This window comes from Microcaecilia unicolor, chromosome 5 (genome assembly GCF_901765095.1).
Source record: "Microcaecilia unicolor chromosome 5, aMicUni1.1, whole genome shotgun sequence".
NCBI classification, from domain to species: domain Eukaryota; kingdom Metazoa; phylum Chordata; class Amphibia; order Gymnophiona; family Siphonopidae; genus Microcaecilia; species Microcaecilia unicolor.
In genome coordinates this window covers 325,178,368-325,603,511 of record NC_044035.1, presented here as the reverse complement: position 1 = coordinate 325,603,511, position 425,144 = coordinate 325,178,368, and the positions used below count along the sequence as shown (strand labels likewise).

Here is a 425,144-nt window from a genome sequence, read left to right as displayed (position 1 = left end):
GCCACAGGAACCACACTCCTATCACATTATTCAGCCAAAGATTTGACTTCTTGCAATGTTGGCAAGGAAAACGTTTACACAAAAAACACATAAGCTTCTCCCATTTCTTCATTTAAATGAATTATCCTACTTTATGTCCATTATAGCACTTATCATTGGCCATTGTGTCAGATTTGATATACTCTGTGAAGTGTGGAGTCTAAAATGTAGGTTTTAAAGTAAAAACTGATAAAATATACCAATGCAAAAAAAGAAAAAAATGCATAATCAAAATATATGTTTATTGGATAAACAGTGATAAAACAGCACTTCTCAAATACTCTCTCATCACTCCACTTACTTGCCTTGGATTCTCTGTGTGCATATTCTGTGCTGAAGACTCCTTGGCTGCACATTTCTTTAGGAGCTGGCAGACCTCCATTCGCTTTGGCATCCCACTATCTCTGCTGCACAACTGTTCCCAACAGCGGGCATCAGAGCTGGTGGTCAGAATACATAATGGTGGGGAGGTTGCGAGTGCCAGGTTCAGGGGTGGGGATAATTTTGAGGATGCAGGACCAGGGGCGTAGCCAGACAACAGATTTTGGGTGGGCCTGGGCAAGAAGTGGGTGGGTACCAAATGTTCTCCCCCCCTCCCCCCACACCACGAAAAAAATATCTCAGCTGGCAGGAAAACACTTCTTTCCACCTTGGCAGTCTGCAGCAGGGTTACACTGAAAACTGAGCATGTGCAGGTGCCAGTATCATGGAGAGTAGCATTTTCGTTACCATCAGGGGGAAGTCTTCAGCTGGCGGCGCTTGGGATCCCCACTAGCTACTGCTAAACATGTGCTACTTATGGGTGGGCCCCAGCCCACCCAGGCCCACCTGTGGCTACGCCACTGTGCAGGACTGGCTTATGGAGAGAGGGATTGGGGTTGTGTACAGGAAGAGTACTGGGGTTCTGTTTCTCAATACCTGGAATTTTTTCATGTTTTGAATCAAATCTGCTTCAGGGATAAATACTCTTCCATTTAATTAGCACGCATTGTACTGATCAAATTCTCTTCAAAATCAGAATAATAAATATTTTCATAGACATTGTATAAAATTTAGATGGTTGGGGTTAATTTTGTATGTGAGATATCAAATACTGAGAATTACACCTGCTTGTTGCCGGCTGCTGGCCATCGAGGCCTGCTTCCCGTTGGGGAGACTTTCTGGGAATGGCTGCACCTTATGTGGGTCTTGCTTCCTTTTGAGCCACCGGATGCTGCGGGGGGTCTGCTGCTTTGGATTCCTGCTGGCTGTGGTCCCTGTTCCTGTGCGGTGTTGTTCCCGGGTCCATTGACATCTCGGGCCCCGCCGGCATTCGGCCTCCTGCTGTTGTCGTTTGCCTCTGGGAATCTCTTCCACTCTCCAGGCCGCATACTGCTGCCGCTTCTGCACTTCGCCTGCGCCTACTGGGTCTTACAGCTGTTCCCAATTTTGGTTTGCCTTGCCGAGAGCTGTTCATTCCACTCTGGTCCATCTCAGCGTCTGGATTTCCACAGTCCATTTTAGACTCTCTCACTCTTTCCCTTTTTTCTTCTTACCTTGTTCCTTTTACCCTGTCTACTGTTATTATAATTGATTCTTCAGTACATTGTAAGCCACTTTGAGTCTGCATGTATGTGGAAAAAAGTGGGGTATAAATGTTCATAAATAAATAAATAAATAATAATAAGGATATGTGAACTATAGAAATTAAGATATACCAATGAAATATTAATCGGTGAAGACACATTAATATAGATTTATCCATACAGAAATGTACTTCCATTTTGATGGTCCACATTTCCAAAACAAAATTATTGTTGGGAAGAGTGCTTTTTCGTGTATGAGTGATTATCTTACTGTTTCTGATCATGTATTGGATAATACTGAAAGGCCTTTATGAAATAGGCATAAACCTCCGGATTCTATATATGGTGCCAATCCAAGTTGTGCACCCAACTAAACTTGCTAATGAGCCAATTAGTGCCAATAACTGAATGCTAATTGGCACTAATTGGAGCCAAATTAGGCACTGAGAATTACACCTGCTTTAATAGGCACAAGTCCTGGTGCACAAATTTGGGCACCTAACTCAGCACTCAGAACCCTTATTTTATCATCCTCACTTTAATATTCCCTTATCTCTTGTTTGTCCTGTTTGTCTGTCCTAATTAGATTGTAAGCTCTGTCGAGCAGGGACTGTCTCTTCATCTTCAAGTGTACAGCACTGCATACGTCTAGTAGCGCTTTAGAAATGATAAGTAGTAGTAGTAGTAGTCAATGTTGTTCTATATTGGGCGCTCATCGTTGAATGCCCATTGTACATTTATTTATTTATGGCATTTCTATCCCACATTAGCCCAAGTGGGACTCAGGTTCAATGTGGCTTACCATCCTATATAATAATTCTCACCTCCAACGTTCTATTGGTCTTGCTACCTGTGTCCGAAACTTCTTCGGAGTTGGTCTGCTAGGCTCCGTAGCACAGGCTGACGTCACATGCAGCACTGACCAACTGCATGATAGCAGCACGAGGCCCCGCCCTCGCCGCCACGCCCCCCAAAGGTCGCCACCGCTCCCCCCTCCCCCCCGAGGTCGCCCCTCAACCCCCCCCCAGAGTCACCACCATTCTCCACTCCACCCTCCCTCCCAAGGTCGCCGCAGCCACTGCTCTCCCCTCCACCCCACCAAGGTCGCCGCCACTCCCCCCTCTGTGTGCCACCTAGCCGGGCCCCCTGCATTGAAATCGCAGTCTCACCTCCTTGAAAGCAGCGCTGCAGGCAGCAGAACTCCTCCCTTTGGCCCTCCTTGCGTCCCGCCTTTGCGGAAGTTGTGTCAGATGAGGGCGGGACACAGGAAGGGAAGGAGGCCCGAAGGGAGGCGTTATGCTGCCTGCATCACTGCTTTCATGGAGGTGAGACTGCGATTTCAATGCAGAGGGCAGACGGTCGATGATGGAGGGCGGGAGGGGGTCCTGAGACCGGAGAGGGGGGTCCTGAGACCAGAGGGGGGGGGGGTTGGAGGGGGTCCAGAGCAGAGAGGGGGTGAGGGGGAGGGGGTCCTGAGACCAGAGAGGGGGAAGGGGTCCTGAGACCAAAGAGGGGGCGGGGGTCCTGAGACCAAAGAGGGGAGGGGGGAAGAGGGGAGGGGGGAAGAAGGGAGGGGTCCTGAGACCAGAGAGGGGAGGGGGGGAAGAGGGGAGGGGTCCTGAGACCTGAGAGGGGGAGGGGTGGGAGAGGGGGAGGAGGACCTGAGACCAGAGGGAAGGGGGAGGGGTCCTGAGACCAGAGAGGGGAGGGGGTCCTGAGACCTGAGAGGGAGGGAGGGGGAGAGGGAGGGGGTCCTGAGACCAGTGAGGGGAGGGAAGGGGTCCTGAGACCTGAGAGGGGGGAGGGGAAGAGGGAGGGAGGAAGGGGGTCCTGAGACCAGAGAGGGAAGGGGGTATCTCTGTCACACACACACTCTGTCTCTCACACACACTCTCTCTCTCACAGTCAGTGTCTTTCTCTCACTCTCACACACTGTCTCTCACATACTCTATGTCTCACACTGTATCACATTCACTCTCTATGTGTCACACAGTCCCTCTCACACACTCTCTCGGTCTCATACACTCTCTTGGTCTCACAGAGAGTGTGTATTGCACACATACTCTCTCACACTTTCTCTGTTTCACCCACACTCTCTCTCTCACACACACTGTATCTGTGTGAAACACACTTTCTCTCACACTCACTGTGTCTCAGAAACGCAGTCATACACACTCTCATTCTCACACTCACACTGTCTCTCTCTCACAGACACACTCGCACCCAGTCTCACTCTCTCTGTCACACACACACACACATTCACTCTCTCTCACACAGTCACTCTCACACACACTCTCTCAAACATACACACTCCGAGGAAAACCTTGCTAGCGCCCGTTTCATTTGTGTCAGAAACGGGCCTTTTTTACTAGTATACACATAAAAGAAAAGAAATAAAGTACAGTTACATTTAAAGAATACATCATAAAAATATTATATAGGAAGTGATCGGGGCAAATTCAGTGGGGCATCAGGTAGAAGTGAAATATAAGGAACTAAATAATATTCAGCACTGAGTTCTAACATTGTTGAAACTGAGCTAAAAAGGTTTTCAATAAATTACAAAATAACCCATAATCTAATTTGTTTAGGAAGAGAATTCTAGATTTTGGTGCATTGATAAGAAAAGTTTGCATTGTGGATTGTTTTGTAAGATATATTTCTGCAACTGGGGAAATGTAGAATGAGATATTCTCCGGATGACATGGAAGCATTACGTGAGGTAAATCAATGAGTTCATTCATATAGGATGGTGACATACCAAATAAAATTTGATGGACAAATGCACATAGCTTGAATGAAATTCTGCTCTTTAGAGGTAACCGGTGTAGATTATGAAGGAGTGGGGTAGCTTTAGCAAAGCATGGTGACTTACAAATTAGATGAGCAGTCATATTTTGAACTGACGTTTTTTAAGAAGGCCGCATTTATTTCCAGCATAGGTGGAATTACAATTGTCAATTTTTGTTAGAACAAGAGATTGGGTTAAGGTATGGAAGACTGGTCATGAAAAACGATCGCAATCTCTTTAGTTTCCAAAGCATGTGGAAGGAACTAGTGACAACATTGAGAATAGTAAGATGATAAGGATTTGTTATTAAATAAAATTTAGTCTTCTCAGTATTAAGTTTCAATTTAAAATTAGAAGCCCAGGATTCAGTTAATGTGATACCTAATCTGATTTTGTTAATGATATCATAAAGGGTTTTGGAAAATGGGATGTAAATAGTAATGTCATCAGCATAAATAAAAGTAGAAAGATCATTGCTTCCAAGTAGGTTACCAAGAGGAATCATCATGATGTTAAATAAGATAGGAGACAAGGGAGAACCCTGCGGTACTCCACAACTAGAAAGCCAGGATGAACAGACAGTGCCTAATTATTTAACTTGGTATGATCTAGATTTCAAAAATCCTGAGAACCAATCATGGACAGCACCACAAATACCATAATGGCCAAGAATATTTAAGAGAATATTGTGGTCGACAGTATCGAATGTGCTAGACTATCAAACTGGAGTGCTATAATTTTATTACCAATGTTGAGCTCCCATCTGAAGCTGGCAAAGAGAGTGGTAAGAACATTTTTGGTGCTGTAGGAGGGTCTAAATCCAGATTGCGATTTGTGCAGAATGGGATGAGGTTGGAGGTATTCCATTAGTTGTTGTGAGATCAGTCCTTCCAAGACCTTGACAAATAAAGGGATTGAGGCTACAGGTCTGTAATTGGAAACAATGCTTTGGCTTGGTTGGGAATTTTTAGGGCTAGGAGTCAGGGTAATATTACCACTTCTTAGAGGAAATAGACCCAGCAATAACATTAAAGTAAGATAGATAATTTAAAAAAAAACAGTGTGGGGGCTGACCTAAGCAGACAGTTGGAACAAATGTCAAGCAGACATTGAGATTTGGCATATTTGCATAATAACTGTCTGACTCGATCCACTGAAAAAGAATTAAATGCAGACCAAATTCTGTCAGGTAGTTGTGAGTTAAAATAAATTTGAGTAATTTTGTAATAGTTTCTGGTGAGTATTGATGGTCCAGTGTGGAAGTTTTTAGGAGTCTCCCAAATGCAGCTATGCCGTCCGCATGGGGAATGTTGCTGTATAGTGATTCTACATCCATCGTGACCAGAAGGGAGTTTGGTGGTAATTGCTTGATATTTTTCAATTTATTCAGAAAGTCTGTGGTGTCTTGTATGAAGCTGTTTGTTTTGTGCACGAGAGGTTTCAGAATTCCCTCTATGAGTCCAGATATTTCCTCCGTGCGTGTGCCAATATCATCTTATTTTCTTTTCCATGTTTTATTTTGTTTGATTTCTATTGATTACCTTTAAAAGTGGACTAACACGGCTACCTCACCTCTCTAAGCAAAAGGATAAATGATCATGTTGATTCAGGAAATGCTCAATTGAAGAGGGGGAGCTATATAGTTTCAGTCTGATTTAAATTATTTTCTGTTCACAATAGTTTGCCAACTGGTCTGCTGAAGGCAGGGATTCATTAATTTTAGAAACAAATTGAATGTTAAACAAGTTATTAACCAAAGAATATAGGGGCCCTTTAACAAAGGCACGTCAGGGCCTATGCGCGTGCAGCATGCATCGAATTGGCATTACTGCCCGGCTAGCATGTACGCCTGGAGGTAATTCCAAGTTTGGTGTGCACTGAAAACACACGGTAGAAAATTAAATATTTTCTACCATGGGGGCATTCCCGACGGTAATCGGCAGTTGGCGCACTGGACGGTTACCACGCTGGTAACGCGTGAGCCCTTATTGCTAAGTCAATGGGTGGCATTAAGGGTTCAGGCCGTAAATAGATGTGTACTGGTTTTCATTTTGCTGCAAGTCCATTTCCTGGACCAAGAAAACCCCCTTTTTTTTCAAGAAGCGCTGGAGAAATGGTCCAGCATTTATCCAATACACACGCCCACACTACCACAGGCCACTTTTTGGCGTGCCTTTGTAAAAGGGCCCCATAATTTCCTAGGGTTGACATATTTCACCCATAAACTTTGAGTAATAAGTAGTTTTAGCCTTAATAATTAAGTGATTATAGTCTCCTAAGAGCTTTATCCAAACAATCCATTGGTCCATGGTTCTAGTTTTAGCCTGGACTCTTTCTTGCTGTCTGCACTTACGCTTCTTGTTTAAAAGAGAGTCATTAAACCAGGGGGATAATTTCTTATTGGGTCTAGATTTTTACTTTTAATGGAGCCAATTCATCTAGTACTTGTTTAAATGTATCATTCCATTGTTATATAAACTCTGTGGAAGAAGCTGAGATGAGCAAGTTGGTCATTTGGTCTTTAGACCAGAAGCTTAATGGATCAATTTTGCCTCTAGTAATGAAGGTATTAAGTTTATTGGCTATATTGGGACAACTTATAGCTTCTTTCCAATAAAGTTTGAATATTAGCCTACTATGATCTGACCAAGGAATAGGAGGCCACTGTGGTTCTGATATTAAAAAAAAAAGTTTATGGGATCGCTAAATTTAGTTGCTAATATATCTAATCGATGACCTTTGGTATGAGAGGACAAACCATTAAAATAATTTCTAAACAGCATTTACTGAATGTAGCCCAAAATTGTTATTTTTTCTTGAGATTTTCTATTATGACTTTATCCCCACTGAGGGCACTTTACAACAAATGTTTAACTGGGTAAGTGGGTTATTTGAACACTGCCCACCCTCCTTCCAAGGAAAAGTAACCCTGATGGTTGTTTCAATTTCTACTGCAGCTGCTCACCCACACACACAAGCTTCCACCAAAAGGGACTGTCTACTTGGAAAACAAACTGTCTACTTGGAAAACAATTAAACCAGCTGTTCAAAACTCTGCTGCCCGTCTCATCTTCCGCCAGGGTCGCTTTACTCATACTACCCCTCTCCTCAAGACCCTTCACTGGCTCCCTATCCGTTTTTGCATCCTGTTCAAACTTCTTCTACTAACCTATAAATGTACTCACTCTGCTGCTCCCCAGTATCTCTCCACACTCGTCCATCCCTACACCCCTTCCCGTGCACTCCGCTCCATGGATAAATCCTTCTTATCTGTTCCCTTCTCCACTACTGCCAACTCCAGACTTCGCGCCTTTTGTCTCGCTGCACCCTACGCCTGGAATAAACTTCCTGAGCCCCTACGTCTTGCCCCATCCTTGGCCACCTTTAAATCTAGACTGAAAGCCCACCTCTTTAACATTGCTTTTGACTCGTAACCACTTGTAACCACTCGCCTCCACCTACCCTCCTCTCTTCCTTCCCGTTCACATTAATTGATTTGATTTGCTTACTTTATTTATTTTTTGTCTATTAGATTGTAAGCTCTTTGAGCAGGGACTGTCTTTCTTCTATGTTTGTGCAGCGCTGCGTATGCTTTGTAGCGCTATAGAAATGCTAAATAGTAGTAGTAGTACCTTTTATTATGGCAACTACCTCTCTCTCTCTCTTTATATATATATATACACACACACACAGGGCCGCCGAGAGACTGGGCCAGGCCCGGGGCCCCGCCCTTGAGGTCGTCGCCACCGCAGTCTCCACCCACCCCCCTCCGTCACCTCGCTTCATGACTGAAAGCGCAGCAGCAGCAGATTGGATTTGCCTCCCTTCGGGCCTTCCCTTCCTGTGTCCCGCCCTCGCGGAAGTTACATAAGACGAGAGCAGGACACAGGGAGGGAAGCCCGAAGGGAGATGAATCCGATCTGCTGCTGCTGCTGCGCTTTCAGTCACTGAGGTGACAGGTGAGGCGCTGTGATGATTTCAATGCGGGTGGCCCGGCCCGGTGGTGGACGGTCGACGGAGCCGAGGGCGGGTGAGCGGGGACTGCGGCGCCGGGCCCCCCTTTGAGGCCTGGGGAATTTTGTCCCCCCTGCCCCCCTTCTCAGCGGCCCTGCACACACACACACACACACAACCCACGTAGGTAAGAGGCAGGCTAGAAAAGGTATAAAGTAAACACACACAAACTCCCCCAGGTTCTACAAAGGTTGCCAAAATTGGGCACAGAACCCAGATCCGCGCCGAAAATTAGTTAAATGGACTCCAATGATTTAATTATTGAAGCTAACAAACTCTTAATTAGCACTAATTATGATTTGGGCGCCAATCTGTCTAACACTATTCTATAAAAATGGGTGCCTAAATTGGATCGTGAACAACTCAGAGGATGGCTTGGCTATGGGAAGGGCATAAGCAGCTCAGGGGTGTTTATAAAAGATGTACGCAGTGTTACAGAATAGCAGGAATCTGCACCCAGTTTGCTTACCAGGATTCCCACCAGGCTTCAGCTGGTGCAAGTCCTCTCACCCAAAGCTGAGTGCTGAATTCAATGCTCAGTGCTATCCTATAAACAATGCTCATCCTGAAGTGCCCTTTAGAGAACAGCATCGAGGGCCAAATTTTATCAACACTGAATTGTCAGCGCCACTTATAGAATCTGGTCCACTGTGTTTAAAAAAAATGATACAAAGCTTGTTTTTTCAATAACTGTGCCAAAACTTGACCAATTTCAATAAAATTTGGGAATTATCATCCTGAATAAATTTGAAAGAAGCTTACGCTCATGCTGGACATCTCACCTAACCAACATCACCACCACCTAGTGATTTATTATCATGATATTCACAGATGCCATTTTGCTTTAAACATAAATAGCTACCATGGTTTACAATGAGGAGGATCTAATTCTTATTAAAAGTTTGTGTCTGGAGGAAGGTTATGGTTAGACAGGTGAAAGAGTTTCCAGAAAAGAGGGATGTGGTATCCACCCTCATCCTGTTAGACTGTCATTGAAATGCTTTGATGTTTCACTTATATATACTGTCATCTACCAACATTTGCTTATTTCCGATCTGACGAAGAAGGGCAACCTTCGAAAGCTAATCAAAAAATGTATTAAGTTATGTCCAATAAAAAGGTGTCATCTTATTTTCTTTTCCATGTTTTATTTTGTTTTATTTCTATTGATTACCTCAGAAAAGAGGGGGAAAGAGGGCAAACACAGAATATGTTTTGGAGATTGTTTCCTTGGACAATCTCTCCTTATCCTCATTATTGTGGACTGGAATTGGTTTTGTCTTGCTACATTATACTATGCTTAAGTTTTAAAATTAAAAAAGAAAAAAAGAAAGAAAGAAAGAAAGAAAGAAAAGAAAAGAAACAAATCTGTTCTGAAGAGATTGTGAGAACCAGGCTCACTGATCACAAATTAGGAAGCGGCAGAGTCTAATCAGTTCAAACTGAAGAAATCATCAGAAAAGTTGAAGAACCAGGAAGTGAAGTGACATTGTTTAGGTCATGTGGCTGGCACGAGTGTAGGCTTATTACCAATTTACTCAGGATGATATATCCCAAATTTTATTGAAATTAGTCAAGTTTTGACAGTTATTCAGAAAACAAGCTTTTTATAATTTTTTTTTTAACCCAGTGGCCTAGATTCTATATATGGCACCTAAAAAATCAGCACTGATAAAAGCACTATTGTATAAGCTGCACTTAAAGTTAGGCGCAGTTTATAGAATAGTACTTATGCCCGGCAGTCACACCTAACTTTAGGCGCGGCCATTTGCATCAAGTGAAACGCAGTGCAAATAGCCACACCTAAAGTTATGTGGGTAACCCCTCTTATTCTATAACAACGCACATAAACGCAAGGTATGCCCGCCTCTGTTCTGCCCATGACCATCCCATTGTACCCGCTTTTTTGGATCATGCGTAGAATGTAGGTGCGGATCCTGTGCCTAAATTTACATGCATAAAGTCTAATTAAATTTAATTAGTGCCCATAATTGCTTGTTAAAAAGCCAATTATTGGCACTAAATTATTGGCAATTAAATTGAATGCTCAAATTGGGTGCACGCAATTTCTTGTGATTTTTATAGAATTAGGGAATATCTATCTATCTATCTATCTATTGTGACAAGAAAAGTGTAGACACACTGATAAAAGCTTTAATTATCGTACACATACCTTACTTGTAGCAGAAAACTGCCTTCCAAAATACTGCTCCCTTGCTTCACTCAGCAGTGACTTTAAGACTTTTATTGACACCTATGACCAGCCAATCAGGATTTAAAGATTCTTTTCCGTCTGCAGACACTGCCAGCCAATCAGTAGTAGAGGCGGCTGCTACAATGGAGCCAAGCTCGTAGGGCTGTAGATAAGTTTGCTGAACGTGAAGTGTTTATTGTAGCAGTGTGGCGGAAGTGCTGAAAGGTGCTTTCTTCAATAGTGTGAGACTGGGAGTTGTAGTAGGCTGGATAGTGCTCGTGTGTTTGCTTGCAGAGAGGAAAGGTTTGGGCTTGAAACTTCTAATGTGCCCTTCGTCTGCCAGTGGCGGCTTCTGTTCCTTCACCTTTGTTTCCTTAAAGTGTCACACTTTCACCTCTTAAAGAGTACAGTGATAAACGGCGGAAACAATCCTGAACTATGCTTCTAGTGGGGGGGAAGCTGAAAACATTTGCAGGACAGAAGATAGTCTTACTGTGTTTGATTGTGTGTTAGCAAAACTGCTTTGCTTTCTTTTAAGTTAAATGTTTAATGTAATTTGAATAAAACCATTGTAAACAATAGGATCTTTTCTCTGTAAGGTATGTACACAGGGAGGTAAATTATGAGTAAGTCAAGCATTGAGAGTTTTGCTGAAAATCCTATAGCTCTTGAACTTTGAGAAAAAGTGGGATTCAGACAGTAGCCCACAGATGGGGTAATGCAGCACTAGTAGTAAGTAACAAGTGACTTAATTATTACATAAATCATGGTTAAATAAAATAGAATATGAGCAGCACCTCAACCTGTACAGTATGCGACTTCGGGCTTTTCTTTTACTGTTTTCTGAGCAGGTTTATTGTATCCTCTTTATACTTTGTTCAAAAATGTTGCAACAAACTCTGATACTTCTAGATTTGCAGTATTAAGTTAATTTCTTGCTATTCCTACAGATCTGAAGAATGGGTTTCTGCTTCACAGTCTCACTGCTTTTCTGTTTGATTTCTGACTTCTGTGCTACAGCCATTGCAGCAGGTGGTAAGATCAGAATTTTCCAACAATTACTATTTATGTCTTTACAATGGGGTTGAATTTGAACCCTGTGCCGATTCATATGTATTGAAAAATTTATTTTAAACATTTCTCTTTTAAATTTATATGAAGTCTTTATTAATAAATGGTACATTCTTCCAACAGTACAATCCGTGATATCAGTACCGTTTAAAACATTGTATAATGACAGAGGTATTGATTTACAAATCAGGTTTCTCCAAACAATACTAAAACCACAACACTTTAGCATATGATACGTGTTACCTCCGCACCAGAGCAAGAATGAAGTAATATTGATATCCTTCGGGACTTCAAATTTTTATAGAATTTTTATAATAAAAGACAAACAAACTCCACTCCCCCCCTCCCCTTACCCCCCTCCCTCGCCCAACCCGGACTGGTTTTATGAATCAACAGTTAAATTATGTATGAAGGAGAAAGGAGTCCCAAATCAGATGCCATTTATTGGTGCGATTGCTCCGCTCTGCAATAAGCCGCTCCATCTCACACACATATCTCAGCTTTCGAATCCACCGAGTTAAAGGTGGGGTCGTAGTCTGTTTCCAACAGGCTGCTATAACAATTCGAGCTGCACATGTGGCATAGCGCAACAGTATTTGTTGATTAGATAAGAGGCCTGCTGCTTTAGCAGAGAATAAGTAGATAGTGGGTTGCCATGAAATCTGTACCCCCAGCCATAGCTGCAGCCTACTATGGACCGCTTTCCAGAAAGCCTTTATTTTCTTACAATGCCACCAAATGTGTCCCATGGTTCCCTTCACTGCACATCCTCTCCAACACAGCCCAGATAAGGTAGGGTAAATACGCTGTAAACGCTCTGGTGTCATATACCACCTAAATAGGACTTTAATGGCATTTTCTTTAAATGGCACATGAGATGACACCCCCGCCACAGCCTGTTCCATCCTCTCCCATAAACATTTCTCTTTTGCACAATCCTAGAGCTCTCAGTGGATCACAACATACCATACATAATATAGCGCACACACACACACACACAATATAAAAGATTGTGTATGGAAAAAAACAAGATGGCGTCCGGAAGGGAACGCTAGCCAGATGGCTCGTTACCCGTTTTCCCTCAAATCTTTAGTAAATTTTTACCTTGCGATGCCGAAACGGAGGGGCAGGCAGCGGGTGACTCCCTCCACAGCTGCCGTGGTTTCGGGACCGATGGACCGTTTTGCGCAGCCTGTGGGTGCAACGGGGCAGGATTCCTCGCTGCAGGAGGGAGCAATGGGAGGTTCCTTGCTCCCTCAGCTTGAGGCTGATATCACTTTTAGCCCCGAACAGCGGAGTCCTCCGATGATGCCGGCAAGGGGTCTGCAGCAGGGGCAGGAAGCACTCGGCGTCTCTGACCTGGAAGTGCATTCTGTAGAGGGAACTGCAGCAGACCAAGAACTACCGGCTATGGAAGTCGGAGGAAAAAGATTCAGTGACTTGCTGGCTGGGAATCAGGAGCAGACAATGAAGAGAGACTTGACTGAGCTTACTATACCCAGTAAGTCATTTTTGCCTTCTAAACCTGGGAATATAACTCTTGACTCGATTTGGGAAGCCTTAGTAGGACTTGAGAACTCTTTTACACAGAAGATATCTCAGGTGTTACAAGTAACTCAGTTGCCTTTGGAAAAAATTGAAGCTTTAGAAACTAGAATGAGTAACACTGAAAAATCTTTAATCTCATGTAATGAAGCACTAAAAACTTTTCAACAAATACAATCAAATTTGATAAAAGAGAACATTATTTTGCATCAAAAGACTGAAAATTTGGAAAATCAACTAAGAGCTAAAACTCTTAGGTTGATTAATTTTCCAAAAACTACACTAATGGCTCCACTAATAATCTTTAAAAAATATTTATCAGATATTTTAAAGATTCCTGAACAAGCATACCCTCCAATTTCAAAAATTTATTATCTGCCTCCTTATAAAATTGAGAAACAAAAAGGTGTAGTGGACCAACAAGAACAAAGATCTGATGCTTCATTTGACATGTTGAACTTAACGCAAGAACTTCAAAAAGAAGAAATGACAACGATTCCAGCAACATTGATTGTCTCCTTTGTGTTAGAACCCGACCGTGATTGGGTTCTCAAACAATTTTTCCGTCATAGAGATGAACTCTTTATGAATAACAAAATTAGAATATTTCCGGATATCGCCAGAGTAACACAAAGGAGACGTCAAGCGTTTTTGAAGCTCCGCCCAAGGGTCCTACAGTTGGGAGGACTATTCTGGTTAAATTTTCCATGTAAATGCGTGATTAAAGTTAGCTCAATCAAATATATTTTTTATGATGCAAGTCAATTGAATAATTTTCTTGATTCTAAGTTTGCAGTTAATTCTAGTCAGCAATTGCAGGCTCTGTCTACATCTACTCCGTAAAAAGGATTATAACAGGCATATTATGTTCTCTTCCCTTTTTTTTTTTTTGATCTTATGTATTAATGAAAAAAATTTTTCCTGGAATTGTACCTTGTTTTTTCTCTCATATTGTGGACTTGAAATGGATGAGATAAAGTAATTACCTTATATTTTGGATTTCCTATGAAAAAGATGTGTATTTTCTTCCATTTTTTCATTTACAAGTGTTCTTGTAATAATTTGTTAAAACTTATAAATAAAATAATAAAAAAAAAAAAAAAAGATTGTGTATGTATGCTATTATGTGTCCGATGTGGGAGTACTTTTATAATGCATTTTCACATGCAAAGTAGGTTTTCCACACAGAAAATGACATATGAAATTGCATGACCAAATATGCACAAGCATGCCGAAAAGATATACTCAGATCACCCCTCTTCTCAAGTCACTTCACTGGCTTCCGATCAGGTACCGCATACAGTTCAAGCTTCTCCTATTAACTTACAAATGCACTCAATCTGCAGCTCCTGCTTACCTTTCTACCCTCATCTCCCCTTACGTTCCTACCCGTAACCTCCGCTCTCAAGACAAATCACTCTTTTCAGTACCCTTCTCCACCACCGCCAACTCCAGGCTTCGCCCTTTCTACCATGCCTCACCCTATGCTTGGAATAAACTCCCTGAGCCCATATGCCAGGCTCCCTCCCTGCCCATCTTCAAATCCTTGCTCAAAGCCCACCTCTTCAATATCGCCTTCGGCACCTAACCACTTACCTCTATTCAGGAAATCTAGACTGCCCCAATTTGACAGTTCGTTCTTTAGATTGTAAGCTCCTTTGAGCAGGGACTGTCCTTCTTTGTTAAACTGTACAGCGCTGCGTAACCCTAGTAGCGCTCTAGAAATGTCAAGTAGTAGTAGTAGTAATCTTGTGTAGAAGTTCCCAGAGGTGGAAAAATTTGTTTGAGAGGATTTATGTGCGGATAGTACTGGTTTTGAGAGCCTATTACATAAAGGATTAAAGGTGCTTATATTGCCCGTATGAAATAGGATTAAACTAGTCACCTTTTTGGCAAGTGCTTTCTTTTAAAATTCCTCCCTATCATGTACTGTGTTGTGCGATCGAGGGACTTTGTGACCTGCAGCACCATATCCAGCAACAAGCAGGGTGTTATCAACAGAACTCTGGCAGTACTTTAGGGTCATTGAAAGCCAACCAAGATAATGATTCTGAAACTCAGATTCTGATTGGTGAAACTTATATTGGAATGAAAAAGGGAAATCTTAATAAGCAGACCTGAGGAAGGAGGTTTGGCCTGTATGAGCTAGTCAAAAAACTGTATTAAGTCCATGAAAGTGTATTCAATATTAGATACATATCAGAAACTGATGATGCAGGATTTAGAACAAATGGAGAAACACATTGGGTTCACGCATCACAACTTAACAAAAGAACAGTGATTGGTGCTGAATCATTTGCAACATGATCATTCAGCGGACAAGGGAGTGGGAGTGGTTATACAGAATACTCAAGATTATTGTTCTGAGGCATGGGTTCAATTGAATAATCGGGAGTTTTATATGAAGTTAACTGTAGATCCAAATGAAGATATTCAACATAAGATTTATTTAGAATTAAAACAAGCTTATGATAATGGTGGAATTAGAAAAGGTACGGAGAAGGGCGACGAAAATGATAAAGGGATGGGATGACCTCCCTATGAAGAAAGGCTAAAGCGGCTAGTGCTCTTCAACTTGGAGAAAAGACAGCTGAAGGGAGATATGATTAGAGGTCTGTAAAGTAATGAGTGGAGTTGAACGGGTAGACATGAATCGCTTGTTTACTCTTTCCAAAAATACTAGGACTACGGGGCACACAAAGAAGCTACTAAGTACATTTAAAACAAATCAGAGAAAATATTTCTTCACTCAACATGTAATTAAACTCTGGAATTCATTGCCAGAGAATGTAGTAAAAGCAGTTAGCGGTTTTTAAAAAAGGTCTGGATGGCTTCCTGAAGGAAAAGTCCAGAATCGATTATTAAAGTGGATGGGGAAAATCCACTGCTTTTTTTCCTAGGATAAGCAGCATAAAATGTATTGTACTGTTTTGGGATCTTTCCAAGTACTTGTAACCTGGTTTGGCCACTGTTGGAAATAGGATGCTGGGCTTGATGGACCTTTGGTCTGTCCCATTTTGGCAATACTTATGCACTTATGTGTAGTATCTTATCACGAGTTCAAATATTTGTATAGACCACAAGCTCAGACTCCGTTTTTTAATATTTTACACAAAATTCACAAGAGCTTAACACGACCCCCTTGTTTTGGAGCCCCTGTTTCAATACTTGGACTTCTGTTTGCAACCTGCTGTTCCTAAAATTCAGTCATACGGTAAGGACTCTAAGGATTTGCTGCTTTACCATGAACAGTTACAAATACCTTCTGGTCTGGAAGCTCCCTCTCTGGCTGTCTTCAAATCTAGGATGAAAGCTCACATTTTTGATGCTTTTTTTTTTTAACTCCTAACCCTTACTTGTTCATTACCCATGTTTTATCATTCCCACCTTAGTAATTCCCTTATTTGTCCTGTTTGTCTGTCCTAATTAGATTTTAAGCTCTGTCAAGCTGGGACTGTCTCTTTATGTCCAGTGTACAGAGCTGCATATGTCTAATAGCGCTATAGAAATGATAAGCAGTGGTAGTAATTGGAACATTCAGTGTGACATAATATTGAGATATTGTGGGTCTTCTGCATAACAACCCATTGGAGCCGACTCTGTGGGTGCTTGAGCACCCCCAATAATTTTGAAAAGTTGGCTCCTATGTAACAATCCTAAATGAAGAACTCTAAGGATTTGCTGCTTTACCTTGAATAGTTACAGATACCTTCTGGTCAGGAAGCTCCGTCTCAGGCCGTCTTCAAATTAGGCTAAAATCCCCCTTTTTGATGTTGCTTTTATCTCCTAACCCTTATTCACTTGTTCAGCATCCATGTTTTATCATTCCCATCTTAGTAATTCCCTTATCTCTTATTTGTCCTGTTTGTCCTAATTAGATTGTAAGCTCTGTTGAGCAGGGACTGTCTGTTACATGTTCAGTGTACAGTGCTGCATACGTCTAGTAGCACTATAGGAACGATAAGTAGTAGTAGTAGTTGTCTTTGGGATTCCGGAATCTTGCAACTCTTTAGGATTCTGGAATCTTTCTACTGTTTGGCATTCTGCACAGAATATTGCTTCTCTGTGTCCTTATCCCTTATTTGTCCTGTTTGTCTGTCCTAATTAGATTGTAAGCTCTGTTGAGCAGGGACTGTCTCTTCATGTTCAAGTGTACAGCGCTGCGTACGTCTAGTAGTGCTATAGAAATAAGTAGTAGTAGTAGTAGTATTTCTAGTCGCATTAAATCTGACCGCCTTATATACTAATTTACCGCAAAAATCAGCGTTACAATTTATTGAATAGACTTTGAATATTATGTAGCTTTCACAGCAAAAGGTAGATTAGTTATTTAAAAAAAAAAACTCCTGTTAATTATACAATTTTTGATAGTTTTTTTTCTTTTTTTCAATAGAGTTCAGTTATGATCAAATTTTCCCAGGTACTCTGAATAAGTTCCTGGGAGAATTTGATCATAATTGGACTCTATTGAAAAAAAAAAAAAGAAAAAATTATTACATTAGCCCTGTAAGGTACTGGTAGCCAGTGTAGCTTTTGCAGGAAGGGTGTGATGTGGTCATGCCACTTGCAGCCTTCTATCGGTTGTGCTGCAGCATTCTGAATTAGTTGGAGTTGATACAAACTCTTTTTGGTTTGGCCAGTGTACAGGGCATTACAGTAGTCTCGTCGTGATGTTATCATGGCATGGACCACTCTGGTCAGACTTGTCTTTTCAATATATGGAGAGAGATTTCGTAGTTGCCTTTGGTGATAAAGACAGTCTTAGAAGGGTGTTTGAATTTGTAGGATCAAAGTGAATGATGAGTCTATCAGTATCCCACGATTCCTGACCTGTGATTTTAGGGGGACTTCATACTTCCCAAAAGGTATTTTGAAGTTGGTTATCTGTCCACTTGTGTTTTGGTACCCAAAGAATCTGTTTTATTTGGGTTCAGGCCATTGGCGTAGCTATGTGGGGCCTGGGCCCCCGTAGATTTGGCCCTGGCCCCCCTGCCGACGATCCCCTTTAACCCCCCTCCCGCCACCAACCCTCCCCCTGCCACCGCATCAGCTACCTTGTTTGCTGGCGGAGGTCCCCGAACCCCGCCAGCTGAAGAGTCTTCTTCAGCGCCGGAGTAGCGCCTTCGTTCAACGAAGTTCCTGGTGTGATCAGCTGTTTTTGACGCTTTACATCCTGTGCGGGGCTACATGCACAGTGCAGGACGTAAGGCATCAGAAACAGCTGATCACACCAGGAACTTCGTTGAACGAAGGCGCTACTCCGGCGCTGAAGAAGACTCTCTTCGGCTAGTGGGGTTCGGGGACCCCCGCCAGCAAACAAGGTAGCTATTGCGGCGGCAGGGCGGGAGCGGGGGTTCCAGGGGGTTCGTCGGCAGGGGGGTCCAATGTGGCGGCAGCTGGGGGGGGCCGCTAAACAGTGCCCCCCATCTAGGGCTCTGGCCCCCCTTCCGGTGAGGTCTGGCTATACCCCTGGTTCAGGCAAAGTTTGTTGTTGTTTGCCCTTTTCAGTTTACTCAGAGCTAGATCTGGTTCAGTGGGTATGCATAGTTGTACATCATTAGCATAGATATAGAATTTTGTGTCCATTGACTGAAACAGCTCAGCCAGAGGCTTGAGGTAGATATGAAATAAAATGGGAGACAGTATGGGTTCCTGTGGCACCCCACAGTCCAGTGCCCAAGGTAATGATGTGCTGTTGCTGAACAGAACTGATTGTTGTCTATCTGACAAACAGGATTTGAACCAAGTAAATACTGTGCCACTGATACCTGTTTGTTCTGCCAGTCTTGTAAGCATGATATGATCCATGGTGTCGAAAGCTGCTGAGAAATCGAGCAACACTAGTATCGAGGCAGATCCCCTGTCACACTTCCTGTGAAGATCATCAAGAAGTGACACAAGAACTGTCTCTGTTCCGTACCCAGGTCTGAAGCCAGATTGACATGGGTCTAGCTATTGCTTTCAATTAGCCGTTGACTGCAGACTGTCCTTTCTATAAGTTTTGCCAGGAAAGGATTATTAGAGACTGATCGAAAGGTTTTGAGCTTGACCTGGTCCAGTGAGGGGGCTGCCAACAACACTAAAAAGACCACAACTCTTTTTAGTGTTGTTGGCAGCTTCCCTTCCATGAGAAAGGAGTTAAAAATTTTAGTGGACCCTTCAGTGAGGCCTGTGCTCGCTCGTTGTACAATCTTTGTTGGGTAGGGATCAAGCAGGCAAATTATAGGCCATAGACCTTTCAGGATATTTTCAAGAGCTTCCTCTGTGATCTGGTTGAATGAGTCCCAGATGGCTCATATGGAGATGTAAATAGGGTTGAGATACCTAGATCAGTCAGATGAAAGTAGAAAATTAAGGTCCTCAAAGAAATTACTTCAAGCAAATACTCTTAATGACTTCAAGAGGAAAAGGCCTCGAGAAACCCCTTGACACATAGAAAAGTCAATAGGGGGGCTGGTTTTCCTCATCATCGGCCAGAAAAACCTCTGTGTGAAATCTTTTATCTTGGCTAAACAGTAATTAAACAAACTTAGCTCAATAAAAAGTCGATCTCTGTGTTCCCTTTGTTGATGTTGACCATGATCAACGGCGGCCAGCGTTTCGAATTCGCATGTTCTGCTTCAGGATCACTGGACAAATCTAGAATCAAAAAGAGAACAAATAGAAAAATGTATAATCTTGTCTATAGGTTAGCTAGACAGCGTACTTAGGTCCACTCAATTCTAACGGCGGATATCACAGAGACAGCCCCTAGAAAAAATGGCGCAGCCAATTCAGACCAAGAATGTGCATATGTTACTAGCCCATGATACCCTTCTAAGATAAGATAAGTACTGTTTTGTAGTATTGATTATTGCATCTGTTGTTATGTATTCATATATGAAGGCCCTTGGTACGCCACTGGATAGCAACTCCAATAACTGGAACATGAGGACCGTGCCAAGCAGACTTTTATGGTCCATGTCTCACAAATGACAAGACGAATTTGGAAAGACTGGCGTGGGTGTCGACGGCAACACCATTAGTTGGAATATAATGACAGAGCCAGGCAGACTTCTACAGTCTATGTCCCAGAAATGCCAAAGAAAGACCATTATCACATTCATTGTTGGTTTAATCATGAAGTAATCGTTTATCGTTTATTTTCTATACCGTTTCTTAATTGCAATTGCATACACAAACCAGAACGGTTTACATTTTTTAAAAATACACAAAACTTTAAAATAACCTACAGGAACTCCATTTCTTTGACAGGAAAGCACGGCAAACCAAAAGCATCCATTCTGAGAATAAAACAACAATAAAACAATCCATTCATAATAAATTTATATCAACAAACATATGTTTTTTTCTGCATATACATTCTGCCCCTGTTTCCCTTTTTTCATCCCAGATTACTTTCAAACGTATTTTGGAATAGGTATGTTTTTAGAAGTTTACGAAACTTAACATACGACTCTTCTAATCTGATAATTTTTGGAAGGCAATTCCAGAGAGCAGGAGCTACATAGAAAAAAGCTGAATGTCTAGTAAATTCCCATCTAGCCTTTTTTGGTGATGGAATTATTAACCTGTTATCATTTAATGATAGAAGTGTTCGTATAGGTGTATAGAGCAGAATGACATTCGCTAAGTATTGAAGAGTCAATAAATGTAAAGCATTAAAAGTAAAAGTAAGAATTTTAAATTTTATTCTGGCTTCCACTGGAAGCCAGTGGAGATGATATAAAAGAGGTGTGATCCTGTCATATCTTGTGGCTCTGCAAATAATGCAAGCTGCAGCGTTCTGTATCGTCTGCAGCCGTTTTATATTGATCTTAGTAAGTCCTGCATAGACGATATTACAATAATCCAGACGTGTTGTAATATATGCATGTGTTAAAGTACATAATGAGGATTTATCAACAGAATTTCTAATAGAGCGCAATTTTCGCAGGTGATAAAATGATTTCTTTACTGTTTCTGGTATTTGTTTATTAAACATTAAACCTGAGTCAATAATGACTCCTAGATACCTAAAAGATTTCACCGTTGGTATTTGTTTATCGAATAGTGTAGGTATTACAGAGGGAATTGTTTCACAACCTGTAATCCAGGATGCGACAGTCTTTTCAGGATTTAATATCAAATGATGGTCTTTGAGCCAGCTTGCCACCTCTGCAAGACAATTTTGAAGTTGTTTTAAATTAATCTCTAATGGTTTTACATAATGAATCAAAAGAAAGTCATCTGCGTATGAGTAGAAACTAATACCAAAAGTTTGTTTAAGTAATGCCAAAGGACTAGTGTATATATTAAATAAAGTTGGTGATAACACTGAACCTTGTGGTACCCCACAAGAAATAGGATAGCATTTTCAGATAGAAACGTTTTGTATTACCTTAAACGACCGATTTGTCAGAAATGACGTAAACCAGTCATAAATCGTACCTGTGATACCAATTTCCTTTAAGCGATGTAATAGTAAATCATGGTCAATAAGATCAAATGCTGCTGATAAGTCGAGCGAGACAGCTAGTGCAATATAACCCTGTTCCAGTCTAGCGCGTATTTCACTTAGGAACGAGGTTATTACCATCTCTGTACTGTATCCCTTTCTGAAGCCCAATTGTCTTGGATGTAAGATATTTTTTGTTTCTATATAAGATTGTAATTGGGTGAACACAACTTTTTCTAATACTTTTGATAAAAATGGGAGATTTGACACCGGACGATAATTTCCAGGAGAATATGGATCTAAAGAAGATTTTTTTTTTTTTTTTAAGGTGGGCTTTATCAGGGCCTCTTTAGCACTGTTGGAACTTCATGTTCTGTAAGACTTTTTATAATGATTATGTATAAATGACTGTGAACTTTTAATGATGAACTTTTAAACCAATTAGATGGTATTGGATCTAATCCTATATAATAGTTCTCTTCCAACATTCTGAGGCTACCTGGAACCGTGGATCATGTTGGAGTAGATAATAGTGATGTCACACAACCCACACCAGATTGGCCAATAGAAGGGAGAGGGGCGGAGCCACAATACAGGGAGCAGCGAATCAGCACAACACGGGGAATGCACAGCAGCAGGAACAGAAACCTCTCTCACACAGTCACTCTCTCAAACATACACACTCAGAGGAAAACCTTGCTAGCGCCCGTTTCCTTTCAAACAGAAACGGGCCTTTTTTTTACTAGTATACTATCTATAAGTTGATGTGATATTAGACAATAGTTTTTGAAAAGATAATAATGAGGGAAATTCAAATTGATGCCATACTCCTTCTAGTGTGTTTATCATAGCTATCTCTTCAACATTTATGGCCTTACTAAACTGAGATCTTAAATTATCAGTTAATAAAGTGTTACTGTTGGGCAGACTGGATGGAGCATTCTGGTCTTTATCTGTTGTCATTTACTAATGCCCAGATTATCAAAAGCCCTCTAAAATACCAAACAGCGCTCTAAAATAGCGCCGGAACAGCACGGGGCTTTACCGCACCGATGATCAGAGATAATTGCATGCAAATTTAAGCAGCGCAATTTATCTGTGCTCATGGGGTAGAAGCGTGGGAGAATTGTGCCCGAGCATGCGCTCAAAAATACAAAACCAAAAACTATGTGCTAATAGTACGGGTAAATAGCACCGCACCACTCCAAACACACATGGACATAAGAAATTAGTTGTTTATTTAAATATATGCCACTTTAGATCACAAACTGTAATCTGGAAGAGGGCCCTCAGAATAAACCACCACTTTTAAGGCAATATCATTTATTTGTTGCCCGGTGGAATAGCGCTTCTATCATAGGGCTTCCTCTTGTGTGTATGTGTACGTGCTATTGCCACAATACCAAAGTGCTTAACAAAATACATAAACAGTGCTCATGCAAAACGTGAACTTATCTTTAAGACGATTACTTGCTGCTTTATCTTTCTTTCTTTTGTTGCTTATTTTTTCTTTTTCTCTTTTTTTCACTCACTCAAAAAGAGCACCTTCATTTCATTCAACTTCCGGGTCTCACAAACATAAGCTTCCCCTAATTTCGCCCCAGCTCGGAGCTGGCATAGGGTTTGTTGCGGCCAGCGACCCAATCTTTGGCGTGCTGGACGCTGATCATTGGGGATGAATGCGTTAAGCCACATTGAGCCTGCAAAGAGGTGGGAAAATGTGGGATACAAATGCAATAAATAAATTAGCATGCATTTGGAGGCTACTTGCACTAAGAGCCCTGGAGCGTGTTGTTTCACGCGCTCAAGGGCTCTGATCATGGGGCGGTAGCAAATGCTGGCGCTAACAGCCTCTAGCGCCGGCTCATGAGGGTATAAATTACTATGTTAAATGCTCTCAAATGCAAATGCATCTCTGGAGATTAAAGGCGTGAATGAGAAGGAAGTGGCAGTCTGGAATTACTTTAAAGGCTATTGTGTCTGAGAGACGATAGAAAACCTGTAACTAGAAGGCAGAAACCTGTTCCATGTCCTAGGCACCAGAAGGGAGTGCCAAAATCCCTGAGAGGTTGTGTGATTTATGGACAAACGACATTGCTGCTCCCATCACCAACACCTTCCTGGAAAAGGCAAAGTCGAAAAGGGAAAAGTGCACTGAAGGCAAAAGGACCTGCTTCCTTTCAAGATCCAGAGACTCTAAGCAGAAGCAGTTCTCTTCTAAAGCTGTCCCTGCCTGGGTAGGTCAGTACTGGCAAACTAAAAGACAGATTACTCACTGAGGCGCCTTAAAAAATTTAGAGCAGGCAAACTGGATTGTACAAATGTAAACCTATGATGATTTTATTTATGCTTCTACAGAAAATCAGGAGATACATTACAGCACGTGCTCTAACAAAGGAAGATAAATGTATAGAAATATATTTCCAGTTACATTAGGTGAACAAATGAAAATATTGTTCATGTTTCTACCCTTGCTTTGAATTTTCACAGTGGAGTTGCATAGAAGGGAATATGGGATCCAAGAACAGAGAGGTTGTCTAAAAGATCATGCACAGCCTTGAACATTGAGAGGAAAGAGCTGAGATTCAGCCAGTAATCCAGGAGAGGGATAGCAGCTGTCCCTTGCTTTGCACAAAAGTGAGGGAGTATGAAATATTACAATTTAACAGAGTGGGACTGGGATTCCTTTTCAATCTGATCTAAGAGAGAGTTTAAGATAGTATAGCTCAGCCCATGAATTCCAGCTTTCCTTCTTTTGCTGTTTCACTATAGTGTAAGTCTTCACATGTAACTCTTCCCAACTATTGCAACAAACTCAATCATGTTTTCTCTAGAGATCTGAAGAATGGCTGCTAGTGCCAGGGGTTTACTGCTTGTCTGCCTGATTTCTGACATTTGGTTCACCACTTTCTCAGCAACTGGTAAGATCAAAACAACTTTCCATCTTTCATATTTAAAAATTCTGAAGAGTTTGATTGGCACAAAATTGCAGCTAGGGTGTTTATTCACTATTTTTGTGCATATGCTTCCATGTATCCAGGGTGAGTGAATCCATTCAGAGAGGATTAAGACATATGCAAATTAGACACCTACCTGGGGCCCAAATTTTTTTTTTTTTTTTTTTTGGGGGGGGGGGTCCTGTCAGATGTGCTCAGGATGCAGGAGGCTAGGATTTCCAACTGTCTGGATTTTTTCAAGATTCTGAGAGTTGACGCGGCCTCACGAGACTTCAACTCTCAGCGGCCATTTTGAATCCCGAGCCCGTCACAGCAACAGGATGCAGGGCAAGGACAGAGCTCCGGGCAGGAAAGAGGGGGCTCTTTCCTGCCCCGAAGAGGTCACTAGACCACCAGGGCAGTAGATAGTAAGTAAGGGGAGGGGAGGTGATGGGAGCAGGGGAGGGGAATATATGAACCGGGGGCAGGACATGTGTCCTCTTTTTGAGAGGACAAAATATGGTAACCCTAGTGAGGGCAGTCCCATAGAAATGACGCTTCCCTTTGAAATCTGGGCTGGAATGGTGAGGTTCATTGGTACAAATGTACCTGTGCACATCCTAAGTGAAGGGAAGTTTTCAGCCCAGGATGTTTAACTATTAAATTACCCGGTACTTGGGCAGATTCCTTTCAACACTATCCTAATACTGCCTCTACTCAGCCTATATTCTTTCAGAAGCATTTTTTTACAAAGCTAAAATATTTCATTTTGCTTTTTCCATTTGTAAACCTATTTTCATGTTCAAAGCTGTTGATTATGGTAAATACTTATCATAGTATTTTTCGGATTTACACACACACACAGCTTCAGCGTTAGCAAAAATAAGAATAAGTTCCCTTTTTATGGTAACAGCAATTAATATTAACTTCTTATCTTCATCTCTCTCTCTCTTACACACCCCAGAATAACCACAGCTCAGTCTCTTTTAAAGATGTAGTAAAAACATCCTTTTACTCACAGTTTGTGGTTAGAAAGAGAAAATACATCTTGCATGTATATGCAGGCAGGCTTAGATAAACATATAACAGTATGTTTAGTTTATCAACTTTTTACATGTGCTCAGATTACAATGCATTCTATCAAGCATGTCCTCTCAGGTTATGAAAAAGAAAAACAAGAGAGAGCTCATGTGTGGCCAAAAGGCATTATACAATCCTTAACCACACCCACAGGAAATACATGGTTGTGACCTCACCAGGAAAGTGACATTAGAGGTCACAGGGTAATCTTAGAGAAATTACTGGACAGATAATACATGAAAAATACAAAACATATTCTAACAAAAACTTTGTAAATTTAAATCTTGGACCCATTGCCCTTAAATCTCACTCTTGGAATCTCTGGTTTCAGAGGCAATAGAGAGTGAATATATGATGTGCTGCTCCCATATTTGCAACCCTCACGGGGCAAACCCATTTTTGGGCTGTGGATTGGCCTGATTTAGTTTGTGCCAGCTTCCTTGGGTACCACAGTGATCGGACTGTCTTCTTGATAGCTCGGTTTTGGTCCGAGATCTCGGGGAGAGCGGCTGTCCATCGTTGCTTCATCGCCAGCGTGTCAGTGAGACAGCTGGGGGCCCGATTGCATCGGCAGTGCGGTTGTAGGTGCCAGAGAGCGGGGTCCGGTTTAGCGCAATGCAGGGAGCCTGTTTGACTGTTGATCCGCACTTCCCTGGCGCCTATATGCCCCGATTCTTCACCAGCCTTTCCAACGGGCCACTGGCGTCTCCCGCACTGTGGGACCTCTTTCAGTGTGCTCCGCCAGCATCGATTTCTGCTCTTCTTTGCCTCCAGGCCGTGGTCGTCACCTACGCTGCTTGTTCCCGGCATCTGTCACTACGAGTCAAAACCTTCTCGGCTTTGCTGCTGGACCGGGGTGGTCATCCTCGGCGATGTTGGCTGCTAGTCATCTGCGGCTGCTTTGTGTTTGGAGAGTGCTGCACGTTGAAGGGGCCCTGTTTCCTCTTGGATCGCCGATTCCAGCCATTAGCCACCGCCTGCATCCCTGTCCTGTTCGCAGGATCTGATTACCTGCCTTAATGTGTCTCAACGAGTCAAGACCTGATTTTGGACTTCTTACTTTCTCTTCTTTTTGCTTTCTTTTCCCTGCCTACTTATTTGTTTAAATATTGTATTTATATTCCCTTCCCTTCTTCATCTGTTCCTTCTAACCTCTCTACTGTCATTATAATTGTTTCATTAGTTCATTGTAAGCCACTTTGAGGCTGCTTTATGTGGAAAAAAGCGGGGTATAAATGATCTAAATAAATAAAATAAATATTTAATAGGAAAATTATTTGTATAGACAGCACTGTTTACTGGGGCTTACCCCCTCCCCTCCCCGTTTACAGTTGCAGGCCCTGTTTACAGTTGCGTTGCCCTTTGGTTCCACTGTGGTTCCATTGAGGGGGTTTTTAACCTCTTTCTCGAGATACTACCTGTTCCTCTGATCCCATCCCCACTTACCTACTTCAGACTGTCTCTCCTACTATTATCCCTGTCATCTGTCACATCCTTAATCTTTCACTCTCCACTGCAACTGTTCCTACGACCTTCAAACACGCTATTGTCACTCTACTCCTTAAAAAAACCCTCACTTGACCCTACTTGTCCCTCCAACTGTCGCCCCATCTCCCTTCTCCTCTCCAAATTACTTGAATGCGTTGTTCACCGCCGTTGTCTTGACTTTCTCTCTTCTCAACCTATTCTTGACCCACTTCAATCCGGATTTCGCCCTCTTCACTCTACTGAAACTGCACTTACTAAAGTCTCTAACGATCTGCTTCTGGCTAAATCCAGAGGTCTCTATTCCATCATCATCCTTCTTGACCTATCTGCTGCTTTCGACACTGTTGACCACACCTTACTCCTCGATACGCTATCCTCGCTTGGATTTCAGGGCCATGTTCTTTCCTGGTTCTCTTCCTACCTCTCTCCGTACTTTCAGTGTTCACTCTGGTGGATCCTCTTCAACTTCCCTCCCACTTTCAGTCAGTGTGCTTCAGGGTTATGTCCTTGGACCACTCCTTTTCTCCATCTATACCTCTTCCCTTGGTGCCCTGATCTCATCCCATGGTTTCCACTACCATCTTTACACTGATGACTCTCAGATCTACATCTCCACCCCTGAAATCTCAACCTTAATCCAGGACAAAATCTCTGCCTGTTTGTCTGACATTGCTGCCTGGATGTCTCAACGCCATCTCAAATTAAACATGGCTAAAATTGAACTTCTGATTTTTCCCCCTAAACCCTCCTCCCCTCTTCCCCCATTCTCTATCTCTGTTAATGGCTCCCTTATCCTCCCTGTCTCCTCGGCTCGTAACCTTGGCGTCATCTTCGATTCCTCTCTCTCCTTCTCTGCTCATATTCAACAAATCGCCAAAACCTGTCGCTTCTTTATCTTCAACATTAGCAAAATTCGCCCCTTCCTTTCTAAACACGCCACCAAAACCCTTATTCACACCCTTGTTACTTCTCGCTTGGACTATTGCAATTTACTTCTCACTGGTCTTCCGCTCAATTATCTTTCTCCTCTCCAATCTGTCCAGAATTCTGCAGCTCAACTTATTTTCCACCAGAATCGTTATGCCCACACTAGCCCACTCTTCAAGTCACTTCACTGGCTGCCTGTCCGCTTCCGTATACAGTTCAAACTCCTCTTACTGACCTTTAAATGCATCCACTCCATGACCCCTCACTACCTCTACTCTCTCATTTCTCCCTACATTCCTCCCTGTGAACTCCGCTCTCTGAACAAATCTCTCTTGTCGTCCCCCTTCTCCTCCACCGTTAACTCCAGACTTCGTTCCTTTTATCTTGCAGCACCTTATGCCTGGAACCGTCTTCCTGAACCCATACGTCTAGCTCCATCTCTTCCTGTCTTTAAATCTATGCTGAAAGCCCACCTTTTCACTACTGCCTTTGGCTCCTAACCGCTACTCATCTGCCCTCCTCCTCCTCCCCTGTTCTTCTTTACCCTGTAATTCCCTTGCCCATAATGTCTTGTCTGTCTGTTTTTACGTAGATTGTAAGCTCTTTGAGCAGGGACTGTCTCTCTATGTCAAGTGTTCAGCGCTGCGTGCATCTGGTAGTGCTATATAAATGCTACTATTAGTAGTAGTAGTATAGATACTCTTTCATAGAGCTCTCTCTCCTTTAGGCTCTTTCCTTAGAGTAAGTCCCTTATTTATTTATTTTATTGCATTTGTATTGCACATTTTCCCACCTATTTGCGGGCTCAGTGTGGCTTACAATACATTGTAAATAATGGAAATACGATTTGTTACAAATCAGTTATGGATTACATTGTGAGAAGTTAAGCAAAGTCAAAGTATCATTAGGGAATAGGACAAGGAAATGGGACAGTGGAAAGAGACAACGGGAAATTGATTGGGTAATAGAACATTTGCAAAAGAACATTCGGTATAACATTTTCTGTAAGTTAAGGTATAAATGTGATAAAATTACGGGGGTGCCTTCTCCCTTAGGTTGCTGTAAAAGGCATTTTTCTTTTGTTTCTCCCTGAGTTTACAGCTTTGCTGCTCAGCAGTGCTGAGATCTGGCCCTCTCCTTGCCTCTGAGTTGGCTGGGTCCGGACTCCATTTTGCAATAGGCACAGTTCTTACAGGCAGCTGAATTGTAGACTGGATTCTCTTTGTGTATTGGGAGAATTGCAATAAAGAAGATTTGCCTAAGAATTGAGAGTCCAGTGGTAAAGTTTTCTACTTGGGGAGGAGGAGGTTTAACTGTGATGTCATACTGGTCAGTAACACTGGACAGTAGCACTGGGCACTGACCTGGTCAGTGGCATATGACTTGCCCAACTTCCCTGGTTCTGAGCCCACCGCTGCAGAGCTGCCAAGTTACCCAGCTCCAGTGCAGGAGGGAGACTTTTTGGCCAGTCCTGTTTTTGAACTTATATCCCAAGTCGGTGTTCTTTTTGTAGTCTCTGATATCATCAGTTGAAATCAGCACTTCAGGTCCCATAATGTACCAGGATAGAGTTGAAGAAATCCAGGACTGGCTCAGAATTTCTCTCTTGGAACTGAGTAACTTGGCAGCTCTCCAGCTCTAACCATTCAAAGCATGTTCTTGCATAGTCTCCATGCTCACTCACAAACTATTACTGCTATCATACCCACAGCTAGGCTCTGCACTTTTCCCTGCTACTTCTGGAGAGGTGAAATGATGGTGAGGGGTGGGGTTCCTGGAAGGGGGGCCCATAAATATATGTTTGCCTAGGGCCCAATATAGTGTTGATCCAGCCCTGAATGCATTTTTTTTTATATTATTTATTTATTCATTTATTCAATGTATTACAAGAAACATCTTGTATAGAAAAGTATCTGATAAGAAAAATATTTAACATCAAAAAAGATAAGAAAATTCATATTTTCAAAAGGTAACTGATACGCAAGTCTATAAATTTCGGATCCAAGATTTAGGAAATCTACAGGAGAAAACAACAGTAGGAAAATATACGGGATAATGCAAACACTACTACGTGGAGTTAATTCTTATTCTTTAACGCTTATCCATTTTTGCTGAGGCTATAAGTGCTGATACATGTGCAGGTTCTGTAAATACATATTTCTTCTCCCTAAGTCTTACTATGCACTTGCAGGGGTACCTTAAAAAAAAGGTACCCCCCCCCCACCCAAGTGCAGAATTTCAGGCTTAAGGAGCAAGAATTGTTTCCTCTGTCGTCTAGTCCCCTTAGAGACATCATTACTACTACTACTACTATTTAGCATTTCTATAGCGCTACAAGGCATACGCAGCGCTGCACAAACATAGAAGAAAGACAGTCCCTGCTCAAAGAGCTTACAATCTAATAGACAAAAAATAAATAAAGTAGGCAAATCAAATCAATTAATTTGAACGGGAAGGAAGAGAGGAGGGTAGGTGGAGGCGAGTGGTTACAAGTGGTTACGAGTCAAAAGCAATGTTAAAGAGGTGGGCTTTCAGTCTAGATTTAAAGGTGGCCAAGGATGGGGCAAGACGTAGGGGCTCAGGAAGTTTATTCCAGGCGTAGGGTGAAATAATGAAATAATAATACTTTAAAACCTAAAAAAGATTTATCTTTATTACGGATCATACGGAAGATCCAATTTTTATCTGGCAATAATGCAACTGTCGCCACCAAAGTAGCGGCTGTTGCAAGTTCAGTGTCAGAAGTCTCAAGCAAAAGAGAAACAGCTGTCGGATTTTCGGATTGATTCAGGTCCTTCCCAGGGATGTAATATGCCAAGGTAAATGGTGGTAAATTCTGCTCTGGTATAGTCAAAACTTCTCGCATATAACGTTTCAACATCTCAAGAGGACCAACATTCTGTACTCTAGGAAAATTGACAAATCTCAGGTTATGGTTTTTAGTGTAATTATCAAACATTTCAATTTTCGCCCTGAGATTTGTCAAGCCCTGAATGCATTTAAAATCCTTGGCAGTCTTGAGTAATTCATGCCCCGGTTATCAGAGGATTCTGTGCATAGGTGAAACACGTGAGGTCTTACAAACAGCAAGCAGGGCGTTAGCTAACATAAACTGTGGGGTGAGTTAGGTTCATGTAACACAAGTTCAGCATAGTGGGAGCGGCTAGATTGCCTAATAGAAAAACCAGCCCAAGGAGGCCAAACCAATCCATGAACTAGCACTGTCTCAGGGCAGGTGATTACGTCCTTCAAATGATAGAATTAATTATGGACTGAACATGGGACAAGCACAGATTCAGCCAAGAAATGAATTCTGTGTGGGAGAGGTCCAGATCCTGATATTTTGAATTAGGTTTCAGAATAGTTTACACTGAAGAGTTATTAATGTAACCAGTGGAAGAAATTTTTTTTAAATATATTTAGTACCTGGCGTTTGGGAGCTGTGGGGAAGTTCTAGGCTGGATTTTTGTGTCAGGGGGTGGGTCTGTCATGGGATTGCGACACTCGTGCATGTTGCACAATTTTAATTACATATGCCCTAAAGGTTGCTGGGAGTGCAGGAGGTATTTGAGCGCGTCTTTGGTTGCCATGGTAACGGTAAAACGGCGTGAATTCTGGCACATGTGCAGTACACTCAAAGGAGACTTGCACTGACTCCTTAAAGTTTTAAAAGAATCCAAAATGTGTTTTGAAAGGGATTGCATGCATTTTAAGATTAGAGTTCAGATGCTAGAAGCTTTTCTTTATTAGCTGTAAGGTTTTTGAAGCTTGGAATTCATGCAAATGAGTCCATTTTTGGAGTGTTTCAGTTTGGGCATGTGAGGGTTAATTTTCATGGAAATATTTTTAGGGTAAACATTAGAACATGGCTATGACCTTAACTATGAAGTTTGAGTCCAAATCGAAGGTTTGATGTCTTGTTTTTATCCTAAAATGTCTAATAGAATTTCTGTATGGAAATATGGTCTCAAATAGAGATTCCTGATTGGCTGCACTACTCCTGTTAGGGTTTCTGCTTGGTGACAGTTAAAGAGAGCAAGGGAAGATCCAGATGAGGGAAGACCTGTTTCCTTGTGTGTCTGGGTGTATGAGGTTTGTGAGGAAGGAATAACTGACAAACTATGAGTGTAACAATAAAGGACTGATTGAGGATATACTGTGTGAAAGTAGTAAGGGTATAAGAGGTTTGTACTGTAAGTTAAGCAGTTCTGATTTCTTTCCTGGGAAGGGAAGAGCTGCTGTTTCATAGGCTTTAACTGAGATATTGATATTATTTAAGGTGAAAGATAATTAGAACACTGTTTAAAGATATCTTACTTTGAAAAGTGCTGAAAAGCCATAGAGATTAATGGTCCTTCAAGAAGCTGATGTGATGGTAACAGGAATTGATATAATTTCTAAAGGATATCTTCTGAATTGATAAAATATTTTAGAAAGAAATCATTAGAAACTAATAGTTGGAATCTGCAGTCTGCACTAAACAGACTAGATAATCATCTGAGATTGGAGCTAAGTGAATTCAGTCTGACTGTGTGTGTGTGTGTGTGTGTGTGTGTGTGTGTGTGTGTGTGTGTGTGTGTGTGTGTGTGTGTGTGTGTGTGTGTGTGTGTGAGTCAATGACATGATCAGTGGTGAACTGTGAATTCAGCAACTGCTCTCTTTATAGTCAGGGAAAAGATTGAATGTTTATTAGGTTAAGTTAGGAGATCAGATTCAGATGATTTTATTTTTATTTATTTTGCTTACTAGGAAAAAATGCCCGTTTCTGAGTGCAATGAAACGGGCGCTAGCAAGGGGCCCCCTCCCTCCGTCCCTCGGAGCTACTTGAGTTACTTGTTCGGGGTTCGCGTTCGCCTCGCGTTTCGGCCCTCGAGTGTTATAGCTCCGCCCTCGATGTCGTGACGTTTTGATGCGAGGGCAGTGCAGACACTCCAGGGCACACCGGATATCTCGGGCGCCTCAACTTCCGTGGAGGCTTCAGAACGTTCGGGTTGCCTTTTATATAGAGAGATATTAGAATCCAGTTCAGGTTCCAGTAACAGGCAGGCTTACATTAAAGTACACACACTGCAGGGAGGTAGACTCTCTCCTTTCATTTTCTTTATAGTATAAGTTTAGGAAGAAGACAAAGTGAAGACAACAAAGACAGAAGAATTGATCCCAAGGTCAAGAAAACAGGAATCCAGCTAAGTACTGCAGGAGAATGAGGATAATTGGACTCTAAGCTGAGAGACACACTTTGCATTCACAAAGTATATACATACTTACTTTTAGGAACTGATGACCTGAGAAAAGGAAAATTAGAAAATAGTTAAAACATTTCTTGGACATATAATCGGTTTGAAATAATAGTAGTAAATAAATCAGAAAGAGAAAAGAACTGTAATTGCTCAAGAAGAAAAAGTATTAGGGAAATTTATGTAAGTTATGTAATACTAGTAAAAAAGGCCCGTTTCTGACACAAATGAAACGGGCGCTAGCAAGGTTTTCCTCGGAGTGTGTATGTTTGGGAGAGTGTATGTGAGAGTGACTGTTTGAGAGTCAGAGTGAAAGTGTGAGTGTGTGAGAGAGAGAGTGAGTCTGGGTGTGAGTGTGTTTGTGAGAGAGTGTGTGTGTGAGAATGAGAGTGTGTGCAAGTGTGTATGTGAGACACAGTGTGAGAGAGAGTGTGTGTGTGTGGGCGAGAGAGAGAGTGTGTGTGAGACACAGATTCTCTGTGAGAGTGAGTGTATGAGACCAAGCGAGTGTGTGAGTGACTGTGTGGCACATAGAGAGTGAATGTGATACAGTGTGAGACAGAGTGTGTGAGAGTGAGAGTCAGAAAGACATTGTATATGAGAGAGAGAGTGTGAGCCCTGCCCTCCCAATCCATGGCCATCTGTCCCCTGCCCCTCCATTCATCCTTTTCCAGCAATTCCCCTCTCTCCCTGAGCCCTGCCCTCCCAATCCATGCCCATCCATGCTCCTCTGTCCCCTGCCCCCTCCATTCATCCCTTTCCAGCAATTCCCTCTCTCCCTGAGCCCTGCCCTCCCAATCCATGGCCATCCATGTTACTCTGTCACCTGCCCCCTCCATTCATCCCTATCCAGCAATTCCCCTCTCTGCCTGAGCCCTGCCCTGCAATCCATATCCATCCATGCCCATCTGCCCCCTCCATTCATCCCTATCCAGCAATTCCCCTCTCCCTGAGTCCTGCCCTTCCAATCCATGCCCATCCATGCTCCTCTGTCACCTGGCCCCTCCATTCATCCCTATCCAGCAATTCCCCTCTCTCCCTGAGGCCTGCCCTGCAATCCATATCCATCCATGCACATCTGTCCCCTCTATTCATCCCTATCCAGCAATTTCCCTCTCTCCCTGAGTCCTGCCCTCCAAATCCATGCCCATCCATGCTCCTCTGTCCCCTGCCCCCTCCATTCATCCCTTTCCAGCAATTCCCCTCTCTCCCTGAGCCCTGCCCTCCCAATCCATGCCCATCCATGCTCCTCTGTCCCCTGCCGTCTCCATTCATCCTTTTCCAGCAAGTCCCCTCTCTCCCTTCCATGAACCCCCCTCGCATCCATGCTCCTCTCTCTCCCATGTCCCAGCCTGGCCCTCCCTCTTCTCCCCCCCCCCCCCTTCACATCCATGCTGTCGCATCCATGCATCCCTTTTTGTTTTTTTTCTTCTTTTTAAATTTACCTCCGTGGCGGTTCCGGCAGCTAAGCGTCAGGGAAGGAGGCGGCGCTCCCGACGTCTAGCTTTCCCTTCGCTGTGTTCCGCCTTCTTTTGACGTCATCCTTGACGTCAGAAGAAGGCGGAACACAGCGAAGGGAAGGCTAGACGTCGGGAGCTCCGCCTCCTTCCCTGACGCTTCGCTGCCGGATTTGTTTGGTTTTTTTTTCCGCCCTTGACGTCATGACGTTTGACGCGAGGGCGGGGCAGAGACGGCTGGCTGGCTTGAAGGCTTCACACCATGAATCCACGAACCCTTCAGCCTGGGAGTGACGTCAGATGGCTTCATGGCTTCAGAACGTTGTCCTCAGAACGTTGAGGGTGTGTTTTATTATATTAGATGTAATACCTACCTGTGATTGTAAGTAATTCTGTTGATTCCTATAGAAGGAAAACAAATATTTTAGAGTGTAGTAGCTGGATTCAGTAGGGACTTTAAACACTGATAATATTTTTAACATTCAAGCTTTAAAACCACTGGTATTATTGATCATAGATTACTAAGTGCAATATTTGCACTAAAATAAATAATATATTTATTTTTACCAGAGTTTGTGCTTTTGAATTAATGTAAATCAAATTGATTCTATTTACAGAAATCAATACTTATCTTTAATGTATTCATCCAGTAACACCTTTCTCAGGATGATGTTGTTTATGTTCACTTTGCCTTTTTGTGAGCTACGCACAGTAAACCTCGGCTCACACGACTATATAATTGAACTGTGTGTTGTTCGCAGAACAGGCAGGTGACATAAATATTCTCTGTCAGATAAATATTTGCATCTTTGGTGTTTTTCTGGCTCAGGGTATCCTTTTTTCATGTTCTGTCTTGTATTTCTTTCTTTCTTTTTTTTTGTTTTTGATTCTCTCTCTCTCTCTCTCTCTCTCTCTCTCTCTCTCTCTCTCTCTGGTGGCTTTCTCGAATTTGAATTTCAGTTATAATTTCTTGCATTTTCCAAATCCAAATTTAAGGTGGAATAACTCATTCGGGTACTTGAGTTACTCCTCTGCCCATGGAAATTCACGATCTAAATTGTACCTGAGGCAACAAAAGGCAAAGTGACTTGCCCAAACCACCCACATTGTTGTTAATCAGAACAAAGTTACCCAAGTTGTTTTGCTTTGATTGATGACCTCAGAAAATTCACTTAGAGAGGTTTGTGTCTGCTTTCCATGCTGTTTGTTTTTTTTTTTTTAATATGGTGCACAGTTTTGATTATGCAAACATTGTGTTCCCAAGTTCTGCGTGTGGGAAAGACTGAAAGTGAAATGCTGGTCTGCACATGAAAATAGCTTTTCTTTTATTACCCTACTTCAATATGAGCTCAGAGCCTGACACTGGGAAGACTCAAGTATTATTTCAGGAATCAGCAGATGATCTTGACAGTATTTCTCTGGCATCTTTTTTTTGCTTCTATGTTTCAAAGTCTTGTGATCCTTTGCCAAAATTCACAACCCTAGTGGACAGTTAGATTGTTAGATTGTCAATCATATTGTAATTTATGGGCAAGCCTAAAATTATACCAACAGTTCTGAAGTGGCAGAGAAAGTGTCAATGTATTTATTAACCTCTAACAACACTCTTAAGCTTATGGAGGGCATGTGCTGTTTTGAAATCTGCCCTGCCTGTATACAAGTAACAGTGAATGCTTTCTTCCATGACACATGCACCCGTGCTATTCTTCCTTTTAATGTTGTTGGCAATTTCTTACAAAGGGCAAAAGGTTTCCCAGCCCACTGTGGTCACCAAATACGGAAAAGTACAAGGAAAACTCCTCAGTGTAAATGGCACAGACAGACGCGTCGAAGCTTACCTTGGGATTCCATTCGCAAAACCACCAGTTGGACCGTTGAGATTTTCTCCCCCACAGCCTGCTGAGCCCTGGAATGGTGTTAGAAATGCTACCTCTGACCCTCCAATGTAAGACCTTTATATATTTATGTTTTCTTAGTGAATCACTGATCAGTATTATATATTTATACAGTATAATGTATGTTTTTCATATGGAAGAATGTTAGACATTTGTTAATTTCAACCATCCTCACATTCTTCTGATTGTCATTCCCCTCTAGTGCCAGCCAGGGTTGCCATATAAAAAAAAAAATTCCCACCCAAAACAGCCCAAAAACCGCACACACCCCCGCCCTCGCCGTCATCACCCCCCTCCCGCCCAATACGTCGGCAAACCCTGCCCAAAACGTCACAAACCCCGCCTCTGTCACCATTAGCCCCACCCCCCGCCGGCCGAAAAACCGCCCCAAAACCCGCACAAAAAAAACAAAACCAGCCCAAAAAACCGCAACCCGCCGCAGGCAAAAGTTTCCCGTGGCGGGTTGCGGAAAACCGCCCATCTGGCAACCCTGGTGCCAGCCCAACAGTTAAGACAAATTTAGACGGTTGTCTAGGGCAACAGCCTCTGGGGGCAGCAAAGAGCAGCTACTGCCAAAGCAAAACAATAGATCCTGACAACCACTCAAGTTCAAAGAACCATCAGCCTGTATTTCAACCTGCAGGAAGGGGTCAGCAAAGAGCAGCTGCAGTCAAAGCAAAGCAATAGATCCTGACAGCCACACACATTCAATGAACCATCAAAACATACTTTTAACCTGAGGAAAGAATGAGTAATTTTCGAATAATCCATTTGCCTTATGAATGACATTTGGCAATTGCCCTCATTTTGTGTGTGTGTGTGTGTGAGAGAGAGAGAGAATATTAGATAGATAGATAGATAGATAGATAGATAGATAGATAGATAGATAGATAGATAGATATAGGATTGTTCTGGGAGTGATGGTTTGGTATGATTATGATTGTTGAGTTTAATTATCAAATCTTGGAGAGGGGATAGGAAAATAAAAAGTTTGAGAGGGGGTGAAAGACTTAAATTTCACCTAGGAGGCCTGCAGTTGCTCTGCATCTCTCTCTACATGGTAATGTAGAGATAAGTCCAATGAGCTCGACCATCTGTCACCGTTTGTCTGCTCTGAAACACTGATTAAATTTAATGTCTTTTCTGACACCAGATATGGCAAATCAACTCAAATTCCTAATGTTGCAGTTTTTACTAGAATTAAAGAGTGCAATTTTCAACAAGCCGGTGTCCAGTTAAAGTGAGCCAGCAGATATAACCAGATAAGACCAAGCATGAAATGTAGCTGGTTGACGTTATCCACGCATATGTAGCTTTAGGACAGTTGTTTGGATGGAGACCACCAATATTCAGCACTATCCAGCTAAACTAAACCCGCACGCCTACAACACCTAAAGCATCGCTGCTCCTTAACTGGATACATTTTCCTGGTCACTGGGGGATCTCTTAAAATCAAAAGATTAGTCAGGGTAACTCCTGAACCCCAAACCATCTTCTGAATATCTGAGAACAGATTTTGACCTGTGGATTTTATTGCTGATAAAAGAAAATTTGGAGAAATCTTTATTCTTTGGCATGTGAAAGAGGAGAGGGTGAATTCCCTTATGGGCTTTTGATACGCAAACACATGTGGAACCCTTTAAGTTTTGTTTTTTTATAGCATTCATTTTTAATCCACTGTGTTCATCCCTTGCCATTATGAATTCCGAACAAAAGAAAAATTTCTGTAAATGACCAATCAAGAAGAAAATCTCACTAAATGGCACAGGAAATGTTACAGTTTACAAGGGATTGTATTATATGTGCACTAGAACAATATGCATGCATTTCTGATTTTACAATTCAAATCATGCATTTGTAATCCCTTGTTAGGTTGGGATTACTGAAGGAGTGAGCCCTGGTAGAGAGTCACTGGCAGGTCCCTGGGTGGGAGGACTAAAATGCGAAAAGATAGTGCCCAAGAGGGGGTGAGTGATAGTTCTGGGAGGAGTTAAAGGAGATAAAAGAATTAGAGCAGGACACTGTCCTTGGTTACCTAAAGGTCTTTGGTTCCCTGCAAGCCCCTGCCAAGTGACCCAAAGAAGGAGAAGGGGGATCCTGAAATGTCACATTAAGAATGGGCTAATATCAAGGGTCATTTGTTGTCTCATTTACAACAACTAGAGAAGGAGCCAGATCTTCAAGTGGATTGGGGAGTCTGGCCCGTGAGCAGGGCTTGGGATAGGAAGAAGCCTGCCCAAGGCCGGGGTGCTGATCTATGAGGTACGTACACCCATGGAAGGAGGACAGCCATAAGGGATCTGTGCCTGGTGGTAACGGAGTGCATCTGGAGGAGGAGGAACTAGCACTGGGGTTACATCTGGTTGCCGGATAGGCATGAGTGGAGAATCTGTAGCCCTGGGAAGAAACATCTCTGTAAATATTCCTGAGAAATACAGTGGTAAAGGTGCTCCCCATGGAACGACAGAAGTCTGACATTGAGTAATAAAGAAGCTTATATCATTGACTGAATCAAGAGTTAATAGTTGCCAAAGTTACAGTAAAAGAGTTGGCGTTTGTTATTAAGCTTCCCGGTGTGTCGCGTGGTTCCTGAATTGGAGAGCTGAGTGGAAACCAAAAACTGAAACAGTGTCTCCCAAACCCCCAAATCCCTATTCTGGACCATTACCCACCCCGGCTCAACTGTGAGGAGACTGGATGGAAGTGTGGGGTACGAGTGGCCTGAGAGCGTAGAGTTTGAAGAAATGTGTGAGTTTGTGTTTGTGGCCGGGTCCGGAGCTAATATCGGGTGAGGCCCGGGTTACACATACTTAAGAAAAAAATAGACACTGGCATGTACACTTGCTCTGGGGAAGGCATACGTGTCCACTTGAGGTTTGCACAGAGGGGCCAATGGGCTTATCTCTATGATATTAAAAACCACTTCAGAATTTAGACAAAAATAAGTGTTTTTTTGCTCTTTTATTTTTATTGGGGCCCTTTTACTAAAGCTCAGCTACACTAATGGAATTAGTTCACACTAAGAACTAAATTTTATAAATGGCGCCTAAAAAATCGGCGACCAAAAAAAAGCGCTTAGAGCTGTTCTATAAATGGCACTTAAAGTTAGGCATCGTTTAAAGAATAGCGCTTAGCACCAGGAACTGTGACTACATTTAGGCACGACCAATGAAACCTTGGTGCTAATCCACGCGGATCCCCATTATCCTATAAAAATGCAAATAAATTAAAGGAATGCCCTCAATCCTCCCACGGCTGTGCCCCCTTTATTGGACTTGTGCGGATCGCATGCATAAATTTACATGCATAAATTTTAATTAAATCCAATTAGCACCAATCATTGCTTGTTAAAATCTGAATTATTGGCACTAATTGTCTAATTATTCAATTAAATTGCATGCATAATTTTTAGCAAATTTTATAGAATTTGGGGGTAAATGCTGTGCATTCCTTTGTATACCTGTAGGCCAAGTGGTGCTAAATGTGTGCTAAAAGTACATAAATAATGCCACACTGGGAAAAGACCAAAGGTCCATCGAGCCCAGCATCCTGTCCACGACAGCGGCCAATCCAGGCCAAGGGCACCTAGCAAGCTTCCCAAATGTACAAACATTCTATACATGTTATTCCTGGAATTGTGGATTTTTCCCAAGTCCATTTAGTAGTGGTTTATGGATTTGTCCTTTAGGAAACCATCTAACCCCTTTTTAAACTCTGCTAAGCTAACCGCCTTCACCACGTTCTCCGGCAACGAATTCCAGAGTTTATGTGTTGGGTGAAGAAATATTTTCTCCGATTTGTTTTAAATTTACTACACTGTAGTTTCATCACATGCCCCCTAGTCCTAGTATTTTTGGAAAGCGTGAACAGACGCTTCACATCCACCTATTGTCCATTAGTGCACTAAGGCGCCCTTTTACAAAGCGGCGGTACGGGTACTGCCGCTATGTCGCACGCCAATCTGACACTACCACCGGGCTACCGCAGTAGCCAGGCGATAGTGACTTCCCCTACCGCACGCCATTTCTAGATCTGAAAGAAAACTTATTTTTTCAGCGCTGGGGGCTTACCTGATGATAATCAGGCAGCCCTGCGCACTGCCTAGTTACCGCTGGATTAGCACAGGATCCCTTCCCGCCCTTAATAAGCAGTGGTAAGGGCTCCCCTGGGAAATGGCCTTAGCAAAGTTATTTTTAAAAAAATAACTTTCACCGGGTGGCTCTAAAAGGGGACCTCGTTGCATGGCAAACCTGTGCGCCGACGTCGCTTCGGGGCCCCTTTTACTGCCACTTGGTAAAAAAGGGCCCTAAGCTTCAGTAAAAGGTTCCTATTATATTTATTACTAAAATGGCTATTCCCACTGACCTCACATGTCTTTCCAGGCATCTTTACAGTATTTTACAAAAGGCTCGTATGTTTGTAAAATACTCAGGGGAACTGTGCATATCTGGGACTGGAAGTCCTAACTCCTACCTAGATGTCCTAGACGGAATGAGGCTTCACTTAAATTATATTACCTCTATACCTTGCTGTGTGGACTAGTATGGAAGAATGTTTTGTAACTTACTGTAAAAGTATTTTGTTGTTCTGTTTTGAAGGTGTCTGCAGAAGATGGATATCATGGACTTATTAAAAGAATTCACAAAAGCCGATTTTCCAACCTTTACAGTTTCAGAAGACTGTTTGTTCCTAAATATTTATACACCTGCACACCGCAAGAAGAAATCAAAGTTACCAGTAAACAAAACATCTATTAAACTATATTTGTAATTATGTGGAAGGTTAACTTTATAACAAGGCACTTACAACCAAATTCTATATATGGTGTCAAAAATATTGGTGCTGAAAAAATACACATTGGGTGCTATTCTATAAACCACACTTAAAATTAGGCAAGGTTTATAGAATAGTGCTACATTTCAGCACAGCCATTTACACCAATGGAAACGTGGTGCAAATGCTCATGCCTAAATTAGTTATGGATCTCACCTTATTCTATAATTATGCGCATAACCAAAAGGAATGCCCCGATCCACCCATGACCCTTCCATTTCTACTCCCCCTTAAATGACTGACGTGTAAAATTTAGGCATCGATCCCGTGCCTAAATTTACAATCACACATTTTAATTCTAATTAATGCCAATAATTGCTTGTTAAAAAGCCAGTTGTTGGCACCAATTAGATCATTCAATTAAATTATGTGCCCAAATTCGCGTGCGCAGTTTTTAGCGATTTTTATAGAATTAGGCTGTTTCCCCCAGATTCTATATAGTGCGCTTAAATTTAGGTGCCGAAATTGGCGTGGATTCTATAACACCGTTCATAGCTTAATAACGGCACTTAACAAGCAATAATGGGAACTGATTAGAATTTAGGTGCACAATTCACTAAGCGTATTCTGTAACGATGTGCACCGAACTTCTAACCTGTGGAGGCAAAAAAGGGTGTGGTTATGGGCGGGGAAATGGGCGTTCCTAAATTTAGGTGCCTAGTTATAGAATATGGCCCAGCGCACCTAAATCTATGGGCTGAGATTTACACCAGATTTTCACTGGCGTAAATGGATACACACAGATATCGACGCTGAAATATCAATTAAGCATATTCTATAATTGGCTCCTAAATCTAGCTGCACATTATAGAATATGCTTAGTTGGCACTAGGGGCTTAGCCAGACTTCAGCGTGAGGGGGCACATTTTAGGCCCCCCCCCTGGTACCGCTGACCCCTCCCCGCCATTTTTGATCCGCCGCCACCAACAACTTTTACCTCCCCCTGCCGACGACCCTCTCGACCCCCCCCCCCCACCGCTGCCATCGCCTACCTTTGCTGGCGGGGGACCCCAACCCCCACCAGCCGAGGTCCTCTTCTTCCGGCGCAAGGCTTCGTTCTGTTTCTGTGAGTCTGACATCCTGCACGTACAGGACGTCAGGCTCACAGAAACAGAATGAAGCCTTGCAGATCAGCCAGCAACACAGCTGCACAGAAACAGAACAAAGCCTTGCGCCGGAAGAAGAGGACCTCGGCTGGCGGGGATTGGGGACCTCGGCTGGCGGGGGTTGGGGACCCCGCCAGCAATGGTAGCAGATGGCGGGGGAGGGTTGGCGGCGGGATGGGGGGTCAAGAGGGTCGTCGGCAGGGGGATCCTGGGCCAAATCTACGGAGGCCCAGGCCCCTGTGGCCCCACATAGTTACGCCCCTGCTTGGCACTGATTACAGCACCAGTATTTTTTAGGCACCATATAGAGAATCCCCTCCTTAGTACTTACCACAGCTAAAAAGGGCTTTGCAAAGGGTGTTCTGAGGCATCCCATGGTAAGTTTCAAACATGCGCACACTTCTCACATGCTAAAAAATGTTTTTTTTTTAAATTGTTTGGCTGAGAGGGTGTGTTGGGGGCAGAAAGGGGATGTTTCTACGCTAATCAGTTAGCATGTTGGCACTGCCATGCACTAAGGGGGCCCTTTTACAAAGGCGTACCAAAAGGTGGCCTGCAGTACAGTGGGCACGTGTATTTGGACATGCGCTGGACCATTTCTCCACAGCGTCTGGAAAAAGGATGTTTGGGGGGGGGGGGCGGAAAACGGACCTGAGGCCAAATGAAAACCAGCGCATGTCTATTTATGACCTGAGCCCTTAAAGCCACCCATTGACTTAGCGGTAAGGGCTCGCATGTTACCCATGTGGTAACCGTCGAGCACGTGCCAACTGCTGATTACTCAAAGGGCACAAAGAAAAAGGGGTTCCAAATCTTCCACAAATAAGCCAAAAGAAGCAAAGTACAGAAGAGTGGAAGAAAACCAAGTCCAAAAGACCAGTACTGAAACCACAGTGGTAAGAGCACCAAAAATACAGTTTATTGGGACTGTATTTTTGGTGCTCTTACCACTGTGGTTTCAGTACTGGTCTTTTGGACTTGGTTTTCTTCCACTCTTCTGTACTTTGCTTCTAACTGCCGATTACTGCCAGGAACACCCACGCGGTAGGAAATAGAATCTCATTTTCTACCGTGTGTTTTCAACACACAACAAATTTGGAATTACCACCTGGGGCATGTGGTAGCCAGGCAGTAATGCCGATTTGGTGTGTGCTGGATGCGCTTAGGCCCTTACATACCTTTGTAAAAGGGCCCCTTACTGTTTAGTGCAGGATTAGCTCTTGAGCTCTTACTGCCTACAAAATAGGTGGCACTAAAGGATCATGAGTTAATTTTGGTTAATGGTTGCATGCTAATAGTGCCTTCTTTCGACCGTCGGCAGACTGAACGAATTTTGGCATGTTGACTGGTGGTTCTGACGCCTCATTGGCGAAACGATGGCCAACATTGACCACGGTCATTGAAAAATTCGATACCATCAGAAAGAAGAACGGTGAGACTTAAACAGCCTAAGCTAAGTGAATATTAAAAATAGTTGAAATTTGTTTCACTTGAACTTTTGAAACTAGCTTAAGTAGGCTGTGTATCACAAATACAGGAGGGTTTTTGCCTATGATGAAGCAGGCCCAGCTTCCCTAACACAGCTGTGTATGGAAAGGAGCTTCTTGAGGCTTTTTCCTCCTTTAGTAAAAGTCATTTTCCTCCTATAACTGGGTTTGCTTACTATATATGTAGTTTTCCTAAATATATGATTTGGTATTTAACATTAGTACCTGGCCATTAATTTGGAAAATGCAAAATAAACCATTTTCTGGCTGTGGTAGAAATATCCTTAGCATGCGGGAAAGACCCATGTAAGGGTGAGCTAAGTCCACATTCTACCGCAGCTTTGTAAAAGGACCTGTTTGGCAAGGAAGGCTCCTAGGTGCATATCAGTGATGTGTATTCAGGGATCCTTTTACCAAGCTGTGGGAACAAGGGCCCTGCGCTTGCAGCAAGGGCCTTTTTCCCTGTGTGCCAGGGCCCTTTTTACTGCAACGGGTAAAAATACCCCAGACAAACATGGCCGTGCGGTAAGAAAACACTTATTGCATGGCTATGCGAGGGGAGCCCTTACTGCCATCCATTGAGGTGGCATTAAGGGCCCCTGTGGTAACTTGGCAGTAACCAGGCAGGGCGCGGTGATCCCTGATTATTATTATTATTCTCCAAGGACAAGCAGGCTGCTTGTTCTCACTGATGTGTCACGTCCACGGCAGCCCCTCCAATCGGAAACTTCACTAGCAAAGGCCTTTGCTAGTCCTTGCGCGCCCATGTGCACCGCGCATGCGCGGCTGTCTTCCCGCCCGAACCGGCTCGTGTTCGTCAGTCTTCTTTTGTCCGCGCTCGGTACGGTCGTGTTTGCGCCGTTCACGCCCCTTAAGTTGACCCTCGTGCGTCTTTTGACTTTTTCGCCTTTAAAAAAAAAAAGGGATTTCGGAGAAGGGCCTTTTGGTCTTTTTCCCTTCCCCGTATTTCTAGTTTTTGGCCCCGATAAGTTTTCTTTTGTTTTCGGGGTAGGCCCCTTTGAGACCTCGGGTCCAGTTTTTTTCTCCCCATCTTTTTGGTGCCTTACCGCAATTACGAGTTTTGATTTCGCCGGCGTGATTTTTCCGCCCATGTCATCGAAGTCTCCCAGCGGCTTCAAGAAGTGCACCCAGTGCGCCCGGGTAATCTTGCTCACTGATAGGCATGCGTCGTGTCTTCAGTGTCGGGGGGCTGGGCACCGCCCGCAGGCCTGCAGTCTTTGCGCCCTTTTACAGAAAAGGACTCAGGTAGCGAGATTGGCCCAGTGGAACGTTTTGTTCTCGGGCTCTTTGTCGGCATTGGCACCGGGAGTATCGAGTGCGTCGACGTCGACAGCGTCAAGACCTCCGCCCTCGGCCGCGACGGTATCGATTGCATCGAGGCATCGACCCTCTGCATCGTCGGGGCCGAGACATCGGAAGGCTGCATCGGCGTCGGTGGTACCGGGACCTCCACTAGTGCTGATGTCGTCGGACGGTGGTGCTTCGTCTGGAGTGCAGGTGAGGGCTGTCCATTCCCCTGCTGGTGGCGGCGAGCCTTCGGGTGGGTCTCCCCCTATCCTGAGGGCTCCTGCGGTACAGCCCCCCCCGAGACCGACCTTCTTCGGCCTCGGCCCCGAGGAAGCGACGGTTGGATTCTACGTCCTCCTCGTCAGTACCGGGAAGCTCCGGTGACATGCTTCGTTTGAAAAAGTCAAAAGCATCGACACCGGTCTCCTTCCCGCGTCGGTACCGAGAGCTCTGGGTCGCCTGGGGAGTCGGCACCCAGTAGGCATCGGCACCGGGAGGACCGCTCACCCTCTGTTCAGGAGGTGTCAATGCGCTCCACCTTGGACAGCCCGGAACAGCCGCCACGCCCGGAACAGACTCTGACTTCGACTCCTGCATCGGCTTCTATGTCTTTCTCCACAGCCGCCCTGCACGAGAGTCTCCGGGCCGTTCTCCCAGAGATCCTGGGAGAGCTGTTGCGCCCTTCCCCTCCGGTACCGGGGGTGCTTGCGCCACCAGTACCGTCGAGTGAGGCGCCGGCTGGCCCCTTGCCCGGGGTGAGGTCTCCCCGACTGCGGTAGCCTCCCAGGAAGGCTCGCCGACGACGTGTGAAACAATACAAAAAAAAAGTTAGGACTCTGAAAATGAGCGAAAATATTTGTGACTGTTCATCACTCAGTTACAAAAAAAAAAAAAAGCAGTATATATGTCTATCTGCTTTAATAAAACAATCCCCCAGATGGCTACCACATAAAGTTACACCTGCTCTGCAGGGGCGTAGCCACGGTTGGGCCTGGACGGGCCCAGGCCCACCCACTTTCCCTCCAGGCCCGCCCCAACATCGTCGTACCAAGGCGGGGCGATCCACCCCGCCGGCGTCGCAGCTCCGTCGAGGAGCAGACCATCCGGAACCCAACCTTAAAAGAAGAATCGGACGGTGAAGCGCCTCGCGTTAGCTGCTCTCTCTACCCTGCTCTGCGCTGCTGCAGCTGTAAAGCGATTTGCTCATCGGCCCTTCCTTCACCGTGTCCCGCCCTCTGATGTAACTTCCTATTTCCGCGAGGGGGGGACACGGTGAAGGAAGGGCCGATGAGCAAATCGCTTACAGCTGCAGGCAGAGCAGGGCAGACAGAGCAGCAGACGCGAGGCGCTTAAGATGGAGCATTAGCAGCAGTGGGGTGTCAGAGGGAGGGGAAGGGAAAGAGGTCAGATGCTGGAAGGAAAGGGGAAGATGGCAGAGGGGACAGGAGCTGGATGGGAGGGTCAGAGTGAGAAAGGGAAGGGACACGTGCTGGTTGGAAGGAGGAAGAGAGGGGCTGGATGGGATCCTGAAAGAAAGAGTCAGAAAGAAGGGGAGGAGGAAGATTTGGAAGAGACAGTTACTGAATTGAGAGTGGGAAGGGACAGGTGCTGGTTGGAAGGGAGAGAGCTACTGGACATGGGAGGGAGAGGAAGAAGGGACTGGAGGGAAGGGAGAGAGCTACTGGACATGGGAGGGAGAGGAGGAAGGGGCTGGAGAGCTGCTGGACAAGGGAAGAAGAGGAAGAAGGGACTAGAGGGGAGAGAGCTGCTGGACATGGGAGAATAGGGAGAGAAAGAGGGGAGATGGATGAAAGGATGCAGAGAAAAAGCGGAGAAACTAGAAGGATGTGGAGAGAGGGAGGAGACTGAACAGGAAAGGGTAGAGAGATAGACACTGGATAGAAGGAGAGGGGAGATAGAGACACTAGATGGAAGGATCAGGAGAGAAAGAGGGAAGACACTGGATGGAAGGGTAGGGAGAAAAAGGAGACGCTGGATACAAAAGAAAGAGGGGAGACACTGGAAGGATGGGGAGAGAAAGAGGGGAGCTGCTAGATGGAAAGAGGGAGAGGACAGAGTAGGGAAAGACTGGAGAATAAGAGGAAGGGGCATGTGGAGATCAAGGGTGAGGAAAAGATGAAAAGCCATAGGTGACGAATGGACAGGAAACCCTGGCAAGAGAAAGACGAAGGAAAGCAGAATCTAGAGACTGGGAGCAACACAATGAGAAAAAGTAAATGGCCATACAACAAAGGTAAAGAAAATAATTTTATTTTTAATTTAGGATAAAGTAATATGGTACCTGTGTTAATAAAGTTTCAGAGACCAATACTTCCTTCCTTAGGTCAGGAGAGGATACTGTAACAGCATTATACTAACCTGAGGCAGGAGGTTTTGGCCTCTGAAAGCTCATTGAAAAGGGTGTTAGGCTATGAAATAAATTATTTTCTGAAACCTGATGCACTGAAAAGCAGCACTTTACCCCTGTGTTACAAATGCATCTGATTAGTGTGACTACATTTTGCTGGGGAAGGGGGGGGTAGAGAGAAACTTTTGTGCCCACCCACTTTAGGTTCAGGCCCATCCAAAACTGGCAGTCTGGCTACACCACTGCTGCTCTGAGACAACAGTAACTGTGGATTTATTTCTGTTTAGAAAGAATTGGCTGCTGTGCATAAGTGTTGCTCCCTACCCCATTCCACCCATTCTCTGCCTCCAGGAACACCTATTCCTATACCTGCAAATTCTGTATAGTGGGAGTAGAGTTGCGTACACAAATCTGGGCATATTATGACTTGAGCACGCAACTCAATTAGTTTACAAGTCAATCAGTGCTGATAATTGGATGTTAACAAGTATCCTGTTTCCAATAATGGTGAATCCAAGTCACAAGTACCTGGCAGAAACCCAAATAGTACCAACACTCCATGCTACCAATTACAGGTACAACCTTTCTGGCTGCATCTCATTGCTCCCTCGGTCATGGATACCAAGCAAGGACTCATTGAGTCCCCCTCTTATAACTGTACCCCTCTCTCTGAGGAATGGACAGAATCTTCCTATCATTACCCAACAATCTTGGACCCTCTCAAACCTGGAAAGATCCTTGTGTGTTATATATAAAAAGAAATAAAATACTCAGGTGGAAACCTAGGTCTCCACATTCCCTTGCTCAAATAAATCTGTATGAAAGATTATGAATGAGCTTCTGGCTCAACGACATGATTTACTGTGCATCTGAACTATTTCTCTTTATTCAGGTCATGGTTTGGATCCATGGAGGAGGTTTGACGAGTGGCGGTGCCTCAATATATGATGGATCTGTATTATCCGCCTATGAAAACGTGGTGATGGTGCCAATTCAGTACAGATTAGGGCTCCTGGGATTCTTTAGGTAAGCTATCTTGCATTCTAACCACCAGTGGTAGCCCTACAATTACGCCAACTGAGGTGGGGGGCCTCAGGCAGTACTTTTCATGGAGCGGCATCTCACTCCTTTCCTCCCCCCAAACCAGCCGCGGTCTGGCTTCTCCTTCCTTCCTTTCTCAATCCTCTTCCCCAAGTCTACCTTTTTTTTTTTCCTAGAGGTGGCGGCGACTACAGTGATTCCCATACACTGCCCTGCTGCCAGCTTTTTCTCTGTACTGCGTTCCCGCTTCTGTGGAAACAGGAAGTTACATCAGAGAGGTGGGCCACAGTAGAGAGAAGAAGCCAGTGTCAGTGGCAGGCCAGGTATGGGAATCGCTGCTGCTGACAACTTTTGAAAAACCATAAAAGAAAGTGCACTTAGGGAATGGGGTTGAGAAAGGAAGGGGGAGATGCCAGACCATGGCCTAGGGGGAGGAAGTGGTGGGGGAGGGAGGGGGAGAGAGTTGGGAGAGAGAGAGTGTATGAAAGGAGAGATGTTAGGCGGTTGGCCCAGGGGCACCATCTCATCCTTGCCTCAGGCAGCAGATTGCCTTGGGCTGCCAATGCTACCTATTGTGTGCCAAAGTACTTTGAACTCTGTTAAACTGAACTGATCACCAGCTTTAAATAACTGCTAAAAATTCTGTTTATTTTAGACTGCAGTATAATTACAGTAACATAACAGATGACAATAGATAAAGGCCAAAATGGCCCTTCCAGTTTGCCCATCCAGGTAGTTAACTGCTGTCCATGCAAACTATCCTTCATGCTTTCATTTAGGGTTGTTATGCAGAAGCCCCACAATATCTCAATATTATGTCACACTGAATGTTCCAATTACTACTACTGCTTCTCATTTCAATAGCGCTACTAGACATATGCAGCGCTGTACACTGGACATAAAGAGACAGTCCCTGCTCGACAGAGATTACAATCTAATTAGGACAGACAAACAGGACAAATAAGGGGATTACTAAGGTGGGAGTGATAAAACATGGGTAATGAACAAGTGAGTAAGGGTTAGGAGTAAAAAGCAGCATCAAAAAGGTGGTCTTTTAGCCTAGATTTGAAGACGGCCAGAGATGGTGCTAGACATACTGACTCAGGAAGTCTATTCCAAGCATATGGTGCAGCAAGATAAAAGGAATAGAGTCTGGAGTTAGCGGTGAAGGAGAAGGGGAAAGATAAGAGAGATTTACCCAGTGAATGGAGTTCCCGGGGAGGAGTGTAGGGAGAGATGAGAGTGGAGTGGTACTGAGGAGATGCAGAGTGGATGCACTTGTAAGTCAGTAAGAGGAGTTTGTACTGTATGCAGAAACGGATAGGTAGCCAATGAAGTGACTTGAGGAGAGGGCTAATATGAGTATAGCGACACTGGTGGAATATAAGTCGTGCAGCAGAATTTTGAACAGATTGAAGAGGAGAGAGATGGCTAAGTAAGAGACCTGTGAGAAGCTTAGCAGAGATTGGGAGGCGGGGCTAGTGCTTGGCAGACTTCTACAGTCTGTGACCTGAAAATGGCAGATACAAATCAAGGTAAGATGTGCACAAAAAGTAGCACATATGAGTTTATCTTGTTGGGCAGGCTGGATGGACCATGCAGGTCTTTCTCGGCCGTCATCTACTATGTTATGTTACTGTGTCTAAGCGAGAGGTGATAAGAGTGTGGCTAAGGGATCTGGTAGTGTGCTCAGAAAGGATGAATTTTGGTGATACTATAGAGAGAGAAATTGGAGGTTTTAGCAGTCTGTTGAATTTGTGCAGAGAAGGAGAGAGGAGTTGAAGATGACCCCAAGGTTACGAGCTGAAGAGACAGGGAGGATGAGTGTTATCCACAGAGAAGTCTGATGGTCTTAGTCAAAACAATATTTTTCCTTCTCATTCTGTTTTCAGCACTGGGGAAGAACATGCCCTTGGCAACTGGGGGTTTCTGGATCAACTTGCAGCTTTACGTTGGATTCAGGAAAATATTGAAGATTTTGGAGGTGATCCGGATTCTGTGACCATATTTGGAGAATCAGCAGGTGGAATAAGTGTTTCTGCACTGGTAAGGGTTGCAAGAGTCTTCAATGTTCATGTAGGCAGATTTTAAATACTACATGGGGAAGGGGAATCACAAGTCCAGGTCAAATTGTCCATACTATTTTACTAGAGGCCCTGACAAAAATAGAGCCTTTTCTAAACTAAATGCAGGACTGCATATTAAAGGCCCTCCTACAGAGGGAGCAGCAATTTATTCTTTCCTTTTTTTTTTTTGGTGTGTGTGTGGGGTCGGGGTTAGAAAGCTGCATGTGGGGATAACAAACATAAATACCCACCTCCTCCACCTACGTAGACATGAGAGCAGTTTTTCTAAAATCTCTGCTTCATCTGTTCAGGGCCCCAATCATTGTTGGCCCATTCTATATCAACCACCCCTCCCCAATCCAATCCCCAGGCTTAGCAGGAGTCCCCTGGGTCCAGTGAGGTGGGAATGATAACTAATTACTCTTGCCTCAACGATTGGGCCTTCAAAATGGCCACCAAGACCTCTAGTGGTAATCTTGTTGTACTACTGCTAGAGGTCAGACTTTTGAAGGTCTCCAGCCATTTTGGAATGACTGGGCATTGCTTTTGCTCTACTAGACTTCAGGGATACCCCGGAAACCCGGGCATTGGATTGGGAATAAGGGTGGAGGCATTTGCTGGGGGGGGGGGGGTTACACATTCACAACTTTGACCCTTTGGGGGGGAATTCAGCTTCAGGGGGAGGGTACTCTGTGATGAGTGAGTTTCCACCTGTGGGGGGTGGGTGATGCGGGGGAGCTGGCATGAGTGAGGTATGAGTGGGCTGTGGCTTCGGGGGGGGGGGGGGGGGGGTGTTTGTTGCAGGGATGAATAGATGCCTTGAAGGGGCAGAGGTTTGGATATTAGGATGGATGATTATGGGGGAGAAGAAGAGGGAAAAGCAGACCTTGTTGATGAAAATGGTCTTTAATAAGTTTTATTGATGCTCTCAGGGTTCACAATCAGATGCCCCACATGGCCATGCCTCGCCAAGAGTATAGGCTGTGTCAGGGGCACTAGAACCAGTTGGTGAAAACCTAAAAACGCCACTGAATCAGGTCAATGTGTGTCTTCCTGGGTCCGTTTGAAACAGTAAAAAGTACGATGGTAATATTTATGTGCTGTTTTGGGACGAAGTTTTTCAATTTGAAAGATATTCAGCAAAGAGCAAAACAGTATGAGATGACTGAGCACTGCATTTTCGAAGAACTGATTGGCAGAGACAGGTCATGTGGACAGATTGGCATCTCTTTGAAACTGAGGCACCATTTTGAGGTTGCTGATTCTGAGAGAGACAATAAAAATAACTATGTATAGATTAGTAAAAGTCTTATGAACTGCTCCACATTGGTGGTGAGGAAAAAGACTTTAGATATTTATCAAGAATAATTAGCCCTGGACAAAAGGGGAAATAAAAATGTCTGTGTATAATGAAAATGTTTTGTTTTTCATTCTTGAACAGTTTTTAATTGCTTTACACTGGTTGTGAGTAAAGGTTTTCCTTGATATTCTGGAGAGTAATTGAATATTTTGGACAATGAATAAAAAGATCATCTTGACCTTTTGGAAACTCCAAGTATATGCAATGAATCTTTGTTATAATCAATTCTTGAACAACTCTGTGAAAATCCAATTGGTTTAACCACGGAGAGGTACAATATAACAGCCATAAACAGAAACCCACTTCTACAATAGCAGGAATTTGCTTATATATATATTTTTAATGGGAATCTGATATCACCTTTACAAATTGTACCTGACCAATTTGTGTACCATCTTTATAGATGGTTGGCTGTCCTCTAATGAAGGTTTACGTATCCACACTTTGATTTTCATCCAAAGGTTCATTTCATTGAAGCAGTGATTTATCTTGAGCAAAGTCTTTCTACTGTATAAGGAAGCATAACTGAATATCATCTGCATATATGTAATATAATTTTTAAATCCCTAAACAATTTTTCTGGGACCCAACTATAAATATTACAGTACTATGGATAATACTGAACACAGACAACCTCAAAAATCAACAACTAGGAGAAAGAAGCCTTCCAGAATCACTTATAGACATTTTTCTTCCTCAAAGGATATTAACATAAGTACATAAGTAATGCCATAGTGGGAAAAGACCAAGGGTCCATTGAGCCCAGCATCCTGTCCACGACAGCGGCCAATCCAGGCCAAGGGCACCTGGCAAGCTTCCCAAACGTACAAACATTCTATTCATATTATTCCTGGAATTGTGGATTTTTCCCAAGTCCATTTAGTAGGGGTTTATGGACTTGTCCTTTAGGAAACCGTCCAACCCCTTTTTAAACTCTGCTAAGCTAACCGCCTTCACCACTTTCTCCGGCAATGAATTCCAGAGTTTAATTATACGTTGGGTGAAGAAAGATTTTTTTCTGATTTGTTTTAAATTTACTACACTGTAGTTTCATTGCATGCCCCCTAGTCCTAGTATTTTTGGAAAGCATGAACAGACGCTTCACATCCACCTGTTCCACTCCACTCATTATTTTATATACCTCTATCATGTCTCCCCTCAGCCGTCTCTTCTCCAAGCTGAATCACTTTAGACACTTTAGACATCTGTCCTTTATCACAGTAAGCTACAATCTATGTAACAAAATCAGATGATCAACTGTGTGAAATTCTGCAGTTAGCTACATTAGCATTAACAAAAACGTTTATTTAATAAGTGTAGGTCCTGAGCCTGGTTAATTCTAAATGATGATTCTGTACTTTTTAGTCACTGCGCTCATTGTAACCTTCAAATGTTTTCCAGATTCTTTCTCCTCTATCCAAGGGTTTGTTCCACAAAGCCATTTCTGAGAGCGGAGTGGCAACCTTTCCTGGAATTATCATGTCTGATCCTGTTGTGATAGCTGAATTTGCAAATGTAAGATTTTAGACTTTTCTTCATGGTAGTATTTTTAACTATGTTTTATTCTTTTCCTTTAAGTGGTCTTCTTGGGAACTCCACAGCCCTTAAAGTCTGATATCTCGCCTCCCTGGGATAATTGTGTAGTGCCCTTCTACCTTGCCTTTGTGCAGTCACTCTATACTTTCATGCCTATCACATGGGTGTGCCTGAGGACCGAGTTGAAAACCTCTGGATTAGGAGATGGCTGGTTAGTGGTGACATTGAGTGGCACTAACTGGTTAAGAGCAGCTGAATATCATGTGCCAGGTTGCTCAGTTACGTTTAACCAGGCAGGAGCCTCTTCTGCCGAGTTAATAACATATCAAAAGTCTTGCCATACTGGGACAGACAAAAGGTCCATCAAGCCCATTATCCTGTTTACAACAGTGGCCAATCCAGGCCACAAGATCCTGGCAATATGCCAAAAGAGTAAAACAGATTTTATGCTACTTATCCAAGAAAAAGTAATGGATTTTCCCAAGTCCATCTTAATAATGGCTAATGGACTTTTCTTTTAGTAAATTATCCAAGCCTTTTTTAAACACTGCTAAGTTAACTGCTTTTACTACATTCTCTGGCAACAATTTCCAGAGTTTAATTACACGTTGAGTTAAGAAATATTTTCTCCAATTTGTTCTTAATTTACTACTTTTGAATACTGGGTGGTATGTGGACAATATTCAAAGCATGCTTCCTTTGCAGAAAGGGTTAGACAAATTTCGATAATCATCTCAATAGATGGCACAAAATAAAATAGCTTTAAGTCTGCTGAAGACCGAGTTATTGTGGGTTCGCAAACCTAGTCCTAGTTCTGCCATTTCTTTTACAGATATAGTCAGAGCAGGATTAACTGTTCAGTGGGCCCTAGCCACATAAGTGCATTGGGTCCCCCATCATAATAAATACATTATAAAGCTTCCAGAAACAGAACTTTGCATGGTTCTAACTGCAGAGTAAAATCAAAGGAGGAAACTATGAGCAAGAAGCCTTTCTGTGCCAAATTCCTCCTGTTTTGTCAAAGAAAATGAATGAGTGGGGGGAGGAAGGGGTTGAGAAGAATAGACTGATCTCTGTAGGCAGCAGCGACTCTGGTTATTCCCTCTCCCCCCCCCCCCCCCCCAACTTTTTCCAGCCAGCCGTTAACTTATTAAGCCAAAAATATACCTTGGGAGCATTAAATTATATGGAGATGGGGGCATATGCTGGTTGGAAAGGAGAGAGAGGGCCCATTAGTGCAGCTACATTATCATGTGCTAACTGATTTAGCACATGAGCCTTTACCACCTACAAAATAGGTGCCAGTAAGTGCTCAAGAACTATTCTTTGTTAATGGTTACGTGTTAATGGAAAAATTAGCACATGGCCATTAATTGAGAAAATGGAAAATCTGTCATTTTCTGGCTGCAGAAAACATGGCTTAGAATGCGGGAAAGACCTCCGTAAAAGTATGCTAAGGCCACTTTTTACTGCAGCTTGGTGAAAGGGCCCCTTAGGGGTCCTTTTCTAAGCTGCAGGGAAAAATAGGCCTTAGCTCACCCTTAAGTGGATCTTTCCCTGCGCTAAGACTATTTTTTTACCACGGTCGTAAAAACCTCAATTTTATTTTTTGCATTAACAGCTATGTGCTAATGTTTACATTAGAGTATAGCCATTTTTTTAAATTACCACAGGAGTATCTACCACCTCCTATTTTGTAGGCAGTATGGGCTCCTTCATTATCCATGAACTACTCAGTTAAGGAGTGGCAATTCAGATGCACTAATTGATTAGCACAGGAACACCAACTCTCTGTCCCTGACATACACCCTCAAATTAAAAAAAAAACAAAAACAAAAAAACATTTTTTAGTTTGTTTAGCACACACAAATTCCAAAACTACCACAGGATGCTGTAACGCGTCCAAGCAGTAGTCCATTTTAAGCTACATTAGGCGTATGTTAGCGCCTAACGAAGCTTGTGTTCTTTCTCCATTTTAAGAGCATAAGAATAGCCATACTGGGTCAGACCAATGGTCCATCTAGCCCAATATCCTATTTCCAACAGTGGCCAAGCCAGGTCACAAGTACCTGGTGCAAATACTAGCAACATTCTATGCTACTAATCCCAGGGCAAGCAGTAGCTTCCCCATATCTGTCTCAATAGCAGACTGTGGATTTTTCCTCCAGGAACTTGTCCAAACCTTTTTTAAACCCAGATATGCTAACCGCTGTTACTACATCCTCTGGCAGAGTTCCAGAGCTTAACTATTCATTGAGTGAAAAAATATTTCCTTCCATTTGGTTTAAAAGTATTTCCAAGTAACTTCCTTAAGTGGCCCCTATTCTTTGTACTTTTGGAACAAGTAAAAAGTCGATTTACTTCTACTCGTTCTACACCACTCAGAGGGTCTTTTACTACGGCGCGCTCACATTTTTGGCGCGCGCTAAAATTGTGGGCATGCTAAATGTTAGAGACGCCAATTCATTTCTATGGGCATCTCTAACATTTAGGGTGCCCTCAATTTTAGTGCGCACTAAAAATGTGAGTGCGCCTTAGTAAAAGACGCCCTAAGGATTTTGTAGACCTCAATCGTATCTCCCCTCATCCGTCTCTTTTCCAAGCTGAAGAGCCCTAACCTCTTTAGCCTTTTCTCATATGAGACTAGTTCCATCCCCTTTATCATTTTGGTCGCTCTTCTTTGAACCTTTTCTAGTTCCGCTATATATTTTCACACTGATTTCAGATGACTGCAAACCTTTTGGGCTGTGAAGGAATGGATTCTGCTGCAGCTGTGAACTGTTTAAGGACCAAAACAGAAGAGGAACTTCTAGACCCCAACTTCATCACAGTGGGTGAAACTTTATTGATAACATCAATTGAATTAACAATTCCACATTTGCTTATAGAATTTTAGTATAGCACACGTGAATGGGAAGAAAGGCTTGTAAAACGTCTTTGCATCTACAATAAGCCTGTGTTTTCTCTGGTGCAGCACAAAATGCCAAATATTTTATGAAAATATAGGTCAGAAAATCCAATTTATTAATCGGTGCAGCTCTGATTTGTGAACTCTATGGTCAACTAGCCAGCTTTTTCTTTAGTGTATGAAGTAGCTTCCGGAACTGAAAGACATTCTCTGTTTATATTTGATTTGGTTTGGGGAGGATTTGTTGGCTCCATTTTTGGCTGGAGGGATCAAACAAATCTGTAGCCCCACTCCCAAGATCTAATAGCTGATGCTGTGCTCAGAGCATGTTGGTCAGGCCATGGCTCCAGTGGCCCATGCTATTCCACACAGGACACAGTGAAGTTGACACAATGATATGGTTTCTAGACGATGCTTAAAAAGTCCAAATTTATTGTGTAGCTTAAAAGACTTGACTTGGCCAACCAGCCTGCCTCAGGATTTTTTGCAGTCTTTCAAGAATGTCTATGGAAGACCATGAGGGGCATTTTCGATATGACGTCTAAATTTGAATTTGGACGTTTTACACAAAATCTCCAAATTCTGAAAAATAAAGAAGGTCATTTTTCAAAAATACTATGGATGTTTTGTGATTTGGACATTTTGGGGGGTGTTTTGGGCCATTTTCGAACAAAGAAATGTCCAAGTGCAAAACACACAAAATCAAGCCATTGAGATGTAAGAGGAGCATTTTTAGTAGACTGGTCCCCCTGACATCTCAGGACAGCAATAGGGCACCCTAAGGGGCACTGCAGTGGACTTCATAAACTGCTCCCAGGCACACATCTGACCATTGCTCCCTTACCTTGTGTGCTGAGCCCCAAATTGCTCCCTTTCCTTTTGTGCTGAACCCCCCAAAACCCTCTACCCCTAACTGTAAACCACTAACATAGTCCTTACAGGTGAAGGGGGTACCTATATGTGGGTACAGTAGGTTTCTGGTGAGTTTTGGAGGGCTCACAGTTTTCTCCACAAGTGTAACAGGTAAAGAGAGGTACGGGCCTGGATCCACCTATCTTCAGTGCACTACACCCAACACTAGACTATTCCAGGGACCTGCATGCTGTTCTAATGGACCTGAGTATAACATCTGAGGCTGGTATAGAGGTTGGTAAGTAATGTTTTACATCACATTTTTGGGGGGTGGGAGGGGATTAGTGACAACTGGGGGAATAAGGGGAGGTGTACAGCGCTGCGTATGCCTTGTAGCGCTATAGAAGTGATGATTAGTAGTAGGTCATTCCTGATTCCCTCCAGTGGTCATCTGGTTATTTAAGGCATCTTTTTGTGCTTTATTCATTATAAAAACAGGTCTAGCTCAAAACGTCTAAGTTTTAGTCCTGGACGGTTTTGTTTTGTTCCATTATGGCTGAAAAGTCTTAGGAATGCCCAAGTTCCACTTTGAACACGCCCCCTTAAGATTTAGATGCACTTCTGACGGACTTCGGAGAAAAACGTCTAAAAAGAGGTTTTGAAAATACTGATTTGGACGTTTTTGTGAGAAAAACATTCAAATGCAGACTTATGTCACTTTTGGACATTTTTCTCTTTCGAAAATGAGCCTCCATGTGTCTGTCAATATACTATCAAATTAAAAATCTTGTATAATGAAACCTCAACGTGAAACCCTTGCATGTTACAGTTTGGCGGCTTTTAATTTTCTTGCCAAAGGAGAGGGTTTCACGTTGAGGTTTCATTACACAAGATTTTTAATTTGATAGTGTATCGACAGATACATGGCCTTTCTATAAATATTCTTAAGTTGCAAACTATGCCAAAATATTTCACAGGACCCCACAGTCATCGACAAAGGAAAGATATTCAACATAAAGGAATCTTTCACTTGCTCATCTTCCAATGTGGTATATATCATTCAGTGTAAAAAATGTAACGAAGGATGCTATATTGGAGAAACAGGCCAGATGCTTAAGATAAGATTCAATTTACATAGACATCACATGAACAATACTGGTGCCAGTAGGGCTCCCACCCCTGTTGGTCAGCATTTTACAGGACCAGGACACTGTACCAGTGACTTCACAGTGAGAATCCTGAAAGGTAACTTTAAAACCATACAAGAACGTAAGACCTTTGAAGTCAGAATGATTGAATATTTTAACACCCAACAGAAAGGACTTAACAAGGATCTGGGGTTCCTAGCCCATTATAAACCATAAAGCTGTATTTCTCTGTTGATCACCCCACCCAGTGGTGTGCTGGAGCAGGCTCTCGCAGGCTCGCAAGAGCCGGTTGTTAAGTTTTTAAGAATTTTGGGAGCCGGTTGTTAAAGTAGGGCCCTCCATGGCTACTTTAACAAGTGGCTCCCAAAATGTGGGCTTGAGCCCCCTGCTGAATTCCACTTTTACTTTGCTGGTGGGTAGCTGAGCCCTGCCAGCCAAGTAAATAGACTGCTGCTGCTCCCCGCTCCTTGTTTCCAGCTCTGAGCAGCAGGCTGGGACTTCTCCAGCATGTGTGAGAAGTTTCAGCATGCTGCTCAGAGCAAGACATTGGGAGTGGTGGCAATCCATTTATTGGCTGCCAGCAAAGGTATGCCTAGCAAGCCCGCAGGAAGGGAGGGAGGAGAGGCAAGTTTTGCTCCCCCCCCCCCCCCCCCGGCCACCCCTAGCCCTTCCAACTGCAGAGCTGGCTACGTCCGGAGAAAGAGCCTGTTGTTAAAAATTTACCAGCACACCCCTGACCCCACCCCTCACCTATCCACACCCATCCTGTTAGAATATCAATGATATGCTTTGATGTCCCCATGATACCTCCTACCCACCCCCATCCTCCCACCCTGTCAGACTGTCATAGTAATGCTTGAATGTTATCACTTATATACACTGTCAGCTAGCACATTTGCTTATTTCCGATCTGACGAAGAAGGGAAACCTTCGAAAGCTAATCAAGAAATGTATTAAGTTATGTCCAATAAAAAAGGCATCATCTTATTTTCTTTTCCATGTTTTATTTTGTTTGATTTCTATTGATAAATATAAATATTCTTGAAAGAGTGCAAAGACTCCTGAGGCAGGCTGGTCGGCCGTGTCAAGTCTTTTAAGCATTGTCTAGAAACCATATCTTTGTGTCATCTTTGTTGTGTCTTGAGTGTGCGAAGACTTGTGTTCTTCTGTGTTTACATCCATGCTATTCAACCACCTGGTTTGCAGCAGACATTTTAAACATTTAGATGTGGTGATTTCTGTTTTCTGTGGAGCTGCTGAGCAGCCTGGAGCTCTTTGCTTGTCTGCTGCCTGAAGGAAACTCAAACAGATAAGAATTGTGCTGGCTTTCCCTACCCTACAGCTGTGGTTTCTGGGCATTTCTTAACCTTGTCTTCCCCTTGACTTATCCTTGTCTACCCCTTGTCCCAAACAGCTGTGTAGAATAGTGGCTTAACACAGTCCTAGAGAGAGGTTTTACAGCATACACATTCCACAGGTAAAGTTTAAGCCCGCCCACCCCAAGACTGACACTTCCTAAATAGCTTTTCTGAATAACTACTTATCACAAATTAACTCTACCCTAATTACAACTGTCTCAGTTTGCTGAAGAGTAAAATTAATCTTGCACACGGTTAAACCCCCATCATAGCATACCTGTTCATACCCATTCCAACAAATCAGGATGACTTTTATTCTCTGTAATAATTGTGGTGCTTTCGTTTCAAGGCCAACCATCTGGAGCCTTAAGGCTTGTCCTATCTGTCATCAGCTCAATAGTTTAAAACAGGAGCGCAGTAAAAGTAAAGCAGGAATTAGATGCACTTAAAGCAACTTCTAAGACTGCACAACATCATAATGCACAGAATCAAGCCAAATTCACACCACTACCTCAAAGGATAAAACTATCTAAGAATAGATGGTTCACCGTAGGCTCAGGCAGACTTTGTTATGTGACACAGAGGCATCCACCCTCACAAGTGCTGCCCCTACAGAATTCTTTTGCTCCATTACAGCACTGTGATGTTCCTCAAAATAGAACTGATGTGGAAGAACAAGCAATGGAGGTGAAACAAAAAGATATGAAGGTACCCAAAGACAAAAAACAACCCCAAATCACAAATGTTGAAACACATACCAGAAAATGTACATGGAAAGCGATGACCACAAATGCTCGCAGTCTAAGCAATAAAGTTCATGACCTTCAAGCCCTGATGTTGGAGGCAGACTTAGACATTGTTGCAATCACAGAGACGTGGCTAAATGGTTCCCACGAATGGGATGCAAACATACCGGGCTATAATCTATTTAGGAAGGATAGAGAGAGTCGTAAAGGTGGAGGAGTAGCTGTATATGTGAGAAATGATATTGAAGCAACTGAAATGTCAGGGACCTGGGGAAAGGAAGAAGCGATATGGATCACCTTAAAAAGAGATGATAAAACCTCTATACATGTGGGTGTTGTCTACAGACCTCCGACACAATTGGACGATCTAGATAAAGATCTGGTCACAGATATCCATAAGTTGGGAAAGAAGAGAGAGGTGCTGTTGCTGGGAGATTTCAGTCTGCCAGATGTAGATTGGAAAGTTCCATCTGCAGAATCGGAAAGAAGTAGAGAGATCGTGGATGCTTGTCAAAGTGCTCTGCTCAGACAAATGGTGACGGAACCCACGAGGGAGGGAGTGACACTAGATCTGGTGCTCACAAATGGGGATAGTGTGTCAAATGTCCGAGTGGGTGCCCACCTGGGCAGCAGTGACCATCAAACGGTTTGGTTTGATATGACTGCTGAAGTGGAGGGCAGCCACTCAAAAATCAAAGTCCTGGATTTCAAGTATGCTGACTTTAGTAAAATGGGGGAATACCTGAGGAAGGAGCTGATGGGATGGGATGGGAGGATGAACGAGAAGTGGAAGGACAGTGGTCCAAGCTGAAAGAAGCTATAAACAGGGCCACAAACCTTTATGTAAAGAGAGTAAATAAAAGCAAGAGAAAAAGGAAACCAATATGGTTCTCCAAACAAGTGGCTGAGAAAGGCTAAAGAGTTGGCGTTCCTGAAATACAGAAAGACTCAAGAAGAGGAACACGAGGGGGAATACCAGATGAAACTGAAAGAAGCCAAGAGAGAAATACGTCTGGCGAAAGCGCAAGCGGAAGAACAAATGGCTAGAAATGTAAGGAGGGATGACAAAACTTTCTTCAGGTATATTAGTGAAAGGAGGAAGACTAAAAAGGGAATTGTGAGACTGAAAGATGCTGAGAACCACTATATAGATAATGATGAAGAAAAAGCAAATTTGCTAAATAGATACTTTTGTTCTGTTTTCACAGAAGAAAATCCTGGAGCGAAAATCCTGGAGCAGGACCGCAATGGACTGGCAAAAGTACATGTGAGAATGGAATGGATATAGCACCATTCAAGGAAGAGAGTGTGTATGAACAACTTAAAAATCTAAAGGTGGATAAAGCCATGGGACCGGATGGGATCCACCCCAGGATATTGAGGGAGCTCAGAGAGGTTCTGGCGGGTCCTCTTAAAGATTTGTTTAATAAATCCTTGGAGACGGGAGAGGTTCCGTGGGATTGGAGAATGGCGGAGGTGGTCCCTCTTCACAAAAGTGGTGATAGGGAAGAAGCTGGAAACTACAGGCCGGTAAGCCTCACTTCAATTATTGGAAAAATAATGGAAGCGATGCTGAAGGAAAGGATAGTGAATTTCCTGGAAGCAAATAAGTTGCAAGATCCGCGAAAACATGGTTTTACCAAAGGGAAATCGTGCCAAACGAATCTCATTGAATTCTTTGACTGGGTGACCGGAGAATTAAATCAAGGATGTGCTATAGACGTAATCTACTTAGATTTCAGTAAAGCTTTTGACACGGTTCCCCACAGGAGGCTCTTGAATAAACTAGACAGGCTGAAGATAGGACCTGAAATGGTGAACTGGATTAGGAACTGGTTGACGGGCAGACGCCAGAGGGTGGTGGTAAATGGAGTTCGCTCGGAGGAGAGAAAGGTGAGTAGTGGAGTGCCTCAGGGATCGGTGCTGGGGCCGATTCTATTCAATATATTTGTGAGTGATATTGCCGAAGGGTTAGAAGGTAAAGTTTGCCTTTTTGCGGATGACACCAAGATTTGCAACAGAGTGGACACTCCGGAGGGAGTGGAAAGCATGAAAAAAGATCTGCGGAAGCTAGAAAAATGGTCTAACGTTTGGCAATTAAAATTCAATGCAAAGAAATGGAAAGTGATGCACTTAGGGAGTAGAAATCCACGGGAGACGTATGTGTTAGGCGGTGAGAGTCTGATAGGTACGGACGGGGAGAGGGATCTTGGGGTGATAGTATCTGAGGACCTGAAGGCGATGAAACAGTGTGACAAGGCGGTGGCCGTAGCGAGAAGATTGCTAGGCTGTATAGAGAGAGGTGTGACCAGCAGAAGAAAAGAGGTTTAAGACGTTGGTGAGGCCCCACCTGGAGTATTGTGTTCAGTTTTGGAGGCCGTATCTTGTGAAGGATGTTAAGAAAATGGAAGCGATGCAAAGAAAAGCTACGAGAATGGTATGGGATTTGCGTTACAAGACGTATGAGGAGAGACTTGTTGACCTGAACATGTATACCCTGGAGGAAAGGAGAAACAGGGGTGATATGATACAGACGTTCAAATATTTGAAAGGTATTAATCTGCAAACGAACCTTTTCAGGAGAGGGGAAGGCGTTAGAACGAGAGGACATGAAATGAGATTGAAGGGGGGCAGACTCAAGAAAAATGTCAGGAAATATTTTTTCACGGAGAGAGTGGTAGATGCTTGGAATGCCCTCCCGCGGGAGGTGGTGGAGAGGAAAATGGTAACAGAATTCAAACATGCGTGGAATAAACATAAAGGAATCCTTCTCAGAAGGAAGGGATCCCCAGAAGCTTAGCCAGTGGTGGGTGGCAGGGCTGGTGGTTGGGAGGTGGGGAAAGTACTGGGCAGACTTATACGGTCTGTGCCCTGAAAAAGACAGGTTCAAATCAAGGTAAAATATACACAAAAAATGGCACATGTAAGTTTATCTTGTTGGGCAGACTGGGTGGACCGTGCAGGTCTTTTTCTGCCGTCATCTACTATGTTACTATAATTAATAATTATTATTTCTCTCTAGAAAGTTCCATTTATACCAGCAGTTGTGGAGGGTGTCTTCCTATCAAAGAGCCCTGAAGAGTTCCTGCCAGGGGAAGAGGGCAGTCCTGTCCCTTATCTGCTAGGATTTAATAACCATGAATTTGGCTGGATAATTCCAAATGTAAGACTTTTTTACAATTAATTTTTTTGCACCAAACTTTAAAACATTTACCAAGCATAATGAGTGTTCATAAAACCTTTTCATCTTTTTATAAAGGGCTTTATTTTAAATGTTTCTGATGTTGGACTGTGTTAATGTTTCCCTTAATTTACAGGGCATCTTTACTCAGGGTATGATACATTAAGTATACTGTTATAATGAATCTCTACCCTGAGGATTTTATAACATGATTGGGAAAATGGGGCAATGGAAGATGAAGGGGGTACTTGTATTAATTACTCTTAATGGTCTTGTCCGTGTTTGTTTCTGTATTGAGTTGAGCCAGTTTACTGTATTGATTGGTTATTGTTTAAAAAATAGTTCTCCGTAGCTGTCTTGCTGCTCACGGAAGGAAAAGCAGTTGATCAGATATAATAAACTATGGAGTCCTTTTACTAAGCTGCGTTAAAGGGGAGGCCTGTACTAGCATCGCTGCATGTTTTGATGCGCACTGAGGCCCCCTTTTACCGAAGCGGTTAAAAGGCTATCTTTTTTTTTTTTTTTTTTTTAAAGAAATGGCCGTGCAGCAAGTGAATCACTTACCGCGTGGCTATATTTCAGAGGAGAGCACTTACCGCCACCCATTGAGGTGGTGGTAACGACTCCAGCACTAACTCGGCAGTAACCAGGCTTTGTGCAGCACTGCCCAATTACCACTGGGTAAACACTGGCGCTACAAAAATAGAAAAATATTTTTTTAGCGCCGGAAATGGCGCACGCTGGAAGTGGGAACTAACGCCGGGCTGCTGCAATAGCCCAGAGGTAGTCCCTGTTTGGTGTGCGATAAGCCTGCGTTGGGCTTACCGCCACTTAGTAAAAGGGCCCCTATATACCTTCAGGGGTCAATTTTATAGAGGTCGCCAAAATTGGGGCACAAAAATATAGGTTGCTAAGCACTAACCCCCTGATTCTACAAAGATCGACAGAAATTGCATAAGCAAATGTAGGTGCGTTCCCAATTTGTGTACACAATTTAATAGAATAATGAGCCAACTAGTGCCAATAATTGGCTTTTTAACAAGCAATTATTGGCACTAATTAGATTTAATTCGGATTTACCTGTATAAAGTTAAGCCTAAAATTTACACACGGTCCAAAAAAGGGGGCATGGAAACGGGAGGGTCACGGGCATTTCAGGGCAGATCGGGGCACGGTTTTGACTTATGCATGTAATTGTCGAATAATGGTGCTCCACGTGTAAATTTAGGCGCGGGCATTTGCACCATGTTTTCATTGATTCAAATGGCCCTGCCTGTTTTTGTGTGCAACCTCTCCGCTTAAGTGTTAATACTATAAACTGTGCTGAATTTTTGGCGGGGCTTATAGAATACTGCTCATGTGGGATTTTTTTGTGCAACACTCATGACTCACCCCTGTCCTGTCTATGTGTAACACACCTTTTGCACTTGCGCAGTATGGAATTTAGGCGCTGAGGGGTCCTTTTACAAAGGTTCTCTGAAAAATGGCCTGAGGTAGTGTAGACGCGTGTTATGGGCACGCGTAGAATTATTTTTTTGCGCACCTACAAATAATGACTTTTTTAAATTTTTGCCAAAAACGGACATGCGGCAAAATGAAAATTGCCGCACGTCCATTTTGGGTCTGAGACCTTACCACAAGCTATTGACCTAGCGGTAAGGTCTTACGCGGTAATGGTCTACGTGCATCAAATGCCACGTGCCAGAAAATAAAAAATATTTTTCAGACGCATGTAGCAGGCGCACGCCAAAATTGAAATTACCGTAAGGGTCAGGTGATAACCAATTTGGCACGCATAGGGCGTGTGTAGGCGCCTAAGCAGCTTAGTAAAAGGGCCTCTAAGTTTGTAGAATAGGGGCATAAAACAATGCATAAGTGCAAATTAGTGCTTGTTAAAGCTAATTATTGATAGCTATTGCAAATTAATTGCCAATTAAGTTTTGTTTACAAGTGATGGTATTCTGTAAGTAGACGTGCAATTTCACACCTACCTGTGCACGCCACATATACAATTAGTGGACATACCTTTAAGCAATGTGAGCATGCAAACCGCTTATTTATTTACAAGATATTATTACTAGATTTTATATACCGCCTAATTTGAGGGCAAGTCTAGGCGGTTTACATAATTCAAAATAAAGGTAATAAAAGTGGAGAGGAGGAGTAGCCTGGTGGTTAGAGCACCAGTCTTGACATCCAGATGTGCCCAGTTCAGATCCCATTGCTGCTTCTTAACTCTCCATTACCTTAGATACAAAGTTAGATGTGAACCCTCCAGGCACAGAGAAATACCCAGTGTACCTGAATGTAACTCACCTTGAGCTACTACTGAAAAAGGTGTGAGCAAAATCTAAAATAAAGAAAAAGAAGGAAAGGAGGTCCAGCAATAAGATAGGAAAGACACAAGCATAAACAGTAGTAACATAGTTTTATGATATGATGGAGCTTTTTGTCTCTTTGGTTTATGTGGATGATGAATGCTGTATTCTTTTATTGTGTATGTTTTATTCTTCTCCGCCAAGAATCCCAGGATTGTGCGGAATATAAATAGATAAATACACCTAGGTATTCTCAGGGGCAGAGTCCATTCTTATCTTACCAATATATATACACATATATAGTACCATTAATCTCTGCATGCCTGGTGAAGAAACAAATACTGTAATGTAAAGAGGAATTGCAGCCTTGGTCTTGTTTAAATCCAAACATTATCAAAGCTATGGATTGTCTGCAATGGGAGTATTCATTGATCAACATGAGAATTGGGGAAGAGACAGATTTACCATCTGTTTTTATTACTAGTACCATGATATCAGCTGTCTCAGACTTGTACAAAACAGCCGCTGTTCCCTGTAAGCCGAGCAGGAGTCCTCCATCTACAGTCCTGCCAGTGGGAGGTGCTGTTTCACTATCACATCTTCAATAGTGAGGGACAGGCAAGTTCTGGAGGACTCCAGGGAAACCTTCCTGTCCCTAGTGACTAAAAACATAATATTGAAGCACTACCCCCCCCCCCCCCCCCCGGCAGCAATGCAGTTGGAGGACTCCTGCTCACCTTAGAGGGAACAGTGATCATGATAGATCCAAAGATGCTTTTTTAAACAAATTTCTTCCATTTTTCCTGCACTGATGAATTTTATTCAATGGTTATTACAGTACAGAGTGGTTGAAGTAAGGGATTTTGAGCACATGCAGTAAATATGAGCAAGCTTTTTAGGTTCCTTCATTGATTTCTAGCCAGCTTCATGGAGTTTGCCTGCCGGTGGCAGGTGTTTGAAAAAAGCATTAAAGTATTATGTGATCCAGAGGGTGGTTTGAAAACTGCCATAAATCCAGGGGGAGGGGAATTCTTGTCAGAAATTTTAGTGAGGCAACACCCTACGCTCAGGTCTAAAGCTTTTTGTGATCAAATGTTCTGTTCCATACAAGAAAAGAATGTTTTTACTGTTGAGAACTCAAGTTGGTTCCTTCCAATAAGAGTTGCCTGCTATATGTACCAGACTGTATTATTTAGAGAAATTCTCAGATTTGAATGTTTCTATATGTTTTATTATGCAGATAGCACAAGCTCATGAGCTACTACAAGGAAAAATTAAAGAAAACATTATGTCTTCCCTAGAAGGCGCACTACCATTCACGGTAAAGACATAATCCAAACAGTTCATAATACATCATGCTTTTGGCAGAGGCTGCTGGCACCTTACTAACAGATTTATTGAGGCATCAGCTTTTAAGGACAAGACTAGCACGGCTCCCCATCCCCTGCTCCTAAAAGTTATCATTCATTTAACCTCTTTCGCTTTGCTCAGCATTGATGAATTTCTCAGAGAAACATACCTAGAATGAATACAGTGAACCTTAAAGAATCCACAGCATCCGTGAGTTATTTTTGGACATACAGGGACTAATTCTTTAAGTGGTCCTTTTACAAAGCGACGGTAAAAAGTAGTCTGCAGTAGTGTGAGCGCATCTTTTGGGCACGTGCTGGGCCACTTTTTACTGCAACTGGCAAAAAGGCCATTTTTTTTAATGGGCTGGGAGATAGGCGTGCGCAAAAGTTAAAATTAACATGTGTCTATTTACGGCCTGAGCCCTTACTGCCAGCCATTGACTTAACAGAAAGGGCACACACGCTACCCACATGGTAACCATGCAGTGTGCACCAATGTGGCCTTCCTGCCGATTAACGCTGGGAATACCCCCCCCCCCCCCCCCCCGCAGTAAAAAATATAAAAATATGTTCTACTGCAGGATTCTGTTCGCGTGCCAAACTCAGCTGAATTGGCACACACTACCCACAGCTTTGTAAAAGGATCCCTAAAGGAACTTGAACAAGTAAAGCGGCGTTTTAAATGCTCAAGTTATGTTTAGAGTATTTTCCCCAGCAGATGTAACTAAAGATTATTTAAAAAAAAAAAAAAGAGAGAACTGTTTAAATTATAGCAAATTAGAAAGATTTTGTTTGATGTTAAGCTATTTCCCTCAGATATAGGCATGCATATACATATAATATCCCCTGGATTCTATATAGGTCGTCCAACATTGAGTGCCAAACTGCCTGTGACTCTTGGATCTATGTGCAACTTAATTAATTAACGGGCAGTGACAAGCACCAATTAGGCATTTAATTGGGGTTGACAAGTACTTAATTGGAGTTACGTGTAGATCTCCTCTGCACATTTTCCTATAACATTGTTCCCATCTATGTATCTGCACTTGGCCCCTCAGCTATATGATAAGCTGTATTGTATATTTTTGATCCCGTTTCATGGTAGTCTTATTAGGTTTCAATTTGCTGTTTTCAATTTTACCTCATTCATTGTATTTATGTTTATACTAGTTCATTTAACTGTTGTTATGCTGTTAAGAAAATTGTAAGTTTGATATTAAACTGTACCTGCTGTACACTACCTTGAGTAGTGGTTAATAAATCCCAATAAATAAAAAAATATTGCTCCTAACGTTTCCCGTGTGCAACCGAAAAGGGGGCGTGGCCATGGGAGAGGTATTGGTGGGTCATGGGTGTTCCCAAAGATTAGGAACCATGTTATAGAGTAATGCCAGGTTCTATCAGGCATCCTAAATTGGGGATGGCCTGTGCGCTATGCTAGCATTCTATAAAGGTTGGGCCCCCTTTATAAAATATAGGCTTCAGTGTAGGTCTTCCCAGTGCCTAATTTTCAGTGGCATATACAGAATCCAACCCCTATATGTCTTCTTTCCCAAGCATAGAACTTGCTGTGTGATTAAAAAAATAAATAAATAAAAACACCCCCAGGGATAGCAAAACGGCATGATAAATTTTGCTACCACACTAGCAAGAAAACCAGAATTAATACACTCCTTTGCATGATTTTTTCATCACAGCATCTCAATACTTTTGAATTTAAATAGTGTTGTTGGGCCTGGTAGCCTATATGCAAAAGTTTGCTCTTGCAAAGGGGGATAAACTGCGAAGTTTTTTTGCAAACATTCCTGTATAACTTAACATTGCAGTGTAGTGAACATTTCTGATAAAAGATTTGATGCATTTAAAACATATAAGCTGCACTACTGATAACCATTCAGGATCCTGTTTACTAAGCTAAACATTAGCGTGCCTTAGTAAACTTGAAGTTTTGTAACACCTCTTCTCCCTGAACCCTGGTTGCTTGTCTTGGCCCGCATTAAATTAAAAATTCTCCTTCTTGTTTTCAGTTGCCGCTTACCAACTGCCCCAGCCTACATTAATAACCTTCTCATTCCTTATGCTGCCTCCGTATCTCTCCACTCTGCTAATATCAACCTTCTCACTCTCCCCTCTCCGACTGCCCTCCGCCTTAACATTTCACGTGAAACTGTTTTCAGGTACCTGGGCCCTAAATTATGGGACTCCCTCCATTTCACCTCAGGACACAATTGTCTTGGCTAATGTTCAAGTCAGTGCTCAAAGCTCACCTCTTTTCTGAGACCTTTGGTCCTTCCTTTTCTTAACTTTTTTCCTCTCTCTGCTTTGAATTCTCTCCTACCAACCCTCTCTCTTTCCCTTTTTATTACAATTGTAAACCGCATAAATGCCATCATTGGCCCCCTTGCAGTATATCAAGTTTTGTCCCCAAGATAGTGCTGAAAGAGCAGACAGTTCATTTAAAGAGCTGGGATCAGTTAAACATCTGATTTTACTGTCATTTATCCAGGGTCCCTATCGTGAATATTTTGATCTGGCGAGAGAGGAATACCTTGGAGATACAGAAGACCCCATTCAACTGAGAGACCTGGTGCTGGAAATGTTTGGGGATATGATGTTTGTTATCCCATCTGTTAAAACAGCTAGATATCATAGAGGTGAGTCTCCAGTTTATGAAGGAAAAGAATGATAACCAGATTGGGGAGAGGCTGCAAAAATCAAGAATATATTCAGAAAAATAAAAACAAGAATGATGATGAAATAATTGTAAGGATGTTTCATATAAATAGTTACCCAGGTATCACCAAAAGTTAATTCAGACTGTAGTAAGATTTCATGATGAACACAGGTCTTATAAGGGAGATTTGAACCAAGCTTCCCTGGTTCGCAACCTGCTGCTCTATTAGGCTACTCCTCTACTCTACATAGCCCCATGCTTAGAGCAGAAGGCTGAGAACCAGGAAGCTCAACTCAAATTCCACTGCAGCTCTTTCTAACGTTCCAAGGGCATAGCTGGGCAACAGATTTTGGGTGGGCCTAGGGAAGAAGTGGGTGGGTACCAATTGTTCTCCCCCCCACTCCAACCACCACCCAAGAAATATCTCAGCTGGTGGGAAAACGCTTCTTTCCACCTTGGCAGTCTGCAACAGGCATGTGCTGAAAACTGAACATACACAGGTGCCTGTATCATGGAGAGTAGCATTTTCGTTACCATCTGGAGGAAGTCTTCAGCTGGCCGAGCTTGGGATCCCACAGCTACCACTAAACGTGTGCTACCGTTGGGTGGGCCTGAGCCCTAAGTGGGTGGGTCCCGGCCCACCAGGCCCACCTGTGGCTATGCCACTGCCTTGGGCAAGTCACTTAGGAGTCCTTTTACCAAGCTGAGGGAAAAAGGGCCCCGCGGTAGTGGCAGGGGCCATTGTTCCTGCGTACCAGAGTCTTTAAGCCCCAAAAACAAAATGGCCATGCAGTAAGAATACTCTTACTGCATGGCCATGTGACGGGGAGCCCTTACTGCCACTCACTGAGGTGGCAGTAAGGGCTCCCATGGTAACCTGGTGGTAACCGGACAGCGTGCAACAATGCCTGGTTACTGCCGCGCTAACCATTTCTGGGTCCCCCCCCCCCCCCCCCCCGGAAATGGCGTTCACTTGACCTGGAACTACCGCCGGTGGCTACGTTGGGCATGGGGCTTACCGCCGCTCTGCAAAAAGGGCCCCTTAATCCTCCATTGCCTCAAGAGGGTGAGTCATCCAGGAACCTGAATGTAATGTGCCTTGAGCTACAACTGTCACGTTATCAAAACTGGAAACTAGGTTGTGAGCCGTTGGGCCACTGCCGAGGAGCGGCAGTGGCAGGCAAAACCACCTCACGCTAGAAACAGGGCAAATCTCAGGCAAGCAGTATGCTTCACCTGCACTTGGCCACTTTTCACCAAGAGTTGAGCTCTGGGCTTCAGGTGGCCAGCAGGACTTGCTGGACAGGGCAGGACTGGATAACAGCAAGGCAGCACAGGGACTGAGGGTCAGAGGGGAAAGGGAGGAACATGGGCAGCAAGGCAGGAGACTGGGCAAGGAAGGGAAAGCTAAAGGGCAAAACAGAAAGCTGCAGAACAGCCACCAAACAGGGAACAAACACTGACTAACAAGACACAGAACTAAGAGCTGCAAGCAGCCCCAAAGCCAGAACACAGACAAACAGAAATTAAACACAGAATTACAAACAAGAAACCAGGCAAGGAAAGCAAGTAAAACCTAAACTAAACACAGACTAACTAGAAACAGGCAAGAATCTCAGGCAAACAACCGGACTAGCAGAAGTGCAACAAGCACCAACATACCAGGGCCTTAGACGCAATGCAAAGGCAAAGCAGCAAGGTTTCAGAATGGCTAATAAGCCCAGCAGCACCTGGAGCTCAGCTGCAACCATCACCAGGAAACTACGGGTGCAGTGTAGGTTCAATCCAAGCAAGCAAGTCTGGCAGCCCAGAAGATCCGGACCGGACTTGGCTGAAATCTGGAATGGGTGACGGTCCACAGCAGCCACCAGTTTTGGCCACCAGAGGGTGAGGTGAGCACAGACGTGACAACAACTGAAAAAGCTGTGAACCAAATCGTAGTAAATAAAATGAACTGCTAGAAGTTAAATATTAATACAAGAAAATGTTTGGTGTATCACAATATAAGAATTCAGTACTGCAGCTAAAATACCTTATATTACACCAACAAAGAGCTCCTTTTACAAAGCGACGCTACCAATTAATGGCACGCTGAACGCAAAGAAGCTCATTCAGTTCTCATGGGTTTCTTCGCATTCAGAGCAGGCAAATCGGTAGCACCTCTTTGTAAAAGGAGCCCAAAATATATATAAGTTTTCAAGACTAAACCACTCACCACTTCTAATGTGGCTTCAAGGCTGGAGAAAGGAAGTTACAGACCTGAAAATGTTGTGAAAATGTCCCTCCTAGTAAATTTAGCAGAAGCTAGTTGATGTCAATTCAGTCTCCACTCACATATGAAATTCTTATGTTTTGTGTAAAGTCTATAAGAATATTAATTCTACATATTCTATTTTTCACAGCATTAATTAATTGAATGCATTTATTTCTAAATTTCTCTGATGCCCTCTTCCAGAATGAAGGAGCAGCCTCCTATTTAAAATTTTTGTATAGTGCCAAAAACATGTAAAAACATTACATACGTTAAATAAGACAATACAACAACATCATACCATAGCAATATTTCATTCACAAACATACATAAAATATTTCAAAACCACCTCTTACTATAACATAATCTCAAAAGTTTCAGAAAACAAATGTGCTTTAAGTTTCTTCCTGAATGACAAACAGCTATCCTCATGATACGTATCCACCGATGAGACCTTCATAGTGAAGATCTCACAAGAGAAAAAGCTTACTGGCTAATCTCTATAAGGGGGCAAGTGGTTAGAGCAGCAGGCTGAGATCTAGGGAAGCCTGGGTTCAAATTCTGCTTCCCCCACTACTTCTTATGACCTTGGGCAAGTTAATTGACCTTCCATTGTCTCAAGTACATACTTACCCCCCCCCCCCCCCCACTTACTAAGCCACACAGCCCATCCACCTTTCTCTTCCCGCCCCTTGTTGCTTCCCTTAGATCTAGACTAGCATCACTCTCACTCCTTTCTCCATCCCCTTTTCCCATTCCCCTGCCATTGCTTTCCTTCCTCTCTCCACCACCCTTTCCCCTTACGTCTGGCATTGCAGTCTCCACCCCCTCTTCCCCTTAGATGTGGCATCACATCCTCCTCCTCTCCACCCCCCTTTCCCTTTGGTTTGGCTGGCTGGCATCGTCCCCCCCCCCCCCCCCCCCGGACTAGTGCGGTATCGCTCTCCCCCTCCTTACTCCATGCCCATTCTACTCTTGCACATCATTAAACTTCAAGGCTTCTGGCAGCAGCATCAGCAATGTAAGTGCTGCCTTCTGCCTGCCCCGGAAGCACCCAGTCGGGGGGGGGGGGGGGAGGAAGACATCCATGGCAGCACCCCCTCACGAGCTGCACCCTGGGCGGTACGCCCTCGGTACGCCACTGCCCAGATGTTAATCAGGGAGAACACACCAGATGCATGTACACAAGGTTCTGCACTAAGGGGATCTTTTACTCAGCCACCGTAGCGTTTTTAGATTGAGCTAGAAATCAGCTGGTGGTAAACACCAAGACTTCCATAGGCATATAATGGGCATCTCGGTGTTTACTGCTAGCTGATAACTTCCTTTTAGCTCGTGGTAGAAAAGTACTATGTGCATGTCGGAGCAAACAAACCCAAAACTATTAGCATACAGCTGTGCATGTGCTGAAATGTTATTCTGTATAGAAATATCAATGTCAGAAATATTTCTGTGCATTGCTAATGGGTAGAGTAACATAAGATAAGTAGTTTAAATTGATTACATTTACATTGAAAAATGAATAATTAAAAAGATGATTATTAAAAAGGTTTTGGGGAAGTTATCCTTTATTTTGAAACAAGCACAAAAAAGGACCATTGAAGATACGTGGAGGGGCATTTTCAAAAGGGACGTCCAAGTTGCGATTTGGATGTCCTTGCAAAATGGCGAAATCCAGGGGCGGGGAAAAACCGTATTTTTGAAACAAGATGGACGCCCATCTTTCATTTTGAAAATACCGTCAGAGACGTCCAAATCCTTAAATTTGGACGTCCCTAGATTTGGTCGTCCCTAGACATGGACGTTTCTGACTTTCGGCGATTTTCGAAACCAAACACATCCATGTCAAAAACGTCCTAATGCAAGCCATTTGGTCATGGGAGGAGCCAGCATTTGTAGTGCACTGGTCCCCTTGACATGCCAGGACACCAACCGGGCACCCTAGGGGGCACTGCAGTGGACTTCATAAATTGCTCCCACTTACATAGCTCCCTTACCTTACGTGCTGAGCCCCCCAAAACCCACTACCCACAACTGTACACCACTATACCATAGGACTTACGGGTTAAGGGGGGCACCTAGATGTGGGTACAGTGGGTTTGTGGTGGGTTTTGGAGGGCTCGCTGTTTTCTTCACAAATGTAACAAAGAGAGGGAACTAAGTACAAAAACAGGTCCAAGCAGAAAAAACAACACAAAGGGCCTTTAAAAACAAAGGCAACACAGTTCTTTCATCAACAAAATCCTTTGGAAAACATCAGATGGTTAAAATTAGTCTGTTGAAGCCTCTTTTGTCATTGGTGTGACCCCTGACGCAGGTGCGGTAGCACCGAAACACGGCCCGTGTCGGGTCTTCCTCCAATCAAATTCTACTATTAAAGGATTTTGTTGATGAAAGAACTGTGTTCTCTTTGTTTTTAAAGGCCCTTTGTGCTGTTTCCTCCACAAATGTAACAGGTAGGGGGGGTATGGGCCTGGGTCCACCTGTCTGAAGTGCACTGCAGTGCCCACTAAAACTGCTCCTGGGACCTGCATGCTCTGTCATGGACCTGAGTATGACATCTGAGGCTGGCGTGACATATTTTTAAAGATGTTTTTTGAGGGTGGGAGGGGGTTAGTGACCACTGGGGGAGTAACGGGAGGTCATCCCCGATTCTCTTCGGTGGTCATCTGGTCATTTCTGGCACCTTTTTGTGCCTTAGTCGTAAGAAAAACAGGTCCAGGTGAAAACGTCCAAGTGTTCGTCAGGAACGTCCTTGTTTTTTTCATTTATGGGTCAAGGACATCCAAGTGTTAGGCACGCCCAAGTCCTGCCTTCGCTATGCCTCTGACACGCCCCCTTGAATTTTGGTCATCCTTGTGACGGAGTGCAATTGGAGACATCCTAAATCAGGTTTCGATTATACCGATTTGGACATCCCTGGGAGAAGGATGTCCATCTTCTGTTTTATGTCGAAAGATGGACGTCCTTCTCTTTCGAAAATGAGACCAATAGTGTGCAAACATTCCTTCTAGACTGGAGGTTTATTCCAGATTGCCAGTGCTGAGAGGTCAACAAAATTTCTCTTCACATGCTGGTGTGAGTCATGAATTTTGAAGATGTGGAGGGGCATTTTCAAAAAAAATGCCTAAGTCCAAAATAAACCCCCTTCCATCTCACAGCCATAATCGAACAGGTAAAACACCTAGATTTCCTGTTCGATTATGGCTGTGAGATGGGCGTTGATGCACTGAAAACATCCAAAATGAATAGCCATTTTCCAAAGTGAAACATCCAACTTTTGAACAACAAAAAACCAGAGGCATGAACATCTGGCATCATTTTCAAAACTATGGCCACATATCCCTGTAGAGCAGTTGATTAGCCTGGTGGTTAGCGCAGTAGACTGTAGACCAAGGAACAGAGGTTCAAACCCCACTATAGCTCATTTTGTGTAAATATGATCCCTGAAAAATACCTATTGTACCTGAATGTACACCACTTCAATAGCCTTCAGGCTTGAAAGTGTCTTATATATTAGGTACAGTAGATATTTTTCTGTTTCTGGAAGGCTCAGAATTATTAAAAAAAAAAAAAAAGTTGAAGTGGGATGTGAACCTGAGTCTCTTGAATCCCAGTTAATTACACTTAACCATTACGCTAATCCTCTGACATTCTTTCTGCTTAGTTTTACCTCCAGCTGACATAGAGCCTGGTTTTCCTTTCCAATTTCACTTTCAGGGGAGAGGGAAGGAGACAGCAACCGCTAGGCGATTAAGCAGGTGTTATGCTGTAAGTGGTCAGGTCCTTCATTTTAGACATGGACGTTTGTTCCCATTCCAAAATCTCTGTTGGATGTCCTACTTTTGGGCCCCCTCTAGACCCGCCGAACACACGCCCACAACATGCCCCCTTGCTCTTTAGACAAACTACAGTGTGAAACGTCCAAATTCTGATGTTGCAAAATTAGGATTTAGATGTTTTTAGCAGATGGACAATTTTTTAGGCATTTTAACAGGTCCATCTACTTTGAAAATGAGCAGTTTAGTATTGAAATGTTTTGAGAGATTTGTGCCGGGATTGTTTTTTTGATGGTGATTCTTTTTTCTCCTCCATATTAGATTGGAATAATTTAAAGGAATATTATCAGAACAACATTGCAGCATATTGACAAATACAGGGGGGGGGTGGGGGGGGGGGGGGGTTCTGCGCAGACCTCACCTCTCCAGTTCGATTTTTTTTTCTTTCCCCATGCTCTTCATGGAGGTCATGGAAAAAAGCTGTGGGTACTGTTATGCTAACAGCAAAATGAAGGAACAGGTGATAAATCCTCACAGACACTACTGCAAAAAAAAAAAAAAATTAGCTAGCATTTCTAAGCTGCCTTAGAGTTGGCATTCAATTTTCTGCATTGTGCTTGCCTTAAAGGGGCTCCTCTTCTTTGATTGGTTCACATTCCTCCAAGTGGTCTGTTCTGATTGGTTCATTCATGACTTAAAGTCTTCTGTGCAAATGTCATACTAGCTTTCTGCATTGGCCCCACAGAGAGAGCAGCAGGATTTCTATCTAACATTTTTGTTTGGTTTTGGTTTTTAAGTTAGATCGTAGTAGCTATTTTAAAAAAGTTAGTCAGTCTAGTTGCATTGTGGTGCTCATGGTATGGATCAAAAGTGATTGCTTCAGATGGTTCTGTGCTTGTTCTGAGGCTTTTTCTTCTTTTCTGCATTCTGCTAGACTCTGGCCTTCCGGTTTTTCTTTATGAATTTCAGCATCAACCATCTGGATTTGGCGATTTAAGACCAGATTTTGTAAAAGCAGACCATGGAGACGAACTCAGCTATGTGTTAGGAAATCCATTCCAGCCTACTCATCTATCTGTTCTAAGTAAGTAACTCACTTAGAAGTGAAATATTCTTTTAAAAGGAAGAGACTGTTGAAAGAAACATAGAACACAATAGTAGAAAAACACTGATTGATATTCAGCGCTATTTAACTGGCCAAGAATGGCTCCTGGCTGGTTAAATAGCCTAAAGTCGGCTAAGCACTAATATTCAGTGCAAGATAGCCGGCTATCTCAACTGAATATCAGCACTTAGCAGCTTGCCTGGTCACCGGCTATGTTGCTTGACATAGCTGGTTAATGCCAATATTCATTGGCTGACTGGCTAATTTTAGCTGCCAGATAGACCCACAAAAAATATCAGGCCTATCTTTGGGCCGCTATAACTTTGCTGGTCAGCCGACAAATATCGGCTTAATCCATTGGTTCCTGAACTTGGTCCTGGAGGCACCCCAGCCAGTCAGATTTTTGGGATACCCACGATAAATATTCATGAGAGAGATTTGCATGCATTGCCTCCACTGTATGCAAATCTTTCTCATGAACATTCATTGTGGATATCCTGAAAACCTGTCTGGCTGGGGTGCCTCCAGGACAAGGTTTGGGAACCACTGGCTTAACTGTCCCCCCCCCCCCCCAAAAAAAAAACAGAAATTCAATATCGGTCGCCATATAGGGATCAGCACTGAATTTATGGGTTTGCTGCTGACCACAAGAGGTAGCTTGGCTAACTTCCGTAGTCTGAATATTGGCCCCCATCTGACGTACCCCAAATCACTGGTGGACTGACCATACAGGCAACTGGGCATTGCCTGAGGGCCTAGGGCTATGGGGGGGGGGGGGGGCAGTGCTTCCCATCCATGTGCCTGATGTGCAATGTCCTTTTCCTTGTCATCAGCAGCAGATGAATCCATTACTGATGGGTTGTGTCCACCTACCAGCAGGTGGAGATAGAGAACACTGAAAACCATAATGCCTCTTGGACAGCTAGCTCCCTCTGCCTTTCAGTATTTCTCCATCTCCCAGCAGGTTTGGAAGCAGCTTGTTCAGCTCCTTGAAGATTCTGCCTGGGGAGGCTCCTGTGCTTGGCCAGTTGAGCTGGGGTGCTGTGGCTGGTGGTGCCCACTTTAAAGGCACATAGGTTCACCCTTTCTCTGCCTTACCCATTCCCCTCTTGTGGATGCAGGCATATAGGTTCACCCTTTCCCTGCCTTTCCCACACCCTTCTGCCTCCAGAGTGCCTCTGTAGCTGTCTGCCTCAACTTTCCTCACAGCGTTTAAAAAAAAAAAAAAAAAAAAGACGCGCTTTTCAGCGCTGCTATTTCTGAAGCGTTTCCTGACTGTGCAGCTTGACCAGAGCTCGTAGACTCAGCCATTTGAGGTAAGAGCGGTTTCCAGCTCCTCCGGGGAGGGCCCGCGGACGGAGTTCCGATCGGGGTGATTTTGGCATGAATCCGCCATTTTGAATTCCCGCCGGTTCGGCGATGGCTGCTAAGGGTGTTAAGAGCTGTTCCCGTTGTGGTAAGCGCAAATCAGCAGTGGGGCTCTGTAATTCGTGCTGTTTAGACTGTAGAGCTAACACGAGCATTGCGAGCGATGATTCTTCCTGCTCGATGGACCTGGCAGCGGGTGCCATCTTGGAAGCGCCGCATGTCTCGACCCCCGTGGTTGCGGAGGAGTCTGAGGGCAGGGGGATACCCCGGGCTGAGGCTACCAGTGGAGCCCCGTTCCCCGTCGCTTCCGATTCGGAGCCTGGTGGTCAGGGTGAGTTTTTCTCCCCGGAATTTGTGCTTTTATTGGACAACGCTTTCTTGCTAAAAAGGGCGCTCTGCATTGATTCCTGGTCTTACGCCACCTTATGAAGGTCCGGGGTTGGTGGCAGATGTGGCCTGCCCTGAGCTAAGCAGAGACGGGTTAATTCCCCGTTGGAGAGTGGCGCACCCCCCCCCCCCCCCCCCCCCCCCCCCCCGTGGTCGGGCTGTGGGGTTTCTGAGGGACCTGGCAGGCCTTCGTGGTCTGAGGAGCCAGAAGAAGGTGCCGATTTGCACTGGATCTAGATGATCCTTCTGCGGTTCGGATTTTCCACCGCAATGAGCTGCCAGTGCTTATCACTGATGCCTTACAGGCCCTCTCTATTGATGATCCTGTTCGAGGATGGCGAGTACTAAGAAGCCTGCTCGAGCCCTTCCTTTGCATGACTCCATCCAAGAGCTTATTTTTGCTCAATGGTCTGACCCTGATGGGCCTTTGAAAGTGGCCAGGGCTATGGGTCAGCTTTACCCTCTGAGTGAGGAGCACTTGGCCCCTTTGGGGATGCCTAAAGTGGATGCCTTAGTCACAGCTGTGATGAAAAAGACCACCCTACCCCTGGAGGGAGGGGTCGCACTGAAAGACATGCAGGACCAGCGGCTGGAATCCGCGCTGAAACGGTCTTTTAAAATATCGGTCCTCGCCTTAAGGGCTTCTCTTTGCAGTTCCTATGCTGCTCGGGCTTGCCTTTCTTGGTTGCAACAGGCAGTGGAGCAGCCCATTGCCGGTGCGGAGTCCCTCTCTGAGGTTGCACCGCGGAGGGAGTCAGCCCTGTCATTTTTGGCTGATGCCCTATATGATCTGGTCAGAGCTTCGGCTAAACAGAGGTCTGTGGCAGTTGCTGCCCGCCGCCTTCTTTGGCTACGGCATTGGGCAGCCGACACGGCCTATAAGCAAAGGTTGGTGAAGTTACCCTTTTGGGGCCTTCTGCTATTTGGAGTGGAATTGGAGAAGATTGTGAAAGACCTGGGGGATTCTAAACCCCAAAGGTTGCCTGAGGATAGGCCGCGGCCTTCTTCCAAGTGCCATGTGTTTCCCTCCTCTTACAGACCTCGCTTCCGTGAAGCTCACAGGTTTCGCCCGGGGCGTTCTGCTGGGGTTTCTGAACGGGCCCGTTTTCAGCAGAGGAACTCCTTTTGCTCGGACAAGGGATCCGCAGAGGCCGGTTCAAAGCCAGGAGTTCAGGGCCGTCCTTGTCAATGATGGGACGCCGGTCCACTCCTCCTTGCCAGTTGTAGGAGGACGACTTCCCCTCTTTCTCGAGGAGTGGAACAGGATTACCTCAGATCAGTGGGTTCTGGACCTGATCAGAGAAGGTTACCGATTGGAATTCAGCGCCCAGGTGAGAGATGTGTTTGTGGAGTCCCGATGCGGCACTGCCGTCAAACGGGCGGCGGTAGAGGAGACCTTACAAGTCTTGTTGCACCTTGGAGAGGTGATCCCTGTGCCTCCCGCTGAATACGGCTGCGGTCGTTACTCCATTTATTTTGTGGTGCCACGAAAAGGCGGGTCTTTCCAGCCCATCCTTGACTTAAAGAAAGTCAACGAGGCTCTCAGAGGGCGGCATTTTTGCATGGAAACCCTGCGCTCCGTCATTGCGGCGGTCCAGCCAGGAGAGTTCCTCACGTCTCTGGACCTAAAAGAGGCTTACTTGCACATTCCTATTTGGCCCCCGCACCAACGGTTTCTCCGGTTTGCGGTGTTGGGAAAACATTTCCAGTTTTGGGCCTTGCCTTTCGGCCTCGCCACAGCTCCCCGAACCTTTTCCAAGGTAATGGTAGTAGTAGCTGCTTTTCTCAGGCGAGAGGGTATCCGGGTTCACCCTTACCTTGATGACTGGCTCATCAGAGCGGACTTGGCAGACGAGATTTGTCTTGCCACAGCCAGAGTGGTCTCAGTGCTACAATCTCTAGGCTGGGTCGTCAATATGCCCAAAAGTCACCTGACCCCCTCTGTCTCTAGAATATTTGGGGGTCCGGTTCGACACGGATTCGGGGTTTGTCTATCCACCCGACCTAAGGCGGTGCAAGCTTCAGAATCAGGTCCGTCTGCTCCTGTGGATGCCTCGCCCTCGAGCTTGGGAATTTGTCCAGCTGTTGGGGTCGATGACGGCCACCTTAGAAGTTGTGCCGTGGGCGAGAGCGCACATGAGACCTCTGCAGATTGCCCTACTTCAACAATGGTCTCCAAGGTCCCAAGATTATCAACGCAGACTCATGTGGCTCCCTGCAGCCCAGCTCAGTATGGAGTGGTGGCTCTCAGACAGCATGCTGCGGCGAGGAATGCCGCTAGCGCTTCCCGATTGGTGCCTGGTGGTAACGGATGCCAGCCTGGAGGGCTGGGGAGCACGTTGTCAGGGAAGCTATGCCCAGGGTCTGTGGACACCCGAAGAGTTGGGGTGGTCAATCAATCGCTTGGAACTGAGAGCGGTATTTCAGGCTCTTCTGGCCTTTCACAAGACCCTGGAGAGGCTGGCTGTCAGAGTTCTGTCGGACAACACGACAGCGGTGGCCTACATAAATTGACAGGGTGGCACTTGATGCGCAGCCCTGGCAGCGGAGGCCGCTCAGATTTGCCACTGGGCCAAGCTACATCTACAGCCACTGTCAGCAGCTCATATCGCAGGTCAGAGCAACGTGCAAGCCGACTTTCTAAGCAGGCATCTATCGACCCGGCAGAGTGGGAATTGGCAGACGAAGTATTCCTTCAGATTTGTGCCAGATGGGGCAGGCCCCAGGTGGATCTCATGGCGTCAAGCGCAAACGTCAAAGTGCCTTGCTTCTTCAGCAGACGGAGAGATCCCCACTTGGCAGGGTTGGATGCTCTGGCTCAAACCTGGCCCGTGGGTCTCCTGTATGTGTTCCCTCCGTGGCCCTTGATAGGGCGCATACTGCTGCGAATTCGGCTACACCAGGGTTTGGTGATTCTCATAGCCCCGGATTGGCCCAGGTGTCCGTGGTACGCGGACCTCTGGCGGATGCTGGTGGAGGCTCCACTTCCTTTGCCTCTGGTACCGAACCTATTGACACAGGGCCTGGTGACCATGGAGGATCCCTGCCGCTTTGGTCTTATGGTATGGCTATTGAGAGGGCGCAATTGAGAGACAAGGGCTATTCTAAGAAGGTCATCTCCACTCTCTTGCAGACCCGCAAGCGTTCCACTTCCGTGGCTTATGCTCGGATCTGGCGCCAGTTTGGGGCTTGATGTGTTTCAAAGGCGATCACACCCATTCGGGCTACAGTCTCGCCGATACTTGACTTTTTGGAGGATGGTGTACAAAAAGGCTTGGCCTACAATTCCCTGCGAGTGCAAGTAGCAGCATTGGCATGCTTTTGAGGGAATGTAGCTGGCCTGTCCCTGGCTCCTCACCCGGACATTCCACGGTTTCTCAGAGGGTGCTTCGGCTCCGGCCTCCCATGCGTTCTCCTTGTCCGGCCTGGAACCTGGGGCTAGTATTGAAGGCCCTTCGAGCCGCTGAGGCGAGCTTCGGAGAAGGATGTGACTCTTAAGACCTTAAGATCACCTTTTTGTTTTGTTGTCAGGTCCTCACAGGGGGTCTCCAGCATCTAAAGCCACTATAGCCCATTAGCTTAAGGAAGCTATTTTTTCTGCATATCTGATGTCTGGCCGGCCTCCGCCTGATGCCTTTAAGGCGCATTCCACAAGAGCGATTTCTTCCTCTTGGGCTGAAACTGGAGCACTCTCTCTTCAGAGATATGTAGTGCAGCTACTTGGGCTTCTAAGCTCTCTTTTGCCCGACATTACAGGCTGGATGTGGCTGCCAGGAGGGACACGCTTTTTGGAGCACAAGTGCTTGCGCGTGGTGTGGCTTGTTCCCACCCTGTCTAGGGATTGCTTTGATACATCCCATCAGTAATGGATTCATCTGCTGCTGATGACAAGGAAGGGAAAATTAGGTTCTTACCTTGGTAATTTTCTTTCCTTTAGTCACTATTCAATCTTTCCTGCAGATATGTTCCCTCAGTGGGAGAAGTTGGAAAACAGTCTTCAGGATTGATATTTACTGTTCTGGTTCAGGAGGTTGAGTTCGTCCCTCCTTTGTGTTATTGCTCCTGTTCTGGGGCATTTGTTCGCTGTGAGGAAAGTTCTTGTTATGATGATTTGCAGTGTCACACTGCTTTGGAAGCTTCAAATACTGAAAGGCAGAGGAAGATAGCTGTCCAAGAGGGACTATGGTTTTCAGTGTTCTCTATCTCCACCTGCTGGTAGGTGGACACAACCCATCAGTAATGGATTCATCTGCTGTGACTAAAGGAAAGAAAATTACCAAGGTAAGAACCTAATTTTCCCCTCTCTCCACTGGGACTGAGATGGCCCACCTCCCTTCAGGTGGAGACACTGGCAGCTAAATCAGCCATCTGCTGCAGACGCTGGAACCTCCCTCTGCTATGTCTCACGCTTATGGAAGAAGGAAATGATGTCAGAAGGGGGTGGGCTGCTATGGCCCACCCCCTTCTGACATCACTTCCTTCTTGCACAAGCCACGGCAGAGGGAAGGACCAAAGGAAAAGGTCAGTGGGAGGGGAGAGAGGGAGCAGAAGGATGGGGGGGCCCAATGGTCCTCATTGTATAGGGTCCCTAAACCACTCAGTCTGCCCTGGCACAAATTGATGCTTAACGCCCAAAGTTGTGCACGTTGTTATAGAATAAGGATAGTATGCATGTGCAAATTAATATTATAATTGGCTGTTAATTCTAAAGTCAGTTATTAGCTATAATAGGAGTTACTGGCACCAATTTGCAGTTGTGCATGCAACTGCCTTTAGTTGCTATTCTATAACCCGGGCCGTGTAAATTCAAGGGCGCGCATCTTCAAAGGGGGCATGGACGTATGGGGAATGAGCAGGTCAGGGGCACGTGTAGTTTACAGAATACCTGCAGTTACTTGTGTATTTTGCACATTTAGGCACCCACATTTACACCAGCCTTTGAGCATTTTCCTGCACCTAAATGTGGGCACCCTATACAGAATTTATCCCAATGTGCATACTTGAGCAGAGATGTTTCCATGACTAGATGAGCACATTGGAGGCTACAATACACATTTCCATAACTTTAAGTATCATGTGTTTTCCAGTAAGACACGGCATTATTAAATGTGCAGAGGACTAGCACTAGCAAAAGAAGAAATAGGCCAGTGGTGTTCCTAGGTCGGCTGCCAGCGCAGTGGGGTCTGAAGGGGGTGCCTATATGGGATGCACCATGGTGCCCCTTACCGCTGTTGAGAGGACTTTTGTCAGGCTTGAGGGGTCAAATGGGGGTTGCCCTGGGGTAGTGGGCAAGGTGTAGAGCGGTCTGGTTCCCGGGGCGTAAATATCACTTGACTACACCCATAGTGTATGTGACGGATTTTGTCCCTGGTAGAGCGGAAGGGGTGTATGGGCACTGGTCAGCGGCTTCCCTGCGTTTGTTGGGACAGATTTGGGAGGAAGGGAAATGCCATTCGTTTGAAACTTTAAAAGACGAATTTGGATTGGAGGACAGGGACAGATTTCATTATGTGCAGATTAGAGATTTTGTGCAGAGGAAAGCCAGATGGGATCTGTCCCTGTCGGTCACGGAGCTTGAACTGGCAATGAGATCTGGGGAAGGGAAAGGGGGGATTTCCCGAATTTATAGAGCTCTGCTTTGTAAGTCCCAATGATTAGATAAATGTACTCACAAATGGGAGTCTTGACTTGCAACTACATATGAACCAGATACATGGAAAAAAGATATTTAAACGATTGTTGTCATTCTCAGTGGCAACCCCCCTGGTGGAAAATAGGTATAAGATGCTGTATCAGTGGTATATGACCCCCAGCCGACTGTCCCGCATTTTTAAAACTGGTGAGGTGAGTTGCTGGCGCAAATGTGGGGCGGAGGGAAAATTTTGGCATGTGTGGTGGGATTGCCCGGTGATACAGCAATTTTGGAGGGACTTGCAGGCGCGACTGCAGAGAGGTTTGGGAGCCACGGTCACGCTAAATTCTGGCTTATGTTTGTTGAATGTATCGACGTGGGAAGGCCGTGGCTCCCACCACTGTCTTTTATCATATATTGTTACAGCAGCCAGGATATTAATTGCAAGACTGTGGAAGCAAACCACGGTACCCACCGTGGATCAAGTGCTGGCTAAGGTGAACTATTGTTGTCTAATGGATAAACTTACAGCTCTAAGGCGAGGGGGAATGGTGAGATTCCTAAAAACATGGACTCCTTACCTGGAGTGGTGGGGACTAACAGGGTGACAGGTGGATAACGGGGCATCTCCAGCGCAGGGAGGCGTTTTCTGTATATCTGAGATACTTTGAGGGGAGAAGGGGAGGGGGATGGGTAATATTGACGCTGTATAGTTGTGATTGTGGCCAGATTGCTGTGTTCTTCTTGGTTTTTGCTCTGTATGGAAAAAGTTAATAAAAACAATTATTTTTTTTTTAAAAAGGCTTTGATGCATTCATCGGAGCCTGTCTTCTTTGTTGCCTCACTACTTTTTCTTTTCCTGTTGCATATCCATGAGGCTTGGACCTACTTCTGTTGTTTGACTGAAGACTAGCACAAGCAATACCTGCACAGGAAGAATGTACCCAGCTCTCTTTCACTAATTCAAGTAATCCGTGTGCATGTAACATTACTATTCTCTCCTTCAGATATTGCTACCGATGAGGAGAAAAGTTTAAGCAGAGCAATGATGAAATATTGGGCTAATTTTGCTCGAACTGGGTAAGAATCGTAATACATTTGATGACAAATTTGTAAGTCACCGATTTATGGCATTTGATTCAAACTGCTTAGATAACTGTAAGATATTTATTTATTTATTCAAATTTGATGTCTTCCCTCATCATACACACCCAATGCATACGAATAGAATAAAAACAAACATTACCCAATGTACCCCATAAATAGAGTCTGAACCCTCTTCCAAGCACTATCAAAAACATGAAACACTGCTGTCACGAAACACCTAGCCACCCGCCTGGGCTACCCTGCAGCCACATACAGGGTCTATCCCCAGCACAGCTCAGGTCTGCCTGCACCTGCTGCTTGTGCTCTACACTAGCACCCTCCTCCCACCAACTGGGTCACAACTGCCTCTGAATGAGTTTCCCGCTCTCAAATTATCTCCAATGATTTCTAGGTTACTAGAGGCCACACTCCCAGTGGTCCCACAGTTTCCAGAAAGCACTCACAGACACAACTTGCAAACCACCAGGATTCTTAATGTCCAGACAAGCAGAGGCAATAAGCTAATAGAAATGTTTATTGTCTAAAAAATTTAGAACCATGAACAGAAAAGGGTCAATCAGCAAACAGTAACAAGTAACTGAAATATGGATCAATTATAACACTATCTAACATTTGTATACTATCTAAATAGTACCTGGGGAGATCAGGACATATAGCTGCTCACAAGTTATCAAATATGTGTATTTATTTATTCAAATTTGATGTCATTCCTCATCATACACACCCAATGCATACAAATACAATAAAACAATAAAAACAAACATTACCCAATGTACCCCATAAATAGAGTCTGAACCCTCTCCCAAGCACTATCAAAAACATGAAACACTGCTGTCACGAAACGCCTAGCCACCCGCCTGGGGTACCCCAGAGACACTTATAGGGTCTATCCCCAGCACAGCTCAGGTCTGCCTGCACCTGCTGCTTGTGTTCTACACTAGCACTATCCTCCCACCAACTGGGTCACAACCACCTCTGAACGAGTTTCCCGCTCTCAAATTATCTCCAGTGATTTCTAGGTTACTCATAGACCCAACTCACAAACCACCAGGATTCTTAATGTCCAGACAAGCAGAGCAATAAACTAATAGAATTTTTATTGTGTGAAAAAGTTAGAACAATGAACAGAAAAGGTGCAATCAGCAAACAGTAACAAGTAACTGAAATATGGATCAATTATAACACTATTTAAACATTTGTATACTATCTAAATAGTACCTGGGGAGATCAGGACATATAGCTGCTCACAAGTTATCAAGTAAGTTTACAGTGCTTCAGCAAAGAGATCTTTCTGTCACGTTCCCAGGCTTTGGGCAACCAGGCGTGAACTCTGGAACAACGGTAGCCCTTGGCCTACTGTCGGCGAGTGGCAGCAGGAGGCAAAAACCCCCCAAGCAAGAATAGGCAGGAATCAGGAAGCACTTGGCTTGGCTAGAGTCAGATACTGGAACAAGCTTGGCTTGACTGGGCTGGAACCAAATGCTGGAATGGACTTGGCTTGACTGGATTGGAACCGGATACTGGACCAAGCTTGGCTTGACTGGCGTGGAACCAAATGCTGGATCGGACTGGACTTGGCTTCACTGGAACAAGCTTGGCTTGACTGGAGTGGAACCAAATACTGGAACGGACTTGGCTTGGCTTCACTGGAGCCGGATACTGGAACAAGCTTGGCCTGACTGGAGTGGATTCAGGATACTGAGACAAGGCAGACACAAAAGCAGGGTAGGGCAGAAGCTAAGGACAAACAGGGTAAAGACAGACAAGCAGGGCCAGAACCAAAGCTGAACGCTTGCAAGGTTGAGGCAAGCAGGACACAAAACTAACCCACATAGACAGGGCAAAGACAGACAAGCAACAGGACTATGGCAGGCTGACAAACACAGACAAAGAACAGAACAATGGCTGAAGCTAGGCAGGATACAAAGCTGACAAATACAGACAAACAACAGAACAATGGCTGAAGCTCAAGTAGAAGGAACTAGCAAGGCAGACTAGGCAGGATACAAAGCTGACAAACAACAGAACAATGTCTGAAGCTCAGGTAGAAGGGACTAGAACAAGCAAGGCAGACTAGGCTGGACACAAAGCAAACAAACAGACAAGCAACAGAACTAAGGCTAAAGGCAGAGGTGCACACAGGCACCACAATAAGAAGACAAGACACAGAAGTGCCCACAGACACACAAGGCAACAAGGATCTAGGCAGAAGTGCTCACAAGCACACAGACTAACCTGGGGACCTTTGGCGTTGCAAAGGCCCAGAATGCAAGTGAACCACTTCCTTATAACAGGACAGAGACAGGAAATACACAGAACCCAAAGTGAAGCTTGAAGCACAGAGGAAGTGGAAACCCTACAGGACAGAGACAGGAAATACACACTCAACACCAAAGTGAAGCTTGAAACACAAACACAACCATGCAGAAAGTAGCCAGCTCATGAGCTGACTGGCAGAAAAGGTGAGTCAAAAGAGGGGTCACGGCCGCAGTCGTGACACTTTCTTTCTCTTCTCCCTGGCTGAAACTGAAGGCAAAACCACTAACTCCTGGGTAACTTCAAACTCCAGGCCAATCAGAGCCCTGAACAACATTTGAAAATAGCTGGCCACATCACTGCAGGCACTTCCTCTCTGTGCTTAAACTAAAGGAGGAATCATTCACTTTTCTGCAACAGCTTAAAACATAACATGCACCACCTGTTGGCCAAACTAGAGAAATTCATTGCCGGAAAACATCAAAACAGTTATCACAAGCTTAAAAACCCACTGTTTTGTCACAAATGCAGTTTCCAAAAGCTGGCGTCCACAATGAGATTTCAGGGGGTCTATGAACATAAAAACATAAGCATTGTCATATGGGGACAAAGGTCCATCAAGCCCAGTCATGTCCTGCGACCTGACTCACTTCCTTCTACTGGTGGTTGGGCTCTCTGACTTCCCCGGGGCTTCTGGTGGTCCTCCTGACACAGTAGGCTGTTTGCGCGGTGGGCCAGCAAACTGCTTCTGTGCTACATCCCCAATGCCTGCTGATTCTGGCTTCTTTAGGCGCACATGCATGCTGAAGAACTTACTTTAAAGGGCCAGTAGCAGGAACTCATCCTGGACACTTGGCACTGACATCATGCAGCTGGGGCCTTATAAGGGATCCTGGGGCTCTTCCACTCTGCCTTCGCAACAGGTCACCTAGCTTTGCCTGGAGTGAGTTGCTTTGCTTGTTCCAGAGTCTCTGAGTTTCTGCTTAGCCTAGTTCCTAAGTTCCTGAGTTCCTGTCTGTTCCTGCCTTGTCCTTTCCCTGTGTTCCAGTCTGTTACCTGCTTAGCCCTGTTCCAGGGTTCCTGCTTCGTGCAGCCCGCCAAAGGTGGTTCTAAGAACCACCCTCTGCCTTGTTTCCTGTACATCTCTCCAGACTCCCTGCCTTGGTTCCTGTTTGCCTCTGCAGTCTGTCTGCCCCTTTTCCAGTACATCCCTTCTGCCTGCCCTGGTTCCTGCTCCCTTTCTTGGATTGACTTCTCAGCTTACACCTCAGCTTGCCTCCTCTACTCCTCTGGTAGCCGCCTGCTCCAACCTCTAGGATTGTTTGGACTTTGTCTACCCTTCCCAATACCATTGTTGGTATCTGAATCAGCTGGCCTTCTGAGGTCTCTGTTACTCTCCTGGTGTACCTCTAGACTTGGCCGCCCTGGTCCTAGCCTTAGTGTGACTCACCTTCCACCAGTCGGGGCCTACCTAGCCTTCAGGCTAGTTAGGCAGTGTCAACTCGGCAGCAGCCCAAGGGCTCACCCTCTCTGGCCTGTAACATCCTGTTTCCAACAGTGGCAAATCCAGATCAAAAGTACCAGGCAACATCCCAGAACAGTAAAAACAGATTTTATGCTGCTTATCCTAGAAATAAGTAGTGGATTTTTCCCAAGCCCATCTTAATAATGGCTTATGGACTTTTCTTAGCCACTGCTGCACACTAAGCTGAGGGTTTCACTGTATCATCAGCGATGACACCTAGATCCTTTTCCTGGGCAGTTACTCCTAATGTAGAACTTTGCACCATGTAGCTATAGTTTGGGTTCATCTTTCCCACATGCATCACTTTGTACTCGCTTATATTAAATGTCATCTGCTATTTGGATGCCCAGTCTGCCAGTCTTGTAAGTTCCTCTTGCAATTTTCACAATCTTCTTGTGATTTAACAACTTTGAATAACTTTGTGTCATCAGAAAGTTTAATTACCTCCCTAGCTATTTCCATCTCTTGATCATTTATAAATATGTTAAAAAGCAGTGGTCCCAGCACAGACCCCTGGGGAACCCCACTATCTACCCTTTTCCATTGGTAATATTGACCAAGTAACCCTAATCTCTGTTTTCTATCTTTTAACCAGTTCTTAATCCACAATAGGACACTACCTCTTATCCAATGACTTTTCATTTTCCTCAGGAGTCATTCATTAGGTTTTTTTTGTCAAATGCCTTTTGAAAATCCAGATACACAATATCGACTGGCTCACCTTTATCCACGTTTATTCACTCCTTCAAAGAAATGTAGTAGATTGGTAAGGCAAGATTTCCCTTGATTAAATCCATGTTGGCTTTGTCTGATGAATCCATACCTATGTACTTGCCCAGTAATTTTGTTCTTTATAATAATCTTTACCATTTTGCCCTGACGTCAGGCTCACCGGTCTATAAGTTTCCCCGATCACCTATGGATCCCTTTTTAGAAATTGGCATTACATTGGCTACTCTTCATCTTCCAGAACCATGCGTGATTTTAAAGATAAATCACATATTATTAACAATAGCTCTGCAAGTTCATTTTTCAGTTCTATTAGTACTTTCAAATATATACCATCCAGTCCAGGTGATTTGCTATATTTTTACTAACCTCTAACTTCAGTTTAGGGATGATTTTACCAAGCTGCAGTAAAAAGTGCCCTGCGATAGCGGCGGGTAAAAAACCCCCCAAAAGAAGTGGCCATGCAGTTAGATTACTTTTACCATATGGCCAATTGGTGGGGAGCACTTTCTGCCACCCATTCAGGTGGCGGTAATGGCTCCCACGGTAACCTGGGAGGTTAGATTACCACCGGGTTAGCACCGCAGTAAAAATTCTGAAAATGTTTTCTGGCTCGCCAGAAATGGCACATGCTCGAGCCAGAACAACCAGTTGCGGTTGTGTTGGGCTGGCAGTAGTTCCTTTCATAAAAGGGACCCTTAGCTTTTCATTCGTTAATGAATGTAGACAGCAAAGTAATTTATGGCCCCTAGACTCCAAAAATGTTTAAAGTCATTAAATCTAAATGTCTAAAATTATTATACCCCCAAAATGTGAAACCAGAATATATTTGGTTGTGCAAAGTACCTTTTTCTCTAAAAGTGTGTAATTTATAATAGTCACTCTATATTTGTTATTTTTTTAATGTTTTGATAACTGTATTTGAACATAATTGGTTTCCTGTATTTGAACATAATTGGTTTCCTTTGTAAAACAATGAACATATCTCAGTTATAACAATTTAGATATCATCAGGCCTTCTTCAGTGGATATTCCATAATACTCCCATAACCAACGATAGCCAGCGTTTTGTTCAGCTGCTTCAGGGTCAGTAAATCTGGGATTCTTATTACTGCCGATAAAACCCAGCTGAGCAAAACATTGGTCATCGTTGCTCATGGGAGTATTATGGGATATTCATTGAAGAAGGTTGAATGATATCTAGATTGTTACAATTTAGAAGTTCATTTCTTCAAGCTTTTTTCGACCTTTCAAAGTTTGTTTATGCACAATTGAACACTGAAGTTGAATAAAGAGATGTTTGTGTAGGAAGGATTTATGCCAGTGATGAAGAGTTATTGCTCCGAAGGTTTTTAAATCTGGAGCTCTCTGAGGCTTTTTCCTTCCACCATCTTTCGTTTTTTTTAATAAATATTATGCTAGAGTGTTTGGAAATAGCAATGATTGATAACATTATTTATATCACTTCTAAGCATTGTTTTGGGGAACAGAGTTAAAATTTGAGATTGCTGTTCTTCGTTCTCATCCCACTAATTGAAGTGTAGTCATAGACAATATTCATAAGTGTTGCCCACTTTTGCTGCTCAATATTGGCAGATGGTCAGATCAAGTGTTGTTCCTGCCTGGTTAAACTCTTTTGAATACTGGACCCAAGATCTTAAAATGGATCCTTGACTAACAGCCGTGTCACTCTCACAAGATTGGCACGCATTATACGCTTTGGACTCGGAGGTAATTCTATAAAGTCATTCCTGTGTGTATATGGCCACATAAGTGAATAAACCACCTCTTATAGAATGCCAACTGCATAAAAGTGTATGCTTTGGCATGTACTTTGCTAGTTCATGTGCACATGGGTGGAGATGGGCGAAGTTTGAGGGGAGAGTGGGCAGTGTACACACGTGTGCAGGTAGATTATAAAATGCTATAATGTGCATGTGAACTTGCAAAATATATGTGTGGATATTACATGAGCTCAGTAGCATACCTAGCTTGGTTGCCACACGGGATGGGTCTCCACTGTGCCCCCCTACCCAGAGGCACATCACACCCCCACCCCACCCTAGAAGTGCATCACCCCCATCTCCCCCACCCCAGAAGTGCATCACCCCCCACCACCCTTCCTCCTAGTAAGGGGGTGCACTGAGCAGTTGCGCGTCTGTTGGCTCTACCAGTCCCCTGCCCCAGAACAGGAAGTAATGTCAGAGGGGACCGGTGGAGCAGACAGCCGAACAACTGCACCGTGCACCCCCTTGCTGCCTGCACCCAGGGTGGACTGCTCCCACCGCCCCTCCCTTGGTATGCTACTGCATCAGTTGTAGGGCTGGTGTTAATGTCCTTACCTGCGATGTAGGTGTATGTTAGATGACTTACACTAGTATTTTAGAAAGAAAAGCAGGCAATTTTTTTTTCTTTATAAAACAGGGCCTATGTAAGTGCCTCTGTAGGCTTTTAACCCTGGCAACATGTTATAAAATTACCCTACATGTGGTTAACTCCGGGTGGGGTGCGGGTTTTTCTTTTCTCAGAAATCCTAATGGCGATGGGCTGGTGGAATGGCCAGTCTATGACCACAATGAACAGTACCTGGAGATAGACTTACAGCAGAAGGCGGGAACAAAACTGAAAGATCACCGAGTGACATTCTGGACCAAAATCGTGCCTGAAAAAATCCAGCAGAGAATCAAAGAAAAGAAAGAACATACAGAATTATAATTCCTATAGTTTCAAATATTTTGGGGATTTGGATAAAATAGAATCTAAATGTGAAGCTTTTAATAATTTAGGGGCCCTTTTACTATGCGGTGGTAAATACTCATGCACTCAGGAATCCTGCGGTAGTTCTGGGATTGGCACGTGCCAATCCCATGCTAAAATATTTTTTAGCGCGGGGCATGTATGGGGGCAGAGAATAAGAATGCCTTGTGCTAATCTGCAAATCACTGTGTGCTGCCGATTAGCATGGGTTTTACACCAGAGCCCTTACTACCTAGTAAATAGGTGGCTACTTGGGAAATTAGCTTGTGGCCATTAAGAGGAAATTTGAAATTGTGGCCATTTTATTGCTGCACTAAAAGTGGCCTCAGTGCGTGGGAAACCCATTTGCTAGCGCAGGCCACTTTTTAGCACAGCTTAGTAAAAGGGCTTTAATGTGGGAAATCAAGGTACTGCAAAATTGTTAAAGCATTTTTCGATCTTTGGCTGTTGTTTTTTTTTTTTCCACAAAGCATATACTATTACCTTGGGTGAATCTCTTCATAAAGACTGTTACGAAATCTAAATAAATAAATAAATATTTACTATTACTACTACTTGACATTTCTAGAGCGCTACTAGGGTTACGCAGCGCTGTGCAGTTTAACAAAAAAGGACAGTCCCTGCTCAAAGGAGCTTACAATCTAACGGATGAAATGACAAATTGGGGCAGTCTAGATTTCTTGAATAGAGGAAAAGTGGTTAGGTGCCAAAGGCGACATTGAAGAGGTGGGCTTTGAGTATGGATTTGAAGATGGGCAGGGAGGGGGCCTGGCTATGGGGTCCTTTCACCAAGCTGTGGGAAAAAGGACCCTGGGCCATTTTTACTGCCATGCGGTAAAAGAACTCTTACCACATGGCCATACAACAGGGAGCCCTTACCGCCACCCATTGAGGTGGTGATAAGGGCTCCCGCACTAACTTCGTGGTAACCAGGTAGCAAGCGACTATGCCTGATTACAGCCGACTTATTGCTGCGCAAGCCATTTCTGGGGTTTTCTTTTTCCCCAGAAATGGCACGCGTTCGGGGTGGGATTACTTCCGGCAGCCCAAAACAATAAAAACATATACATCACAAATAGAGCCAAATGATACAAAAAAATAAATAATCAATAATCAAATAGTAAAAAATGTTGCCTATGTATTCAACAGCAGACATATTAACATAGACAAAAAAACCATTTAGAATGAAATATGATAAAACTAGGAAAAAATGCCCGTTTCTGAGCGGAATGAAACGGGCGCTAGCAAGGGGCCCCCTCCCTCCGTCCCTCGAAGCTACTTGCCTTGTTCGCTGTGGGCCGTTTTGGCCCTCGAGTGTCAATAGCTCCGCCCTCGACGTCATGACGTTTTGACGCGAGGGCGGTGCAGACACTCCAGGGCACACCGGATATCTCGGGCGCCTCAACTTCTGTGGAGGCTTCAGAACGTTGGGGTTGCCTTTTATATAGATAGATTAATAAATCATATATATTAGCATTTCCAAGAAGAACTAACCAACTCATTATCGTAGCCAGTGTTAACTATAATATTAGCATATATCCAATAAATAGGATTATTGTCAGATTACCTATGTATGACCCGTTATGTTAATGAACGTATATAAGTGATTATATTTCCTACTTCTTTGAAGACAGTCACAGCCAGTAGCTTTGTGCAAGCAGGGCTGCTCTCCCGTGAGAAACCAATCAATTGTATCCGCATTGGCAAGTAATAATAAAAGAATTGTCTTTCTTATAAGGAATAAATCCTATTGCTTTCTCATAAGTAGTCTTGAGTCTTTTATATCTGCAAATTGGCTTTAGCTGGTAATTTGGGGTGAGGGCGAAAAAGACCCTAAATAAAACATTAGAGACTCAGACCCAGAGAACACCTATGTGTAGCTGTGGTACTTTACTCTCATAAGCAAATAATTGTACACATACTTGGAGAATAATAAATAAAAGTATTTGATTGCTTATATATTCTTTGGAGTCTCGTATACAGCAGTACTTTTGTATAGCAATGTTCCGTACTCCCAGTGAGATACCACTGATCTGCTCATTGTGCAAATACTTGGTAAGAAATAAGGTATCTAATTATATTAATAAAGAGATGCAGCCTTGGGTGATTTATTTCTTCCTAGGTATTGGTGGGTGGAACACCATATCGGGAGGGATAAATTCACCTTAAATCACTTCCATCCCCTGTCCTCTACTTGCCTGCAGTCATTGAATGGTAGGCAGCAGAGATCAAGCAAAACTACTCTGCCAGCCATGGGTCCTTCTTCCTGACGTGTCCTGACTATGTGGAAGCAGGAAGTTATTTCACAGGAGACAGGACATAGCAGGAAGAAGGACCTGTGGATAGCAGAACAGTTTCGATCACTACTGCCTGCCATTCAATGACTCCAAACAAACAGAGGAGTAGGAGGCACGGTTGCGGCAATAGGGGAGAATACGGCGGTGGCAGGCTCCTTAAAGTTGCTTGCCCCGGGCCTGGTTTTGTCTCTCGGCGGTCCTGTTAACAGCTGCAGCCATATCTATATGAAGTGCTTTGGGTCATGTCAGCAGCCTGCATCTGGGGAAGAAATATGAGGTCTTCAATTCACCAAACTATCATACAAACGCCAGGTTGCCAAAACCCTAAGATAAAAAAAAATGCTGATCTCCACAGCAGTATTTGAATTGGAAACAAGTGCCTAGCTACAAAAGAACAACTCCCCCCCCCCCCCCCCCCCCCCCCCCCCCCCCCCCGTTCAGAATCTCTATCCACACCCCCTTACACAGCAGGTGTGAGATGACTGGAATTACCTTGAGGAATGTGCCTCATGGACTTGACCAGGATTTGTTTGTGCTTCCAACTAGTTTGTCCATCTGACTTGTGCTGATGTGTCTGTTTCAGTCAAAGCTTTGGTTCTGATTTCTGAAACAAAGTGAGATGTCACAGGAACCACACTCCTATCACATTATTTAGCCAAAGATTTGACTTCTTGCAATGTTGGCAAGGAAAACGTTTACACTGAAAAAGAATTAAATTCAGACCAAATCTGGTCAGCTTGCAAGCAAAAAGATAAATGATCATGTTGATTCAGGAAATGTTCAATCGAGGGGGGGGGGGCTATATAGTTTCAGTCTGATTTTAATTATTTTCTGTTCAAAATAGTTTGCCAACTGGTTTGCTGAAGGCAGGGATTCATTAATTTTAGAAACAAACTGAATGTTAAACAAGTTGTTAACCAAAGAATATAGGGGCCCTTTTACAAAGGCACGTCAGGGCCAATGCGCGTGCAGCATGCATCAAATTGGCATTACTGCCTAGCTAGCATGTACGCCTGGAGGTAATTCCAAGTTTAGCGTGCACTGAAAACACACGGTAGAAAATTTCATTTTTTCTACCGTGGGGGCATTCCTGACAGTAATCGGCAGTTGGCGCGCTGGATGGTTACCACGCTGGTAACGCGTGAGCCCCTATTGCTAAGTCAGTGGGTGGCATTAAGGGTTCAGGCCGTAAATAGATGTGTGCTGGTTTTCATTTTGCCGCAAGTCCATTTCCCGGCCCAAGAAAACCCCCTTTTTTTCAAGATGCGCTGGAGAAATGGTCCAGCATTTATCCAATACACACGCCCACACTACCACAGGCTACTTTTTGGCATGCCATAATTTCCTAGGGTTGACTTTTATTTCACCCATAAACTTTGAGTAATAAGTAGTTTTAGCCTTAATAATTAAGTGGTTATAGTCTTTTAAGAGCTTTTTCCAAACAATCTGTTGGTCCATGGTTCTAGTTTTAGCCTAGACTCTTTCTTGCTGTCTGCACTTACGCTTCTTTTCTAAAAGAGAGTCATTAAACCAGGGGGATAATTTCTTATTGGGTCTAGTTTTTTACTTTTAATGGAGCCAATTCATCTAGTACTTCTTTAAATATATCATTCCATTGTTACCTAAACTCTGTGGAAGGAGCTGAGATGAACAAGTTGGTCATTTGATGTTTAGACCAGAAGCTTAATGCATCAATTTTGCCTCTAGTTTATTGGTTATATTGGGACAACTTATAGCTTCTTTCCAATAAAGTTTGAATATTAGCCTACTATGATCTGACCAAGGAATAGGAGACCACTGTGGTTCTGATATAAAAAAAAAAGTTTATGGGATCGCTAAATTTAGTTGCTAATATATCTAATCACACAGTGGCCCCGAGTATCTGAAGAATAGGATGATGCTCCACATACCGCCAAGGACACTAAGGTCCTCCCAAGGACTTTCACTTACACCCTCTCCAAAAGATATTACACAATGTGATACCCACAAGCGAGCCTTCTCCAGAGTAGCCCCCACACTCTGGAATGCATTGCCTGAAAGGCTGCGCTTAACACAAGACTTACCTCTACTTCAGGAAGCAGGTGAAAGCTTGGTTCTTCAACCAAGCCTTTAATGGAAGAAGTAACTAACTTGTTAGTCTCATTCACACACTCAAGGATTGACTCGGGCTGCACATACTGCAGCAGGACATGTTTATCCACTCCTACCCTAGCTGAGATAATATTTAACCATCTCTCTGACCTCACGTGCAACTTTCTTCAAATCAATCACCTTACTTTCTAATTCTTCCTACCTTCTTATTCATCTATATGTTACTACTTTGCCTTACCCCTCACTACCAATTATAATGTTCTAGTGCATATAGTGTTGTCATTGCAAGTAGTACTTTGTATTGTTGTTCGAATATTTTTACTGCTCTAATTGCCTATTGCTCGTGTTTGATCTATTCTTACTGTACACCGCCTTGAGTGAATTCCTTCAAAAAGGTGGTAAATAAATCCTAATAATAAAAATAAATAATCGATGACCTTTGGTATGAGAGGACAAACCATTAAAAAGATTTCTGAACACCATTTACTGAATGCAGCCCAAAGTCGGTATTTTTCTTGAGATGTTCTATTATGACTTTATCCCCACTGAGGGCACTTTACAACAACCGTTTAACTGGGTAAGTGGGTTATTTGAACACTGCCCACCCTCCTTCCAAGGAAAAGTAACCCTGATGGTTGTTTCAATTTCTACTGCAGCTGCTCACCCACACACACAAGCTTCTGCCAAAAGGGACTGTCTACTTGCAAAACAGTTAAACCAGCTGTGGCCTGATCTAGTACCTTTTATTATGGCAACTACCTCTCTCTGTCTCTCATACACACACACACACACAGGGCTGCCGAGAGACTGGGCTGGGCCCGGGGCAAGGCCGCCCCGCCCCTGAGGTCATCACTGTCGCAGCCACCGGGCCGGGCCCCCTGCATTGAAATCATCACAGCGCCTCACCTGTCACCTCACTTCGTGAATGAAAGCGCAGCAGCAGATCGGATTCGCCTCCCTTTGGGCCTTCTCTTCCTGTGTCCTGCCCTCACGGACGTTACATCAGATGAGGGCGAGACACAGGGAGAGAAGGCCCGAAGGGAGGTGAATCATCTACTGCTGCTATGCTTTCAGTCACAGAGGTGACAGGTGAGGCGCTGTGATGATTTCAATGTGGGGGGCCCGGCCCGGTGGTGGACGGTTGAAGGAGCCGAGGGCAGGTGAGCGGGGACTGCGGCGCTGGGCCCCTCTTGGAGGCCCAGGGAATTTTGTCCCTGCTGCCCCCCTTCTTAGCGGCCCTGCACACACACACACACACACAACCCACGTAGGTAAGAGGCAGGCTAGAAAAGGTATAAAGTAAACACACACAAACTCCCCCAGGTTCTACAAAGGTTGCCAAAATTGGGCACAGAACCCAGATCCGCACCGAAAATAATTAGTTAAATGGACTCCAATGATTTAATTATTGAAGCTAACAAACACTTAATTAGCACTAATTATGATTTGGGTGCCAATCTGTCAACACGCTATTCTATAAAAATGGGTGCCTAAATTGGATCGTGAACAACTCAGAGGATGGCTTGGCTATGGGAAGGGCATAAGCAGCTCAGGGGTGTTTATAAAAGATGTACGAAGTGTTACAGAATAGCAGGAATCTGCGCCCAGTTTGCTTACCAGGATTTGCACCAGGCTTCAGCTGGCGCAAGTTCTCGCACCCAAAGCTGAGTGCTGAATTCAACGCTCAGTGCTATCCTATAAACAATGCTCATCCTGAAGTGCCCTTTAGAGAACAGCATCGAGGGCCAAATTTTATCAACACTGAATTGTCAGCGCCACTTATAGAATCTGGTCCACTGTGTTTAAAAAAATGATACAAAGCTTGTTTTTTCAATAACTGTGCCAAAACTTGACCAATTTCAATAAAATTTGGGAATTATCATCCTGAATAAATTTGAAAGAAGCTTACGCTCATGCCGGACATCTCACCTAACCAACATCACCACCACCTAGTGATTTATTATCATGATATTCGCAGATGCCATTTTGCTTTAAACATAAATAGGTACCATGGTTTACAATGAGGAGGATCTAATTCTTATTAAAAGTTTGTGTCTGGAGGAAGGTTATGGTTAGACAGGTGAAAGAGTTTCCAGAAAAGAGGGATGTGGTATCCACCCTCATCCTGTTAGACTGTCATTGAAATGCTTTGATGTTTCACTTATATATACTGTCATCTACCAACATTTGCTTATTTCCGATCTGACGAAGGGCTACCTTCGAAAGCTAATCAAAAAATGTATTAAGTTATGTCCAATAAGATGACACCTTTTTTATTGGACATAACTTAATACACTTTTTGATTAGCTTTCAAAGGTAGCCCTTCGTCAGATCGGAAATAAGTTTTCTTTTCCACGTTTTATTTTGTTTCTATTGATTACCTCAGAAAAGAGGGGAAAGAGGGCAAGCACAGAATATGTTTTGGAGATTGTTTCCTTGGACAATCTCTCCTTATCCTCATTAATGTGGACTGGAATTGGTTTCGTCTTGCTACATTATACTATGCATAAGTTTTAAAATTAAAAAAAAGAAAGAAAAAAAATAATCTGTTTTGAAGAGATTGTGAAAACCAGGCTCACTGATCACAAATTAGGAAGCGGCAGAGTCTAATTAGTTCACACTGAAGAAATCATCAGAAAAGTTGAAGAACCAGGAAGTGAAGTGACATTGTTTAGGTCATGTGGCTGGCACGAGTGTAGGCTTATTGCCAATTTACTCAGGATGATATATCCCAAATTTTATTGAAATTTGTCAAGTTTTGACAGTTATGCAGAAAACAAGGTTTATATAGTTTTTTTTTAACCCAGTGGGCTAGATTCTATATATGGCATATAAAAAAATCGGCACTGATCAGTGTTGTAGTGAGGGCGGCTGACACCCGGGGTGGGTCGCCCCGGGTGCAGCACAGCACGCCCCCCCCCCCCCCCCCCTCTGGAGCGACCAACCCCCCCCCCCCCCCCCGGAGCTCATTCTTGCTTGCGGGGCAGAGGGAGCAGGGAACCAGCAGGGCCGACACCCCCCCAGCACGTGCACCCGGGGTGGATCGCCCCTCCCACCTCCCTTCCTACGCCACTGGCACTGATAAAAGCGCTATTGTATAAGCTGCACTTAAAGTTAGGCACAGTTTATAGAATAGTACTTATGCCTGGCAGTCACACCTAACTTTAGGCGTGGCCATTTGCATCAAGTGAAACGCAGTGCAAATAGCCACACCTAAAGTTATGTGGGTAACCCCTCTTATTCTATAACAATGCACATAAATGCTAGGTATGCCCCTGTTCTGCCCATAGCCATCCTATTATACCCCCTTTTTTGGATCATGCGTAAAATGTAGGCGCAGATCCTGTTCCTAAATTTACATGCATAAAGTCCAATTATATTTAATTAGTGCCAATTGCTTGTTTAAAAGCCAATTATTGGCACTAATTGGCTTGTTATTCAATTAAATTGAATGCTCAAATTGGGTGCATGCAATTTCTGGTGATTTTTATAGAATTAGGGAATGTGTGTCTATCTATCTATCTTTCTAACTATTGTGACAGAAAAGTGTAGACACACTGATAAAAGCTTTAATTATCGTACACATACCTTACTTGTAGCAGAAAACTGCCTTCCAAAATACTGCTCCCTTGCTTCACTCAGCAGTGACTTTAAGACTTTTATTGACACCTATGACCAGCCAATCAGGATTTAAAGATTCTTTTCCGTCTGCAGACACTGCCAGCCAATCAGTAGTAGAGGCGGCTGCTACAATGGAGCCAAGCTCGTAGGGCTGTAGATAAGTTTGCTGAACGTGAAGTGTTTATTGTAGCAGTGTGGCGGAAGTGCTGAAAGGTGCTTTCTTCAATAGTGTGAGACTGGGAGTTGTAGTAGGCTGGATAGTGCTCGTGTGTTTGCTTGCAGAGAGGAAAGGTTTGGGCTTGAAACTTCTAATGTGCCCTTCGTCTGCCAGTGGCGGCTTCTGTTCCTTCACCTTTGTTTCCTTAAAGTGTCACACTTTCACCTCTTAAAGAGTACAGTGATAAACGGCGGAAACAATCCTGAACTATGCTTCTAGTGGGGGGGAAGCTGAAAACATTTGCAGGACAGAAGATAGTCTTACTGTGTTTGATTGTGTTTGCAAAACTGCTTTGCTTTCTTTTAAGTTAAATGTTTAATGTCATTTGAATAAAACCATTGTAAACAATAGGATCTTTTCTCTGTAAGGTATGTACACAGGGAGGTAAATTATGAGCAAGTCAAGCATTGAGAGTTTTGCTGAAAATCCTATAGCTCTTGAACTTTGAGAAAAAGTGGGATTCAGACAGTAGCCCACAGATGGGGTAATGCAGCACTAGTAGTAAGTAACAAGTGACTTAATTATTACATAAATCATGGTTAAATAAAATAGAATATGAGCAGCACCTCAACCTGTACAGTATGCGGCTTCGGGCTTTTCTTTTACTGTTTTCTGAGCAGGTTTATTGTATCCTCTTTATACTTTGTTCAAAAATGTTGCAACAAACTCTGATACTTCTAGATTTGCAGTATTAAGTTAATTTCTTGCTATTCCTACAGATCTGAAGAATGGGTTTCTGCTTCACAGTCTCACTGCTTTTCTGTTTGATTTCTGACTTCTGTTCTACAGCCATTGCAGCAGGTGGTAAGATCAGAATTTTCCAACAATTACTATTTATGTCTTTACAGTGGAGTTGAATTTGAACCCTGTGTCGATTCATATTTATTAAAAATTTAATTTTAAACATTACTCTTTTGCACAATCCTATAGCTCTCAGCGGATCACAACATACCATACATAATATAGTTTTAAAAGAAGACACACACACACGTACAATAAAAGATTGTGTATGTATGCTATTATGTGTCTGATGTGGGAGTACTTTTATAATGCATTTTCACATGCAAAGTATGTTTTCAACACAGGAAATGACATATGAAATTGCATGACCAAATCCGCACAAGCATGCCGAAAAGATCTTGTGTAGAAGTTCCCAGAGGTGGAAAATTTTGTTTGAGAGGATTTGTGTGCTGGTAGTGCTGGTTCTGAGAGCCTAATTACAGGTGCTTATATTGCCCTTATGAAATAGGATTAAACTAGGCACCTTTTTGACAAGTGCTTTCATTTAAAATTCCTCCCTACCATGTACTGTGTTGTGTGATCGAGGACTTTGTGACCTGCAGCACCATATCCAGCAACAAGCAGGGTGTTATCAACAGAACTCTGGCAGTACTTTAGGGTCATTGAAAGCCAACCAAGATAATGATTCCGTAACTCAGATTCTGATTGGTGAAACTTATATTGGAATGAAAAAGGGAAATCTTAATAAGCAGACCTGAGGAAGGAGGTTTGGCCTATATAAGCTAGTCAAAAAAATGTATTAAGTCCAAGAAAGTGTTTTCAATATTGGATACATATCAGAAACTGATGATGCAGAATTTAGAACAAATGGAGAAACACATTGGGTTTACGCATCACAACTTAACAAAGGAACAGTGAGTGGTGCTGAATCATTTGCAACATGATCATTCAGCGGACAAGGGAGGGGGAGTGGTTATACAGAATACTCAAGATTATTGTTCTGAGGCATGGGTTCAATTGAATGATCAGGAGTTTTATATGAAGTTAACTGTAGATCCAAATGAAGATATTCAATTTAAGGTTTATTCAGAATTAAAACAAGCTTGTGATAATGGTGGAATTAGAAAAGGTACAGAGAAGGGCGGCAAAAACGATAAAGGGAATGGGACGACCTCTCTATGAGGAAAGGCTAAAGCAGCTAGGGCTCTTCAACTTGGAGAAAAGACAGCTGAAGGGAGGTATGATAGAGGTCTATAAAATAATGAGTGGAGTTGAACAGGTAGACAGCCATTGGGATGTCAGGGGGACTAGTCTACTAAAAATGCTGGCTCCTCCCAGATCCCAATGGCTTGACTTTGGACGTTTTAGACTTGGACGTTTTTGTTTTCGAAAATGGCTGAAAATCAAAGACGTCCAAATCACAGGACGACCATGGCATTTTTGAACACAAAAGATGGACATGTATCTTTTTCAAAAATGACCTTCTTCCTGGTTTGGAATTTGGACGTCTTTGTAAAACGTCCAAATTCAGACTTAGACGTTTCTTTCAAAAATGCCCCCTCTAGGTGCACTATTATGGAATACACCCAAGCCGTGCCTATCTTAGGCACAGGTATTTAGGCATGGTTTTAGGTGGCCTAAATGGGTGCACCTATATTTTAGTTGCATGAATGGTACGTAAGCATATTCTATAAACTATGTGTAACTTTAGGCATAGTTTATAGAATCATGCTAACTGTATGGTTTTACGGCACTGATTTTTAAGATGCTATATATAGAATTTTCCCCATAGTGCATATCTTAAAAGGGGGCATGGGTGGGTCAAGGGCCTTCCAAAAAGTTGTGCATTTAGTTATAGAACACTGGGTAGTGCACCAAATTTGGCTGCCAGCATTTACACTGTTTCAGCAGGAAAAGCCTGACGCTTAAAGTCTGGGCATAGGAATGTTTTCTGATGGTTAGCTTAGCAGAGTTTAAAAAAGGTTTGGACAGCTTCCTAAAGGAAAAGTCCATAGACCGTTATTAAATGGACTTGGGAAAAATCCACTATTTCTGGAATAAGCAGTATAAAATGTTTTGTACATTTTTGGGATCTTGCCTGGTATTTGTGACCTGGATTGGCCACTGTTGGAAACAGGATGCTGGGCTCGATGGACCTTTGGTCTTTCCCAGTATGACAATACTTATGTACATATGTACTAATCGCTTGTTTACTCTTCCCAAAAATACTAGGACTACGGGGCACACAAAGAAGCTACTAAGTAAATTTAAAACAATCGGAGAAAATATTTCTTCACTCAACGTGTAATTAAACTCTGGAATTCATTGCCAGAGAATGTAGTAAAAGCAGTTAGCAGGGTTTAAAAAAGGTCTGGATGGCTTCCTGAAGGAAAAGTCCATAATCGATTATTAAAGTGGATGGGGAAAATCCACTGCTTTTTTTCCTAGGATAAGCAGCATAAAATGTATTGTACTGTTTTGGGATCTTTCCAAGTACTTGTAACCTGGTTTGGCCACTGTTGGAAATAGGATGCTGGGCTTGATGGACCTTTGGTCTGTCCCATTATGGCAATACTTATGTACTTATGTGTAGTATCTTATCACGAGTTCAAATATTTGTATAGACCACAAGCTCAGACTCCGTCTTTTAATATTTTATACAAAATTCACAAGAGCTTAACACGACCCCCCAGTTTTGGAGCCCCTGTTTCAATACTTGGACTTCTGTTTGCAACCTCCAGTTCCTAAAATTCAGTCGTACATTAAGGACTCTAAGGATTTGCTGCTTTACCTTGAACGGTTACAAATACCTTCTGGTCAGGAAGCTCCCTCTCTGGCTGTCTTCAAATCTAGGATGAAAGCCCACCTTTTTGATGCTTTTTTTAAAAACTCCTAACCCTTACTCACTTGTTCATTACCCATGTTTTATCATTCCCACCTTAGTAATTCCCTTATCCCTTATTTGTCCTAACATAGTAGATGATGGCAGAAAAAGACCCGCATGGTCCATCCAGGCTGCCCAACAAGATAAACTCATATGTGTATGACTTACCTTGATTTGTACCTGCCTTTTTCAGGTCACAGACCGTACAAGTCTGCCCAGCAGTATTTCCCGGCTCCCTACCACCAGTCCCGCCTCCCATCACTGGCTCTGGCACAGATCGTATAAGTCTGCCCTCCACTATCCTCGCCTCCCAACCACCAACCCCTCTTCCCCCACCTGTTTGTCCTAATTAGATTGTAAGCTCTGTCAAGCAGGGACTGTCTCTTTATGTCCAGTGTACAGAGCTGCGTACGTCTAGTAGCGCTATAGAAATGATAAGCAGTAGTAGTAATTGGAACATACAGTGTGACATAATATTGAGATATTGTGGGTCTTCTGCATAACAACCCTAAATGAAGAACTCTAAGGATTTGCTGCTTTACTTGAACAGTTACAGATACCTTCTGGTCAGGAAGCTCTGTCTCGGGCTGTCTTCAAATTAAGTAAAATCCACCTTTTTGATGTTGCTTTTATCTCCTAACCCTTATTCACTTGTTCAGTATCCATGTTTTATCATTCCCATCTTAGTAATTCCCTTATCTCTTATTTGTCCTGTTTGTCCTAATTAGATTGTAAGCTCTGTTGAGCAGGGACTGTTTCTTACATGTTCAGTGTACAGTGCTGCATACGTCTAGTAGCACTATAGGAACGATAAGTAGTAGTAGTATTTCTAGTCGCATTAGATCTGACCGCCTTATATACTAATTTACCACAAAAATCAGCTTTACAACTTATTGAATAGACTTCGAATATTATGCAGCTTTCACAGCAAAGGGTAGATTAGTTCTTTTAAAAAACCTCTTGTTAATTATACCATTTTTAATAGTTTTTTTCTTTGTTTTCAATAGAGTCCAGTTATGATCAAATTTTCCCAGGTACTCTCAATAAGTTCCTGGGAGAATTTGATCATAATTGGATTCTATTGAAAAAAAAAAGAAAAAAATTATTACATTAGCCCTGTAAGGTACTGGTAGCCAGTGTAGCTTTTGCAGGAAGGGTGTGATGTGGTCATGCCATTTGCAGCATTCTGAATTAGTTGGAGTTGATACAAACTCTTTTTGGTTTGGCCAGTGTACAGGGCATTATACAGTAGTCTAGTTGTGATGTTATCATGGCATGGACCACTCTGGTCAGACTTGCCCTTTCAGTATATGGAGAGAGATTTTGTAGCTGCCTTTGGTGATAAAGACAGTCTTAGAAGGTTGTTTGAATTTGTAGGATCAAAGTGAGTGATGAGTCTAGCAGTACCCCAAGATTCCTGACCTGTGATTTTAGGGGGAGTTCATACTTCCCAAAAGGTATTTTGAAGTTGGGTATCTGTCCACTTGTGTTTGGTACCCAAAGAATCTGTTTTATTTGGGTTCAGGCAAAGTTTGTTGTTGTTTGCCCTTTTCAGTTTACTCAGAGCTAGATCTGGTTCAGTGGGTATGCATAGTTGCACATCCTTAGCATAGATATAGAATTTTGTGTCCATTGACTGAAACAGCTCAGCCAGAGGCTTGAGGTAGATATTAAATAAAATGGGAGACAGTATGGGTTCCTGTGGCACCCCACAGTCCAGTGCCCAAGGTAATGATGTGCTGTTGCTGAACAGAACTGATTGTTGTCTATCTGACAAACAAACAGGATTTGAACCAAGTAAATACTGTGCCTCTGATACCTGTTTCTTCTGCCAGTCTTGTAAGCATGATATGATCCATGGTGTCGAAAGCTGCTGAGAAATCGAGCAACACTAGTATCGAGGCAGATCCCCTGTCACACTTCCTGTGAAGATCATCAAGAAGTGACACAAGAACTGTCTCTGTTCCGTACCCAGGTCTGAAGCCAGATTGACATGGGTCTAGCTATTACTTTCAATTAGCCGTTAACTGTTCAGTTGACTGCAGACTGTCCTTTCTATAAGTTTTGCCAGGAAAGGATTATTAGAGACTGATCGAAAGGTTTTGAGCTTGACCTGGTCCAGTGAGGGGGCTGCCAACAACACTAAAAAGACCACAACTCTTTTTAGTGTTGTTGGCAGCTTCCCTTCCATGAGAAAGGAGTTAACAATTTTAGTGGACCCTTCAGTGAGGCCTGTGCTCGCTCATTGTACAATCTTTGCTGGGTAGGGATCAAGCAGGCAAATTATAGGCCTTAGACCTTTCAGGATATTTTCAAGAGCTTCCTCTGTGATCTGGTTGAATGAGTCCCAGATGGCTCATATGGAGATGCTACATTGGCTTCTGGTAGCTGAACATGTTTTGTTTAAAGTGTTTTGTTTATTGTATTAGATCTATGGTTCCACTTCGCATGGTTTCAAAATCTCTATTTGGTCAGTCTCCTAGTTCATTCTTTGTCCTCTTTTTCTTTTGGTAAGAGGTGGTTTCTTAGGATACTTAATACTATCTTAGTGGTTGCTGTCATACGTTTATGGAATTCTCTTCCTTTAACTATTAGAGTTGAGAAGAATTATTTAAAATTCTGCAAACTGATGAAAACATATCTTTTTGAATGCTGTTATTAACTGTAATGTTTGCTATTAGATATCTACTATGTTAGGATTGTTCTTTGTGTAACCTTAAGACAACCTTTCATTGTACATTGTGTTGAACCCTTGTTTTGGGGGAAGTAGTGATTAATAAGTACAACATTGACATTGAAAGGGCTTGGTTGAGATGAAAAGGTTATTGATTCAGTCATTGCTACCTTGCTTCAGGCTCGGAAACGCTCTACATCCATGGCATATGCGAGGGTGTGGAAGATGTTGAAGGGCTGGTGTTGTGATCACAGACGTTCTCCCTTCTCTACTCAGATCGTTCACATCCTAGCATTTCTCAAGGCAGGCCTTCAGAAAGGGTTGGCGTTAGGTTCTCTAAAAGTTTAGGTTGCGGCTTTCGCCTGTTTGAGGGGCCGACTACAGAAGACGTCGCTTGCAGCTCACCCAGATATCATTCGATTTCTTGTGTTGAGTGGGCAGCTTGTGGCCTGTCTTTCGTATGCCATGTCCAGAGTGGAACCTTAATTTGGTCTGTAAATAACCATCAATGTGAGATGTTGCAACCACAGAACGTACTCTCTATCAAATCTCTGCAAAACCTAATAACTAGGAAAATCTGATTCAACCCCCACCCCTGTATTCAAGATAGTTATAGCTGTATGTTTCAACTATACAGTAGACATCAGGTTTGCACCTCAAAATTTCATCATATAAAATCTGATCCTCGCTACGTACTGATCTAGCCATACAGTACATGATTTCACACTCGACATCCCAGGAACATTCTCATTCACCATGGCTGTATGCCTGGACAAGAGGACATTTTAGATTACACTGACAATACAACAAATAAAACTTACAAGTCAAACAGTCAGGGCCATAAGGGCCTCTGCCCACATATGTCTGCCCCCTCATTGCAGCAGAAGGCAATCAATCCCCGTGTTGGACAATTAAAAGCAACTCTGTCCAAAAAAGTTAAAAACAGGATGAGACATAATTTGACTATGGGTTTAAAAAATTATCATATAAATTTATAAATATGAGCACAAAGGGGCATAGTGCCACCCACCTCTAATTTTTCTAGGCATGTAATATCGCTGTATTCTAACAAAGAGCTCTGTTTATTAAGTAAAACCACAGCATTTTGTAAGGGGCATTGTTTGGCATTTAATTCACACAAAACTGTAACTGAAAATTTTTTCCAATGATGATGTAAACATTCATTACAGAGAGAGAAGTCTCCCAGCCAAGTGTGATCACCAAATATGGGAAGCTCCGAGGAAAACTGCTCAAAGTAAAAGGCACAGACAGACACACCGAAGCTTACCTTGGGATTCCATTCGCAAAACCACCAGTTGGACTGTTGAGATTTTCTCCCCCACAGCCTGCTGAGTCCTGGAATGGTGTGAGAGATGCTACATCCTACCCCCCAATGTAAGACCTTTATATATTAATAGATTATTAATTTATCGCTGAGCCACTATTTTCAGCGTGTGCTATGTTTTCATATGAACGAATGTTGCACATTCGGTAAACGGCAGGGCTGGCTGAACCTACTGATTGGCATAAGGAAGACCTGTACTACACTACAAGTATAACAGAGGTCTTGGATTTTAGATTACTCACCTTTTCCAAATCCAAGCTCAGGGTGAATTACAAGCAGTTGTCCAAGTGTCATTACAATCAAAGACAACAAAGGGTGAAGTGACTTGCCCATGATAGCAGGGAGAAGCAGGATTTGAACTCTGGCTTCCCTGGTTCTCAGCCTGCCGCTCTAATCATTAAGTTACTTTTCCATTCCTAAGTTTTTATAGTTAAATTATAGCTTTTATGCATATGCTTAAGTAATCTAGAAGACTGACTGATATAGAATTTAAGTATAAATACAAGCAATGTGTTCATTTTGCAAGGTGCCTGCAGTCACTGGATGGCTTAAAAGTATTAAAAGAAGTTACGCGAGCAAATTATCCTCCCCTTCGGGTTTCAGAAGACTGTTTGTACCTAAATGTTTACACACCTGCACACCACAGCATGAATTCCAAATTCCCAGTAAGCAAAATACTTTATTTTTAATCATTGGGGTTCCATGTACTAAGGAATAAACTTTCAAAAGGCTTAGTCAGGTTGTAACTTTGGAGTTAAGTAAGTAAAGTTGCCTAATGGAAGATTTACCACCACATTTTGACTAGAAGTACCATGCGATTCATTTAACACTCGGAGGAGAAGTTATTAATATGGACTAACGTTATGACGTGTTATTTTACTATTACCTCCAGTTATTAGTCACTAGGGGGTCCTTTTATTTAGGTGCGCCGAAAAATGGTCTGCACTGTTGTAGGCGCATGTATTGGACATGTGCAGGTCCATTTTTCAGCGTACCTGCAAAAATGGCCTGTTTTGGGGGGGGGGGGGGGTCCGAAAATGGACGTGCAGCAAAAATAAAAATTGGCGCATGTCCATTTTGGGCCTGAGACCTTACAGTCACCCATTGACTTAGCAGTAAGGTCTCATGCGTTAACTGGGCAGTAATCATCAGTGTGCATACACTGCCGATTGCTGCCAGTTAGCACCACACAGTAGAAAAAATATATTTTTTTTTTCTGCCGCGCGTAATGGACACGCATAAAAAATGGAATTACCGCCTGGAGCACGCGGTTGCTGGGTGGTAGTTCCAAATTGACGCGCATTGGACATGTATAGGCGCCTACGTGCCTTAGTAAAAGGGTCCCTAGGTCTCATTGCATAAAATGGGATCTGGGCTTAAAATAGCATAACAATAGCCCATGTTGATAACTACGTCCTTTAGAGCACAATTCTATAAAGGGTGCTAAAAGGTGCCAAAAATCTGAGCATTAAGCTAGAATTATTTTTATTTATTTATTTGGATTTTGCTCACACCTTTTTCAGTAGTAGCTCAAGGTGAGTTATATTCAGGTACACTTGGGTATTTCCCTGTCCCTAGAGGGCTCACAATCTAAGTTTGTACCTGAGGCAATGGAGGGTTAAGTGACTTGCCCAAGATCACAAGGATTGTATAACAGAAACTTGTGCCCCAAAATCTTAGAATACCGGTGCCAACATTTAGGTGCACCCACGTAGCTATGTCATTAGCAGGCATAAATGTGCTTACAATTGACAGTGTTCTTTAAGTTGTGTGTGTTGCTTGGCAACATGCCCATGCCCCTCCCACATGAATGCCCCCTTTGCATTTACATGCTAGTACACTTAGGTGCCAAGTTATAGAATAGCACCTGAGAGCACTTACATGCATACCTGCCATTTCACTCCTGTTTTGGCATGCAACTGCTGTTGTAGTGTAGATGTTACATGCCAAATTGGTATCTAACGTTTGCTATACTATATAGAGTGGGGGAGGGGGAAATGCTAAATAGTAGTAGTAGAAGAGAATAGTTCTTAACAGGGCACCTAGGAAAAGAGGGTAAGTAGGCGCCTGTGTACATAGTAAATGATGGCAGATAAAGACCAGCATGGTCCATCCATTCTGCCCAGAAAGGTGGCCAGGGTGATACCTGCAGCTCCATGCAGATTACCCTCTTCTGTGCTGTCTGGCTATCTCTTTGCCCCAATATACTTGAAAAATGTGAGCTTTATTTCAAGCATATTCTATAAAGAAAAATAGCCACCTGCTTTTCTTTATAGAACACTAATGTGAGTAGCAAAAAAAAATATGCTTACATTAAAGGCACACTCATGTACACTAGCTCTATAGCTAGACTAAATTCCCACACCTAGATGTTAGCCAGAACACCCATGCGTTGCCCAAACTCCACCCATGTGCACACCTGTTGGCTAAGCATTGCATCATCAAAACTTGGCACATCCTTTTTTGCTAGCTGGTATTCAAAGTGGCATCATTTAAGCATATAAGTAGCCAAAATACTCCCATTTATGTGCATTTCTGCAGTCTAAAACTAGGCATCTCTTTGCAGATTTAGCTCCCAAGTTTCTTCCGGTTATTTGATGCTGTTCCCATTTGTGAACCAGTCCACTCGAATGATGAGGAATACCTAACCTTTGGGTGGGATTTAAGATCATACTCAAGAATCACATTTATTATGTTGAGCGGACAAGTTTGAGAATGAGCTAATGCAGTGGTTCCCAAACCTGTCCTGGGGGAACCTCAGCCAGTCAGGTTTTCAGGATTTCTGCAATGAATATACGTGAGATTGTGTTTTTCCACTGCCTGCAAATTTCTCCCTTGCATATTCAGTGTAGATATCCGGAAAACTTGACTGGCTGGGGTTTTCCCAGGACAAGTTTGGGAATCACTGAGCTAATGGATCAAGGGTGTGGCTTATCAAAATATCTGATGTATCTGAACTATATCTTACCATTTTTAGGTCATGATGTGGATCCATGGAGGAGGTTTGGCGACGGGTGCGGCCTCACACTATGATGGATCTGTGTTATCTGCTTATGAAAACGTGGTGTTGGTGTCAATTCAGTACAGATTAGGGATCTTGGGATTCTTTAGGTAAGACCTCATATACTATATGTCAAAATCACTTTGAACTTATCAGATTTTAATATTCAGAGATCTCTGCTAAATGCATAATGGTATTCTTTGGCGCACAAAATTTACTAGAAAGCATTAAGTATTTAATACCAATTCAGACCAAGAATGTGCATATGTTACTAGCCCATGATACCCTTCTAAGATAAGATAAGTACTGTTTTGTAGTATTGATTATTGCATCTGTTGTTATGTATTCATATATGAAGATCTTTTGATCTTTGAAAAATGATTTTTGATATGGGATTAATTCAATAGGATCATCATTTATAATAAAGATTTTTGTTTAGGAGGCAAAGGTATGATGATTTGAATTCTGAAAGGTCTCGGACTTGAAAACAGCTGTGCACTGTAAGAGCTCCTAGGATCCTACCTATTACTATTCTGTTTTCTTTTGCTACTTATTTTGTTTGAATTTTGGAATTGTTGTTTTTCAGTTGTGAGATAGCTACAGAGCCGGAGGTGGGACTGGTGGCGGGGAGGCGGGGATAGTGCTGGGCAGACTTATACGGTCTGTGCCAGAACCGGTGGTGGGAGGCGGGACTGGTGGTTGGGAGGCGGGGATAGTGCTAGGCAGACTTATATGGTCTGTGCCAGAAACGGTGGTGGGAGGCGGGGCTGGTGGTTGGGAGGCGGGGATAGTGCTGGGCAGACTTATACGGTCTGTGCCCTGAAGAGGACAGGTACAAATCAAAGTAGGGTATACACAAAAAGTAGCACATATGAGTTTATCTTGTTGGGCAGACTGGATGGACCATGCAGGTCTTTTTCTGCCGTCATCTACTATGTTACTATACATTTAGATTTTTCTTTGCAGACCGCATTTATGCATTTTTTCCCTTTTATTTTGTTGTTGAGACATTTTGAAATATGGCACCGGCAAAACAAGAACAAGGGACCCCTGAAAATGGTACTTCTCCTCTTCCTCCACTTTCTATCTCAGTTGATAACACCCTCATCCTCCCCGTCTCATCTGCCCGCAACCTCGGAGTCATCTTTGACTCCTCTCTCTCCTTCTCTGCACATATCCAGCAGATAGCCAAGACCTGTCGCTTCTTCCTCTTTAACATCAGCAAAATTCGCCCTTTCCTCTCTGAACACACCACCCGAACTCTCGTTCACGCTCTCATTACCTCTCACCTGGACTTCTGCAACTTACTCCTCACTGTCCTCCCACTTAGCCATCTATCCCCCCTTCAATCTGTTCAGAACTCTGCTGCACGTCTCATATTCCGCCAGAACCGATATACTCGTATCACCCCTCTCCTCGGGTCACTTCACTGGCTTCCGATCAGATACCGCATTCAATTCAAGCTTCTCCTTCTTACCTACAAATGCACTCAGTCTGCTGCCCCTCACTATCTTTCTACCCTCATCTCCCCTTACGTTCCCGCCTGTAACCTCCGTTCACAGGATAAATCCCTCCTCTCAGTACCCTTTTCCACCACCGCCAACTCCAGGCTCCGCTCATTCTGCCTCGCCTCACCCTATGCTTGGAACAACCTTCCTGAGCCCTTACGCCAAGCCCTCTCCCTGCCCATCTTCAAGTCTTTGCTTAAAGTCCACCTCTTCAATGCTGCGTTCGGCACCTAACCCTTACCGTTCAGTGAATCCAGACTGCCCCAATTTGACTGCTCCTATCGGACCGACCGTTCACTTGTCTATTAGATTGTAAGCTCTTTGAGCAGGGACTGTCTCTCTTTGTTAAATTGTACAGCGCTGCGTAACCCTAGTAGCGCTCTAGAAATGTTTAGTAGTAGTAGAGGCGGGGATAGTGCTGGGCAAACTTATACGGTCTGTGCCAGAACCAGTGGTGGGAGGCGGGGCTGGTGGTTGGGAGGCGGGGATAGTGTTGGGCAGACTTGTACGGTCTGTGCCCTGAAGAGGACAGGTACAAAATAGGGTATACACAAAAAGTAGCACATATGAGTTTATCTTGTTGGGCAGACTGGATGGACCATGCAGGTCTTTTTCTGCCGTCATCTACTATGTTACTATACATTTAGATTTTTCTTTGCAGACCGCATTTATGCATTTTTTTCCCTTTTATTTTGTTGTTGAGACATTTTGAAATATGGCACCGGCAGAACAAGAACAAGGGACCCCTGAAAATGGTACTAGGGAGAGAGGGTGGCGGGTGGGAGGACAGGTTTAATTTTAAGGGATACATACATCTTTTCATAAAGGTAGTTAATAAATCCCAAGAGATAAATAAAATAAAAGCATGTATGGAGGGTGGAAATCTGATTTGGAGGTACTGTTTAGTTGTTACTACTACTACCTATCATTTCAATACACTACTAGACGTATGCAGCGCTATACACATAAACATGAAGAGACAGTCCCTGCTCAACAGAGCTCACAATCTAATCAGCACAAATAAGGGATAAGGGATAAAACAGACATGAGTATTGAACAACTGAATAGGGATTAGGAGTTAAAAGCAGCCTCATAAAAGGTGGGGTTTTAGCCTAGATTTGAAGACAGCCAGAGATGGAGCTTGATGTACTGACTCAGGAAGTCTATTCCAGGCGTATGGTGCAACAAGATAAAAGGAACGGAGTCTGGAGTTGGCAGTGGAGGAGAAGGGTACAGATAAGAGAGAACTACCCAATGAACGGAGTTCCCAGGGAGGAGTGTAGGTAGAGATAAGAGTGGACAGGTACTGAGGAGCTGCAGAGTGAATGCACTTGTAAGTCAATAACGAGGAGTTTGAACTGTATGCAGAAAACGGATAGGGAGCCAATGAAATGGCTTGAGAGGGCTAATATGAGCATAGCGACACTGGCAGAATATAAGTCGTGCAGCAGAATTTTGAACAGATTGAAGGGGAGAAAGATGGCTTAGTGGGAGATCTGTGAGAAGCAAGTTGCAATAGTCTTAAGTGAGAAGTGAAAAGAGTGTGGCTAAGGGTTTTGGTAGTGTGCTCAGAAAGGAAGGGACAAATTTTAGTGATGTTATAGAGAGAGAAATGACATGTTTTAGCAGTCTGTTGGATATGTGCAGAGAAAGAAAGAGAGGAATCAAAGATGACTGGTTGTTAACCAGGGAAATGGGGGTGTGTTCATAGGAGCCGACTCTGGGTGCTTGAGCACCCTCAATATTGAGAAAATTCCTTGTATGATTCCAAGGAGGGGTCATTTCTATTAGGCTTAGCACCCCCAATAATTTTGAAAAGTTGGCTCCTATGGGTGTGTTTGCTTTTGAGGGGGAGGGGAGTTGGATCAGTATTCAGAGCTTGATGCCTGTATCAATGTAGACCTGGGAGTTACAGCTTGCAAATGCTCTCAGGGAAAGTGAACACCTCTTGATGTGTAGTTAACTTTGTGAGGCTTAATATGGATCATGGAAGTTTATCGTGATCTATGTTGTCATTTAATATTAATGAGCTGCTTTGCTTATATTTGTACATACAGTTCTTTAATTCGCCAGGCATTGAGAAGAAAATTGCAGCATTTAATCAATTGTACGTTTGGGAAGCTTGCCCTTGCCCTTGGCCTGGATTGGCCGCTGTCTTGGACAGAATGCTGGGCTCGATGGACCCTTGGTCTTTTCCCAGTGTGGCTTTACTTATGTACTTACTACTACTACTACTACTACTTAACATTTCTAAAGCGCTACTAGGGTTACGCAGCGCTGTACAATTTAACATAAAAGGACAGGCCCTGCTCAAAGAGCTTACAATCTAAAGGACAAGTGAGTAGTCAATTCGATAGGGGCAGTCAAATTGGGGCAGTCTGGATATCCTGAAGTTAAGAGTTAGGTGCCGAAGGCAGCATTGAAGAGGTGGGCTTTAAGCAGAGACTTGAAGATGGGCAGGGAGGGGGCTTTGACGTAAGGGCTCAGGAAGGTTGTTCCAGGCATAGGGTGAAGCGAGGCAGAATGGGCGGAGCCTGGAGTTGGCAGTGGTGGAGAAGGGTACTGAGAGGAGGGATTTGTCCTGTGAACGGAAGTTTCGGGTGGGAACATAAGGGGAGATGAGGGTAGAGAGGTAGTGAGGGGCAGCAGATTGAATACATTTGTAGGTAAGAAGGAGAAGCTTGAACTGAATGCGGTATCGGATTGGAAGCCAGTGAAGTGACCTGAGAAGAGGGGTGATATATCGGTTCTGGCGGAATATAAGACGTGCAGCAGAGTTCTGAACAGATTGAAGGGGGGATAGATGGCTAAGTGGGAGTCCGGTGAGGAGTAAGTTGCAGTAGTCAAGGCGAGAGGTACTTATGTACTTAATGCTTAAGGAAGTGTTACTGATTAGTGCACATTGAGAAGGTAATTGTATAAGGGGTGCCTAGTTAACGCACCATTTCAAGTATCTATTGAAGTTTGTGTTATAAAGACCAAGAGGCCCCTACTTATAAAATAGTAGTATAAGTGGCAGACGGGGACACTTTTACAACAGCTGTACAACTGACATACTATAAATGCCTGTGCCGGTATGGATCCAGTACAAGCATAAACTTTTTTTTTATAATCTATGTATATGCTTTATTTTATTTATCTCTTGGGATTTATTAACTAGAAAAGATTCTCCTGAAGCAGTGTATAGCAGGAATAGCTTGGCATTAAAACTTAAAATTTTGTTAACAGCATAACAAAAATAAGCATAAATAAAATCACTGAGGTAAGCTTTGAAATGGCAAATTGTATCGTGTTATTTCTATTACTAGGTTTCAGTATCAGAGAAATATACATATTAAAACAGCAAAGCAGACCAATCCTATAACATAGTAACATAGTAGATGACGGCAGAAAAAGACCTGCACGGTCCATCCAGTCTGCCCAAGAAATGTGCCACTTTTTTGTGTATACCTTACCTTGATTTGTACCTGTCTTGATTTGTAAATGTCAGCAGGGTACAAATGATACATCATAATAGGCATCTAGAGGAACATTTGTATAACACAGATTATGATATTTACAATGTCAGCACAATACAAATGAAACCCCTTACTAGGCAATATTAAAACATTGATATAACATAGATACAATGCTCATAATGTCAGTATGTCAGAGTAATTGGGAGTGGCAGGTTGTTGGATAACCAAAACGTCTGATAATTTAGAGATTCTGCATATACTTCATCGTTCCCGGACTTCCCACCCACCCAACCATAGGCCCCCTGGGGCCTACCTTAGAAGCACTGGTAGTCTAGTTGTGAGGTTAGGAGCAACCCCCAGTTGTTGTGCCTCTGCCGGCTTTGCTTTCAAAATGGCTGCCTTGAAGGAGTGCATGTCGTAGGGGGTGAAGGAGGAGATGGGGGTTTAAAGGAATAAAAAAATGGCACATTTCAGGGGAATTGGAGGGAGAGGTTGAAAAACAGACTATATTATATGGTTTGGGATTTAGCTAGTTCTTGTTTGGTTAGTTTTACAATATATAGATGTGATGGATATATTATAAATGTTCTTTGTAAATGTGCTCAGTAAAACTTATTTTGCCAAAAGAGCATTTCCTTCCTCTTTCTTCTTCTAGCACAGGGGATGAACATGCACGTGGCAACTGGGGGCTTCTGGACCAAATTGAAGCTTTGCATTGGATTCAGGAAAACATTGAGGATTTTGGCGGCGATCCAAATTCTGTGACCATATTTGGAGAATCTGCAGGTGGGCTGTGTGTTTCTGCCCTGGTAAGTACAGTATTGCAAAGAGTCTTTTATGAACTGACATATAGAAGCTCCTATGTGAGTGTGATTTAGAGTAATATGTAGCCTTCCATGGTTTCCAGCATGGTTCCTGAACAACTGTGGAATTTTGTTGCCAGAGTAAGTGGTCAAGATTTATAGTATAACTAGGTTTATAGAAAGTTTGGGCGAGGTTGTGGAGGGCAAGGCCATTAGTTCTCATTGGGCAAACTTGGGATCTGCATTGCTTCTGGGAATGAGCAGCAGGAAAGGGATTTTTCAGTTGTATGTTGGGTCGGAGAAGGATAGATATGACACCATTGGTCTGGCCCAACATGGCTCTCATAAAATGCAAAATTATTAGAAATACAAAGAATAAAATTGATCTGATGCTTGCATTTGAATGGTTAAACAAAAGGATTACTTTTTTTTCGTAAGATTTACCTACCACCTTTATGAAGAGTCACCCAAGGCAATGTACAATAGGTATAGTTTGACTTAGACAGTTTTCATTGTATTAACAATATAATTATATTAAAATGAGCACAGTTTAAACATAATACTCAATTAGTACAGTGAGATAAACTGAGAAATAGGCAAGTTAGTATCACCTTGCTGTTTTGATGATTTATCTCATTAACATACGTATTAAAACAGCACCGTAGGACAGAAATGATACAAGACTGTGGGCTACAAATGAAACATTTTAATTTGCAGCACAGTAGAACATTTATAGAACCTAGGACATTAGGACATCCCCATCCTCACCTTCTCATCCCATATTAACCAGCTATAGAAAAAAACACTATTCAAAATGAGACAGCTACGTCTAGTCAGAGCATTCTTCAATCAAAGAGCCTTCGCACTACTAGGCCAAATGTTAGTCTTACCTCACTTGGATTACTGTAACGGTCTATTTCTTGGCATTAACCCATTAGTGTCCAATGTTCCCATATTTGGGAACAAATATTGGAACTTTGGGCACTAATGGGTTAAGTATCAATATCAGAAAAAACTGCACATAAGCACCGCCATACTGGGAAAAGACCAAGGGTCCATCAAGCCCAGCATCCTGTCTCCGACAGCGGCAAATCCAGTCTTCAAGAACCCGACAACCCCCCCCCCCCCCCCCAAAAAAAAAAAAAAAAAAAGAAAAATTAATAATGTTCAATGGACTTTTCCTTCAGGACTCTGTCCAAACCCCCCTTAAACTCCGTAAGGCCAGCTGCTGTCACTACATTCTCCGGCAACGAGTTCCAGAGTCCAACTACACGCTGAGTAAAGAAAAACTTTCTCCTATTTGTTTTAAATCTACCATATTCTAGCTGCAAATCATACAGAATACAGACTAATATACAGATTAAATAGATACACCAGCGTTTCAACTCATCTCAACAAACTGCACTGGCTTCCCATAGCAAAAAGACTCGGGTTCAATGCTGCTTGTTTAGTTTTTCAAATCCTACAGGGTTTCACCTCTGAACTGCTAAGACCGCTTTGCTACGTCTAGTCCAGTCTAACAGACTGAAAGATCAACTGATACTAGCAACTCAATATCAGAAGATGTATAGCTCTCTATTCCCGTACTTGGAGTTAAAATATGGAACTCTCTTCCTATTGCCATCAGAACAGAAAACAGCTACCTTAGCTTCAGGAAGAGGCTAAAAACTTTTCTCTTCCCAAAGACTGCTTCATAATAATCCATTACGACTTCTAGTACCACCCACTATCCTTTCTTATAATATTTTTGTTCTCATACCTTACATCAGTGATATCTAATGTTTCTCGTACCTCACACTAACACTATCTGGTTTTGTCTCGCCTAGATTCAAACCGCACTGAACCCTGGAAAGGGGATATTAGCGGTATACAAGAATTGATTTGATTTAAATTTGAATCCTGACAGATAAAAAGCTGAATGCAAGAAAACCTTTATTTTGATACGTCATGAACTAACTACCAGTAGTGTTTGTTGGAACTTTGGGGATTCGACATGGACATTTTTGTGTGGTTTTTGATGACAAAAACAGACGGTGTGGTTTTTGGCTATTTTTCTCTGGCTTGTTGGTGAGCAACTTTTTTTTTTTTTCTCTGCTTTTGGAGATTTTTTTGATGCTCTCTTTTTTTTCTGCAGATAATTTGATGAGGCCAATGATAATATCTGGGAATCCCTTTGGGAAAGACTAGCACAGTTGCTATTTGAACTTTGAGACCTCGTTTATTTAGATTTTGAGATTTTATTTATAGACCCCCCCCCCCCCCCCCCCCACATACACACAGACACACACAATCTGGGTTAGACATCTTATTAGCAAACTTCATATTTCATGTTTTTTGGGGCATATTTTGAAAGTTTGCTACCCCTTATGTATGTTGTTTTTTAATATGCAAAACTAACCCATTTGGAAAAATTATCCCCAAGAGAAACATACTTTTGATGTCATCACAATAGAATGAAAAATACCTTAAACAGGCAGCAGAGGGGACATTTGCAGTTGGGACATATAGGGCTGCGGCAAAAGGGGGGGGGTTTCATGCGCACCAAGGTCACCTTTCACCGCAGCGGGTAAAAGGGAAGTTTCTCATGTCTGCAGTAGAGAGGTGTGTCTGCAGGAAATAGCTGTGCGGGAAGTAAAACATTTGCCATGTGTCCATTTTTTGGGGGGGGGAGGGGAGTCCTCACCGCCACCCACTGTGGTGGCGGTGAGGGCTCCCGCGCTAACCCAGCGGTAACCGGGCAGCACACAGCTCTGCCTGAATACCACCGGGTATACTCTGGCGTTACAAAATTAAATGTATTTCGCCGGATATGATGGTGCGCTAGGGGTGGGAAGTACCGCCGGGCTGCTGCAGTAGCCTGGTGGTACTTCCTGTTTAGCGAGCAGTAAGCCTGCGTTGGGCTTACCGCTGCTTAGTAAAAGGTGCCCATAGACAGATGAATAAAAAAAAACAGCATTGGGATAAAATAATTTTAAAAAACTTATGTACAGTTGAATAAGGTTTGTGAAACTGGGTCTCTGTTACAAGATGTGTGGGTAAGCTAGTCCTGATATAGTGTGAGTAACTTGATAGTTAGCAACAGCCCCTCTAGGAACGAGTTCCAGATCATAGGGGCTACTGCTGAGAAGGCTTGCTGGCAGGTGACACAAGTATAATTAGAAATTCTCCTTGGGAAGAACATAAGAGGCCTCAAAGTGTACAGAAAGTTTAACATTCTTAAGGGACTCCGGCCCATTTCATTTGACCCTGTAGGGTATTGATGGCCAATATAGTTTTTGCAGGAAGGGTATGGTCTGTTCACATCTCTTGCAAAACCCTATTAATTGTGCTGTAGCCTTCTGAATAATTGGAGCTGGTGCAAACTTCTTCTGTGGTCAGACTAATGTGCAGGCCATTACATCAGTCTAGCCATGATGTTATCACACAGGCGTTCAGATTTATTTTCTTGATATATGTAGTGAGAGTTCATTGTTGGTGCATGTGACACAAGCGGTTTAAAGGATACTTGAATTTGCAGGATGAAAGTGATGAGTCCAGCAGTATTCCCAGTTTCTCAACCTATTATTTTAGGAGGAGATCATAGTATCCAAAAGAGATATTGATGTTAGGATACCATGGAATCTCATTCTTCTCCGAGGACAAGCAGTCTGTTTGTTCTCACTGATGGGTGACGTCCACGGCAGCCCCTCCAATCGGAACTTCCCTAGCAAAGGCCTTTGCTAGTCCTCCCGCCCGAACCGGCTCGTGTTCGTCAGTCTTTTTTTTGTCCGCGCTCGGTACAGTCGTGTTTTGCGCCGTTCGCGCCCCTTAAGTTGACCCTCGCGCGTCTTTTTGACTTTTCGCTAAAAAAAAAAAAGGGGATTCCGGTGAAGGGCCTTTTGGTCTTTTTCCCTTCCCCCTACTTCTAGTTTTTGGCCCTGTTAAGTTTTCTTTCGTTTTCGGGGTAGGCCCTTTTGAGGCCTCGGGTCGAGTTTTTTTCTCCCCATCTTTTTGGTGCCTTACCGCAATTACGGGTTTTGATTTCGCTGGCGTGATTTTTCCGCCCATGTCATCGAAGTCTCCCAGCGGCTTCAAGAAGTGCACCCAGTGCGCCCGGGTAATCTTGCTCACTGATAGGCACGCGTTGTGTCTTCAGTGTCTGGGGGCTGGGCACCGCCCGCAGGCCTGCAGTCTTTGCGCCCTTTTACAGAAAAGGACTCAGGTAGCGAGATTGGCCCAGTGGAACGTTTTGTTCTCGGGCTCTTCGTCGGCATCGGGAGGATCGAGTGCGTCGACGTCGACAGCGTCAACACCTCCGCCCTCGGCCGCGACGGTATCGATTGCATCGAGGCATCGACCCTCTGCATCGTCGGGGCCAAGGCATCGGAAGGCTGCGTCGGCGTCCGTGGTACCGGGACCTCCGCTTCTGCTGATGTCGTCGGAGGGTGGTGCTTCGACTGGAGTGCAGGTGAGGGCTGTCCATTCCCCTGCTGGTGGCGGTGAACCTTCGGGTGGGTCTCCCCCTACCCTGAAGGCTCCTGCGGTACAGCCTCCCCCGAGACCGACCTTCTTCGGCCTCGGCCCCGAGGAAGCGACGGTTGGATTCTACGTCCTCCTCTTCGGTACCGGGAAGTTCCGGTGACATGCTTCGTTTGAAAAAGTCAAAGAAGCATCAACACCGGTCTCCTTCCCGCGTCGGTACCGAGAGCTCTGGGTCGCCGAGGGAGTCGGCACCCAGTAGGCATCGGCACCAGGAGGACTGCTCACCCTCTGTTCAGGAGGTGTCGATGCGCTCCACCTTGGACAGCCCGGAACAGCCTCCACGCCCGGAACAGACTCTGACTTCGACTCCTGCATCGGCTTCCATGTCTTTCTCCACAGCAGCCCTGCACGAGAGTCTCCGGGCCGTTCTCCCAGAGATTCTGGGAGAGCTGTTGCGCCCTTCCCCTCCGGTACCGGGGGTGCTTGCACCACCGGTACCGTCGAGTGAGGCGCCGGCTGGCCCCTTGCCCGGGGTGAGGTCTCCGACATCGGTGCCGCTTGCGGTACCGACTGCGGCTGCCTCCCAGGAAGGCTCCCCGATGACGTCGGCGGAGGGAGCTTCGCCGGTGCGGGCGAGGGAGTCTACCTCTCGACGCTCCCACCGTGGCCGTGGTTCCACGGAGTCGAGCCGGGCACGGCTTCAGACACAGGTTCGTGAACTTGTGTCTGATACCGATGGTGAGGCCTCGTGGGAGGAGGAGGAGAACATCAGATATTTCTCTGACGAGGAGTCTGATGGCCTTCCTTCGGATCCCACTCCCTCCCCTGAAAGGCAGCTTTCTCCTCCCGAGAGTCTGTCTTTTGCGGCCTTTTGTCCGGGAGATGTCTACGGCCATCCCCTTCCCGGTGGTTGTGGAGGACGAGCCCAGGGCTGAAATGTTTGAGCTCCTGGACTATCCTTCTCCACCTAAGGAAGCGTCCACAGTACCCATACATCATGTCCTAAAAAAGACATTGCTGGCGAACTGGACCAAGCCTTTAACTAATCCCCACATTCCCAAGAAGATCGAGTCCCAGTACCGGATCCATGGGGACCCAGAGCTGATGCGCACTCAGTTGCCTCATGACTCTGGAGTTGTGGATTTGGCCCTAAAGAAGGCTAAGAGTTCTAGGGAGCATGCTTCGGCGCCCCCGGGCAAAGACTCTAGAACCTTAGACTCCTTTGGGAGGAAGGCCTACCATTCCTCTATGCTCGTGGCCAAAATTCAGTCTTACCAGCTCTACACAAGCATACACATGCGGAACAATGTGCGGCAGTTGGCGGGCTTGGTGGACAAGCTCCCTCCTGAGCAAGCCAAGCCATTTCAGGAGGTGGTCAGGCAGCTGAAGGCGTGCAGAAAATTCCTGGCCAGAGGGGTGTATGACACCTTTGATGTTGCGTCCAGGGCCGCTGCTCAAGGTGTGGTGATGCGCAGACTCTCATGGCTGCGTGCCTCCGACCTGGAGAATTGAATCCAGCAGCGGATTGCGGACTCGCCTTGCCGTGCGGATAATATTTTTGGAGAAAAGGTCAAACAGGTGGTAGAGCAGCTCCACCAGCGGGATACCGCTTTCGACAAGTTCTCCCGCCGGCAGTCTTCAGCTTCTACCTCCACAGGTAGACGTTTTTATGGGGGAAGGAAGACTGTTCCCTACTCTTCTGGCAAGCGTAGGTACAATCCTCCTTCTCGACAGCCTGTGGCCCAGGCTAAGCCCCAGCGCGCTCGCTCTCATCAGCAGCGTGCGACTCAGCAAGGCCCCTCGGCTCCCCAGCAAAAGCAAGGGACGAGCTTTTGACTGGCTCCAGCAGAGCACAGCCGACATCCAAGTGTCCGTGCCGGGCGATCTGCCAGTCGGAGGGAGGTTGAAAGTTTTTCACCAAAGGTGGCCTCTCATAACCTCCGATCAGTGGGTTCTTCAAATAGTCCGGCACGGATACACCCTCAATTTGGCCTCAAAACCTCCAAATTGTCCACCGGGAGCTCAGTCTTACAGCTTCCAACACAAGCAGGTACTTGCAGAGGAACTCTCCGCCCTTCTCAGCGCCAATGCGGTCGAGCCCGTGCCATCCGGGCAAGAAGGGCTGGGATTCTAGTCCAGGTACTTCCTTGTGGAAAAGAAAACAGGGGGGGATGCGTCCCATCCTAGACCTAAGGGCCTTGAACAAATATCTGGTCAAGGAAAAGTTCAGGATGCTTTCCCTGGGCACCCTTCTCCCGATGATTCAGGAAAACGATTGGCTATGCTCTCTGGACTTGAAGGACACCTACACGCACATCCCGATACTGCCAGCTCACAGACAGTATCTGCGATTTCAGCTGGGCACACGTCACTTCCAGTACTGTGTGCTACCCTTTGGGCTCGCCTCTGCGCCCAGAGTGTTCACGAAGTGCTTGGCTGTAGTAGCAGTGGCACTTCGCAGGCTGGGGGTACATGTGTTCCCATATCTCGACGATTGGCTGGTGAAGAACACATCCAAGGCAGGAGCTCTACAGTCCATGCAGATGACTATTCACCTCCTGGAGCTACTGGGGTTTGTGATAAATTATCCAAAGTCCCATCTTCTACCAGTACAGAGACTCGAATTCATAGGAGCTCTGCTGGATTCTCGGACGGCTTGTGCCTATCTCCCAGAGGCGAGAGCCAACAAATTGTTGTCCCTCGTCTCGCGAGCGTCCCAGCAGATCACAGCTCGGCAGATGTTGAGATTGCTGGGCCACATGGCCTCCACAGTTCATGTGACTCCCATGGCCCGCCTTCACATGAGATCTGCTCAATGGATCCTAGCTTCCCAGTGGTTTCAGGCTGCTGGGGATCTAGAAGACGTGATCCACCTGTCCACGAGTTTTCTCAAATCCCTGTATTGGTGGACGATTTGGTCCAATTTGACTCTGGGACGTCCTTTCCAAATTCCTCAGCCACAAAAAGTGCTGACTATGGATGCGTCTCTCCTGGGGTGGGGAGCTCATGTCGATGAGCTTCACACCCAGGGAAGCTGGTCCCTCCAGGAACGCGATCTGCAGATCAATCTTCTGGAGTTGCGAGTGGTCTGGAACGCTCTGAAGGCTTTCAGAGATCGGCTGTCCCACCAAATTATCCAAATTCAGACAGACAACCAGGTTGCCATGTATTACATCAACAAGCAGGGGGGCACCGGATCTCGCCCCCTGTGTCAGGAAGCCGTCAGCATGTGGCTCTGGGCTCGCTGTCACGGCATGGTGCTCCAAGCCACATATCTGGCAGGTGTAAACAACAGTCTGGCCGACAGGTTGAGCAGGATTATGCAACCTCACGAGTGGTCGCTCAATTCCCGAGTAGTGCGACAGATCTTCCAGGTGTGGGGCACCCCCTTGGTAGATCTCTTTGCATCTCGAGCCAACCACAAGGTCCCTCGGTTCTGTTCCAGGCTTCAGGCCCACGGCAGACTGGCATCGGATGCCTTCCTCCTGGACTGGGGGGAGGGTCTGCTGTATGCTTATCCTCCCGTACCTCTGGTGGGGAAGACTTTGTTGAAACTCAAGCAAGACCGAGGCACCATGATTCTGATTGCTCCTTTTTGGCCGCGTCAGATCTGGTTCCCTCTTCTTCTGGAGTTGTCCTCCGAAGAACCGTGGAGATTGGAGTGTTTTCCGACCCTCATCACACAGGACGAAGGGGCGCTTCTGCATCCCAACCTCCAGTCTCTGGCTCTCACGGCCTGGATGTTGAGAGCGTAGACTTTGCCTTTTTGGGTCTGTCAGAGGGTGTCTCCCGCATCTTGCCTGCTTCCAGGAAAGACTCCACTAAGAGGAGTTACTTCTTTCTATGGAGCAGGTTTGCCGTCTGGTGTGACAGCAAGGCCCTAGATCCTCGCTCTTGTCCTACACAGACCCTGCTTGAATACCTTCTGCACTTGTCTGAGTCGGGTCTCAAGACCAACTCTGTAAGGGTTCACCTTAGTGCAATCAGTGCATACCATTACCGTGTGGAAGGTAAGCCGATCTCAGGACAGCCTTTAGTTGTTCGCTTCATGAGAGGTTTGCTTTTGTCAAAGCCCCCTGTCAAACCTCCTACAGTGTCATGGGATCTCAATGTCGTTCTCACCCAGCTGATGAAACCTCCTTTTGAGCCACTGAACTCCTGCCATCTGAAGTACTTGACCTGGAAGGTCATTTTCTTGGTGGCAGTTACTTCAGCTCGTAGAGTCAGTGAGCTTCAGGCCCTGGTAGCCCAGGCCCCTTACACCAAATTTCATCATAACAGAGTAGTCCTCCGCACTCACCCTAAGTTCTTGCCAAAGGTTGTGTCGGAGTTCCATTTGAACCAGTCAATTGTCTTGCCAACATTCTTTCCCCTTCCTCATTCCTGCCCTGCTGAACGTCAGCTGCACACATTGGACTGCAAGAGAGCATTGGCCTTCTATCTGGAGCGGACACAGCCCAACAGACAGTCCGCCCAATTGTTTGTTTCTTTTGATCCCAACAGGAGGGGAGTGGCTGTGGGGAAACGCACCATATCCAATTGGCTAGCAGATTGCATTTCCTTCACTTACGCCCAGGCTGGGCTGGCTCTTGAGGGTCATGTCACGGCTCATAATGTTAGAGCCATGGCAGCGTCGGTAGCCCACTTGAAGTCAGCCACTATTGAAGAGATTTGCAAAGCTGCGACGTGGTCATCTGTCCACGCATTCACATCTCATTACTGCCTGCAGCAGGATACCCGATGCGACAGTCGGTTCGGGCAGTCAGTGCTTCAGAATCTGTTTGGGGTTTAGGATCCAACTCCACCCCCCTAGGTCCATGTTATATTCTGTTCCAGGCTACACTCTCAGTTAGTTGGAAAAATTGTTAGGTCAATCTCAGTTATGTCCTCGCCGTTGCGAGGCCCAATTGACCATGTTTGTTGTTTTGAGTGAGCCTGGGGGCTAGGGATACCCCATCAGTGAGAACAAGCAGCCTGCTTGTCCTCGGAGAAAGCGAATGCTACATACCTGTAGAAGGTATTCTCCGAGGACAGCAGGCTGATTGTTCTCACAAACCCGCCCGCCTCCCCTTTGGAGTTGTGTCTTCCCTTGTCTTTGTCTTGCTACATATGAGACTGACGAACACGAGCCGGTTCGGGCGGGAAGACGGCCGCGCATGCGCATCGGCGCGCGAGGACTAGCAAAGGCCTTTGCTAGGGAAGTTCCGATTGGAGGGGCTGCCGTGGACGTCACCCATCAGTGAGAACAATCAGCCTGCTGTCCTCGGAGAATACCTTCTACAGGTATGTAGCATTCGCTTTACTTGGGTTTGGGTAGTTTTTGTGCCCCTTCTTGAGTTGTTCTTGGGCAGTCTGGGAAACTGTTTGCTAAATGAGTCTTTACAGTGTGAGAGATGTTAAATATTACTGTCATAAGCTATCAGCAGGGACAGCCCAAGGCTATCTGATGCCCTAAATGAAGCTTCGGCTATACACCTCTTCCCTTGCTCCCCAGGAGTAGATCAAGGTCCTCCCTCTCCCATAGTGCTGTATCTCCTATTTCCCCTTCCTTTCCTCACTCCTATGTCCATCATGCTGTTCCTGGTGCTCCTGCCACCACTTCTTCCTGGGTTACTGTGAAGGTATTCCCATCTGGTGCAGGGCCTTGCACTAGAGGCCTGTGTTTAGATGCTGCCACCTTCCTCCCTCCCCCAGATGAAGGAATTCCTGTCGCGAAGGAGAGAGGATAGGATGGAAGGAAGTACCACTCAAATATGGGCCTCTACTTCAAGGCCTTGCATGAGCAGGAAGTACCTTTACAGTAGCCCAGGAAGTAGTGCAAGGATTGTGCTGGACATGGGAGCAGGATAAGGAAGGACTTAAGAGATGATGCTCTTGAGCTGTGCTGCCATTCCCTAAATGCTGCTGCCTAGGTGAACGACTGGTCTGCTTGGTGGCAGTGCTGGTATAAACTGTAATAAAAGTCCGGATGTACACAAGCATCATATCACTAAGATTTGTTTTCGTTATACATACATGTAGCAAGGTTTCTTCTGGCAGATTCAGCTCCTATAATATGAGACAGAGCATATGCAGATTAAAAAAAAAAAAACCCACCACCACAGCCTCAAAAGCAGTTTTAAAAGAGTAACAGGCAGTGGTGTGCTGGTTAATTTTTAACAACAGGCTCTCTCCCCGGTCCACCTGTGCGCCCCCCCAAAATTGCAGAGCTGGCTATAGCCCGGGGGGGGGGGGGGGGCAATGCATTACTCTCTCCAGGAACAAAAAATTAAATGATCCCAGGTTCCAATCTAATTCATTTAATGTGGGATAAAATGCCATAAATAAGTAAATAAATATAAACTTTTAATGTTGAGCACCTGATTTTCAAAGTGAACATATTCCAAACACTATAATGAAAATAAAATGATTTTTTTTTTCTACCTTTGTTGTCTGGTGACTGTTTTTCTGATCATGCTGGCCCAGTATCCGATTCTGCTGCTATCTGTCCTCTTAACTCCGTTTCCAGGGCTTCCTTTCCATTTATTTCTTTCTTCCTTTCTTCTTCATTTCTGGTCCTCAGCTTCTGCCTATTTTCTTCATCCATGTGCAGTTTTTCTCCTCTCTTCCTTTTCCCTCATCTCATCTCCTTCCTCACTCTTCTTTCCTCTCCATCCATGTCCAGCATTTCTTCTCTCTCCCCTCCTCTCCCCTGCCCTCCATCCACCCATGTCCAGTGACCCTCCTGTCCCCTGCCCTGCATGCACCCATGTCCAGCAGTGACCCTCCTCTCCCCTGCCCTCCATCTACCCATGTCCAGCAGTGACCCTACTGTCCCCTGCCCTGCATGCACCTATACCCAGAGATCCTCCTCTCCCCTGCCCTGCATGCACCCATGTCCAGCAGTGACCCTCCTCTCCCCTGCGCTGCATGTACCTATAGCGACCCTTCTCTCCCCTGCCACCCCCTCCCGAGTTCAGCGAATTCAACTCCCTCCCTCCGGATCCGGTCCCTTACGTCAGTGACTTCACGAATTCTTCGGGGTCGCTGCAAGCGCTGACTCTCCCCCGCTGGCGCTGCAGGTTCGCGATTCAAAATGGCCACCGAGACTTACAAAGGCGGCCTCCAAGACTTCGGCAGAAGTCTCGCGAGGCCGCCTCTGGAAGTCTCGGCGGCCATTTTTAAAATGCGAACCTGCAGCGCCAGCGGGGGAGAGTCAGCGCTTGCAGCGACCCCGAAGAATTTGTGAAGTCGCTGACATAAGGGACCGGATTGGGAGGGAGGAAGAGAGCCGGCTCACGCAATTCAACAACCGGCTCGCAAGAGCAGAGCGAAGTTAACAACCGGCTCGTGCGAGCCGGCTCCAGCACACCACTGGTAACAGGTCCCTGAAAGTCAAGCAAGCTATTCCATAGAGCTGTTCCAGTGTATACGTTGGTTCTGTCTCAGACCTCTTGAAGTTTAATATCCTTCAAGGATGGGAGTTTGAGGAGTGCTTTCTGAGTTGATCTGAGTGCTGTACCAGGCTTATACTAGTTTAGGCCTTTCTCGTGAATAAGCTGATTTCAATTCCCAAAATGCTGTGTAGGTTAAAGTCACAGCTTTAAATTTAACTTGACACATCACTAGCATCCAATGAAGACTCCTCAGAGAGGGACATATGATCTCAAAGCTTTTAATACCTGTGATCAAGTGGATAACAGCCTATATAGTCTCCAGTTTTGGTTGTTGTTTTGTATTACATTAGGCCTCTAAGAAAGCATTGGGGTAAGTCTGTGTGGAACAGCAGTTACATCCATAAACAGCAGATGGTACTGTTAACAAAAGAACTCCAAAATGCCTGGGCTAACCATGATTTAAAAACCTAGACCAATGGGTATGGGAAGGCTGGATCTTTTTTACTACAGCAATGCTAACCTTGGTGGCTATAGGGATTATTGATAAGAAGTGTGTTTGGTCCTGTAGCACAGGGCACACATTTCATACAAAACTCTGGAAAACAGCGAAACACATCCTGTGCTTCTGCAAGATTAACTTCTCCTTGCTCACCCCTTCTCGGTTGAACTGCTGAGTCCCCTGCAGCATCTGGCTTCCAAACACAAATCCTTAAACTAAATTCAGACAACCTCTTAGATGTGGAATCTGTTGTGATAGTTTTTCAAGTTACAGTCTTTAAGCACAGACAAAGGGCTTTTTATAAAATTGTGTGATCATGTATGTGAGCAGAAACTGTGTACCTATTTTTATATACCTGATCTGCACGTTGACGTTCCCAGGGCATTGTAAATGGGTGCATATACCCGACAAATATCACCTACAGTAAGTGTAAATGTGTACATTAGTGAGGGGCTGGATCTGGAATCCCAAATAGTACACAATTTTATAAAGGCACATAGGTGCTTATGTTGCCTTTTATAAAATACTGAATCATAACTCAAGTAACACAGTATAGCAACACAGGAGCCACAGACAATAAGTACTAAAGCTCAGTCATCAATATTATCATAGGTGATCTGGTGCATGCAAAGAAATCCCAAACCTCCAATGTGTTTGGAGAAATATTTTGAGATAGCAAACTTTCCTTCAGTATAAAATCAAAAATTGCAATTAGCTGATTCCTGTAACTTTAAATCATCTCACAGATGGTTTACTGTTAAAGCAGTAGTCATTCATCAGAACAATCCTTTAAAGTCCTAACATGGTCTTGAGTGTTGAACTCTGCCTCAGAGATCAATTTGAGAAACTTGTTCCTCAGCAAAATTCAACTGTGCCATTAACTTGCATCCAGGTGCATGCAGTTGCAGCATAGACAGACACGTGTTCTGAGTCTGATTGCCAGCCATAATTAACCTTCAGCCTTTATTTTTTTTTCTCCCCAGATTCTCTCTCCTTTATCCAGTGGTTTGTTCCACAAAGCTGTTTCTGAGAGTGGTGTTTCAAACACTCCTGGATTTATTATTTCTCATCGTGAAGCAGTAGCCCATATTGCAAATGTAAGATTTTGATGGTAGTGGTGATCACTTTATTTTTTTTTCCATTTCATTTATATGATCATCTTCTACTGCCCCCCCCCCCTAGCCACAGAAACAAATATGCAGTTGATGATAACATTATGCTCAGGCCACATCAGCCAGTTGGGTTTTTAGGATATATGCAATGAAAACCCATGAGAGAAATTTGTGTGCACTGCCTCCTCTTATATGCAAATCTCTCTCGTGCATATTCATTGTGGATATCCTACAAACCTGACTGGCTCGGTGTGCTCTGAAGACTAGGTTGAGAACCACTGTTAGAATGTAGGAAACAAAATTATAATATAAGTTATAGAACTAGCAACTTGCTACTGTTGGGCATCTCTAGCTATACTTTTCTTTAGTGTCCACACCAGACCAGTCCAGAACGAACCACTGTTAGAATGTAGGAAACAAAATTATAATATAAGTTATAGAACTAGCAACTTGCTACTGTTGGGCATCTCTAGCTATACTTTTCTTTAGTGTCCACACCAGACCAGTCCAGAACTAGTGAGTTATATCCATCAACCAAAGAATAGAGAAAGAGAAATGGAACAAATTAGTTCTGTGTGATTCATCCCTTAACTTAAGAGCACTATAGAATGTTCAGTATTTTCTCTGTCTCTAGTAGATGGTCAGACACACTATGCTGCTTTTGTTCTGTACTGAGACAGCTCCAAACCCAGTTAGTAGCTGGGTTTCATTGAGCACCTTTCTAAAAGGTTTGAGCTCCTTAAGGATTTGAAGAAATTTGTCTAAGGGGCATAGTTATCAACATTACTACCTTTAAGAGGTGTTGTTTTACCACTAACTCATACAATTTTAGCACAATGAGACCTATTTTATGCATGAGACCTAGTTACCAATAACATGAGTTTAACAGTAAAATAACGCATCTTAATGGTAGCCTGTGTTGATAACTATCCCCTAAATCAACATTGATGTTTGGATAATTTTGAAAATGACCTCCATTAATCTCTGCTAAATGGTGGCAGATACAACTAGTTAATTTTAACTGATACCCTCTAGTCAGATTTTCAGTTAAACTGCTTTTGGGCTGAAAGTCCAGCTAACTCTAGCTGACTGAAATTTGACTGGATGGATTTAGATCTGTTGATTACAGAACCAAGGTTAAATCATAAACCCTCCTTAGAAATGCCCTTTTTTGACCCATCCAAATTTGACCCCCCCCTCCCCCCCCCCCCCCCCCCCCCCCCCGCCCACGTGCATTTAGATGTTCAGAAAGGGGACATCATCAAAAATAAAGGTTTTTACCAGCCAGAACCTGATTTCAGCCAGTAAAACCTCTGGAAGATGGACCTTTTTGCTTTTATTTATAAATTTCCTTGAGTCTAATTGATGAATGAGTGAAAAACTGATGTGTGTTTGCTCCATTTTCACACTAATTGCAGACAGTTGCAAACATTATGGGCTGTGAAGAAATGAATTCAGCTGCCATTGTGAATTGTTTAAGGAACAAAACAGAAGAGGAGCTTCTGGACCCCAACTTCATCACAGTAGGCGAAACAGTATATTCATAAAATCAAATGAATTAACAATTTTACAGCTAGTTATAGAATTCTAGCATAGCACACATGAATGGGAAGGCCCAAAAGGCTTGTAAAACGTGTCTCCAGTATAAACTACTGGGTTGATAATTCAAAGCGATTTAACTGTCCAGAAACGGCTGCTGACCCGTTAAATTGCTTGTTCAGGGCTTTTTGCTATTTTTTAATGGCACTTAACCTGTTATCTCCACTGAAAATTAGTGGTCAGCGCCTAAGTCCCAGATGCACAAAACTTAATGATCCAGCAATGTGCTTTTTATACTGGTTATAGCCAGTTTAGCAAGCACAGAGTTCAGCGAGACATGCACGAAATGGTTCTGCGGGCTTTTTTTCCTGTCAAGGTAGCATCTAACGAAAATTGCATGCAAAGTTATTTTAATGAGCTAGTTACTATTCAAACGTGCATTCCAAGTGATGCACCACCATTTTCCCAGCAATGCACAGAAAGGACCGCCTACCTTTTGTGATGAAATTTTTACGGGTGGTCAGGAGCTGCCGGTACTGCTATTTCCTTCCCATTACCACTGAAATAACAGCTGCTGGATGGCTGAGGAGAGCTGCAGCATATCTAGAGCTGTTCCACCCCCCTCCCCCGGCTCGCCAAGCATGCACAGCAGCCCTTCACTCTCTCTTTCACCTCGCTCTCCCTCGCTTCCCTCCCTGCCTGTACTGCTGCCAAGGGTCTGGTGGCAATAAAAAAAACTTTTTTTAAAGTTTGAAAACTAAAAAAGAAAGGTACACACTGCTTTCATACATGTGGCTTGTATGCATGTATGAAAGATGTCTGTAGCATGCGCAGAGCAGCCACGCTTAGCGATTGGCTGTTCTGCGCATGCTCGGGTGACCGGTTGACTTCCTCCTTGCTGAGCTGCTCGCTGTTTTTGCGAGCAGCTCATTTGCATGCTGATTCTTTGGGCATCCCTAGCTATTTCCAACTCATTAATTTTTACAGAGGTAGAAATAGCGATTGTTGCTTTACTAGGATTTTGGTGCATGTGCCTATTTCGGGGGAGGGGGGCAGTCCAATTGCAGAGTCAGCTCTTGGCTGCTTAAGTGCTGATATTTAGAACTTAACCAGCTAGGTTTAGTGCATAAATGGGACCACATAAGTCACAGTCCTATCTTTATGCACTAACCCATGGCCGCTTAAGTTCTGAATATTGTCTTAACCAGTATGTGTTAGCCAGCTGCCCTTAAGCCTGACATTGATATCCAGGAATAACGCCAGCGGTGGTCAGCAAAACACTGAACACCGCTGGCTAAATATTGTCCCCTACATTTCTTCTGATACAGCAGCACGTGTTATGCCAAATAGTTTTCTAACATAAACTCTGTGGTCAGCCAGCCAACTTTTTCCTTCATTGTATGAACATAATACTGGAACTGAAAGACATTCTCTCCTTCATTCTGTAAACCTGCTCACCCAGCTTGGTGCTTACCCCCGGATTCTATATAGCGCGCCTAGAGATCCTCGCACAGTTATAGAATAGTTTCAGTTACACCTGCACATTTTACATCATCCATTTGAATAACGTAAGCGCTCAATCATAAAGTTAGGCGCATAAATGCAGACTTTGGTTAGGATTCTATAATGAAAATTGCACGCACAGTTGCCATGATGGAATTTATTCTTGGCACAGCCTCTCAATGCCTAACCTTTAGGCAACCTATAGAGAATTGCTCCGTCCCTTTTTATGTTTTGGTTTGGCTTTTGGAGGATATTGCCAAAATAAATGTTTATAATAATTAACAAATGATTTTCCTCTAGAAAGTTCCAAACATGCCACCAATTGTGGATGGTATCTTCCTACCAAAGAGCCCTGAAGAGTTCCTGCCAGGGGAAGAGGGCAATCCTGTCCCTTATCTGCTAGGAGTTAATAACCATGAATTCGGCTGGATGATTCCAACTGTAAGGATTTTTTTTTAAATTTAATTACTGTGTGTACCAAGTGTTAAAACATTTAGGGCCCTGTTTACTAAGGCACGTTAGCATTTTTAACGCACCTACAATTAGCGCAGGTGCTAACCGTGTAGGCGCCTATAGGAATATTGTAGGCGTGTACATGGTTAACACGCATTAAGAAAGCTAATATGCTTATAACGCGGCTTAGTAAACAGGGCCCTTAGTAGAGAAAAATGGTATTCATTTAACTTTTTTGACTGAGCCTAAATCTACTGGGATTTGGGGTTGCCTGAGTGTTTCATAAAATAAATTCTACAGGATATACTACTGTTTCTCTAACCCCTAATCTCCTCTTCCACTTACTGCATAATGGAAGACCCTTCCCCAAGGGACTCAAACAGTGGGGATTAGACAATGTGCTGTGGTTGCTCTGTTAGTCTGCTTTAAAGGTAACATATACAAATAAACTAAAAAAGAAAATAAAATGATACCTTATTAAGGGCTTCTTTTACAAAGCTGTGCAAGCGATTCCTGGTCGGTAAGTGAGAGGAAGCCCGTTCAGTTCTTACGGACTTCCTCTCATTTGCCATGCAGGAATCGCTAGCACGGCTTTGTAAAAGAAGCCCTAAATTAACTTTTAATACATTTTTACTAGCTTTTGAAAACCAGTCAGAAAAATGTATTAAGTTAATCCAAGAAAGTGGTATCTTTTCCTTTTGTTTCATTTCTGTTTATTACCTTATTCTATTACTGGCACAGTTGTCAGCATTCTACTTTCCGGATGGGATAATAAATCTCCCTCCCTCAATCTGTCTAAAAGTATATATGAGATCCTAGAGTACACATACTTTCGTATGAGTTGTGCTAGGAATTATTAGGAAAGGGATGGTGAATAAGACCGAAAATACTATAATGCCTTTGTATCGCTCCATGGTGCGTCTGCACATTGGGTAATGCATTCCGTTCTGGTTGCCGTATCTCAAAAAAAGATATACAGTCTCATTTTCAAAAGAAAAAAAACGTCCAAAAGTGACACAAGTCTGCATTTGGACGTTTATCTCACAAAGACGTCCAAATCAGTACTTTCAAAACCTATTTTTAGACATCTTTCTCTGACGTCCATCAGAAGGACGTCTAAATCTCAAGGGGGTGTGTTCAAAGCGGGACTTGGGCGTTCCTAAGACTTAGATGTCTTTCAGCTATAATGGAACAAAACAAAAACGTCCAAGACTAAAACTTAAGACGTTTTGAGCTAGACCTGTTTTTACAACAAATAGCTGTAGTGGGAATTGAACCCACTTCACCAGGATCAAAGTCTGCTGCACTAACCACTAGGCTACTCCTCTGCTCCACACAAGAGGTGCCCCCAAGTGACCAGATGACCACTGAAGGGAATCGGGGATAAACTTTTTTTTTTTTTTTGTAGAAAATTACCTTTCCTGTTCTGATTTTGGACGTTTTACAAAAAAATGTCCAAGTTCATTTCAAACTTAGATATCATATCCAAAAATGCCCCTTATGCAGGGGCGTAGACAGACAACAGATTTTGGGTGGGCTTAGGCAAGAAGTGGGTTGGCCCCAAGTGTTCTCCCCCACCAGCGCCAGAAAAATATCTTAGCTGGCAAGAAAACGCTTCTTTCTATCTTGGCTTACCATCAGAGGGAAGTCTTCAGCTGACAGAGCTTGGGATTTCCACCAGCTACCACTAAACGTGTGCTACTATTGGGTGGGCCTGAACCCTAAGTGGGTGGGCCCTGGCCCACCCAGGTCCACCTGTGGCTACGCCACTGCCCTTATGCATTTGACTTGCCCAAAGTCACAAGGAGCAGCAGTGGAAATTGAACCCATGTTGCCAGGATCAAAGCCTGCTGCACTAACCATTAAGCCATTCCTCTTCTGTTTTGGACATCTTGCATTTGGAAGTCTTTTGTTTGAAAATGGACCAAAAAAAAGGACGTCCAAATCACAAGACGTCCATAGCATCTTCGAATACAAAAGACAGACGTCTGACCTTCTTTCCTGTTCAGGATTTGGACGTTTTTGTAAAACGTCCAAATTCTGATTTAGGCTTTCTATCGAAAATACCCCTCATAGTGGAATTAGAAAAGGTTCAAAGAAGAGCGACCAAAATAAAGGGGATGGAACTCCTCTCATATGAGGAAAGGCTAAGGAGGTTAGAAATCTTCAACTTGGAAAAGACACAGATGAGGGGTGATATGATTGAGGTCTACAAAATCCTGAGTGGTGTAGAACGAGTAGAAGTAGATTGATTTTTTTTATCATTCCAAAAGTACAGAGTCTAGGGGACATTCAAGGAAGTTACATGGAAATACATTTAAAACAAACAGGAGGAAATATTTTTTTCATTCAACGAATAGTTAAGCTCTGGAATTCTTTGCCGGAGGATGTGGTAACAGCGGTTAGTGTATCTGGGTTTAAAAAAAGGGTTGGAAAAATTCCTGGAGGAAAAGTCTATAGTCAGCTATTGAAACAGACATGGGAAGCAACTGCCTGGGATTTGTAGTATGGAGTGTTGCCACGATTTGGATTTCTGCCAGGTACTTGTGACCTGGCTTGGCCACTGTTTGGAAAACAGGATACTGGCAAGATGGACCATTGGTCTGACCCAATATGGCTACTCTTAGGTTCTTATGTTTGGTAGGATTCTAGAAAGGCATTCCTAGTGTCTTTCTGGGTGTGTTCTAAAAATTAACATGCCTACTGATTTCATGGCTTCAAATCTCACAAGGCTTGAGAGGTTGAGATCAGCAGACAGTTCTGCACTGCACAACTCAGACTACTGAAAGCCAAGCTGCACAGTGTTACCAGCAGTAGGTACCCTGTTTTGAGGCAGCAGATAGGAAGGTAAGAGGGAGGGGTGGCTAGCTGGATAACTGGGAGGGGGAAACTGGGGAATGGGGAGGGATTTGGAAGAGAGAAGATGGAGTGGGGGAGAGACACTAAGGCCCAGGACTCAATGATAGAAGAAGCCAGGAGAAAAACACCCTAGGCATGGCTATTGGGGTAGCTGGCATGCTGCTGTTGGCAAACTGGGGCAAGAAGGGCTGTTGGTTTCTGCCAGCTCTGTGCAGTGGCACATTAAGGGTCTGATTTATATTACGTTCTCTTACACATAAAGCAAGAATGGAAAAGCAGCTTTGGTAAATCAGACCCTAATGAGCTGACTCAGATTTTGAAGGGAATTCTACTCTCCGCAAATTTCAGCAGGGACATTAAGGAGAGGGATAATGGTCTCAGCTACTGGCTTCTAAGTTTTTGGACTGACTGCTACATGTAAAAGCTGTAAACCATTCATTGTTGTAGTCTTGCCTCTTCTCTATTGAAGATGGGAAAAAAAATATAATCCTGTAATAGGTAACACACACATTGTAGTGAACACTGTTCGTGAATGACCCTATCAATGCTTTATTCTACAGATGGCACAGTTTCATGAGTTGTTGCAAGGAGCCCTCAAGAAAGAAAACATTAATGCTTCCTTGCTGGATTCTTTTCCACATATGGTAAGACACAGTCCCAAGTAGCTCATATGATGTAGTGCTTTTTCTCTTTTATTTTGCTCAATAACCAAAAAAACATAAACAGAATAAATAAAGAGTTAAGGGAGTGGAGGAGTGGCCTAGTGGTTAGGGTGGTGGACTTTGGTCCTGGGGAACTAAGGAACTGAGTTCGATTCCCACTTCAGGCACAGGCAGCTCCTTGTGACTCTGGGCAAGTCACTTAACCCTCCATTGCCCCATGTAAGCCACATTGAGCCTGCCATGAGTGGGAAAGCGCAGGGTACAAATGTAACCAAAAAAAAAAAATTTACGCTCCTAAGTTAGGCTGTTAAATTTGTACTGTATTTTCAACCAAACTTAGGAGCATAAGGGGGTCTTTTTACTAAGCTGCGCTAGATTTGTTTTAGCTCGCGGTAGAACTCAGCTGGCAGAAAACGCCAGGACGCTCATAAGAATATAATGGGTGTCTCGGTGTTTATCACCAGCTGATTTCTACTGCGAGCAAAAAAAACGCTAATGCAGCTTAGTAAAAGATAAGTCTTCAGCTTGTTATACTCTTAAGCAATGTTTCCTGTAAGGCGTGGCCTGGTTTGTGCAAACAGTTTTTGAATGTCAGTATAGCAATGTTTGTTTATTTACATTTGATGAATCGCTTTTTTTTAACAAATAAATCAAAGCGATGTACAATACGAATAAAATCAAAGAAAGGGAAAGGCAAAAATAGGAAAGAAAAATGAATCATACAAGAATACAGATAACATATAACTTCACAACTACTGCACCCTCTTCAAGCTCTACTTCTCCACAATTGACAAGTTAAAAAGTGGTAAATCACCTGAACCGGATGGTGTATATACCCCAGGGTATTGAAAGAACTCGGACATGAAATTGCTGATCATCTGCTAGTGTTCTGTAACTAGTCGTTAAAATCGTTCGTAGTACCTGAAGACTGAAGGGTGGCCAATATGACATCGATTTTTAAAAAGGTTTCCAGGGCTGATCCGGCAAATTACAGACCGGTAAGCCTGACTTCAGTGCCAGGCAAAATAGTGGAAACTATTATAAAGAACACGTAGACAAACATGGTTTAATGGGACAGAATGAGCTTGGATTCAGCCAAGAGAAATCTTGCCTCACCAACTTGCTTCTTTTCTTTGAAGGTGTTATTAAACAGCCAGTTGTTCTAGTGTATCTAGATTTTCAGAATGCTTTTGACATAGTACCTCATGAGAGACTCCTGAGAAAATTAGAACTTGATGTCCTGCTGTGGATTAAGAATTGATTATTGGACAGAAAACAGAGGGTATGGTTAAATGGCCATTATTCTCAATGGGGGGGGGGGGGGGGCTAAATAGTGAAGTGCTGCATGGATCTGTACTGGGACCAGTGCTATTTAACATATTTATAAATGATCTGCAAGTCTGAATGATGAGTGAGGTGATTAAATTTGCAGATGGCACAAAACTATTCAAAATTGTCAAAACGCATGCAGATTGTGAAAACATTTCAGGAAGCCCTTACGAAACTGGAAGACTGGGCATCAAAATGGCTGATGAAATTTAATGTGGACAAATGTAAAGTGATGCATATTGGAAAGAATAATCCGAATCATAGTTATCTGATGCTAAGTTCCTCTTTAGGAGTCAGCACTCAAGAAAAAGATCTAGGTGTCACAGTAGACAATACGCTGAAATCTTCTGCCCAGTGTGCATCGATGACCAAAAAAAGCAAACGGGATGCTAGGAATTAGTAGGAAAGGGATGTAAAATAAGACCAAAAATATTATAATGCCTCTGTATTGCTCCATGGTAACATAGTAACATAGTAGATGACGGCAGAAAAAGACCTGCACGGTCCATCCAGTCTGCCCAACAAGATAACTCATATGTGCTACTTTTTATGTATACCCTACTTTGATTTGTACCTGTGCTCTTCAGGGCACAGACTGTATAAGTCTGCCCAGCACTATCCCCGCCTCCCAACCACCGGCTCTGGCACAGACCGTATAAATCTGCCCCGCCTCCCACCACCGGCTCTGGCACAGACTGGAGGTTGGGATGCAGAAGCGCCCCCTCGTTCTGAGTAATGAGGGTCGGAAAACACTCCAATCTCCACGGTTCTTCGGAAGACAATTCCAGAAGAAGAGGGAACCATATCTGACACGGCCAAAAGGGAGTGATCAGGATCATGGTGCCTCGATCCTGCTTGAGTTTCAGCAAAGTCTTCCCCACCAAAGGTATGGGAGGATAAGCATACAGGAGGCCCTCCCCCCAATGAAGGAGAAAGGCATCCGACGCTAGTCTGCCGTGGGCCTGAAGTCTGGAACAGAATTGAGGGACCTTGTGATTGACTTGAGTGGCGAATAGATCCACCAAGGGGGTGCCCCACACTTGGAAGATCTCGCGTACCACTCGGGAATTGAGTGACCACTCGTGAGGTTGCATGATCCTGCTCAATCTGTCGGCCAGACTGTTGTTTACGCCTGCCAGATACGTGGCTTGAAGAAACATGCCGTTCCAGCGCGCCCAAAGCTACATTCTGATGGCCTCCTGACACAGGGGGCGAGATCCGGTGCCCCCCCTGCTTGTTGATATAGTACATGGCAACCTGATTGTCTGTCTGAATTAGAATAATTTGATGGGACAGCCGATCTCTGAAGGCTAGAGTGTTCCAGACCGCTCGTAATTCCAGGAGGTTGATCTGTAGACCTTGTTCCTGGAGGGACCAACTCCCTTGGGTGTGAAGCCCATCGACATGAGCTCCCCACCCCAGGAGAGACGCATCCGTCGTCAGCACCTTTTGAGGCTGAGGAATTTGGAAAGGACGTCCCAGAGTCCAATTGGACCGAATTGTCCACCAATGGAGGGACTGAAGAAAACTCGTGGACAGCAGGACTACGTCCTCTAGGTCCCCAGCAGCTTGTTACCACTGAGACGCTAGGGTCCATTGAGCTGATCTCATGTGGAGGTGGGCCATGGGAGTCACATGCACTGTGGAGGCCATGTGGCCGAGCAATCTCAACATCTGCCGTGCTGTGATCTGCTGAGACGCTCGTACCCAAGAAACAAGGGACAGAAGATTGTCAGTCCTCGCTTCCAGGAGGTAGGCACGAGCTGTCTGAGAATCCAGCAGAGCCCCTATGAATTCGAGTTGCTGAACAGGAAGAAGGTGGGAATTTGGATAATTTATCACAAACCCTAGTAGCTCCAGTCATCTGCATGGACTGTAGAGCTCCTGCCTGGAGGTGTTCTTCACCAGCCAATCATTGAGGTAAGGGAACACGTGCACTCCCAATCTGCGTAGAGATGCCACTACTACAGCCAGGCATTTTGTGAACACCCTGGGCGCGGAGGCGAGACCAAAGGGTAGCACACAATACTGAAAATGCCGTGTTCCCAGACGGAATCGAAGATACTGTCTGTGAGCTGGCAGTATCGGGATATGAGTGTAAGCATCCTTTAAGTCCAGAGAGCATAGCCAATCGTTTTCCTGAATCATGGGAAGAAGGGTGCCCAGGGAAAGCATCCTGAACTTTTCTCGGACCAGATATTTGTTCAGGGCTCTTAGGTCTAGGATGGGACGCATCCCCCCTGTTTTCTTTTCCACAAGGAAGTACCTGGAATAGAATCCCAGCCCTTCTTGCCCCGGTGGCATGGGCTCGACCGCATTGGCGCTGAGAAGGGCGGCGAGTTCCTCTGCAAGTACCTGCTTGTGCTGGAAGCAGAAGGACCGAGCTCCCGGTGGGCAATTTGGAGGCTTTGAAACCAAATTGAGGGAGTATCCTAGCCAGACTATTTAAAGAACCCACTGGTCGGAAGTAATGAGAGGCCACCTTTGGTGAAAAAAGTTTAACCTCCCTCTTCCCCCCCCCCCCCCCCCCCCCCCCCCCCCACCGGCAGATCGTCCGGCACGGACACTTTGATTTCGGCTAAGCTCTGCTTGAGCCAGTGTGACCTCACCTTGAGTATTGCTTTGAATTTTGGTCGCCGTATCTCAAAAAAGATAGTGTCATTAGAAATGATGGAATGGAACCACTCCCATATGAAGAAACGCTAAAGAGGTTAAGGCTCTTCAGCTTGGAAAAGAGATGGCTGGGGGTGGGGTGGAGGGCTATGATTGAGGTCTACAAAATCCTGAACAGTGTGGAGCGGGTAGAGGTGAATCGATTTTTCACTCATTTAAAACTTACAAAGATCAGGGGACACTCAATGAAATTACTTAGAAATACTTTTAAAACAAATAGGAGGAAATATTTTTTCAATCAAAGACTAGTTAAACTGTTGCCTATTGAAAACCTATTTATTTAAGAAAGCATACAATAACAACTCATCCTAAATGCCAACTAACAAAATGTACCTATACAAAATGTATTCTTTGTCTTAATTGTTTATGCTAAATTATCCTGATTTATAGTTTAATATTCCTACTTGTTCAAGTTAATCTGTCACGAATGAAGTTTAACCTAATACCTTTCAGTTCTTATCATAAGATGAACTTTCCTTCCTGTAACCTAATCCACTCTCCTGCTTATTTTCGAAAGAGAAAAACGCCTATAGTGCGACCTAAATCGGGAGATAGATGGTTATCTTGCAAAGGCGCCCAAATCGGTATAATCGAAAGCCGATTTTTGGCGTTTCCAACTGCACTCCATCGCAGAAACGAATAAAGTTGACGGGGGCGTGTCAGAGGCGTGGTGGAGGCGGAACTGGGGCGTGGTTATCAGCCGAGGAGAGATGGGCGTCTTTAGCTGATAATCGAAAAAAAAAAAAGGCGTTTTGACCGCGATTTTGGGTCACTTTTTTTGGACCCTTTTTTTCGCAAACAAGTCCCAAAAAAGTGCTCCAACTGCCCAGATGACCACTGGAGGGAATTGGGGATGACCTCCCCGGACTCCCCCAGTGGTCACTAACCCCCTCCCACCAAATAAAAACCCACTTTACAAACTTTTTTCCCAGCCTGTATGCCAGCCTCAAATGCTGTACCCACCTCCATGACAGCAGAATGTGTTCGATCCTGTCACAGCCTTTCCCTGGGTCAGATGTGGCCTTCGGGTGCAGTACAGGGTCACATCAGCATTGCATTGTGGTGGGTGTAGGATATTGGGCTCCGTGATTTCATTAGCTTTTGTTACAGTCTCACGATGGTGGTAGTTGGTAGGCTCTTCTCCCATGGTGCTTCTGGATCAGTGTGTGCCCTGTTGTGTTTCCTGTTGTATACCTCATCTACAATACTACTTTATCCTAAAGAAAAAAAAATCTTTTTTTCTACCTTTGTTGTCTCTGGTTTCTGCTTTCCTCATCTTCACTCCCTCCGGCATCTGCTCTCTCTCTCTCCCTTCCTTCCATTGTCTGACTGTTTTCTCTGCCCCTTCTATCCACTGTCTGCCCTCTCTCTCTTCCATCCTGCATCTGCCTTCTCCCCATTTCCATATGATGTCTGCCCACTTTCTCTGCCCATTCCATCCAGCCTGTGGCCCTCTCTCTTTTTTTTTTTACATGATGCATTCCAGCATCTCCTCCTCTCTCCATCTTTGGCCCAGATGCACTAAACATTAACGACCCTTTAATGAAGAAAATTTCCATCGTTGCATGCATTATAGGCCTTTTTCGGAAGCCGCTAGCAGATAACGAAAATGGAATGCAAACTAGTCACTTCCAATTCAAACGTGAACAATTAGCAATGCACTAACCATACCGACGATTACAACGAATCACTTACCGTCTGAAATTTTACGTGAGCTCAGACCTGTCGTTAAGGCCTGAGCTGTCATCTCCCCACTTCCCCCTGCACCTTAAATTCTATGCTGGCATGTACAAAAACAAAATAAAAAACAGAAAACGTGGCTCCCCCCCCCTCCTTCCTGCTTAAAAAAGAAACGGAAAGAAAATAAAATCAAAAAAGGCAAAGGCGCTCGTCAAGAGCGTCCTTCACGGACGTGCTTCCCCCCTGCATCCAAACCAATCATCAATTCAAAATAAAAAGCACAAACTTTGTGGGATTTTTAGAAACTTTCAGGCTGCCCCGGCACCCCTCCCTTCCTGTTTCCCAGCTCCGCCGCCCCCTGAGATCGTGGCCGCCGGGCCCCCCTCCTTCCTACCGGGCCCGCGCAACACCTTTCAACTCTCTAAGGCGCTGCACGGGCAAGAACGCTGAGTTGTTGCATCTTCACTGTCTTCACGTCTCCTTTGCTGCTGGGCCCGCCCCCGTCTGACGCGAAGACAGTGAAGATGCAACAACTCGGCGTTCTTCTTGCCTGTGCAACGCCTTAGAGAGTTGAAAGGTGCTGCGCGGGCCCGGTAGGAAGGAGGGGGGGCGGTGGAGGGGGGGGGAGCGACGGCCAAGATCTCGGGGGGGGGGGCGGAGCACGGGGGCGGAGAATGGTGGGAGGCAGAGCTGGGAAACAGGAAGGGAGGGGTGCCGGGGCAGCCTGAAAGTTTCTAAAAATCCCACAAAGTTTGTGCTGTTTATTTTGAATTGATGATTGGTTTGGATGCAGGGGGGAAGCGGGGAGCACTGGCATACTCGGGTGGGGATGGGCGGGGGCAAGCACATCCGTGAAGGACGCTCTTGACGAGCGCCTTTGTCCCCTCCCAAAACACACATGTTTGTGTTTTGGGGGTTTTTTTTTGTAGTTTTGACATTTGTGGCATGCGCAGAGCAGCCAGCATAATGCTTGGCTGCTCTGCGCATGCTTTAGGGGCCGATCACGGACGGGGATTACACAGGTTTGGTGCATTGTACTTTACAGTACTGTACCGAACTTGTGCGACTTGTTTTTTTGGTGCATTCTTCGTTTTTTAAAAATCGTTAGGGACGTTAAACGTTTTAGAGTTTTTAACGTTTGTTTGATGCATCTGGTCCTTTATCCCTTCTCTCTCTGTTCTCAATCTACCCCCACGATCCCCGCCCCCATCAATATGTATCTTCCACTTTCCAGTATCTCCTGTCTATTTGACTTTTTTCCCTTTCCATGTCCACTGTCATTCCCTGTGGCTCCCTATCTCTCCTGTCCATAACCCTCCCCTCTGTGTCCCTTTCCCTATTCCCCCCCCCCCCCCATGTTCAGTATCTGCTTCCTATTCCCATGTTTCTCCTCCTCCCCTTTTCTCTCTCTCTCCCCTCCCCCTCCCCCCCTCCCCCCCAGGGCCAGCATCTCACCTGTGCCCCATAGTACTGCATCTTGTTCTTCCCCTCCCAGATCCAGCTTTTACCCAGTCTCCCCTCCCTCATGCATCCCACCTTTCTCTTCCCCCTTCCCCCACTAGGTCCAGCTCATCCCCCCCCCCCTTTCCCAATTCTTCATCCTTGCTCTTGCTTCCTACTTCCACTTTTGGTCTGGCATCACTCTTCCTCTTCTGTCCACCCCTCTTTTCCCCTTTCCCTGTGGTCTCTCTCTTCTCTCCACCCCCGCCCTGCTCTGCAGGTCTCCAAGCTTCCGGGCCCGCTGGCAGCGTCAACGATGTAAGTGCTGCCTTTGGCCTGCCCTGAAGCCTTCTCTGTACAGCTTCCCATGTAGGTGGGATGCTGTACGAAGAAGTCTTCCGGGGCAGGCCGAAAGCAACCCTTACATCGCTGATGCTACCGGAGGCCTGGAAGTTTAAAGGCCTGCAGCGGGCGAAGGGGGGTGGAGGGAGAGCGATACTGCACCAGTCGGGGGGGGGGGGGGGGCGCTCCCACCACCCCGCCCTTGGTATGGCAAAATCGGGGAGCCCAAATGCTGTTATTGAATATGATCTCATCATGCAGCAACGGGGCACCTGAACACAGGCGCCCACTTATGGAATTGCCCCCTCTATGTAGTGCAAAGTGGCCAACAGTCTAGCGATTCCAAGTGCAAAGAGAGGCCAAAAATATGAAACCGTCTAGCGATTCCAAGTGACCTGATTTATTATTATCATAGGCTCTGTTTTTTTTTTTTTTTTTCATTTTCTTGAGTTCATGCAAAAGTGGTGACTATGTGTAAAAGAAGAAATGAGATCACATGTTATCCAGTTTGATTTATTAACTTGTTACACCGCATTATGCCCTAAGGCATAGTTCACTAATCATGGTAACATAAAATAATTAAAACACAAATGCATCAGATTAAACAGTGGAAATAAATCAACACCTTTTTACATCATCTTTAATAACACTGCACATACAGCCATGTTTTAACTGCCTTTGAAATTGCAGATAATTTGTCAAACACTTAGCATCCTCAGGCAGGCAGGCAATTCCATAACAAAGGACCAGAGTAACAGAAAGGAAGTTCTAATATCTTCAGTTGAGAAGAATGCAGTTTCCTGGAAGAAGCATATTTGTTTATTACTGCAGAAAGATAACCAGGAACTTTCAACCTAAAAGCTTTAAATAACAAACAAAAAATCAGAATCAATTCACGGTGACACTGGCAGGTGGATGTGCATCTGCATTTTCAGAATTGCAAGGTGTGCTTGTCCTGTATTGCACTAATGGAGAAAAGGGATGTATTTCATTCGTAGTGAAATCACAAATTTCCAAGCAATTAAACAAGTGTTACCCTATTCACAGGGTGTCCACATAATAAAATAAAGCACCACGTATTTCAGGGAACGACATATACATACATGCTACTACTGAAAAAGGTGTGAGAAAAAAAATCCAAATAAAATGCATTTGTTTCTGGCCTCCATTCTTATTCTGAATTCAATCAATAGAGATACATAGAATTAATTCAATAGATTCACATGTAATGGAGGAGTTTCCTAGTGATTACAGCACTGGGCCTGATATCCAGATGCCCAGTTCAAATCCCACTGCTTCTCCTTGTGATCTTTGGCAAGTCACTTAACCCTCCATTGCCTGGGGTACAAAAATTAGATTATGAGCCCTCCAAGGACAGGGAAATATCTAGTATACCTGAATGTAACACACCTTGAGCTGCTACTGAAAAAGATGTGAGCAAAATCCAGAATAATAAATGTATTTTCTTGCTTGGCCACTAAAATGATCAGGTCATCAAACAAATGATGAAACTGTAGGCCAATTACCACCTAGATGCATCTGACTTCTGGGGTGAATGTAGCTAGCTATGCTGGTCTGTAAAACCCACAGTTTTGTTTTTACAACAAAAGTCCTCAGTATCTCCTTTACAGTTTTGCTTTTATCATGCAATTTTGGTTGCAAAACATTGTTGAAACAATGATGTATTCCGCAGAGCACCAGTTCATTTTTCACACCTCAATCTAATATTTGTTGGTGTTTATTCTAGGGTGCTTTTTCTAAATTCTTTCATCTGCTGACTGAAGAATACCTTGGAGATACAGAGGATTCCATACAACTGAGAGAACTTTTGCTTGAATTGTACGGGGATATGGTGTTTGTTATCCCGACTGTTAAAACTGCTAGATATCACAGAGGTGAGTCTCCAGATTACACATGCTCTCTTGATTATATTCAGAGTGTAACCGGTAGTTTATAAAATGAATGATAATAATAATAATAAGTGAAGGCTCACCGGGAGTAGGCTGCAGGCTTGGTTTTCTCCTGGGGGATGTAGGTCTGGGGGCTGGTAGGAGCTTTGGCTGGGTATCACATCACGCCCTGTGAACCCTGAAGTAGTTTTGCATGTGCACGCATGCAAGGACTGGGCCACAAGACGATAGAGAGGGGAAGCTGTTGGCTGCAGGAGGAACATTTGAGCCTCTTCTTGTGACTGCTCTATGTCTGCGTGCGTGTTTGAACACGAAGTCGTCCACGCGTGGGTGTGCGTACCCTGTGATGCTGGCTCATGTCGGAAGTCAGGAGGCCTAATTTGTAAGACTTTTTTTGGGGCCCAGTTCAGCCCTGGGAAAAGTGTAGTTGCTGGAGCAAGGCAGGAAGATTCAGGGGAGACCCTCCTTGACCCGTCTGTGGGGCACACTGGAAGCTAGCAATTCCGGAGAGGAGTCAGGCCGCATGCATACACTGGAGCCAGCTCGCGCAGTATGAAGCGTGCAAGAATAGAGGGACGGAGAAGAGGAAACTTCCAAGAGAGACCCTGGTAAGGTAAGGAGGTTGATGGGAAAGTTGTATTTTATTTAAAAGTCACTTTTATTTTGAGAATGCTCAGTGGCTGACTTGGGGTGACACGGGGCTGCAGCCTGCCACCGTCTCATGGCTGCAGTTTCCTCATGCTGTCGCGGGACAGGGAAAGGCCACCTAAGATGCTAAACTGATGATTTGATCAGTTGGGAGGGAGCTGCAAATGTGTAAAGTGGCTGTGTCCGGCTGTATTGTTTTGGACGTTTTAAATTGAAGAAAATCCTGGGTGAGTTTAAAAGGGAAGTTGTTCAAGTGAATTTCTCCCTTTAAGAGGTGAAGTGTGATGAGCAACAGAGGGGGAATGTGGGATTAGATCTGCTCTAGAATGTAAGTGTTTTAAGAGGAGATAGGGAACTTTAAGAAATAAGTTAAAACCCTTAGGCCCAGGTGATCAGAAGCAAATGCAGGCACTAGAGGCCATTAGTGCCAGACTAGCACCTGCGTTTGACGCCACACAATGCTCAGAGCTGGCAAGCGCATGAAGCAACGAGCTCGCAGGCACTGAACACAAATAGCATGCAAATGCATGCTAAACAGGTTCATCAATATTCCTCCCCAGTGCTCGGCGGGCAGTGCGCCAAATAAGGGGGCTTCTCCTGCGGCAAACCCTACACCAGCTCAAAGCTGGTGTTAGGGTTTGCCAACGCATTGGGGAGGAATAGGGAGACCTCCCCCAATGCAAATACATAAATCCTGGTGGTCCAGTGGGAACCTTGTTAGGCCCAATCTGAATAAAGCTTCTCCAGTCGACATAGATAGCAGTTTATGTTTTAGGTTGGCAGACTTACATAGCGACCTTTGAATGACTGTTCATACAATCTTTTTGTAGAGGTTCCGCCTTTTTAATAAGGTTTCATTTGGAAGAATTTCATACGACAAGAATATACACACATGGTATAAAGACCATTGAAGGACTGTTCATACAGTCTTTTTGCATAGGTCCTGCTTTTCTAACAAGGTTCCATTTGATAGAATTTTCTTCATATAAGTTTGCATATGACAAGAGAAAATAGATATAGTGTAAAGACTCCTGACGCAGGCCAGTTGGGCTGAAACACAGCTGTGTCGAGTCATGTCACCTTTCAATAAAATTTTGAGTTTTAATTTTTTTTGTCTTGTTTTGTTTTTTACTTTTTTCATTTTTTATTTTTCATTTTTTGGTATTGTGGTATTTATTTATTATTTTTGTTTATTTTTTTGATTAGTTTATTTTTGTGTGTCATCTTCGCTGTGTTTGCCAGTTGTTATATTTTTGCGAGGACTTGTTTCTTCTGTTTTGTTGGATGTACCTGAGTATGACATTTGAGGCTGGCATAGAGGCTGGCAAAAAATATTTTGTAATGAGAATATTTTTATTTTACATCTATTAGCATTGAGAATTGAATTTTATAACTAGTTAACAACCAGTTATTCATATAATAAAACCATATTTATAACCTGGCCTGGTGTTGAGATCCTTTGGGAAACCGACCATGACAGTGGTAACATTATCTTCTCTAAAGTGCAATACCATGCAGTACTACCAGAGGGTTTACAAGGGTTTGGCCTATTTGGAGGGGTGGGAGAATAAACCAGGTGTATAATTGAATTGGCGTCCCAAGGTTGGTGCAAGAATATAGTTATAAATGTCACCACTTTTTATTTTTCTAACTTTAAGGCATGTAAACATTTATTGATGCATCACCAGAAATTATTTTAAAAATTAATACATTTAAGTAATTATAGGTCTCAAGTAGAAATTTAAAGGCCAGGTTTTCATAGCCGTGGACAGCCTATTAGGGGGTCCTCTTACTAAGTTGCTCTGAAAAATGGTCTGCGGTAGTGTAGGTGCAGGTTTTGGGCAAGCTCCGAATCATTCTTCAGCACACCTGTAAAAAAGGCCTTTTTAAAATTTTTTGCGGAAAATGAGTGTGCTGCAGAATCAAAATTGCTGCGCGTCCATTTTGGGTCTGAGACCTTACCGCCAGCCATTGACCTAGTGGTAAAGTCTCATGCGGAAACCGGGTGGTAATGACCTACGTGCGCCAAATGCCAGTTGGCGCATGTCCGGTACACGCAGCAGAAAATAACAATTCTTTTTCAGCTGTGCGTATCGGGTGCATGACAAAAATGAAATTACTGCAAGAGCCACATGGTAGCCGTGCGGTAACTCCATTTGGGTGCGTGTAGACACTTAAGCGGCTTGGTAAAAGTGCCCCTAAATGCTGTTGCATCATTTATATACATTACTACTACTACTATTTATCATTTGTATAGCGCTACAAGGCGTACGCAGCGCTGCACAAACATAGAAGAAAGACAGTCCCTGCTCAAAGATCTTACAATCTAATAGACAAGAAATAAAGTAATCAAATCAATTAATGTGTACAGGAAGGAGGAGAGGAGAGTAGGTGGAGGCGAGTGGTTACAAGTGGTTACGAGTCAAAAGCAATGTTAAAGAGGTGGGCTTTCAGTCTAGATTTAAAGGTGGCCAAGGATGGGGCAAGACGTAGGGGCTCAGGAAGTTTATTCCAGGCGTAGGGTGCAGCGAGACAGAAGGTGCGAAGTCTAGAGTTGGCAGTAGTGAAGAAGGGAACAGATAAGAAGGATTTATCCATGGAGCGGTGTGCACATAAATTGAACGCAGCTATTTGTCACTGAATATATGTATCCACCACCGACCACTGCCATATTTAATTGATGACTGCTATTTAGCAAGATGACATTTAAAACAAAGATTTCGGGCCTGTTAAGATCGGGTCTTTCTGTCCCTGCATGATCAAGTGAAATCCCAATTAACATTGATACTGGGTAAAACCTGAAGAAGCCTATGAGAAGGCGAAACGATATGGGCCCCGTTGTTTATTCCACCAGAAGGGTTATTGGGCAACTCCAGTGAAAGCTAAGTGTCATTTTTGAAGCTTTTGCTGTTATTTATTTACATTGCAATATTCAATTTAATATAATGATTAGCACTATGGGTATACAACAGCCCCATGAATGAGATAGGACCCCAGACACTATAATCTCATGTAGATATTTGAGTCTGGCAGGTCAGACCTTGGCTTATCCTTGGTCTCTGAGGGCTATACCCATTAATTGAAAACCTTAGTTCATTTTTACCCTTTGGGTTTTTTTGCTGTTCTTTAGCTGTAATCAGGCAGCCCCGTATGCTGCCCGGTTACTGTCAGATTAGCAGGAGAGCCCTTACTGCTGCCTAAATAGGCGGCAGTAAGGGCTTCCCCCCCCCCCCCCCCCCCCCCATTTCCTTAAAAAAAAACCACACACTCACAATTAAAACCCAATGCCTTTTACCCACTGTGGTAAAAGAGGGCCTCGGCACGTAGCAAACCTAATCGCCAATGCCACCGCAGGGGTCCTTTTACCACAGCTTGGTAAAAGGACCCCTTTATGTATTCTGTTACAATATTTAATTAGAAATACATTGATTTACTAACACAGAGTGAAGTAAAAAGGTATTTATCCCCTTCTGATTTCCCCTATTATTGCGTATTTGTTGCTGACGACAAAGTTAAGTTGTTAAATCGCAAGAGAATTGTGAAAAAATTACAAGAGGACCTTACGACACTAGGGGACTGGGCATCCAAGTGGCAGATGACATTTAAAGTGAGCAAATGCAAAGTGATGCATGTGGGAAAGAGGAACCTGAATTACAGCTACGTGATGCAAGGTTCCACATTAGGAGTCACCGACCAAGAAAGGGATCTAGGTGTCGTCGTTGATGATATGTTGAAACCTTCTGCTCATTGTTCAGCAGCAGCTAAGAAAGCAAATAGAATGTTAGGTATTATTAAGAAAGGAGTGGAAAACAAAAATGAGGACATTATAATGCCTTTGCATCACTCCATGGTGCAACTGCACCTCAAATACTGCAATTCTGATCACCGCATCTCAAAAATGATAGTGGATTTAGAAAAGGTACAGAGAAGGGCAATGAAAGTGATAATGGGGATGGGATGACTTCCCTATGAGGAAAGGCTAAAACGGCTAGGGCTCTTCAGCTTGGAGAAAAGACGGCTGAGGGGAGATAGAGGGTCTATAAAATAGAGTGGAGTGGAACCGGTAGATGTGAATTGCTTGTTTACTCTTTCCAAAAATACTAGGACTAGGGGGCATGCAATGAAGCTACAAAGTAGTAAATTTAAAACAAATCAGAGAAAATATTTCACTCATTGTGTAAGTAAACTCTGGAATTTGTTGCCAGAGAATGTGGTAAATGCAGTTAGCTTAGTGGGGTTTAAAAAAGGTTTGGATAACTTCCTAAAAGAAAAGTTCATAAGCCATTATTAAGATGGACTTGGGGGAAAATCCACTGCTTATTTCCAGGATAAGCTGCATAAAATGTATTATACTGTTTTGGGGATCTCGCCAGGTGCTTGTAACCTGGATTGGCCACTGTTGGAAACAGGATACTGGGCTTGATGGACCTTTGGTTTGTCCCAGTATGGCAACACTCAACCCTCCTTTTACTAAGGCACGCTCAAGTTTTTAGCGTATGCTAGATGTTAGAGACGCCTATGCATTCCTGTGGGCATCTCTAACGTGTGAGCGCACCTTAGTAAAAGTCCCTTTCATATTCTTATGTTCTTAACCTGAATAGACACAAAATACAGGTTTTAAATTACAATTTCATTTATTTAAGGAACTAAGTTATGCAACACCCACAGCACCCATGTGAAAAAATAACTGCCCCCTTAGCTCCTCAACAAATTGACCAAGGGGCCTTTTACTAAGGGGTGCCAAAAAATGGTCTGCGCTGGTGTAGATGTGTGTATTGGACGTGCGCAGGTCCATTTTTCAGTGCGCCTGCAAAAAAGGCTTTTTTTTTTTAGCCGAAAATGGACGTGCAGCAAAATAAAAATTGGCATGCATCCATTTGGGCCTGAGACATTACTGCCACCCATTGACCTCTCGCAGTAACTGGGTCGTAATTATCAGTGCATGTACAATGCTGATCACCGCCCGGTTAGCGCCGCACGCCAGAAATTTTCCAGGACTCGTAGTGGGCGCGCATAGAAAATGAAGTTACCGCTCGAGCCAGTGGTAGCTGGGCAGTAGTTCAAAATTGACACACATAGGACGCGCATACGTGCTTATCCAGCTTATAATTGAAAAAGAAAAACGCCTATATTGCGACCCAAATCGGGAGATAGACGTTTATCTCACAAAAACGAATAAAGCGGTATAATCGAAAGCCGAATTTGGACGTTTTCAACTGCACTCCGTCGCGGATGCGGACAAAGTTGATGGGGGCGTGTCAAAGGCGTGGTGAAGGCGGAACTGGGGCGTGGTTATCGGCCGATCAGAGATAGGCGCCTTTCGCCGATAATGGAAAAAAAATATGCGTTTTTAGCGAGAATTTAGGGCACTTTTCCTGGACCCTGTTTTTCCACGAATAGGGCCCCAAAAAGTGCCCTAAATGACCAGATGACCACTGGAGGGAGTCGGGGATGACCTCCCCTGACTCCCCCAGTGGTCACAAACCCCCTCCCACCACAAAAATATGCCGTTTCACAACTTTTTATGTTCACCCTCAAATGTCATACCCACCTCCCTGGCAGCAGTATGCAGGTCACTGGAGCAGTTATTAGGGGGTGCAGTGGACGTCAGGCAGGTAGACCCAGGCCCCCCCCCCCCCCACCTGTTACACTTGTGGTGGTAAATGGGAGCCCTCCACACCGCCCCCAAACCCACTGTACCCACATGTAGGTGCCACCCTTCACCCCTTAGGGCTATAGTAATGGTGTAGACTTGTGGGTGGTGAGTTTTGAGGGGGATTTGGGGGGCTCAACACCCAAGGGAAGGGTGCTATGCACCTGGGAGCTCTTTTACCTTTTTTTTTTTTTTTTTGTAAAAGTGCCCCCTAGGGTGCCCGGTTGGTGTCCTGGCATGTGAGGGGGACCAGTGCACTACGACTCCTGGCCCCTCCCACGAACAAATGCCCTGGATTTATTCGTTTTTGAGCTGGACGGACCCGTTCTCGGAGATAAACGCCCATGGAGATAGACGTTTTCGTTCAATTATGCCCCTCCACGCGGCTTAGTAAAAAGGACCCCAAATATGATAACTAGATTTAGCTGATTGCAATCAAGCCTGGTTGTATTCATCCAGCCCTGTTGAATCTAAACCTCACCATGGGGCCCTATTACTAAGCTGTGCACCAAAAAGCACTGTCACAGATGCGCTGAGGCATCCTGGGATATTGTGCTCATCAGCCAGCGCTGATAACATATTTTTTATTTTTCACTGCGAGAGGCATGACTGTTGGTGAAGAGTAGGCAGCATAACCTGTGCTAATCAGGTAGCATGGGTACATTGCCCCACGCTGCTTAATTACCATGGGGTTAGCACAGGAGCCCTTAGCGCTTACAAAATAGGTAGCAGTAAGAGCTCCCACAGTAATGGCCATGTGCTAATTGGGAAATTAGCACATGGCCATTAAAGAAAAAATATACAAATGCGGCCATTTTACCGACATGCTAAAAGTGGCTGCAGAAAGTGGGAAACTCATACACTAACAACAGTACTGGCCACTTTTTAGCACGGCTTAATAAAAGGGCTTCTATATATTGATCCTTGCCATGAGAGTGAAGAAGTCATCACAAAGAGTTTCTACAAGAATGCTACACGACTCACAGTCAGGGTTCCGCCCCCACCACAGTACAGAAACTGTCCTAATCACACTCCTGGCCAAATTCAAGCAAGAAATAGCCACAGGTAAAAGTATACTTCTCCAATTCAACATGTCGAGCACAATATACTACTAAGACTTCGGGATTGATGGAAATGTACTTAACTGGATAAAGGGTTTTCTAACCACCAGAACTTACCAAGTAAAATCAAACTCAAACATATCATCACCGTGGAAAGCTACTTGTGGAGTACATCGCCAATACTCTTCAACATGATGATGATCCCACTTGCAAAGTCCCTATCCAACCGAGGCCTCAACCCATTCATATATGCAGACAACGTCACAATCTACATTCCCTTCAGTCATGACTTGACAGAAATAACCAATGAAATCAATGACGGCCTAAACATCATGTACTCCTGGGCAAATTCATTCCAACTGAAACTGAACAGTGAAAAAACACACTGCCTCATCCTCTCATCTCAACGTAACAAGCACAAACCCACAACCATAAACACCCTTGAACACACCCTCCCTACCTAAAAATACTTGGCGTCACAATCGACCGCAACCTTACCCTTGAGAGCCAAGTAAACTCCGTAATAAAGAAAATGTTCTACTCAGGTTTTATTCTTTTACGTTTCTACATTTTCTTCCCGAGGGAAATCTTTCGAAACCTAATAGAATCAATGCTCCTAAGCCATGCAGATTATTGCAACGCAATCTATGCGGGTTGTAAAGAACAACTCGCAAAAAAATTCCAGACCGCCCAAACACAGCTGCCAGGCTGATATTTGGTAAATCACGCTTCGAAAGTGCTAAACCCCTCTGAGAAAAGCTGCACTGGCTCCCAATCAAATAACGTATCATCTTCAAAATCTGCACATTTGTCCACAAAATTATCTACGGTGTAGTCCCAGGATACGTGACAGACCTCATAGATCTACCAACCAGAAACAGAATTGGATCATCACGATCATACCTAAACTTACATTACCCAAATTGCAAAGGACTTAAATACAAAACAACTTACGCATCCAGCTTCTTCTACGCAAGCGCACAACTATGGAATGGACTCCCAAAAGCTGTAAAAACAATCCATGACCATCTAAACTTAAGAAAATCACTAAAAACCAACCTCTTCAAAAAGGCTTACCCCACCAATCCAACGTAAATCCCCACGCCCAGCAACACAGCACAACCAATGATCGTACTGGGCAATATACAATCTTCATTCCCTTCGACCTTCATGGTGCCTGACACACACCTACCTCATTCGACCACAATACAACCTTGTATTTGTTATCAACCGACTGGCGAACGCCTTTATGGTACTATGTAAGCCACATTGAGCCTGCAAATAGGTGGGAAAATGTGGGGTACAAATGTAACAAATAAAAATAAATAAATAAATGATCAAAGGCTGTATTTTGGCAGATCTTTTTCTAAAATACCATCTGAATTGAGCACATCCAGAAATGGACGTCTCAATTCCGATCTCGTATTCTGTGTGAAATGGGGCTCTTTGTCTAACCTGAACTTCTGTAAGGTTTTTGCCATTATTCCACACAGAAGGTCTGTAAACAAGTTGGATGATATGGGACTAGGACCTAAAGTTGCATATTCAGTTGAAGAGGCTGCTGAAAAAAATTCCATTTTGGTAAAGTAGTCAGAGCTCGGTTGAAGGACGAGTTCCATTCAAAATATTAGTGAGATATAAACAACTTAAGGGAAAACGATACTTGTTTGCTGTATTATAGCATTTATATCATGTATTGACATGTCAAAAAGGGTTAAAAAGAAGGGGGGGTTGAAAACATACAGGGGTTCTTTTACAAAAGCGCACTGAAAAATGGACTGCAGTAGTGTAGGCGCATGTTTTGGGCACGCGCAGAATCCTTTTTCATTGCACCTGTAAAAAAAATGTCTTTTTTTTTTTTTTTTAATTTGGGCCAAAAATGGACGTGCGGCGAAATGAAAATTGGCACGCATCCATTAAGGGTCTGAGACCTTACCACCAGCCATTGACTTAGCTGTAAAGACTCGCGCGTTAACTGGGCGGTAATGGTCTACACACATCCAAATGCCAATTACTGTCCATGCGCCAGAAAATAAAAATATTTTCTGACACACCTATTGGACGTGTGGCAAAAATGAAATTACCACCTGGGCCACGAGGTAGCCAGGCGGTAACTCAGAATTGGCACGTGTTGGGCGCACATAAGACGCTTACACAACTTAGTAAAAGGGCCCCACAGTGATTAAAATTTCAAAATAATTCACTTGGTGTAATAAAAGGTGTATCTAATGGTTTGGTTGGTTGCACAAGCAGAAGTATCAGTGGGATGAAAGGATGCAACACTACCCTTGTATAGATCACTAGTGAGACCACTCTAAGAGTACTTAAACTGAACATGTCCAAGACCAAGCTCCTCGTCTTTCCTCCTAAACCCACTTCTCCTCTTCCTCCACTCTCTGTCTCAGTTGATAACACCCTCATCCTCCCCGTCCCATCTGCCCGCAACCTCGGAGTCATCTTCGACTCCTCCCTCTCCTTCTCTGTGCATATCCAACAGACTGCCAAGACCTGTCGCTTCTTCCTCTTCAACATCAGCAAAATTCGCCCTTTCCTCTCTGAGCACGCCACCAGAACTCTCGTCCACGCTCTCATTACCTCTCGCCTCGATTACTGCAACTTACTCCTCACCGGCCTCCCACTCAGCCATCTATCCCCCCTTCAATCCGTTCAGAATGCTGCCGCACGTCTTATATTCCGCCAGAACCGATATACTCATATCACCCCTCTCCTCAAATCACTTCATTGGCTTCTGATCAGATATCGCATGCAATTCAAGCTCCTCCTCCTTACCTACAAATGCACTCAATCTGCGGCTCCTCACTACCTCTCCACCCTCATCTCCCCCTATGTTCCCGCCTGTAACCTCCGCTCACAGGACAAAGCCCTTCTCTCTGTACCCTTCTCGACCACTGCCAACTCCAGGCTCCGCTCATTCTGCCTTGCCTCACCCTATGCCTGGAACAATCTTTCTTTACCCATACGCCATGCCCCCTCCCTACCCATCTTCAAATCTCTGCTTAAAACTCACCTCTTCAATGCTGCCTTTGGCGCCTAACCGCTTGAGAAATATAGAATGCCCCAATCTATCCACCCTATCAGATTAACTGTTCACTTGTCCTCTAGATTGTACACTTGTCTTTAGATTGTTCTTTTGTCTTTTAGATTGTAAGCTCTTTGAGCAGGGACTGTCCTTCTATGTTTAAATTGTACAGCGCTGCGTAGCCCTAGTAGCGCTTTAGAAATGTTAGTAGTTAGTTAGTAGTGGAGACCATTCCTTTTGTAAGGACATTGAGAGTGGAAGGACTAGTAAAATACGGGGCCAGCAACACAAGTTGGTAGTGCTCCTTTCTAGATAAATTTCTTACTTCCACACCTACCATCTGAACACAGCAAGGTATAATAAGAACAGCAATTCATTTACCAATATTTCCAGTAAAATGCACTGGGATTGTAGCTGTTACGATTACAATTTCCTCCTTAATATCACAGCCAGAATAATCTTTCTGTAGACATTTTTTTCAACCTCCTTAAAAATGGTGGTTTATATTGCGAGTTGAATTGCAGGCTTCGAGCTCTGTAAAAAAAAACACAAGGTTGTTCTCATCCAGTAAATGTCTCTCCTTTTCTGTATTCTGCTAGACTCTGGTCTTCCCGTCTACCTTTATGAATTTCAACATCGACCAAGCACTTATGGTGATTCAAGACCAGATTTTGTGAAAGCGGATCATATGGATGAAATTGGCTTTGTATTTGGAAGTCCATTCCTGCCTACTGATGTATCTGTGCTAAGTAAGTAATGAACTAGTATTAGAAGTGAAATATTTTGGTAAAGGGAACAATTGATCCCACCCTGTTCATGAGAGGGCAGATTCTTCTTATTGAGGCCAACATTCATTTATGTATTAATCTATGACTTAATCTAAGAAACATATATGTATGGGCAAATGTCTTGAAATGCCTATATTCCAAAAGGATGTCCGTACATGCATGGTGATCTAGGATCAGTATGCATTTGTGTCTCAACACAGCAACACACTCTTTACATGGGCAAGTGGCAGCATTTTGTACTGGTGCCTGAGGAGGTTGACATGTAAGTAGTGCGTTGTCTTCCACTTGCTTGTAGCTTCCTGTACTTCCCAGGCTTTCCCCATGGAGCTATGGCAACATATTTTCCAGTCTAGCATTGCACAACATATCACATCCATGGGTAAGTGGCAGCATTTTGTACTGGTGCCTGAGGAGGTTGGCATGTAAGTAGTGCGTTGTCTTCCACTTACATGTAACTTCCTGTACTTCCCAGGCTTGCTCCATGGAGCCTTGGCAAAATGTTTTCCAGTCTAGCATTGCACAACACACTCTTGTGTGCCTTTTTTAGAGAACTGAAACAGGGAGATCAGGAGGGAGAGAAACTGCTTTTGAATCAGTGTGATGACCTGGCATATCTGGTGCTCTCCAATAAGGGCACCATATACCGCCTGAGGCCAGACCACACTGCAGCAAGGAAGGTCTAGGAATACATCAGGATGACCCTGGCAAGATAAGCAAAATCCGTGTGCCCATGCACCAAGTTGAATATCTAACAGACACCCATAGAGTAGAAGAATCAACCCAATGGGGGGTAGCCCTAAATGCATCTAACAGGCATAAATGTCCCGCCAGTCTGGATGGGATCCCTCTACAAGAGTACACCACCATAATGATGCTGGCTAATGAAAAGTATTCCTACTGTTGCTGTGCAAAATACCGATGCAAGCTCAGATATCTGTGATTCTGCTCCACAAGAATAGTGGTCCTGCTATCTAATATGGCCACTTTAAGGACGGAGGCCTATCAGGCTGCAAGCAACCATACCCCTAAAAATGGGATTTTTCAGACAGCAAAGGAGGCCATCCCCCACCCCTATAATCACAAATATTGGCATGAATGTCTGGACCTGCCTCAAATTCAGTCTGATTGACCACTCTACATATAAATCCATGGACCCCTCATTAGTCTGTTACGCAGGAGACAACACACTAGAGAAAACTAGCTAACGTAAGTTCCTCCACAAGATCTCCACTGTTCTCTGCCTTGGTGTTTCAGAATTTCTAGAGGAAAAACAAGGTTTTGAGAGTATTCTACATGCTTTGGATGCTCTGAAGGGACCATCTGCACTTCCAGTTCATTGTATTAGTGAGCTTGCAATCAAAGATTTGGCAAAATCCTTTCTTCTCCATTGCCACTTCCTAGTGCCTAGACATCAATCAGCACCAAGTCATGCCAAGTCTCAACTCCTTCACCAATTGAGAATCATCCACTGGGCAAAGATCCCAAGATGTAGCAGGGATTCTGGGACTCTTCCCATGCACCATGGACCTCATGCACACCTATCTAGAGGGAATGAGGGCAGAAGTCTCATTAGGAATGTCTCATTATATTTCCTTTTGCACTCTCATCTTACGTACCTTCACCACATATGAAACCCCCTCCCTCATAGCTAGAAATGTCATGTCACATGAAGTTATCTTCAAGTTGCTATCCTATAATTCTTATTGCCTCATAATATTATCTTACTATGAGGCTTATTTTCAAAGCACTTAGCCTCCCAAAGTTCCATAGAAACCTATGGAACTTAGCCTCCCAAAGTGCTTTGAAAATATGCCTCTTTGTCTTCTTATAATTCCTCACCATGTAACCCATAATCAAATTGTAACAAATTGTATTTCCATCATTCATGATGTATTGTAAGCGACACTGAGCCTGCAAAGAGGTGGGAAAATGTGGGATACAAATGCAATAAATAAATAAATAAATAATGTGCCCTCACTGGTGCACTAAAGCAGCAGGGGTACATTTCTTTGCCCCTCCTGAGCCAGACAAATGAAGTATATTAATGTTTGGCTCTAGTAGACCTACATCACTTTCAACTCCAGCTTAAGGTTGCCAATGGAGGTTGAGTACAACTCCAGCTTAAGGTTGCCAATGGAGGTTGAGTACATATCTCAACACATCTAAAGGTTGACCTCGGCTTTTGGAAATCACAGGGTATAGATCTGGTGAACCAATGTCATATATGTGATATCATGTGCATCAGTTGCATGCATTCTGCTATCTGGGACTATGTGGATATGCCTTTACTGCACATCAGGCTGCTGTAGTATGCAATACTGTCCTCACCAGTAACCACAGACAACACTACAGACCTGTGGCCATGTTGATTGGGTGACCTGTAACATTGAAGGATATATATGTATCATAATGAAGGCCAGAGCCACCAGGAGCATAGCTTTTACCTGCTGTAATAGGTGCATCAAAAATGACACTCTGGATACCTTGGCGAGGAGGAGCTTTGGACTGGGATATCTATGCAGTCAATGTATATGTACAGTTGACTTCAGAGGTACCCCAATCACTCTGCTATTTTTTCCTACCTGCTACAGCTGCTGCTATCTCTATGAACAGCCAGGTTGTAACCTTGATGTGCCAGGAGGTGGCTAGGCAACAGGAGATCTACAGGGAAGGTAGAACAGAGCAGTCCAGTAACTGAGGAGGAGCATCATGATAAGCAGATGGCTGGCTCTGCCCCATTTATGGCCGAGATGAGGCTAAAGAGCTAGCTTGAGGATTCCATCGCATCCCCATCATCCTACCTTGATTAGCCCGAGCCAGATGGAGATTCCCCAGGTGTCAATCCACAGGATGGCTATCGGACAGCTAGGAGCACAGAACAACTTGCTTGCTGTGGTGACCACCTTCTGGCACAATGTGATGTTCCTTGCCTAGAGGAATAGGAGACAGACCCTGCAAGAAAAGCAGATGTTGCTGACACAGAGTCTGGTGACTATATGAGGGCACATCCCTGCAGGAGGAGGTGAAGGAGTTAGTGACCTTGCCAAACAACAAACTATCAATCACACCATCATGGCATCTCTGGATATCCCAGTGCTAATACCACCACCACCATCTACAACCTTTCTACTATGATGCCTAGGTGATATCACCCTCCCTGTCACTGCTGCACATATCCTTTGCAACATGTCGTCACTGACACCATCAGCAGAACAAGTATTCATTTGGGCCATGGTGGTAGAGGTCCCTGTGATATATTTTGCTTTATATGGAGCAGCACAATGTGCATGAATGCTGGATGAGCTGTCACTTGCCTCTTCTGAGAATAATGGCCCCACCTGGAGTAGTGTTCAGTTTTGGAGTCCGTATCTTGATAAAGATGTAAGAGGTCCAGAGGAAGGCGACAAAAATGATATGGAGCTTGCATCAAAAGACATATGAGAAGAGACTGAAAGACCTGAATATATATACCCTAGAGGAGAGGAGGGACATGGGAGATATTATACAGATGTTTAAGTACTTTAAAGGTATTAATATATAAACAAATATTTTCCAGAGAAGGGGAAAATAGTAAAACTAGAGGACATGAATTGAGGTTGCTGGGTGGTAGATTTAAGAGTAATGTCAAAAAATTATTTTTCACAGAGAGGGTGGTTGATGCCTGAAATGCCCTCCCGAGGGAGGTGATGGAGAAATAAACTGTGCCGGAATTCAAAACAGTATGAGATGAACACAGAGGATCTCTAATTAGAAAATGAATATTATAAAACCCAAAACTTAGAGTTGCAAATGTGTTTGCATGTCAAGTGGTGCTTAGATGTCAACTCGGATTGTATCAACTAAGGCCAGTGCTGGGCTGGCTTGTATAGTGTGAGTGCCGCATATAGCAATCCGGTTTAGGATGGGCTGGAGAGAGCTTTGACGAAAACTCCAGTAATTTGGAATGTGAGGACAAATCCAGGCAGACTTTTACGGTCTGTGCCCCACAAATGGCAAGACTGATTCAGAAAGGCTGGAGTGGGCTTTGACGGCAACTCCAGTAGTTGGAACATAAGGTCAGAGCCGGACAGACATCTATGGTCTATGTCCCAGAAACACCAAAGGAAGACCATTACGTTCATTGTTGATTTAATCTTGATTTGATAATGAATGTGACAGTTGGGCAGACTGGATGGACCATTCAGGTCTTTATCTGCTGTCAATTACTATGTAATTACACACTCCTGTAAGTCTTAGAAACCAGGTTGCCAAGAAGTGGGGGTGCGGAAGGGAAAGAAAAATGTAGTATTGTGTACATTATGCTACGAGTTCTTTATCTGCCTTCATCTACTATGTTACTATCGTTATGTTAGTGATGGAAGGGGGGACAATTATGTTCATAGTCGTTAAATGTGCATTAGATTACTGGAAATGTTGATGGATGAGTTGGTTTCTTGCCTCCCAGACCCTGCTAATAGGGATGTGCTGGTCCCTATTCTGCTGCAGGTTCTGTGTCTTCTGGCTTTTCCCACCTCAACACCTTCTGGAAGGGAGTAGTCTGCAGCTTAGAATAAGATTGTAGAGTATGCAGCAGGCAATGAAGATGTTAAACACCTTGGAGGGGGGGCAGTAGAGTAATCCCCACCCCACCCCACCCCATCTGTCCTGGCACTGGAAACAAGTTTTTCAGGAAACCAAATGTCCTCTATTATTGCTCTGGTTTGGTGGTGGACCCTGTTGTACTGCTTCTCTGCCTTTGACTGGGGTGCCACTATGGGAGTCATGAGCTTCCTCCTTTATGACTAGCTTCTATTATCTGGATGGGAGCGGAAACAAAAGAAGGAGACATGATGAGCAGGAACTGCACTGCTTCATCAGGAAAGATAGTGGGAGCTGGAAGGGAACAGCAGGAATGTATAGTATGTTCATGCAGAAATGTATGTTCAGGTAATGCAGGGCCTACCTAGCAGCCATGCCAGAGATCTGGCCAATGTTGAACAAGTCATGGTTTTCAGGATGTGCGCATCATAGCAGGATCTGGAAATCTTGGGACGACATCTGTGATGTGCCCTTTGGAATTAGAAAACATTTGCATGTTAAGGGTGTGAAAGTTCTTTTTGTTGCAGTAGCTCCTCTCCTTCCCTTGTAATGGCTGGATGTCCATTTGTGTGCAATCGGTGGCCTCTGCACAGATGCAAAATGGGCAGTTTTCATAGTTTGTTGTCTGAAAGTTTCCAGTGGCAAGAAAGGGAAGGGCTGTGATGGCTTTTGGCTGGAATGCTGTCACCTCTGTGGTGATTGAACAAAGGAGAGAGCTGAGCTGTTGGCAGAGATGGTGGATATTAGCCTGTTCAAAGCAGAACATTCTGAGGCTCTCTTGAGGTCCAGGGACTGGGTCCTTGGCCTATATATCTTCTGATTTAAGGATGATTCCTCCTGAATCTTCTCTGGCATATGCATCTGCTGCAACATGCAAAATCCAGTTAATGAAGTCTGTCATATTAACTCCTCTGTTTCACCACCATCACCCTATGTAGCCCATCACCAGTATCCAAGTGTGCTGCATAATGGCAGCCCATACATGCTGATACAAACAAGCAGTCTTGGCTCAGGAGAGCAGACTCTGCTGGGAACAGAGCAAGGAAATGTAAGGCTTCCAAAGACACATCTATGTGGACACAGATCACAGGCAATTGAACTTCTCTGATGTCCTCCAGCAACCACCAACGCAAGCACAAGGTCCAAAAGACGACAGGTTGGCATTTGTGTGTGAAAGCAGGTGCAGAAGCCGACATTTAGATTTTTCTGCCCTTGCAATCCCCAGCCTTGGTAGAATACATTATGGCATAGGTAGTGCTGAGGTATACATGTCTTCCCCCAACATGCCTCTCTCCAAAACGTGGAAATCGCTGCATTGCCAGTGCATTCTTGTGTATTTATTTATTTAAAATATTTATATTCTGCACAATCTAAGCAATCTCAGCAGATTGCACTATCAATATACACAGTAAATTCAAAATGAACAATACAAAATCAAAGACCTCATAATAAAACAAAATAATTAAAAAATCAATACAGGAGGACCTCTACTGTTTCTAACAATATGGTCACACTCATGGACTCTTTTGTTTCTCTATAATAGCATCAAAATTCGTCCCTTCCTTTCTGTGCACACTACCAAAACCATTATCCACACTCATCACCTCATGCTTAGATACTGCAACTTGCTTCGCACAGGTCTCCCACTAAGCCATCTCTCTCCCCTTCAGTCTGTTCAAAATTCTGCTGCACAACTTACATTCCGCCAGTGTCGCTACGCTCATATTAGCCCTCTCCTCAAGTCACTTCATTGACTTCCTATCCGTTTTCGCCTACAGTTTCAAACACCTCTTATTGACTTACAAGTGCATTCACTCTGCAGCTCCTCATTATCTCTCCCTACACACCTTCTAGGGAACTCCATTCCTACACGCCTCCCTGGGAACTCTGTTCATCGGATAAATCTCTTATCTGTACCTTTCTCCTCCACTGCCAACTCCAGACTCTGTTCCATTTATCTTGCTGCACCATTCACCTGGAATAGAGTTCCTGAGTCAGTACGTCTAGCTCCAGCTCGGGTCATCTTAAAATCTAGGCTAAAAGCTCACCTTTTTGAGGCTGCTTTTAACTCCTAACTCCTCTTCACTTGTTCAGTACCCATGTTTGTTTTATCATTCCCACCTTAAGTAATTTCCTTATTCCTTATTTGTCCTGTTTGTCTGTCTTGATTAGATTGTAAGCTCTGTTGAGCAGGGACTGTCTCTTACATGTTTAGTGAACAGTGCTTATTTCTATAGTAGCGCTTTAGAAATAAGGAGCAATACTAGTAGTAGTACAAGAGAAAGGGGGAAAAACTCTGTGAACCAGTGGCGTACTAAGGGGGGGGCGGTGGGTGCAGCCCGCCCCGGGTGCACGCCGCTGGGGGGGGGGGGTGCCGTGCGCCGGTCAGCTTTGTTGTTTCCATGCTCTCTCTGCCCCGGAACAGGTTACTTCCTGTTCCGGGGCAGAGGGAGCATGGAAACAACGAAGCTGACGGGCGCGCGGCACCCCCCCCCCAGCGGCGTGCACCCGGGGGGGGGTTCTTTCGCCGGGGTGGGGGGGTGACGAAGGGGGTTCGCGCTGCACCAAGGGGGGTGGGGCGCTGCACCCAGGGGGCGGGGCGCATTGGCGACCGCCCCAGGTGTCAGCGCCCCTAGGAACGCCACTGCTGTGAACAGCCACATCTGAAATACATGTTACAAAATCAGTCTCCCCCGTTTAGCTGGGTAAAAAGGATTGTTTTTTAATTCCTTCTTAAAAAGGTTTTGAATTTCTGTCAAACTGGATGGTAGAGTTCCACAGCTGCAGACCAGCTGTAGTAAATATTGAAGAATGGTACTCCTCTAGTCACACAACATGGAAAGATGGAACATGTTCGTAAGTTCTTACTTGCCAATCTCAAATTTCTAGTTGTCTGGTAAAGATGTAACCCTGCTGCAATAATTGGGGAAACTCTCTTGAACATAGTCAAGACTTGGGCCATTGTTATAATTTTAAATTTTACCCTCTGCTCTAAAGGCAACCAGTGCAGTTGTTTCAAAATAGGTGAAATATGAGTAAATCGAGAGCAACCCTCTAACACTCTTGCAACAGCATTTTGCGCTGCTTGAATCCTGTTTCTTGGTAACCCTACCAGTAGACCATTACAATAGTCAAAGCACGGGGTTATAATGCTTTGGATTACCATTCGGCTGAGATTGTTGAGACGTCTAAGGCAGGGGTAGGCAACTCTGGTCCTCGAGAGCCGCAGGCAGGTCAGGTTTTCAGGATATCCACAATGAATATGCAGGAGATTAGATTTGCAAGCACTGCCTCCATGGCATGCATATTCATTGTGGATATCCTGAAAACCTGACCTGCCTGCGGCTCACGAGGACCGGAATTGCCTACCCCTGGTCTAAGGGATCTGTTGAGCCACAATAACTATATTTTAAAAACATATCCTTGATTATCTTTTGTGCATGAAATTTCAAAGTCAATGAGGAATCAAAAATGACTCCTAAATTGTGAATATTTTTGACTGTTGGTATGGATTCACTTCCAAATATGCAAGGGGGAAGGTACATCATCACAGGGATAATCTGACAGTAAAAGGATCTGAGTTTTTGCCAGATTTAACCTCAGGTGCTTCACTCTTCATCCATTGGCCAGCAGACATAATCGGAGTACCTCAAAGGTGTCCTGCACTGATTTCTCAATATATACCTGGGGTTCCTAGCCCATTATAAACCATAAAGCTGTATGTCTCTGTTGATCACCCCACCCCTCACCTATCCACACCCACCCTGTTAGAATATCAATGATATGCTTTGATGTCCCCATGCATACCTCCTACCCACCCCCATCCTCCCACCCTGTCAGACTGTCATAGTGGAGTGGAGTGGAGGAGTGGCCTAGTGGTTAGGGTGGTGGACTTTGGTCCTGGGGAACTGAGGAACTGAGTTTGATTCCCGGCACAGGCAGCTCCTTGTGACTCTGGGCAAGTCACTTAACCCTCCATTGCCCGCCGCATAGAGCCTGCCATGAGTGGGAAAGTGCGGGGTACAAATGTAACAAAAATAAATAAAAATAAAATAGTAATGCTTGAATGTTTTCACTTATATACACTGTCAGCTAGCACATTTGCTTATTTCCGATCTGAGGAAGAAGGGCAACCTTCGAAAGCTAATCAAGAAATGTATTAAGTTATCTATATAAATAAAATCCCCCTCAGACATTCTGAATCCCCCTCAGACGTTCTGAAGCTCACCTCACTCCAACTGTGGCTCCTGACCTAGGCTATTTGGACTCCCGCACTCAGCCACGCCCATCTGCGCCCTAGGCCACGCCCCATCTGGACATAAAAACCACTCTCAACGTTCCATTGACCACTGACGTCAATGAAGCCAGTTCGTTTGTTCGAAGCTCTGTAGCACAGTCTGTGGGCCCCGCCCTCGCGTCAAACGTAATGACGTTGAGGGCGGAGCACATTCAAGGAGCCAATCAGTAGCCGAAAGCAGGAGAGAGGGCGGAACGACGAAGAGGAGGCGGGTTCGAAGCTCTGTAGCACAGTCTGTGGGCCCCGCCCTCGCGTCAAACGTCATGACGTTGAGGGCGGAGCACATTCAAGGAGCCAATCAGTAGCCGAAAGCAGGAGAGAGGGCGGAACGACGAAGAGGAGGCGGGAGAGAGAGCGCAATGTGGAAGAGGAGGCGGCCCGGCAGCGCTTCTACACACTACGAGGAAAACCTGGCTAGCGCCCGTTTCATTTCTTTCCGAAACGGGCCTTTTTTACTAGTGTCCAATAAAAAAGGTATCATCTTATTTTCTTTTCCATGTTTTATTTTGTTTGATTTCTATTGATTCTACATGGAATGTTGCTATTCCACTAGCAACATTCCATGTAGAAGTCGGCCTTGTAGATCACCAATGTGGCCGCGCAGGCTTCTGCTTCTGTGAGTTTGACGTCCTGCACATACGTGCAGGACGTCAGACTCACAGAAACAGAAGCCTGCGCAGCCTTCTACATGGAATGTTGCTAGTGGAATAGCAACATTCCATGTAGAATCTCCAATAGTAGCAACATTCCATGTAGAATCTTCAATGGTATCTATTTTACTGTCATAGTAATGCTTGAATGTTTTCACTTATATACACTGTCAGCTAGCACATTTGCTTATTTCCGATCTGAGGAAGAAGGGCAACCTTCGAAAGCTAATCAAGAAATGTATTAAGTTATGTCCAATAAAAAAGGTATCATCTTATTTTCTTTTCCATGTTTTATTTTGTTTGATTTCTATTGATAATCAATATATACCAAAAACTGGATATCGTCAGCATATATGTGAAACTATAAATTGGAACAGTTTAACAGTCTTACACAGTGGCAAAAAGAAGATGTTAATTACACACCAGAAAGACAGGATCCTTGAGCAACTTCAGTAAAGTTGTCAGAATCAGTAGAACAATCAAGACCTGTCATTACACAAAACTGTCTATCTGAAGTGAAAAGATAAAAAACAATTAAGGACCTCCTTACCAGTCAAGCCTGTGGCTGTCTCTAAATCACTGTTTCTATGTGTGAAAGCTGGCATTTATATGTGGAAATTTATGCATAGAGCTTAAAAATGATAGCCAATGTGTTGCAATAGCCTATAGGCTATAGCTCAGTTTGTGCTTTTTACAGCTGCTGAATAATTAGCATACAACCCATGACTTGTTCCCAAAACAAACTATGTGCAGGAAACAGTACCTTCTCTTCTCAGGTCTATGCCTCAACAAATACTCAGAAGCACCAAGGCACTCCAGATTTTTTTATGATGCATAAAATCTATACACCACCCAGCTCCAGTTTCTACTTGTCAAGTTGCTAAACCCGTTATCCTGGCTTCAAACAATTGGACCTCCTTGGCAGCCTTTCTTCAGAGACCTTGATCTCTAAGCCTCTAATTAACCATGTCTGGGCCCACCAACTACTATGGCCTTTCCCTTCCCCTCACTCTTTTTTTCCCAGTTTCTCTTTCCCTTTCGACTACAATTCCTAGCTGCTTCTTGTTTAATTTCAACTCAACTTTCTTAAAGGGGCACTACTTTATCATTTTTTTCTTGACTTGGTGGTGATGGTCTCTCTGGCTGCCTACTTTTTCCACTTCTCTGATTTTCAGCTATGTGATGTACCAAGCTTTTCAGCAAAATGACATGGGAAGGAAGTTTGTGTGTGTGTTTTTCCAAAGAGATTTATGTGTGGAAATTAGCTGTCTGAAATTTACCCATCCATAAATGCTGCTGAAAGTCCTCAGTTTTATAACCTGTTTCCTTATCATCCCATCAGCCTAATCTAGATGCATAGGTTTTTGCTCCACTACCAGCACATGGAGATAGAACAGAGAGATTGCTGATATTACCGTATATAGGCTACTGTGCAGCCTGCGATTGGCTAGTATTGTCTGTAGCAGGTATTAGACCTGCATCCCATGCCCCTGCAGATGAGCTGGAAAGAGACCTGGCTTCTGGAGTGTTTGGCTTGAGAGGATTGCTTCCTCGTTTTGAGCAGGTCAAAGTGGGGGGAAGGTCTCTCACTCTGACTTCAGGGAGACCAATATCTAAAAGCATAGGAGTTAATTTTTTTTTCAAAATTATTGCGGGTGCTAAACCCAATGGAAATCGCTCTCCCTGCACACAGTCAAGGGAGTTTGCTCAATATTGAAGGTGCTAAAGCAACCACAGAACTGGTCTCTGTGCCCGAAAGTTTGGATCCCGCACCCCTACCATCACCCCAACCACACACAACCTTTCACCCAAGCCCCTCCAAAACATAATGAGGAACAAAAATGGAAGATGAAAATTTGAGTGGAAGGGGGAGAATAACTACTGTACAGCCTGGAGGGAGCTGCCTTGTTTGGGAGCAACTTGATGTTAGTAACAACGTTTTTTTTGGGGGGGGGGGGGCGGGGGAGAGGCAGAACAAGAGTAAGCCTGCACTTTGACCTGCAGCTCTGTGCTTGGTAAGAAGTTGAGGGAGGGGGGATTCAGAGTAGAGGCCGACCAAATTTCGGTTTAAGTTATGGTGCCAAAACTGGCCCAAAATCCCTTTTCTGCCCAATTTTGGTTTCAGTCAAATGACTACGAACTTGGTTTCAGTTTTTGCCAAAACTGACATACATTTTCAATGGAAGCTGAATTTGTGCTTTGTCCTGTTTGTCTCCCTCCCTCCCCTCCAAACGGGAGTTGCCTTCCCCTCCTTCCCACCTGTAGATGCTCCCCTCAGGCCTATCTTATGGTACCTGGCAGTCTAGGGGTGTAGTCAGGGCAGGAGTAATCCCCAGTTGTTTCTGCCCATGTGGGCTCTGCTTTCAGAATGGCTGCCATGACCACTAGTGGCAATCTTGCAAGACTGCTGCAAGAGATCATGGGAGCCATTTGGAGATTAGAGCTGACATGAGCAAGAAATACTGGGGATCACTCCTTCCCTGATTACACCACTAAGACCACAAGGGGCAATGCAGTTATGATCTTGCATAGTAGTTTATATGGTAAATAGAGTGCTCCAAATAAGTCTAGCAGAAATTCATGTCTACAAATGTGGGATGATAAGCTCCTTAGGAATTAGCATTTCTGTGGAAATATGACATCAGCTGTCACTAGAAATGTGATGCAGTCAGCCAAGCACTGTGGCTTTTAATTTCAGTTTTCTCTAGCTGAGGTTGATGTGTGCACAGATTATTTTATTTGGAGGTAAAATATGGTCGTTCATTATTTAAATTATTATATATATTTTAACTTGGATACTATTTGGGTTATTCTAAGGAATGTCCAGGCTCTGTTGAGCATGAAGATGATCCAGCGCTTTAATCAAACTTGTGGCATGCAGAAGTTAGATTCTATGAGAGAGGACCCTGCAGTGATTGTTTTCAAGCACAAGCACTGGTCGGCTTATAGTGTTAGTAGGGAAATATTACAATAACTTGAGAAATGTATTACTCTTGATTTGTAATCATTCAGAGCATATAGTCCTCACATTCAGTAAAATAATTGTGCTTTTTTTTTTATTCTGGATTGTGCATCAGGCTGGTATAATGCCTGAATGTAGACCAGTGTCTGGAGTCCTTTACCTTATTTTAGTAAGAATCAATATCATCCTTTAACTAAATACAAAATGGGAAACATATTGTTCGCTTGTTGTTTTTGCAGTTTGGGTAAGCATAAAAAGCTGGTAATCATGATTTATTTTTTGTTCACGTTCTCACAAAAGTCCTGTCTTTGAGGATATTTAACTACATCTGCATTGACTTGGGAACCTAAATGTGCCAGACTTGTGTCCTTGTTAAAATGGCTCTCGCAGTTGTCGGCCTGTACTTGCAGTTCTGGGACTGGAGGGTAATAATCTCCTGTGGGTTTAGCAGAGGACTGCTGATTGTAAGCTTTGACCATCCCCAGTAGACCTTAGTTTTCAGTTTTGGCTTTGGCTGAAACCAAGTGATAAGCTTTGACTGCAGTTTCGGTTTTGGCCAAAAGCAGTTAGTCAGTTTTGGGTAGCAGTTTCAGCCGAAAATGAAAAAGCAGTTTTGGTTGGCCTCTAACTCTGAGCTATACTAGCTTTAGATTCATCAGCAGTGTACAGTAGAGGAAGAATGGCAGATCAGCATGTGTGGCAGCCTAGCATGTGTGGCAGCCTCAGTGGAAGTACTATGTGTAGGAGGGAAGATTTGTTCTGAGGCAACCTGAGCAGGTAAGAAGTCCATTCTGCTGTTGGGTTAAGAAGGTATATTTCCCCATAGCCCAATTTAGCAGCAATGACATGTCCCACCCCCAGTCAACTTCACGGAGCAGCTAGTTTCTAAACCCCTAGCTTTCCCCTGAGGAGCCATTTGGTGGGCTTCTACAGTGATGGCACACTGGCAGCTCAGGGAAATCCTGCTCCACAGCTGCCACTGGATTCCTTCTCTCTTGAGTTGATGCTCTTGATCAACGTAGCTTTTTGCCTGAAAGAGACGGTTCCTCCTGACACTTCTTCCACTGTTCCTTTGATCTCTACAGGCATCTATGGTGTCCTTGCTGAAGCAGTCCTTTTGAGATGTCTGTTTGCAGCAGACTGTCCAGAGTGAGTCTGTGCTGGGTCAAGCAGCTTCCAAGCAGATATCTAGTATGGCAGAAAGCAGCAGGGCCTCCTGGTTAGAGGCTTGGATACCCTTCATGATGGATGCTCTTTATGGCCTCATTAAGATTTTAGCAAGGAATATGGCCACAGCAGTCTCTTATCAGATGACTGATATGGCTTCAAAACGGGTTGCCGATACAGCCTCTAAGACACATCTGAGTAGGCTATCCTTCTGGGTGTAATCCTCTTTGGAGAGGACTAGCTTTTCCAACTAGTCAATAACCAGGGAAACTAGACCTTAGGTTACCAAAGGATAGGCTCCAGGGACCTTCTCAAGCAAACTAGAGCATGCTGACTTAAAGGAGGCAAGAAGACATTGCCCTGGTTGGGGTCAGCATTTCTGCTTTCCCAACAAGATTCAGTCCTTTCGGGACAATAAGGGAGGATCTGGAGAAGGGGACACAGGTAGTGCCAGAAGTGTCCAGCAAAGAGTAGGGGGCCCTTTCCTAGTTGTACAGGTACATGGCTGGCTGGCTTGCTGATGTCTACAGAGAGTGGGCCCAGATTGCAGTGGATCAATGGATCCTGAATGCTATACACAACTGTTATGCCTTGGTATTTCCCAACACTTCACCAATGCTTTTATCAATTCTCCCTTGCCATTTTCTGAAGTGAGTGGCAGTCCCAAGTAGCATTTGCTATCTCCTCAAATTGGGGGAAGAATTAAACTGATGAAATATTTATTTACAACATTTGTATCCCACATTTTCCCACCTATTTGCAGGCTCAATGTGGCGGTGATTACCAGTTCCGGAAAAAAAGAAATACATAGTTAAGGTAGAGGAGACAGTAGTGCCCAAAAAGGAAGACACTCTTCTTCTTCTTCTTCTTCTTCTATTACTACTATTTATCTCTTCTTGGATCGTTAGCAGGTCACTGGTGGTTTGCATACTCCTCATTTCTGAAGACCCTGCATTGGGTCATTGAGGTTGTGAGATAGTGGAGTACTTCCACAATCTTGGCCCTCATGGAGAAGCATCTTCATGAAAATAGATCATCAGTAGAACCCAGGGCTATTCTGAGCTTTTCTGTTTGGTCTCAGAACAGCCCATGAACCTTCTCATCGCAGCAGCAGGTCCATAATATAGGTGCTAACATTTCTGCTCCTGTTATGTACATAAATGTGTAGAATATTAGCACATACATGTCAATATTCCACCTAAGCACTGTTCGGTAGTACACATGTACGTTGCATAGCATATGTTTACAAGGGTGGTGTACATAGTGGTAGACTCAGAGTGGGGCATGAGCAGGACTCCCTCTTACATGTGTGTCTTCATAAAATAGGCTATGTGTTTCTCTGGCACTTAGGCTTGAGCATCTACACCAGCTCTAGGGTTGGCATAAGTGCTTGTTCCTAAATGCTACATCCATATATACCTGGTTACACTAGCATCCTACAAAGAAAAGTAGGTGCTATGTTACAGAATTGCCCTGTCTGAGTGTGGAGTGTCCTAATGGTTAGTGCAGGACCTGGTTTCAATTCTCACTGCTGCTTTTTGGGGAAGTGGGCTGAGATCCTGGATTCACTTCCTACTGGAGGGCCTTGTGACCCTGGGCAAGTCACTTATCCTCCATTGGGGCAGAAAGTACGTGCAAAAATATATTTTTTAAATATTTTGCTCACACCATTTTCAATAGTAGCTCAAGGTGAGTTACATTCAGATACACTGGGTATTTCTCTGTCCCTGGAGGGCTCACAATCTAAATTTGTACCTGAGGCAATGGAGGGTTAAAGGGTTAAGTGACTTGCCCAAGGTCACAAGGAGCAGCAGTGGGATTTGAAGCGGCCACCTCTGGAGGCCAAGACTGGTGCTCTAACCACTAGGCTACTCCTCCACTCTGCTTTGACTGTATCTACAGAAAGGTGGTTTATCAAGTGTGGAATAAACATAAACACTAGCAAAGGGTGGACAGGAAGGATGTACACAGCTCCACGCTCTTAACTGTAGTAATGGTCTTGTGTCTAATATTTGTATTCTACCCTTCAGGTGTTGCTACTGATGAGGAGAAAACCTTAAGCAAAACACTAATGAAGTACTGGGCAAATTTTGCTCGAACTGGGTAAGAGTATGATTTTTGTGGCTGGTTTTTGTAGTACTTAAATCTGACTTAGTAGATGACGAAGTTGTCAGTCAGTCAGTCACTTAAAATCTTAATGCTGGACGGGACTAATATTTTTTTTTCTCAGAAATCCTAATGGTGATGGGTTGGTGCAATGGCCAGTGTTTGACCACAATGAGCAGTACCTGGAACTAAATTTGAAGCAGAAGCCAGGAACAAAACTGAAAGATCACAGAATGACATTCTGGACCGACATCCTGCCTGAAAAAATCCAGCAGCTAATCAAAGACAAGAAAGAACATACAGAATTGTAATTCCTATCGTATGTAAAATGAGGAACTTAAGAGGACGTTGTATTTTACCTGTTTAAATTGCATTGTTCAACAACTTGTCAAGCAGTTTGAGGTTGTGAAGAGAATGGAACTTGGCTTTGTTTGCATCATTTTGAACGTGAATAAAGTAAACTTTGCCTATCACTTTTTCTCTGAATATCCTAAAAAGAGTTTGACCTTCACACGTAATGAAATCATTAATGGACTTTTGCTGCTGCTATTACTACTTTTGTCAGTTCATTTGCATTGGTGTCAATCATCAGTTAGGACAAGGTGGGGTTCCTAATCAGTCCATAACAAATCTCTCTTCCCTCCCCCCCTGGGAAGCTTTGTCTAGCTATCCTGCTTTTCTAATAGATTACAACCAGATAATGGTAACTAAAATGTCGAGATTCTTAAATGCTGAATCACTGTTTAAATTGTAGGACTGTAGAGTTCTAAAACATTTTAAAAATGGAGGGCTATAGCTGGTGAAGGCATCTTATTATTGTACAATAGCACAGCAGTCTCCAACTCTCTGCTTCAATTCATGCACATAATATCACCATTATTCTTTCATATCATAGTAACATAGTAGATGACGGCAGAAAAAGACCTGCACGATCCATCCAGTCTGTCCAACAAGATACTCATATGTGCCACTTTTTGTGTATACCTTACCTTGATTTGTACCTGTCTTTTTCAGGGCACAGACTGTACAAGTCTGCCCAGCACTATCCCCGCCCCCCAACCACCAGCCCCGCCTCCCACCACCGGCTCTGGCACAGACTTGTGCAAAAACACACTCATAACCTTACCAAACCATAACAGCATTAATTCCAAGGACAGGATGAGCTACAACCTTATGTGTGAAAAGGCAGCACTATAATTATACTGGGCTCTAAAACACCAGTACACAACCTAGTGAAACAAAACAAAAAGGGCTGCAAATACTACACGCTAGCAGAATACTGCACCTTGATCACACATGAAAAACACATGACACAACAGATATGAAGGCAAAATACTGAACTGGAAAGTTACCTCAATCATCTGTTTTATCTATATAGCAAGGCAGTGGATGATATGCAAAGTGATTTCATAATGAAATTTCCATGTGTTCTGTGTTGGCTTCATCTTTTCACGCCCTACCCCTTTGCAGTATAGGTAAAAGTTCAGACAGGGACCCTTCAACTGATTACTTTATTCACATAACTGCTTAATAGCCCTTGTAAAATTGTTTGAATATTGTCTTGAATGACTTAGGAGCAGGCGATCAAATCACTGGGAAAGGATCTAACGCGCCTTGTCACGCTCAAAATGAATGACAGAGTAAATCACTTTTCAGCTTTAAGAACATTTCATCCATGCAAGTCTTTGAGTCCGTTTAATTAACCCTGCACCTTCATCTTTCATATGCCGTTAAAAGCTTCATACTCAAGATGTTCAGTTTGTCCATCCATTCAGTAACTTCCTTCTACTGAAATTTGTCATGGCTTTGGTTGCCACTCTCTCTACTAGTAGGCTATTCCAATCATCCATTTGTCTGATGTTTTTTTTTTCCTCCCTTCAATTCTCTGTCATGCAAGACAGTACCAGGCTAGAATGTCACCCTATGTAACTCGCTCACTGGCACCCCTGCCCTGCCTGCTTCACCACAGCCAATGAGAGGAGATGGTGAGCTTAGAAGAGCAATTTTTGTGTCCCTCCATATTTATGACCTATAGGCCTCATTCCATAAAGGTTATGTGCCTTGGCAGCATAATCTATTTTGGAGCCCAGAGTATGCTTGTAATTTAGGAGCATAACCTTTATAGAATAAGACCCTATAGGGCTGTGCCACTGATACCATGATTCCTTGTGTTTGAATTAATTTTAATGAAAAATGTTTCCTTCTACCTTTTTTTTTTTTTTTCAAGCCTCCTGAATATACCTTGTTTTGTCGTTTTCCCTTCTTTCCTCTAACAAGTATATTTTGAGTGTTTTAGGCCTTGTACCATTTTGTAGTCTGTCCCTGGTGATGCTCAGCATGGATGGGAACATGGAATGACACCTTCCTACCTCCCCTCTCCAAAGGAAAAGCGTACTATGTTGGTACTTGGTAGAGGCAACTATGTGTGGCCCCAGGAGTGCAGGGAGAGGCTCAGTGGCGTAAGTTCGGGTGGGCACATGCCCCACCTAGCAGCAGCACCCCACATCAGCATCTCTCCACAGCGTCCCGGCATCTGACCACCCATTGCTGAACCCCATCCCACCCTGGTGTACCTTAAAGGCATCCCCGGTGCCTGCAGTGATTCAATTATTGCTGCCTGCGCCAGCCCTGCAGGCTTCCACCGGCCGAGTCCCGCCCTCACTTTCATCATTTCCTGTCTGGTGGAACCCAGCTGATGAAAGCCTGAGGAGTCGGTGCAGGCAGCAATAATTGAATCACTGTAGGCACAGGGGATGCCTGTAAGGTACACCAGGGAGAGATGGGGTTTAGCGACAGGCAGTCAGATGCCAGGACGCCGGCAGATGAGGAGAGATGCTGATGTGGGGTAGGTGAAAAAAAATCTATAATTTTTATTTATATCTGGGGGGGAGCTGTGGGGTGCCCTGGAAGGGCCCATCTAAGTTAGCTCTGGGCCCATCCAAAATATTGGGTTTGGCTACACCACTGGAGAGGCTCAGCACTCTGAGGGCAGAGCTGGGGTTGTAGTGTGCCATATCCATAGCTTCTGGATAGGCCACTGTTGGAAGCAGGATACTGGGCTTGAGGGACTTTTGGTCTGTTCCTGTATGGCAACACTTCTGTTCTATGTGGAAAAGGGCCTGGCCAAGGCAATATCCACAGTTGTTTTACAGGAAAAGACCCAACCCATGCTTTCTCCCATACAGTTCCTGGATCTCATGTGTGAAGGGGCCTATCTTGCACACTTTCTATAATTGCCATATCAATATCTTTATCTCCTGACTGGCATAATAGTCTCTCTTCAAGGTTTAACTCTCTACACCCCCCCCCCCCCTTTTCCCCAGTGATCCCCTACCAGTCAACAGGCCAAATTACATTATTTCTTACTTTGTCTACTTTGCCCTCTGCCACCATAGCTATGAAGTTTGAACAATGTGAGACAGCAGGTCCTGCAAGACCATGTGGTCCAGATTGCAAAATGAAGCTGAGAGAGGAGGTGGCAGTCTCTGGTAAGAAGCCTTGCAACTGCTCTCTCCCTTTGTGTGGGAGGAATGTTCTGAGAACCTGCTAGTACTGTCACAACAAGCTTCTGGCATCACAAAAGAGCATAGTAGCAACCAACCCTTCGCTATAGCACTCCAAAATCTGACCCTGTGCATATGAGATTCTATAATGGACATTCAGCACCAGTCACAGCTGGTTCTCTATTAGGCCCTGCCTCTTCCACTCTCAGGTTTCCAGGAGCCAGGATGCCCTGCCTTGTCCCAGGTGCAGTGTAGATATGAGGTTCAGGTCAAATTCAATGTGAAACAAATACAAAACCAAGAAGATCATTAGTGGAGTGAGTCCAGTGTGTGCAAAGTAAAGTATTAGTCTAGACAAAGACTCGCAGCCCACAATGGGGCTACTTGATGATAAATGGAGAATTTGAGAAAATGTTTAATTTATCTGCCGATCACTTCTTGGCCTTTTTGGCTCAAATCAAATGCAAGATCTGAGTTTTGAGTTGAGGACTATGAGGGGAAGGGTAACGTAATAAGCCAGACCCTTTTACCAAAACAGGAAGGGTAAACCTGCTGAAGGGTTTTTTCCCCCTTGTGTGTGAATCATAGTGAAATGTTATTCATTTTAAAAAATATTGTACAAGTGATTTGAATGAAAGCACTGTAAGAATAGGGTTACTTCAGCGACTTGCACGCCCGGGAGTCGAACTCCAAGCAGTGAGAGAGAAGTTTGCTGATAATCTTGCAGAGTGTTCAACCTTAAAAAGAATAAGCTAGGATTCAGCCTATAGTTCAGGGGTTAGGGAACCTCTTAATTTGCACAAAACTGAGTGGCTGGGAAATGTTATATGAATTAGTAACTACCAATATGGGATTCATTTTTAAACTGCGTTAACCCACACCTTCCCAATTGTAGAGGAATTAAGTACAAGACCTACTACGCATCCATTTTCTCCTTTTTGGGCAGCCAGCTTTGGAACGCTCTACCCAGACTAATCCGATTAATAAATGACTTCTTGCCCTTTAGAAAAATGCTGAAAGCTCATCTCTTTAAGCAAGCCTACCCAAATGCCCCAACCTAATCTCGCCAACTTCCACCCCCAGTTCCCACCTCCCATCCTCTTTCCATCTCTCCTTAATTTCATCCCTCCTTACCCTTTCTCCCAAATTGCACTATCCTATCCTGTCTACCCTCTTTTATCCTAGTCATATATTATCTAGCTCAACTTATCATACACTACTAAGCCCAACTTTACATTGTTTTACTACTGTTTTATTAAAATTCTATTAACTTTGTATTTCAAATTACTATGTAAGCCTGCATTATGTGGGAAAGCGCGGGGTACAAATGTAATAATAATAATAATAATAATAAGACAAGTTAGTTGCTGCACCTGTGTGGAATCTTTCTTTCCCTGTCATTTGAGTACAGTGTGGCCACATGTTGCAACAAGCTCCAATAAATCTGAACAAACTCGACTCCTTGTTATCTGTGGAGATCTGAAGAATGGCTTCCCGTGGCACAGCCCTGCTGCTTTCCTGCCTGATTTTTGATGTCTGTTTCCAAACTATTACTGCAAAGGGTAAGGTCATAAAGAATTTCCCAGCTTTGATATTTGGCTTCACATTGGAATTTTTTTTAAGGGGTTCCAGAGATGAACTGAGAAAGTATAGACTGGGAGCCTGACTTCAGGTGCAGGGCAAAACAGACTATCATAAAGAGCAAAATTACCGAACGTGTACTTAGGCATGGTGTAATAAGACAAAGCCAACATGGACTTTGCCATTAACCTGCTACAATAAACTTGCATGTAAACGTGAGCCAGTTGATATAGCCACCCATCCATTTATCCCAATTGACTCTGTACTACCCATGTTGTCCCCATCTATATGTCTGCACTTGGCCCCTCAGGTAGAAATGCATTAACATCATATCTGTTATTTGAATGTTCTATTGCATATTTAATAGGTGTTTCGTTGGTATTATGCTGACATCATATTATATCTGTTATTTATTTATTTAGATTTTGCTCACACCTTTTTCAGTAGTAGCTGAAGGTGAGTTACATTCAGGTACACTGGATATTTCTCTGTGCCAGGAGGGCTCACCATCTAAGTTTGTACCTGAGGCAATGGAGGGTTAAGTGACTTGCCCAAGATCACAAGGAGCAGCAGTGGGAGTTGAACCGGCCACCTCTGGATTGCAAGACCAGTGCTCTAACCACTAGGCCACTCCTCCACCTAGACAGCATTCTTCATTTCATTCATTTTGGGGTCCTTTTTCAAAGTGGCGATAAGCCTAATGCGGGCTTACTGCTCCCTAAAAGGAAGTACTACCGGGCTGATAGTTCCCTCCCCCCAGTGCGTAACATTTCTGTCACTTTTTCTGTAGCACCTGTGTGCACCCAGCGATTACTGCCAGGTTAATGCGGGACCCTTACCGCCACCTCAATGGATGGCAGCAAGTGCTCCCCCCCAAAATGGCCCCTTGGCAAGTGTTTCACTTGCCGCACAGCCATTTCTTGAAAAAACAAAGACTTGCCTTTTACCTGCTACAGTAAAAGGGGGCCTTGGTGCGCATCGAAAACACACGCTGATGTCAGCACACTCCCCCTTTTGCCACAGCTTCGTAAAAGGACCCCTTAAGTATTTAAATACCGCTTAGACCCAAGCGGTTTACAGTTTCATTTCACAAATACCAGGTCAGTCCCTAGTAGGCTTACAACCTAAGTAGTGCTTTGTACTACCAGTGCATTTTTTTCTAGCAAAAAAGGTGCCGGTAGTCAAATGCCAGGCCAACCTTCAGGGGTGGGGTGATCACTGAGGGACTCCACCTCACAATAGCCAGGCCTCCTACAACCAGTCATAGAATCTATGACAAGGCAGAATTGGGGTGTAGAGCCTGAGTTCTTTCATTAAAACTTGGGGACCAGGGGTCAATTTTAGCAGACAATGGAAAAGGTGCCGGTACTCAGTACCCCCAAGTACCCCCCTCAAAAAAAGCCCTGTGTACTACTGTTGTACCTGGGGCAACAGAGGGTTAAGTGACTTGCACAGGGTTACACAGAGCTGCAGAGGGAATTGAACCTAGTTCCCCAGGATCTCAACTCACTGATGACCATCAGGCAACAGCGGAAATCAAACTCAGTTCCCCAGGTCCACAACCCACTCATTTACTGTATTTATGTTTATATTTGGTCATTTTACTATTACGATGTTAACAAAATTACAGAGCATATTCAAAAGTTTGGATAAATGTGTCGCGTCCGCTGCTCCCTCCGGCGTCCACCGCGGCGAGGGGCGGCGATTCGGGGGCCGCAGCGGGGAGCCGAGGCCTGCCGCGGTGATGGCCGCTCGGCCCAAGGCCAGAGGCCGGCGATTGCGGCCACCGGTCTCTCGGTCGCCGGTTGTGGGGGCAGTTGTTGCGCTGGGGGAGGAGGTGGTGCCCGGGCGCGTTGGCCAGCGTCCTCGTCTCTCCCGGGCGCGGGGGTTTGGAGCTCCGCCTCTGAGGTGCTGGATTGGGCAGACAGAGCCAATCAGAAAGGCTCTGTCAATAGCCAGGCTCGGGTTGGTTGGCTATACCTGCGGGGGCGGGGCGGCTGATGCTGTGCAGTACTTAAAGGAAGAGACTGAGTTAGAACTTTGCTTCCGGTTCTGTTCCCGAGGCCTGTTTCCTGTGGTTCCTGTGCGTTCCTCGTTCTTCTGGTTTTGACCTTTGGACTGTTCCTGGTTTTCCCTGCTCGCTGCCTGCCTCGACCTCTTGCCGGATCCTGACTTCGTTGTCTGCTGCCTGCCCTGAACTCTGCCCGGTATTGGATGTTCTCTTCCTCCATCTGCCCTCTGCTCTCCTGGTCCCTGTCCGGGTCAGCTCAGCACCCCGCGGTTCCTGAAGTCCCATTGACCGCCTGCAGCTGGGGGCTCAACCCTTGGTGAACGGCGGTCGCCACGGGTGAAGACTTGGGGTTGCACGGCTGTTCCTTAAGGTCCCTCGGGGCCTTACGGGACCTAAGGGCTCACCGTCCTTGCACACAAGACACAATGAGACAAAGCCAACATGGATTTAGTGAAGGGAAATCTTGCCTAGCCAACCTACTACATTTTTTGAAGGGGAGAACAAACATGTAGACAAAGGTGAGTCGGTTGATATCTGGATTTTCAAAAGGCATTTGACAAAGTACCTCATGAAAGACTCCAGAGGATATTGGAGAGTCATGGGATAGGAGGTAATCTCCTATTGTGGATTAAAAACTGGTTAAAAGATAGAAAACAGAGAGAGAAAGTAGGGTTAAATGATCACTATTCTCAATGGAGAAGGGTAGATAGTGGGGTTCCCCAGTGGTCTGTGCTGGGACCGCTGCTTTTTTAACATATTTATAAATGATCTAGATATGGGAAGAACTAGTGAGGTAACTAAATTTGCTGACAACACAAAGTTATTCAAAGTTGTTAAATCGTAAGAGGATTGTGAAAAATTACAAGAGGACCTTATGAGACTGGGAGACTGGGCATCCAAATGGCAGATGACGCTTAATGTGAGCAAGTGCAAAGTGATGCATATGGGAAAGCAGAACCCGAACTATAGTTACGTGATGCATGGTTCCACATTAGGAATCACCGACCATGAAAGGGATGTGTAGGTGTCATCGTTGATGTTATGTTGAAACCCTCTGCTCAGTGTGCAGTGGCGGCTAAGAAAGCAAATAGAATGTTAGGAAAGGAATGGAAAACAAAAATGAGGATGTTATAATGCCTTTGTATTGCTCTATGGTGCCACTGCACCTCGAATACTGTGTGCAATTCTGGTCACCGCATCTCAAAATAGATATAGTGGAATTAGAAAAGGTACAGAGAAGAGCGACAAAAATGGTAGAGGGGATGGGACCACTTCCCTATGAGGAAAGGCTAAAGCGGCTAGGGCTCTTCAACTTGGAGAAAAGATGGCTGAGGGGAGATATGATACAGGTCTATAAAAAATGAGTGAAGTGGTATGGGTAGACATGACTCGCTTGTTTATTCTTTCCAAAAATACTAGGACTAGGGAGCACGTAATGAAGCTACAAAGTAGTAAATTTAAAACAGAGAAAATATTTCTTCACTCAATGAGTAATTAAAGTCTGGAATTTGTTGCCAGAGAATATGGTAAAAGCAGTTAGCTTAGCGGGTTTTAAAAAAGGTTTGGCTAACTTCCTAAAAGAAAAGTCCATAAGCCATTATTAAGATGGACTTCTGGAAAATCCACTGCTTATTTCTAGGATAAACAGCATAAAATATATTGTACTGTTTTGGGACCTTGCCAGGTACTTTTAACCTGGATTGGTTGCTATTGGAAACAGGATGCTGGACTTGATGGACCTTCAGTCTGTCTCAGTATGGCAACACTTATGTACTTGATGTAAAATTGTAAGGCTTATGTTCAGCTGGATCTGCTGTACATCGCCTTGGGTGAATTTGTTCATAAAGGCGGTTAATAAATTCCAATGAATAAATAAAATAGTGTATCTGGATTTTCAGAAAGCATTTGACAATGTACCTCATGAATGGCTCCTGGAGAAATTAAGGGGGTTGATATTCAGTCAGCATGTTTGGCTGCCACTGGCTTTATACCCAGATATTCAATGCCTGACCATGTCTGGGCACCAGTATTGAACATCTAGGCAAAAACAGCTGGATAAAACAGACAGTTAACTGCAATATTCAACACTTAACCGGCTAAGATGAACCTCATAAAGATAGGACTGTTTTTTTAATGCAGTCCTATTTATGCAGGGGCCCCTTTACAAAGCATTGGTAAGCCAAATGCGGGCTTTCTGCATGCTAAAATGGGTCTACCACTAGCCCAACGCGGCCACTGGTGGTAGTTCAGCTCGAGCGTGCGCTATTTCCGGTGTGCTGTAAAAACAAATTTTTTAATAGCTTTGCACTAACCTGGCGGTAATCGGGCATCACCGTGCTCTGCCCAGTTACCACCAGGTTACCGAAGGAGCCCTTACCGCCACCTCAGTGGCAATGTAGGTATTTACACTACCTCCAGTTCTCCTATCATTGGCCTGTGCCACTGTCCCTGACTGAGTTGTCCGTTGATATTACTCATTATGGCTGAATCCAGGAAATGCTTTCAGCATGTAAATACAGTGCATTCCATTTAAGTGCACGTCGGATAAGCGCATGCTCTGTTTAACTGCATGCCGTACTTCAGTCCCGTTTTTGGAGCCATCAATTTCTATGGGGACAAACCGGTTTAGCACACCACTGATAACTGCAAGATTCGCTTATATGCATGGTGTAAGACCGCTCCTCTGCAGAAAAGACTCCGCATAAGCGCACGCACGGAATATGGAAGCCAATTGGCGCGTGACAACCAATGAGATTTCAAATTTACTGCCCCTTTAACTGCCACAGGCAGAATAAGTGAAAGAATGTTGTTAGAGTGTACACTGGGGTCGTCGTCATCACGCAACTGTAAGACTTTAACACTGACTGAATGAATAGAAGTTCTTAAAAAATTAGAAAACAAACAAAGTCAAGCATCTATTGCTAAAGAATATGGTGTCAATCCCAGTCAAATTTCACGTATCTTGAAGCAGAAAGACCAGCTTCTGGAAGACTGGCAAAACAATACAAATCCACACCGGAAACGAAAACGTGCGGGAAAAGCTGAGGAGGTAGAAGATGCTCTTCTTTGGTGGTTTTCTCAAGTCAGGAGCAGACAGTTTCCTGTCAGTGGTCCACTGCTTATGGAGAAAGCTAATCAGCTAGCTGAAAGTCTTGGACTAACTGAATTCAAAGCCACTGTTGGATGGTTGGAAAGATGGAAGGAGAGGAACAACATAAAATTAAAGAACAGCATGGTGAAAAACAAGACGCTGATGACTTTGGTGCTGAAAATTGGGTTTTCAGTTCTTCCTACCATCTTGAACGAGTTTGCACCTCATGACATTTTCAATGCTGACGAAAACGGTCTCTACTGGCAGGCGATTCCTGATGGAACACGTATTCAAACAAGCCGAAACTACAGGAGGTAAAATGTCGAAGGACCGACTGGCGATCCTCCTTTGCTGCAATATGGATGGGAGTGAGAAGTTGGAACCACTCGTCATTGGAAAGAGCAAACAGCCCCGTTGCTTCAAGAATGTTAAGTGACTTCCTGTGTCATATGTGGCTAACGCAAATTCATGGATGACTGGGGAAATTTGGAAGCAGTGGCTAAAGAAGTTAGACACTAGAATGCGGGCACAAAAGCGTCAGATTTTGTTGCTTTGTGATAATTGTGCTGCACACAGTGATGATGTCAGGCTGTCTAATGTCAAGGTGGTCTTCCTGCCACCAAACACTACCTCTCTGATCCAACCTATGGATCAGGGCATAATAGCCCATTTCAAACAACATTATCGGGCTCTTGTGCTACGTCGTCTAATGAGCATTATGGATGACCAGACTTGCAATGATAAACGTGCTGTTGAACTGGCTCGTAATCTATCACTGTTGGATTCCCTACATATGCAGAAAGAAGCCTGGAATCATGTTACACAGGCAACCATTGTGAACTGCTACAAGCGGGCAAGCTTTGTTAGGGATGTGGAGAGGGACGAAACAGATGCAGCTGTTGCAAACGCTTCAGATAAACAGAATATTGACATCCCAGCCTGTGTTACTAAAGAGTTTTATCACTACGTAGCTGTTGATTACGATCTACAAACAGCTGACGACAGCACTGATGTCCAAATATGCACCTACACGCAGGCAACAGCTGATGATGAAACAGATGATGAAATGAGCAGCATAGCACATGCTGATGAAATTCAACAACCTCCTGTCACTTTTGCTAGAGCGCTGGAGAGTCTCAACACCATATGGGCCTATCTGGAGGCCACTGGATGTCAGTGCTATGACAATTTTTACCGTCTGGCAGACGTAGTCTATGGAACTCACAGACCCAAGAGTGTACAGAGGACTATAACTGATTACTTCAAGTAAGCCTAACGTCAGTTAATGGAGACCATATACCGTAACGTATAATAAACAGTACTGTACATATGTTTATCAGATGTCAAGCTTCTTTGGGTCACAATGGTTAAATTCACGCTCCGGTTAACTGCATGTATTTCTTTGGTCCCAGACCCTTGCACTTAAGCGGATTGCACTGTACATCGTGAGTAATTTCCATATAAACGGGCAACTCAGTCAGGGACAGTGGCACAGCTCAATGAGAGGAGATCTGGGGGTATAAATATCTGCACTGCCTAATGCCCACCCATGTTAACCTTCAACAAGCAGGGAAACCATGCAGAGCATAGCTCATTTAATTCTTTTAAGCTTCTCCATATGTGTGTGTATACACATTACAAAACTATTTGTATTTGTGTTGCCACTGTGTGTGTTTTGCATGTGTGGTGTATACGTGTGTTTGTTTGTGTGTGTGTCTCTCGCAAAGGTGCTTAGCTGTGCATCTATATCTGTTAGTTTTCTGTGTTTCTGTGATCAGGAGAGTAGATAAAAAGGGGAAGGCAGTTTTAAAAGGTGCAATTCCTTAATCACTGTTACAGCGAATCAACGTATATGTGCTGCATCTACTAGAATGATTTCTGCTTTACAAATTCATAGGGGCAGTGGCATACCTAGCTTGGTTGCCACTTGGGGTGGAGCACCCCCTCCAGGTTGAGCACCCCTCACCCTCCTTCCAAACAGTAAGGGGGTGCACTGAGCAGTCTTGCGGCTGTTAGTTATGCCTGTTTCCTGCCCCGGAACAGGAAGTTGACATCAAAGGGGACAGGGGACCAGCAGAGCCAACAGCAGCTGCACAATTGCTCAGTGCATCTCCTTAGTGCCAGCACCTGGGGTGGACCGCACCCACCACCCTGCTCTTGGTACACCACTGCATAGGAGGAGGGCCTTCATTTGTCTTCCACCCCACCACATGCGGAAACTTAAATTGTTATAGCACAGGAACTCCGCCTAGCTCACCTCCTCCCTTCCTGTAACCAGAGCTGTCGTCCAGAGCTCCACCAACAGACTTGCTTATTACACTGGATGTAGGCAGGGCAAGCGCTCTCAAACAAGGGGTAGATTAGAAAACTGCAGATAGAGGTTTTAGACTCAGAAAAATATTCAGACACATTAATCCAGTGTAACTAGCCAGCCTGGAGTGGTCCTCGGTTATTCTACGCTGCTTGGCAGATTGGGGTACACCTTCAGGGAGGTAGAACTGATTTACAGGATTATTGTCACTGAATTTTGTACTTGTATCCAGATTGGGACCAATATAATGGGGGGGGTTGGTACTGGCAAATTAATTCACATTACCCACTCTTCACCAGCACTTAATAACTCAGTCCAGGCCAGAAATGGGGTTCTGAACCAATAGTTTTATTTATTTATTGCATTTGTATCCCACATTTTCCCACCTATTTGCAGGCTCAATGTGGCTTACAGAGTTTTGTTATGACATTGTCATTCCAGGATATCAGATAGAGAGGTGTGGTAGCCGTGTTAGTCCACTCTTAAAGGTTATCAATAGAAATCAAACAAAATAAAACATGGAAAAGAAAATAAGATGATACCTTTTTTATTGGACATAACTTAATACATTTCTTGATTAGCTTTCGAAGGTTGCCCTTCTTCCTCAGATCGGAAAAAAAAACGATTTGTAGGATATCAGATACAATTAGTAATGTACAGAGATTAAGTATGGGAAGAAAAAAGGAAAGTGTTAGGCGGGTAAGTATCTTCAAGCAAAAAGGACAGACTGACACCAATGACAAAAGCAGAGAGTGAAAAGTCAGATACGGTCACTTCATGACTCTCCAGGTCAGGCTCCAGTTGAGAAGAGGACAGAGGTAGGGCCTCAGCAATGGCTGTGGCAGGGGAAGGGAATGGGGGGAGGGGGCTGGATACCTTTGGAGGGGTGTAGAGAAGGAAAGAGATGCTGGTAACTTTTGGGGGAAGGTGGTAAGGAAGAGAAGGAGAGATGCTGAAAACCTGTGGGGGGAAGGTGGGGAAGGGAAGATGTTGGATGCCCTGGGGGATAGGGGGTGCATGGCTGAAGGTTCACCTAGAATGTCATGTGCCCTTGGCCTGGCCCTGCTTATTCTACAGGTAGAAAATAATTCAAAATAAATATTCTGTATTATTGTACCATAGATTGTACACTATAGGGAAAACAAATCTCACTCTGACTCAGCACTTACTGGGTTCACTTTCTCTCCAATTGACTGATATTGCACAAGGGTGCTGCCTTAGCTGGTAGCCCAACCCATTCAGATGCATGTCAGGCTTGCAGAGTAAGAAGCATAATATATTATAATGCTTTTCTTTGTTAAGGAGTTAAAAAAAAAAAAAGAGCTCAGCTTCTCTGTTCTGCATAAAAGACTGCGCTGAATAAAACAGATTCTGAGAAATGACGTTCCTAAGCTGCAGAATAGGCCAAGGAATAAAGAGTAACTGTCAGTACTAGAAAACAAGCCACCTTGATTAATTTAGTTAACAAAATCATTAAGGCTTCTCTTTTTCTTTAAGGAGCCCTTTTACTAAGCCGTGTAAGCATCTACGCATTCCCAGCGTGCGGTAGAATGGAGTTACCGCTTGGCTACTGCGTGGCTCTTGCAGTTATTTCATTTTTGGCGCGTCCAAAAAAATAATTTTTATCTTCGGACGCACGTATCAGAGGCGCGCCAAGTGGCACTTGATGCGCATAGGTCGTTACCACCCGGTTACCATGTGAGTCTTTACCGCTAGGTCAATGGCTGGCGGTAAGGTCATAGACCGAAAATTGATGCGCAACAATTTTGATTTTGCCCGCACGTCCATTTTTGGCAAAAATTTTAAAAAGGCCTTTTTTTACAGGCGCGCTGAAAAATGGATCGCCGCATGCCCAAAACCCGCACCTACACTATCGCAAGCCATTTTTCAGCGCACCTTAGTAAAAGTACCCCTAAATTTGTTTCACAGGCCGTAATTGTCTTTAGATTGTCTGCCTGTGTACCAGTGCCACCACTCTGAATCAAACTGAATCTGTTATAGAGCTGCTTTCTTGTGACACTTCAGGACTTCCAGAATTGTGTGTTTATCGATTTATTTTATTTCTCCCATTTCTAGCCTGCCTCTTACCTAGGCAGGTTACAATAAAAACAGCAAAGTGGTATGGTAGCTGTGTTAGTCCACTTTTAAAGGTAATAAATAGAAGTAAAACAAGAGAAAAGAAAATGATACCTTTTTTATTGGACTAACTTGATACATCTTTTGATTAACTTTCAAAGGTAACTCTTCTTCAGATTAGAAATGAGCAAATGTTGAGAAATATCAGAAATATATAAGTGAAACACATAAGCATTTCAATGACAGTCTCACAGGAAGAGGGTGGGGTGGGTTGGGTTAGGTGAGAGACAAGGAGAGCTGGGTGGGTGATAGCCTGGGAGAGAGATGGATGGCTGATAAAAGGGGAACAAAGCAGTGTAACTTTAAGGTTTATAATGAGATAGAAAATCCAGATCTTTAACTCGTGTCTGGTGGGTGTCAAAATATTTCATCATTTTGATCTCAAAGGTCTTATGTTCCTAGATTGTCTTAAAATTTCCTTGTAGTATTTTCACCATGAAATCATTGATACAGTGTTCTGGTTTTGTAAAGTGCTGGGCCACGGAGATGACATCCTGGTTGGCATTGTGATATTTAATATTATGTCTATGTAAATTGAGTTTCATCTTTAGCGTCTGGCTTGTTTCTCCAATATAGCATCCTTCACCACACTTTTTGCATTGAATGATATAAACCACATTTGACAATGAGCACTTATGCAATATACCAAGCTGCAAGCCAGCACATTTCATAGCATCCCACAGCTACTCATACAGGAAAAACATTCAGCATAAGGGGGAGCCTTCATGTACTTATCTTCAAATGCGGTATATATCATTCAACACATAGAATGAAGAAGAGTGCTATATTTTATTTATTTATTTAATACATTTATACCCCACATTTTCCCGCTAGTTGTAGGCTCAATGTGGCTTACACAAAACTGTATGAAGGCTACAGTAAAGAAAAGTATAATCAAACAGTATTAAACTAAGATAATGAACATATGGATAACTTTTAGACAGCAATATGTAGATGATGATAAATAATAGTTGGTGTCTATGAGTCTTGCTAAATCAAGAGTTAAACAGATTATGTTGAACCTGGAGAATAAGCCTTCTTGAACAGGATGGACTTCAATAATTTTCTGAAATTCAGGTAATTCTGAGTGGATTTAACTGATTTGGGTAAAGCATTCCACAATTGTGTGCCCAAGAAGGTGAAGTTGGAGGCATGAGTAGATTTGTACTTGAGTTCACTACAGTCTGGGTAGTGTAAATTTAAATAGGATCGTGAGAGACTGAATCTGTTTCTGAGTGGTAACTCAACCAATTCAAGCATGTAATCTGGAACTTCCCCATAAATGATCCTGTGAATCAAGGTGCATACCTTGAAGGCAACTCATTCTCTAAATGGGAAGCCAATGCAATTTTTCACAAAGGGGCTTGGCAGATTCGAATTTAGATTTTCCGAAGATCAGTCTTGCCGCAGTGTTCTGAGCAGTCTAAAGTTTCTTGAGTAATTGTTCTTTGCAGCCTGCATAAAAGCCCTTACAATAGTCCAATTGGCTTAATACCGTTGATTGTATCATATTGCGAAAAACATGCCAGATGCTATAGATGAAACTCAATTTACATAGACATAATATTAAATATCACAATGCCAACCAGGATGTCATCTCTGTGGCACAGCACTTTACAAAACCAGAACACTGCATCAATGATTTTATGGTGAGAATACTAAAAGGAAATCTTAAGGGAATCCAAAAACATAAGACCTTTGACGTCAAAATTATAAAATATTTTGAAAACCACCAGACACAGATCTGGTTTTCTATCCCATTATAAACCATAAAAATTATAGTGCTTTGTTACCCTCTTATCTACCATCCATCTCTCCCTTTCTCTCACCCACCCAGCCCTTCCAGGTTCTCACCTAACCCACCGACCCTCTTCCTGTGAGATTGCCTTTGGAATGCTTTTGTGTTTCACTTATATATATTCTGATATTTTTCAACATTTGCTCATTTCTAATCAGAAGAATGGTTACCTTAAAAAGGTAATCAAAAAATGTATTACGTTAGTCAAATAAAAATAGCAACCCTCCATTGCCCTAGGTACAAAATAAGTACCTGTATATAGTATGTAAACCACAGAAAGGCAATATATCAAGTCCCATTCCCTTCCCCCAAACCACTAACAAACAAAAACTGAGACTCTCCCATCCCATCTTCAATCAGGACTACATTAAAATGTCCAATGTTGGTACTACCCTGCTGGTTAAGTCACAGCATATGTGACAAGGACTGATTTTTGTATTCTTTGCAATCCAGCAGAAGTTGGACAAAATTTTACAAAAGGAATGTAACTTGGCATGAGGAAAAAACCCAGCAAAAAGACACAAGCTCAAAAATTGCCATATTGGACTGGAGGTTCCAGAGAAATTAGTTCCCCCCCCCCCCCCCAAAAAAAAAGATGCAATTCATTATGCATTTTTATGGGAAAAGTAGTTTTAAGCTTCTGCAGCATAGAAACGTCTCACCAGTGAAACATATCAGTTAGGGAATTCCTCCTTTCAAATTCTTCTCTCTGTTTATTCTCTCATAACTGCCCCCACTGCCCAAAAACTATCCTACCACAACTGCACACAACCACATAACCTGCCCCATCTTTAAAACTAACACCCTCTATAACTGCCCACCACCAAAAATACCTATATTACAATTGCTCCATCAGCCTGCAAACAGCCCCACCCTCTAAAACTACCCTCAAAATTACCCCCTCACCAAACTACCACCACAACTCCATCCCCAGAAACAAACCACTCCCAATTACCCCATTGCCCTGCCAACTACCCCACCAACAAAATTTACCACCTTGTAAGCTGTCCTCCCCCCCCCCCCCCCACAAAACCCACCCTGCAATTGCTCCATTGCTCTACAAACTACCCCATCACCATAAATCAGCCCCTGCAATTTTCCCATCACCCTGCAAAGTGTCCTGTCCCCAAAACTACCCCCCACAACTGCCCCAGCACCATGAAAACTACTCATGCCTCCAAAAACTATTGCACTGCAACTGCTTCACCACCCCCAGCTATCTCCCCACAGATAGAACCCATGTACAGCACACACACAACAGAGATGTAGAAGACAAGAATAAGCATGGTAAAAAAATTAAAATGAACAATAACCAATGGAAAGAAACACAAAAGAGGTACAAACACAAAATAAGACAAGCTAAAAGAAAATTCTATAAAGAACAAACAGGTCCTGATTTATAAGGACACAAAGAAACTATCCACCTTATAATTGAAAGAGAAAAACGCCTAGATTTCGACCCAAATCGGGAGATAGACGTTTATCTCACAAAAACGAATAAATCGGTATAATCGAAAGCCGATTTTGGACGTTTTCAACTGCACTCCATCGCGGAAGCGTGCAAAGTTGACGGGGGCGTGTCGAAGGCGTGGCGAAGGTGGAACTGGGGCATGGTTATCGGCCGAGGAGAGATGGGCGCCTTTCGCCGATAATTGAAAAAAAGTATGCGTTTGTAGCTAGAATTTAGGGCACTTTTCCTGGACCCTGTTTTTTCACGAATAAGGCCCCAAAAAGTGCCCTAAATGACCAGATTACCCCCAGAGGGAATCGGGGATGACCTCCCCTGACTCCCCCAGTGGTCACTAACCCCCTCCCACCACAAAAAATGATGTTTCACAACTTTTTACTTTCACCCTCAAATGTCATACCCACCTCCCTGGCAGCAGTATGCAAGTCCCTGGAGCAGTTGTTAGGGGGTGCAGTGGACTTCAGGCAGGTGGACCCAGGCCCATCTCCCCCCTACCTGTTACAATTGTGCTGCTTAATGCTTAGTCGTCCAACCCCCCCAAACCCACTGTACCCACATGTAGGTGCCCCCTTTCACCCCTTAGGGCTATAGTAATGGTGTAGACTTGTGGGCAGTGGGTTTTGAGGGGGATTTGGGGGGCTCAACACACAAGGGAAGGGTGCTATGCACCTGGGAGCTCTTTTACCTTTTTTTTTGTTTTTGTAAAAGTGCCCCCTAGGGTGCCCGGTTGGTGTCCTGGCATGTGAGGGGGACTAGTGCACTACGAATCCTGGCCCCTCCCACGAACAAATGCCTTGGATTTATTCGTTTTTGAGCTGGGCGCTTTCATTTTCCATTATCACTGAAAAACAAAAACGCCCAGCTCACAAATTGTCGAATAAAACATGGACGTCTATTTTTTTTCGAAAATACGGTTCGGTCCGCCCCTTCACGGACCCATTCTCGGAGATAAACGTCCATGGAGATAGACGTTTTCGTTCAATTATGCCCCTCCACATAAGTTAGTAAACAACCTACTAGACATCAAACCAGTGACAATAATAAACGAAGACCTCCACTTGCAGCGGAACTAGCCAGACATTTCAAAGAAAAGATCAACTTGCGCAAAAATCTACCTCAGGAAAACACCAACCTTGAAACCTTCGCAGATGAACTAGACCCACACAGACCAGACTTGGACACATTTCACCCAACTTTCTGCTGAGTGATCAGAAAGTTCTCTTTCACTAACTGCTCATTAGATACATGTCCCAATTATATTATAAAAGTATCCCCCAACAGGTTCACTGAAGAACGCACTTCCCCCCCTAAATTTCATGTTCCAGACAGAACTGGATAAGGGAGACATTTTGCTCATACCAAAAGACACCAAGAAAAAAATCAGCGATATCTCAAACTATAGGCCAATTGCATCGATTCCACTAACGACCAAGATGATGGAAGGCATAGTAGCCAAACAATTAACAGAATACATCAACAACTTTTCCATATTGTATGAATCCCAATCTGGTTTTAGACCCCACCATAGTACCGAAACAGTACTAATCACACTCCTGACCAAATTCAAACATGAAATCTCAATAGGCAAAAGCATCCTCCTACTCCAGTTTGATATGTCGAGTGCATTTGACATGGTGGACCACGAAAGTATACTAAGAATACTCGACAAGCTAGGAATTGGTGGGAAGATACTCACATGGATTAAGGGATTCCTGACCACTAGGTCATACCAAATAAAATCAAATTCAGTAATCTTCCCACCTTGGAAAGCGGAATGTGGAGTCCCACAGGGCTCACCACTCTCACCCATATTATTCAACCTAATGATGATCCCACTAGCCAGGTCTCTATCCAAACAAGGCCTCAATCCTTTCATATAAGCTGATGACATCACTATCTATATCCCCTTCAAAAATAACCCATCAGAAATCACTTCAGATACGACAACCAGCATGAACACCATGTAATCCTGGGCATCAGCCTTCAAGTTAAAACTAAACAGGGAAAAAACACACTGCCTCATACTCTCATCTCTGCATAAAATGGAACAATTCACAACTATCAATGCCTTGGGCTCATCCCTTCCAATCTCAGACAACCTGAAAATCCTAGGCATCACCATAGACCGTGACCTATCACTCGAAAACCAGGCCACAAAAAAGAAAATGTTCCACACAATGTGGAAACTCAAACGCATAAAACAATACCTCCCAAGAGATGTAGTCTGCAACATGATCCAATCCATGGTCTTGGCCCATGTGGACTATTGCAATGGAATCTACGCAGGGTGCAAAGACCAAATCTTAAAGAAATTACAAACAGCACAAAACACAGCTGCCAGACTATCTTCGGAAAAAACAGATTCGAAAGCACCAAACCCCTTCTCCAAAAACTACACTGGTTACCGATCAAGGAACTGTCAGGCTTCTTCCCTGGAAGCACTGGGTTTGTGAGCCCTTGGACCACTACCGTGGAACGGCAGTGGCAGGCAAGGTCACCTTCAAAGCAGAGACAAGGCAAGGCTGGACTGGAGCCCCGGACTGGAGTTCTGCACTGGAATACACAGGACTGGAATGCACTGGACAGGTGCACACTGGACTGGAACACACGGGACCGGAAACCGCTGGACAGGAACACTCTGGACCTAGGCTTCACCTACGCTTAGCCACCGTTCCCCGAGGGTTGAGCCCTCAGGTTCGGGCAGCCAGCAGGGCTTACAGGGAAAACTGGAACCAGCAAGCAGGAACAACAGGAATCAGGATACAGAAGTGCCCCCAGGCACCTAGGCGAAAGCAAGGCAGACAGGCAGGGAATGTCCGGGTTCCGGCAATAGTCAGGTCTGGCCACAGGCAGAGAATAGTCAGATTCAGGCAATGGTCAGGACAAGTAGCAAGACTAAGGCTGGAGCTCCAGTAGCAAGGAGTACTGACAGCGGACAGGACTAGGGCTGAAGCTCCAGAAGCAAAGGAAAACACACACGGGAAAACCAGAAAGCTAAACACAAGAAAACTAGTAAAGCTGTACACAAGTTAACAAGAAAGCTATGCCCAAGCTAACTAGTCACAAGCTAGAAACTCACACTAAGCAAAACACAGGAGAACTAGTAAAGCTGTACACAAGCTAACAAGCAAAGCTATGCCCAAGCTACTAGTAACAAGCTAGAAACACACACTGAACTGGAACAGGTAGCAGTGCACAGAGCACTCTAACATACCAGGACCTTAGACGATGCAAAGGCTGAAGTCTCTAAGTGATTAATAAAGCCCTTCAACACCTGAGGAGCAGCTGCAGCCATCAGTAAGCAACTACGGAGGCTGTCCAGGCACAAACACGAGAGACAAGTCCGGCAGCTTGGAAGAACCGGACTGGACTGAGCTAAAGTCTGGAACAGGTAGGAACAGCAAGACAACCTATAGCAGCCACTGGCTTTGGCCACCAGCGGGAGAGAGGAGCACAAACCAAGGACCAGGCAGAGCGCACACAGAACATAGAGAGACTTAGAATACCTAGGTGCAGCACAGAGGAGCAAACAGAGCCAGGCTGGAGACAGAGGTAAAGCTAACTCAGGCAGCACCCCCAGGTGCAGTAGAGTGGAGTAATTAGAGCCATGCTGGAAGCAGCCAGCACACAGAAGGAAAACTACTCCAGAAAGGATAGGCAGAAGCCAGCTTAGAAGCTGACCCCCAGAAATAAGGTAAGTCTGAGGGTGGTCACGGCCACAGACGTGACAGGAATGCATAGCCTTCAAGATCTGCTCTCTGGCGTACAGAATATTTTTTGGCCTCTCCCCGGGCTACATGATCAATCTAATAGACCTACCAATCTGGAATACAAATAAATCAGCAGGGTCTTACCTTACCCTCCACTTCCCAAGATGTAAAGGCATTAAATACAAATCAACATATGCCTCCAGCTTTTCCTTTGCACCAAGATTTGGAACACACTACCAAAAGATCTAAAACTCAAGGACAACTACCTAGTCTTCTGAAAACATCTGAAGGGCCACCTTTTCAGGAAATCCTTCTCCACTGAACCAACTTAACCATCCAGATTACCGAATTTCACCTCTAATTAAATACAACAGTGGACAGAAAATGCAGAAGCTTCAGTCGCTTAGATCACCACAAACTGCCAACAAGCTTACCAAACTCCAAATATGTCTACCTGAAACTAAGTTAAACCCAGTCATTACCAAGACACAGGCCAGTCTCATTGGTCTACACAGACTCTAACCTTGTTCTATACGATCTGCTGCAAATCTACTACAGACTTCACTGTTCCACAAAAATTGTAACCTTGTTTGATACAACCTGCTAAAGGGGAGGGGCAGTTTTCAAAGGACCCTTCTGATGCCTCAACAGAAATAGCAGAGATCATAGATTGGAGTACTGCATGTTCTGGATTCTAGGTGCCATGAAAAGGAACTCGGGGCCTTAAGAGTAACTGAAGGGGGACATAGAATCAGAAAGTTTCCATGTTCATTCCTGAATATTCTTGAAAGTGCTCAAAAATAGATCCTCATGGGATAAATTAAATGTAGGAACTTTGCTACTGAGATGTGTTTATCCTGCATAATGGAGCAAAACTGATTAAGGTATATGTGTATGGGAGATGGTCCATGTATACAGTATGCTAATTAAAATAAATGGATGGGATTAATTGAAAAGATGTGTGTTTAAATGGCAGGGAAGGAAAATGCAGAAATGTATCTGAAATGGTATGGTCAGATTGGAAAGTGAGGGGAATGGTCTTTGGTGGGAAATTTAGGGTATGAGAAGCAAAATTAGAATTGCGCATTCTGTTGGATCTGGAATTAAACTCATAGGGTCAAATGTTGAAAGTAACTTTACAATTCATAGTGTGTCTTGATAGGATTCAACTGCTGAAACTACAAAAGGGTTGGTATATGCTAATTACGGTTGTACTTTCCTTCTGGATGAATTTCCATCTCACCCACATAGGTTTAAAGTCCACAGGTACTTTGCTATTGTTGCAATCTCCTTCCTAAAACCTGACTCCAGGAATACCTCCATTAAATGCGGGTAAACTCAGGCACAGTGCACCACAGTGCATGTTGTTCTTCTACCCACATACAGGACAGGCAATTCTCAGATAGGGGCTTTCATTTCTGCTGTGGCTTTAACAGTACCTCTTAAGACACAATTATACAACTGGGCTTCTCCATTTAGGTGCCCTGAGGCTGTCCGTTAGGAATCTGTTCTAGAACAGAACCTAGGTACTATTATTGAATATTAGAAGAACCTGTATCAGTGCACCTAAATTGTCAGTGCCTGCATTTATTTTATACCAAGATTCCAAGTTTATTTAGGGCTTCTACCCTGCCCATCAGATACATTTTCTGGGTGGGGTAGAAGCTGGCATAAGTACAGGAGCCTAAAAGCAGTGTGTAAGCAGGAGCCCTGCCTATGTCATGCCCCACACTCGTCCCCTTTGTACAGTCCCCCTTGCTAATACACGCTATGGAAGTGAAGTGGATATTTGCAGAATTTTTGCATTTACAAATGTATGTGGTCACAGTCACATACACATGTAAATGCTGCTATTGCAAACATTTAAATATGTAACTTGTGTGGTTATAGAATTGCCCTTATGTAGGTATGTTGAAATTGCATATAAAAACAATTCTTGTCAATTCAATAAGTTTATGCACACAATTCAGTTTTTTTTAATAGAAAAGGTGGGAGTATATGGAATCACCTCCTAAGGGAGGTGGGGAAGGCAAAGCTAGTGACCTAATTCAAGAGGGCATGGGATAAAACACACAGGAAGGAAAAGTCAGAGATGAACTGTGGTCGTTGGCACTGTGAAAGGAAACAACCTGAGCAAACTAGCTGAGCCTTGCATTCCTTTTCTACAGTAATATTCTGTATTTCTCTAGTACAGTCTTCACAAGAATGTCCTTTCATTTGAGAACAGAAGAAAAATCATAAATCTGTCCATGTTTGTTTTGTTTTGAAATGCCAGTCCCATCTGTTGCCACCACTAAAATTTCAATAAAACCCCTCGCCCGGGTAGATGCAGTAATTTGTTCCTTTTTCTTTGTACTTCATTGTATTCATTTTATTTACCCTTTCCTTCCCTCTTCTCTTCTTTGTCTGCTACACTTAGCTTTTGTCATGTCACACGTAGACTACTGCAACTCTTTACACTGGAATTCTGTTATGCACTCCCAAACTCCTCAAAACAATTCAATACATGGCTGTCAAACTCCTTCACAACCGCCACCGCTATGACCACATCACCCCACTCCTTCAGTCTGAACACTGGCTTTCTTTCATTATCCAGATCAAATATAAAATTACTCTGCATGTATACAAATCCCGCTTGCCCTCTGCTCCATCCTACCTTAACTAGTTACTCATTCCTTATACACCTCTCCATTGTTTACGCTCCACTGACTGCAATCTGCTTTCACTCCCTTCACTATCAGCTCTCCGTCTCCACCATTTCATGGACAGTGCCTTCCATTATCTGAGTCCCAAACTATGGAATGAACTCTCACTTCACATCAGGAATCAACCAACTGTCACTGCCTTCAAATAGATGCTCAAAACGTATCTCCTCCTGGAATATCTTGGCTCTTCCTCCTTATCCCCCTGCCTCTCTATCCCTTTTTCTCTTAATTTAACCCTTTTTACTGCCTCTGTCCTGTTATATTTTTAAGTTTGTAAATTGTTTAGATGCTTAGTCCAAGTCCATTGCGGTATATCAGATGGAATGAATAAATACGCAGAGGTGAAGTTTATTTATTTATCTATAATTCTAGGGATTCCCCAAGAAATAGGAGTGATCTCAATTGGGTACCATATTTCACAGTGGAGCCAGTTGACCCTTTAATAAATATTGAATCATATTTTATACTTTTTTATGTAACTTAATTTCATCTTTCAAATAGAATGTTCATGCCTTTGTACAATTTGTGAAAATGATGGGTTGATATTCAAAGCGATTTAACCGGTCCAAAACAGTTCCTGTTAAATTGCTTGTTCGGGGCTTATTGGTCATATCGTAGCTATGTTATTTGAATGTTCTAATGTGTGCTCATTAGATATTTCATTAGTATTATGCTGACATCAAATTATATCTCTGTTATTTCAATTTCAGTGCTGTCAAATGAGTATATTTTTCATACTGTTTCATGGTAATCCTTCTGGTTTCAAGTTTACCTCATTTATTGCATTTGTGTTTATTCCTGGTCATTGTACTATTGTTATGCTGTTAACAAAATTGTAAGTTTGATGTTAAACCATACCTGCTGCACACCGTGTTGGGTGAATCTCTTCATAAAAGCAGTTAATAAATCCCAACAAATAAATAAATAAATAAATATTCAGTGGCACTTAACTGGTTAGTGCCACTGAAAACGTCTGGTTAGCGCCCAACTCAAAAACCGGCTATTTTGGGGACATTCTGGGGGTGGAGTCAGCACTTACCTGGCCAAAGTAACTTCATAAATAGGACCGCATAAAAGACAGTCCTATCTTTATGCAGTTCGCCATAGCTAGTTAAGTGTCGAGTGTCTCATTTAAACCAGCTATAGTTTCGCTGGCTCTGTAAACCCAGAAATTCATTGTCAAAGCCTGGATATGGCCCAGAATTAAATTTACAGATATAACGCTGGGAGCAGTCAGCGAAACACCGAGCACTGCCGGCTGAGAATTGACCTCAATGCGTTGAACCCCTTTAGACTTAATTATGAATATTGAGTCAATATTGTGTTGTCATGTCTTTTTATTAGATATCTCATGGGAGCACTGGAAATATTTATTGCTCACAAAGCTGTAATTTTAATTATTTTTCTATACTTATATAAGCATTTTTTTTTAAACAAAGGAAAAGGGGTTTCTGAACCCACCGTAGTCACAAAATATGGGAAATTGAAAGGAAAACTGCTGAAAGTGAAAGGCACAGACAGACAAGTTGAGGCTTATCTCGAAATTCCATTCGCAAAACCACCAGTTGGGCCATTGAGATTTTCTCCCCCTCAGCCTGCTGAGCCCTGGAACGGCATTAAAGATGCTACTACCTTCCCCCCAATGTAAGACTTTTCTATACTATATTTTATTAGTTTATCACTGATCAGTATTATACATTTGTATAGAGTGAAGGTAGGTCAATGGGTGGTGATCAAGGCTACTACTACTACTACTACTATTTAGCATTTTTATAGCGCTACAAAGCGTACGCAGCGCTGCACAAACATAGAAGAAAGACAGTCCCTGCTCAAAGAGCTTACAAACTAATAGACAAAATAAAGCAAGCAAATCAATTAATGTGTAAAGGAAAGAGGAGAGGAGTGTAGGTGGAGGCGAGTGGTTACAAGTGGTTACAAGTCAAAAGCAATGTTAAAGAGGTGGGCTTTCAATCTAGATTCAGTGCACGTCCATTTCCTGGCCCATTAAAAAAAAGCCCTTTTTCTCAGCTGCGGTAAAAAAAAAAAAAGGCCCACTGTGTGCCCAAAACACGTACCTACTGCAGGCCGCTTTTTACCATGGCTTAGTGAAAGGACTCCATGGTGATCAACTCAGTTTACTAATTTACCATTTTTCACTAGACTCAGACTGTAATATCTCAATTTTCTTTTTTCTTTGACTCTCCTTATTTCTGTAATGTTAGACTTCTGCATTGTCAAGAAGTTCATATTTGTACCACTATGTGAATAATAATTTTTAAAAATCCCACCTTGCAGTCTTTTTTATTTATTTCAATGACAGAGTTTTCTGTACATTTATTGAAAGTTTGTGTTCCATGTGATTGGTTTGTATTTTATGTTTGTTTAAATTTGGCATCAACTTTATGAGCCAGTTGATCTTTCCTTGCTACAGATAAAAACCTGTGCTTTTCCAATTCAATTAAATTCTTTTATGCCGCTAACATCCCCTTAGTGAGGTTTACATTCTAGGTGAGACAAAAGCAGATAGTGTTAGTGTGAAGTATGAGAAACATTAGAGACCATTGGTGTAATGCGTGAGACTAAACACATTAAAGGCTAAAGAGATCAGGGCTCTTTAGCTTGGAAAAGATAAGGGGAGATATGATTGAGGTCTACAAAATCCTGAGTGGTGTAGAACGAGTAGAAGTAAATCGGTTTTTTACTCATTCCAAAAGTACATAAGTACATAAGTATTACCATACTGGGAAAGACCAAAGGTCCATCAAGCCCAACATCCTGTTTCCAACAGTGGCCAATCCAGGTCACAAATACCTGGCAATATCCCAAAAAAGTACAAAACATTTTATACTGCTTATCCCAGAAACAGTGGATTTTCCCCAAGTCCATTTAATAATGGTCTATGGACTTTTCCTTTAGGAAGCCATCCAAACCTTTTTTAAACTCCGCTAAGCTAACCGCCTTTACCACATTCTCTGGCAATGAATTCCAGAGTTTAATTACACGTTGAGTGAAGAAACATTTTCACAACGCAATCTTTTTTTCTAAGTCCTTCTTAGCCTTCCTTATCAGCGCTTTGCATTTGACTTGACATTCCTTATGCTGTTTCTTATTATTTTCAGTCGGTTCCTTCTTCCATTTTCTGAAGGATTTTCTTTTAGCTCTTATAGCTTCCTTCTCCTCACTTTTTAACCACGCCGGCTGTCGTTTGGTCTTCCGTCCTCCTTTTTTAATACGCGGAATATATTTGGCCTGGGCTTCCAGGATGGTGTTTTTGAACAGCATCCACGAATGATGTAAATTTTTGACCCTCGCAGCCACTCCTCTAAGTTTTTTTTTCATACGTTCTTCTCATTTTATTGTACTCTCCTTTTTTAAAGTTAAACGCTAACGTATTTGATTTCCTATGTATACTTACTTCAAAGTTAATATCAAATCTGATCATATTATGATCACTGTTATCAAGCGGCCCCAGCACCACTACCTCCCACACCAGATCATGCGCTCCACTAAGGATTAGGTCTAGAATTTTTCCTTCTCTCATCAGCTCCTGTACCAGCTGTTCCATAAAGCTGTCCTTGATTTCATCAAGGAATTTTACCTCCCTAGCGTGCCCTGATGTTACATTTACCCACTCAATATCGGGGTAATTGAAATCGCCCATTAATATTGTGTTGCCCAGTTTGTTTGCGTCCCTAATTTCCTTTAACATTTCTGCATCTGTCTGTTCATCCTGGCCAGGCGGACGGTAGTACACACCTATCACTATCCTTTTCCCCTTTACACATGGAATTTCAATCCACAGTGATTCCAAGAAGTGTTTTGTTTCCTGCAGAATTTTCAATCTATTTGATTCAAGGCTCTCTTTAATATACAATGCTACCCCTCCACCAATTCGATCTACCCTATCACTATGATATAATTTGTACCCCAGTATGATAGTGTCCTGCTGGTTATCCTCCTTCCACCAAGTCTCAGAGATGCCTATTATATCTAATTTTTCATTTAGTGCAATATATTCTAACTCTCCCATCTTTATTTTTTAGGCTCCTGGCATTCGCATATAGACATTTCAAACTGTTTGTTGTTATTATTTACATCATGCTTAGTACTTGACAGTATTAATTTGCAATCTTTTGTCTGATTTTTATTTTTATTTAAGGACACCTGATCTGCTATGGTTTCTTTTGCAACCTCACTATCAGGATACCCTATCTTCCCTGTTTTGGTGATATCTTTGAAAGATACCTTATTCCGAACCATGCGCTTTTGAGTGACTGTCAGTCTTCCCCTCGTTTCTAGTTTAAAAGCTGCTCTAACTCCTTTTTAAATGCCGATGGCAGCAGCCTGGTCCTACCCTGGTTAAGATGGAGCCCATCCTTTCGGAATAGGCTCTCCCTTCCCCAGAATGTTGCCCAGTTCCTAACAAACCCTCCTCCCTGCACCATTGTCTCATCCACGCATTGAGATTCCGGCGCTCTGCCTGTCTCTTGGACCCTGCGAGTGGAATGGGTAGCATTTCAGAAAATGCTACCCTAGAGGATCTGGATTTGAGCTTTCTACCTAAGAATCTAAATTTGGCTTCCAGAACCTCTCTCCCACATTTTCCTATGTCATTGGTACCCACACGTACCAAGACAGCCGGCTCCTCCCCAGCACTATCTAAAATCCTTTGCACCAGGCAGGCAAGTCACCAGGCAATCCTCACATCCACCAGCCACCCAGCTATCTATATGCCTAATGATCGAATCACCAACTACAACAGCTGTCCTAACCTTTCCCTCCCTGGAAGCACTTGGAGACATATCCTCGGTGCGAGAGGATAGTACATCCCCTGGTGGGCAGGTCCTGGCTACAGGAGTACTTCCTACTTCACCAGGGTGATGCTCTCCTTCTAGAAGACCTCCCTCCTCCAAGGTAGCACAGGGGCTACCAGACTGGAGGTGGGACCTCTCTACAACATCCCTGTAGGTCTCCTCTATGTACCTCTCTGTCTCCCTCAGCTCCAACAAGTCTGCTACTCTAGCCTCAAGAGAATGGACATGTTCTCTGAGAGCTAGGAGCTCTTTGCATCGGTCACACACGTATGACATCTCACCAACTGTGAGATAATCATACATGTGACACTCAATGCAAAAGACTGGATAGCATCCCTCACACTGCTGGACTGCTGACTCCATCTTAGTGTTTTTGAGTTTTTCAATAATTTAAAACTTGCTACAGTATTAAGGATATTAGCCTAATATAAAAGTGTCTTTTAGTTTATATGGTATATTGTATGATTTATTTAGTGTTTCCTTCTTAGATGGTAATGAAATGTATTTAAAACTCTGTAAGAGCACTCCTTGCTTGTTACCCTAATTACATAAGTATAAATGAAGAGTTATCCTAGGGGTGGGCGGGAAGACTAAACTAGATCCTGCAGTGCCTGCTAGATTCTATCTGTTAATGCTGTGGTACAAAGTTTTTAAAACTAAGTGGAAAAGACTATGGAGATTAGTTGATAAAATTTGCTTTTTATATTTTTATTTTGCCTATCACTAACCTACAATTCCTCCTTTAAACCCCAATCTTTAAAGCACAAAGCAAAATAGTGTTCACTTACCAGAGAAATGTCCTCTTCTCTCGGAACTTTTTAGAAAGAAAGTTCAGTGGGACCTTTCCTCCTTAGTACAAAGACTAGAGGACACTCAAGGAAGTTGCATGGAAATACTTTTAAAACAAATAGGAGGAAATATGTTTTCACTCAACGAATGTTGCCGGAGGATGTGGTAACTGCGGTTAGTGTATCTGGGTTTTAAAAAGGTTTGGACAAATTCCTGGATGAAAAGTCCATAGTCTATTATTGAGACAGACATGGGAAGCAACTGCTTGCCCTGGGATTTGTTATATGAAATGTTGCCACGATTTGGGGGTTCTGCCATTTACTTGTGACCTGGCTTGGCCACTGTGTGGAAAACAGGATACTGGGCTAGATAGACCATTGGTCTGACCCAGTATGGCTACTCTTATGTTCTTATGATACTAGGAAGTAGAAGTCATTATGGATTATTATGATGCAGCCTTTGAGAAGAGAAAGGTTTTTATCCTCTTCCTAAAGTTGAGGTAGCTGTTTTCTGTTCTGATAGGAATGGGTAGAGAGTTCCTTATTTTGACTGCAAGTACGGAGAATAGAGAGCTGAAAATCTTCTGATTTCGAATTGCCTTTTGAAATGGTGATGCTAGCCTGTTAGACTGGACCAGATATAGCGAAGCAGTCTTAGTCAGCAGTTCAGAGCTGAAGCCCTGATTTGAAAAACTAAACAAGCAGCTTTGAGCCTGAGCCTTTCTGCTATGGGAAGCCAGTGAAGTAAGTTTGTTTAAATGAGTTGAAACACTCATATATCTATTCAATCTGTATATTAGTCTTGCAGCTGTATTATGTATGATGTGTTTTTTTCTGATATTGACACTTAATACCAAGAAATAGAATGTTACAGTAATCCAAGCAAGGTAGGGCTAACATTTAGACTAGTAGTGCTTCATTTTAATTGGCTGAATTTTTTTGCTTTTTAGCAACTGATTGGCTAACAATGCATTCTTTTCTGTTCTTTTTTGAAAGGTGCCTGCAGATACTGGACAGCTTAGAAATATTTGCAAAAGCTATAAAAGCAAATTTTCCTCCCTTTTTGGTGTCAGAAGATTGCTTGCTCTTAAATGTTTACACACCTGCACAGCGCAACAAGAAGTCAAAGTTACCAGTAAGCAAAACTATTGGATTATTTTTTTTATTATTACTATAGGACTCTTTTACTAAAACTTAGGGGGCCCTTTTACTAAGGCACACCCAAAAGTGGCCTGCGCTGATGTAGATGCGTGTTTTGGATGCGTGCTGGTCCATTTCCTGAGCATGCCTGGAAAAAAAGAGGATTTTTTAATGTGCCGGAAAATGGATGTGCGGCAAAATGAAAACCAGCGTGCGTCCATTTTCAACCTGCAACCTTAATGCCATCCATTGACTTAGTAGAAAGGTCTCATGTGCTAACCAGGGGCGTAGCCAGACACCCAATTTTTGGGTGGGCCTGGGCCCAAGATGGGTGGGCAGAACTCCGCACTGTCCCACAAGTGATTTGATCTCTCCCTCTCTTGCCTGCATGCCATAGGGTCTCTCAAACATCCCCCCTCCCCGCATACCTTTTAAATAGCAGATTTTCACCAGCAGCGAGCAGCAACACTGCTCATGTTGGCCCCACAGCCTTCCCACTGATGCACCTTCCTGTTACCGCATAGGCAGGAATACATCAGAGGGAAGGCTATGGGGCCAGTGCGAGCAGCATGTATCAGTCTCTGCTTGCTGCAGGCAAAGATCTGCTATTTACAAGGTATGCAGGAAGGACAGTTGTGAGTTTTCGGCTGGTGGGGCTTGGGGATCCCTGCCAGCCACATCATAGGTGTGCTGCTAATGGGTGGGCCTGAATACAGCGGGTAGGCCAGGGCCCACCCCGGGCCCACCCTTGGCTACACCACTGGCGCTAACCGGGCTCACCAACTGCCAATTACCGCTGGGTAAGGGCCCCGCAGTAGAAAATAGAAAATATTTTCTACTGTGTGTTTTGGGTGCGTGCCAAAATTGGAATTACTGCCCAGGGCACGTGATAGCCGAGCGGTAGTACAATTTGATGCGATTTGTGGATGTGCGTAGATGCTAAGAAGCCCTTTTTTTTTTTTTACCTATGGGTTCCTTAGCATTTAGCAAAGTGTACCCTAAATATCAGAAAAGACTTTTATCCCCTTTCTTGATCCAGTCAAAGGCATAATGAGCTTCCATCTGGCAGCTTTGGTGGAACAGCTGAAAGGGAAGTTACATAAGTGCCTGGTTATATGATCGTTGTGTGAAATGATTAGGGCTACTGCACGCCAAATCGACCCTACCGCTGGGGTAACATGGGCACCTGGCAGTAGCTCTGAAGTTGGCACACGCAGTTTCCCGTCATAGAAAATAATTGTGTGTGTTTGGGGGGGGGGGGGCTCCAGGCATTAATCGGCAGCACGGCCACACTGCCGTGTGCTGCCTGATTACCGCACGAGTACTGCGTGAGCCCTTACCATCTTCTAAATAGGTGGCAGAAAGGGCTCAGGCAATAAATAGCTATGCACTAATTTTTCTATTATCACACAGCCATTCACTGCCCCCATTTTAAAAAAAGGCCTTTTCCCGCTGTGGCAAAAAATGACCCAGGGTGTGTCAATTTCACACACCAAAACTAGCACAGGCCACTTTTTACCATAGCTAAATAAAAGGGCCCCTTAGTGAAGAAACACAAAAGCAGAGGGAGGATTTGGGAGCTTAACAGGTGTGAGATTAACAGGCCAATTTCATGTCTATACTTTATGTCAGTTTTTGGAACAAGTAGAAGCTAAACCTGTTTTTTGTCATTTCTTGCATAATTTGTCCAACCTTTCTGTAACTCTTTAATGGAATATAAATTAAAGAACCTCCTTAGTACGTACCCAACCTGACTATACTAGAAGTAGTTGCAAAGAGGCCAATATTGAAAAGCAATTAAAAATATACAAAATAATATCATACAGCATTTGAGAAGCACTTTTCTGTTGGTATTCCTTTTCACTTAGCTTAGAAAGCAAGTCATTTGTACTATAGACAGCTGCTGCAGAAATCAGAGAAGCTAGGCAAAGACCAAAAAAGAGAGAGAGAGAATTGGTGTTAATTTTACCTTTTTGACTATCCTTTCCTATCTGGCACCCCTCCTAGCCTTTAACCTTGGAAACGTGGAGGGGCATAATCGAACGGGGCGCCCAAGTTTTCATGAGGGCGTCCTCGCAGGATGGCCCCCGTGAAGGGGTGGGGAAACCCGTATTATCGAAACAAGATGGGCGTCCAACTTTCGTTTCGATAATATGGTTGGGGACGCCCAAATCTCAACATTTAGGTCGACCTTAGAGGTGGTCAACCTAAATGTTGAGATGATCGACCTTAGAGATGGTCGTCCTCGGTTTTCAGCCATAATGGAAACCGAGGACGCCCATCTCAAAAACTACCAAATCCAAGCCCTTTGGTCATGGGAGGAGCCAAAATTCATAGTGCACTGGTCCCCCTCATATGCCAGGACACCAACCAGGCACCCTAGGGGGCACTGCAGTGGACTTCACAAATTGCTCCCAGGTGCATAGCTCCCTTACCTTGGGTGCTGAGCCCCCTAACCCCCCCCCCAAACCCATTCCCCACAACTGTACAACACTACCATAGCTCTAAGGGGTGAATGGGGGCACCTACATATGTGGGTACAGTGGGTTTTGGGTGGATTTTGGAGGGCTCACATTTACTACCACAAGTGTAACAGGTGGGGGGGGGGGGGGCCTGGATCCATCTGCCTGAAGTGCACTGCACCCACTAAAACTGCTCCAGTGACCTACATACCGCTGTCATGGAGCTGGGTATGACATTTGAGGCTGGCATAGAGGCTGGCAAAAAAAAAATTTAAGTTTTTTTTTAGGGTGGGAGGGGGTTGGTGACCACTGGGGGAGTAAGGGGAGGACATCCCCAATACCCTCCGGTGGTCATCTGGTCAGTTCAGGCACCTTTTCACGGCTTGGTTGCAAGAAAAAATGGACCAAGTAAAGCCAGCCAAGTGCTGGTCAGGGACACCCTTCTTTTTTCCATTATCAGCCGAGGACGCCCATCTCTTAATCACGCCCCAGTCCCGCCTTCGCTATGGTGCCAACATGCCCCCGTGAACTTTGGTCATCCCCGCAACGGGAAGCAGTTGAGGATGCCCAAAATTGACTTTCGATTATGCCGATTTGGGCGACCCTGAGAGAAGGACGGGGGGGGGGGGGTGTCTTACAAATGTAAGGTCATATTTACACTGGGTTTCCTCAGAGTGCTCCATAGTAGACAAACAGCAACACACACTGGATTCACTGTTTTCAATGTGTATTATGTGAGTACAACGTTCTCTGAAAGTTGGCCACCACGACATGAAAACATGTAGTCAAGGTGATAGGAGAAGCTCCCAGGGGCACTGTTTGCTGCTCACCTGATGAATGCAGCCGTTTGGGACTGAGCTGGAGCAAAGGTGCACCATCGGGAGGTTTTGCTGCTACTGCAGGTAGAGAAAAGGCCCAGTGAAGCTCCGCTGGATCGCATGTGACTGCGTGGTCACATTGACGCACATGCACACAGGGATGGGAAAGATGAGTCAACTGGTATGTGCGTGAATCTCCTCAATATTCAGTCGGAGGTGAATAGTGTTTTTTTTTGTCCACCGCCAGCACTAAAACCAGAAAGTTAATATTCAGACGTATGGGTTAGTGGATAAAGATAGGGCAGCTATTTCTGCAGTCTTATTTATCCGCTAAACCTGGCCAATTATGTCTGAATATTAGGACGTAACCGGACTGCGCCCCTGGAACACCCCCGACATAGCCGGCTTGAAGTTCGGTGCTAACCGGTCATTTTCGGAGGCACTCACCAGTTAAGTGCTGCTGAAAATGACTGGATAACCACGAACAAACGAGTTCACCGGTCGGCAGCTGTTCCCAGACGGTTAACTCACTTTGAATATTGGCTGGAATTAGACCAGTAAATGAGGAAAAGCAACTGAGTAAAGCACAGATAAGTCAAGAAATAGTTACTTCAGAAACCACATGTGGATCAAAACCTGACATTTGAATGGTTAAGGATAGGTGAATTTAAATCTAAAGATGAAAGATAATTGCATCAAAGGACAATGGGAGAAAGTGCAAGGAAACTGACTTAGTTTTAGTTATACTTGTTGCATAAAGTATGTCTGAGCAGCTTGGCTGACCCCATTGTTGGACATTGGCCATAAGTATATAAGTAATGCCACACTGGGAAAAGACCAAGGGACCATTGAGCCCAGCATCCTGTCCATGACAGCAGCCAATCCAGGCCAAGGGCACCTGGCAAGCTTCCCAAACGTTCCGATGTTGATCCCTTCTCTCACAATGAAATTTTGACAAAGTGACCCTCATCTACTTGACAAATAGTGAATATCACACTCTAATCTGAGCATGCATGTCCTCTTCTACAAACCTCTATAAATGTTAAGTCTTGCATACAGGGCTGGTTGTCGGAACTGAGGGCAGAAACAGGAGAGCATTTGAACTATTTCTGTGACTAATTTTCAACTTGGAGAGCTGAATTACATGTTTTTATTTTCGTTCTCAACACCGATCGTGTTTCGCCCATTGTTTGGCATCTTCAGGAGAACTTAGAATATCTGTAAAAATACATATTGAAATAAATCTTAAAAATACATATTAAAATATCTTTTATAGATACCGACCCCTGAGGAACTCCACTGCTCACCTTCCTTTCCTCCGAGCGGATTCCATTTACCACCATAGAAGCATATGGGTGACTCTAATGTTTAGCGTGTGCTAATTTTAGCATGCACTAAAAATGTTAGCGCACCATAGTAAACAGGGCCCCTACGTTGCAAATTACATTCCTTCCCGGGGCTGGTGGTTGGGAGGCGGGGATAGTGCTGGGCAGACTTATACGGTCTGTGCCAGAGCCGGTGGTTGGGAGGAGGGGCTGGTGGTTGGGAGGCGGGGATAGTGCTGGGCAGACTTATACGGTCTGTGCCCTGAGGAGCACAGGTACAAATCAAAGTAGGGTATACACAAAAAGCAGCAAATATGAGTTATCTTGTTGGGCAGACTGGATGGACCGTGCAGGTCTTTTTCTGCCGTCATCTACTATGTTACTATGTTATAAACATGTACAGTTTATACACTGTTTTTTTGTGTTACATGACTTTAGTATAAACATTAAGTTTTGTACTTCATAGGTCCCATTTGACCTCTTATAGGGCAGAAGGGTTGTAAGCCTCATTCAAAATGTATCCCCCATTTGTAATCCATGAGCAAGCCCCCCCCCCCCCAAATAAAAATATGATCAAGATTTTATTGCTTTTGGTTCCAGATTATATTATTTTTTCCAACTGTGATCCAGTATGTCAAATATCTAGACCAGTACTTCTCTACCTAGTTCTTGGGGCACAGTTAAGTTTAAGATATCCACAATGAATATGCATGAGAGTTCTGCATACTAAGGAGGCAGTGCCTGAAAATCTATCTCATGCATAGGTGCCAGCTTTTCAAAATTATTGGGGGTGCTAAGCCCAATGAAAATAACCCCTCCCTGGACACATACAAGGAATTTTCTCAATATTGGGGTGCTCAAGCACCCACAGCACCCACAGAGTCGGCTCCAATGATCTCATGTGGATATCCAGAAAACCCAACTGGGTGGATGTGCCCTGAAGACTGGGTTGAGAAGCACTGACCTAGACTCAAGCATATTTGTCCTTCCCTTCCTTATACAATGCATAGTTTTGTATGCGCAAGGGCAGGACCCAGAATGAGCTAATGAATGAAGAATATGGCTTGTGATTTGAATCCTTGCATCTACTGCACTCAGGTCATGATGTGGATCCATGGAGGAGGTTTAGTGTCTGGTGGGGCGTCAATATATGATGGCTCTGCATTATCTGCCTTTGAAAACGTGGTAATGGTGTCAATTCAGTACAGACTAGGGATCCTGGGATTTTTTAGGTAAGATATCTTATATTTTTATATTTTACCTAGCCTATGTAAAAACACTTTGAAATGAATTAAAATAATGTTGATCATCAGCTTTGAATATTTGAAGCTGTAGTGTACAACCTCAGCATTTGGAGGCTCATTTTCAAAAAAGAAAAGCATCTCAAAAACAGCATAAAGTAGCATTTGGACATTTTTCTCTGAAAAAAACATCCAAATCGCAATTTTCAAATTTTAGATTTGAGTCATTTTTCTCTGCAGTGTGTGCAAATCACAAGGGTACAGGATCTGGGCATTTCCAAAACAGGGCATTTTTCTGCCATAATGGAACAAAGCAAAAACATTCAGGGCTACAAGTTAGACATTTTAGTCTAGACCTGTTTCAATCTCGACTAAGTCACAAAAAGATGACCTAAATAATGAAAAGACCATTAGAGGGATTAAAGCGTGACCCCCCCCCCCCCCCCCCCCCCCCAAAGATGTGAAAGAAACAGTACATACCAGCCTCTATGACAACTTTAGATGGTATGACCTCTCCTATTAGAGCAGCAAGCAGGTCCCTGGAGTGGCCTAGCGTTCGGTTCAGTGCATTGTAGAGAAGGGGACACAGGCCTATATCCCACGCTAACTGGTAGACTTGTGGTGGAATATGTGAGACCTCCAAAACTCACCAAAAAACTACTGTACCTATATATGCAGATATAAGGGCTATTGTAGTGGTGTACAGTTGGATACAGTAGGTTTTTGGTGGGTTTTGGAGGGCTCACCATACAATATAAAGGGGTAATGGTGAGATGTATACCTAGGATCTTTCATGTGAAGTCCACTGCAGTACCCCCTAGGATACATCACTGCTCTGCTTGGCATGTCTGTGTGGCCAGTCTACTAAGAATGCTGGCTCCTCCTACAACCCAATGGGTTGTTTTTATGCATTTTTCCTTTTGATGTGTTTTTTTCAAAAATGGTCCTAAAAGACGCACTGAGCACAAAAACATCCTGCAAATGGCCATTTTCTAAACAAAAAGTTGGATGTTTTTCTGGTTTGAAAATGGCCATGTTCACTACTGGGATTTTTGGACATTTTCCACAAAACATCCAAAATCAGATTTAGAAGTCATATCAAATGCCCCTCTTTGTCATATATGTCCCAATTAATTTTGGCATGTTTGATGGTCTCACTTGGAGTATTTCCTTCCTCATTCTGCTACAGCACTGGGAATGAACATGCCCACGGCAACTGGGGATTTCTGGACCAAGTTGCAGCTTTACATTGGATTCAGGAAAATATTGAACACTTTGGAGGTGATCCGGATTCAGTGACTATATTTGGACAATCTGTGGGTGGACTGAGTGTTTCTGCACTGGTAAGTGTTAAGAGATTTTAATGAACTGTAGTGTGAATCATCAAAGAATTGTTAGGCATTATCTTAGAAGCAAAACGAAATAAGTTAACCAGAGCTCAGTTGCTTTCAATCCTGAGGAGGTGTTGACATATAACTTATAGAGGGGAGGAAATCTTTAATGACTCCGGATACAGGATTTCTGCTGAAAAGTGGCCATTTTGGTTCATTTCTACATAAAGTTTTGCCTTGGTGACAACCTTGATGTTCTTCCTTCTCTCCTGGCCACCTTCATTTTTCTGTTGCACTGATTATATTTCACCTCATAAATTACCGTTGCTTTGCCTAAGGTTGGGAGCATCATGTGGCTCGTTATAACCTTGCACATGGCTCACGGACATCACAAAACCTTTCAGAACTCTTGATCCATATGAAACAGAAGCGATGCTTACATTTGAATGGCAAAACACAAAGGGGTCCTTTTACAAAGGCATGCTAGCATTTTTAGCACGTGCTAAAAATAAGCATTCGCTAAACACTAGAGACGCTCATATATTCCTAAGGGGGGGGGGTCTAGTGTTTTACACATGCCAGTCATTAGTGCGTGATAAAATGCTACTGCACCTTTGCAAAAGACCCCCAAAGCTCTTAGGATAAAAGCAATACAAGAATTTTCTTGCACAGATAATAGAACCAATCTAGCAGCATCACCAGCAAAGTTTCAGGCTCAAAACCTGCTTGTGCTGAATCTAGAAGCCTGTTGTCCTCTAAATATTGACCTAGGAGCATTTGCTTCTTTCTCTCTTACTTTAGCTAATGTTGGTAGATTGTAAATTGAGTGATAATACACTTCTATCACCATGGGAGCCAACTTTTCAAAATTATTGGGGGTGCTAAGCACAGTGGAAATAATTTATTATTTATTTATTTATTGCATTGTATCCCACTTTTCCCACCTTTTTGCGGGCTCAGTGTGGCTTACAATACATTATGAATAGTGGAAATACAATTTGTTACAATTCAGGTTATGGATTACATTGTGAAGAGTTGACGAGATGAAATCAAAATCATTAAGGAATCAATCAATTGAGAAGAACAATGAGACAGTGGAATAATTCATCCCTGGACATATACAAGGCATTTTCTCAATACTGGGGGTGCTCAAGCACCCACAGCCCCCTCAGAGCCGGCTCCTATGTCTATCACTACCTTCATTCTTCAGCACAGGCACAACCAAAGCTGCTTTTAACTGGGGAATAAAATCCTTGTTGCAAAGAAGCATTAAATAGTTCCCCCAGGCAATCAAAAAATGCTTCTGACTTCAAATTATAAAAAGAAGTCCAGGGAGGGAAAACAAAAAGACCCATTTAATGACTTCACTAATTTCTGTATCCTAACCAGTTACCACAGAAAACCTATCCAATTCAGGATGTTCAACTTAAAAAAAAATTAGTACCTTAGATTAGCCAAAAATAAGTACCACCTGGATAAGTCCACTCTCTTTTAGAACCCATCCCTAATCCAGCAATTTCCTCCTTTCCTTCAAGCACTGATCTAAAATGAATGATCCTCCAAATCTGAACCCCCTTCTACCTATCTCAAAGTTCATCTATTGAAATTACTGCCACAGCTCTTCAATCCCCTGTCCTATCACCGGCCTAACATCAAAGCAAAGATGGATGCCTGTATAGTAGGGTACAGGAAAAAAGGCCATCCACCAGTTCAGTTTCAAAATGTTCAGGGGCATTCTAAGGTCCGGATATTGAGGTTTAGGACTGTGTCCAGCTGAAGGGTATGTCTAGGGATGTTGAGTTATGAATGGGGTCCTTTGAATTTGCGTACTTCCTTCTGACCACTCCAGCTTGCCACTCCTATGCCTCTCTCAAAAACGTCCTGGTAGGTTCTACAAGATCTCATTACTCCCTAGTAGAATAACTTGGGGTAAGCACAATCAGACTGTTTTATTTGTGCTAGGGAAATTAATTTTAAGACAAAGGAACCTTACATGCAGGAACATTGTGGGGCTAAATGGTACCCCAACCAGTGGAGGGAGACCCTCCCCCGCTCCAATGGTTATATATGAGAGAGTAGTCTACCTCCAATTGTCCCAGCTGTTCTGGGAGTGTGGCAGTCCCTCTCTAATGACATGCCTGCCATTTTAGCTATGTTGAAAATTATTTCTGCCCATAGCCAACGGTATGATGCATTGGAAATCACTAGCTCAGGGCTTTCAATAGCCTTGCTTACAGGTGCATCGTTTTTCAAGAGGATTTTGATCAGTGGCATACAAGATTTTTTTATTTTTTTGCGTCGGATTTTTTTTTTAATGTAGCTGGAATTCATTGCCGGAGAACGTGGTACGGGCGGTTAGCTTGACGGAGTTTAAAAAGGGGTTAGATAGATTCCTAAAGGACAAGTCCATAGACCGCTATTAAATGGACTTGGAAAAATTCCGCATTTTTAGGTATAACTTGTCTGGAATGTTTTTACGTTTGGGGAGCGTGCCAGGTGCCCTTGACCTGGATTGGCCACTGTCGGTGACAGGATGCTGGGCTAGATGGACCTTTGGTCTTTCCCAGTATGGCACTACTTATGTACTTATATGTACTTTGTTTTACTCTTTCCAAAAATACTAGGACTAGAGGGCATGCGATGAAGCTACAAAGTAGTAAATTTAAAATGAATCAAAGTAGTACATTTAAAATGAATCGGAGAAAATGTTTCTTCACTCAATGTGTAATTAAACTATGGAATTCGTTGCCAGAGAATAGGGTAAAGGCGGTTAGCTTAGTGGGGATTAAAAAGTTTTCAGTGGCTTTCCAATGGAAAAGTCAATAGACCATTATTAAAATGACTTGGGGAAAATCCACTCCTTATTTCTGGGATAAGCAGCATAAAATGTATTGAACATTTTTGGGATCTTGCCAGGTATTTGTGACCTGGATTGGCCACTGTTGGAAACAGGATGCTGGGCTTGATGGACCTTTGGTCTGTCCCAGTGTGGCAATACTTATGTACTTATGTACTTATGTAGCTTTGTGTATTTTTAGTATTTATTTTTCATGTTTATTCCTTAACTATTATTGAGTGTACTCACCAGAGATTTCAAACTCCACGAATAATCACAATACATGTTTCAAAATGAACTGTATGTATGAATGACCCTGTATCATGATTATTGTACTTTCTAGATAGAGCTCATTATAACGTTTAACTTTTTTTTCACCCCCAGATTCTGTCTCCTTTATCCAAGGGTTTGTTTCACAAAGCTATTTCTGAGAGTGGCGTTGCATATCTTCCTGGTTTTATCATTTCCCATCCTGAAGCAATAGCTCACATTTCAAATGTAAGAGTTTTCTTGGTGTGATTAACTTGTTTCCACTTTTCCCTTTATGGGGGATATTTTAGATCCTAAAGTTATAGAGAGCTTTGTATCCACAGGCCTGCTGACAAATTTTCAAAAGGAACCTGTGACTTTTCCCTTTGAAACTTCAAAGGAAACAGCACAGAGGATCTGCAGGTACTTCTATAACCATGAACTTTGCAGCTGTTTAATCAGACTCCTAAGCAGTGGCGTAGCCAAGGGTGGGCTTGGGTGGGCCCAGGCCCACCCACTTTGAGCTCAGGGCCAACTAGTAGCAGCACACCTATGATGTGGCCGGCAGAGATTCCCAAGCTGAAAACTCCCAACAACTGTCCCTCCTGCATACCTTATAAATAGCAGATCTTCGCCTGCAGGAAACAGCGACTGATACATACTGCTTACACCGGCCCCACAGACTTCCCTCTGACATATTCCCACCTATGCGGAAACAGGAAGCTGCATCAGTGGGAAGGTTGTGGGGCCTACATGAGTAGTGTGTATTAGTTGCTCCTCACTGCCGGTGAAAATCTGAAATTTAAAAGGTGTGCAGGAGAGGAGGGATATTTGAGAGACCATATGGCATGCAGGCGAAAGGAGAGACCAAATCACCTATGGGATGGGGTGGGGTTCTTCTGCCCACCCATCTTGGGCCCAGGCCCACCCAAAATTGGGTGTCTGGCTACGCCCCTGCTCCTAAGTGTTAGGACTTTCATTAAAGAGCTGCAAAGTCCATGGTTACAGAAGTACCTGGCTTCTCCCCCAACCCATGATCCTTAGTGCCATAGGTATTTTTAGCTACAGAGGAGCTAGGCAATTTTCAGCCCCTGATTTTTCCTGGTTAACTACTTCATTACCACAGAAAAAATCTTTCAAAAAAATATTCCGTGTATGATCTTCTCCTTTTCATCCCACAACCTTTACACTTTGATTTCTTAACTACCCTGGAAATTTTTTATCTCTTTGTCCTTGATGGTCAGTTTTACTCCTGGCTGTGGGAATTCTGCACGATGCACAATTTGTACAGAATTCTCCTCCTGTACAGAATTCGATAGATGAGGAGAGCAACTCTACATTGGATCATGTCTTCCTTCATGTCACTTTGGGCCTGACTGCTGATTGACCTATACAGGACAGTACGTAGTTCAAATTACCAGATGGACTCCAGCCAACCAGCCAACATTGCTGTCTAGAGCCCACTGCAGTATTTACAGTGCTGCCCACTTTTGGGGGTAGGCTTCTTGTATAAGTTCTGGCCCTGAGTGACTTTTGTTGGATTCTTGCATTACTTCATAATATGCCTGGTACTGGAGAGGGTTTATGTTGCTGTTACTGAGATGAAACCACAGTCAAGCATTTTTTTTTGTATGGTGAATTCTAGAAGGAAATGTCCTAGTTCTGTTCTGTACCCATTATTTGGGGGCAGGAGAGTAATGGAAATGGAGAATATATGGTTAAAGTTAACAGTATGACAGTCCAGTGTGCATAGCCAAGAGTCAATACTTTTTTATATTAGAATCCTAGGCAACATAATTAACTGCTACAATTTTGCCAGCATAAAAATGAAGGCGGGGGCATCGCTCATTGTGTGGTCACCAGGAGTCAGCTCTGGATCTGAATAACTTGCAATTGCAAAGTTTTCATTTATTGTATAGCCTGGCAATATATATTGCATTCTTTTTTCTTGGGATAACCAGCTGGCCAGTTTTAAGTGAGGAAACCCTCCTCCCCTGCTCCCACACTAGAGCTGTGAGGCATCCTCTCAGGTGGATCTTCCTTTCTAGGCCCCTCTGAGGGCAAGAGGCACATAGCTGAAGGTTTGCCTGGGCCTTCAGATAATTTTGGGCTGGCCCAGCATTTTTTTTTTAATTCATGAGTAAAGTGGTGTGGTAGCCATGCTAGTTCATTTTTAAAGGTAAACAGAAAAGAAAATAAGACGATACCTTTTATATTGGACTAACGTAATATTTTTTTGATTAGCTTTCAAACGTAATGCTTTCGTCAGATCAGAAATATCAGAATATATAAGTGAAACATGAAAGCATTGCAATGACAGTCTCACAGAAAGAGGGTGGGGTGGGTTAGATGAGAAACAGGGAGAACTGGGTGGGTGAGAGACAGGGAGGGAGAGATGGATGGGAGATAAGGTATCAAAGCAGTATAATTTTATGATTTATAGTAGGATAGACAACCCAGATCTTTAAGTCTTATCTGGTAGGTGTCAAAACATTTCATCATTTTGACATCAAAGGACTTATGTTCCTGGATTGTCTTAATATTTTCTTTTAGCATTCTCACCATAAGATCATTGATGCAGTGTTCTGGTTTTGTAAAGTGTGGTCCCACAGAGGTGACATCCTGATTGGCATTGTGATGTTCAATATATGATGTCTGTATAAATTGATTCTAGTCTGTAGCATCTCGTTCCCATCCATGAGAGGGGGATATGCTGCTCAAGGATGGTAGGGAAAGGAGAACGGAAAAGTGAAGCACATGGATGGAAGGAAGAAGGGGGAAGTGAAGCACATGGATAGAAGGGAAGGGAGAGGAGAGGAGAGAAGAGGGGGACATGCTGCACATGGGTGAGAGGGAGAGGAGAAGGGGACATGCACATGGATGGAAAGGAGAGGAGAGGGGGACGTGCTCTTTATAGATAAGGGAAGGGGAGAAATTCAGCACATGGATGGAAGGGAGAGGAGAGTCATAAGTACATAAGTATTGCCATACTGGGAAAGACCAAAGGTCCATCAAGCCCAGCATCCTGTTTCCGACAGTAGCCAATCCAGGTCACAACTACCTGGCAAGATCCCAAAAAAGTGCAAAACAGGAGAGGGGGACATGTTGCACATGGATGGAAATGGAGGGAAAGGGAGAGGGGAGACATGGTTGGAAGAGAAAGGAAAAGGTGGAAAACAAGAGGTGTTTTGAGAAGGAGGCAGAAAAATGGAAGAAAGCTGAACTTGAAACATCAGCAATACAAATGTATGTAGAACAAGAAGTAAAGAAGAAAGGAGGCAAGAAAAGAAATGTCACTTAGACAGAAGGCCCTAGAAGTAGTTAAGTGCACAGAGGGACTGGGAACAAGATGATAGAAAAAGTCACCAGACAACAAAGGTAGGAAAAATTATGTTAATTTCAGTTTAGTGATTGAATTGTTAGTTTTAGGAAATTTACATCTGCCGGTGTTATTTTGCACTGTACAGGAAGAAATCATTTCTTCTTTTCCTGATGTTGCACTGCATAGAGAGTCTGGCATCTCAGTTTTCAGTTTAATTTTTGCTCGTATTAGTACTTTTAGTGGTCACTTATCCTGTATTTGAACAGTAGGAGAGAGGAAGGAGATAAGAACGAAGAAGTTGAGTGAGGGTGGAAATGGAATTAATATGGTCAGAGAGACAATGGGGTAAAAAGGTAAGAAATAAGGGAAGAAAGGAAAGGCAGGGTTGGAGCTGGGACTGATGAGGGGATGAGAAGCAGCGGAGGGTAGATGAGGGCTGAGAGGGTAGAAATGGGGGACTAGAGAATGCGTTAAAGATAGAGGAGGGATTAGCAGACTGGGGAAGGAAAAAGACAGAGGGAGCAATGGGATTGCTGGAGAGGGAGATGAGAGGTGAAAAGAAGGTGAATAAGTACTTGAGCAGGGATTCTCAACCCAGTCCTGAGGACACACCTAACCGATCAGGTTTTCAGGATACCCATAATGAATAAGCATGAGATTGCAAATCTATTTCATGCATATTCAGTGTGGGTATCCCAAAAACTTGATTGGCTAGGTGTGTCTTGAAGACTGGGTTGAAAAACCCTGCACTAGAAGGTGAGAGAGGGAGAATGAGGGGTAAAAATAATATAGGGGTGGATATAGCAGCAGAGAAGAGAAAAGTGAAAAATAAACATTAAATAAAAAGATCAGTCCCAGGCAGTTAAAGAGAAGGAAGGGAAAGAAGAGAGAAAAAAATGGAAAGGGAAACCTGGAAAAGGATTTAGAAGATCAACACAAAAAAAGTGGATCAGATTAGAACCAGCCCAATTAGAAAAGTGCCTAGACAACCAAGGTGGAAAAGAAAACAAAAATGATTTGTATTTATATGAGTTATCTTGTTGGGCAGACTGGATGGACCGTACAGGTCTTTTTCTGCCGTCATCTACTATGTTATGTTATGTTACTACTTTTTAAGAATTGGTATGTGTTTGTTCTTTTACATCTTTTCTATTTTTGTATTTAATAGAGTATGGAAGAAAATTAATTTCTGTTCCTTTTACCATTATTTTCCCTGCTTATAGATTATGACTTTCTTGGGGGGGGGGGGGGGGGTCTCCAGTTTTTGACTGCATGCTGTGGCCCCCTATTTGATATCAGTTGAGGGTCTATGCATGTTCTGCATATGCGACTGAGGTGAAGGATTTTGCTGGCATGTAGTGTCTGTGTAGGAATCTGTAAGAGTCCAGCTTGTTCCAGTTTCCCAGTAGTGGGTATATTGGTGTTCTAGGGCCCAGTGCAATATTTATAACTGTCTCTTCATAGGTGGATCAGAATGGTTATGGTTAGGTATGTTTTCTCCTATATAGGTTTTGAGAGTCATTTTGCATGGTTCTGTGTTATTCCGCAGTGCCTGGCCTTTCTGAAAGGCTCTGTGGCAAGGTCATCCAATATTCAGAGTTACCATACAATCAAAAACCCATCTGCTTTAAACAGTGTCTGGCAGTGGAAGGAGCATGCACTGTTTATGAGGTGATAACAATTTGAATATTTTTTGCATGATGACTTCTAAGAGGAATAGCTCCATTGATGGGAAATATGAATGATAGAACTGGACCTTCAGGGTTTATGTAGAGATTATGTAGAGACCACACACATACAGAAGAATTTGTAGACAGTCACTATCAATTATAATAATTTAAAAGTGTGTATTGGGGGTGAAGAGGGGTACGATGTGAAAAAAATTTATTTTGACTTGTCCCCCCCAATACCTATTGCCCTCCTGGTGCCACCTCAAATATTTGTCTAGAGATTCCACTGTACATACCACATTTGAAGAACAGCATGTGTAGGATTCCCTTATGCTGAATGTTTTTCCCATGTGAATCACTGTGGGATCCTGTGAAATGTGTTGGCACAGTTTGCAGCTTGGTATATTGCAGGGAAATATGCCATTCTTTTATTTTATTATTTTACTAGGAAAAAATGCCCGTTTCTGAGCGCAATAAAACGAGCGCTAGCAAGGGGCCCCCTCCCTCCGTCCCTCCGAGCTACTTGCCTTGTTCGCTGCGGCATTTCTGTTTCGGCCCTCGAGTGTCATAGCTCCGCCCTCGACGTCATGACGTTTTGACGCGAGGGCGGTGCAGACACTCCAGGGCACACCGGATATCTCGGGCGCCTCAACTTCCGTGGAGGCTTCAGAACGTTGGGGTTGCCTTTTATATAGAGAGATTCTATTCATAAATTCCAAATGCAATTTGTTAGTTGAAAACCACTGGTGCTGTCCCCCCCTCCCCCTATTATCACTCTGATTTCAGACAATTGCAAACCATTCTGGATGTGAAGAAACAGATTCAGCTGCCATGGTGAACTGTTTAAGGAAAAATACAGTGGAGGAGCTTCTGGATCCCACCCTAAGCAAAGTAGGTGGAACTCTCCATCAAGTCAATTGAACTTACAATTGTACAAACGCATGCATGAAACGGAAGGCCTTTCTTTGCGTCTCCACTTAAAATTGCATTTGCCGTGGTGCGGTGGCACACGGGTATTTTGTAACATTTTAGTACATGTTTTAGGATGGAAATCAGCTATAAGCCTGTAGTGCTCATGCATTCCGTGATCAACCAGGCAGCATTTTCCACCTCATATGAACAAACGTCTTGACCTGAGAGATGATTGTGACTAGGAAACTGAATTTATAATTTTATTTCCTCTAGAAAGTTCTAATTGTACCAGGAGTCGTGGATGGCGTCTTTCTCCGTAAGGGCCCTGAAGAGTTCCTGCCAGGGGAAGAGGGCAATCCTGTCCCTTATCTGCTAGGAGTTACTAACCATGAATTTGGCTGGATAATTCCAACTGTAAGTTTTTTGTGCACCAAACTTTCAGTGCCCTGCTTACTAAGCCGCACTGTTTGCATGCACTAAAAGTTAGCGTACGCTAAAGACACCCATAGCGCACACTAAAAACGCTATTGCACCTTAGTAAACAGGGCCCTCAGACATTTACCAGAGATGATCCATGTTCATGAAACTTTTTCAGTCTTTGTTAGGTCTGAATCTACAGGACTTTTACATCTTTTTTGAAATGTATGACTGTACTTTATCGTTTATGGGGTAGCTGAACCAGGATGTTATACTAAATTAGGTACTATAATGCTTCTCCTTGGGTAGGTAACTTGAGCAATTACGGGGTGGTAGTTTTATAACTGTGCACGTGGATAAAAGGATAGTGCCTTTGCCGGATTTTCAAAATTATCCCAGAAAAACTATGCACTTATGGGTAAATTCAATAAATGGTGCCAGGATGATGTGCACTGAGCAAGAATTCAATAACAATAATTTTGCTTGCAACTGCCATTATGTAGAATACTAGCATAAGTCTATATCTACTCAACTAAACTTAGGTGCGAGCACTTATGCATCTCAAAGACTGGTGGAAGTGGTTGCATCTAACCATAGGCAATTAGGTATGCAAATGATAGAATTCTGCCAGACACGCCTATGCCCCTCCCAGGACCACGCCCCTTTGAATTTGCATGCTCTGGAATTTAAGTGACCAACTTATAGAATAGCAACTAAGGGCAGTTATGTACATAACTGCTAATTGGCACCAATTAGCACTAATTAAAGCCAATTATAGCTGCCAATTATAGCCAACAATTGGCTGTTAACATCAATTAACAACCAATATAAATTGCACATGCAACTTTGTACACTAAGCATAAAGTTGAGTATCCAATGTTATAGCATGAGGGGGTTGTTCCAGTACATTTATACCTGCTCTTTAGAGAACACAAATTTCTACTCCTGCTTGAATTCTGCACAACTGCAGAGTGCAGAATTTGTACAGAATTCCCCAGTCATACAGAATTCAATATTTCTGCACAGAATCTGCGCTGTCCCCCCACCTGCTTACCCGACCCCCCCCCCCCCACCCAATGCTGCTACTGAATCCCCATGCCCGTTTTCTGTGCTCTCTGCAGCCCACCCGCCTGCTGAATGCAGCACGCCCTGGTGGTCTAAGTGGCCTCTTTGGAGGCAGGAAAGAACCTCATTCTTTCTGGCCCCGCTGCCGCCACTCTTAATCTTGCTGCTGTGCTTTTCCAAAATGGCCACCAAGACTTCAAACGGTAATCTCGTGAGACTACCACTTGAAGTCTCGGTGGTCATTTGGAGAAAGCATGGCACCAGAGAGAGAGCGGTGGCAGCGGGGCAAGAAAGAGTGGGGTTCTTTCCTGTCCTGAAGAGGTTCTCCTGGTGCAGCTCCTCCTACATCACGGGTGAATAAGGGAGTGGCTGGAGGGAGGGGCTGTAAAAAAGAGGGGGATGATGTGGGTGACTGAATAAAAAGGGATGCTGTGGGTGGACGGAAGGGGGCTGCAAAAAAAAAGTGGGATGCTTGGAGGGAGGGAATGCTATGTGTGGGGGAGTGAGGGGCTATAAAAAAGAGGGGATGCTGTGGGTGGAAGGGGCTGCAAAAAAATATTGATAATATTGGTTAAATTATGCCAAATAAATTTGCAGACTTTGCAAATTTGGGGCACAGAAGTTTGCAGAATTTACAAATTTTGTGTGCAGAATTTTGATTTTTTTTTTTTTTGGGCGCAGAATTCGAGCAGGAGTAAATTTCATGGGCACTATTATTGCAAAACCTTCTGCAGCCTTGCCCTTGGGAATATCTATCTTCAAACAGCGAGATGCATTTGATATTCCACCTTTCTGTGGTAGAATCAAGGTGGTTTACATATTATTCACAAGTAATGTAATATAATGTAATATGGTTCTTGTATCCTGCTAACTCCCACAAAACAGTGATTCAAAGAGGATAACAAAAACCTGATAGTACGAGAAGAAGAACAAAAAGAAAAGCAGTTCCAACAAGCAGTTAAACAAGAAATTTTATATAGACTTACCTTGAGTATTGCATTCAGTTCTGAGTTCTCTTCCCCCCTATTCTCACCACACCTAAATCTCTACCCTCTTGTTATTGTTTTATCGCCCTATCAATTCCCCATTGTTACATTACATTGTTCTACTCCCCATACTATATTTCGACATTGACTTTGTCTTCCCATAACTCTTCACTATGTAACCTATAATCGTAATGCAACAAATTGTACTTCCACCATTCACAATATATTGTAAGCCACACTAAGCCCGCAAAAAGGTGGGAAAATGTGGGATACAAATGCAATAAATAAATAAAATCCCTGTATCTAAAAAAAGATATAGCGGAATTAGAAAAGGTTCAAAGAAGGGGGACCAAAATGATAAAGGGGATGGAACTTCTCTCGTATGAGGAAAGGCTAAAGAGATTAGAGCTCTTTAGCTTGGAAAAGAGATGGCTGAGGGGGATATGACTGAGATCTATAAAATGCTGAGTGATGTAGAACGGGTAGAAGTGAATCAATATTTGTACTCTTTCAAAAAGTAAAAATACTAGAGACACTCAATGAAATTACATGAAAACACTTTTAAAACAAATTAGAGGAAATATTTTTTTCACTCAATGAATAGTTAAGCTCTGGAACTCTTTGCCAGAGAATGTAGTAATGGCAGTATCTAGGTTTTAAAAAGGTTTGGACAAGTTCCTGGAGGAAAAGTCCATAGTCTGTTATTGAGATGGACATGGGGGATGCCACTGCTTGCCCTAGGACTGGTAGCATGGAATGTTGCTACTATTTGGGTTTCGGCCAGGTACTTGAGACCTGGATTGGCCACTGTTGGAAACAGGATACTGGGCTTGATGGACCATTGGTCTGACCCAGTATGGCTATTCTTATGTTCTTATGTTAAATAAGTTTTCAAGTTTTTACCAAAAGAATAATAAGAAGCAGCTCATATGTTGGGAAGTAAAGAAAACCAAAAATGTACTAGCTGATAGTAGAAAGAATCTTCTAGAATTTTCTGGTACCTAACTCCCAAAAAAAGATGGAAAAATTGGGTCCCTACTCTTGGAAGTCCTGTGATTAGATGGAAACAAAAACAGTCCAAGAAGATATTCCGGAGCAAACCCATTATGTGAAAGTCAACTTGATAAATTAGGCAGCAATCATTTACATCCATGTTATTTGTATGAATGCTTAGAATACTAGCGTTTACGCATGCATGTGCCAGGGACGTAGCCAGACTTCGGCGGGAGGGGGGTCCAGAGCCCGAGGTGAGAGGGCACATTTTAGCCCCCCCAGCGCCGCTGCCCCCCGCCACTTTCAACCCCCCACAAACACCTCTGCTGCCGACCCTCCCACGCCGCCACCAGGTACCTTTGCTGGCGGGGGTTCCCAACCCCCATCAGCCGACGTCCTCTTCAGCGCCGGTCTCCGGCGCGTTCACTGATCTGGATTCTATTTCTGTGAGTCCTGACTCCTGACGTCCTGCACGTTCCTACATTCCTACGTGCAGGATGTCAGGAGTCGGGAGGGTTGAAAGTGGCGGGGGAGGGACGGCTGTGGGGGGGGGTGAAAGTAGAGGGGGCCAGGGCTAAATCTGTGTGGGCCCATGCCCCATGGCCCCAGCTAGCTAGGCCCCTGGCATGTGCACACAATGGGCTAGATTCTATAAACTATGCCTAAAGTTAGATGCGGTTTATAGAATATGCCTAGGCAGTTCTGGTCCTGAGGACTGTGTTGAAATCCCCTGGTCTAAGTGGTGCATTTTATGGCATATGTGTAGATCTGGAGTCCAGGGGGTGGGGCTTAGTTGCAGGAATATTTAGCTGCAGGGTGGTGGGTGCCACACAGGCCACAAAGATTTTTTTTTTCTTGGAGAGGTTTGAGAGCTGTTACAGAACCTTGAGACCCCTTTAAAAGGTGGGAATAGCCCTACCACCCTAGGAATGTGCAATTTCCTGTCCAAGGCAATTCAAGAAAACATTAGCATGTGATTCACTAAACTGTGGTATTCATGTACTATAGTCTAGGGAATCTGCAGCTTGGCAAAGAGGGGCCACAGTTTTTTTTTTGTTATACCATTTGTTCTTGTCGTATAACTTGTTTTTTCGTGAATGAATTATTTAGAAAATGATCAGATTTTAAGATCATAATATGCTTTATTGTACAGCTGATGCACTTTCATGAGATGATGGCAGGAATAGATCAAGGAGGAGTTCCCTCTTTTCTGCAGAAATCAAAGTATCTACTGGTAAGACATAATCCACCTGCCTTACCTCCCAATCATAGCCTCACTTTTGCAACACAAACAGGCCAATATTCAACTGGCTTGGCCACCATACTGAATTAGACTCTAACCCCCCCCCCCCCCCCCCCCCCCCCCCCCCCCCCCCCCCCAGCCACTGCATGAATGTCAGGTCCAAAGGTTCTTCTTTGTTGTTGGTGGAGGTTTTTTTTCCCTCTCTATGTCTTGTCCATTTGCGACCAGACGTAAGCTCGAAGGAGCAGGGGTTGTCTCCTACATGTTTCTATAAGGTGTAACCTCGTAGCACTACATAGATAAGAATGATCAAATATTTAGTTGCCCAAATACAGGACTTGCTGTGAGAATGTTTAAGCTGATTCTCTGGCTCCAGTCTATTACTACGGACATAATAAGACTTGAAGTGGTTCAGAGAAAAGTGTCAAAACTGATATGAGGTTTGCATCAAAAGACGTATAAGAGACTTGATGACCTGAATACGTATACCCTTTTCAACCCTGCCTCCACTGCAGGAAAATCTCATACATATTCACTGTGAATATATTGAAAACCAGACAGGCTTTGGATGCCCTAAGGACTGAGTTGAGAAACCCTGCCCTAGAGGAAAGGTATTAATATGCAAACAAATCTTTTCCAAAGAAAGGGAAGTAGGACATGGATTGAAGTTACAGGGGAGTCAACTTAGAGGAGTAACATCAGGAAGTACTTTTTCACTAAGAGGGTGGGGGCTGCCAGAAATGGCTTCGCATGGGAGGTGGTGGAGATAACAGTAACAGAATTCAAGAATTCATGGGATAAACACAAAGAGAATGAAATCAAAATTTATCGGTGCTTAGACAGTAAATCCAGCATTTGGAAAACAAGGCTAGTGCCAGGCAAACGTCTACAGTCTGTGTCCCAATTATGGCTAGACAGATCTGGTTGGGCTGGAGTGGGGCTTTGATGGCAACTCCAGTAGTTGAACGTTAAGCTTGTGCCAGGCAGGCTTCTGCAATCTGTGCCCTGAAAATAGCAAAGACAGATCAAGGTCAAGTATGCATATGTTGCATCACATCGTATCACATGCTACAAGTTTATCTTGGGCAGACTAGATGGACTGTGCAGGTCTTTATCTGCCATCATCTACTATGTTACAAATGGATGCTGTTAACACTAGAGGGATGCAGTTGTGTTGGTATTCTACAGAGAGCTTGGAGGGGAAGGTCTGGGAAAACCAAGAAAAAATAAAGGGGGGGCCAAGGGACAATGAGGATAGATGGACACGGCAGAAAAGAAGAGAGAGTAGGTGACAGAGGGAGATGCAGAAATGGAGAAATGTGATAACAGGCCTTTGTGCATTATTAGGGATAATTAACTCAACCACTCGGGGAGGGAATAAAGCAAGCTGCCACTGTTCAGCAGGATCATGCGCGTGAGAAGGAAGCAGTCAGCCATGGCACATATGACTTATGTGTCAAAGTTAAACCAGTAAACCACTGCTCATCAGTCTCTCCCTAGCTTCTAATCCAACATGAAGTTGTGCTGAAGGAGTGGCCCATTCAGTGGGAGCAGTTCATTCTAACCACATTCATTGCTTTCATAGTAACATAGTAGATGACGGCAGAAAAAGACCTGCATGGTCCATCCAGTCTGCCCAACAAGATAAACTCATATGTGTATACCTTACCTTGATTTTGTACCTGCCTTTTTCAGGGCACAGACCGTACAAGTCTGCCCAGCAGTTATTTCCCGCCTCCCAACCACCATGTCCCGCCTCCCATCACCGGCTCTGGCACAGACCGTATAAGTCTGCCCTCCACTATCCTCGCCTCCCAACTACCAACCTCTCTTCCCCACCTGCTCTGCATACCAATTTCGGCTAAGTTTCTGAGGATCCATTCCTACTGCACAGGATTCCTTTATGCATATCCCGCGCATATAATGATGTAGCTGCTGTTATGTGTTATCAGGGTCCTTTATCTGAATTCATCCATCTGGTGGCTGAGGAGTATCTTGGTGATACAGAAGACCCCACCCAGCTGAGAGATCTGTTGCTTGAGATGTTTGGAGATATGAACTTTGTTATCCCAGCTGTTAAAACAGCAAGATATCATAGAGGTGAGTTTGCAGCTCGTATGAGGGGAAAAGGTCCCTTCCAGCTCTCTTAAAATACTAGTGATAAGGCTTGTGGCGAGGGGAGATCAAAAGAATTTAGATTTATTGGAGGCCTCAACTCATGGACCAGTGCTGGGGGGGTGAAGACTGCCAAATTACGAGAATATATTTAGAAACATAAAACGAAAGTGATGGCATATAACTGTCAAGAATGTCTGTGTGAATAAAGTTATCCAGATAGCTCTAAAAATGTATTTATCATGTATGTATTGAGATTCATATCATGCTTTTTCTTTGCTAGCTTGAGTCAAGTTCCTTTGATTTATTACATGAGTGTAAGAATTAAATTCCCATAGGTAGAAGCTTAAATATTGCAAAGAGACATTGGGGCTCATTTTCAAAAGAGAAAAACTTCCAAAAAAGTGGCATAAATCTGCATTTGGACGTTTTTCTCACCTACAAAGAAATGCCCTTTTTTGGGGGGCCGAAAACAGGTGTGCGGCAAAATGAAAATTGCCGCGCGTCCATTTTGGGTCTGAGACCTTACCGCCAGCCATTGACCTAGTGATAAAGAATCCAACCGGTAATGGCCTACGTGCGTCAAATGCCACTTGGCATACGTCTGTTACGAGTACCCGAAAATAAAAAAATATTTTTCAGATGCGCGCCAAAAATGAAATTACCGCTAGAGCCACGCGGTAGGTCGGGCAGTAACTCCATTTTTTGCGCACATAGACGCTTACGCGGCTTAGTAAAATGACTCCTAAGTCTTTGTATGATTTGATTAGAATCTTAGTAGGGTGTAAAAATCTCATCAGATAATAAAGATGGATGTTGATAAGCTTTTCAAGACCACACCGTGCCCCCTTCAAATGTGATCTCAAGCCAGGAAAAAGAAAGCTTCTAATGCTGGAAAAGGTTATGAAGTGATAAATGTGAGAAAGTGTTGAGTAGAAATTAGATTAGCATCCATTAGTTCCTCCTCATCTAATCTTCACTCCAATCTGAAATGTTATACATCTAATATCAGATTAATTGCTATATGTACTCTGTATATTTTCTTTACTACACAATTAATGTATTTATTGTCGAACTTACATGCTACCTACAGTGGTGGAAATAAGTATTTGATCCCTTGCTGATTTTGTAAGTTTGCCCACTGACAAAGACATGAGCAGCCCATAATTGAAGGGTAGGTTATTGGTAACAGTGAGAGATAGCACATCACAAATTAAATCCGGAAAATCACATTGTGGAAAGTATATGAATTTATTTGCATTCTGCAGAGGGAAATAAGTATTTAATCCCTCTGGCAAACAAGACCTAATACTTGGTGGCAAAACCCTTGTTGGCAAGCACAGCGGTCAGACGTCTTCTGTAGTTGATGATGAGGTTTGCACACATGTCAGGAGGAATTTTGGTCCACTCCTCTTTGCAGATCATCTCTAAATCATTAAGAGTTCTGGGCTGTCGCTTGGCAACTCGCAGCTTCAGCTCCCTCCATAAGTTTTCAATGGGATTAAGGTCTGGTGACTGGCTAGGCCACTCCATGACCCTAATGTGCTTCTTCCTGAGCCACTCCTTTGTTGCCTTGGCTGTATGTTTTGGGTCATTGTCGTGCTGGAAGACCCAGCCACGACCCATTTTTAAGGCCCTGGCGGAGGGAAGGAGGTTGTCACTCAGAATTGTACGGTACATGGCCCCATCCATTCTCCCATTGATGCGGTGAAGTAGTCCTGTGCCCTTAGCAGAGAAACACCCCCAAAACATAACATTTCCACCTCCATGCTTGACAGTGGGGACGGTGTTCTTTGGGTCATAGGCAGCATTTCTCTTCCTCCAAACACGGCGAGTTGAGTTCATGCCAAAGAGCTCAATTTTTGTCTCATCTGACCACAGCACCTTCTCCCAATCACTCTCGGCATCATCCAGGTGTTCACTGGCAAACTTCAGACGGGCCGTCACATGTGCCTTCCGGAGCAGGGGGACCTTGCGGGCACTGCAGGATTGCAATCCGTTATGTCGTAATGTGTTACCAAGGTTTCGTGGTGACAGTGGTCCCAGCTGCCTTGAGATCATTGACAAGTTCCCCCCTTGTAGTTGTAGGCTGATTTCTAACCTTCCTCATGATCAAGGATACCCCACGAGGTGAGATTTTGCGTGGAGCCCCAGATCTTTGTCGATTGACAGTCATTTTGTACTTCTTCCATTTTTCTTACTATGGCACCAACAGTTGTCTCCTTCTCGCCCAGCGTCTTACTGATGGTTTTGTAGCCCATTCCAGCCTTGTGCAGGTGTATGATCTTGTCCCTGACATCCTTAGACAGCTCCTTGCTCTTGGCCATTTTGTAGAGGTTAGAGTCTGACTGATTCACTGAGTCTGTGGACAGGTGTCTTTCATACAGGTGACCATTGCCGACAGCTGTCTGTCATGCAGGTAACGAGTTGATTTGGAGCATCTACCTGGTCTGTAGGGGCCAGATCTCTTACTGGTTGGTGGGGGATCAAATACTTATTTCCCTCTGCAGAATGCAAATAAATTCATATACTTTCCACAATGTGATTTTCCGGATTTAATTTGTGATGTGCTATCTCTCACTGTTACCAATAACCTACCCTTCAATTATGGGCTGCTCATGTCTTTGTCAGTGGGCAAACTTACAAAATCAGCAAGGGATCAAATACTTATTTCCACCACTGTATATCCATGTTGCCTTACAACAAATGCCTACCAGATCAAACAGTACAGAGGATGAATGATTTATGGCAATTTATGAGAAAGTTAGATGAAAGAACTGTTTTCGATTTATATTTAAAAGGGAAGAATCTTGAATATAGCATAAGAGATTATTCCAGAGAAAGAGAACAAGTAAAGAGTGAGCTGACAGAGTTAATGTTACTGGATGCTGTGCTATACAAAGGTCTCCACCAAGAGGCAATGAACCTGGAAGTTCAGAAGGGGATTAGAGGGAAATACTAGCAGATTCATGTTATTGTGGTGAGAACATAATTATCTGATTTATTAAACCGCTGGATAATCTCTTCTGTGATTAAACGACTGATGGCCATGACGTTGAGGATGTACCAAAAATGGAAAGGCATTTGCTTTGAATGGCATTATACTGAGCGAGTCTGACTAGAGGAATGCAATAATCAAGAGGAAGTACAAAGTAAGGAAGGATAGTGAGCAAAGTCATGAAAGCTTTTGCAAGTAAAAAGAACTTTATACTGGCGACACTGTCGGACAGGTAATTCAGTGAAGGGAATTCAACAAGGAGGTGTAACACAGAAGTAACAAGAATCCTGCTTTTTAAAAAAATGTAGGGGGGGGGAGGAAACCAAGATAGTGGAATGAGGGAGTACCCATGCTGAGCACTTTTAACTCTCTCCCTACTCCTCTCTGCATGGTGAATTGGAAGAGGAAAGGATGGGTATGATTTTACCCCCCTCCCCCCAACACACAATAAATACTCAGCTGGTCCTTAACAGCCAGAGTACAATATAACATTCTTCTGCTCCTTTCCTTCTACGCTGCCCACTGGGCATCATGCTTTAGTTCCAAAGAAACAGTGATCTTTCAAAGCAGTAAATGCACCTAGAACAGAGTCTATCAGGGCTACCAAAACGCTGTCCATCTGATTCAACATTGGTCTACGGTAACCACTGCAGATTTTGGGTAGGACTCCACTCTGATACACCTGAGGCATTAACACTCTCAGCTCTTGGGAGGTAGCTTGATCGCTGATCCCAGTGCATCTTTTCTAGCAAAAAAGGTGCCGGTACTCAAATGCCAGGCCACCCTTCAAGGGTGGGGGTGATCACTGAGGAACCCACCCACAATAGCCAGGCCTCCTGCAACCAGTCACAGAATCTATGACAAGGCAGAATTGTTGTATAGAGCCTGAGCTCTTTCATTAAAGCTTGGAGTTCATGGGTCAATTTTAGCAGACAATGGAAAAGGTGCCAGTACTCAGTACCCCCTCAAAAAAAGCCCTGGCTGATCCAGTCCTGTCATTCCCCGACTGCTCTACTATCTCACTACAGAGACTGCGACATCCCCGCATCCAGTCCAGAAGAGCACTCTGTATTCAAAACAAGGGAGAACCTTCTTGTGCCCTCTCAGACTCCTCCCCAGCGGCACCAGAATTGGCAACTCCTGATGCTTGAACTCCCAAGTCTGTTGGTAGTTGCTCCTCCCTGGACATACCAGGTGAATTCCAAATCTCTGAGCTGAGCCTGATGCCAGTCTCCTCAGGGGCCTGCCGCTGCATCAAGTCTTAACACTGAAGCGGTTTAAGAGGACCACCACCCTAGGGACAATAGCAGCACACATTCGCACCAATATCCCTGGTACAGCAGTCCAAATGACATGGAGTGATGGTGGTCCTTATATAGCAGTAGGAACTGAATGTTTTCTGAGTTCTCTCTGTTCTTTCTGGTTCATTAGGTATTGTATCCTGTAGGTTTTTTTTTTTAATCTTGTAAAAACTTTGGGACCCTTTTAAAGGGTAGAAGTGGTATATAAGACTAATGAATAGAATAGAATCAAGATGCATCTTGCTTCTGCTCCTTGTGTCATGTGGCTGCTGTGATATAGACTGACTATGGAGGAAAGAAAGGGACATGGTGCTGGGTAACCTCCATTCCTTCCAGCTGCTGTGACCCCAAAGCCCTATCCCTCTGGCCCCAGGAGTGTTTGGGTGATGAGGCTTGGTGGAGATTTAGGGTGGGAAGTTGAAAAGGTGTAGTGAGAAGTGATGGAGGAGCAAGATGCTTGGGGAGAAGAGAGTAAGGACTTGGGATTGGGCAGGATGGGGAAAGAGAGGGTGAAGGGGGCACTAGACATTAACAGAGCATTGGAAATTGGAGCAGGGGAAAAAAAGGGACTGGAAGGTTGAGGGGGTAAGCAGGAGGGCAGGGTTAATCTGGGAAAAATAAAGAGGGGCTCATATTCAAATGTTTGCCCAGGGCCCCATAGGTGGTAAAAGCAGCCCTGCTGACACTCCCTGGTCTGTCAAAACTCGCAATAAGTATTCATAAGTACATAAGTAATGCCATACTGGGAAAAGACCAAGGGTCCATCGAGCCCAGCATCTTGTCCACGACAACGGCCAATCCAGGCCAAGGGCACCTGGCAAGCTTCCCAAACGTACAAACATTCTATACATGTTATTCCTGGGATTTTGGATTTTTCCAAGTCCGTTTAGTAGCGGTTTATGGACTTGTCCTTTAGGAAACCGTCCAACCCCTTTTTAAACTCTACTAAGCTAACCGCCTTCACCACATTTTCCGGCAATGAATTCCAGAGTTTAATTACACGTTGGGTGAAGAAAGATTTTCTCCGATTTGTTTTAAATTTACTACACTGTAGTTTAATCGCATGCCCCCTAGTCCTAGTATTTTTGGAAAGCGTGAACAGACGCTTCACATCCACCTGTTCCACTCCACTCATTATTTTATATACCTCTATCATGTCTCCCCTCAGCCGTCTCTTCTCCAAGCTGAATAGCCCTAGCCTCCTTAGTCTTTCTTCATAGGGAAGTCGTCCCATCCCCGCTATCATTTTAGTCGCCCTTCACTGCACCTTTTCCAATTCTACTATATCTTTCTTGAGATGCGGCAACCAGAACTGAACACAATACTCAAGGTGCGGTCGCACCATGGAGCGATACAACGGCATTATAACATCCTCACACCTGTTTTCCATACCTTTCCTAATGATACCCAACATTCTATTCGCTCTGTACTATGATTTGATCTTTACCCCAGCTGGGTGGGAGCCAACAGATGATCATCCAAGTGACCCTGTAGCTGCTTTGCTCTGCCTCTAACAACTAAAAGGTGAATTGGCAGTGGGCCTACATTTTGTGTAATCATTCACCTCTCGGTTTTGATCTTTTTTAAGTCTGCTCTAATTATTATCTGCTTAAGTTTCTTGTTTTTGATCTTTTACACTTGGCCTAATTACTGTTTAAGTAAGTAATCACCTTATTTCCACATTTGCCTTCAGACTCCAGTAGAGCACAATCAGAAACCAGTTTAGTCACCGGTATTTTCATTCAGAGCATACAGATACTGAGAGGGAGCTACTGAAGTTACAATAGTCCCATTTATTATTACCACAGTTAGATTTTGTGTCTTGAGGATTTTTTTTTCAGTGTCCGTAAGAATGGTAATGGCTATAACAAAAAAAAAAAATCTGCCAAGTTGATTTGCAACCCTAAATTCTGGATTAAGCATGATTGCTCCAGATGAGTCTGTTCCCATTCAGTGACTGTGTCTCCTTTTCTGTATTCTGCTAGACTCTGGCCTCCCCATCTACCTTTATGAATTTCAGCATCGACCAACTGCTTATGGTGATACCAGGCCAGATTTTGTAAAAGTGGATCATTCGGATGAAATTGGCTTTGTGTTAGGAGGTCCATTCCTGACTACTAATGTATCCCTACTAAGTAAGTAATCAACTAGCATTAGAATTGCATATTAAAACAGGTAGGGAGTCCTCCACAACCAGGATAGGATATCGCTTTTGGGGTAAACCCAGAGAATTTCACCATGATACTGCTCTAGTCTTGTCAAAAAATTAACAATTCTGCATAGAGCTGACTGGAATAAGAAACTTAAAAAATAAGCTCCGAATAGCTCTATGTTGTGACTATGCTGAAGTCAATAAATATAACAATTTTAAATAAAGAGGCCTCAATAGCCCAGGGTACCAACTCAGTGGACACACCTGATGAGGCTTTTATTTTAATCATGGGCCAACAACCCTCTGAAAAAAAACCTACAGAGTGAATTGCTTCAAACAATCTGTAGTAAGGTTGTAATTATTAAACCACTAGTAAAAAAGGCCCGTTTCCGAAACAAATGAAACGGGCGCTAGCATGTAGTTTTGTTTTTTTTTTTTCCCCTGTAGTTTTTCATTTGAAGAGAAAAGCACTGTATGAAGCGGCGCTGTCTTTTCCCGGGGTGATTGAGGTCGGGGAATCCTTGAGGTGGGTTAGGGGTTGCCTTATGCCGGGGATGTTTTTTGTTGGTTGGCGGGAGAGCAGCACTGTCTGGGGCCGTCGGTTTTAACGGTATTTTTGGTCCTTGTGGCAAGCAGCGGCATCTTGTTTTGGGTGGTGTGGTTTGCGGAAGGGAGAGTACGCCACTCTTTGGTTCGTTATAGGGCAGCAGCGTAGGAACGATGCAGGAGGAATGCAGGACGAATGCGCAGCGGGAAGCAACGCGGTGTGTGCATCCTCGAGGTGGGTGACGGGTTTTTTGAGGCGGGGGATGGTTTTGCACGTTCTGGGTTGCTTGGTTCGTGAGAAGGTGAAGGGGGGGAGGTGTTCCAGTTACGTGCACGTGCGTGATAATGTTTTTTTTTTCTTTGTTGCCTCCGGTTTTGTATATTGAAGGAGTTAGCGGTTTTGAATATTCAAGCAGTTTGCCAGCCAGTCTGTACCGAATCCTAGGCTGGGGAGGAGTAGGGAAGTTTCCCTACTCCTCCCCCCGCCTGGGTCAGTCTGTGATGCAGGCTAGGTCGGGTTTAATTTTTGCAGGTGGCAGCGCACGTTGCAGATGGCGAGGGGCACGCTGTACTCCTGTTTCCCCGGGTCCAACAACAATATTTGTGTACATACCCAGTGCTGGGATATTCTCTGTTTCCAGCGGCGTTCGTCTGCTCTCTGTGCTGCTCGGACAATGAGGCATTCTACAGCTGAATGCTCCTCCCTTCTTCTGTTTTTTTTCTTCTGATAGGTGAGTTCTATGTCGCATTCCGTTGCCTGGTAACAGTTCTGCTTTGTTAGTGGGCAAGCCCCTTCTGATAGGTCCCTTCTGATAGGTCCGTGTTATGTCGCATGGCTTCACCACCATGAAACCATGAACCCTTTATCGTGTGCTGTGACTTCAGAATCTTTGTCCTCAGAATGTTCACGGTGCGTTTTATTATATTAGATATTGTTAGCATAGTCAACAATATAAGAGCATAACGATGACAAAATATAAATCGGAAGGGAGAAAAAATGATAACATTATCAAGAGAAAATTGACTAAAGAAGCTGCAAAACACTTCGATAATAACTGGAGTACTTAGCTTTAAACCCGGGATAAAAACAGACGGGAGGCACCTCCACTTGCGAAGATATATACACACTCAGTCTTTTAATCTCTTGGTGTAAATCCCAGCGCATAGATTTAAGCGCACTGGGCCATATTCTATAACAAGGCATGTAAATTTCGGAATGCCCATAAAATGCCCATTTCCCCACCCATAACCACACCCCTTTTTGTTAGAAGTTCAGCGCACTTTGTTACAGAATATGCTTAGCGAGTTGCGCGCGTGAATTCTAATTTGTACCAATTAGTGCTCATTTTTGCTTGATAAGTGTTGTTATCAGCGCTCTTTAGCTTGTTAAGTTACACGCATTGTTATAGAATCTGCTTGGATTTCAGCACGGATCTCTAGGCTCGCTATATAGAATCTGGGGTAAGTGTGTCCTGAGGACTGGGTTGAGAACACCTGATCTAGAGCATGCTTTACATGGTGACCCCGAGCTCTTATAAAATTGCACAGCTGAATATATGTGTATAAGTACATGCACTTCTACATGTGCCACGTGTGGACTTTTCCAAGGGCATAGTTTGCGTGGAGCAGGGGATGAACTGAAATGTAAATGCATATTTTATAAAATATTCAAGTACATGCACAAAGGAACAATACTACAGCATAATTGCTATCATTTAGATGCATGTTACGTGCATATTTAGAATACCAGCACACGTGCATACAAGACAATATTCTTCTTAAGTACGATCCTGTAAATATACACATATCTTGCATAATGTGTATTTGGAAGGGGGCCACAACGAAATAGCAGGAGAAAGGTGTCTGCAAGAGCAAACAGATAAGGCGACAGTGGTGACTATCAAATTGAAGAGATGAGACAGCACAAGAAGTTCCAACTGATGTGATCCAAAGTTTATTCAAAAGATTGCGCATGAAAGAAACGCCACAGCTGTGTTTTGGCTTGTCACCTGTGTCAGGTGTCTACAGTGTTTACTAGAGGTACAGAAATGCCAGCATCCAACATACAAAACTACGTCGAGACTCCCTTCTAACATTGACAACAATTTTAGCTGTCACGGCAGAACTTGTCAATGTGCTGCATCATCTTTGTTTGATGGTCACCAATGTCACCTTATTGGCAAGGGGGCCTACACAGAGGTGGGGCCAGGGCAGAACTCCCACTTTTGCACATAATTTATAGAACTGTATGGAAATACTTTTAAAGCAAATAGGAGGAAATATTTTTTCAAAGAATAGCTAAACTATGGATCTCGTTGACGGAGGGCGTGGTAATGTTAGCGTATCTGGGTTTAAAAATGTTTTTGACAAGTTCCTGGAGGAAAAGTCAATAGTCTGTTACTGAGATGGACATGGGGAAGCTACTGCTTGCCCTGGGATTGAGTAGCATGGAATGTTGCTATATTTGGGTTTCTGTCAGATACTTGTGATCTGGATTGGATACTATGGAAGCAGGATGCTGGGCTAGATGGACCATTGGACTGATCCAGTATGTCCATTCTTATGTTCTTATATTCCTTGTATGTGTCCAGGAAGAGGTTATTTCCATTGGGCTTAGCACAGTGGCTGTGCTATGTTTGAAGAGAAGCTCTCAGTCACCACAGAATCATTGCAGAGTTTTCACAGTGCTGGTAGCAGCGGAATAAAAGTGAAACGACACTGCTGAGTAGTGGAATACAAGTGGAACGACACTGCTGGGGAGTGCTGTATGAGGGGCTCATGCTCTTCATTTGGCAAGTTTTTTTGCCAGAAAGCTTGTTTTTTTTTAATATTTTTGTTTTATTATTTTGCAGAACCCTTTCATTTTGTATGCTTTTACTCATTCACTTGGGGTGTTTCCTGATTTTGGTAGGAGACGACGGATTTTTTTGAATCAGTTGTTTTTCTCCTGTTTGGAGTTTTTTTTACACTGATTCTTTTTTTTCACGTCTCTGACACCAGTGATAGTAATGGCTGGGACTCCTTATATGACAGTGGGTTCTTTATAGTTTATCTATAGTTCCCTATTGGGAACTTTGAGGTGTTAATTATTTAACTTTAATATGTGATTCAGGTCCTTGAAGTAAATTGAGTATATGGCACATTTATTACAAACCTGATTCAGTGACATAGCTATGGGGGCCTGGGTCTCCCCAAATTGGCTCTGGTGCCCCTGGTCCCCAACCACCACCACCTGAAGCATTTGTCCAGCACTGGTCTCCGGCTCTCCGCCGCATTGCCTGCCCTGCTCTTCCCTTCATATCGCATGCATGTTCGCTTGAGTGAAACAAATGCTTCCAGTGGTGGGGGATGGGGACCCTCGGTGGAGACCAGCACTGGACAAACTTCAAGGTATGTGAGGTGGCGGTGGGGAGGTGGACCAAAATGTACCCCCCACCACCTTGGGCTCTGGATCCCTCCAATGTTGAGGTCTGGCTATGCCACTTTAATATTGAGTATTATTATTATTATAAAACTGCCCAGCATGTAAGTGAGTAAAAGTGTGCACTTGATGCCACTTTACACACAGTTTTACCAGTGATAGTGGAGCCAGGGGTGGAGTTTGAACTTAGGCATATACATTTAGATTTCCTAAACTTTGCACGAAAATCTCAAATCGTTAGAGCATACCAAATAGCAAGTATACATTTGTGAATGTAGTGTCAGTGGGATAATTTTCAAAGGGAAAATACATGCATACTTTCCATTTGAAAATTGGTTTAATTTATGCTGCATTTAGCCAGCTTGGTGCAAAATTACCCTCAATGTGCACTTGTGAAAGCTGTACAGGGACAATGGAAACAACTCTTATTTTACCAATTATAGTAATTCCCCATCTATGTATGGAGGAGTGGCCTAGTGGTTAGAGCACTGGTCTTGCAATCCAGAGGTGGCCAGTTCAAATCCCACTGCTGCTCCTTGTGCTCTTGGGCAAGTCACTTAACCCTCCATTGCCTCAGGTACAAACTTAGATTGTGAGCCCTCCTGGGACAGAGAAATATCCAATGTACCTGAATGAAACTCACCTTGAGCTACTACTGAAAAAGGTGTGAGCAAATCCAAATAAATAATTCATATTATCTCCTTTAGGTAATGCTACAGATGAGGAGAAAAGATTAAGCAGAACAATGATGAAGTACTGGGCTAATTTTGCTCGAACTGGGTAAGAATCATTGTTTGATACCAGTATTGTCCTTCACTGGTTTGTAGCATTTCAATCTAACTCTGTAGAAGACTGTTAAGGGGCTTATGTAATAAAATAGATGTAGAACAAATTTTAACATGAACTAAAACATTTAAAAAACAGAAGAATCCAGTCTTCGCAAGGAAATCAACAAGAAACAAAACAGCAAAGATGACCAACAAAGCAAAAAACAAAAAACATAAAAATAAAGAAAAAATATATAAAAAACATCAAAATTTAAAATTAATCATAAGATATGTATTTAAAAGATGAATCCATCAAAATCAAAAAATTACATAAAAAAGGCGACACTTTGGATGTAAAAATAAAGAATCAACTTTATTAGCCAAACTGTAGCAGGGAGAAAGGGACTCGACACAGCTGTGTTTTGGCCGTACTGGCCTGCATCAGGAGTCTTCTCTGCCCTCTGTTGATTATTAATTCTATCCAAATATAAAAAGAATATGTGTGTCAATAAACTGAAGCTATAGTGCTCAATTGTACTGGAAACAAAGATCAGAGCAGCGTCTCTTTTTTGATTGCATAGATCGGAGACGCTGCTCTGATCTTCTCCGCTCAACAACGTAGTGGGTGGGGTGGGAGCGCTAAGGGGCACATCTGGCTCAGGATGCTCCCGAACAAGTAATGAAAAAAAAAACATTTAGCATCTTCATGGCAGAATGCTCGACACCATGAATTTGCGAAGTAGTATAAGCATATACTTATCAAGGGCATAGTTAATATTAAGGGCATTCTACACTGAGCATGCTCAGTTCTATTTTTTTTCTTACCTCCTCATTCTGGCTTTCCGAAGGATAAACTTGAGTAGAGTAATGTGGTAGCCTTGTTAGTCCACTTTTAAAGGTAATAAATAGAAACAAAACAAAACATAGAAAAGAAAATAAGATGATACCTTTTTTATGATTAGCTTTCAAAGGTAACCCTTCTGCTTCAGATCAGAAATAAGCAAATGTTGATAAATAACAGTAGTATATATATAAGTGAACCACCAAAGCATTCCAGTGACAGTTTTACTGGAAGAGGGTGGGGTGGGTAGGGTGAGAAATGGGAGCTGGTTTGATGACAGACCAGGAGAGATGCATGGTAGATAAGACGGTGACAAAGCAGTAGAATTTATTGGTTTAGAATGGGCTAGAAAAACCAATCTTTAAGACTTGTCAGGTGGGTTTCAAAATGTTTAATCATTTTGACTTCAAAGGTTCCTGGATTGTCTTAAAGTTTCCTTTTAGTATTCTCACTATAAAATCATTGATACAGTGTTCTGATTTTGTAAAGTGTTGTCCCACAGAGCTGACATCCTGGTTGGCACTGGCATTTTTCATAAGATTATGTAAATTAAATCTCTTCTTTAGCGGCTTGCTTCTCTGATATAGCACCCTTCTTCACATTTTTTTTACATTGAATGATATATACCACGTTTGAAGATGAGCATGTGACGGATTCCTTTATGTTGAACATTTTTCCTTTGTGAATGACTGTGGGATCCTGTGAAATGTGTTGGCACAGTCAGGGCAGGCGAGAGACAAAGCTGGGCCCTGGGCAAACACCCCCCTGGACACGCCCCTTCCGGGCCTGCCCCCTCCGCCCGCCCACCCACCGCCGCCCCGCCGCTTTCCCGTTTACTTGTCCTGCATTCCTGCCCAAGGCTGTCACTGTGCACAGCAAACTTCCCCAGGGCCCAGAACTAGCATTACTCTCCTGTTTCTGTGTGCAGTAGCGCCACCGATCAGAGTCCTTCCTTGCTTCCTGTTGCGTCCAATGAGGCTGTTTGGACGCGGCAGGAAGGAAGTACTCTGCTCTGTGGCGCTGCCATGCACAGGAACAAGAGAGTAATGCTAGCGCCAGGCGGGCCCCCCTTGGATGCCGGGCCCTGGGGAATTTTGTCCCCTCCTCTCGGCGGCCCTGGGCACAGTTCGCAGCTAGATATATTGCAAGGATGTATGCCACTCTCTCTTTTTTTTTTTGAGTTCCTATTGAGAGCTTGCTTTTCACTAGTTTATGTTTTAAGTTGGGTAGCTGTCGGGAAGGCCAGCACTGGTGGGAATGGGAATATTTCTTTCAGTAGGTCATCCTCCTGGAGTAGTGGCTGTAGATCGTTTATGATTCTTCTCAATTTTTCTAGCTCTGGGTTGTATGTCACTACAAGGGGGATTCTGTCTTCGGCTTTCGTTTCTTGGTCCTGCAGTAGGTTTTCGCTGGGTCTTTTAAGGGAGGAGGCAACATTCTTTTTTTTATTTATTTATTATTTTACTTAATTACATTCACATTTATCACATAAATGTAAGGAAAAACAGAAATTAATATAAAGGAAAAAGAAAGCATTTTCTCTCATCTATATATATTATATAATTGTCCACAATTGGGACCCACATTTTCCCACCAATTTGCAGGTTCGATGTGGCTTACATAGTACCGTCAAAGGCATTTGCCCAGTCGGTTGATAACAAATACAGGTTGTATAGTAGTCGAATGAGATATATGTGGGGGGATCAGAAGGGATGAAGGTTGTGTGTTGTCCAGTATGATCATTAGTCATGCTATGTTTCTGGGTGAGGAGGATTATGTAGGGTCGTTGGGGAAGGCTTTTTTGAAGAGGTTGGTTTTTAGTGATTTCCTGAAGTTCAGGTGGTCATGGATTGTTTTCACGGCTTTTGGGAGGCCATTCCATAGTTGTGCGCTTATGTAAGAGAAGCCGGATGCATAAGTTGTTTTATATTTAAGTCCTTTACAATTTGGGTAGTGTAGATTTAGGTATGATCTTGATGATCTGACTCTGTTTCTTGTAGGTAGATCTATGAGGTCTATCATGTATCCTGGGACTACGCCATATATAATTTTGTGGACTAAAGTGCAGATTTTGAAGACGATACATTCTTTGATTGGGAGCCAATGCAGCTTTTCTCGAAGGGGTTTGGCACTTTCGAAGCGTGTTTTGCTGAATATCAACCTGACTGCTGTATTTTGGGCAGTCTGGAGTTTTTTTGTGAGTTGTTCTTTGCATCCCACATAGATTCCACATTATTTTAGGGTTGTAGCCTTTTTGTTTGAGGGATGCAGTCAGAATTTTGAGGAGTTTAGAGTTTCTTCCTCCTCAGTCCAAACCATAAAAATGTCCTCAATATACCAGTAGTATTTTAAAGGTTTAGTCTGATATGTATTCAAAAATGTCTCTTCAAGTTCTGCCATAAAGAGGTTATCATATTGGGGTGCCGTCCCGGTTCCCATCGCAGTGTCCATGATTTGCAGATAGATATCATTGTTAAAGCAGAAATAGCTGTGAGCTAAAATAAATTTGATTAATTTTGTAATAGTTTCTGGTGGGTATTGGTGGTCTAGGGGGGGATGTTTTTAGGAGTTTCTCATATGTGGCTATGCCATCTGCATGGGGAATTTTTTTTGTTGTTGTTACATTTGTACCCCGCGCTTTCCCACTCATGGCAGGCTCAATGCGGTGGGCAATGGAGGGTTAAGTGACTTGCCCAGAGTCACAAGGAGCTGTACAGTGATTCTACATCCATTGTGACCAGAAGGGCAACCGGTGGTAACTGCTTGATATTTGTTATTTAGTTCAGAACGTCTGTGGTGTCTTGTATGAAACTGTTTGTCTTGTGTATGAAATGTTTAAGAATCCCCTCTTTAAGTCCAGATATTTCCTCTGTTAGTGTGCCAGTACCAGATATGATTGGTCTGCCAGGGTTTCCAGGTTTGTGCATTTTGGGTAGCATCAGAATATGCCCTCCGAAGGATGGTTTGGTATGATTTTTTGTTAGATGTGGCTGTACTTGTTTTGGAAGTGTTTTGATAATATGTTTCAGCTGTTTTGCATAATCCTGTGTGGGTTCCTCAGTTAGTTTCCTGTAGTATGTGCTGTCTGAGAGCTGTCTGTGTCCTTAAACTGAAACTGGTGGGGCTACTTATAATTATGATCCCCCCCCCCCCCCCCAAAGAAAATGGGTTCTTGCATAAGGCTGGAGGTGGGAGGATTTTATGGTGGTCACTAGGGAAACAGAGCTGGCATTGACAGCCTGGTGAGAGAATCAGAGTAAAAGCCAGCCCATGGGGACAGGACCAAGAGTTAATAAGTCATTGCATGGAAAACATTCTGGTCTTTGGTAGCCCACCCCTGCCGAGACCCATAGCACCGAGGAAGAAGTCCTGGAAACCAAAGCAGGAGAAGTTTGCAGTGTGTTTTGATTGGAAGCCTCTGCTACACAATGGTGGGTGCCTGCAGAGAGATCCCAAACTGGGAACAAGGAGTGCTTGGGGGACAATACATCCCAGATAGGAGAAGTGGGAGCAGGCATGCCTCACTTCTTGCAGGACCTTCATTGCATGTTTGAATGACCCCTGTTCCAGGATGCGACAGTGTAACTAAAGAGATTACGTGAAGATTAAGTTTAATCAAGAAGAGATTGATAAGTACTTTGTTCTGGTTGCAAATAGAGGAGATTTAAGATAGAAGTGAACTGTGAGTTTGAATGCCCTGATATTACGTGGAGAATGTTTTGCGCTGTGCTGACCAACTGAAGAAAAATACCCTGAATTGTTTATGAACTGGTTTTAAGTTACTGTTAGTAAAGCAAGTTGAAGTTCAACACTTAAGAGCCCAATGAACAAATTTACAGAGTCACAAACAGCGACCAATGCATAAAGGGGATCGTGTGCAAATGAGATGCATGGATTCCCCTTCATGCATCGGCCACTCTTTGCAACTCGAATTGTCAAATGCCTTTGACAGCTTGCCCCCAAAAACCCTGGTAGTCCAGTGGACCACCTCCTAATCCCGCACCCCAACAAAATTCCATGGAGATCCAGTAGACCCCAGACACTCCCAAAACAATCCACTGGTGGTCTAGTAGACCACACCCCGGCAAATGACTTTGGTGGTCTAGTGACTCCCTCCCCTCCCTTCCTCAGTACCTTAAAGTTGGACAGGAAGGCAGGAACAATACCTCCTCCTCCCTCCTGCTTCGGGGCCTAATGCTTTCAAAATGGCAGCTCCGAGCCCCTGCCCAGTGTATTCTGGGATGCACTGGGCAGGCATAAACATCATATAAGGAGAAAAACTCCTTGTGTGGTGTTTGGCCCTACTCGATGCATCCCAGAATGCACTGGGCAGCGGCTGGTCACCACCATTTTGATATAGAAGGGAGGTGGTGTTGCTCTTGCTCTCCTGCCCAACTCAAGGTACCAGGGAGGGGGTCACTTGACCGCCAGGGTGCAGGAGTATGTGGTCCACTGGACTACCAATGGATTGTTGGGGGGGGGGGGTTAGGAGGCACCGGGGGGGTCTGGGGTCCATGACCACAAAGGAGTTTTGTCAGGGGTATGGGTTCCAGTGCACCACCGGGAATTGCTTGCAAGGGGTCAGTGGGGGGGGGGGGGGAGGAGGGAGAGGGAGAGGTAGGGAGCACAGGTAGGCAGCCTTTGCAGCTGCCTGCTTGTGCTTCCCTCCTCTCCGACAGCTCCAGAGCAGCAGTAAAATTTGCTCGTTAGAGCTAGGCATTCTGGAACTGTGCATACTAATGAGGTCTTTGTAATATATTTGCACGGGGTTCTCATTGGCTGCTAACGGCACACGTTAGAGCCACGGAAAACCCCTTTGTACATTATTGGCTAAGTAACGTTTGCTTTACACTGGCTAAAACTACTCTAAATCAAACATTCCTAGCATGGTAACCTTTGTGTATCTGTCTCTGAGACTGCTGACTAATCTTTAAGTGAGTGCCCAGAAAAAAAGGACCTTCAACCTATTAGATTTATTCTGGCCCTGGCCTATGCTCAGCTCGAGTGATCCAGCCAGTGGGAGCTGTGTGTGTATGTGCGTGCAGAAGTATTCTGTTTGAGTGACCCTGGTCTCGGGTTGTGTGGAGTGGAGTGAAATCCTGGGGTGGAACTGAGACAGAGGTGTGCCCAGGGTTACATAATTACAGAGAGAGAAGTGGGTATGCTAGTGTACTGTATGTAAGAAGGTCAAAGAGAATGGAGATTATAAGTGTAGAAAACTGAAATAACAGCATGTCCTCTGTCAGTAATAATCTTCAAAGAACAGTGGGAGATGAGGTGGTTGGGGACTAAATGGAGCATGTAAGGAGAAGACCCAGCGAGAAATCTGTCCCCTCCCCTCCCACCCATGACTCTCCTGCAGTGTGGCCATCACAAGGATTGTACCACAATTAGCTCCTGCCTCAGGTTTCACAGATTTCTTTTAATTTCAGAAATCCTAATGGCGATGGGTTGGTGGAATGGCCAGTCTATGACCACCATGAACAATACTTGGAGCTAAACTTAAAGCAGAAGACAGGAAGAAAACTGAAAGATCACAGAGTGGCATTCGTGACCAAGATCCTGCCTGACAAAATTCAGCAGCTAATCAAAGAAAAGAAAAAACATACAGAATTATAATTCCTATACTTTGAAAAAAAAAATGTGGTGTTATCTAAATGTGAAGTATTTCCATGATGAAATTGTGCAAGGATTGATTTGTTGAATGATGCTGGCCTTATATCCATTAATGTCTTGTCTTGTTTAGCTCACCTGTTTTTGGTTGTGGGGCAATGTCATTCAAAGTAGGGCCTGAAATGACTAGGGAAACAGAGCTGGTATTGACAGCCTGGTAAGAGAATCAGAGTAAATGACAGCGGCGTACCAAGGGGGGGGGGCGGTCCGCCCTGGGTGCACGTCGCTGGGGGGGGGGGGGGTGCCGTGCGCCTGTCTGCTCCGCTCGTTCCGTGCTCTCTCTGCCCAGGAACAGGTTACTTCCTGTTCTGGGGCAGAGGGAGCATGGAACGAACAAAGCCGACAGGCGCGCGGCACCCCCCCAGCAAGTAAAAATGCACCCGGGGGGGGTCCTTTCGCCGGGGAGGAGGTGGCCTTTCTCCGGGGGGGGGGGGTGGTCGCGCTGCACCCGGGGGGGGGGGGTGCATCGGCGATCTGCCCTGGGTGTCAGCCACCCTAGGAATGCCACTGAGTATTGTCCTTCATATACAGATATAAACTGTCTTATTTGTTTAACCTCTCAGGCAGACTGTAGCCTTTTTCCTGCTCTAATATTTTAACAATGAATTAAACTTCTCTTTACCTCCTGTTATAGGTGAGTAATATTCCACAGAGGGTCACAGATTCAGCTCTCTGTTTTAATAGCTTTTCTGAGCTCCTTAAACTACTTTTGCATTTTTACTAGATGACTGACTGTATGCCAGATTGTTTGTACCTAGGTGTATAGCATCATTTATTTCAGCAGTACTCTGAGCTAGAATCACCCCCTGTGCAACAAACCCCCCTGCAGCCCCTGCCCGGCCTACTGCACCTATGTCCAATACAAGGGAGGTGGAAGTGCAATTTTACTACCTCTAGTTCCCTTCTATTGTGTGCAGCTGCACTGCTTACATAACCCTCATTTCAGTCCTGAGTTTCATCTCTTTCACTTTTCTCTAGCTGGCCTCCACGTTCTGCAACACAAAGGAGGGGGCAGAACCATGTGGTTCCAAAACAGGTTGTTTATTGAAGGATGACCATTAAAATTACTCAGTGCAGTCCTGCGTTTCGGCACCACTCATGCCTGCTTCAGGAGTCAAAAAATTTTGTTCTGCAAGAGCAAAATAACAAACATACGTAAAATAAAATATATAGAGAAACAATAAGAAAAGAACAAACACAGGCTGTGCAGGTAATAAAAATAACCGTAAATAATAACTAATACAAACTAAGAAATGTAATTAAAATTATACCATTAAATTGAGAAAGCATATCCTATATAATAAAATGCACCTCCAACGTTCTGAAGCCGAGAAAGTGAAGCCTTCAAGCCTTGAAGCATTCCAGCTACGTTCCGGAACTACTGCTTCAGAATGTTGGAGGTGTGTTTTATTATATAGGATGTGCTCGGTGCTTTTCTGTAGCACATGGGGGGAATTTAATATATGCTGATTAAAGTGGAGAAGTGGCTGGAGGGGAGGCAGGGGAGATAGGACAATCGCTGGGTGGCTGGAGGGGGGCAGGGGAGAGAGGAGAATCGCTGGGTGGCTGGAGGGGGAGCAGGGGAGAGAGGAGATTTGCTGGGTGGCTGGAGAGGGGGCAAGGGAAAAAGGAGAATCGCTGGGTGGCTGGAGGGGGGCAGGGGACAAAGGAGAATCGCTAGGTGACTGGAGGGGGACAGGGGAGATAGGACAATCGCTGGGTGGCTGGAGGGGGGGCAGTGGAGAGAGGAGAATCGCTGGGTGGCTGGAGGGGGGCAGGGAACAGAGGAGACTCGCTGGGTGGCTGGAGGGGGCAGGGGAGAGAAGAGCATCGGTGGGTGGCTGGACGGGGGCAAGGGAAAAAGTAGAATCGCTGGGTGGCTGGACAGGGAGCAGGGGACAGAGGAGAATTGCTGGGTGGCTGGAGGGGGAGCAGGGGAGAGAGGAGAATTGCTGGGTGGCTGGAGGGGGGACAGAGGAGACACACTCGCACCCAGCAGTCTCACTCTCTCTCTGTCACACACACACACACACTTGCACAGTCACTCTTTCTCTCTCTCACACAGTCAATCTCACACATACTCTCTCAAACATACACACTCCGAGGGAAACCTTGCTAGCGCCCGTTTCATTTGTGTCAGAAACGGGCCTGTTTTACTAGTAAATAATAAAACTGCTGCTTAATTATAAAGGAGCGAAATACTGATGTGAACACATAAAAATTTAATACTGAATGTAAAACAGAGATAAAAATAGCGAACAGTATAATGTATGAATAATTAGTTCCTATAGACTAAAACTCATTACATCTGAAATCGTTCCCACAAAATAAGAGCAAAATCCCACAAAATGAGGACAAAACATACCAGCCACAGATGACAAAATGCAAATGTAAAGGTAAGAACATTCCATAATTCAGCATCTATTTAAGAACAAGGATAATATTCAGTGAACGGTTTGCCCATGGTGACTGAAGAAAAAATTGCTAATAGATAACATAGCTTACAAATGTAGGAAATGTGCTTTGGTGTAAATACTTAGCAGGAGACCCTGCCGTGATAAAAGGAACTGTGTGAAAACCACAAAATAGAAAAGTTTTGTAAATAAAAAGCTAAGGGGTCCTTTTACTAAGCCACGTAGGCACCTACAAACGCCGAACGCACGCCAAATTGAAGTTACCGCCCGGTTACCATGTGGCCCTTGTAGTGATTTCACTTTTGGTGCGCGTCCGCTACACACATCTGAAAAATATGTTTTATTTTCTGATGCGCGGTAGCTATGCGCGTCAAGTGGAATTTGATGCGTGTAGACCATTACCGCCTGGTTACCACGTGAGACCTTACCGTTAGATCAATGGCTTGTGGTAAGGTCTGGGAGCCAAAATGGATGAGCGGCAATTTTCATTTTACCGCACGTCCATTTTTGGCAAAAAAGAGCATTTTTTGTAGGTGCACGAAAAAATGATTCTGCGCACACCCAAAACACGCGTCTACACTACTGCAGGCCATTTTTCAGCGCACCTTAGTAAAAGGACCCCTGAGTGCAACAATCTGTCAGCCGAAAGAAACTTAATAAAGACGAGGGTCAGTTGAAATCGGATTCTAACTGAGGGCTGCTAAAATGAAACATATGAAAGCTCGGAAGCTACCAGCAAAAAAGCACAGAATCTATAAAAGTGAACCGGAGAACCAGAAGCTACCGAGGAGCAGCTCATAAAATAAAAACGTGTGCAAATGAAAGCAGTGAAACTGCTGGTGCAACAACACAGTATGGGGTCCTTTTACAGAGCGGCAGTGAAAAGCGGCCTGCGGTAGTGTAGGCACCTGTATTGGTCGCGCGCCGGGCCAGTTTTTACCGCATCTACAAAAAAATGGCTTTTTTAAAAAATGAGACGGGAAAAGGGCCTGCGGTAAAAAACTGGCCTGAGCCCTTAACCCCACCCATTGATCCAGCAGTAAGGGTTCACGTGCTACATGTGCGGTGACCGGTCGGCGCATGCCAAGGGCCGATTACCGCTGGAACCGGTGCACGTAGAAATAAATAAATAATTCATTCATTCACACATTATGGGCACGCGCCGAATCTAAAATTACCACCAGGCGGGCACGCTGGCCTGGCAGTAGTCTCATTTGGGCGCACGCTGCATGCGCGTAGAGCTTACCGTGGCTTAGTAAAAAGGGTCCCTCAGTGTTAAAGTGGATTGACAGCTTGGAACTAGCAAAAATAACTATGGAAGCAAGTGAAAAAGGAGGCACTTCTGCTCTTTTTTTTTTGTTCTTTGTTCTGCCCATCCCTGCAAGCTGTTGTTAGGCCCTTCAAGGCAGGCAGAAGGTTTTTCTTTTGCACACGTTCCTGTAGCTACAACCCTTCTGTGTGAGAAAGAAGATCCATAGTATTTTCCTCACAATAGAAATTCATGAGCTTGCCTATGTAAAACCTTATTAGCAAACACAGAGGCATGTGAAAGAACAGCTCTGCAGAAGGGATGACCTCAACCCTGCCTGGCAGGCACATGATAAGCTCAGCTGCATCTCATGTGTAGGGGAGGAGTGAAGCGACTCAGAAGCTTCCCAACCAAGACTCACAATTATATAAACAGATGAGAGCTGGATTTGCATTGGGATTCACTTCAGACTGAGTAGGTGCCAGGGACCCCCCCCCCCCCCCCCCCCCCCCCCCCCCCCCAAGCCCTGACATCACTCTGTGAGCTGGTAATGGATCCCCCTAGCCAGGAGATGCAGAATGTTTTTACTTGCCTGGTCCATATACAATAAAATATTTTTTTCACTAATTTTGCCAATCATATGCTCAGTTTATTGTGACACATGACTCTTTGATGGGCAGTAGCTTGTTTTAGCACACTGCAGATATGGGTTATGTTATGTTATACAATGTCTTTTATTCCGCTACTACGTTCAGTTCAAGGTGGACTCCGTTTAGCAAAAAGTCAGACTAATATGTTTGGGAATTAGAACAAAAAGCAATGAATAATAATGAGGATAAAAAAGCAATTAGTTTGAATCATAATCCAATAAGCCAAATTTACACAGATAATGTCTGCATGGTCATAAAGAGAAAGGTATTATATACCAGATTTCCAGGGCCGTGCCAACGCGGTAAGCGAGGTAAGCGTGGCAGGGGGGCGCTGTCCTCTGGGGGGTGCCCCGCTGCGCCATGCTTGCCTCGCCCTCCTGCTCCCATGTCCCAACTGCCCGTCCTCTTCTCCCCCCAACAAAATCTCTTTTAAATTTACCTCCGTCTGGCTGGCAGGGCAGCGAACGGCGCAGCGTCAGTGAAGGAGGCGGCGCTCCAGACATCTCTACTAGTCTTCCCTTCGCTCAATGTCCCGCCTTCTTCTGACGTCAAGGAAATGACATCAGAAGAAGGTGGGACATTGAGCGAAGGGAAGACTAGTAGAGACGTCGGGATCACCGCCTTCACTGACGCTGCGCCGTTCGCTGCCCTGCCAGCCGGACGGAGGTAAATTTAAAAGAGATTTTGTTGGGGGGAGAAGAGGGCGGGCAGTTGGGAAATGGGAGCGGGAGGGCAGGGGAGAGAGGACAGCGATCATCTTCACGGGGGGGAGCGCGCTCCAACCGCTTGTCTGCGGGGGGGGGGGGCGCCGCCACCCGATCCCTTGCAGGGGGGGGGGGGCGCCACAGACCCTTGGCACGGCCCTGCAGATTTCTACCATCTATTGTATAGCTAAAGACATGTTGAACCAATTTCAATTTAGTTATTGTTGGAAAATGTAATAAAACTGATTTTGAGTATTGTATCTTATATTAGAGCTGTGTAACAGTGTTATTAAATTCATCACATTTGAGGGAACCTCCACTGCTAAAGTTTTAAAAACCTGAAGGGTCCTTTTACAGAGGCGCACTGAAAATGGCCTGCGGTAGTGTAGACGCGTGTTTTGGGAGCATGCAGGATCATTTTTCAATGCACTTGTGAAAAATGGCTTTTTAAAAATTTTGCCAAAAATAGACATGCGGCAAAATGAAAATTGCCGTGCGTCCATTTTGGGTCTGAGACCTTACCGCCAGCCATTGACCTAGTGGTTTAATTCTCATGTGGGAACTGGGTTGGAATGACCTACGCACGTCAAATACCACTTGGCACGCATCCAATGCGCATGTCCAAAAAAATTATTTTTCGGACGCGCGTATCGGATGCACACCAAAAATGAAATTACCGCAAAAGCCACGCAGTAGCTGGCCAGTAACTCCATTTTGGCACGCATTGGGTGCACATAGATGCTTATGTGGCTTAGTAAAAGGGTCCCTTAGTGCACAGTTTAAATTGAACCTTTTGCTGTAATGGGTAACCAATGCAGCTTAGTGTAAAACTTAACTGATTCATACTTATGTACAGTGCATTTTTTTCTAGTAAAAAAGGTGCTGGTACTCAAATACTAGGCCACCAGTCGGGGGATCAATGAGGGACCCACCCCACAATAGCCAGGCCCCCTGCAACCAGTCACAGAATCCATACCAAGGCCGAACTGGTGTACAGAACCTGAGCTCTTTCATTTTAAAACTTGGGGTCCATGGGTCAATTTTAGCAGACAATGGAAAAGGTGCCGGTACTCAGTACCCCCAAGTACCCCCTCAAAAAAGCCCTGGCAATGCGTGTTTTCTAACAAAAAAGGTGCCGGTACTCAAATGCCAGACCACCCTTCAGGGGTGGGGTGATCGCTGAGGGACCCACCCCACAATAGCCAGGCCCCTGCAGTGTTGCCAGGGCTGCGGGTTTCTCGCCCAATTGGGCTCCTTTCCACGAGCCGCTGTGGCTTTTTCATGCCGCATGTGGGTTGTGGGATTTTGGGTGGATTTTTAAAGCCCTGCTGGCGTTTTTTTCGCCCACTGCATTTTCCCCCCACGGCCACCGGCTACGGGTTGGCTGGTTTTCCCGCAGCCGCGGCCAGTAGAAGCCCCACGGAGGCAGGCTTAATGATGTCATTTTATGCAAATGGCCTCATTAATATTTATTAATGAAGTTATTCATATGCAAATTGATTTTGTGCGGTTTTGGGCTGGCTTTGGGCGTGACAAATTTTTTCCATCTGGCAACCAGGGGCGTAGCTACAGGTGGGCCAAGGCCCATCCAATCTTGGCTCAGGCCCACCCAGTCTTTTGTGACCCTTTTCATCCACCCTCCCATTGCACCTCTCTGGGTCCTCGCTAATGAACAACCAGGGCAGAGGCACAGGACCGTGGCTCTCTGCCTGCCGCTACTGCTTCCTGTGCCGGCCCAGAAGTTTACCTCAGAAGAGGCAGGAGTGGACCGACACAGGAAACAGAAGCGGCAGGCAGAGAGCCTCTGCCTTGGTTGTCTATTAGCCAGTGGCGTACTGGGGGGGGGGGGGGGGGGCGCCTAGATTTCTTTAAAAAAACGGTACCTATGCACATGCATGCGCCCCACCTTCCCACTTGCATGTGGTGGTGCCTTACTGCGTATGCTTCTACCTTCCTGCTTGCCGCCCGCCATTTCCTGAACAGGTGATCGTTGTCACCTAGGTCGGCCTGCCTCCCAGAAAGCGCACCAAAAAGCAAAGAACAGACTGCTGCTGTTAGGGACCCAGTGTCCGCACACCACATGGCCGCTGCGGCTGAGGTGAGCTCTCTAGACGACGTTCTTCTCCTGCTTCTCCTGGCTTCAAGCAGTGCAGGCAGGCAGGCAGCACTGTGGGGGTGCGCGGTGCCCAGGCCAGGGTCCTCAGTGCACGGTCTGCGTCACCCAGTGTGTGGTCGGTGCAGGGCAGCCAGCTATTCGGCAGCGGTGCTTGGCCTTGGCTGAGGCTGTGAGGTTGAGACGTGAGCTGTTCTTCTTCTTTGACTGCTGACTTGGCTGTACGGGGTAAGGCAAGAAGGGTTCATGGACCGTTCCATAGTGTGTGCTGTGTGAGATTATCTCTACTATAATAAAAGGCACCTTCAACGTTCTGAAGCTGACTCTGTGGCTTCAAGTGAAGGGTTCGTTAGGTTCGTCGCTCTGTCACCATCTCTCTCAGCCCCACCCTCGCGCCTCTGATAGGTCTGCCACCCTCGACGTCATCACGTTTTGATGTCGAGGGTGGCGGACCTATTAGAGGCATGAGGGCAGGGCCGACAGAGATGGTTACAGAGCAACGAACATGAAGAAAAAAACCCCTTCACTTCAGCCACGGAGTCAGCTTCACCACGTTGCAGGTGGGTGGCTGGAGAGAAGGGAAAGAGAGGGGGCAACTAACCCTGGAACAGGGAGAGAGGGGGGCAACAATGCTGGAACTAACTTGGAGGGGGACCAGACGGACACAGAAACTGGGATGGATGGAGGGAGGGGGGACCCAGAAACTGGGAGGGAGGGGGAGAGGGGGGAAACAACCCTGGAACAGGGTGGGTGGGTGGGAGGGAGGGACAGCAGACCCTGGAACTTGGAGGGGAGGGGGGGCCGACCCTGGAACTTGGAGGGGTGCCAGGTGGACCCAGAAACTAGGAGGGAGGGAGGGAGGGAGGACCCAGAAACTGGGGGAGGGGGAGGGAACGACCCTGGAAGTGGGTGGGTGGGAGGGAGAGCGGACACTGGACCTTGCGGGGGGGTGGACCCTGAAACTAGGAGGGAGGGGGCCCCTGGCACACACTCTCATTCTCACACACACACACACTCTCTCGCACACAGTCTCACTCTCTCTGTCACACACACTAACACATTCACTCTCGCTGTCACACACACACATTCACTCTTTCTGTATCACACACTCACTCTCACACACACTCTGTAAAACACACACACTCCGAGGAAAACCTTGCTAGCGCCCGTTTCATTTATGTCAGAAACGGGCCTTTTTTCCTAGTTATAAATAAATGCATGGTCCATCTGTAAAAAGTCTAAAGCTGTTCCAGTTGGATAAGTCTTAAAAGGTGGAGGACAAAAGATTTTGCTTTCTTTTTTACTTATTTGACAGCTTTTTAATTTATTTGAAAGCTTCCCATACCTAGATTTAAATAGCATGAAATAAAAATTGAACATCACTAAAACAGCTTAAAAATTATTATAGCTGGTAGAAACCGCAGTTATAATCTCTATATTTTGTGCTTATTTTTCTAAGCTGTTCTATACAATACAGTTGAAGAAATTTCAGTGAGAATATCCTGTTTCTTGATCTTAACTGTTCATCTGTTTCTGTAATCTGCCTTTGGGAAGCCTGGTGTTATAAAGATGGAATATATTGAAATTAAATGGAAGTAGAATTAAACTCTGCTTTCATTGGGGGCACATGGAATCACATCTGCATCTGATGTCGGTTTTGGTCACTTGGTGGCCCTTTACTAGGTGAAAACATCTCTGCATGAATACAGGGGGAGTCCCCTTAGCCAGCCCCTCCAAATGACACTGATTTAAAATGTGGAACGAATTAGTACTATAATCATCAGAAATCAAACAAAATAAAACATGGAAAAGAAAATAAGATGATACCTTTTTTATTGGACATAACGTAATACATTTCTTGATTAGCTTTCGAAGGTTGCCCTTCTTCCTCAGATGGGAAATAAGCAAATGTGGTAGCAGATAGTATATATAAGTGAAACATCCAAGCATTACTTTGACAGTCTGGCAGGGTGGGGGTGGGTAGGAGGCATGCAGGGGGACATCAAAGTATTTCATCCTGTTAGAATATCAATGAAATGCTTTGATGTCCCCATGCATACTTCCTACCCACCCCCATCCTCCCACCCTGTCAGCCTGTCATAGTAATGCTTGAATGTTTTCACTTATATACACTGTCAGCTAGCACATTTGCTTATTTCCGATCTGACGAAGAAGGGCAACCTTCGAAAACTAATCAAGAAATGTATTAAGTTATGTCCAATAAAAAAGGTATCATCTTATTTTCTTTTCCATGTTTTATTTTGTTTGATTTCTATAGATTCTACATGGAATGTTGCTATTCCACTAGCAACATTCCATGTAGAAGTCGGCCCTTGTAGATCACCAATGTGGCCGCGCAGGCTTCTGCTTCTGTGAGTCTGACGTCCTGCACGTACGTGCAGGACGTCAGACTCACAGAAACAGAAGCCTGCGCAGCCTTCTACATGGAATGTTGCTAGTGGAATAGCAACAATCCATGTAGAATCTCCAATAGTAGCAACATTCCATGTAGAATCTCCAATGGTATCTATTTTACTGTCATAGTAATGCTTGAATGTTTTCACTTATATACACTGTCAGCTAGCACATTTGCTTATTTCCGATCTGACGAAGAAGGGCAACCTTCGAAAGCTAATCAAGAAATGTATTAAGTTATGTCCAATAAAAAAGGTATCATCTTATTTTCTTTTCCATGTTTTATTTTGTTTGATTTCTATTGATAACCTTAAGAGTGGACTAACACGGCTACCACACACCTGTACTATAATCATGAAACTAATACTTCCTCTTTGTACATCCATATGCTGCACAAGCCAGCATGTTTGAAAATTAAGTGAGATTAAATAATGCTACCAACAATAAAGAACAAGGATATAGCAGTTCATAGGTTTGCTTGAATACATTTTTCCTATGTAATTATATTGCAGGATCCTGCTATGTGTGTTGAGAAGTTTGCCATTGTAGTAGACCTATGTATGGTCAATTTTAAGATATGGGATAATGTAATCATATTTAAAAATATCAATTTTTCCATTTAATATGTACGTGGTTATGTTGATGGGGGGGGGGGAGGGAGCTGTTGGGCAGACTACTTAGAAATCCATTATCAGGGGCATTCTAAGGCATTATTTTGTAGGATCCCAACAGACACTACTACATACACACAGTGCCCACCCAAAATCTTAGGTCTGGCTACGCCACTGCCCAGTGGCAACACTGCCCTGTAACCAGTCACAGAATCTGTGAAAAGGCAGAATTGGTGTGTAGAGCCTGAGCTCTTTTACTATAACTTGAGGACCATGAATCAATTTTAGCAGACAATGAAAAAGGTGCCGGTACTCAGTACCTCCTCAAAAAAAGCCCTGGTTTTAAGTGTCAGAAAAGGAACAGAGAACCACAAATCAATAGTACTTGTGTGTGTCCCAGGAATGATTTATTTGGTAACAGAATGTGTCTCCAACCCCTTCCGGTACAGGGCAAACTGCACTGCTCAGGCGAAATGCAGAAGGGAAAAGTGCACAAAGGGCACACAAGGCACAGCCCCTTTCCAGGTAAAAGTAAAGAAAGCTGCAGTGAGAAGAGTGAAACGTCTCTTCTTAAGGCTGTTACTGTGCAGGTCAGTACTGGCATCCAGTAACTCAGATCTCCCCCCCCCCCGGAAGATAATTTTTGTAAACCTCTGAAGCGTTATACTTGTAGAGAAAATCAGAAATGATAGTTTCTGGTTTAATGGAGGAGTGGAGTAAGGCAGAACATACATTTGAAACCACTTACTGATTTTGGGGAGGGGCAGAGGGAGGGGACCACTTGAAATCATTTGCTGGAGGGGGAGGGGTGGTGTTTGAATGCTAGTAAAACTCCATTTTTACAAAGTCAGGTGAATGAATGAAGGCACTGTAAAGTGAGGGTTTTGCCTAAAGATCACGCACGCCCTTAAACATGGAAAAGAATGAGGTGGTGGGAGGGAACTGCTGGCCTGGCAGCTCTAATGCCCCTTAATTTGTTGTGCTAAAGTGCTGATCGTCTAAACGTTACTTGAATTATAATTTAGTATTAGGAAACAATGTCTTAAAGTAAAACACAAGAGCCATTAATTTTTTTTTTTTTTTACTAGTGTTACCACATCGACTTGTAACTGTTGCAACAAACTGGAATTAATGTGAAGAAATTCAGCTGTGTGTGTAATAATCCCTGCAGATCAGAAGAATGGCTTCCTGTGCTACTGGTTTACTGCTTTTCTGTTTCACTGTTTTTGCAGCAGATGGTGAGTTCCAAAATACTTCTCCAACTTGATGTTGATACGTTCAGAAATTAGAAGAGGTTTCAGACATAGGTGTGATCAGTTCGTTTGTCTGTATGCTGCCACCAGGGCAAAATTACAAAAGCTATGAATCTGGCTAAATTGAGCTGACCACAGGAGCCAGGTGCTTGAGCACCCCCAATATTAAACACACTCTTTCACTGTGTCCTGGGAGAGTTAATTTCCACTGGACTTAGCACTCCCAATAATTTTGAAAAATTGGCTCCGATGGAGCTGACTGAAAATTGCCCTTCAGAGTTTACATACTTTTAGCTGAGTTAAAGAGCCATATTTCTAGAAAGAACAGGAGGAAAGCGGTACATAGTGGGATTTGCAAATGCTCCTGCAAGTTCCCAGATGTTTTTAATGCTTGCTTTACATTTTCTAATTTTCCCAAAGAGAAACTACCTACAAAGACCATATGATAAAATTACTTTGTGCACAAATTGCCATCTAGTGTGCTGTACAGAAAATAAAAACACAGATAAATGCTTTTAACATGTTAACATATAACCGCCTTGGCCATTACAACTTCCAGGTTAACAGAGAATTCAACATGCACCTTATATAAGTAATAAACAGGGTGTAACCAACACAAAACTAGGCTTCCCAGTGATGGGAGTGGCTACATAGCAGGAACTACATTTTCACAAAAACTAAAAATTACAATGGTTCCAGAAACAATAAGTATTTAAACAGAAGGGGACACTTGTAATGATTTTGCTTTAAATGAATTGTCTGAAATATATTGTGTTAGTATTGGTGCTCTAAACCTTAATTTTATCTCCAGTCCTCCCCCTGTCACTGTTCAGTCCTAGGGTACCATCTCCCTGCAGGCTTCTGTTTCTGTGAGTGACGTCAGACTCACAGAAACAGAAGCCTGCGCGGCCGCGTTGCTGATCTGCAAGGGCAGGCTTCTACATGGAATGTTGCTAGTGGAGGAGTAGCCTAGTGGTCAGTGCAGCGAACTCTGATCCTGGCGAACTGGGTTCAATTCCCACTACAGCTCCTTGTGACTCAGGGCAAGTCACTTAACCCTCCATTGCCCCTGGTACAAAATAAGTACCTGAATATACTATGTAAACCGCTTTGAATGTAGTTGCAAAAACCACAGAAAGGTGGTATATCAAGTCCCATTTCCCTTTCCCTATTTGAGATTCTACATGGAATGTTTGCTGTTGCTACTATTTGAGATTCTGGAATGTTGCTACTATTTGAGATTCTACATGGAATGTTGCTACTGTTGGAGATTCTAGTTGGAATGTTGCTACTATTGAGATTCTGTTGCTACTATTTGAGAGTCTACATGGAATGTTGCTATTCCACTAGCAATGTTCCATATAGAAGCCTGTCCTTGCAGATCAGCAACGCGGCACAGAAACAGAAGCCTGTGCGGCCGCGTTGCTGATCTGCAAGGGCAGGCTTCTACATGGAATGTTGCTAGTGGAGGAGTAGCCTAGTGGTCAGTGCAGCGGACTCTGATCCTGGCGAACTGGGTTCGATTCCCACTACAGCTCCTTGTGACTCAGGGCAAGTCACTTAACCCTCCATTGTCCCAGGTACAAATAAGTACCTGAATATACTATGTAAACCGCTTTGAATGTAGTTGCAAAAACCCACAGAAAGGTGGTATATCAAGTCCCATTTCCCTTTCCCCTTTCGCTTAGTAAAAAGACCCCTTAGGATTTAGTGACCAGCTGCTCTTGAGCAGCACTTCTCACTAGAGGGATTAGGAAGGGTTGCCCTCTTTGTCCCCCCAGTGGTTTCCCCCGCACCCCACGGGTCACTGTGACAATGTCGGAAGACAGTGACCAGTTATGTTTCTAAGATTGCAAAGATAATCTGTTATGTGTGGGAACATATGGGCCGGTTTACTAAATATTTATCTTCTATACGTTTTTTTTTTTAATTGGTGTTTATGTTGCAGGCACTTGGCGCATAAACATCCATTTCCCTGTATTTTAGAACAGGCTTTATGTCGGCAGATTCTTTTCTAAAATACTGGTGAAACACGACACACTGACCTGTATATTTCTGCTTCTTCAACCTATCCAAAAATAGCACTGCACGTGTACATCTTTTGTGAAAAGCACTTATGCAAATTTAACGTCGCACACGAAGGGCCATGGGTGTTTAAAGATAAAATTACAGCATGTTGTAGAAGCACAGGGAACACTTAATTTCCTACAGAACTACAATTTAATTATCTTGTCTATAATGCTGTAAGTATTTCTGTCAAAGGTCAAGAGGTTTCCCAACCCACCGTGACCACCAAATATGGGAAACTCCAAGGAAAACTACTTAAAGTAAATGGCACAGACGGACGCATCGAAGCTTACCTTGGGATTCCATTTGCAAAACCACCACTTGGACCATTGAGATTTTCTCCCCCACAGCCTGCTGAGCCCTGGAACGGTGTTAGAGATGCTACTACCTTCCCCCCAATGTAAGACCTCTATCTGTATTTTATTAGTGTTATCATTAATCAGTAATATGCATTTATACAGCATATGTTATGATTTCATATGAATGAATGCTGCTTAATTGTTACTCCAGCCACCCTACCCGCTTTTTTTTATCTAATAGGTATCTCTGGAGCTTGAAATTAGCGTCCTAGAGGTATACAGGTATTGCTAGATCTGACTCCATGTATCTGTGACAACATAGTAGATGATGGCAGAAAAAGACCTGCACGGTCCATCCAGTCTGCCGAACAAGATAACTCATATGTGCTACTTTTTGTGTATACCCTAATTTGATTTGTACCTGTGCTCTTCAGGGCACAGACCGTGTAAGTCTGCCCAGCACTATCCCCACCTCCCAACCACCAGCTCTGAGCCAGAGCTGGTGGCGGGACTGGTGGTTGGGAGGCGGGAAATATTTCTGGGCAGACTTATACGGTCTGTGCCCTGAATAAGGCAGGTACAAATCAAGGTAAGGTATACACATATGAGTTTGTCTTGTTGGGCAGACTGGATGGACTGTGCAGGTCTTTTTCTGCCGCCATCTACTATGTTACTATGTTAGATTCCAGTCCTAGATCCAAATGAGACCAAAGAAAGGAGAAGGAAAAGAACCAAATTAAAAAAAAAAAAGAACCAGAGGAGAGGGGTTAGGGGAAGGATTCCTGATGAGAACCTGGTAGAATTAAAGACAGTAAATCTACTTCGTGTGGAGGATCCCTAAAGGGAGTCGGGGAGGGATGGAACGTGATACTACTTTAGTGGAAAGAATTAGCATCTCCCTCTAACAATAGGACTCCGAAAAAGATCTGCTAACTCCTAACCCTTACTCACTTGTTCAGTACCCTTATTTTATCATCCCCACCTTACATAGTAACATAGTAGATGATGGCAGAAAAAGACCTGCACGGTCCATCCAGTCTGCCCAAAAAGATAAACTCATATGTGCTACTTTTTGTGTATACCTTGCCTTGATTTGTACCTGTCCTTTTCAGGGCACAGTCCGTATAAGTCTGCCCAGCACTAATCCTGCCTCCCAACCACCAGCCCCGCCCCCCACCACCGGCTCCGGCACAGACCGCACAAGTCTGCCCAGCACTATCTCCGCCTCCAAACCACCAGTCCCGCCTCCCAACCACCAGCCCCGGCACAGACCATATAAGTCTGCCCAGCACTAGCCCCGCCTCCCAACCACCAGCCCCTCCTCCCAGCCACCAGCCCCGGCACAGACCATATAAGTCTGCCCAGCACTAGCCCCGCCTCCCAACCACCAGCCCCTCCTCCCAACCACCGGCTCTGGCACAGACCGTACAAGTCTGTCCAGCACTATCCCTGCCTCCCAACCACCAGTCCCGCTGCCCACCACCGGCTCTGGCACAGGCCATATAAGTCTGCCCAGCACTATCCCCGCCTCCCAACCACCAGCCCCGCCTCCCGATCTTGACTAAGCTCCTGAGGATCCATTCCTTTGGCACAGGATTCCTTTATGCTTATCCCACGCATGTTTGAATTCTGTTACCGTTTTCTTTTCCACCACCTCCCGCGGGAGGGCATTCCAAGCATCCACCACCCTCTCCGTGAAAAAAATACTTCCTGACATTTTTCTTGAGTCTGCCCCCCTTCAATCTCATATGATGCCCTCTAGTTCTACCACCTTCCCATCTCCGGAAAAGGTTCGTTTGCGGATTAATACCTTTCAAATATTTGAACGTCTGTATCATATCACCCCTGTTTCTCCTTTCCTCTTTTCTACTTTTCTATCTGGTCAATAATAAAAAGAGCTCATTGTGAACATTATCCACCCTGAAAGATTGTTTTGTGGCTGTACACGAGGAATTGTGACACTGAATAAACAAATGTATGTTTGTAGCCCCAGTCATGCATCCAAAGTTTATATAATCCTTTCAAGAAAGCTAGTTAATAGTTAAACTTATTAGTAGAACATAACCACAGAGGCATAGTATGGCTCATTTTCAATATGGTAATACTAGAGCCCAACATAAGGAACAGGTTATTTCATTGAACCAAACTTGCTTCCCTTTTGCCATCACCATCCAGCTGGATAGGCAGTGTCTTAAAAAGGTGGAGGATACAGGATTTTTTTTTTTTTTTTTGGTTTACATTTATATTGCACATTATCCCAAACAAACAAGGGTTCAATGTGGCTTACATTTGAAAATACAGCAAGACAGAATACTATAATTTATTTATATCATGGGAGCACTGTGAAGGGGGGGGTGTGTGAAAGGGGAGGTATGTGACGGGGTGGAGTGGGGGTGTGGTAGAGCATGGCGGGGGGGGGGGGGGCAGGGCATGTGTCCTCTTTTTTTGGGGGGGGGGAGCAAATATGGTAACCCTACTTCCGCTTAGATGGAACAGTGGCCCGGCCCCTCCCCACCTCATCCTCAATCTCCCTGAGAACTGCAGCAACAGCAGTATAACAGACAGAAAGTCTTCTGGTGATTGCTAGCTGAAAATCTAGACCTGTTTTTTTCTTTTTCCTCAACAAACTTTGCCGGTTTTCTTTTGTCCCTATTTACTTCTATACCCTTAAACATATCCATTGCCAAGAGAAGAATCCCTTCTCCTGGTAGTATATATTTGCTCCTTTCCTTATGGTTGCTCCAAGAGAAAAGTGTTCCAGTCCAGATTCTTCATATTTGTACAATGTAACGAAACCCCTTTTTACCTCCAATCTAAGGAAAGTATTTCAAATTGTTGATCCCTCATTGTTCAGTCACCAGTTGGCTTTATTTATTTTAATCAGAAAATGTACTGTGTTCTATTTTGTTTAAATTTGACGGCAGACCTAGGAGGCAACTGATCCCCTGTTTGGGACAATTCAAATCTATTCTGTGTGAGTGTCTTTCTGATCAGCTGAGATCACTTTTGTGAGTAAGTATACGTCATCTGGCATCTGATCGACTGACATAGCATTTTCTGTTCTTGTTTGAAAGTTGCCCACAGGACATGGACAACTTGGAAGCAGTAAGTAAAGCTGCAAAAGTGAAATTTCCTCCACTTACAGTTTCAGAAGACTGTTTAATCCTAAACGTTTACACACCTGCACACCGCAGCAAGCATTCAAAGTTACCTGTAAGTAAATCTACTGGGCTAATTCTGTTTTTATCATTAGCACCTGGTTTTATGAAACTTCCCCCCCCCCCCCCCCCCCCCCAGGCACAGAATGAAGAAAAAAACCTTAGGGCTGTATAAATGTTGCTCAAAAAATTTGACGCTCAATGCTTTTCTACGAATGGGTGATCCAGGAATAGTACTGAGCGATGAATTTAGCACACAGCTTTGAGCGCAAGGACCTACGCCAACTGAAACCTGGTGTAATTGGTCACAGATCTCCGGTATTCTGTAACACTGCACACATCATTTGTGAATACCCCTGACCCTCCCATGGCCACACCCCCTTTTGAGCTGCATGTGATCCAATTTAGGCACCCATTGTTACAGAATAGCGCATACCCAGATCAGCTCCCTCATCATAATTAGTTCTCAATCAAATGCTTGTTAGCTCCAAACATTAAATCATTGGAGCCCACTAACTAATTATTTTGGGCATCGATCTGGGATCCACACCCAAATTTGGGTGCCCTTTATAGAACCCAGGGATTAATAAATAAGGCTCCTTGGAGCCCTTTTACTAAGCCGCGTAGGAGCCTACGCGCGCCCAACGCATGCCAGATTGGAGTTACCGCCTAGTTACTGCATGGCCCTTGCAGTAATTTCAATTTTGGTGCGTGTCCGCTACGCTCGTCAGAAAAATATTTTTTATTTTCTGACGTGCGGCAGCTACGATCGTCAAGTAGCATTTGACACGCCTAGACCATTACCGCCTGGTTACCATGTGAGACCTTACCGCTAGGTCAAGCTTGCGGTAAGGTCTCAGACCCAAAATGGATGTGCGGCAATTTTCATTTTACCACACGTCCATTTTCAGCGCCCTTAGTAAAAGGACCCCTTGTGTCTATAAAAATCAAGGATGATACCCATAAATACAGAAGAGGAAAAAGGTCTTAATGAATCAGTTCTTAGGAAGGGAATAATGAAAGCTCATTTGCACTGTTGGTTTTTGACAGCATGCAATAGGAGGGTAGTTCTATAAAAGGACGCTTACTTTAGTTTTATAGAATACTAGCTTAACAGGTCAAATTGATGCCTATATTTTAACCATGAGCCCTTATGCCAGCCATAGACCTGGTAGAAATGTTCATGCCTAGATTGTTGAAAAGCAAGCGTAAATTTATATTTATAGTATTCTGTAATTTGCATGTGTAACTGTGCGCCCTGCCCACATGTAGCTCCACTTTCAAATTATGCACGCTCACATTTAAGCACCATACTTTTAGAATCGCACTTAGCCAGAATATTGGCATTTTCCCCCCAAATACTATAAATGGCGCTTAAAATCGTGCACGCAGCTTAATCGAGTAACAAGCCTATTAGCACCTATAATTGGGCTCTAACAATCAATTATTGGCACTGTCAACCATCTAGTTTTACGCACGCATCTTGCTAGGTGCTATTCTATAAAGATGCATGCGTATTTAAGGGGGGGGGTGAGGCCATTGGAGGCACATGGGCAGATGAGCACGATTACAGAATTCAGGAGATCTACACCTAACTCGCATGCGAGTTGGTGTAACTCTTCACACCTAAAGTTGGGTACAGATTCCTGTCCTGCAGCCTACCACTGTTTCTATAAACAGCACCCAATTTGGATCACTATTTATAGAATAGCGCTTCGCATGCATTTTTTTTTTCAGCAGCCAAATTTGGGTGCTATTTACTCCTTTAGGGGGCAGACTCTATATATGGCACCAAAAAAAAAATCAGTGCCGAAAAAAAATGCACTTGGTGCTATTCTCTAAACCTCGCTTAAAGTTAGGCGTGGTTTATAGAATACGCGTAGCAGCCATGCCCATGACTAAAATTTAGGCGCAGCTATTTACGCCAACTAAAACCTGCTGTAAATGCCCATATCTTATTTAGTCATGAATTGGGCATATTCTGTAAATTACTCTAGACCTCATTCTGCAGTAGCTCCTTTCCCTTCCAAAACAAATTGATGTTGTGACGGCTCAAAGAAGACATATTTGACATTACTCAGGGAAATTAAGCATTTACATGGATAGCATAACTGGAAACCCTTTTTCTCCTAGTCTTGTGTCCATTTAGAGATATCTAGAACGAGAGATATTTTGCCTCCTGAAAAATTACATAGTCCTAAAGAATAATCGTAAGAGTGCATCCTTGTCTTGCAAAAAGACAAAGTAGACCTAGAACCAATGTCTTCTGCAGAACTTTCCAAAATATTAGTTAAATGTAAACTATTTTTGTGTTTCACCAAAAAATGTTTTTCTCCCAGTAGTCCCACTGGAGTTTACTCTGGCTGGTGGCAGATACTCAAACTATATTCAGGGATCTGAGAGAGTAGCCTAATGGTTTGAGCAGTAGACTGAGAACCAGGGAAACTGGGGTCAATTTCCACCGTAGCTCTTGTGATTCCGGACAAGTCATTTAACCTTCCATTGACCCAGATACAAAATAAGTACCTGTATATAATATGTAAACCACTTTATATTGTAACCGTAGAAAGGGTGGTTTATCAAATCCCATCCTTTTCTTTTGTAAGCCAAAGATTTGAACAAGGGCAGGACCTAGAGTGATCTTCTGTCATATTCAGGTCATGTTGTGGATCCATGGAGGAGGCTTGATGAGCGGAGGGGCAACGTTTTATGATGGCTCTGCATTATCTGCTTACGAAAATGTGGTGATGGTGTCCATTCAGTACAGACTAGGGATCCTGGGATTCTTTAGGTAAGAGCTTATATGTTGAATAGTACATATCAAAATGTTCTGCTAAAGTAGATTGATCGTCAGCTTTAAATATTAAAAGTGCAAATTTTCATGTGGTAGCTGTGTTAGTCTACTTCTAAAGGTAGTAACTAGAAATAAAACAAAAGATAGAAAAGAAAATAAGATGATACCTTTTTTATTGGACTAACTTAATACATTTTTTGATTAGCTTTCGAAGGTAACACCACTTCTGGTCTGAAGAAGGGTTACCTTCAAAAGCTAATAAAAAATGTATTAAGTTAGTCACATAAAAAAAGGTATCTTATTTTCTTTTTTTGTTTTATTTTAATTCCATGTACTACATGTTTATTTTGAAACTGTAATTAATGCCACAAGGCCCTTTGTATGTTATCATATATGTTCCAATTAATACTATGTCCAGTGGTCCCATTCAGAGCATTTCCCTTGTTCTGCTTCCAGCACTGGGGATGAACATGCCCGTGGCAACTGGGGGTTTCTGGACCAGCTTGCAGCTTTACATTGGATTCAGGAAAACATTGAGCATTTTGGAGGTGATCCAGGTTCTGTGACAATATTTGGGGAGTCTGCAGGTGGACTAAGTGTCTCTGCACTGGTAAGTGTTACATGGAGTCTTTCAACATTAGGGTTACTTAGTCCTTTGCTCAGACCAGTATGTGGTTCTTCATGACTCCCATCATAGGTTAGGAACATCACAAACTTTTCACACTACACAGAATAAAATGGAGCTGGTGCTTGCATTTGAAGGAAATGATGACCGAGTGACAAAAGCTAAGTACCTTTATCAAGTGGTAAGATCTATTGTCAAGTGTTATATGTAACTAGTATGGATAATAGTATTGGAAGAATGCATTATAGACATTTTTACAGCTGATGTTCAGCCCGCAGGAGGTAGATTGGCGCTGTGCCCGGATATTAAATGCCGGGCCGTTTCCAGTGACCAGTATTGCATATCTGAGTTTTTTTAGGGGGGTTTGCCGGCTTAAACTTAACTGGCCAAATTAATATTCAACTCCGGCCAGTTAAGCTTATAGGAGCCAAAGATAGGACTGCTATTTAGACAGTTTGATTTGGCCACTAAACTTAGCCGGTGAGGCGCTGAATATTTGCAGTTAGCCGGTTATTATCGTGATAGCTGGTTAGCTACTATCCCTGAGATTCTATGTATCGCATCTTAATTTCCATGCAGAAATCAAAGCACATTCTATAGCAATGCATATAACTTAATTGGTTAACTAGCTAATCAGCGCTGTCAATTGGAGGTTAACAAGCAATTAGCACTAATTGGCATTAAGATGTACAAGCACAACTCGCTAATTGTATTCTGTAACATGGTGTGCTTAAATTCTAAGTCGCATAGTCGAAAAGGGGCATGGATGTTTTAAAAATCTGTGCGCTTTGTTATGGGGGAGATTCTATATATTGCACCTAAAAAAATTTGCTGCAGACATCGGTGCCAACTAATCGTATTTTATAAGTGTCGTCTAGATTTAGGCGTGGTATATAGAACTAAAACTACGTGCATCCATTAACATCGATGAAAACCTGGCATAAATCCCAGCGCGTAGATTTAGGTGCAGAGAGCCATATTCTATAACTATGCATGTAAATTTCAGAATGCCCACAGAATGTCCATTTCTCCGCCCTTAACCATGCCCCTTTTTGCCTGTGCACGTTAAAGTTCAGCGCACTTCATTATGCAAGCCCAAGAGCCACACCAAAGATGATCCAGTCAACTTTACCAATGCCTTCATAACGATCCCACGTAAACCTCTTCACCCAGCAACATAGCAAGACTATAATCGTACTGGACAACTCGCAATCTTCATCCCTTCCGACCCTCCACTTATACCTCATACGATCACTATATAACCTTGTATCTGTTGTCAACCGACTAGGCAAATGCTTCTGACGGTACTATGTAAGCCACATTGAGCCTGCAAATAGGTGGGAAAATGTGAGGTACAAATGCAACAAATAAATAAATAAATTACAGAATATGCTTAGTGAATTGTGTGCATAAATTCTAATTAGTGCCAATTAGTGCTCATGAGCTTGTTAAGTTATGCGCGCTATTATAGAACCCGCTTGGATTTTGGCACAGATCTCTAGGTCTGCTATATAAAATCTGGGGGTCTGCGCCTAATTTTGATGTCAGGATTTACACCAAATAAAACATAGCATAAATGGCCACGACTAAATTTGGTCATTTGGAGAGGCGTATTTTTTTTTTCTGTGAGGAATTTTCAGGCGCCATATATAGAATCTAGCCCTGTGCGTTAAGTGCTAATATCCAGCAGAGATAACCGGTTGTCCGCTGAATATTAGTGCTTATCCTGCTAAGTATTATTTAACTGGCCGGGAGCTATTCCTGGCCAGTTAAATAGCACTGAATGTCGGCCAGCTTGACAGCTACTGTTGTGTGTGACTGCTTTTTTCACCAAGCTCTATGGGTGTTCATATACCATAGTATTAGGATCTTTGGTTTCCTCATTCTGAGTAGTGAAATATTTTTTTCACTCAGCAAATAGTTAAACTCTGGAACTGTTTGCCAAAGGATATAGTAACAGTGGATAGCATATCTAGGTTTAAAAATAAGGTTTGGACTGTGAAGACTGGGATTGCTTTAATTAGTGGGATTTGAATTAGACTTAAGTATATGTATTGTTAAATAATTTCTGGTTTTTAAAAGAGAGAGAATGTAACCAGATGTATTATTTCTAACTAAAATCTGGACAATAAGTATGTTCTCAATGAAATGAATTGACTATACACCGTATTGGCCTTGAAGAAGCCAACCAGATGATCAATGTGGAATAATGAATTAGACGAGTAATATCTGGGGATAATCAGGTTAATACCATGTTTTCTTTTTTCTGTTTAATTGATCTCCTTGTCTTATCTCACTCTCCCTATTTTTCTTCACTTTGTGGTCTAAGAAAGAGAAAGATTGTATATAATCCATATATCTAGTTGGGATTATTTTCTTATGTTGTATTAATGTGCAGTCATCTCTGTATTACTGTAAGTGGTCCTTGTAAAATGAAAAATTATAGGTTTGGACAAGTTCCTGGAGAAAAAGTCCATAGTCTGCTATTGAGACAGACATGGAGAAGCTACTGCTTGCCCTAGGATTGGTAGCATGGAATGTTGCCACGATTTGGGTTTCTGCCGGGTACTTGTGACCTGGCTTGGCCACTGTTGGAAACAGGATACCGGGCTAGATGGACCATTGGTCTGACCCAGTATGGCTACTCTTATGTTCCTATGTAAATGCTAGAAGTGTGTCATTTTATAATGGACTGATCAATTAGAGAGCCAGGGTAGAGTAAGGTGCATCAGTATTAGTTTATGCTAAACTAAATTGGAAACTGCTTTCTCGTTAAACAGATTGCACAGTCTTCCATATTAAATGGTTTTAAGTTTATGCAGTGAGCATCAGGGCTGAATATTAGACTCTTTGTGTGGTAGTGGAAGCAGCAGCGCGGGCATGCAATAATGAATCTAATTTACATGAACACAGGAAAGCAGGACAAAAGTAATTCTATAAAATACGCACTAACAGTTATTCTGACGATTTGCACATGTAATCAGGTGTGGTAGCCGTGTTAGTCCACTTTTAGAGGTTATCAATAGAAATCAAACAAAATAAAACATGGAAAAGAAAATAAGATGATACCTTTTTTTATTGGACATAACTTAATACATTTCTTGATTAGCTTTCGAAGGTTGCCCTTCTTCCTCAGATCGGAAATAAGCAAATGTGCTAGCTGACAGTGTATATAAGTGAAAACATTCAAGCATTACTATGACAGTAAAATAGATACCAATGGAGATTCTACATGGAATGTTGCTACTATTGGAGATTCTACATGGAATGTTGCTATTCCACTAGCAACATTCCATGTAGAAGGCTGCGCAGGCTTCTGTTTCTGTGAGTCTGACGTCCTGCACGTACGTGCAGGACGTCAGACTCACAGAAGCAGAAGCCTGCGCGGCCACATTGGTGATCTACAAGGGCCGACTTCTACATGGAATGTTGCTAGTGGAATAGCAACATTCCATGTAGAATCTATAGAAATCAAACAAAATAAAACATGGAAAAGAAAATAAGATGATACCTTTTTTATTGGACATAACTTAATACATTTCTTGATTAGCTTTCGAAGGTTGCCCTTCTTCACTTATATATTCAGTCATCTTCCACATTTGCTTATTTCCGATCTGCCAAAGAAGGGCAACCTTCGAAAGCTAATCAAGAAATGTATTAAGTTATGTCCAATAAAAAAGGTATCATCTTATTTTCTTTTCCATGTTTTATTTTGTTTGATTTCTATTGATTACCACATGTAATCATAAATGCCTAAAATCTGCCTCAGCTGCGTGTCTTATGTTGCATGCATTTTACAGGTAGGCGTACACATGGGTGAAGCACGGGCAGGACTCGCACACATGTAACATATAAAATACCGAGAGTTGCACACGTTCTCACCGGAACTTAGGTGCACACACCTACACTAGTTCTTTGGCTGATATAAATGCTTGTGTGTAACTTATAGGTGTGCGTTTTCCCCCTTACACAGTTTATGAAAGAATTTTGCCAAGTGAGTTATTATCATAGAAGCACAACCTATTTCCAGAGCAACAGCATCCCTAAAGTTTTTCTTTTGATGAATTCCTGGTCCAGCTGTTTGGTCATTCACACTGTGTTTTCTCTGCAAATTAAGACATCACAGTGCTGCCCTAAGCACGGAGAAGCGTGAACGACGCACTATAAGCAATAACAATAGATGCTTATAGTGCGTCGTTCACGCTTCTCCGTGCATCTTAACCCTTTTTTTTTTTTTTTTTTTTTTACAGTTTTCAGAGGAGAAACAAATATAAATAGCTGAGGGTAGTGTGAAATGGTAGAATCAATATTTCCAGACCCATCCCTAGAGGGCAGTTCTCACGTAGGGTCCTGTGTACTGAGCCGTGCTAGAGGCACGCTTGCATTTTTAGCACGCGCTAATCATTAGCACGGTTCTAAACACTAAACTATGGGCATCTCTAGCATTTAGCACATGCTAATTTTTAGCATGCACTAAAAATGCTAGCACCCCTTACTAAACACAGGATGACTGTGATCAAACAGGACAACACGCAATCTTCATCCATTCCAACCCTCCACTTATACCTCATACGATCACTATACAACTATGCAACAAGTAAATAAACGGGGCCCTTAACGTACCAGTACATGACTGATGTGATGGGCCCATTCTATCCCATGTCTTTAATTTAAATCAAACACAAGAGCACACCTCTTGGACAGTATCCTTTTTGCCAATTTGTAAAAGAAGCAGACTTCTCCTGTTTGGAATGTTATGGGAAATTTCCTGAGGATTCCATGTCCCAGTGATTTCCAACAAAAGGGACTACTCCGCAGTTTGATAGAAATAATAAGAACATTCTGACATGAATAAACCCAGAACGCCTCCAAAGATAGACCTTCACTGTCTCAGATCCACCAGGCTACTCCTAAAACTAGGGTTCCAATCCAGTGCTCAGGACACACCCAGCTAGTCAGGTTTTCAGGATATCGACAATGAATATGCATGAGATAAATTTGCATGCACTACCTCCATTGCATGCAAAATCTATCTCGTGCGTATTCATTGTGGATATCCTGAAAACCTGACTGGCTAGGTACGTCCCGAGGACTGGGTTAAGAACTTCTGTCCTAGACGTACTTCTCCTTTGTCTCATCTGGAGCAATTTTTAGCAGGGATTCCTCATTTCTCCAACCTAGAGGCAATTTGGGTAGAGAGGTTCTCCACCTCCCTCCCTCCCTCTGCACACATACTGAAGGGGCATATAAACTACACACAGATTTGTAGGAAACCACAGGGATGACCATTAGGCCAGTCTATCTAAGGAGGATCATTGCCCTCCTATGATAAACCTGTTGATGGCTCTATTCAAGCATGCATTGAGATTGTAAGTGTAAGCCTGAATCTCATTGACCCTTTCATGACTGCTGTACTTTCCAGTCATTGAACTCATTGTGACCTTCTTTTTTTTTTTTTTCCCAGATTCTATCTCCTTTATCCAAAGGTTTGTTCCAGAGAGCTATTTCTGAGAGTGGAGTTTTAAGGCTTCCTGGGTTGTTCATTTCCCATCCTGAAGCAATAGCTCGCTTTGCAAATGTAAGATTTTAGAGTTTCCTTGGTGGTGATAATGATCTTTTTTTTTTTAACGTTGTCATCTCCTTTCCATTCTACCAGCTGTTAAATTTTGATTTTGCACCTCCTCAGGAGAACAGCCCAGCTGATTGATTCCCTGCGCTGGTATGTGGCTTGAGCAGCTCAGCCTTTCCTAGGTCCTCCAAAACTGTCACACCTGCTTGCTTCTTAGCAGTTCTTTTGGACAGATAAAACAAGCTCCAGTATTGGCACATATCTATAGTCAATTCATTTGATCAGGCACTCACAGATTTTCATAATGCTTCTCTATTTTTGTCGCCTGGGACCATTTTCAATCTTGCTGAACCAAAACACAATTGTTCAATGCTGTCTCCTATCCATAGTGTTTATAAACGTATGGTAGAAGCAAATGATCGTGTTTTTTTTTTTTTTTTTTGCCTAGTTTCCTGTTGAATAATTAGCCTTATTGTGCATTTGTACACAGATAATGGAGTACACGTGGGGCTCATTTTCAAAGCACTTAGCCTTCCAAAGTTCCATAGAAACCTATGGAACTTTGGAAGGGTAAGTGCTTTGAAAATATGAACATTGCTTCGTACTTTTCAAGTACCCTTGATGCCCTGACACTTAGAATCCCTGCTCATATTTCTTAGAAGGAAACGGGTCTGATCAGTTCAGTTGGAATTTTAGAAAGTTCTGAGCACATTGTGATGTCATTTGGGCATTTTTAAAGCAGCCTTGGCATTGGTCAGTGCATGTGGTCCTCCGCTGACTTAATTTCTTGTCCATTTTCCTTTAAGGAAATCTGTCTTTAATTATTGACACATTTATTTATTAGAAACTCACATTGTAAATATCACTATAACCAGGGGTCAATTTCTGTACTAAATAAGGAAACTGGGCATCATAGACTGTTCACTAACTTCCCTTTTTCAGGAATGTATTATTTTTCATCTATGTGAAACGCTATTTGTTAATGAAGCTAATCTCAAAATTGTACCATCAAATCCCAGATAATGAAAAAGAACAATAGACTTGGGTCAAGCACATTTTTTCCAAAACTCACTAGGTCCATTTTTTTCTTAGTTTTGTCCGATAGGTAGTGGCTTTTGGACTGAGTGAGTTTTACATAGATATTCAACACATGGTCATCAAAATACCATGGACTTAGTGAGTTTTGGCACAGGAATAAGCTACAATAAAAGAATCTTGCCTTGATAAATTAAATTAGTCACATAGCTCAAAACTGACAAAAAATGGACTGAGTAAATTCTGGAAAAGTGCCCGTCTCAGAATTGCAAGATTGTTCAAATTATAGTACTATAGTTTAGTGTGAATTGACATTTCTAGCTAAGCATTTATGGTGCAAGTCACTTTTAAACTTGAAAGCCATACGATTCCTGTTGCTTTTATTTTATTTTTAATTTCCCTGAATGTAATTGATGAATGAAAGCCACTGCCGTTTCCTTTCTTCCCCTGTTTTCACACTGATTTCAGACAATTGCAAACCATTCTGGCTGTGAAGAAACAGATTCTGCTGGCATGGTGAACTGTTTAAGGAAAAAATCAGTGGAGGAGCTTCAAAGCAAAGTAGGTGAAACCCATCAAAGCAATTGAATTCATAATTGTATATTAGCACAAATACAAGGGAAGGAACAAGAGAGCTTTATTAAGAATCTCCTATTAAAACTTCATTTCTTCTGTGCTAGCAGTGAATTTCTGCAAAATAGTTTTCTAATATTCTATTATAAGCTTTAGGACTTAATTCTAAAAGAGTGATTAACCAGCTAGCAGTGCGTTCCTAGGGGGGCTGGCACCCGGGGCGGATTGCTGATGCGCCCCCCCCCCCGGTGAAAGGACACCCCCACGAAGGACCCCCCCACCGCCGGGTGCACGCTGCCGGGTAACCTGTTCCGGGGCAGAGAAGAAGCATGGAACAACGGAGGACAGGTGCGCGCGGCACCCCCCCGGCGGCATGCACTTGGGGCAGACCGCACCCACCGCCCCCCCCCCCTAGGAACGCCACTGCCAGCTAGCATTTTCCTTTACTGTACAAATCGGTTGCTGGACCTGAAAGATATTTTCTATATTTGCAGCTAGAGTTTCTAACCTGTGTTACCATGTTGGCATAGGCGCCGACTCCGTGGGTGCTCAAGCACCCCCAATATTTCACCCGCCGGAACCGGAAGTTCCCTTCGCCACCCCGCCCTTTTCTCCCTCAGTCATCCGCCGGTCCGCCCTCGCCTTCCTGCGTGCCGCCCAGCATTTTAAAAGTCATCTTACCTTGGGGTCCTGGTGGCAGCAGTGAAAGGCGTGCAGACTCGGCGCATCAGCATTCCCTTTTCTTTCTCTCTCAGCTCTGGCCCTGCCCTTGCGGAAACAGGAAATGAGGGCGGGACCAGAGCTGAGAGAGAAGGGAAGGCTGAAGCACCGAGCCTACATGCCTTTCATTGCTGCCACCAGGACCCCAAGGTAAGATGACTTAAAATTTGGAACTCGGAGGGAGGGAGGCCTGGACCTCGGAGGGGGGGGGGGGAGAGGGAGGCCTGGACCTTGGAGGGAGGGAGGCCTGGATCTCAGGGGGAGGGGGGAAGAGGGGATGGGGGGAGGAGCACCCCCAATCATTTTGAAAAGTTGGCTCCTATGAATGTTGGCATGCACTAACACTGTTAACACATGTTTAGTTAAGACCCATTGTATAAAATGTGAACATGGCATGTTAAGTGTTGGCACACGCTAACATGGTAGCACATGTTAGAAACTTGAGCTGGTGGTTTGGTGTTTTCAGGCAATCTTGGCCAGGAAATTTTGATTTTTATAATTAACATGTTATTGTTTCTTCCTAGAAAATCTCACTTGTATCAGCGGTTGTGGATGGTGTCTTTCTTCAAAAGAACCCTGAAGAGTTGGTGCCAGGGGAAGAGGGCAATCCTGTCCCTTACTTGATAGGAGTTAATAACCATGAATTTGGCTGGTTTATTCCAAATGTAAGGTTTTGTTTCTTTGGGTTTTTTTCCCAAAGACTTTGTGCAACAAGCTTTTTAATACCTATCTGTTTCAACTTTAAATCTTTTTTGGTATATAATTGCATTTTTTTCCATCATTTATGGGTCACTCCCAAATAAGGATGACATACAACCTATGTTGTGATATCCATTCCAACTGGAATGGTTGTTGCAAAACAGAGAGATACCAGTTGATAGGTATTGGGATGCTTTTTATCCTGTTCAACGGAGTGATTTGAAGTCTTTGTTTAAAAATATGTTAGCTCTTATTGTGTGCTGGATTTGTGCCCCCCCCTCCCCCATATATATTACAGTTTTCATCTTTAGACTTTTCATAAGCAATTATTTATGTGGATTCATTTTCATCTTTCCCAGTGCTTGGTTCCCACTAGTCCTAGTGAAATTGTGATTATTCTTTTATATTTAAAAAAATCAGAAGGAATCTAGTTCAAACATATCGAACTATAGACCAATAGGCCTCAATTCCATTTTTTTTTTGTGAAATTGATGGAAGGTCTTGTTATATCGCAGTTAGGGCAGTATCTGGATAATCATCAGGGTTCACCCCTATCCCCAACACTTTTTAAAAATTTATTTCTACACTCTCTAGTTGTGCAGTTGGAGGGCCGAGGCTTTCTTTCATATAGCTATTCAGGTGATATTACAGTACTTACTCCATTAATTTCTGTTTTAGAAGATGACAAAACCAAGAATACACACCTGTATCAAATTAATAGAATTGATTAAAAAAATGTCAGTTCCATTCCAGATTCTATTGATCAGAGCAGGTAACTGAGGCAGTGGAAGGTGAGGTGACTTGCCCACGATCATAATGAGTGTCAGTGCTGAGCTCAGGTATCCTGGTTTCCCAGTGCAACTAGAGTGTAGGTTATTCTCCTCAGATGAAGTCGCTTATCTGCACTTGTATGAATGCCAGCGTCAGTCTGTAGAATTCAAAAAGTGCCAGCATGTCTGTCTGAACTGTGGCACAACAAAGTCCCCTCTAAAAATGAAGAACGCCTGACACCGAGGGTTTCATTGTGTGTTTGCGTCTAGGGACTGAAGTGGTGACTTGAATGTACTGGTCTTCATACTGGTCTGAGTGGTTTTTACTGTTTCTACATAGTCTGGTGTTAGGGGAATTTAGTAGTCTGGTCCATAGTGAAGTAACACGTTTCGGTTTTCTCTCTTGTTTTTTTAATTTAGATTTCTTGATTCTCTTCTCTTTCCTTGTTAAGGATTATAGGGGCCCTTTTATAAAAATGCACTAAGAAATGGGCTTATAGCATTTTAACCCAGGACTTCCCACATACTAAGCCCGTTTGTAACACATCTCTAAAATAGCCTTTTTTCCCCCTTTTTTGCAGATCCCACACTAATTTTTCCATTAGCGCATAATACTTTCAAAAATATTAACATGAAAGCACTTACCAAGTCTGTGTTATTGAATTAGCGCATGCTAATATGAATGTGCTTGCTGAATAATGTTTCCACACCCATTCTCGCCCTCTATTGGTGCATAATTAGCGCATGGCAAATTACCGCAAAGCGCTTTAACACTTTTTGCATTATGCCTTAGCGCACTGTAGTGAAAGGGCCCATAATTCCTTGATAGTAATCTTGGTATTGTATTTTTGTTTGGCATTATGGCAGTAATTCTATGACGTAGACACCAACTGTTACGTGGGTAAATGTTCAGGACACCAGCATATAACACGTACATGCCAGATACATGCATATTTTACAGGTAGGCATGCACATGGGCAGGCTTTGGACAGAGCATGTTCAGGGCACTCCTTAGTTATTTTTAAGGAAATATTAATAAATTTTGTTTATTTTATTATCATAAATTTTGTCTGGTGCTAGTCTTTGGAAAGGCCTGGTTCATATTCCCATTTCTTGTGTTTGATCTCCTCCCCCGTGGGATCTACTGAGTTCTTCACGCGTGTGGACCCACTTTAGATTACAGGGCACTCCTTACACATGTAACTTAAAGTTTTATATAAGAATAGCCATACTGGGTCAGACCAATAGTCTATTTAGCCCAGTATCCTGCTTCCACTAATGGCCAATCCAGGTCACAAGTACCTGGCCGAAACCCAATTAGTAGCAACATTCCATTAATTTTATTATTGTTTAACACTGTCTCTTTCCCCATGTCCATCTCAGTAGACTATGGACTTTTCCTCCAGGAACTTGTCCAACCCCCCTTTTTTTTTTTTAACCCAGATACGCTAACCACTGTTACCATATCCTCCAGCAACGAGTTCCAGAGCTTAACTATTCTTTGAGTGAACAATTATTTCCTCCTATTTGTTTTAAAAGTATTTCCATGTTCATTGAGTGTCCGCTAGTCTTTCTACATGAGTATCGCCACTACTTAGACACATATACCAGCTCCGTGGCTGACATATGTGCTTGCCCCTGAGTATATATATATACGTATATATACATGGTTACACTAGTATTCTATAAAAGATAGGAGGCATCTGCTTTCCTTAATAGAATAGTCACTTATGTATAGGTGAACTGTGTTAAAGTTACCCTTATGGGCTAGACTCTATATTTCATGACTAAAAAATCAGTGCCAGAAAAAAATGCATATTGGCGTATTCTATAAACCGCGCCTAAATTTAGCCACGGTTTACAGAATGCCCAACACCCGTTTTCTGTAACTATATTTAATTGCAGCCATTTACACCAATGAAAACCTGGTGTAAATGCTGACGCATAAATTACGCACAGAACGGGCATATTCTATAATAGTGTGCACAAATTCTAGGAATGCCCACGGCCCGCCCTTCCCATGGCCATGCCTCCTTTTGAGATCCACGTTTTAGAATTTATGCAGACTACTTTATCGAATACGCTTAGCAAGTAGTCTGCATAAATTCTAATTAGTGCCGATAATTGCTTGTTAACATCCAATTATTGGAACTGATTGGCTTGTTAATCGAGTTGCACGTGCGCAAATTCAGAATACACTCAGATTTGCACACTACACAGAATTTGGGGGTATGAGTGTTATTTTATATTAAGGTGCCTGGGCAGTGAATGTACATGAACACATTTGTGATACTTATTATATAAAAGTAATCTCTGAGTTTATCCCTTTGTAAAAACGAGTCCCTGAGTGCACCTGCAGAAAGTTTACTCCCGCTGTGAGGCAGGAATAACTTGGTGCATGTATGTTCTGATCAGAATTGATGCTTACATGTGTATTTTATAAGTTACATAAGTGCCTGTCATGACCTGCTCTCAGGAAGGCTGGTTTTAATTTTGCTGCACATCCCATTTTCAGCCACAAAAAAGGTTCTTTTTCCAGGCATGCTGAAAAATGGACCTGCGTGCGTCCAAAACACATGCCTACACCAGCACAGGCCATTTTTCGGCGTGCCTTAGTAAAAGGGCCCCCTAAACTAAGTTTCCATCAGATACTTCATGTATTACTATAATTTATTCTTCCAATTTCTTACTCAGGAACTTTCATATATTACCATAATTTATTCTTCCTTAACATATATATGCACATGATATATATCTATACCATGATCTGTTCACGTATGTTATGTTACCATGTGTGTATGCAACTTAACACATTACCATTTGTAATTCTATTACCCGGAAATGGCAACCGCCATTACGGCAAATGTAAGCCACATTGAGCCTGCAAATTGGGAAAATGTGGGATACAAATGCTACAAATAAATAAAATACTTCATTCACTGCATGTTTTATTTTGACGGTATTGCACCTTTCCTCCACCTCTACTCGCTATCATGGTCCAGTGTAAAGTTGTTTTGTTGCTAGAGAACCTCTGGTCCAAGCAAAGAGAGTATTTCAGCATCGAGGATGGATAATTAATTAATTTGTGGATCCGTTGTAACAGCCTTTTATGTTTTCTGTTCATGATGGTGTTGTTTAGAAAATCAGATTGTAACACTTTTAATATGTTTTGCTGTACAGTTCATTCAGCCTGACTTCATGGAAGGAGCAGACAGAGAACGCATTGACTCTTTCTTGATGAAATCAAAGCCACTCTTGGTGAGACATAGTCCAATCAGCTTTTACTCTGTTTTGTTTCTCTCTCTAGTCCTGAGTGTCTCGTAGAAGCATAAACAGAACAGAGTTAAATTAAGTGTTTTAAGAATCCGTGGAGCATGAGCATGAATCAGGGGCATAGCTATGTGGGGCCCCGGGGGCATGGGACCCCGTAGATTTGGGGACCCCTCCTCCCCCGCCGCCGTCGGGTACCTTTGCTGGCGGGGTCCCCAACCCCCGCCAGCCAAAGTCGTCTTGTCCGGCATTGCCGCGTTGCTGATCTGCAAGGGCAGGCTTCTGTTTCTGTGAGTCTGACGTCAGATCAGCAACGCGGCTGCGGCGGAGAAGAGGACTTTGGCTGGCGGGGGTTGGGGACCCCGCCAGCAAAGGTACCCAGTGGAGGGGGAGGGTTTGTAAATTGGTTGCTGCCTGCACATATCATTTGTACCAACAGAATGTAAAATACAGTTCTGTACATATCTATGGGGTGGTTTGGAGAGAGAGCGCCCATTGTTGAACATTTACCAGCAAACCACTGGCTAAGAACCAATTTCACCCATGATCTCCCTCAACTTCTTTGCCCCGGGTGGCAGCCCCCCCTGCTACGCCACTGGGAACAGGTGTTCTATAAATGATAACTACCTGTATCCCTAGTCCTAGATAGCTCAGTTGAAATCCACGAGGCATCGACCTCTCTTCTTCACTACTCCTTTTCACTGGAACTCTGTGCCCCTTTCTATATGGTCCAAACTCTTTCAAGAAATTCAGATCCACCCTCAAGGCTTGGCTTTTCCATCAAGCGTTTGACCCTGCCTAGATTAGGCTTTTCCACAATTTCTCATCACTTCTCCATCTCCAACATACATCCCCTTCCTATGTATTTCTAATCCTTTTTTCTCCTCTCTGTTTTTCTATCTTAAATTGTAGTTTTTTTCCACTTTCTGATCTGCTGTTATGTTATGATTGTACACCACTATGATTTGCCAGTTAGTTAATGGTGGTAAATAAATAAAAGCTGTCTGGCAGAACAGAACACAGATGCCATGGGAGGGGAGAAGCCGCCCTGCAGTGTAGGTCTCTCCTGTTTATGTGTAAGATAGGCCAAGCTGTGTTGTGCAATCCTGCAAGTGCAGGCCTGTTTTGAAATTTGCCTCTGAAACTAAACAAACCTTTTCTTTATTTGCTGTACCTGTGAGGTAACAGGGATAAGCATTTGTTTAGTAAAAAGGTTTTGTTTCACTTTTTATCCTTGTCTGGCTGTATTTTATGAAGCCGTCTCCAATCCCGCTCGTGCGGTTACAGGCTCATGGTCCCATCATCCCAGCATTCATTCTTTTTTGGAATGTTTACATTATTTCCACATACAGACAAAGAGAATGAGATACACTGAAATAGTCGACATCAAAGAGAGACTTGGATCAATAACAACAAGAAAGAAACAAAAAGTATGGCAGGAAACAACATTGTATATATATCATCAAATCCTTACATTTCAAGCAGTAGTCTCGGGGTAAATTGGTTTTCTCCTTCTCTAGCAAGAGTTTCTCCTAGCTGCAAGGTATCGGGGAAAAAATAGTGTGTACCATAGAGTGATCAGACATTTTTTCAAGGAAATTTAAGGAAGAAAGAACCTTCCAATGCAATAACAAGAGATTTTAGCATCAAAATGATTTCCAACGCAACTATCAGGCTTATTTTCGAGAGAGAAGGGCGCCCATCTTTCGACACAAATCGGAAGATAGGCGTCCTTCTTCCAGAGTCACCCAAATCAGCATAATCGAAAGCCGATTTTGGGCATCCTCAACTACTTTCCGTCGTGAGGATGACCAAAGTTCACGGGGGCGTGTTGGAGGCATAGCGAAGGCAGGACTGGGGCACGCCTAATACATGGGCGTCCTCGACCGATAATGGAAAAAAGAAGGGCGTCCCTGACAAACTCTTGGATGACTTTACCTGGTCCTTTTTTCTTACGACCAAGCCACAAAAATGTGCCCTAAATGACCAGATGACCACCGGAGGGAATCGGGGATGACTCACCCAGTGGTCACTAACCCCCTCCCACCCTAAAAAAAAAAACTTTAAAAATATTTTTTGTCAGCCTCTATGCCAGCCTCAAATGTCATACCCAGCTCCCTGACAGCACATTATGCAGGTCCCTGGAGCAGTTTTAGTGGGTGCAGTGCACTTCAGGCAGGCAGACCCAGGCCCATCCCCCCCCCACCTGTTACACTTTGTGGTGGTAAATGTGAGCCCTTGAAAACTCACCAGAAACCCACTGTGCCCCCCTTCACCTATAAGGGCTATGGTAGTGGTGTACAGTTGTGGAGAGTGGGTTTTGGGGGGCTCAGCACCGAAGGTAAGGGAGCTGTGGACTTAGGAGCAATTTCTGAAGTCCACTGCAGTGCTCCCTAGGGTGCCCGGTTGGTGTCCTGGCATGTCAGGGGGACCAGTGCACTACGAATGCTGGCTCCTCCCATGACCAAATGGCTTGGATTTGGTCGTTTCTGAGATGGGCGTCCTCGGTTTCCATTATCGCCAAAAATGGGGCAGACTCAGAGGGAGCAGTGAACACATGCGAATTGCGAAATCGGACTGAAACAGGGCAACAGGCGCGCGCGGCGTGCACCCGGGGCGGACCCCCCCCCCCCCCTTGGTACGCCACTGGTTCCATCTGCACAGGCACAGAAAGAGAACCTTAACAGATGAAGTAGAATCTGACCTGATGAAACCTGACAGCCAAGGATGAAACATATTTATCCAAATTAACCAGATTAGAGTCCATATTAGTTAATTTCAAACTATTATCTTGAGAAAAGGTATATAATGAGAATAAAGGGGACCTAATTATGGATTCCAGCTTAACAGTAGCCTGTACTACATCAGTCAAGTTAAACTGCTTGGCTTCAGCAGAATCGGATTGGAAATCAATGAAGGGGCTTCATCGGTCACAAAATTTCAGCCATTGGCACAGGCAAAAATGTTAGTTTTTATGAGACATTTGGTTATGCAAATTTGGGTGTTTGTGGTTTTCATCAGTTGGTGATCAGGCATATCTGAGATTATGTAGGGTTGAAAGATGTTTACCATTTGTGGACCCTTTCCAATGGGGTTTTTCACTTTCTAATGCCAATTTTCACACACACACACACCGCAGATCTATAATCTAAAATGTATTGTATTAGCATCTGCATTAGCACTTTTTGTGTAATGATTTGCCTTTTTCTAGACATCCCTTTATTCTATTAGGATTTATTTGATTTTTTTTCTTTAGATATACTGTTTTATTTAGATATATTTTAATGCAAATTATTTTTATTCATGCTATTTATATGTTTTTATTCAGTAGTATGTTATTTTTTTTACAAGTCCAGTGCTAGGGTCTCTGGTGCTCCCCCCCCTGCAAACTATCAGTCACCTCCCCACCCCACCCCAGTCCAGCTCATCATCTCCTTTCTCTCTTCTCCCACCCACCCTCTTTTGCAACTCCAACTCCATTGTCTCACTCATCCTCTGGATCAGCTCCCACCTCCAACTCTCTGTCTCTAGTCAAACGGGTCTGGTATGCCAGCATTGCATGCTTCTCTGAGCCACAGATTAACAACTACTGGTTTTGTGACTCGGAGGAGTACACGGTGCCAGTGCACCAGGCCATTTGACTAGAGGCAGAGCGGCGGCAGTGAAAAAGAGCAGTGCAGCTGCGGAAAGCTAAAGCCAAGCACCCCCAAATGTTGGTGCCCTCCTGCACTGCATACTGTGTTCCGCCAGCCCTGATTTTTTAGACTCCTGATGCAGGCCTTGTAGGCTGAAACAAAATTCATGTCAAGTCTATTTGAAGATTTAATAAAGGAATCGATGGCACTTTTTGGTGTGAGACTTTTTTTTTTGTCACCTCTGCTGTTTGTTCTGAGCTCAGGACCCCAGTGGGACTGTCTGCCTTGTGCTGTGCCTGTTAACCACCACCCAGGAAGATCACTTCTTAGCCAGCATGATCTTCTGATCCAGTTTCCCCTCAGTATTGATTCTGACTGGGCAGAAAGAAGGATTAAAACAGGAACTACAGGATTGTTTTGCTACTCTGGGTCATTTATATATTTAAGCATGTTTATTCCACTTCAGTGGATCACAATAAAACCTAAAAAAATCAATACGTAGCAACAATAATACAAAACAAATGACACATGCCACTGAAAATTATAATTGGTCAAAATAAATTTCTTGAGTTGGGCAATGGAAAATGAAGATCTAGCCTGTCATATATACATCTGCAATGTTTAACCAAGGGAAATATTAATTGTTCAGCCAAAAAATCAAGGTCTTCAGCTGCTTCTTAAATTACACAATATCGGTCAATAACCTGAGATCAATAGGGAGCTTGTTCCACTCAAAAGGGCCAGCAGTAGAACAGCTGCCAGTTTTGGTCTTGGAAACATGTATTCTGGAAAGATGCTGGGTGTCCTGTAATTTTGTTTGAGTTTAAGTGAAATACTGGCATGAATGTTTTGTATGTCACCATGCATTCCATTTCCCAAACACTGGATTTACCGAGTGACATATTTCACTAAGAACAGTCCATTCTGATCACTGCAGACAGTTTAATATTTGATGTTTGTTCTTACCATTTGTATCAGGGTTGGTTTTCTGAATTCTTTGATCTGGTGACTGAGGAATATTTTGGAGATACAGAGGACCCCATCCAACTGAGAGATCTGATGCTCGAGTTGTTTGGGGATATGATGTTTGTTTCCCCAACAGTTAAAACAGCGAAATACCACAGAGGTGAGGCTCTAGTTTATAAAAGAACTAGTAAAAGAGGCCCGTTTCCGACAGAAATGAAACGGGCACTAGCAAGGTTCCACGCCCCCCGCTCCCTATCTCCCTCTCTCTCCTCCAAGTTCCAGCCCTCCTCCCCTCTGAGTTCCATGCCGCCCTACCTCCTTCCCCCTCCTTCGAGTTCCAGGACCGCCCTCCCTCTCCTCCGAGTTCCAGACCCCCGCGCCTCCCTCCCTTTCTCTCCCCCCTATGAGTGCAAGCACAACCTGTCCTCCGGCAGCCCCTCACCTTCCTGCGTGCCGGCTGTAATTTAAAAATTCTTACCTCGGGGTCCGGCGTCAGCAGTGAAGGCGAGCGGCGCTTCAGACTGCCTTCCCATCTGTCTCAGCTCTGCCTCTGGTCCCGCCCTTCCGGAAACAGGAAATGAGGGCGGGACCAAAGGCAGAGCTGAGACAGATGGGAAGGCAGTCTGAAGCGCCACTCACCTTCACTGCTGACGCCGGACCCCGAGGTAAGAATTTTTAAATTACAGCCGGCACGCAGGAAGGCAAGGGGCTGCTGGAGGACAGTTCGTGCTTGCACTCGGGAGAGAGGGAGGGAGGCGCGTGGGTGTGGAACTCGGAGGGGAGGGAGGGAAGCATGGAACTCAGAGGGGAGGGGGTGTCCTGCAACTCAAAGGGGAAGGGGCCTGTAACTCAGAGGGAGGGAGGTAGGGGGCATGGAACTTGGAGGAGAGGGGGGCCTGGAACTCGGTGGGAGGGAGGGGGTCGATTCTCTACTCACCTCCAACGTTCTGTGGCTAGCTGGTGCTGGCTTCCCTTCCCTTTCACTGATCCACCCTCTGACGTCATCGCCAGGGCAGACCAATGGGAAGTGTGTTACGAACCCAGGCATCCAGACGGAGAACGTTGGAGGTGCAAATTATTATATAGGATGATGAGCCATTTCAGCTCTTGATATGTTGAAGGTGATAAAATGCAAGCATAGATTTATCGGGATGTCAGGGTCAGGGGGGATGCAAAAGTTTCAAGAATATTTCTGGCCAACTAGCAGAAGTCGTCTAGCTGCCCACTGGTCTGCAGTGGTTATGAAAAATTTAGGGTACAGTCTGGAAAGCCTGACCTGGGATTTAAAAGGAAAACTGTAAAAATTTGAAAATATCTAAATCCTTTTTCAGTGTATTAAATGGAACTGTGTATAATAATTGACTTAAATTATGTGATACTTCGTTGCTTCTCTTGGAGAGACAGGCAATAGCTCCCAATTTGATAACTGGGTATTTTTTCATTTACAACCTCTTCTAATCTAAGCTACTTTAGCATTACATTCTGCCAAATTCCCTGAGGTCTTGTATCCTCCACTCAGTTCTTGTACCTTTTTCCTTGCTAATGACTTCTGAGTGACACAAATATATATTTGATTTTATCAGAAAATGGGTGGAGGTGTGTGTGTGGGGGGGGGGGGGGGTGTCTGTCTACAAAAAAAGACTAGACAGCATAAATGCATCCCTGGCATTGTGAACTTATAACTGGTCTCCATTTTGTTGTCGTCTACATTTTTCAGAATGTTGTCGAACAGCACCTTAGCAGTCTGTGCTGTAGATAACAAACCCGTTTGAAACACATTACACACAAAAACACAGAAACATGACGACAGATAAGGGCCAAATACCCCATCCAGTCTGCTCATCCTCAGGAACCACTAACTCCTCCTCTTCCTAAGGAATCCCACGTGCCAGTCCCACACTTCTTAAAATTTCCGACACAGTCCTCGTCTCCACGACCTCCACAGGGAGGCCATTCCACGCATCCACCATCCTTTCCGTGAAAAAATATTTTCTTAGATTCCTCCTGAGCCTAACTTCATCCTATGCCCCTTCTTTCCAAAGTTTCCCTTCATTAGAAAAAGGCTCACCTCCTGTACATTAATGCCACTGAGGTATTTAAACGTCTCTATCATATCCCCTCTCTCCCGCCTCTCTTCCAGCGTATACATGTTGAGGTTCATGAGCCTGTCCCTATAGGTTTTATGACCGAGACCGCTTACCAATTTTGTAGCCGCCCTCTGGACTGACTCCGTCCTGTTTATATCTTTCTGAAGGTGCGGTCTCCAGAATTGCACACAGTACTCTAAATGGGGTCTCACCAGAGACTTGTACAAGGGCACTATGACACTGTTATGATTGGGGTCTGAACCCCTCTCAAACTTACCTCTTTCCTGGGGGTCAGCTTTTTAGCTGGCTTCTGTTTCTTTTCTCTGTCCTTTCTGAGCTGGCTCTGTCTCTCTGTGCTGGCAGCTTCCAGCAGCATGGCTCTAATTGTTTCACTACACTGCACCTGTGGGTATGTTGCCTGAGTTGCTCTACCTCTCTTTGGGTGTACTGGCTTCAAGTGTTTCACAGTTTTGCATTGGTGTGGGTTGGGCCTCTCTGGGTCAGTGTGCTTTTGCCTAGGTCTAGGGAGTGTGACATCATCAGGGAGGGCCTTGATAAGGAAGTGGTGATGTTTCCTTCAGGGCCTTTGCAACAGTGGTGTTTGCTGTAGGTAGGGTGGTGCAGTGTGCACTTCTGACCTTGTGTCTAGTTTCCCTGCTTGCTTTTGCTAAGGGCCAGGTTAGTGTTAGTGCAGTGTGCACTGGTGACTGTGTGTTTAGCTTTCCTGCTTTTCCCTTTTGGTTCCCTTCTGTTCCCTCTTGGTTTTGGTAGCATTGCTGTGTGTAGGGCTTTGGAAGCTCTGTTGTTGATAGAAGTACTTCAGGGTTTGGTGTTGTTAGGAACACTGCAGAGTTTGCTGTTAGAAGTACTTCTGGTGTTTGTGCTATTGGGAGCATTGCAGTCTTTGCTGTTGGTGTTTGGTGATTTAGAATCACTTTTGGCTTATGTGTTAGCTTCCCTGCTTTTCCTTGTGCCTCCCCTGTCTTCCCTTTTAGTGCTAGGAGCTCTTCTGGTTGCTTGCCAGAGTAGTGCTTAGGAAGCACCTTGTTAGTTGTATCTAGCTTGCTAGAGCAGTGCTTAGGTAGCTGGTTAGTTCTGTGTTTAGCTTATTAGTGTAAAGCTCTGCTTGTAGCTTGGTGCTTAGTAGCACCTGTGTTAGCTTTGTGTTTAGTTCCCTGCTCTGTTAGTTTAGGGCTTAGGAAGTCCCTTTCTTGAGCAGGGATTAGGAGCTCCTGTTTAGTATAGGGCTTAGGAAGTCCTTTTGTCAGTTTACTGTTAGGAACACTCCTGCTGGTTTAGGGATTGGGAGCACGTAGATCAGTTTAGGTTTAGGAGCACTTCTGTTTCCAGTCCTGGTCCCTATGTCATCCGGTATCCAGTAAGTCCTGTCGGCTACTCGAACCCAGGAGCTCAACTTCTGGGGGGCTTAGTAGCTAAGTGCAGGTGAAGCTGTGTGGACCAGTCCAGTGTGCTCCAGTCCCGTGTTCCAGTCCTGTGTCCTCCAGTCCGGGGGACCAGTCCAGTGTGCTCCAGTCCAGTGTGTTCCGGTCCGGTGTGCTCCAGTCCAGTGTGTTCCGGTCCGGTGTGCTCCAGTCCAGTGTATTCCGGTCCGGTGTTCCAGTCCTGTGTCCTATAGTCCGGGGGATTCCAGTCCATGTGTTCCGGTTCGCTGGGCAGTGCCTGCAGTCCCTGCCGGTGTGTTTACCCAGTGTTGGTTGGTGGGTTTTGCCTGCTGCTGTCGCTCCTCGTCAGCAGCCCAAGGGCTCACGTTTGCTCCAGAGCCCAGTCCCGCGGGCTCTGAACCTGAGAACCTGACAGACACCTTTGTTCCTGCTGGTCATCCCTCTCCTTATGCACCTGAACATGGCTTTGACCATCACTTTTTCTACCTGTTTGAAAACCTTAAGGTCATCAGACACAATCACCCCCAAGTCCCGCTCCTCTTTTATATACAGAAGCACTTCACCCCCTATATTGTACTGTTCCCTTGGATTCTTGTAATCCAAGTGGATGACCCTGTATTTCTTAGCATTAAATCTTAGTTGCCAATTACTGGAACATTCTTCAAACTTCGCTAGATCCTTCCTCATGCTATCCACACCCTCTGGGGTGTCCATCCAGTTACAGAGTTTGGTATCATCCGCAAAAAGACTAACCTTACCGGACAGCCCGTCCGCAATATCACTCACAAAGATGTTAAAAAGAATCGGCCCGAGGACCAACCCCAGATCTAGCTCTGAAAAGAGAGATTGAACTGAAGAGGTGTAACCACCTTGCTTACATTTCAAATTACGGAATGTGGGAGTTAACTGGAGGAAATAGTACATGGAGTGGAGGAGTAGCCTAATGGTTAGTGAAGTGGCCTGAGAACCTGGGGAACTGGGGTTCAGTTCCCACTGCAGCTCCTTGTGACTCTGGGCAAGTTGATTAACCCTCCATTGCCCCAGGTACAAAAATAAGCATTGGCGTACCAAGGGGGGAGCGGTGGGGGCGATCCGCCCCGGGTGCACGCCGCTGGGGGGTGCCGCGGCGTGTGCCTATCGACTGCGAGTTCGAATCGCTACGCTAAATTCTCTCGTTCGCTGCAGCTCCCTTCCTCTGCCCCGGAACAGGTTACTTCCTGTTCCGGGGCAGAGGGAGGGAGCTGCAGCGAACGAGAGAATTTAGCGTAGCGATTCGAACTCACAGGCGCGTGCCGCGGCACCCCCCCCCCAGCGGCATGCACCCAGGGAGGTGTCATTTTGCCGGGGGGGGGGGGGGGCGCATTGGCAATCCGCCCTGGGTGTCGTCGAGGCTAGGAATGCCACTGAAAATAAGTACCTGTATATAATATTATTAGGAAAGGAATGGGAAACAAAAAATGAGAATGTTACTATGCCTTTCTATCGCTCCATGGTGTGACTGCACCTAAATACTATGTGCAGTTCTGGTCACTGCATCTCAAAAAACATATATAGCAGAATTAGAAAAGGTACAGAGAAGGGTGACAAAAATGAGTATTTATATTTTATATTTATATTCCATCTAGACCTAAAGGGGATAGGATAACTTCCCTATGAGGAAAGGCTAAAGCAGCTAGGGCTCTTCAACTTGGAGAAGAGATAGCTGACGGGATATTGATAGTGGTCTATAAGATAGAGTGGAGTGGAACGGGTAGACATGAATTGCTTATTTACTGTTTTCAAAAATACTAGGACTAGGGGGGTACACAATGAAGCTACTAAGTAGTACATTTAAAACAAGTTGAAGAAAATATTTCTTCACTCAAAAAGTAATTAAACTCTGGAATGCGTTGCCAGAGAATGTGGTAAAAACAGCAGGGTTTAAAAAAAAGGTTTGGATAACTTCCTAAAAGAAAAGTCCGTAAGCCATTATTAAGATGGACTTGGGAAATCCATTGCTTATTCCTAGGATAAGCAGTATAAAATCTGTTTTACTGTTTTGGGATCTTGTCCAGGTATTTGTGACCTGGATTGGCCACTGTTTGTTCTGTCCCAATATATCAACACTTATTCTCTTATGTAAACCACTTTGATTGTAACTACAGAAAGGCAGTATATCAAGTCCCATCCTCCTTCCCTTTATCCGTGAGCACTGAATAACTTTAGTTTGCATTTCAGCCTCAGTAGAATAAGGCACTTTTGAAGCAATTATAGACCGGGAGATGGATTGCATAAGCATTGCAACAACATCCGTCTATGAGAAGCATGGTTCTGAGGGAGCTACAATTTTGATTAGTTTTGATGTTGTGACGAGTGAACAGTATTCATTTTGATGTTTTATGACCCCTGATGCAGCCTACCTGGGTGAAAAGTGAGCCAATATTGTCAGGTCTATGTGTTCAACTATTTTTCTGGTATGCTCCATTTCTAGTTCTCACTGCGCTGGATCATCTCTGCTTTTTTATGTCAAATGTAATTGTTCCAGAAGAGTCTGTTCTCATACGGTAACTGTTTCTCCTTTTCTATATTCTGCTAGACTCTGGCCTTCCTGTCTACCTTTATGAGTTTCAGCATCGACCAAGTAAATATAGTGATTCAAAACCAGATTTTGTAAAAGCAGATCACTCGGATGAAATCGGCTTTGTGTTGGGAGCTCCATTCCTGGCTAGTAATGTATCCCTACTAAGTAAGTAATCAACTAGTGTTAATTCTATTTTTTTTTAAGTTTTACCTTGTTTGGTCATTATGTTTTGACTTTGTAAAAATTGCAATAAAAAATAATGTAAAAAAAAATAATTTGGAATATTCCATTAAAAGAAACAGATCATACTACCTAGGGCAGGTGTGTAGTTCTTTTAGAAGACCATTGTAAGTTTTAGTATAAAACGTCAACCCATGACATTCCCATCTTTGAGTTAGATTTAAACTTAGTGCAGTGGGTTAAAATCTCCTGCCATCCAATCTGAGTCCACTAAACTTAGCACGCCTCTTTACCCATGTTTTAACTAGGGGGTGGGCTGTTTGCAACAACATGGGTTCTCCCATGTCGTTGTATGTTGTTAAAAATCTAAAATGAACAGGAAAAAACCCCACAACATTTTGTGTTTCATTCATTTGCTGATGATAGTACACACTATTGCACGTACACAAACTATCTTGAAAAGAGTGCATCCTCTCACCAACCTAGCTCCTTTAAGAAACAAATGCCCAGAAAAAAATGAACATTCCCAGAAACACAAAACAAAAATTTTCCAATCTCTAGTTTTAACACACGTTCTTTTGTTTGAATATTAAAACCTTATTAAACTGTGAGTATAAATGCTCCGTGTGCATTAAAATCAGCACACCTCCATGCAAATCCTTTTTAAATGGGGAGAGCAACTTTTATTCCACAATGCAGGGAGATGTGTTTAAAACAGTGAGTGCAAGTGTTCAAGCTTTTAACACTGACCCAGGAGCTACATTTCCAGAGGTAAAGTTAACGCACGATTTTGGAGCCTAGTATCGGTCTGTGGTTTTGTGCAGCATGATCCTGGATCCTGGAGTTCCTGGATTTGTGAGTTCTGGATGTTGATCTTCAGGTCTAAGGTGGTCAACTGTACCTGGAATCCCTAAGTTCAGAGAGCACATTAGCACAACACTGGAGACTAACACTAGCCCTTGAAATGTGAGTTAACTTTGCACCAGCTCAGACTCGTGAGTTAAATTTCCAAGTCTAAAGTACTGGAGAACCTGAGTCCAAGATCCCTGAGACACAGGAAATCTGCTGCAAGATCTGTCAGGCACCCTGTCTTTGAACCAGAGAATACCCCCTATGCTTAGATGTACTAAAAAAAATCTACCTTCTTCGGTCTTCCCAGCCAGCCTTTTAGAATTGGTGTATGTTTATCTGAGGTCACTGGGTGGGAGGTGGGTGGAACGCAGCGTAGTTTAGGGAGTGGGTGGGTTGGAGGAGGAGCTTTTATGATTCTTGGGTAGAATTCCTGGGAGGCTCCCAGACTGGACCAGAGAGCCTTCAAATTCTGGAGTTAGAAATGGTAGTAGAGTAAGCACAAATCTTAACTTTTATCATCATTTTAGCCCATCTGGCTGATGTGAAAAGGTGAACTGAGCTCCAGATCCATTAGAAAACCATTTGCTTATTGCATTTGGAGTTAACTCTATTAGTGTATGAGTCCAAAAAAGTGCAATTTTTAAGCACATTGGGCTCATTTTCAAATTACTTAAACCTACAGAGTTCTATAAGTTACTAGCAGGGGAATTTTCGAAAGAGAAGGGCGCCCATCTTCCGACCCAAATCGGGAGATGGGCATCCTCCTCTCAGGGTCGCCCAAATCGGCATAATTGAAAGCTGATTTTGGGCATCCTCAACTGCTTTCTGTCGCGGGGATGACCAAAGTTCATGGGGGCGTGTCAGCATCGTACCGAAGGCGGGACTGGGGCGTGATTAAGAGATGGGCATCCTCGGCTGGTAATGGAAAAAAGAAGGGCGTCCCTGACAAGCATTTGGCTGACTTTACTTGGTCCATTTTTTTTTTCACGACCAAGCCTCGAAAAAGTGCCCGAACTGGCCAGATGACCACCGGAGGGAATCAGGGATGATCTCCTCTTACTCCCCCAGTGGTCATCAACCCCCTCCCACCCAAAAAAAAATTTTTTAACATTTTTTGCCAGCCTCTATGCCAGCCTCAAATGTCATACCCAGCTCCATGACAGCAGTATGCAAGTCCCTGGAGCAGTTTTAATGGGTGCAGTGCACTTCAGGCAGGCAGACCTAGGCCCATCCCCCCCCACCTCTTACACTTGTGGTAAATGTTGAGCCCCCCTTAACCCATAAGGGCTATAGCAGTGGTGTACAGTTGTGGGGAGTGGGTTTTGGGGGGGGGGCTCAGCACACAAGGGAAGGGAGCTATGGACTTAGGAGCAATTTCTGAAGTCCACTGCAGTGCCCCCTAGGGTGCCCGGTTGGTGTTCTGGCATGTGAGGGGGACCAGTGCACTACGAATGCTGGCTCCTCCCACGACCAAATGCCTTGGATTTGGTCATTTTTGAGATAGGTGTCCTCTGTTTCCATTATTGGCGAAAATCGAGATCGACCATCTCTAAGGTTGACCTAAATGTTGAGATTTGGGTGTCACCGACCGTATTATCGAAACGAAAGATGGACGCCCATTGTGTTTTGATAATACGGGTTTCCCAACCCCTTCGCTGCGCCGCCCTTAGAGATGGTCGTCCCCGTTCGATTATGCCCCTCTAGGTGGCTCATTTTCAAAAGAGAAAGACATCCAAAAAGTGTCATAAAGCATTATTTGGATGGATTTCCTTCTCAAAACGTCTAAATTGGTATTTTCAAAACCTGTTTTGCAGATGTCTGTGCAATTTGTCTGCAGTGCGTCCAAATCAAAAGGGGATGTGGAGGTGGAATTAGGGCAGGTTTAACGCATTCCTAACACTTGGATGTTTTACAGCCATAATGGAATGGAACAAAACAAAAACATATAGGGTTACAACTTCAGCGTTTTGGTCTAGACTTATTTTTAGAATTAATAAGGCACAAAAAGATGCCCTAGATGACCACTGGAGGGAATCAGGAATGCCCCCCTTACTCCTGCAGTGGTCACTTCCCCCTCTCACCCCAAAAATGCGTGAATAAAAATACCAGCCTCTGTGACAGCCTCGGATATTATAGCCTGATCCATTTGAACAGCACAAAAAAAAGGAGGGAAAAATGTGAAAAGGACCACAGACTGCAGAGGCAAAAGGAACAATCTTGTGTTTAAAAAAAAAATGTATTGATCAGACTCGACACAACGCTGTGTTTTGGCCCAAAAGGCCTGTATCAGGACCATCCTCTTGACTGGTAAATTTTGAAATACTTAACTTCTGAAGATTTTGAGATCCCTTTATTCAAAAGCCTTCTGATTTCAGGCCTTTTGGGCCGAAATGCAGCGTTGTGTCAAGTCAAAAATTGTCCCTTTTGCCTCTGGAGTCTCTGGTCCTTTTCCCACTTTTTCCCTCCTCTGTTTGTGCATCTCCCGTGGGATTTTAGAGTTCCCTACTTTTGCTAATTTTGGGGGGGGGGGGGGGAACATTCTCCATTAGAGCAGCATGCAGGTCCCTGGAGTAGTGGTGGGTGTAGATAGGTCGACCCAGGCCCCTACCTCCCTCTACCCGTTACACTTGTAATGGAAAGTGTGATCCCTCCAAAACTCGCCAGAAACCCACTGTACCCACATATAGGTGCCCCCTTCACTCATAAGGGCTATTGTAATGGTGCCCAGTTTGGAGTAGTAGGTTTTGGAGGGACTATATTTTCGATTTGGATTTTGGATGTTTAGCATAAAACATCCAAAGTCCGACTTAGATGTCTTATTAAAAATGCCCCTATATGTAGCTTTGTGCTTTGAAAATATGCATGCTTTTGTACTTGCACATTGTTATGTCGGTATCTCTATGCTGGTTGAAACTAACAAACGGGTGATATATATAAAATTTACTTTGCAGATGTTGATTGTATGTTTTCCCTTTTTTTTTTTTTTTTTTTGCAATACGTGCAAAGAATAGTGCCAAGTAACAGAGCTCAAACTAGGCTCGGAAAAACTGTGAATGCTGGATCTAAAGTCTATTTAACTGCCTTGTTTTGATATCATCTGTTCTGCAATAAAACTGGGGTAGGTTCAGTAAATGGCACTTATTTAGGTGCTGGGATACAGGGCACTAAGTGCAAATTCTGTAATGGCAGTTCTGCATGAAACTGCAGGTATAGAATACTAGCTTAAGTCCAGACTGGTGCCAGCAATTACTCCAGTCAAAGGCTAGTGTAAATGCTTGCATCTAACTACTGGCATTTAGATGCATAAATGCAAGTATTTTATAACACTGCGCCTAAATGCTCCCCTGGCCACAACCCCTTCAGCGTTGCACGCTGTAAAAATTGGGCGCACAGTTTATAGAATAGGGCAGTGGTTCCCAAACCTGGTCCTGGAGGCACCCCAGCCAGTTGGGTTTTCAGAATACCCACAATGGTCCTGGAGGCACCCCAGCCAGTTGGGTTTTCAGAATACCCACAATGAAATATTTATGAGAGACATTTGCATGCAGTGGAGGCAGTGCATGCAGATCTCTCTCATGAATATTCATTGTGGGTATCCTGAAAACCTGACTTGGGATGCCTCCAGGACCGGGTTTGGGAACCACTAGAATCTGGCATAGATCAGTTACATGTGAAACTACTAAATTGTGTCAGTTACCATTTGTTAATGCCATTTATTGATAGCGCCAATTAGTTTACACAGTAACTGACCCTATTTTATAACTGCGCATCTAAACTTCGGCACCATTTATGGAATTTGGGGGACTGTGTGTTCTAGCAACAAGGGTCGAAATGACAGGGATCTAGGGATCTGGGCCTCCCGCCCTTTGGTCCCACATCTCTCCCCCCCTCCCCAGATGCAACATCTTTCCTCTCATTCTTTCTCCCTCCCTTCAATGCACCATCTCTACCTCATTGTTCCCTTCCCCAGTCCAACATCTGTGTCCCCTCCTGAGGACAACATCTCCCTCTCTCTCCTTTTCAGTCCCTGGATCTGGCTCTCTCCTCTCATGTTTACTTCACAAGTGCCTTTCTCCATACAGGGCCCTGGCTGTCTGTTGCTGACCGGAACCTTCTCTCTGCCATGGCCCACCCTTGCAGCAGGAGGAAGTTACGTCAGAAAGGGTTGGGCTGTGGCAGAGAGAAGGTTCCGGTCGGCGGCAAACAGCCTGGGCCCTGTAAAGAGAGAGGAAGTTCCAGGTAAATGGGGGGGGGGGGGGGGGGAGTGAGGTGAGAGAGGGGGAATGCTGGGATAGAGGGGAGAGAGGTGTTGAACATGTGGGGAGGAGGTACTGGGTCCTCAGGCACTATCTGGTTACCCAAATGATCAGTCTTCCCCTGCTAGCAACAGCTGCACAGGGAGGATATGCACAACTCCACACTGCTAATTATAGTAATGACCATGAATGTAATTCAAATTCTCTCCTTCAGGTGGAGCTACCGATGAGGAGAAAAGTTTAAGCAGAACGATGATGAAGTATTGGGCTAACTTTGCACGAACTGGGTAAGAATCATAGTCTATTTGATGATAATTTTGTAAGTCTCTGATTTATAGTATTTGAATCTGGAGCTCCAAACAGTTCCTTTATTTGTACAGACCCAACCTGGCCACGTTTCGCCAATTAAGGCTGCATCAGGGGTAGTAATATAAAACGGCTAATAAGAAAATATAAAAATAAAGGATTTATAACCAAATATTAAAACATTTACATAAAAAACAATTATAGAATATACCAAAAACATATAAAAAGCACATTAATAAAAATCTTTAATAAGTTCTTAAAAATCACATATAAATCCCTGGCTAGGTATGTTTGTTTTAATTTTATTTTGTTTGCTCAGTGAGCCTAACCTTTTAGTCTTATGTTCTGATTTATATGTGTTTAAGATCTTATTAATTAAAGATTTTTATTAATGTGCTTTTTATATGTTTTTGGTATATCCTATAATTGTTTTTTTTTATGTAAATGTCGTTTTAATATTTGGTTATACATTCTTTATTTTTATATTTTTTTATTAGCCGTTTTATATTACTACCCCTGATGCAGCCTTAATTGGCGAAACGTGGCCACGTTGGGTCTGTACGAATAAAGGAACTGATGTTTTCTGTTTTTTCTTTTGTCACTGCTAGACACTCAGCGCCTCTTTGCTATTCCAATCTAATATTTGAATCTGACTCTGTAGCTAACTGTGAGTGTGTGATTTGCACATATTATTCTTATTTTTTGTTCTCAGAAATCCTAATGGTGATGGGTTGGTGGAATGGCCAGTGTTTGACCACCGTGAACAGTACCTGGAGCTAAACTTGAAGCAGAAGCCAGGAACAAAACTGAAAGATCATAGAATGACATTCTGGACCAAGGTCCTGCCTGAAAAAATCCAGCAGCTAATGAAAGAAAAGAAAGAACATACAGAATTATAATTCCTGTAGCATGTAAAATATGGAGTTAAAATAAAAACAACTTTCTCTTAATCTAAAATTGAAGTCTTACAAATTGCTAAAACTTGTTACCAACTTTGATTTCATATTCAGCTAAATTAACACCACAGCATGCAGCTAAGATTAGTGAAAGGGAAAGGAAACTCATAGGCCACCTCCTACCACATCTTAATAAAAACATCTGTCCGTTGTGTTCAGTATTCTGAGTCTCCCGAAAACGCTTGCTTGTGCTGCTTACGCACTTTGATATCATTAGCAGCTAAAATTTTGTGTGTGTGTCCTGAGGGAATTCTGTGCTTAAAAAGTTTAAAATTCTTTACATTTCCTCTAAGTCTATAAAAGTCACCAAAAATTTTGCATATGCAAATTTGGGTGCCTGACCAATATGTGCATGCAATTTAATTGAATAGTGGGGTAATTAGTAATTATTGGCACTAATTAGATTTTAATTGGAACTTGCGTGTGTAAATTTATGTGAGGTAAAAAAAAAGTACAGAAATGAGAGGGTCATGGGTAGAACAGGGGCATTCCTAGCATTGACACACGTTGCTATAGTATATGGGGGGATACTCGCTTAACATTAGGTGTGAATCCCGGGCGTAAGCTTTGTTCTATAAACTATTACTAACTTTAAGTGCAGGTTTTAGAATAGCGCTTTCTTTGGCACAAGAATTTACCCCATTGTGGACCTCTCGGTGCAGAAGAGCATTTCACACTCAGAAGTAGGCCCTGGCAAGAAGAAGAGGTCTGTCTGTCTGTCCATAATCTCCTGTGCATTGCCCGTAACTCAGCAGGAGCAGTTACTGAGCAGTACATCTTACCTACCTCTGCTGCTGGTTCTCCTTTCCAATCAGAATCATAGGGGAAGGGGTGTCATTTGTAGGAGTTATGTCTTTGTTTCGGGGGGGGGGGGGGGGGGGGAGGAGACATGCTTTTTTGCCTAGGGCCCACCAAATGTTTAATCCTGCCCTGCCTATTATTGCTCATTAACACCCATTAACACTTTGTTAATTTACGTATGCAACTGATCTTATTTAGTGTAACTTTCCATGCTGAGTGCAATTTTGAGCACACAAGTTTATAGCAATCTGGGGAGTAGGGGGTGTCACCCGCGGCCACTTAGAAGGTCTAGCCCCAGCACAGCTCAGGTCTGTGCACCTTCTGCTTGTGTTCTACACTAGCACCTTCTTCCTACCAACTGGGTCACAACTGCTTCTGGGCGAGTCATCTGCTCTCAAATTATCCCCAGTGATTTCTAGGTTACTGAGGCCACACTCCCAGTGGTCTCACAGCTCCCAGAAAGCACTCACAGACCCAACACACAAACCACCAGGATTCATTATCAGTCCAGACAGGTGAGGCATCAAACTGAATAGTTGTTATTGTCTTTAAAATATTGAACAGTGAAATATGGTGCAATCAGCAAACAATAACAAGTAACTGAAAAATGGATAAATTATAACACTAACTAAACATTTGTTTACTTTCTAAAAAGTAAATGGGATGGTCAGGACATATAATTCACTGAGCCTCAGCAAAGAGATCCTACTCTCTTTTCTTCCTGGCTAAGATGGGGGGGGGGGGGGGGGGGAGCCAGTAAAACCCAAATGAAATAAGCTCCTGGGCTGATTAGAGCCCAGAACAACAATCTTTGAAAGTATACTACAGCGTGCCTTCCCAAAAGGTTTAAAAAAAAAAAAACAGCCTTGACTGTGTACAGCAGCTTCAAAACATAAACATGCACCACCTGCTGGCCAAACTAGAGAAATACAATTCAGGAAATAAGGAAGTTTTACAGGCTTAACACACACTGTTCTGTTACACCTCCCTCCTCAAGAGCGAGACCCCAGGCTGCCGATGGGATCTCAACAGGTCAGGGTGGTTCTGGCTGTTCATTTCTGGAGAGGCATCAGCGTTACCATGTTCACTGCCTTTTCTGATGCTATATGGTGAAGTTGTATATTTGCAGGGACAGGCTCCACCGGAGTAGTTTCCCATTCTCTCCTGAGACTCTCGTAAGCCAGACCAACGGATTGTGGTCGGTGATGACAGTAAAGTCTGGCCCATACAGATATGGTTGTAACTTCTTGAGGGCCCACACTAAGGCTAGACACACTTTTTCAATAGTGGCATAGGCTACCTCTGTCAAAGATCTTGCAACTCAGATACACAGTGCAGTGTACCTCCCCTCTGCTTTTCACTTGACTGAGTACAGCTCTAATACCATATGCTAAGACATCAGTCTGTACCACAAATCTTTGCTGGTAATCAGGTGCAACTAGTACTGGATCGGTAGCTAATGCTGTCTTTTTTTGGATGGCCGCTTCACATTCTGGCATCCAGGTAACTATTTGGGGAAGTCTCTGTCAACTCAGTCAGGGGTTTGGCTATAGTGCTGTAGTGAGGCACAAACTTCCTGTAGTACCCTGCTGTTCCAAGGAAGACCAATACTTGGTTTTTAGTTTGGGGAGTGAGCCAGAATTTTTATAACTTCCACCTTGGCTGGGGTAATAAATGCTGATTGCTCCCGAGCAGCATCTGTTAGGGGAATCTGCCAGTACCCTTGGCTAAGGTCTATTGTAGTCAGGTACTAGGCCCCAGCTAAGTGGTCTAGTAACTCGTCCAGCCGGGGTATCGGATAGGTGTCAGACACAGTACATTCATTAAGTCTCATGAAATCCACACAGAAGTGGGTTGTGCCATCTTGTTTGGGAACGAGAACTACAGGAGAAGCCCAGGGACTATGAGACTTCTTTATAACACCTAGGGCTAGCATCTTCTCAATCTCCTGCATCATTTGCCTCTCGACCTCAGCAGATATTTGATAGTCACTCTGCTTCAGCAGGTCATGACCACCTGTGTTTACATTGTGATTAGCCAAATGGGTAAGTCCTGGCTTAATGGAAAACACATCAACATACTTTTGCAATACTGCATCTAACTACTGTCTGGGTGGGGGTTAATTGCTCTCCCACTACAATCTGTTGTATAGATCCCTCTGGTAAGGTCTCTGCTAGGAGGTCAAGTATGGGCTCACTATCCTGACTCTCTTCTGGTAGGCTACACACAGCTAGCACCATAGCTGTGCAATTTGCATAGGCCTTTAACATATTTACATGAAAGGTACACTGCTTTCTGTCTTGAGAGTCCATAGATATAACATAGTTCAGGCACCTTATGACCTTGTAAGGTCCCACCCAATTAGCTTGAAGGTTATTCTGACAAATTAGGACTAAAATAATTACCTCCTGGCCCTCATAGAACTCTCTATTTTGTGCTTTACAATCATACCAGGTCTTTTGCTTAGTCTGGGATGCCTGCAATTTATCTCTGACAAAGCCCACAAGTTCTAATCTCTGCCGTATATTAACTACATATTCAATTGCAGGAGTGTCAGAGGTGTCAACTTTCCCCTCCCAATGTTCTTGTATTGGGCCAAGGGGCCCTCTCACCCTCCGGCCATAAAGCAGCTCAAATAGGGGAGAACCCTGTAGACTCCTGAGGTACTTCTCTGAATGCAAACAGTAGGTAGGATAAGTATATTTCCCAGTCCCGGTCTCCTGTTTCTACAAAAGTCTTTAACATGCCTTAATGTCCCATTAAATCTCTCCACCAGCCCACTCGTTTCAGGGTGATATGGTGTGGTACATACAGATTTCACTCCACAGTGTGCCCACAGATTCTGCATCAGCTCAGACGTAAACTGTGTCCCTTGGTCTGGGAGTATTTCCTGTGGATTTCCTACCCGGGAAAATATTTCTAGCAGGGCAGTGGCAATTTTTTCTGATTTTATGGAGGATAAGGCTACCGCTTCAGGATATCTGGTAGCAAAGTCCACCACTTTCAATATATATCTTTTCCCAGTCTGGCTAGGGACAGCTAGAGGCCCCACTATATCCATAGCTATTCTCTCAAAGTGCTCACCGATAATGGGTAAAGATTTCAGGGGCAGGGCTGTGTCAACCCGGTAAGCGGGGTAAGCACCACAGGGGGGCGCCACGCCTTCAAGGGCGCCACACCGTCCGGTCCAGTTATATTTAAAAATAAAAATAAATAAACTGTACCGCGTCGGCGCCTATGAGCATGCGCTGCTGCTGCTGCCTTCCCGTGCGCAGCGCTCAGCTCTTTGGCACCGCCCAGCTCTTCCAAGTCCCGACGCGCTCGCGGCCCTGTGCTTTCTGCCTCCCTTTCTGTTGTTGGGTTGCTTTGCTGCTTCTGCGCTCTCGGGTTTGTTTATTCAGCCACATGTGCACTGAGAGTATTTTACAGGATGTTTGAAGACGTCGGGATGCCCAGTTAGGTTCCCCCCCGCTCACCCATTATAGGCGTCTGAAAAACAAATTCCTTAGAAATGTGGTCTGCAAGAAGGATGAAATAAAACCAGAGCTTGCTTTACTGTGGGTTAGTGAGTTGCTTTAGCAAGGATTTCGCTACCGCACTAGTTGAAGTTGAACAGCAAGAAGGATTTCCCTTGACCCCCGTGAGAGGTAACGTTATCTATCACATGGTTTCTATTGGAAGAATAGCACTAGCTTTCCTATTAGATCGCTTGAAGTTAGAGGACCTAGACAGGAATTTTCCCTTTCTACTGTTCTTTCCATCTTGCTATGCCATATGGCTGGAATAGACTTCCTAAGGCTAACAGCCCATGCTTTTGAGGTTGCTTTCAAATCTTAATCCCTTAGTATCATATTCATACCCAGGTTGTATTTACCCATTTTCTAAGTCCTTAATTCTTTTTTATTGACCTATTTGTCTGTCTTGATAAACTGTAATCTGTACAGAAAATGATCTATCTTGCTGCATATATGAAGAGCAGTAAATCTGAACTATAGCTCCATGTGTGCAATAAGGCAAAACCAGGACTGCATCAGCATCTTTAGACAGACCTGCATAAGGTAGAAACAGCCAGGAGGGGCAGGGGCAATTTCCAACAGAGATGTTTTGCCCATCACAAAGTAGGGAGGTAGTTGTAGTCCCCAACTGTACCAATTGAAATTAGTGCTTCAAAACAGGGTTGATAAGAAATCTAGGATTGGTATAAAATTAATGTTCTGAAATTGGGTAACTTGGAGCTCTGTTGTGAGCCTATAATTATATTATGTTCGTTCTTTCTTTCTTTCTGTCTCTCTCTCTCTCTCTCTCTTTTTTTAATTTAGCAGTAGCTTTCTGCTCATTTGAGATTACAGCACAGTTGGAACTAGTGCCCAGATCCTGTTTCATTCCCAGCTGCCTGGGGAACTTTCCCCTATTTTCTATCCCCACTTCATGGACTTAGTCTAGTCATTGCACCAATATTCCTAAGCTAGGGGTTATGCTGCTGGATGCTGAAGCTGCCGGCTCCGCGATGGACTGGACAGCCAAAGCCTTAGTAATCAGAGTACTCCATTTGTCCTTATGAAACAGCCTCAACACTTGCCGGTCATTCCCTTCCTCAGGGGTTCCTTAAGAACGGTGACTTAAGCCAATAGGTGTCATTCTTAAGAGACACTATTTGCAGGAGACTGTGAACACTGTCTGCATAGTATTCCTAGCCCTAACTGACCTGGGGAGCAAAAGCCCTGACTAATGATTGAACACTGCCAGTCTTAGTTATCCTATTGTAACCAGAAAATAATACTGAAAGGTGTTAGATGTCATATTACTACTACTACTGCTTATCATTTCTATAGTGCTACTAGACATATACACAAGAGAATGAACTAATTTTGTTTTACCTTGAGTGAGGCTTAAATTTATCCAGTCCAACAGAGAGTGTACTGGGGTTTTGGAGATAATTGTAGAGAAGGAGGAGCTGCAGTATTTGGATTCAGCCCATACCATAATACGATAAGCTATACTTGGTGAGGAAAGAGAGAATTCTTGCTGCAAGAAGCAGGTGAAGTAAACTCTCTAGTAAGATAATCTCCTGACGCTTCCACACCTATGGCCTAGGATGTGTACAGAAATTTATTTAAACATTCAATGGGAAAAAAAAAAGGATCCGCCAATCTAACAATAACCTCCACTGAAAACTCTGCTCCCTGTAATTTTCGTATCTTTACAGCAAATGATAAACATTAGGAAATGCGCACCTTGGCGACAACTCATTTCTGTAAAAGTGAAACCAGCACGTCACCTTGTTAGTACGGTAACATGCTGAGAAACGCATTTGAATGGAGAAAGCAGCTGCTGGCAAGTTGGTTTGGGCAAACTTGCCACGTTTTTCATGTTATTGGGACTTTTCCTAAACCTGTGTGCACTAAGATTGGTCCATACGTAGTAAGTGTGCATTCTTGAAAATAACAACCTGCTCTCAAAACAGAGCTTTTAAGTATAGGGACGGAAATACTCATCACCCTTAGACAAGAAGCGAAGCCACAGAATGAAAATAGCCTGTGCATAGGATGCTGAGAGTACCCTGGATAAATCTTAATTTCGGCTTAATATGAAGAATAGAGAAATACTCATTCTTTCCTGGTAAGAAAACAGGAAGAACTGAACAGTGATGAACTGAGATATTCAGTGAAAAAAAAAGAGTTTATAAGCAGACTGTGGCTGAGCAAGCCAAGCCGCTACTCAAAATGCTTTTTTTTGTTTTTAGCGTGCATGGAAAGAGCCGACAGTAGGCTTCCAAATTTTCATCCTTACAGAGGCCTAAGATAAGTTTCTGGTTGATATGAAATCAGTTGAAGCAGATCTTTAACCGTGGGTCTCTGCATTTTATGCAACTTCTGATTTGGGGGAAGGGGTCTTCAATGACAAATATCTTCTTATGCATGTCAAAGTCACGCATGTAGCTATGACCCAGTTAGACAACTTTCTGAGAAATAAGATCTGCTGTAGATTACATTCAAGAATTAACTCAAGGGCTGCCGATGACGTCCAAAAATGGATTATATTTCCAATGTATAATTCGCAAGAAAGGCTTGTAAGCCTTGCCATGATTGCTATTGAGAATGATATATGTGCCCAGTTAGATATCAAAGATTTAATTACTAATTTCGTGAACATGAAAGCACGAAAGGCTAAGTGGTTGTAAACCCTTTATTTGTTCAGCAATCCCACAAAGATACACTCCATCTTTCAGCTCCTATTTCCTTTGCATCTTGTGCCACGGGTGGGGGGGTGGGCACCAACTGATAGTCTGCAGGGGGGCACCAGAGACCCTAGGCACGGCCCTGTTCAGGTGAGCTTGAGGGTGATCTTGGGTCTTACCCACTCGTTGGCACGCATCACAGATTTGACAATAGCTACAGCTCGAGATACTAACGGCCAATAGAAGTCTTATGTCAATCTAGTGCATGTGCGTGTCACACCTTGATTTCCTGCTAGTGGAATATTATGTGCAATCTGTAGGAGTTGTTCTGTATGCCCTGGGCACTACAAGCTGCTTGCCTGCTGTACAGTGCCTATTAGGATCAACAGGATCAGTCTCTGTGGGGCATCAGAAATTATGTCAAGATTTTCCATTACCTCCATCACAGGGGGCAGGGAAATTTAGAGGCATCTCTTTTATTGTGGACCATGATTCTGGCTCAGTTACTTTGTTAGTTGGAGCTCAGCCTAAGACTAAAAAAAGAGAGAGAGAGTTTGGGGGAACTAATCCTAACCTTCACAGGCAGTTGAGCACTGTTGAAGGGAGCTATAAAAATAAAGGTGTGGGGGGGGGGTGTGGAAGTGGCTAATTCTGACTTGTATCTTCACACAGACAGATTTTTTTGGTACATTTGTACCCCGCGCTTTCCCACTCATGGCAGTCTCAATGCGGCAGGCAATGGAGGGTTAAGTAACTTGCCCAGAGTCACAAGGAGCTGCCTGTGCCGGGAATTGAACTCAGTTCCTCAAGACCAAAGTCCACCACCCTAACCACTAGGCCACTCCTCCACTGTTGCTACTATTTGAGATTCTACATGGAATGTTGTTATCTGCAAAGGGTATGGGAAGACATTACAGGAGTCACCAGAACTGGGTTTATTCCATGCCAGGCTGCACTCCAGGGAAATGGGGGAGGGAGAGTTTGCCACACCAACCAATACAACAGGCAGGTGGAGAAATAACAACTCCTTAACCGAGCTCACTTAAATACAGAAAAGAAGAGATGCCTCAGCAGAGAAAAAGTGTGGGGGAGGGATGGCTCTGAGAGAGAACCAAGGTCTACTGGGACACCCCACTGATCTTCCTAATCTGAGCCATGGAACCAGGAAAACTACCTTACCTTAGCAAAAGGAAACCTTTGGGACAGTGAGCTCCTGTCTCCCAGTGGAAAAGGGGTTTAAACTGACCTCACTTCTGCCAGAAAGCTCCCACCACCACCACACACACCCCCCCATCCAAATGGAAGGAAAAGAATAGAAATTCAGTTAAAATATCCCAAGTGCAGGTTATCTTTGAGGGGATCTCTGCCTGGATGAGGGAGAATAAATTGCGGCTAGGAAAGCGAATAGAATGTTGAGTATTATTAGGAACTAGTAAAAAAGGCCCGTTTCTGACACAAATGAAACGGGCGCTAGCAAGGTTTTCCTCGGAGTGTGTATCTTTGAGACAGTGTATGTGAGAGTGACTGTGTGTGAGAGAGAGAGTGAATATGCGAGTGTGTGTGAGAGAGAGAGAGAGAGAGAGTGAGTCTGGGTGCGAGTGTGTGAGAGAGAGAGTGTGTGTGTGTGAGAATGAGAGTGTGTGCAAGTGCCTATGTGAGACATATATGCTCATTTTCAAAGCACTTAGCCTCCCAAAGTTCCATAGAAACCTATGGAACTTAGCCTCCCAAAGTGCTTTGAAAATATGCCTGACAGTGTGAGAGAGAGAGAGAGTGTGTTTCACACAGATACAGTGTGTGCGAGAGAGTGTGTGTGAGACACAGACTCTCTGTGAGACTGAATTATGAGACCAAGAGAGTGTGTGAGTGACTGTGTGACACATAGAGAGTGAATGTGATACAGTGTGAGAAATAGAGTGTGTGAGAGAGAGAGAGTGTATGTGTGACAGAGATACCTCCCCCTCCCCTCTCTGGTGTCAGGCCCCCCTCCCTCCCTCTCTCTGGTGGCAGCCCCCCCCCCCCCCCCCCCTCTCTCTGGTGTCTGAGCGTTACTGTGCAGGACATGGAGCTCTGGCTGTGCCTCAAGGAACTGACCAATCCTATTTAATAGAACGCACATCCAACATTCTGAAGCCGAGAAACCTCGTGTGGTTGGTCACTTCTGCTTGTGACGAACCCGGAAGTACGTGATGTCAATTCAGGAGATGGATACAGAGAGCAGGAATGCCTCATCCATGCAGTCAGCTTCAGAATGTTGGAGGTGTGTTTTATTATATAGGAAGGTATGGAAAACAGGTGTGAGGATGTTATATAATGCCGTTGTATCGCTCCATGGTGCGACCGCACCTTGAGTACTGTGTTCAATTCTGGTCGCCGCATCTCAAGAAAGATATAGTAGAATTGGAAAAGGTGCAGCGAAGGGAGACTAAAATGATAGCGGGGATGGGACGACTTCCCTATGAAGAAAGACTAAGAAGGCTAGAGCTTTTCAGTTTGGAGAAGAGATGGCTGAGGGGAGACATGATAGAGGTATATAAAATATTGAGTGGAGTGGAACAGGTGGATGTGAAGCGTCTGTTCACGCTTTCCAAAAATTTGGCTGGATTCAGAATTATATTTAAACCACAATTACAAGCTGTGATCAGTGTTGCACGCCTAGCCACCCACCTGGGGTAACCCTGCAGCCACTCAGAGGCTCTATCCCCAGCACAGGTCAGCCTGCACCTGCTGCTCATGCTCTCTACCCTAGCACCCTCCTCCCACCAACTGGGTCACAACCACCTCTGGGCAAGGCTCCTGCTCTCAAATTATTCTCAGTGATTTCTAGGTTACTGGGGCCACACTCCCAGTGGTTCCACAGTTCTCAGAAGCAGACCCAACAAACGGATTCTTTATCAGTCCAGACAGCAGAGGCAATAAACTAAATGTTGTTTATTGTCTTTTAAAAATCAAACAGTGGAACAAAGTAGTGTAACTATCAAACAATAACAGTTAACTGAAATATGGATCAATTATAACACTAACTAAACTTTTGCATACTGGCTAAACAGTACCTGGGAATGTCAGGACATATAACTGTTCACAGAGCCTCTGCAAAGAGATCTGTCTCTCTTTCCTTCCTGGCTAGGACTCAAGCAGCAGTCAGCACTACTGGTTAATTTTTCAAAATTCCAGGCCAATCAGAGCCCAGAGCAGCCAAGTTTCAAATAAAAACTGGTTACATCAGCATTTCCCAAACTGTGCACTGTTGCAAACTCACAGGACTGCTGCAGCGGACAGGGCCGGGGGCGGGGCAGGAAAGAATCCTACTCTTTCCTGCCTTCTGCCGCTCTTCTGTCTCCCCTCTCTTCTGTGCTGCACTGCTGCTGCTGCCGGGTTTTCAAAATACCTGCCAAGACTTCGGCAACTGCCACCGGAAGCCTCAGATTCTTTCCTGCCTCTGCAGCGGCCACTACACCACCACAGGGGTGTGGGGTGTGGCATGGCGGCATCAGCATCCACATTGTCATTCTTTATTGGTAGCATTTTTTATTTAATCTCACATATTTTCAAACATGCTGGCTTCTGCAGCATATGGATGTACACGGAGGACGTATAATAGAATAACTTTTCATAGGTAGAGTAGTAATTTGTTATAAATTGCAATCACTGTGTCATTTGGAGAGGCTGGTTATAGGGACACCCTAGCACTGTTATATTTGTGCAGAGAAAAAGAGACCTGTGTGGGCAGGGGGGTCACGGAGACCGGTGTGGGTGGGGGGGGGGGCACGGAGACCAGTGTGGCTGGGCTGGGGGGGGCAAAGATTGTGTGTCAGGGGGAGGTGGTTGTGCCGTGAAAACTTGCTTGCACATGAATGGTGCCATGAACTGAAAAAGTTTGGGAACCACTGGGTTACATCACTATAGACACTTCCTATTACCTTTGTGCCAAATAAAGAAAGACAAGTCAGTCGTCCTCTGTAACAGCTGTATATATAAACATGCACCATCTGCTGGCCAAATAGGAGAAATACACTTCAAACATAATGCAGGAAAATATCCAATACATTTTACATGCTTAAAACGCACTGTTTCTTCACAATCAGGAATTCACATTTCAAATTGCATTTACTAAGCAAATTGAAAACGTTTCTCCCCTGGTCTGATTTTTAGGTCTGTGTTGCAATCTAGAATTCTTTTTTTCTTTTTTTTTTTGCACCTGCAAAACTGTGGGAAAAAAGTGGGGTATAAATGTACAAAAATAAATACATAAAAATAATGGGATGATTGACTACAATATAGTTAACTTGGGATTGCCTGCCTCTTGTATTCATTCCCTACAGGTTGTGCAAAACTCTGCAGCTGGACTCTTATTGGATCTATTGAAATTTGTCATAACTTAAAAGACAGGTGTGAACCTCTGCAAAAACAGTTGGAACCACAAGAACAGCAAAGGTGCTCCAAGAAAGGAGGAAAAGCCAGGAATTTGTCAAAGCAAACTGTTGACGAAAGACCCAACTTGGCCAAGTTGTTTGATGAAATCCTGACTATTTCTCCTTTCTTGAACCACCTTTGCTGTTCTATTGAATTTTGACCATATCACCTCTCATCTTCCTAAACTTGGGTGTTAAGTTTAAGCTGCTTTTGCTGGTCTACTTAGGACTTTACCATGACTCTTCTTTCTGTGTGCATCAAGATTTGCAACCTTATGTTCCAGCATGAACGTTGTGCTCAGCGAGCGCCTGTGGACTAGTTGTGTCCACTTTGTAGCGTCTGTGGCTGGAGCTGACGCAGCAAAGAGCCATTGCCATTGGAGCAACCCCAAACTGTTGCTTCCTTCAAGTGATTGTTGAAGCATTATCTGTTGCACCGAGCTAAACATGATGCCTTGAGTTGTTTTGGTTGGGCAGGACTGGGTATAATTATTTGTGGCCTTTTGAGATGACCTTTTTTTTTTGTTACTTTTGTACCCTGCGCTTTCCCACTCATGGCAGGCTCAATGCGGCTTACATGGGGCAATGGAGGGTTAAGTGACTTGCCCAGAGTCACAAGGAGCTGCCTGTGCCTCAAGTGGGAATTGAACTCAGTTCCTCAGTTCCCCAGGACCAAAGTCCACCACCCTAACCACTAGGCCACTCCTCCACCTTTTTATGTTTCTCAATTTGTTTATACATGTGGCATTTGTGTGGGTTCATTTTCTTTCCTGTTTTATTATATATGTGACATGTACCCCTCCTTGGGTAAAGGCGGGTTATAATTAATAAACTATGAATAATTACCTATCCGTTCTGGATCAAGGAGGGAGTGAAAATAAAGACCAATCAAACCTGCGGTGGTAAAGCACAAAAATAGAAAAAGAGATGAAATGAAGCCAAAAGAAAGAGGTTTGCCAGCTGGTTAATTGCTTTCTGGTGACTGGGTTAGCTAATTTGAAGGGCTGCAGTCAAAGCAACACAATACTCCCTGACTCATCAGTGTCTACTTTTACCTGTAGGAAAAATAGGCAATTTTCAAATAGTCTGTTTATAAATTGCTTTCAAAATCACACCCCTGTACTGTATATCTTTACAAAACAGAGCTTGATATTTAACAATTTGATGACCAAATATAAGGTTCAACTTTATTTAAATATACTGCAAATCAAAAATTCTAAGCAGTTTACAACAGACAAAACTAGAAAAAAAATTAGAGAGGAAGCAATGGAATGACACAGAAGGAAACTAGGTTACAAATTTGCAATTGTAAGGTAGGGGGCAGGGGATAGGGATCCAATTAAGGAAGGAAAGGGGATGGACAAATTAACAAACAGTTCCAGGACCTCAATATTCAGCAAGGAAGTTATGCTACAGAATCTCTATAGATCAGATTAGACAATAGGATTGTTCTGAGAGGGATGAATCAGGGAGGGCTCATGGGTTCTGAAAGTTAATTGAGAGGGGGTGCAAGACTGAAGGTTGCTCAGGGCACCTTGTGTCTCTCACAAACAGTTTCCCAGAGAAGGGAGTGGGGCTGCTACTGGGTCTATGAGCTTGCCCAAGTTTTTCTTCCTAGGCTCACTGCCAGTTACATTTCTTCAGTCAACATGATTGGTCTCAGAAAGCATTCTTATTTAATCACCTATTGTGTTTTGGGCATAAATTTAGCATTTTTCCTAGGAAAGCCCATGCTGCATTCATTGAATTCAGGTTGGGTGTGTATGGAACAAGGTTTTGGTTTGCCAAGAGGAGGGCCTTCTCCTCATGACTGTAGTCTGGCAAAAAAAAAAAACATGATCAGTGTATAAAGCTTCAAACTATTCTCCTCTGCTCTCTGACTAAGCTTATTTCCTTCTGGTGTGGATTGCAAGTCAGTTCTTCTTATAATTAAGAGAAGCTCACTTTAACCTCCAGGTGAAGTAAATGCAGTCAGAAGAAAACAGAGCTGTATTTGGACTGTAGCTTTCTTTGGGGGGTTTTTTATTTTATTTTTTTGGCTTTGAGTTGTTTTGAACAGTGATAATTTTGCAATTTTTAAGAGAATCTGCAGTAATGCTGTTCTGTCAGAAGCTGATCCTGGGTGTCTGGCTCACAGCTGTTTTAACTACTGGTAAGGTGGAAAAATATTTTGATTGCAAATAAATATATATGTTATCTCAATCCACTAATAAAACTGTAATATGCCGGTGCACAGAAGCGTTTGTGATATTTCTGTCCCAGATAATTCATATTTATAATTAGCAAGTGTCGTCCTTTCAATTGTTCATAAATAATGAACTTAGGCCAACCTGTAGAACAAAGTAACCTGCGCCTTCAGTAGCTACAAAGTCACACTCCATTTTTTTATTTATTTATTGTATTTGTATCCCACATTTTCCCACCTATTTGCAGGCTCAATGTGGCTTACAATAATCATGAATAGTGGAAATATATTAGAAAATAGACATATTTAGTGTTGCAGAAGGATCTTGGGCAACATGATTATAAAAAAAACATGATAGTAGTATAACAAGTAGATATTATAAGACAGTTCTGAATATATGTGGAGGAGTTGTGTGTATTCACATTGGTTGATCTTTGTGGTATGCCTTGTTAAAGAGGTGGGTCTTTAAGTTGCGCGGCAATGCGTTCCATAACTGTGTGCTCAAGTAGGTAAAGTTTGATGTGTATGTTAGTTTGTATTTCAGACCTTTGCAGTTAGGGACGTGCAGGTTAAGGAGTATGCTTTTGAGTGTGACTTCCATGTAGATGGGGGGTCTTAGATACTCTTTCCACTTGTGTTCTGTCCTTCTTTACAAGGGGCATGTAGAACAGACCTCAACAAAGTTTCTTAGGATCTAGGAGCCAGGTTTATTTATACTCATCCGCTCATACCATGCTGAAGATCATGTACAGCAAGCTACTAATTGAAGAAACAGTTAAAGCTATAATCTGAACAGATTTTGGTGATACTACTAGTTGATAAAGCAGACTACAGCAGTCTTAAGTGGAAGATAAGGGAAGAAGGAGTTTTGGTGAAGAAAGGTTTCAGTATGGAAATGGTGCACTATTGAGTGAACTCCACAGTAATCTAGAATGTGGCAAGATAGCTTTAGTAGTCTCATTAGACCTCTTGGCCACTTTTGACGTAATTAATCGTAGCCTCCTTTTGCATTGGTTGTCATCTTTAGGCATTGCCGGTACAGTGCTTGACTGGTTCACCTCTTTTTTTTCTCACCCAACGTTCTTTTCAGGTTCTTCAGTCCTCTTCATGCTCTGTCTCTCTCCTGTGATCATGTGGGGTACCCCAGGGTTCAGTAATTTCACCACTGCTCTTCAACCTGTTTGTTAGTCCACTAGCCCTATTGATCCAGTCCTTTGGGATTAGCACTTATTCCTATGTGGATGACTTTTTACTAGTATTTTAAATTAGTGCACTAGCCTCTGCAGCATTCTTTATTCAGTAACGCAATGGTAAAAAGATCACCATCTCGTCTTAAATCCAGAGAAAACTGTGGCATGCTAGATAATGGTCTCTCTCTCTCTCTCCACCTTCCCTTATTCCAGTTTTGCCATCATTAAGATATCTTGGAATAATTCTTGATTCCGCGCAGCCTTTTCTCCGCAGATCTCTCAGGCAGTCTACATAGATTACAATCTGTTTGGTCAGTACTAGATTTTGACTCTCTCTCTCTGCACTCTGTTCTATGCTTACGTACACTCCAGGTCTGATTACTGTAATATTTTTGCTGGCATTACAAAAACTAATCTTAAAACAACTACAAACTTTGCAGAATACAGCAGCACGTATTATCTGCAAGGAAAGTCATTATCATCATGTCTTTCCACTTCTCCGTCGAGTTAAATTTTAAATTCTCACTTTGACCCACAAAAGCTTTATATAGCAACTAGTAAAAAAGGCCCGTTTCCAAAACAAATGAAACGGGCGCTAGCAAGGTATTTGTTTTCTGCCATTAATGTGTTGTAAGTGATTTTTTTTTATAGTTGTGTTGGTAATGAGGGGGAATGTTTAAGTTATCATGTGATGGCAATTATGCATTAAAGTGAGATGTTAGGACTCAGTATGTATTTGAGTGACAGAAAGTAAGTATGTGTGAGACAGAGATTGACTATATGTGACAGAGAGAGTATGTGAGATAGAGATAGTGAGTATCTGTGAGAGAGACAGAGACAGTGTCTGTGTGAGAGAGAGTGTAAGATCAGAAGACAGAGAGGGTGATAGGGTTGATGTGGGTGTTGGTGGAGGGTTGCACAGTTTGTGTATGATGTGTATGTGGGGGGGGGGGGAGAGGTTAGCGGCATCTGCACTTGAAAGTGTTTTGAGGGGGGACAATTGCATTTGTTCCCCTCTACTTCCCTTTCCTTAGTCCCGTACTGGAAGGAAGGGGGGGTGGCCTTGGTTATTGGGGTTTTTTTGGATTGAGTTGCATGACTAATCTACGTTGCCATTCTTAGGGGGGGGGGGCAGCGTCCCTTGTACAGTTTGTGTATGATGTGGGTGGTGTTGATGGGGGTGGTTTAGGGTTGCAGAGTTTGTATATGATGTGGGGGGGGGGGTGTACAGGGTAGCGGCATCTGTGCTTGAGAGTGTTTGGAGGGGGGACAATTGCATTTGTTCCCCTGTACTTCCCTTTCCTTAGCCCCATATTGGAAGGAGGGGTGGGTGGGGTGTGGCCTTGGTTTTGTTTTGTTTTTTTGGATTGTTTGAGTTGCATAACCAATCTACATTGCCATTCTTGGGGGGGGGGGGGTGAGGGTAGCATTGTCCCGCATCAGTTTTTTTTTGGGGGGGGTGGGGGGGCTGTGTGTGTGTGTGTGATTGAGAGAGATAGATGTTGAATGTCCTTGTTAGAGTTTGTGTATTAAGGGGGGGTGGGATTGTGTGAGTGTGGGAGAGAGATGCTGTCTTTCCATGGCAGAGTGTGTGTATGTTGTTGTGTGTCGGGGGGGGGGGGGGGTTGCTTGTGTGTTAGTGAGAGATGTTGATTCTCCAGGGTAGCGCTTGTGTATGTATTTTGTCTGTGTGTGTGGGTATGTGAGACAGAGATAGTGAGTATGTGTGAGAGAGACAGATACAGTGTGTGAGTTACAGTGTCTGGGAGAGAGAGTGTAAGATTGGAAGACAGAGTGTGAGAGGGTTGATGTGGGTGTTGTTGAGGGTGGTGGTGGAGGGTTGCACAGTTTGTGTATGATATGTGTGTGGTGGGGGGGGAGAGGATAGCGGTGTTTTGAGGGTGGACAGTTGCATTTGTTCCCCTCTACTTCCCTTTCCGTAGCCCTGTATTGGAAGGGGGGAGTTTGGTTATTGCATTTTTTTGGATTGAGTTGCATGACTAATCTGTGTTGCCATTCTTAGGGGGGGGGGGTTAGCATTGTGTATTAAGGGGGGGTGGGATTGTGTGAGTGTGAGAGAGAGATACTGTCTCTCCATGGTAGAGTGTGTGTATGTTGTTGTGTGGTTTGGGGGGGGGGGGGGGGAGTTTGCTTGTGTGTGTGAGTGAGAGATGTAGATTCTCCAGGGTAGAGCTTGTGTATGTATTTTGTGTGTGTGGGGGGGGGGAGTGTGTGGGTGTGAGTGAGAGACAGAGATCACTGTGGCAGTGTTTGTGTATGTTGTTTTGGGGGGGGGGGGGGTTGGGGGTAGTGTGTGTGTCTGAGTGAGTGAGAGAGAGATGTTGGTTTTCTGTTTTAGAGTTTGTGTATTCAGGGGTGTGGTAGGGGAGTGTGTGTGTGTGAGAGAGAGAGATGCTGTTTCTCCATAGCACAGTTTTTGTATGATGTTTGGGGGAGGGGGGGTTAGAAACATTCTGTTTTTCCTTTGGAGAGTTTTTGTATGATGTGAGTGGGTGGCACCACACCGTTCTTCCCTCTTTCTGTTAGTAGATTGTAAGCTCTTTGAGCAGGGACTATCTTTCTTCTATGTTTGTGCAGCGCTGCGTACGCCTTGTAGCGCTATAGAAATGCTAAATAGTAGTAGTAGTAGTAGTTAGTAATGGTTGGCTATCGGCTGTCAGTGTGTGAAATGACAGCTGGCGCTGTGCACGAGCGGCCAGACACCGTGTCCGTAGTTGATGCGCAGGCGCGCTTGGTGTGTGCACGTGACTCGTATTGCACGAGAGATTCAGTGGCAGCGAGAGGCTGGTTATTTGCTGCGCAGGCGCGGTTAGCGTGGTCACGCGAGTCCGTTTTTTTTTTTTTTTTTGAAGCGATTCTTTCATCCTGATTTACCTGCCCTCGACCTCATCACATTTTTGACGCGAGGGCAGAGCTCGATGTTTGTTTTGAAGCGAATTCTTTCATCCCGATTTACCCGCCCTGACGTCATCACGTTTTTGACACGAGGGCAGAGCTTACAGAGATGGAGCCTGAGCTTCGGATGTTACAAACCCTTCACTGAAGCCATGGAGTCAGCTTCAGAATGTTGAGGGTGCTTTTTATTATATAGGATATTCCCACATATTTATCATCTTTAATAATTCCGTACACTCTGGCACACACTTTACTTTCCTTGAGAGATAATAGACTGGTGATTCCTAATCCCACAAAAGCAAGGTGGGAGTTTGAGGGCTGGTGCCATCTTTTTTTCTTGCACCTGCTTTGAGGAATTCACTCCCACAATACCTTTGACTGGAGACCTCCCATTCCTCTTGTTGCAGTAAATTGAAGACAATCTCTTTTTTTTTTTTTTTTAATCTTGCTTTTGATATGTAATTACAGCTGCTCCTAGTCTTTATTACTTGACTACTGCTGTTCCTGTGCCAAGGACAAATGTTCTTAGGGTTAAAAAATTGAATTCCTGAGCCACCTGTTTACTTAGTTTGAATGAGTTAGGTTGAGGGTGCTGTACTGTTGGAATGTGCGTCTACTACTACTACTATTTAGCATTTCTATAGCGCTACAAGGCATACGCAGCGCTGCACAAACATAGAAGAAAGACAGTCCCTGCTCAAAGAGCTTACAATCTAATAGACAAAAAAGCAAATCAAATCAATTATTGTGTACAGGAAGGAGGAGGGTAGGTGGAGGCAAGTGGTTACGAGTCAAAAGCAATGTTAAAGAGGTAGGCTTTCAGTCTAGATTTAAAGGTGGCCAAGGAAGGGGCAAGACGTAGGGGCTCAGGAAGTTTATTCCAGGCGTAGGGTGCAGCGAGACAGAAGGTGCAAAGTCTGGAGTTGGCAGTAGTGGAGAAGGGAACAGATAAGAAGGATTTATCCATGGAGCGGAGTGCACGGGAAGGGGTGTAGGGAAGGACGAGTGTGGAGAGATACTGGGGAGCAGCAGAGTGAGTACATTTATAGATTAGTAGAAGTTTGAACAGGATGCGAAAACGGATAGGGAGCCAGTGAAGCGACTTGAGGAGAGGGGTAGTATGAGTAAAGCGACCCTGGCGGAAGACGAGACGGGCAGCAGAGTTTTGAACCGATTGGAGAGGGGAGAGGTGACTAAGTGGGAGGCCAGCAAGAAGCAGATTGCAGTAGTCTAAACGAGAGGTGACAAGGGTGTGGATGAGGGTTTTGGTAGAGTGCTCGGAAAGAAAGGGGTGGATTTTACGGATGTTGTAAAGAAAGAAACGACAGGTCTTGGCGGTCTGCTGGATGTGAGCAGAGAAGGAGAGAGAAGAGTCAAAGATGACCCCAAGGTTTTGAGCCGAGGAGACAGGGAGAGTCTCTTGTGTGTCTGCTTCTTTCTTATCTTACAATATGGAGTTCTTTTCTCTATCCTCTAACTTTTGGCAACGTAAACTGCCTCGATTTGGGCACAAGGTAGGTGGTATGTTAAATTAATAAAGAGTAAAAGATAAACGCAACCAGCTATGTTTTCGCTGTTCCCATATACCTGGAATTTCAAGGTGGAGCCTGGACATGGCCTAACGTTGCATTTTTTGGGGGGGGATAACGCCGGTGGTAATCGGCAAAGTGCTGATCACCCGCCAGCTGAATATTGGGCCCACACATTTTATAAAGACACAGTGCTAGAGTTCTCAGTAGTATATGTATAGCAGTAATCATGTAATAAATTCTAATCACTTCCTGAGCCCCTACGTCTTGCCCCATCCTTGGCCACCTTTAAATCTAGACTGAAAGCCCACCTCTTTAACATTGCTTTTGACTCGTAACCACTCGCCTCCACCTACCCTCCTCTCCTCCTTCCTGTACACATTAATTGATTTGATTTGCTTACTTTATTTTTTGTCTATTAGATTGTAAGCTCTTTGAGCAGGGGCTGTCTTTCTTCTATGTTTGTGCAGCGCTGCGTACGCCTTGTAGCGCTATAGAAATGCTAAATAGTAGTAGTAGTAATCACAATGAAACAAAGCACCTCCTTTCCTTTTACATATGGAAAGAATATTGTCATATTGGGGGTACATATACCAAGCAGATGTGAGTTCTAATTGGTCAACCAGCTAAACTCATAATCTCTTCGCATTTATCATCGTGTCCCCAATAAAGATCTAAGTACTGGCATTTTATCAAACTTCAAATATTCAGCTTGACTGCTCACATGTGCTCATTCCAAAGATCACAAACTGAGGAGCACTTATCTACTGAAACAATGAGCTTCCCCAAAGTTCCCCAATGCCCACTGCATTTCACTGTCGTTAGCTGTGTCAAAGGGTATGCGGTAGCACCTGACAGTATTCCACTACTGCTTGGATGATGTCCTCAGTTGATGTCCTCAGTGCAATGAGGCTTTGCAGCCCTCCAAAAAAAAATGCCGGGAACGTTCTTACCACAGAAGTTCTGCAATTAAGGCACAATATGAGGCCCTCTTACTAAAAGGAATAAAAGAGAGGGTCTAGAGTGCACTGACCAAACCTAAGCACAAAAAAAAAAATTCACAAATTGACCTTCAGGAGCAGGACAATGAAAAGTTCATTATTAAGAAGATCCAACAGGGGCTGTGTTCCAGCGATTGTTCGCCTGCATCAGGGGTCACAAGAATGTGCAGGATTCTTTGTTAAACAATGCAGGGCTGCCACTAATGGAACACAACAATACAATGGTACCCCGACATAATAGACCATGACAAAACCCCCCCCAACAAAACAGACTAAAACCAAAACAGACCATGACAAAAAAAAAAAACAACCCTCCCATAAAAAACCCAAGACAAAATAGACTCTACACAAAACAGGGCAGGGAAACCTCCTTAATCAAGCTATCTTGTCAAGCAGTTTTATGATTCTCACTAGATACCAAGTGTGGATAGTGAAGTCAAGCCGTAGGCAGGTGCCAGGACTTTCAAGTGACAAGCCGTGGACTTTCTCAGTAAATCTATTTCATCAGGCCCTTTTGTCAGGGACTTTTTTTTGTCTGGAACTTTATTTGTCTGGTTTCTTTTGACAGGGTGCCCAATACCAGTCCTTCTCAAAATGTTGGTATGTGCATGTGTGTGATAAAGATAGCTGTTAGAGTCCTGTCCACACAGGAAAACGCAGTCAGAAAAAAACCTGAAGCTTCATTTGTGCTTTCTTTTCTTTTTTTTTTTTGCTCTTTTACTAAAAGGTATTAATCCTTGGATTCTATATAGGTCGCCGAACGTTGAGCACACAAATTTGGGCACCCAGGGCAGATGCCCATGCAAATTAGTTTGGCATTACATGCACAGCTGCCCTAGGTGCTATTCTTTAAAATCCATGCTCCTCTTACCAAGAAGCAGTAAAAAAGGGCCTTGTTGTGGCATTGGAGAAGCTGCCTTTTACTGCACACTGGTAAAAGGCATTTTCAGTCCAAGGGGAAGGAAATGTCCGTGCCCTAAAAAAAAGGCATTGGCATGTAGCCATTATCTGAGGGGGGGGGGGAGCCCTTACTGCCTCCTATTTAGGCCCCCATCTTCTGTGAATGTCCATCTATTTAGGTGCCTATCTTCTGGGAATGTCCCTTAATCTGCCCATATTTTGTAAGGAGAAAATTGTTCTACAGTAACTGCTAGGCATACCCTCACCACTCAAAAAATATATATATTTTGTCACACTGGAAATGACACTTGGTAGGGGCCAGAACTATGACTAGGCTTCCCCGGGAGTCTAATGGGAGAGCCAAATTGCTGTGTGGCAAGCCCACGGTAGGCTTGCTGCACTTCTGTAAAAGGGCCCCACAGAGGGTAACTCCAAAGAGATGTGGCCATAGGAGGGGCATGGGCAGATTAAGGGACATTCTCAAAAGATAGGAGCAATGTTAGAATACTATCAATTGTAAGCCCAACTGCCAGAAATTGGGCACCAGCATTTACACCAGGTATTGGCAGGTATAAATGCTGATGCCCAAAGTTAGGCGTGAAATCTACACTAAGCTAGTATTGTGGGTGACCTGAGCAGAGTGTCCTTTCTAGAATACTATCAAAGCATGGAACTTTCCGGTGCCTGTTGGGCACCATTTACCAAATCCAGCCCTAAGCTCTTAGAACATAAGAGCAGCCATACTGGGTCAAACCAATGGTCATCTAGCCTAGCATCCTGTTTTTCTAAACAGTGGCCAAGCCAGGTCACAAGTACCTGGCAGAATCCCAAATAATAGCAACATTCCACATAGAACCCCAAAGAATAGAAAAATTCTGGAATTCTAAAGAATAACAAGATTCCATGCAGAATCTCAAAGAGTAACAACATTCCATGCAACCAATCCCAGGGCAAGTAATAGTCCTCTACATTATGAACATAAGAGTAGTCATACTGGGTCAGACCAATGGTCTATGTAGCCCAGTATCCTGTTTTCCAAACAGTGGCCAATCCAGGTCACAAATACCCGGCAAGATCCCAAAAATGTACAAAACATTTTATACTGCTTATCACAGAGAGAGTGGATTTTCCCCAAGCCCATTTACTAATGGTCTAGGGACTTTTCCTTTAGGAAGCCAGCCATACCTTTTTTAAACTCCGCTAAGCTAACTGCCTTTACCACATTCTCTGGCAACGAATTCCAGAGTTTAATTACACGTTCAGTGAAGAAAAGTTTTCTCTGATTTGTTTTAAATTTACTACATTGTAGCTTCATCGCATGCCCCCTAGTCCTAGTATTTTTGGAAAGCGTGAACAGACGCTTCACATCTACCCGTTCAACTTCACTCATTATTTTATAGACCTCTATCATATCTCCCCTCAGCCGCCTTTTCTCCAAGCTGAAGAGCCCTAGCTGCTTTAGCCTTTCCTCATAGGGAAGTCATCTTATCCCCTTTATCATTTTCATCGCCCTTCTCTGCACCTTTTCTAATTCCACTATATCTTTTTTGAGATGCAGTGGCCAGAATTGAACACAATATTCGAGGTGCGGTCGCCCCATGTAGCGATGCAAAGGCATTATAACACCCTTCAAAAAATGCCATGTTAAATCTGGGCTTAGTGTGTGTGGGAAAATCCCAGATTTAAAAAACGCCTTAACCCTAGATTTTAATGCATTTTAGTAAAAGGGGCCCCTAAGTTTGGAACTGTCCTTTACTTCATGGCAGATATTGCAGTGTGTAATTAGATATACCTCTGAGGGTGTAGCTAACTCTTCTAGCAGTGAATGCACACTAACTACCTCTGTTTACACAGCATGCCCACAAAGAGTGTTTTCTAGGTGGAAATGTCCTTGCTCTACTCTGCACCCATTGTTTAGAGAGAGAGACTTTTGTGAATGCAGAATATATGTTTACTGTTGACACTATGCCAGTCCAGTGTGCAGGGTCAGCATATTTTATATTTGAGTCCCAGGCTACATAATTTAACTGCTACAATGTGCGCTGAGTATCATCAGATATTGTAAAGTATTTTTCATTCTTTTAGTTGTAAAGCCTGGGAGCATAAGTTGTGTTTCTTTTCTTTTGGAGTAACTACCTGACCAGTTTTCCCAACTTTCTGCCCCTTCTCCACTAGTCTAGAAGTCCCCATTTGCTTGCCCCCCCCCCCCCCCCCCCCCAATATCCTTCTTCATCTTCATTCCCAATCTGGGAATTTGCATTCTGTCCTTCTTTCTCCTTCCAAAATCTGGACGCCACCCGTTCCTCCCATCCCCAACCCTTCTCACCTCAGTTTGGAAGTCCTCACTCTCCTCTCCAATCACACACCCACTGACCAAGTCCAAGAGTCCCCCTGCACCCTTCAGTCTATGTTCTCCTGAGCCTGACTCCGTGTTCCTCCTAAGGGCGTAGCCAGACAACAGATTTTGGGTGGGCCTAGGCAAGAAGTGGGTGGGCACCAAATGTTCTCCCCCCCCCCCCCCCCCCCCCACGCCAAAAAAAAATAGCTGGTGGGAAAATGCTTCTCTCCACCTTGGTAGTCTGCAGCAGGCATGCGCTGAAAACTGAGCGTGCGCAGGTGCTGGTATCTTGGAGAGTAGCATTTTCGTTACCATCAGGGAGAAGTCTTCAGCTGGCAGAGCTCGGGATCCCTACCAGCTACCACTAAACATGTGCTACTGTTGGGTGGGCCTGAACCCTATGTGGGTGGGCCCTGGCCCACCCAGGCCCACCTGTGGCTACGCCACTGGTTCCTCCTGTAGTTTTATGCTTATAATCAGGGCTTTATTTGAGGGGGTACTTGGGGGTACTGAGTACCGGCACCTTTTTCTATTGTCTGTTAAAATTGACCCATGGACCCAAAGTTTTAATGAAAGAGCTCAGGCTCTACACACCAATTCTGCCTTGTCATAGATTCTGTGACTGATTGCAGGGGGCCTGGCTATTGTGGGGTGGGTCCCTCAGTGATCACTCCACTCCTGAAGAGTAGCCTAGCATTTGAGTACCGGCACCTTTTTTGGTAGAATAAACGCACTGCTTATAATATAGTTTTCACTTCCTTTTATGCTTATCCCCCTCACCTCCCTTCTTTGTACTGCCAAGTGCTTATCGAACTCTTCTGCTTAAGCAGCACCGGTCCCTTGCTTCTTCCTTTTTCATCAAGTAATTCATTAATAAACTTTATGAATCACCCAGCTTTGTCTTATGGAGTCCGTGGTTCAAACAGTTTGTCATTTGACCACACAGCACGAAGGAAGAAGCAACCCATGAATGAAAAGTGGCCAGAGTTCAAGTGGTAGACAGGCACAAAGAAGGAATAAGCCAAAAAGGCAAGAGAAACTGCATTACCAATATACAAGAGTAACAGTGCCTATAGTTATTAATAACCCCAATATATAGTTTTCTCCTCCAAACAAGTGGAATCTCCCTTGAAAAGTTAACATTTAAAACATAAAATTGATGAAAATGGTAGCTATATTTAGCCAATCAATATTGGAGCAGGTTTCAAATATGGAACCTAGTTGCCAACGCTGTGATTAGTAATAATGAAAGTTTTCTTCCATAGATACATGCAGAAGCCTCCAGAGTGTGACAGGATAGTTTAAAAATATAAAATTATGGCATATCCACAAGCTTCTCTCTCTCTCTCTCTCCTCCCCTATCTCATGCTGATGATCTGGCATCTCCCCCCCCCCCCCCCCCCCCCCCGCCTCTCAATCCCCCTGAGGTGTACCTTTTTAAAACTTGTCTGCACTTCCAGATGTCACCCAGGATCAGCAATTCACACCAAGGTGGTTGGTGGTCCCACCCAAGGAGGTTTAATAAAACAGGAGATTAAGGGTCCCTTTTACAAAGGCACGCTGAAAAATGGCCGGCGGTAGTGTAGACGCATGTTTTGGGCACACGCAGAATCATTTTTCAGCGCACCTATAAAAAAATGCCATTTTTTATTTTTGCTGAAAATGGACGTGTGGCAAAATGAAAATTGCCGCATGTCCATTTGGGGTCTGAGACCTTACCTAGCAGTAAGGTCTCGCGCAGTAACCAGGTGGTAATGGTCTACGCGTGTTGAATGATGATTACCACCTGCACGCCAGAAAATAAAAATATTTTCCAGTGTGCCTAGAGGACGCACGTCAAAAATGAAATTACCGTAAGGGCCATGCGGTAGCCAGGTGGTAATTCAAAATTGACACATGTTGGGCACTCTTAGGCGCCTACGCGGCTTAGTAAAAGGGCCCCTAAGTGACATCAACACGAAGCCATCCCTGTATACTCAAAACAAAGCAAACAAACCTCCTCCTCCTCCTCCTCCTTTCCATCTGGAACAGCTTTACACTTTTTACAGGTGGACCACTCAGGCAGTCCGATATTTCTAATAACCTTTTGCTATTGTTTTCAATAGTGTTTGCAATTGTTTCAGTGAACAAAAATGGCGACAAGCTGATCTGCCTACTGCCTGCAAGCTCTGACTAAAGGCTTCAGCTCAAAGAGGTTGGATAAAACAGGAGATGAAGTGAGCCTACCTAGTCCACTGTAAAAGCTGAAGACAGTAGGCGGAGTTTGCAGCAACTCATAGGTTTGCTTGTTTTGCTTTGAATGTATGGTGATGACAGTGGCACTGGGAAGGGAGAAACTGAGACTTACCTAATTGGTTTCAATGTGTTGACGCCACGTCATCTCCTGTTTTATCCAACCTCCTTGGTCCCGCCTCTGCAGAAACAGGATGTTGCATCAGAGGGATGCTCTGGGCCCAGTAAGGAGGTTTGATTGAGAACAGGAGACGGCATGACGTCAAAAAGTTGAAGTTCTATCTATTTATTTATTTATTTATTTATTTACTTATTTATTATTTATAGCAGTATATCCCACATTAAACATTAATTAGGTTGAAACCTGGGAGTCTAGATCAAAAGAAAAAGATGGTTTGTGAGAACTTGCTCCTTTTTGTTTTGTAGAATGCAGTGTTATATTATAAAAATGCACTTGATATTGATTATTACACTAATATTTAAAAGAAATATATTAAATAATGAGGGTAGAGCTACCTTCATGTAGAAGTCCAGAGTCAGTCTAAATGTGCCAACATTTTCCAGTTCTGCGATATATATTTCTTCAAGTCAATTTTCAACAGCATTTTCTCAGTTATTACTCAAATGTGAATGCAATTATAATGCTAATTAATAAGTTTTGGATGTTACTGTATTCTATTATTCTGTCTCACTGTATTTCCAGTTTTGGCACAGTATGTCATCACAAGGACAAAATATAAGAAAACCAATGGACTGCATTAGGGACAGTATGGACTCCTCAGGTCACTTCACTGGCTTCCAATCAGATACCGCATTCAATTCAAGCTTCTCCTTCTTACCTACAAATGCACTCAGTCTGCTGCCCCTCACTGCCTCTCTACCCTCATCGCCCCTTACGTTCCCGCCCGTAACCTCCGTTCACAGGACAAATCCCTCCTCTCAGTACCCTTCTCCACCACTGCCAACTCCAGGCTCCACTCATTCTGCCTCGCATCACCTTATGCTTGGAACAACCTTCCTGAGCCCTTACGCCAAGGCCCCTCCCTGCCCATCTTCAAGTCTCTGCTTAAAGCCCACCTCTTCAATGCTGCGTTCGGCACCTAACTCTTACCGTTCAGGAAATCCAGACTGCCCCAATTTGACTGCCTCTATCGGACTGACTGTTCACTTGTCTTTTAGATTGTAAGCTCTTTGAGCAGGGACTGTCCCTCTATGTTAAATTGTACAGCGCTGCGTAACCCTAGTAGCGCTTTAGAAATGTTAAATAGTAGTAGTAGGACTTATAGCTCATTTATTGTGTTTAAACAAATGAGAGATCTGCATGAAAGAAAAAGTGTATTTTTATTATTTTGACTTAGGAAAACCACTTGTCCCTGAAACATGCTCAAAACAGAATAATCCATTTGTACAAAACAGATGAGGTGAAGATGTGATTCCATGTGCCCCAGTGAAAGGAGAGTTTAATTTTTCTTCCAACCTTTATTACAAGGCAGGTTAGAAAAAGTTAAAATGAACCCATCACTAAGGCTATCCTCAATGAAATTTGACCATGTATTACTGTATCGTATAGAACAGTGTAGAAAAATGAGCACAAAATACAGCCTTTATTAGTGCTGTTTCCTCCAGATACAATACTTTTTGAAGTTGTTTTAGTGATATTCAGTTTATATTTATATCTACAAATGGGATGCTTTCAAATAAACTAAAAAGCTGTCAAATAAAACAAAACAAAATATTTTGCCCTTCACCTTTTATGGCACTGCATATCCAACTGGAACAGCTTTTGATTTTTTACAGATGGACCACACATAGGCAGTCCATTATTTCTAATAATCTTTTACTATTGCTTTCAATAGCATTTGCTATTGTTTTGGGTGTATTTGTGACTCCGCCTATCACCAGCAAGCTACGCCTACTGGCTTCAACCCATATAATAGTAACATAGTAAATGACGGCAAATAAAGACCTGAACAGTGGATCCAGTCTGCCCAACAGGCACACTCATTATCAAGTCATGATTAAGCCAACAATGAATGTGAAATAAAATACTTGATCATTGTCTCTCTTTGGCATTTCTGGGACATAGACCATTGAAGTCCGCCCAGCCTTGTCCTTAGTTTGCAGCTACTGAAGTTGCTGTTGAAGTCCACTCCAGCCTATCCAAATTCATCTTGTCAATTGTGGGACAGAGACTGCAAAAGTCCGCCTGGTACTGTTCTCACATTCCAAATTACTGGAGTTTGTTGAAACCCTCTCCAGCCCATCCTAAACCGGATTGCCATATACGGGACCCAGACCGTACAAACTTGCCCAGAACCTGCCTTAGTTCTTCACTGCCAGAGTCACCATCTAAAGCGTCACTCGACATGCAAACACACATGCAACTATTTAAGTTTTGTGGGGGTTTTTTATACCGTTCATTTTCTAATTAGAGATCCTCTGTGTTCATCGCATGCCTTTTTGAATTCCGTCACCGTTTTTTTTTCTCCACCATCTCCCTCAGGAGAGTATTTCAGGCATCAACCACCCTCTCATAGTAACATAGTAGATGACGGCAGAAAAAGACCTGCACGGTCCATCCAGTCTACCCAACGAGATAAACTCATATGTGCCACTTTTTGTGTATACCTTACCTTAATTTGTACCTGTCTTTTTCAGGGCACAGACCGTATCAGTCTGCCCCGCCTCCCATCACCGGCTCTGGCACAGACCGTATCAGTCTGCCCCGCCTCCCATCACCGGCTCTGGCACAGACCGTATCAGTCTGCCCCGCCTCCCATCACCGGCTCTGGCACAGACTGTATAAGTCTGCCTAGCACTATCCCCGCCTCCCACTACCGGCTCTGCCATCCAATCTTGGCTAAGCTCCATGAAAAAGAATTTCTTGACATTATTCCTAAGTTACCATCCCACAATTTACTTGTTTTAAATTATTTATGTTATTTATATCCTACATTAAACATGAATTAGGTTGAAACCTGGGAGCATTTAAAATCTTTTTTTTTTTTCCTGTGCCTAGATGAATAGAGAAAGATAGTCGGCATCCCTGCCAGGAAAGGTATGCCTACATGGGGGAGGGGAGAGTGAGGAATACATTGCCCCCCAAATTGTACGGCTGGCTATGTCCGGAGAGAAAGCCTGTTGTTAAAATTTTTCCAGCACACCACTGCGTACACACAAGCGCAACAGATTTAGAAGCCCAAAAGTAAGAAATGCTAATTATCAATATGTAATCAACCCTACTTTAATCAAAATATTTTTTAAACAGAAATGTTTTTAACTGTTTTCTAAAGGTCATGTAAGTTAGAATGGTTCTAACCTCAGGCAGAAGAGAATTCTAAATCTGAGGTGCCAATTATTGGAAGATGGCTGAAAAAAAAAAATCAATGTAGAACGAATACCTCGTGGGGAGGGAAACTGTAATAGCAAAGGGATTCTAGGAAAAAACATCCTTAGATCTAGGCAATAAACTGATTAAATCTGTCGTAAATGGTGGAGCATCCCCATAAAGTATCTTAAACACAAATGTACACAGTTTAAAATGGAGTCTGGTCTCGATTGGGAGGCAATGTAATTTAAACGACAGAGAAGAAGCCTATTCCAACCTATGAGCAGAGTAAATAAGACGAGCCACCATGTTCTGCATTGTTTGGATTTTCTTCAATAAGAGCTTACAACAGCCCAAATAAATATTGTTCTACTAATCCAATTGTCCTAATATAAAACTCTGGACTACAAGTTTGGATGCTTCTTGATCAAACAAATTCCTAACTCTTCGCAGATTTTTCAGCATATAAAAAGATTTCTTAGCAAGTGCTTGAACTTGCAAATCAAGGCTCAATGAATTAGTCAAAATTATACCCAATAATTTTAAACTGGATTCAAATGATGTTGTCATTCCATATCTCAGAAGATTGACCAATCAGCAAGAATTTAGTTTTACCCTTATTCGACTTTAAAAGATGGACAAAATTCCACTCCTCCAACAGACGAATACAGTCTACAGTCTTACTTGGAATGTCATCTTCCTGATTATGAATAGGTTATCAAAACTGTAATATCTGCATATATGTATATTTTAAATCCTGCTTGACTTTTAATATAACCTAATGAGCTACACTATACGTTAAATAATAATGGCGACAATAGTGAACTCTGTGGGACCCTGCAAACAGGGTGTCAGTATTCCAATTCGAATGAAACTTGGAGGCTTTAGGATCACTGACAGAATCATAGTGGTGGGCTGGGGATGAAGGACAAGAATCATGAGAGCAGAGAAGAGGAGGGTAGAAGAAAGAAAAAGGGCTCCATTCTGTTCACCCTCCTCATTCTTACCCCAGTGATCTTCCATCCCTAACCCCCACCAGTGCTCCATGAGGGTGAGTGTGTGTGTGGTTACTTGGAGAACGACAGTTCACAGCTGCTCTTAGCCTGTTCCTGCCTGCCTGCTGCCCAATCACCTGTTCCTGCTAACCAATCAACCTGCCTACTAGCCAATCACCTGTTCCTGCTCACCTGCCTGCTAGCCAATCGATCAGCCTGCCGCTTGTCAGCCCTTCAACTTGCCTGCCTGTCTGCCCATCAACAACCTGCCACTTTACCAGCCCTTCACCCTCCTGACTGCTCACCCTAAAACCTGCCTGCCTCCCAGTTCATCTTCCTGCCAGCTCATCACTCTCCTGCTCGACTGCTCACCCTCACCTGCCTGTCTCCCAGCCCATCTACCTGCCCCGTGAACACCTCAGTTACTACTTATGGCCCCCATTCACATTCTATTCCTTGCCCTGTCCCTCCCTAATCTTTTCCCCCTCCCACCGCTGTATACCACACGAACTCACTGCCCATCCATGTCCTCTCCTGTCCTGCTCACTACTGCAGTACCCTACCCACCCCTGTCCCCCACCACCTCACCATCCCTATTGTCCTCCTCCTCCTCCTTCCTAGCTCTCAACCTTCAACACCTCCTTCCTGCCATGAACCCTTCCCCATGCCTCCTAAGCGCATCCCGTCTTCATCGCCTTCGTCGCCCTACCTCCCCCACCCTTCTCTACACTCTCTTGCTATCCGCGGGAGACATCAATCCCTACCCAGGTCCCCCACACCTGTCCTCGTCCTCGTCTCATCTATGCAAACGTTTCCGCGATATCTCCAATCTCATCTCTATTCCCCTCCTCCCTCCCCTTCTTGTGTACCCTGTGGAATGCCCGCTCGGTCTGCAATAAACTTTTCTTCACCCACAATCTCTTCATCTCCCATTCCCTTCAACTGCTCGCCCTAACCGAAACCTGACTCACCCCTGACGACTCTGCCTCAGTCGCGGCCCTATGCCATGGAAGTTATCTTTTCTCCCATTCGCCCCACCCAGTTGGCCGCGGTGGCGGCGTCGGGCTACTACTTTCGCCCTCCTGCAGTTTTCAACCTCTCCTCCTACCACAGTCTCACTGCTTCTCAACCTTTGAAGTCCACTCCATCCGTCTATTCTACCCGCTGCCACTCAGAGTTGCAGTCATTTACCCTCCCTTCCTTCCTTACCGACTTCGATGCTTGGCTCTCCATTTTTCTTGAGCCCTCATCCCCATCCCTCATTCTTGGTGACTTCAACAAACACACTGATAACCCATCCGACTCATATGCTTCTCAGTTCCTCACTCTAACCTCCTCCTTCAACCTCCAACTGAGCTCCACCACTCCTACTCACCAATCTGGCCACTGTCTTGATCTCGTCCTCTCTTTTACCTGCTCACCCTCCAATTTCCACGCATCAGCTCTTCCTCTCTCTGACCATCACCTGATCACATTCACACTTCATCACCCTCCCCCTCAGTCTCGCCCAACACTAACCACTACTTCCAGGAATCTCCAGGCTGTTGACCCCCCCACCTTATCCTCTAGTATCTCTGATCTCCTCCCTTCCATCATGTCCTCCGAGTCTGTCGACAAGGCTGTCTCCACTTACAATGCCACTTTCTCCTCTGCTCTAGACACCCTTGTACCGTCCGTCTCCCGTCTCACAAGGCATACCAATACCCAGCCCTGGCTGACCCCTTGCACCCGTTACCTTCGCTCCTGTGCCCGATCGGCTGAACGCCTCTGGAGGAAATCTCGCACCCATACTGATTCATTCACTACAAATTCATGCTATCCTCCTTCCAGTCCTCCCTATTCCTCGCCAAACAGGACTATTACACCCAAATGACCAATTCCCTCAGCTCTAACCCTCGTCGTCTCTTCCCCCCTCAATCTCTGGCTGACTACTTCCACAACAAGGTCCAGAAGATCAACCTCGAATTCACCACCAAACCTTCTCCTCCTCTTCATCCTATAACCCACTCCCTCATCCAACCAACCCAGACCTCCTTCTCCTCTTTTCCTGATATCACCAAAGAGGAAACCGCCCATCTTCTCTCCTCCTCGAAATGCACCACCTGTTCCTCAGACCCCATCCCCACCAACTTACTTAACACCATCTCTCCTACTATCACCCCCCCCCCCATCTGTCATATCCTCAACCTCTCTCTCTCTCCACTGCAACTGTCCCAGACACCTTCAAGCATGCTGTAGTCACACCACTCCTCAAAAAACCATCACTTGACCCTACCTGTCCCTCCAACTACCGCCCCATTTCCCTCCTACCCTTCCTCTCCAAGATACTTGAACGCGCCGTTCACAGCCGTTGCCTTGATTTTCTCTCCTCTCATGCCATCCTAGATCCGCTTCAATTAGGCTTTCGCCCCTACACTCGACAGAAACGGCACTATCTAAAGTCTGCAATGACCTGTTCCTTGCCAAATCCAAAGGTCACTACTCAATCCTCATCCTCCTCGACCTATCCGCCGCTTTTGACACTGTCAATCACAACTTACTTCTTGACATACTGTCCTCTTTTGGGTTCCAGGGCTCTGTCCTCTCCTGGTTCTCCTCTTATCTCTCCCATCGTACCTTCAGAGTACACTCTCATGGTTCATCCTCCACCCCTATCCCGCTCTCTGTTGGAGTTCCTCAGGGATCTGTCCTTGGACCCCTTCTTTTTTCAATCTACACCTCTTCCCTGGGCTCCCTGATCTCATCTCATGGTTTCCCCTATCATCTTTATGCTGATGACACCCAGCTTTATCTCTCCACACCAGACATCACTGCGGAAACCCAGGCCAAAGTATCGGCCTGCTTATCCGACATTGCTGCCTGGATGTCCAACCGCCACCTGAAACTGAGCATGGCCAAGACCGAACTTATTGTCTTCCCACCCAAACCCACTTCTCTCCCTCCACTCTCTATCTCAGTTGATAACACCCTCATCGTCCCCGTCTCATCTGCCCGCAACCTCGGTGTCATCTTCGACGACTCCCTCTCCTTCTCTGTGCATATCCAGCAGATATCCAAGACCTGTCACTTCTTCCTCTATAACATTAGCAAAATTCGCCCTTTCCTCTCTGAGCACACCACCCGAACTCTCATCCCTCTCTCGTTACCTCTCGCCTTGCTACTGCAACCTACTCCTCACTGGCCTCCCACTTAGCCATCTATCCCCCCTTCAGTCCGTTCAGAACTGTGCTGCACGTCTTATCTTCCGCCTCAACCGATATACTCATATCACCCCTTTCCTCAAGTCACTTCACTGGCTTCTGATCAGGTACCGCATACAGTTCAAGCTTCTCCTACTAACCTACAAATGCACTCGATCTGCAGCCCCTCATTACCTCTCTACCCTCATCTCCCCTTACGTTCCTACCTGTAACCTCCACTCTCAAGACAAATCCCTCCTTTCAGTACCCTTCTGCACCACCGCCAACTCCAGGCTCCGCCCTTTCTGCCTCGCCTCACCCCATGCTTGGAATAAACTCCCTGAGCCCATACGCCAGGCCCCCTCCCTGCCCATCTTCAAATCCTTGCTCAAAGCCCACCTCTTCAATGTCGCCTTCGGCACCTAACCACTACACCTCTACTCAGGAAATCTTGACTGCCCTAACTTGACATTTCGTCCTTTAGATTGTAAGCTCCTTTGAGCAGGGACCATCCTTGTTTGTTAATTTGTACAGCGCTGCGTAACCCTAGTAGCGCCCTAGAAATGTTAAGTAGTAGTAATAGTTCGTGAGAAATAATAATGAATCACTGTTTGAGCAAGGCTTATTGTGTTGAAACTAGGCAGAATGTAATATACAGTGGGGGAAATAAGTATTTGATCCCTTGCTGATTTTGTAAGTGTGCCCACTGACAAAGACATGAGCAGCCCATAATTGAAGGGTAGGTTATTGGTAACAGTGAGAGATAGCACATCACAAATTAAATCCGGAAAATCACATTGTGGAAAGTATATGAATTTATTTGCATTCTGCAGAGGGAAATAAGTATTTGATCCCTCTGGCAAACAAGACCTAATACTTGGTGGCAAAACCCTTGTTGGCAAGCACAGCGGTCAGACGTCTTCTGTAGTTGATGATGAGGTTTGCACACATGTCAGGAGGAATTTTGGTCCACTCCTCTTTGCAGATCATCTCTAAATCATTAAGAGTTCTGGGCTGTCGCTTGGCAACTCGCAGCTTCAGCTCCCTCCATAAGTTTTCAATGGGATTAAGGTCTGGTGACTGGCTAGGCCACTCCATGACCCTAATGTGCTTCTTCCTGAGCCACTCCTTTGTTGCCTTGGCTGTATGTTTTGGGTCATTGTCGTGCTGGAAGACCCAGCCACGACCCATTTTTAAGGCCCTGGCGGAGGGAAGGAGGTTGTCACTCAGAATTGTACGGTACATGGCCCCATCCATTCTCCCATTGATGCGGTGAAGTAGTCCTGTGCCCTTAGCAGAGAAACACCCCCAAAACATAACATTTCCACCTCCATGCTTGACAGTGGGGACGGTGTTCTTTGGGTCATAGGCAGCATTTCTCTTCCTCCAAACACGGCGAGTTGAGTTCATGCCAAAGAGCTCAATTTTTGTCTCATCTGACCACAGCACCTTCTCCCAATCACTCTCGGCATCATCCAGGTGTTCACTGGCAAACTTCAGACGGGCCGTCACATGTGCCTTCCGGAGCAGGGGGACCTTGCGGGCACTGCAGGATTGCAATCCGTTATGTCATAATGTGTTACCAATGGTTTTCGTGGTGACAGTGGTCCCAGCTGCCTTGAGATCATTGACAAGTTCCCCCCTTGTAGTTGTAGGCTGATTTCTAACCTTCCTCATGATCAAGGATACCCCACGAGGTGAGATTTTGCGTGGAGCCCCAGATCTTTGTCGATTGACAGTCATTTTGTACTTCTTCCATTTTCTTACTATGGCACCAACAGTTGTCTCCTTCTCGCCCAGCGTCTTACTGATGGTTTTGTAGCCCATTCCAGCCTTGTGCAGGTGTATGATCTTGTCCCTGACATCCTTAGACAGCTCCTTGCTCTTGGCCATTTTGTAGAGGTTAGAGTCTGACTGATTCACTGAGTCTGTGGACAGGTGTCTTTCATACAGGTGACCATTGCCGACAGCTGTCTGTCATGCAGGTAACGAGTTGATTTGGAGCATCTACCTGGTCTGTAGGGGCCAGATCTCTTACTGGTTGGTGGGGGATCAAATACTTATTTCCCTCTGCAGAATGCAAATAAATTCATATACTTTCCACAATGTGATTTTCCGGATTTAATTTGTGATGTGCTATCTCTCACTGTTACCAATAACCTACCCTTCAATTATGGGCTGCTCATGTCTTTGTCAGTGGGCACACTTACAAAATCAGCAAGGGATCAAATACTTATTTCCCCCACTGTAGGTATTTGCTGTGCCCAGCAGTATTTTTGGTATAAAGTATTTGGCAACTATCTATTCAATGCAAATCTCTATTATTTTAATTAAGTGCACCATATGCTGTATTATGAGTCTGAGGGTAGATTTGCTACAGTAAAAGTGAGCATAAAGTTAGGAAATATGCATTTGAGAAATATGCTTCATTCTATCAATTGTTTTAAAAATAAATGTTGTCACCCCAAATCTTCAGGGCTATGATTGAAAACTTGTTCGACTCAGAACCTGGGATGCCAGGAATAGGATTCAAATCTTCCTTCTACCTTTTGACCTTTGGACAAATCATGTCACACTGCATTGACTCAGCAGTAGCTTAGATTGTAAATCCACTTGAAAAGATGAGAAATGATAATTGTACCATAAAACTGATCCTTATGTACACTTCTTTCTCCTAGGTAAAGCTTTATGTAAATATAAATGAGTATTAGAACTACATCTAAGTACTGTACTGTGTTTTTCAAAGCAAGAACAAAAAAATCCCTGCATTAATAGATCTGTGAGTCAGGATGATTGAGTTACAAGAGATGTGTACTGTATGTGCAAAGAAAAATGAAAAACCTATTTCCATATTAACAATTGGTTTAAGAGGAAGAAGATTAACAACATTGAAATATCTTCTAATCAAGTCTTTCTATTTAGCTGCGTTTCTGTTTTTCTGTGGGTGCCTAAGGACATGCCCAATGATTCAGCACCAAAGCTGCATTGTACAATTCATTTCTATGCAAAGTTTTAGTGAATACTCAGTACAAATAAGAGGTTAAAAAGTTCACAAACTGGGAGTCTGTGTACTTTATCAGAGTGACTCAATGTGGATAACAATAAAAGAATTCCAGGAAAGTCTTGAAACTCCTGGTTGGTTCTTGGTATGTTAGAAAGCTGTTTCTCTCCACCACAGACTGCCTAAACCATCCAAACTACTAAATGCATGGGTTATCAATAGAAATCAAACAAAATAAAACATAGAAAAGAAAATAAGATGATACCTTTTTTATTGGACATAACTTAATACATTTCTTGATTAGCTTTCGAAGGTTGCCCTTCTTCCTCAGATCGGAAATAAGCAAATGTGGTAGCAGATAGTGTATATATAAGTGAAACATCCAAGCATTTCTTTGACAGTCTGACAGGGTAGGAGGGTGGGGGTGGGCAGGAGGTATGCATGGGGACATTAAAGCATTTCATTGATATTCTAACAGGATGGGTGTGGGTAGGTGAGAGGAGGGTGACAAACAGAGAAATACAACTTTATGGTTTCTAATGGGCTAGAAAACCCAGATCCTTGTTAAGTCCTGTCTGTTGCGTGTCAATATATTCAATTATTCTGACTTCAAAGGTCTTACGTTCCTGTATTGTTTTAAAGTTACCTTTCAGGATTCTTACTATGAAATCACTGGTACAGTGTTATGGTCTTGTAAAGTGCTGGCCCACAGGGGTGGGAACCTGACTTGCACCGGCTTTCTTCATGTGATGTCTATGTAGATTAAATGCATGGGAAAACTCAGCCCATAGTAGTTTTCTGTATGCTGCATGTTAATTTCAGGTGACTGTGCTATGTACTGAGAATATTGACTTGTATTTCTGAAATCTTTTGCTAGTTTCAGTATTTTTTTTTTTTTTGCGGCAAGGATGCAGAGACTTTGATCTGCCATGATGTAACCTTGTAATTCCTATACGTTCTCATTACAGAGCAAAAGATTTCACAGCCCACCGTCACCACAAAATCTGGAAAACTGAAGGGAAAACTAATGAAAGTGAAAGGAACAGACAGACATGTCAACGCTTATTTTGGGATTCCATTTGCAAAACCACCAATTGGACAATTGAGATTTTCTCCCCCACAGCCTGCTGAGCCCTGGAATGGAGTTAGAGATGCTACATCCTACCCCCCATGGTAGGATTTGTATGTTATCTTTGTATTTTTCTGCTGTAGTTTTCACTAAACTTGAATAACTTGAATATTCTGGGCTTGATATTCAAGAACTCTTATCTGGGCAGCCTGGGCAGCATCACCTGCTACTCAGATAAGGGCTCCTGACTGGGACCAGTCAGTGATTTTTCAGTGGTATTATCCAGATAATGCTGCTGTAAATCATTACTGAGCGTCCCGGAACTATACAGATGTTGCCGAGGTGGAGCGAGAACGGAGCAGGAAATTATCGCATAGAGGCGATATTCTGCGCCACTTTCTGGATAACTTAGGTCAGACAGTTTGCTGTCCTATTTATTCAAATAGTTATCCAGATAGCGCTGAATGTTAACCTTATACGGATAATTCCGGCAGTGTGCAGCATACCCGGTCAGAGACTGCAATGTGCCTATCTTTGGATGGGATTGCTAACATACGATATAATGTTACAAGAACTGCTGCCTTTTTGATAGCTGTGATACTGAAGTGGAATGTATTGGGGCAGTTGCATCTATGTGCCAGTATAGTGTATTTTAAGCAGCTGTTAAAATCGGGAACGTACTGATGTAGCAGGAGCAGCATTTGTGTTATCTGTGAAATGTCTAAGAGAATTTGCATTTTCTATTGTGGTATTTGAGAGAGCTGGTATTTTGATGTTATTTTGATGCTGTTATTGTCTTGTACTTTGTACTAGAAAGCTTCATGGGAACGGAGTCAGCGGGAATCCCCTCCAGGTCCACGGGTCTCCTGTGGGGATGGACGCAGGTCCTGTGGGGATCCCGTGGAAATGTAGTGCCAGGCCAGCCTACCTATCCTTTCCTTGTGCCATGGCAATTATAATAGCACTAAAAGCATTAATGGATATGGTCGATAGCATTGGAATCCCCATAAGCACTGAGAGGGGAAGTTATCAACATGGGCTACTGTTAAGCTTGAGTTATTTTACCACAAGTCGGGTTATTTTAGCACAGGAGATGGGCAGGACTGCCGAGAGACTGGGCCGAGCCTGGGGCCCCGCCCCCCCAGGCCGCCGTGCCACAGTCCTCACCCGCCCCCCTCTGTCCACCACTGGGCCGGGCCCCCTGCATTAAAATCATCACAGCGCCTCACCTGTCACCTCGCTCCATGACTGAAAGCGCAGCAGTGCAGTGGCAGATCGGATTTGCCTCCCTTTGGGCCTTCCATCCCTGTGTCCCGCCCTCTTGGAAGTTAGATCAAACGAGAGCGGGACACAGGGAGGGAAGGTCCGAAGGGAGGCGAATCCGATCTGCTGCTGCACTGCTGCGCTTTCAGTCACGGAGCTGACAGGTGAGGCGCTCTGATGATTTCAATGTGGGGGCCCCCTCCCGGTGGCGGACAGCCAACGGAGCCGAGGGCGGGTGAGATCGGGGACTGTGGCGCCAGGCCTCCCTTGGAGGCCCGGGCCTGTGGAATTTTGTCCCCCTTGGCCCCCCCCCCTCAGTGGCCCTGGAGATGGGTGGGGATGGAGGAGATTACTTGCAGGGATGAGCAGGGCTGGAGAAGATTCCAGTGGGGTGGGTGTGGACGGGTGACATTTCTGTCCCCGTGCAACTCTCTAGTTTGTATTTTATGCTCTGTTTGTACTTTGTAAACTGCTTAGTTCTAAGTGGTATAGAAGTTTGGAAAATAAATAAATAAATTTATCATCACTACCCTCATAGTGGGTAACTCTCTACAGGTCACTGAAAGTTAGGTGCTGGGATGATACGCACTAAGCGCAAATTCTATATTGGCAATTATGTGTGTAATTGTCATTATAGAATACTAGCGTAAGTCCACAGTTACGTGTCTAACTTTAGATGTGAGCAATTAAGCTGGCTCAATGGCTGGTGTCCATGCTCTCATCTGTCAGATGCGTAACTGACAGCATTCTAAAGCCTGTGCATATCAGTGTTAGGCACCCTCATACGGTGGCGTGCTATCTGCCCAATATTCAAAGCAATTTAAATGGCCTGAAGAGACTTCTGGCCATTTAAATGACTTGTCCATGGCTAACCGCAAATATTCAGAGGTGCTTAACCAGTTAGTGCTGCGAGTATCCCATGGTCAGTGGTGTAGGTACGTGGGGCCATGAGGACCTGGGCCCCCCCAAATTTGCTCTGGGCCCCTGGTTTGGCTAGCAACCCCTGCCAGCTGAAGCCTTCGTCCAGCGCTGGTCTCCAGCACCACCACATTGCTTACCTTGCTCTCTCTTCCCCTTATGTCCAGCATGCTCCTTTTAGTGAAATTGAGCATGAATTCTATATATATGGTGCCAAAACTCAGCTGAAAAAACCACTTAGTGCTATTCTATAAATCTTGCCTAAAGTTAGGTGTGGTTTATAGACTATGCATAGAGCCCATTCCCATGACTAAAATGAAGGTCTGACCATTTATGCCAACTAAAACCTGGTGTAAATGCCTGCGCATAACTTAGGGGCGGATCGGGCATATTCTGTAACAATGGGTGTAATTGTTAGGAAAGTCCATGGCCCGCCCATGCCCCTCCCATGGCCACACCCCTTTTGAGATCCGTGCATTAGAATTTACACGCACCACTTTAGAGAATGCACGTAGAAAGTTGCAAGCGTAAATTCTAATTCTAGTTTAATTTTCTTAATTGTTCAAGCTAATTTTGTCATGAATGAAATTTAACCTATTACCTTTAGCTCTTATCATAAGACAAACTTTCCTCCTGTAACCTAACCCAATTTGTCCCTCTACCTCAACTATGTATTTCTGCTGTCCGGAACTGGTATCACCACTTATGGAACTATGTAAGCCACATTGAGCCTGCAAATAGGTGGGAAAATGTGGGATACAAATGTTATAAATAAATAAATAATTAGTGCCAATTAGTGCAGATAAGTGCTTGTTAGTGGCCAATTATTGGCGTTGGCTTGTTAACCAATTAAGTTGTATATGCAGTTTGACTGCACTGCCAAATTTGCGTGTGCAACTTTAGGTGCCATAAATAGAATCTAGGGGTTAAGGGCTGAATATTGCACTTAACCACACAAGCTTTAACAGCCAACATACAACCGTAAATTCAATGCCAGTGTCCAGATACAACCCAGCATTGAAAATCCAGGAATATAACCGGTGACGGACATAAAAACGCTGACCGCCGCTGGCTGAATATTGGCCAGTGTGGATTTTACATTCTCAATTTCTACAATTCCAACATAAACTGTTAATTTGAGCCAGTTGGGCACCAATTATGGCCAATAATCAGTGGTTTAACAAAAGAGACAGAAGGAAGTACAAACTAAAGTCCAAACAAAAAAAAACAGCACCACGGGCCTTTAAAAATGGAACACAGTTCTTTAATGAATGAGCCTTGACAAAAAGACCAGACACAGGCCGTGTTTCGGTGACTAGCACCTGCGTCAGGGGTCACAGTGATGATGTGGAAAACTTGGGGAATAACTTGACTATATTCCTCTACAATATATTATTCCTTACCCTACGTCTCGTATAGTAAAAGCTACAAAGCAACAAGGCACTTTCACTTTCTGTATCCACGTCATCACTGTGACCCCTGATGCAGGTGCTAGTCACCGAAACACGGCCCGTGTCGGGTCTTTTTGTCAAGGCTCATTCATTAAAGAACTGTGTTCCATTTTTAAAGGCCCGTGGTGCTATTTTTTTGTTTGGACAATAATCAGTGGTTAACACCAATCAGCAGCAGTGTGATTAATACCATTGTATTACTTGTGTGTGCAACTGCATGCTGAGCGTAAAATTGTGCACACGATTTTATAGAATTATGAAGATAGTGGCTACTGCTGAATATCTAGGAATATTTTTTAAATGCCATGGTCACATAAGCACTGCCATACTGGGAAAAGATCAAAGGTCCATCAAGCCAGTGGCGTTCCTAGGGTGGCTGACACCCGGGGCGGATCGCCGACCCCCCCCCCACCCCCCGGTGAAAGGACACCCCCCCCCCGGGTGCATTTTTACCTTTTGGGGGGGGGGGGTGCCGCACGCCTGTCTGCTTCGCTCGTTCCATGCTCCCTCTGCCCCGGAACAGGAAGTAACCTGTTCCGGGGCAGAGGGAGCACGGAACGAATGGAGCAGACAGGTGCATGGCACCCCCCCAGCAGCGTGCACCCGGGGCGGACCGCCCCCACCGCCCCCCCTTGGTACGCCACTGCATCAAGCCCAGCATCCTGTCTCCGACAGCGGCCAATCCAGGTTTCAAGAACCTGGCAAAACCCATTAAAGAAAAAAAATTAATTTTTAATAATGTTCAATGGATTTTTCCCTCGGGAATCTGTCCAAGCCCCCTTTAAACGCCATAAGGCCAGCCGCTGTCACTACATTTTCTGGTCAACGTTAAAAAAAACAACAATTGACTGGAATGTAAGTATTGAGCTTTTCAACAGCAATAAGGGGTCCTTTTACTAAAGTGCTGTTGAAGATGCGTGTATTGGACGTGCACAGGTCCATTTTTCAGTGCACCTGAAAAAAAGGCTTTTTTTTTTTTTTTTTTTTTTAGCCCAAAATGGACGTGTGGCAATATAAAAATTGGTGCACATCCATTTTGGGCCTGAGACCTTACCGCCACCCACTGACCCAGCAGTAAGGTCTCACACGTTAACCGGGCGGTAGTGGTCTACACGTATACAATGCCGATTACTGCCCAGTTAGTGCTGCTAGCACGCTTAGTGGACACGTATAAAAAATGAAATTACTACCTGGGCCACGCAGTAGCCGGGAAGTAGTTACAACTGAATGCGTAGGGCGCGCATACGTGCCAAAGTGGCTTAGTAAAAGGCCCCTAAAAGCACCTAATATGAGAAGTAATCCTATATAATAATTCCCACCACCAACGTTCTAATGTGGAACTGCCTGTGTCCGTGGCTCCTGGAGTTGCTGAGCTAGGCTCCGTAGCCAGGATGACGTCACTAACAGCTGATTCCCAGGCAGGGGGAGGAGTAGGGACACACGCATGTTTCCCTACTCCTTCCCCTGCCTGGGAATCAGCTGTCAGTGCGTCGCTCCCTGCCACTTCGGAGCAAGTGGCAGGGAGCGGCGCATCAAAAAACTACAAGAGCGGCACCATAGAACCCCCCCCCCCCCCCGGCGCATCAAACCCCATCGCCACCCGCAGATGCCAGTAGCAACGCTGTCCGGCCGCTGCTGCTTCTCCTGTTGAGAATGTTATCCAGTGGTAATGTTATCTAGCCGTTGCTGCTTCCCCTGTTGAGCAGCAGCGGCCGCTACAAAAAGAAAAGAAGCGATAAATGTTTTTAAACCCAGCCCAAATCATTCGTAAATGCCCGAGTCTTACAACGCAGTCTCTGCAGCCGCTCCTCCTCTCACCTCCACGTCACTGCCCCTGGAGTAAGACCCCAGAGGAGCGCAGTGACGTGACAAGCGAGAGGAGGAGCGGCTGCAGAGACTGCATTGTAAGATTTGGGCATTTGCGAATGATTTGGCCTGGGTTTAAAAACATTTATCGCTTCTTTTCTTTTTGTAGTGGCCACTGCTGCTCAACAGGGGAAGCAGCAACGGCTAGATAACATTACCACTGGCAGCTGCGGGTGGCGAGGGGGTTTGATGCGCCGGGGGGGGGGAGGGTCGCTGGACATGGGTAGCTGGAGTGGGGGAGGGGAGAGGGAGGTGGGGAGGGGGTCCTGAGATCAGAGAGGTGGGGGTGGGGAGGGGGGCTCGCACTCACTCAGTCACTCACTCTCTCACATACACTCTCTCTGACACACTCCCTGTCTATCACACTCTCTCTGTCACACACACACACAGACACTGTCTCTCTCACACAAACCCACACACATGCTGTCTCTGTCACATTCTCTCTATGACACACACACTCCACCTCTCACACACACTCTCTCTCTCTCTCAAACGTACACACTCCGAGGAAAACCTTGCTAGTGCCCGTTTCATTTGTGTCAGAAACGGGCCTTTTTTTACTTGTATATTAATACATTAGGACTATGTCCTTGAAATTTACCATGAATCGCGCTGGCATGCTCTCAGTGGTGGTTGAGGCAAAGACTATTAAGAGAGGAGAAAAAAAATCTGTTATTTTAAATAGTAAATGTGAACCCTTCATTAACTGTAAACCTTTATATTTTTCAGGTGTGTACAGAATGTGAAAGCGTTCACTGAGTTGCCATACATTCTGAAGAATGAAAATTACCCTCACACTGTTTCAGAAGACTGTTTGTACCTAACTGTTTATGCTCCTGCAGACACCAGCAAGAACGCCAGAGCCAGACTTCCAGTAAGCCAAACTAGAGTGCATCTCTTAATCTTCCTAAGGTGAAATAGCAAGGGCAGATCTCAGTTTCGGACAAAAACTTTGCAAGTCGGTTTACTTGCAAATTTTTTAAATAAATGGTACTTTTTCCACAGGGCTTAATTTCCTACAACTACAGGACAGAAAAACAGACTGCGAAGAAAGGTTGTACGTGAGTCACTGCAGGATATTGGGCCTGAAAAGTGCTAAGGGACTACTATTCAAATACAGATGCCTGGAAAACTTCAGAAGTTATCCAGATATTTGTGTTGACGGAGACTGTCTGGATATTTAGCAGCACTACCCACATGATGCCGCTGACTATCCTTACAGATTGTCTCTGCACCAGGCCCCTAATTCTATAAACTTGTACGCACAAATTTATGCTTACCGTGCAAAACTGCACACTCAGGTATAGAATACTGTCGGTTACACGCAAGGGCGGCCCAAGGCAATCTGCCACCTGAGGCGAGGGCTGAGATGGCACCTCCCTGCCGCCCTCCCCCCCCCCCCCAGTCATGCTCTGGCATTTCCCCCCTTTCCTTCTTCAACCTCCTTCCCCAATCCTACTTTGTTTTCCAAAAGACAACGACTGCAGCAATTCCCATAGGCTGCCCTGCTACTGGCACCGGCCTCTTCTCTCTACTACGGCCTGCCTCTGAGGAAACAGGAAGTTATGTCAGAGGCGGGCTGCAGTAGAGAGAAGAGGCTTGTGCTGGAATGGGAATTGCTGCTGTCACCGACTTTTAATAAACAAAGGCGTGCTCAGGAAAGAGGACTGAAGAAAGAAGCGGGGAGATGCCAGATCGCGGCCAGTGTGGGGGGATATACTGCTCCCAGAAGAGTGCCTCCTGAGGCCCCCGCCTCAGGTGACCTAATGGTAGGGCTGCCACTGGTTCCACACATATTTTAATTTCATAATTAGCTGATAATTGGTATTAATGACAAATTACTGGCACTAATTATCAATAGCCAAACCCAAAGGTAAAAGTAAAGACTTCTATGTATAATCCAAGACAAAATTAAACTAGTAAGGGTGGACCAAAAAATCTTTGCAGCCAGAAGTAAGATATAACAAACTTTATTCAGCACCACTCATGTACTTGACTCGACATGGGGCCTTGTTTCGATGGGAAACGCCCGTCTGCTTTGGGCTTGACGGCATCCGATTGGAATTCACTGCGAGTCAGTGGTTTCTCAAATACAAGTCTCATTGTTCTGCACCAACCTTTTTTTTGTGTTTCAACTGTGAGTGTAAGATCCCTGAAGTAGACAGGTGTGTCCCATTGAAACACGGCCCATCTCTATCCCTCTCCCCCAAAATCGGAGGGTTACTGCATCAGAATGAGGAGAAGGGGAGCAGCTCGGCAGGGAATTTCTTTGGCTGGCAGGGCTTTGGCATCCCTGCCAGTAAAGGTATTATTTTAATGCTCTGGCGGAGGGGAGGGAATATGTTGCCCTCTCAGTTCATCTCTGCCCCCCTCCCCCCCAAAATCGGAGGGCTGGCTACGTATATGAACTAGTGTCAGAAATGTATTGAAATCTAAGTACACTGCATTCAATGTCTGCCTTGATCCGATCTTTTCATCAGCCAGTCAAGGCATGATCAGATCTAGGTGTCATGATTTCTGGTAAGACTGTGCTGCCTTGGATCCTATAACTTGGCTGGATTCAAGATATTCACATGTCCTTTCCTTAGCCCAAATCAAATCACACTGTGGCTGCATGTGAACGTGGGCAAATTGTTGTGACCTGGAGTACAAACTTAGGGGCATGTTTACTAAGGCACAGTAAACAGTTAGCATGGGTAGTAGCACATGCTAACTGTAAATGCTAATGCTTAAAGCACGTTGAAACAGCCGGGGCGGTAAAGGTTCAGCACTAATTGCTTCATGTGGGATCATGGGGCGGGTACTGAGCAGGGTATGGGTGAAGACTGGGTGTAGGCTTCACAGCTAAATAGCGCATACTGTCAAATGTGCAGTCAATACAGGTTCACCTAATTCTACCTGATTAAGTGGTGCCAGTTGCGTCCACGCTGGTAGCATCTGAAAGTAATGCACATTAGAGAACTTATCTGTGTGGGAATTGCAAGAGAATGCCGGACATGCCCCCAACTGTTCCCCTTAGAGTCTTTCCACTTAAGGGTCATTGCTTTTGGCTGTTAACCCATGTTAAGTATGGAACTCTAATGCTCTTTATTAAGGCTGTACCGTATATTCAATTCAATTCAATTCGGCCCGAATACATTATTTGTACTCGGCCAAATAGTATTTAAATTCGAATACGAATAATCCGGGTAGCTACTGTGCTAAATCCTACTGAAATAAACACTTGCTCTCTGATTTCACATTGCTTCTTTTATTATTTGTTTTGTTAAAGTTCAATGCCCATTATGTGTATTCGGTGTTCGTATTCGGCTGAATAATATTTTTCATTATTCGTATTCAGCCGAATATACATAGTAACATAGTAGATGACGGCAAAAAAAGACCTGCACGGTCCATCTAGTCTGCCCAACAAGATAAACTCATATGTGCTACTTCTTGTGTATACCTTACCTTGATTTGTATCTGCCATTTTCAGGACACAGACTGTAGAAGTCTTGCCCAGAACTAGCCCCACCACCCAAACACCAGCCCCGCCTCCCAATCTCGGCTAAGCTTCTGAGGATCCATTCCTTCTGCACAGCCGAATAGTAAAATATGCTATTCGGTACAGCTCTACTCTTTAGTAAATATGCCCCATATTGTAAATCATTCAAGGACAGGGATGTACTTACTGTAACCGAGTATGACTCGCCTTGAGCTACAACTGAGTCAAATCTAAAATCCCTTCTCTTCACCTTTCATAGTGGTGATATTTATAATACCCACTGCAGAAGTCAGTTGACTTCACTGAGCTCAGCTGCCATAAAGTGATAAAACATTTAAAATGTAAACCAAGCAGAGGAGAGGGATTCAATGGCACAACAGGATCTGTGGTGCACAGAAAAAAACACATGGGCCTCAAGAATTGGTATGAAGAACAATCTTTATTCAAAGTCCCGACACGGGCTGTGTTTCGGCAAATGCCTGCTTCAGTGGTCAGATGTGATTATTAAAGATTTCAGTGTGTTATGCAACGTGTCCAATTATAAGAAAATTGGACTTTTAAGTTCTGAATGGCAATGTGTATGACTCAGTCACATTCAGCAGAGTGCTGGATGTCGCCATCAGTGTGACTCATCTCGTGCGTAGCCTAAAACTATCTACTATTGTTGCCTATGGTATGTACACCATGGGCTGATGATCACTGTATAGCTGAATGTATTAGCACCTGCAGTCAATAACTGAGTGTAAAAACTCAGCTTTTGTGAACAAAAGTATCTATCTAAATTTTGACATTTTTACCTGAATCAGTAAATAGATGTTTGTTTGTTTTTGTTTGTTTGTTTGCTCTGCTGTAGGTCATGGTATGGATCCATGGAGGTGGTTTGCTGGTTGGAGATGCTTCCACTTATGATGGTTCTGCACTAGTTGCCTATGAAAATGTTGTGGTGGTAACAATTCAGTACAGACTAGGTTTCCTGGGCTTCTTTAGGTATGATGTTTCTTTGTATTTCTTCTTTTAGGAATATCTTGGGCTTTTTGTCACAATCAAAATGGAAAGCAAGTTGAGCCAGTGCAGTGTGACTTCTATGCACTGCCCTGTGGAGGGAGGAACCGGGATCTGCCAGGACTGGGGATGCTCCAGAAACCTCATTTCACATCCTTGGGAATGTGGAGGAGGGGAAAGTCATAGTCCTTTCTCAAGGGTGACATGTAGAGAACAAATCTATAAAGGGGCACCTGTTAGGAACCTAATCTATAAAGGAAAGTAGGCATCCCAGAGTGGAGGAGTAGCCTAATGGTTAGTGCAGTGGCCTGAGAACCAAGGGAACTGGGTTCAATTCCCACTACAGCTCCTTGTGACTCTGGACAAGTCACTTAACCCTCCACTGCTCAAGTACAAAATAAGTGCCTATATATAATATGTAAACCACTTTGATTGTAACCACAGAAATGTAGTATATCAAATCCCATTCCTTTCCCTTTATAGAATGCTAGCATAACTAGGTACATTCGCATGTATGAGGTTAGGTGCAAGCAGTGGTGTTGCTGCGTGGGGCCACGGGGGGCCTGCCCCCCCTAGATTTGGCCCTGGACCCCCTGCCGACGACCCTCTCGACCCCCCCCTCCCGCCGCCAACCCTCCCCTGCCATTGCCATGGGCTACCTTTGCTGGCGGGGGACCCCAACCCCCGCCAGCCAAGGTCCTCTTCTTCCGGTGCAAGGCTTCGTTCTGTTTCTGAGTCTGATGTCCTGCACGTATAGTAAATAAGCTTCCAGATTATTTGGATAGCAGTGCCAGCACCCACAGCTAAGCAGCCAAATTTTGGACAGCTTTTGAGCTGTCCTAATTTCAGCCATTTAGCTATGCGGGTTCTGGCACTGAATATATCAGCACCTACATAACTGCTGGCTCTTCCCCAGTGCTCCCCCGTTCCGCCCCTGACTTGCCAACTTTTTTTGGGCTGGTCTTTGTTGATATTCAGCAGCACTGCCCAGTTAAGTGCCACTGTATGTCGGTGGTTGGGTGGACCCCAGTGATTTAAGAAGGCTCCTGCCCGATTAAACCCGCTCAAATCACTTTGAATATTGGCCAGAGTATGCCTAACTTCTGTCGTGCACAAATGCAAAGAGGGGCATTAATATGTGAGGGGCATGGGCACGTCAGGAGCGTTCCGACTATTCTTGCATGCACTTTAGAGAATAGTTGCATTTTCACACCCATCTACCACATTTAGGTGCCACCCTTTACGCCATAGACACGGCGTAAGTGGTTCCATGTAAAGTTTGGCGTGTAACTGCGGAATACACTAGTATTTTTTTTTTTTTTAACAGATTTGGTTCACAACTCTGATCTTACAGAAAACTAACTTAACGCCCAGGTTCTTGATGCCTTTTAGCGACCTACAGAGAATTTACCCCATGGATGTACCAGTGTATTTTACAAAATACACAGTGTACCAAAAAAAAGAGGTAGGGGTAGACCAAATGTCCGCCCAAGTCGTAGGTTTATGGAAAAAACAATTCCAAAAGTACAACTTAGAGCTCTACCTCCACACTACCCAAACTCTGTGCCCCTGGGAATTCCTATATGTGGCTTGTTTATAAGTAGATGCAATTTGGCAGGTGTAATAAACTGCCAAACAACTTTATAAAGGCCTTTTTTATGCATATAAATGGCTTTATGCATGGAAAGCCTTTTGTTAAATAAAATTATCCCTAACCCTGTGGAGGAGTGGCCTAGTGGTAATGGAGGAGTGGCCTAGTGGTTAGGGTGGTGGACTTTGGTGCTGAGGAACTGATTTTGATTCCCACTTCAGGCACAGGCAGCTCCTTGTGACTCTTGGCAAGTCACTTAACCCTCCATTGCCCTGTGTAAGCCGCATTGAGCCTGCCATGAGTGGGAAAGCGCAGGGTACAAATGTAACAAAAATAAAATTGATAATATTGGAGATTCTACATGGAATGTTGCTATTCCACTAGCAACATTCCATGTAGAAGGCTGTGCAGGCTTCTGTTTCTGTGAGTCTGACATCCTGCACGTACGTGCAGGACGTCAGACTCACAGAAGCAGAAGCCTGTGCGTCCACATTGGTGATCTGCAAGGGCCGACTTCTACATGGAATGTTGTTACTGTTGGAGATTCTACATGGAATGTTGCTATTCCACTAGTAACATTCCATGTGGAAGGCTGCGCAGGCTTCTGCTTCTGTGAGTCTGACGTCCTGCACGTGAAGGACGTCAGACTCACAGAAGCAGAAGCCTGCGCGGCCACATTGGTGATCTGCAAGGGCTGACTTCTACATGGAATGTTGCTAGTGGAATAGCAACATTCCATGTAACATTCCATGTAGAATCTCAAATAGTAGCAACAGTGGAGGAGTGGCCTAGTGGTTAGGGTGGTGGACTTTGGTCCTGAGGAACTGAGTTTGATTCCCACTTCAGGCACAGGCAGCTCCTTGTGACTCTGGGCAAGTCACTTAACCCTCCATTGCCCCATGTAAGCCGCATTGAGCCTGCCATGAGTGGGAAAGCGCGGGGTACAAATGTAACAAAAAAAAAATCTATAATGGGTTACCAATATTTAAGCACCATTTGCAGTGCTTTAATTCATAGAATACTGTCATTTGCACGCCTCAGGGTTTACTTGCACTTATAAATAGCAGTAGTGTGTCTAACCACTATTCTGTAATTACACGCTAAAATGGCTTAGCACATAATTGCAATGGAGTGTTAAAAAGTGGGCATGGGTGTGTCATAGGTGTGGCTGACATTTACACAGGCAGCTTAAAATGCATAAATGCTGCATTTAGACACACCCACTTACACCAGCCATAGACCCAGTGTAAATGGGCGTGCCTCCAATAAGCTGTACCAGTTTATGCTGGTATTCATAAGAACACTCACACTGTAGAATAAGCTTGCATCCAATGCAAATTTGCAAGGGAATTCTATAAATGCACATGCAACTTTGGAAGCACACCCAATTTCGGCATGCAATTTATGAACCTTGTAACGCCAATAATTTGATTCTAACAATCAATTATTGGTGCTAATTGCTGGGTACTATTCTGTAAAAATGCGCAAGTTGCTAAAAAAAGGGCGGGTCAGGGACGTTCGCTACGGATTCACACAGTATTGGAGAATACAGGAGATCCGCAACTAATTTAGGCACAAAGATTTGCACCAGGGTTCAGTTGATGTAAATCCTCGCACCCCAAATTGGGCATGGATCCCAGCACTAAGCGTTATTCTATAAACGGCATCCAACTCAGAGTGCCAATGATAGAATAGTGCTCGCTTTTTTCCGAACCCAAATTTGGGTGCTATTTATTGAATCTAGTCCTTAGTGTCTAAATGTTGGCAGTGTGTCATAGAACTGCCTTCAAAGCGCATGTACCCCCCCCCCCCCCCCCCCCAAGCAAGAATAAAATGCTGTCCTGTGTGCTGAAGCCCTTTATGATATTACCCCGGTTTTATAAGATACACATTTCTATAACTTGTGAACCCTTTTTAGCTAACTGTCAAAGAGAAACTGCTCAAGTGCTTTTCCATTTGAAAATTACCTACAAGGTACACACAAGCTACGAGAATGGTAAGGGATTTGCGTTACCAGACGTATGAGGAGAGACTTGCTGACCTAAACATGTATACTCTGGAGGAAAGGAGAAACAGGGGTGATATGATACAGACGTTCAAATATTTGAAAGGTATTAATCCGCAAACAAACCTTTTCCGGAAATGCGAAGGCGGTAGAAAGAGAGGACACGAAATGAGATTGAAGGGGGGCAGACTCAAGAAAAATGTCAGGAAGTATTTTTTTCACAGAGAGAGTAGTGGATGCTTGGAATGCCCTCCCGCGGGAGGTGGTGGAAAAGAAAACCGGTAACGGAATTCAAACATGCGTGGGATAAACATAAAGGAATCCTGTTCAGAAGGAATGGATCCTCAGGAGCTTAGCCGAGATTGGGTGGCAGGGCTGGTGGTTGGGAGGCGGGATAGTGCTGGGCAGACTTATACGGTCTGTGCCAGAGCCAGTGGTTGGGAGGCGGGGATAGTGCTGGGCAGACTTATACGGTCTGTGCCCTGAAGAGGACAGGTACAAATCAAGGTAGGGTATACACAAAAAGTAGCACACATGAGTTTCTCTTGTTGGGCAGACTGGATGGACCGTGCAGGTCTTTTTCTGCCGTCATCTACTATGTTACATGCATGTTTCTACCTGCTATTTGTGAGCATAGATCAACACAACTGTGTACCTTTGAAAATGGCAGTATAGATGACCTGTTTTCAACCTGAAGATAAACACCCTCTCGCTCTCCTCTTCACCTCTTCCTGCCCTAGGAATGTTTTCAGTTTTCTGTGTCTTTTAACCTGGCCAAAATCAATGAACCGTGAAAGCCAGTGCACACTTCTATCATTCTGAGAAGGATAGTGCATATCAGAGGTGCCCAGTTCAAATCCCACTGCTGCTCCTTGTGATCTTGGGCAAGTCACTTAACCCTCCATTGTCTCTACTACTATTAAACATTTCTATAGCGCTACTAGACTTACGCAGCGCTGTACAAATTAACATGAAAAGACAGTCCCTGCTCAACAGAGCTTACAATCTAAATTGGACAGATGAACAGACAGCTAGGGGTGGGGAAATTGCAGTGGTAGGGGTGATAAGTGAGGGTGTTGAGTAAGAGAGTCATGGTTAGGAGTCGAAAGCAGTAGCAAAGAGATGGGCTTTAAGCCTAGACTTGAAGACAGCCAGAGACTGAGCCTGACGTACTGGCTCAGGGAGTCTATTCCAGGCATAGGGAGCAGCGAGATAGAAGGAACGGAGCCGGGAGTTAGCAGTGGGGGAGAAGGGGGATGACAGGAGACATTTACCCAGCGAACGGAGTTCACGGGGAGGAGTGTAGGGAGAGATGAGAGCGGAAAGGTACTGAGGAGCTGCGGAGTGGATGCACTTGTAGGTCAAAAGGAGAAGTTTGAACCGTATGCGGAAGCGGATAGGGAGCCAGTGAAGCGACTTGAGGAGAGGGCTAACGTGAGTATAGCGACTCTGGCGAAATATAAGACGCGCAGCAGAATTTTGGACAGATTGAAGAGGAGATAGATGGCTGAGCGGGAGACCAGCGAGAAGCAAATTGCAGTAGTCTAGGCGAGAGGTGATAAGGGTGTGGGTAAGGGTTTTGGTAGCATCCTCAGAGAGGAAAGGGCGAATTTTGTTAATAGAGAAAGAAATGACAGGTTTTGGCAATCTGCTAAATATGAGCAGAGAAGGAGAGAACGTAGTCAAAGATGACTCCAAGGTTGCGTGCAGACGGGACAGGGAGGATGAGAGTGTTATCTACCGAAATAGAGAACGGGGGGAGAGGAGAGGCAGGTTTAGGGGGCAAGAGGAGAAGCTCGGTTTTGGTCATGTTTAGTTTCAGGTGGCGGCGAGACATCCAGCCAGCGATGTCAGACAGGCAGGTCGATACTTTGGTCTGGATTTCAGCTGAGATATCCGGTGCGGAGAGGTAGATCTGGGTATCATCAGCGTAAAGGTGGTATTGAAAGCCATGGGATGAGATCAGAGCACCAAGGGAAGAGGTATAGATGGAGAAGAGGAGAGGTCCTAGGACAGATCCTTGGGGTACACCGACTGTTAGCGGGATAGATGTGGAGGAGGAACCACCAGAGTATACGCTAAGAGTACGTTGGGAGAGATAGGAAGAGAACCAGGAAAGAACAGGGTACAAACTTAGATTGTGAGCCCTCCAGAGACAGGGAAATCCAGTGTACCTGAATAAAACTCACCTTGAGCTACTACTGAAAAAGGTGTGAGCAAAATCCAAATAATTAAAATAAATACATTTACCCAGGTGGGGCACTCCAAAGGTGCCTTATTTTGATTAGCCTGTTTGAATTTGTAACAGTCAGTGTTATTGTTGATGTTCATAAAAGTTCTTTTTGTGTTGTGAGATGTGAAAATGAGCTTAGACCTACCAGGGCTCTGCTCCCAATGGTTTATTTTATTTATTTATTGCATTTGTATCCCACATTTTCCCACTGTATGGCAGGCTCAATGTGGCTTACATATTGCTAAAAAGGTGGTTACAAAATTTAGATTTGTAGAAGTCTAGTACATAATACAGAAGTACAATAAATGCTTAGGTTGATATATTAGCATATTGTGAGAGAGGTTAATATTATTGTTTTCCATTTCTGAACTTTTCGTGATGTATGGTGGTGTGGGATTAGGCAGATCGGGGGGGGGGGGGGGGAGACTTCTTGAAAAGATGTGTTTTCATTTTTTTTCTAAATTGTAGGTAGTTTTCTGTGAGTTTCATGTCTTTGGGTAGTGAGTTCAAAGTTGTGTGCCTATAAACGAGAGGCTGGCGGCATGTAAAGATTTGTATTTTATACCTTTGCAATTGGGGTAGTAAAGGGTTAGGTAGGTTCTTGCTGTTCTACTCATGTTTCTTATTGGTAAATCGATAGGTTCCATCATGTAATCTGGTGCGAGTCCGTAGATGATTCTGTGGACTATTGTGCATATTTTGAAAGTTATGTGAGCGTTAATAGGAAGCCAATGTAAGCTTCTTAGGAAGGGTTTCGCACTTTCGAAGCATGTTTTTCTGAAGATGAGTCTGGCAGCTGTGTTTTGTGCTGTCTGTAGTTTTCTTATGATTTGATCTTTGCAGCCTACGAAAATACTATTGGAGTAGTCTACATGGGTTAGCACCATGATTTGGATTATGTTGCGAAATGAATCCCTGGGAAAGTAAGGTTTTATATGTTTGAGCTTCCACATAGTGTGGAACATTTTCTTGGTTGTGTTCTTAGCTTGGCTTTCTAGCATTAATTGACCACAACCTGTTATGCCTAAAATTGTCAAGTGGTCTGAGATTGGGAGGGTTGAACCCTGTGTGTTAATTGCCAAGGGGGGAGCATTATTATATTGGGACAAGAGAATGAGACATTGGGTTTTATCTCTATTGAGTTTTAACTTGAATGCCGATGCCCAGGATTTCATGATGGTCATGCTGTTTATTATTTCCTTGGTGATTTCTGTGGGGTTCTGTTTGAAGGGAATATAGATGGTGATGTCATCTGCGTAGAGAAATGGATTGAGGCCTTGTTTAAATAGAGATTTAGCCAGTGGTGTCATCATTAGGTTGAATAATATAGGTGAGAGCAGTGATCCTTGTGGTATTCCACATCCTGCTTTCCAAGGTGGAAATATATCTTGTAGCCAGGTACCTCTAGGTGCAGCCAAGGATAGAATAATCTCCTCCAGCCACAGGCTCCCGGTACAGTCAAGAAATAAATGTCCACCAGCAACTTCAATCTTTATTCCATGCAGGTTTCTAGTAGACCTGATACATAGTTCCAACAGCAGCATTCACCTTCCATCTTCAGCACATACAAAGCCACCTGAAAGTATGTGGCAAATAGTCCCCTTTAAGCAGTAGGCTATCAGCACATACCAGGATTCAATACAGGTTCACAGTCAGCTCCAGTCTGGGCTCTTTATCCAGTGCACAGTAACAGTAGTTCAATTCCAAATAAAAGCAGTTCATTCAGTTCATCATCACAGTTAAATCACAAATCAGAGGTTTCTACCTTCTACTCTCTCTACCTTCATAATAGGTTCCATACTTTAGGGACTTCTCATACCCAAGGGATTCCACCCTGCATCTGCTTCACTGGTATTTATTTATTTATTTATTTATTGCATTTGTATCCCACATTTTCCCACCTCTTTGCGGGTTCAGTGTGGCTTACAATAAGATATGAATAGTGGAAATACAATTGTACAGCTTGGTTATGGGTTACATTGTACAGGTAATGCGAGACCATCGAAGTATCGTTAGGAATATAACAATGGGACATCAACATTGAAACATTGGAAGGAGACAATGGGAAGCTTAAAGGGCAGTAGTAAAACACAAAGACATATGGTGTACATATTTCTGTGAGTACATGTATGGGTGATGTGGAATTAAGGGGGGTGAGGGTCAGAAGTGGTTGTGTGATGCATTGATGAATAGTGAGTGTGGACTCTATGTGTTTTGGCTCTTTCCGTAGATTGTTTCAAACAGGTGGGTCTTCAATGATTTGCAGAAGGAAGCTTGTTCGTGAATCGTTCTTAGGTTGCACGGCAGTGTATTCCAAAGCTGCGTGCTCATGTGAGAAAAGGTTGACGCTTGTGGCGTCTTGTATTTCACGCCCTTGCAATTAGGGAAGTGGAGGTTGAGGTATGTTTGGGTTGATCTTTTAGCATTTCTGGGTGGTAGGTCTATCAGCTCGGACATGTAGGCTGGGGCTTCACCGTGAATGATCTTGTGGACTAATGTGCATACCTTAAAAGTGACGCGTTCCCTAAGTGGAAGCCAGTGTAGTTTCTCTCGTAGTGGTGTTGCCCTTTCATATTTTGGTTTTCCGAAGATCAGTCTGGCTGCTGTGTTCTGGGCTGTTTGAAGTTTCCTCAGTATTTGCTCTTTGCAGCCTGCGTATAGTGAGTTGCAATAATCCAGATGGCTGACCACGAGGGATTGCACTAGGTTGCGAAAGACGAATCTTGGGAAGAATGGTCTTATCCTTTTCAATTTCCACATGCAGTAGAACATCTTCTTAGTTGTGTTATTTGCGTGGGTTTCGAGTGTCAAGTGGCGGTCGATAGTGACTCCAAGGATTTTGAGCGTTTCTGAGATCGGAAGGTTTAGGTTTGGTGTGTTTATCGCGTTGAATTCATTTGTGTTGTATTGGGAGGTGAGTATCGGGCATTGAGTTTTTTCTGCATTTAATTTCAGACGAAATGCATCTGCCCATGTGTTCATGATGTATAGACTTTGATTTCTTTGGAGATCTCTTTGATGTCTTGTTTGAAAGGGATGTATATTGTCACATCATCTGCGTATATATATGGGTTGAGGTTATGGTTTGATAGGAGTTTTGCTAAAGGGATCATCATTAGGTTGAAAATAGTAGATGAGAGAGGTGATCCTTGTGGAACTCCACATTCAGGTGTCCATGCCTTGGACGTGGTTGAATTTGATGTGACTTGATACGAACGTAGGGTTAGGAACCCCTTGAACCAGTTCAGGACATTTCCTCCAATGCCAAAGTATTCAAGTATGTGTAGTAGGATTCCGTGGTCGACCATGTCGAAGGCGCTTGACATGTCAAATTGTAGGAGGAGTATATTATTGCCAGTTGCTATTATTTGTTTAAATTTAGTCATATGGGTGACTAATACTGTTTCTGTGCTATGGTTCGACCGGAATCCTGATTGGGCATCATGCAGTATTGAGTGTTTGTTTAGATAGTTTGTGAGTTGTTTAGTTACCATTCCTTTGGTTATCTTGGTTATTAGTGGTATGGGTGCTACTGGCCTGTAGTTGGTTATTTCGCTTGTGTTTTTCTTTGTATCTTTAGGAATTGGGGTGAGTAAGATTTTTCCTTTTTCTTTTGGGAAGAGTCCGTTTTGTAGCATGTAGTTTATATGGTTCGTTAGGTCTATTATGAATTGCTGAGGAGAAGATTTCATGAGGCTATTTGGGCATGTGTCAAGTTTGCAATTGGATTTGGCATATCTTTTGAGAGTTTTAGAGATGAGGTCTTCTGATAGTATTTCGAATTCAGTCCAGGTTCTGACTGCTGGGTGTGTTCCTTCTTCTGGATCTAGACAGTCTAGAAGAGTGGCGTATTCTATAGGACTAGCGGGTATTTTGTTTCGTAGTAGTATAATTTTCTCCTTGAAGTATTTCGCAAGGTTGTCAACGTCTAGTATATCTTTGCCGTTGTTTGTAACTGGTGTGGTGTCTAGCAGTTTGTTCACGAGGTTTAAGAGTTTATGTGTGTCTTTGTAGTTTGGTCCTATTATTGTTTTGTAATGTAGTCTTTTTGTCTGTTTTATGGTGTATTTGTATTTTCTCCGAAGTAACTTCCAGTCGTTTAGTATTTGTTCGTCTTTCTTTTTGTTCCAAGCTCGTTCTAGTTTCCTGACTTGTGTTTTAAGTTTTTTCAGCTCTTCGGTGAACCATGGGTTTGCTTTTTTCCTGTGTGATGTTCTGGTTTGGATTGGGGCGATTTTGTCTAATGTTGTTGTGCATATATCATCCCATTCTTGGAGGAATTGGATGGTGTCAGCGTTTGTTGTCCATTCGTTCTGGTAGACCTGTTGCCAGAATGTTGTGGGGTCTATTTTTCCTCTTGTTGTGTATGTTGTTCGCTCTTGTTTGTTGGTCGTGTTTAGATGTGTTTTTCACCAGCAAAGAGTGACATTTGCTTTATGGTGGTCTGCCCATAATGTAGGTGTCCATCTTGTGTCAGTGAGTATGATTGTCGAGTCCGATTCGAATTTGTTCGTTATGATATCTAGTGTGTGTCCTTTTTCGTGAGTTGGTTGCATGTTGGGTGATTGCAGATCCCAGAGTTTTAGGAATTCTTTGAACTCTCGTGTGCTTAGTAAGGTGTCATCTTCTAGGTGTAGGTTGATGTCTCCTAGTATCAGGATGTTTGAGGCAGATAAGCAGGAGTTCGAGATGAAATCCATGAGTTGTGTTTGGGAGTCTTGCCATTTTCCTGGTGGCCTGTAGAATATGACTGTGTTAAGGTGTTCTGTTAAGTTTGGATGGTTAATTCTTGTCGATGCAATTTCGAGTTGTGGGGAGGTAGGTTCGCCCATGATTGTGATGGTGAATTCGGGTTTGTGAATTATAGCTATTCCGCCGCCTCTTTTTTTCTCCCTTTCTTGTCCAGTGGGTGATTTTGTAATCTGTTGGGCACGTTTCTAAGATGGCGGGATCTGTGGGACTATGGAACCAGGTTTCTGAGATGAATAGGAGGTCAAGTTTGTCTGCGATGATCCAGTCTAGTATGTCTACTGAGTTGCTTACTGCTGACCTTGCATTGATGTATCCTAGTTGGATTGAGTGATATGGTTCTAAGGGAGGGTTTGATGTGTTTATTTTTATTAGTTGTCTGTTTCTTCGGTGGTAGTTTGTTGTTATCGTTGTTTTCCTCAGTTTGTCGGTGGTGTTCATATCCGGAGCTTATTCCTTTTGGTTGGTTATTGTGTCTTTGATTTGGTGGGTTGTTAAAAGGTTGTGCATAGGGTTGGTGAATTGTGAGTGAGTTGTTATGGATATTGTTTAGGGTGTGCATTATGTGTATGTGAGTGTTGTGTGATTTGTGGGTAATGGGGTTGTTGTTGTTTAGGTTGTAGGTTAAGTTTGAGCGTAAGAATAAGGTGAGACAATGGATGATTAGGAGTGTCTTCCTGGTGTTCATATCTATGTCTAAGGCGTTTTGGCAAATATTCAGCTGGTGTGAGTTCAAGCGAATCGGAGGATCAAATTTTACATTTGTATTTATGCTTGGCAGTTCAGCACGAGGCAAAGTTTACATTTGCATTTGAACTTGGCTACAATTCAGGCGAGGTAATGCTTACATTTGCATTTAAACTTAGCAACAATTTAATTTAAAGCATGGCAACAATTCAATGCTAGTCAAGCGAGATAATGCTTACATTTGCCTTTTAGGTTGGCAACAATTTAATTTAAAGCTTGGCAATAGTTCAGTGCTAGGCAAGTTTACATTCGATGTTTGGGAACGGTTCAGTGCTAGGCAAGTTTACATTTAATGTTTGGGAACGGTTCAGTGCTAGGCAAGTGAGTTAGTGCATACATTTGCGTTTAAGCTTGGCAATAGTTTAATTAAGTTTATAGCTTGGTAGCAGTTCAATGCTGGGCATGCCTACATTTGCATTTACAATCGAAATAAGCAGAGCAAAGCAAGCAGAGTGAAGGGTTAAATCAAACTGAATACAGTGCATGCATGCAATTAAGTTGAGCAAGCAGTTATTTATTTTGTTTAGTTACTGTATTGTTGTTCTTGTCGCTCTGTCTGTTCGCCATCCAACGGTCTGCTCTGGCGGCCTGAACTGTTATCATAGGAGCAAGCAGCTGACCTGGGGGCTTGCTGGTCCCTGATCCTCGATGTTCGGTCTCCGTAGGCTGCCTGATTTTTCTCGGGTCCGGTGCTGCGCTCTCGCTAACTGCAACGCTGCTCAACCGCAGCGGCTCTCCTCGGGTCCTTGGGAAAGGCACGTGGCTCCCCTCTCAGTCGGCCACAGCCACGGTCCTTCAGCCGGTTAGCGGGCTCCGCTGCGGTTCAGTGTCTGGCCAGAAGGAGAGCTCGACCTGCTCTCGGCGATCCTCCGATCCCGCTCGTCTTGCGTCCCAACTGGCCGTTGGCGCCGCGTGGCCTCAAGGCTGCTGGCTAATCGGCTCCTGCGCCCGTGTTGGGACTTAGTGGGTCTGGGTTTGCGGTCCTGCGCCTGGCAGCCTTCTTCTCTGGAAGCCGCTCGGGGTCACCAAACCAGCCATGACCTACCCTGCTGTCTCTCCGACGTCGGTCGCTCCCTGAGTCGCGGTTCGGGAAATTAGGCCCGGCGTCTGCTTCCGGGTTGGGTCCCCCGAATCGGTAAATCTGGGCACTTCGGAGCGAGGGCCTCAATTCAGGTGCTGTCCGGATTCTTCCGGTCAGGGGTGTCCGCTGGTACCTGGATGACCTGGCGAGTTCGTTCGCTCTAGGCCTCAGTCGTCAGCGGACAGATGGGCCGCATGGTGCGGTCAGCTCGTCCGGAACTCAATACTTTAGGGACCTCTCTTACCCAAGGGTTTTCAGCCTGCACAACTTTAGGAACTTCTCTTACCCAAGAATTTTCAGCCTGCATCTGCTTCACTCTACCCTCTTCTCTCCTCTCTGCTTCTCTCCTCCCTGGGACACCTTCCCACCTGCCTAATCAATCCCTGGCTTCTGCTACCACAACCAATCATTCTCCTTCCATTAGCTTCCCCCACACCCATACCAGCTGAGTTAAGCATTAGACTAATGATGAGCTCCTGCACACAGGGTTTCCTATCTCTCTCTCCCCCTAGTGGCAGCCAATCTACACATTCTGCCAGCTTACACCCATGTCTTCCCCTATTGCAGCTAGGAGTCCAGTCCGGGGTTCTTCATCTCACCCCCTGGCTCCTTGCCTGCAATGCCTTCTAGAACTTGTATTTCAGACTAAAACTGCCTTAACCCAACTATCCTGGATGTGACTCTATCACAATCTGAGTATGATTATTCCAGCCCCTTGTGATCTTGGACAAGTCATCTAACCTTCCATTGACTCAAGTACAAACTTAAGGGACAATGAGGAAAGCTGCACGGTAGAGCCATGTGCCGATGAATGAAAGTATGACTTCAAACAAAACTAACACAAAAGGTTTGCTCTCCAATGCAGTAAACTAATGGCATGCAAATTACCTCCGCGTTAAAACAGTGTGCACTGTTAGAAGAAAAACAGCACACAGCAAGGTGATAATGGCAGAACTTTCATTACCCAGAATAAATAAAAGGTGCTGTACACTATCCCTTTAATTCTAGAAAGGTTGGTGCCCAAATTTCTGACTGACCTGCAAATTTGCACGTGCAACTTATACATGCAACTGACCTTATTCTATAACTTAGGGGGTCTTTTACTAAAGTGTGCCCATCATATTCCTATGGGCATCTCAGCTTTTAGCGTGAGCTAAAAATGCTAGCGCACCTTAGTAAATGACCCCCTTAAAGACTTAATTAGCTGCTTATTGGCCTTAACCAATTATTGGCTAATTGGCACTAATTGGTAGCGCTTAACTGCCCTTAGTATTCTATAAGATGCATGCTCAAATGTCAGAGAACGCAACTTCAAGGGGGGGTGTGGACCTTGGAAGGGCATGGGTGGATCAGGGGCATGTCAGGAAATTATTCATTTATTTTATTTTATTTCTTTATTGGCTTTATTAACCACCTTTATGAAGAGATTCACCCAAGGCGGTGTACAGCAGGTACAGTTTAACATAAAACTTAGTTTTCTTAACAGCATAACAGTAGCAAAAATGACCAAATATATACATAAATACAATAAGAGGAGTATTTTCAAATCACTTAGACTTGCAAAGTTATAGTCACCTTTGAAAATGAGCCCCTAAATGAGTGAAGGAGTACCCGAATGGTTAGTGCAGTGCTTTGATCCTGATGAACTGGGTTCAATTCCCACTGCGGCTCTTTGTGACATTAGGCGAGTCACTTAGAGAGTCTTTTACTAAAGCTTCGCTCGAGTTATTTGCAGCAGGGCCCATAGGAATAAAATGGGTCCTTCTGCAGATAACTCGAGTTAAACTTTAGTAAAAGACCCCCTTAACCCTCCATTGCCCCAGGTACAAAAACTTAGATTGTGAGCCCTCTAGAGACAGAGAAGGTGCCTGTATATAATGTGCACAGCATTTCATACATCTAGTAATGTTATAGAAATGATTAGTAGTAAAATTGGAAACAGCAAATTGAAACCTATTACTAGGACTACCACGAAACAGTATCAAAAATATACACATTTATCAGCACTGTAGAACAACCATATAACAGAAATATCATAAATGTCAGTACAATACAAACAATACTATAATAGACAACATGGAAAGAACATTGAAATAGCATAGATATAATATGGTATCAGCATCATACCAATGTAACACCTAATAAGCAATGCAATAGAACATTCAAATATCATATATTATATATATTACAATGTCAGCATAATACAAATGAAACACCTAATAAGCAACACAATAGAACATTCAAATAACGTAGATATGATGCAAATGCTTTACGAGCACAAGTTATAGAATACTAGCATTATACACATAACTACCTACAGTTAGATGCGAGCATGTACACCTGTCATTGAGCTAGCATAAGTGCTCACACCTAAAGTTAGGTGTGTAAATGTGGACTTATGTTAATATACTACAACGGCAGTAGAACGCACAACTGCCATTATAGAATTCATGCTTAGCTTTTGTCATCCTAGTGCCTAACTGTGGGCGATCAGTAGAGAATTACAGCTATATATAATCTATAATAATTGATTTTTGTCAGAGGTGTGGTGTTGTTTTTAATATAGGAAATGAATATGTCTTATGATCTCATCATGCATAACGGGCTCACTCAGGATTGTCTGTCATCTGTGTCTCTGCTTTCAGTACTGGGGATGAACATGCTCGTGGAAACTGGGCATTTATGGACCAAGTTGCAGCTCTAAAGTGGGTTCAAGAAAACATTGAAAGTTTTGGAGGTGATCCGGATTCCGTGACCATATTTGGAAACTCTGCAGGTGCAACAAGTGTTTCTATCCTGGTAAATATTACAAGGATGCTCTCTTATTCAGGAAGACTTAACTCAATGGGTAAATTCTTAATTCAGTTTTTAGGTTAAGACTTTCTTGATTGAGAAGTTTAGATATCTAGGAGCAACAATAATTACATATGAATCTCTTCTCAGACAAATGATAGCAAGGGCCAAGACCAGCTGACAGAGTGTCTACCTGTGATAAGGGACTCTTGGCCATTTTGAAAGGAAAGACACATGTAAGGTGGTAATAATACCTTTAGTAGCCTTCAAACCTGTTCTCGGGGATCAGTAGCCAGTCAAGCCTTCAGGATATCTGCAATGAATAATCAAGGGATAGATTTGCATGAATTGAGAGAGAGAGAGAGGAGTATCATAATGGCTAGCACAGTGGGCTGAGAACTGGGTTCAATTCCCACTGTAGCTCCTTGTGACCTTTGGCAAGTCACTTAACTCTTCATTGCCCCAAGTATAAAAGCTTATATTATGAGTCCACTAGGGACATAGAAAGTACTACTACTACTACTTATCATTTCTATAGCGCTACAAGGCATACGCAGCGCTGTACACCGTACACAAAAAAAGACAGTCCCTGCTCAAAGAGCTTACAATATAGATAAGACAGGCAGATAGAATAATTAAGGGTAAGGAATAAAGAGGAGAGGATAAAAGGACAGGGCAAGTGAGCAGTGGTTAGGAGTCAAAAGCAGTGGTTAAGAGGTGGGCTTTAAGTTTGGACTTGAAAACGGCCAAAGAAAGTACCTATATATATAATATTTAAACCAGTTTGGTTCTACCCAGTGCATTTTTTTGTGAAAAAGGTGCCGGTACTCAAATGCCGGGCCACCCTTCAGGTGTGGGGTGATTACTGAGGGACCCACCCCACAATGGCCAGGCCCCCTGCAAACGGTCACAGAATCTATGATAAGGCAAAATTGGTGTGTAGAGCCTGAGCTGTTTCATTAAAACTTGGGGACCATGGGTCAATTTTAGCAGACAATGGAAAGGTGCCGGTACTCAGTACCCCCTGAAAAAAACCCTGGTTGTATCACAGAAAGGCAGTTCAAGAACCTAATAAATATAATTATAAATAAGCATTGTGTGCTGGATGCTTGGAGTGCCACCAAAGTTACAAGGAAAGAGGTGGAGATGACTGAGGTCACAGAGAAGATGAGAGAAAAGGCTGGTGTGCTTTGGACGTGTGGGAAGAAGAAATGAGTTACATGGAGGATTCATAAGTTTTATTATTAATTTACAAAGCACTGCATAATGAAGCACCTTTTGATTATAGCATCAACCTTGAAAATGTATCGGCCTGCAGGGACACTACAGTCAATAGAAAAAAATGTATTTGAGGTGCCCTCCTTTTGTGTAGTAAGTTTACGTGAACTCAGATCTCGAACTTTCCAGGTGGCTATGGAATATGTTGCCTGATGAACTGCTTAATTTAGACTTGATACTGCTCTTTCAGAAACAACTAAAGGCATATCTATTTAAATAAGCTTTCCTATCATATGCTATAAAATAATGGCTACTACAGATAGCCTCTAGAAGGCGCAGCAAGACCTAGCTCAGTCTTCATTCCCACAAATTCCTCCCCCACTCCCAGCACATTTCTTGATTTATAGTCAATTATTTTAATTAGGATAATAAAAGGAGAGTTTTCATTAGTTTTAATTACATTTAATTAGTTTCTGAGACGCAAACACTAAATAAATTACACATTATACCATATAATCCTAAGCCTCTTTATATTCATCTAATATTCCTTGTACCTGAAAAAGTTTTAATTAAGCAACTCTCTAATACTAAGATGCATAAGATGCAGACAGCAGTCCAGCAATGAAAGGCGTGCTATCCAGTCTTTTGCATTGAGTGTCACATGTATGATGATATGTGTGTGCTCAATACAAAGAGCTCCTAGCTCTCAGAGAATGAGTCTGTTCTCTTGAGGCTAGAGGGAGAGGCTGAGAGAGACAGAGAAGTACATAGAGGAAGCTTACAGGGAGGTTGTAGAGAAGTCCCACCTCCAGTTTGGCAGCCCCTGTGCTGCCTTGGAGGAGGGAAGTCTACTAAAGGAGAGCATCACCCTGTAGCCAGGACCAGCCCATAAGTACATAAGTATTGCCATACTGGGACAGACCAAAGGTCCATGAAGCCCAGCATCCCGTTTCCAACAGTGATCAAACCAGGTTACAAGTACCTGGCAAGATCCCAAAGCAGTACAAATACAGGAGGGAAGGGTTAGGACGGTTGTTGATTAAATCATTAGGTATGTAGATAGTTGGGTGGCTGGTGAATATGAGGATCAGGATCGCATGGTCATTTGCCTGCCAGGTGTGAAGGTGACAGACCTCACACGTCACCTAGATAGGATTTTACATAGTGCTGGGGAGAAGCCGGTTGTCTTGGTACATGTGGGTACCAATGACATAGCAAAATGTGGTAGGGAGGTTCTGGAAGCCAAACTTAGGCTCCTAGGTAGAAAGCTGAAATCCAGATCCTCCAGGGTAGCATTTTCAGAAGTGCTCCCCATTCCACGCAAAGGATCAAAGAGACAGACAGACAGCTCTGAAGTCTCAATGCGTGGTTGAGACAATGGTGCAGGGATGAGGGATTTAGATTTGTTAGGAACTGGGCAACATTCTGGGGAAGGGGGAGCTTGTTCTGAAAGGATGGGTTCCACCTTAATCGGGATGGAACCAGGCTGCTGGCATCAATATTTAAAAAGGAGATAGAGCAGCTTTTAACTAGAAATTGGGGGAAGGCCAACAGGCACTCAAAAATGCGTGGTTCAGAACAAGGTATCTTTAAAAGATATCACTAAAACAGGGAAGGTAGGGCATCCTGATAGTGAGGTTGCAGTTGAAGCCATAGTAGATCAGGTGTCTTTAAATAAAAGAGCAGAGAGATTTTCAAGATTGCAAAATAACACTGTCGACTGCTGAGCAAGTTGTGAATAGGAACAATAAACATTGTTTGGAAAGTTTATATGCAAATGCCAGAAGCCTAAGAAATAAAATGGTTAACTTAGAATATATTGCACTAAATGAAAAGATAGATATAATAGGCATCTACTACTACTACTACTACTATTTAGCATTTCTATAGCGCTACAAGGCGTACGCAGCGCTGCACAAACATAGAAGAAAGACAGTCCCTGTTCAAAGAGCTTACAATCTAATAGACAAAAAATAAATAAAGTAAGCAAATCAAATCAATTAATGTGAACGGGAAGGAAGAGAGGAGGGTAGGTGGAGGCGAGTGGTTACAAGTGGTTACGAGTCAAAAGCAATGTTAAAGAGGTGGGCTTTTAGCCTAGATTTAAAGGTGGCCAAGGATGGGGCAAGACGTAGGTGGAAGGATGATCACCAGTGGAACACTGTCATATCTGGGTATAAATTATATTGCAGTTATAGGGTAGATCAAATTGGTGGAGAGGTAGCATTATATGTTAAGAAGGGCCTTGAATCGAATAGACTAAAAATTCTGCAGGACAAGAAACGCATTTTAGAATCTCTATGGGTAGAAATACCACGTGTAAAGGGGAAAAGGATAGTCACAGGAGTGTACTACTGTCAACCTGCCCAGGATGAACAGACTGATGTAGAGATGTTTTCAAGGTAATCAATAGAAATAAAACATGGAAAAGAAAATAAGATGATACATTTTTTACTGGACATAACTTAATACATTTCTTGATTAGCTTTCGAAGGTTGCCCTTCTTCGTCAGATCAGAAATAAGCAAATGTTGGTAGATGACAGTGTATATAAGTGAAACATCAAAGCATTTCAGTGACAGTCTAACAGGATGGGGGTGGATAGGTGAAAGACAGGAAGAGTCGGGTGGATGAGGGACAGGGAGATATGCATGGAGATAGGAGGGTGACAAAGCAGTTCAATTTTATGGTTTATAATGGGCAAGAAAACACAGATCTTTGTTAAGTCCTGTCTGGTGGGTGTCAAAATATTTAATCATTCTGACTTCAAAGGTCTTACGTTCCTGTATTGTTTTAAAGTTCTCTTTCAGGATTCTTACCATGAAATCACTGGTATAGTGTTCTGGTTTTGTAAAGTGCTGCCCCACAGGGGTGACATCCTTATTGGTACTAGCATTTTTCATATGGTGTCTATGTAAATTAAATCTGTTCTTTAGCATCGGACTTGTTTCTCCAATGTAGCAGCCTTCATTGCATTTTTTTACACTGAATGATATATACCACATTGGAAGATGAGCACGTGAAAGATTCCTTAATATTGAATATTTTTCCTTTGTGAATGACTATGGGGGTCCTGTGAAATGTTTTGGCATGGTTTGCAGCTGGATATATTGCGAGGATGTGTGCCATTGTTTTCTTTTTGAGTCTGTGTTGGGAGCTTACTTCTAATTAGCTTGTGTTTTAAGTTGGTTGGCTGCCGGAAGGTCAGCACTTGTGGGGATGGGAATATCTCTTTCAATAATTCATCCTCCTGGAGTAGAGGCTGTAGATCATTAATGATTTTTCTTAATTTTTCCAAGAAATCAAGGAAGTCTGCAGAGACCCTGCAGACAAACCACTGATCACACTATTGGAGATACAGATGAAATGGGGATAGTAATCCTCTCGAACCATCAATTATCACAGCATGAAGTCTCTGCACTCTCCAAAGGACTTTCATTTTGCCCATCCAGCAAGCTGGATGAAATTCAATTATACTCAGACCTGGAGAAACAAGTCAGATGCTAAAGAAGAGATTTAATTTACATAGACACCATATGAAAAATGCTAGTACCAATAAGGATGTCACCCCTGTGGGGCAGCACTTTACAAAACCAGAACACTGTACCAGTGATTTCATGTTAAGAATTCTGAAAGGAAACTTTAAAACAATACAGGAACGTAAGACCTTTGAAGTCAGAATGATTAATTATTTTGACACTCACCAGGCAGGACTTAACAAAGATCTATGTTTTCTTGCCCATTATAAACCAAAAACTGAACTGCTTTGTCACCCTCCTACCTCCATGCATATCTCCCTGTCCCTCATCCACCCGACTCTTCCTGTCTTTCACCTATCCAGCCCCATACTGTTAGACTGTCACTGAAATGCTTTGATGTTTCACTTATATATATTGTCATCTACCAACATTTGCTTATTTCCAATCTGACAAAGAAGGGCAAACTTCGAAAGCTAATCAAGAAATGTATTATGTCCAATAAAAAAGGTATCATCTTATTTTCTTTTCCATGTTTTATTTTGTTTTATTTCTATTGATTACCTTTAAAAGTGGACTAACACGGCTACCACACCTCTCTACTCGAGATGTTTTCAGAAATTAGGGAGGCTAACAAACTAGGCAACACAATAATAATAGGAGATTTCAATTACCCTGATATTGACTGGGTAAATGTAACATCAGTGCATGCTAGGGTGGTAAAATTCCTTGATGAAATCAATGACTGCTGTTTGGAGCAGCTGATTCAGAAACCAACAAGAGACACAAAACATTCTAGACCTAATCCTTAGTCGAGTGCATGATCTGGTGCAGGGGCCGCTTGATAACAGGGGGCGTTTCCAGATTTTATGCGTGTTGATACAGAATCACACCTAAGTGCGTCTAACTTAGGTGCCAGTATTAATTGTAGGTGCAGCTTAGTGCTAACTGTGATTCTATAAAGGACGCAAACTCTGTATAGAATTGTGCTAAGCATGACACATTGGCGCTGATTTTTAGGTGCTACTTATAGAATTTACTGCTTAGTACGCCCTTATGCAGGTCTTTCCTGCGTGCTAAGACCATTTTTTGCATGGCCATAAACAGCTTTTTTATATTTGTTTCATTTATGGCCGTGTGCAAATACCATGCGCTAAATACCATCAGTTAGAGAAATATGAAGATAGCTATAAGTGATTGTGAGAGGAAGCTGCAAGCAGACCGTGCATTTCGTTTTCGGTTTTCTGCTCTGTATTTGTGTGCTATTCTTCCTACTATTTGAATACATGGACTTGTTGAATACAAACTTCTTAGGCACTTAGTGGTTAAAGCCCTTCGGGTGGAGGGCCTTTGGCTGTGCTGCTGAGGTTGCAAACATAGCCAAAGAATACGAGTTTAATGCAAAGCATCTCAAAGTAATGCAGCTTTCGCATTCTCATGGATGTTTGTAAACAAAGAATTTGTCAGCTTCATTTTTATGCAGTGGCGTTCTGAGGGGCGCTGACACCCGGGGCGGATCGCAGAGACACCCCCACCTGCCCCGGCGAAAGAACCCCCCGGGTGCATGCCACTGGGGGGGTGCCGCGCGCCGGTCAGCATCGTTGGTTTCCATGCTCTCTCTGCCCCGGAACAGATTACTTCCTGTTCCGGGGCAGAGGGAGCATGGAAACCAACAACGCTGACCGGCGCGCGGCACCCCCCCCAGCAGCGTGCACCCGGGGTGGACTGCCCCCCCCCCCTGGTACACCACTGTTTTTATGAAGAAGGTGTTTGATGCACACAGCATTCATTTCACACTAGATCATATTTTGACCCCTGATGCAGGTGCTGTGCGCCGAAACACGGCCCTTGTCGGGTCCACATTGGCAATTTACTTCTTAATAAAAAAGAACTGTGTCCCGTTTTTGAAGGCTCCCAGTGCTTTCTGCTGTATTTTGGATTTTGTTCTGTACTTTAGATTCTCTCTGTGTTATACCATTAGCACATGGCCATTTTTAAAAAATTAAAATGGGAGCCCTTGCCACCTCCTATTGTAAGGAATATGAGGGGGTAGGAGAGAAGACAGGGCTAGAGAAAGGAGCAGATCCTATTCCCCAGAGAAGTGGAGAAAGGAGAAAGACTATAACTCCCACCAGTCCCCAAGAGGAACGCAACCTAGAATGCGGGAATACGTTTCCCAGCAGCCCCGGAGGGAGGCATACCATCGCAGCAGGGACTTCCATTCCCATCAGCCCCCAGAGGAGGTTGAGAGAAGGACAAGGGTGGGAAATTGGAAAACCCTGACACACAGAACTAGGCTAGAGGAGGAGGTCCTGAATCTGCCCAATCAAGGAAAGGAGGGGCAGCTGGGAGAGAGGGGTGTGGGGAGGAACCCATGGACTGGCAAGGGGCAGAAAAGGGACAGGAAAGAGAACAGGAGGAGCCAATGGATACCTCAGCTCTAGCTAAACTAAAAGGTGAGACAAAGCAGCAGTTGGGAGCTGGGTGGAGAAAGGAAGAAGGTGGTTTTCTCTAAAGGGGAGCTGAGAAGCTGTTTTCCCTGGAGGGTCCAATGGGGAGAGGTGGCTGGAAGATAGTGCTGGCCCAGTGGGTGGTGATTTTGAACCCTTTGGAAACTGCTTTACATGAACTGCTGGGATTTTGAATTCTTTGGAAACTGCTTTACATGATCTAAACTGATAAGGAGGGGGATATTTTGGAGCCCGCTCAGAACCGCGGGGTTTGGAAAGTATTTTGTTTAGGAGAACTGCTTTAGAAAAACTTTGGGTGTTTTGAACCTTTTGTTTGTTTTTGGTTTGGTTGGATTATTGTGGTTGCAGAGGGGCTGAGGTACATAAACTGATACATATTGCCCGGACTGAGTTGTTGAGTCATTATTTTGAGTCTGGGTGTAGAGGATCCTAGGAGAGTGGAGCAGTGAATGAGCTTCCGCTGGATTTCCTGGAAAAATCCCTGGACGTCCGTGGGGGAGGAGGCGTTCCTAAACGATCCAGAGCGCAGAGCCTTTACACTATTTAGGAGGCAGTAAGGGTTCCTATGGTAACCAGTTAGCATGTGCTTTTATGCCCACTCTCTGCCCCGACATGCCCACTCAAAAGAAATTACAAAAAAAAAAAAGTATTATGCACTTAGTGCGCGCAGATGGCAAAAGTAACACTGGATGCTTTAGCACATTAGCGCCTAACGCAGCTTAGTAAAGGAGCCTGTTTGACAAAGGTACAGAGAAAGAGCTCTGATGTATGCCAAATTGTCCTTTTTTTTTTGTCATTGGTTGCTATCATTTTTTAATTTAATATTCATTCAACGTTAATGAAAAATAATACAAAGAAAATAAACCTCGTAGCTGGTTACAGCAACAGGAATATAGGGCCAACTGACAATTAGAAACAAGAAAGCAACATTAACAGAGACCCAATGACTGAGGTAAATATGAGGGAGACAAAGACAAGTAAGAAAATAAGAAAATCTGAGTTATAAACAAACTCTTAATATCCATTGTTTACTATGTTTAAAAATGTATGTAGTGCTGTAGTTACAAACTCTGAAACCACAGTATAAGAAATAATGTTCTTTTCATCTCCTTCTAGGTTTTGTCTCCTCTGGCTAAAGGCTTGTTCCATAAAGCAATAATTGAGAGTGGCAGTGCCCTCATCCCCGATGTTGCCGTTTCTGATCCTGGAATAATAGCCACCTTTGTTAAAGTAGGTTCTGTATTTAACATGTTAAGCAAAACTAACATAGAATAACAGTATTTAGATCAGTAGGGCTAATTGTACAAGAAACATGACGTCTGGCCAGTGGCGTTCCTAGGGTGGCTGACACCCGGGGCGGATCGCTGATGCGCCCCGCCCCCCCAGAACAGCGCGACGCCGCTGGGGGGGGGAGGTGCCACGCGCCTCCCGGCTCTTCGTTTTCATGCTCCCTCTGCCCCGGAACATGAAGTAACCTGTTCCGGGGCAAAGGGAGCATGAAAACGAAGAGCCGACAGGCGCGTGGCACTCCCCCAGCGGCGTGCACCCGGGGCGGACCGCCCCCACCGCCCCCCCCCCCTCGGTACGCCACTGTGTCTGGCTTCAGGAGCCAGATTCAAACACAGGGGAGTGATGTGACTTGCTTCGGAATTAGAGTGAATGGCAGACAGGGGTTCTGAATCAGTCTCCAGGGTAACACCGAATTGTTCCAGTAACCAGCACTCTGTATTAATCCTTATTGGACTTTTTATTAAAGTTTTTTTAAGCCAACAAGGCTTGATGTTGTTTTCCATCCGGTATTTTTCCTCACTCTTCTGCTTTCTGGTAATCCTTGTCAGGATGGGAAAAAAAAACAAGCAGACCAGATGCAGAGATTCAGTTCAATTGATGAGTCGACACTGCCATCTTCTGGTTTTGTTTTGTCAAACCACTGTGGTTTTAACTCTAATAGCTACCTTTTAGTACCCCTGATGCAGCCCGCTGTGGGCAAAACACGGCCTGTTTTGGGCATTTTGAATCTTTTTTTTTAATAAATACATAGTTTGACTTTTTTCCAACTGGTCTGCTTGTTTTTTTGTCATCGTATTGGAGTTTGCGAATCGTTTGCCCTGTTGCTTTCTGGGTCCTCGTGAGGACTTCTTCTTTCTCTCTGCTTGTTCCAGTATCCTGAGGCCCAGGGCTTTTGAAATTATACTTTAAAGGGGCAATTCTACAATAGGGCATAAGTCGGCATCTACATTTACGCCATGTCAACAGCAGGCATAAAAGTGCAGCTAAATGCGTCAGTTTACGTACGTAACTTCCAGTATTCTGTAAGTTAACGACTAAATTTGAGAAATTGGTCCCAAATTTGAAAAAAAAAAATAGCATGAAGCGCTATTCTATAAACTGCTCCAAGTTGCATATGTCACATTGTTCCCTTGGGAAGTGGAAGTAAGCCCTTGAGTGACTACCAAAGGGTGGTCTAGCCAACAAGCTTCGGGTTCTTCAACTGGACCTACTGCCGTTCCCCTTGGAATGAGTCCTTAGGTGCGGGTGGCCAGCAGAACTTGTGAAGTCTCATTGGACAAGTCGAACATTGGAGTCCAGGCGCAGGTCAGGTCAGGCAGCAATCAGGAGAGGCGTCGATAACCAGTCGGAGGTCAGGTCAGGCAGCACGCAGAAGGGACGTTAGTATCCCGGCAGAGATCAGATCAGGCAGCAAATAGGAGAGGCGTCAGTATCCAGGCAGAGGTCAGGTCAGGCAAAAACAACATTTCCAACACAGAGGCAGAACCACAGCGGAAGACTAATACTGAGGTTCTGAGTGAGGGAAGGCGTCTGACGTCAGAGCTACACCCCTGACCGTCAAGACCTGTCCTCAGACACCCAACTGAGAGTGTGCCCCAGAGATGGCAGGATCGCCAAACAGCCCCAGCCAGGACCCAGAAACAGACCACCAGAGCCAGCCCGCCGCCAGAACAGCCGTACCCACAGGCACCAGAAGTCAGCGGGCAGCCTCTGAGTATGGCAAGGGTGGGCGGTGCGTGGTGGAACATGGCAGGAGTCAGCAGAAGCATGACGGGACATAGCGGTGAGTGGTGGAGCCGGTACATGACAGCACGCCATCTTTAGAATAGCACTTAGAGCCAATTTCCACGCCAAACTTTGGCTGTGAAGTTTACATCCACTGAAACCTGGTATAAATCCTGTCATGTAAGTTAGACATAGATCCCCAATATTCAGTAACATTGCGAGCATCTTCACTGAATCCCCCTGGCCCACCCATGCCCCTCCTTTGGCCACACCCACTTTTGAGTTATGCAGATCTTTATAGAATAGCGCCTAGCAAGATGCACATGCAAATCCTATTTGGAGCCAATTAACTGTTATAATTTCTTATTGCCCAATTATTGCTATTTAATGACTCGTTACTCAAATAAGTTGTGCGCACAACTTGGACATGTACACGCTCATCCCCTTAGGAATGCCCCCTTGCATTTACATGCTAAGGAAGTTGTGCACATATGTTATAGAATACTGCTGAGTATGCAGCCAGCACTTATGCATGTAACTGCAACAGTCACATACGCAAGTGTTAATATTCTATAGCTTATGTGCACAATGGCGCCTAACTTTAGGCAACCTGTTACAGAATAAAGAGATAAGGGGGTATTTTGTAAAACTTTATCCATATACAGCCTGTTTTACACACAGAAAAGGGCTTTTATAAAATTGCATGAGTACATATACATGTAAAATGTAGGTACATGGAAAGAGTATGCTTACGTAACCTACACATAGAAATTCCTGTGAATGTAATTTGGCCATAGGCAGAGTTGCATTCTATGCACATTATCCTATATAATAAAAAGCACCTCCAACATTTTGAAGCTGACTCTGTGGCAGTGTAGGGTTCGTAAGTCTGTAGTTCAGCGTTTCATTGGCTCTCACTGTCCCCGCCCTCACGTCGAGGAAACGGAATGCTGCACAGTTGCCAAGCAAACAAACGTGACGTCACAGGAATGAAGAACCAATCAGACAGAACGGAACTTGGAGGAGGGAAGTGGAGTGGATTGAATCTCTAACAAACAATCACAGGGAGGTACAAACATCAGTGGAGGCAAGTGCACAGAACGGAAGGGAAGACAAACATTTAATCACTTTGTCACTTATACACAAACACAGACATCACACACACACACACACATACACACACACAATCACTCTGTGTATCTCTCTCTTACACTGTCTGTAAAACACACTGTCACTCTCAGTCTCTCACATGGGCAACTGTATGTTGCATTCTCACAAGTAAGGAGCTCTTCTGATGTGATTGTTAAACTGATTGAAGGGCTTGAACAAGGAAAACTTTTACCACATTATAACACAGTTTACACAAAAAATATTGTATATAAAGAAATCTTACACATGTAAACAACAATTAAATTCAGAATACAACCATGGAAACATTAATGGCAGGAACTCATTACATTGCTAGCACCCGTTTCATTGCGTTAAGAAACGGGCCTTTTTTACTAGTATAAAATATTTAACTATGGCTTGTTCTATAATAATTCAGGAACATTTAAAACACCACTTCAATGTAAAGATCTTCTTTCTGGCCGATATTTAAAACTATTTAACCGGCCATCCAGCAATATTCAGCGAGATAGCCGGCTATCTCCTGCTAAAGACTATCTCACTAAAGACCATCCTGTTTGAAAAGGCATACCCTACTGACTAAACTTAGTGCCTTGAACCCAGCAACACAATAAATCCAAAGCTGTAATGAGCACTGAATAACTTTTCTTCTATACGATTCTCCTGAAGTGTCTGTAATACTACTACTACTACTATTTAGCATTTATATAGCGCTACAAAGCATACGCAGCCCTGCACAAACACATGAACCTTTTTGATTTAACATCTGCTTGAACACTGATTCACTTTTTGTTTTATACAATTCTCCTATAGTGTCTGTAACACAGGAACCTCTTTGATTATAACATCACATTGTATTTGTTTCATCATCGAAGGCGACTAACGCCTCATGGTACAATGTAAGCCACATTGAGCCTGCAAATAGGTGGCAAAATGTGGGGTACAAATGTAACACTTAGTTAGCACTTAGTGGATAGCCAATTATTTTGCACGATATACCTGGCTATCTGCTGATATTCAGTGCATCACTGGCTAAGTTTGGCAGCCAAATTAGGCCACCAAAATAGTAAGCCTATCTTTGGCCAGTTTCAGCTTAACCGGCCAGCGCTGAATATCAGCTTGGCCAGTTAAGTGGAAACCAGCCTCAAAACACCCAGATATTCAATGACAGTCACCGTAAACAGCCCGGCATTGAATATCTGGGCTCAACGCCCAACATGGGAGGCAGCCTGGCTACCTGCAACAGTCTGAATATCAGTCCCCTAGTTCCCCAAATAGATGTACCATTTAAGAGACTTCAGCAGTGCCACTGAGTAGTAGCTCCATATACTCATCACCAGTGAGATTTCTCCATTTCTATTAATTTATTTACCACAGAAATCAGACTTACCAGCCCTGTAGTTCCCAACCTCTTCCTTACTTCTGCTTTTGTGGAGAGGCTGTGATGATTTACATCCACTGAAACTTGGTATAAATCCTGGTGTGTAAGTTAGACATGGATCCCCGATACTCAGTAATACTGCAAGCATCTTTACTGAAAGCCCCTGAACTTGTTTTGGTGAAATTGAGCATGCACACATGCTCAATTTCATTAAAACAAGCATGCCGGACTTGAGGGGAAGAGAGCAGGGCAGGCAATGTGGTGGCGCCGGAGACCAGCACTGGACAAAAGCTTCAGTTGATAGGGGTTGGGGACCCCCGCCAGCCAAGGTATTGCAGCGGCAGAAGTGGGTGGGGAGCAGCAGGGTGACGGTAGGGGGGCAGCAAGGTGGCAGACCAAAATGTGCCCCCCACTTTGGGCTCTGGCCCCCTCCCACCTCAAGGTCTGGCTATGCCCCTGGGGACCACATCTGCTCTTCTCCACTCCCAACTCTAAAGAAGCACAAAAAAGGTCAGCTGCTAGAACTTCCTTAAGTTCCTTCAGTACCTTCAGATGTATGCCATCCGGCCTCATTGCTTTGTCCACCTTTCGTTTAGCCAGCTCCTCACGAACATAGGGGCCATTTTACTAAGGTGCGTAGGTGCCTACGTGCGTCCAACGCCTGTCAATTTGGAACTACCACCCGGGCTACCGTGTGCCCTGGGCAGTAATTCCATTTTTTACATACATCCGATACGAGGTGCAGAAAATATTTTTTTATTTTCTACCCCGTGGTGCTAACCGGGTGGTAATTGGCAGTGTACGTGCACTGACGATTACAGCTCTGGTTAACATGTGAGACCTTACCGCTAAGTCAATGGGTGGCAGTAAGGTCTCAGGCCCAAAATGGACACGTCCATTTTTGGCTAAAAAAAGGTGTTTTTTTGCAAGCATGCTGAAAAATGGACCTGTGCACGTCCAATACATGTGCCTACAACAGCACAGGCCATTTTTCAGTGCACCTTAGTAAAAGTACCTTATAGTTCTCTGGAAACTGTTCATGGACTACCACTAGCCACCCCTCCATTTCTATTTGTGTGTCTTGTGCAATCCTACTCCTGGCTCTTCAGCTGTGAACACAGAACCGAAATATTTGTTGTGCAATTCTGCCTCGTCTCTGTCAGCTTCTGCATATTCCTCCCCTTCGCCTTTGACTCTCACAATGCCACTTTTGCACTTCCTCCTATCACTAATATATCTACAATATGTCGTCTTCCCCCCACGAAGCATGAGTTATGTCAGAAGTGATCCCTAGCCGACAAAGTTTGAAATGAGTATTTCATAAGTATTTGAATTTATAACTTTGAAGTTGAATTAAAAAATTTCACAAGTAAAAATGAACAGACCAATAAAGAAGGAGGTGCATCAGTCTCACTAGCGATGAGTATATGGAACGCCACTGATGAGGCCTCTTAAATGGTATGCCTATTTTGGGAACTAGAGCTTTACATTAAAGTGGCATTATATAAAATAAGCAGGTGCATAAGTAGGTAAGCATCGTCATGCTGGGACAGACCAAGGGTCCATCGAGCCCAGCACCCTGTCACCGACAGCGGCCAAAAGAACAAGCAATTTGTCCTGCCCCTCCTAGAAATAGTGTATTATTCCCTTGTCCATTCAATAACATTCTATGGCCTTTTCCTCCATGAAGCCGTCCAACCTTTTTTTGAAGTCCGCTATGTTAACCGCCTTAACCACTTTTTCCGGCAGCGAATTCCAGAGTTTAACTATGCGTTGAGTGAAGAAATATTTCCTCCGATTCGTTTTAAATGTACCACACTGCAGCTTCATCGCATGCCCCCTTGTCCTAGTATTTTTGGAAAGCGTAAACAGACGCTCCACATCGACCAGTACACACAATCCCCCAAATTCTATATATTAAAAAAAACGGCATGCAAATTGGAGTGGAGGAGCAGCCTAAGGGTCAGTGCAGTGACTGTTCCTGCTGCTGTTGTATTGTTTTTGTTGTGTGCAATGTATCCAGATTAAACCCTGAGAGACGCTGTTTTCCTCTTTTGGCGCTGGTTTCTGGGTACTGTTGATGCTATGCGCAATGCTGTTCACATTTGAAAATAAACTTAAAAAAAAATAAGAGAGATCCTGGGGAAGAGGCTTTGATTCCCACTGCAGCTCCCTTTGACCCTGCGTAAGTCACTTAACCCTCCGTTGCCCCAGGTACAAAAGACACCTTAGATTGTGAGCCCAGTAGTACCTGTATATAATGTGTCCAGAACTGCGCACATCTAGTAGCGCTACAGAAATTACTAGTAGTACTAGTAAATTTGTGCATGCAGTTATAGGATAAGGTCAGTTGCCTGTGCAGTTTTTTTTATAATAATTGACTGTTAATTGGCATCAATTTGTAGTTTCACACTGAGCTACCCTTAGTTGCTATTCTATAACCTAGATGCTTAAATTCTAGGGTGCACATCTTCAAAGGGGGCATTGACATGTGATGGGCATGGGCAGGTTAGGGATGTGCCCAGAATATGCATTTCTAGGTTGCAGAATACCGGCATTTACACATGCATTTGTTACATTTAGGCACCCCTTGAGCTGGCATAAGTGGGCAACTAAATGGGCGTGAATAAATGCAGACTTGAGTCGCTATTCTGCAACCGAAAGTCCATGCATACTTATTTTTATAGAATAGCTGTTTAGTGTGCACTTTCCCGGAGCCTAAATATGTGCGCCTTGAACAGAAACTACCCCAATGGGGGTAATTCTATAACTCAGTGTGTGTGTCCTAAAGAAGCTACAAACCGTCCAAAACACAGCAGCTCGACTCATCTATGGAGTGTCAAAGTTCACCAGTTCCAGCCCACTTCGCGAGAAATTACATTGGCTTCCTGTACAAGAACGTATAACTTTTAAATTCTGTGCCCTAGTCCACAAGATTCTCTATGGAGCAGCCCCTGCGTACATGGATGCCCTTGTCCACTTACCACCAAGAAACTCACTCAGAACTGTCCGTTCTTACTTAACCCTCCATTACCCTGCGTGTTCTAGGCTGAAGTATAAAACCACGTATGCTTCCACCTTTGCCTACATCGGTACTCATTTGTGGAATGCCCTACCAAAATCAGTGAAAACGGTTCAGGACCATCTGACTTTTAGGAAGTCGCTTAAGACCTGCTTATTTGAGCAAGCGTACCCCAAAGATCCTGTCCAGCCTCACTGACCTCAGGATGCTGCCATTATGGACTGACCCATTTCTTTATCCTTACCTCTCTGCCCTGCTTACCCCTTTCCATTTATTGTACCCTGTCTATTTGTTCTTCAAATGTTGTAAGCCACATTGAGCCTGCCAAAGGTGGGAAATTGTGGGATATAAGCACTGTCAAATATATATATATATATAATAATAAAACTCACCCTCAACGTTCTGAGGACACTGGCGTCACTCGTCACTGTCAGGTCCTCCGGGCACTTCCTTCCGGTTCGAAGCCTTCGTGGTGGTGAAGCCACCAAAAACACTGTGTTGGGGCCCCGCCCTCACATCAAACGTGATGACGTCGAGGGCGGAGCAATGTCAGCAGATTGAAGGTGGCGTGCCGAGGTCCGCAACAATGGCGGACGAACGCCGACAGGGTGAGTGGGGGGGGGAGGTCCGGAAGGAAACCGTGCTAGCGCCCGTTTCATTGCCGCAAGAAACGGGCACGTTTTACTAGTGTGTATATATATATATATATATATATATATATATATATATATATAATAATTATTTGCATGTTCTATAAAGGAAAATAGGTGCCTGCTTTCCTTTATAGAATAGTTGCATAACCGGGTATATACATGCATATTCGCTCAGGTGTGAGCCCAGCCATAGAGCTCGCATGTGTGTGTGTCTAACTTCTGATGATGCATTCATAATTTACAATATTCTATAAGTCATCCCCAGATTCTATATCACGCACCCTTTGGCGTGGATTCTATAGCAATGCATGTTACATGACAAACAATAATGAGCACTGATTAGAATTTAGGCGCGCAAGTCACTAAGCATATTCTGTAAAGATGTGCGTTGAACTTCTAACGCATGCAGGCAAAAAGGGGCACGGTTATAGGTGGGGAAATGGGTGTTTCATGGGAGTTCTGAAATTTATGTGCCTAGTTATAGAATATGGCCCAGTGCGCCTAAATCTACACACTGGGATTTATTCCACATTTTCGTTGGCGTAAATGGATACGCGTAGATTTTTTAGGCACCTTATATAGCCTCCCCCTACGTGCTTAAATGGGTTCACTACCAAGGCCACTTGTAAAATCATTGCTACAGCAGATATGCATAAATTTACAGAATAGGGCATAGGTGTATGGCCTGTAAATGTAGGAGCTCAGATTATAGAATTACTATGGTACACTGCATGCACGCATTTTATACCTTTTTCAGAGCAGGTGTAAATTTAATGTATGGACATTGGTGCACATAAGTACATAATTACTGCCATACTGGGAAAGACCAAAGGTCCATCAAGCCCAGCATCCTGTTTCCAACAGTGGCCAATCCAGGTTATAAGTACCTGGCAAGATCCCCCCCCCCCAAAAGTACAAAACATATTCTATACTGCTTATCCCAGAAATAGTGGATTTTCCCCAAGTCCATTTAGGAAGCTGGCCAAACCTTTTTTTAAACTCCGCTAAGCTAACCACCTTTACCACATTCTCTGGCAACAATGGTGGTGGATCTGGGAGTCTATTTGGTAAAGGTACATAGACATTTAGGTTGTCTTCCTAAAATAGGCACATTTTAGGACTTGTCACATTGACATCCTTTTATAAAACTACTTCCCACAAGGGCAGTTACCAAAGGTTATTCACGGTATCTTATTCACAACATGGGTCCTTTTACCAGCCTAGGGAAAAGGATGGGGTTAGGCAGAGGGAAGGGAAGTACATGCACGGGGCATTTTGAAAATCTTGTGCATATTTTCGTGGCTATTCTAGTAAATGAGCTTAATTGCATCCTAGCGTAGGTCATTCCCACGTGCTAAGTCTATTTCTAATGCAGCCATAAAATAGCCATTTTTCTGTTTGTTTCATTTCTGGCTGACTACACATAGGGGCGCCTAAAAACTTGGAACCAGAAAAACCCACTGAGCACTGTTATATAAGCCGTGCCTAAAGCATTTAAATGTAGGGGATTGTGCTTACATTTAGGCGCATCCATTTGCACCACCCAATTTCAGCTCTGGCCCGCCCACCCACTTTTCTTCCAGGCCCGCACCAGCCCCAGCTCCCATTGCCGGCCACTGCTGCTTTTCCTGTTGAGCAGCAGGGCCGGCGCTACAAAAAGAAGCGCTCAGCTGACTGAGCTGAGCGCCAATGCTAACGCCGCAAAAAAATGTTTAAAAAAAGCGCGGCACCGCAGGCAGCCTCGAAGCATTGGCTGCTGGCTCTGCAGGCTCTGCAGGCTCCTCCCGTCTCTTACGTCACTGCCCCTGGGGCAGTGACGTAAGAGACGGGAGGAGCCTGCAGAGCCTGCAGAGCCAGCAGCCAATGCTTCGAGGCTGCCTGCGGTGCCGTGCTTTTTATTAAACATTTTTTTGCGGCGTTAGCATTGGCACTCAGCTCAGTCAGCTGAGCGCTTCTTCTTTTTGTAGCGCCGGCCCTGCTGCTCAACAGGAAAAGCAGCAGTGGCCGGCAATGGGAGCTGGGGCTGGCGGGCCTGAATCGAGTGGGCCTGAATCGGGAGAGGGAAAACGGATGACAGGATGGGGAGAAAGAGGGAAAACGGAAGGATGGGGAGAGAAAGAGGGATAAACAGATGAAAGGATGGCAGAGAGAGGGAAAACGGGAGAGAGAGAGGGAAAACAGACAGAAGGATGGAAGAGAGAGAGAGAAAATGGAAGGATGGGGAGAGAAAGAGGGAAAACAAATGGAAGGATGGCAGAGAAAGAGGGAAAACAGATGGAAGGATGGGGAGAGAAAGAGGGAAAACAGATGGAAGGATGGGGAGAGAAAGAGGGAAAACAGATGGAAGGATGGGGAGAGAAAGAGGGAAAACAGATGGAAGGATGGGGAGAGAAAGAGGGAAAACAGACGGAAGGATGGCAGAGAAAGAGGGAAAACGGAAGGATGGGGAGAGAAAGAGGGGAGATGGATGAAAGGATGCAGAGAGAAAGGAGAGAGACTGGAAGGATGTGGAAAGAGAAGGGACACTGAACAGAAAAGGGTAGAGAGACACTGGTTAGAAGGAGGGAGAGAGACATTAGATGGAAGGATCAGGAGAGAGGGTAGATAAGTGGAAGGATGGGGAGAGAAAGAGAGGAGACGCTGGATGGAAGGGTAGGGAGAAAGAGGTGACACTGGATGGAAGGATGCAGAAAGAAAGAGGGGAGACTATTGGAAGGATGGGGAGAGCTGCTGCATGGAAAAGGGGAGTAGTGAAAGATTGGAGAATAAGAGGAAGGGGCATCGGGAGAACATGGGTGAGAAAAAGATGAAAAGCCATAAGTAGATGAAGGAAATTAAAGAATGGATAGTAAGAATGAATTAAATCTGGACACAGAGAGAGGCAGAAAAATATTGAAGAAAGCAAAGAAAAAGGAGAGAAAAATGACAAATGGCCAGGAAACCCTGGCAGAAGAGTTAAGCGAAAACGAAGGAAAGCGGAATCTAGAGACTGGGAGCAACACAATGAGAAAAAGTAAATGGCCATACAACAAAGGTAAAGAAAATAATTTTATTTTTAATTTAGGATAAAGTAATATGGTGTTAATAAAGTTTCAGAGACCAATACTTCCTTCCTTAGGTCAGGAGAGGATACCGTAACAGCATTATACTGACCTGAGGCAGGAGGTTTTGGCCTCTGAAAGCTCACTGAAAAGGATTAGGCTATTAAATAAATTGTCTGAAATCGGATGCACTGAAAAGCAGCACTTTACCCTGAGTGACAAATGCATCTGAGTGTGACTAAATTTTGCTGGTGGGGGGTGGGGTAGAGAGAAAAATTTGTGCCCACCCACTTTGGGTTCAGGCCCACCCAAAATTGGCAGTCTGGCTACGCCACTGAATTGTGCATGAAACTTAAATCCATGTCCATGCTCCGCCCCACCCATAACCCTCCCATTTCTGTGCCCCTTTTTCCAGGATGTGCTTAAAATTTAGGCACATACATCTTGATTCTAATTACTGATTAATTGCTTGTTAAAATGACAATTAGCACTAATTGGTTGGCTAATTATTTAAGATGTGCACGTACATCTTGAGGCACCTTTTATAGAATTAGGGGGAGGATGTTTATATATTAAAGTTTCTCCAATAGAAACTTTCAAAGGCTATGAAAAACTTGCAGGGTTACCATAGCACAAATACAGCCTCGCAAAGGTGGTTTTCAAATCCATATTTACTAGATCACATAATCAATACGATGCCTTACAGATAATTCATTGAAGAATGGGGTCTGTTTTGTGCTTATTTTCTGCAGGAAGCAGCTGATGTCTCTGGCTGCAAGATGAGTTCTGCTGCACTGGTTGAGTGTTTAAGGATGAAAACTGAAGAAGAGATGCTTAACATTTCTACCAGCCTGGTAGGTACAGTTCTGGTTCATAAGAACTAGGAATCTACAGGGCAGGATTCACTCTTTGGTGTGCCCTAGGCAGACAAGTGTATTGGCCCCTCCCCCTTATCATAATGCAAATACATGTTTCTTTATGTGCTTACCACACCAGTCCAGAACCTCTTGGTTGTGTCTGTTGACTTGTGGATGAAGACAGAGGAAAAAAAGAAGTCCTGCATGCTTCACCTCACAAAGGCACCGTGCAGCATCAGATAATTAGTATTTCTCTGTCTCCAGCAAATGGTGATGGACAGACTGTGCAGCCTCTAGACTAGTTACTGAAGCAGCTCCTGACTAATCAATTGAAACTGAACCAGGAGCAGGGATGATTCTCAGATACTCAGGACTCTGAATTTGTGCACCCCCCCCCCCCCCCCCCCCCAATACTGTGATTGAAAAGGTTCTCTCTGACATTTCATCCATGTGTAGTCCACCTTCTCTATGTGGATCACTATGAGGGGGATAATTGAACGGCACCGGCCATCTCCGAGGATGGCGCCGCGAAGGGGCAGAGCCAACCGTATTTTCGAAAAAGATGGTCGGCCATCTTTTTTTCCGATAATATGGTTGGGCCGGACAAATGTCAGAGATGGCCGAGTTTCAGATGGTCGGCCTCGGATTTTGCCCATAATGGAAACCGAAGCCGGCGATCTCAAACCCGACCAAATCCAAGGCATTTGGTCGTGGGAGGGGCCAGGATTCATAGTGCACTAGTCCCACTCACATGCCAGGACACCAACCGGGCACCCTAGGGGGCACTTCTAAAAAGTAAAAAAAATAAATAAAAATAGCTCCCAGGTGCATAGCTCCCTTACCTTGGGTGCTGAGCCCCCCAAAACCCACTCCCCACAACTATACACCACTACCATAGCCCTAAGGGGTGAAGGGGCAGCTACATGTGGATACAGTAGGTTTTGGGGGGGGGGGGGTTGGAGGGCTCCTATTTACCTCCACAAGTGTAAAAGGTAGGGGGGATGGGCCTGGGTCCGCCTGCCTGAAGTCCACTGCACCCACTAAAATTGCTCCAGGGACCTGTATACTGCTGCGATGGACTTGAGTATGACATTTAAGGCTGGCATAGAGGCTGGCAAAAAAAGTTTTGAAAGTTGTTTTTTTGAGGGTGGGAGGGGGTTAGTGACCACTGGGGGCGTCGGGAGGTGATCTCCGATTCCCTCCGGTGGTCATCTGGTCAGTTCGGGCACTTTTTGGGGACTTGGACCTGGAAAAAAAGGGTCCAAATAAAGCAGACCAAATTCTCGTGAAGGCCGGCTTTCTTTTTTCCATTATCAGGTGAAGCCGGCCATCTCAACGCACGTCCCCGTCCCGCCTTCGCTACCATGCCGGCACGCCCCCTTGAACTTTCGCCGGCCCCACGACGGAATGCAGTTGAAGCCGGCCAAAATCTGCTTTCGATTAAACCGATTTGGCCGACTTCAGGAGATCACCGGCCATCTCCCAATTTGTGTCGGAAGATGGTCGGCGATCTCTTTCGAAAATCAGGCCCTATGCCACTCATTTTCAAAGTGCATAGGCATAAAATAGGGCCAGATAGTTTAGTACCCTTTAATGGGCAAATAATGTGACTTAAAGCCCTAGCACAACTTAATAACTTTCTTCTTTAGAGTCCATATTATGTGATATTTATATTAGGCCTTCTTAAAAATAATCTATCAAGATGCTCTTTAATAATTTAACAATAGTGAATGTGGATCATTAAGCATGCTAAAGATAAGCTTTTGGTGTGCTTGTGCGTTGCACCAGGCTCCAATGTCTTGATGTTTGGTTTTATTAACCTGTTTTAGTTTTACTTTCTCTTACTTTTTTACTTTATTTCATTATGATGTTGCAAACTACTCTGTTATTTGTTAGTAAACTAAGCCCTTTTACTAAGCCATAGGAGGCATGTCTGTGGGCGTAGAGTAGCTTTGCCTTTGCTAATTGGGTAGCGCGGGCACATTACTGCGCACTATCTGATTAGTGCAAGAGCAGTGTGGGAGCCCTTACCGCTATTAAAAATAAGCCAACCGCAGCTATTTTTTTGTTGTGATAGAAAGTGGCCAGAATGCATGGCAAACCCACACGCTAACTGCTGCACTGGCCACTTTCTAGCGCACTTTAGTAAAAAGACCCCTAAGCGATTTAATTTAGGCCAGCAAAATGGCTGTCATAATTTAGCTAAATGTATAGAGGATGAATAAGTATTCTTGACATATATTCAGTGTTGCTACTTATCTTTAGTAGCTCTGATCATGGGTGGACTGACCACACAGGCAACCAGGCAGTGCCCGAGGGCCCAGAAACTCTAGGGGGCCCAGAGGATACCTCTCCCCCGACACATTAAAGACCCCTGTATCTCAGTGGGCCCTCCCTAGGGTTACCATATGGCTCCAGAAAAAGGAGGTCAGATTGAGCCAGTCTAGGTTTTACTTCTATTGCTTTTAATGGAAGCCAAACCCAGACTGGATCAGTGTCCTCCTTTTTCTGGAGCCATATGGTATCTCTAGCCCTCCCCAATCCCAACTTGAAGGGCCATGGTGGTCTAGTGGCCTCTTTGGGGACAAGAAAGAACCCCACTCTTTCCTGCCCACTGCTCTGCCTGGCATCACTGTGTTTTCAAAATGGCTGCTAAAACTTCCTGTAGCCATGAGAAGTCTTGGCAGCCATTTTGAAAACATGGTGGTGCTGGGCAGAGTAGCAGCAGTGGGTAGGAAAGAGTGGAATTCTTTCCTTCTCCTGACGAAGACACTAGACCACTAGGGACTTTCAAGTAGAGAGCTGCACGGCTTCCGTCCCCACGGGAATCCCGCGGAACCCGCGGGATTCCCGCGGGGACGGAGGCAGTTCCTGCGGGGTTCCCGCGGGGATGGAAGCAGTTCTGCGGGGTTCCCGCGGGGATGGAACCAGTTCTGTGGGCTTCCTGTGGAAGTGTAAGCTGCACCTGCACCAGCCTCTCATCTACCGAATACCAATTTATTTGAGTGCTGTCTCCTCCTCCTCTTCTTCCTTGATTTAACAGCATAAATGTGGAAAGTCTTCCATTAAGGAGGTGGTAGAGTCACAAATGATGACGGAATTCAAAAAGGCGTGGGATGAACACAGAGGATCTCTAATTAGAAAATGGAAGTTATATAAAAGCTAACCTTAAATGGCTGCATGTGTGTGGATGTGTCAAGTGACGCTTAGATGGCGACTCTGGCTGTGATGAACTAGGGCTGATACCTGGCAGACTTGTATGTTCTGTGTCTCATACATAGCAATCTGGTGTAGGATGGGCTGGAAAGGGCTTAGACAGCAACTTCAGTGGCTGGAACATGAGGACAGTGCTGGACAGACTTTTACGGTCTGTGTCTCACAAATGAGAACATGAATAGGCTGGAGTGGGCTTCGATGGCAACTCCAGCAGTTGGAACATAAGGATGGGGCCAGATAGACTCCTGTGGTCTTTGTTCTAGAAACACGAAAGAAAGACCATAATCAAGTATATAATATCACACTCATTGATTTAATGATGAATTGATCATGAGTGTGACTATTGGGCAGAGTGGATGGACCGTTCAGTTCTATTTGCTGTCACTTACTATGTTACTATTAATCCTCTTTGCTCCCAGGCTGGTGCACAGACCTCAGCTCTGACACAGGCACGAGAATCAGATGTCACCTGACCTACTGGCGCGTGCATGTGGTGGCCTCTCAGCACACAATCCCAGTGAATCAGAGACAAATCTTACATGTGCGCACCAGAGTGTTCCAAGTTCCAACTTCCGGTCCGTCCTTGCCTACAGTGCTGTGGCTCAAATCCAGAAAGGGAGCTGACTGGAACTTTCTTTTATGTACTATTAAATTCTTACGGGGATGGGTTAAATTCTTGCGGGGACGGGTGGGGACGGGTTGGGATGGTTTAAATTTTTGCGGGGATGGGTGGGGACGGGTAAGATTCCAGCGGGGATGGGTGGGGACGGGTAAGATTCCAGCAGGGATGGGCGGGGATGGGTAGGATTTCTGTCCCCGTGCAACTCTCTACTTTCAAGGTAGGACTAGGGAGTACTCACTGAGGCTCAGGAGGCTATAATGTGCAGGGAGGTTGCTGGGAGCAAAGGTGGGGGACTGTAGTATGTGGGAGGGAAGCAGCAGCTGCACTGGGGCTGTAGCATGCGGGAGGGGGTGGGGGAAGCAGCCAGGGGGGTCCAATGACCTTTACTACCCAAGGGCCCAGACCACTGCTAGTCCACTCCAGGCTCTGATAATACAAATTCTTTCAAATGCCATGACTCACTGCCAGATTTTAATATTGATCCAATTTTTCAAATGAAAACATATAAAAATGTTAGCATAAAAAATTTACTTTGGGTATATTCAAATTATGCGCAAGTATGCAACCAAATTAATTTTGTAAACCTTGCTGCAGAATCTTTCCCTAACCTGAAGCAGTTGATATGTTTCCAGCACTGGATTTTCTCTAAATCTTCTGTGACACTAGTGCTGGTTCATGTGCCGAGAGAGAGATTATTATGACCATTCTGCAATTGAATACAGCTAGGGATCTGCAGTGCCATTTTAAACTTTGGCACTCATGGGCAGTTCATCTGGGGCATCACTCCTGTCACAGCCACTGGTTTAGGAGGGAGGAGGATTGGGAGATGTATTGTGCCATGGAAGATCATAAGGCGGGGGGGGGGGGGGGGGGGGACGGACCGTGGGTTGTTTTGCACCTGTCCATGCATTTAGACCCTTGCTAATCCTTTCTGCTAGAGAAGGAATTGACTCATAACCTGCTGCATTTTCTTCTTTCAGAAAACTGTTCGGTTCCATTTTGTTATGGATGGTGTCGTTCTTCGAAAGAGCCCTAAAGAGCTACTGGCAAATAAAGAAGTCAACCCTGTCCCCTGTATATTTGGAGTTAATACTGATGAATTTGGCTGGCTACTTTCAAGCGTAAGACTATACAAGACTTTTCGTATCACAAACATATATTAAAAGGCATTATTAAATGTGGAGATTTCTATTTACAGGCATAAATAGAGCTATTTTAGTTCAACTGGCAAATTCCCCACCTGGATCTCAAAGAGTTCTTCCATACCCACCTCCTTTGCTAATCTTTTCATGTAAGAGAATATGCGGGTGTCACGTCTGTGGTCGTGACCCTTCTCAGGCTCACCTTATTTCTGGCAGTCAGCTTCTGAGCTGGCTTCTGTCTGGTCTTCCTGAGTTAGTTCTGTCTCTGTCCCTGTGTGTTGGCTGCTTCCAGCATGGCTCTGAGTGCTCTACTATACTGCACCTGTGTGTATTAGGCCTCTCTGTGTTTCAGTATGCTTTCTGCCTGTGTTTTGGTTTGTGTTCCTCTTGCCCGCTGGTGGCCAGACCTGGTGGCTGCATTGGATTGTCTGTGTGCTGTTTCCAGTTCCAGACTTCAGCCCAGTCCAGTCTGGATCTTCCGGCCTGCCAGACTTGCTTGTCTTGTTTGAGCCTGCACAGCACCTGTAGTTGCCTGGTGATTGCTGCAGCTGAGCCTGCACAGCACCCGTAGCTGCCTGGTGATTGCTGCAGCTGTGAATCTCAGCTGCTGCTGGGCATATTAGCCATTTGGAGACTCTCTGCTTTGCCTTTGCATTGCCTAAGGCCCTGGTATGTTGGGGTGCTGCTGCACTTCTGCCTAGTCCAGTTTATAGTCTGTATTCTTGCCTGATTCTAATTTAGTCTTTGTGTAGCTTCTTGTACTGTATTGCTTGTTTCCCAGTATTGTTTCTTGTTTGTATGTCTTTGTCTAGTTCTAGGTTGTCTGTGTTTCTTGTTCAGTGGCTGCCTGGCAGCTTTCAGTCCTGTCCCTTATCTTTTGTTACAAGAAATTATTTATCTTGGGGAAAAGAGCTCTAGAGCACTCGCTACTGTTTATAATTTAAGAGCAGGCGCTGTATTTATAAGTTTTAGGATATTAATTTCTCCACCAATCACCAAAGGTGATAATTGCAATAAATTAAATAAATTAAGTATATATAAAAGATACCATATACTCAGAACACAAAGAGACCGTATTTTTAGCTTCAAAAAGGTTGATTTAATATACAAATGCACACGAGAGGTAGGTTTTTTTAAAAGATCTTTACAGATAATCTGTGCTTAAGTAAAGTAGCAGGTCTAGATCAAAAGTTATGTTACTTACAAGTCCTTGTTACATAGTATGAACAGCATGAGGTAAGCACATGTTTGCAGAACATGAGGTAAGCACATAGCAGGCAGGTGGCTACAGGTCCCAGGAAGAGAAGAATCTGTGTTGCAGTTGAAGGGAAGCATCATCTGCTTGTCTGGACCAGCTTCTATCTTTTATACTCTTGCAAGCTGCAGGAAGACATGCCATGTGTATCTCTGTCTTGGTTTCCTGGTTTGCACACGACCCTTGGGCATTTGCAAAGCATTGTGGTATCTTGGTCTCATGTCTTATGATATCACAAGACTTGCTGTCTGGATTTTGCTGACAAATGGTCTTTTGATGTGAAAAGGCTTCCTGCTCAGTCTCTGGAGCAGATACACATTATAAGTCCTTCCTTTCTGCACATGTCTGAAAGCTGATGGGAGGGGGCAGGTATACATATCTGAGGTAACTACCAAATGGTTTGACAAGCAAATGTCTTGTTTATGGTTTTCCCCTCTGAAGTCTTTGTTAATAGCTGGAGTTATGCCTTTTCCAGACTATCTGTCTGCTGGTGGAGATGTCTATGAGGCATATTTTCAAAGCACTTTGGGAGGCTAAGTGCCATAGATTTCTATGGAACTTTGGGAGGCTAAGTGCTTTGAAAATAAGCCTCTATGTGATTCTTCAAGTATCCACCTTAGTCATGCTTTTGTTCAGTCTTTTTAGGTGGGAGGGCAGAGAGAGTTTTATTTCTCTTTGAAGCACAGTACCCCTTTGTCTCTGTTAAGTGTTTGTAATTGACTAGTCCTGCTATCAGAAGTTCCCAAGGAAAAGTTGAAAAGGAAAAGTTGAAAGAAGGTATTGAAATGCAGTTTCAATACATCTTTTAAAAGCTGCATTTTTATATATACATAAAATCAATAACTCTGAATTCTGACAATTGGCTTATACCATAACATTCCCTCTCTTGGTTCCGAGATACAATAAATTTTTAATATATTGGAATGAGGAACCATAAAAACTATAAAAGCTAAAATTAAAAACTCTAACCTAGTACAGTAGCATAATTTCAAAAAGAACAGTAGCAAAGATACTAAACTGTTTACATGGGCATGTGTATTGGGAGAGGTGACTCTTTTAATAGTGGACATTGAACAGACTGGATGGACCGTGCAGGTCTTCTCCTGTGGTCATCTACTATGAATCTTGGAATATGTCCTTAGCTGGAATATGACTGTTATAAGCAAAAAGACTCATCATTATTAATTTTGTTTGCTGTTACTCATGCCTTACATTTAGGTAGCTAGGGTTAAGTTTTCTGTGGTCAGTTTCATTAGACTTCTAGTCAGTCAGGTGGCAGAGTGTGGCTTTGCTCTGGTTTAAAATAGGCTTGCAAGTACACTTTATATGACTTCAGCCACAGAAGCGTCACCTTGCTCTATTTCCCAGAGACTTTCTCTTTTTGTGTCACCTGCTCAGGGGCATAGGCTGCTCCCAAGTTTATGCCACAGGATATCTTACCCAGTATGCTAGCCAAATCAATAGCATGAGTGCGCGCAATTGACCAATTTACCACCGCAATGGGATGGACCAATCTATTCAGTCATATTCTCAGCGTTTGACATTCCAAGGAAAAATACTCTGTGAATGTTTCCCTATATTCTCTATTTCAGAGGCTAACTGATGTATTGATAGCAATAACATCTAAGGGAATAGGTAGTAGTTCAGGGGTGTGTATGGATAAATCATTGGGAACATACTGCAGCATTGGTCTGTAATTACTAAAATCACTTACTATGAACAGTGCATCATTAGCAATAATAGAAGGACAGATAGTTCTAATACAGAAACAAGAATGGTAATATGGAACTGCTATACTACTGTTATCATTAGAAATAAGAAAGGCATATGTATTCAATTATCATAATAATACACAAAAAGAAAATTATTCTTATCAATCCTATACCACAATATCTACTTAATTATTGACCAAATAAGCAAAAACAGAGTCATGGTATAGTGCCATGAAATACCTTTCAGAGAGAAACTTTTTTTTTTTTCAGAGAGAAACTTTTTTTTTTTAGAGAGAAACTATTTATGGGTAATGAGTGTGGTAAAAGGTTACCATATTTATCTGCTTTAGCAGTGTTTAATGTAGCAAATTAATAGACAATACTCATGTGTTTAATGTTGTAAAGAATTTAGAAAAGATATGTTAATTGTGCTTTGCACACAGCCAATATTTCATTCCAGAGAGAGCATTTTGTATGTACTGGCTGTGATGTAGAATAAACTAAAAAGGTTAGAAACATTCAGTATACTGACTGTATCTGGTAGATCATATAAAGAGAAACCTTTGCTCATATTTTCAAATATACACATGTGAATATATAACCTTAGATAGCAATTGGTAGAACTTAATATATGTCTGTAGCTTGTATAATAATCTTTTCTGTAGCTTTTCTGCCAGTGAAAATGGTCTTTTTCCTTTCTTTCTTGGACAATGTGAACTAATGGAGGGACTGTTAGTAGGGAGGGTCTATTAATGTCTGTGTATAGTTTCTTGGGTACCCCATAAAATAAAACAAACATATAACATGGAGACCACATGACAAACAAACAAGGAGCTCTAGTAGGTCTTTAGGTCTCCGATCGTCCATTCCAGATCCAGGCTTGAGCTTAACCTGCAAATAAAGCACAAAAAGCACAAAAGCAACGTACGCGGCATCCATCTTGGATTGCCAAAGCATTTTCATTCATTTAGAAATAAGCAACAATTAGCAAAATTAATAAAGCACAAAAAGCACCAAAAGCAGCACTTGTGGCATCCATTTGGATTACCACAGCAGTTTCATTCATTTAGAAATAAGCAACAATTAGCAAAATTATACATGTCACTATCTCGTAAGTAGAACAGGTATAGATCTATTCATTTAAAAATGTAGAAGAGGCATAGATCTATTTTAAAATGTAGAACAGGTATCTGAGATAGCCATGTATATATTAATTACTAGCACCATTAAAAGTATTAATATCTCATAAGTAGAACAGGATCACTATTTCATAAGTAGAAACTCGAACTCTGAAAAAGACAAGAATAAGACACTTTCACATTAATATTAGCAGGTCACATGGCTGGTTCTGGTAGGGGATCCCTCTCTTGTTCCGCAGTTCCTTCCTATAATCTTAGACCATAGTATACAAGCAGCGTGCAGACAGGCTTTAGTTTCTTTTCTATAAAAGTAAGCATATCTTGTTAATTCACATTAAAGCACAATATTAAGTTTCAGCTCAAGTGGGAGTTACTTATTGGAAAGAGGCAATTTTAAAACTTCTTACCCAGTATTTTAGTTTCAACTCCAGTGGGAGTCACTCATCAGAAAAAGACATTTTGAAATCCTTAAACAATATTATATAGGTACATCTATTTCTCAAACATACTATAGTCACAATAGAAGCTACATCTTTAAATCTTACTTATTGCAGAGAGACATTATTAAATCTTACACATTCAAAAGAACAATAGAAGCTACATTTTAAATCCTTAGAAACTATTTACAGTGTTACAAAAGGTTTATTGCAAAAACTTTTTCTATATTCCTGTCCAACCTATTCTAAAAATCAACCACCTGGATCCCACTGCCATATGCAGAGTGGGTCATGCTGTGGAGAAGTCCAGTCCAGGCTGGATGTGTCTCCTCATGTTTATAGGAATTAAATTTCAAGGAGGCCTGAGAATATGTCAGTGTCTGGTACCATAGGACCTGCAGTTATAGGTTTCTGCTTATCTGGGGGCAGGTTTCTCTTGTTATTGTTAGCTATCTGCAATATCTGCAAGGCTCTTGCAGTAAGGGTACTAGTGGGTTTATTTTCCCAATATGAAATATTCTCACCATGAGATCTTAAAATGTCACATGCATGCTGGCGGTTTTCAGTAGCTACATACTGAGGAGCTGATTCTCTTATTAGAGGTCCCTTCTATGGGAGCTTAGATCAGAATGCAGCCCAGGTGGTGCATCTGTGTGTTGAAGAGCTGAATCATGAGCATTTAAATTAGACTGCAGAGCAGGTTGTGTTCCTATGCACTGGGGTTTTGGATGCTGTGAGGGGGCCTGGGAACTAATGGTTCTAGTTGAACCTCCTGCTATGGGTGTGGACTGTGATACTGTTACCATGGCTGAGACAGGCATGGCTGTAGCTGTGTTTGGGTCTGGAGGGGCACATGGGAGACCCGTAATGGTTGAGACCTGCATACGAGCATCCTGTAATTTTTGTCTTAAGGTTTCTATCTCCTTGTGACAGTGTACATGAACAATATTCTCATCTATATGTGGCATTTGCAGTATTAATTCTCTGATTAAATGCTTCAAGTCTGGAACCTGGCTGGCCTGCATTTCTAAAGCTAAAATATGGGCTTTCATTTTACTCTCCTGAGCTTGATGTTGCGCTATCTGCTGTTTGGAATAGTTTAATTGATAATTTAAGCAATTAGCCATTGTGATCAAAAAATCCTTTTCTGTGTCTACCTGCATGCATTCTCTCTCTTTGGTTAGTAACTTCTCATTCAATTCTGCATGTTCTTTTAAGGCTTTCTTATAAATGGTCCACATTAACCAGAGACAGGCAGAATTCCTCTTGCTCCCTGACTTAATTGAATATGTCACATTTTGTTTTAATATCAGAGGGGATGGAAATATCATCAGTTACTTTATGGGTCCAAGGATTAGGGCCAGAGGATTCTACGCATTGCTTAGGCAAAGTGGGGTTATCTATGTCCTCCTCAAAAGAAACTGCAAAACTGGTTTTTATTTTATGCCAGAGCATGCCTAAAATTTTTGTTATACAGTACATAAGCGCAATAAGCGTGTAAGTACTTAGATATTGCCATACTGGCAAAGCCCAAATATCCATCCAGCATAACATTTTGAATACCTGAAAACCTTATCAATTTATCAATTGGAAGTTTAATTAATGAAACCTGATACTCAGGTCTCTATAAAGCAGCAAAATACAAAAATATAATTTAAGAATACCGCTACCTCACTCGCACAGTATTGCAGCAAAATACAAAAATATAATTTAAGAACACCGTTACTTCACTCGTACAGTATATCTGCCCACGTTCTGCACCAATAAAAATGTTACAAGAAATTATTTATCTTGGGGGAAAGAGCTCTAGAGCACTCGCTACTGTTTATAATTTAAGAGCAGGCGCTGTATTTATAAGTTTTAGGATATTAATTTCTCCACCAATCACCAAAGGTGATAATTGCAATAAATTAAATAAATTAAGTATATATAAAAGATACCATATACTCAGAACACAAAGAGATCGTATTTTTAGCTTCAAAAAGGTTGATTTAATATACAAATGCACACGAGAGGTAGGTTTTTTTAAAGATCTTTACAGATAATCTGTGCTTAAGTAAAGTAGCAGGTCTAGATCAAATGTTATGTTACTTACAAGTCCTTGTTACATAGTATGAACAGCATGAGGTAAGCACATGTTTGCAGAAGAGATCCTCATAGCAGACAGGTGGCTACAGGTCCCAGGAAGAGAAGAATCTGTGTTGCAGTTGAAGGGAAGCATCATCTGCTTGTCTGGAACAGCTTCTATCTTTTATATTCTTGCAAGCTGCAGGAAGACATGCCATGTGTATCTCTGTCTTGGTTTCCTGGTTTGCACACGACCCTTGGGCATTTGCAAAGCATTGTGGTATCTTGGTCTCATAAGTAATGCCATACTGGGAAAAGACCAAGGGTCCATCGAGCCCAGCATCCTGTCCACGACAGCGGCCAATCCAGGCCAAGGGCACCTGGCAAGCTTCCCAAACGTACAACATTCTATACATGTTATTCCTGGAATTTTGGAGTTTTCCAAGTCCGTTTAGTAGCGGTTTATGGACTTGTCCTTTAGGAAACCGTCCAACCCCTTTTTAAACTCTGCTAAGCTAACCGCCTTCACCACTTTCTCCGGCAACGAATTCCAGAGTTTAATTACACGTTGGGTGAAGAAAAATTTTCTCCGATTTGTTTTAAATTTACTACACTGTAGTTTCATCGCATGCCCCCTAGTCCTAGTATTTTTGGAAAGCGTGAACAGACGCTTCACATCCACCTGTTCCACTCCACTCATTATTTTATATACCTCTATCATGTCTCCCCTCAGCCGTCTCTTCTCCAAGCTGTATAGCCCTAGCCTCCTTAGTCTTTCTTCATAGGGAAGTCGTCCCATCCCCGCTATCATTTTAGTCGCCCTTCGCTGCACCTTTTCCAATTCTACTATATCTTTCTTGAGATGCGGCGACCAGAATTGAACACAATACTCAAGGTGCGGTCGCACCATGGAGCGATACAACGGCATTATAACATCCTCACACCTGTTTTCCATACCTTTCCTGATAATACCCAACATTCTATTCGCTTTCTTAGCCGCAGCAGTACACTGAGCAGAAGGTTTCAGTGTGTTATCGACGACGACACCCAGATCCCTTTCTTGGTCTGTAACTCCTAACGTGGAACCTTGCATGACGTAGCTATAATTCAGGTTCTTTTTTCCCACATGCATCACCTTGCACTTGCTCACATTAAACATCATCTGCCATTTAGCCGCCCAGTCTCCCAGTCTCGTAAGGTCCTCTTGTAATTTTTCACAATCCTGTCGCAATTTAACGACTTTAAATAACTTTGTGTCATCAGCAAATTTAATTACCTCGCTAGTTACTCCCATCTCTAAATCATTTATAAATATATTAAAAAGCAGCGGTCCTAGCACGGACCCCTGAGGAACCCCACTAACTACCCTTCTCCATTGTGAATACTGCCCATTTAACCTCACTCTCTGTTTCCTATCCTTCAACCAGTTTTTAATCCACAATAGGACATTTCCTCCTATCCCATGACCCTCCAATTTCCTCTGTAGCCTTTCATGAGGTACCTTGTCAAACGCCTTTTGAAAATCCAGATACACAATATCAACCGACTCCCCTTTGTCCACATGTTTGTTCACTCCTTCAAAGAATTGAAGTAAATTGGTCAGGCAAGATTTCCCCACACAAAAGCCATGCTGACTTGGTCTCAGTAATCCATGTCCTCGGATGTGCTCTGTAATTTTGTTTTTGATAATAGCCTTATGACATCACAAGACTTGCTGTCTGGATTTTGCTGACAAATTGTTTATTGTAGTGCAGGGTTTTCCCTGCTTGAATTTCTGTGATAAGATTTGTCTGGGGCAGCCAGCAGGTGTCTTTTGTCTTTAGTAGCTGTATTTCATACCTTTCCCACCTGCTTGTCTCCTTGCCTCTACTGGTTACCTTTGATGTTTGTTGTGTTGATCAGAGGAAGAGAGTCAATTTAACCTTGAGGCAGTCTCTTACTTGAGAAGTCTTTTGTTAAAGAGGGAGGGAAAGGGGGAGGTGAGGTCCTTGCAGCAGTGCCTTTGTCTTTTAAATGTCTTTTAAACGTTCCCCAAAGGGAGAGGGAAGAGGGCTTTTGGAAGGAAAGCCAGTCCTGCTGCAGTGTCAAATATATATTTTTAAAAGCTGCACTAATATATTGGTGTGTATATATATGTATCTGATCCAACACAACATCATGCTACACATTTAATTCTGATGATTGGCTTATACCATAACACTATCAGTGTTTGTTCCCTGTTTCAGTGGCTGCTTGCAGCTTTCAGTTCTGTCCCTTGTCTGTCTGAGAGTCTTAGTCTAGTATTCTGCCTAGCCTCCCTGTGTGTTCTAGTCCCTGTGTGTATCCTGCTGGTATCCAGTTCCGGCCCTGTCTGGTAAGTCCTGCCAGTCACCTGCACTCAGGGGCTCAACTCCTGAGGAACGGTGGTCAAGCGCAGGTGAAGTCTAGCTGGCCCTGTCAGTGTTCTGCCTTGTCCCTGTGTGGGGTGGTTTTGCCTGCCACTGCCGCTCCTCAGCAGTGGCCCAAGGGCTCACAAACCCAGTTCCTGCCTGGAAAACATGACAGCGGGATCACCCACATTTATTTTTCTGTGCTCCTTTCTTTGTATTACCAAAGAGGTTTGATAACAGGAGACAGCATGAGCCTATCTGGCCCATTATGTGGGCTGAAGCCAGTAGGCAGAGCTTGTTGCCCTTTCAATTTCATTGTTTTGGGTGTACCAAGATGGCGGCGGCTACATTGGGGAGAATTAAAAACTCTTTGGGTGGAGACCGGCTTCAGCCTTATGACATCATGCCGTCTCCTGTTATCAAACTTCCTTGGTATCTACTGAGCATATGTGGTTTTTTCTCAGGATAAAGCGATAAAAGCAGCCCAGCTGCATTTGGAACTCCTTGATCCCTTCCTTGCATCACCATCTTGTATTCAGCTTGACAATACACTGCCTTGTACTCACTCAAGTTGTGAATGGGAGATCACCAGATAAGAAAATGAAGTGCTGGGCCGATGCTGAAAACTCCTGTGCTGTAGGGAACAGCACCTACCTTATACTGCAGGAACAGTAAAGAAAAACAGAGCTCCAGTGCTTGAAGCTAATGGCATTCAAATTATATGCGCGGTGTAATTGTACTAACTGAATCCAAAGTAGCTGGCATGGACGCACATTTTTTTTTTTGCCCCGAACAACGCAATTTTCCTGCACATGTGTGTGCACCACATAAGTGCACTGTAAAGGGCGGAAATACTGCTGAAAAAGTGCTGTAAAATCCTGAGGCTTTTTAACGACCTGTCTGTAGTTCTGTGCAGGTCTTTTTGTCATTGTGTTTCATTGCTTCAGCATTGTGTGTGTGTGACTGCACCTTATTTGTCCGTGTTAGTTAAGTGTTGATCTTTTTTTCGGGGGGGGGGGGGGGGGGAAGAGGTGAGTGTAAGATGCATCTATGTTCAGTGATATGTGTTTTTAGCATGTTATTGGTTTTCTAACCTTTTTTTTTCCTCTTTAGGCTTTTGTTTTTGCTTGTTTGCTTTGGCATTTGTTCCTCCAATAGCCTTTGGTTTTTCTATTGTATAAAGGTAAGCGTAAAGGGTGGCCAAAAAAAATGCTTGTATGGTTTTGGTGATATGTGTGCTTTTACTGAAAGTGTTAGGAGCCAAATTTTTTTTTAATTATTGTGGGTGCTAAACCCAATAGAAATGACCTCTCCCTGGATAAAATCAAGGACTTTGTTCAATATTGGGGATGCTCAAGCACCCAAAGCTGGCTCCTGTAGCCCTGTTTCTTTCTTTCTCTGAAACAGGGTTTTTTTTAATAGCTTGCTAGCTCACTAGCTTGCTTGGTTTCATTGGCAAGGTAAGTAGAAATATGCACGATTGTTTGGAATATGTTTGTTTTTTGTTACATTTGTACCCCGCGCTTTCCCACTCATGGCAGGCTCAATGCGGCTTACATGGGGCAATGGAGGGTTAAGTGACTTGCCCAGAGTCACAAGGAGCTGCCTGTGCCTGAAGTGGGAATCAAACTCAGCTCCTCAGTTCCCCAGGACCAAAGTCCACCACCCTAACCACTAGGCCACTCCTCCACTGTTGCTACTATTTGAGATTCTACATGGAATGTTGCTATTCCACTAGCAACATTCCATGTAGAAGTGGGCCTTCAAGAAAGAGACAATGGCAGTCCTTTATTGTCTCTTTCTTGAAGGCCCAGTGTTGCTTTTTCTTGTTTATATTGTATGCTGTATTACCCTCTCTTTTGTGATTACTTAATGAAATAAGCGGCACATTTCAAATAGAGGTCCCAAAATGGGCTTAAAAAATTGCAGATGGGATGCATAGCATGCACCTGGAGTACATTTCAAATGCACAAGATTGACAAATGAGAAGGGTGCATTCTAACCCTGCATCCAGTGTTCAGGCATCTACTTAGCCATACCCTTAACTCCCTCGGAGACTAAGTGCATCAATGCTGCTACATTATAAAGACAAATGTCCAGGAGATTGAGACCCCCTGAGATTTATCTAGGACCAATTTAACAAAGGCTATTCTCGCTCCCCACTTACTCTATACAAAGGATCTAATGATGCTCTGAAAAATCCTTTCGTATCTGCAGGTAATCCAGATTGGGATAGTTTGTAACAGATATAGTAATTTAGGTAGCAAAACCATCTTGACTAGAGCAACTCTACCAAACAAGGACAGAGGGGAGGTCCTTCCAAACATGACAAAGCTGCTTGATTTTGTTTATGTGATCTAATATGTTGCACTTGTACATAACTTGAGGATTTGTACTGAGAAAGATGCCTAAGCACCTCATAGGCTTTATTACCGGGGGGATGGACAAAGATGCATGCCATGGCTCGATTGTAGAGCCTCTCAATGGTAGAAGTTCAGATTTATCGCAATTAACCCTAGGCCCAGAGATCTGCCCAAAATCCAGAATTATTTCTGTAACCCAAGGGGTTAAAATTTATAAATATGTTCTTACCTGTGGCGTTGGTGGAGGATGGAGAGGCAGGGCAGACTGTTTGAAGGGGACTGCGGGAGGCGTGTGCCAGGTTTAAAGGGAGAAGTTTCAGGCTACAAGAGTCTTAAGGTATAAAGATTTACATTACTTCAACATGCTGCCTGTATATATATATTTAAAAAGTGTGAATTTTGGTTTAAAAACGCTGTGGTTGTGTGCTGTGGGGATTTAGAATGTGAAGGCTCGTGGCAAGTGCTCGAGCCTGGGACAGTGATGTCAGTACGTTCTAAAAGTTACGGTTGGTAGTTGGGAGGTGAATGTTAAGCTGGTCAGACGTGTGTTAAAGGTCTGAGAGCAGCTGTTCGGAAATAAGTTCATTTTCAGACATATTGAGTGTTCATTAAGGGTACTGGTGTTAGAGAAAAGTGTGATTGATGTTAGCTGTACCATTTTAAAAGCCTTCCGTGTCTATACAGGCTTATAGCGTGTGACAAGTGTGACTGAGAGCTGTGGCTCAGGGCTGGTAACTAAGTAGCACAGCTCTGGTATGTATTACAATGCTGTAATTGGCTTAACGTTTTAGGGATTAAGCTAAATTATGCTACAAACTGAGAGGGCATATTTTTGGTTAATGTGCCTGAAGAATTTCTAAAAGTATTACTATTGAGCCTGATTAGCTTTGTGATGTGATTTTAAAAGAAAATACCTCTCTGAAGGCTGTGTATGGGGTTGTCCCTATTAATTGCAGGGATTTAGAATTCTAATTTTGGGAAATAAAAGAAATTTATATCTCATATTTTCTAACAAAATATTTTGTGGGAGGGATAGCGTAGGGAGTAATAATTATCTGTTTTTTTTTATTGGGATGAGCTAGAGAGGGAAGTAATGAACTCTGGTACATTAAATTTTTAAGGTTACAGTATTAGGTAGATTTTAGGGTCTTCCTTCCCTTTCTGTTATTAAAGTTCAGTGTAGTAGGTTCCTGATCGGGGGGTTCCAGTGATCTTCAAGCAAGAATATGGTACCCAACGTTGAAAGAGAAAAAGAAGAAAGAGTCAAGAAAGTTAGAAAATAAAGTATCCTTTAACGCCATCTATAAGCTGGGGAGAAACTACAAAAGGACATTAGTTGCAGAAGTGTAGAATCATATACATTTTATACTTACCTTGCGCTATGAGAAGAAGAACCTGAAAGAGAGAAAAAAAACCAAAGAATCAATTCTTGACAGCTGACATATCCTGAATGGTTACTTTTTGTTATTGCATGCATGTTTAAGGTATAAATGGAAGAAATACTTATCTGATGTTAGTGGCATACTTTAGCCGGGTGAGTGAACCTATGGGAAAAAAACAAAGATACAAATGTCAATAGCTACTGTTGATAAAACTTGTAAAAGTCAATAAGCAATAGAAACAAAGTTGCCCTAGAAAATTTAAACATATAAATTTAAGTGTAACGATTTTGTTGTGTAAAGAACAATTTGTGAATTTTTTACCATCCGCTAGTGAGCGAGTTATAAATACTGAATTGCTGAGTTTAAAACAAATGTTTTAAATAAAGTAACTTTTAATCAATTCTACTTTTCACTAGTTTTTTTTGTACCTCCTCTCCGCTCCTGGTGTGTTTGTGCCACTCGGTCCAGACTACATTGGAAACCTGAATCTGAACACCTGGTAACCTAGGAGTGGGGGAGGGGAGGGGATTACAAAAATGGCATAGTCGGCAGGATTCAGCCTCACTTTGTTTATTTATTGAAACAAAGTGAATCTGGGGAAGTGTATGTATATATATATATATAATATATATATGTGTGTGTGTGTGTGTGTGTGTGTGTGAGAAAAATGTTATTGCAATATTTACCTTGCTTATTTTATATTGGTTTGTAAAGATTATTGTTCATTTTACTGTGAACCAATTTTGGTGAGCATTATTCTGAAAGAGTTGATTTTGGAGAAAGGAAAAAGCAGTTGAGAAAGAAGGATGTGCTGAGAGAGTGTCTGAGGTGGAGAGTATGAAAGAGCAGTTTGAAAGTACTTAAAAGAAAATTTGTAAGTTAAGCAGAGTAGTTGTGACTTTTGCTAAGTGTAATTAGTTACACTGGTGAATGGTGGTAGTTCTAAAGGGAGTTTATAAAGAGTTGGTAAAGGTGAATGTGTAGGAGTGAATTTTGGGATAACATAATTTATGAAAAGGAATTCTCTGTATTGAGAAGCGGCTGGAGTGCAATAGCGAGTGGATGTGTGTGGCAGTGGCTCCTGTCCCTAAAATCGAGTGTAGTACCGGAAGACTGGAGGGTAGCCAATGTTACTCCGATTTTTAAGAAGGGTTCCAGAGGAGATCCGGGAAATTATAGACCGGTGAGTCTGACGTCGGTGCCGGGCAAGATGGTGGAGGCTATTATTAGGAATAAAATTGCAGAGCATATACAAAAACATGGACTGATGAGACAAAGTCAGCACGGATTTAGTGAAGGGAAGTCTTGCCTCACCAATCTAATGCATTTTTTTGAGGGGGTAAGCAAACATGTGGACAATGGGGAGCCGGTTGACATTGTATATCTGGATTTTCAGAAGGCGTTTGACAAAGTGCCGCACGAAAGACTCCTGAAGAAATTGCAGAGTCATGGAATCGGAGGTAGGGTACTATTATGGATTAAGAACTGGTTGAAAGATAGGAAGCAGAGAGTAGGATTGCGTGGCCAGTATTCTCAGTGGAGGAGGGTAGTTAGTGGGGTCCCGCAGGGGTCTGTGCTGGGTCCGTTGCTTTTTAATGTATTTATAAATGACCTAGAGATGGGAATAACTAGTGAGGTAATTAAATTCGCCGATGACACAAAATTATTCAGGGTCGTCAAGTCGCAGGAGGAATGTGAACGATTACAGGAGGACCTTGCGAGACTGGGAGAATGGGCGTGCAAGTGGCAGATGAAGTTCAATGTTGACAAGTGCAAAGTGATGCATGTGGGTAAGAGGAACCCGAATTATAGCTACGTCTTGCAAGGTTCCGCGTTAGGAGTTACGGATCAAGAAAGGGATCTGGGTGTCGTCGTCGATGATACGCTGAAACCTTCTGCTCAGTGTGCTGCTGCGGCTAGGAAAGCGAATAGAATGTTGGGTGTTATTAGGAAGGGTATGGAGTCCAGGTGTGCGGATGTTATAATGCCGTTGTATCGCTCCATGGTGCGACCGCACCTGGAGTATTGTGTCCAGTACTGGTCTCCGTATCTCAAAAAAGATATAGTAGAATTGGAAAAGGTACAGCGAAGGGCGACGAAAATGATAGTGGGGATGGGACGACTTTCCTATGAAGAGAGGCTGAGAAGGCTAGGGCTTTTCAGCTTGGAGAAGAGACGGCTGAGGGGAGATATGATAGAAGTGTATAAAATAATGAGTGGAATGGATCGGGTGGATGTGAAGCGACTGTTCACGCTATCCAAAAATACTAGGACTAGAGGGCATGAGTTGAAGCTACAGTGTGGTAAATTTAAAACGAATCGGAGAAAATTTTTCTTCACCCAACATGTAATTAGACTCTGGAATTCGTTGCCGGAGAACGTGGTACGGGCGGTTAGCTTGACTGAGTTTAAAAAGGGGTTAGATAGATTCCTAAAGGACAAGTCCATAGACCGCTATTAAATGGACTTGGAAAAATTCCGCATTTTTAGGTATAACTTGTCTGGAATGTTTTTACGTTTGGGGAGCGTGCCAGGTGCCCTTGACCTGGATTGGCCACTGTCGGTGACAGGATGCTGGGCTAGATGGACCTTTGGTCTTTCCCAGTATGGCACTACTTATGTACTTATGTACTTAGAGCTCTATTTGAAAGTTTAAGGATTCAAATATAGTACAAATGTGATTGAGAGTATAAGAGACTGATGACTGAGGCTAATGACTGGTGATTGGGAGAGAGTGGGTGCTTAAGTGGGACATTAGCTAGGTGAGTCTGGTTTTAAAAGTGAATGTGTGAGGGGAGGGGAATGGAATACTGAGAGAGCAAAATTTTAAGGAGAAAGGATGCTAATTATGACAGAATGAATGAGCTACCAACCAGCTTCTGAGAGCATAGGGTGCTTAAGTAAAGATAGTGTTTGTATGGTAGGGGAATTTTATTAAATTTATTTCAAATAGTTAGAGTGCCCCAGTGTTTTGTTAAAGTCCTTACCACAGGAAGGTGAAAGTTAACAGAGAGTAAGGAGAGAGGGTTTTGCCTTCAATTATTTTTATCAAGAGAAAGGTGTAAGGAGAAGAGGAGAGAGGAGTTGGAGCTTCTGTACAGCAGCTGGGAGAAGAGAGTGGCGTTGGAGTGCACTTACAGCTGCGGAGACACTGGGCCCCCACGCAAGAAAGAGAATGTCAACCGGAAACAAAATACTCAGCTAAGTGGGTGATCTAAATAAATAGATGAACATAAAAACAGGAAACACTTACCTGAGACCCAGTGAAGAAGGATTCATGGTTCTGTATATTATAACCTGCAAAATAAAAATTGAACACAAAGAATCAAATTCTTTGGAAAAGAGAAGAACTGTTTTATCTTAATAGGAAAGAGGTGTTAATAAGTATTATAATAGAAGAATACGTATCTGATACTGGGGCATAGCTTCTGTTGCGGGTGGGTTACTCTGTCTGGAAACAAGGGAAGAGAAAGTACAAGGGTTTACTATTGGTAACCAAACTTGCAAAATAGAAACATAATTACTTTGTATCACACTTAAATGTTTTATAATTTAATGTTCTAGAAAAGGATGTAATGGGGTATGCATAGGAGTCTAATTGGAAGTATTATTGATTGTCTTAAATAAAAATGTATGCGTTAAATTTTTATTGTTTTTTTTTTTTTTTTTGTATCCTTCCCTTTCTCCTGAGTCAGGCATTTGTGGTACTCGGCCCTGACTATTTAAGAAAGGAATTTTAGAACATCAGTGAGGTTTGCGAATTCACTCAGGAGAGGGGCAGGGTGACAAAAATGGCATAGTCGGCAGGATAGGACCTTCACTTTATAAATAAAGTGAAATTGGGAACGTAGGAATATATATGGGAATATATTGAGGAAGATATTTGCTGTTTCATGTGTTTAAGAATTGTGGAATACTCTATGTAAAGGCAATTGTTCTTCCCTGTGGAAAAAGTTAATATCAAATTTTGATTGCAAGTGCAACTGTTGTGCGGAGAGGGGGGATTTTAGTTTCCTTATTGAGACTTGCACATCAGGCGACAGAGAAGAACATGGAGGAATTGCAGCAGCAAATAGAGTTATTACAGCGAGGTCGGAGTGAAGCGCCTGAGCATGCTATGTCAGCCGATATAGAAGTACTGGTAACAGCGCTATCTGAAATTACTAAACGGCTGAGAGAAATAGGAAGAAAGCAGGATGAGTTGCTGGAAAGATCAGAGGAGGAAACACTGAAAATCCAACAAAAGAAATCTTGGAATGTTGAGTACAGATGGAATAGAAGCTGGGATGAAAATAAGGGAACATGGAAGCCGAAGAACGGAGAATACAGAGAACCATCTGGGAATCAGTACAGAAAAAAAGAGGAAGATTTTATGAAGAGTGTGAAAATAGATGAGATCTTATTGGAGACCTCAGCAGAAAAAGAGAATTCCTGTTTGCTACCGTTGTGGGCAGTATGGGCATATTAGCCAATATTGCGAAACTGAACTGGAAGTGCAGGAAAACTGCATAGGGCCTCGCGCTCAAGGGGGCCCCGCACAGCGCGCCTGAACTCCGCCCCAACCGCCCAAGTTCCAGTCCCCCTCCCTCTGAATTTTAAAAGTCAACTAAGTTACCTTGTCAGGGTTACGGTGGCAGGTGGCAGCAGTAAAAAGCATACAAGCTGCTCGGCGCTTCAGGAGCCTTCCCTTCCCTTCCCTTCCCTCTCTCAACTCTGGTCCCGTCCTCCCGCCCTTGCGGAAACAGGAAATGAGGGTGGGAGTTGGGACCAGAGCTGAGAGAGAGAAAGAAAGGCTCCTGAAGCGCTGAGCTCACATGCTTTTCACTGCTGCTGCCTGCCACTGTAACCCAACGAGGTAAGATGATTTTTAAAATTCAGAGGGAGGGCGGGAGGCCCCTGGAGCTTGGAGGGAGGCCTCAGAGGGAGGGGGGCCTTGGAGCTGGGAGGGAGGGAGGGGGGCCCTTGGAGCTCAGAGGGAGGGAGGAAAGGGGGCCCTTGGAGCTCAGAGGGAGGGGGGATGGTCCTGGAGCTCGGAGGGAGGGGCCCTGGAGCTCGGAGGGAGGGAGGGATGGTCCTGGAGCTCGGAGGGAGCTCAGAGGGAGGGGTCCCTGGAGCTCGGAGGGGTGGAGCTAGGGTGGGGCGGGTCTAGGATGGGGCCCCATCAAATTGGTCTGCACAGGGCCCCGCACTTGCTAAGACCGGCCCTGTGTACAGCGTGCCAGATTCAACTCTGGCCATCTTGTTGAGCAGACTGGATGGACCGTGCAGGTCTTTATCTGTCGACGTTTGCTATGTTACTATTTTCTCAAAAGGAAGTGATAACTGCATCTGCACTAACTGTGAATAGTCTTCATGTGTGCTTAAGAACTTCTCAGTGTGGTACCTGCAGACGACATTTACTGCACATTAATATTTGTTAAGGAACGGTAGGTTCAAAACCTTACTGTGCTTTAGTAAACAGGCTCCTATGAGAGTTCATGTGACTTGAGTTAATTAGTCATGCTTTGCTCTGACTAGTAATATCTGATCCAAGCTGAGGTTAGAATTGATCTGCCTCTTGTACTGGCAATTGCCACACATGTCCCTTTAAAAAATGTTGCAACTTACAGTTATATTATTGTTGACAGAAAAGGCCCATCCAGTGCTGTGGGTTACTCCAATAGATTACTGATTTAACAAATGTCTTCAGGTATAGAAATTCCACTGGTACTAAATTTAAAAGGCATGTTTAAAATAAAATGCTAATCAATCAGATTATTCAGGCTATGAATCACATCATTCAGGACAACCCGATGCAATTAGCGCACAGTATGCAATCCATGTACCAGGGGTGTAGCCAGACACCCAATTTTGGGGTGGGCCTGGGCCCTAGCTGGGTGGGCAGAACTCCGCCCTGTCCCACAAGTGATTTGGTCTCTCCCTCTCTTGCCTGCATGCCACATGGTCTCTCAAAGATCCCCCTCCCCCACAAATCTTTTAAATAGCAGATTTTCGCCAGCAGTGAGCAAGCAACTAATACACACTGCTCTTGTTGACCCCACAGCCTTCCCACTGATGCAACTTCCTTTTTGCCACATAGACGGGACTACATCAGAGGGAAGCCTGTGGGGCTGGTGCAAGCAGTATGTGTCAATTACTGCTCACTGCTGGTGAAGATCTGCTATTTACAAGGTATGCAGGAGGGACAGTTGTTGGGAGTTTTTGGCTGGTGGGGCCTTGGGATCCCTGCCAGCCGCATCATAGGTGTGTTGCTACTGGGTGGGCCTGGGCCCACCCAGGCCCACCCTTGGTTATGCCACTGCCATGTACCATAAAAGGAGTGCTATTTGAAGGGAAAAGATTAAGGGGTCCTTTTACTAAGCTGCGGTAAACACTAAGAAGCCCTACCGTGAGGCGTGCTCAGGCATCCAGTGGCAGTTTGGAATTGGCATATGCTTCTCACTCACTAAAAAACAGAATGTATTTTTTAGTGCTGGGGGCATGTCTGAGGGCGAAAGTAAGCATATTCTGCGCTAATCAGTTAGCACAGCTGCATCGCTGCATGCTAACTAATTAGTGCGTGGCTAGTGCCTGAACCCTTACTGCCTAGAAAATAGATATTGGTAAGTGCTCATGCCCTAGTGGCCAAGTGCTAATGGGGAAATTAGCATGTGGCCATCAATAGGAATAATGGAAAATGAGGCCATTTTACCGCCACACTAAAAGTGGCCTCAGCATATGGGAAAGACTAGGGTTACCATTTTGTGTCCTCTGAAAAAGAGGACACATGTCACACCCCCTGCCCGCCCCCACCATGCCCACTGCCACGCCCCTTTTGGATCCTCATTCTGCCCCCTTTCCCCTCCCCCGTCACATACTCCCCTCCCCCCATCACATACTCCCCTCTCCTCCCCTTCCTTACCATCTTCCCTGGTGGTCTAGTGATGTCTTCGGGGCAGGAAAGAGCCCTCTCTTTCCTGCCCGGAGCGCTGCCTGCCCTTGCCTACATCCTTCTCGGTCTCAGCTGGGGATTCAAAATAGCCGCTGAGAGTTGAAGCGGCCTCTCAAGACTTCAACTCTCGGTGGCCATTTTGAATCCCCAGCCGAGACCGAGAAGGAGGATGGGCAAGGCAGCGCTCCGGGCAGGAAAGAGGGGGCTCATTCCTGCCCCGAAGACATCACTAGACCACCAGGGAAGATGGTAAGGAAGGGGAGGGGAGTGCCATGGCACCGATGGATCTCGCAACCGCACGCACACTTGTCCAGAAATCCGGACAAACATGCGTGAGGGCAAAACCCGCCGGACGCCCCGGACATGCCCTCAAAAAGAGGACATGTCCGTGGAAATCCGAATGAAAGGTAACCCTAGGAAAGACACAAGCTGGGGATAGCACTGGCCATTTTAGAGCGCTGCTTAGTAAAAAGGTCCCTAAATATTGAACTCTACTGAAAATCTCCTGGATTCATTGGGCCTCAGCATGAATTGCAAAATGGAGAAAACGTAATGCTGTTATGTGAACAACTTTGTAAGAGCCAACCCTTCTCAATCCACTGACGTTACTTGTACTTCAGCCTTACTAAATAGTTTTGCAAATAATGTAGAAACTAATATATATATATATATATATATTTTTTTTTTTTAATTTTGTTCTGCAGGCAATGAGTTTCCCTGGCTTACTGGAAGGCATGAATAGAGAACAAATGGACAGATCCCTGCAGAATATTGTGTGGATAATGGTATGTGATTATGTTATTCTATGCTTGGCCTGTTTGGTTTGGCCTATATCCCTTCCCTACTCCTTCAGCAATAATGTTGTTCATTCGGCAGACTGTGGACTTATGGAATGAGCTAAACTGAGGAAACAAGTACATTTTGCCCAGTAAATTTTTTTGCCCATAGGAAAAAATAAGAGCCCCTTTGCTCTATGGAGTCCTTAACAATTAATCCAGTTAACTACAGAATAGACTCTCTTATCTTCAATATCCCCTAGCCAGCTAGATTTTGTGCTGGAACACAAGGTTTTCTTAGGAGGAGTGTTACAAATGAATGCCTGGTACAAATATAGTATAACCACAGCTTAGTTGGTTTTAGCTTTCTGTTAGAAGGAGAGAGAGGTGATGGTTTATGGTTTATTACACTTGATATACTGCCTTTCAGTCAAAGACAATGACGTGTTTTACAAATAACACAAGAAAAGAAGAAAGGAATGCCAAAGAAATATAGGACAGAGAGTAACGAAAATAGAAAGGGCGGGGAATAAAAGGGAGAGGGGAGGAGGGAAAGGGATGTGACCTCCTGTATTTTATAAAACCAAACTTTTGTACATAATCATTTTTGCTATTTATATGGCACCCTAAAGGGCGCCGTGAAATCCAATGCAAATGGGTGCAATAAATCGCCACTGCAAATATTACAACGTAGGCTGGGGCTTGAGCCTCAATAAAGTAGTGGTTTGCCCAAGATGCAGCTAGTTTCAGCTGCAGAAGTAGGTGAACTTGAGCTTCCTTGATTTCCAACCCATCGCCTACTCTTTCCAGTGAATATCTGGCAAGGAAAACTCAACCCAGCAAAGCACTCTCTAGTAGCAGAACATGTGCTGCTGTTCTGAAAATTTCAGCATAGCAGCAATTACTGTTCTGGGTCTCATCTCAAATACTGTCAAAAAGTGGCATCACTCGATAGATAACCAATAAATTATATAAGGGAAATTCTATGTATATAATAATAATAATAATAATAAAATATATTTATAACTCTTTTATTATCATAAATTTCTAAGCAAGGAACAGAATTACAAATATAATAAATTAGCACCTTACAAACAACGGTAATTCTATAGCTGGGCGTGTAGTTATGTGCATCTTGCATGCATAAACACATCAAGCTTTTAGAATTGCCCCCTATGTGTGATATAAACAGCATTATACCTTATATGAATTTAATTTTGTAATGCATCTTGAACTATAGCAGTCATGCAGATAAGAGCCCCAAATGAATTACATTTAGAATGCAGCAACAAACATAGCACCTGATTTACCAAGGCTGTAGAAAGTACAACTTGATAAATCAGATCCTTAATGTAGTACTTTCATTATTCAACCCTTCTCTCTCTTCACCCCTTCCCCCCCCCCCCCCCCCCAAACCAGGATTCTACTATAAAATTCATAGATTTGATACTTGATGAGTATGTGGGTGATACGGAGAACCCTGTTCAGCTACGAGACCAGTTTCTTGAAATGATGGGAGATCTAGTAATAGCTATACCAGTGATTAAAACTGCCAAATATCACAGAGGTAAGTTCAAACTATAATGTTTGTTGGGGTAGAGCGGTCAACTCTACTACTACTACTACTACTACTACTTACTACTACTACTAATCATTTCTATAGCGCTACTAGACGTATGCAGCGCTGTACACATTATCCCCCATAGTTTCTATATATGGCGACTAAACTTGTGCGCACAAAGCCAATTTGAACTCACAGCTTAATTGATTGAGTCAATCAGTGCCAATGATTGGTTGCTATCAACCAATTATTGGCCTTAATTGGGAGTTCTGCTCACACGTATTCTATAACAATGTGCATATAACTCCTATATGGTGTCATTTCAAAGGGGTGTGTTTAGGGCACATTTCGGGGGTGTTCCTATGATTTACATGTATTTTTATAGAATACACCCGATCTGCCCCTAATTTAGGTGCTGGCATTTACACCTGGTTTCAACAGACATAAATACAGGTGCCTTAAGTTAGGTGTGGATTATGTGCTAGTCTATAAAAATACATGTCACGTGTCACCATGCCGTCAATAATGAGCTGAAAGCACACTAACTTCATAAACATGCAGTCTGGTATCAATTCTTTTTTTTTTTTACTTTATTCCTATTTCCAATTCAAAGTGGAGAAAAAAGACCTCAGCAGTCTCTGCATGGCGATACTGTGCTCAATGTGCTCAAACGCCAGCACTTCTTGGACTCCATTATAATCATTGGTCTCAAAAAAACTCCACTGGTATATCATACACCATATGTGAAATCCTAAATCGTGATATTTTATTGTTCTAACAATAATACTAATAATGGTGTTACTTAGCTTTTAATCTTGCCCAACGGGGCTCTCCGTTTCGCTATAAGATTTAAGCTTCCTCAGGGGGCCAAGTAACTGTTAGCAAATCACGATATCTTACAAAATGGTGTCTCTTGCTTCTAAGACACCGGCAGTGAAAGCTACAGGCTGGAAGCTGACTAGCTGAGCTCCGTGGAACCCTCCCTATTATCGGCAAATTATCTGCTCTTTTCATCGGGAACTTACTTATTTTAGAATATCACATTCCCGTGCCTACCACCCAAAGGGACTCTGGGGCAGGAGGGGAAGGACCTTCAGGATTCACTTCTTTCCCCACTAATATTTAATATTTATGTGTCTCTGTACGGGAAATTGATTAGGAATTTTGGTTTTTCATTCTATGCCTGTGTGGATGACATTCAGCTACTTTTACATCTTGATGGAGATGGTGTTTAATAACAAATGTGTAAGATGTTGATTTACTATGAGTAGATTAGTATGGAATGTCACTAAATCAGCACTTTTATGTTTTGGGGACACAGATGCACTTTAAGGTGAAAGTTGGAATTAAAATGCTACCTCATAGTAAATGGCTGCTGATAAAGCCCAGTCAGTAGTAGCTCAAGGTGAGTTACATTCAGGTACATTGGATATTTCTCTGTCCCAGGAGGGCTCACAATCTAATTTTGTACCTGAGGCAATGGAGGGTTAAGTGACTGACCTGCCCAGGATCACACCTCTAGATGTCAAGACTAGTGCTCTAACCACTAGGTTACTCCTCTACTCCATATGTACACTTGATCTTGATTTATCCTTGCCTTTTTTAGGGCATAAATCGTAGAAGTGTGGCCAGCACTGGTCTAAATTTTCTGAAGTTGTTGTCAAAGCCCCTGAAAGCTCCACTCAGCCTCGATCAGGGCACAGGCCACAGAAGTATCCCAGCACTAGCTTTCCTACCTAATCTCCCCTAAGCCTCTTTGGATCTGATCCTTCTGACTTTGGAAGAGAATAGGATAAACCAGAAACAAGTTGTCAGGTTCTATGTTGGGAATATCTTAAGTTGAAGCTGATGGAAAATATTACAACAGTGGTTCCCAAACCCGGTCCTGAAGGCACCCCAGCCAGTCAGGTTTTTCAGGATACCCACAATAAATATTCTTGAGAGGGATTTGCGTTCCGTGGAGGCAATCTCTCATGAATATTTATTCTGGATATCCTAAAAATCCTGACTGGCTGTGGTGCCTCCAGGACCAGGTTTGGGAACCACTGCATTACAGCCTTACTTGGAATCTGACTTAGGGGCCCGTTTACTAAAATGCACTAAAATTTGCAGTGGGATTTTACCGCATAGTAGTTGGAAATTTTACATGGCTCCTTTTAGGGAAGTTCTCACTATTTTTCTTCCAGATTATGCATTAGTGTTCCCATTAGCACTCAGTATATAAGAATATAAGAATAGCTATCCTGGGTCAGACCAATGGTCCATCTAGCCCAGTATCCTGCTTCCAACAGTGGCCAATCCAGGTCAGAAGTACCTGACAGAAACCCAAATGGTAGCAAGATTTATGATAACGATCACAGGGACAAGCAGTGGCTTCCCCCATGTCTATCTCAATAACAGACTATGGACTTCCTCCATGAACTTGTCCAAACCTTTTTAAAACCTAGATACGCTAACCGATGTTACCACATCCTCCGGCAACAAGTTCCAAAGAGCTTAACTATTCTTTGAGAGAAAAAAAATATATCTTCCTATTTGTTATAAAAGTGTTTTCATGTAATTTCATTGCATGTCCCCTGGTCTTTGTACTTTCTGAAAGAGTGAAAAATCGATTCCCTTTTACCCATTCTACACCACTCGGGATGTTGTAGACCTCAATCATAACCCCCTTCAGCCATTTCTCTTCCAAGCTGAAGAGCCCTAATCTCCCTAGCCTTTCCCACATGGGAGGAGTTCCACTGCCTTTATCATTTTGGTCTGTCTTCTTTGAACCAACCCCCTACCATAGCCCAAATATCACAGTGACAGTCCACCTCCCAAGGACCACAAATTACAGCTCCTCCTGGAACATGGAAAAGCTGGACTCTGAATCTGGTTACTAGGTGTCACCATTATGCTGGATTCAATGACCTAACTGTAAGTTACTGCTTCATTAGACAGACTTGGTTTTACTACACCATTCAGGAAAGTGGTTAATAAAGAAATAATTTCATCTAAAGGGATACAATGTGTATTATATTTATCACAGTGGAATGTTCTCGGTTGTCTGTTAGATGCTGGCTTTCCAGTCTACGTGTTTGAACTTCAACATCGGCCAAGTGCATGGGCAAGCCCTAGACCAGACTACTTGAAAGGAGCAGATCACACTGATGAGATTGGCTTTGTGTTTGGAGGCCCATTCTTGGATAGTGATGTATCAGTACTCGGTAAGGAACAGTGTTTGTTTGTTAAAGGCACCATCCTGTTTCCTAAATTAAAATAAATCTGTGCCCTCTGTGAACTTCATAGTACTTCAAAGTCCACTGAATTCTTGCTGGCTGAGATAACATTTCAGTGTACCAAAAATGATCTGATTATGAAGTGCACAAGATTTTCAGATTAAATAGTTCTCATCTTCAGACTAGAGGTTTATAGTTTATTGCAGGCAGAGCAGAGCAATTTACATGCTATGAAATTAAAAAAAAATGAAAGGAAGTCCATTAATAATAGGAAAGATAAAACAATCACAAAAAAGGAAATAAAAATTAAGACAAGGAGACAGAAAAAAAAAACATTTTATACTGATAATATATTTAGTATTTGTGCTATACAGATTATTGTAATAATAATTTATATTACCATTGTACACTCAAGTTCAGGGTTTTAAACATTGTAAATGCTAGAGACACCGATAGGAATATATGGGCATCTCTAGTGTTTAGCACACGCTTATTTATAACACGTGCTAAAAATGCTAGTACTTCTTTGTAAAAGGACCCCTAAGTAATTAAAATCTTCAGTTACTCAGTTTATCTGTTAAGACTTCCATATTGCAGGAGAGAATGGTTCTGCATGAACTAATTTGATCTTATGCTATGTGAGATCTTTGCAACTGTCACGGCTCCCTTAGGAGTAGTGAGTCCTTGTGCCAAACCCTAGTTTGGCAGCTGAACAATCCTGGCTTACCTGCAGAAGGAGATGAAGAATCGAATTCTGTAACCTCTTCCAGACAACAGAGACAAAAGCAGAAGCCTGGACCAGGCCAAGATCCAGGCAGGTGGCAGGCAAAGCAGAATTCTGAGTACAGGCAGGGTATTAAAGCAGGCAGCAGGCAAAGTCCAGGACCAGGCAAAGGTTCAAAGACAGGCGGCAAGCTATGGCAACGTCCAGGTCCAGGTCAAAGGTTAAAAGACAGGCGGCAAGCAATGGCAAAGTCCAGGTCCAGGCAAAGGTTCAAAGGCAGGCGGCAAGCAATAGCAAAGTCCAGATCCAGGCAAAGGTTCAACACAGTCCGCACAATGAGAGTAACAAGCGCCCAGAAGACTACACCAGTACAAGCCGAAGCAAAGTCTGAGAGAAGGACCTGCTCCTAAATAGCCCCCTCCATCAGGGGAAGCAGGATCAGCTGGAAGGAAGCGCTCCAAGCCCCTCCCAAGGTGAAAGCCGCATCAGCAGGCAAGGAAAGCTCTCATTGGCTGCCTGCCGACGGAGCAAGGAGAGAAGACCAATCCCAAGGAACTGGAGGCAGAGTCCCGCCGGCCCTGGCCAATCCGAAGTAGAAGACGCAGTCCAAGAAACCGAACTCCGTGCCCAGAAGAGGCGCACCGATCCAGAAGCGCCGGTGCTGCCAAGATGGCTGGCGCTCTGTAGCCCAACGTCGAGACCGGAGGGCGATCAGGTCCTTAAGCAGGTGAGAGGCGCGACAGCAACCCTGGCTAATCTGACTACTCCTTTGGTCAAAGGAATTTCTTAAAAAGTAACTTACCAATAAAAGGAGTGGCCTAGTGGTTAGGGTGGTGGACTTTGGTCCTGAGGAACTGAGTTTGATTCCCACTTCAGGCACAGGCAGCTCCTTGTGACTCTGGGCAAGTCACTTAACCCTCCATTGCCCCATGTAAGCCGCATTGAGCCTGCCATGAGTGGGAAAGTGTGGGGTACAAATGTAACAAAAAAAAAAAAAATAAGGATTACCAGTAACATACTTTTGAAATATTGCACCATGGAAAGAAGGAACATTATGGGATTTGAACTGGAGCCTGTTCACTGAAGCAAACCCCTGTTCTGACTAGGTAAACACAGGTAAAGCTGAGATACTGAAAAGAATGAGTCTGATGCCAGCACCAATAACTACACTCCTGAGGAAGCTAATTGGACCTTGGATCTTGAAAAGGGCTTGCTGGGAACCAGGAAGTTGTTGCTGGTGACTTGAAGGCTATCCGGCCCTATACTGACATACTCTGAAATGATAAGGACATTTCTGTTTACTTAAGCTTTGTTCTGGACTTAGACTTGATCTATCCCAGGGGTGAGTGCCACAACCCAGCCAGGTTTTCAAGATTTCCACAATGAATATACATGAGATTGATTTGCTTGCATGGCTTCCATTATATGCAAATAGTTCTCATGCATATTCATTGTGGAAATATTGAAAACCCGACTGGGTTGTGGACTTCTTGGACCACATAACCCACCCTGATATATCATCTGCCACTACTCTTTACCTCTAGACCAGCCTTGGACTGGCTTTGAACTGCAAGAGGCCTAGAGCTATCACTGTCCCCCACTCCCTGGGAGAGGTCTCTGGACTGGGAACCTGCTCACAGTTAGTTTTATGTAGCTATATACTAGTAGTAACTCTTTTCCAGACAATTATTTACATACTTTAATCCAGCAACACTGGTATTAATAGTTTACTTTGAAAAATAATCAATCAATACAATTAGTACTGATTTCAAACATTACAAAATGTTTGAAATCAAATAAGACCAGGAAGAGAACACTAACAGGCTTATTTTCGAAAGAGAAAGATGCCCATATTTCGACCCAAATCGGGAGATGGGCGCCTTTCTCCCGTGGGCACCCAAATCGGTATAATCGAAAGCCGATTTTGGGTGCCTCCAACTGCAGTCTGTCGCGGGAACGAACAAAGTTGACGGGGCCTGTCGGAGGCATGGTGAAAGTGGGACTGGGGCATGTTTATTGGCCGAGGAGAGATGGGCGCCCTCGGCCGATAATGGAAAAAAGAAGGGCAGCAGTAGCGAGAATTTGGACTGCTTTTTTGGACCCTTTTTTTTCCATGAACAAGTCCCCAAAAAGTGCCCCAACTGCCCAGATGACCACCCGAGGGAATCGGGGATGACCTCCCCTGACTCCCCCAGTGGTCACTAACCCCCTCTCACCAAAAAAAAACAACTTTAAAAACTTTTTTTTCCAGCCTGTATGCCAGCCTCAAATGTCATACCCAGCTCAATCACAGCAGTATGCAGGTCCCTGGAGCAGTTGTTCATGGGTGCAGTGCACTTCAGGCAGGTGGATCCAGGCCCAACCCCCCTACCTGTTACACTTGTGCTGGTAAATGGGAGCCCTTCAATCCCCCCCCCCCCCAAAAAAAAAAAAAAAACCTACTGTACCTACATGTATGTGCCCCCCTTCACCCATAAGTGCTATGGCACTGGTGTAGAGTTGTGGGGAGTGGGTTTTGGGGGGGATTTGGGGGGGCTCAGCACCGAAGTGAAGGGAGCTATGGACTTGGGAGGTATTTTACTGTTTTTGTTTTACTTTTTACAAGTGCCCCCTAGGGTGCCCGGTTGGTTTCCTGGCATGTGAGGGGGACCAGTGCACTACAAATCCTGGCCCCCTCCCATGACCAAATGCCTTGGATGTGTTCGTTTTTGAGATGGGCGGCTTCAGTTTCCATTATCGCTGAAAACCAATACCGCCCATCTCAAATCCGCCCGAATCCGATGCATTTGCCCGGCACCAACCGTATTATCGAAACAAAAGATGGGCGCCCATCTTTTTCAAAAATACGGTCTGTCCCGCCCCTTCGCGTACCTGTCCTCGGAGATAGTCGCCATGGAGATGGGCGTCCGCCTTCGATTATGCCCCTCTAAGGGGCCCTTTTACTAAGGCGCGTAGGCGCCTACGTGTGTACTACGCACGTCAAATTAGAACTACCGCCCAGCTACCATGTGCCCTGGGTGGTAATTCTAATTTTGACGCGCATCCAAAATGTGTGGCAGAAAATAATTTCTATTTTCTACCGCGTGGCGCTAACCGAGCGGTAATCAGTAGTGTACGTACACTGAGGATTACCACCCGGTTAACGTGTGAGACCTTACCACTATGTCAATGGGTGGTGGTAAGGTCTCAGGCCCAAAATGGACGAGCACTGGTTTTTATTTTGCTGCACGTCCATTTTTGGCCCCCAAAAAAGGTCTTTTTTGCAGGTGCGCTGAAAAATGGACCTGTGCACGTGCAATACATGCACCTACACCAGCACAGGCCATTTTTCGGCATACCTTAGTAAAAGGGCCCTGAAAAGTACCAAAATACATTCATATGCATGTGTTCTTATTTTCATTTTCCTACCAATATGACAATTTTAACATGGCTATCGGACCAGATATTTGTGTTTGTCATTTACGCAATGATGCCATTTCTTGTGCAAACTCTAAGTTTTCTCATGCTTCTAGTTCTTGAGTACGAGTACCTGGTGCAGCATAATCTTTAATGTTACCGTACATATTCTGCTGTTTCAGGTAATGCTACAGATGAAGAGAAAACCCTCAGCAGAACAATGATGAAATATTGGGCAAACTTCGCTCGACAGGGGTAGGAATGGAGTCACCCACACTTCCACGGTCTTAGAATTTAACATTATGAATCAAACTGAACTCTAATTTAGGCCCTGATTCTCCAATCTCTATTTTTTTTTCTCCAAATGCCTTAGATCTTACTCTTTGTTCTGTTTTCTTTCCAGGAACCCAAATAGCAATGGCTTGGTGAAATGGCCAGTCTACGACCAGAAAGAACAATATCTGGAGCTAAATTTAAAGCAGAAGATTGGAACAAAACTGAGAGATCATCGTGTGATGTTCTGGATGGAGACCTTGCCTGAAAAAGTCAAAGCCAGAGAACATGCTGAGCTCTAATTTCAAGTATCTGCCACATTTGCAGTTCAGTTTGGAAAAAGCAAAATAAATGTTTAATCAAAATGTAATAATTTTAACAAGCTAGTACAGCTTTTTTTTTTCTCCAAGGACAAGTATGGGTGATGTCACTGACAGAACCCAGCATGGGAACGGGTACTTCAGCAATTTTTCCAGAAGTTTTTGGGCTTCTCACTTTGCATGCACACTTGTATGGGACCACCTAACTGGTTTTCTCCACAGAAGCGTTCAGATCATTTTATTTTTTTTTTTTTTATTGCAGTTCTCTCAAGTGCCTTGAAGTTTATTTTCTCTGAAAAACTTTGTAAGTCCTGTACTGTCACTGTTGCGTAGGTCTTGGCATTCTCTCAACGGCTTCTTAGTCAGTTCTTTTTTTGTCATTTTTCGAAATTTTCTTTCTTTTTTCACATAGTTCAATCTAGGCCTATTTTTCAGTTTTGAGCACCTTGACCAGGATATTTTTGTAACCGAGAGGTCCTTTTACTAAAGTTGACCATGTGCTAATGGACATTAGTGTACGCTAGGCAGTCGGTGACTCAACTGGTTGGGGAGGCTAAGGTAGGCAGGGCTAAGTTGGGCGGGGTCAAGTTAAAAACCTTAGGGGTCAACACCTATATCAACAGGAAAGGGACAGCAAATGGCGTTTTTAAGCACAGTACAGAAGACCCCCCTGCCAGCTGCTTCCCCCTAGTACCTCTGTAACTGATGGTATCATGCACACTGAGTACTCTCCAGGGAATTATTACCAAAAAATGTTAAATAATACAATATACTAAAGAGAATAGTATGTGCAGTACTATGTGCAGGTAGTCTAACACTTGGCTCTTGGTCAGTCCTAGCTCCTCAGTCTAGCTTACTCCTATTGGCCATGTGAACAGTGATGTATTCTAAAATAAAAAATAAATTTCTTTTTATTTACCTTTTGCTGTCTGGCTAATTTTTCTCATTGTGTCAGTCCCAGTCCTTAGTTTCTACTTTCCTTTGTCTTCTCTTAGCTCTCTTCACCGGGTTTTCTCTCTGTTTGTCATTTCTCTCTCTCCTTCTGTCATCTTCAGTTCTTCTAACACATCTGTCTCCAACATTGATTTTTTTTTTTCTTATCAGCTTTATTCTATTTATTTTTCCACCTCTGTCCAAATTTCTTTTATTCTTACAATTCAATTTCTCTCTTTTACTGCTTCTACCTACAGCTTTCTCTCTCCCTCAGCCCAGTTCTTCTATTCCCCTTCCTTATATTCTCCAGTCTTTCACTAATTCTATCATCTCCCCCTCCCATTCAATATCTTCTCTCTCCCTCCACCTTTCCATGCAGATTTCCCACCTCTACCATTTTCCATCTGGCATCTCCCCATCTTCATCCCTTTCAGCCATTATTTCTCCTCTCTTCCCTTCAGCATCCCTCCATTTTCCTCATTTCAATGCGGCAAATTCCCCTCTCTTTCTCCACCCTTTCCATGTAGCATTTCCCCCCCACCCCCCCATCCTTTACAGCCAGTGTCTTCCCCCCTCTCTCTCTCTACCCCTTTCCTGACAGAATTTCTCCTCTCTTCCATTTTTCATCCAGCAACTCCCCTCTATTTTCCCCTTTTCATGCAGCATATCCCTTTTTCTCTCCACCTTTTATATCCAGTGTTTCTCCCACCTTACTCCCCCTCCCTTTTCAGCCAGCATGTCCCTCTGCTCTGTATCCCCTTGTAGCTAGCCTCTTCTTTCTCCAATCCCCCCCCCCCACACACACACAGAATCTCCCCCTTTCTCTTTGCCCTTTTCAACCAGCACCTCTACTCTCTCTCTCTCTCTCTCTCTCTCTCTCTCTCTCTCTCTCTCTCTCTCTCTGAACTTCCTGCAGACCCTTCTGCTTCTCCTCTAACGAGCAGCAGCAATTTAAAAAACAAACTGCAGAACCTCTGCTTTCATAGGTGTGGCTGCCTGCTCTCTGTCAGTCCTTCCCCCTCTGGAACAGGAAATTGATGTCAGAAGGAGTGTAACCAGCAGAGCCGACAGCTCTGCCTATGAAAGCAGAGGCTCCCTCCCTCCCTCCTGTTGCCATTTCTGCCTAGCTAATTATAGAGCAAAGCTGTGTGGGACTGTGGGTTTCTGCACGCTGCAGCTACCACTTCTAGCTGACCCTGCCTCCTCTGCTATAACCCTCTTTCATTGGAGGTCGGCCGGCAGAGGAGGAGGCAGCAGCTGCAGTGTGCAGAGAGTCAAGGTCCCGCACAGCTTTGATTTATAATTAGTACTGTAGGAACGGCAGAGGTGGAAACAGGAGACAGGGAAGGAAAACCTCTACAGCCTAAGGCACGAGGTGAGGTGGGGTGGGGGGGGGGGGGAAGAGAGGGGCAATATTAGGAAGAAAGCAGCAGGCGTGGAAGGTTGGGCTGGGGAGGCTTAGCCTCCCCAAGCCTCTTATACCGGGCGCCTAGTGCACGCTAAGCTTTAGTGAATGGGCCCCAAGTCATTTGATTTTGCTACTGCTATTTTTCTGGATGATATGTTGTAAAAGAAGACTCCCAGCAGCATCAAGAGGTGTTCCTGGTTCAACAGGACCTTATCCATTAAGTATATTCACTCATGGTGCCTACAATGCCTGGGACCTAACAATGTCCCTTTCATTACATTCTTTTTTTCATATCAAAAAAAGGGATTTATGGTAGAGAAAACTTTTCAGAGATAAGATCAGTCCATCAACATTGGCATTAGACCCGTCAGTCTCCATGGGTCCAGGAGTTGCTCTGGATGCTGTGGATGCATTGACTTTGAGAGCCTCTCAGTCATCCTAGACATCAAGCATTGGTAGAGCGCAACAGAAACAGTAATCATTCAACCCCATCTTCATCAAAGCCAAGGAAGCATGATGCAAGACATCGGGAAGAAGCTGAGATGTCTTGATAATGAACCCCATTGCATGGCACTAATGTCACCAGTGTTCTTGAAGTACCTTCGATGTGAAGACAGCTCAACATCCATGCGATCTGAGAGGGTGTGTCAATTTCCACAGACTCGAAACCCCAGTTCTGATACTTCTCAAATGACTCAGGAAGATGTAGCGATTCCTACAGAAATGCTCCCGCCTTTATTGATGGCAGTTGACAATCAGCTCAAGCAGAAGTTTGGAGGAGTCAATGGAGTGCTTCTTTGTTCAATGCAATGCTGCAGCTTTGACATCATTGATGTTGAGGATAGGAGTGATCCAACTAATTCTCAAGATCCATGCCCTGCCCTGGATGCCAAAGCCTGAAGAGGGCTGAGCTGAAATTGGCTGCTCTGGTATCTGTTTCCAGTGCTTTGGTGGAGGAAGCATCACGACGGCACCAGGAGTCATTGGTGTCTCAACACCGTAGGAGGCCTGACCATTCTGTCAGTAGTGCAAAGAAGGCAGAATTTCAAATGCCACCAGCTGAGTTCTTTTATGAGTCTGAATTTGAATGCTTTTGGGAGTCTGAAGAACAGCCAAAGAGCTGCTCAGAGGATAGGTCCACTGGACTCCCTTCAGACCCCTCCCCACCACATGAGAGATGCAAACCTCCACCAGAGAAGCTCTCTTTCATTGGTTTTATTGGGGAGATAATGCAAGCTGTCCCAGTACAGTTAGAGATGGAGGAGGAACCCAGGCCAGAAACATTGCATATCCTTCAATTCCTCAACCCCCTCCCCAAGGATGCTATGGGAGGGTACATAAGAATTGCCATACTGGGTCAGACCAAAGGTCCATCTAGCCCAGTATCCTGCTTCCAATACTGACCAATCCAGGTCGTAAGTACCAAAGAGTAGCAAGATTCCATGCTACCGATCCCAGGAATAAGTACAGTACAGTCTCGATTATACAATGACCGACCCATTGTCAGATAAATAAAAAGTCAGATAATACGGAAAATACTGCATAAACTCTTCAAAAATGCATAAGTAAAGGTATAGAGTTCCCAATTTTCCAAAGTTGTTCTAAAACAAAGACTTTTAATAGAAATAAATGTGATGATGTCACAGGGGGGTGTCTGTCGGGTATGCTGGATGGTCAGATTAGCAAAGATTGGATAATTGAGACTGTACTGTAGTGGCTTTCTCTGTGTCTGCTTAATAGCAGTTTATGGACTTGTCCTCTGTTATACTAACTGCTTTTACTACATCCTCTGGTAATGAGGTGCAGAGTTTAACTATTTGATGAGTGTTTCTCCTGTTTGTTTTAAATGTGCTAATATATAACTTCAGCAATTGTCTCTTAGAATAGGACTTAACAAACATCTGGGTTTCCTATCAAACATATAAACGGCGAGTGACCGAACTCACTCGCAAATGTGCAGTAAAGACCCTCTCTGTCTTGCCCCCGCGTCAATACGTGATGATGAGGGCGGGACAGAGAGGGTCTCTACTGCGCAAGGGGAGGGACGAAACCGCCGTCGCTACCGCTTCCCCCCCCCCCACACACAAGGTCGCCGCCGCCACCCACTCTCCACCCAGCCCGCCATTCGCTCTGCTATAGAAACAGCGTGGGAATGGAGCACACAGCTCAGCTGAGCTGCCGTCGGCCTTCCTTCCCTGCCTCTGTCCCGCCCGCGGGGCACAGGCAGAGAAGAAGGACGGCAGCTCATCTGAGCTGTGTGCTGCGTTCCCGCACTGTTTCAATAGCGAAGCGAGGGCCTGGCCCGGGTGGAGGGGTGGCGGCGACTCCGGGGGGACATAGCAGTGACCTCGGAGGGGCAGCGGCGAGCTTGGCGGCAGGGGAGGGACTTTCAACCCCCCCCCCCCCCCCGTCCTATACTAGCCCGTTTTTACGGGCTCAACGGCTAGTCACATTATAAACCATAAAATACTGCTTTGTCGCCCTCTGATCATCCATCCATCTACCCACTCCCACCTTTCCCCATGAGACTGTCATTGAAATGCTTTTGTTTCATTTATATATTCTGATTTATGAAATCGCTTGCTCATTTCTTAACTGAAGAAGATGGTATTGCCTTTGAAAGCTAATCAAAAGATGTATTAAATTGTTCCAATAAAAAGAATCATCTTATTTTATTTTCTTTGTTTTGTTTTATTTCTATTTATATCCTGCATAATAAAAGAATAGAGTATGCCAGCAGACAGAGAATAAGGCTCATTCACCTTGCATATTTTCGCTTCTGTTACAATATCCCAAGCCCCCCTCTTACTCAATAGCTTTAGACACATTTCCTAATAGCTAGGAATCCTCTGTGGTTTTTGTTTCGGCAGGGAAGTTGCTTCATTAGACCAGTCCTCAGAACACACTTAGCCCATGAGATTTCCAGAATACCCACAATGAATATGCATGAGAGATTTGCATACAGTGGAAGTAGTGATGCAAATTTATCTCATGCACATATATTGTGAGTATCTAGAAAACCCGACTGACTGGGTGTGTCCTGAGGATTAGGTTGAGAGCCACTGATTTAGCCACTGTCCTTTCCATGAAGATGAATTTTCCAGATCTACTTGAGTCTCTCCTTCCTCCTCTGAGCCTCCTAAGAATTCTTGTCTTTTATATATCATGGCGCCAATTCTATAACATAGGTGCTAATCACTCACTTGCTAATTACATGTATATAGGTGGGTATGTCCGCACATACGTGGCAATTGCCAATATTTTCCTTAAGTGCAATTTCAGTGGTTCCCAAACCTGGTCCTAGAGGCACCCCAGCAAGTCAGGTTTTCAGGATATCCACAATGAATATTCATGAGAGATTTGTAAGAACTGCCTCCACTGCATGCAAGTCTCTCGCATGAATATTCATTGTGGATATCCTGAAAATCTGAGTGGCCAGATTGTCCTCCAGGACTAGATTTGGGAACCACTAAGCTATTCTATAAATATGCACTTGTTAGGATCTGGTAACTGTGAGCCCCTGTGCCCCGACTGAGCACGGCGAAGATGGAGTGACACCGCACTCGGTCAGGCAGCCGGCCAACCCCAAGATGGCTGACCTATCCTGGAGAAACACCACCAAGATAGCCGGCTATCTCTGCCGGACCGCGCCTCGCCGGTGAATCGGCCGCGCAGGCCTGGAACCAGGTGAGAAACATAACAGCACTCAACTTACATAGCATGCACTTGTAAAAGGCTGTACTTATGGATGGGACCTGGGGCAAAGGTCTCACATGCATACCTCACAAAGGGGCCCTTTTACTAAGCTGCACAAGCGTCTACGTGCGCCAAAATGGAGTCAACGCCCGGCTACCGGGTGGCTCTTGCAATAATTTTATTTTTGGCGTGCGTCCGATATGTGCGGATGAAAAATAACTTTTACTCTCGGACGTGCGTATCGGACGCGCACCAAGTGGCATTTGACATGCTTAGGTCATTCCGCATGGTTACTGCGGGAGACTTTACCACTCGGGCAATGGTTGGCGGTAAGGTCGCAGACTCAAAATGGACATTCAGCAATTTTGATTTTACCACACATCCATTTTTGGCAAAAATTTTAAAAAAGGCCTTTTTTTATAGCCGTTCTGAAAAATGGATCGGCGTGTGCCCCAAACCTGCGCCTACACTACCGCAAGCCATTTTTCAGTGCACCTTAGTAAAAGGACCCCAGAATACTGTGTTATGCATGTACCTCTAGTTCTTAGGCACTGACAGATCTAGGGCTGCTGTAAGTACTTTTCCCTAATTATTAGGCATGTCTATACTGGGTAAGACTAATATTCTATAAAGCTGGCACTTATGCTCTTTTCTAGAATAGGCCTTCTAGGCACCCTGTTATACAATTGCCCTACATAGATTTGACACAATCTTCACAAACCAAGAGACTCAAAGTCAATCACAATAAAAGACTTCTACAACAATACAGATACACAGTGTAATCATTCAGAACCTGAATATCTAAGGCCAATGGTGTGCTGGAGCTGGCTCGCACCAGCTTGCAAGAGCTGGTTGTTAATTTTTTAAAGATCTTGTGAGCCGGTTGTTCAGCATGGCGAGCCGGCTCCAGTAAACAAGGTAAGCATGGCAGGAGGGCGCCACAAGCCATGCTTACCCCATTTCTCTCACCTCCCACCACTGCCCTCGTTTGCCTGCGCCGCCCTGGGGGCGGGTTTAAATCATTTTTATTACCTCCATAGAAGCGGCCACATCATTGAAAGCCCTGCCCGTCTCTAGCCTTCCCTTTGTGAGTTTGTTCCCTCAAAGTCCCGCCTTCTGATGTCATTTCCTCTTTCCGCGAGGGCGGGACTCTGAGGGAACGAACTCGAAGGGAAGGCTAGAGATGGGCAGGGTTTTCAATGACGCGGCCGCTTCGACGGAGGTAATCAGGAGAGAGAGGAGAATCACTGGGTATGGATGGCTGGAGGGGGGCAGGGGAGAGAACAGAATTGCTGGGTATGAATGGCTGGAGGGGGGCAGGGGAGAGAAGAGAATCGCTGGGTATGGATGGATACTGGGGGCAGGGGAAAGAAGAGAATCGCTGGGTATGGATGGAGGGAGGCAGGGGAGAGGAGAGTTGCTGGATATTTATTTATTGCATTTGTATCCCACATTTTCCCACCTCTTTGCGGGTTCAGTGTGGCTTACAATAAGACATGAATAGTGGAAATACATTTGTAATAACTTGGTTATAGGTTACATTGTGCAAGTTTTGTGAAACCATCGAAGAATCATTAAGAATATGACAATGGGAGATCAACATTGAAACGTTGGAAAGAGACAGTGGGAAGCTTAAAGGGCAGTGTTAAGACACAGAGATATATGGTGTACATATTCCTGTGAGTAAATGTATGAGTGATGTGGAATTACGGGGGATGAGGGTTAGGAGTGGATGTATGGAGCATTGATGATCAGTGAGTGTGGACTCTATGTGTTTTGGCTCTTGCCATAAATTGTTTCAAACAGATGAGTCTTCAGTAATTTGCGGAAGAAGGCTTGTTCGTGAGTCATTCTTAGGTTGCGCGGCAGTGTATTCCAAAGTTGCGTGCTTGTGTAAGAAAAGGTTGACGCGTGTAGCGTCTTGTATTTCACGCCCTTGCAATTAGGGAAGTGGAGGTTGAGGTATGTTCTGGATGATCTTTTAGCATTTCTGGTTGGAAGGTCTATCAACTCGGACATATAGGCAGGGGCTTCACCATGAATGATCTTGTGGACTAGTGTGCATACCTTGAAAGTGACGCGTTCCTTAAGTGGAAGCCAGTGTAGTTGCTTTAGTAGTGGAGTTGCCCTTTCATATTTTGGTTTTCCAAAGATGAGTCTGGCTGCTGTGTTCTGGGCTGTTTGCAGTTTCCTCGTCACTTGCTCTTTACAGCCTGTGTATAGTGAGTTACAGTAATCCAGATGGCTTAGGATGAGGGATTGCACTAGGTTGCGGAAGACGAATCTTGGGAAGAATGGTTTAATCCTTTTCAATTTCCACATGCAGTGGAACATCTTCTTAGTTGTGTTATTTGCGTGAGTTTCTAGAGTTAGGTGGCGGTCAATAGTGACTCCAAGAATTTTTAGAGTTTCTGAGATTGGAAGGTTTTGGTTTGGTGTGCTTATCTCGTTGAATTCATTTGTATTGTATTAGGAGGTGAGTATTAGGCATTCGGTTTTTTCTGCATTTAGTTTCAGACGGAATGCATCTGCCCAGGTGTTCATGATATATAGACTTTGATTGATTTCGTTGACGATTTCTTTGATGTCTTGTTTGAAGGGGATGTATATCGTCACATCATCGACGTATATGTATGGGTTAAGGTTATGGTTTGATAGGAGTTTTGCTAGAGGGATCATCATAAGGTTGAAGATAATTGGTGAGAGGGGTGATCCTTGTGGAACTCCACATTCAGGTGTCCATGCCTTGGACATGGTTGAATTTGATGTGACTTGATACGAACGCAATGTTAGGAAACCCTTGAATCAATTCAGGACGTTTCCTCCAATGCCAAAGTATTCCAGCATATGCAGTAAGATTTCGTGGTTGACCATGTCAAATGCACTTGACATGTCAAATTGTAGTAGGAGTATGTTGTTACCAGTTGCTATGATTTGTTTAAATTTAGTCATAAGGGTGACTAATACTGTTTCAGTGCTATGGTTCGACCGGAATCCTGATTGGGCATTGTGCAGTATTGAATGTTTGTTTAGATAGTTTGTGAGTTGTTTGGTTACCATTCCTTCGGTTATCTTGGTTATTAGTGGAATGGATGCTACTGGCCTGTAGTTGGTTATTTCGCTTGTGTTTTTCTTTGTATCTTTAGGAATTGGGGTGAGTAAGATTTTTCCTTTTTCTTTTGGGAAGAGTCCGTTTTGTAGCATGTAGTTTATATGGATCATTAGGTCTATTATGAATTGTTGAGGAGAAGATTTCATGAGGTTATTTGGGCATGTGTCTAGTTTGCAGTTGGATTTGGCATATCTTTTGAGAGTCATTGAGATGAGTCTCAAAAGATATGCCAAATCCAACTGCAAACTAGACACATGCCCAAATAACCTCATGAAATCTGGATGGAGGGAGGGCAGGGGAGAGGAGAGTTGCTGGACATGGGGGAGAGGAGGGGAAAGGAGAGTTGCTGGACATGGGTGGATGGGGGGGGAGGGGAGAGGAGGGTTGCTGGACATGGATGGAGGAGAGGGAAGGGAGAGAAGAAATGCTGGACATGGATGGTGGGGAGGGAAGAGTGAGGAAGGAGATGAGGGAAAAGGAAGAGAGGAGAAAAACTGCACATGGATGAAGAAAATAGGCAGAAGCTGGATCCACTGGACAGTCAAGTCTGCGGAGGACCCAGCTTTTACTTATGGATGTAGGACAAGAAATGAAGAAGAAAGGTGGGAAGTAAAGAAATAAATAGAAAAGAAGCCCTGGAAATGGAGTTAAAAGGACAGATAGCAACAGAATCGGATACTGGGCCAGCATGATCAGAAAAACAAAGTTACCAGACAACAAAGGTAGAAAAATTCATTTTATTTTCATCATAGTGTTTGGAATATGTCCACTGTGAGAATCAGGTGCTCAACATTAAAAGTTTATATTTATTTACTTATTTATGGCATTTTATTCCACATTAAACATGAATTAGATTGGAACCTGAGATCATTTAATTTTTGTTTTCCTGGAGTAATGCATTGCCCCCCCCCCAGGCTCTCTTCCTGGCTATAGCCAGCTCTGCAATTTGGGGGGGGGCACAGAGGTGGACGAGGGGCGCAAAGGTGGACCGGGGACAGAACCTGTTGTTAAACATTTACCAGCACACCACTGTGTAAGGCCCTCTGAAATATAAGTTAACTCACCCATGCAGCTAACCAGAAATCTGGAAGCTGAAGAGGATGGCCAAGCTTTTTTTTCATTCATTGGGTCCTTCACATTGCACACAAAAGCCCTTAGCCAGCATTTCCTTCACATAAGCAGTGTGGAAAACAAACAAATTTGATGAAATACACTGTGGAAAATCACTTAGAATAACATAAGTAAATGCAACAATATTTTAAACATGAAATAACTAACTGTAGCAATAGTCCTTATCAATGAATCTTAATATTGTAGAATTGCAAAGTAGACATTTTTCATAGGTTTCAGGTATTTAAATGACTTGAACATCACCATTAACTTTGATATACTACAGGCTCATAAAAGTACATCTAAGTGGTTTATAATTTTCTAAAAGAAAATGGAGTAATAAGACTAGGGGAGGAACATAAGGGGAAGTATTACAATTGTAATCAAATTACAAATCAGTACACTGTAGCAGGACCTACTTATCCACGCCATATGTGTAAAACTGCCACTATTCTGCTTAAGTGAGGCGAGCGTATGTGAGGAGGCAGCGGTGGCAGAGGGGGCATCAGGGAGGTGGGCCAAAATGTGACCTCACACTTTGGGCTCTGGATCCCCTTCTCCCACGCTGAGGTCTGGCTACGCCACTGCTGCATACAGTGCAACACCAGAGAAAGAGAAACAGTAATGCATGTCCATCTATACTGTGTAAAATATAAAGATAGCAGATGTAAATTTCAAAAACTGACATATTCAAGTCACTACACTACAAATTA

At 43.8% G+C, this 425,144-nt stretch overlaps 4 protein-coding genes across 8 annotated transcripts; all 4 read left to right on the top strand.

Annotated features, from left to right (window-relative positions):
* Window positions 1-10,736: 10,736 nt before the first annotated feature.
* LOC115470863 (fatty acyl-CoA hydrolase precursor, medium chain-like) lies at window positions 10,737-93,507 on the top strand. 5 transcript variants are annotated; one of them, XM_030204455.1, is made up of 14 exons: window positions 10,737-10,828; window positions 11,554-11,638; window positions 36,522-36,726; window positions 41,275-41,413; window positions 48,671-48,804; window positions 50,712-50,865; window positions 53,647-53,760; window positions 56,507-56,611; window positions 63,816-63,956; window positions 67,533-67,613; window positions 70,151-70,298; window positions 77,283-77,432; window positions 85,848-85,920; window positions 92,986-93,507. In XM_030204455.1, the coding sequence occupies exons 2-14, from the start codon at window positions 11,563-11,565 to the stop codon at window positions 93,170-93,172; spliced, it is 1,707 nt and encodes a 568-aa protein (XP_030060315.1). In that variant the 5' UTR covers window positions 10,737-10,828; window positions 11,554-11,562; the 3' UTR covers window positions 93,173-93,507. The 5 variants fall into 5 exon arrangements, with proteins under 5 accessions (XP_030060315.1, XP_030060314.1, XP_030060311.1 ...); XM_030204454.1 differs by having other exon boundaries at window positions 10,757-10,906; XM_030204451.1 differs by lacking the exon at window positions 10,737-10,828 and adding an exon at window positions 24,491-24,577 and having other exon boundaries at window positions 11,552-11,638.
* Window positions 93,508-101,425: 7,918 nt separating this feature from the next.
* Window positions 101,426-175,115, top strand: LOC115470862 (fatty acyl-CoA hydrolase precursor, medium chain-like). Its single transcript, XM_030204450.1, has 14 exons — window positions 101,426-101,514; window positions 102,160-102,244; window positions 108,930-109,134; window positions 109,611-109,749; window positions 112,062-112,195; window positions 117,707-117,860; window positions 131,174-131,287; window positions 132,721-132,825; window positions 134,645-134,785; window positions 138,217-138,300; window positions 147,530-147,677; window positions 158,694-158,843; window positions 174,567-174,639; window positions 174,767-175,115. The coding sequence occupies exons 2-14, from the start codon at window positions 102,169-102,171 to the stop codon at window positions 174,951-174,953; spliced, it is 1,710 nt and encodes a 569-aa protein (XP_030060310.1). The 5' UTR covers window positions 101,426-101,514; window positions 102,160-102,168; the 3' UTR covers window positions 174,954-175,115.
* A 4,513-nt stretch (window positions 175,116-179,628) lies between these two features.
* Window positions 179,629-296,723, top strand: LOC115471360 (fatty acyl-CoA hydrolase precursor, medium chain-like). Its single transcript, XM_030205059.1, has 25 exons — window positions 179,629-179,707; window positions 200,396-200,600; window positions 205,555-205,693; window positions 211,402-211,535; window positions 212,734-212,887; window positions 216,096-216,209; window positions 221,739-221,843; window positions 222,138-222,278; window positions 226,479-226,559; window positions 228,521-228,668; window positions 234,968-235,117; window positions 239,809-239,881; window positions 246,142-246,317; window positions 260,054-260,258; window positions 263,232-263,370; window positions 265,973-266,106; window positions 266,566-266,719; window positions 272,199-272,312; window positions 273,807-273,899; window positions 275,156-275,296; window positions 279,281-279,358; window positions 283,984-284,131; window positions 290,037-290,186; window positions 295,524-295,596; window positions 296,328-296,723. The coding sequence occupies exons 1-25, from the start codon at window positions 179,632-179,634 to the stop codon at window positions 296,512-296,514; spliced, it is 3,312 nt and encodes a 1,103-aa protein (XP_030060919.1). The 5' UTR covers window positions 179,629-179,631; the 3' UTR covers window positions 296,515-296,723.
* Window positions 296,724-309,484: 12,761 nt separating this feature from the next.
* LOC115470860 (fatty acyl-CoA hydrolase precursor, medium chain-like) lies at window positions 309,485-415,090 on the top strand. The gene is made up of 13 exons (XM_030204448.1): window positions 309,485-310,114; window positions 333,725-333,929; window positions 340,053-340,197; window positions 343,661-343,794; window positions 358,861-359,014; window positions 367,289-367,402; window positions 379,165-379,266; window positions 384,088-384,228; window positions 404,609-404,689; window positions 406,100-406,247; window positions 409,295-409,447; window positions 413,762-413,834; window positions 413,983-415,090. The coding sequence occupies exons 1-13, from the start codon at window positions 310,057-310,059 to the stop codon at window positions 414,152-414,154; spliced, it is 1,680 nt and encodes a 559-aa protein (XP_030060308.1). The 5' UTR covers window positions 309,485-310,056; the 3' UTR covers window positions 414,155-415,090.
* Window positions 415,091-425,144: the final 10,054 nt, after the last annotated feature.

Bases quoted from the DNA above. Each gene is read 5' to 3' on its own strand.
- LOC115470863 (XM_030204455.1), top strand. From the start codon at position 11,563: ATGGGTTTCTGCTTCACAGTCTCACTGCTTTTCTGTTTGATTTCTGAC. The intron at 77,433-85,847 runs GTAAGTAACTCA...TCTCTCCTTCAG, and splicing joins TACTCATCTATCTGTTCTAA to ATATTGCTACCGATGAGGAG. The intron at 85,921-92,985 runs GTAAGAATCGTA...TTCTTTTCTCAG, and splicing joins GCTAATTTTGCTCGAACTGG to AAATCCTAATGGCGATGGGC.
- LOC115470862 (XM_030204450.1), top strand. From the start codon at position 102,169: ATGGGTTTCTGCTTCACAGTCTCACTGCTTTTCTGTTTGATTTCTGAC. The intron at 102,245-108,929 runs GTAAGATCAGAA...CATTCATTACAG, and splicing joins TACAGCCATTGCAGCAGGTG to AGAGAGAAGTCTCCCAGCCA. The intron at 131,288-132,720 runs GTAAGATTTTGA...CACTAATTGCAG, and splicing joins CAGTAGCCCATATTGCAAAT to ACAGTTGCAAACATTATGGG.
- LOC115471360 (XM_030205059.1), top strand. From the start codon at position 179,632: ATGGCTTCCCGTGGCACAGCCCTGCTGCTTTCCTGCCTGATTTTTGAT. The intron at 216,210-221,738 runs GTAAGAGTTTTC...CTCTGATTTCAG, and splicing joins CAATAGCTCACATTTCAAAT to ACAATTGCAAACCATTCTGG. The intron at 266,720-272,198 runs GTAAGTGTTACA...TTTTTTTCCCAG, and splicing joins GACTAAGTGTCTCTGCACTG to ATTCTATCTCCTTTATCCAA.
- LOC115470860 (XM_030204448.1), top strand. From the start codon at position 310,057: ATGCTGTTCTGTCAGAAGCTGATCCTGGGTGTCTGGCTCACAGCTGTT. The intron at 340,198-343,660 runs GTAAGCCAAACT...GCTCTGCTGTAG, and splicing joins ACGCCAGAGCCAGACTTCCA to GTCATGGTATGGATCCATGG. The intron at 343,795-358,860 runs GTATGATGTTTC...CTCTGCTTTCAG, and splicing joins GGTTTCCTGGGCTTCTTTAG to TACTGGGGATGAACATGCTC.